The 576,716-nt window shown below is 45.7% G+C and overlaps 1 protein-coding gene across 1 annotated transcript; it reads left to right on the forward strand.

The window, feature by feature from the left end:
- Positions 1-111,616: 111,616 nt before the first annotated feature.
- Positions 111,617-419,366, forward strand: OGFRL1 (opioid growth factor receptor like 1). Its single transcript, XM_069606222.1, has 7 exons — positions 111,617-111,983; positions 247,371-247,457; positions 247,602-247,683; positions 305,139-305,217; positions 365,325-365,391; positions 385,878-386,023; positions 413,560-419,366. The coding sequence occupies exons 1-7, from the start codon at positions 111,774-111,776 to the stop codon at positions 414,305-414,307; spliced, it is 1,419 nt and encodes a 472-aa protein (XP_069462323.1). The 5' UTR covers positions 111,617-111,773; the 3' UTR covers positions 414,308-419,366.
- Positions 419,367-576,716: the final 157,350 nt, after the last annotated feature.

Below are 576,716 nucleotides of genomic sequence, written 5' to 3' on the forward strand. Positions count from 1 at the left end.
CAGCGGTTCTCAATTCGGGAGAAAGGGACTTCTGTTATCGGTAATGGGTTTATAGGGGCAGGTGAGGAAATATGTGAGCTTGTTTTCTGGCATATTTCACATGTCGGCATGGATACCTGGCCAGTAGAACTTCCCACTGATGTGAGCTTGGGTTTTAGACTGTCCTAAATGGCCCCTATCAAATGAGAGTGTGGAATCTCTAGCACCATCTTGCGATGTGTTTTGAGTATTACTAACTGTGTTTTACTTAGGCCTTCTCTGGAGGTTTCCCTTCTACATAGCAATCCCTGTTTCAGGAAGAAAAAGGGGCTCCCCTTCTCTTTTGCTTTTCCCTCAGGAATCACTTGTAAGAAAGCCTCTGCGAGTACTGGATCATTTCCCTGGGAGAAGGCTAAATCGGGAAGCATGGTAGGTTCTTCTTCCCTTTTTGCCTCAGTGATACAGGTTTCATCGGCCTCTCCAAAGCCTAATCTACCTCTCTGTTTCCTCTGGTTCACTTTCTTCAGCAAAACAGGGAAATAGAGTCTTCTCAACAATTTCCTGTGCAATTGTGTCCCACTGTGTATTTCAAACATAGTTTTGCGATGGTTCTGTAGGAGAACCTGTATGTCTCCCCCCGAAAGTCTGGATCTATAACGCCTGCTAGGACATCTAGGCCAAACTTCCAGGCTAGACCAGATTTTGGGGCCAACCTTACATAACAATCTGCAAGGGGTATTAGGACTAAGTCAGTGGGAATCATTGCACTTTTCCCGGTAGTCCTGTGAGTCCTGGTTTGCATTCACAGAATGCCCAAAGTCCTATTAAAGCATGGGGATTTCCACTAGTGCCCCTACGCACTTTGGTTTCTGCGGGACTCTGCAAAGCTAGAGAATCAAAACACCCCTGACCATGCATGATCCATTGTGCATTTACAGCTGGTGTAGTCCATGCCAAAGGAATCGTTGATTTCTCCATAACATAACTGGTACAGGTGTGCTTCTTCAGCTACAAGTTTCAGCAGATGGAGAACTCAGGGTTTTCACTGGGCTGGATCTGACGAATGAACTTCCGGGGCCCAAGTGGTCCAGGAATGAATATTGGTTTCTAAACCATCAATCAACCCCATACCTCTAGTACCTCAGAAGGAATCTGAACAGTTTGGAAACACAAGTCAATTGTAAACCTCCTTGTCCAATTTTGGTAACACGGACAGAATGGTAGGCTTACTCCGAAAGGTTGTGGATCGTTGGTTTAGTTACTCCTGTTCAACTACGCAGTATCGGTAGGTCTAAAAAGCAGCAAGCTAGGTTAAACAAATCCTAACTAAAGGTGGTCATAAAATAGACGGGAGTGCTCAAGGAAAGAAATTTAGTTTAATTAAGAAATTGGACACACATCTAATAAATGCAGGTCCAAGGATAGGACCTTAAAAAAACATGAGCCCCACAGGGCAACAAAGAGTAAATATTCACAAACCACATTAGACTGAGGGTTAGTAGCATCGATAATTGTGCAAATTCATATACTACTTTTCATTAGTAGTATGCCATTGTTGTCGACACATAAACACGTTGGTGTTTCTGGTGCGGGATTTGAATACCCTCCAGTAAATACTAATTGCTAGCAGATGATCAGATGATCTGGGGGGTCCAAACCGTCATCAGGACGTGCTCGCCTGAGGGAGCGACGTTAATTCCTAGGAAAATAGATGACATTGTATGTGTCAGGAGTGGGTGACTGCACAAATAGGATGAGTGTTTGGAAGCTGCAAATTAAAAGCCTACTTTTTTCCTGTCGTAAGGAGAACTTGATGTTAATAGATTCAGCCTGTTTGTGATACTGGCTGTGGTTGTTTGGATCCTTGTGTGTAGGGGAATCTACAGAAAAGGAGGGGCATCATAGGATTACCTATATGTCTGACGTTAAATTGTCGATAGCAAGGTGAATTAAATACAGATTCGTACCTGGGATAGTTTTCCTGACCGAGCTCAATGAAGGCAGCTGCTGTTGCCACTGGGTAGTGAGGATTTCAGGATGGTCTGGGTGGTAAAAAGCGATATGTATCAGGACACGTTGATGCAAGGTTTGAATGTTTTTTTTAAAAACTTTTTTAAAAAACCTGATGTGCTCTCAGTGAAGAGTGATTTAATACTTTGAGCAGTTTCGAATGCCCTATTGTGCAAACCGAAATATAAGCACAGCTCGAGAGAGATCTGTGTCTTATATTAAGACAGAGCAGTGATACTTAGAACTTGCAGTGGTGGCTGTGATAACTAATCCAGGCTGATGGTGAACATGCGGTTTCCTCCACTTTAGTTAGCCTTGCATCCCATTATTTCATACATGGACGGTACACATCACCTGCTGGACACCGACGCAACAACCAGTCACAGGGCCTGATCACGACCTCAGCGGTAACGCTAACGCTATTAGCGCGGGGGCTATTAGCGCGACCGCCATAGCCCCAGGCGCTAATAGCACGGGATCACGAGTTGGGCGGACTTGGAAGTCCCCATTCCCCATTGAGCCCATTCGGGAATGCCCCATTCCCCATTGGGCTCAATAGGGAAAATTTGCGCTCTTACCGCCGGCGCATTTCCCGCCGGCGGTAATAGCGCAGATTTTCGGCGGATTTCCCCCCAGCCAAGAGCTGGGGTGAAATCCGCAAAAGCCCTGATTCGGCGGACCCTTAAATCCGGCGGTAATAGCGCTACCGCTGGATTTAAGGGTTACCGCCAAGGTCGTGATCAGGCCCACAGTGTCTTTTCACCAACCAGCCTGGATTAGCACATCGGGTTTTTTAAAAAAAAAAATTCAACATATAGGTAATCCTATGATGCCCCTCCTTTTCTGTAGATTCCCATACACGCAAGGTTCCAAACAACCACAGCCAGTATCACGAACAGGCTGAATCTATTAACATCAAGTTCTCCTTACGACAGTAAAAAGGTAGGCTTTTAATTTGCAGCTTCCAAACACTCGTCCTATTTGTGCGGTCACCCACTCCTGACACACACAATGTCATCTATTTTCCTAGGAATTTACATCGCTCCCTCAAGCGAGCACGTCCTGATGACGGTTCGGACCCTCCAGATCATATGCTAGCAATTAGTATTTACTGGAGGTCATTCAAATCCCGCACCAGAAACGCCAACTTGTGTCGACAACAATGGCATACTACTAATGAAAAGTAGAATATGAATTTGGACGAATATCGATGCTACTAACCCTCACTCTAATGTGGTTTGTGAATATTTACTCTTTGTTGCCCTGTGGGCTCATGTGTTTTTATGGTCCTATCCTTGGACCTAAATTTATCACATTTGTATCCAATTTCTTAATTAAACTAAATTTCTTTCCTTGAGCACCCCCGTCTATTTTGTGACCACCTTTAGTTAGGATTTGTTTAACCTAGCTTGCTGCTTTTTAGACCTACCGATACTGCTTAGTTGAACAGGGGTAGTTGTTGACTCTTCTCTCTCCTCTATATGTAATTTACCCCTTTGAGTCAAGCCCCCCGTAAACAAAAAAGAGGGTCCCCCTTTGCCCTATTTATCTCTTGTCGTTGGTTTAGTTGCAACAAAGTGAAAATCCAATTATTGCCCAATGATAAAAGGGACTGTCCAGTCAAGGTTGTATACACATATCTACTTTATTATTATCACAAAAGACAGTTCTAGCACACTACAAAATACAACCCACCCTGTAAAGGAGTGCAGAGGACAGTTTCAAAGAAGGAAAAGGGATGCACTCTACATGCTCACTGGAGGGTAGCTGGTATAGTAATTAATTGCAACTTTGGAAAAGGACTAGGTGGACAGGACCACAATGTACCTTGTGCTTTTAGAAGTTCTCAGTGCTCAACAGTATAGAGTCAGTTTCAGGGCGCTTTGCAACTTCTGCAACAGAGTTCAATATGGGAGACTGCTATGCGTATCAGGTGCATGAAGTTCGGCGAGCAAGGCTGCATGGACGGCTGCAGACTGGCCTACAAGGCAGCTCAGGGTCAGCAATCCTTGTCTCAGTGCTGGTCGGTGGTTCTGAAGCACTTGTCGAGGTGTCTCGACAGCTTTAGCGACTGCAGCATTACAACAGTCAGATGTGCAGTCGGTTGCAGTTTAAGGGGCTCGACTGGTTTGAAAATGTCCTTTAAGGCAGAAGTTGGTAGATGCTTGTTGATGCACTCCTCCTAGGTTCTTCACTGGGCTTGTGTCATCCTTTAGGGTGAATGCCCAAAGCTGAGGAGAGTGTTGCAGACAGCTGACTTGTCCTTGGTTTGATTCAGAGACTCTCCAGCACTTCACACCTAGGAAGCTTGCTGCAGAGCCTAGCAGGCCATGCAGTGTGCTGGATTAGTACCGGCACTGGAGCTGCTGGAGTGTCCTCTGGATTCAGTATCTCCCTCTGTTCCCTGGGAGATGTTTAGGGGAGGGATATTGCTTCCCCCTGGGAGGTCCTGGCCTTCCTTCACTGGCGGCTTCAGCCCTCTTTTAAATCCAAATGGGTGACAGTGATTGGTGTACGCTAAGCCTACCTTACTGAACCAATCGTGGGTCCCCAATAACAATCTCCTGTATGCATGAGGTCATAACCAGAGTGCTTTGCAACAGAAAAGATAAAGGCGTGAAACATGTAATAGTAAATCCCACCCATCGTCCTGTCAGTTTTGGATTGAAGGCTCTCTCTGGTTAATTAAGCACTCTGTGGTTCCTGATGAAAATGGCAGGTCTCCCTTGAAGCTGCATCATGATCAGACTTTCTGGCTTCTGCAAACCACATTCTTGCACCTTCTGGATGGGGTCCCCATGCGGGGGTGAATACTGTAAACAGCTGTCTCAGACATGACAGTTCACTGTCCTTTTTACTGGGAGGAGGGAGCTGGTTTCAGGCTGACAAAGATGCATATCAAGGGTTGTTGGGGTTTCCTGTCTCCTTTTGTTAACCTCTACAGCCAGGCCACATGTGGGGCTGTTTGAAGTATACTCTATTAGTATGCTAATTATGTTAATTGCTGCCACCATTCTGCAGGGCTCAACAAAAGGACAGGGCAGATACATAGAGCATTTGATAGTTAATTAGGCTGGCCATGGCACGAGGAAGGTGTTGCCCTCCCCATTCTGGGAGGACATTATGTGCTCTTGGATGTCATATCCCAACTAAATATGACAGGGGGACGACGCCTGTAGGCTGTGTCCACCTAGAATACATGGGTCTATGTGTATGTCATGCAATGAGCATGCGAAAGTGTGTGAGAATTAGCCCCACACATTTTCCTGAGGCTGATCTACCATCATTCAATTCCATAAAGCATTTATAAGAAGCCAGGCGAACGCACACCCTCCCTGCATATAGTCGAAATTACTTACACTGGCTTAGTTCCTCCATAATGGGTGGCAGGTTGGCACCCTGCCACCCAATATGGACAAGCACCCATTAGTTAATTGATAGTATGACTAAAGTATAATACTACAGTACTTGTAGAGGGGTTTTAAACACACATATATCAGATGTACTCAATCTGTTATCTCTCGGTGTAAAACTGAAACTCTGCATGTACACATTTTCTTGCTTTGCCCTCATTTATTTTTTTTTAATGAATAACTGCGGACATAATGTATACTTTTTTCATCATTTCACTTTTTTACATGGTTTCACAACCGAAAAACAAAGACATCCCAGCCATAAACATCTAAGCATACTGTATCTCATAATCCCTTTCAGTTCCCCGGTACACGTTGAATAACAGGTGAACACTGTGAAACCCAAATATTTCATTTCTAAGGCGAGCAGTGTAGCCAAGTGGTTTCGGAACAGAAGTATCGTATTTTATCATTCAAGTTTCCAGACATAATGCTGCATTTATACGAAACATGCAGTGCACAAACAGATGCTGCTCAAGTGACATCTACATAAGAGGTAATGTCACAGATGGTTGATTTTGTGTGTAAAAGCAGAATGATTTTAACTGTCTAATAATTGTGACTATTTTTGGTTTCACGTGTGTCTGTAGGCGCAACTATTTGCCCACCTCTGATGGAGTGCCTTGCCTCTTAAAGGCAATGGACAGATGTAGGACCACCAGCGTCAGTCATTACGAGTTTGGTGGTATCTCGGCGGTAATACCACTGAGATACTGCCAAACAGTATTACGAAGGTACAGTACAATAAAGGTCAACTCTTCAATTATGAAGGTAGCAATGCCATGCTATAAGGAGTGTATCATTATAGATCTTCGTGTATTGTGATCCTGTGAGCAATAACACCTCAGGGTAGCTATACTTGGACATATGGTCGTATAAGCATCCTTGACCAAATTTAAAGAGGTGGTCATTAAGCCTCTAAAGAGCCTTCATAGGGCAGCCTTGCTCTCCACCCCACACTGGGCCGGGTTTCCTAAAGGCTGTTCACAGTCCTGTGCATAGGGGGGGGGGCGCTGTTCTATCACACACATTGGAGCACTGTGTTGAGGGGGATAGCCTTGTTGCTTGTTCTGGAGAACTACTCAATGATGGCTTGCTAATATTTCCTAGGGAGGACGCTCAGGTACCTCTTATCACCCACCATACAGAGGTTCCTGGATTCCTCCCCTTTTGGTGATGTTCTCTTGCAACAGCACCCAGACTGACGGACTGACGTAGGCACTAATGGGGCGACCTGGGCTCCTTGTATGGGCACTGAAGTAGGTTGGAACAGTCTGGGCTCACTCTGGAGAAGAGGTGTCAAATAAAGCCAAAAAAACGAACCTACCTGAATGGGATATTTAACTTCATACACATATTATACTGTTCTCATAAAATACTTTTTAGATAATTACAAATATACACACCAAAAGAAAAGGAAGGCCTAGGGCCCAGGCATGCACTGAGAAGAAATTAGAGCAACTCTGGGGAAAAAGCCTACTGCCCTCTGATTGGATACAATTTCTCTAGACTGTGGTCATTTTTAAAGGTTTACTTTGTAAATATTACATCATCATCACACTGAAAAATGTATAAATGTCATGTGCAAAATGTCAACTTATATATTGAAGAAAATATACTACATATTTACATCAAGTAGATAATGCAAAAAGGTTGCACTTTTCGACATGTTTATGAAGGGACGAGTAAAAAAGACATGATCGCCGCCCTATTTAGAGATTGCAATTGCAGTGCCCACCTTGTCTCTTGACCCTAAGACGTGGGAGGGCAACATTACATAATTCTGTACTTTTTTCAATAGCACCTGTCCATGGACTAATCCCAATGGTGCACAGACCGCAACTCACAGTTGCGCTGCTGTTTAAAGATGCAAACACGGGTTACCCACACTTTGTACACCGCTCTGCTGCTCTCGAGCTAGGGCCGCACTCTAAACCATAAAATAAAATGCAAAATAAAAATGGCATGACAATATTCAACAAAGACTGCCCATACCGTATTAACACAAGTTATGTGTCTGTACTCTCGTAGAATTCTAGTCTCTGATATGCCTCAGTCTTAATCCATACTCTTTACGGTCTATATGTACTATCACAATAACCACTGATAAAAAAGAATGAATTGGCAATTACTCTTCTCTAAAGCATCATTTACTATCCCCAACATGCTGTGATATTTCAATCATGTGGCTCAGCAGTTTGTCAGCCATACTCCAATATTTCCTGATCCTCAAACAATTAGCAGATATTAACTTACAATTAGGACAACATGCATTACCTGCTGGTTAGAAAATGTGTAGCTTTCCTGTAGTACGATACATTCTACCGAGTAGTTGGCAGTGTTGCAGGCCACATTTGTTACTACAGTGATAAATACTGTGTTAAGGTGCAGAGACACACTGCTCAATTTTCCTTAGGAGAACTAGAAAAGAAGATAGCTTCCTCTGAAAATAATAAAAGGAGAAAGATCCTTTACTGTTTTTCTAGTGCCCATGTCGGGAGAATGCGGACCGCAGGATGGAGGCCAATTCTGAGGGGTAGGTGGGGGCTTGGTGGGCGGTGGGTAATGAGTGCGGAGATGGAGAGGAAGGAAACAGAGGAGGGCTGCTTTTTTCAGACATCATCAAACTCTCTCTGATAGCAGCAACCATAAATATTTCAGGAAATAATTAATTCCATTCATTCATAATGTGATCTTCAAGAAGCGATCTTCAATTACCTTCATATATGAAAGGACAAAGCAAAATAACAACATATAGTACCATTTCAATAAATAAGTTGAGTGCTAATACATTTTGCAGGTACTGAGTTCATGATACCTAATGAAAGCTGAGCAACGTAAACGTAAAAGATCTATTCTTCGAAAGCTGTAACCTGTAGGTTAATAATGACAAGGCTCAAAACACTGCTGTAGTATTAAATAAGTCTTCCCAGTTGCCCTTAAAAGTGTTGTGCGACATATTTAAATCATCAGATCCCTAATCCCACTGGCAATGCTCTGTTAATTCACTATAGAGCATATTCATGCAACAAGAGGTTTCCCACACAAACCCTAATATCATTACACATAATTCCATATGCTTTGAATGTTTTCATCCACAATTCCTTTTGATATTTAGTTTCAATAAACACTGTGTTTCTCGCACTATCTTTGTACTATAGGAAAATCCAAATCCAAAGATCTAGGGGAAATATGTTATATAGGCAAATAAATTGGGGATGGAATCCGTTGAAATGATCGAATTTAAAATGATCAATGGAGAAATTACAACAGTTTTTTACCAATATTTTTTCCTCTCGAAATGTTGGGACATTTTACTAGAATACAGGTGTGGGGTTGAGTAAGGGTAATAGATGAGGGAGAGGCGGCAAGGGTTCTCCCCCCGCATTATTTAAAAAATAAGCGGTCATTTCTCCATTTGATCATTTCATGGCAATCCGTCAGTGATAGCTTAACATATTGATATTAAGCTGCAGCATGAGCATCTCTTTCACCAGATACAGTTGAGTATTATTGCATTGAGATCATTCAGTTTTTTGCTTGTTAGGCATGTGGGTAGAACCCATTATCCATACAAAGGTTTTGTGAGAATAGTCATCATAACATAATTTGTTGCCACTATCAAAGGCAAGGAAAGGAAGACAGGTTTGAGACTTATCTCATTAAATTCTTTAGTTATCCTACTAATATCTATGGTTCATATCCTTTTCAATATACTGCATATTCCAATCAATAAATAAGTAGTCTTTTGGACTTCCTTAGATCTCTTACTAATGTTGAAAGTTCCAATACCTTTCTTGTTACTGTATCCATCTGTAAAAAAGTTAATCTGTCCTCTGTAATCGTGAACATTGCAACACATCATCTGTATATTCCTGATATTTAATTTGTTACAAGATATGTATCTATAGCCCAGCCTCATGGGCGATGGACAAAATGGGCCCCCCTTTCTCATTCCCGCCCCCCTTTGCCCAGTTATCATATAATATTTCGTGTGTTGCTCTCATGTTTTCCTTTTCTTCCTTGACGTTATCTGTCAGTGTGTTTTTTGCTATGGGGGCAGGCTGGCTGGTGGGGGTGTTATACAACCAGGATATAGCGGACGGGTTTCTGTCATTTAAACTGCGAGCATTGTAATTAGATATCTTTGGCGGAGACACTGTGTTATTTTGCATTTCACCCTGTAGCCCTTCATTTTTTGAGATGACAGCATTGGATGGTGCGGTATAATAACCCCATACAAGTTTAGTTCCGTCCCATACCAAAAAGTCACCTTCCTTAGTATTTACACTCGTGGTTGCATTGATTACAGTAGTGCTGTTAATCCCTCCCCCCTCGTTCATCTCGATAGAGATGAACACTATGAACCAATATGTAACCAGGCCAAACATTATTGTAAAAAACAATGTAATACACACAGATAATCCACACTCAAACGAATATCTGCATCTCTCAGTTAACCACTCTCTAAATCTAGTAAATCTATCCGTTGCAGGCTGCCCGTTAGATGCCATGGTAGCTCCTGTTTGAGATATAAAAGTGCATTAAGTGCATGAATGTAAACATTTTGTTGGCACTACCAGTGCCAGTATATATTGACAGGGAATGGAAGCGGGTAGGGTTGCAGGGATGGGGATGCACAGACAAGGGTGTAAACACTTCATAATTTTATCATATCATTAGTTACATATACGTTCACAAGTGGAAAACACATTTTTTTTTTTTGTAATATAAAAATGCAAGTATACTTGTCTGCCATTTTTTCATTCATCTGTATTACTGTCACACACACAAGTTCATACTCAGACATTCTGCTCAGTTGCATTGTTTGCTGTTGTCTGTGCCTCCTCATCCACCTCTTCCTGCACATTACTATATGCCCTTCGTACGTCTGTCAAATGCACCCAATACTTCAGACCCTTTACTTTAACTGCTGTGGGCGTGCAAAACACTACTTCGTATGGGCCATGGAACCGTGGTGCATTCCACCGACGCACAAAACTCCTGACATATATGAATTCACCCGGCATCAGCTGTAGCTGTGGTTCAGGTTCAGTAACAGACCCTGTTGCGTTTCCTTCCTCTCGCGTGAATGGTGGAGAGAGCTGCTTTGATATTGCGCGCGCTGCCCTTGTCAATTTCTTCAAATAGTCTGTGAACTCGTCTCCCAATATCGCTGCGCTTCTGTGTGCATCTGAGTGTTCGCGCAGTGGGGAGTGTGCTGTGTGCATCCGTCTCCCAGTCACGATCTCGTGCGGGGACAAATGCTGGTCCTTGCTTGGCTGATTTCTCAGCTCAAATAGCGCAAGGGGCAAGCAGTAAATCCAGTTCTTTTTTAATTAAAAGCATAGTTTTGATAACCTCCCTTTTAACAGTCCATTCATCTTTTCCACTACGCCATTACTTTGAGGATGATAAATCGAGCACAATTTATGCTTTATTCCCAACAATGTAGTTACTTCCTTGAAGAGCTCGTTTACAAAGTGAGTGCCGTTGTCCGAGCGAATCACGTCACAAATTCCCCAGCGCGGGAACAATTCCCTCACTAGGAACTTTGCAGCGCTTTTAGCATCAGGTCGTGCACATGGGCCTGCTTCTACCCACCTTGAGAATGGGCATACAACCACGATCATGTAACGTGCCCCATTACACCTTTCTCCCATGTCCGCGTAGTCGATATGTAGCTCTCTGAATGGCCCAATTGGTTTTGGAATTGTTCCCCGGAGCGTGTGTAATGTCATTCCTGAATTGTATATCTGACATGTTGTGCATTCCAGTGTTAATCGAGATAGGTGCTCCTGGAGACAGGGCACGAACCATTCCTCCTGTATCTCTGCTGCAATGTGTTGTTTCGTATTGTGTGCTGGGAAGTGTAGTTGTTGGAACGCAATTTCCAATAACTTTAATGGCATTACCACTTTTCCTGAGTTATTTTGTCGCCACAGTAAATCTGTTGCCGATTTGCTGCACCCTCGTTTCGCCCACATCAATTTTTCATCTGCACTAGCTCCTTCCTGTAATTCTAGTATTTGTGATATAGGCATCATATTGTAGCCTTCTGGGAGCTCTTCGTTTATCTTGTGCTGCAGCATGTACTCACCTGCTTCATATTTCTGAAAGTAGGAGGCTTCCTTGGCGGCAGCATCCGCTGCCGCGTTTCCCAAAGACACAACATCTGTGTTGAATGTATGTGCTTGGCACTTCACTATTGCTACCGCTGTGGGATCTCGTAGGGCCTCAATTAATTCCTTCAGCAATTCTGCATGCTGTACTGAAGTTCCATCTGCTCGTCGAAACCCCCTCCGCCCCCATCTTGCTAGACCCCCATGTACTGTTGTCATCATGTAAGCTGAGTCTGTGTATATTGTCACTGCACAACCTTTAGCTGCATGTAGTGCTTCTATGAGTGCAATCAGTTCTGCTGCTTGTGCAGAGTAATGTGATGGGAGGCGGTATTTGAGGGCCAGTGTCTTTAGTCCTTCAATAAACATTTCTTCATTTTCTGGCAAACCTTGTATTTCTTGTGTGGTTGTGTGAGCCTGTACTACCAACATTACACGTAATGGGCATATTCCGGGTGTTGAACACACTATACCTCTCTCAGTGAATGATATGGTCATGTTGAGTTTACTCAGGAGATCCCACCCTAATAAATTTATTGGTGAGTGTTCATAATACAGTAAGGGTGTCTTTACAGTTTTGCCCCCCACTGTTACATCCAATGCTTCTGTGTAAGGAACTTCAATTACAGCCCCAGAGAACCCCTGCGTCTCTAACTTCCGGTTAGATAACGGGAACCGGCCCTCTCTAATGCATGATTTCTCCGCTCCCGAATCCACCATGAATATGAACTGCTTGTCTCCTATCTGCGCCCCTACCAATGGTTCCTCTGATGCATCGTAGGTGGTAGATAGAACTGGACACGCAAGTGTTCTCTGTGGGCTGTCCTTTGCGGGGTGTCTCATTGCCCCCCCCTGATTGAAGACGCTCCCTGAAACCACTGACACGCCACTATAGGGGGCTGGTGCAGGGGCCCCATTTGCTGTTGTCGCAAAAGGGTTGCCTGGCGTGTGCTGCATATTGTCATTGTTTTGTGGGTGGTTCTGTTTTCTATACTGATGCCCCTGTTGTTGCTCATTGTGCCCCTGGCCTGTGTTTCTTTGTTGTTGTTGTCCCATTGGGAGACCATATGGGCTCCCCGGATGGGGATGGCCATAATGTTCTGCCTCTTGGAACCCGTTGTTGGGTCTGCTTCTGCACTCCCTAGAGTAATGCCCCCATCTTCCGCAGTTCCAACAACTCCCTTGTGCACCTCTAGGACCCTGCCATCCATTTCCTCCCATTCCCCCGTACCCCGGTCCACCTCCTTTTCGGCCCCGGTACCCACCTCGTCCCCCTCGAGGGGTCCACTCTTGCCACTGCGGACCTCCGCCTTGCTCCTGCTCGTTCCACTGCCGCTGTCCTGCTCCAGCCCAATTAGTTGCCATCCTTCCTTGTATTGCTACCAGCCCCTCCTCCTCCTCCTCATCTCCCTCCCTGCTGTGTGGGAGCGCGGCTACTGCTGCTGCGACCTTCACCAACTTTGTCTGCACTAGTTTTGCTTCGTCTGCCAATCTTTTCTGCGCCACCTCCTTCTCCCTTTCTTTTATTCTCTTACAGTGGTGCACTATTATGCTCTGAATCTCAGGCCATCCTTTCGCTTCAATACCTGCTATCTTGTCGAGTGCCTTTTGCACCTCTTGTGGGAGCCCTCTTTTTATAATGAAGTAAAATAAAGATGTCGATTGATACCAGGGCGTACCCGTTTCTGCTCTCCACATCTCTTGGACCCGAAAAATGTAATCCATAGCATCTTCCCCGTCACTCATTGTACACTGCATTACTGACTGTAAGTCTGGTGTATCTGGAAAAGATTCCCGCAAGGCATCCCACACCCTTGCACGCACTGTGTTAAAGGAGGCCCCATCATGGCGGTCGCAGTCTAATGTTACTCCCGGGAAACCAGCCTTGACCCACACTCTATCAGCCTGATCTCCCACTGCTGATACAAGCAAGCTCTTCACATCCCCTATTGCTAGGGGTACCCCGGCAGTGTGTTTCTCAAGTGTGTATATCCACTTGCTCGCCCCTCCCGATAACGGGGGCAATAACTTTAAGAAATTGGCCTTACCCATCTGAGCCCACGGGATATAATTCCGCCTCCCTCCTCCCCTATGTATCAGAGGGAGCTGTAACTTTCCTTTCATTGTGGTATCTGTACCCGTCTTCACTCCTGATGTTCCCAATGATGCCATTTTCCCCACCCTGTTTCTCAATCATCCCGTCCACTCATCGTCCAGTGTTCTCATTGGACATGCACCATCTAACCCTTCACTTCCCCCTCCCAGTGCCATGCTCAACCTGTCGCTTTCCTCCAAATCGTCCCTTATATCACATAGTAGTTCTTCCCTGTCCCCTATAGGCCTTTCTTCATTGTCAGTACATCCCTCTCTTGTCCCTAGTTCAGTTATTCGTGTTGGTTCTTCTTGAATTCTGAATAGTATCTCACCTTTTTTCCACCCGTCTTCAAGTGTTCTACTCTCGCTTGGCGCTCTAGACGTGTGCTCTGATCTCGCTGCATTAAGTGCTGTTTGCTCACATATGCCTTTTATCCTCGAGAGCTCATCCTTGGCTATTGAGAGTCTTGACTCCAGATCGTCTTTTAGCTTTTCTATGTCCACCCTTTGTGTACTTACCTGGGCTCGCTCCCTAGTACTCTCGTATGGCTGGGGTGCCGTTGGCCTTTGGGGTGTAGTAGTTGTCGGGGGAGGCACATAAGTGGGGTCACTGTACCCCTCTGCGGGCACAGGCTTGTTCAATATCGGGTACAAACTTATTACCTCTATTGGTGGCTCTGCATTTGGCAATTCTTTAGCATCTTTCTGTATCATTAGTGGATTGTCAGTGGTAGATGGTAGGTCAGGATTTAATTCTGGTGCTTTAGGCGGTGGTATCTCTTCAAACAACCTCCAGAGATCTAATATTTCTCTCCTATTATGCAACTGCTTCCCCTTGTATTTCAAACAAATGCATGTGGCTACCATATCCAGAACGCTTTTGTCAAATGACCCCCCCTCGGGCCATATCTGGGGCAACCCCTCTCCCTTCAACTCTGTGATCCATTGGTCATGATATTTCTTAATTCGCTCCGCGTACCCCGGTAGGTTCTTACAAATATGTGATAAGGGTGTTTCTGCCCCCATACTTTGTGCCCTCCTGGTACTTGTGTGTCTCTGTGTATCTCAAAATTACAATGTAAACGTATCCCCATGTGAGTTCTCGTCTTCTATTTCTCATTCAATAATGGGCGCCTTTGTGTTCTTCCCCCTGCCTGCACACCACAAGAATGGCTGTACGCAGTCTCTATTCTATTCTCTTTGGGGGGCAGATACAAGAGCAAACCATCAGTGATCTCGACAATGTTAACCCAGAAATCAAAAAGGTACACACTAACTTCACCTTATTATTTTTGTCTTCATGAAGCTTTGTCCGGCCACACTTACCATGACCATTCGATGGCTATACATTTATGACCATTTTTACACACCCACAACACCAAATTATCTCCTGACGCATAGAATGTGCACACACCTCTCTGTAACACTCTATTCACATTTCAATTTGCCCTCCCTTTCCTCCCTGGCTGGCTGTCCCTGTCCGTTTTATTCAGATATATGTATGCACATATATATATTTATAGGTTTGATCTTCACTCTTACAGTAGAACTCTCTGTCTCTTACTTTATCTCTATGGTTTTGTACTAAGCTCACTTTTATTTTTCCCCCAACCCTAAAGAAAAGAATAGAAAGAATAGCAGTCACTAATATATTCTCCGTGTCCCCCTTTGCCAGACACTTTTATCTTATTACCCACTTCTTCATATATTCCCAGTACTAGTCAAGATAGCACTATGCGGCGTCGCCTTCCACCCCCTCTCGGAGCTAGGTTCCCGTCACTTTTGTCTCTTATTCACCTTTTAATCCTAATGGCCATATGCAAAGAAAAAGCAAAGAAAGTCTAAGATGGTCCTTAGTGGACCTACGTGCCCCCCTTTCTACCCCTCCTCGTTCCCTGTCCTAAATTTCCTCCTCCACTCCCTTTATGATCGCTCGCACTCAATACTCACGTGCCCGTCTTGAACCGATAGTCTCCGAAACTGGGTCCGTCCAGGCAGTGTTGCCGTCCGCTCAACAGTCAGCCCCGGCTCCAGCGAGCGGTACTCAAAGGGGATTTTTCAACCGGGATCCCGTACCCTCTCTCTGTTGAGTGCGCACTTCTGAGCGTACCGGTCGCCGTTGGCGGGCAGCCTCCCGGAGCCGGCGCACCGTGCGTATCCCTTTTTCGACAGGAGATTTTCGTGCCAAAAGGGGACGATAGTGATAGGTTAGGAAAAAAAAATAATAATAATAATCACGTCGGGGTCACCACTGAAGGCAAGCGTCCCCAACCAGCACGATCCTCCCCGCAATGAGAGACAATGAAGGACTCTCCCAAGTTGGGAAAAAAGCCAAGACAGAGTGCGGGTGAGCTTAAATGGGAGTTTATCAATCAGAATAGGGCATGCAAAGAACTCTGCAAACTCCGAGAGCGCTCTGTCTGACAATAGCAAAGACAGGCGTATATATTTACAAAACACGTCATCAGAACCTACATACTATAAGGGGCACAAGTTCAATGGGATTGGGTGGTGATGACTAGCTATAGGCGCTGCTGCGATGTGGTTGGCCTTGGCTGGAGGACGTCACTGGTCAGCCTCGTGGGTTGGGCTGGGCCTGGCGGGTCGGCTGAGTTCATCCGGGCGGTGTTGTTGTGCCATTGTGGCCAGTGTCAGAGATGAATGTCTTTTCCTGACTTATTTGCCCTAGGCCATGCACACCGCAGTCATTCAGTTATTGCAATATTATCTTCTTTAGTAAATCTTTCAATAGGTTATTCTACAGGTTAATGCAACACAGGAGGAATGCACCTTGTGAGGGGTTTGATGGTCATTCATCAGTGCGTGGTTACCAGTGTCCTGTTGACCGGTACCATAGGTCGAGGGGCTAAGTCTCAGGGTATGGGACGGGTGGTACATGTCTTTCTGTCTTGTTAGAAGTCGTTATGAATGGGCTGCTGTATGTTGCCACAGTATTGGGTGTCCTAATTGCACAGGGCCATAAGTCTAAGGTGATCCGGTGGGTTGTGGGGTTTAAGAGGGGGCTTAAACCCCACAACCCACCGGATTGTGTATTCAGGCAGAGGTTTACTGCTATACTGTAAATAATGCAGGTGGCGGGCCGTGGCCTTGGGTGCTGCGGAGGGGACTACAAATCTTTGAAGCGGCTCCAGCCTAGTTGGGGGAGGTGGAGCAGCGCGGCGCGGGCCTCTGCTCTCTTGTTTGGCAGTCTTCGCAGGGTGGGAGGGGGAATGGCCTTGCACATATTCACAAAGGTATCTTCCTCGTGTGTTGCTTACTTTAGGTACAAACATTTGAACACTCTATAATACTCATTTGGATCACTCGAAAGCATACATTTCAACTTTGCTAAATGTCTCTCAAATATAGCCAGTCTGAGCACCTTATTTGTACACTATGTTTTAACAACTACAGTATTTAGTTATATGCATATACATTTGCAGTAAGTGAGGTAGTAGTGTGGTTGGTGGAGCACAAAGAAAGAGACCCACCACCGTGCGTGGCAGTAGTGGCACATAAGGATTTAGACATACACACATGACGGGTGCATTCTCGCGTGTCCTTCACATGAGCCCTCTGTATGATTACACTTGTCTTCCCTTGTACTCTAGCAGCATTAATTCGGTTATGGCGCGGGACCGTGGAGTGTAAGCTTTTCAATGATACATATAACGAATAGTCCCCCGGAACGCTTTTTATTATTTGCACACAACTGCAGGGGTGTCGGTCCTTCATTGCTGGTGTCACGTGAACATACATTCTACCATAATTACACATTTTTACAGGTTTCTTTAATAAAAGAAGTTTTGTGAAGAGAATGCGCGTATTACAAGTAGTTTTGGCATTAGTATTTGGGGACTTTTCTGCTTTCATCCGATGACCATTTTGCAGTTCTCTCCATCACCCAGGCCTCGCTGGCTGGGTCATGCTGGGAGCAGTGATACACTGCGGAAGGTGAAATGTTACAGTGTTAGTATTGTACGCTAGCTCATGTCCGTCTTGTTCGTGGGAACGGGCTCACAGCGGATCTGCCAGGGTGCTGCGGCAACAGGGATAATTGAAACTCTCCGAGGGTGGGGGCCGCACTACAGTGCGCTGAGCTCACACCATCTTTATTAGACAAAATGGTTTCTGAGGCCTAGCTGAATTCAATACGTGTGGGCAATGTCTTCAAAAGGTGAGCCCTCCACCACCTGGGCCCTGGTGGTATGAGGGGACGCCCAATGAGCCATGGCCCTCACCTGGGGAAGGGATGTAGGCAAGGGGGGTCTTTTGGACCAACCCTCCCCTACACAAGATATGTATCTATAGCCCACTGTCAGCGCAACAATTGTGGGAATAGCTTGACCAGGATATCACGTGATAATAAGAATTTCAACCTCATAAGACACACACTTAACTCTTAGAACTATCTCCACTTTATAGGATACCATCCTTTGGTATTCATAAATTGAGACTGCCAATTTGTGCATTTATATTGCTGAAAGTAACAGGGATAGGAACCACCCCTGTTGGTCTCATCTATATATGGAACATTCAGGAGAAATGCTAATACTAACCCTATTTCTCTATTCAGACAGGTTTATAATGCCTGTTCACTCTTGGGAAATACTGCCAATATGTCCACATGGTTTATGCCACAGAACAGGATTTCCTAATTGACCCTTTTCTGTATATAAACAGATCAAGACCAAATAGGAATTCTTCAATCACTAAATCAATAACAACTGGGGAAAAGTTGGTATGGTTAGTTGTATCCCTACCTGGGATAGATCTGTGTTGATATTAGTGTCCAGATCAGCAATTACTCCACTCAATATGCTGGCAAGTGGTTTTGTATACAAAATCATTATAATCCTGCTCTCTACATGCAAAGATGTCATACGTCAACAGGAGAACCTCAATAATGGGTCCTGTCCTTTCTTAATGAATGTAACTATTTTAGTTACAGATCAAGAGGATCATACTAGCACCTCTTTAATGATAATTAGTAACCCGGCGAGAGACAATCTGAATGCAACAAGCATTCTGATTGGCTCTCGCCAGGTCCCTACCCGGCCGGGAATCCTCCGTCGGGATTCCACGGCCTTTGTCCCCGGTGGGGGGCGTGGCAACCCCTCAGCCAATGAGGAGGCTTGAAGCGGGGCCATCCATGCTCCGAACCACCCCGCGGCTGAGAGGCTGCCTTCGCCCCCCGCCGGGGACTCGGGTAAGTCTTTTTTTAAAAAAAAAATTTCCCTCCCACCCGCCCCCCCAACTTACCTTCTTGGTCCTGCGTCCCCGGCGGGGGACGAGGGAAGCCTCCAGCCGTGTGGAGACTCGGAGCGGGGCCATCCCCGCTCTGCGCCTCCACAAGGCTGGGGGCTTCCCTCGTCTTCCCAGCCGGGGATGCAGGTACATTTCTTTTTTTTCTTCCCCTCGTCCCACTCCCGCGTTCCCAACCCCACTTACCTTCTTTTTGATCCTTTTTCGGGAGCGGACGCGCTGGGAACACTTGTGTTCCCAGCGTGTCCGCTCCCGATGGCCGCCATGGAAAGGGAAAACAGACTCCGTTTTCCCTTTCGCCCTTTCCATGGTGGCGGCCATTTTCTTTTTTTTTTTTCTCCCGAATCTCCGCAGCGCCCGAAACGTCGCAGCGTTTCGGGACAAAAAAAAAGCTTTTAGTGCCCCGGGAACGCAATTTATGCGGGCCGGGGTACTAATAGCTTCGCTCGGCTCCTTACCTATGGGCCCCGGGGCATTATCTGAGTCGGTAATGCCCCCGACGCTCGGGTTCTATTGCTTAAATAATGGACTTCATTAAAGACAGGTTGAATACTTCTTCAAAATCTTTGCTAAACCATGAGTGGTGTACCATCCTAACAGAAGGATGCAGCAGTGGTTAGGGAGTTTTATTTGGAAAGTTTGATTTCATTCAGATAACCTTTAATTTCATCCCCTGAACGAATCTGATCTTGTATATAATGTTCTTTAAAATAATTTGGTTCCTGTAAACCATGTATTATTATCTCCCTAAATCACTTTGTGCAAGGGGTGAGCTTAGTTTTCTTGACACAGAAAATACATTTTTGCACAATCACATTTAACATTAGTATTCATAGAAGCTTCAATCTTGGCTCTTTTATTGATTAGTCTGTCTTGCGATATATCAATTTGTGATCTTTAATGAATTATTTTAAAATGTGTGTCTTGTAACTACTTAAGCTCATTTAATGTGTTTGTTATCATATAGCCTCACTCATTGAGGTCATTAATAAAATAACAGGTGACAAGGATTCAAAAGGATCCCAAACTATGTCGATAGAGCAGTCACCCTTACTAATTAGCAAGTGGTCTCTCAGATCATGCTTTCTCTTAGAGCAGATTCCATCAGCTAAATGCAGTCAAAACTGTAGTTCCCATCTTTGTGAAGAACATCAGAGAGAGGTACTGTTAAGCCTAATGGGAATAATCTGAATTTAGAATCCATCATATTTTGTCCGTTGCTTCACTAATAACCCAGCAGAAATATAAAATGAGTCTGTCTGAGAAACCTTTTAAGAGCTTGAGAATAGAATAAAAACGTACTTTTGGCCCTGCCATATTTCCATACTTCTGTCATTCGACATGTATACATGACGGCCTCTCTTGTACACTCTCCAAATATTACAGATTCCCAATTCAGGAGAACATCTATTCAATAATTGTTTATATTAATATATGTATCCTTCTCTGTGATATAAAAACAGAGGTCCCTACACAAGGATTTGCTCTTGCACAAATCAGGTGAAGCCAGAGGCATCTCAGATTTTCTCCTACCAACTCATACCTGATTCACGATACCTAAAACTAAAGCAAATCTGGCGGTTCTGGGAACATTACATTTGCTTTTTCAAAAAGGAAGAAGGTACAAACATGTTTTAACTTAACTAAAAAGTTTCAAAAACAAACTTCAATGATAGATAAACCCAAAAAGAAAATAAGACAAATGGAACACTTAACACACAATGAAATTCATCGGAAATGGCATGCCTCGACCTTATCGCACTACTGTAGAGCCCAAATATGTTCCTCTTTATCCAATTTTACGAGATGTTGTAAGTGACATTCTGCCACCACACATTACACTTTCACAGGTTTGTTTGTGGCCGATTGTTAACAGCTGTCTCATCAGGCAATCCACTCATATGTTCTGCCACCTTAGGATGTGCTCAATGCAATAGTGGCATTCCTTCATTGCTACTGCAAGGTGTGCTTGTCTATTTATTTTTTAATTTATTTATTAATTTATTTGAAATGTGTAAAGCACGAACTATGTTATGTTATGTTAAGTAAACTTGGTAAAGCGCACGTACACCAAAAGGCATCTTGGCGCTGGCTACTGCAAGAGGAATCAGAAACAGTACGGTGACAACACCAGGGAGAGAAACAGAGTAGTTTTAAGCAGCTGGCGAAAAATGAGGTGGTCTTCAGTTGCGCGGAGGGCCATAGGCAATTCATTCCAGGCTCTAGCAGCCGCCACCAAGAAGGCACAGCCTCCCATACGAGACAACCGATAGCGGGGGGCACTGAGAAGGCACGCAGATTGGGAGCGCAGCAAACGAGCAGGTGTGTAGTGAGTAAACTTTGCTTGGAGATACTCAGCGCCCAAGCCATAAAAGGCACGATGCACCAGACACAAAGATTTAAACAAAATCCGGCTTGCTACAGGAAGCCAGTGTAGTTTCTTGAGCAACGGGGAGATGTGGGATCCGAAAGGGGGGGCGAAGTACAGAGCGGACGGCAGCATTTTGTAACAATTGAAGCCTTTGGATCAGGTAGCGAGGCTGGGCCAGATAAAGAGAGTTACAATAATCAAGGGTGCTGAGAACCAGGGCTGCCACTACCGAAGCCTGGCATTCAGCAGGGATAAAGGACAAAACTTTCCGCAGGATGCGAAGTTTAAAATGGCCAGCACTACATACAGAAGTGACTTGGTTGTCAAGGGACAGGGAGGCAGAGATTTTAACACCTAGATTGCAAACCGATTGAACCGGGAACTAATGCCCACAAGGCGTCTAGGCGCTAATGGAGGCAGTACATCAAGAAGACTGGTACAATAGGAAGTAGAACCAGTTGGCAGATTAGAACAGATAGGTTTTCAGAGCCCTACGAAAAGTAAAATAAACCTCAATGGCTCATAGTGATGAGAGAAGTGAGTTCCACAGTTTAGGAGCCAAAACAGAGAAAGCCCGGCCCCTAGCCGAGCCCGCTGATACCTTGGTACTTTTAGCAGCAGCTGAGATACAGAGCACAAATTGCTAATTGAACAGTATCATTTAATCTTTTTCTTGAGATATTCTGGACCAGTATTATATCCAGCCCGATGAGTGACGCAGAGTGTCTTAAACTCGATCTTAGCTACCACTGGAAGCCAGTGGAGATGCCGCAGGAGCTCTAAGGACGGAGTCAGCCAGAGTGCCATTAACGCCAGTCTGGCTGCTAAGTTTTGTAGAACCAGCATCTACTGAATTTGGCACTTTGGTTGACCCAGATAGATACCATTACAGTAGTCCAGAGACCCCATTATGGTAGAAGTAACACCCATAGTACGGCAGGCAGGGGGGAGCAAGGGAAGAATTTTCCTCAACATTTTGTGCTTCCCAAACCCTGCACTGCAAATTGACAAGATCTTCTTGTGAGCCATTTGGGAGTAGCTTTACCCCTAGGCTTTTCACCAATGCAGAGGCAACTGGACAGGGGCCCAAAGAGTCAGGCCAGTACTGGGCATTCCAAAGGTTATCAGCCCTTTGTAGGCCATACACCAGCATCTCTGTTTTGTTGCAATTTCATTTCAACCAGTTTGTTTCCATCCATTTACTGATTTTGTCAAGACAATCCCAGAGTTTTCTGGGAGGGTCAGTCTGAGGGGAGTCCAGCCGAAACACTGTGTGTCATCAGCATAGGTATAATAGAGGACTCCACACTCAGCAATAAGATTGGCAAGAAGGCGGACATACAGATTGAAAAGACGGGGGAGAGGGCTGAGCCCTGCGGAACCCCACACATCAGACCCTGAATGGGCGTGTGACAGCGCTGAAAAGAAATAGTCTGAGACCACCCCTCAAGGAATGACCCAAACCAAGCCATCACTGAAACTGCCACCCCCGCTTGCTCCAGTCGGGTTAGCAAAGTGTAATGATCCACTGTATTGAAAAACACGGAGAGATCAAGGAGAATAATAACTCCTGACTCTCTGCGGCCCTGGCTAAGAGCTAAATCATCCAGTAGCACTATCATAACAGATTCGGAACCCAGAGCGGGCAGGAAACGAGACTGAAAATGTTGTAGGCAGTGGTTGTCTTCCACAAATCTCGAAAACTGAGGGGTAAACACTGCCTCCATCTGTTTCATGATAGCAGGGAGAAGGGAGATGGGGTGATAGTTTGCAGCCTCCTGTGGGTTTAAATTTGATTTTATCAAAAAGAGCGCAATAACAGCATGCTTCAAGGAAGCAGGGATAGTCCCTGTGGCAAAGGAGTACTGAAGCGCATGGGTAAACATAGAAATTGCCCTTAGTGGGAAGGTTTTTAGAATATGATCAAAACCGCATCATATAGTGAGGCCGATTTAAGGCCACCCAGGGCTCTCAGTATGACTTCATCATCCACAGGGTCAGGCAGAATTTGTTTCACTGGAAAGGGGCAAGCCATGCCATCCAGCCCAACCAAAAGCTGGCTAGCCCCATCAACAGATTGATCATTCATAATTGCTTAGTGAATATCGCAGATTTCCTCTGAGAAAAGGGTGCCAATTGGATTGCAGCATAGCTGAGCATCTAGCGGTATAGCTTGCTTCCTATAGGAGGAAACAGACAACTCCTTAGCCACTAGAAACAGTTCCCTAGAGGAACAAGATGTGTCTGTTATTCGATTAGCGTAGTATTTAGATTTTTCCACTCCAATCAAATTGTGATAGAAGGACACTGTTTGCTTATAGGAAGCTTGGTCTTCCTCAACATAATTAAAATGCCACTTTCTTTCCAGGCAAGCCTGTTTCTGCTCTTGAAGGTCAGAAGTAAACCAGGCAGCCGTAGGTTTTGATCTCCCAAAGTGAGTTTTCAGGAGGGCCAGATAGTTGGCCAGCTTTAAAAGCACCTTCCGGAGAGAGGCACAAGGTTTTTCACCCTCTCCTCTACATTTGTCATTAGCTTCTAGTAACCATTCAGTGAAGACAGACATGTCAACCTTACGCCAGGCCCTACGAGCCTGTAGGCCATGAGAAACCATCAAACCACAAGGTGGTGGTCTGATAGTAAATGGAACCAAGAAACTGTCAGAGCAAATGACTGGAACCGGAGTAAAGCTGGCCATCAGCGCTTCCTCAGAAAAGATCATATCAAGAAGATTGCCACTCTTCGAAGCCCCAAAGAAAGATCTGATAATCTGGTAATTAAGTTACTAGCTACCCAATTCACAATTCCCCATCCACAACCTTATGGATTCAGCACTACCCCCTTCACCTCTTCGTGTTGGGACACACGCCCCTTTACGTCTCTACCTAATATTTTTCTTAAATACTGCCTGGTTACGTCTTTACTACAAGGCTCTGTGTACAATGGGAGCTTTATACACACCCACTCCCCCTGTCCTCAGCCTAACAACAATAATAGGGCAGACAGAGCCCTCGAGCAGCAGCACAGTTCCAAAGCAATTTATTATTTTTTTAACCAGGCCAGACTGTATTACCTCAGCCTCTGGTTTCTTACAGGACCCACACCACACGTCACTGCCAGTCAACACTGCAGCCCGTACACAAGACGGGCACCACACGGCAGACGCATTCCTCGCAGCGCATGCGCGAGTAGATTAGTGTCCCTGTACGCCATCAGGAACAGCACATAGAGCCCTTGAGCTAAAACACTTACTTTTAGCGCATGCGCATATTTGCGCACGTACCACGCACTGCTTAAGACACTAGTCTAAAGCGCATGCGCACAGCTAAAAGCACATCGTCCAGCCCAGGATCAGCCCGGACGAAGCCCCGAGCTCCCCATCATCCCGCAGCGGACTACTACGCTTCTCCCCCCAGCCCTTTGAAGGTAGGCATACGCTCTTAGCAGGCTCACCCAGGGTGACTCACTCTCCTGTTAAATACAGCACGGCATATTCCCATGCCACTTTCCCAATATCTGCCCCTCTGCATTTTACAGGAACCACGTTTATACGAATTGACTAGTTCAACTGATCTTGGATTGACTCTGGCCTCACGCAGCTGCACGGTTACACGCCCGGCGCAGCTTTACAACAGCCCGCTCCTGTGCTAGGTAAGAATTAGATGCATGCTTGACCTTGACACCCGCCAGCCTTATGACAACCAGTTGTCATATTTTACATGTAGTAGCAACCTTATGCCTCTCATCCTTTCCCGCCTTTTCTTTTGTTGTGTGCCAGATCTCCAGCCTCTCCAGCGGACATCCCCGCACATACCAGACTCTATTTAGAAGGCCAAAACAAGGGTCTCATACGCACACTGCGGTTGCATCTCATCAGCCACATTCCAGTCTAAAGTTTGATTTCGACCCTTCACTTCCCAGCCCGGACACACCCAAGGTGAGTCTAATTTTAATTCCCCCCCATTCCAGAATACACATCTACATGTGTTTCTGTGTCCTCTTTTTTTAACTGTTGACCCAGCAATACTTGCTGTTAATATAAAAATACGAGCAAGTATACTACTTAAAACAGGCCATTTCTGTTTTTTCTCTTCTTACACATTATTTTAGGCTATCGCAATCCTACTGGCCCAGAAGAAGGCTGTCCACTCAGAAGCCGAAACGTCAATGCAGCAGGTTTTCACCTGCCGTCAGTCAAACATCAGGGATTTTTTGTTCCCGACGTAGACCAAGGATTGGCCACCACCGTACTAATGTGCAAGATTTCACCACAAACAGAACTTTGCTTGACTAAACAAACCAAAAGAGCTAGGCCATATACTCTTTAAGAGCAATGCATTTGAAATGTCATTTTTTCTAACCATAATGTCCGGTTTAGAGTTACCTAACGGCATGTATAGAACAGAATGCACTGAATCTCAGTGTAGCTGAGCATCTAGCAGTATAGCTTGCTTCATAGAGGAGGAAACAGACAACTCCTTAGCCACTAGAAACAGTTCCCTAGAGGACAAGATGTCTCTGTTATTCGATTAGCGTAGTATTTAGATTTTTCCACTACAATCAAATTGTGATAGCAGGACACTGTTTGCTTATAGGAACATAATTAAAATGCCACTTTCTTTCCAGGCAACGGCAAGCCTGTTTCTGCTCTTGCAGGTCAGAAGTAAACCAGGCAGCCGTAGGTTTGAATCTCCCAAAGTGAGTTTTCAGGGGGGGCAGATAGTTGGCCAGCTTTAAAAGCACCTTCAGGAGAGAGGCACAAGGTTTTTCACCCTCTCCTCTACATTTGTCATTAGCTTCTAGTAACCATTCAGTGAAGACAGACATGTCAACCTTACGGCAGGCCCTACAAGCCTGTAGGCCATGAGAAACCATCAAACCACAAGGTGGTGGTCTGATAGTAAATGGAACCAAGAAACTGTCAGAAGAAATGACTGGAACCGGAGTAAAGCTGGCCATCATAAAGATTGCCACTCTTCGAAGCCCCAAAGAAAGATCTGATAAGCTGGTAATCAAGTTACTAGCTACCCAATCGGAGGGGTCATTAGGATAGAGATTGAAATCCCCTAACACAATTAGGTTGCAGTAAATCAAACCTAGGTTGACCACCAGCTGTGATAAATTAACTGCAAACTCTGCTTGAGTATGTGCTTGAGGCCTATAAACTAATAAAAAGTGAATGGTCATGTTGTCACTGATCTTCACTCTAACTAAGAGCATCTCACAGGGCAGTGAGTGCTCTAATACTATCTGCTGGCACTGAAATAAAGAGAGATAGACTTGGGTCAGGCCACCATCCCTGGGGCGGGGGGTCTATTAAAGCATAAAACAGCATAGGCATTGGGGAGCAGCTGACAAAGGTCAGGGTCAGGGGTATCACAAAACCACATCTCTGTAATACAGAGGAAATCAGGATCAGAATCCACCAAAATACTGTGGAGGTCAAAACGATGTGCCCCAGCAAATCTTACATTTATCAAGACACACATAAAGGGACCAAAATGCAGCTGGTTCCCCCCTCTTAGTCTCTCCGCTAGAAGTGTAAGCCCATAATGTTTCTTCCATCCACCCCTCTCATAGAGCAAAGTTCTCTCTGGAACAAGATCAATTATCTCCTCTGTGTGTATCCAAGATTGCGGGTCGCCCCAAAATGGTGTACCTCACCAGAATCTGTAGTCGGTTGGCAGAGAGAGAGTGCCCAAAGCCCCTCCAATGCCCGGATGCACCCAGACGTGCCTTGCCTTTCATGCGCCCTTGGCGCGCTACCAGTGTGCCCGAGGCTGCTATATATATATATATATATATATATATATATATATATATATATATATATATATATATATATATATATATATATATATATATATATATATATATATATATATATATATGCAGCCCTGGAGACGAGGGCAACGCGAGCGCAGCTGACAAAGAAAGAGGACTCCTGTCCTGACTCCAGCCAGACGTGGAGGAGTACAGAAGAGCAATAAGCCTTGCTAACCGTCTAAAGTAAATGACTTACAGTTAATATCACAACAATGTAGCTAAAAATTCATATTTAGTCATAAAATTCCATCCTGCAAATGAATTTAAAATTTAAAAATGTTAAAATTAATCTAACGATATTGTTCCTAGAAATATGCTGTTCCAATAAGCATTTGTTGTTTGTTTGGAGAGGAAAATGCCTTCCCTCTAGGTACAAAGCAGACTTGTAGGCTAGAATTTCTCTATTGATAAATATTTTTTTCTATAATGGTCAGAGATATGGAGTTAAAAGCAATGGTATAGGTATGTTTGCGGTCTGGCTGCATCATTGCCTCTCCTAGTCAGTATGTCCTTGTGTCAACTGAGACTGTGGTTTCAAGTTTTAAGTCAAGCAGACAAAAGCATGGTGATTTGCTCTTTATGTCCTTACCCTGCCAAATGCTTCTTAGCGCCTCTCTGTACACAGGTGCTCTGGCCCATTCCTCGGCATTGCTCTAAGGCGCTTTGTGGTTGTTCTTAGGCAATGCCTCAGACCAGGATGCCCTTTGGCTGCCCCTGCCTTTTGCAGGACCCTTAATAGTCCTATTGTGATTGCAGGAAACTGCACTTGTCTCTACTCAGTCACAGGCCAAATGCCTTGGGCCACATAGCACTTTGGCTAAGTCATGTTGTGGTCATTTTACATCTTGACATGGAATAAAATGTCAACATGTAAATATTTGACTACAGTAAACCCTTTGAGGGTGTGTATTATTAGCCACATCACCCCTATATTGGTCATTGCCGTCATATCGAGCGTTCCTAAACTTATTTCTGGAACTGGGCAAAGATTTCTAAGCAGGTTGCAGCTAAAATGGTGTGAATAGGGCATGCAATTCGAATTTGGGATCAGTATTGTTGGCAGAGGACGAGACAGGAGGTTGATAGAACAATTGAGGGAGCAGTAGAAAATTAAAATATGAATACATTGAGGGAGACACATACAATTAAAATAGGATTTAGTTGATGGGGATGGAGAACATTAAAATAGAGAGGTAGAACATTTCAAATAGGATAGGCCATCCTGTCTTAACTATTAGAAAGAACAGAATCCCAGTAAATACTTTAAATGACATGTATGCACCTGACATTTATTGTCAGTGATTAGGCAGAGAGAACATAATACCAGAAATGTTTGGAAGCAAGCTGGAAAGTGCATTCAGGGGCTGCAACTGTGTCTGCTGTCTTTTAGTAGGACAGTAAATTCTGTGTTCCTGGGTATCCCAACCTTTGCGTAGGTCAACAGAAAATATTAGTTGTGAATATTTGTGATGATAGTAGTCGCAAAGAAAAATATGTATAATTGTTTGGGGACAGTAGAGGACTTTCGTTAGCCAACCTTTAATGATGGACGAGGTTAAATGTCAACTGTTGCAAACAAAAATTCTTCGAATTGTTCAGCGTTAGGAGAGGATATTCAGTGGTTGAATTGGGTGTGCCAACCTTTTCTGACAGATGAGAGAAAATACTAGATGTAATGACATTTGAATCATAGGAATATATTTTGCTCTTGTTGCCTAAACCAATTGACCCATCTTCTCTGTACATTACTAATTATAGTGATAGGCTAGAGACAGAGAACCTGTCGGATATATTCCTCGCTCATTTCTGAACCTTCAATGCTGCTCAGACTTCCAGAACATACAATAAATCTTCAACAGCTCAAATGTATGCTTATCTATATATCACACCCCACAAGATAAGGATGATGATCCATCACAGTATGCTTTCATTCTTCACAGCAGATCCAGTGGATGTTGCCATAGAATCCCAAAGCTGCCAAATTGCCAGAGAGCATTCTGTGTGAGTCTTCAGTGTTGTGAGGTTTATTGCATCTGGCCACAGGAGAAGCCTCACATGGCCCCGTTTGAACAATTAACATTCATTAAAATGAACGAGCACTACATTGAGTGAGATTAAGTCAAGATGCAGTCTAAACACCTGCTCCAATGATGAAGAATTGTTTCTCACATCAAGTCACACAACCAGTGGAGCAGGGTTCTTTAGCTGGGCTTGTAGTTGTGAAATGGATAGCTCAGTGTCTCAGTGATGGTGAGTGACAGTTGTATCATGAGATGCCATTAGGAGCTTTTGCTACCACTGCTCCTTTGTTATTTTCTGCTTTGCTATTTTAGAACCATAGTAACGGAGGGGAGGGCTATTTTTCAACAGAGCAGAGAGATCCTTTGAGAATGTTTTGAAAATATCTACTAAAGAAAAGATCCAAAGATGCAAATGATTTGATTTCTCCCGGCTACATGAGAGACACCAACATGGGAATGTTTACTACTAGAGAGGTTCTTAAAATGAGAATTGTTTGGATTCTCCTCTCTAGACCAGGGACACCATCATGAGAATTGCTCGGGTTCTCACTGTTACTCGACAGTGGCCAGCATTAAAATCTGGTTCCGCCCACTACATGAGAAGCACCAAAATGAGAATGTATTCAGGTTCTCCCCACCACACAAGAGCCACAAACAAGATACTTGTTTGAGTTATCTGGGCTGATTGAGAGTCAGCAACAAAAGAAGATATTGGGTTCTTCGCTCTACACAGGAACTGCAAAACTAGAGTATTTTGTGGGCTCTACGCCCTAAGCTAGAGAGATGCAAGCAGCATTTTCTTGCATGCTCTCCCTGCAATGCAATTGCTGTTGCTGCAAATGATCCCCATGGTCTTGCTATTACATTTGGATTTCTATGAGGATTTGTTAAGAGCATGGTATTCTGAGAGGAAATACTGATTTACATACAGTGACAGCACCTCAAGTGAGTGCATTTCAATCAAAATGTGATCCATGGGCGATGAACTTGGTGCTTGTAGGTGAAGGTGAGGACAGAAGCTGTGGAAAGAGAAGTGTTAAACCGAGGAACAAAGAGAAGCATTTACAGGGAGATGTCCACATATATGCAGTGGTAGTCATGGTCAGGGGATCACTGCTGGAAGTTTTTTCAGGATTAGACATTTTATTGTGAACAAATCAATGCAAAGAAAACCTAACTAAACCTACTCTACCAGGGAATTCCCTACCTATTCTAGGTTCTAAGGGATAATCTCCTAGCATTCACAAAGCTGGCCCTCACATTGGTCCTCCAGGTTGTCAAGACACAGTCATCGCTATTGGATCCAGTTCCTGGGGATGGACAGGTGAGGGAGGATGGGGGGTCCTTGGGGAGTGCGAATGGGACACTGATGGGTGAGATGCGGTATCCCCCTTCTTTGAACACCTTTTCCCCATCCTACCATGTAGGATTTTCCAAAACACTGCCCCTCCACCTTTTCCGACATGAACACTTTTACACAACATGAAAGACAACGGACTAACACCAGAGCCAGTTACCTGACATATCCCAATACAAGGGTCAGGCAAAGTCAGGCAATTGACCAGAATAACACACACCCAAAGGCCCATTCCATTCCCCACAGGGATAAAAGGAGGAGCAGGAGAGCACAGGTCAAGCAAGGCAGACCGCACAACGTTAGAGCTAACTCAGCACAGCAGTTCAAGAGGAGACGAAAGATGGCGCAAACCGAGAGGGTGACAAGGAGTGAGGTGACCTGTGATAAAGGCCTGTGAAACCTCTGCAGACGGAAGCATAAGACCGCAGACAATAGCCAGCGTGTGTTGGAGCAAGTGTCAGTGGTTCTTGAGACCCTCCTCTGCTGATTACAATGCCGGGGAGAGACGCTTGTCTCTGCCATACAAACCTTGACTCCAAGGAGAAGGAAAGAGAGGTGGTTCATCACAGCCGGTGAGTCGATGGAAGAGTCAATAAGAAACCAAACTGTGTTGAATGAAAAATAGCAAACAGTTGATTTGAACTGTAAAAGAACTATTGATGAAAAAGGAGGAAAAGAAGCAACAGAGAAGTCCGGCACCACGTGGGTGCTCAAGTAGGAAACTCTGGGCGATTACCCAATGATAGAGACTACCATAACCATAAGGCCTTAGGAATAGGCGAAAGGGGGCAAAGTGGTAATACAGGGGTCTTGTCAAATCCTCCGTATAATCAAAAGACTTTGACCGACAGATGATTGTGAGACGAAGGGGAACGAATCCCGCATGGTAAACGTTTTACACGAGCAGTGTGTTGTAATGATTGGCAAGAGTGAACCCGGCGGAGGGATGCTAACAAGAAGGGATGAAGTCTGAAGTCCAATGAACATTGTGTTGACAGGAGTGAATCCGGTAGCAGGATGTCCACAATGAAATATTTGAAAAGACATTGGCCCTCATTACGACCCTGGCGGAAAGGGGTTTACGCCGGCGTAAAGCATGGCGTACCTTTCCGCCTGACTACGAGTTCCCGTAGCGCCATGGTGATTTTTACGCCTGCTTTTTGCAGGCGGAAAAATCCATGGCGCTACGGGACTTGTTGTTAATTACGCCACCGTAATTTACGGTGGCGTAATTAACGCCTTCCCCACTCCCATTATACCCTATGGGGCAAAAATGGGAATGGGGAAGGGTAAATGGGGATTGGGGACTTACCGCCCCGCCAAGGTCGGAATGGGGCGGTAAGTCCGCCAACAACCATGGCGGAGTTGGCAGCTTAGCGCCATGGACCATGGTGCAAATTGCACCATGGTTCTCCGCCAGGGTCGTAATGAGGGCCATTGTGATTAGTGAATGCAAGAAAAGCCATTGAGAATCTGAAGGATGGAGTCTGGCGATTGAAAAGGGGTCAGAACCAGAAGGACGTAAATTCAGGGGTGGAAAGTCATCACCCATAGTTTGTTGAAAAAGAAACGGGTTAATTGATTTGTCGCATACGACTGGTGAGGCGTCTGCGCCCAGAAGAGAGGGACCCAGGAGTGAAGACGATACCCAGACCCATAAGTGAAACAGAACTTTGTGTTTGTTTGTTGAAAATATCAGGCTCTCGAAGGTAAGAGACTTTTTAGTGAAAAGAGACTCAACCATCGAAGAACCTGATAGCTGGAACAGAACTGTCGGCTTGTGCTGGGAAAGCTCCAGTGTGTGCTGTGCTCAGGAGACCCACCTTGTCCCGTGCTCAATATGGGGGGAAGGGAGATCCCTGGCAATCACATCCTGACTTATTATTTGTGAACAATTCTTTCTTTATTGAAACTCTATGTCACACTCTTTCTGTAATTAGTTGCATGGATTTGGGATTTGGCAATAGTTTTTGTTTAGTATAGGCCGTTTACTTTGACAAGATGCCACAAGGACTGCCTTATTTTTCATTTGATGGTCGAAGCTTGCTCCCATCTTAGATTTAGGTTAGGCGTTTTCCCACCCTGTATTTTGTGGGGTGACATTGGGCCTCATTACGACCCAGGCGGTAAGTTACCGCCTGGGTCGTACCCTTACCACCATGGTGTAAACTACATTTACACCATGGTGGATGGTGGATTTTCTGCCCCATTCCAAGGTGAGTGGGGCGGTAAATCCCCATTTCCCATTTTACCCTTCCCCATTCCCATTTTTGCCCCATAGGGCATAATGGGAGTGGGGAAGGCGCTAATTACGCCACCGTAAATTACGGTGGCGTAATTAGCACCATGGTCCCTTAGCGCCATGGATTTTAACGCCTGCAAAAAGCAGGCGTTAATATCACCATGGCGCTAACGGACCTTGTAATCAGGCGTTAAGGGTCGGTGCCGTTTACAGCGCCGTTAACCCCTTAACGCCTGATTCGTAATGAGGCCCATAGCCCTAAAATGCCATAACTGAAGGTGGGAGTCAGTGGGGGGACATGTCCCTCAGTAAAGGGCCGGTTTTGAGTTAACATGGAAATCAGCCCCTGCAATATCAAAACAAAAAGGAGCTAATTTAGGCCTCAAAGCATGGAGATGCCTGAAAATGTTCCTTGCCTCACATGAGGGAAGGACATAAGAAACTTTTGTAAAGGGCCTGGAAAAGCTGAGACCATGTTGGCAGGAATGGCAGTGTCCAGCATGTAAATAAAAGTGCCAAGATTGTGTGCAACCGTGCGCAACAGAAAGGAGCTTTGACTATGACAGTTATAATTTCATGTAAAAATAAAATTTGTTTTCATTTAAAGATATGCTCTTTAAGAATATGTGCAAAAGGTGCAACAAATGAACTGGAGTTCTGTCCATAAGGAGCCCATCATAGAAGAATTCTTTAAGTTACAAGTACCTACAAGGAAATGTGAAACTGCAACAGAATAAAAGGATCCACAGCTGGAATTAACGAAGGACATTACAAAGTGGGCCTTCAAAATCAACACTTTAAGTATTCACATGTACAGCTAAAGTCTTTAAATATACATTATGTTGCTCTAATCGCGGTTTGCAGGTAACCATTGTGAAAGGGTTTACATGTTCAGATTCTGTGCGTTTGCTAAGGTTGGATTAAATGTAAAATGCTATTCAGCAGTGGGGAGAAAACACCAAGTTTTAGTTTCATTTCCCCCAAGTGTGAAACTAGCTTTTCCAAGCTTCGTTGTCAGTGGGACGAGATGAGGAATGTTCCTGCTCTCCAGGTTTCATGACTAAAAACCACTTAGGCCACCATAAAAACATGCCTTGGCTGGCAACTAGACTTTGAGTCTCTTGGAATGTGGGCTAATCTAAACAAAGAATCCCTCTTGATGTCAGAGCTAAAAACCAGAACTCATCCATGTGGTGGGGGCCAGGTTAAGGAGGGAACTGATTTCCCATTGTGTAAATTGGGAGACATGTGTATATAATATAATAATATTCATCTGTCACACACTCACCCTCACCCCTCAGTGTTCCTAGTGTTCCCCCTGCCTGTTCTCACACCTCCACCCCATCCCGTCCTCTTGCCCGGTTCCGGGACTCACTTGTGCTATCCCCGAGTTCCCATGTGCCACCGCGCATGGTTCGACATGATGCCTACTCTCGGAGCCGCCCGTTCCATTGGCGTGTTCCTTGACGATTGCAAGACCGGCTTCTTCCATGTCTGACCAGCATCCCCCGCTCATGTGTTTCTAAGTCACGCTCACATGATGCGGTTACGACTCATGTGACCGGAAGGTAATAGGCAGCGCCGTTATTTAAACAGCCGCATCGCAACACTTCAGTGCTTCACAGCTGTTTATTTGGACACCTGTTCGGCACTACATTTATTCCTTCGGATTACTTGGACACTGACCTCGGATTACTCTACGGACTACTATTGGATTTCCCCTGGCTTCTGGTTCTTGCTTCATTGGATTCCTTGCTACGATTCACGGACTACCTTCTGGACATTCTACTTCCTTAATCTTTTGGTACTACGTTCTGCTCAGCTTCTTGTCCGAACTATGACAACAGGTGGGCCGGCACACGCAGCTCAGTGCCACCTACTGCCCTGCAAAAGGAAACAGCCTTGCTGGGTCCCGGAACCTCCTCTATAGGTGTAGCAGATACTCCACGGCCACTTATTGGTAAGACCGTTCCCCTTCCTTGTTGTCTGGTTTGTTATTGTTGTTTTAGGCTTGTTACATAACAGGTGCTTTCTTTACAGTGGTCCGGGGTTCCCAGAGGTCCACGGTTCCGGAAGATCATCTCCCACCTGTGGCCTCAAAGGTTGTACAGAGAGTGATTTAGATTCTCTCCATGCGGCACTTGTGGACAGAGGACTCTTCTGACTACACGACAGTCAAGACACAACAGACTGTGAAGCCATCCTGTCGTCTAGTCAATGGAGGGAGCCGCGGAGGATCCCTTGACCCCTATGGTCCAAGCCATAACTGTGTTACGTGCAGATATGGCCGCAGAAAACACTGCCATTCACCAACGTTTAGACAACATCCAAAGCACTAGACACCCCCTGCCTCCAGATGCTGAGTTTGGGGATGCTTCACCAGCGTCATCAGCCCCACACCCTGTCCAGCCTCCAGTTCCATCCCCTCCGAATCCCATACCCATGGTACTCCCCTCACCTTTTCCATTGGCTGCCCCCGAGAGGTTTCATGGGGATGCATTTCTTGTGTAGGCCCCAAGCCTTTCCAGACCAACCACCAAAGCAGCATTCACACTCTCACATTTAGCCGGTACAGCCGCTGCCTGGGCTAACCCACTCCTGGAAAATGATAACCCAGCACTTTATGATTTTGATTTACTGGTCACGGAAATGTCCCGGGTGTTCGACACTCGTCACAAGGTTCAGTCCCAAGATCTGGAACTCCTGGAACTGGGACAAGAGAGAGGGTCCTTAATTGAGTATATAACAAAGTTCAATCAGCTTGCAGCCTAGACCTCATGGCCTGAAAGTAAAAAGGCCGTTGTGTTTTATAGAGGCCTAAACAACGCTATGAAGGATGCTCTTGCTGTTGTTCCCTCTCTGCCAACCTCTTACCAAGACTTAGTTGACCTAACCCTACAGTTGGACGCCAGGCGTTCTGAACGCAGGGCTGAAGCCGGTTTTTCTCATATGTCAAACCCATCTGTCACTCCTGCTGCCTCCAACACCAGTCACAAACCCATGCAGATTGGAGGCCGATCACACCCATAGAAAGGGAACGCAGGAGGGTGGACAATGCATGCTATTATTGCGGTGTAATGGTCAATTCATGAAGGAATGTCCCCGCCGGCCAAAGCTCAAGTCTTCGGGTTTTCGCAGTGCTCGACCCTAGAACCGGGGGCTGGGTTGAGCGCTCCTTGTTACACCCCGAATCCTATTCCTGCATTCGGTCGCATCTGGCCCATACACGTACAGGCTACTCTCCAACCCACGCCTGATGTCTCACACCCGGTTACTATTATCATCGACTCGGGGGCCACGGGTAATTATATTGACATCGGGCTTGCTCAAACCGTAGAACTACCTTTGCTAACTAAAACCAGGCCAGAGCCAGTGCAGGCAGTCGATGGTACATCTCTGATTTCTGGGCCCATCAAACAGCAGACAGTCCCAATGCTCCTGACCATACAGGCTATACACAAGAAAACCTTGAGTTTTGACCTCATCTCGATGCCCCAGTTTAGCTTAATATTGGGGATACCTTGGCTCCAGGAGCACAATCTGTTAATAGATTGGAAAGCAGGTACCGTGCACTTCAAATCTGATCTCTGCCAACACTATTGCCTACCAGCACCCACTAGCAACAACACACCCGCTCAGACTTTGGGGGCCATTGCTCACTTGACCATAAACGATTCTACGATTCCCCCAAATGAACAGCATATAGTAGGACTGATCTCCACACTTGTTCCCACCCAATACCAGGATTACACCGGGGTGTTTGATCGTGGTTCATCTGAAGTCCTTCCTCCACACCGTTCTTACGACTGCCCAATAGACTTAGTTTCAGGTAGTGCTATTCCTACAGGCCGGATTTATTCTCTCTCTCCTACAGAAGACATAGCCCTGAAGGATTACATCCAAAAGTCCATCCTCCTAGGCCATATACGTCCTTCCACTTCTCCAGCAGCAAGCCCCATCTTCTTCGTCCCCAAAAAAGAGGGCGATTTGCGGCCGTGCGTGGATTATCGCTGGCTTAATGCCATCACAAAAAAAGACCGCTACCCCATTCCTTTAATCACACCTCTGCTAGATAGCCTCACACACGCAACTGTCTTCACTAAACTGGATCTCCGTGGGGCTTACAATCTAGTCCATGTGTGCCCTGGAGACGAATGGAAGACCGCCTTTTGCACCCGCTAGGGGTTGTATGAATATACAGTCATGCCATTCGGTCTATGTAATGCACCGGCCACGTTCCAGAGATTCATGAATGACATCTTTTCCGATATCCTGGACGTGTTTGTTGTGGTCTATTTAGATGACATTTTGATTTTTTCCCAGAATATGAAGGATCACGTACAACATGTTCGGGAAGTGCTTTCTCGTCTACAAAGACATTCCTTGTTTGACAAACCCGAGAAGTGCCAGTTCCATGCAGATTCTGTGGAGTTCCTCAGTTTTCATATCACGTCCGGGGGTTGGCCATGATTTCATCTAAGGTGCGGGTCGTGTTGGACTGGCCGGTCCCCAAAACCCTGAAGGCAGTTCAGTCTTTTCTTGGCTTTGCTAATTTCTATAGGCGTTTTATCTCTGGGTTCTCGTCTCTACTGGCGCCCCTTACTTCCTTGACGAGTCCTCGCACTCCCTTCCTGTGGACAGAGTCACACCAACGAGCCTTCGAGGCTCTCAAAACGGCCTTCACTACCGCCCCTATCCTACAACACCCAGACCCTGAACTACCGTTCATCGTGGAGGCTGATGCCTCTTCCTTCGCCTTGGGTGCGGTTTTGTCACAAACCTGCTCTGCCACTGGTCGGCTTCACCCCGTGGCCTTTCACTCCCGCAAATTCACTGATGCCGAATCCCACTACACTGTGACCGAAAAAGAATTGCTAGCCGTTATGGATACTTTCCGTGTTTGGAGACACCATCTCTTGGGTGCTAAGCACCGGTTCACGGTTTATTAAGATCATCAGAACCCGCAGGATCTAGCATCCTTGAAATGTATCAACAGCAGGCAGGTCAGATGGCATTTATTCTTTGCGGCTTATGATTTTGTTGTCAAGCATCGCTCCGGTTCAACCCATGTTTCCGGATACTCTTCTGGATGTCAGCAAGGTAGTTTGTTTGTGTACACCAACCTTGCCTTTACTCGAAGCTGTTCGGAGCTGGGTCACCCTACACCGTGACCAGTTGTCTGAATGGGATCTTGCGATTCATGTTGGACTACCCTTTGTTTCCGATCGTCTATTCTTGCCCACTGCAGATACCTGCAACATGGCCTTGGAGTGGTCCCACGATGCCCCTGTTCATGGACATCCCGGCCAGAAACGCACGTTGGCGTTACTAAAAAGATGGTGCTGGTGGCCGTCTATGAAGAGGGACGTGGAATGTTATGTCAACTCCTGTGCGGTTTGTGCACAATGTAAACATCGTAGGGGTTGCCCTGTGGGTCTCCTGCTTCCTTTACCTGTCCCTCCCAGGCCATGGTATACCTTGACCATGGATTTCGTCACCGATTTGCCCCGGGTCCAGGGCTTTGATACCTTGTGGGTGGTCATTGATTCCTTTTCTAAGATGGCTCATTTCATTCCCTGCAAGGGCATTCCCTCCGCTCCTACACTGGCCAGGCTCTTTTTTTAGAACATGTTTTGTCTCTTCGGGCTTCCTTCGGTTCTCATCTCAGATAGGGGTTCCCAATTTACGTCACGCTTTTGGCGTGCTCTGACCAAACTACTTGGTATGGATGTCCGCTTCTCCTCGGCATATCACCCCGAGACGGACGGCCAGACTGAAAGGCTCAACCAAACCTTGGAGCAGTATCTACGCTGTCTAACATTGCAGATGCAAACATCCTGGTTGAGAGTGCTGCATCTCGCGGAGTTTGCATACAACAACGCTGTGCATTCCTCCACGGGTTTCTCCCTGTATGGTGAGCACCCCCTGTGTTTTACCCTTCATGGATCTACCATCCTCTGTCAACCCGGCTGCCACTGCTTGTGTTAGGGACCTGTCCTCCATCCACGTGCAGGTCTCGACCCACCTCATCGAGGCTCAGGCGTCCATGAAGGCACAGGCAGATAGGAAACGGGTGATGGCCCCGTTGTATTCTGTGGGGTCCCGTGTCTGGTTGTCTACTCGTCACTTACGACTGGTGGGTTGCCGCAAGCTTTTGCCTCATTTTGTAGGACCCTATGTAGTCACCCGAGTTATCAACCCTGTGACCTATCGTCTTGCACTCCCGGGATCCTGGCGGCTTCACCCAGGTTTCCATGTCTCCTTACTCAAGCCCTGTCCCGCTCCTACGCGGCTTCATGTCCCTGTGGCTCCGGTGTCTCTGTCCGCCCCGGATGTGTTTGAGATCTCTGCTATCCTGGGCTCCCGTGTCTGTAGGGGTTGTCTTCAGTATCTTGTGGACTGGTCGGGGTATGGCCCGGAGGAGAGGTCCTGGGTCCCTGCTGCTGATGTCAATGCCCCCTGCCTGGTGGCACGGTCCATAGGGACAATCCTTCCTGCCCACGGGGTCGTGGGCCTTTGGGTGGGGGATCTGTCACACACTCACCCTCACCCCTCAGTGTTCCTAGTGTTCCCCCTACCCGTTCTCACATCTCCACCCCATCCCGTCCTCTTGCCCGGTTCCGGGGCTCACTTGTGCTTTCCCCGAGTTCCCATGTGCCACCGCGCATGGTTCGACATGCTGCCTACTCGCGGAGACCCCGTTCCATTGGCGTGTTCCTTGGCGATTGCGAGACCGGCTTCTTCCGCGTCACATGACCAGCATCCCCCGCTCACGTGTTTCTAAGTTACGCTCACGTGATGCAGTTACGATTCATGTGACCGGAAGGTAATAGGCAGCGCAGGTATTTAAACAGCCGCATCGCAACACTTCGGTGCTTCACAGCTGTTTATTTGGACACCTGTTCGGCTCTACATTTATTCCTTCGGATTACTTGGACACTGACCTCGGATTACTCTACAGACTGCTATTGGATTTCCCCTGGCTTCTGGTTCTTGCTTCATTGGATTCCTTGCTACAATTTACGGACTACCTTCTGGACATTCTACTTCCTTAATCCTTTGGTACTACGTTCTGCTCAGCTTCTTGTCCGAACTCTGACAACAGGTGGGCCCGGCACACGCAGCTCAGTGACACCTGCTGCCCTGCAAAAGGAAACAGCCTTGCTGGGTCCCGGAAACTCCTCTATAAGTGTAGCAGATACTCCACGGCCACTTATTGGTAAAACCATTCCACTTCCTTGTTGTCTGGTTTGTTATTGTTGTTTTAGGCTTGTTACTTAACCGGTGCTTTCTTTACAGTGGTCCGGGGTTCCCAGAGGTCCACGGTTCCGGAAGATCATCTCCCACCTGTGGCCTCAAAGGTTGTACAGAGAGTGATTTAGATTCTCTCTGTGCAGCACTTGTGGACAGAGGACTCTTCTGACTACACAACAGTCAAGACACAACATCATCCCAAAATATTCATGTTAGCATTTCTGAAAAGCTGTCAGAAAGCTGCATCTGGTGAGCCAAAAACTATTTTGGGGACACCAACATACCATAAGTTACGGGAAAAAAAATGGATTGTGACCTTTGCATAAATGTGACAATCATAAAAAATTGAGAAAATGTGTAACAGGTGATAGGTATTCTGCCAACTGAACCATGATTTTCATTAATTTAGCTCTGGTGTTAACAAAAAAATACTGTAGCGTTGCACCAATCGGTCATACAGACATCAAATAAGGTTTATGTGATCCATTGAATAATATAATATTCAGAAATGTGGGCATATGTGGCATATCATGAGAAAGGGCATTTGTAATAATGTGAGATTTCAATGTGCAAAATCCAGATCCAATCCCCTGTTTCAGTTAGATGATGGATGGGCTATCCTCCCTTGGCTTCCTAGAAAACTCCCACTTTCTTTGAACCTATCATCCCACAGTTGGGAGGGAACCCTGGAACATTGTCCTATCAATTGTGGGAGAAAGATGACACATTAGTGATGTCATTTGCCTTATTAATAAGCCACTCTGCCTCAAATGAGGTCTCTCCCTACCAAATCCTGAGGTGTCCAGCTGCCAACATATGGAACCATCCTTGCAGAATTGGGCCTAATCTTGGAGTGAAATCAGGAGCTGGAGTGGGACCTTTTTGGGGGGCAGAGAGAGGCTGTGACTGACCCTTTGATTGTCCCCACAGTGAAGCCCTCGTGCCCCCTGATGCCTATAAAGCCCTTTTCCTGTGAGTATTGACCTCACCAGCAATAGATTAAATAAGTGTTATCTTCTGTAGCATTGCCATAGAGATTCCCCCATGGAAAAATAAGCCCTATTTTATTTGTTTGTGTAATTCAGTCATTTTCCTATTGAAATTATTTTACTTGTCTGTGCATAGTAGTAACTCTCCTATAGGAGAATCCTGTGTTTGCCCATGCATTTAAGTCAGCTTTCCATTGAACAAAATAATCTCTTATTTGCCTGTTGCTTGTAGTCCTTTTTCCACTTGAAAGTCCTTTGTGTGCCTATATATTTAATTAATTTTCCTGTTGAAGGATCCTTTGCGTGTTCGTGCATTTCAGTCACTTTCCTAGGAAAGAATCCTCTGTTGCTTGTGTAGATCCATAGTATATTTTGCTAATTAAATCAAATAATTCTCACATTTATTTCACAGGATAGGGACAGTTGGAATTCGAAACTAACTCTCCCTTACCAGTGTCTTGTGAGTCATTATAAGTATAAAGTGCTTTCCCAAATAATTAAATTTGTTATGAGCGACAAATCTGTCTGTGTGTTTAAATTGTGTGTTACCAAGCGAATTTCTATTTGCATCTGTCATTTCAACCCAATGAAAAACATTTTTCCTATGTGAGTTCCCGATTGTTTAAAGCGTGCAGTCATTTGCAGCCTCAGCAAAAAGACTCGGCAAAAATGAGTGTGATTTGCATTTTTATTTTCCTGAAAATGTTGCTTACCCTTTTTTTCATTTTTCGTAGTCTATCCCTCTTCCCCTACAATATTCTGATAAAGGATTTCGAATTGCCTTCCCTTTCCATTCCCTAAAGTTTGCTTGCTATTCACAGCCTTAGAAAAAATAAACGAGTGTCATTTGCATTTTCGTTTTCCTGGAAATTTTGCTTAACCTGTTTTAAACCATTTTTCCTAGTCTATCCCTATCACGGATTTACAATTGCATTCCTTTTGATTTTTTTGCATGCATTGCATGTACTACAATCGAGTTTCCTATGGTGTGCTAGCTAATCTGTTCTGAAGCCCTATTTGTTTCTAGTCTAAGCTGCCCGCAGAACCTTTGTGTGCTATCCCATAGCATGTGTCCTAATAAAGTGAAAACCTATTTTACCTGGTGCAGAAAATGAATTGTCCCATCCCACACCTTGGTGGCTTTTGTAACTGTTCATTCCATTTTTCCAATAAATCACAAATTAATAAATGTTCATTGATAACAGACCGGACAGATTCCTGCTCTACTGTGATTCGGTGTGCATGTGGAGGTTGCGTGCGAGACGGGTTGGAGGCCGAGAATCTGATTGCAATAATAAAAAGCTGTTTTATTGTGCGCATACTCATTGCAAGGGAAAGATATTCCTGGCTTGCTTGTGCTGCATAATAATATAACGTGACAAACTTGGGGCTCTTAGTCCGGGATTGAGCAATGTTTCCACCCATGACAGCGTAGCACAGCAGAAGAGCACATTGAAGGCATTCTTACATTTGGTGGATAGTATGCTGTGTTACATTGTGAAGGTGCCAGCCAAACTTGTACCCTGGGTATCAGGGCAGTGTGTCTAAACGGAAAATATTGTAAGCATAAACTAGGCAGGAGCAGAGTGGAGATCTGGCCCTCAAATAGATAACCCACCAGGTGTAGAACACTTTTCACAATAAGCACCGAGGAAATGTGCATGGCTAGGAAGCACCTTCTGTCCAAATTGCTCATTAAAGGGGAATGGACAGAACAGGAACATGAAGCCTGGCAATCCAGAATGATGCAACAGGTGACCTCTATAAATATGGATGTGTGGCAAGAGAGTGGCCTGTTACATCAAGCCCTGACAGATTTTTACAAGACGCAGACCACCAAAGATGAGCAAACTAAAATGGTCCAGCTCACTGCATACGTGTACTTTCACATGATGAGCATGGAAGAAAGGTACCAGGAGAGTGTAGCCTCTGTGCAAAATCAATCTGAGCTTTTAGAAGAAGCACAGAGAGAGCTAAGGCAGGTGGAAGAGAGAGTGTTCCAGAGCCAAAATGCTGAGTTAGACTTAGGTGACATCATTCAGCGGCTAAAGGATGAGTTGGCAGCACAGCAACAAATACATTCAGAGCGAGTCCCAATTCTCTGCACTGAAAGAGGAGTGCCAAGAAGGGGTTGAGATCCTCAAAGAGAGTCAGCTAAAATTGAATCAACAATTGGCGTACAATAGAGTCTGCTTAGAGAGCATGTGCGTTTTGAAACATCAGATTAACCAATTGGAAGAGGAAAATAACCAGTTGAGTATTAAAGAGGTCCATTCCCAAGCAGAATTTGACCAGGAGCGCTGGAAGTTGAGCGCTATGAAACAGCAGAGAGATAACCTTAGTGAACTGAATGGCACACTGTATCAGGAAAAAGATGCCCTATGCCAGGAAGTGTGCAGTTGAAGGCAGACCTGGAGAAAGGTGAGTCGTGTTTTCAGGAACTGACTCACATAAAAGTAGAGAATAAAAAATTAATGGGCCATATGAGATACATAGAATGTGACCTAGAGTAGACAATACAGACCAAAAATGCACAGGCTGAGGAGATTGGTCTCCTGCAAAAGAAATGAACATGAAGCCTTTTTTTAGGAGAATAGGGCACTCCAAGGCCAAATAGTATCACAAGGTAAGGTCATAGAAGCCAGTTAAGCCCTGATAGCAGAGTACAAACCTCAGGCCTCTGCATACTACCAAAAAACAGGGGCTGAGAAAGATAAATTAGAGAGACATTAGAAAAAGAATGGGCTTGATTTAATCAGGCTTTGAGGAACCCTGAACTGTTAGGGGATGGAAGGGAAACCTCTGTACCAGGGGCCTCAAGCCAACTCACCACCTGGTATGCGCAAGGCGCTGCTAACTTCTTACCTATGAGTTCACAAGAAAGGGGAATATGAGGCCGCTGGGCTCAATTATGCCCAACATGAGTGAGCCAGCAGGCCAGCCCCCATCAGATATTGATGGACATGCATCATTGCTTAGGTTCATAAACATTTTGGCAAATTCTTCTGATCAGGAGGACTCCTATGGAGAGAAGATCAGAGAGTTCGCCTGGCTGAGACATAGGTTACAAAGGGAACAGCTGGTCCACTTTGCAGATAAAGAAGAGTCAGAGTTTAGGCCACAAAAGAGCATCCTGAAAACCTCCACCCTTTCAGGGAGGTGGGGGGAGTTTTCCACCAACCCCGGAAGAAGGGAGGAGTCAGATGAGCACTCTCCTATGCGAAAAAGGGAGCCCAAGGGAAGTGACCCAGAGAGCGCACAACATAACAGGTGAGAAGAGAGCTGGCCCCGTCATTCTAGGAGAGGCTCCCAGTCGCAAAGAATCAGGGAGCACATAGAGGATAGAGACGGCACTATAAATAGTAGAAGTTCTGAGTCTGAAGGCGAATGGACTCCGGTGTAGCGGAAAAAGAAGGCTACCAAACAAATAGAACTCTGGTAAAATATCCCATTTGACAAATAAAAGCTGTTAGCAACTTCATGACCCTTTACCACAAAAATGGCAAGTACTCGGTCTCGGAGCATCTGGAGCTGTATAACCAGATGATGATGTCATCTGGCATAAAAAATTACCAGAATTTCATGAAGCTTGTTAAGTGAACATTCTCCCCAGAATATTCCAGCTTCTTTGCGAGGCTGGAGGATAAAAATCATTCAAGATGGTCTACCTACAAGGCAGCCATCTTGAAACACTCCATGCACCGGAACCCCAGGATGCTCGCAAGGTGCCCTACAACCTGCAGTGCGAAGAGCATCAGGCACCAAGAGAGTTTGTACAAGAATTGAAGCAGACATTTGCCCAAACCTGTAGACAGGTGCACACGAATAGTAGTGAGTTTATTAATACCTATTTTCATGCCCTCCCTAAGTACATAATGACACAACTGGTTAGGGACTTCCACGATGAAAGGACCCTGGATTGGGTAATAGAACAGGCTACCTGGATCTATGAAGTCCAGAAGCCTATTGAAAACAAAAATTCTCCCAAAGATCCCAAACTAGCCAACACCACCGCTGCTGCCAAGGCAGTGCAGGTGAAGAATAGCCCCATTTTGGACCTAGAAATAGGGTGAGGGGTTAAAAATACCCTTCCCTCTAACAAACCAAATGAGAGGCAGAGAAGACCCTCTGACCAGTCCCAAGGGGTGGTAGCCAGGAAGGGAACCACACAAATGTGTCACCTGACTCTTCCACCTATATTAGGCCAAGGTACAAGAGGAACTGTTACGCTCACCGGGATTCTGCTAAGGGGTTGGGGCACAGTTGCAGCCCTCCCAGAAATTAGATCTCCCCCTTCAGGTCTCTCCTCCTGCGGATAAGCTGTGGGCAGCAACAATTGGTGGCACTACTCCTGCGTGGATATGAGAAAACGTGAATGCGCTGATTGGTGACTGTTGTACCTCTCTAACCCTTCTACCCAAGGTGCAATTTCTGTGGGCACGTACTGGCCTATAAGGCTCACCGGGTAAGTATGGATGAGCTCTCTGTCCTTCTACTTCTGGCAGGGGCGCTTGTTGATGGGATCTAGTTCCTTCACTGATCCCTGGTAAGTCATAGTCCAGTCCAGCTGCGACTATGCTTCTCCTGGTTGGTGGTAAGTGTCTATCAATGTCTCTTGCCTTTTCCCCTCTCTGTTTTCTCTCAATGTCTCTTGCCTTTTCTCCTTTCTGTTTTTCTGTCTTGATATGATTGCTCTTAATGCTGTTGTTAATTCCTGAATAATGTTTTCTCTTCTGTTTTCTTCTCAATAGCTGGAAATGCGGCCCAAAGCAGCTGTGGAGGCGTGGAACGGGGCCAGGAGCAAGATGACTGAAACCGCAATGTCCAACAACAGGTGAGTGATGGTTTAAGGGAAAGCACGAGGTTCGGTGGTAGCACGACCTAAGAAATGTCTGTTTAGTGTCTAACCTTGCCTTTCGTTTTATTTCGCAGGTGCTGCGGTCGCGGGTGAAGCGCGTTATGCTGCAGTGTCCAGATGAAGATTTCAGCGTCCCAGATGATTTGGAGATGAGCCGCGGTGCCAAGATGAAGATGTCTGCACTCCGGAACATTTGGTGGTGAGCCGCGGTGCCAAGATGAAGACGCGCACAGGTGAGAGCTGGATCCCCCAGGTGTTAAGTATGGAGGCAGGAGACAAGATTTCCAAAGGTAAGTTGAATCCCAGGCGACGGTGAGCGTTATGCTGCATGGAAGTAGCGAAGCGTCTGCCTCAGGGATCAGAGCAGCTTTTATAGCTGTGATTGTGGGCACGCCCACTAGGCTTGGCTTGCCTGCCACACCCTGCCACTCCTAGTGAGTCAACACGTACCAGGCAATCCGATAGCAGTAGCCCCACCCAAGAATGCACGTGGGGCTGCTTTAAAGATGAGAATTCCATATTAAATACACTATGTACTCGAAATGAAAGTGCCATGTCCATAATAAAAGTATTTCTTACCCAAATTAATGTCTTATTTATTGTTCTTTATGAGCCTGGCGCCAAAGGTGCCAGGACTGTGTCCATCCGAGCTCCCTGTGTGTGTGACCCTGTAAGGTCTGCATTCTTGGCCTGATGACCATGACAGGAACAGACCCATTTTATGATATGATATATGATATGATATGATATGATATGATACAGCATTTATAAGGCGCCTATGCACAAGTGCTTCAAGGCGCGACGAGGCAAGGGAGGGGAACAAAGGGAGGACAGACAGCGATCTTATTAGGCCAGGTGTCATTCAGATCGTACAAGTGCGTGGGAAGGGGGCAGGGACAGTGTAGTACAAGATGATAACAGTAAGTGAGTAGCGGCCAGCACGTGGCAAGTGCATAGGTAAGTGCGGACAACAGGTGTCAGGGGCTGGTAGGGGGACTGTAGGAATACAGAAACAGTCCTCGAGTGCAGGGTTTGCCAGGTGGGCAGTGCAGGTGTGAATCAATGGCAGGGGAGGGACCTGGGCCCGAGATCAGAGGGTGTCCAGGTAGCCGGTTTGGTTCAGGTTTCAGCGAGGAGTTCAGCAGAGGTGAGGAGGAGAGAAAGCAGAAGCAAAGAGAAAGGTTTTGAGGTGCTTCCGGTACCAGAGTTGGTTCTCCTCAAGTTTAAGGGAGGCAGGGAGGCAGTTCCAGAGGAAGGCATCAGCCGAAGAAAGAGATCTACCACCAACTTGTTGCTTGGAGAAGTGACTGACCCTGAGGGAGTTGGAGGTGGATGAGCGGAGAGCTCGAGAAGGAAGGTATTTAGGAAGGGAGAGTTGAAGATATTGAGGACCAAGGCCCCAGAAGGCCTTGTGGACGATGAAGAGGGTTTTGAACTTTTTAGAGGCTGTTGCAATAGTCCAGCCTAGAGAGAACCAGAGCTCTGGGGACAGTGAGCTTCTGGGGGAAGGAGAGGAAAGGAAGAATCCATCGGAGGAGGTGCAGCTGGTAGTGTGACTTCTTAGAGATGTCAGAGATGTGAGGAGAGAAGAAGAGTGTGGAGTCGAAGATGGCCTCAAGGTTTTTAGCCTTGCAGGTGGGAGCTGGAAGAGGGCCAAGAGAAGCCGGCCAGAGAGCTACAGGGAATGAAGGAGCGGGTGTGCCGATGAGGAGAATCTCAGTCTTACTGGCATTAAGGCAGAGGTCATTGGTGGCACACCATTCCTCGATAGCAGACAGACAGTCAGAGATTAGGGAAGGAGAGGAGGAGGCCGAGGGTAGCCTGAAAATGAGCTGGGTGTCATCTGCATAGCACTGAAAGTTGGGGCAGATAGTGGCAATGCAGTGGGCAAGGAGTGCCATGTATTGGTTGAACAGCCAAGGAGAGAGGTTAGAGCCCTTGGGGACACCACAGGTGGAGAAAAAGATAGCGGAGAGGAAGGACCCAAGCTGGACCTGGGAGGGTCGGTCAGAGAGGAAAGAAGTCAGCCACACCAGAGCCTGACCAGTGATACCCAGATTATCACGGAGACATTTGAGCAGGATGGTATGGTTGATAGTGTCAAAGGCAGAGGAGAGATCAAGCAGGATGAGGACGCAGGGGGTGTTAGAGTCAAGGTTGGAGAGCAGGTCTTCACGGATGATCAGGAAAGCAGTTTCCGTGCTTCCGGCAGCTCTGAAGCCAGACTGATGGTCATAAAGACCACCAACAGATTCATCTTGGGGAACTAATGTACTCCCCCGGCCCAAGGGGGGGATCCAATTAGGTAAGTACGGCCCAGGAAACTTCCCTCCAAACCTTCCTCCAAACCTTTCTCCGAATTTCTCACAAAACTTCCCTCAGGAGGGCAGTAATATTCCACCCTCCAATTTAAGTTTCTTCCCTAGGTACCCTCCAAACCTCAACCTTCAGAACAATCCCCCTCTCTCTACCCGCTTTCAGGATTCTAGACCAGTAAATCAGAGAGCAGGGAGACCAAGAATGGAGGGCTACCAGGGAAACCCTCAATACCCAAGCTGCTCTGGGAGAAGGGAAAGTTACCCCTCCCGAGAGCCACAAAGATTTGATCCTAGACCCCCATATCAACCGGAAAGGGTGTCACAACTGGAGCGCCAGGTCCAAAGCTTGACCCAAGATCTGAGTCGCATGTTGAGGGCTCAGCAGAGTTCTCAAAAAAACATGGCTGCCCAGAACAGCCCAAACCCAGGGTCTGGTACCCCGGAGCAATGACGGGGGAAAACCCTGACAACCAACAGGTTCCATCGGAGGAGGCCTGGGAGAAGGGGGATGCAAAGCCCTAGAAGAAGCATCCGTCCTCACCCGTGAAAAGCCCCTAGAAACTTCTGAACCTGAACCTATATCTCCTACCCCAGAAAAGCTGAAACCTATGGTACAGAGGGTAAGTAGGAGAAAACAAGCGACCAAGAAGACCCTTTTTGTGGACGAAGTCTGCGTCCTCCAGTTAGAAGGGGAAGAATCCCTGGAGGATTCAGGGAAGAAAGTCTTCACTTTCAAGGACAGGGAGATTCCTCCCAAAGAAAAATGGGTCCCAAAAGACACTAACTTAGACTGGGTAAGTATGGGGACTGAGCCAGAACCACTAACTCCTGAACCCCAAAAATGTCATGCTGAGAAATCAGGAATAAATGAGGTCTCCTCCCCCCAACCCGATTCAAGTCACTGTCTCCAGGAAAAGAGGGACAGCACAGAATAAGGGGGAAACAGGGGATTCCAAATCCCCCAAATCTCAGGATGCCAAATTTTCTTCACTGATTCCCAAACTCAGACACAGAAAACTGCCCAAGATCACACAGTGTCGGAGTGCAAAATAAAGAAATTAGCTGCCCTGCTGGTCCAAAATGCACATTTCCTTTTCCCTCTGGAGGAGAAAGAAGGCAGGATGTATGCCCCAGTCAGGGTGCAAGGCCAGTGTGCATTTTCAGTGCTGGTGGATACAGGATCCCAAGCCACCCTTCTATCTAAAAAGGCATTCAATCAAATCAATTCAGGAAGGGGGAAAGTCACCTAACTCCCCTCACACCTCTTCCTGGACAACTCCAGAAGTGTGACGGAAATGACATTCCCATTGAGGGGACTGTGGATCAGGGGATCAAAATTGGGCGACACAATGTGAAACACAAGGTCATAGTCGTCACTCCAGAGGGCACACCCTGTCTGCTAGTGAATGACATCCTTTGGAGGTTGTCACCCCTAATAGACTGTCTGAACAAGGTCCTCTGGACACAGACTAACCGGCCAATAAAAATAAAACAGAGCACAAACTCTGTAAGCTTAAATGGCACATGCCATATAGTTGAGCAGTGGTCTGACCAAATTGAATTGCACTTTAGGAACAATGAAGTCCCCAACATAACTGTAATCTCTGCAGGAGAACAAACTGGTCATGGGAATCCTTCTTCATTTTTGAAAATCAACCTTCCTCCCAATTGTAAGTGGCATTCCACACTGGAAGGAAATATCCTGAAATTTTATACTGAGCCACAATTTGAAGAAGACCCAAAACCCATGATATAAGCTGATGAGAAACCACCTCAAAGTGTGGTTGATATTCAGAAAAGGGGGGAACAGCTGTTCCTCTCCAGTTAGGTAAATGAGGGTGGGGCGGGCTGTTCTCAACAGAGTATGCCTGAATAATGGAAGCAGCTTCATCAGCGAAGCGTTATTCAGGAAACTCTCAAAAGATCAGACCATTCCCAAATTTAAGTTGATTGATAAGTGGGAAATGGGACTGGAAACTCCCAATTCCAAACATCTCCTGCTTAGCAGGTGCATGCTAAAAAGGTGCATCAGTGATGAAAGCATAGAGCATAATTGTGGGGTTGTGCGAGATGTTCCCTTCTGCCTTCTACTTAGGCAGTGACATTTTCAATCGATTCACAATTAATTTGGACTTAATTAATTGCAAATTCTGGTCCCAGCTGGGGGCTATCCCCCTGGGATTTGACAAAAGCATTTCGGTCAGCTCAATTGCTGCCATATGCAGTTGAAGTTCAAACTGGATAATAGGTCACCATCCCAGGGCTGGTCCGTCAATTCACCATCCCCCTAAAAATTAAGAGAGCAGAACTTGCGACTGATTGAAGAACCCAGTGAGGGTAGAGCCCAGGAATCCTCCGAGGTGTAAAGGTAAGGAATTTGAACCCGGATAAAGAAAACCATTATTCTTATTTTGAAAAGTTGATGAAAATGAAAAATGTAAGGAACAAATGTGTGTGAAATATATATATGTAGAAAAAACAAATGTGTGCTTGCCATGTGTACTTTGTCTGTCTCTCCTGCTGTTTGCTTGTCCATGTTCATGTCCCTACCTGGGAAAATTGTATTAAATGAAATACTTAAACTCTCCGTTTTTCTTGGCAAATCAATTAACTCCTTGCCTCTACAGGCCTCTGCGGACCCGCCGGAAGGCGAGAGGCCCAGGACCCAGAACCTAATGGAGAAACAAAATCCGAAGAGAGTGGGGGCAAACCAGTGCACCACTCCATCATGGCCCAGGAAAAGAGCAGACACGCTCTGAAGGAGAGTCCTGGAATGAACCCAGGAGCAGGCATGCTCTAAAGGAAGTTCCTGGGACGAACCCAGGCCATCATGAAATGAACACCCCACTCTCTCTCCTAGCTCTTCTCTCTGAATAAAATTCCCAAAGATCTAGAAGGGGAGAATTTGTTGGGGCGAAATAGCCCTAAAACACTGTAACTGAAGTCTGGAGTCAGTGGTGGGACCTGCCCCTGAGTAAAGGATCGGATTTGAGTTAACATGGAAATCAGGCCCTGCCATGTCAAAACAAAAAGGAGCTAATTTAGGCGTCAAAGCTTGGAGACGCCTGTAAATTTTCCTTGCCTCACATGAGGGAAGGACATAGAAAACTTTTGGAAAAGGTCTGGAAAAGCTGAGGCCATGTTGCCAGAAACGGCAGTGTCCAGGATGTAAATAAAAGTGCCAAGATTGTGTGCAACCATGCGCAACAGAAAGGAGCTTTCAAAATGTGTAACAGGTGATAAGTATTCTGCCGACAGAATGCCATGATTTTCATTAATTTAGTTCTGGCGTAAACGAGAAAATAATGTCGCTTTGCACACATAGATCACACAGACATCAAACAAGGTTTATGTGATCCATTGAAAAATATAGTGTTTAGAAATGCTGGCATATGTGGCATAACATGATGAAAAAGGGCATTTGCAATAATGTGAGATTTCCATGTGCAAAATCCAGATCCAACCCCCTGTCACAGTTAGATGATGAATGGGTATCCTCCCTTGACTTCCCAGAAAACTCCCACTTTCTTCGGATCTATCGGCCCACAGATGGGAGGAAACCCTTAAACATTGTCCTATCAATTGTGTGAGAAAAATTACACATTAGTGATGTAATTTGCCTTATAGATAGGCCACTCCGCCTCAAATGAGGACTCTGCCTACCAAATCTTGAGGTGTGCAGCTGCCAAAATCTGAAACCGTCCTTGCAGAATTGGGCCTAATCTTGGAGTGAAGCCAGGAGCTGGAGTGCAACCTTTTTGGAGGACAGATAGAGGCCTTGACTGACCCCGTGATTTTCCCTGCAGTGAAGCCCTGGCATCCATAAAGCCCTTTTCTTGTACGTATAGACCTCAACAGCAATATATTGAATAGGCGCTATCTTCTGTAACATTGCCAAAGTATTTGCACCATGGAAAAATAAACCCAATCTTTTTTGTTTTTGTAAATCAGTCATTTTCCTATTGAAATTATTTTACTTGTCTGTGCATTGTAGTAACTCCCATTGGCAAATCCTGTGTTTGCCCGTGCATTTAAGTCAGTTTTCCAGTGAACAAAATCATCTCTTATTTGCCTGTTGATTGTAGTCCTTTTTCCACTTAAAAGTCCTTTGTGTGCCTGTATATTTAATTCATTTTCCTGTTGAAGAATCCTTTGCGTGTCCGTGCATTTTAGTCACTTCCCAGGAAAGAATCCTCCATTGCTTGTGTAGATCCCTAATATATTTTGCTAATTAAATCAATTAATTCCCACATTTTTTCCACGGCATAGTGACAGTTTGAATTCGAAACTAACTCTCCCTTCCCAGTGTCTTGTGAGTCATTATAAATATAAAGTGCTTTCCCAAAGAATTAAATTCATTATGAGCTACAAACTAATTGGGCCGTGTGTTTAAATTGTGTGTTACCAAGGGAATTTCTATTTGCATCTGTCATTTCAACCCAAACCGATTCTATTATTGTGAGTAATCCCTTTGTCCAGAGTCTAACTGTTATGTGCTTCAGTCATTTTAAATAAAAAACATTCTTCCTCAGGGCCATCTTAAGCACTTTTGGGGCCCTGGGCATGGACATGTTTGGGGCCCCCCTCCACCAAACCAGAGGAACTAAGTGATCATGAATATCTGCCCCACTCCCCCCAGCCGCAATCACAACCCATAGGTTGATATGCTGCCTCACAGCATTAAAAATAAGGATGTTTACTCCCTTTAGGTCACCTTACCCTCTTCATTCTTGCTCAAATCAGAATTATAAACAAGTACCATTGGAAGGCCAACATTATCAGTCTACGAAGAGGTTACTTCTGTTTTAGCATAGATTCAGGAGACGTTTCATTTTATCAATAGAATACAGGAAGATACGTAGCATGTAGTATTAATGCAGCACTGTGCGTAAAAGTTACATGTAACCCAGAATAGACAGAGAACTCACATTTGCTGCCTCACAGAATGCAAACGTGCTCAAGCATGGTTAGAGGAGACCAATTGATAGGAAGGGTAAAGCTACACATACCGTAGCATAGATAGTGGATGCAGATTAGAAGCTACCAGGAAGGTGTCTGTATCTAGACAGATTATAAGTGGGACATGGTTTTCAAATAGTTTTGCCATTAGAGATCAAAAGAATAAACTGCCTGGGGTGTACAATATATCAATGCTCACTATTATAGTGGAAGCAACACTATAGCCAGTGAAACCATGAGTGAGGCTGAAATCTCTTGGAAGGGCTGACAATTTAAAAAGTTTAGGGACCAGCAATTTCGAGAAGCTGTGCAATACAAGATTAAATTAGATGCCCAGCATTACACACTAAGGGGTGAATCTGGGATTGGTGCCAACTCTGCAATTTCTGCATTTGAACATTTTCATTACCAGTTCTTACCATGAACTAAAATAATCTAATTTTGTAAAACTGACTCGGAATGTACACCAATCACATTGACAATTTTTAAATACAAAATATTATAGAAGAGCTTCATTCTCTCTGTCATCAAGAGAAGTATATAAGTACCAGCATACCAATCAGTGTGATTTAACAGATTTAATCTAGGTTGGTCTTTTGTATTTTAAAGCTTTAAATAGTTCCAAAACACTGGCTTGTGAAATTGTCATTTATAAACGTGCGGAAAAACCTTTGACTTTTACAAACATGCAAAGTGTTTTTTTTGTGTCAAACGAGCAGACTTTAAAATATGCTTGCCCGAATATGCTTGCCCGATTCCTGCACCATCTGGGCCGCTCCCTTCTGTCTGCTACCACTTCCACTCAAATTGTCTACATAAGAAGAAAGATCAAGTAATGGGCTAAACGATGCCACCAGCATGCGAGGAGGCAAACTTCAAAGAAGACAGTACAGTAATGTAGGAGATATTAGATGATTTCACCAGGATCACTGTATTGTCTGCTGGCAAAGCCATGATACAAGCATGAATGCTTTGTTCCAAATTTGGATACTTATTCATCTCTTGGACTAACAGTTTATGCTCATCGTTGGAGGTGATTGCCTAGGTTTTACAACACCCCATCTGAACAAACCAATTTCTAGACCTTCACCATAGGGATGACATGTTCGTTTTTATGCAACCCCTATCTGGTGCAGGTACATTGCTGATAATAGCACCTGTTGTGCTGCAAGACCAAGTACATACGCAGGCAGGTTTATAAACTTCAGACATAGGAAAGGCTCAGCCAGCCTTACAGGAATGTGCTATTCTAATCTTGCATAGGAACACATATCTCTGCAATGAGTGATTAACACATGTAGCTAACTTCTGAACCATTGTGGCACTCAATTTACCAATATGCATTTCAAATTTGGCTATTGCACATGATCAACATAATTCCCACAGGAAGGAAAGAATGCTACAGGAGTTGTGCCGCAAGGAACAAACACACAAACTATATATACCACAGTGAACACAGAAAGCATTACATGATGAATTGATCAAGGCAGAATGTACTTGCCAAAACAGACAGGCAATAGGTTTAGAGCCTCAGCACCATGCCATAAAATATCCTGATGTATGCTATGTAAGTCTGGTGAACAAAGGAGTCTTACTTCTTTATATCAGGCAACCTTGCGGGCCCCCTCCAAGGTGGGGGCCCTGGGCAAGTGCCTCTTTTGCCCTCCCATAAAAACGTCCCTGTTCTTCCTATGTGAGTTCCCCATTGTTTATAGCGTGCCTATCATTTGAAGCCTCAGCAAAAACGAGTGTGATTTACATTTTCGTTTTCCTAAATGTTTTGCTTACCCTTTTAAAAATCGTTTTTCCTAGTCTACCCCTCTTCCCCTATTATATTCTGATAACATATTCTGAATTGCCTTCCCTTTCTATTGCCTAATGTTTGCTTGCCATTCACAGCCTTAGAAAAACGAGTGTCATTTGCATTTTCGTTTTCCTGGAAATTTCGCTTAACCTGTTTAAAACAGTTTTTCCTAGTCTATCCCTCTTCCCCTACTATATTTTGATAACAGATTTACAATTGCATTCCCTTTTATTTTTTTCCATGTGTTGCATGTACTCCAATTGAGTTTCCTATGGTGCTGGTCTATTCTGAAGCCCTATTTGTTTCTAGTCTAAGCTGCCCGAAGAACCTTTGTGTGCTCTCCCATAGGAGTTGTCCTAATAAAGTGAAAACCCATTTTACCTGGTGCAGAAAATGAATTTTCCCATCCATTGCTGTGTTACCACACCTTAGTGGCTATTGTAAATGAATAAATGTTCATTGATAACACACCAGCCTGGTTCCTGGTCTACTGTGACTCGGGGTGCATGTGGAGGTTGGGTGCGAGATGGGTAGTAGGCCTCCTTAAACAAAGAATCTGATTGTAATAATAAAAAGCGGTTTTATTGTGCGCACACTTATTGCGGGGGTAAGAGATCCCTGACTTTCTTGTGATGCATAATAATAATATATCGTGACAATTTACAGTTTAATAAACACCCTTGAACTGTGATCACTTGTGTCTGTCTTTACTGTTGCCACAACACTCACACATTAAGTTGATTACACAGAGGTCCTATACTGCAACATGTGTCATCCAATGTGGCAAATAATAAAACCTATTGAAGGAAAGTATTGGTTAGGGGAACATATCTACTTATAGAACATGTAAAAATTAATACATCATTGACAGCCCCTTATCTGTAGGTCACGCCTTGAACTACCTCTAAATATGTATATTACTGATTATATCAGAAAAAATTACAGCGGATTGGTCTATGCAATATTGTATGTTAGGTTGCCCCTCAAACCCACTGATTGGTTGGCATACTATCCCAACCTCAGACTTTTGTATAATGTATGAGACAAATTAATCTATCATCCCTCAGTGGTTGGCCATAAACCAAAGTCTTCAATAGGTAGTTGATCTTGTAGCCTGCTCACTGTCCTGGAACATTTGAGGGAGTTTGAGCACACCACTATCTTCGTCTGAGGCTCTTATGTATAGCCCTTGTCTTCAACCTCTGAGTCACAGGGCTATTTTGAATGTGTGTGGTTTCCCTGGCAACGCGTTGGGTCTGCCAGCTTTGCACTACTAGGATCACGCTGAGCGGGGACTGTAAGAGCGAGGGCTTTGAATGAGAATTTGAATTGAAATCTAAAATTGTCTAACTGTGTGTTTGATAAGATGTGAATTTGTGAAATCTTCCTTTGACAGCGTGCTCTAACGCCACGCATACACGTGTTGGGATTATATAAAACAGTGTGGGTTTCTGTGCGTGTAACGGTACCTTTGATGGTTGCAGATAGAACTACCAACGACTAAGATAGAAACTCGCCGTATTCCCAACATCTGAATGCTACTATTCAAATTAGTTTGTACAGCAGTAAGCACTAGCAAACTTTAGTTGAAATAGGAACTGCAGGAAACTGAAACTGTGCCTGATCGGAATTGTATCAGATCTTTGCTGGTAATACATCACAACTGAGGACTGCAAGTCCCAGAACTCCACGGCCTGTACTTAGCGAAACATCAGACGCTTTAAGCCAAGCCGGTCATGCGCCGGTCCTCGCCGTCCACAGCGTTCACAAGGCCACAGACCCTGGTCCCCTCTTTCTCGGTCGAAACATTCCGGAATTGAGGTAAGAATGAAGAAAAAACATGCAAGTCTGCATGAATATAACTTATTACATCATGTTCGCATGGAAATGGCGGAAATGGCTGCACAAAGGGTTTTGGATGGAGACAAACACAAAACCAACACGATACAAGCACATGTTCACAAAAAACACAACCAAAGCCGGAGAATGACAAAGGTTGAAACAAAAAAGGTCTCTACCAACTTACATACTGACTACGTCGACAAACCTAGGCAACTGAAGTTCTGCCTGCTCAACACCAGATCCTTAAATAAACATGCTCAAGATGTGCATGATTTAATTATTAAGGAAGAAGTTGACGTGGCATGTATAACTGAGACATGGTTAAAGGACCTGTTGGGCCCACATCCTTTATAGCAGTCCGACAAGGTTATGTGATATAGCACAAAGACTGGGATTTGGGCACAGGGGGAGGAGTGGCGATGATAGTTAGAGACAACGTTCGAATGTTTCTATCTACAACCACAAGCGCTGGCTGTGAAATTTTGCATGTTAAGCATTCTCCCACAGCAAATAACAGTGTTATTATCATCCTAATATATAGACCTCCATCACTCGTCTCTGACTTTAATAACGATATCACCCAACAACTAAAAATACTGCCACATTGGTTTTAGGGGATGTAAACAGATGGTATGGAAATATAATAGACAAAGAGGCAACCCATTTGGAAAACATGAATACTGACCCAACCATGAAAAATGGTAACCAATTGGACTGGATAATCACCAATAATCTTGAGACCAATGGATTTATTACCAAACCTTGCATATGGTCAGCCCACTTCCTGGTCACATTCCTGGTGACACTAAAAACGCCCACTAAGAACAACATTGAAAATTAACCAAAAAAAAGACAGCAGTAGAAATTATAAAAAGATTGAACCGCAACACTTGGAACAATGTATATAGAAAATACAGAAAGAAACTAAGGAAGATGATTCTTGCAATAAACTGATTTCTAACTTCAAATCAGAGGCAAAGCAACCAGTGGATCTAAAAGCCCACCTGAAAAACAGATTAATAAGACCCAATATAAAACATCAGAAATGGTTCAACACTGCTCTAGTTGAGCTCAAAAGAGATAAAATGAGGAGGGAGGAGAAATGGCAAAAATATCCATCACAGGAGAACAAAGACAGCTGGAAAGAAAGTGAAAAGATCTATAGAAAATGTATTTGTGACACCAAGAGGAATTACTTCAATGAACAAATAAAATCAGCTGAAAGTTCATCTAGGAAACTACTTGAAATTCTTAAAGCAATAGAAAAACCCAGAGCGCTGACCCCCTGGCCCCCATTCTCAGCGACTAGGGAGGAATGTGATAAGGTACAAAAAGCGTTTACAGAAAAAATCAGAAAAGCCAGGACTGTATTAAGAGAGGCGCAGAAAATCTCACTGAGCCAGGCTGAGTCCACAAATGAAGCTGAGTCCATATCTCAGCAAGGGACTTTTAAATTCCATGAAATTACGACCGAAGAAATGTTAAAATCCCTAAAATCCTTTAAACCTACCACATGCGCTGAAAACATAATTCCATCAAGACTGATTTTGGAGAATGCAAGCATCTTCACCCCCCCTACTCACCAAGATGGTGAATGCTTCCTCTCGGGATGGCCATGTACCGACTAGTATAAAAAAGGTCACTATTACCCCATTAGCAAAAAAAACAGAATTAGATCAAAGTGATCCGGGCAATTTAAGATCCATCACCAACTGTAATTTTATACTTAAGGTACTAGATAAGATCGCTGCAAGCCAACTACAGGCATTTGTTGAAGCCAACGAGATCCTACATAGTCAACAATCAGGGTTCCGTGCGGCACACTGTACTGAAACAGCAATGCTCGATCTTCAATCCCACATGTTGAACACAGTGGAGAATGGGAAAGCTGGGCTATTGATTTTACTAGATCTTAGTGCAGCATTCAACCTGCTGGATCATAACCAACTCAGACTTGCCCTAGAAAAGGGAGCAAATTGTTCCAAAGAGGCAATCGACTGGCTCTCCTCATTCCTTTCGGACAGGAAATCAAGGGTCCATTGGGGGGACAGCTTCTCTTTTGAGGAAAATATCAGCTCTGGTGTGCCACAGGGAGCTTGTTTATCGCTGCTTCTTTTCAACCTGTATATCAGGTTCCTCTGCATGAAACTGGAGAAAAGCAGCATATTTTTCACCAATTACGCCAATGATACCCAGTTGGTCATCGAACTAAGCGGTAACTACTCCCAGGACAGTGCAAACGTGGAAAAACTCTATAAATGAATCGAGATTTGGATGACCAACAACTGGCTATGTCTTAAGGTCAAGAAGACACAATTAATGATCTTCGGAACCAACACAGCGAGGGCCAAATTGAACCATCAATACGAGTTTTTCAACATCAATGAGTCCCAAATAAAGGTCGTACATAAAGTCAAAACTGTGGGGATGTATATGGAAGCAACACTGAGCGCAGATGCTCAAGTTATGCAACTGAATAAAAACAGCTCGTACTGCTTGAGACTTCTACAACTAATATGCCCCTCCTTCTGTGAGAATTGCGCCACAGTCGCAATAGCAACCATACTATCCAGGTTGCATTACGGTAATGCTCTATTATTAGGAGCAAACAAAGGGCATATTGCAAAATGCCAAAAAATCCAAAACAGGGTGGTGAGAATTATAAAAAAAAGGAAAACGGAACACATTAGTGAAGATATGAGAGATTTACACTAGCTAACTATCGAGGACAGAATCAATTTCAAGGCTTTGACCTTAGCTCATAGGTGTGTTCACGGGAAAGCCCTGGCATACATCAAGATGAAACTGGCTCCCTATGTGCTGGGTCTTGGCCTCAGATCCAAAGCTCAGGTTCAACTTGCAATCACCAGATTTGGGAAAACAAATGAACTAGGCAAAGCCTTTCATACCAAGGCTGTGTTCCTATGGAACAAGCTTCCATGACTAATAAGATTAGAGTCCTCCAACAGTATTTTTCCCAAAAAACTCAAGACCCACCTGTTTAGATAAAATCCTGGAACCAAATCAAGACCCCGCCAGAATATTCATGTTCTGTGTTGTCCTGTAGCATGTATGTTTAAAATTCTTATCTGTACGTGTGGCGCCATGATGCCTGTGGGCTCTGGTGCGGTAGAAATAAATACATTAATGAATTAAATAAATAAAATAAATAAAGAGACCACATATTTGACCATTTCAGCATTTTATTTACTGCTATTTGATTCAATTATGGTGCAATCATGTACATAATCATCCTCTTCTACTGGTTCTGCTATAAAAGTTGCTGGATTTACTGTCTTACATTTACCAATTTTGATTGCAGGTTTGGAAATAATCACCTCATACCCTAATGCTCTTTGTGAAGTCAATGCACTTTTGTGTTTCTCTAAAATCGCAATGAATGCATGTTTTACAAATAACATTATTGGACACCCCATTATTATGCTTCAATCCTTTTCAATTGTGAATGCAGCAGCAGCTAAAGATTGCTCACAAGGATAGCGTCCCTTCATAACTGGATTTAAAATCCCACTATAATAAACCAACGGCCTAATGCCGTCTTCTGTGTAAGAACTGCTGTCATTACTTCTCCATTTGAATGGGAAAATAAATACAATTATTCATTATAATCTTGTCAGTCCAGAAAAACCAAACACCCCTTGAGGGCCCGGAAATGAATGATAATTGGTTGGCCGAAGACCAACCGCCTCATTTACAGTGTTAAGAATATATATTTCATTAGTTATTACGTAGCTATTAGTTCAACTAGTTCAACTAGAGTGAGGCCATTTTAAGATGACCAGAATCGCCATTTTGTTTTCTCTATCTGCTCTCTCTAACGTTGCCACTTTGCCTCATGTAAAACTGCTTTGCTGTAGATATTATTTCGCTTCAATGGTCCAAGGCTAAGAAACATATTGAAACATTACACTGGAGAGCCAGACAGAAATGCCCGATTCCCTCCCTCACATATCCTTGAAGATAAGGAGCAAGGCTTTTAATCAGCACACGAATGCCAGCGAGACTCCTGAAAGAATAGCAGTGTACGAAACTAGCATTTAGAGTTGAATTATGATCTTCTTTACGGCCTCCCTTTCTGAGCCCAGTGAGGCCCCGGAGAGCGGGCTGACCTCTAGAGCGAGAATCGAAACTAAGAGATAGTGAGGTCTGGTATGTGCCAGTCTCCTACGCGCAGCTTGCCCATGAAAAACAGAAACACTGTGCTCTTGCAAATAAAGAATGGTGTCTGTAAAATTCAAGATTGCAAACCGTTACTAAATATGGTGGTCTAAGGTGTCATATTTGTCATACTGGTCAATCATCGCCTCTAATGTGTCATACTGTGTCATTGCTGATTGTAAGGTGCTCGCTTTGTATATATGTAACTCATGTACGTTTCACTCTCTCTTGCGTCCCCTGAGGTCTGTTAGACACATGTCGCGGGACATGGGACATTTGGCAAACTGGGACTTCTTTGTATTGCAATAAACCCTAGATTTTGGGAACGGAACCTCGTGTCTGGCGTATCTATTCGAGTGTGGTGACTGTGCCTTGTTTCCACATCCGAGGGTCCCTCAGGGGCCCCTTTCAAGATGGCGCCCGAATAGGGACCCTCCTCCACTTGTTCCACCATGTACGTTGCAAAATAAGGAAGGCGGTAAGAACCGCGAGGATGGGAGCGATCGAGCCGGGATCAAGAGGTGTTCGGGGTGCCCCTGCGAAAGCAATGAGAGACTCCTTTGCAGATCTGCACACCGCTGATCCCTGATCGACGTCCCTGGCCAGCGAACAAGAAGGCGAGGTTCCCGAAATGAGGCAGAGCCGAGATACGCAGACACAACGTCATTGGTTGCATCAGTATACGGATGAATTGTGTCTTGAAAAGGCAAATTAACTAATCATGTGAGTCGTGCCCCGATTCGTAAGTGATCCTGATATTGGTTGAGAGTTGATTTTGCAAAATCAAACACCCAGAGTAAGTTTGATTAGCCAAGGGTAAGGTTAAAACATGCCTGGGGTATTGTCCACCTTAGCAGGATTTTTCCGCTGCGGCGAACAATCTTTGGAAACTGGCCAGGAAGCACGACCGGGAGGAACGCCGGCTTATGATATGTACATAAAGTATGGTATGGGAGTGATAATGTTTTGTGAAACTTGGCATAAGCAAACCAGAAAACAGGAAAATCTTCAGTGGCCGAGGGATGGGAGTTTTGAGATGGAACGTATAGATAATCTGGAAAAGGTGTTGATAAGTAAGAGAGCACGCCCTGGGGCACTTGATATCTTTAGGGACTGGAGGAGGGAAGCAATGCTCTGATTTAGAAGTAGAGAGAAACATGCGCGCAGGCATAAGTCAAAGGCGGAGAAAGCTGAGGAGAAGGAGGAGGAGGAGTGGAGTAATAGCTTGAGAAAGACAAGACGGCGCGATGAATTAAACATAGAAAAAATATATCCACAAAGAGAGCTACACTCATCGGACGAATTAATAAACAGAATCTTAACTGAAACAAAACAGGGCCCGAGGAGGGAAACTAAAAAGACTACGTCAGAGGCTGCCGCTCAACCCCCTCCCATTGCTCAGCCCCTCCCAATACCAGCACAGCCACAGGTTGCATCAGACACTGCACTGCCCACTAGCCAGGCAGCCTCGAGTGTTTTGCAATTACCACAGCCCCAGCAGACGGATCCCACTCTCTCACTGCCCCCTCCGTACCTCCCGATCAAGAGGGTGCCACTGTTCCGACCGCCCCTCCCATGAGTGGAATTGAGCAGAATGAATGTACGAGAGTAATTCGCAGCGCGATTAGTAAGGAGAGAAAGCGTGAGCTGCAACAACAGGCGGAAATGTATATAGACGATAATGATGGAGTATCCATGCTAGCGTCCCTATATGACTTCAGAAGGAACAACGAAAGACAGGTATTGTTGGAATGCATGGGGGAATATTTGTCGGGACAATGGGAAAAATTAATTGGGAAGTTACCACTGCAACGATTGTTGAATTTGAATGCATTAGTCCGTTGTAGAGGGAAAGATGAAGAAATAGAAGAGCATGTGAAGCGATTGTTTGAAATAAAGAATTAATTGGATGAAGAGTATTCTGAAGTACTCGCCACACCGGGAAATAAGAGAAAGAATAGTGAGAGGGGTAGACAGCAGCGATTTTCGTCACCAGCAGCGCAAATTAGTGCGGAGATAAAAGTATGTATGCGGGAGGCACTAAAATGGATTTCAGGTCCCAGTATTCCCACAATGGAAATACATGGAATATTTGATGAATACACTTTATCAATGAAAAGGAGAGCGTTACAAACGATGGTTGAATATTTGATAAACAAAGATATACGCAAGGAAAAGGTGAGCCCTCCTGAATTGTTGGCAGTATATAAGCGAGCGATGGAACGGGGAACAGGAGAGACAGCCTTATCCCGCGACCTGGGAATATTGTTGCATATGAGGGAAGGGGGAGGAATAGTGAGTGTGGCTTTCCCCATGAGAGAAGTGCCCCCTACTTTTGTACCGAAGGTAGAAACTCCCGCAGTAGGCAATGTGCCACCTGTGGTGATCCCAGCACATTACACAGCCCAATATGTGCATGTTCCCTTCTCTAGACAGGAAGTGAATAATATAAAACAAACAATCCCTGACATACGGAAAAATCCATCGGGTTTTTATAAAGAAGTGGAGTCTTTATTACAGTCCTCGGTGTTCACTATGGGTGACATAGATCTAATATTCCCTGTAATTTTGCCAGCGGACATATGGAAACGAATAAGAAAGATAGATGACAAGACGGCCTATGGTGCCATGTGGCCAAATTTAATACTGGAAGATGGGAATAAAGCAGTGGGTGCACAGCCAGGGACGAATATGATAGCATTACCGGCACAAATAGTACAGAAGTTAAAAGAATTGGTCCCAGAGAAAAGAATCCAATGGGACAAGATGACGGCGTGTGTTCAAGGTAAAGATGAGTTGTCCACAGATTATTTCAACAGATTCGAAGAAGTATTTACAGACTTCAGTGGACAGGATGTGAGTACGGAAGCAGCAGGGAAAAGGTTATTTGTGGATAAATATGTGAGGGGATTAATACTTCCGATTCAAAATTTGATAATGACTTCAGAAAGTGCATGGCAAGCAAAAACGCTAGGAGAAGTATTACACATGGCCCAATATTATGAGAACCGGGTAAATACCGAGAAGGAAAGTGAAGCAAAGGATAGAACAAACTTGAAAACACAAGTGTTACTCCAGCAGGTAGCAGGGCACAACAGGGGAAGGGGAAATGCACAGAGTAGGGGAAATTCGAATATGCATGGAGGGCCTTTGGATTAAACCAATGTGCATACTGCAGAGAGGAAGGACATTGGCGGGCACAATGTCCGCATTTGCAAAATAGAGGCGGATATAGTCAGAGAAGGCCTGACAGAGGGCACATGGGAACAAATGGTCACAACAGAAATCATATGCAGCAGCACCAAAATAATTATGGGAATGGTGCACAGAATCAAGGCCAGGCTCTGAATCAAACTACTCAAAGTCAAAATCAGCAGGGTGTACAAACAGGAAGTAGAGGGAGAGGGGGGAACATTTCTGATAACCAGACAGGTGCATATTATAATAACAGTGGAGACTACACATCTGTGTAGTGCGAAGATCTGTGCGAAGAAAATAGTCCAACATTTAGCCACAGTCTGGGAAAATCCACTTATAAAAAAGAATGCCGAAAGGCTGGTACAAAACTGCATTACATGCCTACAGCACAATGTGGGAAAGGGAACGGTGACTCCAACAGGAAGTTTTCGACCTCCCTCTGCCATTTGAAGTGATTCACTTTGACTTCATAGAAATGGAGAGATGCCAAAATCTGAAGTATGTTTTGGTGATCATATGTGCATTCAGCAAATGGGTGGAAGCATATCCCTTGAAAGATTGCACAGCTATGAGCACGGCGAAAGTAATGCTAAAAGAGTATTTATCTCGCTTTGGTCTGCCCCGTGTCATATGGTCGGACAATGGTCCGCACTTTGTAGGTGCAATGATACTGCAGATTTGTGCAGGATTGCACATCGAAAAAAGATTCCATTGTTCGAGACATCCGAGTTCGGTCAGACTTATTGAATGGCATAACGGAATCTTGAAATCCAAAATCAGTAAGATCTGTGCAGGCAGCAAACTAAGGGGCGATTCATGGAATTAATGTGCGCTGAAATTTTCAGCGCAAGCGTGCGAAAGCGTGCGAATCGCAGTGCCAGTACTAAAATCGCAGCGAAACCCGCGCACAGCGATTCATGGAAGTCCGTGCGCGTGTAAATCCCAGGATGTGCGCCAAAATTCTGTGTGGCGCATGCTGGTGCACACGTCTCCAAACAGCGTGCGCTATGCGCACAGCGAAATCGCACATAGCGCGGCGCACACAACAAAAGTAGGAGGAACAGAGGGTGTGACAGGCGGAATGGGGAACAACGCGTGAAAATGTGGGCATCACGGGGGAAGTACAGGAGGCAAATGCGCGGAACGCCCACACGCACGTTCAAAACACGTATTCATGGATTCGAACGGGGCTAACACGTGTGCCAAAAAAGACGCGCTAATCCGGGAACACGTGCGCCAGCAGGAAGCAGGCGTACGTGGACCCACGCAGCATAAATGTGCGTGCAAACAACAAACAAGCTCAGACGCCAGTATGAATATACCGTTCCTAGGAGCAGTGGTCGTGGGATACCGCAGGAGGAGGAGGAGGATAGTCAGGCCCAGAATTTTCACACCCAGAACCAGCCTTTTTGGGATGTCTGATGACCAGGTGTATGGGAGGTACAGGTTTCCACCTCATATAGTACTCGACCTGGTCAGTGAGTGGGAGGATGACCTCACATCACCCACCCTGTGCTCCCAAGCACTCAGCCCCCTGGAGAAGGTCCTCAATGTACTGCACTTCTTGGCCACTGGATAATTTCAGCAGACAAGTGCCATAGTGGGGGGGTGTCACAGGCCACGCAGTCACGCTGCCTACACCAGGTGTTGGCCATCATGACTGCATGCCCATCCGTCCGCAGGCACATATACCTGCCCAGAACACCTGCAGAAAGGCAGGCTGCCGTCCAGAATTTCTACGGGGTGGCACAATTCCCCAAAGTCCTAGGTGCCATTGATTGCACCCATGTGGCTCTATGTCCCCTCAGGGCATCAGAGCACATTTATAGAAACCGCAAGCACTGGCATTCCATCAACGTCCAGGTAGTATGTGATGCCAAGGGAATCATCACCTCAGTATATGCCAACTATCCAGAGTCCACCCACAAAAGTTTTATTTACAGAATGTCAACCCTAAACTGGGACCTAGAAGCTGGGCGGCATGGCGATACATGGCTGCTCGGTGAATATAAATGCCACATCACATGCATGCATGTCAGATACTGAGTAATGTCACAACCCCACTAATGATACCCATCACCACCTCCCCAGAGGACAGTGCCTACCCTCTGAGCACCCACATGATGACGCCAATTCGGAAACCCACCACGCCACCCGAGGTAAGATACAACACAGCCCACATTGCAACCTGGGGCATAGTGGAGCGCACATTCGGAGTGCTCAAGTCACGCTTTCGCTCCCTTGACCGTTCTGGCGGGCAGCTGTTATACGCTCCCCCAGTAGTGTGCAGGATCATAGAGGCAGCATGTGTCCTGCACAACGTTGCAACACGCCGGGGCCTGCCCGTGGACATGGTGGTTCCCCCACATCCCCAACCACATGCACGCCCGCTGCGCATGTGAGGGGAAAGGGCACGGATGAGGCAGCCCATACGCAGCTGGTGGCTAATTACTTCACCTAAAATCACACCCCTCTCGAGTGCACAGCCCTGGCACATACCATCTGAAAATCAATGATGATGACATAAGGGACAGTCAACTGTCACAACCATACCAACCAGAGATTGGTCACCTGAAAGTGTTACATTGTGTGCATCCCTACCTACACAAACACCACCAATGCTGTGTCATCAAAAGACATACTTCTATGCTGCTGAATTCATTACCCCCTTGCAAAATACAACATGACAACAGTGCCATGTCACCCAACCCCTCCCCAGCATCGCCGCCCAACACACCATGGCATGTCATGCTATGTGAGAGCAAACAAAGCAATCCCCAAAACATGACACAAGTGTCACAAAGTACAGTGTGCCTAATGGAAACTGGCCACACACAAAATGCTCCCAGTAATGTAGAACTAACAACACACATGACCAAATACTTACAAACAATACAATGCAGCTACACAACCTCAAACATAGCATAAACATGACAGTACTAAGTTAAAGTAGTGGTAGTCTTACAACCTGATTATGCCAGCACATCGACCACTTCCAACTGTACAGTGTTGCTGCCACGCAAATGTGTAAGTGCACTGCTTACAACATGAACTCCATCTCCAAAGTAGACGGCCTTGTGAAGACATGAGGAATGAACATGTAAATTAGGAGGAAGACATGGATGCACAAGCACATATCAATAAATCATGCAGTGTACAATACAACAACAATATCCACTAGGAATGTATACACAGTATTGACTACAGACTGCCCACACAGCTCATGGGAGTCCAATGTCACTGTGTAAGTCACTGTCACTTGGGCACACCCTTTGCAAGCCCATGGAAACGGGAAGCAGGAGGGGTGTGTGTCTCACGAACCCAAGCATCTAACCCAAACTCAGGACAAGCCTGCATGTGCCCAGCCGGAATACATTGGATGCCCACGGGAGCCACACAAGGCAACACACTGTAAAAAAAAAATCAAAAATGGCCATGTGGGGGCCGGGGGGCCACCCAGGAGGTCCAAGGACAGGGTGCGCACCAACAGCCACTTGTGTGGATGTTGGGAAAAAAACACCTCCATGGGCTCATGGCCTGCACGGCTATGCCAATGTGGGAGAACTGCTGCTGTCGCTCTCATCACCCTCTGGTTCTGCCACAGGAGGTGGTGGTGCTATGGGAGGCAGCCCACGCAAAGCCCTGGTATGGTCCTCCATGGCAGCAAGCATGCGGGTGTGGAAGGTCTCGTTCTGGAGGATTATAGTGCGGAGATCCCCATGCACTACCTGACGTGATGCCCCGATCTCCTCGCGAGTTGCCTGCATCTCAGCTGAGAGCGAACGTGTGAGCCGCTCCAGCTGCTGTTCTGTCCTCAAGATAGTGGAAGCCTCAAGGTCAACAAGAGTCTCCCTGAGGTGATGGAGTTCTACCCTCAGGGCTTCCCTGTGGCCCTGGGACTCTATTGATATCGATTGGCGTAGAGTCTCCAGTCCCGCCTGTCTGTCCCTGTTGGACGCCAACATGTCCTCCCTGTGTGATTGGCAAATGGAGTGTGTTGCCTGCTGTAGTTGCTCCATCTGCCTTTCAGGGGGGACAATGGAAGTGGCCACCCTCTCCATTGCTTGAGCCATCATCTCAACTGATGCTGCCTGTTGGGTTGCCATACCGTACATGGATTGTTCCCATGCGGTATTGCCTGGTGGTGTACGGCCACCGCATCGGCGGGCACCACACCTGTTTGGGGCAAGGCGATCTGCGCCTTGCTGTGCCGGCACTGCCTGAGACTGCAGGACTGCATTCCCCCTCTGATCTGCTGGCCCAGGAACAGGATCAGATGTTGTGGAGTGTGACCCTGCATCCGTAACCGCCAAAGGCAGACTTACCAACACTGACATCCCCATAGAGGGTTCTACCCCTGGTGCAGGTGGGTTGGACAGAACAGAATCCCTGCCAGAAACACTTACCTGTGACGGCACATAGGTCTCATCATCCGAATCAGCTCCTGAATAGAGGTCTGGGGAGGTGCACCCAGAGGCACCCCTGGACAGAATGGTCTGCAGCAAGATTGGGTTCTCACCCACCACCACACCACATCCCCCACTGGTGCCCGGTCGTGCCTGAGATCCCTCCTGGGTCTGCACCATCTCCTCAACCTCAACAGCATCAAGTGCGTCAGCCTCCTCCACTTGTTCCATCATGTACGTTGCAAAATAAGGAAGGCGGTAAGAACCGCGAGGATGGGAGCGATCGAGCCGGGATCAAGAGGTGTTCGGGGTGCCCCTGCGAAAGCGATGAGAGACTCCTTTGCAGATCTGCACACCGCTGATCCCTGATCGATGTCCCTGGCCAGCGAACAAGGAGGCGAGGTTCCCGAAATGAGGCAGAGCCGAGATACGCAGACACAACGTCATTGGTTGCATCAGTATACGGATGAATTGTGTCTTGAAAAGGCAAATTAACTAATCATGTGAGTCGTGCCCCGATTCGTAAGTGATCCTGATATTGGTTGAGAGTTGATTTTGCAAAATCAAACACCCAGAGTAAGTTTGATTAGCCAAGGGTAAGGTTAAAACATGCCTGGGGTATTGTCCACCTTAGCAGGATTTTTCCGCTGCGGCGAACAATCTTTGGAAACTGGCCAGGAAGCACGACCGGGAGGAACGCCGGCTTATGATATGTACATAAAGTATGGTATGGGAGTGATAATGTTTTGTGAAACTTAGCATAAGCAAACCAGAAAACAGGAAAATCTTCAGTGGCCGAGGGATGGGAGTTTTGAGATGGAATGTATAGATAATCTGGAAAAGGTGTTGATAAGTAAGAGAGCACGCCCGGGGGCACTTGATATCTTTAGGGACTGGAGGAGGGAAGCAATGCTCTGATTTAGAAGTAGAGAGAAACATGCGCGCAGGCATAAGTCAAAGGCGGAGAAAGCTGAGGAGAAGGAGGAGGAGTAGTGGAGTAATAGCTTGAGAAAGACAAGACGGCGCAATGAATTAAACATAGAAAAAATATATCCACAAAGAGAGCTACACTCATCGGACGAATTAATAAACAGAATCTTAACTGAAACAAAACAGGGCCCGAGGAGTGAAACTAAAAAGACTACGTCAGAGGCTGCCGCTCAACCCCCTCCCATTGCTCAGCCCCTCCCAATACCAGCACAGCCACAGGTTGCATCAGACACTGCACTGCCCACTAGTCAGCCAGCCCCGAGTGTTTCGCAATTACCACAGCCCCAGCAGACGGATCCCACTCTCTCACTGCCCCCTCCGTACCTCCTGATCAAGAGGGTGCCACTGTTCCGACCGCCCCTCCCATGAGTGGAATTGAGCAGAATGAATGTACGAGAGTAATTCGCAGCGCGATTAGTAAGGAGAGAAAGCGTGAGCTGCAACAACAGGCGGCAATGTATATAGACGATAATGATGGAGTATCCATGCTAGCGTCCCTATATGACTTCAGAAGGAACAGCGAAAGACAGGTATTGTTGGAATGCATGGGGGAATATTTGTCGGGACAATGGGAAAAATTAATTGGGAAGTTACCACTGCAACGATTGTTGGATTTGAATGCATTAGTCCGTTGTAGAGGGAAAGATGAAGAAATAGAAGAGCATGTGAAGCGATTGTTTGAAATAAAGAATGAATTGGATGAATAGTATTCTGAAGTACTCGCCACACCGGGAAATAAGAGAAAGAATATTGAGAGGGGTAGACAGCAGAGATTTTCGTCACCAGCAGCGCAAATTAGTGCGGAGATAAAAGTATGTATGCGGGAGGCACTAAAATGGATTTCAGGTCCCAGTATTCCCACAATGGAAATACATGGAATATTTGATGAATACACTTTATCAATGAAAAGGAGAGCGTTACAAACGATGGTTGAATATTTGATAAACAAAGATAAACGCAAGGAAAAGGTGAGCCCTCCTGAATTGTTGGCAGTATATAAGAGAGCGATGGAACGGGGAACAGGAGAGACAGCCTTATCCCGCGACCTGGGAATATTGTTGCATATGAGGGAAGGGGGAGGAATAGTGAGTGTGGGTTTCCCCATGAGAGAAGTGCCCCCTACTTTTGTACCGAAGGTAGAAACTCACGCAGTAGGCAATGTGCCACCTGTGGTGATCCCAGCACATTACACAGCCCAATATGTGCATGTTCCCTTCTCTAGACAGGAAGTGAATAATATAAAACAAACAATCCCTGACATACGGAAAAATCCATCAGGTTTTTATAAAGAAGTGGAGTCTTTATTACAGTCCTCGGTGTTCACTATGGGTGACATAGATCTAATATTCCCTGTAATTTTGCCAGCGGACATATGGAAACGAATAAGAAAGATAGATGACGAGACGGCCTATGGTGCCACGTGGGCAAATTTAATACTGGAAGATAGGAATAAAGCAGTGGGTGCACAGCCAGGGGCGAATATGATAGCATTACCGGCACAAATAGTACAGAAGTTAAAAGAATTGGTGCCAGAGAAAAGAATCCAATGGGACAAGATGACGGCGTGTGTTCAAGGTAAAGGTGAGTTGTCCACAGATTATTTCAACAGATTCGAAGAAGTATTTACAGATTTCAGTGGACAGGATGTGAGTACGGAAGCAGGGAAAAGGTTATTTGTGGATAAATATGTGAGGGGATTAATACTTCCGATTCAAAATTTGATAATGACTTCAGAAAGTCCATGGCAAGCAAAAACGCTAGGAGAAGTATTACACATGGCCCAATATTATGAGAACCGGGTAAATACTGAGAAGGAAAGTGAAGCAAAGGATAGAACAAACTTGAAAACACAAGTGTTACTCCAGCAGGTAGCAGGGCACAACAGGGGAAGGGGAAATGCACAGAGTAGGGGAAATTCGAATATGCATGGAGGGCCTTTGGATTAAACCAATGTGCATTCTGCAGAGAGGAAGGACATTGGCGGGCACAATGTCCGCATTTGCAAAATAGAGGCGGATATAGTCAGAGAAGGCCTCACAGAGGGCACATGGGAACAAATGGTCACAACAGAAATCATATGCAGCAGCACCAAAATAATTATGGGAATGGTGCACAGAATCAAGGCCAGGCTCTGAATCAAACTACTCAAAGCCAAAATCAGCAGGGTGTACAAACAGGAAGTAGAGGGAGAGGGGGGAACATTTCTGATAACCAGACAGGTGCATATTATAATAACAGTGGAGACTACACATCTGTGTAGTGCGAAGATCTGTGCGAAGAAAATAGTCCAAAATTTTGCCACAGTCTTTGAAAATCCACTTATAAAAAAGAATGCCGAAAGGCTGGTACAAAACTGCATTACATGCCTACAGCACAATGTGGGAAAGGGAACGGTGACTCCAACAGGACGTTTTGGACCTCCCTCTATGCCATTTGAAGTGATTCACTTTGACTTCATAGAAATGGAGAGATGCCAAAATCTGAAGTATGTTTTGGTGATCATATGTGCATTCAGCAAATGGGTGGAAGCATATCCCTTGAAAGATTGCACAGCTATGAGCACGGCGAAAGTAATGCTAAAAGAGTATTTCTCTCGCTTTGGTCTGCCCCGTGTCATATGGTCGGACAATGGTCTGCACTTTGTAGGTTCAGTGATACTGCAGATTTGTGCAGGATTGCACATCGAAAAAAGATTCCATTGTTCGAGACATCCGAGTTCGGTCAGACTTATTGAATGGCATAATGGAATCTTGAAGTCCAAAATCAGTAAGATCTGTGCAGGCAGCAAACTAAGGGGCGATTCATGGAATTAATGTGCGCTGAAATTTTCAGCGCAAGCGTGCAAAAGCGTGCAAAAGCGTGCAAAAGCGTGCGAATCGCAGTGCCAGTGCTAAAATCGCAGCGAAACCCGCGCACAGCGATTCATGGAAGTCCGTGCGCGTGTAAATCCCAGGATGTGCGCCAAAATTCTGCATGGCGCACGCTGACGCACACGTCTCCAAACAGCGTGCACTATGCGCACAGCGAAATCGCACATAGCGCGGCGCACACAACAAAAGTAGGAGGAACAGAGGGTGTGACAGGCGGAATGGGGAACAACGCGTGAAAATGTGGGCGTCACGGGGGAAGTACAGGAGGCAAATGCGCGGAACGCCCACACGCACGTTCAAAACACGTATTCATGGATTCGAACGGGGCTAACACGTGTGACAAAAAAGACGCGCTAATCTGGGAACACGTGCGCCAGCAGGAAGCAGGCGTACGTGGACCCACGCAGCATAAATGTGCGTGCAAACAACAAACAAGCTCAGACGCCAGTATGAATATACCGTTCCTAGGAGCAGTGGTCGTGGGATACCGCAGGAGGAGGAGGAGGATAGTCAGGGCCAGAATTTTCACACCCAGAACCAGCCTTTTTGGGATGCCTGATGACCAGGTGTTTGGGAGGTACAGGTTTCCACCTCATATAATACTCAACCTGGTCAGTGAGTGGGAGGATGACCTCACATCACCCACCCTGTGCTCCCAAGCACTCAGCCCCCTGGAGAAGGTCCTCAATGTACTGCACTTCTTGGCCACTGGATAATTTCAGCAGACAAGTGCTATAGTGGGGGGGTGTCACAGGCCACGCAGTCACGCTGCCTACACCAGGTGTTGGCCATCATGACTGCATGCCCATCCGTCCGCAGGCACATATACCTGCCCGAACACCTGCAGAAAGGCAGGCTGCCGTCCAGAATTTCTACGGGGTGGCACAATTCCCCAAAGTCCTAGGTGCCATTGATTGCACCCATGTGGCTCTACGTCCCCTCAGGGCATCAGAGCACATTTATAGAAACCGCAAGCACTGGCATTCCATCAACGTCCAGGTAGTATGTGATGCCAATGGAATCATCACCTCAGTATATGCCAACTATCCAGGGTCCACCCACAAAAGTTTTATTTACAGAATGTCAACCCTAAACCGGGACCTAGAAGCTGGGCGGCATGGCGATACATGGCTGCTCGGTGAATATAAATGCCACAGCACATGCATGCATGTCAGATACTGAGTAATGTCACAACCCCACTAATGATACCCATCACCACCTCCCCAGGGGACAGTGCCTACCCTCTGAGCACCCACATGATGACGCCAATTCGGAAACCCACCATGCCACCCGAGGTAAGATACAACACAGCCCACATTGCAACCTGGGGCATAGTGGAGCGCACATTCGGAGTGCTCAAGTCACGCTTTCGCTCCCTTGACCGTTCTGGCGGGCAGCTGTTATACACTCCCCCAGTAGTGTGCAGGATCATAGAGGCAGCATGTGTCCTGCACAACGTTGCAACACGCCGGGGCCTGCCCGTGGACATGGTGGTGCCCCCACATCCCCAACCACATGCACGCCCGCTGCGCATGGGAGGGGAAAGGGCACGGATGAGGCAGCCCATACGCAGCTGGTGGCTAATTACTTCACCTAAAATCACACCCCTCTCGACTGCACAGCCCTGGCACATACCATCTGAAAATCAATGATGATGACATAAGGGACAGTCAACTGTCACAACCATACCAACCAGAGATTGGTCACCTGAAAGAGTTACATTGTGTGCATCCCTACCTACACAAACACCACCAATGCTGTGTCATCAAAAGACACACTTCTATGCTGCTGAATTCATTACCCCCTTGCAAAATACAACATGACAACAGTGCCATGTCACCCAACCCCTCCCTAGCATCGCCGCCCAACATACCATGGCATGTCATGCTATGTGAGAGCAAACAAAGCAATCCCCAAAACATGACACAAGTGTCACAAAGTACAGTGTGCCTAATGGAAACTGGCCACACACAAAATGCTCCCAGTAATGTAGAACTAACAACACACATGACCAAATACTTACAAACAATACAATGCAGCTACACAACCTCAAACATAGCATAAACATGACAGTACTAAGTTAAAGTAGTGGTAGTCTTACAACCTGATTATGCCAGCACATCGACCACTTCCAACTGTACAGTGTTGCTGCCACGCAAATGTGTAAGTGCACTGCTTACAACATGAACTCCATCTCCAAAGTAGACGGCCTTGTGAAGACATGAGGAATGAACCTGTAAATTAGGAGGAAGACATGGATGCACAAGCACATATCAATACACCATGCAGTGTACAATACAACAACAATATCCACTAGGAATGTATACACAGTATTGACTACAGACTGCCCACACAGCTCATGGGAGTCCAATGTCACTGTGTAAGTCACTGTCACTTGGGCACACCCTTTGCAAGCCCATGGAAATGGGAAGCAGGAGGGGTGTGTGTCTCACGAACCCAAGCATCTAACCCAAACTCAGGACAAGCCTGCATGTGCCCAGCTGGAATACAGTGGATGCCCACGGGAGCCACACAAGGCAACACACTGTAAAAAAAATCAAACATCAAAAATGGCCATGTGGGGGTCGGGGGGGCCACCCAGGAGGTCCGAGGACAGGGTGCGCACCAACAGCCACCTGTGTGGATGTTGGGAAAAAAAAACACCTCCATGGGCTCATGGCCTGCACGGCTATGCCAATGTGGGAGAACTGCTGCTGTCGCTCTCATCACCCTCTGCTTGTGCCACAGGAGGTGGTGGTGCTATGGGAGGCAGCCCACGCAAAGCCCTGGTATGGTCCTCCATGGCAGCAAGCATGCGGGTGTGGAAGGTCTCGTTCTGGAGGATTATAGTGCAGAGATCCCCATGCACCACCTGACGTGATGCCCCGATCTCCTCGCGGGTTGCCTGCATCTCAGCTGAGAGCGAACGTGTGAGCCGCTCCAGCTGCTGTTCTGTCCTCAAGATAGTGGAAGCCTCAAGGTCAACAAGAGTCTCCCTGAGGTGATGGAGTTCTACCCTCAGGGCTTCCCTGTGACCCTGGGACTCTATTGATATCGATTGGCGTAGAGTCTCCAGTGCTGCCTGTCTGTCCCTGTTGGACGCCAACATGTCCTCCCTGTGTGATTGGCAAATGGAGTCTGTTGCCTGCTGTAGTTGCTCCAACTGCCTTTCAGGGGGGACAATGAGCCATCATCTCAACTGATGCTGCCTGTTGGGTTGCCATACCGTACATGGATTGTTCCCATGCGGTATTGCCTGGTGGTGTACGGCCACCGCATCGGCGGGCACCACACCTGTTTGGGGCAAGGCGATCTGCGCCTTGCTGTGCCGGCACTGCCTGAGGCTGCAGGACTGCATTCCCCCTCTGATCTGCTGGCCCAGGAACAGGATCAGATGTTGTGGAGTGTGACCCTGCATCCGTAACCGCCAAAGGCAGACTTACCAACACTGACATCCCCATAGAGGGTTCTACCCCTGGTGCAGGTGGGTTGGACAGAACAGAATCCCTGCCAGAAACACTTACCTGCGACGGCACATAGGTCTCATCATCCGAATAAGCACCTGAATAGAGGTCTGGGGAGGTGCACCCAGAGGCACCCCTGGACAGAATGGTCTGCAGCAAGATTGGGTTCTCACCCACCACCACACCACATCCCCCACTGGTGCCCGGTCGTGCCTGAGATCCCTCCTGGGTCTGCACCATCTCCTCAACCTCAACAGCATCAAGTGCGTCATCCCCTGCAAAAACATGAAAGACGAAAAATGGAAACAGGCATTAGCACCATAGCACACAAATAGGCCTGACAAGCTACAGAACCAGTACATGATTTACACATGTCCCACATGACTATAACCCTCCCATGCATGCACTGTCACTGAGTTGGAAGGGGAGGCAAAAGGCAGACACTGATGACACCAAGATGGAAGAGCAACACATTTGCTGCATGCTGGGTAGCACTGCCATCACACATTGGCCTGTGAGTGGCATGTCCAGTACAAATACATGACACATGCCATCACACAGATGGCATGTACCATAGCCATGGTACATTCCACAAGTACATCCATATGTCAGTGAATGAATACTGTCATCCATCCATGATGAGATGAAAAATGCTACATAGTGTGACAAAATAGGCATGTGCCACACACTGCAACACATCCAGTTCACAAAAATACAGTGATTGCAGGCCGATGTACACATCAATGGTTGTGCACTTCAACATGTCAGGAAACAACTATCATGTTCCACATTCAAACAGACCCCAAAAATGTATGTTATCAGGCCAATACTTAATCAGCCTGAATGGTCAAATCATTCACCTAACAAGGTAACACATGTGGGCCAATGTGGGGTTCATCAATGACAGAAGCATGTCACAAATGTGACAATAGGGCTGAGGAATGCGTAGCAAAAGTGGGAGAATTGAAACAATCAGCCTGAACGAAAACTGAAAAATACAAACATTGTTGTTGCAAGATGCCACTTCAAGGGCAACTGCCGTAATGTTGTGCTAAATTACTACTGTGGGCAGAAGGGATACTGTCACACACAAATCCAAGACCGCTGAATGTTTTGGATGAAGCACATGGGTGACCCATACCACTCAGGCATACACACCCTCACCTGGCACTCAATCAGAACCCGTCACCCAAACAACATACACATGCATTACACACACATGCATGGGCACTCACCGGACAATGCATCATAATCAGGTGGTTCTCCCACACCTTGGATCTGTTCCTCTATGACGAAGGCCCCAGCAACAGACTCATGTTCAGTGAGTTTGTTGTCCTCTTGTGGAGACCCACCGCCAGTCACCAGAGTAGCGGCATGATTTGAGGCCAGCTTGTTCTTTGCTCTGCGTTTCAGGTCATTCCACCGCTTGTAGCAATCATCAGCTGTGCACCTCAAAAATCCAAGGGCACTTATGCGGTCGGCGATGATCTGCCAGTGTGCCTTACGTTGACCAGTTGTGGACTTGGACCCTGCAGTCACCAGCATTTCGTGGCTATGTGCCGACACATAGGACCACATGCATCAAGTTCTGGATCATTAAAGCAAGGCTTCCTTGAGGTACCAGAGTGTGTAGCCGTGTCTGGGGTATCAGCCTGTCGAGTCAGAGCACCCTTCTTCCTCTTCTTTAAAGGTGGAGCAGAGCCAGAGTGGTTTACGCTGCTCTGGTCAGTAGGGGCAGAATCACCGGTGGACTGGGTAGTAGGAGTGTGGGAATGCATAATGACCATAGGTCTTGATGCAGGCATTGGTTGCAGGGTAATGTTGGCAGGGGGAACGTCAGTTTGATGGCCCTGTACTGACACTGTCCTGGCTGGAAGAGTCAGAGCTGGGGCGGATGGAGCTGCAGCTGCCCCTGCAGCCTCCCCACCCTGCATACTTGGGGCAGCAGATGACATAGCTGCCCCAGATCCACGTGGCTTGGTGACAACAACTTGCACCGCCACACGTGGCCTAGACTTGCTGACCTGGAAGTCAGCCAGGGAGTCATCCTATGCCAGGTCAGGTGCCACAATGGGCTGGCCCAACAGGGGCTGAGCTGGGATGGTGTCAGCCACGTTTCCCTCAACCATGGGGGGGGCATGGGTGTCCCTGATTGTTCCTCCACACATGGGGGTATAGCGGCACCCTGCAAATCCCGGCCACGTCCCCTACCGCGCCCACCACGCCCACCTTTTGAAGGTCCGCCACCTTTGCCTCCCTTACCGCTTGGTCGCCTCCCAACCATGGCACTGATGTTGTTGTGCGTATGGGAGTTGCAGTAAACTATTGTCCTGGGCAATTGGGGGTCAAAGCGGTAGGATACCAAATGGAATTCGTACTCTAGTGCTCTAACAAGGCTGTCTGTGACCCCTGGGGGAAGATGACGGGTCACGCAACGCACAGGCAGCCAAAATCCAAAATTAATGTGCACGCAACCCCTCGTAGACCACGTGCGTGAAAAAATGAACCCACACTACGCTGTGGCACCCAGAAACACAAAACTAAGCATACGCGTAATACACGCAGCCTACAATTACCTCTGAAGGGGAACGCGACACACGGGGCAAGCACAGTTGCTAAGTACGTGAGGAACTCACCGTCTGCCTGGAAAAAGAACATAAAAAATACGCGCGTGTGCGCGTTGGCAACACCCCCGCCAAAAGAAGAATTGTACGCTGTCTGAGGAGACAGGACAAAAGGAGAAGTGAACTCTGTTTGAGGAAACAGGCCCAACAAAAAATCAAAAAAGAGCTGTCAGAGGTAACAGGGAGTACGAACTAGAAACGCTGTGAAGTAAACACGTGTGAACAGACAAGAAGTACAGATTTCACCCACTCGCTCTCCACGAAAAGCACGTACAAGGAAATGGCGTCCTACACGTAGCTTTTAAACCGGCCCACACGTACATGTCAGATACGCGTGTATGCAGGCGCTTTCCTCCAATTACACGCGATGACACTCAGATGTGCAGTTTTTCCACGTGTGCTCTGTCTTCACGTGCTATGAGGGAAACGCCCGCGCGCATAATGTAACTTACGCGCTTATGCGCTAAGGGCCTTTGGTCCAATGGAATCGCATGCATGTGCTGACGCACTTACGCGCTAAGGCCCTTTCCTCGAATTACACGCTGACGTGCAATTTTTTCACGTGCCAAATCACTCCGTATCAAGCTGGCCACGCGAAAACACATGGAAGACCACGCTCCTGCCCAGAAGGCCGGATTACTGCCCCCCAGAGCCCCGAGTACGCTCCCACCTGCCATCTGCTGCTGCCTGACTGCCTGCTGCCCACGTGCCCTGCCATTTGCTGCCTGAACGTCAGCCAGGGGTGTAGTTGCTGTGACCTCCCCTGCTGGAACCGAAGACTCCCGAATGGGATTCCATCGCTCCACAGCCCACCCCCAGGACCCAGTTGCCCACCCACTCCTGCCTCTGGGGCTGCCATATCCGGCAAAACACCATCTGGCAGCACTGGCAACCCCCAGCCAGAGAGGCAGAGGGCCACCAGCTTCACTGCCACCGAAGTTGGTGTCCTGGTGGAGAAAGTCCTGGGGCAGTATGATGCCCTCTTTGGAAGTTTGCGCGCCGACAATGAAGGACGGACCAGGATCTGGATGGACATCGTGACTGCCATCATCGCGGAGGGGGTGGCAGTCCGCGACTTACATCATGTGAAGAAGCGCCGGGAGGACTTCAGGTCCAGGACCCTCAACAAGACCCAGCGCCTCGCTAAGGCAGCGGATGCCAAGGGGCGCCAGGGCCAGGTGTCGAACCATCAAATGAGGGTCCTGGAACGCATATGCCCAGCGCTCTACGTCCAGTTCCTTGAGAGGCAGACCCATCTGGAGTCGAGCGGTAAGTGTACATGCATGTTGATAGTACGCTGTGCGTGTCGTGGTGTGCCAGTAGTGTGCAGGTTGCACATGTGTTTATGTAGGGCCATGTAGGGATGTGTATGAACATGGGCATGAGGCTGCCACATGTGAGTCCTCTCAGTTGTGAGACACATTGATAGTGTATGTGTTGGTAAGCATGCTGGGCAAATGCAGGTGTGGGAGCACACATGTTTGAATTTCTGTGTATGTACATTGGCATGGTTGTGGCATGGATGGTGGTTCATAATGCATGTATCTGCACTGTGTACATGTGCATGTATGTGTATCTGACAAGTGTGCAACTGTGATGCAACATGGATGCACGTGACACTGATATGTAGAAGGATGAATGGCAGGTGTGACATGTATGGCGATCTCATCACTGCAACAGTTGGAGGTGATGTAGACATGCATGTAAGTGTGGTGGCGTGTGTGCATGTCTAGTGCACTCCTTGTGTTTCATGTGATGTCAAGATGACCTTTGGCTGTTCATGCTGTTGTATGTGTATGGATGGTGCTGCCTGGTGCAATATTGCTGTTGAAATGTTCATGTGTGTGAGTTAAAATGACATGTGTGTCGTGGAGTGTGATGCCGTGTCTGTAGTTAAACAATGCCACTCATCTGCAACTGTCATGTGTGTATCAGTCCATTGTACAGTGCCCTGATGCCTGTGTTTTATCTCTCCTTGTCTGCAGCGTCAACTGAAGAAGAGGGCGGAGAGGGTGCTGTGGAGCACAGCAGCAGGGATCATCCCACCGCCGGAGACGCAAGGCCCGGCTCCCCTCCCAGGTTGTCATCTTGTCGGGGAGTGAGTAGTCTGGTGCAGCATCCCAGGCCGCAGCTGCCGAGGGAAGGTCCAAGAGGCGGAGGTCGGAGTTGGACTCCTCGGCAGCAGAAGGGGCAGCTGAGAACCCACAGGGTGCGACGGAGGAAGATGGCACGGAGTCATCCAGGTTGGTGGGGGGTTTGGTGGAGGAGGAGGCCGTGCAAGGGGCAGACACGGGGTCTGGAGGTAGGGATTCCACTGGTGATAGTGGTGCAGTGCAGGGACAGGAGGCAGCACAGGCCACCGCGGAGGTGCCTGTGTGTAATCCTGTCCCCGATCCTGTGACTGCATCATCCCGCACCAGCAGGGATGCCTACGCCCAGACCAGTTTTCAGGGAGGGGATCGCTTACAACAACTGGCCTTCCGCTCCCTGCGGACGTGGCTATCCGGGACCGGGTTGAGCCTGTCCTGGGTGGGGTGGCGTTGCGTCAACAGGCCATGCGAGGTGACCTGCAGTCTTTTCATGAGGAGACTGCACGTCTTCTTGAATGGCTCGTTGACCGCGTTGACCTACTGGGACAGCTCACCAGGGCCGGATTCCTCCATTTTCTGGACCTTGTTCCGACCCCTCCTCAACTGAACCCCGTATGCCCCAGTCGTCCTCCATGCCATCTTCCCACCCATGTATCACCTGGGTACCCTGTGGAGCTGCCTCTGACCCTGCGGCCAGGCTGGTGGAGGACACATCCCTGCCACAGTCGGGAGTCGGACGTCCAGCAGGGGTGGCCACCTCAACAACTGTACCCTAGCCGGAGGAGGATGTGCAGGCAGCAAGAGCCAGGGCACAGGCAGAGGCACAGCAGCAGCAGATACAAGGTGGGAGCCATCATGGCTCGGGGCCTTCGACATCGGAGGGGCAGGCATCAGCCAGAGGGCAGGAGGACCCAGGACTGGAAGTGTCTTCCGTGTGGCAGCGGTTGGCCATGCTATAGATGCGGAGCGGCAGCGGGCAGAAGAGGCACGGCTCACGATGGTCAGGGCGGAGAACTCCATGCGGAGGGCCCTGAGGCGGGCCGAGTGCCTTGAGGCAATTCACAGGGAGTTGGAGGAGAATATGTCGTCGTCCCTGCGAACCCTCGGGGCCATGGAAGAGGACCGGCACTCTCCCCTACCTGCGGACGGGCCTGGGACGGGGCCTCCCTGCTGGGTCATGGTGGTACAGTCACAGGGTCAGGGACAGCGACATGCACAGGCCCTTCCGCGGTGACCTGTGCTGCCTCCTGACCCTGGCCCTGGACTGCACCACTTGCACCAGTGGTACTACCCCCACCAGGCCCCATGTGCGGCTCAGTAGCGGGCTCTTCCTCCTCTTGGAGACCACCAACCTGGATGTCTCCACACCGTCTTCCGCCATTGGAAGCCCCTGTGGGGGCTCACCCGGCCCTTCCGCCACAGCCCTTGTGGCAGACGCAGCACCAGCCCCCTCAGCCCTGGATGATGGTAATTCCTAGCAGGGTGGCTGAGCCTTGCGTCGCCGCCCAGTGGAGGCATCCCCGCCGCTTGGCTCCACAGCGCCGTCTCCGCCCTCTTCTTCCCTTGATGCTGTGTAGAGGGAGACATGAGTGGCACTGTCAAATGTCACTTCCATCATGTCATTCCACAACACATGGGTGAATGCACACAACACACATGCAGAAACAGTCCTGGCGCCTGCAATCAACATCAACATCCATGTAGAAGGGCCCCTGTAAACCAAGATGTTGCCTTCAAAGTCACATACATCCATGGTGTTTCAAAGTCACACACACACTTCTCAGGCACACACACACATGTGCACCATACATGTACATGACATCAGCACCCATTCCTCACCCCCCCTTCATGTCCAGGAACAGAGACAGCCATGCTTTCATGTGTGCATTCCGCATAGAGATCCCCATGTTGCATTAAAACACATGCACCAACCATGTGGTTCACAGATAACTGGTCTCACATGCATGACCATGATGTCCCTGCACACACACATCCATACATGGCCTATGTCACACATACAGGCAAGCATCAGACTACCAGCAAACTGCAACATGCCCTGTCTCACACAGCAATGCTTGGCCACTTACCGCTCAACTCCAGACGGGTCTGCCTCCGAAGGATCTGGGCGTGGAGCGCTGGGCCTACGCGTTCCAAGACCCTCATCTGGATGTTACTCATGCGTGCCCGGCCCCCCTCCGCGAGGCGCCGGGCCTTGTGGAGGGTTCTGGACCTGAAGTCCTCCCAGCGCTTCTTGACATGCTTGATGTCACGGGTTGCCACCCCCTCTGCGTTGATGGCAACCACTACATCGTCCCAGATCCTCTCCCGTCCTTCCTTGTTGGCGCGTGATGTTCTGAGGAGGGCATCATAATGCCCCAGGACATGCTCCACCAGGACACCAACTTCGGTGGCAGTGAAGCTGGTGGCCCTCTGCCTTTCTGGCTGGGGGTTGCCAGTTGTGCCAGATTGAGATGTGCCCGACATGGCAACCCCAGAGGCAGGAGTGGGTGGGCAACTGGGTCCTGGGGCTGGGCTGTAGAGCGATGGTCACAGCAACTGGACCCTTGCAGATGGCTGATGTTCAGGCACCAAATAGCAGGGCACGTGGGCAGCAGACAGTCAGGCAGCAGCAGATGGCAGGTGGGAGCGTGCTTGGGGCTCTGGGGGGCAGGAAAATGGCCTTCAGGGCAGGAGCGTGGTCTTCCGTGTGTGTATGCGTGGCCAGCTTGATACGGAGTGATTTGGCACGTGAAAAATGTGCACGTCAGCGTGTAATTCGAGGAAAGGCACTTAGCGCGTAAGCGGGTCAGCACACGTACGCGATTTCGTTGGACCAAAGGCCCTTAGTGCGTAAGCGCATCTGTGACGTATCGCGCACGGGCGTTGCCCTTTCGCATGTAAAACTTCACACGAACCCCAGGAATACACGTACCCCACTCTCACAGGCCCTTTCGTGTGTGAAACTTCCTGCGCACCCCCAAAATACACGTACCCGGATCCAATCGCATGTGAGACTTCCCGCGAACCCCCGTAATACACGTACCCTGCTGAAATCGCGGGTGAAACTTCCTGCGAACCCCAGTTATACACGTACCCCACTCGCACAGGCCCTTTCGCGTGTGAAACTTCACACGAACCCCAGTAATACATGTTCCCCGCTTGGCGTTTGCTGTTTGGCAGCCCTGTAAACTGGTCCAGGGTTAGCGCAGCCCTTTGCGCTGGTTTGGGGATTTTGATGGCTTTTCCTTGCGCGAGGGCGTTCTTGGGGGCGTAACTGGCGCTGCTGCAGGGTCACTGCGCCACTCTGCGCCATGGCTGATTTTGGAGGCTAAAATCCATGAATACGCTGTGCGCGGAAATCGATTTTAGCACACGGCGGCTGGTGCAGACATTCGTATGCGCACACTGTGTGCCAGCCGCGTGCGCCACTTTTGTGCGAAATTCTATGAATTACCCTGTAAGTTGGGTAGATACATTACCAATAGCGTTACTCTGTATGCAAACGTCAGTGCAGGCCAGAACTGGGCTCTCTCCCTATGAAATCATAATGGGGAGACTGGCGAATGTGTGGTGCGCACCTCAGCCGAAAAGAATGAGAGAGGTAGAATACCCTGCACTCAGCATTTATTGTAATTTTTTAGTAAAAAAAACTGCGTTTGATTCATCAGCAGGTGCAGGAGGCATTACCAGTGAGGTATACTGGCCCAGGACATGCATTGGAGCCAGGAACCTGGGTATTAGTCAGAAACTACGAACGGAAAACATCACTGGCACCCAGGTGGTGTGGGCCGTATCAAATACTCCTGACCACGCAGACAGCGATACGCGTGGATGGACGCAAGGCGTGGATTCATGCCACGCACGCCAAGAAAGTCCCATCGTCATTCGACACGTCAACTGAGCGGGACAAAGACCAGAAAGAGATAGCAGCGGTTCTAGAAACGAAAAATGCCATTGCCAGTCCCTTGCCACAGAAACTGCCTGATCCTGAAACAAAGCCTGATGAGATTGCCATAAAAACGGAAGAGCAAAGAGTGCCTCAACGTTGTCCAGCAGATTCCGCATCCCTGCTGGCCGACATCAAGCGCATACCTCTGTGGCGCCCACCATCTTCTGTTGCGCCACAGCCTGCATTGTCGCCTGGGCACCCATCATCATCTGCCATTGTGCCCCAGGCTGACTCCAAGCTCGAGAACGGAAGTGCACCCTGACTATTTGTTGATCACACGGTACCAGGAGCAAATCGGTACAACCTGCAGAGCAGAAAGAAGGAGTGATCACATTTTCATCTCTTGGTGAATTTCTTGCCTCTGTTTCCTATTTTCAGATGAAGTGGGAACCAGAGGCCTAGAGGAGGGTGGCGTAAGAGTTGTGCAAGTTAGACAGCTCACGAAACGCAACTCCTCGGTGCTAAATCCATGTGTCAGGAACCCGAGTGAACAAGCGGGGCGCACGTGGTACAAAGGCAGCTGCTCTGAAACTATAGGGCAATGTGAAAATGCACGAAGGCCTTGCCAAATGAAAAAGCAATGCAGGCAGATAGAAAACTGGCATAAAAAGATTGTAGACATTGATTGAACTCTGTCAACATCCTGGGAAGCACATGAACAAGAGATAGTCACGACGAGCACAGCAGAAGAAGAGGGAAGAGAAGGAATGTTGGAACCAGCAAATGCCCCCTTTTGCACCAATGCTGATAGAGAATTAAACGTAGTATATAGAAAGGCAGAAAAAGGACATGGTAAAAAGAATTGTATGTTGGGTCTAACCATAATAATGTGTATAATGAGTATATTAGCCCCAATATTGACCATATCAGTATTATGGTACCTAGAAGAAACGCACCCTCTTAAAGTACTTTTGCCTATTATGAACATTTCCACAACAGAAAGCCCAGTCCATGTGATTTCCTATACCTTGTCCCCAATGGAAGAGAAACATAGGGAAGGATATGGTAACAACACATTGCTGTTAATAATGAATATGACACACTCAATCCTAAGAAAAAATAATTGTTGGGTTTGTGCGCACATGCCGCAGCATGGTGGTTAGGGAATAGGATGGTATGTACAGCCCCTGCCCTTAATTTCTGCATGTTATGCTTCTCTGATTGCCCTATATTATGGGAAATGGAACGAAAGTGAAACTGGTCAACTAGATAAAACAAATATGAATGAATTCGAGGAAGTGATTATGAAACCGGTGGGTTGCTCCATGTTCCACAAAAGACGATTAATTACACCAGCAATAATGCCACAGGATAGATTGTCTGTACCTTATAAAACTTCTGTGATCACGTTCCACATGAACCCACAGGGGAATAAGGATGCGGAATCCCCTTCATATACAGTGAATTATAACCCTCATTCTGTTTAAAGAAAAAGGGTTCTTTCCAGGTAGGAACATTTACCAGATGCAGGAATATAGCATTCCTTGATAAAGAAGTGGAACCAATATATGTGGGAGATCCTGTGTATTTCATATGTGGAGAAAAAGCATATCCTTGGTTACCTAGGAACTGGGGAGGCACGTGTTATTTGGGATTTCTTTTTCCTGAGGTGTTTCTTTTAAAAACATCAGACATAACGAAATTGACCAGGTCACAACCTCTTCGTAATATTGAAGACGGATTGATTGTAGGGGACATAGAAAAATCATTCATACCATTTTGGGGCCAGGCGATAAACTCTTATAACATAAGACGACTGTCTAGGGTATTGGAAGAAACAATAAATGGAACCACTGATATATTATATAATATGACTCTCGAGGAAAAAGGAATTAGATTAATGTCACTGCAAAATAGAATGGCCCTTGATATAATCTTAGTTGATTGCGGCGGTGTTTGCAAAATCGTGGGATCAGCGTGTTGCGTATTTGTAAGTGACTCCTCCCCCACGATTTTTGAGGCGATAAGAAAATTGCTAAGAAAAGTGTTAAGCTCTGATCCCCACTCCCTGAAGGTGGCTGGGAATTGAACATAAGCTCCTGGTTCTGGGAAGTGTTGCGATCCTGGGGTTGGAAGCTATTTGCAATCCTAATAGCAATCCTAGGAATATTCGTGACATGTTGTTGTTGCATACATTGTCTCCCCATAATATGTACTGAAATCAGCGAAGTGTGTGTACAAATGATGAAACGAAAAAACATTACTAAATCAAGCACTCGCCATAGTAACGAATCTGAAACCATTAAAGAATTCATGGCAATTGATATTGATAATAATAACGAGGAGACAACAAGTGTACATGAGTCCGAATTTGAATCAGATTCCGAATCTAATCCAAATACTTGGTCGGAGGAGGATGCAATGTATGGATGAGACGTTTGGCTTACGGCCAAGAGGAGGGTTTGTCAGTTCAGGAAAACCAAACACCCCTTGAGGGCCCGGAAATGAATGATAATTGGTTGGCCGAAGACCAACCGCCTCATTTACAGTGTTAAGAATATATATTTCATTAGTTATCACGTAGCTATTAGTTCAACTAGAGTGAGGCCATTTTAAGATGACCAGAATCGCCATTTTCTTTTCTCTCTCTGCTCTCTCTAACTTTGCCACTTTGCCTCATGTAAAACTGCTTTGCTGTAGATATTATTTCGCTTCAATGGTCCAAGGCTAAGAAACATGTTGAAACATTACACTGGAGAGCCAGACAGAAATGCCCGATTCCCTCCCTCACATATCCTTGAAGACAGGGAGCAAGGCATTTAATCAGTACACGAATGCCAGCGAGACTCCAGAAAGAATAACAATGTACGAAACTAGCATTTAAAGAGTTGAATTATGATCATCTTTATGGCCCCCCTTTCTGAGCCCAGTGAGGCCCCGGAGAGTGGGCTGACCTCTAGAGCGAGAATCGAAACTAAGAGATAGTGAGGTCTGGTACGTGCCAGTCTCCTACGCGCAGCTTGCCCATGAAAAACAGAAACACTGTGTTCTCGCAAATAAAGAATGGTGTCTGTAAAATTGAAGATTGCAAACCGATACTACATGTGGTGGTCTAAGGTGTCATATTTGTCATACTGGTCAATCATCGCCTCTAATTCAAAGGGAAATGAATTGAGGGTGGCATCCAATGTGTCATACTGTTGTCAATGCTGATTGTAAGGTGCTCAGTTTGTATATATGTAACTGATGTACGTTTCACTCTCTCTTGCGTCGCCCGAGGTCTGTTAGACACACGTCGCAGGGCGTGGGACCATTTGGCCAACTGGGACTTTTTTGTATTGCAATAAACCCTAGATTTTGGGAACGGAACATCGTGTCTGGCGTAGCTATTCGAGTGTGGTGACTGTGCCTTGTTTCCACATCCGAGGGTCCCTCAGGGGCCCTTTCAATCTGTGATACCAACACAGGGGCAGCACTTATTCCTGTTTTTAATTCTTCAAATCCTTCAGTCATCTCATCTGTACATGTTATTGTGCTCTTCTCCACCTGTGCTTCTTTGAGTCCTTTTAAAAGTGGTCAAAAATATGCACTGTAATCGAAAGCCCAGGCCCTGCAGTAGTTACATAAGCCTAGAAACTGTTGCATTTCCCTCACTGTTTTAGGTGCTATGGTTTTCATGATTACCTCTACTATCAGGTGTCACTTTTCTCCCTTCATGAGAGATCAACTGTCCTATGTACACGACCTCTTCCTGACAGTATTTTAACTTCTCTTTATATAGCTTGTATCCTTTTTCTGCTAATATAGTCATGAGTTTATTGAGTCTTCTCTGCATCTTTCTTCTGTTTCACTGCACACCAAAATGTCATCCACGTAATGGATCATTGCACTTTCGAGTTGGGCATTACCGAGGTCCATCTGGAGGACTCTGTTAAAGATGAAAGAGGACACACAGTACCCGTATGGAAAATGAGTATGTTTCAGGATGGAATATCTATATGAAAAGGAAGTCAAATCTTGTGAGTCTTAATGAAGGGGAATCAAAAAGAATGCATTTTTTAAATCTATAACTGTGTAATATTTGGCCTTAGATGGGATGTTACACAGTATTCTCGCAGGATTTGGAACTAAAGGAAACTCAGCTTCAACTGTATTGTTTAGGGGCGAAGGTCCTGTATAAATCTCCTCGACCTCCCCCTTTTATTTCTTCACAGGGTACACAGTCGTGCTACATGATGAATCTGATGGCACTAATAGGCCTTGCTTCATTAAAGCGGAAATGGTCTCAAATATACCTTCATCTTCTTTTCTGGACATGGGATTTTAACTGCTCCTATTCCTTTTTAGACCCACATCATATGGGTGTGTGGTCCATAAAATATTTGGCACTTTCTCCAAGTCGTCCTGTTATGCTATGTTATGTTATGAGCATTTATAGAGCGCATGTTCGACCAGAGGCATCATGGTGCTAGCAGCAATAGCATGTCATTTGAGGGCTTAAAACAGGTATGTCTTCAAAACGCGACAGAAGATGAGATTGTCCTCAGTAGTCCGCAGAGCGTAACCAAGAGCATTCCAGGCCCTGGCTGTGGCTACAGAAAAAGCATGTCCCCCTACGCGGGAGAGTCTAACACGAGGGACTGCCACCACAGAAGCTGACTGCGATCGAAGACAGCGGGATGGAACATACCGTGGAAATTTCACGCACAGTGAACGATGCATAGGGACTTAAAAAGGATCTGCTTTTCGACCGGAAGCCAATGAAGCTGTCTGAGCAAGGGGGACATATGCGCCCCAAAGGGAGGCCGAAGTATGGCCCTGGCAGCAGCATTTTGCAGAAGTTGGAGCCGCTTTGTAAGAAAACGTGGTTGAGCCAAATACAATGAGTTGCAGTAATCCACTGCGCTCAGCACAAGAACTGGCTCAAAAGGAGCCTGAAATTTTGCCCGGATGTAAGAAAACACCTTCTGAAGAATGCGTAATTTAAAATGGCCAGCTTTACCGATCGCAGCCACCTGTTAATGCATCGAGAGGGGTGAGGTGATTTGAACCCCCAGATTCCTGACAGATGGGGATGGCTGGGGGAAAGGGCCCAGGGACATTGGCCAGAAATGAATTTTCCAGAACAGCAGGGGGGTGCTTGTACCAACAATGAGGACCTCAGTTTGTTTCCATTAAGCTTTAACCAGTTATCTGCCATCCAGGGCCCTAGGTCCTCCAAGCACCTCCTAAGCAAGGGCCGCAGTATCAGGGCAGGTGAGATCAAGGCACAACAGGATCTGTGTATCATCAGCATAGGAATAGTAGCGGAAACCATGAAAACAGATAAGAAGAAGAAGAGGCTGGATATAGATATTGAACAGTATCGGCGAAAGAGCGGACCCCTGGGGGAAAACACACCTTAGCAGCATGGGTTTTAAACGAAAAGGGGGAAGAGAGACGGATTGAGAGTGGTCAGTAATAAACGCAGTGAACCAAACTTAGAACCTGTCCAGACAGACCGGCGGAGGATAGACGAGCGATCATGGTGGGTGGTCAGGGTGGGGTGGTCCATCATCCTGAAAGTATGACAGTCTTCTTTTTACCAGCTCCATTCTCTGCGGTATTTCTATATTCTCTACTTTTATTCAATAAGTAACACTTATAGAAAACAGTAGTTCATAGTCTGAGTAGTGTAAGGAAGGCATGATATCAAACAGTGAAGACAGACACAAGTGATCACAGTTCAAGGGTGTTTACTGAACTTCAATGGGTTGGTAGAATGCCTATCTAAACCTAAATCTAAAGATGGGAGCAAGCTGCAACCATCAAATAATAATAACACAGTGCTAGTGGAGTCTGTCAAAATAAAAAGGCCTATACTAATAAACATATTGCCAATCCTTACTTCTAAATACAAAATGGTGTGGGATAATAATGAATGTAAAAGAAAAGTGTTCAAGAAATTATATGTCAGTATAGTTGAGCAGTTTTGTTCCCTTCCCCACGTTTTCATCACAGGGCGAGGCGGCACATGCAGATTTGCACACCCTCTGGCTTCTTGGCCACGAGGTAACAGTTCAAAACATAGGTATCAGGGCCTTCTGCCAAAGTTTCTCGCGTAATGACAGTCTCTTATTGCAGAGGGCCTGTTGAAACAAACAAAACACAAACGTTCCTTTCCTTTGTTAGGGTTTTCACCCTCACAAGTTCAAGATTGCTCTCCCTCCCTCGGGCTCGGAACACGGGACCCCTGTTACGCTCACCTGGCTCCCACAGGGGCGTTGATCTGAACTGGACAGCTGCGGCCTCCACCAATGTGACGCGTAGTGCCGAGATGACAGACTGGATTGGCCCACCTAGCTTTGTTTGCTTGGCCCGTAGGAATATTCTTCTGCAAATGGAGAAAGGGAATTAACCACCCGTGGAGTTGAGCGTTAACCCTCCCCCACTCCCGCTGTTCTCCCCACTGATCACCTTTGATGTCCCCTCTTATAGTCTCACCTGATGATTTGGAAAGATGAGCTCTCCATCCTGCATTGAGCGCAGGGGCGCGTTGATAACCAGTTGCTTCAGTGGCTCGAAGGAATTGGTGAGTTCCAGAACAATCTTGACTCTGAGATTCCCGGCAAGACACCGTAAGTATGTAGTTCGTAAGAGTTCAATGTCTGACTTTCACTCTTGTCCGATTCCTTGCAGGTTGCAGCTTGACCCTAGCGAAGAGTTCCTCGTGGCAACCGGTAATATTGAGGTAAGGATTTGTATTATCCAACACAGTTCGATAAAATAATGTCAATATGTAACCTGTTGCTTTCTCCCTTATTCAGGCACTGAGAGAAAATATGAAGTCTCGGGGAATAATGCCTCCGGCGGTAAAATCGGGTAAGTCTATTGTGGTGAGGAGGCTTCCCCTTGTTTGTCCCTTTGTTTCACCTTGCTGCTCCTTTGTTTCCCCTTAGGGGCCGGGGATCGGGGAGGATGCAGTGGAAGGTGCGCCGACCCGTGAAGAGGAATAGTACCCCCGGTGGTAAAATTAGGTAAGTCTATGGGGGGTAAATAATATTGCCTCTGTGTATTCCCTTGGCTCACCTTGCTGTTCTTGTCTTCCCCTTAGGTGCCGGAGTACGACGGGAGCATGCAGAAGGATGCGGAGGAATGTGAAGATGCTGCGAAGGCCGGTGAGTTCAGTGCGGTGCTACTGCAGGTGAGGAGACGCGCATAAAATAACTTCTTTCTTCCAGCTCGAAGGCGCGATGGATCGGGAATTCAGGTAAGGATCAAAGGTATTTGTCAAGTGAACTCTTACCTTCTTCTAGCTTCACCCCTTTCCCCCGTATTTCTTGAATTCCTTCCTGCTCACCGTGAGGTATCTCTTCCGGTTCTGCTCCGAATCTCCTTTTCCAGACAGCTTGTTCTCTTGTCAGATGATAAGATCTACCCCGAGAGGAAGCCACCTTGCCCCTCGAACTCGGGGCAAAGGGGGCCCCCGAACCGGGGTAGACCGGTGTAGGGGAAAAAGCCTAGAAGGCACAAAAAAACCCTTCTTTGCAAGTCTTGTAGAAGGATGTGGCAGGACTGCAGGGCAGGACAGAGGTAAGATGGTAGCGAAGCTTGACAGGTCCGCTAAACAGGACGAAGGCAGGAGAGCCTACATCGGAAGGCCGAAGGACCAAGCAAAAATGGGAGCCAGCAGGGAGCGAGACATAATGGGAAAAGATACCCGTAGCCAAAGCGTGGGAGAGAAAACAAAGAGAAGGACTAGGGCGACAAAAAGGAGCGGAAGGAGAGCACCAGGGAAGAGAAGAGATGCACAAGGGGGAATGCGGTGGCGGTAGCCACGGAAAGGAAAAACTTCAGCGTACCAACCCGGAGCCTGACGCGAAGGTTGCAACGCGCGGGCTTCCGGGTTGGAGGACGTTAAATAGGCTCCACAGAGGAGGGGCGAGAGAAACTAGACCGCTGCATGAGGACGCCGGCAGCGTGACGGCCAAATCAATGGCCGCCCCATCGCCAGCGTCTCCACAGCCGCCAACGGCGGCCGAGCGTGACAGTATTGCTCTTGTGCTAACCTTTTCTCCTTCTCTCCCCTTTTTCTAGGAGCTCCGGACTCGAGGCGGGCGTGGCAGAAGACTGGATGCAGACTTGCAGGCACGGTGAGCGTTACACTGCTGGATGCAGAATAATGCGAAGCGTGTGCTGCTCTTCGGGCGTGGTTTAAATAGCCTCCAAAGTAGTCCTAGGTAAGTATTCCTCCCCAGCCCCACCCGAGTAAAAAATAGTCCCTTAGGTAAAGTAGTCCCTTCCAAGCCTCCTTTGGCTTGGAGCTCTTGTAGCATGGTCTGATCAGGTGAGTTTGCAGCATGGTCTGCATCAGGTAAGTTTTAATCCATGAGCCTGGCGCCTGTGGCGCCAGGACTGACTCTCCATATGAGCCTGGCGCCATAGGCGCCAGGACTGCACCCAAATAGCCCCTAGTAGGGGTTGTTGGGTTTGCTTAGTATAACTTTATGCCTGCTTCCGGGGTTGCTGGACCTGGTCTGGGTCCCCGGGGGTAGGCATCATGACAACCCCCTCATCCGGGCTCAGACCCCTTTTCTACAATGTTCACAATTTGGTCTCCCTCTGTCAAGCTCAGACCATGAATCCGCCTTGTCCGGGCTCAGATCCCTTTTGATACAAGAATCGAAGACATTTGAATGTGCAATGGGTTTTGCTTAAACCGTCGCAGGACCACTTTGATTCACTTCACACAATTTACATTTCATGTCAATCGTCTACTTTTGCTTCTCTTGTCAGGATACCGTACAGAGACTTTTGACTGAGCACATTCATAGTTCCCGACCACTCTGTCAATGGTATTGTATCTTTCCTTTTAATGTTAAAATATTTACCAACAATTTAGCTTCACTCGTGTCTTTCATCAAACGCGTTTAACAAATCACAATGTTGCCGCTTGCAACCTTGACTTCAACACAGACCGCTCTGGCATTGGTCTCCCCAACTCAAAGGCTGAGTTGTTCTCTGGCGCTTCTTTGTTCTTGGAGCCAAGGATGATACCACGGTGTCTGCTGTTCCTCCCCGCCTTGGTCAGTTATGCGGGGCGACCCTCAGTATCTCCGACACACAATGCAGGATTCTTCAGCCTGGTTTCCTGGTTTTATGTTTTCTGCCTTGAAGGTCTCTGGAGAGTAACAGTTTCCTGTAAAAAGGTCAAGGGCGTAGCCCCTCTCACAAACCTCTCATGCCTGGCCATCTTTCTCCCTTCGTTCAACTGCTGACTCGATGCTGCTGTTTTGCCTCACTCAGAGTGTGCTCTCATCCTCCACTTTTTGTTCGTGTGGGGAAGTGTAATGGAAGTCAAGTGTGAGTGATTGTCGATAATTGGCTCACTTCCCTGACCATAGTTTTGGGACATGTCAGGTACACGGTTTGGGTGTGAGTCGGTTTTCTCCCAGAGTGGGTTGTCTGTGTAAAGGTGTTCGTGCAGGAAAAGGAGGCGGGTTGAGTTTTTAAATATCCCATTGGGTAGGATGGGGTAAAGGTGTTACAGGGAGGAGATGGATAAAGAGTCTCACCATCCGCTGTCCCACTCCCACTCCCTGAGGACCCCTCACCCAGGTGGTCCTCCCGTACTGGTCCACCCACAGAAACTGGATACAAAAGCGATGGCTCTGTCCTGGCCCCCTGAATGATAGATCCCCGGGGACTAGCGGGTGATACACCTTCTGGTTTCTCACAGTAGTCATGTCTAAACTGTTCTTCGTCTGTCAAATCTGTCAACCTGAATCCTTCACTCAGGGATATCACTGTTCTCCATCCTCCTGCTTCATCATCTGTCCCATGAAACATCACCTTCTCTTCTTTGACCACTGCTGCTTCTACCTCTAAGGGGATAATCTGCCACTCTTCATCGGCCATGGGAATCTTTGGTTTTACCAATCTGGGTAACCATGACAAAAAACAGTCACTCGATACAAAAATACCCCTGGATCTAAAGGAACTCCTCGTAATGCCTTCTGGCCTGTAAAGGCTAATATAAACTCTCCCACTTTCATATAGTGTATCACTGGAGTAGAACACACTCATCCTTTGTCGGCAAAGGATATTGTCATGTTAAGCTTTGTCATCAAGTCACATCCTAATATCTTAACTGGTGTCTGCCTAGAGTATTGTAATGGCATTGACATATCGTGTTATCCTATAGAGATTTGTAATTCATCTGTAAAAGGAACTAAACTCATTGCCCCGGAGAATCCCTGAGCATTCATGGCAGTAACTGATATTGGGTATCTTCCCTCATGGACACAAGACTGAGTGGCTCCTGTGTCTACAAGAAATGAAAATGTCTTGCCTCCTATCATTACCCTGATCCTTGATTCCTCTTGGGGGTCTGGTGTCACTGATAGTACTGAACACATAAGGTTGCTCTGAGGGCTGTCCTATTGTGGGTATAAATGCATCCCTGTACCAGTGAAAGGATTTCCTCCTATCACAGTCACACTCCCCACTTTGGGTGTGGGGGATTGTTGGGCTCCTGGGTCGTGTTCCACTGTGGTACTATAGCCTGCTGGGCTTGTACTTACTGTGTTTGCATGGGTGCTTGCTGTGGTTACCCTAGTGGCAATTGCATTGGAAATGGCACTTGCTGCATTTGTTGGGGTTGAGGCGCATATGTCTGAGCCTGTGTGTGATCTTGGGTATACTATTCCTGTGGTTCTGTATTATATTGTAGTGCATAACCCATGCCCCATCTTGGAGATTTCCAATTCTGTTACATGCCTCCTCTGCTTCTGCATGTTCTGGCTATGTGTCGTATTCTTCTGCAATTCCAGCATTGTTGCAGCTGTCTGCCATTAAATCCTTCTCTTTCCTGAGTGTTAGGCAGAATTGCATGCAGTACCCTCTGGGGCCACTACACACAATTTGGACTACAGGTGTTAGCCAAACCAACCTTTGGTATAAGTCTGTACCACACAGTTCTTGGTATCGAGCTGAGCAGCCAGGCTTATCTCAAGAGTGAATGTGAGCAGTACAAGTAATTACACAGAGGACTTTCAATAACAGTGCTTCAATTAGACACTTATACTCAAGGTTTCTTGGTAAAACACTTATTAATTTATTACATAATCATTTAGAAAACATTTCACTAGAAGGAGGCAACTTAATTTTATATACCAATACACTTCAATACAAAACTCTAAGATTTTGAGACAGTTTGAGCTCCCCTGAAAAAGAAGCCAAATGTCAGTTCAGTTACTTAGAAGTGAGCAAAAGAGACAAAGTAAGTAGAATAGATCACATATACTTATTAGACAGTGCAAATAGTTACAGTTCACCAGAGGAGTTCAATTAAAGTCCATAGGCCAGGCCAAAGTCAATGGGCTAGTGTTCTGAATAGGAAAGAGCAGTTCTGGTATCAAACGTAAAAAAAGTCTTTGCAAAAGTTCTCAGAAGTAGTTTAGGCGAAAAAGAATCATTTGTTGGGTCACAAGCTGATTAGCCCTGCAAGTTGGGAAATGAAGAAACAAATGCAGCTGAAGTTGTTGGTTCCTTGCAGTTCCTGCAGATCTCACTGTTCCTGAGCCTCAGTCGTGGAGATAAGAGGGAGGACGTTGGGGGACTCGTGCACTGCACGGGATCATCAAAAAAGCAAACAAGATGGAGTCACTTCAGTTCCAGTAGCTGTAGATTCAAACACACCAGCTGCTATCCCTCTCCCTGGTTAATCCTAACCAGCCTTGAGAATGGTATCCAGGTGGCTTACGAGTTGATTGGTCCCACCAGCTCAAAGGAAGAACACGTCCTTGAAGGGTCTTCTCTGTCGAGATGAACTTGGCAATTCGGCCTTGCAGCAGGGCTTCACCAGACAAACCAATGGTCCAGGAGTTGCAGCAGCCGTCCTCTTCCAGCTCTTCTTCAGTTCTTTCGTTCCAGTGGTCGACTATGCTTTCCAGTTCAAGAGACTTGCTTTTTCGGACAGTCAGCCAGCCAATCACACCAGAGTGCATTTTGGGTCTCCTGTGAGACTAAGCACAGGGAGTTTCGGGCACCTCCCTCACTTCCTGCCCACCCCAGACACTCAGACACCAGAGGCGGTCTTCAGTCCTGAAGCCCGCCAAAGGCACACAAACAAAGGGACCAAACCTGGTTTGGCACACAGACACAAACACTAGAGGGACCTTTCTAAAAAGAAATGGTGAAAAAAGAAGACCGGGACCTGTTTAAACAAAGGGATTTAAGGCGCCATCTTGAAAAACATGCACACGTGATTTTTAGCTACCGCTGTTCGCGGTCGGGAAAAATCATGGTAGTTAGTTGTAAAACCACTGCCACCAGCCTTCTCAATAGGAAAGGGTAGCATTTGACTGCTACATGAGTATTTAGACACAGGGGATACTATGTAACTCCTCCAGCACTCCATTGTAAGATGGTGTGTTCTGCGTCTAGGAATTTGGAAAGACTAGTAAAGTCAATATCACTTGACATTCTCTGGGAAACAGTAGTTTATCTCAGAGAAGGTATCTAAACCTTTGTGAAGTCTAAAAGACATCGCTGTGTCACTGCACTGAAGGTGCTGTTTAACACACATGAAAAGATGATGCCTATGGAGTTATCTAAAACTCCATAATCAAAGAACACAAGTGAAAAACACACATCAAAATACATGAAAGAGTGGCAAAAAAGGCTCACACTCTTTCCAGGTAAAAAAAATCAAGTCCTCAAAATCCAGCAAAGTTTCTGGGGGTCTCTAAGGTGGAGGGAATTAGCACGTTTTGGGAGATTCTCCCTAACACTGAGGGTTCTGAAATCCACCTTGTTCTCCTCCTCGAGGCCATTTCCCTCTTCCTCTTGGCCATAAATTGTACCCACCCTGATCCATGAGGTATGCTACCTTATTTTGCTGTGCTGATTGCATTTCCTGTATCACCACACCGCTTCCTCTATAGCAAGTTAAGATAACTTTTTCTGGAAAAACTTTGCCTCTTCCTGCTTTCTGCCCTCATAACAATCATCAGTGATGCACGATCCTCAATTGTACTTCTGGCCATGACTTTGCTTACATTGCCACCTGTTTCTTTAATTCCCATTGCACTGGCTCGGGCAGCCTTTGACACAAAATGTGGTAAAATAATGCCACTGTTTTATCCCACAGTTTACACGTCTCAAGATGCCATTTCTCTTGAATATCTTGAATAAAACTGACAGGGTCTTCATCCTCCCCCATTTTCCTAGTCATAATTGCACCCATGTCTGATGTATCGGGATACTGTACTCTGAGTGCCCGCAATACATGTGTTCTGCAATTATGAAATGGCACTCCATCATATGTCTGTTATGGTGTTTATCACGAGAAACACGAGTACCTGTTGGTTTGATTGTAGATCTTGATGTGGCAGCCAGACTGACAACTGTCTCCAGACGGACATATGACGCGAGGAACCGACCCTTCCACCACCCAAAATGGTACTGGGTGAAAGATGGACCGACTCCCAACGACATGGGGTGCTCTCTCCTGATTAGCGTGACGTCAGGACAGTGCAAGCACTGACAGGAGGGGCAGATGTTCAGTGTAGTTGAATGTCCGATGAGGTTGATTGCCGGAGTGGGATATTCAGCAGAGCAAGTCCAGGAAACAACAGAACTGATGCTGGGAATGGTCGTAGTTCCAACAAAGACCAAGGCAACGTAGCTGAAGAGGTAAGGTCAGGCCAAGGAAGGCAGCCAGAGGAGATCCCAAGGGGTACAGGCTGACAAGGAAGAGGGCGAGGAACTGACACTGGAAGGGGGAACCAGGCAGGAGGAGAGACTCACAGGAGAGGAGAACCCTAGGAGAGCCCAAGAGCGAGACCCAAAGGGAGCTGAGAAGGGGGACCCCCAGGGGGAAGGCCACGGAGGGAGACCAGGGAATCCCACAAGGAAGCAGCAAGGAAGACAACCAGGACAACAACCAGGACCCAAGCAAGGAACAAGGCAAGGAACAGGAAACAGAGCAGAACGCTCGGAAGTCGAGCGAGCAACGCGATAAACAAACCACGTTGAGACGCAACTAACCCTCACTCTCGACTCCTCTTAAGGGCCATCAGTAACCGAGAGGCTTGAGGCACAAGCCGTCTCGTTGCCTGGTACTGACGAGCCCAAAACGAGGCCTGGAACGCAAGCTGCAGCAGTAGCGAGGGCCCAGTCTACTGCGCATGCTCGGAGCCGGGAGCATGGTCGTCCGCGCATGCGCAGAGACACACCAGCTCGGACCCCCGATACTCTCCTGGCAGCAGACCCCCAGGTGCGAAAGCGCGGATAGAGCCGCCAAGAGGGGGCGGAACGGACTGGCATAGAGGATCCCGGACTCCACTATGACCCCCCCCAGAAAGAACCGGGGCCCCATGGTTTCCAAGGAAAGCAACCATAGAATTCACGTACAAGGCGGGGAGCGTGCACATGCCGATACGGTTCCCAGGTGCGATCACAAGCTGGGTACCCCTTCCAGTCCACCAAAAAATGCAGTACCCCCCTGCGGAAACGGGCATCACAGATCTCCTGGACCTCAAATTCGGGGACACCCTGCACTAGGACTGAAGTTGGGCGAGGACAGGAACGACCATGGGTATCTTGAACATAGGGCTTCAAAAGGGAGACATGAAAAACCGGGTGCACCCGCCAAGAGGTAGGCAGCTGGAGGCGGTAAGCCACAGAGAACAGGCGCTTGGTTATCCTAAATGGGCCAAAATATCGGGGAGCCAATTTCACAGGTAAATTGTTAAGTGACAGGTTCTTAGAAGATAACCAAACTCTGTCACCAACCTGAAAGTCAGGTTCCACACTCCTCCTCCTGTCAGCCTGCAATTTCATACGTTCCTTAGCTTCCATCAAGGACTTGCGTGCCATCTCATGTTGCTTCCGAATGGTTGATATCAGTGAATCGGCGGAAGGAACCGAACTGGGAGGCACAGGACGGAAAGGCATCAATTTAGGGTGCTGGCCTGCAGAACAGTAGAACGGGCTGTATCCTGTAGAAGCATGGACGGAGTTGTTATATGAAACTTCAGCAAGATCCAGACAAGTCTTCCAGTTGGACTGAGTAGCATTGGCAAAACAACAGAGATAACACTCTAAAGTCTGATAGTCCTTTCCGTAAGACCGTTGGATTGCGGGTGGTAACCAGAGCTTAATGCCCTGCGGATGCCAAGATGATCACACACTTTACCCCAAAAATGTGAGAGAAACTGAGATCCCCGATCCGAAATGATCTTTTCAGGTAGGCCATGCAACCGGTACACTTCGTGCAAAAAGGCGACAGCCATCTGGGCAGCCGTGGGTATCTTGACGAAAGGAATGAAGTGGGCATACTTAGTAAAGCAATCAACCACCACCATTATGCAGGTATATCCATCAGAGGGAGGCAGTTCAACAATGAAATCGATGGCGATGGTGTGCCATGGATAAGGAGCTAATTCCGTAGGTACAAGTAAACCCAAGGGCCGCCTCCTGGGAACCTTGGACTGGGCGCAGACGGGACAACTTCCCACGTACTTCTCGACCTCTCCAGCCAAACCAGGCCACCAAAACGGTCGGGATACCAGTTCTCGAGTAGCGCTAATTCCACAATGTCCTCCAATCGGTGAATCATGAAAGCCGTGCAGAATGTCGTTGCGTATAGACCCCTCGGGAATGTACAACCTCTTCTTGAAGAACAGGAGACCCTCATATTCGGATACTGATTTCCGCTGAAGAAGACCCGTCCGTTCCGGATCTCGATGGGTGGCATCGGAAATGGACTGTAAATGCGGAGAGAGTGTCAACAAGAAATGGTGTGGGGAAATCAACGGCTGATCCAGACTGGGGTGTCCATCCTCCTTCTCCAAGGATCGGGACAAGGCATCCGCCTTCAAATTAGAGGCACCAGGGATGTATGTAACATGGAAATCATATGGAGAGAAAAAAAAAGCCCATCTGGCTTGGCGAGGCGTACGGCATTGTAGAGAACGCAAGTACTGCAGATTACAATGATCGGTACGGACCTCTACAGAGAAGCGACCTCCAAGTAAACAATGTGTCCACTCCTCGAATGCAGTCTTTATGGCCAACAATTCCCTTTCAATTACCGCATAATTCCTCTCGCTGGGGGACAGTTTGCGTGAAAAGTAGGCAACCGGATGTTCAATGGAAGTTCCGGGATCACATTGTAAAAGAACAGCCCCTACAGCGAAATCCGAAGCGTCTGACTCCACTATGTAGGGTAATTCGTCTTGAGGGTGACGCAAAATAGGGGCGGTAATGAAAGCCGTCTTCAGGGAATTGAATGCCTTAGTAGTAAGAGAATCCCACACATAAGTAACCTTGCTGCTGGTCAACCTGGTGAGTGGCGCTGAAATTTGGGAAAAGTGTGGAATAAATCGCCTATAAAAATTGGCAAAACCCAAAAAGCGCTGCAACGACTTGACGTCATTAGGCTGTTTCCAATCTTGAATCGCTTGGACCTTCTTGGGATCCATTTGTATGCCAGTATGGTTAATCACATATCCCAAGAATTCAATACTGGGTTGGTGAAAAGAACATTTTTCTGCTTTGGCAAACAATTGGTTACAAGATAAGCGACGAAGAACCTCACGTACATGTCCTACGTGTTCCTCCTCCGTAGAAGAAAATATCAGAATGTCGTCCAAATAAACCCAGAACGAAACACCTATCAGGTCACAAAAAATGTTATCCATGAACCGTTGGAAAACGGCCGGGGCGTTGCACAATCCAAAGGGCATTACCCGGTACTCATAATGCCCAAAAGGTGTTTTAAATGCAGTTTTCCATTCATCCCTGGCCTTGATTCTAACCAGATGATAGACTCCACGTAAATCAAGCTTGGTGAAAATCCGGGCAGTGTGGAGGGTCTCCAGGATACTGCGAATCAACGGCAATGGATATCGATCCTTAGGAGTAATTTTGTTCAATTGCCGGTAGTCAACACAAGGTCTCAAGGTTCCTTCCTTCTTCTTAACGAAAAACAAAGGGAATCCTGCGGGTGACTTTGAAGGTGCTATGTATCCCTTACTTAAGCATTCTGACAGATAGTCCTGTAGTACTTGTCTCTCGTTCAGAGTCAGAGAATACAGCTTTCCATGTGGAATCTCAAAGCCTGGCAACAATTCAATGGCACAATCAAAAGACCGATGTGGAGGTAAAGGTATGTCCCCTGGCTCAGAAAACACACGTTCAAAATCGGCGTACACTTGTGGAACATGAGAAATGGAACAAAGACCAGACCCTTTGCCAAGGGATTCCAAAGTAGTCGAAGGGGTCTGAATCTGAGCTGGCAAGCCGCAATTCTGAGAGCAAAAGGCAGAGGAAAACGACAGAGTATGAGTCCTCCAATTGATGAATAGATTGTGATGCTGAAGCCAGGGCAATCCCAAAACCACTCTGTATGTAGGTGACTTAATGACATCCAAGGCAATATTCTCCAGGTGTTCGGCGATCCGAAGCGCAAGACCCACTGTGTGCAGACGGACGGGTCCGGAAGACAAAGGAGTCCCATCGATGACTTCCACAGGTAAGGCAGCATCTCTGGAAAGGAGTGGTATCTTGTTGATGGTAGCGAAAGCTTCATCGATGTAATTACCTGAGGCTCCACTATCCAGCAACCCGTATACTTCCAGGACCTTGTCTGGCAATTGTAGTTGAATCTTCAAGGTCAATAAAACGGCTGGTTGCATGGGATGAAGCACTGAACAAGATGAGGAAAGGACTGAAAAAGGAATGAGACCTGTCGTTGTCCTTCCATTACACAACAGGCCCTCTAGTTTTCCGCCTTCTTCTTCTGGGGGCGCAAAGGACATGTGCCCAGATAATGCCCAGAGGCCCCACAATAAAGACACAGACGTAACGTCCTTCTTCGTCTCCTCTCCTCCTCCGACAAATGACCTCTCATAGCCCCTAATTGCATCGGCTCTGTTCCAGAATCTGTGGAACCCAACGATCCAGCAGGAGCACTGGTCATTCTGGAGGTAAATCTCTCGGAACGACGTCTTTCCATTCTTCGTTCCGCTAACCTTTGGTCGATCCGGAGCACCTGTTCAATAAGGCGTTGAAGGGTCTCTGGCTCAGGGATATGAAGCAACTCGTACTTATATTCTTCTCTCAGGCCTCGGCGGAACAGAGTCTTCTGTGTGATATCTGGCCATTGTGAATCGGTTGCCAATTGACGGAAACGACTAATGTATATTATCAAATCGGCGTTTCCTTGTTTCAAATCCATTAATTGATTCTGCGCTGCAGATGCCAGATTGGGCGTCTGAAAAACTTCCAGGAAAGCTTTCTCAAAGGATGCAAAATCGTTCAAAATGGGACTATTGGTAGCTACCAAAGGTGTTGCCCAGGCCAGAGCATTCCCAGTTAAATTTCTCAGAATGTACCCGATCTTGGACTTGTCGTTCTTGAAGTAAGTTGATCTGAAGATAAAATGGATTCGACAATGATTACAAAATTCCGCCACTCATCGCGGATCACCGTCAAATTTAATTGGAGATGTATGTGCTAATGAACCTTCCGATTGCGGGGCACTCATTGCCCCCTGTGTTACCATTTGGCGTAACGCTTGATTCTCCTGGTGTAGTGCTGACCTCTCGGCTCTGAGACTTTGTAACTCGCTTCGTATTGCTTGATCGTCCTCCATCTCCAAACCTGAAGGCAGGCGTCTCAATCTGTTATGGTGTTTATCACGAGAAACACGAGTACCTGTTGGTTTGATTGTAGATCTTGATGTGGCAGCCAGACTGACAACTGTCTCCAGACGGACGTATGACGCGAGGAACCGACCCTTCCACCACCCAAAATGGTACTGGGTGAAAGATGGACCGACTCCCAATGTCACGGGGTGCTCTCTCCTGATTAGCGTTATGTCAGGACAGTGCAAGCACTGACAGGAGAGGCAGATGTTCAGTGTAGTTGAATGTCCGATGAGGTTGATTGCCGGATTGGGATATTCAGCAGAGCAAGTCCAGGAAACAACAGAACTGATGCTGGGAATGGTCATAGTTCCAACGAAGACCAAGGCAACGTAGCTGAAGAGGTAAGGTCAGGCCAAGGAAGGCAGCCAGAGGAGATCCCAAGGGGTACAGGCTGACAAGCAAGAGGGTGAGGAACTGACACTGGAAGGGGGAACCAGGCAGGAGGAGAGACTCACAGGAGAGGAGAACCCTAGGAGAGCCCAAGAGCGAGACCCAAAGGGAGCTGAGAAGGGGGACCCCCAGGGGGAAGGCCACGGAGGGAGACCAGGGAATCCCACAAGGAAGCAGCAAGGAAGACAACCAGGACAACAACCAGGACCCAAGCAAGGAACAAGGCAAGGAACAGGAAACAGAGCAGAACGCTCGGAAGTCGAGCGAGCAACGCGATAAACAAACCGCGTTGAGACGCAACTAACCCTCGCTCTCGACTCCTCTTATGGGCCATCAGTAACCGAGAGGCTTGAGGCGCAAGCCGTCTCGTTGCCTGGTACTGACAAGCCCAAAACGAGGCCTGGAACGCAAGCTGCAGCAGTAGCGAGGGCCCAGTCTACTGCGCATGCTCGGAGCCGGGAGCATGGTCGTCTGCGCATGCGCAGAGACACACCAGCTCGGACCCCCGATACTCTCCCGGCAGCAGACCCCCAGGTGCGAAAGCGCGGATAGAGCCGCCAAGAGGGGGCGGAGCGGACTGGCATAGAGGATCCCGGTCTCCAGGTAAGTGGCGTGACAATGTCGTGTTTAGTGTGGTCACACCTGCGTATCCTACTTGCTTCCAAATGTCGTCAGCTCTCTCCCCTGTGATGGCTGCTAGCAAGCCTTTTATGTCACCTATATCTAACGTCATCCCTGATGTCATACTTTCTAACTCATAAATCAATTTTCCCGCTCTAGAAGTCAAACTAGGAAGTTTACATTTCAAATTATCTTTGTACATTTGTGGCCACGGTATATATTGTGGTTGTGCTTCCCTTTTCCAATAATGGGAATTGTGAAAATCCCGGTCCATAATCATACTTACCTACACTCCTCGTTTTACAGGCGGGTCTAGTCTTGCCTGTTTGTCTCCTTCCTGGTAGTGACCTTAATCTGCTTACATAAAGCGAGGATACATCCCCTGTACTGCGCAATCGTGCTTGTGGTCGCTCAGTGTATGGTGTCTTTTCTGGTGTTTTTTTCTTTAGGGTCCACTCGGTCTGACCATTTTACCCCTTTTTCTGTACTTGATTCTTTTGAAAACCTGCATGCACCCTCTCTTTGTTCTACATCATTCTCCTCCCTTACTTTGTCTGACATCATTATGCCCCAGCTCGTATGGCTGTTGTCCTTCTCCACATAATCAAGATCTAATCTGTTCAAAGACAGCATTCTGTGTTCGTCTGTTATGATGTCATCTGACCTACCTGTAGTTTTCCTTGATAGGGATACTTCTTTTTTTCCCTTGGGTTCTATACCCATTTTTATCCTTTATTTGCCTGTATACATTCCCACATCTTTGCACTATATCTTCTGTATCCTGCTCATCATCCCATGCTGATCTCAGCATTTTTTGCAGCTCCCTGTGGGCTGTTGTGACCCTATCTCTTCCTCCAATCATTTTTGTGCATCAATCGGTACTATACTTTTATGACATAGATGTTCGATCTCATCATCTTTTAATCCCCTACTCCTGTTAATTTCTTCTTCTGTTCTCCTCATCTCCCTCAATTCATTTCCTCTCACCTTCTTTGCAACCTACCTACTTTCATTCTTTGGGCTTCTATCTCTTCTCATTTGTTCTCTTCTAATCTCTCCTTTTCTTTCCTTGCCTCGTATCTTCTTCGTTCTTCCCTTCGCTTTCATTCTTTATTCCTCTCTTATTTGTATGCTTTTTCCTCTTGCTTCTCTTTTTTTTCCTGCTCTTCTCCTTCCTCTCTTTCTCGAACCCCATCAATGCCCTTGTCATCCAATTTAAGTAACATGTGTTCTCCCATCCATTCATTCAGTGCTATTGTTATTCCCTTAGCTTTATCCTTTATTTCTTTCTCTTCCTTGCTTCTTCCTCTACCTCCATCTGTCTGTCCTGTCTGTCCTTTCTCTCATCACGCTGTTTACTTTCATTGCATGTTGATGCATCTTTGCGTTCTCTAGTTTTGCACTCTTCTGCATTATCCTTGCTGTTATAAGCGGGTGGCACACATGTTGGATTAGCATACCCCGCTGGTGCTTTTAATTCCTTTAAAGGATAAAATCCCTTGTCCTCTCTATGTATATATATTCTTATCTTCAGGAGCGGAGAGAGGAGCCAAAGGCATTTTATCCTCCCCTCTATGCTGATTAAGCATTCACTCCTTCTCGGCCGGATCTTCTTTCTCACTCTGGTACATCTTCCATAGTTCTAAAATGGCCAGCCTTTTCTGTAACTTTGTTCCCCTATATGTGGCATGCAAATATGTGGTTTTTGACAACAAACCCTCCCAAGACCACGGCATGAGTGTCTTATTGGTCATGCCTCGGACCCATTTCGAATGATATTTCTTTATCTTCATTGTGTATCTTGGCAATGTCCTGCACAGTTGTAAAAGAGGAGTGTCCCCCATGATGAAGAGTTGGTTTTGACTGTCAATATGTACCCGTTCTTTTTTTGAATTCTTTATTTCATCAAACATACCACACAAAATAATTGGCGCAGGCACCATTAATCACTGCTCATAATTCCACACATATTTTAACAACTTTTAAAAAAAAATCTATACGATGTCTGTTTGCGTCTACGTTTGTTTTTTTTATCAATTTTTGTTATCTTATTCTTTTATTTTTGGTCTTTTAAAAATATCTTCTTTATTTATATATTAATTTCCTCCGATTTTTACCCCCCTGATTGATGTCAGTGTGTTAGTCTAGACAAAACAAAAGCTTCATATTGACATATTTATAACCCCACACGTGCACTTTTTCAATTTTACTGCATATACCTTCCTTTACTATTTTTAGTAAATGTATCTCTTCTCATCTTTACTCCATTTTGGAGTTTGAGGTGCACTCTTCTGCTGGCCTTGACTCAGGAATCCTTAACACCCCTATTTGGAGTCTTAATCTCCCAAGAAATCCTGTTACTTTTGATCGTATTATTTACAACACAATCCCACCCCCTTTTTTGCCACCTTCATTGTTCTACTTACATTTGTGACTCAGTTTGAGTCCCTCTGCATTGACTCTCCTTCAACCGACCAGTTCGCCTGTGGGGACCAAACAGGAATTTCATCAAAGGGGTCCTGCCAACCGTATCTTCATGCATATGACTGAGCGCCGATCTCCACAGGAAGCTCTGCAGTCTTATGGCTAATGGCGTGTACAGCCAAACATCCAGAGGTCTGGATATGGCCTACGTCGATTAGACCACAACCATCATCTGCTACCAAAATGTGCTCTAGCACCTTGAAGTGTCTCTTTTGCTAGATGGAATTACAAATAAAGGCCTCAGACCAATCGAGCGTACAGACTCGAGGAACATGGTAAAGTAATACTTTATTCTCATTTGAAAGGCAGGGAGATCTGACAGGCATTGGACTGATTCATGCACACTCACACATTAACTTTTACCCCAATATGTCTAATCTACAATGTCATCCTACATGGCAAATCATAAAACCTATCGAAGGGAGGGATTGGTTAGGGGAACATATCTACTTATAGAACATATAAGAATGAATACATCATTGGCTGCCCCTTATCTTTAGGACACACCTTGAACTACCTCTAAATATGTATAGTACTGATTATAACAGACAAAACAGCAGTAGATTGGTCTATGCAACATCGTATGTTAGGTTGCCCCTTAGATCCACTGATTGGCTGGCATAATATCCCAATCTTGGACTTTCGGCTCTTTAGTAGCACATAAGTGAAAAGAAACCTGGGTGCTTTGAATTGCGTCATATTACTAACCGTTCTCCCAATTAATCCATCATCCCTCATCGGTTGGCCATTAGCCAAAGTCTTCCGTCTGTAGTTGACCTTGTAGCCTGCTCACTGTTCTGGAACATTTAAGGGAGTGTGAGCACACCACTATCTTCGTCTAAAGCTCTAATGAATATGTGAAGAGACCACAAATTTGTCAATTTCTGCCTCTTATTTTCTGCTATTTGATTCAATTATGCAGGGTTCTGTTGCTCCTCTTAGCCTCTAGATACTTGCTCACTTTACCTTGCTTAGGCTTCATACACTTTTAATTGTCCAATACTTTGCAGATGTTTTCTTCTTCTTTAATCTAGGAGGAATGTCTCACATTCTGGGTTTATCCGTGTTACTCCCCTTGCACCTTGCAATTATTCCTTAAAATAGTATCCTTGATCCTAGGCCAACCTCGACTCATCGCTGTTTTGAACACAAGCTGTATTTCCAGCGTTTCCTCATTCTGCAGCCTTAGTCTGTCTCTGAGGTAGCTTGGTTGAATTGGTTGGTTGAATTAGACATGAGCCAGCATCCATTTTTCTATCATGGCCATCCTTGCCACATTATATATTCCTCTATAGCAACCTTCTATGTCTCATCTTACTTGCGTTACTGCGTAGTTACAGTTATTAGCCAGTAAGTTACTTCATTCTTCTTTATAACCATGATAACTTTAGTTTTGGTTACATATTTCTATTGGTGCTTCAGTTACATCGTCACTCTTGAGTATTTTCATATTGTTTCAACATAGGTACATATATCATGACATCGCTCTGTCCTCATCAAATTTACCTTAACGCTCCATTATGTCCATAGCTGCATACTGACATCCTTCCATGTGGCATCCTTCCACATTTTCATTGCATGGGTACATTCTATATGGCTGTCTGAGAGCATAACATCTCTCACACACTCGATGCGGTAGTGGGATTACACAAGGGATCCTCGCCATAGCCCTCGTCTGCTTTTGCATTATGTCGGCGGTCAGGGGGGCGGAACTAGTGAGAAAGCATTCATCTGCTCCTCTACAACTCGGTGTCATTTCATAAAGGCACTTTAAAACAACACCATTGAGTTTCTCATTAAGTTCCGAAAATCCAGTCTGTATTGCAAAGAGGGATCCAAAATTATCCTTACCAGTAGTATAAAATAGTACAGAAGCTGCATGATCTGCTAACATACACAATGCACTTCTATCATTTATGTCATTAAAAAACATTTATAAAATATACATGCAGATTTTCAAAAATACTGCATGTAGATTTATTTTTAAACCACAATCGTTACCACCAACCCAGTGGATTTCTCATAATCAGTCGGGTGCTCCTCTTCAGACTCAAATGCCCCTATTCTTTCTACACAGACCACCTTGAAACTAACCCACGAGCTGAGCTCAGGGTACTTACGGTCTGCACAAATCAACAGAGCAGCAAAGCTATGCCTGCCTCACATTTCCCACCTCTCTCCATTGACCTGACCCACCACTTTCTCCTTCACATACCTGACATGATTTTGGCGAGTGTCACCCACCATGGAGTCCTTTCACTCATTCACAATGCCATGCAAACAAGTCACCACGCCAATCAACTCCGCGTCCCACCGATCAAAAGAGTAAACGCAGGAGGCACATCTTCCCACACATTTGTACTCCGAGACCCCCGGCCGGCCCATGGAGCCGAGGTTTGCTAAGAAGTACTTTAAAACAAGATAGCTGCACCCATGAGATGGATGGGGGCGCAGATTTATTACTCCAACACCAATCAATAAGGACAACTCAATGGTTTGGCAAAGGGTGTCTGTTTAATGACAAGTACATAAAACGGGGAGTTATGGATATCAGCAGTGATGCAATCGTCCTTCTCGCTTCAACTCCAACGAACTTCATACAAGTTGTAACATTTATACTCAAAACTCGTCATCATTGACGTATAACACTCAAAAGTTAACATGCAATTCTATTGGTTAGGAAAAGGTAACTTTACTATAGGTACTATATCTGTATATGGTAACGGAGTGAGGTGACTGGGTAAACACTGTCAGGTGGGCGTCTAAACCCTTCCTTCAAAAATGACTACTGTAGACGTCACTAAAAGTACGACATCTCATTGGTTCTACTAACTATAGGACCCCAGATTATTCAGTCCATTGTCATTGGGTTGGCACCAACCCCATGCATACTTTTCTACTTTGCTTAGCAGCATGCAGAATGGTAGGCCAGGTGCAGTGTGCCCCATAGTTAACCAGCCGTCATCCAGTCCTTGTTACAATCGATCATAACTGTATTAGCCATGTGTTAATAAGTTCTCTGCGGTTGGCCTCGAAACTGCATCTTCTGTCTGGAAAAGGTTCTGATATCTTCATCTGGCTTGGTGCCATGCATAGGTGTGAACCCTCGCTTCTTCTTGCTCGGCTGGTCACGTGATTCAGACACCGTGAATTTGCTTCTTTTCCCTCAATTTGTGTATTTGATTTTCGTTTCACCCGCCACCTGACTTCGCCTTTTTATCTCGACCTTTCAGAGGCAGGATATTCAGTTCTTAGTTTCAATTAGATGTAGCTATTGTTCACCTCTTCTATTGGTATGACCTTGGCTCTCCTGGCACGAGTTGCCTCTGCTGAGTTCCGTTTCAGCCGTCTCTTCTCGTTTTGCTAAATATGAATCTTTTCTCGTTTAGCCTTTAGTAACCTGGGTTGATTCTGCTTCTTGTGCAAAGTAGAAATATACTTATAATAATGTGCTTCGTTTGAGGTGGATTATGTATAATGGCGCTTGCCGCACTATTCTTCTTCCAAGCATAGCAAGCCGCACTGTTTTCTTAGCTTTCTTGCGGTTCCAAGCATATGTACAGGTCTAAACTGGTCGAATATCTTCATCTTGCTTACATCTTACACTTTCATTTTGGCATTGTCCTTTCACTTTAGGTTCACGATATCCTTATTCAAGGTGTTTTGTCTCTTTGCATCATTCTATGGTTGTCATTTCTTCTATCTGCAAGTCAGTCCGGGCCCTTGTGACTTCACCATTTGTCTTCTATTAAGGCCTTTTTGGTTTCTTCAGGGACTGTACTTAGGCGATCTTCATTTTGTTTAATTTGTAGAAAGGGTTTTCTTAATGGGTACCTTACTGTCCATGGTTTTCTGGGTATTGGTACTTCACTAGGTGTTATTCTTCTAATAGGTACCGGGCAGAGCCCTACTGCGGCTCTCTGCTGGTTTATTTGCTCATCATACATCACATATCTCAGTGTGAACGTTCCTGGTACTTCAAAATGGGCGACAGGAGTGCAGGTTTTATTTGGGACCTCCTCTACACATTGCACCCAAACTATGGAATTCCCTACCCAATTCTCTCAGAGCTGAATGCTCACACTCCACCTTTTGCAAAACCCTTAAAACCACCCTGTTCAACTAGTCCCCTCTAGACCCACCTGCCTCTCTCCCCACCCCACCTGGCCGCCCCCCCCTTCCAGCTCCCAGATATTGTAACTGAGCTATGTTTATGCATACTCTCTGAACAGCACCGGATCATGTAACTAAGTCTTGTTTTTTAGGAATACTCTGTGAACTTTAAGTTCTATGTTTTTTCCTACGTAACCAGCAAGTATCTCTGTAACAGCACCACGATGCCAGAAGGCTGATGTGCGCTTTATAAATGCTAATAAATAAATAAACAATGCCTATTACCCGGCCATAGAAATTAATAGACTCCCATTTGCCAAAACAAATTCCTCTGTTTTCATCTGCTCTAGTGATGCAAAAGGTTAGGAGGTATGCTTTCAGATCCACCAGAGCGTCTGGAGACCATGCAATTGGCAGTGGAATGCAGTATAAATCAAAATACATAACCTAACCTAATATCCCTGCTTAGGGTAACAGAAATGACAGCATGCAGTTTAGGGAGTCAAAATCCTTGAATCCTATATTGAGGGTATAACATATTATTATAGTCTTTTGACCTCGCATTTTAACGTTTTACATAATAATCTTATACAAAATGTTTGTGGTTGCTTGTTTATATACCATTTTTGCTAAACTGATAACATTGAAGGTACAGAAAACAGAATCACAGCAAGAATAATACAAATCAGAGAAGCAAACCATGAATTTTGTATTACGAAAATGTATTAGGAAAATGTAATATTTAAAAATAGTCAAAAGAAAATAATAAACCTAGCCATATTGATAGAAATGTAAACAATAAATCTAAACATGTTTCTTATTTAACGTTTCCTTTAGTAGGCAAATAATGTCATTATGTGGGTTGGGTTTGATTTGGGCACTTTTTGACAAGTAGTTTGGGCTTGTTTTTGCCGTCCGACCTGGCAGTGCAGTCGCACTCGAGTGCGGTTCGCTGACATCCACGGCCAGCATCGTCTGCTGCAGCCGATGCACCAGCGCTATACTGTCGCCACCCCTACCGCAGCACGGGGGTTAAATGGGAAACTTCTTCGGAGGGGTCAGCCAGAAGGAGCCCACCGCCCTGGAGGAGTGCGACTCCACCTGGGAGACCGACTCTGGAGGCGAGGAGGAAGACGAGGAGCCAGCTAGCAGAAAGAGCCAGTGCAACACCGAGCAAGAAGAACAAGACGATCCGGAGGCGAAGGAGCAAGACGAGGGTACAGAAGCAGACCCTGGCGCTGAGCAGGTGAGAGACGCACAGTGCACGCCGCTAGGGCAAACTTCCCCAGCTTCGCGGTTGTCCATCACTGATCAGACGGGCACAGCTCCCAGTCACCCCCAAGCAGTGCGCTGCAGCGAGGGCTGCAGGATTCTGGATTCTCTGCAGGCTGACCCTGTAGTGGCTGCACGGCCCGTGGTCCCCTGATGGTTTTCTATAATGCATCGCTGTTCTTTTTGTCATCCGTACATTTTCTTTATGACATTTTCTTCGCTTGTCTTAGAAAGAAAAATGACATTTTGCGCATTGCATTTAAACTTGAAGTTGGAATCGCTCTTTTTAGATGTGCGATAAGCGGTTCTTTTGGGTGCGGGGCTGATAATGGACACAAAATTACTCTCAGCCGGGTTCTTGAGGGACACCCATGTCATAACAATTTAATTACTGATGTAGTGTCAGCACCATTTATTTGGAGTACATGGGTGTTGAAAGGATTGTCACAGCTGTATATGTTACGTGTGTGGGTGCTGATGGACCGTTACTATAATATCCTCATGCTTTGAAGGAAAACATTGGTGCTGAAACATCATTTGGATTATGTGACTTGCAGGGGTCAAGTCCTAAAATAGGCGAGGGACTCATTAACATACCAATTGAATGTGTTGTCACCAGAAATTAGCATATCAAGCTGCCCTCTGAAAAAAGTGAGGGGACTTCTGAAAAAAGTGGCTGGACTCTGTCTATCTACATGTACCCTTGACTTGAGCCCTGGCCGGTAGCTAAAAATTGCTGAGGGGATGTGAACATTCCTGTGTTTGAACCACATCCCACAGCGGAAAGTAAATGGGTGCCTTGGAAACATCCCGTGCAATAAATTAGCTACATGGGTGCAGGAGCGTTCAATACTCCGAGACTTGAATTGTCCAGGTGCTTGGGCACCAAGGGCATCTTGCAGCTGCGGAACACATGTGCTGCAGAGCTCTTAATTGTCCCTGTTCCCTGAGTGAGAAAGCCATCAGTTTTGTTTTTTGCGTTTTAATTTAGCACTACAAAACCCATAATTCCAAGGATAAAAAAAACTGGATGACTTTCTCAGGCATGGAACAGGGAAACCTGAGGGCTATGTTGCTGAGAGATGGCCAGCACACCTGTTCCTGAGGGCCTGAAGAATTGTCAATATCACTGTGACAGAACTACATCAGGGGCTTGGGGATATTGAACCGCTGGGCCTGAATTCCATGGTTAAGGACAGAGCATTAGCAGCATTGTGATCCTGTGTGGAGGGGGTCATCAAATTCTCTGTGCCTTAAGTTCATGGATGCTGAGGTGTCATCAGAGCCTCCAGAACTGGAGTATCTGAAAAGTTACTCTGTGAACACAAGAAAGGATCGCCATCAGGGCTGTAACCATAGTGTAATACAACTAAATTGATGATGGTCTCCAATTGACATTCTATTAGTATCTGTAAGCTAGACCTGCGCAGAATACGAACCTGTAGCTTGATCCATTGTGCTAAGGACAGGAAAAGGCCTACATCCTTCTGTGAATTTGGGTGATTGTCACTTACCGCACGTATATTGCAGTAAAGTGTACACTCTGCATAAATGTAAAAGGCGGTACGCTGATGGAAGGCCCTTTTTAGTTGTTGGACCGAAACATGTAGGAATAGAGAGATGTTGGCATCTCGGGAGGATAGCTCACCGGCAACGTGCTCGCCTTGGAGGCAATGCAGCAACACAGGTTCGTACCCCAGGTCCGCGCTTGGAGACCTCTGGGTATTAAGCGTGTTATAAATAATAGGTTATCTCCTATCATATTTGACCAGAAGTGCTGTGTCAAGAATTTTTTTTAGGTACATGATTGTTGACATCTTTGATGTACTGAATGGTGTTGATATGATTTCAGGAGCAAGCACCCTTGTTAAAAAAAATGTGTTCGTTAAGAGCCTGCTCTCTCGTAGTTATTAAACGTTATAGTATCTTTTGATTAAAGACTGGGTGTCATTGGCAGTAAAAATAATATGAATGCAGTTTTCTACCAAAATGGTTTCTGAGCATTAAGTATTGTGTGGAATTAATGTAAAATTAAAAAAAGGATATATTTGATTATTCTATGTTTCCAATGAAAAATTGTAAACATATGGCATTTTTATAGAATGTACCAAAACATTGAGTGTGTTCGTGTATGCATACATACATACACATTTATTTACTGATTTAGTTTGTTGGGATACACATTGTCTTACCCAGCACCCTTTTTTTATGATGACGGGACAGGGAGAGAATCCCAACGGGTTATTGCACTCAGATATGTAATCTGTTAACATAGAAGAGTTAATTAGTAACCTTGATAGAGACGTGGCCTCATTTCCTGAAGCCACAGTGGTCCTCTGAGATCAGGAGTCATTTGACAGACTGCTATGGCATTTTTGATCGGACAGTTTTGCGTGTCAGACTGAGGATCAGAATACAGATACTGGTCTGAAGAGGTTGCCAGTGCCACTGCTTGAGAACAGTTGTAATGCAATCAAATTCCCGAGCCACATACCACCAACCTGGCTGCGTAGTGCAGAACTGCATTCAGGGCAGTAAGGTTGTCTGGAATATGTGAACACAAAATGAAGCTCATTACTTTAGCATTATGCCAGACTTTCTTAGATGTGCTTAGGGGTAACATCCGGCTAGGCCGAGCATGGATCCCCTGTGGCGGGTGCTAATAGTATCTATTTGGCAAAATGTAATCATGAGAAAGCCTTTCTGTGTACTAAAGATGGGTATTGCAATCTATCACTCTACCAGACAACTGGTCCCAATAACAAAAATAGAAGGGTACGTTTCAGGGCCACATTGTATAGTACAATTGATGATAGTAGTGAGGCAGATGCAACCGGGGCCTACCAATAGAGGAAGAGGACAGTTTAATAGATATCAAGAAGGAGGAAGTAGAAACATGACTGCCAGCCTTTTTTTAAACTAAGCCAAAACGGAGGAGCATGGGAGGACGATCGAAGACAAACGAGAAGCAGGAATCGCTTGTAGTAAATCCCTCTCGGTATACGCTATCTCCAGTAGAAGAAATTGTCCTCAACAAAGGGTTAGGCTTTATGCTGACTAATTTAGAGTGGAGTTCTTCAAATTCATGAGAAAGATCCACATAGGAGAATTTTTTTGTTAAGACTGAGTATCCCGCTTCCACTAACTGTACAGGTTTGCGAAAACCTCTATGTTCTACCCGCCGGCTAATACTCATTCTCCAGAATCCCTAGTGTTTGAACACAAGATGATGGCAGACATTGAACGTCTTGAGTCCTTAGAGCAACAAGTGTTTCAAAATCTAAGTCGCGAGGAAAGAGCAGCTATTAAATCTCTAGCCACTAACAATGCCATTTTAATTAAAAAAGCAGGCACAGGCAGCATAGTTTTCGGAAACAAAGATGACTATATTAAAGAATGCCTCCGCCAATTAAACATTTGGATTGTTACAAAATACTGAGGACCCTACTGAAGCATTGTTGAAAAGTATTGATTTGAAAGTCACAAAAGCTGAACAAAGAGGGTGGATTAGCAAACCAGAGCCAGCTATCTTAGTTAATCAGAGGTCCACAGTGACTACTTTCTACTGCCTGCTGGAAAATTCACGAAACTTTACATAACCCTCCCGGACGCCCGATGGTGGCAGCGCTAAACTTGGTTCTTGAACCACTGTCTAAGTTTGCAGACCACTATGATTTCATTTGGTATTTATAATGCCCCTTTACAGAAGTGTTTCTAGGTGCCACAAGACAAGGAGGGAAGACGGAGGGATGACCAGACAAACAATCTTACTAGGCCTTATGACATTCAGATTGTGCAAGTGCAACGGGAACATGCAGGGGAGAGCGTGAGGGGAGAAGTGCAGGTAAGGGGGAAGTTCAGTCAGGGTAGCAGGGCTCTGAGTAAGTGCGAGGACGGCAGAGGACTGCACAAGTGCAGTCCCAGACCAGAAGTGCTGGGATGGCAGTACAGGGTGACTGGTCATGGGGGGGCGTGGCACCCTGTGTGAATCTGAGGGCAACCACGTCACCAGTCAGGATGAGCAGACTGGTAGATTAGCAGAGGAGAGGGAGTGAGGAGGAAGAAGCGAAGAGGAAGGTCTTGAGCAGCTTCCAGCACTTCAGGTGATCTGGCTCAAGTCTGAGAGGGGCAGGGAGGTCATTTGAGAGGGAGTCACCTGCAGAGGAGAGAGATCTACACCCCATTCTCTGTTTGGAGAAGCACCTGACCCGCAGAGAGTTTGAGGTAGCTGAGCAGAGGGCTCTAGAAAGAAGGTATTTAGGAAGAAAATGTTGGATATAGAGAGGACCATGGCCCCAGAAAGCCTTGTGGATAATGCAGAGGGTGCTGAACTTGAGCCTTGCGGCCACCGAGAGGCAGTGGAGAGATTTCAGAGCTGGAGAGTTGCGGTCCCTGAGCTTGAGGCCAAGCATAAATCTTGCAGTCCTGTTCTGGATTAATTGAAGATGGCGAATATTAGAGTTAGGAAGATTGAGAAAGAGGCTGTTGCAGTTGGAGAGAACCAGAGCTCTGGAGAGAGTGAGCATCCGGGGGAACCTGAGAAAAGGTAAGATACCTCTGAGCAGATGCAGCTGGATGTGGGCCTTCTTGACAAGGTCTGTGATGTGTGGAGAGAAGGAGAGAGTCGAAGGTGACGCCAAGATTCTTTCCCTCACAGGAGAGTTAGGGGAGGGGGCCCAAGGAGGGTGGCCAGAGGGAGAACAGAAAGGCGGGAGCAGGGCTCCTAATGAGAAGGATCTCTGTTTTACTGGCATTAAGGCAGAGCTTGCTAGTGGCGCACCATCCCTGAATAGCGGATAGACAGTTGGGAATGACTGAGGCGGTTGATGGTAGCCTGAAAGAGAGCTGTGTCATCCGCATAACACTGAACGTTGGAGGAGAAAGTAGAGATCAGGGGGGCCAGATAGACATTGAAGAGCCAGGGTGAGGGGGTAGAGCTCTGGGGAACACCACATGTGGAAAGGGAGGTGGTGGAGAGAAAGGACCCAAGTTGAACCTGGGATGGTCAGTCCAAGAGGAAGGAGGTCTGCTATGCCAGAGCCTGACCAGTGATGCCAAGGTTCCCACTGAGATGGTACATCAGGGTGGCGTGATTGAACATGTCAAAGGCAGGGGAGAGATAAAGGAGGATAAGGACCAAGTGAGAGCTGGAATCCAGGTTGGAGAGCATATCTTCACGGGAGTTGATTAGAGCAGATTCCGTGCCGCTGGTCAATCTGAAGCCAGACTCGTGGAGATAACCAGCAGATTTAGTGTGGAGGTTTAGCTGAGAGATGGCCAGTTTCTCCAGGAGTTTACTCAGGAAAGGAGTGATAGAGATCGGGAGATAGTTGGTCAGACAGAAAGGATCAGCAGAAGGGTTTTTCAGGAGGGCGTGCACAAGGGACTGCTTGAGAAGAGGGGGGAAAGATCCAGTGGCAAAAGAATGATTGCAGAAATCATCCAAGGCTGGAGCGAGGGAGACAATGTTGTCCTTGAAGGTTCAAAACTTTCATAGACCAGACTTGTCTAGAAACATCATGAGGGAGGGAGGGAGGGATGGATGGAGGGAGAGAGGAAGAGAGGGAGAGAGGGATGTCCTGAGTTTTAGTTGTGAAATGAGAATCCAGGGGCATAGAGGGGGCCTGGGAAGGAATGGGAGAGATCTAGACTGCAGTCAGATTGGCCAGTTCCTTGCCGATTTAAAAGTTTGACCATGCTCTTAGAAGCTGCAGAGACATGGGCTTGAATGTGGACCCTCTTCCTGGAGAAGATGGCGAGTCTGTATTGCCTTGGGAGCAAGCGGCAGGCCAGTTTGTCACAGGATGTGCCCAAAGCCCTTCAATTCCGCTCGGCAGCTCTGCACTTGTGTTTCAGAGTGGCCAGGTCGGAGTCCTACCAAGAATTGCATTTGGAGGCAGGATTCAAATGGATCCTCATGACCGGGGCAAGGATATCGAGAGCTTTGGGAGTCAGCTGCAGGGGTAGGAGGAGAGAAAGAAAAGGCAAAAGCGGCAACTGACAAACGCTTCATAGGATGAAGGACGCGGAAGAAGGTGGCAGTGCTGAGGTAGGTTTTGCCAGGGGGACAGATGGCTTCAGGTCAGAGGAAAGCAGAAAGTGGTCAGTCCAAGAGAGTGGAGTAGCGAGAGGGTTAGAGTGGGGGAATGTCTGAGGAGAAGAGCACATCCAAAGTGTGTCCGACTGAGTTTGTCGGGCCAGCGGAAGAATAGACAATGGGAGAGAGTTGCAAAGGTACGGAAAGGCCCAGAGGGGTCAGAGGAGTCCAAGTCGATGTTGAAATCCCATAGGAAGAGAAAATTACCGGTAGAGGCGAGGAGAGATCGGTCCATTCAGAGAGGAAGAAGGCAACCTGGCCAGGTGGCCTCTAGATGGTGGCCAAAGTCAGAGAGAGGCCAGGAGAAATGGAGAGGCTGCAGACCAGTTATTCAAAGGTGGCATAAGCCTGGGTGGGAATGGTAGAGGCAGGGACCCACTCAGTAAAGATCAGGGCCACTGGGTTCGGAGAGGGTCTTGTAGCCCTCAGTGAGGAGAGTGTCAAAACTTGTGACAAAGCTGGCTGTGAACCAAGTCTCAGTGAGAGTGAGAACATCCATAGCAAGGTTTTCGAGGAGGAGGCAGATGTCAGAGGAGTGTTTGACAGCAGAGCAAGCGTTGAGAGTAGCTACGCGGACCAGGTTGCCACTTTTGAAAGACTTCCGGGGTGGGGTACAGGAGAGAGGTACACCCAGTGGAAGAGGCGAGGGGCCCTAGAGAGGGCAGAGGTAGAAGGAGGGGGCAGATGGCCCAGAGAGGAGGAAGAGAAGGGCGCCAGACATGAGGCAGCTGAGGAGGAGGAGGTAGGTGGCAGAGGAGCCAGAGAGGTGGTAGAGGTAGCGCTAGGTCATAAAGGGCCCAGAAGGGAGAGCCATGGAGGAGGCAGCGCAGGTGGAAGGGAGTTGCAGAGGAGCCAGAGAGGCAGAGGAGGAAGGTGGCTATGGGGTCAGAGAGCTGAAAGATGGAGCAGCAAGAGAAGGTAGGAAGTTGATAAGACATGGGAGACGACTATCTAGGAGAAGGAGGTGGTTGGGCTGAGAGCCCTGAACCCAGACGGTCCCATTTACATAGACATTAATGATAGTTTTGGAGGATAGGAAAGAGGCCAAGAGAACCTCCCAACTTGTGCCACCATTAATGGGAGATGAAGAGAAGGGTGAGAGAACAGCGACCATATGTAGGGTTCATACGTCGGGAGAGAGGATGTCTGCGAGAGTCTGTCTGGAGGAGGCACTGATGTGGTCGTCAGCGATGGGAAGTCCTGAATTGGAGACCAGGATATCCTTCCTGAACCTTTTCCTTCCAGACTTCATAAGTGGGATATGATAGATGATCGAAGGCCACCTGCTAGCGAAACCTTACCACAAACCAGCAGATTGTAATTCACTCTTTGATTACACGAGCCATCATCTAAAACACTTGAGGGACAATCTGCCATTTGGGCAATTCCTTCGGCTCAAAAGAAACCGTAGTAAAAATTAGGCTTTTGAAAGTGAGGCCGCCATCTTTTCCCAAAAACTGCGCAAGCAAGGATATCCCAGGAAACTAGTCAAAAAAGCTGCAAAGAAGGCATACAATAACCACAGAGAAGCTCTACTGGAGACTAAGCCATATATGCCCATCGAGAATTGTTTGGTGTGTGTGTCCACTTTCTCTTACCAAAGCTTGACTATAAAAAACATAATTAACAAACACTAGAAATTGTTTTTGAACGACCGAACCAACATCTTGAGCGACCAATTTTTGCTTAAAAGAAGAGCATCTTGAAAGGTGATTGTGTTAGTAAACTCCAGACTAACATCTCAGACACACTGCCTTCATGTCAACTTGGGGTTTGAACCATATAGTGAGACGCCACACATGTGGGAACTGCAGGGTTTGTAATCTTACCAAAAAATCCAAGAGCGTAGACATAGGCACTAATAGGCCATGGAAACAATGTTTCTCGAACTGCAATACGGATCACATGATTTACCTAATTACGTGCCCGTGTGGCCTGAAGTACGTAGCTAAAACAAATGGGAATATCAAAACAAGGATCTTTAAGCATAGGAGCTGCTGGAAAAACATGATTGATCGAGCTCCCATGGCTAATAATTTGTTGGCCAAAAAACATGGCTGGGAAGAGTTTGAGTGGACCGTGCTTCAAACTTTCAAGGGGCAGAACCAACAAGTTATGGAAGAAAAACTCTTTAAACGTGAACAAGAGCTAATTTGATTGACTGAGTGACACTGTAGGTCTGAATGAAGCCGTAGAGTGGCACAAAATTAAATAATGAGGCTAGAGAGCATGCTAACTCAGTTACCCCTGTTTGCATTTATTGCAGTTTTTACATTTGACACTTTGGCTGGATAGAATCTGCGCACTGCAGTCCTATGGCCTAAGGCACGGTAATAGTTACTTGTTTCCTTAACTTGACACATCCCGAGGTCTGTAAAATAGGCTGCTTTATAGGCCACGTTACACGACACTGGCCAATAAGTTTACTAGTCACCTAGTTGCCATTTTGCGCAGATGCAGAATGCCGCATTTTAAGGTAATTAGCAATAGATGGTTACCGCTTTATTGCAAGTCTTCCCAAGCTTTATATCGGGTAGCGTGCTGGCATTCATATTGAGCCCTAACCCCATTGCCCTTACTGAGCACATTGTTATTCGGACTATACGCTTCAGAGTTTCTGGGTATTCCCTTTTTGAATTTTACTTCAGGTTGGCTCCCATTAAGATTTTTATTCCATGCTCTGGGATTTTTATTCCATGCTCTGGGATTAATGACATTGCTCTAAGATGGTGGCCGAGGTGTGCCTGAACGCACCAAAACTGATATAGGACTAGGTTTCCATAGCTAAAGTATTAACACTCCTGGCAGACGAGAGACACAGGACTCTGCACACTGCACGCATAGACACGCTCTACGGCGTTGAGTGTTTTACTCTGCCGGCTAAGATTTGTTTATGCACGGGAGTGGGTGCAGATGAATGTATCCATGGTTCTGACAGATACAGCATGCAAGACTGACAGTCATTTTCTCTCCCTAGTTTCAGTGAACATGCAACTTTGCGCATTACAAGGGTTGCCTAGCAACCACCCGAGAGCAGCCTCAGTGAATAGGTAAGCGTTTGCCTTCCTCCTAACATAGCTTGCCGCCGGTATACTATATTAACGCTAGCTTATGTGTTTTGAAAACTTGGCGAATAGTTACAGTGGGAACCCTCCTTTCTAATTTCAGCTTGAGCAGTTGCTTCACTCAAAGCTTTCTACACATATCGCTACTTGCGACATCACTACTCGCTCAGGAGATGAGCACTGACGAGATTGTATGTCTTAATGCTTAAATAGTACTGTCCTTTTAGTTTTTCATTAACCACATCATTTTCCATCATATTTCGTTTCAGTATCTTTATAGACTACTATAGATTAGTGCTCTCAGATAATTTTGGAACAACATTTGGGGCCACCCATGATCAAATAACCTGGTGAGTATCTACAACCCCCGGGTACATACATTTTTAATCTTTTTGAATTTTCTGAACTGTTGAAAGTTTCTGAGGGTGCACAGATTAGGGAGTTTGGTAGTTCTAAGACACTATTGTGTTTTTCACAGATCTTCACGGTTGATGAAAACGTAACAAATGTCTTTTCCTGTGATCCACCCTTGAGAACTACTCCACCGGAGGTAGTTTTGGGTTCATTTTATATCTCACTCCAATTTGGATGAGGGAATTTATATAATCTCCCTCCTTTAAGGCTAATAGCACTAATGGCTAGGTATGTGTCTTTCTTGGCATCCTATAGTGTGAAAGACTTCAAGTGTCTGCTCGAGACACTAACTCTGATTATAGTCGAGAGCAAGGGTATCCTATTATTGATCTCCTGCACAACAAGTGACCAAATTAGACGGCTCCTGAGGAATGATGAATGTTTGCCATTTTTGGGATCAGCAACACAGACATGTCGAGCCACAGCCTCCAAGAGATCTGATATTAAATTGTAGACTATCAAATTACCTAGATTTTGCTCATAAAAGCCTGCTCCTACCTGTGAGATCACATGTCACTGTTTGCATAGTTTGAACATTGAGTTTGTAAGTCTGTGATTATTTATTCATGTATTTTTAATGTACCACAGCCATTTTTGTTTTTTTAATACTTATGGAACACAAATATTTTTGTATTTCTTCAGTTTATGGTATTTATCCAGGATCTTGGTATACATGCACAGTTGTAGCTCCTGACACACTACAGATGCCTTGATTTTCCTAACCCCTATGAAGTGGCAGGGCTTCCACCAGTAGGAAAAAGTCCAGAACAAGGATACAAATATCAATTGTAATTGATTTAAGAGCAACAAGAGAGGAATTGGCAAATTTGAACAGCTAATTAATGTTAGCAACAAAAGAAAGCAGCCAGTGAGGAGGGGGAACCCAGAACAGAAACTCATGTCAACTGAGCAGAAAAGAGACACAGGGGTTGGAATGGGCAAGAAATAATGAAAACTATTTCTGTAAGTATGTAACTATGTTGGCAAAATAATAGGACTCTAGGCCTGATGTAGAATGGCTGTACTGTAGCTTCGTGGTTGGGGATTTTGCCCCTCATTACCTACACATTTTTTTCTTGGCTTGGTGGGTGACGATTTTGTGTTTTCTCCACTTTTACTGAAAGTAGCTCTTCTTTGCCTGGCACCCCGGTGAAATGGAAAGCGCGTATGTCTGCATGAGGGTGACGAGCCAAAGGCGGTGCCACATCGTTCACCAAATCAGGTGTAGCAGTGTCTCGGGGGTATGGTTTACAGGAGTTGACACTGACACTGGATAACCACCCTTTTGAATAATTTCACAGCAGGTCTTGCAGTGTTACATAGAAGACCGGCACAAAATACTACTCGTGTGTAGCCCTCCTTGATGCAAGTATCTGTTTGGTGTAAGTTGGAAAGAGCTCTCTCCTACTTCTGTAAGACCTGAATCATGTAACTGCAAAGGAAACTCTGTCCATCACGCAATTGTAGTCTGCACCGCCTGCTGGAGCTAATTCGTGACCTCCATCATGTGTGCCAATTAGTATGCAGTGGGTAGCAAGGATACAAATAAACATTTCACGAGCAGCAGCCAAGACGTGCTCTGAGCTATTCACTATCAAAGAGTTGGCAAGAGATCTCACTGGACAACTATGAGCTAACTTAATGCATGGTGAGACATAAATCTAAATTCCATACGAGATGCAAACTATACCTTTTTATCTGTTACATATGACCCGTTCTGCTTTAAATGTGTACATAAGGTTTCTTAATGAACCTTTTGTATACGTTCCGAAAATCACAGTTGCTCCTGCATATTTAGATATTCTTGTGGCACTTCTTGGACTGAAAATCGCTCCTGGTAGCGGTTCGGGTGAGGCTAACCAGGCTCTTCTGGGTTGAACTACAACTAGGAGTTAAGTAGCCTCCATCTGTGCCATCAGACAGGGCCACCAGTTCTCTAATGATGACTCTGTCTTTAGGTAACAGGACATAAGAGTGCTTGGCGTCTTTGTTTAATCTTTTTCAATATCCTGTGATTTATTCAAAAAGGCAATTCCCACAGTTGACCTATTCTCTAAATTTACAAGCCCCTAAATAGGAGATTCGTACCACCAACGTTTCCACCATATTTGCGACAGAATACTTCCTACTTTATTTACTTTGGAACTCTCAGGGTGGTGCCATACATCTCGTCGATTCGGGTGCAATTCAAGGCATTTACTACTTATATAGTCTCCTTCAATTCCTACACATTTACAAGTACTCGTCATGTCTACGCTGTGATCCATGGTGTTGCGCTAATTCGTGAACGCAGAGTAAGCAAAGACCCAATGTTTTTCCTCCAGAAAAGATTGTACACATTGACTAGCAATCATGTTAAAAAAATAATTTTTCTAAAGCAACCCATGACTAAGTGGTCCTCTGCTGTAAGATGCTTGACACTGTTGCTGTTTTCCTCCTTTAGGAATTTGAATACCCTTTGCACGTCTCGCGTCCCCCATTTCATCTTTCTTCACCCCCATTGGATGTATAGTTTAACTATACTAACAATAACCAAAAAAAGAACACAAATCATAAAAGAGAACAAATACATGAATTAAGATCGACTTAAAAAAAAAATACTGATTTTATCATGCACATTAAAGCACAAAGAAATGGACAAAAATACACATCCAATGTATCAAACAACCGTTTATAAGAGCTTTCCAAACCCAAGGTCAGCAGCTAACATACAATCAATGCCACAATCCCACCAGTGCATAAACATGCTTCATCAGTCATTATGGCGATTAAAGAATGAATGAATGAATGAATCCTATAATTCCTAACACATAACCATGGTATTATGTTGTCACTCAATATGTTTCTGTCCATAAGACTACCAATGACAGACAGTCCTCGGATTCTGAAACTGTAATGTATCTCCTTAACAGTGGACACTCCTTTTTTTTAAATTCGAATCCTTTGTCTAAAAATCTCAAATTCTTTGATGAAAAATTGCACTATGGGGCCCAAATGCACTCTAAGAAATCCAGTGTATGTAGTCCAGATGTAACCCAGCATTCACTTGTTCACAGCACATTAACACCATTTCTTATATGATTCTCTGTGTTACTGGTCACTTCAGTGAATTCAGGCATACTTCAAATATGCAAACTTCTCACGATTCCCAACTTAGAGAGGAGTTTGGTCTTCTGCTATCAAGAAGTACAATTTGTCTATATCGCCATTTTGTGATATAAAACACAGGTTCCCAACATGGACTTTTTAATGCGCATGCTGTGCCTAGTTCGGGACGTTCCCTAAGTGGGCAATTTCCACTTTTCCTCAATTTTTCTAAAATGAAACTTCCGGCTTGCTGATGGTACTCTTGTTCAGAGGAGATTTGCCTAGCATTTTGGTGCTGGACTGCCATTGTAGAGGACAAAGATGGTTATGCAAATGGAAATGTCTACCTCCATGAAGAGTGTAGTGAGCTAAAACGTGGTTGTAGACCCTCCTGAGTGGAAGAAATTCCATAGAACAGGGTATTTGACCCATGTTCACTCTCAGTTGAGGGTCTCCCACACTCCTTTGTAACAAGTGAATGCTGGGTCACATCTAGACTACACACACTGGATTTGTTAGAGTGCATTGGGTGCAATAGCACTATTTTCTTCTGAGAATTGGAGATTTCTAGACAAAGCATTCAAATTTAAAAAGGACCATCCACTGTTAAGGGGATACATTCCCGTTTCATAACCCCTGAGAATGTCTGTCATTGGTAATCTTATGGACAGAAAACCTGTTGCTTGACAACATAATATTATGATTATGTGTTAGGAATTATGATTCATTCATGCATTTGTCAAAAAGACTGATGTAGGATATTTATGCACTGATGGGATTGTGGCTTTGTTTGTATATTATCTCCTGACCTTGGGTTTGGACACTTCTTCTAAACTATTGTCTGATACATTGGATGTGTATTTGTGTCAGTTTCTATGTGTTTTAATGTGCATGATCAAATCTGTATTTATTTTAAAGTCAATCATAATTCATGTAATTGTTCTCTCCTATTGTTTGTGTCCATTTTTCATTTAGTTTGTTATTGCTATTTGTTTGCCCAATTAGTAGATATTGTGAATCACCTCCTCCAATATTGGGCTTTCCCACAATGTACTGATAGAGTTTAACTATATACCATATACAGGACTATTTCGGACCAAGCTAACAAAATATCTCTTCATTAAGGAGTGTCCTGAAGATAGAATTCCTGCCTTTCTGTGTCTCTTCTCTGTGGTGTTTTAGTGTATAGCAGGAGTTTCAAACATGTGTGAATGTAGTACTTTACTTTATTACGCTTATACCACGCTCAATGGACCCGGAGGCAGATGAGATGGCGCATACAGACAAACAACATCAAGTTAAGCAACATAAAACATGAAAAATACAGTCCATACAAAAGCAGCACAATCACCAGGATGGAAACAGAGAGGACAGCACAATAAAACTGGTCAGTTCATTATAATATTTAACTTGGAGGACAATGACAAATGCTTCAGGTTTATAATTCTGTCCAGAAACGAAGCTACTGGAGCCACAGCCCACCACAATACAGTCAGGATTGTCTAAACTGCACCAATTAGTGATCTGAACTCTGCGTAGGACCCTCAGATCTTGAGATCTGACACAATTGGGAGCCACTTTTAAATTGAACCAGGCTAAAATGTTATTCTTTAAGGACACCCTTGATTCAAACTGACCAGGTTTCTCTGCATTGGTGATTTATATTTCTTTGATCTAGGACAAGTCTTCTTAGGTTGGGGTCTGTAATTTTTGGTATAGATTATTATTTTTTTTTTTTGTCTTAAGTCCTTTTGATGGTTGAGAACTGAGACAGCAGGCTTGATGCCCAGTAGAATACCCTTCTGTGGAGCTTCAACCTCAGAACGAGGAACCAGGATGTTTGATTTCGCCCGCAGATCCAGGTCCAGAAAGGCAGACAGGGTAGGGTCTGTTTGACATCCCTGATGATGTCCCTGATCGGAGCTTTTTTGAGAGAAATTATCCGTTCCTTTCAACTCTGAAAGTGTGTGCCTCTGAGGACTTGATTGGGCTGAAGAAAGAGACTTCAGGCCAACTGATGCCACCCATAACAGGAATTCCTCAAGGTTTAAATAGGCCGCCAGGTCCCGCAACACCTGGTCCATATAGGACGGCCAGTTATCAGGTACGTTGGGGATATCTTGCCCCCCATTTGCATTATCTGGAGTGTTGTCTACCGACTGCCCCTCTTCAGGTAATTGTCGAGGAGAAACAATCTGGGCATGCCTGAGAGCAAGGCCTGCTAATTTGTGAGGACCCTCATTCTCTAAAGCCCCCCCTTTTACCACACCAAGGATGTCAGCAGGCTCGGGTGCGAAAAGCTGGATAGGGGTAAGTAGCAGGGAACTTGCAGCATTAGCTTCATACTTAAGATCAGTGTTGAGGTTTTTGTCATTGGATAGGAGTTTTGAGAGTAAAAGCTGTTCTTTTTGGAGGTTTTGTCTCCGTTTGGCACTTGGGGCCAAGACCTCTGAGAGGCGACTGCCTCTGCTCTAATGGTCTGATAAAGGTGAATGAGGAGAGGAAGCCCTCCTTTCCTCCACCTCAGTGCAAAGACTCGAAGGCACTAAGGAAGGAGCCAGGTCAATGTTTATGTTTTGATTGGAAGCCGTATCCATGCTCAGCATAGTTTGTGTTTTTGAGCTCGGCATAATAGTTGAAAGAAAGGTTTCAATTTACAAAAAAAGTTATCCGAAACGTCAATGCCAAAGCTAATGCAGAGGAAAAAAATCAGGCAGGCGCTTACCCACGTGTGTTGCCAGAGCCCAATGAATCCCTGCGTGGGTGCTCAGTAAATACTGCAGATAACTCCCTCGGATGGAAACAAGCACTGTCTTCAACGATGCTTGGAGGACTACGGACCGAGGGCTGGAGCTGACGGGCTTCCGGGAAGGTGTGGTACTGCTCACCTACTCCAGCCAGCCAAGCTGAACATCTGGGCTCGCTACTCCGCTGCAGCAGGATTCGAGGAAAGCACCCTACAACAAAGCCGCACCGCGTCAGGCCACACCGCCTAGAGCAGCCGCCTCCGACACAGATGCCCGTTAACCTCAAAGGTTAACCTCAGATGATCTCATACTGGTGGCCCGCCGTTATGGGTGGTGGGCACCACTGCCTTTCCTAAGTGTCAGGCCGCCACCATGCATGAATACAGGCAGCACAGTGCCTCATGGCCTTTATTTTCACAGGAGACTGTGCTGCCCCCCCCCGCTATGCTATTTTTATTATTTGTTTCCCACAACAAATATAGCAGCAAATAGTTAGAGACGGCGGGGCATTGGAGCACTGGCCCACTGGCTTTCATTATTACTCCAGCAGCGTAGACAGGTTGCCTGACAGGCAAAACATCTCTCCTGTCCACATGTTCAGGTTGCAGAGACCCCAGAGCTACCAGATCTAAGACCATGCCTGCCTACAGTGAATGTAGACCAGTCTATCCATGTAATAACACTTGTCTTTGCTTTACGCTTGATGCACAGATGCAATAAGGGCTAAGCAAGCATGGCATGTGTTGTTACCCATAGATGCCAACTTTTCATAGTCCCATGGCCCACACTCAAAAAATGTGCATATCTTTGCACACCTCACTAAAATGACAAAATGCACTGTAAACCCACGACGTTGAGGACAATTCCATTAGAATCTAGCACAGTTCCCTTTTTATTTACATTTTTGGAATTGTGTTTAATAGCAATAATTGTAATAGTGTATTTGCCCCAAATAGCTGGCAATTAGATGTGCTTTGTGATTAATTTGAAAGACGAGAATGTCATATTATTTGCATCACTCAGTTAAAGCGTGCACTGCATTGTACTTTTGAGTTACCCTTTAATAGGTAATTGAAAGGGATGGATTGTACTGGAGTGCCTTGTGATCTTGGGCAAAACTGTTCTGGGAATGTGTGTTTGCTAGGAGAGACTTTCTAGGAGAGACTTTCTTGACAAATTGAAATATCATTGATGAATATATGTAGTGATGGGGCAAACGTAATTATGTGGACTTTCAATGAACCCAATTGTAAACACTTGTATATCAGTGCATGATCTACTTTCAGATTTGTGCATTTTCTTCAACCCAGGCCCCTCAATAACTTGTGTGCCTGACTCCAAAGCCCTTAAATCGTTTTCTTTTTGAGATGTGACAGCAAGACTACACACTACTGGGCTACAAAATCTGATCTGCCAACTTGAGGAGACCACAGCAGTTCAAAGCCCTGTCACTGGCAGCAGCAGATCTCCATAAAGCCATAGTACAAAGATGAAAGGCTTGACCGTTTTATTTTCTCAGAAACCTGCAGTTCAAAAATTCACCAGCCGCCACTGGAATGTAGAGTTCTGCCTTTGACAAAGTAGTTTTTACTTGGCTGAAACATGCGAGTCGGCTTGACTTTTACCCTGTCGGTGGCCGGCAGTACGTGAACAGCCGTCTAGCTTTGGAAATGTATTTTCTTTTCTACAATCACGCAACTAGTCCTTCCCCCGCATGTCGTGATCGATACGTCTAAACCGCAGCCACCTCAAGTTCTGCTTCTTACGATATCTGTGGTCTAAATGCAGGTCTTGACATCTTTCGTTTTTGGTGTCATGCGGCTTCCTTTAGCATCACAGCCCCTACTGAGTGAGTGTTTGTGAAAATGGAAATTCCCGGTTTCTGTGTGGGGTTTAAAAAAAAAAAGTGTTGCATCACAAGCCTCGTTGATGAATTATTTGAGAAATTCCAACAGTATTCGGTTCACTAAACGAGCTTTTACAGTTGGCATGCCCTTGACGTTTCTAGCAAGCAGTTTCTTTCTTTGAGATTTTCCACACGTTACTAAGCGTATAGCGGGCACAGCGAAGACTTGCAATTTTTCAACTTAAATTTAGACAATGGCTTGTAATGTGGGAAGGTGACATAGAAACCGGAAATCCAACCAGTGAAGGCCAGAAATACTAGCATTGGCAAAACCAACCGTTTTGGCTTCTCTAGAGGCCCACATATTCTCCCATTCAGATATTTTTAACTTTAGAACTGTCCTTTTTTATTACAATTTCCTCCAAAGTATCTCAAGAAAATGAGCAACGCGTTACTGATGGTCTTTACATTTTCTCTATAAAATAAAGCAATAATGATATGATGGGTTATTTATAACACGCTTAATACCCAGAGGTTTCTAAGCGCCGGGGATCGAACCTGTGTCGTTTTGCTTACAAAGCGAGCACGTTGCGCTGAACTATGCTCCCGAGTCTTGACGGATCACTGCTTGGGATTTACTTTGAGCACCAAGGATCGTTAAATCAAGTGCTTACACTAAGGAATGTGTAGGTTTTTTCAGGTGGAGCTGGGGCACGGAACGTCATTTCTGTGTCACAAATGCTCTGCTTGCACAAACCACGTACATGTGGTTGCTTTTAGAAGCTTGATTCTGCTTTGCATTCAGGTGCATTTGGAATCCTGCCACTGCAGAATTTAGCTGCTTTGGAATCCTCTGTTTTGAATCTAGCTGCGCTTTGATACTGTGCTCCGGTTTATCTAGCTGCATTTAGAAGCCTGCCTCTGTTCTGAATCCAGCTGCGTTTTTAGAATTTAGCCACTGTTTTGAATCCAGCTGACCTTTTTATAATTTAAATTTAACAAAATAAGAAACTACCCCAGGACTCACGGGTACATATCACACTCCATGGTGATGGAAAATAGCCACAGGCACAGCCTCGCAGCTGCACGCATCTGCAATCATACTCCACATCAGAGGCGTTGCTAGGGGGTGGCTAAGGGGGCTAAAGCCCCTGGTCCTTTGGTTGTAGCCCCGGATAGAATCTTAGGAGCTCCAACCAAAATGCTAGCTAGTCCCGAGTCCTGACAGTCCCGACATTGGCGTAGCCCCGTGTCTTTTCCAGACCTAGCAACACCCCTGCTCCACATGATGACCCAACGCACAACACCACTGCCACTAGAATGCAGCCAAGACCCATGTTAAAAATATGGTCAAGCTGGACACATCTGTTTCCTTGAGTCGCATACTCTCCAACAGCCTTCACAGGATCCATCCACAAGCCAGCGCTACATGGGTCGCTAGCAGGGACTTGTCCAACGCTACCATTCTGCGTACTGGCTAAAATGCACACACGCATTGTAAGTTCCTCTGACCAATCTCTCCTACCTCAGACTTCTGTCCTCCAAGGGCGTTCACCTACAGCGCTTTGAGGTAATACCAATGCGAAAAGGTGCTATACAAATGCCATATTACATGACATGGTTTAAGGCCAGCATGACCTGCATTTCCATGGAATCCATATATTCTTTGCACCTGCTAATAGCAGGTTGATTTCACAGAAATCTATTGTAAATGCCCCCCTTTCCTCCAGCCTCCCCTATCGTAATAGCGTGAGGAATTAATTTTTATTGATTTATTTATTTTGCCCACTGGCAATTTGCAGGAAATTGAACCAATTTCACGTAAACCCACTCATCCAGAGTGGGTTGTTCTCTTTGGAGGTCTCCATCCTGAATCTCTATCAGGGAAATCCCCGGTTTGTCCAAAGAGTCAGACGAAGGGGGTGGTATTTGGTGCCTAGTATTTGGCGGTGGTGATGATGGCAGAACTGTGGGGGGGTCGTATTTTAACTGCAGAAAGTTCTTCTATTTTCCGTGCTTTTGGTGTTGGCTGCTCTTCTGACATGGCCTCAAGTATTTCTGCATCTGATAGGTCGAATTTCCTTTTGCACTGCTTCTTGAAGTCTTATAGAGCGTTAAATAGCAGTGGCTTTAGCAAGGTTTTCTTGCACGTGTCAACTTTTATTTTTTTTTTAATCGTTTTTTCTGAGTACATTTTTTGTAGATTCACCCCCTGCAGGCTATTGAGGCTCTAGCAGGGACTGAGATGTTTTCCTTCCCCCTTTCTTTAATGCTGCTTTTTTTCTTAGGATTAATCAGTAGTTGTTTATTCTTGGCGCACTTCGTTCCAGACGAAATTGGTAAATGTTTCTGCGTAGTGTTTATTTTTGTCGTGGATTCAAGTAGGGGGTCCTGTGCAGAGGATTCTGTGTCTGTTTCATCACTGGTGGTTTTGAGTTAATTTGCAACTAAATAGGGCTGGACAGGGAACCCCGGGATTTCAGCCCAACTGGAAGAGGCCCCTTCGTTGTCCGTGTGGACCACTGCCACGACATTCAGGTAAGGCCTTCCCACCGCGTCTCCTCCTTGTTTCAGTGCGGCTATTTTGTTTTGGAGAAACAAAAGACCCGATACAGATCGGGGAGGAGGGAGCGAGCGAGCGGCCTCTGCCTCTCTGTGTGTTCCTATTCCGGGAACACTCGGCTCAAGCACTACAGGGGTCGCTGGGAGGTCTGCTTCTTTCTCTGTATTTTCCACCAACCCAGTCTCTCCCTTTGTCCAGGCCCTGGTTTCCTCCGCTTGGCTATAGCTATCTGTCCCTGTGCCCACAGCTTGCACCTTTCCCCCACCCCCGTTGTGGATACCTTTTTGAGGACCGTCCTCCAACAGCCCCCGCCGGGCCGCCGCTTACAGGTAAGGAGCCAGGGGTGGAGGGCCGCCGCTTACAGGTAAGGAGCCAGGGGTGGAGGACTCTCGGCAAGATGGGGTTGGAGTGCCCACAGGTTCCATGGGTTCCAAAGGAACAGACGATTGTAGTGGCCGAACTGGTGTATTTTCAATGGATGCTTCATCCCATTCCAATGCGGATGGATCTTCCAGGGTATCGGGTGTTTGGTACGGCTTTGCTGATTGTAGACGTGCAGAGGCAGAGGCAGAGCGTAGCCTGCTGGGCGCTAATGCTAGCAGGATCTTCCCCTCGCAACGAAGCCGGAAACTCCTGAGGCGCCGACCCTCATCCTCGTCTTGGTTGTAACCGGCCAGCATATTTCCCGATGTAGAAGTGCGTTCAACTCAGCGGCGACTCTGCGGCCGTGGGAAGGCTTTTGTGGGTCCACCCACAAACAGTACAGAGCAGCAACAGACTCTCCCAGCGAAAAACGTAACACGACTGCCAAGGACTGCAGTCACCTCTGTTAACACCTAATTGTGTTAATTTCTAATAAATGTAGAACATTTAAATTGGATATATGGCGGAATCCCATGATAACAATGTACCCTTCCCATTGATTGTAACTGATTTGGTTGTGGCTATGACTCCCAAAAACCTTTTTACATGCATTACTAATGTTTGTTTCAATGCCCCTTTTATTTCTTATGCAAACGTTCCAGTCTTGGGATTTGTTTTCTTGGGATAGTGAAACTCTGATGCTAGCATTCCTTTACGTTAATAATTTACCTGGGTCTGCTGACACAGACCGGTAGTTCCCATTAGGCTAACCGTGTAATTTGGTTTTATGAGTAAACCGAGTGCAAAAGGTGCCATTGTAGTGCAAGAAGGTCCACTTGAAGCTGGACCTCAGGAGGACAGGCCTGATGGATATCAGCCAGCTCAGCATTGAAATTGTATTTGTGGAATGTACACTATATTTATAAGAAAATCTTCTTCAGAGATGATTTCCCACAGGTGGGGGCTGCTGAATAATTGGCGGGCCTTTCTCAGGACCTTTTATTCTCTGAATCTAATGGGTTTTTAATAATTAAAGACAAACACAGGTTATATATTCAAGATTTTGATGGCTAGTCTCAGGTTGATGGCTAGTCTCATTGAAGTTTTAACCACCCCCACATTTGATCATGTATGCAGCACATAAGTGAAGGAGTGAGTTTATCAGTGATTTCACTCGCAATATAACCTGCATTGCCCAAGTTCACTCAGAGAATCCTGTTTCTGTATGCCTGAAAGGGCCTATTTGCATCTACTGAAATAGCAAAGTTAAAGCTATTTCCGTCAAGCACCATTTTCAATGGCTTCATTTCTTTGTGCTCAGCATATTCGAAATGAAAAATCATTTAGCAATTTAAACACTGACAATCGAATAGAAACATGGTACTCTGTTGCTATTCGCTTTGGACACATACCAACATTTTAGTTTATAAAATGGCACTTGAATACATAGGCTAGTGTTGTCTGCAAGATTACTGTTTTCCTGGTGTGCAAGTGGCACTGGTTTTCTTTAGCTTTCCGTACATTGTTCCTGTGTGACAAGGCACAGCTTTAAATGACTGCTGACATTTGTATTTTATTAATGTTTTCAGAACTATGTGTTGTAAATTTATAGTCCAGCAGATACACGTTTAAAGACATTTGGCCCAACATTCATTGCAATTCCTGATGTGTGGCAAAATCTGTGTCATTTGTCAAGTGCAATCTCTCAGATGACTACTTGCATCTCGCAGATGCACTCTTTTTTTGTGAAAAATGAAACCCACCAGTCTGTTTGTCTTTGGTTTCCTCTACACTCCACAGGCCTATGAGTCTCATCTGTGCAGATGTTTCTTTTACTTTGATCACATGACTCAGTCCTTTTGGAAAGCTCAAACCTGAGAGATGAACAGAAATGCCATCTTACATGGTGAACATAGCTGAGTTTTCCCACTCTCCATAGTCCTTGCCCAGCGATGTGTGTACCATGTGGCACCTCATCTACTGTCTCTAGTAAGTTCCAGTTACTTTTTATATGGGACACATTAGGATGAAAAACACATATCACACTAACAGCAATCGGTCATTGTAGTAGTCTGTTATTAGCTGAAAGACAAAACATGTTATAGAGCTTGTTATAAATTGGAGTCATGAATGAGAAAGATAAATGCCATAAATGAAACTATGTAATTGGTCTGCTTATGTAAGAATTGCATTTATATTATAGGTCTTGATCGTGATGCAGTCTCATCCATTCTAAGCTCAGCATTCTTGATCTCTGTGCTGCCCTCAACACTGTGGATTAGTTCTCGCCTTTTGAATTTCTCTTACTTTGGGTTCATGGAACATTGCCTTTTCCTGGGTTGCCTCTCTTAGCTGGGCACTTTTATTTTCTCTTAACTGCTGAAATGATGTCCCCTTCGCGTTCCTCCAAGGCCTGTCCTTGATCCCACCCCCCCCCTCTAATTCACTCTCTACACCTCATCCCTTTATACATTGCTCTTCATTCTTCCTTTGCATTTAATTTCTTTGCCAATGACACACACATTGTCACCTTCACCCTAGAGTTCTCTTCCCGGATGACTGATTGCCTCCCTGCCAAGAGCCAGTGAATGACCCTGTGATCATTGATTCTGAATTCCCCACAAACCTGAGCTAGTCTACTTGTCAACCCTGAATGCATCATCCATCCTCCCATCTCCTTTATTATACCCCTTTACCCTCACCCCAGGGCTCAAGGCCTGCAACCCGTTAGGTTCTCTTTGATCTGAATCTGCAAAAGTGAATAACCTTCACTCCATGGGCTGCCAGGCTTACCCACCTGAACATCAAAATAGCATCCCCATTTCACCATTCACTGCACTAAAGCTCATCTCCACCCTAGTCCTCAGCAGGCAGGGATACTAGACTGAGGCCCTCCTAGAACTCTTTATATATGGTGTATACTGTATGTATATGCCATACAACTTATGTTTAAGATTTCAGTAACAGCGCCACAATGCCCTTGGCCTGCTGCACGCTTTATATTAATACAATTAAAATATATATATATATATATTCTTTTACCCACTCAGCCTGTGGCATTCTATTGAATAATGTAAGCTGATTAATGGGCCTCACTCTGGCCTTTCAGTTTGGCTAACAGTCTGTTTTTTGCTGAGTCATCCAGCATCAATAGCCATTATTGCGTCAAAATATGATGGCAAAGCTAGGTTAGTGGGTGTGGCATTTTATAGTAAATTGTGTTGGATCATAACCTGTGATTATATGAGCGGGGATGCAGAGATCTCTTAGCTCTGAGCTATGATGGGTCTTTCTAAAGATGAATATGTGGTGATGAAAAAATGGAGAAAAACGACATCGAGGACTACACGGAATGCAAGTATGTTAGGTACCTCTTTAGGAGATGACTAATGCTGCATTTACATTCAAGGTCCAACCTTATTTTCTTTCTGCAGAAGCTCACGGGACAAGTAGGACAGTGTTTGAACTAGACCTTTTCAGGGCACACCAAAGTAATGGGTAAAGTTGAGCTTAGATTTTATGTTGAATGCATGGTTTTGCTAGCATGTTTTATTTCAAATAATATCAGGAGTCATTGTAAAGGAATATTTGCATCAATCCAAGAGTCCTGCTGAGATAATCCTGTTCTCACTTTAACTTTTGTATTTAGCATTTATGTTTTGAGTGCAAGAGAGGGAGAAAGGAATGGGATGAGAGTCCTGAAGGAAGGATAGCATTGAGATAAAGGAGTAAATGAAGTTGAATAAATGAAGAAGATGTAATGTGGAAAAAAGGCTGGAGAATCAAAGCCGGGAGAGCTCTATTTTTCTACCCTCCTAACCATACTTCCCATCTCTTCTTCCTCACTTTGGTTTCATCCTCATCTTTTTTTCGTTCCCTCCCTTATACTATTCCAGATGTTTTATTTATGCATTCGTCCTTCCTATGTATTCTTTGATCCTACTATCTACACTTACTTCCATCTTTCTGTTCTTTATCCTTATTTCTATCCATCTACCTCTATGCCCACTCTTCCTATTTTGTCACTTGTAAATCTTCCCTATTTAGAGCGTCCCTCCAATATTTTCTTTCTTTATTACTATCTTTCTTTTCTTCCCTTATGCCACTCCATTCCTTCTATTTTTCTATCCTTACCACATTCTTTTCTGTGCTTCCCTCTATCTAGTCTGTATCCTTCTTGCTTGGCTTTCCTTTATCTTTCCTTTTGTATGCATCTGTCTATTATATCCTTCGATTTTATCTTTCTAGCCCTCTTAGCCATCCTGCACATCACTTATTAATCCGTGTTGCATGTTAGGGAGAATTCTCCTTTTATGGCTAATTTCCCTCACCTAGTGAGTCCCCCAGCAGCTTTGCTGGATTTCTGGAGTTTATTTTTTCACTTGGTAAGAGTGTGAGCTTTTCCCCACTCTTACCCATGTTTTGCCATGTGTCTTTTACCTGTGTTTATGATTGTGGACTCTGAAATACACCACTTCAGTAGTCCCCTTCTTTTGTGTGTTACGCAGCACCTTCAGTGCAGTGACGCAGGGTTGTCTTTTAGACTCCCCCCGCCCCCCCCGACTCCATTTCTGGGGATGACTACAGTCTCCCTGAAAAGGTTGAAGCTGCCATTAACTTTACTTCAATTTACCACAGATCCAGTGCACCCCATCTTCCATGGAGTACTGGAAAGGGATACTTTGTATCCCTTTTTGTATCTGTACCTCCTAGAGCATTGTTTCGCTCTTTTAACATTTAGACTTGGCTGGTGGCAGTGGTATCTACCCTAACTTTTCTACCGCGATTATACTATATAAACGTGGTATTGTTTTAGGCTATTATATTAGCCTCGAACTTAAACCCGCTTGACCAAATACTTTTTCTTTTGGCTCTGGTCGGGTTTATTCGCCATTTCTTTTTGTTAAAGTCCTTCTTGTGTTTTACTTTGCGCAGCAAACCAGGTTTGTCTTCTTTGTTCACCGTCTTTTGGCAGGCTTCTGTTCAGAAGCCCTCCTCCAGGCGCCTGGGTGTCTAGGTGGGCTGAATGTGAGGTCTGTGGTTCCTTTCTTAGCACTGCTCTCTTTCTTCCTCTCTATCGATCTAGCACTGTTGTATGATCTAGGATTCTTATTTTTCAAAGCTATACCTGAAACGAAAATGTATGGATGCTAATCCTAGCATTCTCACTTAAACTGAAATATAATTGTATCTCTTATGTACATCGCTTCCTCCAGATTCAGGAGTCCGAAGAAGCCAACTCTAGTTTGACATTAATTACTAAAATAAATTCCTTCGAAACCGCGGGAGAAAAATACTGGGCCAGGACGTATCCTTTGTCTGTTTAGTGCCGTTGGCCCCTTTTGTATGGCAGTGCTTTCACTGAATTTATTTTAAATCAAGTTGGAAGTTGGAAATTTTCAAACAATGATATAGGATATGTATTAGTTTAGAAAACTCATCCAATTCAATATATCGGCAGCTGCCTGTCAGCATTTTTCAACAAAAACAAACTGCACCCTTGCTGGCTTACATGGATAACTCCTTTTCCAAAACTAATACAGTTCTTTTAAAATATGATAGTTGTAAATTGATAAGAGGTCAGACCTCTTTATACATGCATACCAGTGTATTTGTTTAATCTGTCCACCATCAGTGATCCAAGAACAGAAATCAGTGTGACTCCACTCATCTTCGAGCACTTTACACTGGCCCTTCGAACAACTATGTAGTTTTTCACACTAGCATAAGGGGATTTGCGCTATGCCTCGGGTTAGTGCACAAGTGTTAAACACAAGGAAGATGAGAGCAGTTATACAAGAGTATATGGCTGGCAGAGCAGAGAATACAAGCCACTATTCACTATGAAAACCCATTTTGACTGAGAATAGCAAGAGCTTCCAAATGCTTAGCTTTGCTGAATGATGAGTTTGTGTGGTGCCATGAACAAGAGAAATGCTGCAGGAGGCACCACAAGAATTTGGGTGCTGAGAGCCTATTCCGAGAAGTCCGAGGGTGTGTCATAGAAACATTGTTAAGGAGTCTTGTAGAAGACTGGGGAGGGCCATAAGAGGGTGATTGGGCTGCATGACCTATGTGGATTAATGCGGAATGCCCCGCCTTTGAAAAGAAATTAGTTATTAGGGCTGGCAGAAATCCTCTGCGTTTTGTAACCTATTCCTTTCACATTTTTGGAGCATCATCGGCCAACAGGTCAGGCTTCTCGGTAAATCCAGTGCTCCAGATAAGATTGAGGTGGGAGTATTTTACTCCCTATTTTCACACTGTGAGAGTAAATTTGATTTGAAGAGAGTCAATATTACTTTTCTCCTTTGCAAGAGAGTAAAATGTATGCGACATCCAGCCGACATGTGCAAAAACTGTATGAAAATCATTACCATGGGGCAGCTTTCTGTATTGTGACGAAATACACCTTTCATTATTTCTCTAAGGTCTGGCCATTTTATCTCTCTTGTATATATTTAAATGTTGAAAAAGCAAAAACCTACCCAATTACATAGAAAAGACAACATGAATTGTATTGCGTGCATTGAGATTCGATAGCAGAATTGTCTTTTGATAGCTCCAGGAAATGAGGACTTTCATTAAACTATTACTACCTAATGGTATGCCAATGTTATGATACTACCGTTTAGAGAGACAATAACTCCATGCTTAATTCTATACCTAATCTCATAGTCAAATGGTCATTTATATAGCGCTTTTGGCAAAGCACTGTACATAGAACATATTTATCACAATTATCACCAAACCGAGTCAGTACTTCTTTATCGACCTCGAAAGGATGAAAGGCTGAGATGGCCTTGCCGGGATTCTAACCTGCAACCCACAGATCATGCACAGATTGTGGCAACAAAGGCTGAACTGGTTGAGCTATTTTATTGGCTAACATCCATCAGAGGTCGGTAAACTGAGTATCGACTGAGGTATAATAATCGCAGTGCCTAGATGTTGGACTAACCATATATGAAGCACTGCATAAAGTTAAATACCTATCTGGATTATCAGAGGGACAGGTTTTGCTGAGTTTCTATTTCAATTACAAATGTAACTTTCATTTCTCTGTTTTTGATTGTAGTCTTGAAGATTTGAGACTATAAGACCTGTAATTGGTGTAATGACAATTGCTCACCCTTGAGCAAAGACTCTGCTGCCATTGACCATTTATAGTAATTTACCCCATTGACTGCAAGGTTCAATTGATGTAAACTAGACGGTGCATGCTCATTATTTTACACAATGTTTTTATAATTTGACTGTAAATTAAATTATAAGTGTAAAAATGATCTGTCTCTGCATGATTATGCACGCAGCACAGGAACTCTGAAGAATACAATTGCACAATACTGGTTTGCTTTCACTGGAAAAGAAGCATAATTTGTTGCAAAAGATTAATTCTCAATTGCAACTTAGTTTTCCATCTTATTATGCAATTCTAAAATGCTACGAAAATAAATGCACAGTGCTTCTGTTTGCTTGATGAGCATCTACACACACAACGGAAGTGGAAGGGAAAGAAACCATTCCTTTTATCACAGTGTGCAGTTTCTTTTTTTGAAAGGCTTCAAAGAAATGCATTCTGTTCCAAACACCTTTCTTCATGGCTTGCAATTACATACATGTAGATAAAAATCAAAAGAAGCATTCTGGTTTCTGTCAAGTAACCTGACCTTTGCACTGCCCTCTGCTCTAAACATGTGTGTAAATGTGCACAGGAAAATAATAAAGCTGTTGTATTTACAAGTACTTCATGCGTAAAAAGGCCTGGTGCGAACCTTATCTCGAGGCCTGGGTAAATCCGTCTTGGATTGGTGACTTCCCACAGCCACCTTGGATCACCTATGCTTGCAACTGCAGGCCACAAGAGGCTACTGTGGAAACGCCAATCGGGAAGAAATCACTTCATCCCAGAAACGCCAGGGTCCATATCGGAGAGATCGGCCACTGATGGAGTAGGCGATCAGGTGACAAGAGCCTGTGTAATTCCTTCAGAACTCCCTAGGGGCATCCCAGTTAAGGGTGATACAGTGAAGGGCGAAAACCAGCTGTTGAACAGCCTCTTTGCATCTTCAACTATGAGCGTTTGTGTTGCTGGGTTGTGCCTCACTGGCAGGGGTGGTGGTGTAGGATTGTTTTCCTCCTCCAAACCTTCTGTCTCTCCTACTCCGCTATCTAATGCTAATTCACCCTCATTCAAATCTACTATCTCCAGAATCACGGCCCCCTGTGGCATATATATATTCTCTCTCGCTCTATCCACTGACTTTAACACTCTTATACTTAACCACCCACTCCCTTCTGTCCCCTCTCTGCCCACCCATTCAAATGGAAACTCCCTTGATCATATTCTCCGCTCAACTCTCTGCCTCTAATATCTCTGATGTGCCTCCTCCCTCTGATCACTCTATCTGCTTCGCCTCAATCTCCAATCCTGCTTCTTCCTCGCTCTCAACATTTACTGTAATTATTACTAAGTGCAGGTTTTCCTCTCTTCTCTCTCTCTCTCTCTCTCTCTCTCTCTCTCTCTCTCTCTCTCTCTCTCTCTCTCTCTCCTCCTACACTGAACTCCCCTTTCCATCCACTGAAGAAGCCTTCACTAACTTTAACATTGCCCTAGATCACAACTCTCATCTGCACCCTGAAAACAATGCGGAAAAAGCTTGCAATTGGTAAAGGTCAAGGCACTCCTGATCTCCAACTTTATCACACCGATCTTCAAAACTATCCCTCTACTCTTGACTCTGCCCAATTTGATGTCTAACTCTCTCTGATTTTGTCTCAATCCTCCCAAACTAGGTGCCTCCAAAAATCGCTCAACTCAATTCTCTCACCTCAATCTACTGTAATCTTGCTACAAATATGTTGCTCTTTACTGTGTATCTAACATTTCTACGATTCACAATACCCTTGCTATTGCTTCCCATCTTCTCCTCATGCTCACTTTTCTCCACCACTCCTACCCTCTTCTCCTGCTGCTATGTCTTCCTTTGCCCCCACCAACCCTGATGATTGTTGCCCTACCCCTCAAGGCTGACCATTCCTGTGTCCCTACTCATCCACTGTCTGGACATTGTGAAGCTCCCTGTGTTTCTCCACATATGACTACCCCTCTTCAACTCCTCTCTTGACAATGCACTTTTTCCTCCGCCTATAAAACAGCTACTGTCAAGCCTTCTTAAGAAACCTGGTCTAGGTCCTAGCTGTTTTGTCAACTTTCATCCTGTATTTCTTCTATCACACTATTACAAAATCCTATACTGAGTAGTATTCAATCGACTCACTGAGCACCTTCATACTCGCAACCCTCTTCAATCTGGCTGCCAATCTCTGCATTTTACCGAGACAGCTCTCCTCAATATCAGCAACTTCATCTTTTCTTCTCAGCATGCAAACCTTTCATCTATTCTTATTCTTCTCAATCTTTCTGCTGCCTTCAATACTGCCAACCATTCTGACCTTGTTGCTACATTATCCCTCCTTGGCATCAGAAATAAGGCCCCTACTTGGTTTACTTCATATCTGGCCTCCAGACTCTTTCAGGTGTCCTGGAACAGCCTTACCTCTACACTCGCCCCCCCTTACTGTTGGAGTACCCCAAGGGTCTGTCATTGATCCACTTCTCTTCACTCTCTATACTACAGCTCTTGGAGCCCTGATGTCCTCTTACGGCTTCTCTTATCAACTCTTCACTGATGAAACTCGGATCGTCTTTTCCTTTCACTCCTTATCCAACGAGCTGTTGTCGAAAATGTCAAACTGTCTCTCTGCCATCTAAAATTGGATGGCGTATCACACACTCCTGCTCAACTCCACGAAGACTGAAGTTCTCTACTTCCCAGCCAAACAGGCTATCTCTTCTCTATCTCTTGTTCTTCTCTTCTCTCCTGACTACCTTCCTTACTCTGCTTCCGCTCGTACCTTGATGTCATCTTCGAGCCATCATACAACCTTTCACTGTTCATCTCCAATTCTGCCACTGACTCAACCTCCTCAATATCAGAAAAATGTCATCATCTTCCTTTCATTACTGCTAAACAGCTAATTTCTTCCTTAATCCTTTCTTGTTCTGACTACTATGCAAGTCTCCACTATGGCCTCCCCAACTATGCTTTTTCACCTCTGGACAAAGTCCTCAACTTCACGGTCCACACACTTTTGAACATGTCTTGCTTTACCTCTACCTCGTCTGCCCGTCGCCAGATTGGCTGGCTATCTATGAAACAAATGTTTTCTCATCTTCAAAGCTAATCCATGGACTCGCCCACCCGATCTATTGTGAGAAACCGGAGGGTATTCTCACTCCTGCTGCCCTTGGAACCTCTACGCAAGTGGCCATGGAAAGACCATCGCTATTGGATCCTGACCGTAGGGGTGGACCAGCAAGATGGGATCACCTGGGTGGAGGGTCCTTGGGGATTGGAAGTAAGGTACCTCGGTATCCCCCTTATCCTTGTGACAACCAGCCTAACCCTCCCAACCTTTATGGGTCATTATAGAGCAGTTTCCCTTTATTCCCCTTGTGGGGTACCTAACCGTATTGAGACGAGGAAGAAACAACTGAGAATAATAGACACCACTTACTCTCAACACTTTGGTACTGGGACAAAGAAGAATCATGAAGGTAAGGCATGTCCTTTTAATTGGAGTCATGCAACCTTAATTAATGGAATACACCTGCAGCCCATTGAAGGACCACATGTCTATAAGCAGTGGACTGCAGATGCATTTGGGGCAAGCAGCAGCGGAGAAAGCAACAGCAGAGAGAGATGCAAAAGAGGAAGCAGCAAAGGAAGGAGCTGTGTGGGAGTGTGAGAAACCGAGATGCCGAAATGCCTACCAGCATCCCGGGAGTCCTGTTGGTGGGGCTCTGCAGGATGGAGAACCCTCGGAAGAGAAGGCGGGCAGCAGGCGCTTCCGTGGAGCAGATGCTGACGAGTGCTGAATGAAGCACCCGGTGAAAGGCTTTCCCGTTTGGGGAGAAGCAGCCAAGGGGAGCTGCCGAGTCCACGTGAGTGTCTGAATCACCGGAGCTACCTGGCGCTCCAAGGGACTGTGAATGGAGTAGCAGTCCATGGAAGTAAGCAATGTTGAATTTACTGAATAGCGAATTGAATGAAACAAGCAAAGTTGAACCTATTGAATGAAACATGCCAAGTTACCTTTTATTAAAATACTAAATTGAAGGAAATTGCACACATTAAATACCAAAGTGAAAGGAAGGAAAATACTACAAACAAAAACAATAAGCAATTACGCAATGACAACTCCAATTGTAAAAACTGGTAAAACACAGTTAAATCAAGTATTAAAAAAAAACAAAAAAAAAACTATTCATTTGGAATAGGGATTTACGTGAAACAGCGCACCTCCTAACATTGAACCTCAAAGTGAATGCAAATAACCAACTTGGCAGGAAACTCTCAAGTTGAATGAAAGACTCTTGATTGCAGAGTTGAAGTAAAGACTGAACAAGTGCTTGTTATGGAGCTGCATTTGAGAAACCACTTCTTTAGTAAAGTTGTGGAATTGCATTTAAGACACCATCGGTTCAGCTACAATATTGAGCTACTTGTAGAGCTTGAAGTTCCTGGTTACATGACCTGTAATGGTTGGATCTTGTGATCCAACAACTGCGCCCAGACCAAAGAACTGCTACTTGTTGACTAAAGAACTGTTGAAAATGAATGAAAAGTTCTTGGTTGCATGACTTGTAATGGGTGGACCATTTGGTCAAACAAGTACGCCAAGACCAGAGGACCCGTATATGCTAACATGGATGGTTGCTGTTGTGTAAAAAGGAAAACTACCCCTGGTACGTATACAACTTGGGGAAGGTAATCCGGAGCTGTAAAGCACTACAGAAACACAGTTTAAAGAGACAGATTCAAGATAGTTATTTTTGTGACACCTTTTGACACTGATCTTGGAAAAGGAAACCCCGAGACATGCTTCCATGTAACTATACTGAACTCGGGGATGGGCATCCCGACATTTACAAAGGTGTGGAACTTTGTTAATTCAGAAGAAGGTAAATTGAACATTGTGATAAACAGGTTGATGTTTGGGGAAAAGAGACTCGAGTAAGCCTGACCTGGAAATAGCTCAGCACTTTACTTTTGGAACACATTTTAGTTTATGGTTGACATACCTATACATCGTTCTGTCTTAGTTGTGAGGGCAAGCATAGGTTTTGGACACAGCAAGACTTTTCAGTTGAATTTATTGACGCAGACCTTCTTAAGGTAGTGAAATCCCGCCGTAGCATAGGGCAAGTTAGGACTCACACCAACCTGACATAGTCTTTAATAAAGCTTTTTGTTACATGTTGAATCTATTGTCTAGGTCTCCTTCCATGATGCCAACCTCACGCTATCTGTTCCTCTCACTCCCTACTTTCCTCCTCGCTCTTTAAGTTAACCCTCCGCTCACCTCCTTGGCACCAATTAAGCCCCCTGTGCTCCCTCTTGTTTCCGCTCTTTCTCTCTCCCTCTCCTCACTCCCCTACTCTGGAATGCTCTTCCTCTCCCTTGATGTACTACTCCAACTCTACCACTATTTAAATGAAAGCTCTCCTATCTGAAGAACCTGTTTCCGAGCACTGTACGCTACTGTATCACCCTGGTTTCCTCTATCCCTACCCTTCATGGACAACCGTAGAGCACTTTTCTGTCACCTCTCCATTCTTAATTTAGTACTTTCTCCACCATCTGTCATTCTGACCCTGGTTGGTTTCCACCTTCACCTTTGCCTGCAACATCTGGTCTTCAAGTCACTTTCTCTCACTCTATTGTAAAGGACCCATGTCCTCCACTCTGTTGTCAATGGTAAATTCTTTGACCGTTTTTGCGCCAAAAATGAATTGCTTTCCTGTGATTTTTATAAATAAATTAAATGTATCAAAAGTCAGTATGTAATCTAAAATGGTCTTGTTTACCGCACTTCTGCCATTATTATGACCTCTCTGAGCATATAATATGAAGGGTGTATGAGAAATAGTGAGTTGCAATTAAGAAAAGGGTTTGGATTTGTGGCGATTGCAAGGGAGGGAGACAAGCTATGTCACAGTCCTCTGTGGCACTTGATGGGCATCAAAGGGAACATGTGCAGTCAGCACCTGCAGGGTGTTTTGAAGAGGGGACAGAATCAGCTCATTACTACAGTTTGGGCCTTTGACGAATCAACTTCTGGGGCACCAGTGGTCCAGGGATGAACATTGGTTTCTAAACCATTAATCAGACCCGCACCTCTAGTACACCAGATGGGATCCAAGCAGATTGGAAACACAAGTCAATTATTAACCTCCTTGTCCAATTTTGGTAACGTGGACGGAACCATAGGCTTATCTCCAAGGTCGTGGATCATTGGGTAGTTGCAACACAGCAAAAATACAAGGTTGTATGTAAATATCTACTTTATTAATATTATTATTACAACAGACAGTTCTAGCACACTACAAAATACAGCCCATCCTGTAAAATAACACAGAGGACAGACAGTTTCACAAAGGAAAGGGATACACTCTGGATACTGACAGGAGGGTAGTCGGTAAAGCAATCGGTCTTAACTTGTGGTTATTTGGTTCCAGCACCAAGGGAGCAAGGGGTCCTAAATGTCACTAGGGGCCTTCGGAGAAGGACCAAGGGGGCAGAACCACAATGTACCAGGTGGTTGAGATGATCTTGATGTTATGTTCAAGAGCGTCAAGTTGGTTCCAGGACGCTTTGCATCTCCGGCGACAGAGGTCGAGACGGCTGTGGGTCTCAGGGGGCAGGCAGCTTGGCAAGTGAGGTTGGACAGATGGCTGCAGGCTGGCCTACACGGTGGCTTGGGGTCAAGAATCATTGTATCTGTGCTGGTCGGTGGATCTGGAACGCTGGTCGAGGGGGACTCTGATGGCTTGACAACAGTCAGCGGTGAGGCCGGTTGAAGCTCAAGGGGCTCGACTGCCTCAAAAATGTCCTTAAAAGATGGATGCTGATTGATGCTTTCCGTGGAACTCCTAGCTTCTTTGCAGGGCTTGTGTCGTCCTTTAAGGCGGATGGCTCAAAGATGAGGAGAGTGTTTGCAGGCAACAGCCTTGCCCTTTGTTCAGTGACTCTCTGGCACTTCCCACCTAGGAAGCTTGCTGACAGAACCTAGCAGGCCACGCTGTGTGCTGGCTGGGTACCGGTTCTGGAGCTGCTGGACTGGTCCTCCAAGTCCGGTATCTCCCTCTGTTGCCTGGGAGATGTTTAGGGGAGGGATCTTGCTTCCTTCTTGGAAATCCTGGCCTTCCTTCACTGGCGGAAGATGTAAGGCAGAGTTTACATTCAACCAGGGACCAAATGAGTCCTTTTTACTCCTTTCAAAGTCATCGGATGATCTGCAAGTGAGGTGTTCAGCCCTCTTTTAAAGCATAATGGGCCCGAATGATTGGTGCAGGCTGTGTACCTTAAGGAACCAATCCTTGGTCCCCACCAACAATCTTCTATTATGCGTGCTTTGCAACAGGAAAGATAAGGGGTGACAAAATGTCCTAAGTCCCATCCTCCTGTCGGTTGTAGATCAAAGTATCTCTCTGGTTAACTGAGCCCTCTGTGACTCTTAATCAAAGCGCAGGTCTCCCTTGAAGTGTGACAACAGCAGACTCCCTTAAATCGATATGTCTTTCCTCTGAAAGGGGTCCTCTCTGCAGCGGTTTCCTATGATAAATAGTGGATCCAGACATGCCATTCACTGCCTTTCATACAGAGGGGTGGGAGCTAGCTTCAAGTTGACACATTGCATATTCAAAAGGTGTTAGTCCTGCCTCCCTTTTGTCCGTTCTGTGAACAAGGCTGTTGCAGGCCTGTTTCAATTAACTCTTATCAGTATGCGCTGCCACCAGCAGATTTAGGCCATAGAGGGGCAGATCAATGGAACCTTTGATATTTTAATTAGGCTGGCCATGGGCGGAAGAAGGGGCCACCTTCCTCCTCCTGAGATGCTTTTTGGCTGTGACATTCCAGGTGAAAATGTCAGGGGTGGACAGCGCCTGTATACTCGACTATGCATTTGTTGTGCAGTGAGCAGGGAAACTGTGTGCGGAATGGCCCCACACAGTTTCAGAGGTTGATATTCTGTCATTATTTTCATTTCCAAAATTCAAAAAAGCCCAGGCGAGCGCACACTCCCCGCGCGGATAGTCTAATTCCTCACAGGGCCTTCAGAGCACAGTGTCCTACAGGGGACATTTAGGCCCTCCACTATGGTGAGAACGTTATAATCTCAATAAGGACGGATCACTTGTTCTTGGCAAAGAGATGACATGCTATGCTAAAAAATGTATGGTCATTCTTGCTGCTCAGAAGGCTTTTGAGTGTAGCCTACATTTCTGTTTTAAATGTGTCCAGCAAAGAAGCAAATGGTGATCTTGTAGTTTAGGCTAGGAGGCTATGATTAATATGTTCAACAGAGGTTTCATTGAGTATGACTAGTGTGACATGGTCCCTTGCTTAGCTTTCAGTGTTGGCAGCGCGGTAGTCTTATGAGCCGGACACCCACCATAATCTCCAAGATGGTGGCGCTAAAGAAGATATATCAAGATCCCCAATGACCTCACACTGCTGACTGTTATCTTAGCACTGGATTGTGTGAGGGGTCAGAACTGAGAGCCAGACACCAGCGTGATGCTTGTAATGCATTGGAGGGACAGCACCTCCTTGTCCTTTTCCGATCTCTCCTTATTCTATGTTTTCTACTTTTTTTCTGCACAGGAGATCAGTTTGGACCCTGGCAGTGAAGCTCTTCATTTTCTTTTTGGTGAACACTACGTACCCATGGGATACCCCTTGGGGCACCCATGAATAGGGGTACAACCCTGTACTCCTAGTGTATCTTTTTGGGCATGTGTGTTGCGCACCGAGCAGGGAAAGGGCTGGTGGCAGCTACATGCTGATGTGACAGGGGCTCTAGGTATCCTCCATTTTTGAGATACCCAGGCCCTGCCATACCAATCAATGTATTCCTGCACAAAGGCAAGATGGCCACTAGTGGCCTCTTGGTTTCTTTTGCCTTACCCCCTTGTTTCTCAAAGTCATGAGAAGCCCTGGCTCGGTTCCCTTCCCCTGATTGGTTGTTGGGTGGAAGGTCTGTATATGGTCTATATATGGCTCTGGGGCGGCCTCCTTCCAGACTGGCTGATGCCTTCACAGGGGCTCCTTTTTGTAGGTACACCCTTTGAATGGATTGAGTAGTCAACATGCATTCTGTGTTGTGAGTGTCTGGTTTTGGTTTAACACAATGCCCGAGCCAGCCCTAATTGGAATGAATGCAGTGTGGTGCACTGAAAGGCTGGGGAGTAGCCCCCAATCTACATTCTGTGTTGTGGGTGTCTGGTTTCTGTTGAATAGCCTTGAATGCCTTTTGAGCCTGATTGGGTGGTGCCTGCATGAATACACTTGCGCCTGAGTGAATGGGGGGCGTGTTTAGTATAGCCGGGGTCCTCACACCCACCTCTTTGTCAGAAGCTGTAACAAGAAACCTGAAGCCGAAGCCGAGGTCATCTTAAGTTTGCATCCTGGAGTCCAGTTGTAGTAATAAGTCTGTGGCTGCATTTCTTCACAAAATCCAAAAACTACTGTGCTGACCCAAGGACTGAAGCAGAGAGGACCTGGATAGGCAACCTCTTTCTGAGCTACTACGGAACATTGTGCAACTGCTGCTCTTCATCTAAAGTGTCCTGGAAGCCAGTCCTGTGTTCCTGCTATCCGGAGAAGGGATCTTTGTGGTTCCAGAAGGGGAGTGCCTGAACCTCTTTTAGCCAAGAAGTTAGTCTTTGTTGCACAGGGTCTGGAAGAGTGTTTGTGACTGCTAGAAGCCAGGTTGCTGAGTATTGCCCAGAAGAGGGGGTACCCTGGCATAGTGCTGCTTGACACCCGGAGCTGTGAAAGTTCCAAATCTCTGAAGAATACTTCAAGGGCCATCCTTGCCATGACAAATGTCCACTTGTCCATGCCAGAGAAGGTCCAGAGTCGCTGCCTTCAGTGGAGGGTAGGTTTCTTGCCACCACAATCTGAGGAAGACATCCAGAGTGTCCAGACTTGGTGAGGGTCCGCAGTCTAGTCCAGCGGTCGTGTCTACATCACGAGCAGCCATCCAGAGGTCCTTGCGAAGAATCGAGAGGCTGTAAACCACAAAAAAACAGAAACCCAACACAGTCTTCTTCCACTGCATCTGTCACCACCAAGGCATCCAAGGCCACCCAGGATCATATCTTCCTCAGCCAAGCCTTGTCGAAGTGCACAGCAGGTTTTACCTTTTGTGGGACATCCACAGCCGGAGTAATGCCCCGCCAAAAGAGACCACCATGAAGACCAAAAGTGCAACCTTTCGGACACTGCTTGGTTCCTTCTTTCTTATCCCCATTGACATCCCAGTGACTCCTTCTAAAGGGGGTCCATCCTCAAGGGTTCTCGTCGAGTAAGGCCAAGAAACTACATCACTTTGCCTACCAAGGCACCCAAGCTACTGTGACGAGGAAGAGCATCTGCCATCGTCGGCAATCATCCAGGAGCCCCAGCTTCATCGTGGACCCTTTTCTCCTGTGGCTTCCCAGGTACTTTGGGGTAGTGAGTTCTGTAGAAAAAGAAGCAGAACATTATTGACCATATATGGACTGGGCTGTAATGGACAAGATAAAGTACACCCTAACATTTCCCTTACAGTTTGCCCAGCTGGTGGGATCCTCACACAGTATTGTCTACATGCTATAAAGAAAGCACTCTGCCAATGTTCCTAATCTAACTTGCCTTTGTCCAGTTTTGCCATTATCAAATGCTCACAATTCCAATGCTTTGTAAATAACTGCTAGCAGTTGGCACATTCTGAATTGAATCTAAAGTATATTGTGGTACCACATAGATGTGTATTTATTTACCATTATTAGGATAGTGTTGCCTAGTACAAAGTGTGTTATTTATTGATGTATATTATTAATACACATGAGAGAATAGCTTTGGTATATGCTTAGAAATTATCGTACTGGCCTTCAGGTCAGAGAAGTGACATCGGTATCTATAGTCGAGTGGGAGAGATTTATTTAGGACCGATTTTGGTCTTCTAAGGCCCCACCGTTCCTCAGATTAACAGATGAGTGACCAACTCTTTGGTTGGCTTACATGCGACGTTGTTGGATCTCGAGACATTGATTATGAAATCTAACCCTCCAGAGTAGTGGGCCCCTGATGGCCTATGTAATGCCATCTTTAAACTCGAGCAACCCTTCTGGGCGGCCCTATTGAAGCAGTATTTCCAGCATATCTGTGTTGAGGGTGCTATCCCAGATTGCGGTGTTGCAGTATCTGGGCTGTTATCGTCTTCTAGCTATGCTGGATTGCAGCTCTAAATTCTTTGTTAATTTATTATTGCAACTGTTGACCTCTTGGGTCGAGACAAACTCTTTTGCGCAAGCATCATTCTGGCTTTAAAAAAAGTGTTCAATACCTCTCACTCCTTTTGGATCCTCCAGACCCTTGTTTCGGATGCTTGCTGCGGTTCGGGGGCTCCACTGTATATATGTTTCAAAGATTACAGCGCAGCCTTTGACAGCATAGATCGCCTTAGACTATCATTGTACTTTATAAAACTTTTAGACAGGGATACAAATGTGAGAGTTAGACTGTCCCAGGCAGGAGCACTATCAGGACACTTTCCCACAGCGTTGAGCAGGGCTGCTACTTAGCACCCCTGCTTTATAATCTTTGTCTGATTTAGGCCTGGCTTTAAAAGCTGCAATCAACTTTCCTCCTCTATATGGCAAATTTAAATGTTTAATGTACGCCGATTATACAGTAATTATGGACAGGACGGCAATTGGATTGCAGCAGTCTTTGACCGCTTTGCAAAATTATTCCAAAATAAACGGCCTGACAATAAATATCAAAAAGACTAAAATTATAACTTGTATTAAGAAGGCCTCCAGGAATGGTTCCTTCACCTGGATGTTGAACCAGGAACGTCTTGAACAAGTCCCAGTCTGCAAGTATCTCAGCACGCTTATACAGGCAACCTCTTTTGTCTTTTTAGAAGAAAGAGTTATGACCAGGTCTTGGTGCAAATGGCTGATCTTAAGAAAGGTAATCTCTCAAAATGGAGGTAAATCAATTGAGGCGATGTGTATTGCGTACAGGGTGTCTGTTATACCGAGTATCTTGTATGCCTTGGAAGTATTTCCTCATAAAGCAGTTCATTGGTTACCGAAATTAGAGGCAAAAATCCTTAGTGCAGTGCCTGTGGAGGCCCTGAAACTTGAGCTAGGGTTTCAATCATGTATGTCTCTATGGAAAATGGCCGCTTGTAAATTGTGGGTGGACCCAAGATACAATTGGAAAGCAACTGACTCTCTCCTATATGGCACTCGGGCACGTAGTGATTGTCTGACTAGTAGTACATGTTTTAGAGAGTTCTAATCCCTGGTGGAAAGTCACTGTCAGGATGTTAATATTTTCTGTCATGGGGCAAAGGTTGTCCCCTTATTTATGGCAAACTTCGGTCATAAGTCGAGATTGTTGGACCGTATTTCGTTTATGGGTAGGTTGTCGGAAATGCACAAATATGTAGACTATACACACACCAGGGTTTATTTGAGGATTCCCCAAGGAGATACCTGGTTGCGTGTCGACTCCCAGCCCTGCTACGTTTTATCCTACAGCTCAGATGATTTGCTACCGATCTTCTCAAATACAGAAGATTGGAGGAGAATTCTGAGAGAGGAGCGCAAATGTCACATCTGTGGGATTGAAATTGAAAAAGCACGTCATGTTATGACCAACTGTCCTCCTCACTTGGAACTTTATGAAAGGGGATATGCTAAATTTGTTAACTACGACTCTGATCAGTTTTGGAGTGAGCTATTTTCTGCAGAGTTCTATGTGACCACTGCAGCGGCATTCCATGTTTGGTCAAAGATACATTTGCTGTTCCCAATTTTTAAGGGATCTGAACGATTTGATTTTAATAAGCAAATTGTAGTTGTGTGAAATTAGGTTTTTCATTTTAAATTGAAATAATCGTTTTATATACATGTGTATTGTAATATGGTATTTTATGTGTTTATCTGTTTTGTATACAGGTAGTGTGAAAGGATGCTAAATGCACCCTAAATACACTAAATAAAAAAGAGAATTGATGTGTATATTTCCTTGAACCCTATTTTACATGAAAGAACTGTTATCACATAACATAGTGTGTGGACATTCCTTTGTGGGGGTTCGGGGGTCACTGTACTTAAGAACCAGCCTTCATCTACAAAACCATTATATTAAAAAAAGACAGTCACAAGGGGACCTCTCTTGAGTCTCACCTTTGGTTGCTTGTCCATTGCTACCACATAGAGAACCTTGGCTGGGGTGCTCTGTGCTTCTGCCCTAACAGTATAGGAGGCAGAATTACATATATGCCCCTCCAGTCTTTACACCACGGTTGTCATGTTTTCATACAAAGACATTTATTAATTAAAATGGGTTGGAAAATACCTCTCTGAGCCTATGGTAAAGAGGAACGTCCCTTCAGAAAACCAAAACTAAGGATCCGTCTGTGTCAGGATGTCAATAACTGAAAAGCCGTCCTTGTGTCCAAAGCGTGGTACTCGCACTATAAAACAAAGCAATACAAATACATGTTCAAGGAAATGTCTTATTGGCAAAAGGTGTTCACAACTAAAATAAGAATGGCTCCAACAAAATTGTTCTCCACGGTGGAAGTCTTTGGATCCAGTGGGTGGACCCTTTCCTCTGGATTCTTAAGTAGGATGGCAAGTGTCTCTCTTGCTTACAGTTTCTTGGTGTCTCTCCTTGATTCACAAGGTTCCTGTTTAGGCAACACGTTCTGTAAGTTTTTCTTCAACACAATGTTTTCCTTGGTTTAGAAAACACTCCCTTTCTTTAATACTTCTGGAAGCTTCGCAATTTGCCTAGTATACTCCGCTGACAGGACTCTTCATGCAGTTTCGAATGCCTGATGTACTCTCCTGCCAGGACTTCACTTGTAGGTTTTACTTGCCTGGTATAGTCCTCTGCCAGGACGACTTAAAATTTCAATTACCTGGGGTTTTTGACTTGCTAGGACTTCTCATGCACTTTAATTGCCCAGGCTTGCATTGCCAGGCTTGCATTGCCAGGAATTCTCATGGTTTTCAATTGCCTGGTCTTTTCTGGTCAGGACTTTCAAATGTTTCACAGTTTCTCTGTATCACCACTATTGTATGTATTGCTCTTTTCTTGGTAAATATGCTTGTGGTAAGGTTTGTTTTGCCCCACATTTGCATTTCACATGTCCATAGCTCATTGGGGGGGTTGTTCTTTGCCTTTTCTGTATTCAATTAGTTTTCTTGTAGCTTTAACAAAGTTATCATATGTAAATGGTCATTGGCGCGGTCACTTGTATGGCCCGGGGTCCCCATTGGCTTCGGGTAGACTCACCAGTTCTCTCCAGTGTCTCTGGCCCGGTTCGTACTTCTGCGGTGTGAGGCTTTCACCCGCTTTGCACACTGGAGTGTGCTGACATCCTTTGGCTTCCTTCAGGGGTCCGCGGTCACACGCCTGCTTCCCTTCAGGTCTCGGAATGGAGAATGCAGCCTATGCAAGCTTCTGAGCACCCAAGACCTCTGAGGCTCCCAGCGTCTCCACGACACATCTGTTTCTTGCGCAGCAGTTCCCCTTCTGACCTGGCGGCCTTCTTTGCTCCACCACATTGGTACATGATCTTCACATTTGTGAGCCTTCACAAAGGAGTCAACGTCTTCTCCTGCACTGCCTCTTTGATTAATGCGCTTGCTATGTTTAAATGTCCCGCACACAAGAAATTTGTGTAGAGAACAATTTGACTGCAGTTTGTACTTCAAGTGCTTGTCACCTTGTTCAAACTCCTTCATCTTTGTTCAAACTCCTTCATCTTTCTTGTCTCAGTACTTCAGTGATTCTGGGAGTTGAAGTCCATAGATGTCATTGGACACATGGTGTTTAAATGCTCCTTTTTAATGTCTTTACATAAAGGTGTCTCAGAAGCAAAAGGTGTTGTGTTGGAGCTCTGCGTGTTTGACACTGGTGTGTATTTGACCATCCAAATTTAAATAAGATGTTTTTTTGTTCCTCTACAAGGGTATGAAGCAGCTGGCAATATGCCATTAGGGTCTTGGGTATTAGAGGGTCTTCCTCACGGAAAATGGTCTTGGGATTTTTAGTGTCTTCCTCATGGGAAAGGTGGAGATGCTGCGTCTCGTCCAGTGAAGTCATGGCATCTCCCCAATAGTAATTTCCTCCCATGTGATTCTCCCTCATAAAGCTGCCTTCAGGGTCATGTAGTGGCTGCCGTCCCCTGGCCACGTGGGAGAAGGTCCCCACCAGGGAATCTGTGATGACTCCATTGGATTCATCACAATTGTTACAAGAAACTACCCATTTCATGATTGTATCTTGTTTCCTGACCAATCCAAGCATATTACCAAAACCCTAATGTATCCTCCTGAGACCCTAGCGACACAACCGACATATACCAATTGTAATAGATGGCACAAGAATCACTCCAACTCTGAGACAGTTCAAGGGTTTTTATTGGTTTGTTTGCAGCGCCTCCCATCTTTATTAGCACCTCCACCCTAACCCAGGTACTCCGTAACCCAGGTTTGTATATACAGATGGTTGAGCCCTATGGTCTAATTTCTATCTTTTTCTAAAGATGATCTGCTAAAGACAGAGGCGCGCCTTCTCTGGCTTGCACTATTGGTTAGTGTTCTATGGGGATTTGTGGATGTTGTTTTACAGACACCCTTCAGGATTCAGTACCCCGTCTATCGCTTTCACTCTCGCTTTGCCATCTTTTGCTGTTCTTTATACTCTTGGTTTTTATTTATTTATTTACTTTTTTAACCCACTTCCCTCACCTGCTCCTGAAAACACGACTGCTTTTTCCTCTCCTGGCTGATGGTCTTTTGGTCACAAACCTCCTCCTACTCTGACCTTGCCCAGGTAACAATTGCACTTCCTGCTTCCTCTTGCTACTTTGTTTTGGTCTTGGGAGCTTGTGGGTCATTGCACAGGCTTGCTGGAATCCCTTGATGGCCCCAGAGTTGTTTTGTGGGCCCTGTATGGTGCAGCTTCTCCATGCAGCTTTCTCTTTTCTTTTAGTGGATCATTGATGTTGGCGACACACATCGCAGGGTTGTCACAGCTTCTCTTTGAGGGTCTTGTTCTCTGTGTAGCTGTCAGATGAGGCGGGATGGTAGTGACAAGGCTTAATTTTTCCCTTCACAAATGTAGGTCGCTGATCTGGATTGCGACTTTGGTGTTTTTTCATGGTTTCTTGTCTGGATGGTGCGTCTCCTAAAAGAAACAAAGAAACACTGGCAAATATCTGGTATCTCAGTCAAGGCTTGAGACGGAGGCAAACTGCTGTGATAGATTATGGCACAAGGGGAGAATGAGAGGAGCAGGGATTGGGGCACTCAACGGCCATGGTCTTTGTGAAATCTGATTCTATGTGTTTCCCTAGCATTGCTGCAACTTGAATACTCTGGCGTTTTAAAGGCCACATATAAATCCAGAATGTCCATTTTGTGTGTATTTATATATGTGAAATTTCAATCAAAGAAACGGGTGAAGCGACAGATCTCCTGAATGCTGTCACAAAGATCAAACAAAGCTGCTGCTGGCGTCCCAATGTCCCAAAGAGAAGTTGCAGCCTCCCTGAGGGATTTTCATACAGACCCACTTAGCCATTGAACTTAGTGCCAGGGACTGCAGCGTGCAAACAGGGTGAACAAATCAAGCTGGATCAATGGGATTCAGGATGTTTGTTCCCTTTTTATAGCTTCTTTCTCGCCTAGTAGGCTAAGGAGGGGCCAAGGCACTATACATAGCCAGACCACACAGCCTATTTTGAGTATTGTTGGGGCAGATGAAGCACAGCATTTGGACAGAGTTGGCCAGGAGAAGTAAGAAGTGTCGCAGAGATTGGCAGAGGGGACCAGAGTAGCAGAGAGTGGTAGAGGAGGAAGTGTGACAAGCTGGGGGCGGTTGGGCAACATCAGAAGAAGTGTGGAGATTTGTTGGAGGAGACTGGAGGAGGTTGGGAAAAAGAAAATGATGTTGGAATGTTGCTGCAGGAGGTTGATGAGGTATTGGGGGTTGTAAGGGATGACCAACAGAGCAGAGGGAGAGCAATACTGCACTTGCACGCTCCGAATATCACAAGGCCTAGTAGGACCACTATCCGCTTCTATTTAGTCATTGTCAATTTCATTGTTGTATTTGTTTCCTTCCCTTCTGCCTTGCGGCACTTTGAAACACTGTCTTGTTGTATACACGCCTTGTATATCCAATAAATAAATACTCGAAGACAGGAGGAGGTGAGACTAAGGAGGTGTTCATAACTAGTAAAGCCAGAGAGTTGAACCCGGAAGGGTGTTCCAGGGTCAGAAGTGAGACCCCCTATCTGAATGGGCAGACCTCAAGCAGGGTGGAGGAATGATCATGTGGTGACTATGAGGGTATGCGGGGTCCTGGATACGATTTCAATGGGGCAAAGACCCTTCCATTTCAGGTACTCTAAACTCAACCTCCCAATCTGATGAGCACAGGGTATCCTGTGGTATTTTTGACAGGAATTACTTCGAAGTAATTACTTCGAAAACACTTCAAATCATAGAGGGGGTTGTGGATTAAGGGGTTAAAGGGGTTGGGGGAGGGTCTTGGGGTTGGGGTACCAGTGTTGGGGAAGGGGGATTTGGGAGGGGACACCCCCAAATTTAAAAAGAACTCAAGTGATGTTTCACAGTAATTACTTCAAAGTAAACTACTTTGAAGTAATTACCGTTGGAAAAATGACATGACACCAAGAACAGAGGTTTTCCACCTGCAGTTGGAAGGTCTCTTGGAGAAGGTGGTGGAGAGTGCTGGTGAACATGCTGTCTGGAATGAGTGGAATGATCGCTCGTGAGAATCCTGCTCTGGACGGGAGTCCCAAGAAGACTCTGACCATAGACTAAGAATGTCATGTTTTATTGGAGAAATTACACTTTTCTGTATTTTGTCTAAACTACAAATAGTTTATTCAAAACACCTTAGTGTCTGCACCTTTTTCTGGGTATCACTTGACCTTATCTGACAGTAGCTTTGTTGCTGTAGAGAAGACCTGTGGTTCACTGGCATCAAGATGCCTTCGAGTGATGTTCAGAAAGCGGCACAGAAGATATTTGTGTGGGATCAAATCTTGGGAACTGTGGTCCTCACTGGTGTGTTTGCAGAGAAGAACGTGCAAAGTTGGCAATGAAATTAAATGGCAAATGGAGGAACAGAGCGTTTAGATGCCCCATCGAGTCAAGTACGTAAATGATAGAATTTGTAATGAGTGATTGGAGATGGAGCGACCACAATACTCAATTCGGAGTGATTTGGTGTGGGATAACATAACAAGGATATATGTGTTTTTGAAAAAATTGTGAGTTTTGCAAGCACACTGCGCAACGACACTAATTAAGACCAAAATGGTATAATGATTTTTAATGAAAGCTAAAGTAGCCTGACACGTGTTTCGGACACTTGCCCTTCCACTGAGGCTACAAGGTTTTTTGTACATGCAAAGTAATGTAGTACAAGGCATTTGAACAATGTTCATATGTGAACCCAAGGTAACAGGGCAACCAAAGAGAAAGGCCACAAAACAATTATTATGGTCATTAATGGAACGGTATTGTACATTTCAATCCCTGGTGCCAAAGCAACAAATGATTAGAAGCAATTTAGAAATGAAAAAGACATCCATGTGGAACATAATTACAAAGAAATCCATGCCAATTGTGTGTTCGTAATTCATCAGGTCAAATAGGGAGAGAAAAGCGGAAGATAAACAAGGTTAGTTAGCTTAGGGGGTTCTTGGTGGGCCAAACAAGTTGGAGGGACTAGAAATAAATTTAAAACCATTACCTGAATCAGGTTTCATTCAATTGAGAACTGTAATTAAGTAAACAAACAAATTTAATTAACGCAAATCCATTTGCGGAACATCGAATAAAGAATGCTATTGCTGCAATACAAATGAGAAAGTTTAGGCTTTCCACTTACCCAGATTATGGTAAGTGATTAGTTAACGATTTCTCACGGGCTCCGCTGTGAATTTAATTTAATAGACTTGTTAGGCATGTGTTCCATTGCATATATGGAGTAATTGGACATTTATTAAAAATGGCAAGTGCCAAACCGGTACCTGTCACTTGCAGTTGCAACAAAATATAAGGTAGCGTTTCCGCGTTACAGCTTTGAAGAACAGGAAGGTTCCATAAGCAATCGTATGTAGTGAGCCCAGCGGTGAGGTGAAGGGAGGGGGGAAGGGAAAGACACAAACAGACAGCGCAATTAGTAAAAGCTGCATGTCGGTCAGGTTAATTAAGATGCGCGTAGACCCTCGCGGCTTCTAGGGGTCTACGCGCAAGTATGAACCTTACCAGCGTCTCCGCTGCAGTTCGAACTGGAGCCTGTCGGCTTCCTCGCGCGCTGCTACGGATATTGGCAGACACGTCTGTGCGTCTGCATGCGCTGCTGCGCTAGCGGAACTATGCGGCCGCCATCTTAGGTGTGTATACACGGCAAGAAATCAGAGCAGTTCCAAGGTTAATTAAATTCCAGGGAGACCGCCTCGAATTGAGAGATGGGGGGTATATGGAAGAGGAAAATTTGAGCAATTAATTACAATAAAAAATAATAATATATGATCTCAAAAAACACCAACCGTTTCCATTGATTAGGAGTAACAGAAGTGTGCAGGAGGATATATGCTCATATACATTTATGTCACTTATATCCGCATGTGTCTTTAAGGAAAAGATGGGGTTGGTCCAGCATTATGTGAATCAAGGTGATTTTTATGTAAGTCAATGGAAAAGAGAGGGCATGGTTGTCCTACAGAGCCTGCCCTGCCTAACCCACCTCATATGGGCACCCTCGGGTGACAAGTGTAATTACAAGTTGAATCTGTAAGTAGATTATGTTGTATGGCAAACGAAGAGCCCCAAGCATACGGAGAGGGGAAATAGAAACCAGGAAAGATCAGTTTGGAGAAAACATTTTTACATTGCTCATTGTTCATAAAAAGACAGAAAGTTCGTGGTCTGTATTATGGCCATGTGTGACAGTGCGGTAGTGGCAGATAAGTCGCGCTTCTAATTGTCGCAATTTGAGAACCAAGTTCCCACCTTGTCGTGGTAGCGTCCCATAGAATCTAATTTCTGCTTTATTATCCATTTGGTGGACTCGTTGCCAATGAACTGATAATGGATATTTGTAATCTACCTGGGAAATGGACGGCAAGTGCTCTCGAATTCTTATTTTTAATGGCCGAATTGTGCTGCCAATATAACACTGTCCACATACGCAAAGGATACAGTATACACAAAATTTGGTGTTGTAATTTATAAATGAGGTGATAGTATGTGTGCCCAGATGGCCAAATTCAAGTTTGCTTGTTACATATGCAAAGGCGCACATAGAACATCCACCACACTTGCGAAAACCACTGGTACTTACAAGCTGTAACCAGGTTGGTTTGTGTTGTGGGTTGGACATGAATGAAGGAGAAAGGATGTTCTTGAGGGTATTTGCCTTGGTGTAGATAAAATTTGGCGAATCATCTATCCAAGGAGTAATGTCTCTCCAGTTGGAGAATGTGCCAATGTCTCTAAACTATACTATACTATACTATACAGGCTGGAACTTTCTCTGTTGTATTTAGTAATACATTTTAGTTTGTTGCTGTGAGTATTCTGAGGGCGTACCTTATGAGTGAGTAAATCCTCTCTCTTTAAAGAGTTCACCTCACATTGAGCTTTATCAAGGAGGCGACTATCGTATCCTCTTGCCAAGAAGCGGTTACGAATAAATGCGCATTCTGTGAGGAAATCCTCATTAGAGGAGCAATTACGTCTGGCACGTATGAATTCTCCTTTAGGGATGTTACGCGTGACCGATTTCTTATGGCAACTGCTTGCGTGAAGTAATGAGTTAACAGAAGTAGATTTACGGTAGGTCTTGGTTATCAGTTTATCCTCTGAAATGGCAATGGTTAAATCCAAAAAGTTGATACTACTGTCGCTGACAGTCTGTGTAAATTGAAGACCCCATGTGTTAGAGTTGAGAGTTCACAAAGTCACTGAGTGTATCACACGAGCCCGTCCAGATCAGAATCACATCATCTGTATATCTCTTCCAAATATGGATATACGGTAAGAACATAACATTTGTAAATACAACCAATTGTTCAAAGATATGCATGAATATATTTGCAAGTGCAGGGGCATAATTCGCTCCCATTGCTATGCCAATAAGTTGACGATAGTGGGTGTTATTGAACAAAAAAACATTATTAGAAAGTGCACAGGAAAGAAGCTCTTTGATCAATTGAATATGTTCAAAGAACGAGGCAGAGGGCTCACGGAAAATATAGTCAACACTGGTGACTGCCTTGGCATGATCAATCGAGGTATAGAGTGCTTTAACATCAAGCGTCACTAATAACATATTAGGTAGTACAGGTAAATGATCCAATGTATAAAGAATGAGCATGGTATCTCGAATAAAAGTGGGAATAGACGGTACCAAAGGGGCAAGGCATTCGTTAATGTAAATGTAGATAGACTCAAAAATGCCACCGCCCCCGCTCAAGATGGGTCTCCCTTCTGGTATAAAGGTAAAGGCTTTGTGGATCTTGGGTAGGAAATAGGCTGTGGCCATAACTGGGCCATCTACAATAAGAAAGTGTTTTTCAACATCTATAAGAAGGCCTCTGGTGTGCCATCTGGCCACGAGTTGGTTTACTATTGCCCGTAGTTTACCAATTGGATTCGAGGGCAAGGTTTCATAACAACCAGGTAAGTTTAAATGTTCAAGGCCCACGGCAATGTAGTCCTGCTTGTTCATTATTACAACGTTGCCACCTTTATCTGCCTCTTTAAAAATCAAGTTAGCATTAGAAGCCAATTTTTGCAAAGCTAATTGTTGTTGATGAGGTAAGTTGCGTTTGCACCCTTGTTTTGTATTGGTAGTGTCTTGCAATTTGTGTATGTCATAGATGACTGCTTGGTGAAATGTATCAATTAGATTATCTTTTGGGAAAGTAGGTACGAATTTTGATTTGCTTGATAATTGCTTTAGTTTCAAATTTTGCTGTTGTATACTGAGATCTTGCAGTAAGTCCATCCCATTAACAATTGATTCATGTTCACATTCATCCAGAGACATGAGAACATGTGTACTTAACATTGTCTGTAGTGTGACATCTGAGGGGTCAGGCTGGTGTGATTTAGATTTAAACTGCTTGACTTGTGTTGCAAAATATTTTTTCAGTTTTATTTTGCGAATACATTTGAACAGGTCAATCTGGATCTGGACATAGTCACTACGGTTAGTGGGAGCGAACGAGAGTCCTTTATTCAGGAGTAAACGTTCATCTTTAGAGAGAGGATAGTCACTCAAATTGGTGATTGTCTGATTCCTGAGATTTTGCTGGTACAGTGACCGAGTTACTCTGCGTTGTTGGGGAGTGGCGTTTGCGCTTGCGAGGTTGGCCGCCCCTTGTGCCCCGAGGCTTGGGTCTGGGATTATGGTACTTGTGACTAATGGTGTTTGGAATCTGACTTTTGTGTTTTTGAGTTGGAATTAAAGATGTATGGCACTGAACCTTCTGTTTGTGTGTGAAAGGCTGGGTTTATTCACAAACAAGTGATGGTAGCATTCTCTGGGATGGGATTTGGCAAAGTGTGACCTTTCCTACAATATTACTCGTTCATTCCTTGCCTCGCTCATGCTGGTGAATGGCAAGTACTTATAAACTGATATGCCTTCTGGACTAAACCTGTCGCTTCCTTGTAGCTCTGTGCAGATAGTGCTTGTTTATCAATATTGTCTCGCTGTCCTTTCATTATTTTTTCTTTGATATACATTATACAATATTTAACCACTATATTCTGTCTTACTGTTGAACTTCTTATTCTTTGGTCCTAGCAACATCATTACATCTCACAATTGGGTTTCCTCTATTGTACCCATCCCTTTGAGGTTATATTTGAGAGAATACACCTTTTTGTTTCTCTTTGAACACATATAATTCATGTGGATGGCATCCCTTTTCCTTGAAACCAGATGTGAACATGCTTCAGCACTCTGCTGTGATTCTCAAAATGCTCACACTGCTTCAATAGCATGTTTTCTCTTGGATGACAACATCTACCTAAAGCTAAAGGGCGCAGCAATGGGCAGCAGGTTTGTGCTGTACCATGTGAAGCTGTACAAGGAAATGCAGCACAGATAATTTTCCTAAAATTAAACTTACACAAAAATAAATGCGAGGGGCGTCATTCACTAAATTAGGCCTCCCGTTCGATTTTGCTTCTTGCTCGCTGTCATTTCGAAAGGCATGCCCCTTTAAAATGCGAGGTGCAAATAAATGCAAGCGCCTTAGGACATTTTTCAACAGAGTAAAAGTGAATCCTATGAACTGCAACCATTGCTAAAGCCCTTTAAATTGAAGAGATACTAGCTGACTGGTTGATGCCAAGGACATGCAAAAAAAGCATGGAAGCTGGAACTGAGCCCCATGTAGAAGACAAGACCCAGGACTTTAGAGTGCAGCCACATCAAAAAGAATTCTGTAAGCTGCAGAACATCATCACAGTAATGTCCTGGGTCCCAAACACAGAAAAAGAAATTGCACGTTTGTATTAAAATAATCTGATTTTGGTTATTAATGAATGTGTTTGCTATCTTTTTTGTTAACTAAAATAACCTAAAATGTAATGTAGAACCAAACTCTCATTCATAGTATCATTGGGCCTCATTATGGGTCCGGTGGTAACCCTGCCTGTGCTACAGGCGTGTTGCCGCCGGACCCATAATAAATTACTGGCGCCTAACTTCCTGGTGCCACCTGGCTATTCCAAGTCCGGTGGCCGGGAAGTCAGGCGCATTTAATTTTGCTAGTCCCTATTCCATGGAGTCCAAAAGGACTCCATGGAATGGGGAAACGGGAACACCGGTGCTCCTGTGAAAACTCTGCAGGGGGTGCCGTCCCGCCCGGCAGGTCTGACCCTGGCAGGCAGGACGGCACCCGCCCGTAGTGTTGTAGTGTGCCGGTCTGGAAACAACTGTGCCGGTAGTCTTACCAACACTGTTGTTTCCGGAACAGCACAATTGTAATGAGGTCCATTGTCTTTTGCCTGGTTTTCATTTCACTTTAAGTAATGCTGCGATTTGTTGAATTCTTTATGGTACTCACTCAAACAGATGCTGGAAGTAACTTGAACTGACTGAAAATTCACTTTCCTAAAGCCCAGACCCAGTTCAGGAGTTCACAATTCAAAACATGAGGCCAGAAAAGCTCTGATCTATCATAGTGGAACAGTTTTACTCATGGCTACTGTGAGATGGCTGGCTAATGTGCACCTACTAAGGGATTAAACACATTTGTCAGTTCATGCCTCAGAAAATCCATTTAATATCAAGTTATGCCCTTGTTTACTTCAAACAAAAATCAGATGTTGTGCAAGTCTTGTTCAAACTTTTTTTTCCAGGCCTAAAGTCAAAAGACCATGTTTACTCCAAGACAAAACATATCATATTTGAGCTTCCTATGTTGGTAAAATCGAAAAGAGACAATTTCCCATTAGCTACCAGTGCATCCACAGGGCAAATTCAACATTTCTTTACTTGCCATACGGAATAGAAAGTTAATGGGTGGCATTTAAAAAAAAAATCTAATCGGTCAAAGACATCCTATCTCTGTGACGGAAGCCTTTAGAAACATGAGACTAATTGCAAATCATACATAGAAAATATAGCGTTCACCCCATTTGAAATGTGCCTGGGGCCTAATTGAAAAATGTGGAGATAGATAGGAAAAAAATATTATTTATGAAAATATTTAATGCACAGAGATGTTCCTCATCTTAAATTGTGCATTCTGGTCTAAATGTTATAGTGAACTATATTGTATTAAACTTGCACTTGTTTGACATAAACCAAAATGCCTATACATAACATGAAGAGTGACATTTCCCTCCCACATTTGCACTTATAGGGCTGGTGAAAGCCACACCTAATGCACACTATCAGTCAAAAAATTGAATTCACACAGAGTATAGGGGTTATATTGGGAGATTAATATTAAGAATATACTTGGAAACAACTGGGAGAAGATGCTGGAGGGTTGGCATTGTCTAGATGATTGGCTTCCAGGAAGTCTGTAGGAAGGAACAGAGGCACTTCCAGAGAGAGACTGATTGATTCCAGACAGCAAGCAGAAAATGGACCTTGCTAATGTAGCTACTCCAGATCGATGGTCAAAACTGAGTCCCCAAAATAAGAAGCCACATTTCAGATGTAAGTAGGACCCTGAGATAACCCCACATTTTGCTTAGAGTATCTATGGTAAAATCGGGAGAAATCAAGGGGCTGGGATTTGGAAAAGCCTAATCTGACATAGACCTAGGCACAGTGTTAGATAACATGTCCTGTGTCTCCCATTTACTTTGAATACCCAGTGAGATGTAATTTCCTTAACATCCAATGCATTTTTGTATTGAGAGGTGAAATGCATAACAAATAGCATTTTGGTGCAACTTAAATGGAGAATTGTTTTTGTGAAACTAAGCACCATTAAATGCAATCCTTGGCTCATACTGGTGTATACCCACACACGCCATATTGTAAGTGTTGACACACTAATATCTGATGTGATATCCTGCAAAGGTTACAACGGTTGTGAGTCTAGTTAAAAGACGCATGTTTTGCAAAAAACAGAATTGGATATGGAGAGTTCATCTTATTCATAGAACATTGTGCAAGGTGTTAAATCCCTGCAGTCCCTTAATTTAAAATGCACAGGCAGACATATGTGTAATGTGAAATGGCAGGGGCCTGGAGGCAAACTCAAAGGGAGTTTATTGAGAAATGCACACATATGCACAGTGAAAGTTGCATGAATATATTTATATTATATATATATATTATATATATATTCATGCAACTTTCACTGTGCATGCATGTGCATTTGTCTATATATATATATATATATATATATATATATATATATATATATATATATATATATATATATATATATATATATTTGGCAATTCTACCTTTCAGGTGGAAAGTTCGAGCTGCACTCTCCACAGTTAATCATAGCCCATCCAAGTTTGGAAAAAGAAAAGTCCAGGTCCACCCCAATGTTTTTCTTCAGTTTCTTCCTTTATTTATATTGCAGGGAAAAATTTGTAGCATTTAAAAACATGGAAATCCATTCCTCGGTAGAAAAAATAACAAAATAATAGGTCTCCCCAAAGTACAGCACTCCCAGTGCTGAGATGTTCACCTGTTTCGCGGCTAACTCGCCGCTTGCTCACAACGGTTTGCCGCATTGTCGTAAAACCATTTAAAATATGAGGGGATGGCAAAGAGGAAGGGGAGGGGGAGGTGGAAAGGTTAATGCAGAAAATAGAAAAAGGACCAATATTTCCTTTTCCCTAAACACTCGACTTCTGTGTCGGCCATCTTAGCCTGGTGTGCCTCTGGGTTTATATGCTGTGTGTTTACTTTTGTTTTTGATGCTTTGTCCTGCTTGCAACCTGATGTAGGTATTCCATGTATTTAAAATGAGAGGTATATGCCTCCATATATGATGGGATATCATTACTGTGTAGGTCATGAACGAAAGTGCCCACATAGTGTGGGTTGTTTTAGGTTATGGTAGTAAACCGGAACCCATCTAAATTCTTTACGTAAAATGCATAGTTTTTATATTAGTAAAGTGCTTAGTGCATTAGCAGCATTGTCTTTTTAAAATTAAAGTGACACGTGCAATAGCAGCATGTTTCGTTAAGAAAGTAAGGTGCCATGTATAGATCTTAATAATCAACCTTATTTAAAGTGCTTTGTGCATTAGCAGCATTAATTCTTAAATTAAAATGACGCGTGCCATAGCAGCATATTACGTTCTAGCGTACTGTACCAAATGTGAGTCTTGAAAGTACGGGTTTCTCCGGTGGCATATACCACAGTCCCATTTTGTCGAATGCTTAGTGCAGTTCCAGCCGCTTAGTGCAGATTGTGATAGTGGTAGTTATCTGGAGCCCATCTAAACTCTTTTCATAAGTTGCCTTTATAAAGTGCTTAGTGCATTAGCAACATTTTGCTCTTAAGTCTGAAATGACAAGAGTAATGTCAGCATGTTTAGTTCAGAATATGGTGCCCAAAACAGATCTTAATAATCGAGATTTGCACAGTATGAATCTGGCTTGTCTAGGTTTTCTCCACTATCTCATTACATTTGCCCCAACATATCACACTTCACCACATCAGCTATTCAAAAGCAAGGTTTTTGAAAACACCCCAGCATTTTTCCACTATTTGTCAACACAGGCCACAATGTGTGGGTCTGCGACACATTTGAATAAAGGTGTAACATCCTACCCCCTGTTTACATTTAACCCTCCTGAGAATATTTTGTTGAATTTATGTTTCATTCACAAAAAGTGTACTAAAAGCAATCACTAATAACCCATAAAAAATGTAAGTTAAAAACATTGAGAAAACCACTTATTTTTTTGCATTAATCAAGATCGGAAGTTTCAGCCATCGACCATTATTCTCGATTAACAAATCACCATCAGAAAACTGCGATGAAAAGTGCTAAAATTACTTTCATAGACACTCGGTTACTATCTAGGATTTCTTCATTAAAAATGGTTCTTGGACAGGGGGCATGAGCATTTTTTAGCAACCCAGAAAGGTATACAATTCTTCGTCGATGTTATGCCCATTGGGCTGTTTGCTTTCGAAGTCAAGTATACATCGAGTTTGTTTTTGTCTGTGCAGCTTCTCCTTATCGCCTCCCCTCGGACCCATTTCTATTTTGTGTACACCGAAGAATCTAAAACTGTGTTTCATTATTGTGGCATTTGGGAAAATGTTTAGCCACAGGGTAGTTCGCATCATTATGCTGAATGGCACACACATGCTGTTGTATGCGGATTTTCAACTTACACTTTGTGCTGCCAATATACCATTTCTGGCATGCACAGGTGAGGGCATATATTACATGATCAGTTTCGCAGACGATCCACTGAGGGATCTTCACTGTATGTCATGTCACTGGATGTATAAATGTTCCACAGTTGATTGCATACTTGCAAATGTTACAGCGTGTGCACTTATGAAAGCCTTTCTTGTTTGCTGTTAGCCAGTTTGTGTCTTTTCTTCTTCTTTGGCCATAAAACTTTGGACCAGAATGTCTTTAAAGGATCTGTTTGTCCTAAAGCTGATCTCCGGGTGAACTGGATTAGCTAGCAGGATATTCCAGTGTTTTTGCAGGATGTGTTTAATTGTTTTTGCTTGGCTGTCAAATGTGAGTATCATCCGTGTGCTTTTATCCCCCTCTGATTTTTCTTTCTTGTGACTGCTAGCCAATAAGGTTTCTCTCTCTCTATTAGTCTAGCTTTGAGGAAGGCTCTCTCAATGATTTCTTTGGGATACATATGCCATTTGAAACCTACAGCCGTTATCTTGCTCTCTTGATCGTAGGACTCTAGGGTGGTGGTGTTCCTTCTTAGTCTCACGAATTCCCCGTAGGGGACACTCCAAATCAGATTTTTGTTCACTGAGTGCATGTAGTGGGGTATTGGAGCCAATCTTTTTCCTATGCAGTTCGCAGGTTATTTTGCCATTGACGATTCTGATGTTTACATCTGGGAAGGTGATGAGTGTCCTACTGTGAGTTTCGGTAAATCTAAGATTTTTTGTATTTTGGTTCAACTTCTTGACATACTCCAACCAGCCCTTTGCAGTCCCTTTCCAGATAATAAATAGATCATCGATGTATCTAAGCCATAAAACCACATTCTGTGTGTATTCCTGATTAGTGTCTGACGATGCCTCTAGTTCTTCCCATGCACCCATCATCAGATTAGCGTACGAAGGCGCAAAAGTTGTTCCCATTGCGGTCCCCTGTACCTGCTTGAAATACTCGTCATTAAAAAGGAAGATGTTATTCGTTAGGCATAGGTCGATCATTTTAGTGTGTTCTAAAAAGTTCAACGATTTGGTATTTAGATAATGAGACATGCTTTTTTGCCGTCCTCATGTCCAATGGATGTGTATAAAGAAACAACATCCATTGTTGCCATTCTCATAAAAGGAACCCACTCTCAATCACCTAATCGCTGTGTAGGGTGTCCTCCAATATATGTGAATGGGATAAAAAATGTACTTGGTGAGGAAGAGAGCAAGTAACGGCTGTTTGACTACGGAGTAAGAAGTGTCTGAGAATATGCAGTGCGTGGGGCACAAAAGACAGCTGACAAAGTGTCAACAAATCCATCAAAGGGTTTAACAGGGGGAAAACATTCAAGTTGAAAGCTACTAGCCAGCCATAGGAAAGTCACTGCCCACCTCAATTCTATATATACACCTCACCATTTCTCACTCGCCAAAGTCAACTATCTCTAGACAATGGCTAGCGACGAGTGAACATTCTGCACCCTTGGTTAAAAACAACTTAGTGAGAAGGCAGGCTAACATTATCTGGATGCAGAGCATGAGGAGAGGGATAATGGAATAGCTAGCAAAAGCACTGTTGCAAATGCCTTAATATTACAGAGGAGGATGCAGATGAGAAGAAAAAAAAGCTAACCAGACTGGGAAAGAGAATGAAAGTACTGAGGTGGCATACAAAGAGGGGAGAAAGACAAAAAGTATTATAGAAAAAGAGGAGAGATAAATGTAAAAGATGTCTCTGTGGGTACCCAGTGAAAGACATGAATGGCGTCTTAATGAGTAAGGCTTCACGGTACCAAGTACATTGACGGCAGATTGGGGAAGCAGTGAGTAGGCAAAGCAAGAATGTGGTCTGGGTTGGGATGATGCAGTGTCAAAGATACTGGATGACTTTTTGTTTGGGTGTTAGTGAAAGGTCACCTGGTCTCAGTGGGTAAATGTTGTGCAGGGGATTCTTACAAATATTTTCTCAATGAACATGAGAACATGTGTGTGTGCAACCTTCAATCTACATTTGCGTGCAAAACCATATATAAAGAATTTAGATGGGTTCCTGTTTACTACCATAACCTAAAACAACCCACACTATGTGGGCACTTTCGTTCATGACCTACACAGTAATGATATCCCATCGTACATGGAGGCATACAAGTCTCATTTTAAATACATGGATTACCTACATTTGGTTGCAAGCAGGACAAAGCATCAAAAATGAAAGTAAACACACAGCATATAAACCCACAGTCACACCAGGCTAAGATGGCCGACACAGACGTTGAGTGTTTAGGGACAAGGAAAAACTGGTCCTTTTTCTATTTCCTGCATTAACCTTTCCTCCTCCCTCTCCTCTTTGCCTTCCCCTCATGTTATAAATGGTTTTACGACAATGAGGCAAATCGTTGTGAGCAAGCGGCGAGTTAGCCGCGGAACGCGTGAACGTCTCAGCACTGGCAGTGCTGCACTTTGGGAGGACCTATTATTTTCGTCTTTTTTTGTACTGAGGAATGGATTTCCATGTTTTTAAATGCTACATATTCTTCCCTGCAATTATAAATAAAGGAAGAAACTGAAGAAAAACATTGGTGTGGACCTGGACTTTTCTTTTTCCAAACTTGGATGGGCTATGATTAACTGTGGAGAGTGCAGCTCGAACTTTCCACCTGAAAGGTAGAATTGGCAACATCATAACACGCCGTAACATGTCGGCGCAGAGCTCAGCACCAGTGTTGATTTGGGAGGAGGAGCGCAGGGCCAACACGGAGAAGTTGACTGCAAGTCCTGTTGCTGCTCGGATTGCCCAAACACAGACACAGCGAAGAACGCTAACACGGGGCAGCAGCTGGAAAACCCTTTAGCAGCGCGGAACCGCAGGTTGGAGAACAGGCGGCAAGGCAAAGCGGGGTAAGTACAGTGGCTGCACGGGGTAGCGGGAAAATGTGTATATAAAGGCATTTGCAATCCTGATTCCCTCGTAAACAAAACACGACTTGAAAAGTCTATTTGGACTGGAATTAAAGTTCCACAGCAAAGCGGCTATCACTTACACATGCGGTGGGGAAACAGTAGATGGCAAACAAATAGAGGAGCCAGGGTATCCACACCATTGTTATTTTCCTTAATGGGATTTTGAAACGAACAAGTTACCTACCTGTAACTGTTGTTCTCCAGCATGGGTCTGGCATGGATTCACATGCTCATGAATATTCCCCGTCGTCAGGCCGGGAATCCTCGGTAAAGAAAAAATCGGTATCAGTTTTGTTTCTGATCTGTCTTTCTCAGTAGTAACCAATCACTGGTCTCTGGGTCATACTGCCCCCAGCCAATGACTGCCCTCTCCCTAAGGCCCGCCTCTGGCAGCCATCTTCAGATTTGGTAGCACGCAAAGTGGCAGTATGACCAAGTGAAGAGCCGCAGAGGGGTAGGAGGGAGGGTTTGCATGTGAATCCATGCCAGACCCATGCTGGAGAACAACAGTTACAGGTAAGTAACTTGTTCCTTATTCAGCATGGGGTCTGGCATGGATTCACATGCTCGTGAATATAAGAATACATAGCAGTACACAGATGAACAACCAACAGGAGGTGGCAAAGACTCAACATTAAGCATTACATCAAAAACTCAACATTAAGCAATTCTTACCTCCTCACCAGGCTCACCTTAGGCGAACAGGTTGGGCAGCACCGCTTGGCCGACCCTGGACTCCTCCCTGGAATCCCAGTCGACGCAGTAGAATCTCGTGAAGGTGTGCATCGACCTCCACGTAGCAGCCCTGCAGATGTCCAGCAGGGGCACACCAGAAAAGAACGCTGTTGTAGCAGCAATAGCTCTGGTCGAATGGGCTCTCGGACAGCCAGGCAACGGTCGGTTTGCCGACCAATGACAGTGCATGATGCAGCCGGAGAGCCATCTGGAAATGGAAGGCTTCGAGAGAGCCTTCCCTTGGTTCACAGGTCCAAAGTTCACAAATGGCTGCAATGTCTTCCGAAAACTCTTTGTGCGGTCCACATAGAACTTCAGCACTCTAGCCACATCCAGCGAGTGCAAAGTCCTCTCAGCTGGTGACGAAGGCGACGGTAAGAAAACGGGTAACACCAAAGGCTCGTTGAGGTGGAAGTCCGACGGCACCTTGGGCATAAAGGAGGGGTGCGTCCTCAGCACCACCCTCGTGTCGTGAAAAGTCAAGTATGGAGGCTTGCAGGATAGGGTCTGGATCTCTCCCACTCGTTGTCCGGAGGTGATGGCCACAAGAAACAGTCTTCCACCACAGGAACCTCAACGGTGCCGAATGCAGGGGCTCGAATGGCGCCCCCATGAGCCTGGTCAGCACCACGTTGAGCTCCCAAGCCAGGGCAGGGGCCTTCACCGGCGGGAACGATTGGAACAGTCCCTTCATAAATTCCTTCACAAGGCGATGGGACCACAACAACGCCCGTCCTGTGGTTAGGGTGTATCGGGATATCGCAGCTTGATGGAGGTGTGAGCCAGTCCAGCCTTGGCCAGCGACAGTAGGTACGGTAGCACTTGTGGTTAATCTTCTGTGCACGGCACCAGGCAGATAACCTCTTCCACTTATGTCGATAGTACTTGAGAGTTGAGGACGCCCTGGCCTTTGCAAGGACCTCTCTGCAGTCAGCCGGGATATCGTACCCTCCAAACTCTAGTGCTGAAGGAGCCAGGCCTGCAAGTTCAGTGACTCTAGGTCATGATGAAGTATGGCGCCTCCATCTCTGGAGAGAAGATCCGCGTCTGTCGGCAGCTTGACCGGTGGGGATGCTGACAACTCCAGAAGGTCCGGGAACCAGATCTGCCTCGGCAATGCCGGTGCGACAAGGATCATCCTGTACCGGGACCTCTTGAACTGGTTGACGAGTCGGAGCAGCAGCGGCAATGGAGGGAACGCATATAGGAACAGGCCGTCCCAGGGGAATGAGAAGGCATCGCCCATGCTCCTCGGCTGGGGGAACCTGCTGGCGAACCTCTGGCACTTGGAGTTTGTCGCCATCGCGAACAGGTCAATCTGCGGTTTTCCCCATCGTCGGAAGAGTCGATCCACTTGATCCTAAAGTAATTCCCACTCGTGGCACGAGCGCAGCTCCCTGCTGAGTGAGTCGGCGATGGTGTTCTTTATCCCTGCCAGATGAAAGGGAACTAGAAACATCCCTTGGGCGACGGCCCAATGCCACAGATCCTGGGCTTCCTTGGAGAGGGCTGGGGATCTGGTTCCTCCCTGCTTCCGGATGTAGATCATCGTGGTGGTGTTGTCGGTGAAGATTCTCACCACCTTGCCCTTGAGGGATGGGAGAAAGGACCTGAGGGCCCAGAACACTGCACAGAGCTCCAGGATGTTGATGTGAAGCGGTTTCTCCTCCGGAAACAAAAGGCCTCTCGCGTGAAGATCTCCGGCGTGCGCTCCCCACCCTTCCAGGGAGGCATCTGTCATCACCGTTACCTGGCGGGATGGGGTCTGAAAGGCTGTGCTTGCTGTCAGATGAGCGCGGGTGCCCCACCACCGGTTCGCTCGTCGGGAAGTCTCGTTGAGTGGGATCCTGTCCTCGAAGCTTCCCGTCACTTGGATCCAGCGGGCGTCGAGGAACTCTTGCAGAGGGCGCATCCGAAGCCTGCACAGGCGCATGAGATATATGCAGGAGGACATCATCCCGCGGAGGGACTTGATGGATCTCACCCTGGCCACGTCCGTGGCCAGCAGACACTGCACCTTGCCCAGGATGGCTTTCGTCCTTTCCTCCAACAGCGAGGCCAGACGCACCACTGTGTCGAGCTTGGCTCCCAGAAACAGTGCGACTTGCGACGGGACCAGGTGGGATTTGGGAAAGTTGATGGAGAATCCCAGGCCTGTGAGCAGCTGGACGGTCTTCACTGTGTGATCTACGGTGAGCTCCCTTGTCCTTGCTCGGATGAGCCAGTCGTCCAGGTAGAGGTAGACGTGGATCCCCTGCAGGCGCAACCGCGCCTCCACCGGTGCGAGGCACTTGGTGAAGACACTGGGTGCAGACTTCAATCCGAACGGGAGGGCCTTGAACTGGTAGTTCCGACCTTGGACCACGAACCTGAGGAACTTTCGGTGTCCTTTTAGAATGGGGATGTGGAAGTACGCATCCTCCAAATCTAACGACAGGAAATCGCCCTCCTCCAGCTGTACCAGCACGTGCTGGAGGGTGACCATCCGGAACTTCTGTGCCTTGATGTACTTGTTCAGTCGTCGCAGGTCCAGGATGGGGCGCCATCCTCCTGTCTTCATTTTCACGAGGAAGTACCTTGAGTATACTCCGGAGGCCCGGAGCCTCTTCGGGACGAGCTCGATGGCACCTTTTTTGAGCATCGCCCTTACCTCCAAAAGCAGTCGAGGGATGTGATTTTCTTTCCTGGCCACAGGTGGAATGCGGGGGCACTTTTTTAGAAATTCGAGGGCGTGCCCCTGGGCCAGGGCGTCCAGCACCCAACGGTCGGTGGAGATGGACTCCCACACGCTGACGAACTTCGCCAGCCGGCCTCCCACCGGGGTGCTTCGGTGGGGGCCCGACACCGCTGTCGGTTCAATCTTGCTTGGAGGACGCCTTACCGCCTTGGCCTCCCTGGCGACGACGGCGGGGTCCACCCGACTTGCCTCGTCCTCTATAGGCTTCCTGAGACGAGGTGCGGGCCACTTGGCGGTACGTAGAGGAGGCACCGCTGAATCCCTTGGAGGCACCCTGCTTGCCTCCGGTGCTCCGAAAGGACGGCCTTCGTTGCCGGAGAACGCCTAGGGCCTTAGCTGTCTCCATGTCTGCCTTGATGGCTTGGAGGGACTCATCCACTGTTTTCCCAAACAGATTGTTCCCGTCGAACGGCATGTCCAAAACCTTGGCTTGTACGTCCTGGTGGAAATCCATCACCTTGAGCCACCCTCGTCGTCTAAAGCAAACGCTGTTGCCTAGCTGGCGGAAACCGGTGTCTGAAATGTCCGTTGCCACCGTAATGGCGTGATCCGACGCCACTTCGCCTTCTTGCAAGATCTCCAGGGCCTCGGCCCTCTTGTCATCCGGTAGGAAGTCCAACAGGGGGGCGATCTTGTACCAGAACTCCCTGTCATAGCGGGCCACGATCACAAGGGTGTTGGCCACCTTAATCGTTGTTCCCGCCGACGAGATAACTCGTCATCCCATTGCGTCCAGCTTCTTTCCTTCGCCGTCCGGCGGGGAAGTTGACGTTGAGGCCGATGCCCCCTCCCCCGCTTTCTTCTTGGCCGCCGCTGAGACAACCGAGTCAGGGGTCGGTTGTGCCCTAAGGCACAAAGGGGCCACGTCGGGGACCCGGTACTTCTTCTCGCACCGATCCCTCTTGGCAGGCATCGTAGACGGGTTCTTGAGAAGGGTCAGACCCTCGTCCCAGATGTCATCCAGCAGAGGTACGGCGAGGACAGTCTTCCTCTTGGCCTCGCGCCATTGGTAAAGGAAACCTTCCTCCTTCTTCTCTTCGGGGCAGAGATGAAAAAGCTCGGATGCCCTGGCGATCATTACATGGAAAGATCCGATCTCGTCGGGCAGGGAGGCCCGGGCTGGGGTCGATGGGAGCTCCGTTCCGTCGTCAGTGCTGTCGTCGTCGGTACCCATCGTGGCCGTGTCCGTTCCCGTGTCATCCCCAGGGAAGGGGGATGTGGGTAAAGGCTGAGCAGGCTGTGAGGGCTGAAAAGGCAGGCTGGATGGATCTGTCTTCTCTTGTTCGGGGGGGGCTTCCTGCCGGGCCTGGTTCTGGCTCTGGTTCCTCCATCGGGCCTGGTTCCGGATCCTCAGTCAGTGGTAAGGGCAATCTCGTCCTTATCTCCGAACATAAGGATTGTATCACCAACAAAATGGCCGCCGAGTTATCCTGCGGCTCCGGTAGCGACGGGTGACTAGGACCCTCGCCGGTGCCGCCATCACTCTCGTCACCTTTGTCGGGATCCCTCCCGTGGGGACGGGCCTCTTCGACACCCTCGTCGAGGCCCTCTAAGACTTCTACCAGCTCCTCCTCGGATGCTGTGTCTGTGTCCACAATGGCCACCCCCCCCCCCCCTCTTTATTTATCTGTGAGCTAAACAGATTTTGAGAAATATCACTCTCTGGAAGTAAAGGAACATGTGTATAGTGATCACGCTTATTTAACATTAAAGATGGAGCTGTCTATGTGTGAAATAGAAGTTCATAGGCATTTAGGCCAGATAACATTGAATGCACAGGGGTCCCATATCTCTTGGACGAATACAAATCTTAAAGTATCTGCATAGTAGATGCTCAAAGTTATGAAAAATAAGAAGTGTATCTGGATAGGTGTGGGAACAGGGTTTGATATTTAAGGATGGGCCACAAAAGTATTAGTGTGAACTAATCAATTTGGGAGTAGTCAAAAAGAGTGTGTGGTGCTGTTCGAAGTGAAGGTTAAGCCTTATGACCAAAAAAAAGACTCTCAAAAGAGAAATACAACTATTGAAGATGACACATGAAATGAACACAGAGTATAAAATGAGGGAAAGTACATCCTACAGAAATGTAGGAACTGGTTAAAATTTTAACCTTCTATAATATCTGAACAATGGACATAAACGTGTATTCTAACTAAGAAAGACTTGAAAGTCTTCTGACAAAGTATCAATAACATTCTAGAAAGGGAAGCCAAGAGAGAACATTAATGCCAATTGGTGAATCAACATGGGAATCTTCTAGTACAGAGGGCTTTCAGGATCAGGGTTTCAAAACAAAAGGCAAACATCTAAACAGAATTGTTGGAATATGAAGAGATTCTCGCTGTGCTAAAGTCACTGACTATTTCTCGTGCCCCTCGGCCTGATGGCTTAGCAAATATGGTGTTGCTCCAAAACCCAGAATTCTGGGCAAGGTTTGCTTTACCATGGTTTATCGCTATCCAGAAAAAGTAATTGTTCCAGATTCCTAGCCAGAGGCAGACCTGATACCTATTTATAAGAAAAGCAACAGAGGAGAACCCTCTTCAAATAGGGCTATTGCCCTTCTGAGTTCACTTAGTGAAGTGTTTGTGTCCCTTGTTTTAAGGAAAAGAAAACTGTGATCAATGGACAATCACATTTTTACACTGGTTTCAAATAGGGTTCAGAGAAGGCTATTCGACAATCCAAAGTCTACTAACCCTTATGGTTTTATCTAAAACGGCCAGGCTCAAAAGTTGTTTTTCCATGTTTATGACATGCATAAACCTTTCAAGGTAACGTGATGATCGATGTAGAAAGTGTCTTATTTGAAAGTTACATAAAGCAGGCTTAGACTGGGTTTGGTGTCGATGTATTCACTTGCTCCATTCTGACAAATTAGTGAGGATAAGACTAGATGAACGAGATAGCTATTGTTCTAGTAAAAGTACAACAGCAACTGTTCTACTTCAACTGTCTTTTTCCAAGCAATGTAACCCAGCGCTGTGATACTTCCCTGTTTGGGCACTATCAACAAATGAAATAAATAATTACACTAGAAAGATACAAACTTCCAAGGCCTCCAAACAATGTTGTCTGTTGGCTCCTTTTTTGTTTAATTTGTATGCATTAGATTTACACTCCTATTTTGGTATGGCACATCTATTTCCACCTAAATTGGGTAACTCTCATATCCAATGGTCTTCATTGGAGAAGCATTTGTGCAGTTGCACATGTTTTTCTGTCTTAATACAGCTGCAGTTGCTTTTCAAATTGGCCACCTGAGAGTTTTTGCGCTCCTTAACAGTACCCTGCAACCCATTCCAAAATGGCCACATGATTTTGGGTTGCAACTTGCTCTGCCTTTGTGACCTGTTGATTGGCTGACTGCGGATTTCTGCCAATTGGTGTGGTCGGGAGGTGTGGAGCCGGCCTGTTGTCCCAAGGCCCACTTCTAAGGCCCCTGTCTGCTTACCGGAACACTTCGTGATGCTACTACACTCGCCTCACCCCTTGGACTCATTCCGTGGGACCTCCAGCTCATGCAGCCATGTAACCGGACTACAAAAGCCTCTCCTACTTACCTCTCTATGGACTATTTTCTCTCCTCCTTTTATCTTTCCTCTTCCTTTCTTGTAGCGTCACTCTCCCCTCTGCCTGTTCTAAACGCTTCTCCTTGATATGCTACTTAACTTTCCCGCTCCTACACTCAATTCTACTCTTACCTCATTTCGCCAACCTTTGGCGCCACTTGCCACTGAAAGTTCAAATAAGTCAAATTTGGGTGTGTTTTAGAAAGTCAAATTTGGGTGTGTTTCTCATTTCACTTTGGCCCTTTACTTCCACCTGTTAGCCCAGTGACTGTTCCTTGCAGCTCACCTGCTTCTTTCTCTCAACAACCCCTCTCTCTACCTACCATGGCGCTATCTGTTTCTCCCATCTACTCTAACTGCTTTACTATCAACTATCCCTCCCTTCTCACCAAGTCTGGCAAGAAGAAATTAAAAAAGGACATCTTGGCCTCCAACCCTGGTCACCTTATCACAGATACCTACTCCAGCGCTTCTGCCAGACAAACCCTCACTGACCTCCTCTTTGTCGTTCCTTCACCTGATCTTTGGACCCCTCATATGGTCTCTATGCTTTGTCCTCTATCCTCCTCTCCATTATTGGTGACACCCGCTGGGAAGTCCGTATGGATTTTTTTGACTCCTCCAGAGTCTTCATAAATGTCTACCTAAATGGCACTGTCATTGTGCAAGGCACTCGGACCAATCTTCGTCTCTTTGATAGGCGGCTCCCCGCCTCATCAATCTCCTCTCTTCTCCTGCTGTCCCCTACCCACCTCCCTTGGCTACCCTGTTCTTTTCCACTTCCTCTCCTGTCCCTTCTCATACTCCCTCTACACCTCCGCAGGACATACCTCAGACTTTTACCCCTCCCCGGAATGTCTTTAAGCCTGGCAACCTTCTTCATCTTGCCACTCTCAACCCTCACTCTGCTGGCAAACACTCCTCTGACATCTGCCACCTCCTGGAAGAACTAGACCCCCATGTCCTGGATCTTACCTAGACTTGGTTCATGGCCAGCTCTGTCACGAGTTTTGACACTCTCCTCCCTGATGGTTACAAGATCCTCTCCGCCCCCAGATCCACCCGGCGCAGAGGGGGTGCAGCCCTGATCTTTCTTGAGTGGATTCCTACTTCTATCATCCCCACTAAGACCTACTCCTCTTTCGAATGCCTCGTCTGTAGGCTCTGTCTCTCTCTCTCCATCCTAGCCACTCCCTTACTATTGCTACTCTCTACCGGCCCCCTGGCCAAGTCACCTCTTTTCTCTTTGAGACCTCTCAACTCCTCCTCCTTGGTGAGCTCAACATCCATCTTGACTCTCCCTGTTCCTCATCTGCACTCTTTTGTGACCTCTGTGATAAACTCTCCCTCTCTATCCTTCCCTTTGGCCCTACTCGCTCTGCTGGCCATACACTTGATGTCTTGATCTCCTCTGGTCTCCCCCTTTCTATCTCCCTTATCACTCCCCTCTCTTGGAGCGATCACTCCCTCCAATCCTCTTTTCTTCCCATCTCTTCCCCTCAATCCAAGCCTACCCCAAGACTGCCACCCACCTTCTCAGATTTCCGGCCCATGAAGCGTGTATCAATTGAGGCTTTTGCTGCCTCCTTCTCACCCCCTCCTCCACTTCAGGCTGATTCTCACCCTGACTCAGACCTGTCCCTGCTCTACTCCTCTATCACTGCTACCCTTGACGCTCTTGCCCCTGTCATGAATATACCCTTGAAGCTCAAAGCCAAGTGCAATTCTTGGTTTGACTCTGACCTATCTACACTTAAACATAAGTGTAGGGTGGCCGAGAGGAAATGAAGGGCCTCTTGCCTGACTGACAAACTGGCCTGCCGCCTGCTCCAAAGGCAATGTCGCCTCTCTGTATGCACCAAGGAGCAAGTTCATATTCAATCCTGTGTTTCTGCAGCATCAAACAACTCTGCCGAACTCTTTAAAATCTGCAAGGAGCTGGCTAACCCTTCTGCAGTAGCTACCTCTCCTCACACCTCTCAGGCCCTTTGCAATGACCTTGCCTCACACTTGATCTCTAAAACCAAGGACATCTTGTCCACACTCTCCTCTCCTCCTTCTCTTCCCCTCCTCTGCTTGTTGATCCTCCCTTAGCTTCCCCTCCTCCCTCTTTCTCTGCCTTTCCTCTTTTCTCCCCTGATGAGGGTGCTAGACAAGTCCGATCTATGAAAGTCTCATCAAAACAGGTCCATCCCTGTTCCTCTAAAACCATTAAGGACCACATTGACACCCTCGGACCTGCCTGTCATGATCTCTGCTTCCAAAAGATCAGGACTTGCCCGACTCCCTTGGAAGCAGACCCATAACCCCGGTTCCGAGTGCCAGCCAGTCCCAATTGGGACCTTTTGGACCCTGTCCTGGCGCCAGTGGCACCAGGCTCATAAAGATGCCCAGTCCCAGCGCTGGAAGCGCCGGGCTCATAATGCTTGGGTGGATTTACCTGCAGCAGACCATGCTCTGTTTGGAGAGCCTCTGATCCTCTTCTGTTTGGAACTACTTTTCCTGTTGGGTGGGGCAGGAGCCGCTCCCTAGGTTCAGAACACTGGAACTCTTCTGGAAAGCAGGAACTCTTTTCTTACCTAGGCGTGGCTGTGGAAGGAGACACCTAAGCACTACAGGAGGCTATTTAAACCACACCTGATGGATGAATCTTGCTTTGCGTTATTCTGCATTCTCTGCAGCAGAACGCTCATCGTGTCTTCTGCTTCTGATCCTGGGCCTAAGGGAACAAAGGCTTACCATCCTGGAATCCAGTCTTCAGCAGCACCTGTAAAGACAAAGAAAGAACAGGTTAGCACTACGGTCTTCAGTGGCAGCGCATCTCTTACCTGGTCCATCGGCTGTCACCAACGCCTCGCGCTGCATTCCGGCATCTGAAAGACAAAGGCTTACCTACTCTTCGCTTGCTCCGGAGGTCTTCGCACTGCATTCCGGCATCTGAAAGACAAAAGCTTACCAGCTCTTTGCACGCTCCGGAGGCGTTCGGCGCTGCATCCCGCATCTGAAAGACAAAAGAAGGTGCGTTTAAAGACATTGGGCAACTTTATTACTCACGTGCCATTACTCCTTCCCACGCCGAATCCAGTGGGTATTCCAGCACCCTTCAGCTTCTCTAAAGCTCCGAACTTGTACCTGCAAGATAAAAGGGACAGTTAGTGCGCATCGTGAAGCAGGCTACAAGCGCTTACTTACGTGCTTCCAGGCGCTTCTATTCCTCACGCGGATTCGATCCTCAACTCTCATCAGCCCGCCATCCGCCATCGCCGGAACCCTGCAAAACAAGAGATATCATTACAAAAGACTTTTAAGACATTTGAAGTGCCCAGAACTTACCGTTCGTGCAGTTAACGACGGACAGCAGTCCTCTGAGGTCAAGAGGCCTGCACCCTTATCCAGTGAAGAAACTGGTTACGGCACCCTGCCCCGAGGCAGATGGAGAGCTCGGGGTTCACTTACCTAAGGTGAGGGCGTTAACCTTTGGGGTTCTACAGGAGAAGAGAAAGGGAAGAGGAGAGAGGCACCCAATAACCCCAGTTCATTAATCCCATATTTTCTATCTGCAGACATCTTACTCTTCGAGTCTGACATACAGTGCACAGAGGTCCAGCCCAAAGAGCCAACCGTGTGTTACACATCACCTTTGAAGATACGGCATTCACCCAGTCAAGACCGGCGCCTCTGCGGGAATCAGGTGAGCGTTACACTGCCCTTGCAGATTCCTGCAACCTCTCCTTCGCCTCTGGATCTTTTCCCTCCCCCCTGAAACACTCCCTTGTGCATCCTCTCCTCAAGAAACCCACAGCTGATCCCTCCTGTCCGGCTAACTATCGCCCTATTTCCATAACCCCCTTTTTGGGTAAGCTCCTGGAAAAGCTTGCCATCTCTCATTTTAACCTTCATTCTGACTCTGTCAGCTCTCTCCATGACCACCAATCTGGCTTCAGAGCTGCCAGAAGTACGGAAACTGCTCTCCTGAACATTTATGAAGACCTGCTCTCCAACCTTGATCCTTATCCTACTTGATCTCTCCTCTGCCTTCGATACGGTCAACCACACCATCCTGCTCAATTGTCTCCATGACAACTGGGTATCACTGATCAGGCTCTGGCTTGGCTGACCTCCTTTCACTTTGATCGACCCTCTCAGGTACAACGTGGGTTCTTCCTTTCCTCTATCTCCCTCTCTACCTGTGGTGTTCCCCAGGAATCTAACCTCTCGCCCTGGCTGTTCAACCAATACTTGGCAATGCTTGCCTACTGCATTTCCATTTTTTGCTCTAACTTCCAGTGCTATGCTGACGACACCCGACTCATTTTCAGGCTTCCCTCTGCCACCTCCTCTCCCTCCCTCATCTCTGACATTTCTAATCACCGTTCAAAATTGGTGTGCCGCCAATGATCTCTGTTTAAATGCTAATAAAACTGAGATCCTCCTCATTGGCACACCCTCTCCATCCTTTACCCTCACTCTCTGGCCTGCCTCCCTTGACCCTCCTCCTGCCCCTACCTGCGAAGCTAAGAACCTTGGGGTCATCTTTGACTCCACACTTTCCTTCTCCGCACACATCTCTGAAGTCTCTAAAAAGTCTAACTTCTTACTACACCTCCTTAGAGGTACCTTTCCCTTCCTCTCCTTCCCTCAGAAGCTCACTGTCTCCCAAGCTCTGATTCTCTCTAGGCTGGACTACTATAACAGCCTCTTTCTAAATCTACCTGCCTCCACTCTCCACCCTTTACAACTAATCCTGAACAGGACTGCGAGACGTGTCCTTGGCCTCAAGCCCTGGGATCGTATCTCTCCAGCTCTGAAATCCCACCATTGGCTCCCAGTGGATGCAAGGATTAAAGTTAAAACCATTTGCATTGTCCACAAGGCTTTCTGGGACCTGGGTCCAAAATACCTTCGACTATTCCTCCGTAAATACCTCCCCTCTCGAGCCCTTCGCTCCTCTACTTCTAACTCCCTCAGGGTCAGCCGTTTTTCAAAGAAACGAGCTGGGGCAGATCTGTCTTCGGCTGGGACCTCCCTTTGGAACTGCCTCCCTGCCCTCCTGAAACTTCAGGAGAACTCCTCAAGACCTTCCTCTTCGCCTCTGCCTTTGCCACTCTCCTCCCCCGTTTATCTGCTTTCTCTCTCGGCATTGCCTAACCTGCCAACTGGGCCCTTTTGCCTCCCCACCCGGACACCCTCTCGCACTGCCTCCTGGCCATCCCTGCACTGGAGCCTGTATCTGTACCCATACAGCCCCCCCCTACTCCTCTCCTGCACTTATCAGATTTACCCTATCTGACTTGCCCTGCACTTTACCCTTCACTGGCTGCACTGCCACTGCTCTTGATCACATTTATTTATTTATTTATCCACTAATTATTTATCTTGTTTCTCCTATGCTCTGCACTTTCCAATCCCCCCCTTCCCTTGCACTTTCCCCCTTTCACTTCCCCATGCACTTGCGCATTCTCAATGTCACTGGGCCTAGTAAGATCGTTTGTTTTTGTTTTCTCCCCTGCTCCACCTCCCTTTGCCTGGTCGCGCTCTGAAACACCTGTGTATGAGCGTGATATAAATAAAATATCATATCATTTGCAGGCGATCTGGTACTTTTTGATCTGATACAAGTGGGTCTGCAGAGAACCCTAAATTAATTTGACAAATATGCTAAAGGCAACCATTTAATTATTAACCCGGGTCGCTTTACTTTAATACCAATGCAAATGGTGTACTTACAGAAGTTTATTTAGTTTGTTCCATAAGGTTTGGAAGTGTTTTCTGAGGATATAAAGTGTTTGCAAAGATAGGTGTGGCTGGTCAGAAGGTGGACACAGACTCTGATCTTCCATTTCACTAATGGTCTTTATTAACAGAAAAGTGAAAACTACGGGTATTCCCTTCCTAACAAAACTAACTATGCTGCTTGTCAGTTGTCAGTGAGTTCAAAAGAAAAATTTGCCCCAGCTAACCTATTCTAACACTATTTTCTTTTTTAAACAACAAAAAAGTCACTGGAGAATGACTCCCTTCTGTGAGCTGGTTCTTCACCAGTATTAGTTCAACAGGATATTTGTCATTATTTTTCAGCAACTTCAGGAAGTTCTGATATTGGGTCCCTCCAAGTTTCAAACTTCTTTTCTCCTTGACCACTCTTTCTCTTCTTCATATGCTTTTCTTGTTTGGCTTTCTTTATCTTTGTCCTTTCTTCCTCAAAAGACTAGTCTAGTCTTTCTCTGTATTCAGACTTGAGCTTTTCTCCTTATTTAATGTCCACTTTTTATATTGTTTGGGACTAGACTGCACATTCCCATATTGGTCTTTTGTGCTCCTTTCACTCAGAATATTATATCTTGACTGGGAAAATTATGAGTGCTCCACTAATGATTCTCACTATCTTAATTTACTTTTGTTACTTCCTCTTCACTGGGACGTGTATGAGCATTCCATTAATGATTCTGGGTCCCTCTCCTGGGTCTCCCGTCTTCCCTTTTAACTTCAATGTTCAGGGATAGCCTCACTGGGGCTGCTGGCCGGCTGGGACCTTCGTTTTCAGGTGTCGGATAGCCTTCTCAGTTCTTCAAACGTTCCCCCTTTGGGTTGTTGGTTCCTCTTTTTTTCTGCTTTGTACTTCCTTCACAGAAGTGGTATTGGGTTGTGTATCGACCCTGTGGTGCACCAAAGCTTGATTGTGGTCATGCCACCACATACTCTTCTCTCTGGGTCAGGATGCCTCGCATTCGGTTTGCTTCTCTACATCTCTCCTCTCTCATACTGCATGTCTGGAATTTCTCTTGTGCTTCCCTTCTGCATTGTGTCCCGCACGTCCTAAGTTTCTGCAGCGCTCCTCAGTGAGCTGTCTAGAAACTTGTGGGTTTCCTCTCTTTCAATGTCTTCGCCTCCCATTCTTAGTACACTGCGTTGAGACTTCCCCAACACAGCATCAAAGTCCCTCCTTTATTTCTGCTTCATACTCTGTATTCTTCTCATCTCAGTACAGTACAAGTTCTTCTTTATTGGCACAATTAAAGAATTTGACTGACACTAACAAATTCTAGTTGGTTCTTCATATATTCTTTCGGTAGCGGTTGTTGCAGGTGGGATATTATTGTGTAGCTTAGAGGTGCTTATCCCCAGAGGGAGTCTCTTCCAGTGAGGTCCCACTTGCCTCTACCCCTAGGGCGAGTATTGTGGAGTGGGCTCACCTTCCTAACCTCACATGGAAAGGCTCAACCCTTGGGGAGAAATGACTGAATCCTGCGATTCGTCCCAGAGGGTACATTTTGGCGTATATGTCTAGGTATACCCAAGAACTGCCCTTTAGCTCTCATAAGAGTAGAATTACGTCTCACTTCAATATGTACGATGACCAAGATAAGAAGGCGCGAAAATTACATAAAGATAAAAAATGCAGTCCATGTGAACATACATGGGTTTATTTGGGAGGATGTGGAGAAAGCCTGTAAGTCAGAGCGCTATAAATTTGCCATGTTTAACGAGGCAATTTTTAGTAAAATCGAATTTAATTTTGATTAGGAAGGTCCACTATACTAAAATCGTAAACAAATGATGTATAACTCTTAAATATGACACTGGAACATCAATGTTATTTACATACGAAGGAGCACCTCCAAGAGTTGTATGATTACATGCCTAAATTTAGGACATTACATAAATACATTAAAGTTGTCACACATAGAAACTATTGCTGGAAACTTGTGGGAAACATTACAAGTAGTTGGATTTTAGGTAGAGATACAGAAAACTGCTATATTGCACATTTTGCAAGAACGCAGGGTGTACTAAAACATTAAAACACTTGTTTCTCGATTGTACAGCTACTCTAAGTAGAAGAGTTCAATACTTTTGGGAGATTTTGTTCACAATTTGTAGAGTGTGTCTGGAGGCCCTTTGGTCACGCTGTATGGCAAGTAAGCTGCTTAGTCTTATTTTAGCCATATGCAACTATTGGTTGACAATTCTTCCCTTCTGTAGAAGAGCGGGTAATGGAAATGTAACAGAGTGGATTGTTTGACATTATGACTATGTATATTGCTACTTCATTGAGAAATGCAAGTATTTGAATCGGATGAGTGTATAAGACACGTATTTAACGTAATGGGGCTCATTCCGAGTTGGCGATAGTTTGGCAGAATTACCACCGTAGTACCGCCAAATGGAAATACCAATACAAAGACTTCGTCCCATGGGATTACCAGTTGTGGTAGGCGGTATAAATCATGATTTTTAAGAAGAGTCCATAGGACTGTATGGGGTTGGGGGGTTTCCAGCAGAAAAGTGGAGGATTTACCTCTGGCATTTGCGGGCAAATGTATTATTTAATCATACAAAGTGCTGCCTAATTCACAAGCCATGAGTGATTAAAACAACTTCTTTGATGTACAATAATGTTTTTTCATTAACATTATGTGTCTTTCTTGAGGGAACAAGGCGTTTCAACCAGAAACACATACGACAGCTCAATCATTATTTGGCTCAAACCCAATATGCTTTATTAATAGTGGCTGCATTTGTTGTGTTTTCTGTTTATGGTTACAAAGAGACAGTATATTGCAAGTTTAAATGCTTGTTATGTTGGGGATTAAACTGTGTAGGGAAGTTATTGAAGACATCAAATAGTAATCATTGACACCAGGATAATAAGAATTGGCCCGTATTGGCTCTGGGGGTTAAGCCCACAACATTTCTGTCAAGAGTAAACCTGTCCGCTGCTCAGGACTGGTGGTTTCTCTTGCACTAAGCGCAGAGATCCAAATGTCTCCAGAGCTTTTCGTCTGGTTTAGCACTATTCGCTGCCATAAACGGGGGCATTTGAGGGGGCATCGTGAGGAATGATGAAAATCATAAACTGGTCCCAGCAGAAAGGGCAAGATTAAAGAAAGAAGCGTGATAGGTGCAGGCAAGAGGCGTAACTTCCTTGTGGAACAAATAGGCCAACAGGGTTGGCTGCCCAGAGGATGGCGGCTAGTTGAGTGGGAGAACCTCTGAGAAGGTATGTTGGTGGGAAATGATGTGGATAGGAGAGAGGCAGAGGAAAGTGGTAAGATTATCTCAGACCGTTTAATATATTGGACAAGTAGTGAGCAAAGTTATTATCGAGGAGTGTACAGGAGAGTGTGGAGGAGCCAACATGGCTTTGAGTGTGGGGGAGACTTTGCTAAATCGTTCTACTTCACTAATCGTATTACTAAATTCATTCTCACTGCAGAGTCCAAAGTCATTGTGAGTGGGGAATGTGCTGTCTTCTAGCTGCTGCAGGGAGATACGTTCTACCATAGTGCACTGTCTACCACGGTGCTATGTGATTTCATCGGTTTTATTTCTTTTTATTTTTTTATTTTTTTATTTCATCAAGGGAATGTCATCTTTTTTTAAACAATTTTATTAAAATAGAATATGTTTTCACAAATGTATGTGAGGGAGCCCTCTGCATCCCCCCAATACTGCCCTATCTATATTATTGCCATAACCAACCTCTCCCCACATACATTTGCAGTAAAATGCAGTGGAAATAATTTGATGAATTCTCCCTTGATGGAATAACCTGCGATGGAATCTTCGTATCCCGTCTGTCACTTGCAAATGTACGGTTGCTTGTCTACCTTGAGAAAGCAGTTCAGATGGGTGGTCCAGGATTGGGGTGAGTGATCGAGAGAGTGACGTTTCAAGGAGAATAGGGATTACCAAAGGGGGAGCTGAGAACCTGGATTCTGAGAAGGCCTGCTCCATAGAGGAGGGCTTCCCATGATAGAGCTGTTACTTCATCTAGGTAGGGGCTAGGAAGTCAGGTTTACATTTTCGACTGGAGATTGATGTGTTGGGAGTCTGAAACAGAAATATTGTAGTGTAGGTGGAAAAGGAGGAGGACAAGGTTGCTGGTTAGCTTGAGAATTACTGCTGTGGTATGGCCAGAGAAGTGACACATTTGACACATGAAAAATATGCTCACAAGGTTGTCTTTATTTAATGGTCTGTCATGAATGGAGTGGACAAAGCGCCTATAGGAAGTAGGGGACATGACTACAAATAAAAAGACCATCCTAAAGCAAACTGTCCAGGTGCAGAGTACCAGTCTGCCCCAGTCTCTTTGTTCTGTCCGAGTGAGAGGAGCTGCACAGCGTGTCAGTCCTGTTTCTACTTTCATCAACAAGGTGTTGAAAAACTCCATTCTCGCGCAGTGGAGTCCAGGTGCAGAGTCCCAGTCTGCCCGAGTCCACACCGGACCGCAAATGACTGCAATTATTGGCTTTGAGGGTCCTGCTACGAGGCGAAAAACCCTGCAACAACGCTGTATGCAAAATCCATGGACAGCGCTGAACACCGATACGGCTATGAAAACCTCAAAGGTAAGCGTTTTAAAGCCAACAACCCCTGACTTCTCAGAGCCCTCGCTTGCCTCTGCCATTCCCACTGGCACATCTGTGATGGTGGCAACGCCAGGTGTGGTTGCTGTGTCTGTGCTTGCGGTTGAGTCAGGTCCTCATGGATGGGAGGAGACCCCGGACTCCCGACAGCAGTGCAACTCAGTTGAAGTTTAAGCACTCAAGGCTGTCGTAATTACGTCATCTAGCGAGGTGACGGTTTCTGGTAACATTTCGGCTGAGGCAGTTCAGAATGCTGGGAAAGTTAATAAGCAGCAGCATCCCAAGCTTCTCACTCTAAAAGACCTATCTCTTGTTCCACTTAGACCCTCTCCTCCAATTCAAACTCCGACAGGAGAGAGAGGGACGACAACACTCACCCCTGAAACTGCCAGTCTTTTTTTTCACCCTTTGATTGCACCGACGCAGAATTAATGGAGGCATCCCAAGACGAGGATGCCATTATGCCTCATCCTAGACTAAACGCTTCTGCTAAGTATATAATCGCTGCAAAGTCAGAGACCCCCTCAAAAGCAGTCCACGCTACCGACAATGAGCCTAGACCTAAGAGAAAACCGGACTCTAACGATCATAACCAACTCTCAAGTCTTGATACTACTTTACTTAAAAAGAACAATGCAAATGTAAATCAATCAATGGCTACAGAAGCGATGGTGGCAACGTCATTTCCCCTTCTGCTTGACAGTCTGGAGATGCAGTCGAGCAAAAATAAGAAAGGCAATCGGGCCGATCCTAATAACTATCGCACGATTGCCTTGCTGGACACAATAGGAAAAAATGTTGCTTCCTTCTTATGCCAAAAATTGGTTCAGTGGTCTAGGCGTGAAGAGATTTCTGATATCCGCCAAACTGGATTCATTAAGGGAGTCGGAGTAAAAGTCAATTTACTGATACTAAACGTATTGAAGTTTGAAACCTTAAAGGCAAAAAGAAAACTACATCTGGCATTTATTGATCTACGGGGTGCTTTTGATAGTGTTAATCGTGGCAAGCTTTAGCAGAAAATGTCAAAATGGAACTGCCTGCAAAACCTGCTGCAACCAATTAAAGCGCTACATTCCAACACTGTGATACGGATATGCCTAAACAACCAGGGTGACCTATCAAAGAAAATACCAATGGAAAAAGGTGTGAAAAAGGGATGCCTACTGGCTGCTGAACTTTTCAAACTGTTCATCTCCAAGCTGCCATTACAACTTGAATCTGTCCGCTGTTTTCCACCAAAAATGTACAAAACTTAAATTTGTTGCATAACCTATGCCGCTGATCTCGACTTATTAGACTTTACGCAGATTGGTGTCCAACGGCTCCCGACCAAACTGCTTGAGTACCTTAACAAGAACGACCTAGAACTAAACACGGAAAAGACCAAGATCATGACCATTGGGGTAGGTGGAACCAAAAAACAAAATGCTTTCCAGTGGAAAATAAATGGCATACCACTAAGTTTGGTGAATTCCATCAGATATCTTGGCATAACATTCAACACATCCGTAAGCGAACACCATTAGAAGCCTGACCTTGTCAATCGAATAACGCAATTCAGTATCCAAGGCCTAAAAACCTATGGAAAATGTACACTCGACCCAGTTTTAATCTTCTATGTCCAAAAGGTTCTCCCAGCAATCACCTTTGGGTCAGAATCATGTTGGAACATCGACGCCCAGTTTTGGCAGAAGCTTGAAGGCATATTCTGGCATCGGGTACTGAATTTGCCTCCTTACATCTCGATGACTTCACTTCGCTACGAACTTTCATTACATTCTTTCCATAACTGTGTTATGTGGAAATCGTTGATGGTGTTGCGTAAGATGAAGTGGAATCCCCTGACTCCGCCATATCAAATTTTTGTATACACCCCAGGTTGTGGAAGACCGGGCCTCCTAGACGAATGGCGGCAGTTGTTGGAAGTAGCTTTAGCTAACGCTGACTTAAATCTAGCCGATCTGATTACACAACCTCAATGTGTTAAAAAGAAGTTTGAGTCCTGGTGCTGGATCCAGAATTATGATTTGCTACAAACGATGCCAACAACTCTGAGATCAGGCATCGGAGAACACAAACTTAATGCCCAGTGTCGCTATCTAACAAACTGTCCATCACAACATCACTGTGAGCAATTTTTGAGGCTACGTGTAAATGCCCTGAAGACCAGGGAAATGCAATTTCTTCGACACATTAATGAAGCAAAGGGCATTCTTTGTCATTCTGCAACCTTGAAATTGAAACCACAGAACATTTAATCACTGGATCCTCTGCGATAATTTCACGGCGGATGTGCCACCGAGGGGGATTCCTACCTGTTGAATCCGATAATCAGAACTGGTGGTCATATGCCGCTGCGGGGCTCCATATCAGATTGACCTGTGCCATTGTAGACTTTTTAGATTCACTACATTTATTTGAGAACGTTGCCTGACAATGAAATTCACATTTAATTTTCATCTAATGGCAATGAAGCTTTAAGCATTCAAACGGAGGCCGGTGTCTTTAAGATGTGGGAAATAGGAAAAACATTTGCTGTAACAAAAAAAAAAGCATCCTGTCAGTTCGCTTTCAGGGTTTGTTGAGCTGAAGTTTCAATAAAAAATGTTTAAAAAAGCAAACTGTGTCAGTGACAGGACAACACTATGTGGGGTTTCTTCAGGTGTGCCACACCTCTAAAGCAGAGTGTCCAAATACCAACGTTTTCAACCTAGTCATAAGAGTCATTATCCTTCCAGGGAGGGATACCCTTGACTTAAAAACGATGTGCTAACAAGTGGCCACCAGAAAGTTCCAAATCTGATCTTAAGGAGTCTTTTTAGTCTCCTGGGTACCCTAAGCTTATAACAAAGAATTGTTCCAAGAAAGGGCCACTAAAACATTACACAAGTCCTCCTCTTTGATGTCCAACACTAGTCCAACAAAATATAACCCAATTGATATTCTCAGAAGACTGTTCTGGTGGTCCGTCAAAATCTCGAAAAAAAAATCTCGAAAAAAAAAAAAAAGTCGAATTACTCTTTTTTTAATTATATATTTATTTTGGGGTCCGGGATTAAAAAAAATGGGTAAAAAAAAAAAACAGGAAGGTTGGGGGGGAACCCCCCATTTCAAATAAAAAATGGCATAAAAAACAATTCGACTTTTTTTTTTTCGACCTTTTTTTTTCTTCAAGAATTTACTTTTCAATTTTATCACTATAAACCGACTCTTCTCACAGTATGGAATCTACCGCATCTTCCAGCTTTTATGATACCTCTCTCGAGTTGTAGGTTTCTCAGGTTTCAATTCTGCCTTACAGCTTTCAGTCAGCGGTATTTCCCAGACCATGGCTTTCTCAGCATTCACTTTGGGTCCATCCCAATGTTGGTTTTCTTGGGTTTCTTTGTAGGTCTCTCCTAGACATCTCATTTATGCACTTTCACTGTTCTGGTCTTTTATAGACCTCCAGTTTCTTAACCCTCCACTGTCCATGTATCCCACATATCTTTGCAAGGCTCCTTACCTTTTACCTCAGGGCTCGAGTAGCTATCAACTCTTTCAGCAAAGTGTGACCACCTTGTGCAAAAAGTCAGTACCTATGTTTATAGAGTTACTCGCGGCAAACGCATCCATCAGCTCCCAGTACACTGCTGCTACTCCTTTACTCTCCGCCTTTCCTGGGCTCTCTGAGATTCCTTTATAGCCTTTGCCAAGTGTAGGTCCTTGAGCCTCCCCTTATGATTGGCTGAGGCCCTAAGCGTTTGTGTAAGGGTTTTGGATTGGTTATTTTGCAAGCTATTCCTCAACTGACTGCCTCTGCAATGGTTAATCAATCAATCTTTTTTTTTTAGCTGGCGATTCTGCCTCTGTGAATGCACAGCATGTTTACTCCGCCAACTTGAATCCTTCTCCATTGCCGCGTCTGGCTCTGCAGTTCTCAATGTACTTTTCGGCTTGTGGATTAAGTGGTTGGCAAACCGTTGCTCGAACGTGCGGTTCTTCTGATCTTTGCCTTCCCCTTGCATGCGAATAGTCAATAGTTTGCTGTGATTGCATGTCTGCAAAGGAATGCAAAATGTTGCTTTGCTTTTTCCCGCTTGCTGTCTGATTTTAAGTTCACTCCTGGTAGTCTCTCACTTGTTTTTTTGAAGGGGAGTCCTGTTACTGGCGATCTTATTCTTGAAGCCTGAAATTAGGGTCCCTTGATACAAGTTGGGATTATAGGTGTCCTGTGTGAGTCAATACAGTATCCAATACACTTTCTAAGGGAGATTGGGTAGCCACGAGACCAGACCATTTTTTTGCAGCTCGAATCTCAAATCTCTGCCAACTCATCAAACTGGATAGACTTTTAATGGCGGCAAGAGAGTGCTCAAAGAGAGGAGGTTTGAGGTGATGGGTGCAGGCCATTTTTAGCAGTCATTCATCAGCATCAAACAGCTTTTTCTGGAACTGAGGTCAAGGAGAAGGTCAGAAACAGAGGAGGAGAAGTTGCAAGAACCCTGTGACGTTTAGATCAGAAGGATAGTGAAAAGGGCTTGTCACTGTGAAAGATTCTTTCTTAAAGAGGTCTCTAACAATAACAGGTTGCACAGCAGGGTGAAGGTAAAAGGCTAACATTATGTGCGCGGTGCCTAGTGGAGTGATAGACAGGTTTATGTTTCAATAAAATATGCATCTGAGAAGGCACAGGGTTCTTTTCTTTAATGGGCTTTTGTGCTTGGTTGCCAGGAGACGGAGGGAAGAGAAGTGGAAAATGTCTTATGAATGGGCATATTAATGAAGTTCCATCGTGTTTCCAGAAGTGAAAGTGTTATAAAGATCCTGACTGAGGAACCTATGGAGTATTATTGATGAGATGGCAGAAGAGAATATTGCACCCAAAAGCATGTTTGGTTATTTAGATACAGAAGAAGAAATCGTTCGCTCGCAGTTGTTGGAAACAGCTGAGTAACTGACGCCGAGCAGCGCTTCAGTACAGAGAGGTGGGTGCTCTTTGTAGCCGGAAACAATAACTCGCTCAGCTGTGTAGCGCTGAATCAGCTGTGATAGCGTGAGTGAAGCGAAAGTAAGACGCTGCGTAAACGACGCCTCAGAGGGGATGAGTTATTCACAGAGACACGGCTCATTTGAAGGTACGGCTGTTGTTGGGGGTTGGTCGGGACCCCCCAGCGCCTTCCGTAAGCCACCAACCCCGAAGGACTCAGCCACAGGCGTCCTCTTGGTTCGGGCTTCCCGGTCGCTCTGTCGCGGCCGGGAATGCCCCGTTTATTTATGTTGCACTTGGTGGCGTGCAACATTACGCCGCCGCGTGCGCGCCCAGTCATCGGGCAGCGCCACACTCCTCCTTTTTCCAGGAGAACAATAACAATACTAACACTCGACAAACCAAAATGAGTCCTTAACACTTTACGAAAACCCCCATGTTCAAAACACCCCTTTATTGACATCCACCCGGGTCCCCTTACTAAACAGTCCTCATCCTCAGGATAAACAGCCAGGTGACCCAACACGTAATCACTGAGGTGAGCAGGTTTCCCTCGCCCAGCCCTCTGGGGGTACCTCCTGCTCACCTCTGGCACGGGTGATCTGTCCAGGAGCATGCCCCGGGCCGAGGACTCAAGCAGACAGGGTGTTTCCCTTTCATCCTCAGGGATCTCTCCTGGGTCTGGATCAGGAGGTGGATCAGTTCTTGGATCCCGCAGTTTCTTGAAACTCACATTGCGAGTTACCGCTGACCGTCCGTTCGATGCAGTCACCATGGATCCCTGCACAGCGACGACATCCAGCGGTTCCGGTTCATATGGTAGGGAGAGCTTCCCATGGGGATGCCTATTCCGAATGAAGACCTCATTGCCAGGCTCCAGCCGCTGCGGGCGAAGCCCTCTCCGAGCGTTCTCTTGCTCGATCCTCAGCTGCCGGTCCATCTCGACTTGTTGGTCATTGATCACCCCAGGTTCTTTCTCTCCTACCTCCGGTAGCATACCCCGAGGACACTGCTTGAAAAAATGCCTCAGCCGGGGCCACTCCAGTGGATGCATGTGGTGTGGTGCGGTACACCCTCAGAAACTGGTACAGGGCTCTCTGGAGTGACTGCCCCTACCCCTGAGCAATTCTAAAGGTCTTATTTAGAGTCCTCCTGAGCCGTTCCGCTTCGCCATTGGCCCGGGGCCAGAGGGGCATGATTTTCCTGTGCACCACTCCATAGCTCTCCATCAGCTCCGAGAAGCGTTCGCTCTGGAATGGCGCCCCGTTGTCCGAGCACAGCGTGCATGGGAAACCATGGGCCACGAACACCTTTTCCACGGCCACCACGATGTGCTCAAACACCAGAGTCCACAAATTCCACCTCGGGGTATCTAGAGTACTCGTCAACCAGAACTAGGAAATGGGTGCCCATGGTGGTGGATCCAAAGTCTGCATGAACGATTTCCCAAGGGCGCGTCCCTCTCGGCATTATCTCTATTGCAGGTTCCCGCTGCAGGGGAGATGCCGCCTGGCACCAAACACAGGCCACCACAAAGTCATCCACCTTGCGTTCTAGCTCGGGGAAACCGCACCTTCAGCTGTAGGCGTGCCTTGGTCTTGGCGGCACCCTGATGACCATCACCTCGTCCACCTTCGATTGGGGCACCACAATCCGATCTCAGCGGAGCAGAAGGCCAGATGTCGAACGATAACTCCTCCCGGACTTTCCATAGTTGCTCAAGTCCAGTCCTGGCATCCTGGGTGCGCCCCGCCAGAGCCTCCAGCACCGACTTCCAGGAGCCCTGTTGCATCGAGTGTCTTAGGATCTGGAAGCACTCATCTTGCGCTGCAGCTGCCTCCAGCTCCTGGAGAGGCATAGCGTTTGGCGTGGCTGCCTCCACCACCGCCCGGACGTGCTCTTCTGCCTCTTCTGCACTAGCATCCTGGACTTCGCCTGCGTACGCCCCAGGGTGTCTTGAGAGACAGTCTGCAGCGTTGTTCGCCCCTGGCCGGTATACCAAGGTGACTCAATACTCCAAGAGGGCGAGCATCCACTGCTCAGTGCGTGCCGGTGGCTTGGATGACGACCCTGCTAGGATGGGAAGCAGCGGCTTGTGGTCCGTCACCACCGTCACCGGGCGTCCAAGGACGTAGAGCCGGAAGTGCCGGCACCCCCACAGTACTGCCAGCGCCTCACACTCGATCTGTGAGTATCGCTGCTCCGTATCGGACAGGGCCTTGCTGGCATATGCCACCGGGCGGACGCCCCCACCACTGTCAATTTGTGTTAGCACAGCACCCAGGCCGAATGGGCTGGCGTCGACGACGATCTCCGAAGGCAGCGCGGGATCGAAGAAGTACATGGTGTCTTCAGCTGCCAGGGCACCCTTTATGTCATCAAAAGCCACCTGTTATAGCGGGCCCCAGTTCCAGATGACATCCTTCCTTGTCAATGCCCTGAGCGGTTCCGATCTGGAGGCCAGATTTTTAATGAATCGTCCACAGTATGTGACCATGCCTAGGAAGCTTCGCACCTCGGTTACGGACCCCGGAGGCTGCGCCATCTTAATGTTCTGCACCTTCCGGGGATCAGGAGACACCCTCCCCCCCCTTCTTTGAATACAAAACCAAAGAATTCTATCGATGGTCAGAGAAATTCACACTTCTCTTTGTGGAGGGTGAGTCCCAAGGACTGCAGTCTTCCGAATGTCTTCGCCAACTGCCTCAGATGGTCTACCTCCGTTCTGGCAAACACCAGGATGTCGTCGCTTATGTTCAAAACATCCTGTAGATCAGCCAGGGCGCCCCGAATAATGTTCTGGAACACCTCCGCCGCTGAGGACACACCAAGGCTTTTTTTTTTTTTTTTTTTTTTTTTTAATCTGTTTTATTATTTTCATTGTGTCATCAACGTGAACATACACAAAAAACAAAGTGCAATCACACCCATCCCACCCTCCCCCCTCCCTATCCCAACTTGTCCGGGCCCAAACGTGTTACACCACCAGTTCATCCACGTGATTGTTGTGGGTCATCTGTGTCATCGCCAGAGGAGCTTCCCATGTTGGGGCTGAACAGCGTAACCGTTAGCTCCACCCATTGTAGTAGGTCGTCTGAGGTGTCCTGCCTTTGTTGGCACTGCGCCATCTCCCAGACCGCTGTCTCTGCGTTCGTCCATTTGCGGAGGTCTTGCCACCAAGTCAACAAGCAGGGGGCCCGCGGGCGCTTCCAATTCATTGCAATGCGTCTCTTCGCCAGTATATACATTAGGTCTTTTAGTTTATTGAGTGGTCTGTTCTTCTTGCTTCTGGGGTATATGCCGAGGATGCATGCTTTTGGCGTATGAACTTCTAGGGTGATGTTCGCCTCGGCCACCTTGGCTTTGACCTGGGCCCAGAAAGACTGAATGGCGGGGCATCCCCAAAACATATGTATCATCGCCGCGTGGGCTTCGTTGCATTTGGGGCACCCAGTGGTCACAGCTCCACTAAATCTGGAGATGACGTCTGGTGTGAGATACGCTCTATTCGTAATGTAGAATTGGATGAGTTGGAACCTGGCGTTCCTGGATACTTTCCTGTGGTATCCCATTATGGCCCCCCATTCATTGTCTTCGAATTGTGATCCTAGTTCCTGTTCCCACGCCGCCTTACACTGGAGGTTTCGTTGGGTGACGCTGTCTAGCAGTGTGTCATATATTCTTGAGGTCTCATGGCCACCCTCGGCCGCCCCGAGCAGGTCCTCAATGTGTTCGTGACCAGTATTTAACGGATCCGTTGGTGGCCAGCGGGTCACCAGTTTCCTAATCACTGCATTGTGGAGTAAGAACTGTCCCGTGTGGATACCAGAGACTTTTTGTAACTCCGCGAAGGTTAAGATTCCCTGATCATCCGCCAGGTCGCCCAGGGTAGCTACGCCGCAAGGTTCCCAAGTGTCTCTTATTATCCTATGGCTTCCCGGTCTGTTGGCCATGATGGCGGCTATAGGGATCTGAGGAGAGTAGGGGTCAGGGATCAGTGCAGCCTTGCAGGCCCTCCGCCAGATTTGGACGCCCAAGAGAATCAGGTATGAGTGAGGTTGTTTAGACTTGGGTTCAGACCATAGCAGGTCCCTGAGGAGCAATTGCGGGACTTGCGGCTGTAGCAAGCGAGTGTCCGTAGTGGCCTCGTCGGCCATCCATTGTATCACGTGCTTCAATTGTCCGGCCAGGTAATACAGTTCGAAGTTGGGCACTCTGAGGCCCCCCTTGTCATACGGTCTCTGCATCGTTTCGAGGGCGACCCTACGCCTGCCATCCTGCCACAAGAATGTTCTGCACAGTCTGTGTAGTTCGTTGAAAAATTGTCGTGGTATGTTGTGTGGTACGTTGGTGAAGAAATACAGCAGTCTGGGAAGCGCCACCATTTTCAGCAGGCCCACCCTGCCCGCTACCGATAGCGGCAGCCTGCTCCAGAACTCCATTGACCTTGCCAGGCCTTCCTTTGCCCTCACTGTGTTCAGTACGTGCTCAGTCTTGGGGTCTCTGTGCACTCTGATGCCCAGGTATTTGAAGGAGGAGGGTTCCCAGTTTAGGGCAAGATCGGGGAGCTGACCGGCCATTTTCCCGCTCAAGGCGGCGAGGGGGAATAGGCATGATTTGTCCCGGTTGATCTGGATCCCCGTGTATCTGTGAAATCTATCTAAGGTTTCCAGTATGTAGGGCAGTATGTGTGTGGGGTTTGTTAGATAGAGGAGCATATCGTCGGCGTACATGGAAATCACATGGTTCACCCCATCTACTAGTATGCCTCCATCCCCGTATTCCTGTCTCACATATGCTGCCACGGGTTCTATAGCTATAATATACAGCATGGGTGATAGGGGGCATCCCTGCCTAGTTCCTCGAGAAAGCTCCCATTTGTGTGAGAAGGTGCTGTTGGTGCGTACTCTGGCCTCTGGATTGGTGTAAAGGAGTGTGACCCATTTTATGTAGCTGAGCCCTATTCCCATCTTAGACATGGTGGCCAGGAGCCATCTCCAGCGCACTGAGTCAAATGCTTTAGAGGCGTCAAGGGATGCTACTGCACATTGTGTCCGTCTGCCTTCAGTGCTGTGGATAACATGGTGCAGTCTGCGTAGGTTTTCCGTAATGGTTCTACCGGGCACATATGCTGTCTGGTCTTGGTGGATCAGGGACGGGATGACTCTGCGTAACCTCATGGCCAGGATTGCTGCGAGAATCTTGCTATCTGTGTTCAGTAGGGATAGCGGCCTGTACGAGCCGCACTCTGCGCCATCTTTATCAGGTTTCAAGAGGGGTATGATGGTTGCCTCTCTCATGGTGCTGGGTAGTCGGCCTGTGTCGTATGCCTCGTTGAAGACTTGGGCAAGTAGTGGGGCTAGTTCGGCTTCGTAGGCCTTATAGAACTCGCCCGGGAGCCCATCCGGACCTGGGGTTTTCCCTGCGGGGAGCGTTCTAATGATCACTGCGACCTCGTCGGGGGTTATTGGCCCTTCCAGGGATTCAGCCGCGTGTTCCTCGAGGTGTGGTAAATCAATGATGTCCAATACATCCCCTATTTCAGTGTCTGTTGGCTGTGAGGGGTCGGTGTAGAGGGCCTGATAGTACTTCGTGAATATATGGTTTATGGTTGCTTGTGAGTACGTGTCTACGCCTTCATCATCGCGCATGTGGCAGATAGGTATTCTAGGGGTTTCCCGCTTGCAGAGCCACGCTAGTAGCTTGCCCGGTTTGTCACCGAGGGCGTGGTTTCTTTCGATGTATTTCGTGTAGCTGAGTTTCCCGAGGGCCTCCCAATGTTGTAGACAGGCCTTCTTTAGTTCGATTATGCTATGTACGTGGGCTGGGTCTGAGGAGGCCAAAGATTCTAGTTGCTGCAGCTCGTTTTCAGCAATAGCCAACTTAGCTGTGATAGACTTTTGGGCCCCCCCTATAGTGGCTATCGCCTCCCCCCTAATCACTACTTTGTAAGCTTCCCATGCCGTGCTGACATGTTGGACACTGTCCTTATTTGTCAGCCAATAGTTCGCCGTGCATTGCCTAATCTGTTCTTGGAAAGCCTTGTCTAACAGTGCTTCGCCTCTGAGTCTCCATGTGGGTATGGGGGGTCGCGGTGCCGTTAATGTCCAGGAGGTTACTATGGGGGAGTGATCAGACAGCACTCTAGCGAGGTATTGCGTGTCTACAAATGTGTCTAAGTGTTCCTCGCTCACCAGTAGGCTGTCGATTCTAGTGTAGACCGCGTGAGGGGGTGAGTAAAAGGAGTAGCCTCTTTCTTCCGGGTGCTGAGTCCTCCAGAGGTCTAGCAGGGCGTATTGATGTAAGAGGGCTTTCAGTATTTTAGCGGGAGGGGAGGGGCGGGTATGTTTGTTATCCGATCTGTCCATACGCGGGTCAAGGGTGCAGTTATGATCGCCACCCCATATGAGCGTGCCGTCTCTGTCCGGGCTAAGCCGGGTGTATAAGGAGCGGAAGAAGACCGTCGCATCATGGTTGGGGGCATAGGTGTTTACTAGGCAGAATTCTCTGCCGTCTATGGTGCCTCTGAGCAAGGCCATCCTACCTTCGTTATCGATGTGGGTGCATGCGAGGTTGACGGGAATGGTGGGGGCAATCCATATCAGGACTCCCCGTGCATAGTTAGAGTACGTGGTGCCTATCAGGGTTCCTCTCCATCTCTTAGCCAGTGCCGCAAGTTTCTGTGCATTCAGGTGGGTTTCCTGCAATAGGGCGATTCCTATCTTGTGGCGTTTGAGGAAGGTGTGGACCCTGTGTTGTTTGATGTAGCTGTTCAGGCCCCTAACGTTCCATGACATGACTTTAACAACGTTAGTCATGGGTGTAGCGTGAGTGTGAGGACGTGGGTGGGCTGCCCTGTGGTGTCGCCCCCCGGCCTATCAGTGTATGGTTCAGTGGCCTGCTCTGGCGGTGGCACTTAACAATACTAGTTTGAAGTGGTGATGTGTGGTGGTCAAGGTGGTTCCGGACTTTCCCATTAACTAACTGGGACGGGATGCTAACGGGCAATTTCCCGACCCTGCAAACAGTGAACTTGGCGTTAGCCAATAACAGAACTAGTCTAACGGGGTTCCCCCCATCCTGACATCCCCGTTTCTGCTCCATTAGACCTACGGTCCTCTGGTGCCCTACGGGCGGGTTAGATACCCAAAGAGATTCGGGGGTGCGGGCCAATCCCCTTGGTAGTGTCCGATACCAAGCGGTGCCATTCGGTCAGCTCCAAGACACTCGATGGTGCCACAATCTGCAAGGTGAGATTACTTCGCATACGTCCCGATAAAGTGGTTTCATTAGGCTTCCTTGGGGGTGCCGTTTTCTCTTGTTTTCCGTTGCCTTCCTTCTATGTCAGGGATCTGCTCCCTGTCCATCCATTCATTTATATCTGTCGGTGATTCGAAGAGGTGCGTTCGATTGTTATGGATGATCTTAAGTCTGGCCGGGTATAGTAGCATGTATCGCAAGCCCGCATTTTTCAATCTGGCCTTGATGTGGGCGAATTGGGCTCTGCTCCTTTGGACTTGGAGGGTATAGTCCGGGTAGATTGCGATTTTGGCGGAGCCAGACTCAATGTGGCCCCCATTCCGTGAGTGGGCCAGGATAGTCTCTCTGTCTTTGTAATTGAGGACTTTAGCTATTATCGGCCTTGGCGGGTTCCCCGGTGGTGGGCGCTTAGTGAGGGATCTGTGCGCCCTCTCGATGGTGAACCCCTGAGACAATTTGCCGGCACCGACCTCTTGCAGCAGCAGATTTTCGACAAAGTTCGTGGGGTCGTTCCCTTCCGTCCCCTCCGGCAATCCGATAATTCTTATGTTATTGCGGCGTGCCCGTCCTTCCGCCTCGTCCGCCCTGTCTTCGAGGTTCTTGACTTTCTGGGCTAGGGCATCTACCTCTCTTAAGAGGCGAGTTTTGGCGTCAGTATTTTCTTTAACCTGGGACTCCAATGCCTCCGTTCTGCCCGCAATGGAGCGCACATCTTGTCTGAGTAGGTTTAAGTCGATGGCCATGGCATCTATCTTGCCCTCCATGGTTTTTTGGAGCGCCGTAATGGCTTCCAGTAGTTGCGAGTTCGTGGGTTCAGAGGGTCCTACCTCCGAGGTCGTCGAGGCGGCATCTGGTTTGAGGGCGCCAGTGGCTGCGAACGCCTCCATGGTTGTCTGCTTGTGCTTGTTCCTGGGGCCTTTTGCGGACATCTCTTGTGCGGGCGGGCTTGGAATGGGGGGCGCCGGCGGGTTGGGGTGCTGGGGGGCGAGGATTATGATCTCGGCAAACCCTTGCTTCCGGAGCGCCCCGGCCTCCAATAGGGCCGGTGGTAGAGTGCAACCTCTCTCAGGGATGATGCAGCAGGTTCGGTCGACGAGCCGAATGTCCCCCCAGCCCTGTTCCCACTCCGTACCTCGTAGCGCTGTTACCGGGTCTGAGCCCTTCGTTGTGCGCCTCTACCGCAGGGGAGGCGCACGGGGCAGATGCAGTCTCCGGCCGTCGGTCGACTGGGCCAATTCCCCCTGGTAGCCGGAGTCCGAGGCGAGCCTCCTTTTCCGCTCTGTGTTGGGCGCGATCCGGCGCTCGTCTCTTCCGCGGTCAGCAAGCGGTCGCCATTTTGAGTCGTGCGCTTTCCTCCTACACCACGGCGTTTCTCCTCGGTGAGGCCACGCACCGGCCCCAAAACACCGTCGGAAGGTCAGCCGACTGTACCGAAGCGATCTTCGGGTCGCAGGTGTAGTTTCATTTAAGGTGGATGCAGGTTGTGGGCAAAATGATGAGCGCATCAACGGAGCTGCTACGAAGCGCGGCTTTCTCACATGGCGGTCGGCCACGCCCCCGAGGACACACCAAGGCTTAGTCTCTTGTAGCGGTATAGCCTTTGGTGTGTCGTGAAGGTGGAAATGTACCTCGACTCGGGGTGGAGGACAACCTGGTGATAGCCCGCTCGAAGGTCCAGTTTTGAAAAGAAACGAGAGCCCTGTACCTCCGCAATGATGTCGTCAATCGTCAGGGTGAGGTGCCTCTCTCTCTTAATGGCCTTGTTCGGGAGCCTCATGTCGACGTAGATTCTCACAGCATCTGGTTGTTTAGGCTTCCGTACCACCACTATCTGGGACACCCAGGGTGTCGGGCCTTCCACCTTTTCTATAATGTCAAGATTGACCAAATTGTCCAGTTCCTTGTCGACAAGTTCACAGAGGTGGAACTGCACCCTTCGATGTTTCAGGGCAATGGGCTGCACCCTTCGATGTTTCAGGGCAATGGGCTGCACCGACTCATCAATGTGTAACCTCACTGGGTCACCGGCCATCTGCCCAATCCCCTTGAACAGCGCAGCATACTTTTCGAGCAAGTCATTAATGTCCTCCAAATAGACAGAGTATGCGAATCTGACGATGCCGAGGGCCTCTGCTGCAGCACAACTGAGCAGCGTGTTGGTGCTCACTGGTGTCACGTAGAATCGTGCTGTGATTTGGGAGCCCTCATGTTCTACTTTTGCCACAAACACACCGTCCAGAGGGATGGGGTCAACACCACTGAAGGCAAAAATGCGGGCCTTGGGAGCAGCCAATTTGGGGGGCTGGTTCATGGCATCATAGTGTCCACGGGCCATTACATATACCGACGCCCCAGTGTCCACAAGGACAGGGACTGGAGATCGGTTTACCTCAACCACGCACCTTGGCTGTCTCCTGTTCTTACTTCTCAGGATCCCCACACTCGAGACAAAGAAGATATTCTCTTCCTCCTTCTTCAGCCTCCTCCACCTGGGCATCCTCCTCAGTCTGATCCACCTGAGTGACGTTGGATGGTCGACCCTGGCGATTGAGACTGGACCGCCCCGGGCCCCTCGGTACCAATACTGGCATTGCGGCTTTGCATACCCTCGAGAAATGATCCGGCATCCCACACTGTCCACAGGTCTTTCCAGCCGCAGGGCACTAAGCAGGGTGGGGCAGATCATACCCACATTTTTGGCAGATTTCTCCTGCCCTGCTGGCTCGATCCTGGGGACTGCCGCCCGGTCTTCGAGTGCCCCTGCCACCTCGCCACATCGCGCATACCTCTTCGGTCTTGATGGGGCGCGACCCGGCCTCCATTCTTGCAGCCCTCGCCTCCGACACCTCATGGCACCTCCCCAGTTCAAGGATGCGCTGAAGTGTAATTCCAGGCTCCCTTAGCACCTGGCGCCTTAATTTGCCTGACGAGCAAGCCTGGATCAGCATTGTCCTGATCATGTCCTCCGCATCACCCCAAGCGCAGGCCAGCGAGAGACCCCTTAGGCGCCCATAGAAAGTGTCCAGAGTCTCATCGTCTTTCTGTTTGGCAGAGAGCATGACAAACGTTCATAATCCGCATTGGCGAGAGGCAGGAAGTAGGCCTGCAGAGCGGCCTTCGCCTGATCATAGGATCCATCCCCTGGCGGGAGCGATTCAAAAGTCTCTTGGACAGATGGACCTGCCGAGTACAGCATGGTTGCCAGCCGGGTATCATCATCTACCACCTGGGCAGCCCGAAGTACATGTCCAGGCGGTCCACCCACCTTCTCCATCTGTGGCCCAAGCTGCAAGGTGGGCCCGATACATCAAACTCCGGGATGGGCTGCAGAGCCGCCTGTGCACGTACCTGAGCCATAACGGGGAGGATCTGTAGAGGACGCTGGAAGTAGAGGACCTTGAGGGCCTGCCTGACCACCTGGAGGCTGCTGTGCCGGCTGCACTGGAGGCAGCAAACCTTGAGGTGCTGCTGGTGCACATGGAGGCCGCTGCACCGCCGCTCCGTCCTGGTCCTCAGTATCACTCATTCGTTCGAGCGCACAGGCACCCCCAGCGTGAAGGACAGGGGCCGCAACTCAAACACCAAGTCCAAATCCCTCCAGCCAGCAGCATTGAAGAAAAACAGCTGATGCACCACACCTCTGTGATGATGAAGAGGATGAAGATCAGTGGGGCCACCAGTCTGATGATGAAGAAGATGAAGAAAAGCCTCAGCTTCCAGCTGTTCCAAAAATTAGGACAAGAAAGAAATATGGGCTATGCAGGCCCAGCCATTGTAGCCCTCCTTCTTGCCTGCACTCGACGTAGGAGACCCAGGAAAATGCAAAAACACCAACTGGGCAAAGTCACATGCAGGTATCACTGCCTGCTAGCAGGATTTCCCAAAATTAGGCCTGGATGCACTTCTCAGCTGAAACCGGAGCTCGGAGAAGTTTCACGGCCTGATTCACAAAATGGTCGCCAGCCGCGTGGGTAACGCACGGCCTGCGGGCCGGAGCGAAGTCTCAAGGCGACCTCGGTGCAAATACACAAAAATTGCCGGTCAAGTCACCGCCGGGCCCAGGCATTGTTTCCCCCACTCGTCGCCACTGTTGGGGATTGGTCGGGACCCCCCCCAGTGACTTCCGTAAGCCCCTAACCTCGAAGGACTCAGCTGGAGACATCCTCTCGGTTCGGGTTTCCCAGTCGCTCTGTCACGGCCCGGAACGCCTTGTTTATTTATGTTGCACGCGACGGCGTGCAACATCACGCCGCCGCATGCGCACCCAGTCATCGGGCAGCGCCACAGCTGTATGGGACAATAAATAAGCGGATTAAGAGACTGGCAGAAAGACATTCCGCTATGGCCTGAAACATAACTAAATGAGCGTCACCCTACTGTGACTTTGATACGCTGCAGTCAAAGAGGATGAGTTCATAGTTGATAACGAACTGAAACCAATCATTAAAGGGAAAAGGGTATCTTTGTTAACGTTCCAGAATTATAACTAAGACACACCAGAACGAGAAATTCTTGCCTAGAATAACAAGAAGCTGACATTACTAACTGCTCAGAGAAAACATGTTATCCTGCACCAGAGAAATGAATCCTATGAATTAAAGGAAGACTGTATGAAGGTTAAACCTTACTTAAAAAGGTAAAGTGAACTGAAGCTTAACAATTACATATCTATATAGACTGTAACAAAGGAAAGAAGAAAGAAAAAAGGATCAGTAGTTCAAGAGACTTACTGTTCTCACCAGGAATGGGAAGGAAATCCTGTTTGATCCTAAAGAGGCTTCACTGAAACGTATCCTTTACAAAACAAAATACGAGTTAATAAAGTTCTTGTTAAAAGAAACTCTTTTTTCTTGGTGTTTTTATTCCCACGAGAAAAGCGTGACAGTCACATTCAGCTGCTAAGAGAAAGTAGATAGTGGAAGGGATGATGTCCGGGAGGAGTGCACAGGTTGGAGCCGAATATGGCATGTGTCATATGCCAGTGACACGTGCCACTGCATGTCACCACTACAAGTGACACGTGCCACTGGCAGGTGTCACATGCCATGCCCCAAAAAAAGGTTTCACGTGTCACGGTAAGTCTGTCTCTTCGTTTTTCAAATTCTAATCCTCCTTTTTAAAAATAAAAACACGAAACGCCAATTTTAATCCTTTTTTTGTAAAAATAAAATTGAAAGTCTCCACAGAAGATTGAACTCATGACCTTGTGTTATCGGGCCTAGCTCCTTTAACCACTGCACCATTACGCTTCACGACATTAACGGTTCAAATTCTACCTCTAATGTGAACTCTTACATGGTTCAAAGCTGCTCTTTTTCTTTAAGTCACATCTTAAAACAAACTGCATGTGCAATTCTGAAAGTTTGTAGGATTGAAACAATTTACTGAAAGTATTTGCATCTTATGCTTTTCTTGCATAATACTAAATGTAAAAAACAGTTCAATCCAAAACCTGTTACTGTGTAATGCCTTAAATGTCAAACATGTATTGTGTACATGTTTTCCAAAACAGTATGGTTGCAATATTAAAGTGTGTGTGTTTGTACATTAATTCATGTGTTTCACACTTGACTGTACGACCTGTGATAAATACAGTACAACCATATCCTACTGATAATATGTATAACTTATATATCAGAGTATATACAGGATCATGAAAACATAATTTACAAATGTTGCTAAATCTTCAGATTTAGGGCCCAATTCACAGAATCCAGCGCAGAAGCAGCACAAGTGCTGCACGCCGAGAAGGAGCGTGTGCCATGCGTGCACCAGCTGTGGCATGCATATTCATGGATTTTCTGAGGCATCAGTAACCGTGGCGCAGAGAACATCAAGTACCACCAGCAACGCCCCCGGCACTCCCCCATGTGCAGGCAAAAGCCAGTGAAATGCCTAATACGGCGCAACGCCCCGCACCATCCGTGACCCAGCACACATCCCCCCCCCCATTGTAATTGCGGGAAAAATCAGAGCTAACCCGCTCGCACCAGCCAAATCACGTGAAAAGGCCCATGCATACCCCATCCGCACCCCAGCAAAATCACGTACCCCGCTCACACCAGCCAAATCGCGTGGGAAGGCCCGCGTGTACACCGTCCGCGCCCTAGTGAAATCGCATACCCCGCTCGCACCAGCCAAATCACGTGGGAAGGCCCGTGTGTACCCTGTGATACATGCACAACTCCCCTGGAAGCAGACGCCTCCTCACAGGACAGCCAGACCCCAGCAGTGGACCATACCCTGCAGGCAGCCCATACCACATGGTCCCCCCTTCACCCGTGACCACACCCTGCAGGCAGCCTACACCAAATGGGATCTCCACCATCACCCGTGAACATACCCCGCAGGCATCCCACACCACATGGAACCCCCACCATCACCAGGGAACATACCACGCAGGCAGCCCACACCACATGGGACCCCCACCATCACCCGTGAACGTACCCTGCAAGCAACCCACCCCACATGGCTCCCCCATCACCCGTGACCACACCATGCAGGCAGCCCACACCACATGGGACCCCCACCATCACCCGTGACTATACCCCGCAGGCAGTCCACACTACATGGGAACCACACCAGCACCAGTGAACATACCCCGCAGGCAGCCCACACCACATGGGACACCACCATCACCCGTGACCATACCCTGCAGGCAGGCCCTGCCACATGTCCCCACCAGTGACAGCAACCTGCAGGCAGGCCCCGACTCATGTCCCCACCCCCCACCAGTGACGGCAACCTGCAGGCAGGCCCCGCTTCATGTCCCCAACCCCCACCAGTGACAGCAACCGGCAGGCAGGACCTGCCACATGTCCCCACCCCAAAACACATTGGACCAACATACAATCACGCAGCACATGCCAACTAAAATGCCACCACACGCTGCATCCCCCTGGTGCACCTCAGCACCCATCCATTAGTCATGCTCCCTATGTCATGTGAATCCTAACATCACACATGCATGCATGTGCACACACATGAACAACATTGGTGAACAGCAGGGACACGCAAATGCGTCAAGGAGGAGTGAAACGTGCACTAAACCGTTGAGACCAGATACCACTTCGATTTCAATGTCAAAAAATTATATTAAAAAACATGTATCTAAGTCACACATAGTAAAAACAACAAATTAAACATGCATGAACCAAATGAAAAATCAAAATAAATTGAAAACCAAAATCAATGTGATGTAAAAAATGAAAAATGTGGTCCTTGTCCATTAATGTATGTGCAAATGAAATCACACATCATGTGAAAACCATTCCAAATTAAAATCCAAGTATTTACAAAGATCCAGGGTCCATGGTCCCAAAACATGTAGAAAAATCCTAAAAATACAATACAAAAATAACTATATACAAGATGCGGAGCAAAGTCCAAGAACTCCAAATACAAAGAAAAAAACAAATGAAACCTACTCCTAAAGAACTATATACAAAGGCAGCAGGCTAGTCCATCTTCTCACCATACTCTCTCATAGTCTCTGCCAGGGCGTCATCGAACACTGCGTCCACTTTCAGTAGGCGGGCCTCGGCTTCCCCCTCGAGGGATTGCAGGGACTCCTTCATGCTCCTCTCGAACTCCCTGTGAGTCTCCTCGAGGACCTCCGCCCGCCTATCTGCCCGACTCAGTGAATTCTCCGCCCTGGCCATGGTGAGTTGCGCCTCCTGTGCCCGCTGCCGCTCTTCCCCGTTTTGGCGGTCCAAACGCTCCAACACGGAAGACCTCTTTGTTGTAAGGTCCACGTTTGTCTCCTGCCCGATGGCGATACCTGCCCCTCTGATGATGAACGCCCCGAGTCCTGTTGCCTCCTTTCCTGAGCCTGCTGCTGCCAAAATACTCGGTGCCTGCACCACAAGGACAGCCTCTGGGATGATGACACATCCCGGGGCTGTCATGCACGTGCCCTCCTTCTTCGTGCCTGCACTTCCTCCCTTGCCATAGCTCCTGTCGCTGCAGTGACAACCTCTGCTGATCCTCCTCCGACTCCCGTCTGTGGCAGGGATGTGATCTCCACCAGACTGGCCGTCGGGGTTGGGACAGGTACACAGGGGGCCCTGCTGGTATCTGGGCCGGAAGACGGCATGGAGGACGACTGGCGCACAGAGGATTAAAAGGAAGAGGGGGTTGCAGCAGTGGCCAGCACATGTACCAGATTTGTGACCAGGAACTGAGCTAGCCAGTTAATGAGGCGGTAGACCTCATCGTGATGATGTGCAAGCCCCCGATTGGAAGCTTGTACATCATCACAAATGGTGGCTGTACGCCTCACAATACTGACTAGCAGCGGCTAGCAACAGTTCCACCCTGTGACAAATTGCTTCATCCGCAGGTAGTGTAGGATCTGGTTGCGTGGATACATCTGCCACCTGTGGAGGGGTCCGGCCTGAGGCATGCCCGCAGGTGCATCCTGGTGCAGTCTCAGTTCCAGATCAGTCACAGGCCCCTCCACGGTGACCTGCACTGCGTCCGGCCCCTGATCCTGGACTGCACCACTCACACCTACCTCATCACCCCTGCCGGGCCCCATGTGCTGGGCTGATATGGCCTCCTCCTCCTCCACCACCACTACCAACCTGGATGACTCCCCAGCTTCACCCTCTTGGGCCTCCCCTCAGCAGCTGAGGCCATCATCATGGACGCGGCACCAGTCTCCTCGCTCCCAGATGATGACGGTACCTGGGAGGAGGACTGGGCCGTGCGTCTGTGCCTGGTGGAGGCATCCCTGCTGCGGTGTTCCACAGCACCTTCTCCGCCCTCTTCTTCCATCATCACTGTGGATAGGGAAACCTAGAACACAAACATCAGGCTACTGAACATATGTGTGTATGTGTGTTTGTCACAATGCAAATGTACATCTGTGGCACTGTCAAACGTCACAACCATCATCACCCTCCACTACACACAGGGAAGTGCCATTCACACACATTCACAAACCTGTCTATCATTCACAACAGACATTCACATCCATGGACAAGGCACTGACACAAGATCATAATTCTGTATTCAGCTCACACACATCATGGGACATACACATCTCATTCACACACATCACCTGACAGTCATGAGGCAGGCCATGGAGCTATCACGTCACAGTGCACTCAAGGGCAAATTGGCAGCGTGAGGCAATCACAAATCAAGAACTCAAGTAACATACGTGCGAAGTGTTGGGCAGTTACACACTCACTACTCAGACACACGCACATGTACACCATGCATGTCCATGATGATGACATAAGCACCCATGTGTCACACCTCTCGCATGCCCCAGACCAGACACAGGTATGCAAACATGTGTGCATCGTTACATGCCGGTGCGCAACACAGACACAATTGATGTGGGACACGTATGAATGGACTCTCATGCAGCACTGTCAGGGACATGCACACAGACATCTGTACAGGAGGCATGCCAGACATAAGGCCAAGGTGCACACTCCAGCCACATGTCAACATGCACATGCTCAATGGTGGGCAAGAACACATGAACCATTCGACTCCAGATGGAGCACCAACTCCAAGACCTGGGGATACAGCACTGGGTAGGCTCCAGGACCCTCATCTCGTCGGTGGTCAATCGGCCCCGGCACCTCACTTGATCATCACCAGCCTTAATGAGGCACCAGGCCTTGTTGTGGGTCCTGGACTTGAAGTCTTCCCAGCACTTGTGGACATGATGGTAGTCGCCGGGTGCCAGCCCCTCTGCATTGATGGCACCCACAATGTCCCCCTAGATCTTCTTCCGTCCTTCATTGCCAACTTGCGATGGGCCGTGGAAGAGGGCATCATGATGCCCCAGGACTTGCTCTACCAGGATGCCAACTTCCCTGGGTGTGAAGCTGATGGCCCTCTGCCTCTCTGCCGGGGGGTTGCCACTTGCCTCAGGTGGTGTGGTGTCAGACAAGACAAACCCTGAGGCAGGTGTGGGTGGGCAAGGTGGTCCTGGGGCTGCGTTGTGGAGCAGTGGTATGACAGTCAGGAGTCTTCAGGATCAGCAGAGGTGGTCACAACGACAGGATCACTGGCAATGGCTGATGAGCAGGCACCAAAATGCAGGGCATGTGGGCAGCAGGCACACAGAGTGGGCTGGCATCAGCAGATGGCTCATAGGAGGCAGCTTGGGCTGTTGGAGGCAGGTAAATGGCCTTGTGGGCAGGAGCGTGGTTTTTCCATATTCTTTTGCGTGGCCAGCCGGAAACAGAGTGACTCTGCACATGCGTAAACAGCGCGTTAGTGTGTAATCAGAGGAAAGGCCCTGAGCGCGTATGTTACGTGACATGCGCTGGTGTTGAGCGTTGTCATTCAGTATCGGGTTAAAGGTCTGCGTAGGACAACAGTGCACTGTACATGCTTTTCGTGGGGACTGATGCGTGAACTTAATATTTTTGTGGGTTCACACGCAAATAGTTCACTACTGTGGCAGTGCGTGCGTACTTGTTACCTACACGCACACACATGTGATTTTCTTTTCATTCTACGAGACAGACGGTGAGTTGTGCACACATTTTTCCCACTGTGGTTGCCCCTGTGTGACGCGTACCTCATTTTCGAAGTCATAGTAGCCTATGTGTTCCTCACGTACACACTTTTTGTGTTGCTGGGTGACGCCGTGTACTGCAGGATGTTTTTTACTCAACGTGGGCTACCGTGGGGTCACGTACACTAAGATTTTTGTTTTTCGGGTGCCTGAGCATTGCGCAACCCGTTATTTTTTCAACCAGGGGCCACATAGAGCCTTTCTGGAGCTCAGTGGTACGTTTTCCATCACGTACCCTTACCCCTCACTCCAATTGCCCAGGACAATTGTTGGCTGCACCTCCCATTGCGCTAGTCCATCAGTGCCATGACTGGGAGGGCAACAAGTGGGAAGGGAGGCAAAGGTGGGCGACTTGGCCAGGGTGGCCAAGCTGGCCAAGGTGGGTGACATGGCCAGGGTGGCCAAGGTGGTCCACGAGGGCAAGGTGTCCAGGACCATGCAGGGAGAACTATGCCCCACACACAACCGGGCCAGGGAGATGCAGTAGCTGCTGACATACCCAGCACCCGTGGTCCCGGACAAGCAGTGCCATCTGCTGTCCAGAGCAGTCAGAGTGTGCAAGCTGCAGGGGCATCTGCGGCTACCACTATCCAGGCTCAGAGTCAGCCAGCCCGGACCATAGTGGTCCCGGCACAGGGACAGGGTGACTCAATGGCCGATTTCCATGTCCCGAAGGCCAAGACACGTGCGGTGCAAGTTCCAGGCACCGGCACCTGGGGATCTGGAGCAGCAGTGTCATCTGCTGTTCACACCGGCCAGGGTCTGGAAGCTGCAGGGGCAGCTGTAGCAACCGGCACCCTGTCTCGGGGTCACCCAGCCAGGAATGGATTGGTCCCAGCCCAGTGTGACTCAGGGGCCAAGTCCCTTGTCACTAAGGCCAAGACACGTGTGGCGCAGAGTCCTGGCAACAGCACCCAGCTACTGATACCTGCAAGCTGACCTTCTGTAGTTACGTTGGTGGCTGATTTCATAGGCCAGTCCACCTGTACTCCAGCCCCTACTGACCAGAGCGGTACACGCCACTCAGGGTCTGCACCACCTCCCAAGAAGCAGAAGCATGCTCCAGCAGTACAGGCTAAGACCCCAGACACGGCACAGGAGTCCCACACATCGAGAAAGGGGAGTTTCTGTGATGAGGAACTGGAGATGCTTGTGGACTACATGTTGGAACGGCCGTGACATGCTGGTGCAGGCAGGGAGCACACATACACCTGCACGGCGTATGACCCACTGGCAGTGCCTCGCTGACTGTATTAGCGTCTTGGGCTATGAGAGGCGCACAGCTGGTGATGATGTGAAGCATTGGAATGACTTCCAACACTGAGCAAAAGACAAGCTAGCTATAAAGTTCGCCTCTACTCTGGTGACTGGCAGTGGGTCACCACCAGAGGACAATGAACTCACTGGACATGAGGAGATCGCTAGTGATTTCATTGCAGTGGAGCAGATCCAAGGTGTGGGAGACCCGTCACTGTATGAGGGAATGTCGGTGAGTGGTGATGCGTGTGTGTACAGGCCATGTGTATGTTGCTTGGGTGATGTGTTATGATTGTCTGCCAGTTCAGGCTACATTGTAATGACTGCCATGTGTGACCCATGTGATGTTGGACTGATACGTGCTTGTTGTCATGCAGACTGCATGCAAACCATATGCTTCACTCAGAGGCAATCCTCATCACCACACCTGCTCCCTCCTTCCATGACACTCTCTGTCCAGCCTCTCTTGGCCCTATTCTTGCTCCAACCTGTGGTCGCGGATAGCCTGTAATGATCTTCCACTCAACAGTCGCCTTCTATCATCACATGCCTGACGTCTCTGTGAGGTCACCCTGCAAGTTGCTCATCCTCAGAGGCATTCTTCCTTTCCTCTCCATCCCCCAGCAGCTCACTGTCTCTTGATGGACTACTGCAACAGGCTTTACCAGTATTTCTATGATTCTACACTCTTCCCTCTGCAACTCTACCAGTCCTGGACTGTGTGAAAAGTCCTTTAGGCTTGGTGCAAGGTATCTCCCTAGGACTGTGATGATGGCACAGGCTCACAGTTGCTATGATTGTTCGTTCCTGAACCCTGTGCATTCTTAGCAAGTCCCTATGGGTCCTGGGCCAGCAATTCCTTCAACTCACCTCCAGCATTTACTTCATTCTCATGGTCTTTGATCATCCCTTTCTTACTCCCTCAGGGTCAGTTGCTCCTCATGGAAATTAGTTTGTGGTTCATGTCTGTGTTGAGCCGGGGCCTCCCTCTGGTACAGCCTCCCTGCCTTTATGTAACTGGAGGTGTAGCTTCTCCGGGTCTGCAGGCACTTCTGATGCTTCCTCCCAGAAGACTGAGAGAATGCACTTGCCACCTGCCCGCACTGTCTGCTACGACACGGTACTTTGAGCAAACATTTTAACACATGCACTGCCTTCCAGCCACCCCCTGCCCTTGGGGGTGGGGTTTACTGTATCCCTACAACCCACTACCAACACTTTACACATGATGACAGCACTTACCCTTACACTGCCATCATGCCACAACATTGACATTACTGGATCTGTGTTTTTATTCATAGTTGAGGCCGTACCCATGTACTTCACTGCACCCACACACTTCTAAACCCTGTTATCCCCTTCAATATGCCTATTCACTTGCGTGATGTCAATGTGACCTAGCATTATTGAATCCATATGCCTGCCCTCACTGTATTACAACACCCTAGCGTTGTTGCACCATGTGACACATGTGGGTTTTCTAATAGTGAATTCCATGAAATGTCATCTGACATGCATTGTACATGGCTCATGGTCAGTAGTATTCAACTTCCATCTGAGGTTGGTTGACAATTCTGGCATGGCTATACTACGTGCCATCTGTGTATTGGCATCAGTCATGTTTGTGGAAGGACTATGCCAGTCACATGCTTGTGTGTGATGCAGGTGCTATGCAGTATATGTGTTATTTTGCCCTTTGACACGCATCCATGTCTGCTTTCAGGCACCCCTTCCCTTTCATTGACACTGCGGGCGTGCCTGACTTTGTGTCATGTGTGGTGGATGGTGCGAGCTGGTGGAGGAGGCTGTCGTAGGGTTGGCTAATTCCTTGCAGACTTTGAAAAGTGTGTCTGTGTTATTGGATACAGCAGAGATGCAGGCTTGTATAAAGACTCTTTTCTGGGAGCAGATGCAGAATCTATACTGCCTTCGGAGGAGCCGGCAGGCCAGTTTGTCAGAGGGTGCTCCAGAGGAATCCCATTTCTATTTGGCTGCCCTGCACTTGTGTTTAACGGAAGCTGATTTGGAGTCATACCAAGAGTTGCACTTTTTGGTAGGCTTCAATCGTACCCTCATGACAGAGGCATGAATATAAAGAGTATTGGAAACAGAGAGGTTAAAGTTTGAGAGGGCTGTGGCAGGGTGGGAGTCAGTCGCAGGAATGGAAGGAGTATAATAGGTGGAGGCAAAGGCAGCTACTGAGACTATTTACATGGGTCAGATGACCTTGTAGACGGGAGGCAGTGCCGGGCTTACCTATGCAACGGGAGAAGAGAGCTTCAAGTGAGAAAAGAGGAGAAAATGATCAGTCCAGGAGAGAGAAGTAGTGAGAGGGATAGATAGCGGAATGTCAGTTGAGAAGAGAGCAATCAAGGTGTGGCCAGCGCTGTGCGTTGGGCCAGACGGTAAGATGGAAAGAAAGGGAGAGTCGCAAAGGTTGCATAAAGGTCTTAAGGAATCAGGTGAGTCGAGATGGATGTTGGGATCACCCGGTAGGAGGAGAAGAGGAGGAAAGGAGAGAGGAGGCCAGATCAGCCGATTACGAAAGGAAGAGGGAGGGCTGACCAGGTGGCCGATAGAAGGTGGACAGCAGCAGTGAAGAGCTTGGAGAGAGGGACAGCCTGCAGTTCAGGGACTCAAAGGATGAGTAGGCCTGAGTGGGAATGACAGACACAGGGATACACTCAGGGAAGATCAATGCTACTCCCCCCACCTGGTCTGTTTGGTCTAGGAAGAGAGCGTATTGTGTAGCCTTCTGGGAGAAGTGTGTCAAAACTTGTGACAGAGCAATCCTTGAACCAGGTTTCAGTGATGGCAAGAACATCACAATCCAGGAGTTCAAGGAGGTTGCAGATGTCAGAGGAGTGTTTGACAGCTGAGCGAGTGCTTACCATGGCAATGTGGAGCAGATTGCAATCAGTGAAAGACTTACGGGGGGAGCAGGGGACAGTGGGCCCCCCTAAGTGACGATAGTACCTGAGGGACAGAGGTAGAAGGGGGCAGAGGAGCCAAGTCCGGTAAGGGAGCCGGGACCATAATGGGTGAGGAGGGAGCCAGCGCGGGAGGCACCACAGGGGGCAAGGGAGCCCCATATACAGTGTTAGTGGGTGACTGGTTCACCCAAGGTGAGAAGGCAGATGGGGTTGTCAATGTGTGGGGTGGTGGCAAGAAAGCCATGGCGAAGGTAGAAGGGTGGTTAGGAGGTGGCAAGGGAGCCAAGGTGGGCACAGCAGGCATGGGAGCCAGGGCAGCTGAAGGAGCTGGTGCAAAATGCGGAGGGAGGTTGATAAGGTGGGGGAGGAGCATATGAAAGAGTAGAAGGTTGGTTTGAGGACCCTGGACCATGATGGTACCATTGCAGTAGACATTGATGATGACCCTGGAGGTGGGGAGGGCAAGAAAACCTTGCAGCGGGTGCCACCATTGATGGGCAAAGAAGATAAAGGAGAGAGAAGAGCAATCATATGGAGAGTCCATAGGACGGGTGAAGGAACAACAGAGTATGTCTGTGAGAGTCTCTCTGGCTGAGGCAATGACATAGGTGCCTGCAATTGGAAGGCCTCGGTTAGAGCTCAGTATGTCCTTCTTGAGGTTCTTCCTGACAGACTTAGTAAGGGGTGAAGGATAAGAGATAGAGAAGCAGTTTGAGAAGATAGGAGTTATAGATAGCGCCGTAACAAACTGCACAGAGTGAGGTACACTTAACCAGGCTGAGGCCACAGAGGCGTAGCGAGAGCAGAAGGTAGAGGGAGGGAGACAGGGAATAAGACTGGGAGAAAAACAATGGGAGCTGGGGGAGGTAATATGCACAGAAAAACAGTGAACACGCAGAGGAAGGGGACGTAGTGGGTGTATGGCTGAGGGGAATAACAGCACAGAGGGACAATGGGCCTGAGGAAGGGTGAGGGAACCGGTAGCAGACTAGACAGAGTACAGAGGGGTGGACTTGTTAACAAATTCTCATGAAAAGCAGGTTATGCACACAGCTAAAAACAAATGTAAAGAGGAGCAGGACAATCAAGATGGGCACACAGCTGAAAACTAATTTAAAAAGCAGCAGGACAATCGCGATGTGCACACAGCTGAAAACGAGTTTAAATAGCAGCAGGACAATCAAAGTGATAAATATTTTAGAGGATGCATCGATCTGACCATGCTAACCAGAGCTTTCGCCTCAACTTCCACTGCCTCCGATGTCGACGCCCGAAGACCTGGTTAACCCAGCAGATAGTCCATGCGGTTGCCAGCCACTGCATCGAAATGGACAGTGACCATGTAATCTGACAGTTGCAATCAAGTGCTCTAATGGGAGTTGTGTGCGAAGAAATGACCCTTGGAAAATTGGCAGTAGGGGTTTTGGGTCCATCATGATAGGATGATGAAAAATGTAAAGGTGGACATGACGACACCACAACAGACCAAGGAACACCTCTCACTCTATTGTGAATGTCGCATTTCTGTTTGTATCAATGTTTGGGAGCCCCCACTCTCTGCACCCCCTATTCCAGGTTAAAGGGCCTTCCTTCTTTCCTTATGTGGCTCCTGAAATGCCTGGCCTGTTTAATATACCAGGTGACCCCAGGCTCCATCTAGCCCATGTGTCTCTGGAAATATTGTTTTTAACTAAAACCTGCCATGCTTTTCTTCTATTCTTTGACCCACTGCTGAGATCCCACACAGTAACATGTAAAATGTGACTCGGAAGCAATGGGCCTCACAAAATGAACAACTTATCAAAATGCAACACATCACACACATCTATGACTCCAAGAAATCAACAGCCTACAGGAGGACAAACATATGATACATAGATTGTAAGAGAAAGCTATATTTCACATGGGCCTGCTGTATAAGAATATTGTTACTCTTTTGCCAACATGGACTAGGGGAAAAGCCATATAATTGCTGCCATTTCTTCCATAAAGCTGTGGCCCTGAGGGCAGTTGTCCATTTCATGCATGCCTTTGAAGGACAATAGAGGTCATGCAGAGTGTGAGACATATGAGCCACAGCGACATTCAGAGGGACCAGTCTGTTGGGAAGTGTCTGAATTTTCCTCGGGCTGAGGCTTAAGGAAAGTAGACATTAAGGTGAAGTAGTCCCTCCATGAAGCCTATCCCTTGACGTTGACTGGGGTCTGCAGCACTAACCTGGTAGTGATGAACCTGCACATGAAATCAATAAGAGAATTGCAAGGTCCTCTCCTTTCTTGATGTAACATTAAAAAATGAAAGGTCTGGCTTAGAAACCGTACACTGTGCTTCATATGAGACTGCAGGATGTGGTTTCTAATCCTATTTAGAAGCAAAGCAAGAATATGTCCTGTCAGACACTAGAGTCATGTTTGTGTGCCAGAATATACATGTCAGACCATCACATGGGCTGTGTAGCCTCTCACACACCAACTGTGCTGAAATTAAACACATGATCATCTTATTTATCCCATTTATCCCTCTTTATCCAAAGTTCCCACTGAGATCAGCTGGAAATTCAGCAGTCGAGGTGCACAGGACACATCTTAGCCCCAGTCAGACCAGCATGTGCTGTTGAGTGCTGTTTTCAGCAGTGTGTTACTTACTTCACCCCAGTGTTGCCACAAACAAAGGGACTGTCTGAGGCACAGCTGAAGATCTTTGAAGATGTAGAAAGAAAATCCTGCTCAAATACGAGAGTGCAGGTGTCCGTCTCCTTTTGCTAGAGACTCCCACGATTTTAGTGACACTTGGCAGCTCTGTTGACAGAGAAATGTAGGGGGCACTCCATGACACGATATGGAAAACATTGCCAGAAAAAAGGGACTAGTCAGAAATGCTGTCTGATGGTAAACTCCATTGAGGCAGTTGGTACTGTGGTAGAGTCCAGATTGTCAATACTTTCTTTCAGGAAAGTCATGATTTTATTAAAGACAAAGAGGCTCGTATTATACATACTCTTCTTTATTAAAACTCAAGCAGCAATCTTAAAAAGAAAAAAAACATTAAACAAAAATGAAAGAAAAAACATTTTCTGTCAATGTAGTCTTTGCAGTTTGAAACTCTATTGCCCTCAGACATGACACTTGTCCTAGTCCATGAATCACGACATTATGGCCCTATCACCTCACAATTCCTCATCCCCAATTGCTCTTTCTTTCACTGTCTTGCTGTAGCTTCCTAATGAATGACTCCATCTCGAACAGGGTATAGCGAAGAACAAAACCTGTAATGAACCGCCTCCAACTCCAGCAGGGATCTGCTGTGTGTTGCCTGCCTGTTTAGTGTCCGCACCTGCTGTCAGGTTCCCTTGGAGGTTTAGCAGATTCCTTCTTAGATAAGTGACTGTAAAATTACTGACAAATGCAACTTGTTATAACATATGATTGATGGAAAATTGATCAGTTAGATAAAAGAACTTTTAAACAGAAGAGGTGATTGAGCAAACGTAAGACTGTCAAGTAAAGTTTAGTCTTTAATGAAAAGTCAATACTGTGATGTTTCAAAGGGTCGTTCATTTTCTACAGGGGCAGAGACAGTGCCCCAGCTTTGAGTCTGTGATAAACCGCAGGAACTCCATTCTCTGCTGTGGTGGTCTCGGATTTCTCTCAATTGATGAGAAACCCCAGTTTCTCTAGGAGACCCGTCATTGGGACCATTTGCTCTGGCAGCCGCATCGGATCTTGTGCCATGAGACAAATATCCTCGATGTATAAAATCAGTCTCACTCCTGAGTAGCTTTGTGAAGCACCACTGGGCTGAAGTTAGTCCAAAAAGGGAGACACATAAACTCCCACCTTTGACATCACCAGAGGAATCCTAAAAATTGCTGGTGCATCTCAGGAATGGGTACTGCTAGATAGGCATCCCTCAAATCTACGCAGGTTAGCCAGTGTCCTTTCTGCAAAATGTCCCTGAAGAGATGGATTTCCTCCATCTTGCAGTGTCGGTACACGAGAAAGGCGTTAAATTGTCTGAGATTATCACCGGCCTGACCTTTTGCTTCTGTTCCACCAGTAAAACATTGCTTAGGAAGCGTTGCGCCACCTGCTGCGCTGGCCTTATCGCCATTTTCTTTAGAAAGTCTCCTACTTCCTTGTCCATGAGGCTTTGTTCCTCCTCTGTGTTTAGGGAGAATTCTCAAAATGTGCTCATTTCACTTACCTTTTGAGACCCCCGGCAACTTTGCTGGATTTCTAGGATTTGATTTTTCTACCTGGGAAGAGTGTGAGCCTTTTTTTCCCACTCTTCCATGTATTTTGATGTGTGTTTTACTTTTGTGTTCTTTGGTTATGGTGTTTTAAAACAACTCCATAGGCGTCATCTTTTTCTTTGTGTCACACAATACCTTTACAGTTCAGTGGCAAACGGGTGTCTTTCAGACTCCCCAAGGTTTAAACACTTTCTCTGGGACTGACTACTGTCTCCCAGAGCATGTAAAGTTAAATTGACTTTACTAGTCTCTTTATATTTACTGACCCAGCACGCACTATCTTCCTATAGAGTTCTGGAAGGGGTTGCCTAGCAACCCCGGAGTCAAAACACTCATGTAACAGTCAAATGTTACCCTTTCCTAGTTTAAATGGCTGGTGGCAGTGGTTTAGATCAAACTACCATGATTTTACCAGGTTTGGTCCCTTTGTTCGTTATCCTTTGGCGGGTTTCAGTGCTGTAGCCCTCCTCTGGCGCCTCAGTGTCTGTGGTGGACAGGATGTGAGGGAGGTGCCAAAAACTCCCTGTGCTTAGTCTCCTAGGAGACCTGAATGCACTATGGCGTGATTGGCTGGCTGGCTGTCCAGCAACAACAGCCTCCCTGCTGTGTGAGTGACAGCCAGGCTGGAATGAATGGGGGAAAACTGTTTAAAAGCAGGTCTCTTGGACTTGGAAAGCAGAGTCGACCACTGGAACGAAAGAACCGAAGACGAGCTGAAGGAAGAGGACTAGTGCAACTCCTGGACGACTGGTGAAGCCCTGCTGCAGGTCCGAATTGCCTGAAACTCCATCGACAGAGAAGCCCTTCAAGGTTAACTTCTTCCCTCGAATTTGGTGGGACCAACCAACTCACAAACCGCCTGGAACCCGTCCCCTCCTGGTCGAATTTTCTACAGAGTACTGTGGAAAACCGGATAGCTAGTGGGAAGGATATCAGTTTGTGTTCTTTAAGGCACTCATACCTTAAACCGAAGTTTTGCCAAGCTTGTGGCCTTGTCCCTGGGCAGTGCAGGAACCTCCCGACATCCTTCTTCTTGTCTCCACGACTGAAGCACAGCACCAGCGAGGTCTGCTCGAACTGCCAGGAACAACTGCCTCAGCTACAGCTCTTCTTCACTTTAAAGGTACTGTGCAAACGCGGTCCGGAAATCTTTTCAACCACAGAGAAAGTTTGTGAAACTTTCCCCTCTTTGAAGTCTGGTCCTTCCCTAAACAGTTGTCTAACTTTTCACCTAGCCAAATTCTTCTAAAAACTGTGGCAAAGACTTAACCGTTATCTACCAGAACTGTGCTATTCTATACAAAGACTCTGAACCATTTACTTTGACCCAGGCCTATCAAATTGAATTGCTGCTTGTAGTTAACTGAAACCCTTTGCCCTTTCTATGAATGTATTTGGGCTGCATTTCTTATAACCTTGTCTTTTTACCACTTTTTAAAGTAACTGAAGTGCCATTTTGCTCCCACTTCAGGGGAGCTGAACTTGTTCAGTAACTTATTGGTTGTGTATTGGGGTGTATTAGTGTATGATATTAAGCTGCTTTTGCTAGTGTAATGTTTTCTAATTGACTGTGTAAATAAATGTGTATTCTTTAACCAAGAAACCTTGAGTTGAACCACTGTATTTGTCCCTTTGTGTAAATTGTTTTACTGCTCACGTCAACTCTTGAGATAAGTCTGGCTGCTCAGCCAATGCTACCACATAACTGTCTAGTACAGGCTTGTACCAAAGGTGAAATTGTACTGACACTTGTAGTCTTAGTTGCATGTAGTGGTACTGCATGTGATTCTGCCTAACACTCCGAAATTGCGAAAGCATGCTGCAGTTTAGTTTGTGCTCTTTAAAAATTACAGACAACACCCCTGCACACTCTCTGCGACCCAAAAGTCCACGGTAAGCTCCTCCCAAGCGCTTAGGTGCATCGCTAGCCTACCAACTATTGCGGGAATTGCATTGCTTGCTGCTGCGCTGTGTGCATACGACTGTACTCTCACCTGCTGCTGCAGTGCCAACCCCGACCCCTGCCTCTTCCACGGGAGGGGAAGGAAGGATTCCGCCTTCTGTCTTCCTGCTGTCACCAGTTGTTTCCTCTATAGGTTCTCTGGCCTCCTCAGTGGCTGGCAGAGACGCCTCTGCTTCTGCTGCCCTGGCAGATACACAGAGCACAAACACACTTTTTAACAATGTCTGACCTTTGTCCAGAGCAGCAAAGGTGTGAACAAATCAAGCTTCTCCAAACAAAAGCCCTTTAGCTGCTGCAGTGGCCTCAGAGGATGCCAACTCCCTGAGTTTCAGGTCGATCTTTACTACAATCGATTGTCTGCTCTCCGCTGCTATTGTACAGTTGGTATTACTTATTAAACAAACTGCTCTTTGTGCCCAATTAGCCAGAATATGCACATCCATAGGCAGGGCCTCTTTGGTCTCTTCGACCATTTTAATGATCTTGGCCAATGGACCTATGGAATCGAGGAGCGTGTCCTGGCATGCTATCCATGAGCGGTCAATGCCCTTTTCAGGTCCTTGGTGTGCTTCACCATGAATGAGTCCACCTCCAGTGTGTCCGCTACTTTATCCGGCACAGAAGGTCTGGGATATTGTGCGTTCAATTAGCCTCTCACCTCCTTATTTAGAGGTGTGTGCAGTCACTTGCTCAAGTACCTTTTGGCCTTAAGTGGGGGCTTCCCCTCCGAGGATCTCGTGTGGAGTAGCCGGTCTGGATGAAAGGGGTATCTCTAAATTTCTGAACGCTCTTATTGTGCCTTTTGCACGGTTCTCCTTCCTGAGGAGTGGCCAAGCTCACAGAAAGGTGAGAACTCTCAGTGCTGCTGGGATCCCATTCAGTGCCCTCTTGGTCTTCTTGTGGGCTAAGGGGTATGTCACCTTGTCCCTTCCATCACGCCTTTACCTTAGTATGCCTCTCTTTTGTGTGATTCGGACAGTGTTTCGCCACTGGCCTTATGTTCCTCCTGCCATTGTCTCTTGCAGGCTCTGGGCCTCACAGCTGTCGGCCCTTGCGAGAAGGCGACCCTGCTCAGGAGACAGTCCAGTTTATGGGATAGGGGCCCTAGGCCTGCCCATGCTGCTTTGTCCATCAGCTGTCCCAGAGAGGGGTCCTGCAGAATGCTTGAAGGCCCTTCTCTGCTTTACTCGCTGTCAGGGGATTCTACTTATACCCAGGCCATATTGTGTAATGCACAGGAGACAGACAGCTGGCAGCCGCAAGGTGACGTACGGGGTTTTTATTATTAAATTTAATTTATAACATCTCTCAATGGTCGTGAGGCTATTTCTTCACTTGTTTAATGTCTTTGAAGTCATTTAAACAGTACATTTTACATCAGCTAGTCCAGAGGTGGTGACATGCTGTGGCATGCTGGAGTTCCAAGTGGCTGAAAGTTATGAAATATAACACAAGAGGCTAAGAGGTAAGATACCTGAAGTAATTTTGAAGCAATGCAAAAACTGATTTGAAGCAGATATAAAGAAATATTTAGGTGGCATGCCACTTTAGAATTGACACTGAAAAGGGACTTTCAGGCCCTGCTGTTTGAAAAGGTCATGAGAACTAACAACAGAAATGTTTCCATCTGAAGCATTGGTGCAATGGTAGAACTTCAGATTACAGTGCATGCCTTTGTACGTTCTTGAGAACTGTCAGAATTCAATTTTTTTAAAAAAATTTTATTTGATTTATAACATCTCCCAATGATTGTGAGGCTTTTTATTCACTTTTTTAATGTCTTTAAAGTCATTTAAACAGTAATTTTGACATCAGCTAGTCCTGAGAGGGGTGACATGCTGTCATGCTGGAGTTCCAAGTGCTTTCAACCATTCAATTGCTGAAAGGTATGAAACATAAGACAAGCGACTAGGAGGTGAGATGCCTGAAGTAATTTTGAAGCAATGAAAACACTGATTTGAAGCAGATATAAAGAAATATCTAGGTGGCATGCCACGTTAGAATTGACACTGAAAAGGGACTTTCGGGGCCTGCTGGTTGAATAGGTCATAAAAACTAGCACCACACCTTTCCCATCTAAAGCATTGGTGCAATTGTAGAACTTTAGACTACAATGCAGAAGGGTGCAAGTTCTAGAAAGCTGTCGGAATTCAGATTTTTCTTTTTTTAAAAAAATGTGTTTTATAACAATTTCCAATGATTGTGAGGCTTTTTACTCACTTGTTTAATGTCTTCAAAGTCATTTAAACAGTAAATTTGACATCAGCTAGTCCCGAGAGGGGTGACATGCTGTGGCATGCTGGAGTTCCAAGCATAGCTCTCAACCATTTGTGTTGCAAAGGCGGGTGAAATCACACGATTTTGTTTTTGGCGGGTGAGACCCCTATTGGAATGAATGGGCGTGCAGGAGGCTTGGCGGGTGAGTCAGCCCTCTACAAGGCGGGTGACACCCGCCAAAAGCGTGTGAGTTGAGAGCTATGGTTCCAAGTGCTTTCAACCATTCAATTGCTGAAAGGTATGAAACATAAAACAAGAGACAGAGGTGAGATGCCTGAAGTAATTTTGAAGCAATGAAAACACTGATTTGAAGTAGATATAAAGACATATCTAGGTGGCATGCCACGTTAGAATTGACACTGAAAAGGGATTTTCAGGCCCTGCTGTTTGAATAGGTCATAAAAACTAGCACCAGATATTATCCATGTAAAGCGTTGGTGTAACTGTAGAATTGCAGACTACAGTGCATGAGGTTGAAAGTTCTAGGCAGCTGTCAGAACCCAAAATATATATATTTTTTTAATTTGATTTATTGACATCGCAAAATGATTGTGAGGCTTTTTACTCACTTGTTTAATGTCTTTAAAGTCATTTAAACTGTAAATTTGACATCCGCTAGTCCCGAGATTGGTGACATGGTGTGGCATGATAAGTGCTTAAACTATGAATTTGCTGAAAGTGTTTCAATATAAAATAATCCCACAATGATTGAGAGGGTATTTTTCACTTGTAGAATGTGTTTGAACTCCTTAAAACTGCACATTTTTCATCAGCCAGTCCAGAGATTGGTTGCATGCTGTGGCATGTGCCACATGTCACATTCGGCTCCTACCCCTTCTCTTTTGCAGGGCAGCTGGGTTGGCAGAGTCCTTGCAGCATCCAGGTTTTGGTTAAGTCATGCACCACATGTTGGGGGGGGGGGGGGTTTGGGGGGGAGTTTATGAGTGTGGAAATAAACTGGAGGCTAGCGTTTACTGTCTTCCGCCCCCGCATTTAAACATTGTAGAAATCTATTTTGGTGCAGATTTCAGCCTTAAATGGTGAATTTCACGAAAGCAGTGAACTTGCTCATGCCACAACATCCACACCGAGACGGGAATTTGGGTCATGGTTTCGCTAGGCTCGCACCCTCATGGTATAAACAAAGACAGTTCTTCCTAAATGGGTATTTATTCGGTGCATTTAGAACATATTTTTTTTACCAATCACACAATAAAAAAGCTGAAGAAAAAACACGCTCGAGGCTTAAAAGAACTTGGCAGATTGTGTTCCTGCAAGGCGCTGAAACGTTCACTCGATTCCTTTCTCCTGATTTCTTCTGGTTCTTTTTTTTATGTGCAGCCAAAATGGACGAATTGGAAAGGAACGCAATTTAAACCTTAACTGAAGCGGCTCTAGCAGCTGCTGACAATTATTTATTATATTTTGTGCCAAAATACCCATATTTAATATGCAGATAGTGCGGAACACTCACCTTGCTACTGGGTTATAAAACGTACATATGCGCAGTTGAACACATCATCAATGTGTTCCTTATGAATTAAGTGTTTTAATATGAAAGTTAACTGTGAAATCCTTTTGAATTTACAGCTGTTAGCACAGTACTTACACATGCTTTCTTATTGATTAATAAAAAAAAAACTATATTTGAAAACCTGAGCGTAAAGACTATGTCAAACTTGCCTCATCTCTTAGAAAATTAAACTCATAAATCAACACAAAAACAAAGGAAAACATTTGAACCTTTTTTTTAAAAAAATCTTCTCTAGTGTTATAACTGCCATTCAGAGGATGAAAAGAATTAAAACAAACTCTAAAACTGTATGCATCTCATGTGAAGTGGCCAAACAGTGGAACTATTGGGATGGCCAAAGGCTCCACAAGAGTAGCTTTCTCAGTCCGATGTCCCCAAGTAAAGGATTAACAGTGCTTTGCATAAGTCGAAAACAATTTTCTTTATATTCCAATTAAATCGCTAGTGACACAAAGATCCGAAAAGCCGTGGAAAATGTGATTAGAATGCTATGCAAGATCGAATTGTGAAAGGCAAAAAGATAGAAATTTGATTGCACACAGCTGAACAGCCTGTGATATTTATTTATTTATTTTCCTTTTTTTTTTTGGTAACCCACAAGCTAGACTGCATGATGGCATTAGACCTTCATTTTAGATAGTCTTCAAATCGGCTCAGCAGTTGGCACATCCATCCACACGTGCACAAAAAGCAATTCTATTGAGGTGGTCCTTACTTATCAATGATAATCGATAATAGGTGATCAATAGCAAAATGATTTGCTTCTCACCAAGTGCAAGAGAAAACCCAGCTTTATTCGAGTATAAACATTCGGGAGTGAATGTAACACTACATTCTCTCAACGATAGAAGGCAGAACATAAGCCTTTAAATCAAATACACGTCACAAGTGATTTCATGCTTAGTGATAAGAAAACACTTGTATTCACTTGTCCTATTGGTTAATAAGATATAACCCCTATACTTTCTATATGCGACGCCTATTACTATTGGGCATTCTTGTACTGATGGCTCCTCCTAAGTTCGTCCTACTAAAAATGTTACACTTCATTCTATTATATGATTGGTCGCCACTATACTACATTAGCCAATATTGCAAACAGAATTATAATTGGTTAATAGTTTGCTAATCTGATATTGGGCTTTTTAATCTGATTCCAGGGTGCGTGGTGAGGAACTGTAGATGAACGGACCACTATGGTTCAGTTTGAAGAAGTTACTCCCTTCGCGTTCCCAGGCCTGATGCCTTATTTGCCAATTTGTTTGTGGCCTTGGCATGTCGTTGGTGTATGGATGTGCTAAGGGAGTAGCAGGTGCGCTATCTAGTTAGGACTGTAATAAATTATCATTGTTCCGATCACGTGGTAGAACAAATTTTCGTCTTTATTGAGCTTTCCTGCTATCCTAACCAGTGTGCACTGTGCGTTATTTCATTAGGAGGTCGTTTTGCATGGCAGCTATTTGCACCTGGAGATCAAGGCTTTCTGTACTTTCTCACTGCTACCAATACAAACAAATTAACTTTATCGTTGCATGCTGTGTGCATCTGAAGAATGTTATCTATTGTATTTTTAGTTCAGGCCCCTTTTCTTACTGACCTTCATGCCCGGGAGTCTGTCTGATCATCGTGGGGCTTGCGATTGTGTGCAAAGCAGTTTTGATGTCCAGATTCAGTATTTCAGAATAAAGGCCTTTCAAAGTTCTGTCTAAAAAATGGCAGTACTCTGGTTCATTCTCTGCCACGTTAATGTTCTTTGTGCCTCATGCTTTGCATGCCGCCATACATTATTCCCTGCCCATCTACACTGCAACCAATACCTACCTACGCCCATCTCTATGCTACCTGTATAACCCTATGTGTATTCTGCAACCTTTCCCAAAACTTGTGAATGCACTCTACTTCTTACCATACTTGTGTAGCACAATCTCTTCTATCCATTATGGCGGTTGCATTACCTCTGTTTAAACTGGTTGCTTACAGATCACTTCTCAGCTTGTACCTTTGTTCGCTTTTAGGAACAGGTTGGGGGGGTGCCAGACCTTGCGCTGATCTTATCTGCATTATCACAATTCCTGACTACGTATGTTAGTCACACTAGCGCTGTACCCCTGGTATGGAATCTTTATACCAAAATCCCCCCGCCCCCTTACCTGTAAGTGTCTTAAAGAACAGTGCCCCTAATGGCTAGTTTTATAAATTCACTGACGCTTGTGTTGTTGGCTGAACGAATTGCTCCCTGCTCCTCAGTGCTCTGGGGTGGCAGCACTGTGGCATGAAATGCTATACAAGCAACAAGCATGCTGCAGCATTAAGAGTACTGCCATAGAATGCACACAGACACTAGCACAGGATGTCCTGTCTTTTTGGGTTCAAAGCGAACATGACCTACAATGTAGCCAGAGTCAAAGCAGCCCATCCTATGCTTTTGTTCTCAAACTACATTCAGCTTTTACGCAGTCTATTCTAGACTGGGTACATCTGGCCTACCGGTTTAGCGATCCAGAATTTCTATTCTGGAGTTTGTCAAAAGAGAAAATCACGGGTAAAAAATCGACATGGTTTAACCCCTTAAGTGCCAAGGAGGAGTATGCTCGTCGTTTTTGCACAGACTTGCATAATAGCCTTCCACTTTTAGCTGAATCACACAGCCAAAAACAAACACCACATATTAACTACCTATTGCTCCTCTAAACTGCTTCATATTGCGCTTGCATGTTTGATGACAAACGCACTCCTAACATGCCATTCTTTCTACAGTACCGATCTGTCAACTTTAATGGATCAGCCCTATCACAAATTATTGTTGCTCCCCTTTTACATCACCCCATCCTTGTGTCTTTGGAATTTCACCTACTTTCCTTGCCTTGTATCTTCAACCTATTACTTTTAGTCTGCAGACTGATGCCTGGATACCCTGGGTGAAAGTACAAAATGCCAACCTTCAGACCATGTTTGCAGGATGGCTTAATTTGAAAGGTGAAAGAATCTTGTTAGGATCATGGATGGGTCATGGGGAGAAAAGGAACCAAATCTGGGGATCAAGAGGGCATCCCCCCTCATCAGAGGCCCCCCCCTCCTCTAGGGCTTAAGGGGAGGCACCCCCAGAGCAAACACAGAATGGTATGACAAAGGGTATCTGCAGGCTGGAGGAATTTTAGGAGGGGGAGCAGAGTCCATCATGCAGCACGTGACATGGAGAACACGTAAGGAGAGAAGGTGGATGCGGGAACAGTGCGAGCAGGGTCATATACCCCGTAATGATGACCCACCAAAACTTGATCCTTGTGGGCCATTGGCCATGGCCAGTTTCCACTATGCCAGAAGAATAGCTTTTCTACAAAACACAAAAGGGGAGATCCTACCTACGCTATAATATATTCAACAAGCAAAATAGCAATGTAAATGTTTTTACAGACAACTAAAAATGGTTAAATAAAAAGTTATTATAGAAAATGACTTGTTTAAAAAGATTTAATTCCACCAGAAACTCTGCATTCCTGCTGAAGTGACAATGGATATAGTACAAAAAGCATGTTCAAATTTCATAAAGTGCAAAACCTTTTCTCCCCCATGTAACAAACGACGACAAGACATATGACAAGTCTACAAATAACGAATAGACATGCAAAAAACAGTGCATTCAATTATTCTTCAATTTATAAACCTACAATGTAAGTACACGAGGACTGAAAATGCAGTACAAGCGCAGAAGCCTGGCAAGTAACATTTTGTTGCCAATAAGGCTAGCAGTTACCAATATGAATCAATCATTGTTCAGATGTTTAGCCAAAAACATATTGCAGTGGCCAGTGCAAATTTCAGCTGTGAGGATCCTTCTGTTTGTCTACCCAACCTTCCTCAAGGAAATTTGCTTTACATCACATGGGGAAACAACGTGAGTTCTTGCTTGCTGATCATTGAGTTATCCTACTAGCAGTGCTGTTTTCAGAACAATTTCAAAAGTTACTGTCTGAATACCCACCGATCAACATCTCTCATTTCGAGGGTCTGACCATATATAACATGTTTGGAGCACCTTTTTCAATGCCTGAAGTGTTTGGGGAGCATTCTAGGACAGCAACTCACTGGCGTGGCAGACTTCTTTCCTTTCTGACCCACCCTCCCAGGTCCAATTTGGGTCCTTCCTCTCCGCTATCTTCTTCTCTACCTGTGGTGTCCCTCAGGGGTCTAACCTCTCTCCCTGGCTGTTCAACCAATACCTGGTACTCCTTGCCCACTGCATAGCCGCTCTCTGCCCCAACTTTCAGTGCTATGCGGATGACACCCAGCTCATTTTCAGGCTGCCCTCGGCCTCATCCTCTCCTTCCCTCATCTCTGATTGTCTGTCTGCTATCCAGGAGTGGTGTGGCGCCAATGACCTCTGCCTTAATGCTAGTAAGACTGAGAATCTCCTCATCGGCACACCTGCTCCCTCCTTTCCTGTAGCTCTCTGACCGGCCTCTCTTGACCATCTTCCTGCTCTCACCTGCAAGGCAAAAAACCTTGGAGTCATCTTCGACTCCACACTCTCCTTCTCTCCTCACATTTCTGATGTCTCTAAGAAGTCACACTAACAGCTGCACCTCCTCAGAGGTATTCATCCTTTCCACTAATTCCCCCAGAAGCCCACTTTCTCCAGAGCTCTGGTTCTCTCCAGGCTGGACTATTGCAACAGCCTCTTTCTAAATCTGCCTGCGTCTACTCTCCCCAACTCATCCAGAACTGGACTGCGAGACTTGTCCTTGGCCTCAAGACCAGGGATCGTATCTCTCCAGGACTGAAATCTCTGCACTGGCTCCCAGTGGCTGCGAGGATTAAGTTCAAAACCCTCTGCATCGTCCACAAGGCCTTCTGGGGCCTGGGGCCTCAATACCTTCAACTCTCTCTTCCTAAATATCTTCCTTCTCGTGTCCTTCGCTCATCCGCCTCCAACTCCCTCAGGGTCAGTTGCTTCTTCAAGCAACAAGTTGGTGGTAGATCCCTTTCCTTGGCTGGTGCCTCCCTCTGGAACAGCCTCCCTTAAACTTGAGGAGAACCATCTCTGGTTCCGGAAGCACCTCAAAACCTTTCTCTTTGCTTCTGCTTTTTCTCCTCCTGTCCTCTGCTGACCTACTTGCTGTAACCGGAACTGCACTTGCTACCTGGACACCCTCTGATCTCGGGCCCAGGTCCCTCCCCGCCAGCGTCACACACCTGCACTGCCCACCTGGGAACCCCGCACTGGGGACTGTTTCTGTATCCCTACAGTCCCCCCTACCAGCCCTTGACACCTGATGTTCGGCACATGCTGGCCGTTACTTTACTTATTGTTATTATCTATTCCCATGTACTGCACTGTCCCTGCCCCTTTCCCACGCACTTGCGCAATCTGAATGACACCTGGCCTAGTAAGATTGTTCTGTCCTCCCTTTGTTCCCATCCCTTGCTAAATCGTGTCTTGAAACACTTGTGTATAGGCGCGTTATAAATGCCATATCATATCACTACGCGCTACCTTCACGTATCAATGTGGTGTATGCCAGGGGACATCTTATGTCCTCTATACATGTGGAAGCATTAACCCAAGTAATAGCTTTTGGCATGGTTTGTGAAGTGCTCCCATTGGCCATTGTATCCCTATTGCAGGTTGTGAGTCGGTGGCCATTGGCAGTCGTGTGACAAAGCCACTTTGCTTGGCAGTCGTGTGACAAAGCCACTTTGCTTGCATTGTGGGCAACAAACCAACGACACAGCCATCGTGGCGGCAGCACAAACCACAATTAATTTCAGCACACCTTAGGATTTCAAAGAAAGTTTCAATGCAAGCAGGAGAAACGCCATATGTGGTGTATTTCATCCAAGGACTATAGCTGATGTAACAGTAATAGGCACCTTGCACGGATTAAGTGGCAGGTACAACAGCCAGCCTTATTTATTTTGACACCGAAACTTCACATAATAGTATTAATTACCCAAAGCGCAACATTTTTTAGTTTGTTAAAATTAATTTGATTTCAAAACATACTCCGCAATTCATTAAACATAGCCAAAATGTTTCGCTAAAACAATTGACCTTTTCTTTAAATTTGCGTCCATGATTTCCCATGTACGACCTTAACACAGACTTGATTTTAAAAATAGTCATCAATATACATTGGTGCCTCAGAAGTCACATGCCACTAATGGGACAATATAAAGTTAAAGCTAAGAAAAAAGTAATGCCGAAAGGTCACAGTTCAAAATCTTGCAGGTTACTAGTTTCTCTGTACAAAAGTAGTTCTAGATCCGGTCCATACAAAAACAAGAAACGTGATCATCTCTTTATATTTCATCTGTTGGGCAAAACCACCCATAGCATGTAAGTTATGCAAGACATAATATATCGGTGCAATCCTTTGGTTTGGGTGCTGGTTGCTTTACGCGCGCACCATAAGCCTCAGAGACTGTGTGGTACGTGCAGTAAGCAAGACTCTTCTAAATTCCCACTCATTCCAACCCATCAAGTGAAAGTGTTGATGAACATATTTAACATAAGGACTGGGAACTGGAGATAATCTTGAGGTGTCTGGACAATCACTGTGTTTTTCATCAAGGTTTCTGACCTATTGAAATAAGGTAAGTATTGGGTAACTTTGTAGCATGAAATGCAAACAGGATTGTGCTGCATTAACTGATGATACATAATATGAGCTTTTTATATAACACCCGATTCCTAATTTTTATTGCTTAAGTAGGTATTCTAAACCAATTTACTGTTGCTCACAGTTCAAACAATTCAATGCTGTTTTAGCTCTTTAAAAACAATTGTGCTAAAGGATAACTAGCGACATGCTTATTGTTTGAGTAGTCTGCATGCTTAACCACTCCAAAACCTGTCAGATTGCATCCTGCTGCAGTGTTTCCCCACCAAACCAATGCAGAATCAGCAAGCACCCAGCAACCTGCAACCTGCCAGATTGCATCCTGTTATAGTGTTTCCCAACTAGACCAATGCAGAATCAGCAAGCATCCGGCAGCATGCAACCTGCCAGATGGCATCCTACTGCAGTGTTTCCAAACTAAACCAATGCATAATCAGCAAGCACCCAGCAACCTGCAACCTGCCAGATTGCATCCTGCTATAGTGGTTCCCAACTAGACCAATGCAGAATCAGCAAGCACCCAGCAACCTGCAACCTGCCAGATTGCATCCTGCTATAGTGGTTCCCAACTAGACCAATGCAGAATCAGCAAGCACCCAGCAGCCTGCAAGCTGCCAGATTCTGGTTTGGTTACTCAGAATCCGTTTCGAACAGGTTGTGCTTTGAATGGCTTGAAGCGAGCAACACAAATTTGGTAATCATGTATAGTATTACCTTTTTATATTGCAGGAACAAAGGGAATACAAATAATTTTACCTTTTACCAATACTATTTTCCATTGTCCCATAGAGGCTGCCCTAAACTTCACCCACACTAAGCCCCACAACCCGACACTTTGGACGCTCCATCTCAATCTCGATTGTTGGGCTTTTTGCCTTAAATATGCCAACTGAAATGTATTTAGTAGCTGTTTAAAAGAGACCCCTCTTTTGTCATGCATGTTTATCCATGGCAATCTTATACGAGTTTGGTAAATGGCTAGGCTGGAATGATTTAGTAAAGCTGAATATCTTGTAAAATAGGTTTATAAATCATGAATTGTGGTGGTTGCCCTTTTGCAAGTATTACATCATTATATTGTGCTTTGATTACTGTTGCAAACCAGCAAAACCATCTTGTAGGTCTATCTGCCATGGTGATTTATAGGCCCTCCGTGCTCCTGTATAAGAACACCTTTTGCTTTCATAGATTGTATTGTTGACTCTGATAATTATCGTTAGGTGCCGGGAATAACACTTATTACACTGTACATTTAGGCTGAAAAGAAGTGTGTGAGATTGTGGTTGAAAAACGACCTTATCTGGTACTAGTGCACTTGGTGTAGTGTTCTGCAGTATCAGAAAAATATCTTCTTCAGTTTGTTTTTTGTAGTTTCTAAATTAATTTAAACATATTTCTAAGCCTGAGTTGCAAATTTTGTTTTGCAGTGGAAAGGTCTAAACCATAGGGCCCTTTTCCCCAAACTCTTGGGGTTTTTATTATATGTCTCTGCGTGCTGAGTACACACACAAGACACGAAAAAGTGGGTAGTGCAACAGTGTTGTTTAGTTATTAACCAAAAAGGTGATGTGATTCAGGGAGAGGACTGAGGAGAAAATAACTGCAACAAGAAGAGATCACTAAATTAAGGCTTAAATGCAGCAGTGGCAATGTCTTCCCAAGTGTTATGCTTTCCAAAAGTGAATAGGGAAAATAAACTAATCACGAGATGCACAGTTCACAAATCTGAAAAGTAAAGTATTTTACAAAAGTTCCAAAACCAGTGGCCTCTCCTGGCAGTGGAATAAAATGTGGGCAAACGATCCAAAAGGTACGGCAGAAAGATAAAAATGGTTTCTCTCAGAAGTTCCAAAGAAAGAAGACAACATGTGCGATATGACTTAAGAATCGTGAGCAAATAAAAGGGCTCATGCTGCCTCACTACAATTTTCATTGGATTTCCCAGGACTTTGTGTTCAGGTTGTGTGTTTTTGGTTTTCCTCAAACCCCCTTCCAGAGAATTCATTGTATGAGTCCTCCAAGACCTGCAGGTCAGCAGTCTTTGGTTCTCCTCAGTATCCCTCTCCCCAGATGTACTCTCCCTAGATGATAACCCTTTACCCTACAAACTCATCCCCTCTCCAGAAGGTACCAACCCCGGGGGTGAGTTCTCTGGTGAGGGTCGGCATCCTTGTTCTCTGATTGGGGAAACTGTTCTAATTGGTTAGGGCTAAGGAGTGTGTCTGTGTCTGGTTTGGGATTAGGGTGTGTGTGTGGCAATAGTGTATATGGTCGGTCTGCTATTTGGAATCCTGCTTTGACCCTCCCTAGGGTGGTCTGCCTTGGCTGCGTGGGTCCTGTTTTACTAGCATGTGAAGAATTGGGAGGATGCAAATGCTCTTGGTGAGTGAAAAGAGCATTGTATAGCAGAGCTCCTTGCGAGCATGGAGAAATTGTAACTTTGCTCTTGCTACCAGTGAGCAATGGGGATAGCTCAGTTTACTACGACATCACTTCGAGGTTTGGAAAGCTGTAGGTAAGCAACAATGTATGCATGTGCCTCGCACGCTCGTCACTTATGTGTTTTACCTCCTGAAAGGGGGATTGTGTCAGTGAGTAAAACAAACAGGCATATATATCTTCGCTGACGTTGATTGCTGCGGGGCTGCAATGCATTTGCCTTAAAGGCAAGCGTGTTGTTTCCTATGTGAATTCAATGGGTCTGCTAAGTAGGTTAGAATTGCTTTCCAGGAGTACCAGTGCTATTGTTTGGGCTATTTCAAACGAGTTGGGACATTACTCCCTATGCATTCAGTTCTTTGGTGTTGTGGGTATGCTCCTGCAACTTCTCCCGGCCATAGTGCATGAACCAAGTGGGGTTGGTCCCTGTATGCTCCCTCATGGTGCAGCATCAACAAGCCTTGGGAAGCTCCTGGCCAAGCCCACTGTCGATTCCCAATGTTGGGTAGGGGACTTTGTCACACTTGCATATGCTTTGACTCCCTTTTCAGCCTTCCATAGGGTAGTTCCTTTTCCTTCATTTAATTTTATTTTCAGGTGTCTAACCTAGCCTCCTATCCTAAAGCTTTCTAAATAGAAAATGTATTTTTCTTTGAAAGAATCCAATTGTGAGATTGGCATCCCTTGCAACATTTTACCGTAGATGGCTCCCTCCTGTGGGATATTTTGACCCATTCCAAAGTGCCCCACTGCATCACTTTACAAATGGTGAAAGAAACAGCCCAAAATAGATGCGCTGACTCCTGTGCGCGCCAAAATCTTCAAAACTGTGTTTGGGTCACAACCAGAGGAAGGCTGCACACCCTGCCACACACAGTCTGGGGGGGGGGTGAAAACAGAGTTCTCGCTGCAGGAGCATGCCAGTGGGCTCTGCAACATTCAACATGGAGCAAAGCAGCAGATTTGTGCTGAAAACCGAAAATGCCTTTTAAAATGTTAGCTTTGAAACCTTAAAAAGTGCTGTTTTTGGCACTAAATCCATTCATTTCCATTGAATCATTTAGATTAAAAGGGTACTGCAATGCCCAGAATCATCCAGTGTGGCTCAGAGGAACCGGGCCTCATTGACTGACAGCTCTATAAAATGTATCTAATGAAAAAGCAACCCAGGAACCCTTGTTTTCATTTTCCATGGGTAAAACGCAGTTAAACTTGCAACAAATGACAGAATCAGCTGTGCAGAGAGAAACTCTAAATAAAGGCAGGATACATGTATCCAGACTGCAAACAATCCCAGCACTCGAGGGAAGAGCTAGTTCTGACTAAGATGTCTATGTGCTGTAGAGAGGAAAATCGGATTTAAAGAACTCCGTTTTAATGTGCTTTTTCATGAATGAAGTGCAACATCGCCTGTTGTGAAAGCATGTTTTTGTTTAAAGGCTTAATTCTTTAAGAATGTCAAAGGATTGCTAATGTGAAAAATCTACCTATAAACTGTGTTCATTTTATGTGTAAATGAAAGATGTAGGTGAAACTTAAAGTTAAACCCAGTTTTGAGTTAATTAACTATTTGAAAAGAAAAACAATTCTGCTCTGACAGCCCGTAGCCTGGGAAAGGTTGACACTTCACTGCTGTCAGGAAAGGCTAATTGCTGTTGGGAGGCCTCACATACTCCTGACAGTGGGCTTCATTAGACATTCGTCTGGGACCCAGGCAAAGACAATAGCAGGCTTGAGCACTCATCCTTCCAGGGGAGGGGCCGGATGCTCCACTCCTCAGGAAGAGGCTTCTCATTGAACTACAAAGGACTTGCCGTTTGCTCACACTTGGGTAGGAAGAAAAAATAAACTGACATGTGATTTTTGGGTTTAAATTGCTTATTTTGCTACTGAACCTACAGACATTTAACTTGGCAGCAAGAATAAGTAAACGAATGAAAAGTGCATACATTGAAATCGGAATTTATGATACACATTTGAAAACTTGGTAGAATTTCTTACTGCGTATGGAACAGAAGTTATGAAGAATAGCCAAGTGCACAGAAACTAATGATGCAAATCTGATATTGTGTACCCATGTACTAGGGGTGATTGCACATATATGTACCAAATTAGGAAATGTTAGGCCAAATCTTTCATGGTTAAAATTGCCAAAATTCAATAGAAAGACAATACCAGGTCCCACCGACTTGGGAGTTAGATGTAAATGTGACCCGCGAAATATGTAATTTATGTATCCGATTTTCTTAGAGCGCATAAGTACATAAATATGTATTTGTGGGAAAGTTAGATTTTCGTCCCAATAACTATGGGAGGTTTCCAGATCATATCAAAAACCTGACAGCCCTTTCTGTCATCCAACCAGCAAAAAGCAAGGCAGAAACTGTGCCTTTGACCAATCACAGCATTGTGGGTGTGGGTTGTAAGTCTGCCCCTACCATAAACTTGAGTGATGTCATTTGGCAGGATAAATAAGGGAACCTCACAACACAGAGACACACTGATTCCTGACTCCATCCTGATTTCTGCGGGGCGCCCTGTTCCTGAATTCTCCATCTTGTTCCTGATTCCAGATTTATTTACAAAGCTAAGGCCTCAGCATTGCTGTACTCTTTTTCAGCTAGGCCCAAATCCTGAAGCCATCCCAAAACTTAAGGGAAGCAATTTGATCCAGTTTGGCTTGCTACCATAAAGGCTTGCCTGCTGAAACCCGTCATCCCACTGATCTACAGTGTGCAGCAACCAGAAGGGCCAATCCAGTCCAGTCTGAGGTGCCAGTCCAGTTGACCAGAACTGCCCAGCTGACCTAATGCCGCTAGAAGTGCCCTGCTCTCCTTAGACCGATCCGTGATGACCAGAGCCCTTGACGGTCAAATCTTAAATGAAAGTGGACTGTAAGTATCAATAGGAATCATAGTAAACCATAGCATATATTGCCTTACATTGTCCTATCCCAATCTATGAGCTATCCTATCTTTAATTTAAGAACCTGTAATATTGTCAGAACCATTCGTGCAACTCTGTCTGTGATTCTTAGTGTTGGCGCCGATATTTTCTTCACTATTTTACTAGACCATAAGCCATTAGTGATTTGGATTAAATAAAGTAATTCCCATAAAGAAAATGTGATATCCGCCACGTGAAGGGTTACAAGCGGCCGTGTAACTGTGGAGATTCACAGGTGGCATTCCCTTTTTCTTAGCCATTAAATCTAGTTTAAGTAAAGTAACCTGTCATTTTAAAACTGATTTTCTGTCTTTCTCTGCGCTATTTTTCTAAAAACACCTCTCATTCATACTTGCATATCTTCCTCAATTTAATAGCTAGAGACTTCATTTCAACTCTGACTTAAACATAAGACCTTTAGCTACATCGCCACCACATCCAAAAACAGTTTATTTGAGCCGTTTGTCTTAAAAACTGTTTCGTGAAATTTAGGCGGGAATTCACATTTCTGCAAAGTTTTACACGTGTGATTTTCAATCTCAATTATTTCCAAATTTCCATAAAGATTCAAAGTGTTTACTGTTGCTCATACTAAAGCTTATGATTGTTAGCATCCTTTCAGTGTTGTTCCCATAGAGATTTAGATTTTTTAAAGAATTTTGCCCACTTTTCCTTGTTTTGCTCAGCCATTTTTGAATGTCATTTTAAAAGTGTAAAACTTCCAAAACATTTTTCTCTTGTTTGGGGAGGGAATATTGTATTCAAACCCTGTACACTATTCTATATTCCTGAACACCTGCTTCTTACTTACATCTGTGTAGAATTGCTTCTTTGTGAGTTGAGAAATTTGCAGGGGGAAATCTTAACTTAAGCGCTATCTTTCAAACAAGCCAAAACTATTCTTTTCTCTGTGTTTTTATATTCTGTGTTAGTGTGAATTCAACTGCCTTACCTACTTTCTTATTTGTATTGTCACCACATTGGTGATTGCTGCCCCATATATTAAAACATGTTTGATTTGAATTAAAAAAAATATATATACATTACCTTTACCAACCAACCTGATTCCTGCTCCATTGTGACCTGGGGGTATTTTGAGACGGGGTGTGATATGAGTGGTATATCACTCAGAATATTGAAGCTATAGACCCAATAAAATAAGTATTTCATTTGCGCCCTGCATACTAGGCTGAGACCAGGGTGTATTGCCTGAATGAAATCCTTAACACTCCAGTGATATCATGTGAAGGACCTCTCACTGTACATGTAAGGACTATGAATACAGATCTGTGCTCTACAGAGATGGGGTTACTAGGTTGGCTTTGAAGTTCCTCACCATAAATTAAGATGAGAGAAAGCAAATCCATAGGCACAAAAGTGCTGCCATGTTTTGCATCGCATACATCCAGGACATTGCCAGTGGTGTATATTAGCTTGTCTGGATATAAAATTGAATTCACTGCAAATTATCATCCTGCAATAGATGATGGCTGGGGAGATACCAAAGTCAGAGAATCTGAAGGATTCCAGGAATGGTAGTAAACCGCTTGTCTCAATCCGGACTCCTTTCCTACAGCGATTTGCTACTGAAGAAAATGGAAACTAATCTTTCCCTGTCGAATGTTCTATCCTACTATGACTCTACTAAAGGACAACAATGAAATGCATGCCTGAGGGGTTTCTAGTGGTTCTGTTAGGAAATTGTTAATCTGCATGCTTAGCTGTCTTGTCATTTACCTTTAGCTGTAATGGACACATATCTGGGTGAATTTTGAGGAGTCTTCTCTTTTGTCTCCAACACCGTTGCAAATAATGCTTTGACAGTCTTCCTTTTTTTTCCTACAAAGCTCCGTATATGAATGTCATGCGCTCTGGAATACTACTTTGACCAGACAATGATGTTTGTGTTCTCCTCGGCTGCTTGTTGGAAATGTCACAGGATGAAATGTAACCATCCCCCCATTTCCAAATTGCTAGTTTTTTGCATTTTTCTTTGCAGGAATACAAATGTCAAATCACCCACTTCAACAGCACAACATGCACATAGTCACACATGCATCAACACTATCCATCCTGCTCTCCACTTGACCCTAAGTAAACTCAGCCATAGTTTCATCATTTTTCTCCTTCATTCCTTCATTCCCTCAGAGCAGTGGTCTTCAGTGCAAACTTCGGGCAGGCCGGGCACCCCAAAAATGCCAAATGGACAACATGTACAAATGGCTATGAACTATTGCACGCCGTCACTGCACCCTACTCCCAGTATAGTCCCTGGTCTCCCCTGCCTGCTCCCATCACAGTAGCTGGGTTGCTTATCCCACCCCTACCTCCCCCCATCTCACTCCTACCCAGGCCCTGGGCTGTCCCCAACCCATAACAGACCCTGGGATCACCCCACCCTTCTCCCTCTGCTATCCCAGATCTGCCGCCCATCCTGCTCCCACCACAGTCCCTGGGCTCCCCCCACACCCTGTTTCCAACACAGTCCGAGGGCCAGTGGAAGCTGGTGACTTTTTTAAGTTGAGGGGCACAAATATTTCCCGCAAAAATGCCATAGCGTCCGAGAGCAGTGAGGGAGCCCTGAACCAATCAAGGGGGATTCGAGAGGTTGCCCCCCTGTGAATCCTCCACAGTTCTACTTTCCTTGAACCATAGCACAGTTAGCTAAATTCACTCATTTTGCCATCCATTTGCACTGGCTACGTAGATGAGTGTGCTCTCTGGCTAGTTTTTCAATGTTTTGAAAATTCCACTATAGGGAAGGTGGTTTAATTTAGACAATGTCGGCTTTCTTTTTCAGCCGCCGTTGACTTTTTTCATGATGGTGTGTTTTAAGTAAACCACTTTTCTGAAACACCTAATCTAAGTCTTGTAGCCCTCTTTTTCAATGGTTTCCACTCATCCTTTGTGCAGCCTGAGCCTCTACTGTCCTCTGAGATCTATACGTAAATCTGTAGCTCTAAAGTTTAAGTGTGGGGGAAGGTACACATTGTGCATAATAACTAGCATGCCTGAAGTTGTGCCAAAAATTAGATAGCCAGTATTACCAACGTGTCCAAAATAATCTGGCAATTAATTAACTTCAAGTCACAATATTTTTTACTTTTTAAAGCTGAAAAATAGCATGCAAATACTAGTTTATTTTAAATTGTCATTGAAATATACTGCATTTTCTTTTTTTTTTTTTTTTTACCCTTTTCTGTCCATATGCGTTGCAGCTTGGCTTTTTTTACTGTGCAATAGTTAATTGCAAACTTTCAGCAAATGAAAATACAAAACAATTAAAACCACATGTACATAAAAATCAATGAAAAGTTATAGCCAAGGACCTTTCCTTGATAAAAACTTTTTTTAAAAACTTAGCATGAAAAATATATATCAAACAAGGACCTCATATATCAAAACATTCTTTTGTGCTTCTTCCATATAGCAAAACCGGCAGATGTTGTAACTATGGTATCAGCACCCGCTAAGGTAGACCAAAATTGGTCCTTCCTAATGTCTTCTATCTGAGTGACATATTCTACGTAGCCCTTATTATACTGTTTTTTTAAATGATACAGTCTGTTAATATATGGCGTCTAGTCTCCACTTTTAAATGACAGAGTCGACAATAGCAGTCTGATACTTGTTTTTTTTCTTTGGCCATGAACTCCATTGTAGGCAATATATTTAATCTCAATTGCAATATAAAGCGTTTCCGTTCAAGGGTACAAAGCTTAATCAGATAGCTACGTGATTAGCTAATAATAAAATGTTGGTACGACAATTCTCTATCACCATGCCGTATATCAACATTTCTGGCCATATCCCATAATCTTGATTTTTTTTTAAAAAAAAAATGTTTATTTTTTTTATATAATTTTATAATTTGGGGTAGTGTCAAATATTTCTTTTTCTAATCCAATTGATTCGAAATGTGCCATAACAGACTGAGTAAACTCTAATAGACACCCATTTATATCCCCGGTCGCAGTATTTACACCCAGGAGCTTTAATAACCAATTTGAATTTTGATTGGTCTGCGTAAATTTAGTAAATAGCAGAACTCTGTGGACTTGCCACAGTGTCATTTTGGCCATCTGCCCAAATTCCAATGTCAGTGCCTCAACTGGCAAGGATTGGAGAATATTAATGACTGTGCACAGAATCCTGGCTTCCAGCCAGTCCAGCCATTTCTCTTGCGCTAATGGCATCACCACCAGCGCATATAATATACCTGGAATAATGGTTTTGAGGTACACTTTCAGCAATCCTTCCACATTGTGGCCACCAGAGTGTATCGCATAGGGTCTTACCACCAGCCATTTCTTCCAGATTTGATTCGTTATTTGCTCCTCATAAAAGGGTAAAGGTGGGTTTATTCTAATGTGAAGATCCAGGTAAATATATACACTCACATTTTCGAGAGGATAATCCTCTATTCCATTCCCAGGGACCCATACACCTCATGCTTTTACCCAAGCACATTGTTTTTGTTTTCATTTTATTTATCATCATGGAGTTCTAGCTGCATACACAACAATGGCATTCAATGACTTCTGCAGCCCAATGGGTTTCTGATAGAATAATATTGTCTGCAAATGTGAGCCACAGCACTTGTACCCCATTAATTTTAGGTGGAAAATGTTGTGTATTAATTAACACTCGGTCCAGCTCATCAGCAGCATACAAATTATATAAAATAGGGGTGTGGCACATCCGTGTTTCAGACCTCTACTAGTACCACAGGATTTAGTATATAAACCAGCAGTTTTTAATATAACTGTAATCGAGGTATCTGTATATATTTGTTGGGTAAAGTATAGTCAAGTTCTATCTACATCCCAGTCCCGAAGCTTGTTCCAGAGGAGGAGACCTGAAACAAGATTGAGCGCCTCACTTAAATTATTGTAACAACAATACAAATTTGGTTTAAATTTAATATTAGTTTCCGCAGTTAGATATTGCAGTACCGAAATATTAGTAATTGTGTTGTGCAATTTACGAAGCAAGTCTAAAAATTGCTCAAGTGTTTTTTTTTCCACACAGCTGGTAATATTTTTTATATAACCGTTGCAAATATCTTTTGGGTGGAGTCGTTCCTTGCCAGTAGGTGATGGTAGGGTCCAATCTGTAACTCCTTTTAAATATTGGCACCTACACTGAACTGCGCCAGCTAGCTGGTATCAAACCAATTTGTTGAATAGGATTATACAATTTGTTTAATATTTTAGCCCATAGGTCCCGATCTGCCATCATCACAATGTTTGGTATACCATCCGGGCCTGGGCATGCAAACTCTTTTGTTTAGTAATAATATTTGCGATTGAGCCCTAAGCAATATCCAATTTTGAAGATTTAAAAACCTCAAACTGCAAAATCATTTTCCAACAATTTGGATCAAATCATTACATAGATCTGCAATATATGCATACCATTAATCGTCTGAGACTGGATTGATCTCCAAAGATTAAAATCTCTTTCTATATTCATTTATGAGACCAACATTTTCTGGACATTGTGCATATCAAGCCATCCAAACAACATTGAACAGTTGGCCGTATTCACAGATCTTTTATGCTGCTTATAGTTGTTGAGGGCCTTCACATCGTCGCTCTCAATGGTATCTCTCCTAACTCTTGTTCGTGATTTAAGATATATTTGTTTTTGTTCTGCCACCTGAGGGTCAAAAAGGACTTTTTTCCTTATCCCATTACAATTTATCCTTTTTATTGTTAGGGCTAATATGTTCCATTCTTGTTCGGAGCATGTGCTCAAGCACCCAATTGGATGAGTGGAGAGGCGCATCTAGGTTGTAATTAGGCTGATTTAAGGATGCATTTATTTTCCTAATCTCCGTTTCCAACCAATTAAGGCAATTTCCCTGAATGTTGGACTCGATGTCAGCATATTTCTTGTTTGTATATGCAGTTTTTAGACAACAATCCCATTTAAGATTGCATGGACACTTAAATTGTTAAATTGAATCTTAGTCTTATTTTAAAATGTAGTCAGATTATCATCCACCATAACATAATCAATAAGTGATTTACGGAGACCATTCTTCCATTTATAGTTTTCTTTTTTACCCCTAAGTGGCTTGTCAAAGTGTAGCTGTGTTAATTTATGTTCTTTAGCAAAACTTGGCCAACAAGCTTTGTTTTTGTATACCTATGTACGCGCCAGGCTAAGACTTCCTGTGTTAAACATGCCTACCAAGATAATAGAAGCATAGGAAGAGATGCCGTGCCACTTGAAAATAATCTCAATTTCGGCTTGTATAGCTTTAGTATGCATCCCTCCAGGCGGGTCATAAAGGTTTATCAATATGGGTGACAACCAATTTCTCCTTGCTCTAAAAATAGCTGCTAATATATAAGGAGAACTCATTTTATCTGGGAAAATAATCCTATCGTGTTCTAGTTTAGTATCAATCACCAGACCACCACTGGCACGTCCTCTGTATGAAGAGGTAGCTGCATTGTGGATAATCAGAACGCCATCAATAAAAAAATGATTGTCTACACCAAGCTTCTTGTAACATATAATCATCACTTTGCTGAAGTGCCTCTATGCCAGTAGGGTGAACTAAACAAGACCGATATCCTCGAGTATTCCATGAGATCCACTTTAGGCCTTAGGCTTGGAGGCCAGTTGGCCCTGAACCTAGGCCCACTGTGTTCGCTTTAAGGGTTACACTCTGAAACTTTGAATTATTCTTACTTGTGGCATTAGTGCTGTAATGTTCCACCCAGCATAACCGCAGCCCAGTGGCTTGGAGGTTGGAAGCAGTTCACTGAAACTTTACAGAACCCAAGATTATTGTTTTTGTCTTAAACAAGACAAAGATACATTTTTGAAAGACAAAGACCTGATCAGGTTGCAACGCTGTTGATGATGCGCTTTTGTATTTCAAAATAACAATCGGTTGCTAGCTTAAAGTCGAGGATTTAAAAATAAAAAAAGGTTACCCTCACCTTGGAAGACTATTAGAAAATTCTCTCAAATACTTTCATTCTTCTCTACCTCGTTTCTAAGAGCACCCCAAACAAAACACATTTTGTTTCCACTTTTTGCGATTAACGTACAAATATATGAACTTATCCCACATAATCATTTATAGTTTCCTGAACGTATGAATTTATGCAATAACAAAATTCTTGACTTTGTTCTGTGCTTTGACGTGATCTGAAAACAGACTTAGCCAACACGTGAGTCAATCCTTTGGATCTCCTTAGAATTGGTACTTTTTACAAATTATGTTACAAAGGTCAACAAGTCAGGCAAGCAAATATTTGATTCTTAATATTAAGCCAGTATTGTTGTTAACTAATATCTATTTGAAAAACAAGGGTGGGTCTGGGAATTTCTCTACCAGCACGAACACAGCACAATAACCTGTTCTTCGGTGAGTCACCCCTGGGAGAGACTCTACCAAGTCTTTAGCCCAATGTCCCTTTCACAGAGAAGAAATTTCCCTGCATATCGGTCTTTGTCCTGCCCAGGGGCAGTCCAGCATCGAAATACTAGGCAATTCTCCTCTGAACAAGAGTACCAACAGCAACCCCATACACATGTTTCAGCCTTGTTGGGCATCATCAGTGAGGTTTGTTTGTTTTATTCACTTTTTATGCGCACCAGACCCGTGAGTAGCAGGGCGCAGCAGTAAGTGGATACAAGGCTTACAAGGTTACAGATACAAAATATGCAATGCACCTCTCTAAGAAAAGTGAGCAAGGGGTCCATGTCTGGATTGCCCTTTTAAATTAGGGTGAGACCAAAAGTTAATTTATGCAAAACAAGGGGGGGGTCTGGGAATCCCTCTACCAGCACGAACACAGCCCAATGACCTTTGAAATGTTACAGCAAAATTGTATTTCGAAAGTATTCTTATTTCATACTTCTCATTCTGTTCCAGAATATGCATCTGTTTTTAGTTTCCTGTTTTTCATCCTAAATCATAGGATAATTGCTTCAGTATATTGACTAATGGTAAGAATTGTATTCAAGAGTACCTTAAAAAAATATTAGAATTACCTCTTGTTTGTTGTCTTCTTTTATTCTAGACTTGTGTTTCTCATATTTATCTGAACAGTTTTTCAACTGTAACAAAAAATCAGAGGGCAAATGTTTTAGATGAAGTCTTTATGCTTCCATCTGAAATTGTTGATTACATTTGTGTTTAGGTCCCTTAGCTTAATGAAAAAGTCCTCCAGCCCATCAGCCTTCTTTGATTCAAACTGATCCTTGCGTTAGGACATGCTTGCCGCATTTTTAAGCTCTTTTCCCACAGCATGTGGACGTCGTTATCGTAATGACATCATATTAACCAATTACGCCATTTAGTTTATCGCGATGACGTCATGGTGCGTGAAAGCATGCAAATTATGTGATCCTTCCCATCATGTTAATTGTCTGTTTCATATCTCAGTTTAATATTTGATATAATTTGAGGTTCCAGGTTTGTCTAAAATATATAATAAACATACTTGGCTTCCCGACTTGATCAGTTATTTTAATGACAAGCTTCATTACATGTGTGCTCTTAGCATTCTTACGAATAGTCACTGTGAGACCTTGATTCTAATACTTATCACATTATAGCAGTTTATTTTTCCATATTAAATTAAAATTAAGTATATTGTATATATGATCTGGGTGGGAGATATGCATTATCCTCTTATGTAATCCTTTTCCTATTCTTTATAATTTGTATTTACTGCATTTGTTTTTGTGACTTATTGCACCTTAAATTCTACTTAGGTTGTCCATTTTCAATTAACGTTTTACATTTCTTCAATTTTGCCTAATATTTGCCGAACTTTAGTTACAATGAACATTACATTTGCACATTCCATCGGAAAAAAGGGGAATCATTTAGTGATTACAGAACAATATTTTTTTATGTTTTTTACGAGTATTTTGAAGGATTATCACAGTGAGCCCAATTCTACTTTTTGAATTTGCGTATCGTACACTTTATTACAAATGCAATAGATCCCATTAATACATTTCATATCCCAATTAATAAAGGATCTAATCTTTGTAGTTTAACTATTTGGGACATATCACACATTTCTCACATGTATCAAAACCAAGTCATGTCTTTTCTTGTGTTTTCACTTTCAGATGACTAGAACTTTGTGTTTGTAAAGTGCCAGGTCTTTTATATACAATGTGAGGTGATTTATCTATTAACATTTCCAAGTCCTTATCTAGATGCAATATGTGCCAGTGTTTTCTCGTTGTATTTTACCCACACTTTCATTATTTCTTGAAAATTTGAAGACGACTCCTATAGTACTCATTTCATTTTTCTGAAGTCTGAAAGAGCTTTGCTATCAGTGGGCACAAACACAGTGTGTAACTTAGTCTGGAATTTGTAATTGCGCAATATCAGCTAAAATAGTGAAAATAACAGAGGAGCCATGTTATGTTGAATGCTGGCTTAAAGGGCAGGTTGCTGTCTCTGCCATCTGTGTGATTTTACAATAGCTGGATAGAATACTGGTGTACTAATTACGTTAACACACATCCATCATTATTTCCATAAATAATGATTAAAGTCAGTTATACAACCGAATGAAGGGTTGTTGCCACCAGTCCTCCACCTCCTTCATCACAGCCCAATGTCCTTCCCTCCCTAGATTGCCCCTCACCCCCAGCATCATGAATGTAACAAGTGTGAGCTCCTATGCTGTTGGAAGTGGCCATCACACCTCTAGTGCATGGGCAGGCACTATGTGGCTCTCCAGATCTTTTGGCCTACAGCTCCCATCAACATTCGCCATTGTAGTCATTGGTTAAGGATTATTGAAGCCATGATCTAAAATATCCTGAGAGACACAGGTTGCCTAGCCCTCCTCTGTTAGAAGCTCCCTGACATTTCCTAGATACGGTTTTCTTTTTTCTCCTGCACCTTGTCACATAGTGGAAGGAACAGCATAGCCAATGGCTGACATTTTTGAGTTCTCAACAGTTTTATTTACACTCCCAGAAAAGTTGCATACTTTGAGGAATAGCAAACCTTGCAAGCTCTCTGGTCCACAGGGTAGTAATTTTCACAATTATAAAGGCTCCCTCCTTCCAGCAATCTCCCTTTCCATGGTTCCACTGGTCGGGATAACTCCAGTGAAATAAAAACATTACTCCAGTCATCCTATTACCCCCCAGTATTAAAAAAGCACTATCACTAGCATTTTGAGGACGAGGACAGCATTGCTGGAAGCTGGTCTTGGAAGAGCAGGAGAGAGGAGGTGGAAGAGGAACAATTTTGAGGGTCGGGGAGACCGAGGTTGCAACTGGAAGAGGGAAAGCAAGGTCTGAGGAAGACTTAAAACTAATCAGTAAAGCGAGGTAAAGGCTAGATTTGGCGGAGGAACAGCAAGAACAGGAGGAGGAGCCAGAAGAAGGGCAAAGAGATCCAAAGTATTAACATTGGATAAGCCAGCAGGGCCATAAACCTTGCTCATGCTATGTACAAGAGGCTGGAATCTCCAGTTCCAATAGATTGCTAGGCTCCCAGAAGCACAATGTTTCATGTAAATTTGAGATGGCAAAATTAATTATTGAATCAAATAAGGGGGTTTAGAAAGGAGCAAGAACTTCCTTAAAAACAGGCCATTTTGCACACAAGCGGCCATCGCACCAAGTATTATTGATGTCGTTAAAATATTTCTATATGTATGTACGATTGCAATATATGGGCTCTATGAAATTATGATTTTTACTTGCCTGGTTGAACCCTCTCTTTCATATTTCAGAGTGAAATTAAACCTGAACAGATTACTAAACCAAAAAGAAGCTTTTATGCAGCAAGAGACCTGTACAAATATAGACATCAATATCAAGTAAGAAACATCATGATGACTCATCATTTGTAACACAATTAGAAAAGTTTGTTTACAACTAATTAACTACAATGCAATATTTTCATTTTTGCTTTGTAAATCTCTTATTCAATGATCAAATAAGTTTCTATTCTTCATTTCCAGCAAACTTTTAAAGATCTTCGCGGCCAAAATGATTTGTGTAACCTCAGATTTTATTTGAACAAAATTCCTCTCAAACCCGATGGTAAGTTTTCTGCCATTACACATTTTGTTTTAGAAGTCAAATGTGCACTGCATGTGATTTGGTAATGTTTAATATCTAGCACCTCTAAAATGATTTCTTGCTTTATATGTTCTTTCTTTTATACCATAACAAATTGCATTATACACACACTATATCATAGAGCCTGCACTGTCTAAACAAGTTATTGCAGCATAGGTTATTCAAAATTAGATCAAATTGTCGATTATAATATTGATCTTCCCAAGCAGGTTTCTAGGATTTATTTAATGTGCATTATGGCCATCCTCTTGTTCTGATATGCCAAATCCTTTTAAAGCTTTTCAGATTTCTTTCTGGGACAGAAACTACTTCAACAGTTCTATTTAGTCATAAATGTAAAAGCAGCATATGGTATATTTGTCAACGCATTGGCAGTCTTTGCACTTCTGCATGAGGAGAAACAAAAGTAATCGCGTTCTTTGAGATGATTGATTTAGAATAGGATGGTTTTCTCTGTTTTAACAATGATTGACTAGGTTTCTATAGGTTTCTTTGTTTTAGGAAAGGCAGCTTCCTCTCCTCCCCAGCTGTTATGAATAGATTATCTTCTTCCAAATTGTACCTGGCTTAAGCCAATGCCTAAATAGAGATCCTGTTGAATGAGGAGTATGGCTGTACCTTTCTCCAGCATGGTGTCTGGCTTGGATTCACATGCTCATGAATATTCCCCGTCGTCAGGCTGGGAATCCTCGGTAAAGAAAAATCAGTATCAGTTTCATGTCTGATCTGTCTTTCGTAGTAGTAACCAATCACTGATCTCTGCATCATACTGACCACAGCCAATGACTGCCATCTCCCTAAGCCATCTTCAGATTTTTACCGCACGTTCAAGTGTTGGGATCCTCGTGCTATTGCTCTCTAGCGTTAGTGCTTTTTTCATGCTTTTTCTTAGGAAAATGTTCTCTTTTTTGGTCAAAAGAGCCTCAAGCTCCACCGTTTCTTTATCCGATCAACGGGGACCCGTGTCGGATTCTTCTACGCCCCTCAAGGGTGAAGATTTCGTCGAGCCACGCTTTTGGAGGACTCCAGAAGTTTCTCAGGTCCTTCTCGAGCATGGCCTAGGAGAAGGGAAGCTCGACGCCCGGAAAGCTGTTCAGGGTCTGCCCTGGATGCCAGCTTCAGAATGTCTTTAAGGAGGACGAACACTCCCTTTGCCTTTACTGCCTGCATGCAGACAAGACGCACGTGGAGAAGGACTGTGCGTTTTGCGGCAATATGTCGGAGCGGACCATGAAGGACTGCCATCAGCGTCTCGCCAACTGGCTGGAAGGAAAGAGCCTGTCAGGCGAGAAGAAGAAGAAGTCGTCCGAGCGGTCTTCTAAGACCTTTGAGGGCACCCTGGCGACGGGGGTCCAACAGAAGGCCAAGCACCGCGAGTCCGCTGGCACCGGGAGCGCCGAACGGTCGGGCTCTACGGGCGCCAGGCAGGGCGCATCCTCCCCGGCACCATCAACCACGAGCCAACGCTCTGGCTGGTAAGAGGAAGGCCGAGCACCCGGCGAAGCTCCTGGAGGGACCCCGGTCGTGCTCGAAGGCCCCATCGGATGGGGAGCGAGGTGGTGACCCTCCCCCCAAGGAGAAGGCGGTGAGCGCACCTAAGGTGGTGAAAGCCTTGATCCATCCGGCCAAGGCCTCTATCGAGACAGTTGCGGCGGCCCTGGCTTAGCCTGTGGAGGCTACACCAGTGGGGCCTAGAATCTCCCTGCCACCGCGGAGGGAGTCCTCTTTCATGCCCATCGACAGGACCCCCCTGAAACCCCCGACGGAGAAGAAAAAGGGGGGGCAGGAGGTCGTCGTGGATTCGGCCTCAACCTCTGAGGAGGAGCTGATCGAAGTCTTAGGCCATCCTGTCGGAAGGGACCCCGACGTGGGAGACGACGAGAACGTCGAGGGTGCCGACGGGGCTCCTGATCGCCCGTCAGAACCCCCTCAACCAGTGCCGCAAGACAACTCGGCGGCCATTTTGTTGGCTATACAGTCCTTATGCTCGGAGATAAGGACGAGACTGCCATTACCACCAACGGAGGAACCGCTCCCAATGGGGGACCCGGAGTCTGGAAGTCCATGCCCGCCATCAGATGCCCGCGGGTGCCCCACCACCGGATCGCTCGTCGGAAACTCTCGTCGAGTGTGATCCTCTCCTCGAAGCTCCTCGAAGCTGCCCGTCGTCTGGATCCAGCGCGCGTCCAGGAACTCCTGCAACGGGCGCATCCGGAGCCTGCACAGGCGGATGAGATAAATGCAAGAAGAAATCATTCCGAGGAGGGACTTGATGGACCTCATCCTGGCCGCGTCCGCAACCAGCATCCGCTGCACCTTGCCCAAGATGGCCCTCGTCCTTTCCTCCGACGGAGAGACCAGAAGCGACACTGTGTCAGAGTTTCTTGTGGCCATCACCTCCGCACGACAGGTGGGAGAGATCCAGGCCCTTTCCAGCAAGCCCCCGTACTTGACTTTTCAAGACACGAGGGTAGTGCTCAGGACGCACCCCTCCTTCATGCCCAAGGTGCCGTCGGACTTCCACCTCAACGAACCCTTGGTGTTGCCTGTTTTCTTCCCGTCGCCTTCGTCGCCGGCTGAAAGGACTTTGCACTCGCTGGATGTGGCTAGAGCGCTGAAGTTCTACGTGGACCGCACGAAGTGTTTTCGGAAGACGTCACAACTTTTTGTGAACTTTGGACCTGTCAATCAGGGGAAGGCTCTCTCGAAGGCTTCCATTTCCAGATGGCTCTCCGGCTGTATCATGTACTGCCATCGGTTGGCAAACCGACCGCTGCCTGGCCGTCCGAGAGCCCATTCCACCAGAGCGATCGCAGCTACCACGGCGTTCCTATCTGGTGTGCCCTTGCTGGACATCTGCAGGGCTGCTACGTGGAGGTCGACGCACACCTTCACGAAATTCTACTGCGTCGATCGGGATTCCAGGGAGGAGTCCAGGGTCGGCCAAGCAGTGCTGCGCAACCTGTTCGCCTAAGGTAAGCCTGGTGAGGAGGTAAGAATTGCTTAATGTTGAGTTTTGATGTAATGCTTAATGTTGAGCCTTTGCCACCTCCCGTGGTTGTGCATGTGTGTACTGCTATGTATTCTTTTATTCATGAGCATGTGAATCCATGCCAGACCCCATGCTGGAGAAGGAACAAGTTATTTACCTGTAACTGTTGTTCTCCAGCATGGGTCTGGCATGGATTCACATGCAAACCCTCCCGCCTACCCCTCTGCGGCTCTTCACTTGGTCATACTGCCACTTCACGTGCTACCAAATCTGAAGATGGCTGCCAGAGGCGGGGCTTAGGGAGATGGCAGTCATTGGCTGTGGTCAGTATGACGCAGAGATCAGTGATTGGTTACTACTACGAAAGACAGATCAGAAACGAAACTGATACTGATTTTTCTTTACCGAGGATTCCCAGCCTGATGACAGGGAATATTCATGAGCATGTGAATCCATGCCAGACCCATGCTGGAGAACAACAGTTACAGGTAAGTAACTTGTTGCCTCTCTAACATCCCAGCAATACAGAATAGTTATATACCATAGTGCAAATCCAGCTAGCAAGTTGCCAGGGAAAGGTTGTCATATGCACCCATGTCATCGTCTGTAGGTTTAACAAGTTTCTACATCTCTTTTGGAACTGGCCCTAAGAGAACACATTGTGTATAGGCGTTATATAAATAAACTATCATATCATGTCAGGGATTGTTTCAATATGATCTCAAATCCAGAACTTCTTTATAAAGGATCGTTTCTTAATCAAATAGAATTGATGGAATGATATTTTTCAAATTGGTTGCTTTGCCTAATTGTTTATTTACTTTAAATTCTGCCTAGTGGATCACAAAAGGACTACTATTTCTAGTTTGCAATTCTGCCCGGTATCAGGTAAAAATAAAGTGTGGAAATACAATCCCTCTTGCCGTCCATTGTCTAACACTTTAGCTTGTGTAGGGATACTGTATGCAACAGATTAATTGGCAATGCTGGAGATGAAAACCTACACTAGATGGCAAGGTTATTTTTGGTATTTACTCAAGAGCCATGCAATATCAATGAGGAGGCTCATATCCCAATTCCTGCATTAAATTGAAAATGTGCCTTTTACAAGGATCCATTTTAGGAATGCTCTTACCCTTTCTAAATATGTCCAGATTTCCTAGTTTCACTTGAGGATTTTGCTGCTCCAGATATAGTACCTCTTCTTCAGTCACTCAGAGATGAACAATTCATCTAGAAATGTGAGAACACCCTGATCCATTATATTCCAGTGAACACCTACATTTGAACTGCGCAAATGGAAATGCCTCAAAAAAGGAACTATGCGTGAACTCTCACATACAATTTTAAATGTTTTAAATTAAAAGTCCTTGTGAAGAAGGGTACACAAATTTTCTACTGGTCAAACTCCCTTTAAATATTCTGGAACGAACTGCAGGCCAACATTGTCATAGCCCCTATTTTTTCCTTGGCTTTATTGGAGTTTACAATAATGCCTTTTAACCCAACCTGCCACGCACCATGCTGTATTAGGGGTAGGAAACGAAGTGGGCGCTTTCTATATTACCTGGGCTCAATATTTTTCAGACTCTTGCAGAATTGTGTTGAAGTTCAAACAAAAATTCACACTATGCATGACAGCAGGTATGATTATTCTTACCTGTAGCATGCATGATTCAAATACATGGGACACGGAATGAGAAGTGGCTTCGATGTCATGAGAATCCAAGATGGGAATGAGGATTTGGGCGTCATCGCCATAGTTGGTGTAGGTGACACCCAAGTCATTTAGTTGGTGAAATAGGGATTTTGTAAAAATATAGTGTCAGTGAGTCACAAGACCCTTGTGGTACACCGCAGGTGGCCGGGCTTGGCTGTGCTGCAGCGCTAGGCGAGAATACTCATTGTTCGGTCTGTAAGGAAAGATTGAATCTATAAATGGCTTTTGGTGAGAAGTGGGCTGCTGACGAAAGGTGCTTAAAGAGAATTTTGGGTTGTCTAGGTCAAACACTGCGGAGAGGTCTAGTAGGAGGAGAAGGGCTAGCTTACCTTTCTCTTTGAGCTCGTCCATTTGGATCTTCAGTGCTGTTTTCGTCTCATGTCTAGGGCGGAAGCCTGATTGTCGTAGGCCAAGGAGGTTGTTAGCTTCAAGGTAGTTTTGGATCTGTAGATACGCTAATCGATCCAGTATTTTGAGTAGGAAAGGCACTGTTGTTATGGGTCGATAGTTTGTTAGAATGTTAAGGTCGAGCTACATTTTATTTTATTATGGGCAGTACCCAAGCACTTTTAAGATTAGTTGGGACAGTGCTGTTTTCAAAAGAGGCGTCGATAAGACTTGTGATGAAGGGAGTTAGCTCTGACACAGTCTTTAATGACCACCGCAGGGCATGGGTTCCCTCGACTCGTGATTATTTTTAGGATTTCAGAATTGAAAACAGAAGTGAATTTGAATTATGGGACGGAGTCAGTTGAAGTAGTTGAGCAGGTTTAATAGTGACTTTTTTCGTTTCGATTGTAGGAGGGCTATTTTATCAGAGAGGGCTATTTGGATGCCAGTGCGCCAGCTTGCATCTTTGTTGCAGACTGCTACTGGTGTTACTGGGGACTCTAGTTCTCTGAGGATAGCAAAGAGTTCTTTCGTTCCTGATTTGGCGTTGGTTATTCTCCCGTTGTATGTGGCACTTTTCGTGTGGAGGACTGCCTGTTTATAGTTTATGGCAGCGTTTGGACATTTCTCTTTGTTTAGTTCATTTGGGGATATTTTCCAGTTGGTCTCACCTGTTCTTTGAGAACTTCAGAGTTTTTAGATTTGTCATGTACCACGAGCTGAGGTGGGCTAACGGTTTAGATTTATGCATGGATAGAGGGGCTACTTTGTTAATAGCTGCAAGAACAGTGTGTTTGTATATGTCGACCATGGTGGAGATGTAATTAGTTCCTATATCCTGGTGTGCCAAGATAGGGTGTAGTAGTGGTAAGATGTTGTCTGCTGTGATGTTGTGTTAGTTTCTGGATAGCGTGGCTGGTGCCACCAGTGGAGGGTTGTTATTCCCAGAGTTCTTGGTGTTATTGACGTTGATAATGTGATGGTCTGACCAAGGACAGTGGCAGATGGAGGTTATTTTGGAATTACAATTAAGGTCAGCGAGCCAGTCGAGTATGCAACCTTTGCTGTGTGTAGGGTTCATGATCCGGTGCGTGAAGCCTGGTGCTGAGATGGTGTTGGCAAGGGCTGAGGCATGGTTATCCTTAGGATCATTAAAGCCTAAGTTAAAGTCACCTTTAGAAGGGTTTGGGAACTAGGTTTGGTGTTGGTCGAGAGGAGTTGAGCTACATCCTCCTCAAATGATAGTATCTGGCCAGGAGGTCTGTAGATTAAGGAAATGTTCAGCATAGCCACAGGCTATGGGGCCATTTTGACTGAGTAATTTGCCAGAGTGGAACAGAATGTTCGGTATCTCCATAATATTCAGGGTGTTTTTGGCAATAATAGTTATCCCCCGGCCCCCTCTGGCCATGGGTCTTTCTATCCTGAAGATCGTGTAATTTTCCGGTACAGCTAGCGAAAGGGCAGGGCCTGCTGCGGCAGGGAGCCAAGATTCCATGATCGCAATTATGTCAAGTTTGTAGGTCGCAATGATGCCTGCAATGTCTAGGGCATGTGCAAGGAGAGATCTGGTGTTGATGAGTGCTCCCTGGATCCCCTGACTTTCTTTACTAGAGCAGCTATCGGCTCAGGCACCTGTGGCGTCTGTCAATGGACTCTGAGGCAATGTTCGGATGTCATGTAGACTAGGTTTCGGGGTGGAGGTTGGGACAGACCTGTCATTTGTGCCAGGACTGTGAGGTTTAGTGGCCTTGGCAGGCCGGTTTGTTGTTCTGTAGCTGAGTATCTTCCTTCTGGAGGTCAAAGGGGTAAAGGTTGGGATCGTAGCCCTATTGAATCTAGATTGCATGGCCAGTCTACCGTTTCTTCGGATAAGCAGGCAGGGCCGGCCTAAGGTTGGAAGTAGGTAGCAAGGTTAGGTTCTGGGTAGCGACTGCCTTGTTACATTGGGGGGTTGGATTGCTCCTCCGCTGGGGTAGGGTGGTGTAGGGAGTGTAAGCTGCTGGGAAGAAGTGCATGGGTGGGACAGAGCTATGGTCTGGGAGTTTGAGAAGCATGGCGAGAGAGACCACGTGCTTGATAACTGTGTGAGATTGAGTTATCAAGAATTTGGCAAGGGGTCTATGTGCATGGGAATGTCTTTCTGGTGGTCAGGCAAAGTAGGGCCACTTAAGTATGAATACAGCTGAGGGGGGTGTCCACTTGGATGTGTGAAAGGACTGGTGGGTGTAGGTGCTCTGTGCAATGGGGCTCTGTAGGCTAATTATGGGGTTGCTCGGTAAAGGAGGTCTTGAGTCAGATAGTTGTACAGTGTAGTGGATGAGTTCATGATGCCTGAAAGATGAACAATATGTTCACTCATGTGGCATTAGGCATTCAACAGAGTTGCGTAGCAAATCAACATAATGGCAGTAGGTTAGGTATTGTGACGAGGTCAAAATTAAAAACATCCGCCTAGTCAAGCAAGCAATAGGGTAGTCAACATTAAACGTATGGTGGTGTCACAGGGTGGAACATCAGATTGGCACCAAGACTCTGTTTTGGAGCAGGGTCAGCATAGACAATCATACATTAAGGCTGAGGGTGTTTGGCAGGTCTACCGGGTCATGAGCTCAACACATTGTTAGCATTTTATTGATGTAATTGGGGTTAGCAGGATGTTCTCAATTTAGGATACATGAAGATAACAATGAAAATGATCATGCAGTATCGTAGAGGGGACTAGATGACGGTGAGAGAAAAGTGCAGTGCTATAGGCAATAGAAGACGGTGCAATTAGTGCAGGTAATGCCGTAAAGACAGATTAGGCAGCTGGTGGTGGGTAATATGTCAATACAGATGTTGCTATTAGAATGACAGGAATGAGGCTCCAGGACCAACATTGCTAATGTGATACGCGTTAATCCAGATAAACCATGCTAGGTGGTGGGTGTGGGAGCTCTGACAGCTGCATCACATTAACCAGAGCACTCATCCTGTCCACATTATATTATTGCAATGCCCTATACGCTGGCACTAAGAACCACAACATCAAAAAACTACAGGTGATACAAAATAACACCCTGAGAGCAGCTTTTAATATAACGAAAAACTTTAAAATCTCCACGACGAGAAGGAACTCTTACTGGCTACCTGTCCAAGAACGGATGCTTTTTAAAACTCTCACTCCGACACATAAATGCCCACACAAGTCAGCTCCCACAAACCTGACAAATTCTCTAGCTCACAATCCAACAGGCCCACACGTTGTGCATGCCTCCATTTTCCCTCCACACCAAGATTCAAATTGCAGACTGCGGGAGGCAGCAGCTTCCCAGCAATAGCCGCTAGACATTGCAACACCTTACCAGCCAAAATAAGGTCAGAAGACTCATTCTGCACCTTCCGAAAACAACGGAAAACGTGGCTCTTTACACAGGAAACTCGTCACTAAGTCAAGCTCATCAAGGAACAAACCAGTTAAATCAATTACAATCTAAGTAAAAGGACTCTATAGTCAGTTTGTGCGATACTGCCTCTCATGACTATGGAACCACTGTACTGTATTGTCTACCTCTGTAAGAACAGCGCCTCGCTGGCTCCAGCTGGGTGCGCTATGTAAATCGCAAAATAAATAATTAAATACTGTTTTATCAGGAATTGTGTTCACAATGACAATAGACTGTCAGAGGCACTTCTCTTCTGAATGTGAAAACAGGCTCTTATTTTTTTTAAAGACTGAACTGAAATTGTGTGGCATTATACATCTGTCACAGTTTTGATGACAGTGCGTGGCTACCTGGCCAATCTTTGCACTTGCGGTCATCTTACATAAATCTCTTAGCCTTGATATAAGTCTTACACATGTGACCATATGCCAACCTGAACGTTATGATTCTTATTTTGATGAATTTATAACGCGCTGGAAACGGGCCAAACTGTATAATGGCTGGCGCATATTATCTTTGCTGAAAACGGATGACCAGAATTGTAATAAAACCCATAATCCATCCCGAAAGGCAGCCAATTCCAATGGGCCCAGAAACCCAAACTTCATTTAAACAAAAACATTTTCAGGACTTTACGGAACTCGAGCAGTGAGTCCAAAATCCTAATTTCCCTGGGAAGACTATTCCAGAATCTAAGACCAAACACAGAGACTCTTGGATCCCCTCTAGTTTGGTCTGGTTTCTAGCCCCATGTTTTATTCTAACAACTTGATGAAAAAATGAGAAAATGAAGACTTGGTACAAAAATGTTTCACTTTCGTTTGGCGGTGGCGTTTTCAGAAAAATAAGCACTCGCCACATCATGTAAGAGCAATATTTTGGAAAAAACTTTTAATTATTTTACATTTTATTGATGTTTGGATACTGAAAAATAAAGATCCACAAGATCGCCTTCTGATCACAAACCTCTTGGGAAAAAAAGTATGTGCTTTTTGTGTTGTCGTATTTTTATAAACCTAAAAGGCATTGAGAATTAAAAGCGAACAAGGAAACCCTATTCAAGAGGTTCTGCAACTGGAATGAATTGATTGGACACAAATATTTAGAACTTAAAGGATTAAAAAAATGCAAATGCTAGATGTGAAGTGCCCATGGTGCACAACCCCTCACAACTGTAGCACTGGACTCCCAATTCTGGCTCTGAGAAACCTAAACAGATGTGCAGGATACTTTCTTGACCATTTTCTTATTTTCACTTATGAGAAGGTTGGTTGTTAATGTCAACGGGCCACTGAAAATCTAGGATTTGAAGAGAAACTAGGCTTAAGGGCACCCTGGCTAAGCTTCTGCACCAGACCAATCTTGCAAACCCAGACCGAGATGCAACTAGAATCCTTCAGGCAGCCTTGCAGATAAGGGGTGTATCAGCCATGTTTACTCCCTAATAATAGGCAAATGCTCCTAAAAAATAAAAAGGGGGAATACAAATACTCCAAACAAAAAATAGGAAAGAGACACACTGGTGCTTATGCCCTTGATTTCACCCACGTTGCTAGCTCATTGTGTGTTTGGACCAGTATTACACATAATGTCAGAGGAAGAAACTACTATTATTACTGAATGATCTGGAGAGGTCAAAGGCATTTTTTATTGTGCATTAATAACTAGGTGCAAAGAAATATTTAGTACAAAAACATGTGTTTTACAATTAAAACGTTTTTTACTCGCTATAAAATTCTCCAATTAGAAATGGGACTTACTTTTTTACTCCCAAAAAAAACATTTTACCCGCAACTTTAACAAAATAAGGAGTAACATATTCCGACTTCAAAATCTTATCTGGAGCCCCTTCTCCAGATAAATCTGGTTCTACGTTTAGGTAGCATAACGAGGTTCAGGGCTTAATTGTTGCAGATGTGATGTACTATTCAAGAAAAACAAGAACAATTTAAAAAAAAAAAAACAAGATTTTAAGCCATTTAAGGGTCAGACAAAAAAGATCAACTGTTGCAAGTGTTAGCTAAATTCTTCTAAAAGTTTGAGAGTGGTAATGAGAGCAAGCAACATAACAATGACAGTAAGCAGAATAAAGTATGCATCTGGCTTTATAATAAAGGTGTATTCTAAACACTTATTAAAGTTGATGGAGTCTTTTAGTAGTATTGGACTCTTGGGATGGGTGGGTCATGAGTAAACCTGATCACACTGCACTGAGGAAACAACCATCCTTTCTTTCTTCCTCCTCCAAATGCCCCTCTTTGGCTTTCTCTTGGTCTTTCATTCTCACATGCTTGCTCTCTTTCGTCTCAGACATCAAAGGAAGAATTAATGACTGTGGGGAGAGTTTGTCTTGAAGCAGAATGCAGAAAGCATCAACTTATATATTATCCTGTTAGCTTGCATATGGATCTGCCTGTGGTATTTCTGCATTTCCCATCTGGGGGCTTCGCTTGGAGGGTGCAACATATGCATAGTTTTTAAGCTCTTAAGTGTGAAACTGTATAAAGCAGGGGTAAAGCAGCTGCTTCAGTTGTCCCAGAGATAATTGGTATGGCATGAATGCATCTCGCATGCTTCTCAGCCAAAAAATGCAAATGATAGTCACTCTACCAGATTTGCCTTTCGTCAATGTTAACCATCATATTTACATTAAGGTTGATGTCCTCCTTGCAAGAACATCACTGTTATACTGGTGCTGGAGTATTCTCATGTGGCTAAATAAGCAGTACATGACCGCCTGCATATATATCAAGTTTTTATGTATTCTCTTTCGGAGTGATACAGTCCTGGTTTTTGTTCTGGTAGTAAACAGCTGGGGGCTTGTTAAGTGCATCATAGCACTATAGTCTACAAACTTTCGGTCTGATTTGGTAATTCTCTCCAAACAACCTGCCCATATATATATATATATATATATATATATATATATATATACGGATTTGATAGTTTGCTCCTGAATTGTACTATTACTATAGCCAAGATCTAATGTTATTCACCACAATCACTTTGCTTTAGAAATAACTGCAAACACTGAAATGGCTTTGGTGAAATATTTGTGCATGTGTGATGCCTTTCTTGATGATCATGGCCTAATGTTAAGAGCAAGTCCAAAATTGTTATTAAATGACAAAAACTCCCAAACTGAAATGTATGGCCAAGGAGCATAGTCTTGAAAGAGTTATATACAACGATTTGTGGATTCGTTTTGCCAACAATTTTTCATGAGCGACCCAAATTTCACGTGAGCAATTACAAATGTCCTACATCTTTGTGGTAGTCCTGGCATTCTTTTGGAAAACCAGGGCTGCCCTTAAAATCTATCAAGCTAAGGCCCTGTCACAGGCAGTGGAAGGGTTTGAGGCATGCATGTTGGGACCAGTCTAGATCGTGTTGAAAATAAATTTTTTTAAAGGTTAGCAAGTGTGCCTTAACAAAGGAAATTATTCAACACAAGGGACATTATTGTGGAGAGTGATCATGTACTGGGAAAGAATATAGCAAAATGGGTGAAGTTCAATATGTTGCAACCTCGCATATGAATGATTGTTAAATAGCTAGGCTAAAAATCAAGTTAAGCTAAACTAGAATTGATCAATAAATGACTCCTCCACCCGATAGAATGCCAGGAAGTGCTAAACAGTTTGTAAATGCTACTGACGCAAAGGGAAGAATCCTTCAACTTTAACTTGGAAAAACATATGATACAAGGATATCAGGGTGTTGTCGATCTGAATGAGCCCTTTGTGGACCTTGATTAAATATTAAAAAGGACTGGCGTACTCTTTTTAACTAAACTACACCTGGATTGTGTGTCCTTTTATATGTTATTGCCAGATGGCAGTAAGATTATAGTGGACATAACATTTGTAATTGCATATTGGGTATGACGGAAGACAGTCCATTCCTGTTTTTTTGCCATTGCTATAGGGATATAAGGGAGTGCCACTTGAAACCATTATTGTTCCACAGTTACTACAATAATCAGGAGGATTTCAAGTTTCTTCTGACCTTTTGTATTTGGCGTGCTCTTAAGGTCAGAACTAGGATACAGACCTCTATAATGAAAATTCATTTCTATATTTTATTTCTTCAAATTGTTACTGACCTCATTTGCCTTTGCACTTTATGAATATTGGAAGTGTGTATTCTTGTCCAGGTTTGGGGGAAGTTACATTCATTAGGGTATTATGCATTGCTGAGATTAAATTGTAACTGTTATTTCAACTATCTATGCTGCTTCTTAACAAGCATCTTAAGAACACTGAAAGTTGCAATTTGTATGTTGTGTATTTACACCAACATCAGAGGAAATCTAATCCACTTAGTTTTATCAACACCCCCCAATACAATGTCTTCACATTATCCCACTTGACTGTACAGACCACGCCACCAGCCCAATCCTCCTTACACACACCATCCCATCCAATAAAGGACAGGGTAAGCCCACCATGTCCCAAACCACTTCTTTAAGGACTTCCATTTTGCCAATACTGGAACATAACTAGCAACTCTAACCAACCCCCCATTTCCCCCACAATGTTGAAGCTCTTATCAAATCTCCATCAAACCATAAGGGAACTGCTTAACGCACATGACCCGATGAGGCTACTTTATTAAACTGTTAAATCCACTGACCCCATGGAAGAACTAACTAATAATAAGTGCACCATCCAGTCACAAAATGCTGACTTAAAAAGCATAGAAAAGAAGACCTCATCACCCTCGAGGTCTTTCTGCAGTACACACTGGTCTCATCATCAAAGGCAAAACTCCATATTACTTTGCAGCCATTTTGGTAGGTTGCGCAACAGGCATACATTTCTCGTTATGGGACTCACTGCTCAAGCCCACTGCCTGTCTGAGCCTTCAGATAAATGCAATGCTATTAACAGCTTTTTCATCCACAAGATTGATAATCTACCACAACAGATCTGTACTGTAAAACCAGTCACCCCCTTTCTTGATCAAACCATGCATAACTTAAACCTGGACTGCCTTCATTGCACTCGCCCCCAGAAGATTATGCCGACACTCTTGCATCACTTAAACCACCTGTATATAACAATGGCATCCTCCCAGCTGCCATCCTAAAGCAGATCAACGGTTCCTCTCGCAATTCCCACAAAATAGTAAAGGCGTCACTCTCACACTTCTTCCTAAGCACCTTAACAAAAGCACTAATCTGCCCTCTCTTTAAGAAAATCCACCTTGGTCCCAGACTCTACCGCTGGTCACTGGCCTCCCATTCTTTGAGAAAATCAAGGGGAAGGCAGTTGCCAACTAACTCCATGATCAGATTAACCAACACAGCCTGCTCCACAATTACCTGTCTTGGTTCAGACCAAAATGTACCACTGAAACGGCCATCTCCTGAGTCATATATGATGATCTTCAAATCATGTGTGAAGATGGCTCATGACTTCTGTTCCTCATCAACCTCTCTGCTGCATTCAACACAGCTGACCCACCTCACATGGAACAGCCTTCTTGGACTTCTTGAGTGCATTTATAAACTGGTTTGCATCTTCTCTCCCAGACAGGCACCAGGCCATCCATATTGGCAACTTCAAGTCAGACCTCCATCCGGTCACCTGAAAAGTCAACCAGACTCGATACTCTCAATGTTGATCATTAAACTGTACATGGAGATGTTGGGATCACCTGTCAGTGACCTCAACATCACACTCTACCAATACTCGACGATGCCCAATTGTACTTAAAGGTCAGTGGTACTAAGACATCTCAGGCCTCAGGAATTGAATTGCCTCCATTCAACCCGGGATGGTAATCTTATACCTAAAGCACAATCCAACAAAGGCTGAATTCATCCTACTCTGTCACCCATCTAAGCAGTATACCATTCAAGGATGGGCAAACAACATGCACCTTCACAGCTTTACACCTCACCTGGCCATGACTGCCTAATCACTCTGGTTCTTTATAGACAGCACTCTCTTCTTCCAATAATATATCACTAAAAAGGTGAAATATTTTTATTTTATTTTGCATTTGTAAGGCATTATACATCAAGTAAATTGTGTTTCAAAGCGCCCACAGGCCAGCAGGGAGGGAACATGCGAATGAAAGGCAAATATACTAACAATGAAGAGAAAGAAAGAGGCGTATCTACAAGACCTTCTGAGTATTTAGAACGTGCAAGTGCAGAGAGGGAGAAGTGCTAGGTGTTCCTCTGAGGAAGTGCTAGGAGGTAAGTTGCAAGCAGTTGTTAAGTGCCTGGCAGAGATCACTTGGTGAGAGTGCCAATAATAAGTGCAGGCCTGTGAGACGGCACAGGCCAGTGGGTACCCAAAGGCAAGTGCTGGGGGTGGGCGAAGGCTAGAGGCGATAGGGTGGGGGGGACAGGACCCAGGATACATGAGGGCCCTGGCCACCAATCACAGCGACTGTGGTGTTTAGCAATGGAGGGAGAGGGGGGGGGGAGGTGAAAATCAAAGTCTTGAGGACCTTCCCGAATTTGAGTGGATCCGGCTCAAGACAGAGAGGAAGGGGGAGGCTGTTCCAGAAAAGGGAGCCAGCTGAGGAAAGAGATCGGCCCCAGCTCTCTGTTTTGAGAAGCGCTTTAGGGTTGGTGCCAGAGGAGCGTAAAGATCTGGCGGGTAGAGTATTTGGTGAGAGCCAATTGTAGATATTGTGGCCCCGGCGCAGACAGCATTGTGGATGATGCATAGGGATTTGAATTTGATCCTTGCAGAAACTGGGAGCCAGTGGAGAGATTTTAGGGCTGGAGAGATGCAGTCCCTGGGCTTGAGGCCAAGGATAAGTCTCTCAACCCTATTCTGGAGAAGCTGGAGGGGACGTAGAGAGGAAGCGTAGAGGTTAAGGAAGAGGCTGTTGCAGTAGTCCAGCACGATAGTAGCAGTGCTCTAGAAACATTGAGCTTCTGAGGAAAGTGAGGAAAGGAAGGATTCCTCTGAGGAGGTGGAGTTGAAAGTGGGCCTTCTTGGCAAGGTGCTGGATGTGAGGGAGGAAGGAAAGAGAGAATTCGAAGAGGACCCCGAAGGATGCATGAGGGCCCTAAAGATGAAACCCTTCCCTCTACTCTAGGATTTCAGAACCAATTTCCAGGCCCAACTAATCTCCCACCTCAGTGATGGGGAGTGCCCACCTCACTGGTGTTCTGGCCAAACACTATGTCCCACTTAGTGCTGCACAACACTCCATGGCACAACCCAAAACTGTAAACAAGAGACTAAATCACATTTCTCCCATCCTGAGGTCATTGCCCTGGATTCCCATCCCAGCCAGAATACCCTTTAAAACCGCGTGCATTACCTATGAGGCAGCCACTGCTCGCACACCTGCCTATGGAGCTGCAAAACTCTGTAGCTCAGGTAGTTCTCTATCCTCCAAGCAATTGCAAGGCTCGAGACAAAACTGACTTGCGATAAAGAAACCGCAAACTGGCCTCCTCTTGCTAAGCCCCTACCTTGTTCGACACAATCCCGGTGGGAGTCCGGGCCATGCCAATCTCTTGCAATTCATGTAGAACCTCAAGACTGTACTCTTTGGTAAATACCTGCATGCTACCTAGGCTCCGTGTATTCCCCAATTCACATCCCACCCTTCTGGCCAGAACATCCCATGCTACATTTTGTAAACCTACACCCTTGTCTCATACGTTACCCTCAACGACATGTACACTGCTCTGTTGCTTTGTAGCTGTATAAACCCCAAATACAAATACAATTTGCAAGCACACTTTCTGAATATTGGAAGTGTACCATTTCTGTCCAGTTTTGGAGGAATTTTTATTCTTCAGGGTATCATGCATAGTTAGGATGAACTCTTAACCTTCTGCTCCTTGCACTAATACCCTATGAGTATTGGATGCTGTAATGTTGTATATTGCATTGATTTTGTTCTGATGAATCATTTTGAAATATTGTGCTGTCATATATTTTGACTGTTTTAATATATTTTGCTTTTGTTCTTAACTGATCATTTCAAAGTTCCAAACAAAGCAATGCTAAATACAAAAGAGACAGACTTTTAGTAGTTAGACCATTCTCTTGGACATATTTTATTGGGCTTAGTAATTGGGTGCTTGAAGTTATGTTTCAGCATTATTAAAGGAATGGTTCGACCAAAAAATGTTATTGCCCATACGGGTCGGCCATGTGTTTTTAAGCCTAAATCGCTCGATTTTAGAAAAATTTCCTATGGACCTTACCCGAGTTTTCGTCCATTAAAGACACGCGAAAACAGGCACCAGGGAGCTGCCATTTTGTGATAATCCTATCATTTCCCCCATCGCCCTGGCTGACCTGCTTTTGTGGCACTAAATCATATCCCCCGCCCCTGAGCCTGTCATCAGCAGACGCGTACTGCCCATTTCACAACGCCAAAACACGTCTCGTGTCAACATTCGCTGCGCTTCAGCTAATGACGTGTCGCCATGGAAATGGCAGGACGCCTCTTTCCTCAATAAATATAAACAGACCGTTTCACACAGTAGCAGATTTTCGATTCCATTCCTCTCTCTGTTACTTTGAGTAGTCTGTGACTCGTTTCTGTGCTCTGGTCAGCTACCTTCGTTGCTTGTAGCCCGTGTGGACAGATACCAGTACCATCGCTATCAATTATTTTAGTTTGTGCAACACACAATGGATACAATAATGCCCTACATGTATGAGCCTGAGTATACCGAGGAGGAACTACTGGCAAGGGAAACACGCGAAAACGATGGGGCTTCGGACAGCAGTTGGCAGGACGAATCAACGGATGAAGACACTGGACCTAGTCGTATGGACAGTGTTTCCACCTGGTGCACATGCAATCGGTGCGAGCTAATGCCGACCGAGGAGGAGAACTGCTGCTGCTGTGAAAACTCGGGATGCGTAGCCTACATTTCGGAAGGCGAGCCACGACCGCAATGCATCACCGAGCTGCCAGACTTCAGGGCAGCCTGCCTCACACGGTCCGTGTTGAGGATAATGATGGTGCTTATGCACGAACTTCGCGCAACTGTTCGTCCTCGTAATCCGGGTAACGAGTAAGTATACTCTGCTTGTCATGCCACTACTATTTCATGGTCTTCTACTATATCCAAAATTACATATACATATCATTGTAACGCATGAAAGTCGTTCAATAGTGTGCAGTGTCTAGATAGCATTTGTCCGAGCTGAATGCCATTAGTTACAAGAATTGTCATTGACAACAAACGTTTATTAAACTTATCTTGGTCATTTAAAAACAGTTTGTTTCATTCCTTTTCACAGGTGGTACAGGCTGGTGGCCTATCGTTCCTTTACATGGTGGCTTCACGGGAGGCTTGGATACCGCATTCGAAGAGTGATACCCGCCTATGCCGTTCGTGCCATAAGAGAAACGTTCCCGAGTGACAGCGGTCAGTACAGGGGATTTTCTCTCGCTGTGCTGCAACCTGAACTGTACAATGTGTAAACTTTTGTATTTTTGTGTCATCAAAATAAGCTACAAAATAAAACACCACATATATTTTAACAATGGTTGTTTCGATTTTTTTAAATCAATGAAGTGTGTCTCCATTCAAGGATGGACGTCAGACACCTGTGCTCGGAATGGGTGAAGTTCAGGTCGCTGTGAAGCGGTGTGGTCTCTATCTAAGCTAACCAAATATATTATGAATAATGCATGCACTAAATAACACTTGTTCAAAGTCTTTCAGTCGGTTATCTCTCTATAAAAGTCACACATATAGCAATACTATCAATGAACATTGGATTATACAGGCCTTAGGTCAAGGGTCCTGACCACTATAATACAGTGTTTGAAGTGTGGGTCTGTGCTCACAAGAATCTCCGATATGTGGCATTTGTTATTGATAGGCAACGATATACTGCAGTAGGGGTCTAATGTTAGTTGGGGATCTGCTAGGTGGCCATCATGGTGTGGTCAGTGGTCTGGCACATGAAGAGAATACCTTGCAGGGATACAGGGTCAGAATGGCAGTTACTTTCCACTGGCGAGGGTGCGTGGGCAAGGACACATTTGTGGAGATGAACGAGCCATGTGCATGGTCAAGCCGGTTCACATGCAGGACCGTGATCTCAGAGTGATGTGTTACATTTATTAGCTGTTGCAAATACATCTGGAGTTTTCCAGTCAGAGTGGGAACGAGGCTGTGGGCCATGTGCTCTGCGCGCTGTACTATCGCAGTGCGGCCTGGTCACCAAAATGGAGTGGAAAGGGGGCACAAAAATGGATGCACCGTGTCCTTTAACATCACATAAGGGCAAGGGACGGGCGCAAACGGCCAAGGTGCCAAACAGCATGTACACTTCAAAAGGTATCCCACGCCAGGGGCCATCGCTCACATGGCCTCCTCAGACCCCGTGTCTCCAGGCAGGCCACCCCTGAGGCAGGCCGCCCGCCCCCCTGCAATAAACATAATACCACGACATACACACGTCATTCATTCACAAACAAAGACCTGTTTCTAATACTTTATAAACCACTTGATATGTCTCATGAGAACATCTTTGTGCTTTGCAAGTCAACTCCTGAACCTTCTACCTGAGAAGCACTGAGATCTATGCTAATCTGCTCGTCGCCGTGCTATCTGTGACCGCTTCGAGCAAACTTGTCAGTGTACTACCTGTGGCCATCTACCTGTTCTCCTGCAACATACTGCTCGGCCTGCTGAATCCAACTGTTTGTTGGTCAAGGTAAGGCCATGTATCCTAGTCATATTTTGGTCATTTTTACATTTCAATCTATTTGCTATTACAGTACCCAATAGAGCTATGGTCATTGGTCTCATTGCTTTTGACTTGAGTTTCAATTGTTATGGTATCAATAGATCTATTTATTTTCATCTGTGTCAATTGTCATCGAATTGCATCCTTCGGGGGTCCAGTCTATAATGCAAGCATTGTTCCTTTTCGTGCAAGACAGAACATCCAAGGGACGAGTCACATGTTCAGAGTTTAGTCACATAATTTACGCACATGATGAACTGGTATAGTTCCGGCGACCAAAACAAACCTTGCATTGAGCATAGTATGGTTCATTTACTTTTTTATGATATTTTTATTCATCAAGGTTTTATAATAATCTTGATATTTACTTTTCAAAATTTTCAACAATGCCTGACTGTTCCATTAGCGGTTGCCCTTCGAAGACCCATGCTAAATCTGAAGGCACTACAATGCATGTGTTCCCGAAAACTGTTGATCGAATAAGAGAATTTGTCAGACATTGCGGATATCCACTGGATGAGCTGGAAAGTAGAGTCCAACAAGTCTTTGAAGACAAGAGGGGCGATCAATACCGCATCTGCAGCCGGCACATGTACACCACATCTTGGGTAACAAAGAAGAATAAACGGCGATCGACACGAAAATTGCTCGCAAACGCTATTCCCACTCTATTCGTCCACAATCCGCCACTGGTGAGTCAAGTGTCAGTTTTTAGCTTTAGGCCTTGCGGTAGTGTGTAGGTAGCCGAATGGATTCATTGATATTTTAGGTGTTGTTTCCAATTTGTAATACTTTCGACATTGATGTGAGTGTATAGCTTTTTGAATAATGACATTTATCAATATATTATTTTTAGATTTCATAACCTACAAACAAAATCTATATATGGGCACAGGGAACTGTGCTATATTGCGCATTACTCAAGTATTCTGTCTCCTTACATGGCAATTTTAAATATTGGCATTTCATTATCAAATAATAATTGACCTTTACAACTTCTTGACTATCCCTTGAATCTAAAGCAAGAACATTCTACTTCCGTCACGTGCTCGCAGTTATCAACCACTTCTAGCGCGTATCAGGTAATCATACTTGGCTATTCCGCTACAGACTTGTTTTATGCATGTCAAGTAATGGTTTGTATGTATCGTGTGATTATTTTACCAATTGTTTGGTTAGTGCTTTCTAATTAATATACACCTTAGTTGTCGTCCCCTGGTGTTTGTTTTCAGTTATAATTAGTGTTATCCATACTAATGCAAGTACTGTCTTTCAGGGAGATACTGAAGCGTCCACCACATTGACAACATCCCTAGATGTTCTTCAGCAGCCCGAGGTATGGATACTGACAGCTCAACTGACCGTGATTATCAGGACAGGAACACTTGTTGTTTGATTGATCTACACCATGTTTCATTTGTGGTTAGCCGTTGATATGTACCTGTGCGGTCGACCCCAAGCGTGTGTTGTGTTTTCAATATTGTAATCCTTACTAATGCAAATACTATGTTTCAGGCAGTTGTTGAATCATCAACCCACGCACTTGATGCAGAGCCTGACATTCAAGTAATTCCGGTGGAAGCGGGACCATGCGGATACGAATCGGTGAAACACCTTTCGGAAGTGCGCACCACATTGACAACAGCCCTAGATATTCTTCAGCAGCATGAGGTATGGATACTGACGGCTCCATCGAGCGTGATCATATAACGTGATTCCATTTGCTATACTTTCTTCCCTATTAATGCAAGTACTGTGTTTCAGGGAGATGATGGAGCTTCCACTACAATCACAAGATCCCATTTAGATGATGCAGATGTAAAGAAATCGGAGAAATGAGTCAATTAAATCTGATCATTTTAAAATATTCCTTGATTCTTTTAGACAATGCAACATTTGTGGTTCTCTTTATATGTACCTGTGCCGTCAACCCCAAGTGTGTGTTATGTTTATGATATTGAAAACTATACTAACGCAAGTACTGTGTTTCAGGGAGTTGCTGATGCTTCCTCTTCAATACAATCATTCGTGGCAGTCCATGCAGAGCCAGAGGTATGGATACTGACCGCTCCATCGGTCTAGGTCATCAGAGCTCGAATACTTGTCGTTTGATTGGTCCATACAATGTTTAAATCGTGTTTGGCTATTGAGATGTCCATGTGTGTTCGTCCTCACGTGCGTTTTATGCTAACAATATTTTGATACACAGTAATGAAAATACTATGTTTCAGGGAGTCGATGGAGCCTCATTCCGTGCTGTCTATGTGGATACAGAAAATATAGTCGTTGCAGCGCAAGAGGAAGGGGAGACATGCGGATACGTATCGGAGCAACAGTGTGCAGATGTTGAAGGTTGAGTCAAAAAAGTTGCAAAGAAAAGAAACAAAAATAAGGTTAGTTACAAACAGTTCATAACTTTAGAATTTTTTTTGTGCTGGGGACTATTTTGTTTTTTTAAAGTCAATTGTACTATACTTTATCTTGTGTTTAAACTGAACATCCCTTTTCCAATCTGTCCTCTAGTTACCCGTGGGTCTACGAACTATACATACACAGACAGAGAAGCGAAAGAGAGATGTTGCTTGCCAGACCATTTACACTATGGAGGCTATGGAGGAACTATTAATTCAGACGCGGTGTGTTGAGACTCGGGATGCTCATGTCCAATGTACAGAAAATGAAATGAATGTGTCTGGAGAATCCAGCAAAGTTGTATTGGACCATTGTTACAGTGCGACCTCACCACTGCAACAACATGATACTGGATGTATTGAAGATAGCTCTGAAGTAGTCGCAGATCAATTTACACAATCTACAACCGCCAAAAAATTGCCACCAAAAAAGCTGTCGACATTGTTGTGTTCTCCCATCAATGTTGAAGTAGCAGATGTTGAAATGACAGAGAATGAACCAGCAGCAGCATTCACTGACGCATCAGAACTTGATAGCAGCGATATTTCTTTCAAATGTAGTGATATGTCCTCAACGTCACAGGCCGAAACAACTTTGACGCAGGATGACAGTTTAATGAAAGAGGACAAATACATATTATTCGGCAGTTGTTTGATGGATATTATAAGTATGCTGAAATGTTGGCATTCCGTCAGAGGGAAAGTATGTGGGAAGCCATTGATTCATGTGACTCGTCAAAAACGAGGCAGTAACGTCACAATACATGCCGCCTGTAGATTACATCATACGTTCTCATGGTCTGCACAACCGATGCTGGGGAAACTGCCAGCAGGCAATCTACTGTGTGTAGCTGCATCACTTTTTAGTGGCTCCAGTTTTAGAAAGTTAGAGGCTTTCTTTCAGTTTGTGGGACTCCATTTCATTTCTAAAGCGCTGTACTACATATACCAACGGGATTATCTGTTTCCAGCCATTAGTGATGCTTGGAAAATTGAACAATTGTCTCTAGCAAGTACATTCGAAGGCAAACGATTCAGGCTAGCCGGCGATGGACAGTGCGACAGCCCTGGATTTTCTGCCAAGTACTGCACCTACCACTTTCAGGACATGGATAGTAAGAAAATTGTGAGTTCGGTGGTCGTGCAGGTAATACAATGTACATCCTCAGTGGCCATGGAGAAACTAGGATTTATAAAATCAGTGGAATATCTGCAATCGAGTGGAATGCACATCGACCTCATAGCCACGGACAGACACGTTTCAATTGCCAAGACAATGAGAGAGCAGTTCCCACATATTAAACATCAATTTGACGTATGGCATCTTGCTAAATCAATCAATAAGAAAATCTCGGCTGCAGGGAAAAGAAAAAGGTTTGGAAAGTATTTCAGAGTGGTCCCAGTCTATCAGCAACCATCTTTGGTGGAGCTCCAAAACTTGTGAAGGGTCAGTGGAAATACTACTTGAAAAATGGCAGTCACTGCTGCACCACTGTACCAACGTGCACCGCTGGTCAGAAAACCTACATTTCCACCACTGTGAACATGGCCCTTTATCCCCAGTGGAGGCACGGAAGAAGAAGTGGTTGAATCCATCTTCACCGACACACAAAGCCATTGAGAAGATTGTTTTCAATAAAACTCTATCAAGAGATTTGAGGAGACTGACAGAATTCGGTCACACTGGCGGTTTGGAGGTGTTCCACAATATGTGCCTAAAGTACAGGCCAAAGCGCTTGCATTTCAGCATACAGGGCATGAGACATAGGACTCTACTTGCCGTCTTGTCCCATAATGAGAATCTCGGCTGTGAACAATCTAGGACTAAGGGTAATGTAAGGATGCCTCGCTACACTAAGGCCTTTTGAAAAAGAAGTAAGCAATGGGTGATCAAACCAGTCTATGAGGAAATGGAGTTCGACGTTGTCAAAAGCCTTATTGTTGCTGTATTAGAGAAGCACAGATATGGAATTTTGAACGTTTCTGTTCAGAGCACTGATCCATTGCCACTGTGCCATGTCCACCCAAAGGAGAGCTGGTTGTGAAGTACAAATCCCAGTTTAAATAATTGTAATACGATTGTCTTTTTGTAAATAAATGTTATTGTACAGTGTGCATACAAAGTATGCTAACCCTAACCCCTACCTTCACCATCCTGGGTGCCAAACTACCTGGGTGTCATCTTTGAATTCTCTCTCTATTCACCTCATATTGCTGACCTTGTCTATATGTGTATGTATATATTTTTGTTGATGTAACTAATTTTCGCAATCTCTTATAAATGCTGGGCACTGTTAACCGAGGGGAGGCTTGCGTATTGCAAATAATAAAACAAACAAACAATAAATCTCACTTTCAACTCAACTCCTCGGGTACTTTATACTTTCCCTGACCTTCCCCAAAAAATTAAGTCTCAATAGTTATGTTTCTTTGGGGCTTCAAAGCTCGCAGACAACGAGGACAAAATGGGGGCCTTAGAATGCGCCAAGCGAGCCGTTGCAGATGGGAGAGAAACCAGTTCGCATTTGCACATTGAGGCGCACTACATAGGTGGATTCGAAACTTCAAGTTCTCACAGATGGCTTTACTACGGGATGTTGCAAAGAAAGAATGTATGCTAATTTCTAGTGAAGGTCCGCGGCTTTGATTTTCAGCTCGCGCCCTGAAGAGGCCCACAACTCGCACTGGCAGTATAAGGTTCTATTGCTTTTTGACCTTGAGAGACGGGGACCATGCAGAAAGAACTTGATTTGAAGGGAGTGTTGGGGGGGTGCAATAACGTTTGAGACGATAAGGCAGACAATTCTTAAACTAGACCGAGTTTCATGTTAGTTCAGTATATACAAAAAATCGTTGTCAAGAGCACAGTGGGATTTACGGACTGCATTACGCAGAGACACAATGGAAATTGCAAATATAATGTAAGTAACTCTTTAGACGCTTTTATACCGGAATGAAGAATTAATGAATGGATGCATGAATAAATGAATGAATGAAGAGCTTTGAAAAGGTTTGTGGGATCGTCCTTGAGCGGGCACATGGGCATGCAGGTCCACATTCCACACGCACATTCCCTAGACAAAAAGTTGGTTCTCATTGTGTACCAACCTTGATTTATTTAGTTAGTTTTCGCATTGATTTTAGAACCGAACATACTCCATTGCACTTGATATACTTGAAAGCAAATAGTTTCAGCTCGGCCGTAATAAATAAAACGAATAATATTAATAAAGGTCGGCTGGCGAGACTAATTATAAATTTTATGTTTTCAAAATAGGTATATACTCCCATTTTGCCACTGTCACCAGTTTCAGACACCGGCAGACGGTTTCTTCAGCCACCAGCTGCAGCTTAATGTAAACAACTGCACCATTCTGATGATCTTATGGGACGATCGCCAAGGGCCCATATGCCCTTATGCGTTACTAGTGGCTAGAAGCAACATATCAACCTTTACGCTGGCCTAGTGCCTACTTGATGGAACAGCCTTGCGGTTCAACGTGCGACAAAAGTGCCTCTTTGAACAAAAACCAACACCCTGTGTACCATAAAGGAACAGCGCGTGACTCACGATAACATTTTAAAGATTTGCGGATAGAGATAAAAGAAAATAAATGACTTTCGAGTTCATATGGCAATTGCAGAATATTCTATAAACATTTAATGTCAAATAAATGTACTTTACCAAATTTACCGTGTTGCTGTTTGATTTTAAAGTACAGTTTCATATTCCGAATTGTGGCGCTCTGTTGTGAGCTGATCTGTGTTGGTTTCCGGGTTCTGTGTGAAGTCGCGTAGAAGACGCCTACGCAGCACAGAAACGTCACGGAGAGAGGCGGGGAATATGAATGTTTTCATAATGTTAGGCTCAGGGGCGGGGGATATGATTTAGTGACGCAAAAGTGACGCAAAAGCAGGTCAGCCAGGGCGATGGGGGAAATGATAGGATTATCACAAAATGGCAGCTCCCTGGTGCCTGTTTTCACGTGCGTTTAATGGATGAAAACTCGGGTGAGGTCCATAGGAAATTTTTCTAAAATCGAGCGACTTAGGCTTAAAAACACATGGCCGACCCGTAGGGGCAATAAAAAATTTTGACCAAACCTTTCCTTTAATGCCATGCCAGATGGTACAGAAATCAAAAGCATTTTATCGCCATCTGTAGGTGACTTTGTAAGCTTCATCCCTCAGCTGCTGATTTAAAATGTTGGATGTATGTAATCAGCCAGCAGAGGGCAACAGCTCACATTAGAAGTTGCATGGTGGGGGCGTGGCCGAGCGACACGCCATGCAGACGTGTCTGCTGTGAGCTCTGTACGCAGGCGCCCAAAGTTTTGCTTTAAACATGCCCTAACACCATAATTCTTGGCTGATTTGTGCCCTAAGATGAGACGGCACAGCGCAGCACTTTTGGAGATCGAGATGAGCCCCTGACGCTTGTGTGAGCCGGTATTTTTGCTCGAGATCATCCCGAGGACGAGCGGCAAAAATGGTACCTGCCGAGAACTTCGCTCGGTGTCTGATGGAGGTTTCCCGCCGGCTGTCGAATGTTTGAGCAGCCTGCTGCACACTCTGGTACAGCGGACCGTATCGCCTGCGGAAAGGAGGGAGAGCGGGCATCTTGAGGCCCCCCATCAGTCTGCCAGGCTCCGCCGGAGGGGTGGAGAGACTTGGACGAGGGGAGCTGTGGCCTGTGGGAGCTCTGGGGACTCCGGGCGCGCGGCTCGGCGGAGTCCCTCGGGCCTGTTCGTCACTACGGGAGCGCCCACTCCCCCCCTGCTGCACTCTCAAAGCCCTGCCAGCGCTGGTTGCCGGAGTGGAGCGGCCTGTGGTACCCTCCAGTTCAGCGGACCGTGGCGCCTGGGCCGGAGGGGGAGTTCCTGCTGCACTCCCGAAGCCCTGGCGGGGCTGATTGCCGGAACGGAGCGGCCTGCGACACCCTCCGGGTCGGCGGACCGCAGCGCCTGCGGAGGAGGGGGAGACCGGGTGCTTTGAAGGTCCCCACAGCTCTGCTGATCATCATCATCGGGGAAGAGAGACTTGGACGTGGGAGGCCGTGGTCTGTTGGCGCTCCGGGGCTCTGTTCACGGGACTTGGCGGAGCCCTTCGTGGCCCGATTTCTACTGCGGATGTGCTCGCTCCATCCCTCTGGACCCGGGGGGACCTTGCAGAGCCGGATGCTGGGATAGAACGCTTGTAACCGCGCACTGGGGGAATAGCACCTCGACAAGCCATGGTCGCGGGGCCCGGTTCGCCTGCCGGGTTTGAGATAGTCCTACAGCTGTGGAAGCACCCCCGGCAAAACCAGGTGGTAGGTGAGAGGATTTGCCTGAGAGGAAGAGGTCTGCAACGTATAGGAAGATTAACTGTTTGCAGGTAGAAAGGAGATTGGAGGATTGAGGCAGCCTGAGGGTAAAAAGGATTGTGAAGGGATTGGGAGTGATAACACCTCAGATCTTGGCACAGCTCCATGTGTGAGGGGTCTTGGGCTGAGAGGCAATCCGCCGGGACCGGTTCCTCGGGTTTGGGATCCTCTCCTCGGTCCCGACAAGAAGAAGCCTGCCTCCTCACTCCCCACTCTTAATGCGGAAATCCCTCTGCCACAACTGAGGGGACAGTCAACTGGTGCACGCCCTGGCAATGCCTAAAACAGCGGCTAAGCGGGGACCACAAGGTATTCAAGCTTTTTTGTCACCGCAGACGACAACCTCGCCCTGCTCACGCACCGTGGTGGCAGAAATACATTCACCTCCACCCTCTGGTCAAGATCCGAACATGGCCCTCTCCAAGGAGGATTTCGAAGCTTTACTCAGATCTTTCAAGCAAGAAATTACGGTAGAGATCCAATCCGAAATCAAAACCTCCAAAGACTCTTTGGCCCGCTCGCTAGCAGACCTGACAACACACCTTACAGGCCTGGAAACCAGGATTAATGAGCTGGAAAATGTGACATGCGAGCACGCACATGAGGTCGAAGTGTTGACCGAAAGAATGAGGTCCATCGAGGATCATGTGGAGGAGGTCTGGGCAAAACAAGCGGACCTTGAAAATAGGTCAAGAAGAAATAATGTCCGTCTTCGGGGTGTTCCCTGGCAGGTTACTGATCAGGAGTTACCTGACTACGTGGAGGCACTGTTCAGATCCATCTTAAAGATTCCCTCATCAGAGGGGCTGCTCCTGGACAAAACTCACCGTGTTTATTCTGCCACTCAACTTAAAAGAAACATCCTTCCGGATGTCCTTACTCGGGTGCCCTTTTTCCAACAGAAGGAAAAGCTTATGGCCGCTACTAGGTGCTCTTCCACAGTGCAATTTCGAGGTGCGACACGTCGGCTCTTTCAGGACCACTCTCCATATACACTTGCAAACAGGAGATGACTGCGCAACGTAACAGCTTGGCTGAGATCTAAGCAGATCCGTTATCACTGGGGATATCCCTGTAAACTACTCTTTGAGTTCCAGAATCAACATCACGTGATCTCCTCGGAGGAGGAGGAGGAGGCCAGCACCTTGATGGCAGAAGCAGTCGGGCCCAACTCCATGGGGACCTGCTCTCAGGCTTCGACTGAATTAACTTTTGCTCCCTCGCCAAGAGATAAGCGGAGTAAGCCCTATGGCTGGCGCCGGCTGGAACCATCTCCTCAGCAGGAAGCGGGAGGCATGGAGAACCCAGAGATTCGGATCCCTGAAAAAATCTCCGTAGAGTCAGAGGGGGATGACATGGCGAATGGTTGAGCCGAATGCTCAAGTGATGCAAGCTCCTGGATTTGGCGAACAGAGGGGATCTACCCCCCACCCTCTCCATTGGAAGCCGGGCCGGGCCTCTTCGAACGGGGGACCCCGCTTGGGTTTCTCCTGCTTAAAGGCTTGGTTTGGTAGTTTTGCCTTTTAGTTTGCTTTGTTTGCAAGTTTTCACCTGCCTGAGGTATAGGGCGGGTGGATTGGGGCGATTCAAATTCAGTTCAATCTGCAATTTCGGGCGCCTGTGCGGATTGCGCCCAACATGGTGATTAATTGGGAAGAATTAACCGGAGTCTTAAATAGTTCTAGACTCTTGGGATGGCGACATTTGCTAATTTGTTATTTTTACTCATTTCTGCGGGATTTCCTTTTTCTCCTGGTTTTTTCAAATGTTTTTTCCCGGATGGTCCTGACAAACCAGCTCCATGGCCTTGTTCATCGTAAATTATACATGCCCCGCCCCGTGTTATTAGGAGTGTTAGCAGATTGTCTGATCTCTCCAAGCTAGATTATAGGTCACAAAGAGAGATAATGGGTGTGACGGGCTGCTCTGATGCGCGGCAGGGGGACCGGCCCGAACCAGAGATGGCGCCGCCGTTCCTCACATGTGTCACAATGAATGCGCAAGGTCTAAATTCTCCCTTAAAGCGCAAAGCGCTCTTTCACAGATTGGCTACATTACAAGCAACGGTTTTATTTCTGCAAGAGACCCACTTATGTCCTGCGGATGAACCGCGTCTTAATAATACATTTTACCCCACAAAATGTTTTGCCTCCAGTGGGCTTAAAAAATGAGGTGTCACCTTCCTGGTTCGCAAAGGTACTCGGTTTAAGACTCTGTAAGTGGTCCGAGACGAAGAGGGGAGGTTCCTGTTGGTGATGGGGCTATTAGATGGACGCAAAGTCACACTAGTCTCGATTTATGGTCCAAACGTTAAACAAGATACATTCTTTGCAAAGCTATCCAAAGCCCTGTTTGACCATGCGGATGGGAAAATTCTCCTGGGGGGAGACTTTAACGCTGTTATAAATCCTCTTATAGATAAAACTCTACCCCCATCCTCGACAGATGGGAACAACTTCCAAGCACTTACCACTTTATTGCATGATCATTCCCATATGAGATTTGGTGCTATGGTCATCAAAATGAACGAGATTACACTTATTTTTCAGTGACACATGGGGGTTTCTCTAGGTTAGATATGTTTCTGAGCACCGACACCCTGGTTCCACTGGTGAGGACAATGGAGATTCTGCATGAGGCTCTCTCTGACCATGCACCGGTGAAACTTGCGTTTTCATCCTTTCACGAGAACCCGCCTCGGAAGTCCCCCTGGAGGCTGAATGATTTTCTACTTGAAGACTCATTAGTTCGCACACATATAAGAGAAACCTTAGACTCCTACTTTCGTGAGAACAAAACGGGAGGCGTGAATTTGGGAACAATCTGGGATGCAGCCAAGGCGGTAACCAGGGGTCATCTGATTGACCAGGCAGTGCAGAGAGGGAGGGCCAGGAAGGCACTGCGAATACACCTGGAAGAAGAAGCTCGCAGGCTCGAAGAGATACATAAAACAACCGGGTCTCGACGGTCTCTGAGAGACATGCAAGTAGCAAAGAGAGCGCTAGAAGCACATCACATGGGTAAAGCGGCCTACTCGATGATGCTCATTATAACAATATTTTTACTCGAAGGGGAATAAAGCGAACAGGCTCCTTGCTGCCAAATTAAAAAAGCAGAACCGACAAAACAGAATAGACGCTCTGAGAGATGAAGCTGGGAAGTGCATCTATTCGGAGGAAGGCAAGCTCCAAATTATCTAGAAATTCTTTGTTGAACAATCTGCTCCCCACCTAGGGAATCCACAGATCTCTAAAGACTTCTTAACTAAAGCAAATCTCCCAAGCCTTACGAGAGTCGTTGGAAACTCTGATAACCACGCAAGAAGTGGAGTCGGCCATTAAGACACTCCCCGTAAGCAAAGACCCGGGCCCAGATGGCTTCACCAATAAATTCTATAAAGTATTCTCCCCCGAGCTTACACCTCATCTCACAGAAATATTTAACCATTTATGGGAAACGGGCTCAGTCACCCACTCCATGGCAGCCTCCTCCCCTACTCTAATCTTAAAACCCGGGAAAGATCCGACCGAGTGTACCTCATACCGCCCCATAGCTCTACTTAATACAGATGCAAAATTATTTAGCCAAATTATAGCCCAGCGCTTAGGTCAGGTGCTCCCAGCTATTATAGATAAAGACCAGTCCGGATTTATTCTTGGTCGCTCTGCACATGATAATATTCGCAGGGCGGTCGATCTGGTGGCCTTAGCCTCCACTATCCCGGGCCTGTTGTCCCTTTTATCCCTAGATGCCCATAGGGCATTTGATAGCATGGCCTGGGATTATCTGGTTTTAGTGCTGAAAAGTTTTGGATTCGGCCAGAAATTTTCTAAATTGATCCTTTCAAACTTTCAGATTCCCTCAACCCAAATTAGAATGAATTCACTCTGGTCAAACCAAATTTCGTTGGGCAGAGGAACTAGGCAGGGGTGTGTCCCCTATCCCCGTTAGTTTTTGCTCTGGCTATTGAACCCTTGGCCCAGCATATCCGTCTACACCCGAAAATTAAGGGTTTTACAGTCGGTAACCAATGTCACAAAAGTCGCGTTATACGCAGACGACGACTCTGCTTTTTAAGAGAAACTCGAACCTCACTGCCCCCCCCTCATGGACCTCCTTGCTCAATTCGGGAGGATCTCAGGATTCACAATACACCTGGACAAATCGAAGGGGTTAAGCTTGTCTGAAACTCCTGAGTCCCTGAAGGTTCTGCGAAGTCTCTCCATTAAAGAGACGAACACCTCCATTAAACATCTCGGATTCAGCTAACTCCGACCTTTGCGGGTCTGCTAAAGGCCAATATCCCTACACTATTAAAAGAAGCCAAAGAATCCCTAGGGAGGAAATATCTTGGCTGGGGCGAATAAGCGCTATCAAAATGGTTTTACTTCCCCGGCTTCTTCTACATTCCAGGCCCTCCCCATACTGATCCCTGACCGGGATCTCTTGGGACTTCAGAGAGAAATATGTCGCTTTGTTTAGCAGCGCAAAACCCCCCGCATCCAAAGCAAACTCCTGACCCGAGGCAGATGGACGGGAGGGCTGGGTCTCCCCTCAGTGGTTAGATATTACCGTGCTTCCCAATTGGCCGCCATTTTGAGATGGTCTCACCCAAAAGAACCCCTTAGGTGGAAGGACATCGAACAACACTGCACCGGGATGCCTCTAAGTCACCTGCCCTTTCTCCCCCGGGAAACGCGGTTCCACAGAGTAGCCCTTCTACCTTCCACAAAAACCACACTCCGTGCATGGGATAGATTCTGTACTCAAAGAGGTATCGTGTCGGGACTGGGCCCAATGTCTCCTGTATTGCAAAATACAGTTTTCACTCCTGGGCTTCAACCTAAGTCTTTCCTTCTATGGTCGAAAGAGAAACCTCTAACACTAAGGGACCTCTATGAGAACAACTTCCCTCTAACCTTCGACCAGTGCAAAGCAAAATTCAATCTTCCTGCGACTGAAAGGTTTCGGTACATCCAGCTCCGACACTGGATAACCAATCCAGGTGTAAAAAAAGGCAGCAACTAGATCCCCCCACAGGGTTAGAGCTTACGCTGATGGAAGGTCAACTCACCAGAAGGGTGGCTACATGCTACCGTCTTTTAGAGGAGGATGCGAGAGAAGAGAAAATGCCCTATATGACAGCTTGGGAAAGGGAGCTGGGTAGAGCAATTTATCAGGAGTCCTGGCAAAGGATATGGGGGAAGAGCCCACAAAGTCTCCAGATGCACTACGGTGAGGGAGTGTGCGTTTAAAATTTGTTTTCGTTGGTACTTTTCCCTGCAGAAACTCCATGCAAATAATCCCGATTATCCCGATGGCATGGCTGTGGGGCAAAGGGGGACCTAGGCCATCTGTGGTGGTATTGCCCAACCATCCATTCTTTTTGGCTGGAGGTCAGATCCAAGATCAGAGACATTTGTGGATTCTTCTCCACATGGATCCGCTGATAATGGTTTTGGGAGCCACCCCAGATGACGGTACATACCCACAGTCGGGCCCCAAAGCGGAATTGATAACTCATCTGCTTATGGCAGCCCAGCTCACTCGTGCCAGATTTTGGAAAGACATTGAAGGCCCCCGTATCACATACTGGTGGGTTAAGGTATGGGACTTGCTGGGCTTGGAAAAGTTAACGGCCACACTGGAAAGAAAGACGGCTAACTTCTCAAGAATCTGGGGACCTTTCCTAGAACATGTTACCGAGAGGGAACATATGTTTTTTCAACCTCGCCTCATCAGATATCTCCTGAAACCTTAGGGGCCCTCTAATGTGGATACTGGGGAATAACGAGGAGGGTCGCTGAACTGGGATGAGATCATTAGAGCCTGAGGCTGTGTTTTAATTGGAGGGCAATATGAACCGGGTGGTTTATTAATTTATTTATTTTTTTTTCTTTCTTTTTTCTTCTCTCTGTCTATGCTTTGTTTTAAAAGTGTTCAGCTTGAGTTAAACCTTTCTCATATGATGGCAGTTATTAATGAATTAGATGACTCGTTGACTTTATACTGATGAAAATGAAATATTGCTGAGTTGATTGTTTGTAATGATTCCTAATACGCTTCCACATGAATGTATTTGATGGTTTCATGACTGTACGATATTTCAATAAAAAATATTTTGTAAAAAAAAAAAAGTTGCATGGTGACCGACACCCATCTACCGTTGGCTATATGACTGAGTGATTGCTCATAAGTACAGGGGGCCATCATACCCTCCTTGCTGACGTCCTTTGGCTTGCTCCTTCCCCTATTTGATTTTCCTCCAGAGACTCGTCCTTGACACTTGTTCCTGCCTGCACATAGACCTGCACAATTATTGGAACTCTAGGTCCCACTTCATACCTACTCTTTTGGCTATGTGACACAAACACCTGTAAGTGACTTCAATTCAGCCCTCCAACTCAGTCAATGCCTAGTCTGGGATGCCCAACGGAAGCCCTTATTTATATATTTTTATGACAAGTTCATAAATGTGGATGATCCCTTATATAACGCCCCTCTCCTAGAATCCCCGTGACCTCACTGAGCCAAGAAGTTGGCTTGTTTTGCAAATTAAAAGGTTTATTGGAAAAATGAAACAATATATATATATCACATTTTTATGAATAAATTAATATTTGATAGCACTCTTATGAATATGACAGTGATTAACAGTGGATAATATTACAGTAGCACAATTCTTTAATTACTTAGGAGTTGGTATAGAAAGGATAAGGTAGCAGAGAATACTTTGTATGGTTTCAATGAAAAGCAATGATGGAAAGAATGCAGCACAGAATAAACTGGATATGGTTTCAACAACAGATAAGATGATCACTTTTTTCTTTATGACAACCCACTCCCCCCTATGCAATATGAAGAGATGGAAATGAGGGCACACAGGTTTTCAGGAATACAATCAAAAGCAGTTCAGTTCCCCCCTAGCAAGCTTAGAGCAACCGGTATGCTTTTAAACAGTCAAAAATACTTTTGCATGTAATTTGCAATGAAGTGAAAAATATGCTCAAAATGATTTTAATTTCCTATAGGAGATTCAGGGTAGGTGATAGCTACTTTGAATTAGTTCAGGTCAACACTAGCAATGATTCAGGAATGATTATCAGAGTGAAAACGAATTTCAGCAGTGGAAAGCCAGAAGCAGCTATTTTTACAGGTGGTGAAATTGAGCCAGTTTGCAATTTGCGGCACTTTTTCCGCGTGCGTCGAGCGCGATTATGGAAAAACTATAAGGAGTAGGTTCGTCGGAAAGCTTAGGTTCTTAGCTTTAAAATGAAAGTTAAATCTCGCTTCTAGGTCATACGGTTCAAAAGATACTGACTTTTTTGTGGAGGTAGATTTTCAGAAATGAAGTAAAGATTCAGAATGACAAATGACACTTTCACAGCTTTGAAATCACAGAATGGACACACAATTTCTATGTAGTTCTGGACAGGTGGATACTCACTCCTAATTTTGGACTGGAACAGGCCGCCACTGGTTCTGCTCACAGCGTGGCCTCTGGTCTGGGTCTGGCACTGCACAGCGGTCTGGTCTGGTCTGCTATCGGCACTGCACAGTGGTCTGGTCTGGTCTGTGGTTCTGGATACAGCTCTGCTTTCTGGGTCTGGTTCTGGCACAGCAGTCTGGTCTGGGTCTCTGGTTCCGGCAAAAGTTCTTTGCAAAGAAGCAGAAACAGCACAGCCCGGCTGTTTTATTCTGATGTGCTCCTTGGAAGTCTGGGGTAAAATCAGTTTGCAAGATTGGAAGGCCAGCTGAGAAAAGTTCCGCTTGCAGTAGGCCCTCTGGTTCAAAGTTCTGGAATCTGGATTCTGGTTTTCTTGTGCAGAGCGTCCCGCCAATGTTCAGGTGATGAGTGAATCTGGAAGTCCCCCCACTAAGGCTTGCCATCCTTACTTATAGCAGAAATTGCATCACCAAAATGGGTGTGTGCGTGGGCATAACTGAGCCTGCCCCTCACAACTTATCATTGGCCAAATTCTCCGCTCTCCCTTGATTGGGAGAAGGAAATGGAGTGTCATTGTGATGAGGTATGTTTATGGGTCAGAGAATCCTCCCCTTGTCACTTTGCACACAAATCTATTTTTAATTCAAATGCATATTTATCTATGTACAATTTTTCTAATATCTGTCCAGTTAACATTTTCTGTAGCGCCAAACCATCCGATCCCCGTCTTTGTAAGATGTTGTGTCCACTTCTGACAGAATTCTGCCCTTTTCATCCAGAACACAATATCTAAATTTTTCCAGAATGTACAAAAATGTGCGCAAGGAATATGGGCATCAGATGATGAAGTGTCAGATTTTTAACATACAGACATTTAGAGTAATACCCTATTTTCCGCTACTACCCCCCAGAACATACCACAGAGTCCTAACACCTCTTAAAATGTGCACAGAAAAATCACAGGAATAATGATATTATTTATATAATATTGACAATTTTGTACTAGGAATTATCCATCTTTTTAAAATTATGCTCTGGCCCAGATGGGTGTGGTTAAGTCCCAAAGCACATCGGGGAATTTCTGGTTTGTCCACTTCCTCTACGCTCAGCTGGCTCACAGAGGCAGTGCCCCTCCCAGTTCCTTCCAAGAGGAAGCCATTTATGACCTCCCGATTTAGCAATTGCTTTGAGCCAAGTGGTGGGTGGCAGGTCAGGCGACCATTTTGGTGTGCGCAAAAACTGCGCGTTTTTCCTGGATTCTGGCTCAAATGTGGGCTTTTCGGCCCTCTTGGATTTTCTAAGCCCACAGCACCAAATGTTGCAGCATAATAACTCGAACATGGGTCAATACACCTGACGCACCTTTACTCCACCCACTGAGGACATCAACGGGCAGCATCGGAAAAGGGTGATCTGTTTGGGACTGTTTGTGCTTGGAAGGCCCCAAGCCCCGCAGTATAAGCCACAGTCATCACTCCATAATGTGATACATACCTAACATAATATTTCATTCCCTTGCTCACAAAGAATAGCAGACGGGCAAGCCACCGATAATATTACAGAACTCGATGCTTTCATTCATAACCTCATACTGGCACTTCTGAACACAGCTCATGTGCTACCCCCCAAGACATGCAACGTGTGATGCTCAGAATTGCTCACTCATTTCCACAATATAAAGTCCCAGTTCATCCGCTCATGCTGTCAAATATTTCACATCCTCTTCTGCCCATGATATAGCCTTCAACATACAAACAGTGTTGGTAATTTCGTCGCTAGCCTTGTGGTTATCTACAAGATGAAATGGACTTGAACCTAGTATGACACTAACATTACCATTTTCATGGAGCACCTGGTCTGCCACTGCCGCCTCACCTCTATGCAGAACACAACATTTCATCTCATCTATCGTCTCGCAGGGCAGTGGCATGGCTTCCTCGTTAAAATCGTTGACCAAATAACATTTATGTCAATCAACAATTCAAGGAGTTTCTTTCGTGACTTGAACATTCCTGGCACCCAGCCACCAAACCAACTGAATAGGCCTTCATGGACGTCACAGACACATTGGGCATTCAACAGCATGTCTGCAACCGCACCCTCCATAAAGGCAACATGATTGACGTATTATAGATTAGCAAAGACTGAGACAGTTTATTGCATCTCAATGAGATAAACAGAGCATAATGCTGTGTACCATGAATGCAGCAACCTAATTTATGCCCTTCCCTAAGACCCTCACTTTGGTAGAAAAGTAAGCAGTCACAATAACGGTCGTCTATGCCCAAACCAGTCCTCCTTCAATGTCCACAATCAATAACTTGTTGCCAACATAGCATGATAAACCAGAGTGCGCAAACTCCCTATGTAAATTGGATTACCACACTGCTAGAAGGCGGCCTGATGACTTGAGATCCAAATAGACTGTAGCATGCGAGGCTGATAGATCCAGCAGGGTTGCAGTAACCAAGTAAACCCGAATGGGCTTAGGTCCCACCGAGATAGTGCCAAGATAAGCCTGGCAGAGGACCACTGGACTTTGAAGAGTCAGAGAACCATGCAATTTAATAACTATAGAGAAACTGGAGGCTTTCAAGTACTGAGTCGAATATGAGGAAATGGTATAAAACCCTAATTTTCCTGAGGCAGTGGACATTAAGTTTTTATAACCGAACCTACAAAGAGGTTATGAACTGTGTTTTGGGACATTGATGCACTTTGATACATAACACAAAGAGATCCTAGTGATTGGGACAGGCAGAAGCCAAAGGGAGAGGCCATTGCTCTGGCCTCCTTCTTTGTGTTGTTTTTCTTCTAAGGGGTAGGGCCAGTTAGCTTCTAGGATTTGGACTCAGGACTATTTGTTTTCAGATATTGACTAGCACCCTCATTTTTAGTTTTGTTAGGCAGGGAACTTCCCTCATAGTGGTAGGGTTAGATAAGGGTTTTTATTAAAAATAATAAAAACCCTTAACATTGCACACCGTAGTCTGAGTCCTCCTTCTGGTTCGCCTCAGTGAACCCACTATTTCAATGAGCATTCGATTCCTCTTGGTCAGATCGTTAACTAGGAAACTGAAAGGTCCAAGTAAATTTTCCTGCTCCCTATCTAAACCGCATTATACTGGGGTAGCTACCATGTCCGTCGCTTCAGGAAAAGGTACACTATGCCTAGTGTTACTTCTGTTTATAATGTGAGGAAAACATCCTCTTGTGTTACATGTACCATGGCATTTGTTTTCTACACAACTGACCTCTCAAAGCGTGTTTTCGCCGAAGACTACAAATTATTCACACCGTATCAGACCATATCAGTAACACAGGATGGTTTAGGCCACCTCTACTCATTGTTTGTTCAATTTGGAGGGCTGGTGTTTGGGGATCATCTGTGGCAGGTAGTGTCTCTGCATACGTCTCATCAGAGATTCAGTTTGTGGGGCGTGAATAAGAGGGGTAACACAGCCTTCCTTAAAGTTCTGAAGGAGTCATACCAAGAAGGTAACTGGGATCAGCCTGCTCCCCATCTTTTGGTGCAAGATTGTGTTTGCAGTACATCACATGCATACACCCCACTTTTTCTTCAACTTTTATGGCTGAGTTGGCAACAAGCTGTTCCTGATACTGCCCCTTCCACCTCGTTGTCAGCACAGTCTTCCTTTGGTGTACCTTAACAAAAAGAAAATCTATGGACTTCAAAGAGAAGCAGACTTCCTTCGGTAATTCCTTTGGAAATGCATTATAGAAGAAATCAACTTCTTGCTACATTCCAGTTAAACATAGTTGACTAGATTTATGTTTGAACAAGTATCTTTGATGGATGATGAAAGAGGATGCATAGGATGCCCCATAAGCACCTTGTTGAGGCTCAAACTAGTCCCTTACTCAGAGTGCTATGAATACTGAAAAGTACCATGGGCAAGGCCACAGGTTTGCTTCAACAGTCTTTCCAACATTGTTTTGCTGTACAATTGTGCATGGTCTACAGTGGTCTTGAGAAATGCCCCAAAACCCAGGTGCCAACTAATGTTGATTCAGAGTACTTATTTGATCACACTTTCCTACATGGACAAGGCTGTGGTAAATACAGGCCAAATAGAATAACAGTACCTTTTGAGTGATGTGTTGACCATGTCCATCCCACCAAAGGTTATCCGAGTACAGGAGACAGCCATTTTGGACCAAAACCCTTTTGCTGACTATGGTGCTGCTTCTCGGATCATTTTGATGGGAAACCTCATTGATACTGATATTGATATTTTATTTCTAGTGCGCTCGTACCCAAGTGTTTCAGAGTGCGACAAGGCAAGGGAGGGGAACAGGGGAGAACAAAACAACGATCTTACTAGGCCCAGTGACATTGAGAACGTGCAAGTGCATGGGAGGGGGAGTGGAAAAGTGCATGGAAGGGGGCAGAAGTGGAAAGTGCGAAGCAAAGGAGAAACAGATAAATAATAAGTAAATAATTAATAAAGGCAACAAACTGTGGTAGTGCAGCCAGCAATTGGCAAGTGCTAGGTTTAAGGCACCAGACAGGGCTGGTCTGATAAGTGCAGGAAGAAAAAGGGGGGGGGCTGTATGGGTACAGATACAGACCCCAGTGCAAGGGGTGGCCCAGAGGCAATGTGGGAGTGGGGCGGGGTGAACAGGTACCCTGACCTGGAGGACAGAGGGTGGCCAGGTACACGGTGCCAAGAGAGAACAGATCAGCAGGGGAGAGCAGGGGCAAAGGCAGAAGCAAAGAGGAAGGTAGAGGAGCGAAGAGCTCGACAGGGAAGGTATTTATGGAGGGACAGCTGAAAGTATTTTGGACCCAGGCCCCAGAAAGCCTTGTGGACAATGCAAAGGGTTTTGAATTTAATCCTTGCAGCCACTAGGAGCCAGTGGAGAGATTTCAAGGCTGTAGAGATAGGATCCCAGGGCTTGGGGCCAATGACAAGTCTCGCAGTCCTGTTCTGGATAAGTTGCAAAGGGCGGAGAGTAGAAGCAGGTAGATTTAGAAAGAGGCTGTTACAATATTCCAACCTAGAGAGAACCAGCGCTCGAGAGACAGTGAGCTTCTGGGGGGGAAGGAGAGGAAAGGCAGTATACCTCCGAGGAGGTGCAGTAGGAAGTTTGACTTTTTAGAGACATCAGCGATCTGGGCAGAGAAGGAAAGCGTGGAGTCAAAGATGACTCTGAGGTTCTTGGCCCCGCAGGTGGGAGTAGGAGGAGGGCCTAGGGAGGCCGGCCAGAGAGTGCGAGGAAAGGAGGGTGAAGGTGTGCTGATGAGGAGGATCTCCGTCTTGCTGGCATTAGGCAGAGATCGTTGGCAGCACACCAATCCAGAATGGCAGAAAGGCAATTGGAAATGAGAGAAGGAGCGGAGGTGGCTGAGGGAAGCCTGAAAATGAGTTGTCGCCTGCATAGCACTGAACATTGAAACAGAAAATGGCAATGCGGTGGGCGAGAGTTTCCAGGTATTGGTTGAAAAGCTAGGGTGAGAGGTTAGACCCCTGTGGAACACTGCAGGTAGAATGGGAGATGGATGAAAGAGAGGACCAAAGTTGGACCTGGGAGGGTCAATCGGAGAGGAAAGAGGTCAGCCAGGCCAGAGCCTGATCAGTGATATCTAATTTGTCATGGAGACGGTTGAGCAGGGTGGTTTGGTTGACCGTGTCGAAGGCAGAAGAGAGATCAAGTAGGATGAGGACAGAGGGGATGTTAGAGTCAAGGTTGGAGAGCAAATATTCACAGATGTTCAGGAGAGCAGTTTCCATGCTTGATTGATGGTCATGGAGACAACCAACAGAATTGGAGTGAAGGTCAAGCTACGAGATCGCCAGCTTTTCCAGGTGTTTGCTGAGAAAGGGAGCGATGGAGATTGGGCGATAGTTAGTCCGGCAAGAAGGGTCAGCTGTGGGTTTTTTTGAGAAGAGGGTGCACAAGAGAGTGCTTCAGAGGGGAGGGCAATGCTCCTGAGGTGAAGGAGAGGTTGCAGAAATCGGCCAGGGCAGGAGCAAGGGTGTCAACGTGGTCCTTGAAGGTTTTGGAAGAATGGGGACGAACTGGTCTTGACGAGACTTTCAAAGATCAGACTTGTCTAGCAACCTCATCAGGGGAGAAAAGAGGAAATTACGAGAAACAGAAGGAGGGGACGAGAGGGTGGACCGGATAGCCAGGGTTGTAGAGATGAAGTGAGAGGCAAGGGCTGTGCAAAGGGCCTGGGAAGCGATAGGAGAGGTAGAGACTGCAGCAGAGTTGGCCAGCTCCTTGCAGATTTGAAAGAGTTTGGCCGAGTTGTTAGATGCCGCAGAGACACGGCTTGGATGTGGGCTCTCATCTTAGTGTGGACAGAGAGACAGTATTGCCTTTGGAGCAGGCAACAGGCTAGTTTGTCTGTGTCGGGATGTGAGTCAGCCAGAGGTGGGGAGGGGGGAGGTGGCAGCGAAAGCATCAACTGACACTTCATGGGCCGGATATCTGAGAAGGTAGGTGGCTTTTTGGGGGGTAGGCTTGGCCTGGTGGGAAGAGAGGGAGAGATGAGATGAGAGGGGAGGGGAGGAGTGATCGCTCCAGGAGACAGAAGTGGCCAGAGGGGTGTAGAGCGGGAGGTCATAGATCAAGACATCAAGTGCATGCCCTGCAGAGTGAGTCGGGCCAGAGGGAAGGATAGCAAGGGAGAGGGAATCGCAGAGATCACAGAAGAGTACCCAGGAGGAGCAAGGGGAGTCCAGATGTATATTGAGGTCACCACGAAGGAGGAGTGGTTGAGGCCAGGAGGGATGAGGCGAGGTCTGCCCACTCGGAGAGAAATGTGGTAATCTGAAAAGGCGGCCGGTAGATAGTAGCCAATGTAAGAGAGTGGCTAGGAGAGAGGGAAAGCCTGCAGACAAGGCATTCAAAAGAGGAGTATGTCTGCGTCGGAATGATAGATTCAGGAATCCACTCAGGAAATATCATGGTTAAAACCCCTGCGGCCCAGGTGGATCTGGGTGCAGAGAGAATCTTGTAGCCATCAGGGATGAGTGTCAAAGCTTGTGACAGAGCTGGCCGTGAAACATGTCTCGGTAAGGAAGAGGACAAATTCTTCCAGGAGGTGGCAGATGTCAGAGGGGAGTGTATGACAGCAGAGCGAGCGCTGTGAGTGGGAAAATGAAGGGTGCCAGCCTTAAAGGCCTTCCACGGAGGGGTACAAATCAGAGGTACACCATAAGGAGGGGAAGAAGGAGCCCGAGGTGGGGCGGATGAGTAGGGAGGAGAGGCCAAGGTAGATGGGGGGGGGGGGGGAGGCAGCAGGAGATGAGATGAAAGGAAATTGATGAGGCGAGGGAAGCGCCGATCAAAGAGGAGGAGATTGGCCTGTGGGACTTGGACCATGACGGTACCATTAAGGTAGACATTAATGATGACTATAGAGGAGTCGAAGGAAGCCATGAGTGCTTCCCAGTGGGTGTCACAATTAATGGGAGAGGGTGAGACTGGACAGAGCATCAAGATCATATGAAAAATCCATAGGTCTGGCGATCGAACAACAAAGATGTCAGTGAGGGTCTGTCTGGAGGAGTCGATCTTCATGTATCAATGGGTTAATTACTAGATTTTCTCTCGGGCTGTCTCAGTACTGATGTTCATCTGGGGCAGTAGATGGTACATTGTTTGGGATAAACCTTGGCGCATCTGGGTTTTTGAATGGGGGCTGACAATTTCATTGGGATCTGTTGGGGCACATATTTTTTCAATGACCCACCTGCTTCGAATGATTAAAAGCTGTAAGATTCACATATTCATTTCTCTTTGGATCTTATCCAATTCCTCTTCCTTTGCCCCTTCCTTCCTCTTGACAACCGGCTGCCAATTTGGTTTGCCTGCCCCTGTACATTCTGGAGTTGTAAGGCAATATATTTATTTTCTCCTCCGTTTGTTCTTGTAACGTGACAGTGATCTGCTACCATAACAAGTTCATCGAACAGTATAGTTTGCCACCGAATACAGATCAATTAGAATTTCCGTTGCAGTGTTGGGTGTAACCCCATTACAAATACATATATTAATGCCACCTCAGTTGTGTCAGTCAGCTTTCATCCAAATTTCAGGCATAATTAAACTATCTAAACCAGATCGAGGAATACATCTGGAGAGCCCCCTTTATTCTGTTTAAAATTGTGGATATTTGGCCAGTACGTTTTTCGGGGGCATACCTCTGCGATAGCGGTTAGCAGTATGTCCCTAGGGTAAGAAAGCATGGCATCAATAGTAAGGCCGACACAAGTGACCACAATTCAAGGGTGTTTACTGAAATGTAGCTGCTTATCACACAAAGGTGTGATAAACGCCTATCTAATCCTAAATCTACAGATGGGAGCAAGCTACGACCATCAAATAATAATAATAATGCAGTCCTAGTTGTCTCATCAAAATAAAAGGGCCTATACTAATATACTAAAAATAACTATTGCCAATCCTTACTGCTAAATACAAAGTATAGGGTAGTGTTCATGAAAAAGAAAGAAGTGTTCACAAAATGCTATGTCCGCATGGTCAGGCCATTGGCCTCCCTTCCCCACGTTTTCAGCATGGGACAAGGTGATTCACTCGAGCATAGCACATTCTTGGGCTTCTTCGGCACGATGACACTGTTCCATTACCAGCATCAGGGCCTTCTGTGCCCCAGTCTCTGAAGTTATCGAAGACTCTTTTGCACAGGGCCTGATGTACCAAAACTAACAACGTTCCTTTCCTCTTACAAGCACTCAAGTTAGGTGATTCACTCTTTACCCTGGATCCTCTCAGCCGGGCTCAGATCCCTTTTATATCACAATTGTTACTTTGGATCCCACTTTTCCAGGCTCAGATGCCCTTCTCCAATTTTCAGAGAATATCCTTTATCGGGTGACTCACGGTTCACCCCTGAACCCTGCCCTCAGCCGGGCTCAGATCCTTCCTATTACACAACCAGTCTCCCTCAGCTTGGCTCAGACCAATTGCAGTTCGTATTAGCTATTGAAGACTTTCGAATGTGCACAGGATTTAGCTCAACCCATTGTAGGACCTCTTCAGTTTCACAATTCACATTTCACATTAGCTACCTCTCAGTTGGATACCTAACGGAGACCTTCGAAAGAGCACCCATGTGGTGCCAGACCACTCTGTATATGATATCTATCTTGGCTTCTCAAGTTCAGTCACTCCTTGGATGTTCAATTCTATTTGTGTCGCTCATCGCATACGCTTCACGCACTGTTTCCTCAGATTGCTTCACACAAAGTTGCTGCTTGCAACCTTAGTTCTAACAAAGAATGGTCTGCAACAGTCTCCCCGAATCACCGGCTGTGCTGACTTTACTGATGCTGCTTTGTTGTAGGAGCCAAGGACAGTACCACAGCAGCAATCGCTCCTCCCTGCCTTGCCTATCAAGTACCTCCGACACACAATGCACCTCTCTTCAGCTTTAATTCCCGGTCTTATGTTTCTTATTCTTGAGGGCACATGAAAGTAGCAGTCTTCCCTCCTTGCAACCTATCGGGTCTTGCCGTCTTTCTCCTCAAATTAAACTGCATCTTGGAACTGCTGCTTCCTCCTGTATTTTGCCTTACTCTTGAGTGTGCTTTCATGCTCAGCCTTTTATCCATGTGGGGAAGTGTGGTGGAAGTCAGGTGTGTGTAATTATCAGTAATTGCCTGACTGCCTGACCCTTGTGTTGGGACATGTTTGATATACAGCTCGAGTGTTAGTCCATTTTCTCTCACAGTGAGCTGTCCATGAGAAAGTGTTCATGTTGGGAAGGGGGGAGGGGTTGAATACCTATGTTTCCTACCTGAAAGGATAGGGAAACGGTGTAACAGGGAAGGGAATACCGCATCTCACCGTCTGTTCTCCCACTCCCCGAAGACCCCCCCCCCCATCCAGGTGATCCTCCTGCACTTGTCCACCCTCAGGAACTGGATCCAAAAGCGATGGTCATGTCCTGGCCACCTGGATAACAGATCCCCGGGGACTAACGGGTGAGACACCTTCTGGTTTCTCACACTAACGTGAACCATCTGTGTTCCAATTTCTAGGTTGATTTGGGGGCCCCCTTTCTGAATAAGTCCCTCAAGAGCTGGTTCATTTACACCCATGAAGGATTGTACTACTGTATAGTCGCCAATTCCTCTGCAAATCTCTGGTTCCTCCCTGTTGTTCAGGAATTCCTTAACCAGAATCATAAGGTACCCAGGTTACCGTGTGACAAATACAGTGTCCAGATTTTCCATTCTGGTGGACTGTCCTTGCACCTGTTTCAGAGGGGCTTGAATTACTGGAGCCTCTCTTCCATAATGGGTCATCCACTCTTTTTAGAGACCTTGCGAAAGGGGAAGCAGTGCTAATTGGAGCGAACATTCACCTTGCCAAGTCCCCATGTAGTGATTCTTGTGAATAAGCTGGTAGACCTTTCAGTGATGGCTGATTGCAAACATATTGAAAGTCTGGCAGTGGATATAAAGGGACAGATAATTACTGAATCTCAGGTTGTTTGGTGACAGATTCTACCTGGGCCAGCGACATAAGGCTTTAAGAGTGGATGGGTGATGCAGTGGGTGGTTGTGTAGTACCCAGGAGACTGTATTGGGACCTTGATTGAGTACTAATCCTGGAACTAGCAAATCAATAATATCCACTGCCGTCTCCTCATCCTACTTACCCTTTACCAATTGAAGGTATAGCAGTGTGGGTGGCGGCCGCTTTCTTCACCTTCTAACGGGTACCTTTCCACACACACACACACACACACCTGTATACCCTCCACACTCACACAAGGATAACTCCACTTTTTTTGCAGGGATAGGAAAACTGCTCCTGCCAGAGGGAAAATACGTTTAAAAAAATCACATGCGCACCCTTATACATACTATATCCCGACCACGTAGTTATGGGAGCTACCCGTTATGCGAACTGTCTAGTATGAATCCCATCACTGACTGACACATGATGTTGTCTAATATACTTGTGATACCAGAGACCTATGTACTTACATAATTCGGACAAGACACCTTTTACAAGTACCTTATTCAGTTCCAGAACTCCTCCCCCTGCTACAGACCTCTCTGCATCTGAACTTGCGACTTGGTTCAAAGATCGTCCCTCTTGCGGCTCCCAGAAATCTACACTTGGGGTCAACCACCTCTCGACAACCCCCTGGAGCCTCAGGCGACTCCTTACCTTTTGGTTATTGCGCCACAGGAGTTTGCGAGAAGCCTGACCGCAAGCTGCGTTGCGAAGACATACAGTTTATTGTAACACAATAAAGACAGACTGCATAATCCCTTGTACTTTCAAGCATCACTCTAACCTCTGCCCGAAACACAAGATTTTATAGAAAACTAAGTGTTTCGAATTAAAACTGACCTTTTCATTTAGAAAAACAAAGTAACGCCATGTCAGCATCAATTGGTCCTCCTTTGATGTCCAAAATAATCCATTGTCGACATAGAAATGTCAGTCTAATGGCGGCTTCCAGAAGTCTGCCACCACTTGCAGACATTCTAGCATATTTCTATTAGCTCTAAAAATATCACTGAGTCTTCACTGTCCGATTGTCCCAATCAAGTGATGGGGGAAAACATTCCTTGCAGGTTTCCCAGTATCAGCCCTCACACCACACAAAGCAGGGCAACGTGTTGCAACAAGAATAGTTGTTGGCATCAGAAAATGTAAACGTATCTCCCCTGTTCTTAGAGAATTACGTTCAAGGCAGTATGGACCCAAGCACCGCCTTAGCTAGCATTAAGCGTAGCCCTCTCTCGTGGGTCAGTGAATTTCCAGAAGCTGCCTCATAGTGAGAAAGGAAGCCCAAATATGCAGGGAAGCAAAAACTAGGAAGCAGTCCTTCTCCTGTTATGTTTCATCACAGTGTGTCGTTTTGGGCACCTCCCAGGTAGGCCCAAGCCCGCACTGCTTCCTCCAAGGAAGACGTGGACTCGAGGTGTTCCAACACGCACCTTTTTTACATTAACTTCCCTTTCTAACTTACTTTCCTTATCACACGTCCTTTCCCTTCCTGCCTCGCTCCCTGGTCCAGCCCAACACTAGACCGCCCAAACTCCCCGATGCTACCACCCCCCTAATTTAAATACTAAGTTCATCACTTTAGCCCATTTCTTCAATAGGTCTTCTTGGCCTAATCCTTGCCCTTTGATGTCGTTCATACCTTCGCTATGACTATCCAGATCTAGGCATGGTTTCAGGATCACCTCGGCCCAATCCAATTCTTCACCATCACCTTGATATGACTCTGAGGAATACAGGGTCTCTCTTGACTGGCGCTCTGCCGTCTCCAGCCAGCCCTCGGCATTCGGTTGAAATGCCGGGGGTTTCAGGTCACCTGACGTTGATCGCCTTCTGCTGGAATCATGGAACCTTTCTTCCACGTTAAGAACAACAGATCCTCATGAAAGGTGGCGGTGTGCTTGTTGATTTTATGTTGCTTCACTACCATCACATCTCCAAAGGCCAACAATGACTCCTTCGCACCCTGCCCGATCTCAGCATTCTGTTTAATTTTCTCATTCGCAACCCCATCACGCACCCTTATGGTGGTGTTGTCTGTGTATCTCCCTGACTCTCTCAGATTGTGTGGTAGTCATGCGTATGCTTCTGACAAACATTACTTCTGCAGGACATTTTCTTGTGGCGCTATGGGGGGCAGAGGGTGCTCCTGTAGTCCCGAAGCAACTGATGTAGCACCTGTTCATATGTTTATCCCGTCAAATGGGACACCTGAAGACCTTTCCAAGTTGGCCATGAAACATTCAATTGTCCCGTTTGCCTGTAAGGGGTTTTCTATCTTGTGACTGAATCCCATGTACTATGCAAATGTCTTTAAGTCTTGGCTTGTAAATGGAGCCCCATTTGCAGACTTTACCTTTCTGTGAATGCCATATGCCATGAATATCCTGTCCAAAACTGGTATTGCGCTGCAGTGGAAGCCATCATTTGTACTTCCGGGAGCCATGAATATTAGTCCATCACATCTAACGCATATTTCCGCCTTCAACGGGTCCAAAGAATTTGACGGCCACTTCCTCCCACACTCCTTTTGGCATTTCTGTCATCTTGAGCGGCTCTGAATGTCTCACCTGGGTGATCAGGCAGTATGTGGGAAACTCCTTGAGTAGCTCCTCAACCATCATATCTAATCTTGGAAATCACACCTGCAATGTGGCCTTATCCTCATGTAGCAGGCCTTGCCAGCAGCTCACTGCCATCTTCACCCAAAGTAGTGGCCACCTGTTCAGGCACGAGCACTGCCGGGTGGCAATGGGCTCCGATTGCTGCCACAGACATATGCCACTTCCTCCAGTCTGATTGCGCAGGAGGCCTTCTCCCCCTGCTGAGCTGGCTCTCCGAGTAACTTGCAGTTAGCTGCCTGCAACACGATATGTAGTTGCAAGGAAGACGCAGACTCGAGGTGTTTCAACACACACCTTTTTTTCATTCACTTCCCTTTCTCACTAACTCCCCTTTTTCACACGTCATTTCCCTCCCTGCCCGTTACCCAGTCCCGCCCACACCCAACACTAGACCTTCCAAACTCCCCAATGCCACACTGTTGAACAACAGCCGCAGAGCTGCAAAATACCTGCAATTCAATTAAAAAAAAGGACATTTCATCATCCTTAGAGACAACAGCACCGACTGTTCACCTTTTATTGAGTTGATTCTACTTGTACAGTGCTCCCTGAATAGGTTCAAACTTTATAAAAAAAACCTTACATGTAGGTGTTGTATTAAAAACTGTCTTCTCCAGAAAAGTCGAAATAAATAATCCACCAACAGGTCTCTTGCCTAGGGTAACTAGGCCAAATCTGTAAGTAGTTAAGCCCACACTGATATCTTCCAGATACTGAGAGCATTTGACAGTCTAGTAGAGATAGCAACGTGGCAGGTCAGACTGCAGACCCAGGGAATTATGTCACCAGAGTAAGAGTTGTCAAGAATAATATGCGTGCACAGATTATAGATGCATGTCATAGCTTCGTTGTGTGTTGCTCCAGTTGGAAGCCATCAGCAACTACTTCCGTTTCAAAGTCCAATATCCTGCTATTGTTACATTACAGCATAGGATTGTTGGTTTCACTATCAACTGCGGTGATATTATGACGTAGGCATGCATAATTTTTCCTTTTCCGTTTGGTCTCAAAAGACTGAAGGGAAACATAGAAAATTGAGCACCACAGCCATCAATCTGTGGCTCTTCTTCATGCGTCCTCTATTCACTACTTGCAAATCTGGTTCAGGGGACAGCGCAGTTGATGGAAAAGGTCATTATAATGACGTATGGTAGCTTCCAACTACAGGGTGTATTTCATCAGGGTTCCGAGAAGCAAAATAGACTACTTGCGCTTCACACAATGTCCATTGTGTCCATTGGGCTAAGATGTCGTTCAATGCCTCCTTTTTTTTTGTGTGAAAGTGAGAGGGAGGTTCAAGCTTAATCCAATGTGCCAATGTTCTGAATTGCACCACAACCGATTCCCCAATATCCTACCTGCAAGGACAGGATGTTTGGTGTCCCAAGTTATTAGTTTGCACATCCCCACTGTTCTGAACCATATGGTGCTGCCGCTTTTACCTGGGCTCTATATATTTCTAATGAACGGGTCCCTCCGTTCTCAGTGGCACTACGCTGGGTTATTAACTTCCTGCTCTGGTTTAGTTGAAGGCCCCTTGAAACAGTAGCAGTAAATCAAACACCTACATAATAAAATAAGGTGTGCACTAGCACATCTCCCGTGCAGAATAGAATTACCATAAAAAATGACCTCGGACCCAAATAACCCAGACAGACTCAAAGAATATGGCAAAGTACTATTTTATGGTCAGCTCAAATAAAGTAGGGACATCTGGTGACCATATGTAATGCAGCTCACTCACTCTCCTCTAAGGTTCTATTACAAAAAGGCGTTATACTTCGATGTACATCAGCTATGACGTCATCCTACGAGGCAAACAGCAAATCCTATTAAGGGGGAGATTGGTTAAGCGAACATACATACCTATAGTTTGGATAAGTGTTAATGACACCATTGGCTGCCCCTTATCTATTAGGCATGCCTCGAACTACCTCCAAATACGTATGATAGTGATTATGAAAAATAACAGCGGATTGGCTTTGGCCACATTGTATGGCATGCCACTACATGGCCACTCGTGATTGAGTGGCATACTCTCCCAACCTTGGACATTCGGCTTGCTAGCCGCACGTTAACAGAACGAAACCCAGGTGCATAGAGCAACATCAGACCACTGTCCACTTTGGCCAATTAGCCTATCGTCTCATCAGTCAGGCCTTGACCCAAGGCTTCTTCCTTGCAGTGGTCGAAGTGAGCGGGAGCCGTTGGGAGCGGTGCTCCTCTACTTTTTAAAAATGTTTTACAGCTCCTATACTTTTATTTTAAAAAGAAACTGTTCCGGAATGGTTTTGTTTTAAAATAAAAGTGTAGGAAGACGTTGCAGCTTGCATTTTCAGTGCACTGCTCTGAACGTCGCCTTAAACAGCAGGTGAAAGTGTTTGGGGGTTTGTATTCTGTGTGGGAGGGAGCATGGTGATGAGGTTTGTGGTGAGTGGGTGCAGGCCAGCAGGGAACATAGCTCCACTACTTCTTTTCGTACACTTCGATCACTGCTTCCTTGTAGCTGTCCTTGCTGACAGGTTTTCTACTCTGGGAATTTTAAGGGAGCCAGGGTGCACCACTATCTTTTTCTGAGGCTTAATGAATAGACCGTGTTTTCAAAGTCTTGCACCACGTCTCAGTAGGCCACAAATTTGTCAATTTTGACCTGCTATTTGATTTATTTATCCTGGGTGCTACTACTCCTCTTGGCCTCCGGAGACTTGTTTGCGCCGTCTTACTTGTACTTTCTTCACCCTTGATTGTTCAATACTTGGCACATGCAGATGTTTTCGCGTTTGCTTAATCTAAAAGAAATGTGCCCTTCATTCATAACTTATGCTGGTTAACTCCCTTTGTACTTTACAATTATGTCTTGCTGTGTCACCCTTCGTCTTGGCAAAACAGATATTCTTTGTTGCTTGCATGAAGCCGGTTTCTGCAGCCTTTCTGATCTGCCACCCTGGTTTGTCTCTGAGGTAGTTTTGACACGATCCGACGTCCATCTTTCCATCATGGCTGCTTCCCTCACGCTATAGTTTTTACTGCAAAAAGCTTCTTTGTAACTTGCGTTTCTGCATAAATATATTCACTAAGTTTCATCTCACTCGTCTTCTCAGCACACATGATTTTTTCGTCTCTTTATTCTTGACTACTTTGTTACTTGGATTGCTGGATTGCAGCTTCATTCTCTAGTATTCTTGCATCATTTCTGTGCATCGTCGTGTCTTGCCTTTATGACGTCACTTTAGTCTCATCGATTTGCACTTACAGCTCTTCTATGTCTGATGGTGTATCCACCACATCAGTGCGAGGGTACATTAGATACGGTTGTCTGAGTGTGTAACGTCTCATGTCTTCAGTGTGGTATTGCAACAATAACTGGTGCCATGCAGTCTTCCTGCTGTGCTTCCAGCATCACGGAGGTGAGGGGCGGGCACTAAAGATGTCAGCTGCTTCTCTACAACGGATTTAAACATCCTATGGAGACAGCATGCTACATACTTAGTTGTGCTTGCCTTTATTACTTTTCCGTTGCTCCCACATAGGCCTGGGAATTTGATCAGCTAGCATGGCAAGCCCATGGGTTTTTAATATAATTTGAGCAGAAGCATCCTAATCGGCGCAAGATGGAAAAATCCACTTACTTCACTGGGTTGCTGGGCATCTGATTCTTAAGCTGCAATTTCAGACATGTCATTAATATAGAAATAAAATAAGAGGGGCAAGGATGCAGCCTCGCTGCAAAACCTTGTGCTAACTGAAAGGTCTGGTTGTCTCTCACTGTTTCTCAAGTATCTTTGCAAAGGTGCCTTACAACATAAATAAACGCATACAGTAATATGTGCTGTGTTTTCATGTTGCCAACCCGCGTGCACTGAAGTGTTTTGCATTCTTTTGGTTGCTTGCACCTCTATCGCACACTGTGGGCTGCAGACCTTGCTCTTATCTGAGGGACGCCCTTGATAACCCTACCCCCTCCATTTCCTCACCCACCCCTTCCATTTCCTCACCCCGTTCCCCTTGCAGACTTCTCCCTACACCTAATTCAGAAGGGCAAGAGGGGCAGAACCCCTCTTTCCATGGACCCCGCCCCCCCCCCACACCATCTAAACTTTTGGACGTGCCAGAGCCACTCCACAGACCCACTGTTGTCTCTTATGGCTCCCTGTATGGATATTCATTGAACCTCACCTTTGTGTACTCCAAGACACCCCGTTCTCCTCGGTTGCTTCACATGAGTAGATGTATTGTAAATGCTAGTTCACTAGTATTGACCCATCCCAGAATTCATTCATATGGTGTGACAAAGATGTTTCTCTGATGCAGGCTCATAATTGGTCTGTTGGGCATTCAGCCAATGCCTGATGGGCTTCGCTGAGAGGAAAGTAATGGCCAGTTTTTGACCGGTGTGCAATATACTGAAATAGAATTCATTGTCCAGCATGCCTGGAATGAGCAGAAGTTTTACAAAGTGAACGTCAACCAGCCTCGGCTCCCGCCGAGCTCCACCGCGCCATACTTATCAGGTCACAACAGGTGGTCACCGCCTCTTGCCAGCCTCTACCTTACCCACATAGCCGTCTTAGGAACCTCATCCTTTATGGTACACACTCCACACGCCAGCACTCCCAAGTCACAACACATGTACACCCACAACGCCCACCCCACCCCTCCCGCTACCATGCTCCACTGCTCTGATATTCCTTCAAATCCATACCTCAACGACCCAGCCTTGTGGCTCAAACACTTTGCTACCAAACCTACACCTTATTTTCCATGCACGGTACAATTCAGGAATACCAGACTTGGATCCAGACTGCCCCGACCACCCTGCACTCAGTGCAGCCACGCCACACTCCCACAGCCCACCCCACCTACGTCACTGAACCCATTGTCCTCCACCGCACCGACCTTAACACTTAAGGGCGCCCTTATCAATGCCAGATCCCTTACGGCTCATGCCCTTGACATCGCAGACCTTATCACCGTCCAAAACCTGGACTTCCTAGCCATGCAGGAAACCTGGCTACATGATGCCTCCGGCCCACTCCTAGCCCTATCCTTACCTAAGGGATATGCCATTATCAGAAATGATCGACAATCCAACTTGTCTAAAGGAGGAGGAGTCGCTTTCATACACAGTGACAAGATCACTATGAGAACTATTACCAATGCCCCATTCAGCTCCGCAGAATCCCTATCAGTGAAGCTAACCCTCTCACCTACTAACACAGCTACACTCCACCTTATTTACAGACCTCCAGGTCCACTTGGCTCTTTTACTGACGATGTTACATCTACTTTATCTGCCAACACGAAGACGAACTCTCAGGTACTACTTTTAGGTGATCTCAACCTTGGCCTCTCTGATCCTAAAGACCAAATGGCTAGCGAAGTCGCCACTACCCTCACCAACCTATGTTTCCAGCAGCGTATTCGTGACCCTACCCATAACAAGGGCAGAACGCTAGACTAGATAGCAGACTTTAATTGCAACACCATTGTCAGCTCCAACACTGTCTGCAGCTGGTCCGACCATCACGTCATTACCTTCCTCATGCCAGCCACCAACCCCCAGCCTACACCCACCATAGCCCCCGCTATACCCACTAGAAATAGAAAGGACATTACCTGGGAGAAACTGCTTCCTCTCATCCTCCCTATTCTCAACACCTGTGCCACGCTGCAAAAGGACCCCACCGTCTTAGTAGACACATTCAATAGCACTCTGCTCAAAGCCTTTGATACTATAGCCCTGCTAAAAATTTGCAAAGCTAAACAGTCCCACCTGAACTCTTGGTCCACCCCGCAGCTCAACGTTCTGCGCAAAGAAAAGCGTAAGGCCGAAGCACTATGGAAAAGTCATCCCAGTACAACCAATAAAGCCTCCCTCCTGATCACCTCAATTAACTACAAGGAAGCCATCCTTCAAGCCAAGAAAGAGACGTATAACCTATGCATAACGCAAGCAGAATCCAACACTAGAGAACTCTTCAAAATTCTCAAAGAATTAGAATCCCCATCTCCTGCCCCCGACTCATGCACTAAAGGCAGCAACTGGTGCAACAATATATAAAATGTGTTGCTCAACAAAATAACCACCCCGCAACTCAAAATTAATGCTAAACAAAATTCCCTCCATACGCCTCTCATAAGCAAAACCATGCCACCAAAAACAACCACCCCTGCCTCCCCCTTGCCTTTCAGCTTCATGCCACTCACCACCCTTGCGGTTGAAAAAATCACCTGCAACCTAAAACCCTCCAATTGCCAAGGGGACGCCTGTCCAGCTCCCATCATTAAGGAATCGGCCCATGACCTCGCTCCCTTCATTACAACCTTTATCAACTCCTCATTTCATTCGGGAGTTGTCCCTAACAACTTGAAGGATGCTTGGGTCATCCCTCTTCTAAAAAAAACCTACCCTAGATCCTGAGGTCCCAACCAACTATAGGACCATCACGACGGTCCCATTTCTCTTGAAAATCCTAGACCGTGCAGTTTATTTACAGATACAGAAAAACTTGGAAACTAACAATCGTCTAGGCGCTAGACAATCAGGCTTCAGACCTAAGCACGGTCCGGAGACAGCCCTCTTAGACCTCAAAACCCAAATTGAGGATCTTTAAGACAAAGGCAAGCTAGCCCTGCTACTATTATTAGACCTATCCGCTGCCTTCGATTTGGTCAACCACCAAATTCTTTGTCACCACCTGAAATCTGCAGCCCATTTCACTGATAATGCCACTAATTGGATTAAATAATTCCTGGACAACAGACATATGAGGGTATTCTCCGCTACTTCCTCGGCCGACCCTGCGCCAGTCCCTTGTGGGGTCCTGCATGGTTTGTGCGTATCCCCTACCCTCTACAATGTTTTCACCAAACCACTGTTTGATGTGCTTGACTAGCTGGGTGTCACCTACACCAATTATGCCGATGACACCCAGATACTCATCCCCATCACGGGTGACTACACGATAGACTCGAAATCCCTAAATGACATATACCATGTCGGGCAAACTTGGATGGCGCAACATGAGCTCTGTCTTAATGATGATAAGACAGAGCTCCTCATCCTAAAAACACAGCAAAGACTGAACAAGTTGAACCATATGTTCAGCTCCTTCAATATCGACGGAAACTTCATAAAAGTCTCCAAAGATACCAAAACCTTCGGAATTTACCTGGACTCCACTCTTTCCCCTCAAAGACAAACAAATGCAGTTGCAGCCGCATCTGCCTACACATGAAAGCTGATCACAGCATGTCGCCCGTTTCTCTCTACCCCGAACTGCACAACCCTTGCCAGGACTCTGGTCATGTCCAAACTTGACTACTGTAATGCACTGTACCAAGGCACCAACCAATGCAACCTTGACAAACTCCAGATCATACAAATCAAAGCCATCAGAGCAGCCCTCAACAGCCCTAGATCAGCCCATATCTCTGAAACTAGGAAGAACCTGCACTGGCTGTCAGTCTCCCAAAGGATCACACTAAAATCCCTTGCCCTGACATACAAATGCCTGAATAATGTGGCCCCTAGCTATCTATCCTCCCGGTTCACCCACTATATCCCACCCCGCTCACTAAGGTCTGCTTCCAGCCAGGGCCTACAGATCCCGAGATTCAAGCTCCAAACAGCTGGTGGGGCCAGTTTTCCAGTTCTGGCAGCCGAACTATGGAACTCTGTGCCGCTCTCCATCAGAAACATGCCCTCCCTGAACTCATTCAAACACAAAGCTAAACTTTGGCTTGTCTCCCCTGACGACCATGAGTCACGTAGATAATCTTGTTATTTATGTGTCAGCTGTCCAATCTGCAATGTGCTCCTACGTTATTATGCTAAGTAAATGTATTAAGCAATGTCATACTGTTATGTAACTAATGTACCAAGATACGTGCCCGGTAGCCTCCGGGCCTGGTTTGCGCAATACAAATAAAATAAATACAAATATAAATACAAAGTTGACCTTGTCATTGATATGCACATGGCTGACACGGCTCATGCATGTTTCTGATAGCGGCAGCACATGCTCAGTGCTGTGTGTGCTGCCAGCCACGGCCTGAACTTGCTTGCATTGTGCTCGCGGCCACGCTTCTGTCCTCCTTGTCAACTGCCTGCCAATCTAAGCATATTGCTCTGCTAAAGAAAGAGCGTGGGTGTAAAAAACTGCAGTTGGAAGGGGTGTGGGGGGTTTCCTGTATTCTACAATCCTGTTTCGCTTGCTAGGACACATAGGACACAATCAAACGTGAGACCACACCATTGGGTCACATAGCTGGCACACCTTTAAGACCTTGTGGTCTACTCTCAGTGGCCTGCAGGGACCAAACAAGGGGGCTGCAGAGATCTGACCAAGTTCTCAGTTCCAGGACCGCGGTCACCACCATGCTCAGTGGCACATAGCCCTTGCAACCACAAGTAGATGCACCCAGGGCAGTGTTCAGGGCAATCTTCTTCTAGGCAGCAACTAAGTGGGCACCCGGGCGCAACAAAGGTCTGCTTGATGAACAATGAGTGAAGTTTGGGTGGCAGCAGAGGGTGGGGTATGGGTAACTTCTTTAGCGCGTGCGTGCGCACGTGTGTGTTGTGTGTGTGTGTGTGTGTGTGTTGGTGTGTGTCTCAGTTTCTCATCTTGTTAAGCTTGAGCTACTGCTCCATGTGCCATCCCTGTTTAATGTGTGAAAGAATCGTGTAATACTTCTGCAGCCATCAATGCTTCCTCTTTTATGTGTAAACGTGTGCTGCCTGTGCACCATCTTTTCCATGTTATGCTTTCCTCTCAGCAGCCACTGCCTAACTTCCTGCAAGTGTTCTCATGTTATGCTGCTCTTTTTAGGAGATTGAGTGTTTACAGTTCCTGACACATGTGCGGCAACAGCTAACTACACTTTCCGTGGACAGCTTCTTTAATAAATTGTAAATACATGCAGTTTCCTCACTGCTTGAACCCTTTGTACACCTGAGCCAGATCACCATGTGTTTGCATCAATTGCACTACCAGTAATACAACTGAGCATGCGCAAACTGCATTTGCACAAATGTACAGTCACCCGGCCCCTGTTATATATTATACATGATTAGTGAAACACAGAGCTGGGTGCAGCGTCGGTCATTTTTGGCATTACCTACGTATTGGCCCTACTAAACTGGTGGTTGCTTCTCACACGCCCCACCAATTTGAATAAACACAACACATGAGGGTAAAAAATAAGTTTACGGCTTAATAGCTATTCGTTCCTCCTTCTATGCTGCAAGTTACTTCACATGCCACTTTTCGCTTAAAATCGTCATCTTACAAAACCAAACGTTCCTATAATAAAGCCTGGGATATTGGCTTTGCCACTGCTCGTAATCTTTGTTGCAGCACTGCCTTATTTTGACAAATCGCACAGACCTTTTTGTTAGAATGATGCATTCTGGAGGGTTTTCATTGGAAGATTTCGCCGTCGCTCGAGGGACGGTAACTAGATTATTGGCGCTGCTTAGTGAGGTCAGGAGTTTGAGCTGCTTATTTGAAGCTATATTTCAGCCGCTGATGTGCACGCCACGGAGCGTGCCCTTGAAATGACCCAGGCCATGGAGGAGCACGTTGAATTTGAACGGCTCAGCCAATCACCAAGGCAATCCCGGCAGAAGGCGGAGGAGGATCCTGCAACATTGAATGCACTCGCCAGCACGTACGGTTTCTTCTTTTCATGTACCTTTTGCAGAGTAGTACCAATCATGTAACATTTTTAATGACTATCATTAAATAGCATATCATTTAGTTTGCAATGAACTGGATGCCCATTAACACGTGTGTTCAAATATTTTTCAGGTGTTTACATTGAAGAAATCCTAAATAAATGGAAGGGTGACTATGATAAACTTGAGCACAATCACACCTACATACAATGGTTAGTTCCATATCTCTTATTGTTTATCGTTGTCTTGAACCGTGAATGCGACATTCTTATTATAATACACGTTTAAACCTTTAAGATTGGATGCAGACATATGCACCGATGAGATATTGCAACCTGTGTGCTTGTTTTGTTCACAACAAATGTGCATTCGAATCAACTGGGTCAAAGTGGATTTCGTTTGGAGTCTGTACTTTTTATTACTCGCTGTTATCTGTCAAATGCGCCCCACGTGTGGTTCAATGTGAAGCAAGGAGGAATGCCAGGCCAACTTAAAGCATAAGTGATGCACAATGTATTGATGAAACTTGAAGACTCCTCGAAGCAATGTTCATTTAATGGTTCTTCTGAGGTGACTGAGCCATGCAGTGGTCTGGCTGACCAAGATGCAGTTGCCCCTGGCGCACTCACAAAAAGTTCTTTTAATCTGCACTCCATAAAAAGCTGAATTTACAGTCCTATTTCTACACTAAGAATATACACTGGTGCTCTGGGGTCCTGTTGTGTAGGAAGTGTGAATTGATCTCACTCCCTAACAATAAATGAATAGATTGTTGAAGAGGAAGAACTGTGTACCATTCCAGAGAGAAAAAAAAAACTTCTTTGTGCGAGCACACATAAAGGGCATTGATTCTATGAAAACTACATCCAAAAAAGATCAACGTGGCAGCTGTCAACTCCTGGAACGCTTCATGGTGCACAGATCTTCCTTAGAATGGATGCATTAGTATTTGAATAAAGATCACAATTCCCAGTTTTGCGATGATAGGCTGGTATTCCTTGTTATGAGTGTGCATACAAAATAATCATGCATGGTGGGTGAGGCTTACATTTGATGTTGTTACATTTCTTTGGGTGGTTTTTGCAATAGCTTCGTTTTAGTGGATTTGAAACATTGGGGAGCAGAAGAGGAAATTGACATTGAGGGTGACCATTCTCCCTTGATGACATTTTTTTAGTGTTCTCTGAAGCAGAATGGTTCATGCTGTAGTGAAAAGGGCATCACCCGCTCAGTTGTAGGTAGGCGTGGGCACTTATGTCATTTGAGTGAATTTTGTGGCACTGATAAATAAGTTAAACCCATAAATTAGGTGGAAGACCAGGATGTGTAAGGTGCTGTGGTGGGAGGCCAAGTAGGTTGGAGTTTACAAAACTGTAATCATTGTGCTGGGAACATTCAGTTGTCAAAAGATGTGATTCTGCCGTATGTGCTGTGGGTATTGGAATGGTTCACTAGAGTTGATGATTCGAAGTGTCTAACGTTTGGACACTAGGACAGTCCTTTGGGTTATGGCTATATCCCAAAAATAAGAGTCAAAATCTTTCTTGGAAGCTATTTTGGGATAGTGGGGAAGTCTTCCAAGTCTGAGATACAGCTACTTGCATTGAATACATATGATGGCAAACTCCTAAATATGGTGCAGCATTCACGCTTACGACTAAAGTTGCGCTGTGCCACAGATTATACTGAGCAGGTGATTGGGATGTGAGTCCATTTATGGTAAACAATGACAAAAAGGTTGTGGTTTACTTTGGTCACTGCACCATACCTTTTAATGTGGAAGCAAACCTTTTACCAAGGAAAAAGTCTGGTCAGTCACGGTGTAAGAAACCGTATGCAATCTGGCACACCTGTCAAGGCTCACAGTTCAATGTATTTTGTAAGATAGCAGCTACCAATCAGAAATTAATGAATGCCATTCGGTTGTTAAGCCCAATGTCTACTTTATTCTTGTTTTTTTTTAAATCCACTGTTCCCTTCTGAAGAGGAGTTTGTCTGAATTCCCACCTCTGGGTCTCTAACTTCTTCAGCATGGGGTTTTAGTGGATTCACATGCTATGAATATTCCTAGTCGTGGCCATCTTCAGATTTTTACTGCACGTTTTTGTGTTGGGAGTCCTCGAGTTTTGCACCTCGACTTCCTAAAGTGTTTAGCCTATTTTTGATAGTTGTCTTCAAATGTTTTCTTCAATCCGTCACTGTTGTGACTTGGCAGTGGGGATCCATTGGCGGTCTCGATTTCCCACCTTCCATCGCATCACTAAGCTGTGTGAGACTGCAAGCTGTGTTTTGGGCCTAGTACACTGGCCATATTGGAGGCCAAGAAGAAGACCCTCTCGAAGGCCTGCTCCAGATGCGGTTAGAAGAATGTTTTCATCGAGACTGCCACCAAAAGTGTATTTACTGCCTGCACCCGGACCACGATGTGGAGGGATGCCCAATCTGCCAGTCTTTCTGACCTAAAATGAGAAAATGTCGCCATTGGAGGCTGGTGTCATGCCTGGACGAAGGTAAAGCCTCTGACTTCGCGTCTGTGCACAGTCATGCCTCTGCCAGGGCTAGCAGACCCAAGGAGCGTACTCCCTCTGGCAAGAGGTTGAGGTCCTTTGAGGACGGTTCACACACTGCGTCTGCTACATCATCGAGCACTGCAGTCGCAGTGTCTATCGTCTGGATCAGTGATGGCCACAAAGGGAACCCTGTCTTCAGAGGGCCGGCGATTGTCCACTCCTTCAACGTCAACCCCATCAATGAAGTATCTTTCGTTGACAGTGTGGGATGTTTTTACCCATGCATCCAAGCCCTACCATAAAACTGTGCAGTACTGGCATGGAAAACATCATGATGGCCAGAACTCCCCAGAGAGTGCACAGGGAAAACATGAAGAATAGGCTGCCACCCATTTTTGCCTATGTTGTGAGCACAGGAAGGCACTGTCTAAAACCACCATTGGGCTACACACACAGTAGCCTGAAACCATTGGGAATGGCAATGCTGATTGCCAAAAAGCAACTCAGAACTGTGGGGAATTCATTTTCTTAATCCCAAAAATGGATGCAGTACCGACAAATTCCCCAAGGCGGCGCTAGCGGTCTAAACTCTGACAGGAGAACTGGCTGACAAAGGGACCTGAGTCAACTGGAATTCAAAGGCCTGTTGGTTAATTAAAAAATCTTAGCCACCTGCTGTTCCCAGAGGCCAAGAGGCTGGAAAACCTTAACACCTCAGAGATTCCCACACCAGGAGGCAGGATATCACATGACCCTGTTGATTGATTGAGGAGAGACTTCCAGGCAGCCTGCTGGAGCCCACACAAAAGGCTCTTTCAGTTGAATGGGGTATGTTAATTTTGAGTGTTTCCTGTCAACAGCCCTCTGCCAGCAAGGAGAGACGTGATCACGGACCCACCCAGACTTCTGGAGGCGGACCCAAACACTTTGGGGAGTTGAATTGCAACAAATATATATTTTATAGAAACAGTGATAACTTATTGTAACCAAATGACAGGAATGTACAACTTTGAGAGTCTTAGTATGGAAAATGCCCTCACGATTTGAGTCCAAACTCCGATTTGTACCATGTTCTGGGGCAAAACCCCGCTAATTATGATTATTGTAGACACTGTATTTAAGCTAGAGACATGGAAAGTTACTGGGATATATGTGGAAGGGAAATGTACCTTTGTATAATTTTTGATGAAAAACCAATGTTGCAAAACCCACTAAAATCGAAAATAAGTTGCTATTTTTGAATGCAAGCTCCTAGAAACGCCAGAGTCGGGACAGGGACTATCTTTAGTAATATATGATGTGTGTATGTGATGTCAAACAACTGTGTACCTGGGAAATATGTATTTGAATCAGGAATAGATTTGTGTGCACATTGACCAGGGGAGTGTCATTTCTGCAGGTCATAAAAATGACATCACTCTGACACACTATACCTTCCCAAATCAGGGACCAAAGAATCTATTGACCTATCAAATCAAGAGAGGGACAGGCTTAGTGATGCTAGCCTCTCCACCCACTTTTTAAAACACATAAAAAGAGACTGCTGGGACAGGTAGAGACATTCAATTCCATTTTCTGCGGGACGCTCTGCCGGGAGACTCCAGACTTCACATCCATCAATCTTCAGAGACCAGAAATTTACTTCAGAACTTAAAGCAAGGGCCTAAACCCACAAACTGAGAACTCTTCTCAGCAGGCCTCAGCATCCTTAAAATCATTTGCAAACTATTCCACAGCCGGGCGAGCTGTCTGAATTCTTTTGCCGAGAACTTTTGCCAGTACCCAGAAAGCAGTGTTCCATCCAGAATCCACTTGATACGGATCGGAACGCAGAGCTGTATCCAGAATCAGAGGCTGCTGTATCCAGAGAGGCTAGACCAGCAGAGGAGAGCTGACCCAGACCGCTGTGAGCAGAACCAGAGATCCAGATCGCTGTGAGCAGAACCGGTGCCTGATTGACCCACCGAGCAGAGAGAACCGCCGCCGGACGTGTTGACCAGATCCGCGACGAGGCCTATTTCAAATTTATATTGTGAGTACCTAGCAGAACTGTGCAGAACCAATCTCAGTTAAAATAATCTAATCCAAACTATTTTAACCCGAGTAGAACTACCTCCTAGAAATCGTGTCATCTGTCATTTTTAAAGCTGCACAACTGTCACCTGTCAATTCTGCAGCTGCAAGCTGTCACCGGTCATTTTGAGTTTACTTTAAATCCAAAAATCTACCTTTATTAAATCGTCCGTATGTCTTGAACCGTTTGGGCTAGGAACGTGGTTTAACTTTAATTATAAAGCTGTGATTCTAGGCTTTCCAACTAACATAGAACCGACTTCCTACTCCCTATACTTTTTCCGCAATCAATTTGCGATTTTGGCTCAATTTCTCCACTTGTCAAAATAGCAGCTCCATTCTTTCCTTTGTTAAAAATCAGTTTGCAACCTGGTAATAACTCATAGAGCATTGCTAAAGTGAGCCTGAACTAATACCAACAAGCAACTCTCACTCACCCTGAATCTCTAGAGGGAATTAAAATCAGTTAGCACATTTTACCATCCATTGCCATCACATTTAAAAGCATTTTGGGCCTGTGTTTCAAACTTCTACCTATTTGCTCTAAGATTTCTGGGGGGGGGGACTGAGTTCCGTATTGTATTTGATTGTATTCCTGAAGACTGTGTGTGTTACTTCCATCTCCTTGCATTGCATATAGGGGGGGTGAATTGCCACCAGGGGAAAAGTGAACATATTATCTCTTGTGAAACCATATCAGTTTATTTTCTGTACTGCATTTATTCCACCTTGCATTTCCTTGAAACCATAAAGCATTTCAGCTACCTCATCCTCTATACTACTCCTAAGTAATCAAGTGTACCACTGTAACATTACCCATTGTGGATCCACATCATATGTCTAAGTGTACTATCAGATATTAATTTGTTATAAAAGTGTGATAGATATATATTGTTATTTTTCTCAAATAAACCTTTTAAATTTGCAAAACATACCTACTTCTTGGCTCAGTGGGGTCAGGGGGATTCTAAGAGAGGGGTGTTATATAAGGGTTGTCATCCAGAGTACATGAACCGGACCTAAAAATATATCAATAAGGGTTTCCCTCAGCATCCCAGACTAGGCATTGACTTAGCTGTAGTGTTGAAGTGAAGCCGCTTAAAGTGGGGGCTCGTCCGGGATTCTGGGTTAGATCTATCACTTGTGCAGATTAATACAGTGTGCTAACTGACAGGAGACATACATCCGGTCGGATCACCACGCTGTGTTAGGCTGTAAAGCACTCCTCAAAGGAACGCTCTAAGGAAACGGTCTGTTTTGCAAAAATAAAATACAAACTTCTGTAAGTCAGGGAGGAACTCAAATTCCAGAATGACGACACTGGTAGGTGAGAGGTGAGTGGACTCATCAGGACCAAACAGTCTGGTTGCAGGCAATCGCGCAACAGGTCACTGAAACAGGGTCAGATATATGGAGAGATCAGGGTCCCCTACATGTGGCCCTGAGTGAACTATATATGGCCCCTAAAGCCAAAGATGAACATAATAAGATTGCCAGGATAGCGGCATATTTGTACCTATATATGGGAGCCATGTAGGACGAATGTGCTGAAGGCCAAGATCTGGCAAATAGGCAACAGATGGCGTTAGAGAAGGCCCAATCTGATCTGGACTCTTCTGAGCAGAGGCTGCTCAGGAGCCAGGAGTCAGAAAAGGACAGCAGACAGTACATCACTAAAATTAAGGAGGATATGGATGTGCTGCCACAGGAAAAGGCTGACCAGGATACCAGATTTCTGGCCTTGCAGAAGGAGTACCAAGAAGGTTTGGACTCCCTACTGCATAGCCAGAAAAAGCTGCAGCAACAGTTAGACTTCAATAGGGCATGTGCTGAGCAGGTAGTCACCCTGCAAGGCCACCTAGATAGGGAGAAGGCAGAGAGCAATAAACTGATTTTGAAAGACCTGGATACCCAGGCAGAGTTTGACCAGCAGCACCAGAAAGCTGGCGCCTTCCAAAGGCAAAGGGACGACCTGGCGGCACAGATGCAGGCTCTTAGTCAGGAAAGGGATACCTTAGGCCAGGAAGTCTGCCACTTAAAAAGGAAAATGGAAGAAAATCACCTGGCCCTCCAGGGACTGGGTGACCTCCAAAAAGAAAACCAGAACTTGTTAGAGCACACCAGGAGGGTGGAGGATGATCTGGCAAGAAAGGAGCAGGCCAATAGGGACACAGCTCAGGAGGTAACCCTCCTGCAGCAAAGACTGGCCCAGTACTCCAGGACCAATCAGGAGGCACAGAGAGAGAATACGGCTCTCTGCCAGCACAGTGATAGACTCCAGCAACAGGTAGAGACTGATAGTCTAGTAAGGCCTTAACTGAGGACCTGAAAGCACAGGCTCTTGCATTGCAACAGGGAGCAGGGGCGGATAGAGATGAGGTTCGCTGGGAAAGAGAAACTCCTGAGCATAACCTCAGGAGCCCTAGTACCAGAGGCCTTCATCTTGCCCAGTCCCTGGACTCTGCCACCCCCATGTCCCCTCGCACACATCAGCCCAGGGCCACGGGGATGGCAGATTACTATCCAGCTAGAAGTATGGGGCTCATAGGCCAGTACCACCCAGGAATGGAGGGGCGGGCATCTGGGTATGGGCACCCAAGCACAGTGCAATTTAGTGGGGAACCCCAGGAGAGTAGGCCCATTAAGGGCATCCTGAAAACCTCTGCCCAGTTAGGTCAGTGGGGGGGTACCCATCAAATCGTGGCAGCAAGGAGGGATCTGAAGACTCCTCTGAGCATTACAGGACACAGGAGACCAGGTCCCCACATTCTGCCAGCCATTCCCAGGCTCGCAGAATACGTGAAAACCTGGAAGATCAGACGGGCACCTCTGGGAGCAGTGCTTCTGAGTCAGAGGATGAATGGACCAGGGTTACCCGAACCAAAAAGGCCAATAAGGCAAAAAAGGGCCCTACTTAAGGACCCATTGAAACAAATAAAGGCAATAAGGAGTGTCATCACGCCTTATCATAAGAACGCCAAGTATTCCGTTTGGTAACACTTGGAGCTCTATGAACAAATGATGGAGACTTTCCATTTGAAGGACAGCCGTAGCTGCATCCAGTACGTCAAATGGACCTTCTCACCAGAATACTCCAGGTTCTTTGCAGATCTGGAGGACCAAAACCATTCAAGATGTTCCGCATATAGGGCGGCCATCTTGAAACATTTTTCTGTGCACAGAAATCCTCAAGAGGCTCGCAAGGCAGCCTACAATTTGCAATGTGGGGAGGATCAGGCCCCACAAGACTTTGTGCAAGAATTAAAGCGTGCTTTTGCGCAGACCACCAGAAGGGTTCGCACGGATAGCAGAGAATTTATCAATACGTTTTTCCATGCCTTACCCAAATACATAATGACCCAGCTCGTGAGAGATTTTCATGAGAAAAGATCTTTAGACTGGGTCATTGAACAGGCTACCCGGATCTATGAGGTGCAGAAGCCCATCGAAAAAAAAAATAATGCGCAGAAAAACCCCAAAACCAACAGCACCCCTGCTGCTGCCAAGGTGGCAGAGGTAAAGGTTGCCCCCGTTTTAGATTTGGAGATGGGGGCCTAAAAACCTGCCTGCACCAAATAACCCTAACACCAGAAGGCCCTCGGGCCAGTCACAGACAGGGAGTCAAGGAGGTAGTCCCACAAATGGGGTCCCTCGCTCCCCTGATTATGTAAGTCCCCGCTACAAGGGAAAATGACCCATCCTGGGTTATGTGTGGACTCCTCCAGCCCAAGGGGGGGGATCCGGTCAAGCACCTAACCCAGGGAATTTCCCTCCTAACGTCCCCCAGGAGGGCAGAAATTCACCAAATCCTGGGCAGAACTTTTTCCCCAGGTATCCACCCAATTTCCAGCCCCAAAATCATCCATCCTTCTTTCCCCAATTCCCTGAGCCCAGACAACCTAATCCGGGACAGGGGAGGCCAAGGGTGGAGGGGTACCCAAATCTTCCCAATCCGGGGTATTACCAGAGAAGGGATAGTTACCCTTCCCGGGACCAGCCCAAGGGAGAAAATAGAGCCCCGTATCAGCCTGAGCGGGTTTCACAACTTGAGTGCCAGGTCCGAAATATGGCACGGGATCTGGGTCACATGCTGAGGGTGCAACAGAACCCTCAGATGAGCATGTCGGCGCAGAATGCACCCAACTCTGGACCTGGTGCTCCAGAACAATGACGGGGGCAGCACCCCGATAACCCACCGGTTCCCAGGGAGGAGGCACAAGGGGAAGGGGGGTGTAAATCCTTGGAGGAAGCTTCCTTCCCAACTTGTAAACAGCCCCTGGAAAACAAGGAACCGGAAACAAAATCTCCTACCCCTAAAAGTCTGCCACCCAAGGAGCATAGAGGAGGTAGGAGAAACAAAAGACCCAAACAGACCCACTTTGTGAAGGAGGTACAGGTCTTCCAATTTGAGGGAGAGGGATCCTCAGAGGATCCTGGGAAAAGGATATTCTCCTTCAGAGATGGGGAACTCCTCCCAAGGAAAAATGGGTCCCAAGAGATTCCAATCCAGACTGGGTAGATGTGGGGATTGAGCTGTCGCCGCCCATCATCCTATCCCAGAACCAACAAAACCAAAAACCCCTGGTTCAAACCCATCCTGGTGACTGCCTCCAAAAAGGCAGGGGCGGCCCAGAACCGGAACCGGGGGAACTTAAAACCGAATCAACAGACTGGGGAGATGTGGAGACTGAGCTACCGCCGCCCATCATCTCATCCCAGAACCGACAATACCAAAATCCCCTGGTTCAAACCCATCCTGATGACTGCCTCCGAAAAGGGGGGTGTGGCCCAGAACTGGAACCAGGGGAACCCACAATGGCTCTGATCTCCAGTTGCCAACTTTTTCTTCAGATTCCCAAGACTCTCCACAGAATTCTGCCCAAATCTCTTCTCTCGCCATGTCCAAAACCAGAAAGTTAGCCCACCAGTTGTCCAAAAATGTGCATTATCTGTGCCCCCTTGAGGAGAAGGAGGGAAGATATTATGCCCCGGTACAAGTACAGGGGCAGGGTACAATTTTGGCACTGGTGGACACTGGATCCCGAGCTACCTTTCTGTCCAAAAGGGCCTTTGATGAACTAAATGCAGGAAGGGGGGAGAATTACTGTATTCCTCTCACCTCTCTTCCTGGACAACTGCAGAACTTTGACGGGAAGGAAATTCCTGTCAAGGGGACTGCAGATTTGGACATTAGAATTGGGCGACACAACACCCGGTCATAGTAGTGACTCCAGAGGGCACCCCTTGTTTACTAGGGAACAACCTTCTGAGCAGGTTGTCACCCCTAATAGATTGTGTAAACAAGGTCCTGTGGACCCAGACTAGCCGACCAATAAAATTAAAACAGTGTCAACCATGTTAGTTTAAATGGCATCTGCCACATGGTTGAACAAAAATCTGACCAAGTAGAATTTCACTTCCAGAACAACCAAATTCCAGACGTGACAGTAATAGCAGTAGGACAACAGACTGGTGATGGGAGGTCCTCTCTATTTCTGAAAATCAGCCTTCCTTCCAGTTTAAGGTGGTATTCCACACTGGAAGGAAATACTCTGAAATTCTTTACCAATCCACAACCAGACATTCCCACCCCAATAGTTCAGAAAGATGTGAAATCAGCTTAGAGCCTGGCTGATATTCAGCAAATTGGAGATCAGTTGTTAATCCCTGTTCAGTTAAATGAGGGGAAGGACTCTGTTCTCGCCCGAGTGTGTGTGAACAACGGTAAGAGCTTCATCAGCGAAGCCATGTTTCGCCAGCTCCCAAAAGATCCAGCCATTCCCACATTCAAACTGATAGACAAATGGGAAATGGACTTGGAAGCACCCAATTCAAAACATCTCCTGCCAAGCAGGTGTATGCTCAAAATCTCCATTGGCAACAAGAGCATAGTCCATAAGTGTTGGGTCGTGCGAGACGTCACTGCCGCCTTTTTCTTAGGCAGTGACATTCTCAATCGCTTTGCCATTAGTTTGGAACTAATAAACTTCAAAGCTTGGTCCAGATTAGCGGATAATCCCATGGGCTTTGATGATCAAGAAAAAGCATTTAGGTCAGCTCAATAGCTACCTTATGCAGTTGAAATTCAGCTCAAAGAGGAAGTCACCATCCCAGAAAGGACCCGACAATTCTCCCTGGAAGTGAAAGTTAAAAGAGGACAAAAATTGAAAAACCCTGATGCTTATATACATCTAAATGTTTCTCTCCAACAGCAAGGGTTAGGGGTAAACCCAACACCATTAGTCAACATAGAACATGACACCATTCCAATAGAGGTGGATAACAGCGACTAAAAGAGTATTACTCTAGACGCAGGCACCATTATTGGAATGGCGGTTGATGACCGACATTTTTCCATTGATCTAGGAAATGAACTGTTAGGACCAATCCCCAAGGACTGTTTTGACAGTGACAGTGAGGACAATACAACACCAGACAGGATTTTCACCCGGCATCGGGGGAACTTCCTGGTGTACACTTCTTGCCCTTATGGTAAGGAAGATGTGACTTGTAATACGTCAGGAGGGATGAGGTGATTTTCCAGGTCCATGAGGGCTGCCTTACCCACCTGAAGCCTCCAGTCCAAATCAGCACTCTGACCAGGGTCTTCTCCACCCAGCTGGAGGAGGCCACTGAGATAGCCAAACCAGAAGTCTTTCCCGGCTTCATGCAGATGGTGGAAGAGAGGGTCACCCTAGCTGATGCCTGGAACAGAAGCAAAAGTTGAAACAAGTTTTCTTGGACCCTGGAATGACTCCAGTGTTTGAAGCAATATCCATGGAGTCCCTTACTGAAATAATTATGAACCTTGAGTCCCGGGGAATAATCCGTCCAGTACACAGCACCTTCAATAATCCGGTGCTGGAATATTGAAGCCAAACGGCCAGTGGAGACTCTTTGCCGACCTTAGGGAGCTCAACAAATGGGTCAATACTTCCCGATGGCCTCTGGCCTACATTGACCAAGGGCTGGCCCAGATTCAAGGGTCACAAGTATTCACTGCAATAGACCTGACCAATGGATACTGGACCGTGCCTGTCAGTAGGGAGGACCAATACAAACTGGCTTTTACCTTTTGGAGGCCAGCAGTACACCTGGACCTGGACTCCCTTCGGATACCTCAACTCCCACAATGAATGCAACATTTTCTTACATAAGGCCATGCCTGACCTGGGTGCGAGGGGTAACCTGGCTTATGTAGATGATGTCCTCATCAAAAGTTCATCTGTGGAGGAACACATAGCGGAGATCCGTTATGTTCTGACACAGTTGAGGGCCGCCAGAGCAAAACCTTCCTTTCAGAAAGCACAGTGGTGTAGAACCCGTGTTAATTTCTTGGCGCATGAGATTACTCCTCAGGGTCTCTGTCCCCAAGAAAAGAAAGTGGAAGCACTTCAGAAACCGAAGGATCCCACAACTCTACGGGAACTAAGGAGCCTCCTTGGACTGACTAATTACAGCAGAAAGTTCATTGAGGGCTACGCAGAGATCACCAGACCCCTGATTCATCTCTTGAAGGGGGGGTCAAGTGGGAATGGGGTCCAGAACAATCCGAGGCAGTAAGACAACTCAAAAGAAGCCTCTCACAAGCGCCTTGCCTAGCTTACCCTGTCAGAAACAAGGAGTTCTTCCTGGAGACAGGGTTCTCTAATACGTGTTTGACGTCAGTATTATACCAAAAGCATGACAAGGTCAATAAAGTAATCTCCTATGCGAGCAAAACTTTATCCTCTGTGAAGGAAAAATTCAGCGATTGTGAAAAGGCACTCCTGGCAACGGTGTGGGCATTGAAGAATTACCGCACGTTCATCCAGGGGGAACACATCATAGTGGAGACTCCACACCAGCCTCTGCAATACCTCCAAAGTGACAGAATCCGGGCTGGAAATGTGAGTAATTCCCAAATTACTTCCTGGATTCTGTCAATGCAAGGCTTTCCTGTGGAGGTCAGATATGGCCAAAACAAGAAGAGTCCCCTCGCGCAAGGTCTGGCTGTCTTGCATGATTGTGCCAGAGAAAACTGTCTCGAGGACGAAAGTCTAAAAATCAAGGACAACATGGAGGCATACCTTTAATTCCCCACACAAAGTCTTTGAAGAAGACAAGTGTGAGGGAATGCCCACTGTCTATGTGGATGGATGCTCTTACCATGTTGACAACAACGGGGAGAAAGAACTGGTGGCCGGCGTAGGGAATGCATGGGTGAAGGAGTCCCCAGAACCCTCCGCTGGATACAAAATTGGTCCCCGAAGTAGTCGGGTTGCAGAGTTGATGGCTGTGCATCAGGCCATCCTTACTGCTGTCCACCATCAACTCCATGAACTGGTCATAATCACAGATTAGGATTATGTACGGAACGGGTTCGTGGAGCACCTGGTTAATTGGAAAACCAGAGGCATGTTATGTGCTAATAACAAACCCTTGAAACATGGGAAGTTAATCCAAAACATTGATGATCTGGTCACCTCGAATGTGATGACCATCTATTGGAAAAAGATCAAGGGTCATTCCAAAGTAGAGAGACCAGACAAAACTGGAAATGACTTAGCTGATCAGCTGGCCAAAACCGGGGCCATCCAAGGGGATCTAATTGAGATTGAGTCAATGTTGGGGGAAATCCAGGTCACTGCTATCACTAGGTCCCTGACAAATGCTCACAATGATCTTTCAACTGCACAATGGAGTAAGGAGACCCCTGATGCTGATTTGATTACAGCTCAGAAGGGGGATCCAATAATTGGTAAGTTTTACCAACACATTGAGGACCCTGAGAACCTTCCCCTGACGGATACCGATTACATTGGGAAAGAGGACCTAAGAGTGTTGATGAAATTTCCAAAAATGTTCCGAATCCAAGACTGTTTGTTGGTAAGGAAATCCCAAGCTGGCCATGATCAGTGGGTGGTCCCTACCTCATTCCGAAGCCTGATGTTAAGTCACGGCCATGATGCGGCCACCGCCGGTCATAGGGGGTTTCACACAACACTGGAAATCTTAAGAGAGGTTGCATACTGGCCACACATGGGGCAGGACCTCGACCAATACTTGAAGGGGTGTCTTGTGTGTGCACAATTTCAGCCATCGTCCCTCACGCACCGTGCGCGTCTCCAAAAGAGGGGGATGACACTGCCATGGTCAGATTTGCAAATCGACTTTGTAGCCCCTGTAATTCGCTCGTCTAGAGGAAACAAGTACATGTTGACCGTTACATGCTTGTTTACCAAGTGGGTGGAATGTCTCCCGGCCCCAAACTGCAAGGCAGAAACAGCAGCTGCCCTGATGATTAACCACATCTTCTCTCGGTTTGGTCTACCTCAAAGGATTGAGTCAGACAGGGGTAGCCACTTCACCAGTGAAGTAATGACAAAGATGTGGGAGATACTGGGGGTGAAAAGGAAGCTACACATTGCTTACAGGCCAGCTTCCTCTGGTGCAGTGGAACGCTACAACCGACAATTGTGAGCATATTAAAACAGTTTGTGGCAGATTCTGGGCCAAGTTGGGATATCCGACTACCTCTGGTCCTAATGGCCATCAGATCTACCCCTTCATCTCCAACTAAAATGTCACCATTTGAATTGATGACCGGACGCAAGATGGTGCTTCCCCAGCATCTGCTCTACAGGACCCAAGAACAGACACTGATAAATGCCTCCACAACTCATGAGTATGTGGAGAATTTAAGGAAACACCTTCAGCATGCTTTTGCCTATGCTCAGCGGAATCTAGAAAGATCAGCTGATAGCATGAAAACCCACTACGACCTGATGACCACCAGGAAGGAATATACTGTGGGGGACCGGGTCTATCTATACAATTTCCAAAGGAACCAGGCCAAACAGCGAAAATGTTTGCCTACATGGAAGGGACCGTTTGAAATTATAGACAAGATCTCCCCTGTGGCCTACAAAATCCGCATCCCCAAAGGTAATTTGGCGGAAGGGGAAGATAAGTGGGTCCATATTAATCAGCTGAAGTGTTGCCATCCCAGGCACACTCTGCCGCAACTGGAGGAGTCCTCTGCAATACCAGAGGGGGCCGCTCCAGAGTAATTCAGTTCCAACCCTAAAATATCCCATATATAGTCTCTAAAATATTATGACGCTTGTAAGCCACTGTCTCTGAATTATATCTTGTTTTTAAAAATTGGAATGCTATGTCTATTAAAGTATAAAATGTATATTTCGCCCCACTATATCTATAGTGGGGGAGAAATGTCTATGAATAGGTATTTTGCCGCTTTCCTTTGTCGTCCTAGGAGAAAGAAAACATGGAGACTGACCACGGAAGGCGCCTGCGGACCGGGAGCGAAGACCCGAGGGGCCCGGGGTACCGCCCAATCCTCCCATCAGGACCAGCAAGGAGAACTGATTGATCGACTGGAGGGAGGAAAAGATGCTGAACTGTGCCATCTATGGAATTGGAAGAAGAGGAGGCGAACATCCCAGATCTTGCGAGTTCCATCAGTGAAAGGACAGAATGGCCATCGCAAGAGGGGGGGCTTGTGGGATGTTTTTACCCATGCATCCAAGCCCTACCATAAAACTGTGCAGTACTGGCATGGAAAACATCATGATGGCCATAATAACTCCCCAGAGAGTGCACAGGGAAAACATGAAGAATAGGCTGCCACCCATTTTTGCCTATGTTGTGAGCACAGGAGGGCACTGCCTAAAACCACCATTGGGCTACACACACAGTAGCCTGAAACCATTGGGAATGGCAATGCTGATTGCCAAAAAGCAACACAGAACTGTGGGGAATTCATTTTCTTAATCCCAAAGATGGATGCAGTACTGACAAATTCCCCAAGGCGGCGCTAGCGGTCTAAACTCCGACAGGAGAACTGGCTGACAAAGGGACCTGAGTCAACTGGACTTCAAAGGCCTGTTGGTTAATTAAAAAATCTTAGCCACCTGCTGTTCCCAGAGGCCACAAGGCTGGGAAACCTTACCACCTCAGAGATTCCCACACCAGGAGGCAGGATATCACATGACCCTGTTGATTGATTGAGGAGAGACTTCCAGGCAGCCTGCTGGAGCCCACACAAAGGCTCTTTCAGTTGAATGGGGTATGTTAATTTTGAGTGTTTCCTGTCAACAGCCCTCTGCCAGCAAGGAGAGACATGTGATCACGGACCCACCCAGACTTCTGGAGGCGGACCCAAACACTTTGGGGAGTTGAATTGCAACAAATATATATTTTATAGAAACCGTGATAACTTATTGTGACCAAATGACAGGAATGTACAACTTTGAGAGTCTTAGTATGGAAAATGCCCTCACAATTTGAGTCCAAACTCCGATTTGTACCATGTTCTGGGGAAAAGCCCCGCTAATTATGATTATTGTAGACACTGTATTTAAGCTAGAGACATGGAAAGTTACTGGGCTATATGTGGAAGGGAAATGTACCTTTGTATAATTTTTGATGAAAAACCAATGTTGCAAAACCCACTAAAATCGAAAATAAGTTGCCATTTTTTAATGCAAGCTCCTAGAAACACCAGAGTCAGGACAGGGACTATCTTTAGTAATATCTGATGTGTGTATGTGATGTCAAACAGCTGTGTACCTGGGAAATATTTATTTGGATCAGGAATAGATTTGTGTGCACATTGACTAGGGGAGTGTCATTTCTGCAGGTCATAAAAATGACATCACTCTGACACACTATCCCTTCCCAAATCAGGGACCAAAGAATCTATTGACCTATCAAATCAAGAGAGGGGCAGGATTAGTGATGCTATCCTCTCCACCCACTTTTTAAAACACATAAAAAGAGACTGCTGGGACAGGTAGAGACATTCAATTCCATTTTCTGTGGGACACTCTGCCGGGAGACTCCAGACTTCACATCCATCAATCTTCAGGGACCAGAAATTTACTTCAGAACTTAAAGCAAGGGCCTAAACCCACAAACTGAGAACTCTTCTCAGCAGGCCTCAGCATCCTTAAAATCATTTGCAAACTATTCCACAACCGGGCGAGCTGTCTGAATTATTTTGCCAAGAACTTTTGCCAGTACCCAGAAAGCAGTGTTCCATCCAGAATCCACTTGATCCGGACCGGAAAGCAGAGCAGTATCCAGAACCAGAGGCCGCTGTATCCAGAGAGGCTAGACTAGCAGAGCAGACCTGACCCAGACCGCTGTGAGCAGAACCAGAGATCCAGATCGCTGAGAGCAGAACCGGTGCCTGATTGACCCACCAAGCAGACAGAACCGCCACCGGACGTGTTGACCAGATCCGTGACGAGGCCTATTTCAAATTTATATTGTGAGTACTTAGCAGAACTGTGCAGAACCAATCTCTTAGTTAAAATAATCTAATCCAAACTATTTTAACCTAAGTAGAACTGCCTCCTAGAAATCGTGTCATCTGTCATTTTTAAAGCTGCACAACTGTCACCTGTCATTTTGAGTTTACTTTAAATCCGAAAATCTACCTTTATTAAATAGTCCGTATCTCTTGAACCGTTTGGGCTAGGAACGTGGTTTAACTTTCATTTTAAAGCTGTCCCAAAGAACCTAGAACTGACTTCCTACTCCCTATACTTTTTCCGCAATCGCGATTTACGCACTCGTGAAATTTACCGCGATTTGCGATTTTGGCTCAATTTCTCCACTTGTCAAAGTAGCAGCTCCATTCTTTCCTTTGTTAAAAATCCGTTTGCAACCTGGTAATAACTCATAGAGCATTGCTAAAGTGAGCTTGAACTAATACCAACAAGCATCTCCCACTCACCCTGAATCTCTAGAGGGAATTAAAATCAGTTAGCACATTTTCCCATCCATTGCCATCACATTTAAAAGCATTTTGGGCCTGCGTTTCAAACTTCTACCTGTTTCCTCTAAGCTTGCTGGGGAGGAACTGAGTTCCGTATTGTATTTGATTGTATTCCTGAAGACTGTGTGTGTTACTTTAATCGCCTTGCATTGCATATGGGGGGGGTGAATTGCCACCAGGGGAAAAGTGAACATATTATCTCTTGTGAAACCATATCAGTTTATTTTCTGTACTGCATTTATTCCACCTTGCATTTCCTTGAAACCATAAAGCATTTCAGCTACCTCATCCTCTATACTACTCCTAAGTAATCAAGTGTACCACTGTAACATTACCCATTGTGGATCCACATCATATGTTTAAGTGTACTATCAGATATTAATTTGTTATAAAAGTGTGATAGATATATATTGTTATTTTTCTCAAATAAACCTTTTAAATTTGCAAAACAGACCTACTTCTTGGCTCAGTGGAGTCAGGGGGATTCTAAGAGAGGGGTGTTATATAAGGGTTGTCATCCAGAGTACATGAACTGGACCTAAAAATATATCAATAAGGGTTTCCCTCAGCATCCCAGACTAGGCATTGACTTAGCTGTAGTGTTGAAGTGAAGCCGCTTAACAATAGCACCATTGTCTTAATAATCGTCATCGTCGATGAAGACTTTGTCAATGACACCGTCCGCCAGGCCAGCGGTACCGGTTTTTGACAGGTCTACAGGCACTTTGATGACTTCAGGCACCATCTCCATATCTATGGTAATGACGGCTATTTAAAGGGTAGCGTTGCCTAGCGTTGCCTACAAGGCCTTCTTCAGTCCGGCCGGGTCTGCTCCGTCCACACTACTTTCTCCAGGTGCACCTGTCTTGGGCACCTTCCCGAGAGGTTCCAGCAGCGAAAGTGAGCTACGATCAGATCTTTCTTTTCTGTCAAAACCCTCAACGGCACCTGAGCTGCCTGCCATATCCCCTGTGAGGCCTCCGAGTGTTGTGACACCAGCTCCTGTTTCTGCTCCTTCCATCCTGTTAGAGGAGATAGAGGAGAAGAAAGAAGGTTATTAGGATGTCAGCCCACACCTTATGCAGGGTGGTGTTGGCCTACTCACACAGCCAGCTCCACAGCCTGAACATTTTGTCAACCCTCCACTCTCTGGTCACAGAGATTAAACAGTGCCTACCACCTGTGGCTCCTGGTCCTCCTGTGGTTCCATGCCCGGTTCCTGTGGCCAGTCCTCCAAGACAATCTTTGCCCCACCTAGTGCCTCCTCCAGTGCCTGTGATCCCGCAGCCACCTCCTTGTTCCATGGCCCCCTATTTTAGAGTAGTTGGACCTGATGAGAACGGACACTAATACAGACACCAACTCGGATACAGATGGAACCAAGGGTGCAGATGAGTTTGAAAACGACATCCCTGCAGATGGGGAGCCACCAGTTGTAGGCTAACCATTGTGGCAGGGCAGTGGACAAATCTCTTCTCACCATCAAGACAGATACAGAGACTACACGCTCTTTGGGCAGGCTGCAACAAAGGAAGCAGACCTTTCGCTCCCCGAAAGGAAAGGTTGCAGGAACTTCCAAGGTGCTCACCCCTTCCTACCGCCGGCACTCTCACTCCACTGCACAGGAGGCATATTAAGTCATTTCCAAGACCTATATGCGAGGTACCCAGCTTCATCGCCGACAAGCCACCAGGACTTAGATGCTGAACGAAGCATGACCGTGGCCAGGTCCGGAGCCCCCGGTTCAGCACCTCAGTGGGAAGCCGGCTATTGCAGTTTGGTGACAAGTAGCGCAACGTCTCCACGAATAAATGGGTGCTTGACGTCATCGAGCAGGGTCACTCTCGAGTTCCAGGGCAAGTGCCCTTGCATTCCTCCAGTGAAAAGAGGAGAACAACATACAGCCCAACTCGTCAGGAAAGTTCAGGCCATGCTGCTAAGAAATGTCATAGAACCTGTCCCTTTGCGCCTCAGAGAATACTTCAGATATTTTGTTTCGCAAGAAGTCAGGCGGGTGGAGGCCCATCCTGGACCTGTGTCATCTCAACAAATTCTTAGAATTCCCACAAATTGAAGATGGTCACGTTACGGCTTGTGCTCAGCCAACTGGAAGAAGATTTCCTGTCGTGGTGGATCTGGAGGATGCATATTTCCACATCCCCATTCAACCAAGACATCGGAAGTTCCTAATGTTCGTCGTCCAGGGAAGACATTACCCACTCATTGCATTACCCTTTGGCCTCAAATCAGCCCTGAGGGTATTCAACAAATGCCTAGCCCCAGTGAAGGCCTTCGTTCGTCATAAGGGAGTGTATGTCTACCCCTGCCTGGATGATTGGCTGGTCTGGTCTCATTCACACGCCCAGGTGGTGAAACATACAGCGGAGGCAGTCCAGACTCTAACCTATCAGGGATTCTCCATGAACTATCCCAAATCCTGCATGGTGCCATCCCAGGATGCTCTGTTACTGGCGGTCCTATTGGAAGAAAGGATATGTGCCATCCTAGGAAAGGTCCACAGGCTATCCTCTGCTGAAGTGGAGACCATCCAGTCCATCAAAACCCTGCTACGGTGATGTCTTCCTGTATCCATCTGGTCCCTCTTTGGAGGTTGCACATGAAACCTCTTCAGGAGTTCCTGGATGCCAGGTGGAAGCAGACCTCTGGCTCATGGACCAACAAGGTAGTCCTAAATCAAGCGTTCAGGAAAGCCCGGAGGTGGTGGTGCATTCACATTAACCTCTCGCGAGGGGCTCCCTTCAGGACCCCGGTGCATCAGGAAACAGTCACTAGCAATGCCTCCCTGAAAAGTTGGGGCGACCACATGGGCAAACTATAAAACAGGGGACTCTGGCACCCACAAGAGAAAACGTTGCATATCAATGTACTGGAACTACGGACAGTTGATTGGGCTCTCAAGTCTTTCAAGCCTCAGCTTCTAGGAAAGATGGTCAGGATCTTCACGGACAACACGACCACCATGCATTACATCAAGGAGGAGGGCAGAACGAGATCTCCCATCCTCTCTTGAGGCACAGAACCTATGGCACTGGGCCATCACTCAGCTGATGTTACTAGTCCTGTTCTACTTGGCATGTGTTCAAAACCCCATTGCAGGCTCTCTCAGCAGGGAGATGTGGTCCTACCAGGAGTGGGAGCTCCAGCAAGCTCCGATGTTTCGGATCTTCAGCAAATGGGGCCAACCACAGATCAATACCAAGTGCCAGCGGTTTGCAGCAGGTTTCCTCAAGCAAGGAGCCTGTTGGACGCTTTCCCAATCCCATGGGAAGGCCGATTCCAGTATGCATTCCCACCAGTACTGTTGCTGCTACATGTGATGAACACACTCAAACTATCCTGCAGCTAGGTGATCCTCATGCACCTGCATGGCCGAGCAAATCTGATAGCCAGATCTCCTTCACCTTTCAGTGGTTCCAGCATTCAGACTGGCTGCTCTCCAGGTAAGGAGGTCTATCCTGCACCACGATCCAGCGTCTGAGCCTGCGGCCTGGCTCCTGCAGTCCTAGAGTCGGGACACTACTTGCTGACCTTGGAATGTGAAAACATACTGGCTAAGGCCAGGGCCCCACCTACTCTTGCCTGTTACAAGTGGGCACTTCTTATGGTATGGTGCTTGTCAAAGATGATTTGTCCATGGCGCATTACGGCGCCACAGATTCTTTATTACTTGCTCTCACTTGGCCCGGCTGGCCTTGCACATGCATCACTCAAGGTACACCTGGCTGCCATCTCCCGGTACACACAAAATCCGGGCAACCTCTCCCTGTGGTCGCATAGACTCGTCAACGAGATCCTCAACGGGTGAGTCTTGCACTACCTAGGTTTGTAGGGTGATGGGGAGGGAGGCAGTTGGTGTTTTAAATTAAAAAAAATCATGCTAGGATTTTCATACACTTTATTGGTTTGTGCACTGAAAATGTGTCAGTTCACTTGCAGAACAACACAGTGCTAAGATGTTTTTCTTTCAGTAAACACATAGACTTAGTACTGGTTCTAAATCCTGGGGTCTGCACATATACTACATGTCCTATCCCTCTCAAGTGGGAGGGTTTAGGACAGCCATTCATACTTCCTTGATGTTCCAACACAGGAAATAACATATTGACTCTTTTAGGACATTATATGGTGGTCTTTGATAGATTAATGGGCAGGGCAACTTTGCTAGTTAACACGTATGGCCCCAATGTAGATGATCTGCAATTCTATGCTGATGTGATGGAAATATGTGACCCCTACCCACTGATCCCTATACTTTGGGGGGTGGTTTTAATACCACTTTGTATGCGACGCTTAACCGATCTGGTTCCAACCCTAGTGGACTGTCTAAAGCAGCCTGCATGATATTAGAAGGGTCGTATACACTGTCAGTTCTTGATGCATGACGCGCACACCAGCCACATACTCCACATAAGACGTTCTATTCCCCAGTCCGTGATTCCTTTTAGAGGATTCATTTGTGACTGCTCTATGCTACTCTCATGGTTTGTGTCCTCATCACAGATACTTCCTAGAAAGTACTCTGATCCCTGTTCGGTCATATTGGCCATGAGGCTTTGTAACCACCCAGCTCTGTATTGTCACTGGAAATTTAAACCTCATTCGTTTCAGGGTATTGTTTTTGAAGATACCGTTCATGATAATATCAAGCTGTTTTTTTAGACTAATACAGGCATGGTTGACACTCATGATTCCTTGTGGCAGGCATTTAAGGGTTTTATTATGGGCATCTCCATGGCTACTGAATTTGGGTCCTGGAAGTAATTGGGAAGGACATTCAGCAGTGTGAGGCAGTACTACATAAAAGGTTAATGACCCCTCCAATTCATCATGTCCATGGCTCAAGGAGGTGATGGATATGTTCTGTCAGAACGCTGACAGTGAGGTGACGTTTTTTGGGGCCCCAGCTGCCGCGAGGCGTTATGGGGAGGGTGATAGGCCGGATAGGACACTTATGAGAGTAATGCAGCAGGATAGAGGGCATAGATATATTCCGGTTGTTCAAATTATAGAGGGGTGCACTGTTCATACAAGTAGGGAGGAAAACCTAGTCTTTCATGATTTTTATGTATGCATTGTATGCATGACCAGATACATGCACTTCAATCAATATAGACAAATTCTTAAATGAGCTTCCCTTGACGTGTCTATCCCAGAATGTATGTACTCGGCTACACTTGCCTATTACTATTTAGGAGTTGGTCGGTGCCATAGATGATTTCTCCTCTGGGAAAGCACCAGGTCTGGATGGCCTTGATGCCAAATTTGATAAACATAAAAAATCAGTTTTGGGACCTTACCTCTCGAGGTCTGTGAATAGGCTTTGGACAAGCAATTGCTCCAGTCTTCCATGCGATTAGCGATTATTACTCTACTGTTGAAACCCGAAAAACTAGCGATGGAATGCGGGTCCTATAGACCTCTCTCCCTGATCAATACTGATACAAAAAGATATGTTTTTAAGTACTAGCTAATCGGTTAATGCCTGCAATGAGACATATGATTCACCCTGATCAATTTGGCTTTATTCCAGGCCGGTCAACATCTCTTAATGTAAGGCGACTGTTCAGTATACTGGCACAGATTGACACGAATGCACAAGCTATAGCAGCGGCACCGTACATGCAGAAGGCCTTTGATTCCATCTCATCACAAAATCTATACGCTGTTCTCATGCAGTACGGGACCTAAATTTGTCTTTTATCCAACCCTGACTGCCACAGTCTGCACTAACGGAATACTGTCAGATCCTATTGTGATAGAAAGGGGTACACAACAGGGATGTCCCCTCTCCCCATTACTATTTGCTATAATTATTGAGCCTCTGGTGGACCTTGTACAATACAAACATTCACGCAGAGGCATTCGAATAGCCGGAATCCCTGACATTTCTTTGTATGTGGATGATGGTGTCCTCTTTGGGAGATGTTGTACATTTTCTGGTCTGGCAATTCAGAGCTATTCGTACTGAAGATGTCGACCCAGATGCCACCTTATGCAGTGGACTTCACCTGGTCCTCAAGTGCCCTTAAAAACCTAAGGGTTGTAATATCTAGGCACCCAGCTATGCTATATAGTGCTAATAATGGTAGTTATCTGTCCCTCTGTCCCTCTTGTCCACTAAACTACCTGGTTGGACTCGGTAGCCCTCTCGATAGCGGGTTAAATAGCCCTACTGAAAATGGTTGTCGTACCCAAAACTATTGTAATTCTTTCAAAATATACTGATGTGACCAGGATGTCACTTTTTCAAAGAACTGGACTCATTGCTCCAGATGTTTGTGACATTCGGGGGCAGTATTTCTAAAGTTGTCCAACCTGGTTAAACCATTTAAGAAGGGAGTCTTCACGGCAACAGATGTCCTGTTGTACTGATGCAGCGTATTGGTACACAGAGGACACTCGGTACCCTCCTGTTTGAATTGAGAAAAGTGCAGTGGGTTAAAGGGACCTTATTGTCCCTTATACACGCCTCTGGCTACTGTAATGGATGTCTAAAGGATGGGAGACATGTATGTTAATAGACACTTCCTAGACCGGCATTACCTATCCTCTACTCCCAGGCACAAGGCGCTTATCTGGCTGCAATATTATAAACTGCCGGCAGCATTTCAAAGACTATGGTCGATATTCCCTGAACAGCTGCTAGCGGACCCTTGTCTAACATACATAATGCATGCAGGGGTAACCTACATAATGCATGCGCGGGATGGCAGAAAGTTGTGTCCAATCTATTTGAGTCAATCCTCAGCCGAACGCCCGACATCTTGATCGACATCGGAGATAAATGGGCTGGAGACCTGAATAGAGACATTACAAATGAGATCTAGCAAGACATTTGCAGACTTGAGCATCAGGTATCCATGAAGTCACGATTTCGACTAATCCAATTGAAAGTTATGTTAATGTTCAAGGACATTTGTACCATGCACTATCACCACTGGAGTGTTCCCCTGGCGCTCTGGTGACTCTGAAAGAGGGAGGGAGGGAGGGTGAGTTAGTGGGATGAGGCTGGAAAAGTGCAATGGAGCATTGATGTGCTGTTAGAGGCCTCAGCACGGTCAGTCAGTTGGCTGGGCATGGGGTGTTTGCGGCCAGTAGTCATCATGTACTGTTGTGCGAGTCTGTGTGTTTTTGTCTTCTTGTTGCAATGTAGTGAAGTTTGTGCGGTTTGTTGTGCTCAAGGTTTGTGGTTGTGTTTGGTTTGGAGTTTGAGAGGTGTATGCAGAGGGGGAAATTGTTAGTGGATTGGTTAGTTGGCATTTCTGTCTTGAAGTGCAGCGCTGGGTTTGCGTAATCTGCCCAGATCGGGTGTGGGAGCATTTATGCGCCTCTGTCCTGATCCAGGCTTGTTTGGTATTCAGTCCCTTTCACATCTGGCCTCCACTTCCATAAACATCCTTCATTACCTTACCCATGTTCCTTTCCCACTCATATGGCCAGTGTACCTGCTAATGTCCACAACTCAGTTCGAGTGTGGCTCTTGCTAACATTTAGACAATTCTATAACAGTGTGGTACCTGGTAGTACCTATGGGGCGAATGAGAATGTTGGCTGGGATTGGCTTGGGGTATTGATTTGGTCTTTATGGGTGTCGCTTGTGTTCTATTTGACTTGGCTTTACCAGTCCAGGTGTTGTGGGGGTTTCTTAGTCGGTTATGAATGTTGTCGGTATCCTCTTAAGTTTAGTCATCCTTTTTCCTTTCGGTGTCGGTTTTCAGTTTGAGTCTGTGGTGTTGAAGAGCCAGGTTTTTAGTAATTTCCTGAATTTTAGGTGATCTTTGGTGTTTATTTCTTTTGGGATGTTGTTCCAGCTTTTTGCGGCTAAGTGGTAGAAGGAGGTGCCTCCGAGGTTTTTCTTAAGGTATGGTTTTAGTTCTGGCGGATTTCATTGCTTGACCTGAGGAGTCTCGTTGGCTTGTAGATGGTTATTTTCTTTTGTAGGACTTCTGCTCCTTGTGCACTGATTGCCCTGTGCGTTATGCACATTGTTTTGAAGGTGATGCAATGTTTTACTGGGAGCCAGTGTAGTGCTTTTAGGGCAGGAGTGATGTGGTCTCTTCTGGATAGTTTGAGGAGTTGTCTGGCTGCTGTATTTTGGATCTGTTGTAGTTTCTTCAGGAGGTATTCTGGTATTCGGAGGTAGAGGCTGTTTGCATAGTCGATTCTTGACATGATGAGGGCAACGATAGTGAGTGTTTTGTGCGTGAATGAGAGGAAAGGTAGGATTCTTCTTGAGGAGGAAAAAGCATTTCTTGACTGTTTCATTTATTTGTGGTTCTGAGGTCAGGGTGTTGTCCATCAGGACTCCCAGATTTTTCACTATCTTAGACGGTGGTGGTGCGGTTCCCATTTCCGTTGGCCACGGGATGGCGTTTTCATTCTCTTGGTCTTTGGATATGATCATGATTTCTGTCTTTCTAGGGTTGATTTTCAGGTTGTTAGCATTCATCCAGTTGAAGACTTCTTTTAAACACTAGATTAGGGTTGAGTGTTTGGTTTGGATGTCTTTGATTTTCTAGATGATTTGAGTATCATCTGCATAGTTGTAGCATGTAAGGTATTTTTTAAAGATTCTGATAACTGGAATCTGGTAGACGTTGAAGTACAGTGGTGATAGTGAGGATCCTTGTGGCACTCCACAGTCGTTAACTCGTGGGGTGGATTTGAAGGGTTTAATCCACACGGTTTCTGTTCTGTCTGCTAGGAATGATTTAGTCCAGAGTAGTGCTATGTCTGTTATGCCTATGTCTTCTAGTCTTTTGGTTACAGTGTCATGGCTGACTGTGTCGAAGGCTGCGGAGAGGTCGAGCAGAATGACGGCTGAGGTTGCATTCGAGTCTGCGTTAGTAGATGCTAAATAGATATCACTGCACCCCTGCTAGGATGCGATTGTTCACACAAAATGCTAGTGGCAACTGCCCTCGATGTGGAAATGACAATGCCTCATATTTACACATGTTGGGTCCTGCCCCATGATAGAGAAAATTCTGGAGGGCTGTATGTTCAATCACAAGAGAGCAATTTAACCTGACCCAGCCATGTGCTTGTTTGGGCTGTTTGATAAAATGGCCCTAACCACCCATAGATTTTTTTTAACCTAGGTCGTATACTGACCAAAATATGTATTTTGCATCTATGGACACATCCCATTGCCACAACAGCTGAACAATGGATGACGGATGTACTCTGGGCCAATGATAAAAATGAGCAGTTTGTATCTTTATTACCTACAGCTGGCCGACCTAAAGACATTTGGTCCGACTTCACAGCATACCTACTTACCTCACTAAATACCTCAGAGATCAGATGTACCTTATCATTTGTATGTATATCTCCGACTGTGTGGACAGATTCTTTCATGGTGTACCATAACTGTATTTTGCAACTCCACACTGCAATCATTCACTACCATTGGGACTAAATGTATGTTTTGACATTTTGCACACTCTGAAGTTCATAGCCGTTCCTTCATCAGACCAACTTTGTAGTTCACTCTGTGTCTTTGGTCACAACACCTTCTAGGATGATTGCTGGCCTCCAGTGGTTGTTGGACCTCTTCATTTCTCAGAGATATGAATGGGATGTGGGCCCCCACCTTCCCTAGGGGTTTCCTTTAGTTGTCATGTTTGGGACAAGTCTGACAAGCACCCTCACCTGATATGATCTGGGTAGAATTGTTGCCCCTCTACCCGGGTAGTATAGCTGGAGTTCTCAGGTTCTAGCTGATGGTCTACTTCTGACACCCTAAACTGAACCCTCACCATGTCTTTTTGGCAGTGCTAGTTAATGGGATATAGCAGCCCTGACTCACTCATCAAACAGAGGGTTTTATAGCACCTTTAATTCTCTGCATCAATCTTCCTAGTAGTAGGTTGGTCTCTGCCAGCTGTTGCTTTAGGTACAGTGAGGGATCCAAAATGGGAGACGGACAAGTAGATAGTTTTATGACAAGTGGCTATTTTATTAAATAAAGGTCAGAAAAACAACTCACTTTCCCTAACCTAACAAGGATTTCCCTACCTGTCAAACTAAAGGAAAACACTCTAAAAAGATATCTGTACCTCAAACCTATACATACAACAAAATCATTACAGGTATCGTATGGCAGGGTAAACTCAATAAAATAACAGTTAGTTTCAAGCTGCTAATTTGTAAACATTATTCTTGTAAGCTAGGTCGGATCCCCATGATTAATTCAGCATATTTCAAACCAAAGTTCAAATCAAGAAAGTTCTTTTTAATAGCAAAGTTTCATTCCAAGTGTAACAAAGTTCCTTTTGCTCCATAAATCCTTATTGTAATGTCTTAATTTTCAAACTGCTTTCTTCCTTCCTCAGAACAATGGTCAAGGCTTCCATAAACCTATGCTTGACAACCAAAAATACATTGTCTTCATACTTCAATGTAATTTCTCTTCTTTGAAAAACAAACACTTTCACATTTCTTCTTCATAAACATTGGTTTTGTCATGATTGTTTTTACAACAATTCATTGTTACACATTTAGTGGACACCACAACCTTGTGCCACAATACAGTCCACATTTTAAATCCTCAATGGGGAAAGTAAATCAAAAACGTCTTCTGGGATAAGTCCTTTGACTTTCAGCAACAACTAAGTATTTATAACTTCTTTCATGAGTAAACAGCACACATTGACAATAGAGGTCATTACGACCTTGAAGGTAGCCAGCTGCTTTTTGCGCCATGGCTACCCCCATTCTGGGTACCAGGTCCGGGTTCCTGCAATGGGGAAATACTGGGCCATTCCGACCTTGGAGGGCCCGGTATTTCCCCGTTCCAGGAACCCATCCCCATTCCCATTTGAACCCTCATAGGGCGCAATGGGAATGCGGAGCATGCTAACAGGCCCGCTGTTAGCATGCTGGACCGCTCGCCAGGCGTCCTTAGTGGGTCCTGCGAGAGGAACTCGTAATGAGGCGGTAGGGGGTTAACGGGGCAGCAGCTCTACCGGCCCCGTTAACCCCCTACCGCCAAGGTCGTAATCAATCTGCTTTCAGTCTGTAGTTATAAAAATGGAAAAAAGGTATTTCTGTCTGGTTGTCTATGATGTCACTCACACATTGCAGGCCAATCACATTGCAGATTGGCAACATGTAGAACATAAAAGTTGTATAACAATAGCATTAAAGTTCTTCAAATTGACAGCATATACCTTAAGGTAGCAACAGCAACAGGAGCGATTGTGTGTTGTTATGGAAGAAAATGGAACTTCTTTCTTTGCTATATGGCTGCATGTCTTCTTTTAATAAATGCATTGTTTTATTGAAATAAATGCAGAAAAATACTGGTTGTGAAATATCTTTTTATATGACAAAAAATAAATGTGGACGAATACAGAAAAAAGTCAAAAAATTCATATGAATAAATACAAAAAAACAAATACCATAAAACCGGAAGACTTAATAATAATCTTCTTTTACAAGCAATCTTAATTTTTTTTTTAAATCCCATTCCCTTGGTTTGAATGTACTTCTCTTTTGGCTTGGGCAATGGTAGTTACAATATTCATTTACACTTGGGTTCAATATTGTCCCCTTTTGACTTTGACAATGGTGGTTACAATATTCTTTAAATCAATCTCTCTTAAAATAAGAGTTGCACCCACTTTGTTTCCATTCAATAGTTTGGTATTCAAAAGCTTCATTTGAAACCAGTGGTCTGTTTCAGAGCACCATGGGGGTTACCTGATGAAGGCCAACTCACTGGTCTTTCTGTGCATCTCGGCTGCACCAGCTGCTTTGTGTTCTTCCTTAATCGGGTTTACACAGGCTTTTGACAGCTACGGTAGTGTTTGCGCAGCTTGCGCCTCCTGTATTTCGAGATCTCTCGGCTCCGCTTGCACTCCGTTGAAAGCCACACACCAGATCTGCACGCAGAATCAGGCGAGCTTCTCTCTCCCTCGGGACAGCCAGTTTCCGTACCACTTCCTGCTGCACATTCTCTGCACGCTACAGGTTTCCCAACTTCTGCCACTTCAATGACAGTGTCCTGCTTCTAACACAGCAGTGGCTCTGTGTCCTACTTCTTCCTCCTGCTTTTGCTTCTTACACTGCTTCTTCCTCCTACTACTTCCTATTGCCTGCACCTGAAGGGATTTTAAATATTTAAAGGTCCCACTCAGGTGTGGGTCATAACCTGTAGACCACACACTACAGTCCTGCAACTCTGAGCCCCTCTTCCTCGTCCCAGTACTTGAAATCCCTAATGTTCTCATTCATTTTAACATTGTTGAATTCACTCTGTTTCAACGATTTCTAAAATGTATCTTTAGGGGAACCTTTCAAAGGAATTAATGGCTGGTTCTTTGTTTCATAATTCAAACCTAAGGTAGAATTGCAACCATCAGAAATAGTCATATTAATTCATTAACCTTTACATATACCATTCCCATGATTACCAGAAGGGTTTTCACAACTGACATTTTGGGTATTTTTATGAAGAGGAGTCTTAATTATGACAACACACCATTATGTATTTGGGTATTTGAGAAATGTCAGCCTCAGAAGAGGAGGTATACTGCGTGTCTCCCAACCAAGTCATCACATTCCCTTTGTGGCCTTCTCCTCTGTTGTGATCCACCTGTCTAATGCCACAGATAGGATTAGGATCAGGTATCAGCTGCCTTCCCCTGGCTACCTGGGAGGAGACTTTAGGCTGTGGTTCTGTGAGGACTCCATAGGATTCATCACAGTACTCAGCAGGCCCTCTACTGGATTGACCCACTAGGTACGGAATCCCTGTGATCCCCAGGAGATGACCCCCAACTGGCCCCTGGTTATAACTCAAGGTAACTCTCTGGGTCTGTACCCTCCTCATCTTGTTCTTGCTCCTCTTACTGCTCTCCTTCCTCCTCCAAACTCTTACTTTCCCTCCTCCTTGTCCTCACCTCATCCCCATCTCTTCCTTCTCCAAACTGTTTCTCCTCATCCTCCTCCTCAAACCTCTCTTCACTTATATCTCTCAGTAACACCAGCTTTCAAGCACACCATACCCTGCCCAACAAAGCTCGTGGAGACTTTTGTACTATGCATGATGGAGACAATAAGGGCTCTTATTGGCTGGTCCATTATTTCCTAGTTTTCCTCAGCCATGCCTCCTTATGCTCACCACCTCCTCCTCTTATGTATAAACCATCCCCCTCCTTAAATGTGGATCAGTTCTTTTACTTCTTTAGTAGGTTAACTGTAAGGAAGGCATGGTATCAAAGTAAAACGGACACAAGTGAACATACTTCAAGGGTGTTTATTGAACTTTATCAAGGGTGTGATAACCGCCTATCTAAACCTAAATCTACAGATTGGAGTAAGCTACGATTCTCAAGTAATAATAACGCAGTCCTAGTGGAGTCTTGTCAAAATAAAAGGGCCTATACTAAAAAACCTATTGCCAATCCTTACCGCTAATTTACAAATAGTGTGGTGGTAATGTTAATGAAAACGAAAAGTGTTCACAAAATGATAAATCAGGATGTTCTGGCTGTTGGCCACATTTGCAGCACTGGACAAGGTGGTTCACTCAAGCATAGCACACTCTTGAGCTTGTTCGGCACAAGGACACAGTTTCATTACCAACATCAGGGCATTCTGTGCCCAAGTCTCTTAAGGTCTCAAAGTCTCTTGATTCAGAGGGCCTGATGTTCCAAAACAAACAAAGTTCCTTTACAAATATTCATGTTGGGCGATTCACTCTTTGCCCTGGATCCTCCTCTTGCAGGCTCAGATCCCTTTTCTAACCAAAATCTTTAGTTTGGATCCCCCTCTTCTGGGCTCAGATCTGTTATGCTCACCTTATATCCCCGGGGGGCATCTGGAAAGCTCTGAGATCTGGAACCCTGAATGCATAGCTGCCCAGTGCTGAATAATGAATCTGCAATTACAGAAGGGAGGATTTGTGATAACTGTCTCTAATTGGTGAATCTCCCACCTCCCTCTGACCAATTCCCTTCCCACTGGGTTATTTTCTCACCTTAGTTATTTGTAGGGTGAGCTATCCGTCCTGCCTTTCTTGTGCAGGGGCGCTTAACATTTTTGGCGAGCTGTCCGAGTTGCTTCACTGGTGCAGTACGCCTTCCTTGGGACCAGGCCTGCTGTGACCCCGAATCTGCTGGTAGGCAGGTAGGTTTGTTAATTGTAAGTCTTTGTTCTGTTTATGGTGGGAATTTGTTAATGTCTTTATCTCCTTCTTTTCAGGTGCGAAGGTCTTGATGCTGGCGTGCCGGATGGAGAGGCACGTTTCTAGGTAAGAGAAAGAGCGAAGCGCAGCGCCTTTGTCTTTTAAAGCTAACCTGTGTTTTCTTCTTCTCCTCACAGGCCGCTGTGGTGCTGCGAGTGGATGAGAGCGCGATGAAAAACAGGCTTCCGTTAAGGTTAGTACTGCGCTGTGCGGTTGTTTAATATTGAAAGCGAACCTGAATATGTCTCTTTTCCTTTGCAAATGTTGCTGTCGTGCTCTGGATGGAAGCGTGGCGTAGCGCGATTGAATTCCGGTAAGACTGATGGAATTCGATGTTTTGGAAGCACGCGTTCTAATATTGTTTTTCCCTTTCTTGTTATTGCAGGTCGCAATGTTCGAACAGCACCTGTGGTAGCGGCTCGCCGGAAGTCCTTAAGCTAGTACTCGCAGGTGAGTGATGTTTCTTCTCCTCTTGGTTTCCACAGATTGCAGGCCAGTTGAGATGCTGAGTGCTGGATGGTGTTTTCTCAGGTAAAACAGAATATTCTTTTTCTTGTTCTTGCAGGATTACAGGAAGATGCTGAAGACCAGGAGCTGGACACGGTGAGCGCCACGTTGCTGGTGGCAGAATAACACGAAGCGTGTTCTGCAGTCAGGGTGTGGTTTATATAGCCCAGGTATAGTAGTACCAGGAAAAGTAGTTCCAGGCCTACCACACCCAAAAAACTAGACCGCATGGGTTGGTTCTTAGAACTAGACTGTGTGGGTGCTTCCATGTTGGATTTAAAGGCCCATTTACATAAATGGGGCCTAGTTTGAAAAGCCCTTCCTTCCTACATATGAGCCTGATGCCAAAGGCACCAGGACTGGCTCCAGGAGCCCTTTTGCAGTGGTTTTAAGGCCCTCAGGGTTCTGGTGGGAGCCTGCTCGTGGCACAACTTGTGCCCCCTCACAGTGGTCATCACAGCACTCCTCCCCATCCCCCCCCCCCCAAGGCCCTCTCATGGTATCCTTCCTAACCGGTCTGGGTTTGGCGGGGTTATCCAGGTGAATCAGACGTGGTGTGTGAATATGTTCACTTGGTTCCCAAGTTCTGTCTTGAGGCCCGTACCCTTTCCAGTCCACTAAATAGTATAAGCTTAGATCTGGTACGTTTCGAATCCAGGATGTTTTTAACTTCAAATTCAGGCTCTCCATCAACTAGCACAGGTTTTGGTGGTGTTAAGACTCGGGTTCCTGGTTGTACAGGTTTTACAAGTGACACATGGAACACCGGATGAATTTGTATGCTTGGTGGTAAGGCTAACTTGACGGCCACCGGATTTATCACCGATTTGATGGTATAGGGTCCTAGATATCTTGGACGAAAGGTCCAGGTACCTTTTTATGGGCACATGTTTTGATGCCAACCAGACTTCGTCTCCAACTTGGTAATCGGGAGCTTTCTTTCAATGCCGGTCCGATAATTTTTTTTTCTGTCTTTGGCTTGCAGTAAATGTTCATTTGCCCTTTTGAAGGCTTGGATTATGCTTGTGTGTAGAGTCTTTATTGCTGGCATTTCCAAGGTTGTGGGGGAGTCTAGTTCAGAGGTAAGTGGATGTTTTCCGTATATTTTGTATAACAGGCTTTGTCCCGTGCTGGTGTGTATGGAGTTATTGTATGCGTATTCCGCTATCCATAACAAGTCTTTCCAATTCTCTTCCACTTGATGCAGCATGCAACGTAGATACTGTTCTAATGTCTGGTTTGCTCTTTCTGTTTGTCCATCCGTATGGGGGTGATGGCTAGTGGATAATCGAACATCGATTTGTGCCATGGTACAACATTTCCTCCAGAAGTTGGATACAAATTGGCTTCCACGATCTGAGATTAAGACTGAGGGGAAACCATGCAGTTTCATAACCTGTTCAAGAAATGCTTTTGCCAGACCGGTAGTGTTAGGAAGTCCTTTGAATGGAATTAAATGTGCCATTTTAGAGAACAGGTCTACAACAACCAGAATGGTATTAAAACCTTGACAGGGAGGTAAGTCTCAGTGGTTGTAGGAGGCCAGCTGGTTTCTGTTTTTGTGATTTATTCTGTGCACATATCCCACAGGATAGAACGAATCGAGCAATGTCCTTACGCCAGGTTGGCCACCAATAATTTCGTTTAACCTTGGCTAGAGTCTTAGCAATTCCAGGATGGCCTTCGATCAGGGAATCTTGATAACCAGACATGACCGATTCTTGCAGATCTTTACTTGGTAGATATAATCTTTCCCTGAAGTAAGGTAATCCATCCAGAACCGTGTGATGTTCATTTTGGGAATTCCATTTCTGCAAGATCTCGGGGTTCATTAAGGTTTGAATCTTATCTTGAAGTTCACTCAGAGTCAATGTGGTGGTGAGTCCCAGTAGTTTATCACTTGTGATGATGGCAGCAGGGTCCAGGGTACTGTTTGTTTTCTCTTCAACACCCATGCGAGGCAAGGCATCGGCCTTCCCATTCCGAACTCCTGGTCGGTATATTATTATGTAATCGTATTCTGCGAAAAATAGAGCCCACCGCAACTGTCGTGACGATTGGGCTTTTGCTGACTTTAGGTTTTGAAGGTTTCGGTGATCTGTGATTACTGTGATGGTATGTCTGGCACCCAATAGATACTGCCGCCAGGCTTTGAAGGCTGATTTTATTGCCAACAATTCTTTGTCTGTAATTGCATAGTTAAGTTCTGGTGGTGAGAATTTACGTGACCAAAAGGCGATGAGTATAATTGGCCTGTCTCTGGATCTCTTTGAGAGAACTGCTCCAATAGCTACGCTGGAAGCATCAGTTTCCACTACATAGGGGAGATCAGGGCAAGGATGTCGTAAAATTGGCACAGAGGTGAATCCTTTCTCGAGTTCTTGAAAGGCCTGTTCCACCTCTTCAGTCCATTGTAATTTTTTGTTGTTTTTTCTCAGTAACGATGTGATTGGGTGGACTATCCGTGAGAAATCTGGAATTAATCGGCGATAAAAATGTGTAAAGCCGAGCATGCTTTGGGTTCCTTTAAGTGAAGAAGGTGACGGCCAGTAAAGGAGGGCATCTACTTTGTGGAAATCCATCTGGACTCCCTTTGGCGAGAGAACAAAACCGACAAACTCAACTTCGGTGTCATGGAAGGAGCATTTCTCGAGTTTAGTGTGCAGTTTGTGCTGGCAAAGTTTTGCAAGGACTGAGCGAACATGTTCCACATGATCTCTTTCAGAGGGGGTATACACCAGAATGTCGTCAATATAGACCAGGGCACAGACATCGATTAATTCCCGTAATACATCATTCATGAAGTATTGGAACACTGCGGGAGCATTGCACAGCCCAAAAGGAGTTACCTGATATTCGTACAGGCCATACTTGGTGCAAAACGCGGATTTCCATTCATCACCTTTCTTAACACGTACAAGGTGGTATGCTCCTCTGAGGTCTAGTTTGGTGTAGATTCGAGCATCCTTGACTTGGTCCAACAGTTCTGGGGTAAGGGACAAAGTGTAGCAGTTTTTTACTGTGATTTTATTAAATGCACGGTAATCGATACAAGTCCTCAAATCTCCTTCCTTCTTGAGTACGAAGAATAAGGGAAAGGCTGCCAGTGACTTTGACGAGTGGATAAACCCATTAGCCAGGTATCGATCCAGATAGGACTTCAAGTGGAGATTTTCAGTTTCCGTAAGTGCATAAATCCGACCACAAGGAACCTGTGCGCCAGGTATCCGGTCGATCTGACAGTCATAGGGCATATGTGGCGGTAATGTGTTAGCCTGTTCCTTCTGAAAAACATCTTGATAATTCTGATATTCTTTTGGTAAGGTGTCCATTGGTTCTGCGATCCCCGATGCTATTACTTGAACAGATTTCAGGTTTGGCTGTGGTATAGATTTCGGGTAGCAAGCATGGGCGCATTCGTCAGAAAAGGTCAGTCTCTTTGCACGCCAGTCTATGTAGGGATTGTGAGTTACTAACCATGGCATCCCTAAGATCAACCGGAACTGAGGAGCTTTGATGAGGTCAAACGTGATTGCTTCTTGATGTCCATCCTGACACAGAAGGGTTAATTCTGTTGTGCATTGGGTTACTGGTCCCGAAGCAATTTCATTACTTTCAACAGTAGTTACCTTTTCAGTTATTGGTTTTGTGCATAAGGGAAGTCCCATCTCTGTTGCCAGATCTCGAGCTATGTAATTAACAACTGCTCTGCTGTCTATATATGCCTCTATGGTATGCATCCGTGACAGTCGTTGGTGATTGATCAAGGTTACTGATGAGGTGAAATGTGAGGTCTGTGACTCATCCTTCTTGCTCGACAAGCGGACCTCTAGGCTTGCCGGGCCTGGTAGTTTTCCGATTCCTTTCCATCATCTTCTTTCTCTGTAGTGCCTACCACCTTCCTTGGAGGTCTCACTGGGCATTCTTTGAGGCAGTGACCCGATTTACCACAGTATAGGCATAACTGTAGCTGTCTCCTCTTGTCTCTTTCAACCTTGGTTAAAGGGGGTCGTACGCCCCCAATCTGCATGGGTTCTGTGGTATTTTCTGATGGACGTTGAACATTATCTTTTGAACGTACGTACATGGCACGATTTTCGAGTCTACTTTGGTCTGTTCTTCGATCCTGTAATCTGTGGTCCAACTGAACTACCAGGTTGATAAACTCTGCACAGTCTTTAGGTGGGTCTATCACTTGAGCAAGGACATCCTTCAGGTCTCCTCGTAGGCCCCAATGAAACAACGTGGTTCTTTTATTTTCTGGCCACCCCGCTTCTACAACCAGTCTATTAAAGGTGGCAATATAAGTCAGCAAATCTCTATTCCCTTGGGGGATGGACAGGAGTTAGTTATCAAGAGCTTGTCCATGCAAGTGTCGAGCAAATAACTTTTCCATCTCCTGTTGAAAACCCCCGAAGTTCTGCAGTAATGGGTCATCCTGGCTCACTAAAGGTACCAACCAGTCTGCGGCACTTCCACTCAAATATGGTAACACAAACGCCACCCTCGCCTGGTCGTTTGGGAAAGCCCCAGGCCTTCAAAGAAAATGGAGGTGGCACTGGTTCATGAATGTTGCGTACCTTCTGGGGTCTCCATTAAACCATTCTGGTGGTGCCTGGGGTACTGCTCCCGGCATTATCTGTACTGGATTGACTGATGATGGTGTAGTGACGGATGGGGAGAACCCGAGCAATGGAGCCTGCCACGCCTGTGTTTGTAGTAGGTGTTTGTTTAGTTCATCAGTACGGTCTTTTCTGACTATTAACTCTCGTCTTAAGGCATTGGTTTCCTGCCGGGCTGCGTGTACTTCGGGGCGTAATTGTCCCAAAAGCTGGGCTAACTGATCAGTCTCAGATGTCTCTGTGACGGCCAGGTGGATAAGGTTTAAAAGCTTTCTGTTCTGTTACGCTTACCTGATATCCCCGGGGGCGTCTGGAAGGCTCTGAGATCTGGAACCCTGGATGCGTCGTTGCCCAGTGCTGAATAATGAATCTGCAATTACAGAAGGGAGGATTTGTGATAACTGTCTCTAATGGGTGAATCTCCCACCTCCCTCTGACCGATTCCCTTCCCACTGGGTTCTTTTCTCACCTTAGTTATTTGTAGGGTGAGCTATCTGTCCTGCGTTTCTTGTGCAGGGGCGCTTGACGTTTGTTGGCGAGCTGCCCGCGTTGCTTGACTGGTGCAGTACGCCTTCCTTGGGCCCAGGCCTGCTGTGACCCCGAATCTGCTGGTAGGCAGGTAGGTTTGTTAATTGTAAGTCTTTGTTCTGTTTATGGTGGGAATTCGTTAATGTCTTTATCTCCTTCTTTTCAGGTGCAAAGGTCTTGATGCTGGCGGGCCGGATGGAGAGGCATGTTTCAAGGTAAGAGAAAGCGTGAAGGGCAGCGCCTTTATTGTCTTTTAAAGCTAACCTGTGTGGTGTTCTTCTCCTCACAGGCCGCTGTGGTGCTGCGAGTGGATGAGAGTGCGATGAAAAACAGGCCTCTGGAATCCGTTAAGGTAAGTACATCGCTGTGCGGTTGTTTAATATTGAAAGCGAAACTGAATATGTCTCTTTTCCTTTGCAGATGTTGCCGTGGTGCTCCGGATGGAAGCGTGGCATAGAGCGATGGAATTCAGGTAAGACTGATGGAATTCGAGGTTTTTGGAAGCGCACTTTCTAATATTGTTTTTCCCCTTCTCGTTATTGCAGGTCGCAATGTTCGAACAGCATCTGGGGTAGCGGTTCGCCGGAAGTCCTTAAGCTAGTACTCGCATGTGAGTGATGTTTCTTCTTCTCTCTGGTTTCCACAGATTGCAGCCCAGTTGAGATGCTGAGTGCTGGATGGTGTTTTCTCAGGTAAGACCGAAAAATCTTGTTCTTGTTCTTGCAGGATTACAGGAAGATGCTGAAGACCAGGAGCTGGACACAGTGAGCGTCACGCTGCTGGTGGCAGAATAACACGAAGCGTGTTCTGCAGTCAGGGTGTGGTTTATATAGCCCAGGTAAAGTAGTACCAGGGAAAGTTGTTCCATGGCTGCCACACACAAAACACTAGACCGCATGGCTTGGTTCTTAGAACTAGGCTGTGTGGGTGCTTCCATGTCGGATTTAAAAGCCCATTTACTTAAATGGGACCTAGTTTGAACAACCTTTCCTTCCTACATGTGAGCCTGGTGCCAGAGGACTGGCTCCAGGAGCCCTTTTGCAGTGGTTTTAAGGCCCTCAGGGTTCTGGTGGGAGCCTGCTTTTGGCACAACATGTGCCCCCTCACAGTGGTCATGACAGATCCCTTTCTTCTATGCTTATAGAATATCTTTTCTCGGCGACTCGCGGTTCACCCCGGACCCCCTTGTTTAAAAGGGCTCAGATCACTTTTACACAATTAGTCTCCCTCAGCCGGACACGGACCAATTATAGTTTGTATTAGCTATCGAAGACTTTCAAATGTGCAAGGGGTTTGGCTTGACTCATTGCAGGACCACTTCCATTAAAACTGTTCATAATTTTACACTCTCATTTGGATACCTAAAAGAGACCTTTGAATGAGCACCCACATGGTGCCGGACCACTCTGTATATGGTATCTATTTCGGTGTGAAATGTTCAGTCATTCCTTGGATATTCAATTATATTTGCGTCGCTCATCACATACGCCTCCCACTCTGTTCTATGCATATTTCTTCATACAATGTTCCCACTTACCTTGGTCCTAACACAGACCGGTCTGCTGTCAATCTCTCTGACTCACCGGCTTTGCTGACTTTGCTGGTGCTGCTTTATTGTAGGAGCCAAGTACAGTACCACTGCGGCAATCGCTCCTCCCCGCCTTGGCTATCGATGCAGGAGAGCCCTTTGTACCTTCAACGCACAATGCAATTTTCTTCAGCTTTAATTCCTGGTCTTTTATTTCTTATTCTTGAGGGCTTGTGAAAGTATTGGTTTTCCTCCGAAAAGACCAAGGGCAATTGCCTCCTTGCAACCATTTCTGGTCTTCCGTCTTTCTCCTCGTATTAAACTGCCATCTCGGAACTGCTGCTTCCTCGTGTTTTCTCTTGCTCAGTGCGTGCTTTTTCCGTATAGGGAAGTGTGATGAAAGTCAAGTCAGGTGTGTGTAATTATCAGTAATTGCCTGACTCTTGTGTTGGGATATGTCCGGTGTACGGCTCGAGTGTTAGTCCATTTTCTTTCACGTGATCTGTCTGTGAGAAAGTGTTCATGTCGGGAAAGGGGAAAGGGGTGGTTGAGTTCCTAAGTATCCTACCTGGTGGGATGGGGAAAAGGTGTTACAGGGAAGAGGATACCACGTATCACCATCTGGTGTCACACTCCCACTCCCCGAAGACCCCTCATCCAGGTGATCCTGCTGCACTGGTCCACCCCCAAGAACTGGATCCAAAAGCAATGGCCGTGTCCTGGCCACCTGGATGACAGATCCCCGTAGACTAGAGGGTGAGACACCTTCTGGTTCCTCACATACCCCACCATGTTAGGCACAAGTAAGATGGTTAAAGCGCTTTGTAACCTAGTCCTGTGCCTGGACAGTTTGTGGGGGAACAAACTCTTTCATCTCAGCATTCTGCCTGGTGTATTTGCAGGAAACTGGCTGTCTTGTATGATTATGCATCTTTAACTGAATTCCAAATTCTTGTCTCTGCCATATGCCTTGCTTTAGAGTTTAGTCTGCAATTCGTGTCAGGCATTACCCTTACCTCGCTCTGACTCCTGTTCTATGCATGGGCCTGAAGGCTAAGCAACATACATTTCTGCTTCTTGCCTATTACACCATACTTGCTGTACAGAAAGAGGATTTATTATACACATTGGAGTGAGAGTTCTACTACAGAAAAGCCACTCTTGAATAGTTTGGAAGGTCCAAGGAAACCCTCACGAAGTGAAATAACAAAATGTTTCAGGTTTCTTCTTGGTCTTTCTCTGAAGTGTGGATTCAAGCTTGAATCCTTGTTACCATTCACAACAGGGCCATATCTGGTTCTTGCAACTGTACCCCGTGTGACGAATCCCAAGGGATCGTCGCTGCTTCTGATGGGGGAATCATTCCCATGAGGTCAGGCTGGTGAGACCACTACCTGATAGTCCCCCTGACAGTGGTGTTCAGTGGGAGGTTTTCATGGGGAGGAGGACCCCAATGAGGACAGTGACACCAGAGGGAAAATGCAGTATCCCTTTAACCATACCACCTTTATCTAAACCACTTCTCTGTAACCTTCATCCAGTACCACAATGTCATACTTCTCCAGTAAAATCCACTGACACTCACCTAGCAGCTTAGGGCAGTACAGTGCTGATGACGAGGACACGAGCAATGAAGATTACTTGCAGGAACCATGGCATATGTGCTAGTCTTTGCCTTCATGTAATTGGATGCCTATCATTTAAAGATCCAATGGGAAGGGAAGGATGGCGCCTTGGATTGCAACTGGGTGCTGACCAAGCACTTTGTCACACAGAGGAAGCAGCTGACTGGGTGCAGAGGATAGGCAGACTGACAACACAAGAGGCAGAGTAGGGAGGACGAGAACTACCTGCTGGTTAACACGGCTGCTCTGGAGATGCTGACCCAGAGGCAAATTGCTGCAACGTCACACGAAAGACTGCAAAAGGCTATGCACAGCCAAAGCCGTACCGACACCTGGGCGACCCACGAACAACCGGAGCAATGAGGCCAATGCCCAACAGGTACACAGGTGAGAAGTTGTAAGGTTGGGACCCAAAGGGCACACAGAAAACAACCTGAGGGAAGAAAGGAATACTTACCAGGGCTGAGGGTCCCAGAAGAGAGGGCCTAGGACCTGGTGCAGACAACCATACCCCACACAGCAATAGGGGAAAGTGCCAACTTTGCAAATGTGAAGAACATTCATAGACCTTGACAAGAGAGTGAACCAGGGCTATGAAGTGAAGACAGTGAGCAGAAATGGCATTGTAATCAATTAAGTGAAGGGGATCTTGGACCTGTGAGGAAAAGGCAATCCCCAACTTATGACAAGGGGAGCATGATTCCTACAGAAATTAGTGACAAAGACCCTGGCAGTGGACTAAACTAGGTCTGTGGTACAAAGAGAGAGTTCAGCAAAGAAACACTCAGAGTGAATACGTCAAAGAGATTGAGAACCCAGATTGAGGAAGTGTTCCCCAAATGATACTGCAGGAGGATACAAACTTTCTGTGGGACAGTGGCCCCCAGAGGGAGTAAACCAAGGCTGCGGTTAAAGGACCTGGTATGCTGAATGTTGTCTGCGACGGAGCCAGCCTGTGTTACCTTGTTGCAGCCCACAGAAGTAGGTTTTTCTAATAAAGGATTACGTTGGTGGAGTACGAAAAAGGCTGTGAAGAAAGGGAATGAACCCTAAGCCTTATGGAACTTAGATTTACTTTTTTGTGGCACCCTTATTGAACTTTCATTTGAAACGTTTGTGTTGAACATAAGATCAGGCTGCAGGTCAGCAGTCACAAAGACTTTTACCCTTTCACCTTTTCTTAAGTTTAGCATGTGAGGGATAGGATAGGTTTTGGACACAGGACGGTGGGCTATAATTTTGACACCCGGCAGTGAATATCCTTTGTTTTGTTGAGACAGGGAAACCCTTGTATAGATGGGGCTAGTTAGGGCTTTCTCCAACCGCTTAGTTTGTCTTGAATAAAGGCTGTTCTCAATATGCCACCTTTGTGCACGTCTTACTCCCAGACCCTCACACCACACTCTTGAAGCAGACAATAGCTTTTGCCATACATGCCCACATCTGTATCCCCTCACTTAGTCATAGGAACAATGGGTGGTCATTAGACTCAGTAATGGATTTTGTATCTGATTGTCTGGGAGGGACCCCCCTGAATCAGCAGACTATCCTCCACTATAATTACAAAAAGCTTCCTTCAACCGGTGGAGCCCACATGGTTACCCATTTGCAATGAAACCGATTACATGGTGTAACCTAACCCCTTTTTACTTGTGATGCCTTGGGGCGGCAAACAATACTGATGTGTGAGGCCTCCTATGGAGACCCAGACAGAAGATCATGTAAACCGGGCTAGGAACACAGACTTGAACGCTGGTTTAAGCCTGCGTTCCAAGCCACTTGATGGCCGGTTCCTCAGCTGCCATCGTACCCCCCCCCCACCCTGTCCCCTTTTTCTCAATTTTTAATCCCTTGCCCCGCCAACGTACCTTATTGCAGCTGCGGCAGCACTCGCCGACGCATGCGCACATTCCTCTCTTCTGAGAACAGCTGCCATGGAAAGGGAAGAGGGGCTCTGTACAGAGCCCCTCCTACCCTGTTGGTAAAGGATTTTCCTTTGTACAACGGGACGCCGCGCGCATCCCGATCCGGCCCGCCAGACCGGGTGTTATCGGCTCAGGCCCTCTTTTTAAATACCCTTGCTCCGCTCTGGCTTTTAACGCGGGCCCTGGGCCGATAAAACTTGATCCGGCCCACTGGTGTTAACTCCACATAAATACACAACAGTATCTCGCTAGTGTGGCAACATGAGAGTTTTGCTCGCATAGTGGGATTCTAAAGAGGTGAGGCAATTTGTGGGACCGTTTTCTCTTCTTTCAGTCTGATTGGTATTGTCAGTGCAACACTCTCTTTTGCAGGATTAGACATGGTTTTGCTAAACGGGAAAAGGAATACAACATTTCCAGCATTCCCTTTCATGTGGTGAATAATAGATTAAAGCTTAAAGCAGGACTGTGAATCTAAAGGAACGTGGATCTGGAACAAGAGCTGATGAAGCCCATAAGGTTTAATATAGGCTGAGCACAGGTATGCTTATTTCCTTCACAGAATAGTTATTGACTTCTTGGCGAAGTGTGGTTTAGATCTTTCCCATCGGAATTATTCTGATTATCCTGTGGTATTCCTGTGACATCAATGCATTGAGATACCAACTTCCCCGGAAGGGGCATCGCTTATGTAAGATAAAGTCATGAGTCTGCATAGACATGTTTGACACAATCAGTGTTCGAGGTGAAGAAACCCTATGCCCTGTGGTGAATCCATCTTCTTCACTTCTCGCCCGCAGGGGGAGACTTCCCATGGGGTCAGGCAGGTGAGGCTGGTACCCAATGGCCCCACTGGTGGTTGTACCTAGTGGGAGGATCCATGAGCAAGGACACCCACCCCTGTGGGAGAGGTGAAGAGAACGTGGTATGACAATGACCACTATACCCCTAGAATAACATCCCCACACATTGCGAAGACCACAACATTCTCATCCTCTGTACCCCTTCTTTCTGCACACAATGACTTCATGCAGTGCAGATATATTTAGGAGTGTGAAGCAAACCATACTGTGATGAGGAAGAGAAGGGAAAATTATGGCTTTCTAAATACTGACACAAGGAAGAAGAAAGGAGGAATGATGAGCCCTTATGGTATGAAGCTGAAGGGAGCTGCCTTGCAGAGAACAGGGAATGACGGACACTAGGACGCTGAGCAGCCAACATGTGTTCCCAGTGGAGCTAGCCACTGACACCCACAGACCACAACGGGAGAAGCAGGTATCTGGCGGCGAGCAGGAGAAGCTACCGCTGTACCTGTGAGAGTCCCAGGGCTGTGGAACTGCTGCACAACTTTGAGGGGCAAGAGAAGCTGAAGGCCAGCGTGAAAAGCCCTGAGAAGCTGAGACCCAGTGTGAGAGAAGCCTGGAGAAGCCAAGAGAAGCCCAGAGCCAGTGAGAAGCCGAGAGCCAGTGAGAGAAGCCTAGAGAAGCAGAGAGCCGGTGAGAGGAGCCCAGAGAGGCGGAGACCCGACAAGAGAAACCCGAAGAAGCTGGACGAGAGAGAAACCTCCCACAAAGCTGGGGTAAGTAGCAATCCTTTATGGTTGAAAGAAACCATTAAGGAAACTGTGTTAATGAATGGGAAAGTGGTATATGAAGTAAGGGACAGTTTGAAAACCCGATCGAGACCCTGAGGGGTGGTGCAGAACCAAGTTGGGGTAAAAGAGAGATCCCCGGGTTAAAACCAATTGCTAAAAACTATCATGCAGAGTACAAGAGTGGTCTTCCTCGTACCGGTACTTGGAAGAAACCCAGAGAACTTTATATGTCAAACATTGCCTGGCAAGCTTATGAACCGGGCCCAGTTGAGAGACATTATACATCTGGGAGAGAAGTCTGGGATCCGAAATGCTGTGAGGATAGAAAGCGTGCATGTACAAAACAGTGCCTGGCAGGTTACTAAACCGGCCCTGAGTGAGGGACATTATAAACCTGAGAAAGGGGTCTGGGACTTGCAAGTGGAAAGGACGATCAAAGGGAGAGAGGTACCCTTTTACAAGAGACAAGCGAAAAACCAGAGGAGGAAAAGGAGATCCTCTGGCAAATCCACTGACGTCGGTGGGAAAACAAAAGGAGAGCCTAAGAAGGGACTGGCGAAAGGAGATATATTCCACCCTTCTTTATGGAACTATAAAGAGCTGCCTAAGAAGACCTGGGGAAGGGAGACCTCCCCTTCTAACTGTGTTGAACTATCTTGAAAGGCCAGGTGACGGTCAGGGAGAGGAGATCTCCCTATAGTCACAAACTGCCAAAACATGGCAAGAAGCAAGGTGCCACTTTTCTGGAATCGGGATGAAGCTAACATGTAGTTTTCTTTTAAAATGTGAGGGACAGAAATAGGTTTGGCACATAGGAGAGTGCATCTTTTGACAGACATGCTGACACTAGCCTTATGTTTGTTTGAGGCAGGGCAACCCCTCTGTTATAGGGACATCTAGGATTTCCATTTTATTTCAGTTCAATAAAGGTCTATGACCAGAAAATGTCACCTCTGTGTCCTGTGTCTACTTCTGCACCCTTAGACCCCTGTAAGGATTAAACTTACAGTGAGTCGGCATGAATATTATTCCAGGATGGTGGATTTTGTGGTTTGTATTACCTTTTCCACCATTACATTTGCCCATCAGTAGAGTGATGATGGGGCTCTTAAACCTTTATTAAAAAGCTAAGTCACATCAGAACTTCAACTGTGTCTGCCTAGCAGCTTCTCATATTTTTCTAAGCACATCGACCTTTCTGGGCCAGAGTGCGCACGATACATGGATGGATTGTACTACATGGTACACCGATAACTGCACATTATGCCTTCTTCACATGACATTTGATGAAGTGAATTAATATTTGTGGAAAAAGTCAATGCACTATCTTGGAAGAAAAAAAGGGTCAGTGGTGTATCTACTTGCCAGCTATCATTTAGTCTCAATGTTGCGCTGATTGGTTAACTATGCAGAGAGTTGTAGTTTATGACCTACTGATCAGCCATTCAGAACAAGTGAACTAGGTTGATAAAACCCATTCTGGATTATGCAACTGATTATTGTGCACTCTGTGTAGCCGATGACATCGGAAGATCCATTAACAGGGATGTCTATTTTGCATCGTTCAGCAGTGATTGATACAATTTATTGTTTCGTTGTGCTACCGGGCCAGCATAGCCTCTTGGACATTGGTGGAAGTAACTCACGTCTTTTCTGTAAGAGAGGACACCACAGTTGAATGGTGATCCATGTACTGTGAAAGGGTCCTACCCGTAGTGGGTATTTTCATGGATAAATGCCATCCTGCATGTTTAGTGTCCATATGTGAAGCAGCAAGGGCCTAGTTGGGCAATATGTCCAGAGTGAGGAGTGAAGATCCCCATTCAAGCAACCACACTAAACCGGTGGAAGATCGTGAACATTTGCATATTGTGATCAAGTTAAAGACACAAGTTACCAATTAGAGTAAAGAGTAACAACCACAAAGGCTTGAGGACCTGATCATTAAAGACTTCATTGACGGATACCGATGTCATACAGTGACTCAATTCATTTATAGAATATTTTATGTTCTGTTTTTATAACCTGTGTTAAAGCATATGCTTTAAAAGGACTTCAAAGCTGTGCATGTTGATTATGCATTTCAGATATTCCCTGACTGCGTCATCTGAACTTTCTCAGGAGCCAATACAAGAGCTTAATGAAAGGAGCACAGTTGCAATTTGGACTCCTTCATTTTGCTTTTAAGGTCCGAGGATAGCCTTGTTGAGTTTCATCAGGGAATCCTTGTTTCCTACAGGGCAAATGTTGAATGCTTCCATCATAATGTACCTAATCCGATAGTATTTAAGATGAAACTTGTTACTTGGGTCAATTTTTCTGAACACATCTAGCAAAGTCCATATTTTATGGCTAAGTCAATTTCAGCTCACTCATAGGTGAAATTCTCTCATGATCTTGCTCCACCTTCTTCCAGTTGGGATTCTTTGTTTCAGCAGACAAACGGAAGGTGGTGCGTGTGGTGTACGTGCGTAGCTCGGCCTGTGTCACTCCCTTTGGTGCGGAACACCTTAAATACAACAGCGCTGTAAAATTCCACTACTCCCACTAGCCTTGCATGTCAAGTAAAGCCAGCATTCGGTTTCCTAGCTTGAATCATGTGAGGACTGGCTCAGTCCTTTATTGTTCTGAGGCTGTAAATCAAGCACGATTCATTTGAGAAAATGAGAAAATATGACACCTGTTATTACAGTGCTTAGAATCAGGATGTATCTGAAATGAAATGCTTTGTTATTACACAGATCTCATACATCAGAGTCACCTTAGAATGTCTTGGAGCAGAGCAGCCGTAGCTCTACTGATGCTTATGGCAGTGTCACTCCACTTGTCTCCCTCTTTTCCTAAAAACCAACACGATTTGCCAGTGTACTGTACCATCTTTTCCTCTATGTATTTCTACCACTGTGATTCAACCAAATTAGGAAATAGAAGAAGACAAAATGTCTTGCTGTGTATCTTGACGGAGAAGATGGTAGAAGTCAAAATGTTGAATGGGGAGTTTCCATGCATTACATCAATCACAAGTGTAAATTACAAAGATGTGGTTGAATCAAAAAATGGTTGCGGGTGGGCTAAAGGAAAGAGACATTGTGTCCAGTGCACTTAGCTTGATTTATATTTTCCTGAAACCTGCCACAGCATGAAGTATACAGTTAAAGAGCTTAAGAGAAGCCTCCCTATGCAGCTGGTCGAGATATATACAGGTGAAGACAGGTAAGGCAACTCTACGAACAAGTCAACAGGCCACCAGCAGTGTACCTGTGCATAAACGGTTTTGGAATGCACCATGAATCTACCCGCTCAGAAGGATGGTCCTCATTGACACTGCCAGGAGTTGGATGGTCATGCAGAAGTGGCCTTGTGACTCCAAAATGGCAGTATACCTTCATATTCTCTGGTTACTCTGACCTACAGGGCGGCTTTCCCAACAAATGAAAATGCATGGATACAGTTCAGTTTCTTTGGCCTGCTGCCAATCAGAAACCAACTTCCGATTCTTACCCAGCTACCACAGATTTTCCCCTTTTATAAACTCAATTACAAATTCAGGCAGAGTATATAAGGCAGGACAAGCAAGAGGTGTGGGTTGACAAATGCAGAGACATGATATGGCATTTATAACGCACCTATACACAAGTGTTTCAAGGCGCAACGAGTCAAAGGTGGGGGGGACAGAGGAAGACGGACAGCGATCCTGCCAGGCCAGGTGTCATTCAGATTGTGCATGGGAGGGGGGAAGGGGAAAGTGCAGGGGGTTGCGGGTAGAGGTAGAAGACAGTGCAGTACATGGGAGAATAGACTAAATAAGCAATAGGTGAACGTACGGCCACCAAGTGACAAGTGCAACAGTAAGTGTAGACAACAGATGTCAAGTGCTGGTAGTGGGACCGAGGGGGATACAGAAACAGTCCCTAAGAGTGGGGGTTGCAATGAAGGCAGTGCAGGTGTGTGTGACCGACGGGGAAGGGACCTGGGCCCGAGATCAGAGGGTGGCCAGGTAACCAGTGCAGTTTTAGTTTCAGCCAGGAGGTTAGCAGGGGAGAGGAGGAGAAAAAGCAGAAGCAGAGAGAGGTTTTGAGGTGCTTCAGGAACCAGAGATGATTCTCCTCAAGTTTGAGAGGCAGGGAGGCTGTTCTAAAGGGAGGCCCCAGCCGAAGAAAGAGATCTACCACCAACTCATTGCTTGGAGAAGCGACTGACCCTGAGTGAGTTGTAGGCGGCTGAGCAAAGAACTTGAGAAGGAAGATATTTAGGAAGAGAGGGTTGAAGGTATTGAGGCCCCAGGCTCTATAAGGCCTTGTGGACAATGCAGGGGGTTTTGAACTTAATCCTTGCAGCCACTGGAAGCCAGTGCAAAGATGTCAGTCCTGGAGAGATACGATCCCTGGGCTTGAGGCCAAGGACAAGTCTTTCTGTTCTGGATCAGTTGCAGAGGGAAGAGAGTAGTAGCAGGCAGATTTAGAAAGAGGCTGTTGCAATAGTCCAGCCTGGAGAGAACCAGAGCTCTATAAACAGTGAGCTTCTGGGGGAAGGTGAGGAAAGGAAGAATACCTCTGAGGAGGTGCAACTGGTAGTAGAACTTCTTAGAGATGTTAGAGATGTGAGGAGCGAAGGAGAGTGATGAGTCAAAGATGACCACAAGGTTTTTAGCCTCAATGGTGGGGGCAGGAAGGGGGCTAAGAGAGGCCGGCAAGAGAGTGGCAGGAAATAATGGAGCGGGTGTGCCAATGAGGAGAATCTCAGTCTTAGTGGCATTAAGGCAGAGATTATTGGCGGCTCACCACTCCTGGATAGCACACACAGTCAGAGAAGGAGGGAGAGGAGGTGGCTCAGGGCAGCCTGAAAATGAGCTGTCATCCGCATAGCAGTGGAAGTTGGGGCAGAGCGCTGCAATGCGGTGAGAAAGAGAGGTGAGTGGAGAGAATGGTGGAGTAGAGATGAGGCAGAAAGCGGACTGGTGTGTGGGAGAGAAAGAGAGGAAAGTAGGTGACATGGAAACGTCCATGCAGAAGGAAAAGATGATGGAGGAGGAACCTTGGAGGAGAGGGGACGAAATGTGGGTGGAGGAAAAACACACCAACTCTCAAAGCCAGTTCAGTGTTTTTAATTTCAGAATAGTAAAGGGGTTGACTAAGGGACATCCCTTTTGATCTCATCTAGTGAAGGTTGTTCCCTCCCTAACCCAGATGGTTCTCATTCCTGGGATTGTCACTAGAGATTGGTAACCCCCTACTTTCTACAAAACGGCCTAGATAAGGGTGATAGAATAAAGGCAAACACATTATCCATTTAGATCTCCATCTGGGAACAATCTAGATGGGCCCAGCTTAAGTTGCCCAATGTGATGTGAATTCAGGATCAAGATCCCCACTTGAAACCTTTCTTCTGGGAATGGCGGCCCGCTGTGTTGAATGCCCGTGTTCATGTGAGGGTTTTCTGCCTTGTTTGATGTTTCCGCTTGGTAAGATTAACACCCAATGTCCCCCTCACAGGTGAGTACAATGTCTGTGTGTGTGAATCAGTCTGTAGCGCTCCACTCTGATTCGTGCTTGCATGGTGCTGGTGCGGGTCACGTAGCAGTTTGGTGTGCTGTGTGCTCTGTCTCCTCCACTCAGCTCTCTTTCTTTGGACTTGGCTGTTTGCTGCAGGTCCCACCGATAAGTCCGGAAATACAGTAACTCCTATGTGACAAGGGGAAATAAACTGGCCAGGATGATGCAATGCAGTTATGATCTGGTTGATAGTGGTACTTTTTTCAAGCATCTCAATAAATTAAGAATGGACAGGAACCAAGGCCATCAAAACCGCCAAGCGCTGCCTCTCTGATAGGACTGGCTCTGGCACAAACTCTGGTAGGCCTCCCACCCCGGGTGTGGGATCCCTCATCTCCCCTTGCTGACCTGTCGCAGCAAAGAAAGGAGTTGGAGAACAAGTGTCTAAGGAGAGGTAAAAGGAAGGAGGAGGAGGAGGAGGAGGAGAAGAAGAAATGGCTAGAAAAAAGAGGAAGTGGAGGATGGCTACAAATGGAGAGAGGAAGAGGTCAAAGTATCAGGAGGAACACCAATACAGAGTGGAAAAAAGAGACGAATAAGCATCTTAAATAGAACTTTATTCTTTCTTCCTATGTGCATAACCTCTCAAATGTATTTGACATCTGCTGTTCATGATGATTGTTCTTTAGACAAAAAGGTTCAACAAAAGAACTTGAAAAGGCTTTGGACTCCAATTCCCATAAAACTTTTAGTACTGGGACGAGGAAGAGCAGTAAGGAGTCAATGAGGATCAACAGCAATACGAAGAGTAACGTGAGGTCTTGTTATACATTCAACTCATTTGGCGGGATATTTAAATCAGAAGATCACCCACAAGTGAAGGAGAAGCTGGAACGGGCTTCAGAGTACGTGGAGCAGGAAGCGGAGCGTGGAGAGAGGCAGGCGTGTGAGAGCAAACCCAACTAGATGGGAGAGGTGCTCCCAGACTGCCAATGGTTCACCCCACGTAATGGGCTGGGAGGCGACCCAACGGTGACAAGAGGACTCCAGTGTATACTGGCCAAATAGATTTATAGAGCAAAACAGGGCAAATATGGTACAATTCTCCTGATAAGAGATGTCAGTTGGGGGAAACCTGGAACCAGCACTGCCATTAGCCAAAAGACTTAACAGAGAAAGAGGCAGAAGTTGTATAATTCTCCTGACATGAGATGCAAGTCCGGGGAAACCTGGAACAAGCATTGACAAGAGCCAGGAGACATTGTAAAATCGGTTTACAGAATGAGCTTGAACAAACCCTCATATAAGGGATGCCACTATGGTGGAAATTGGTGCAAGTGTTAACTGAAGTTAACAAGGTTGTGCAACTGAAGAGGTGAAATTATGAGAACATTTGAGAGAAAGATAGATGTTGCAGAAAGACCTGATAAGAATAACAGGTAGTGAAACCTTTTTGAAAGAGATACCTGGCAGGAGAGTAACCCAGTGGATCTGTATGGGCCAAAAGGAGGATGTTCCTCGCAGGGAAGTACACCAGAAAATTCAGTATTATGTTGGGAAAGAGTTTGTTCTATTAGGTTTTTTTTTTAACTTAATATTTCAGTAAAGACGTTCCCGGCAGGGGAGTATACCATGGAATCCAATTTTCTATTAAAAAGAAACTTTCTTGTATCATATTTGTGTTAAAATGTAACATTTTGCTTTGCCATCCAAAAGGCTATAAAAAGACTGTCTTCCAATTCATTTCAACTTGTATTGTAGAAAGAACATTAGCCTTTTCATCGGAAAGGGAAATACCCAGGAAAGAAACATTTCCATGTCCTTTAATATGAACTTTGATGAAACAGAGTATTTCAGAGTCCTTTCCCTGAAACAGTTCAGTGGAAGGGAAGTTATACCCTGGAGGCAAGGATTGTTCTGCTGACGTTGTATTTATCTATGGTTTTGCACAACTTGGTTGAAGTGACAACAAGAACTATATTGTACCTTTTGATTTTTGTATGTTGGTATGAGGGTCAGATGTATTTTGGACACAAGGTCAACTTTCTTTAGTCTTCGTTTTAAAGGTTAGGGACCTTTCCTTTGGGTTCGGGCAAGATAGGCCTTTTTTCACACCCATAGCTTCTTTTGAGAAACTTGATATGATATGATCGTTTATTTATATAGCGCCTATACACAATGTGTTTCAAAGTGCTTCAAGGCAAGGGAGGGAACAAGGGAAAATACAAGCACATTCTTACAGGCCATGAACAGTAAGAATGTGAAATTAACTATCGTACTCGGCCTGACGACATTTCAGATAGTGCAAGAGCTAAGACATAGATAAGGAAGGGAGGGGGAGAGTGGGAAGGAAAGGGAAACAGACAGGCGACTACCGTACTAGGCCTGATGACATTTCTGGTAGAGCCGGAGAAAAACAAAAGGTGAGGGAGAGGGGTGCAGAAAGGGAGGGGAGGAACAAAACAAGCGACTATCATACTAGGCCTGACGATATTTCAGATAGTGCTGGAGGGGTGGTGGGGAGGAAAAAAACAGTAATGGGAGGGTGGAGGAAACAGACGAGGTTGCTATCATAATAGGTCCAGGGACAATTCTGATAGAGTAAGTGCATAGAAGAAAGTAAGGGGAGGAGATAGGAAAAGGGAGAAGGGAAAGGAGGAGAGAAAAGAGATTAAGCAGTCAACAAGAGTGGAGAAGCAAGCGCGGAGAGCTTATTCAATTGCAGAAGTCAGGAGTAACACATAATGTTGCAAGCCAGGATACAAGATGAAGATGGGAACAGTATGATTCAGGGTCACCATGAGTACAAGATGCAAAGGAAGTCCAGCATGAGAGTTGAGGAAGAGTGACGCACCGTGAATGAATGAAGTCCATAAAAGTCAAATCCAGCATTGGCCACAAGACAGTGATGGTGAAGGAAGGCACCAGGTGGACGGGGCTTGCTAAGTGGTGAAAAAGAGCAGCAGGCAGGAAGGTTCCAGGTGGGCGGGGCTTAGGCCAGGTACCTAGATCCACTTGCACCTGCTCCCCATCTGCAAAGAAAAGAAGCTGGAGGGCTCCTTAAGTAGGGAAATAGAGCGGCAAGCAGGAAGACACCAGGTGGACGGGGCTTGCTAAGTGGTGAAAAAGAGCGGGAAGCAGGAAGGCACCAGGTGGGTGGGGGTTACTAAGTGGTGAAAAAGAGCAGCAAGCAGGAACGTACCAGGTGGGCGGGGCTTGCTAATTAGTGAAAAAGAGAGGGAAGCAGGAAGGCACCAGGTGGGCATGGCTTGCCAAGTGGTGAAAAAGAGCAGCAGGCAGGAAGGCACCAGGTGGGCACGGCTTTGGCCAGGTGACCTAGATCCACTTGCACCTGCTCGCCATCTGCAAAGGAAAAGAGGCTGGAGGGCTCCTTAGGTAGGGAAACAGAGCGGCAAGCAGGACGGCACCAGGTGGGCGGGGCTTGCTATGTGGTGAAAAAGAGCAGCAAGCAGGAAGGCACCAGGTGGGCAGGGCTTGCTAAGTGGTGGAAAAGAGCGGCAAGCAGGAAGGCACCAGGTGGGCAGGGCTTGCTAAGTGGTGAAAAAGATCGCCAGGCAGGAAGGTACCAGGTGGGCGGGGCTTAGGCTAGGTGACCTAGATCCACTTGCAGCTGCTCCCCATCTGCCCCCACTTGCAACTGTGTGTCCGCCTCTCATTGCTGACCCCTCATTAGTTGGTTACAGAATGCTTTTACACATGATGTAAACATTTATTTGTCTGAATGTAATGGTTTAATGCCAAAAGGCCAATTAACCTTCCCAGGAACCCGTTTCTCAAAAAAATACATTATCTTGAAAGCGAATCGCCATTTCAGTCAGTCATTTAGCATTATTTGGGACATTTCTTTTCCATGAAAGCAAATACAGCAACCCTTAGAATTTAACAAAATTAAAATACTCACAGCATGCACACAAAAGACCAGGCATTTTAAAATTGATAATCAGTGAAAATTGTTTCCTTTAAATGCTCTTATGGTTTACAAACTAGTGAATCGGATATCTTAAAATTGATAATCAACAATAATAATGTCTAGTTAATAATAATCCACAAGAACAATATATCCTATAATTGGAGTGCTAAATCCATAACCTCAGTTAAGTACATTGTTTTCTGCACCTTCAATTGGCCCTTAAAGGGTGTAGTGGAGCAAGCTGACCATGTTTGATGTTGAATTCTCTGAAAATAGAACCAAAAATCATTCTCTTGCAAATTAATAAATGGAACAAAGTAACAAAAAATTAATTAAAGCTTCATATTGGCTTTATATTGCCATTTTATAAAATGCCCAAAAAAGTTTCTAAATATCACCATTGCCACAGTACTGCTTGCATTCAAATGTGAGCAACTAAATCGTAATAGTTTGTTATAATAGATTGATGCTTTCAAAAAGGGAACCAATCAAAGAAAGATTGTAATCCGGACCTAACCTTTAACATATCATGGAATCCGTTTGTGAATTTTATCAACTCCAAACTCTTTCCTTCTGCCTTGGCATTAAATCGCTATTAATCAAAGTGATGATTGTCTTGAGATCAACCACAAAATTCAAGACCCCCGAACGGTTGATTTACAATTTGTTATATTTTCATTTCAGTGTCTCTTTCAACTTTTTAGGAATAGCATTGCATATTAATATACCTAGTTCAATTTACTTTCCTGGCACCATTATATGTGGCATTTGAATAGGTATCTGGCAATTCCTGTGAATTAATTTCACATACAGGTAAAACATTACAATATCATAGACCTAAGAGCCACCCTATGTTTGTTTGCCTTTTTTATAGCACAATATATGTAGCCTTTTACTTCCTAAACAGACATTTTCATTTACGACTTATAATTAAGCAGTGTTTTTTTCTCAAAACATATAACTATAACAGGGTTTGAAATTGAGGGGAGCTGTGTACTATTTAGCTCCTGCTTGTAGCCTAGAAGAGCCTGGTTAGCTTGATGGCAACAGTTACACCTATGTGAATTTAACTGACTTTAGAACAATATATAAATTCATATTAATGCACATCTATACAACATGTAAAGCATGAGGGGGTCATAAATAATGGATACACTGTTATGTTTGCATTTTATGTGGAAGTTGGATTTATGGAACGCTATGCACTTGCTCCTGGTTCTTCAGTGGTAGCTTGTGGTCCGTGGTGAATGCTGGATACTTTGAGGGGTCAGATACTGTGAGGCGGACACGGGTAATATTTTCAACTTCAGACATTTTTATTAAAGAAAAGGGGATGAAGAAAGGCCTCTCTGTCCCTATGGTAACCAGAGTTTCTCTGCCTAGGAAACTAAAAGATCAGTCTGTGTCTCGTTGTCAAAACCAATAAACTGTTTATTTAGGTATTTTTAAGGTATGAATAATATCTGTCTAGGGTATTTGACACAAATGTTTTTTAAGATTTTACAATTAGAGGGATGTTTATAATGTCAATAGGCCATCAGGGATCTTGGAACTGTAGGGTCTTCCTCACATGCAAGAGAAGAATACTGCGTCCCTCCAGAGGAAATCATAACATCTCCCCAACAGCCATCTCCTCACATGTGATCCTGCCTCATAATACCACCCCCAGGATCAGGATGAGGTAGTGGCTGCCGTCTCCTGGCCATATGGGAGTGGTTTCTAGGCTGGGGATCAGTGATGACGACACAGGATTCATCAAAATACCCAGAAGCTGCTTTTACCTCCTGCTTATACAATCGTAATTTCCAGACCTGTTTAATTATGGTGTAAGCTAGAGTAAGTGCTCTGGGCATCATTGTCTTGGTGGTAAGTGTATACATTGATATTAATGAATTTACAACATTTATAAGGAATAAAACATTTTTTAAAAGTCAAATCATTTATTAAAATTATTCCTGGGGGTGGGCTAAGAGATAAAAACTGGTGTGGAGGGTGTTGGGGTGCGTAATAAAGCTGGGGTAACACAAGTCATTCCTTAATAACACATGGGACCGTTATAAGAACTAGAATCCAAAAGGCACAGTTATTTAGCTTGTATCTTCAATTATATAAAACATGTGGAAATGTATCCAAATTGTGTCTTTATTTAATTAAATTGAATAAGGAGGTACATAAATGCAGAGGGCAGGAGGAAGGACTGAAAAGGTAGTCAAGGTGGTCCTGATGGTGGGGATTTTAGAAGTTATATGCAGGATGGTATGGGTGGGGACAGGGACTCAGTTTGTGCTTCTGGTCCCAGTGGCAGAATACAGATCTACACAGGTCCCAATCCCATTATTATTTGCAGAAGGTTCCTGCTGCACAACAAGCATATGACATAACCTGTAAAGAGAAACGGGTGAATTGAGAAACGATCCACTTCGTACTCAAAGACCTTGCATCCACAATAACAAATTATATGTATTAGAGCAGAACAAGCTTGTGAGCCTCACTCATATATGCTGCCGTGGGAAGCAGACCCATTAGACCATGGGGCCCAGCAGTTGTTAAAACACTGCAATCCAAGCAGTAAACTGGATGACCGGGAGACAGAGAATGGGTAATTTTAATTTGGCGGAAAGACACTTTATAACTGCTAAATGAACAACAATCAACAAGCTCTCTCTTGTAACTCAGATCATGTAGACATGGCAGTTAAACCAGGCTTTACCCAATGACCTGGTCCACTTGCAACACACCCTCACCTGACACTGATAATACATTTCTTCAGCATGGTACTGGACGATAGCTCAGGGGCAAAGTGTTTGCCTTGGAAACATGAACACACAGAGCAACACAGGTTTGAGTCCCGATCCCGCACTTTGAGACTGATCTCTGGTATTATGTGTGTTATAAAAGATTAATTAATTAATGGCACTGCTGGATTATGCAAGGGTCTAAAAGCAACAGAAAGGTGTTTGAGTATAGAGCTGTTTTGAGGGAGTGTCGGAAATGAGTGCTGTTTAGAGCATGGTGCAGTGGTAAGGATGTGGAGAGGGTAAGGAGAGAGAGTAGAGAGGAGGCGGAGAGCTGGAATAGGAGGAAAAGAGGGGAAAAAGGGAGCGAGCAGGTTAGGAGAGAAGGCAGTGGAGGAACAATAGCATCCAAAGGAAGATGAGCAGAAGGTGGAGGTGAAACACCAAAAGAAAAAGAGCGGGACAACCACGGAAAGAGAACATTTGCAAAGGATTAGGGTACATGCCAAGAGATACTAGAGATGGGACAAGGCAAGGAACTAGTGAGATGAGTTGGAGTCAAAAGGACGTGAAGGCAAAGATTGTGCAGTTCTCAACAGCCTAGGCTACAATGGTGTCCCTGAAGTAGTTGAGGAGATACTAGAAGAGGAGCCCAATTAAGATCCAAAGAGCATAGCATGGGCCAGGTTGAAAGTCCAGTTTGCTTACATTCTGTGGCCGTCAATATCCTGGGCTGCAACTGGCTGCTTCCTGGTGTCACACCTAAGAGTACTAAGTGAGGGGTACCCATTAAGAAAGTACAGAGGACCAACACAGTACCATGATGACTTTGACAACCCCTACAGGAAAGGCACAGAAACCAGCAAGAATTGTTTGGGACATTACTAGACTCAGAAACTGTGGGTAATTGTTCTTCCTCTGAGGAGGCACACTTGATCTAGGAGATTGAGGGAAGGACTGAGGGCTAAGTACCTAGGAAGAATTTGGGGGAGACCCACAAGGCTGATTGTGATGCCCTCACTACATCCCCTGTGGCTTAGTCAAACCTAAACCTTAACTAGTGTGAAAACAGAAAACTGATAGTAAGCATTGTAATAGTCTTGCAGTGTCTTGTGAACCCTTGGTCATGACAGAGAATTAAAGACAAGACATGAGCAACAAAGAATTGTATTTTACAGAGTCTAGGGCTGAAGTGAAAATGCACCAGAAAAGGAATTCCTTATAGCAGATAGGATTAGGAGAGCAGAATTTACACCAGCATCACAGGTGAAGCAGCATGGTTGTCTTCAGCAAATGGGTTTAAATGTGCATTTAGTAATGTGGGTCGGGGTGTTGGGAAGTCGTCGGAGGCAAAGTGTTAGATGGCGAGGTCTGTGGTGTTGAGGGTTGATAAGAAGATGATGAAGTTGAGCGAATTGCCTCCGTAATGTATGGTTAGGTTGTGGAGGGCAACCCGTAACTGGGCAGAAAGTATACAGTTCTAGGTGATGCGCAGTGGAGATGTTTGGTAGATTAAAGTCTCCATATTTGGCGTCTCATGGGTAAGGAGTCATGGAGGAGGACCGGATTGAGAAATGGAGATGATGGACCAAACAGCCGTTAGATAAGGATGATTTAAGAGTGTTACGAGCTAGGAGTTGGATGACATTGAGTTCAAAGGATGGAGAAGGAAATGTGAGATGGGTAAATAGGAGCACATGGGCAAGATATCTTGATCTTGAGACCAGCCACTCCACCTCTTTTGTCTGGTTTGAGGAAAGTAGGGAGGAGGTCAATTAATCATTGGAGAGCAGCAAATATGGTAGCATCATGACTGAGTAGTGAGCACAATAAAAGTAAAAGTAAACCATGATGAAGGAAGTCTTGTTGCCAAGCAATTGGGTATTCCATAACAGAGAGCGGGTTAGCAGTGGAGAGGTCGAGGAGGCAGGGTGAGGAAGAGGACTAGGGTGGACAGGCGCCATTGGGAATACTGGAGGGGTAGATGAGGTTGAGATTATTGGTTTTTGAGTAAGCTGAGCGACCAGGGCATCTTTGTGGATTGAACAAAGGACAGAGATCTGCTGGGAAGAGGAGAGGCAAGAAGTAGGAAGACTAATGCTGTAGCATGCATGAAGTACCAATGAGAAGGACAGTGGAGTGCAATGCGGATTACGGTTATTACGTTGAGGTGGAATTGCAAGTTTCATTGAGAGAAAAAAAGAATGAGATACATTCTTGAGAATTATTGTGACCTTAATTGGGCACTGAACTGGGGACATGCATCGACACTCATCAAGATGACAGCCATTCACTTGTCGATCGAAGAGATTTTAGAAAATAAACACTGGCTTCTGTTTCTGTCCTACAATCATGTACTCCTATGTTCATTTGAAAATGTAAAGAAATATTTTCTAATTGCAAACGGAGTGCAGTAACATTTTAACTAGCAAGATATGCACAATAGTGCTTTCTAACATATCTTTACTTGGTGTACATACATAAACAATTGGGAGGCCCTTCTTAAAGAGAAAGACTCCAACACCACGTACACCTAATATGAAAATCATTATGATCACATAAGGGTTCAGAGAATTTATGAATTTGCATGGTGAACACGTTGGCATATGCTGTAGTAACAGTGGTTGAATCCACCATTCCAAGATGGCTCCCACTGTTCTGAAAGTTGATTGTTTTTGATAGAACAGCCTGGGAGGCAACAAAGAATGTGATTATGTGGCCATGACATTGCAACTGATCGTATAGCAGCTAAGATTATGTATTGTCCAAGAATACAAATATCAGTGATATACTGTATGCTCAGTGATGAAGTTGAGCAGAGCACCCAGTACAGACATACAAGTGAAGACAAACAGGTTTTATATTTGGACAGTAGTTACCACCAAAATGATTAAATGATATAGCGACCAACAGATTAATAGGCATGAAATCATCAACCGGTTAAATGCGAGGAAGATGGTCGGCCGTGTACACAAGTATTGCACTCTTTCAGTTCATTTTACAGTTTATTTTGGTTGGTTAATGCGGGTCATTTACTACTCTGTGGTTATAGCCACAATTCTGAAGTCCCTACTCGGAATGTTTGCTTGTTGGTTTGTCCATGGTATATCAAAGCATATGGCAGCATTTTTCTGTAGTTTGGGTGGAGGCTTAAAGTCGTTACTGGAACACAGTGTTTCTAATTCATTCATCTGTTTCTGTACTGATGGAGGCATTACAAAAGTCTTTAATTTAGTGTGTGTGTTTAAGGCTTTTGTTACTAACATTGTAGTGCAACTGTACAAGGTCTTGCCAATTTGCAAAACTATAAGTATGTGTTAGACTGGTAATCATATGCAGCAGGTGGTGAGGTAGTTGTGTTTTAGTTGTGCCATAAAAAGGTCCGCATTCTGCGCTGCCATTTTAGTAGCTTGTTTCAGTTGTATGAAGGTAGCTGTCATTACGAAATAACAAGTATGTGTGGTCCAATATAAAGAGTATATGTTTGCTTACTGTCTCTGTGTGCCCCTGACTTTTAAGGCATTACCTGCATGCTGCCACTCCATCCTAGACGGCTTGTTAGCACAGGGTGGCTGCACATCCATGGCCACCAGATGGTTCCTCTGGGAAGGGTGTATTGGCATTTGGTGTGTCTAAGTTTGTGGTATTCTGTATGCATATATGGTGTTTTAAAGGGTGTTAACAATGTTTTCCACCCAAGTAGGATTTTTTTAAACTGAGCCAGATCCCAAGATTATGGGGTGTCTTGGATGTCAGTTGTGTATTTTGGGAAGCATGTAAAAGGGGCTTTTCAATTTAGCAACCATAAATGAGTTAACCAAATAAATCAAACTAGCTCTAAGATCTTGTGGGGGTTTGCTACCTTTAAAAAAACATGTTTGACACATGCCTAGAAACACTTGTGGCATTTATAATGCGCCTGTACACATTATATCATACAGTACTCTAACAACTTTTTGAAACAGATTTGATCATTTACAGTCAACATTAAATATGCATTTTTCACTCTACCAACGTTTTACTTATTTATATTGCGATTCTTAATCTTCAAGGTGCAATACATTCAATAGTTAATTTTGATAATTGATTACTACAAATTATACATCTGAAAAGTACAAACCGTACATTAGAAACCGTGCATTTCATGTGTAAGTGTGAAATGCATTTTACATAGATTTGTAAGTGGTGCTGTTGTGAGGCTACGGTCAGTATAAAAATGTGCATTTGTTTTGCTTGTTTTGCAGGCTCTTTCCTTTAAGAGAGCAAGGCTTGAACTTCTATGCAAAGGAATTAACTACTTATGAGATTGAGGTAAAAGTATATCATATTTTTAAGCTCTGTCCAGAGAAGTATACAATGCTGTTCTGAAGTGCATTTTCTTATCTGTTATGCTTGTTTCTCTTTTTTTTGCTCTCATACAGTGTACTCATTTGCAGTTGGTGCAAAGTTTGTTGGTGCTTTCACATTATCTTGTGATATACTTTTCATGATAGACATGCCTTTCAATAGCATTGTCGGGGTAGTCTCCCGGGGGCCGGCAGGGCCGTCCACGGACCTCCGGGGTCGGGGAGGCCCCAACTCCTCTCGCGTCCCAACAGAGTATGAGGCACACACAGGAGCAAGAAGTTACTGCTGTTTATTACATAAAAACATGCAGGGACGGCTCACAGGTCATAGGCATCCGAGAGACCCCTTGCCCCTGGTGGGCTCGCAGGCCCTTTTTCTAGCTGTATGACGCAGTTACGTGCGTCACCTGGGAGAACTAGCCCCTAAACCTAACGCCATCTCGGTTTGGCTCCCCGAGTGGTGGGGTTAGTATAGACACATATAGGAAGGATAGTTAGTGGTGGAGAAAGGGTCAGGTGGTACGCTTGGGTCGTCCCTAATAATCGCTACAAGTGAATTGTTACAAGGGGACGATTACTGATTGGCTAAACTATAATGGCGTCAGTGGTGTGCCCCTCGTATTCTGATTGGTTCACTCGCGAGCCCCCAAGCCTGGGACCATCATTGTTCCCAGCTCGCGGTGTACCTGGTGCTGCCAACAAAGTATGACTATGTGTCAGTGGCCGACAATGGACAGGTCTGACTATTGGCTGGTGTGCATGTCTTTCCCATCGCTGTCGGCGTCCAATTTGTCATTTCATTGTTGCAATCTGTGCCCTAGACGTGAGACTCCAGCGCTTCTCTGGTCCCTGGGGCTTGGCATCGTATCAGGTCGGTTTGGTCACGGGTTGCAGGACCGTGGCTGGAGCAGAATTGTGACCATTTGATTTGTATTTCGGCTCAGGGAGCGTTTAGCAGTGGCAGGTGTAACCTTGGCGTGGAGAGCGCAGCATGTAGATTGAAACTTTGCGGTCCTGGCTGTGGGCTCTTGTCAGGTCTTGTTTTGCACAATCAGCACCTTGCAGCTTTGTCTGAGCTGCTCCCACTTGGATACTCTGGCATTGCGGCCTACCTCAGCCTGGTTTATGGGTGGCGGTACATAGTCCATAATATGGGGTCGCGAGGGGCGACAGAGATTCATATGCCTTAGTCCATATACAGTGGTTACGTCTTCATGGTTTTAGTGGCGAGGAAGCGTCTGCAAGCATGTACACAAGCTCTTCTGGTGTCTTGCGTTTCTAAGGTGGTGTAGCTGGCCTATGTGAAAAATAACAACGATGCATGTGTGAGTGTAAGTGGTCCTCTACGTCCCAGCACTGAGTGTGTTCTTTGTGTGGATTGGTGTGTGTATGACCAATGTGCTTGGTGGCACGTGTGTTTTTGTCCGCTGGCTATGTCGTCATTGCATCTCTAACGATGGCTGGATTGGTGGTTGCTGTCTAGTCGAGTTGATCCATGCGGTCTATCAGCTTCACCTGAGGCTCTGGCACGTTTTTTGATTGATGGGCAACTTCCTTCGTTGTGTGGGGCGTGGCCACAGTGGATCTTGACCTCTGGGATGGCCGTGAGTTGGTCGAATTCCTCTCACGGTGGGTGCTTGGTTCGTGACGTCCTAGGCCATGGTCTGGATGAGGATCGGGGGAAGGGATCGTCCCATTTTCCCTCTTCAGACCCCCCCCCTCTGGTCAACTTGTCGACCACAAAATTATCCACTCTCTTGTCTCCTCGTATTCGCCATACCTTCGTTATTCCGGCCAAGTGTCCGTATCGGTCCACGTGATCTTCAAATGACCAATACATATAAACACATCCGCCACCGGGTTTGCAATAAACCCATTTCCCAACATAGTTTTTTCGGGTTCCTTGGGTTCTCAACCTTTATTGATGGAGGGTACAAGTCTGCTTCTACTATCTGCTGGCGCAGCCATTCGCGTTCCTTAATAATGACGTCTGTGTGTTGGTCATCTTCCGCTGGCATTAGGACGTGCATACCAATCATTTCTTCAGCAGTACGTTTGGACCTTTCCTTCCATACTTTTATCCCCATCACAAAAGCCATTCCTAAAATTATGCATCCTGCCATAACCTTAAGACCATCTGAGAGCCAAGATGGCATCCATGACCAGATGTAAGAGAACCAGCTACCGACTTTCTTCACTCCCTTTGCTTCTTCTTCCATCTTGGCGTGCATCTTGGCCAGCTGTGACACTGCCTCAGATAGCGTGCCGTTGTCCTCATCGTTGGCAGGAATAAACGTGCAACACAAGCTTCAAAAGTTTGCGCAAACACCTCCTTCCATTGCTGTTAGGAGGTCCAGCACATATCTCTGTCCATCCTGATCGCTCATAGTTCTTCCTTTATTGCGTTGAATCCGTTAACCGTTGAATTTATTGTCCTCATTAGCTCCCATCTAGTGATCTGAAGCCACTTGCATATGCCTGTACCCCTGGATGTATGATGGATGAAAAGAACATAGCCGCTCTACTAAATAGTTTGTGCTGGTGGGATGTTGCTTAGGGCAGTTTCTGACTTTCCCGACAGGTAGTTCCCTGTCAGTGGTTCTCCTTGTCTTTTTACTCTGGATAGATGTGCAGTGTCGGTGAGTTGCTTTCCTCCTCCCATCTTCAGTGACCTTTTCTTCCTTCTATTCCCTTCATCCATCTTAGTGAAGCTCTCCATGTTAACGTGTTTCTGTGGTACTACCAGTGGTGATACGTTGATGTGTACCATGGTGCACACTCCATTCCACAACCGTGTATGCCTTTGATCCACAGGCCCAATAGTGATCCATCAGAATCCATCAGAATTGCTGTTCCTGCAGACCCCTCAGGAATCTTCTCTTGTAACCTTCATTTACTCCGTCAACTTCTCCATCATGCTGGTAACACAGTATGGGCGCAGTGAGTGGAAGTATTATTATAGGTTCCTCCTCTTTATCTAACCATGTCACCAGTGCTGCACTCTTTGTCCATTCCTTGTAGCATTTGTCGTTTTCTACTTGCACCGTCATCACCGGAGTCTTTACCAAAGTCAATATTTTGCTTCCCACAACTACGTCCACCCATCCATCTTTAGTGTATACCTTACCATTTATTAACATCAATAGCCTTTCCCAGCACCCTGGTTCTCCAGCAACTTCTTTTGCGTACCACTCGCATGGTAGGTAATTCAGTGTAACTTCTTCTGTCTCTCCTTTGTTGGGTCCCTGTGTTATGTAATTGAGCCCTTTGGTCAGTTGCCACGATTCGCCACACATTCAGCACCTCAATGCCCATGGGTAACTTGCGCGCTATATAAATTTAAATAAATAAATGTAAATAAATAAATTGGTAGTGTTTTAATGAAGTTATCTTTATAGGGGTACGTTGACCTTGATTTTCATCTTAGTGTTGCTCTTTACCCTTGGAATCGCCCACGTGTTTGGAACAATGCTGGATACAACAAGCATTCAGCAGTTGCTGCAGGAACTTCTGTTGTCACAAACGTTCTTGAAGCACTCATGGCATATGGGATCAACGAGCACGCATAGCAGTTGTCCTTAGTCGTATCCTTACCAATTTTGGACTTGTGCTTGTACCACATGTTAGAGACGTGTGTGGATTCTGTAAGGTACGTGTCCACCCCATGTACATCAATAGAGATACTAAGTTTATCCCTCTTTATTTTGGGCCCCATACTACTTGTACCACCTGACACTGTGCTCGTTGCAGCCATGGTAGGGGAGATGTTAGTAGAGGGAGATGTCGTCAAGTAGAAAGCATAGTATGCATGCCAGACAGCGGCAGTAATTTGACCAGTGGTAAAGAATATCCCTAACATTTTTATTACAGTTGCTAATACCACCGCCATATCTCTCTTACCTTCTCTGCGGTCCTGCAGCTCCTTTGCTTTAGATGATATAGGTGCCCGCCTGAAAATCTCTCAAAATATGTGTTATTTTGTTAGTATCTTTTAGTCAAGCCCTGCTTACCAAGTAATCGTTCAATGCCCAGGCGAAAAGCTGTTCCCTTGCTTTCCTTACCATGCTATCTCTTAGGGCGGGTAATGCTGCGTGTAGATGTGGGAATGAATGTGCTATTACCATAAGGAACGTGTTATAATATACACTTATCCTTCTTCTCCTTAAGTGTTTTGGCCTTTTTATAATGTATACAAACTGGTGTGACAGTGCTTCTGCGGTGTTATCGTCCGCGGGTAGCATTTCCTCCTGGGAAGTGACGTATATTTCTCATCTTTCTTATATACGCTTTAGCAATACGCAATACCTGCATGTGCGAGACAAAAAGAGGAGAAAACATGCATGTGTTTACACAGTGTGGTGTATTCTGCAGGTTGTTTGACAATGTTCTTCATTAGTTGGTAGTGGTGGGAGTTAGTTTTAGCTAGCTCATATGCTTTGTCTGGGATCTGGTGATTATAGAGTGGGCTATGGGTGATTGGTCAGTTATGTCCTTTGGTGTATCTAATGTCTGCACTTTTTCGTTGTTGTCAGTTGTCGTTGCTGAAGCGTTGGCCCCTTCGCTGAGGTGAGGAAGGGTCTGTGCTTTGTAGGGCTTGATGTCGTGGATGTGTGTCCACACGTCTATTCCCCTGAGCTTCACTGCTCTAGGAGCTATTTTGTCCACCAAGTACGGACCTGTGAATCTAGGATTGTTCCAACTTCTGTGAAAATTTCATAGGAGAACCTGGTCTGCCTCTTTCACTGTCCACTGTGCTGGTTGTTCTTGTTCCTCGTTGGTTGCTTCTCCTTGCTGATAGTTCTTCGACCCGCTCTGTGTCTGTTCGATCTGTTGAGAGATAAAAGCGGCACTAGTAACCAAGGAAGAGACATACTCATGCATTTCATCACCGAAAACAGTACTTGTGGCATGGCAGTCAGTTGTGGCCCTTTATGGTGGTGTGAGTGGGAGGTGCAATTGACATCTGGTCACCACCTCGTGGGGTGTGAGGTGTTGGTCCGACCCTGGCCTATTTCTCAACTCAAATAAGACCAAAGGAAGGCAGTACAGCCAACACTTTTTTATTGTTTGTTGGGTCTTTGCTATCTCTTCTTTTAGGAGGCTGTTGAGGCATTCGTAGATGCCATTTGCTTGTGGGTGATACGCGCATGCAAACTTATGTTTGATTCCCAAAAGGGCAGTTACATGCTGGAACAGTTCATTGGCAAAGTGTGGGCCATTGTCTGACCGAAATACTTCCCATACCCCCCACCTCGGGAACACCTTCCTCACCAAGAATTTGGCTGCTCTGAACGCATCTGCATGGGAGCAGGGACCAGCCTCGATCCACCTTGAAAATGGGCATACTACTACAATCATGTATCTGTAGTCTTGACATACATTGATCATGTCAACGTAGTCGATGTGTAGGTGCAGGAAGGGTCCTTCAGGCCGGGGTATTGTACCTTTGATCACTCGCAGTGTGTGACCGGCCGTAAATTGCTGGCATCTGAGGCAGTTGCTAATGAAATTTGCAGCATGTGAGTTTAGCTTGGGACAGAACCATGATTATTTTATTTGTGCAGCAATTACTTCTTTCCCTGTATGCGTGGGAACGTGTAATTGGGTCAGGGCTATTTTCAATAGGGCCAGGGGCATCACAACCATTCAGGTATTATTCTGTCGCCATAATGCATCCGTGGGGGACATGGTGCATCCTCTTTTAAGCCATAGTTACTTTTCTGCCATTAGTGCTGCTGCCTGTAATTCCATGATTTGTGTCTCTGGGATGTGTGTGTACCAATCCTTCATCAACATCTGTCTAACCCCCCCCCTTTCTTTTTGTTTTTCTGTGAGGGCCCATGTCTCACCAAATACGAAGCATTTTTCGCATGTTTCGCATGTGCATCTGCTGTTCGTTACCTTGTGAAATTGGGTCATCCCCATTGGTGTGGGCCTGACATTTTACCAATGCTACCTCTTCCAGGTAATTACTTCAATTAGTTCAGCCAGTAAGGGAGCATGTTCTACCGGGTTACCGTCTGCTCTTCTGAATCCCTTTCTTTGCCATTTTGTTAGCCCTGAGTGTACTGTTGATGTAACATATGCACTGTCAGAATATATACTTACTCTTTTCTCATTGCTTTCTTCTAAGGCTAGAATGAGTGCTACTAGCTCTGCTGCTTGTGCCGAATAGTGTTGTGGTAATTGTACACACTTCACTGGAACATAGGACCAGTCTTCCCTCAAACGTACTACTGCTGCTCCTGTTCTTCTTATCCCATCGCTTTGGTCAATTGTTGACGACTCATCTATGTACATTATCTCTCCCCCCTCTAAGCATTTTCTTCCACCTTCCTGGTGCTTGAGTAGATTTCAATAGTCTGTGCGCAGTCATGTGCATGCTCTCCATCTTCCACCCTTCTGCTATGAATCATGCTGGGTTAACATTACTGCATCTTACTATTTTGAGCTCCGGTCTGGACAGTATAATCTCGTAACCTATAGCTCTTTTTGTGATCAGTGTGGATTTTGGCTTGTTCAGTATTGCAAAGAGTGTGTGCTCCAAGTACAGTGTTGTGGAGCATCCCATTGTTATTGAGGAGGATTTTTCTACCGCAAATTTTGCTGCGGCTAGGCTCTGTTCGCGTGGGAAATGACCCATCACTACAGGATCCAAATGACCACTGTAAAATGCCACTGGCTAATGTCCCATGCTTGTTTTTTTTTGTGTCGGTACTGCTTTCATCACTGCAGTATCACAATGTGAAAATATGTAGAATTGTTCTTCATAGTTGGGGGTAGCTAGTACTGGTGCAGTTGAGATGGCGTGTTTTAATTCACTGAATGCCTCTGTCATTTCTCTTGTCCATCCCAACTTCCTTTCTCCCCTCTGTGCTTCTCGAAGAGCCTTGAGCAATGGTCCTATGTATGAGCTATAGTCAAAGACCCATGCCCTGCAGTAGTTGAAAGGGTGAAAAACTGCTGCAATTCTCTTATTGCCTGCAGCTGTTGTGCATTTGTTATTGGTTGTGCCCTTTGTGATGCAATGTTCCTTCCTTTTTGTGAAATGATCTGCCCGATGTAGAGTACTGCAGCTTCCCCTTGTCAACCTTGTATCCTTTCTCAGCCAGCACTGTGAGCATCCTTACAGAGTCCCTTCTGCACTTCTCCTCAGTGGTGCTGCAGATGATGATGTCCTCTACATATTGCAGCACCATACTGTCCATCTCTATGTTCCCTAGATCTATTTGTATTGCTTCCATCCCTACTAATTTCTTTAATTGTCTCTGTACTGGCTCTGGGAGACCTTAAATCAATATGTGGTAAAAAATTGCCAGTGTTTTGTCTCACGGTTCCCACGTTTTCTGGCGCCACTTTTCCTGAATTTCCTGGATGTAATCAACAGGATCTTCATTCTCACACATTTTGCGTGACGTAATTGCTCCTATGTTTGAAGTGTCTGGGTATTGCGCCTGCCACAGTGCATGTCTGCAATTTGCAAATGGCGCCCCATCATGCAAGATGCCACTTATAGTTACTCCTGGGAATCCCGCCCTCTTCCAAATGTCATCTGCCGCATCACCCAGTATTGAAATTAGCAACCCCTTTACATCGCCCACCGCTAGTTTTTGACCTGCAGTTTGTTTTTCCATTACATATATCCATTTCCCGCCCACCGCTCAGGGATGAGAGCCTGCATGTGATGTTTTCCTTGTCTGCATGTTTCCATGGGACATAGTATGGCCCTGCTCCCCCTCTTTCTGGTAATGTCAATAGAGTGTACTCCTTCACTTCCCCTGGCGTTAGTCTGTGTGGGGATGTGTGGGTGTGTTCGCTGTCCTCTTCCACGTCAGAAAGTTCTTCAATAAAATCAGTAATGTGTTGTGTTACTCTGTCACCTCCTATGCTCTTGTTCCTTCTCCGTTGACCCACTTGACCCTCCCTGTGTGTATCAGCTAGCTCTTCAATTCTGCATCCTGGGAGGTCTCTGAGTCTGTTAACATATGGCGTATGCTGCGCTGGTGATGTCAGTGGCTATCGCGTCCTTCCATTTAGTTACCTTTTCTTTTCCTTCCCTGTGTCGTCTTCTTCCCGCATCTCACATTCCCACGATGACCCGCACTCTGTGTGTGTTATGTATAATTTGCTTAACCCCTCCCCGCTTCCATCACTTCTTCCTCCACATTATCCCTCCTCTTCCCCACTGCAAAATCCATCTGAAAATGCCAATCCTGGGCCTGGGCATTTTCCTTACACTGTAACGGTCCCTAAGTCTATCTGTGTACTCACCTTTCTTCTCTGTGCCCCCCTTCTGCGGGGTTGTCGCTACTTCCTTATTGCTACACATGTATTTCTTGGCCCTGCCTTCTTTGCGCATATCTCCTTGCGCTGTATTGGTTTCCTTGCCCGCTTCACCACCTACTTCCGTTCGTACTCTGCAAAGCTCATTCATTATTGCGTCACTTACCTGTTCTAGTATATTCTCTTCTTCCTCTTTGTTGCCCCATATTCCGCCCTCCTGTGCCATTATACTTTCTATAACCTTCCCCTCTTCATATTTTCGTGCGCTTTCTGATATGATCTTCTTCCTCCAGTCCCATTTCTCTGTCATTTTCTTCTCGCTCCTCTTCTATTATCTAACCTCCCGCTGCTCCATGCGCACCACCCTTTCTGAGATCGCCCTTATGCGGTCCTCTTCTCGTTTCCTCTGTTCTTCCTCTTGCCATTTTAACCCTACCTTGTTCCCCTTGCTTCCCTTCCTCCTCTCCCTCCTTTCCCGCTCTTTCTGCTCGAACTGTTTGATCAGCGTGCAATGTGCTTCCCTCAGTTCTGCTAATCTTACCTCTAGCATCTCTTCTTCCTCCAGTGTCATTCTCCCTTCCTCCTCTCTACTTACCTTGCTCCCCCTCTGTGTGTATTCTGTCTCTTCTTTACTTGCCTTCTTTACTGCCTCTTCCTCCTCCCCAGTTAGTGTCCCTCGAAGCTTCAGTAGCACCTGTGCTGCTATCCATTCGTCTGGTCCTATACTTGCTAAGTGTAGCTGCACCCTTTTTTCTCCTCCGGTGCTTACCTGTGTTTGTTTCGTATCCGCTGTACTCCTCGCGCCCACCCTCTCTTGGTAATTCTCTGCTGGCGCGTAGGGTGGTGGGCTGTATGCAGGGTTGGAATATCCCTCAGCTGCTGTTAGTTGTGCTCGTGTTGCTTCCCTCACTCTCTCATCGGATACAGCCCCTCTGTTTCTTTATTTATTTAGGGGTGTCACTTCCTCACTTTCCTTTTTCACCTCTGCGACTGCGAATGTTCCTTCTGATTCTTCCTGACTCTCCTCTGCACCGGGTGTTTTCCCGGGTGTGCTGCACCCGCCCTCTCCACTCACCTTTTCCTCCTTTACTCCCTGCATTGTGAACATCCCTGGTACCCCCGGTGCATACCCCTGAACCATTTTCCAGAGGTTGAAAACTTTTAGGTGGCTTGCCAACTTCTTCCCCTTGTATGTGTTATGTAAATATGCTAGTAGTGAATGTTGGGTGGTCATGTCAAAACTGCCGTTGGGTGGCCATGGTATCCTTATTTTGTTACCTGACCCTTGTGTCCGTTCAATGCTGTGCTTTACTATTTTATCTCTGTGTGGTGTTAGTGTTGTGCAGATATGTTGAAGTGGTGTTGTTAAAGCGCTGGCCCTATACCTTGCCCCTATCCATAATACGCAGACATCTTTAAAACTTTACTTTCTCTGCACCACCGTTACCTGGCCCCGTACGCTGGGGTCTTCCGATATTCCGCTGCAAGGAAAACAATTTTTATTACAATACTTTTGTGCTGGGTGCCACCTCCCTCGTTATTCCTACAGCAGTGCCACCTTCTATTATGCTTCTCCTTCTGGAGCTAGGGCCCCCCTTCGACCCGTGGCGCACCTGCAACGTACTTCGAACTCCTCCTTCTCCTCTGTCTTCACTGTCTGCACAGTGTACGCTCTTCTGATCCCCCTCCGACCCCTGTTGTCAGGCGCTTGCCAGCGTTCTCTGTGCGTGGCCGCCTCTCCCCCTTCACCCCTCCCTTACCGCATATCCCTGCCCTGATCCCCGATCACTCTTGGAGGAAGAAGACCACTGTATCCTATGCAAGCCCTATGGGTGACGTCACCAACTACTATAAAAAATTTCCGGTACGTACAATTACAACAGGGGATGAATGCACGCCATATTTGACAAACTTGTTCTCCGTTATCCCCACAGCTGTCTTCCCACCACTCCTGGAGTGGAGTATCCGTCAGTTTCTTCGTTATTATAATCGGACTGTGCACGCTGCGTCACCTCGGGTGTGATACGCCCCCTCTCTAGGGGAGCTTAACCAGCTAATTATCTTCCGCACTGAGAAACAATCTAGCTACCTCCTGCGGGAATACGTCATCTATTCAGAGTTAAAACACTCAATCAATATTCATTGATCTACAACGCCAACTCATAGGAATGCCACACCCCCTTGTACAGGTGTCTGCGATCTCGACCAATCAGCGTGATCCGCCAGTCACATGTGGGTGCTTGAAGCCCCACCCCGCCTGCTCAGTAACACTAGAGGGGACGGCCCTTGTGCCAGTCCCCACTACACCTTACACACCGATCGCCACTCGATGGCCAAAATCTTTTCTTAACACCCTGTAAGAGCCACCCGCCACCCTGTTTCCTCCCACCGCCCGCACAACATTGTATTGCTGGTTGTGTGTGCCATACTCACATCGAGTTCTAGCCTGCCGGTGCTGCTCGACCTCGGGCACCCCCCCAATCAGCTCGCTGCCTCCCCTCGTCTGGACCACGTCTAGACACTCGCCAACTGGGGGCGGGATACTTCTCAATTCGGCTCCCGACGGCCACGGATTGCGCTGTCCGGTCGTCTCGCAGTTCCGCGATGGTCCTGCAGTCCTACAAAGGGGGCAACGGCAGAGGGGGCCGCGTTGCTGGGCCACCTTGACGCAAGCGGCCTCGCTGTGATCTCACTCAGTCCCAGCAGATCTCAGAAGTGCCTCCAACTTGTCAGGGTAATCTCCCGGGGGCCGGCAGGGCTGTACGTGGACCTCCGGGGTTGGGGAGGCCCCAACTCCTCCTGCGTCCCAACAGAGTATGAGGCACACACAAGAGCAAGAAGTTACTGCTGTTGATTACAATAAAAAATGCAGGACGGCTCACAGGTCATAGGCATCCTAGAGACCCCTCGCCCTTGGTGGGCTCGCAGGCCCTTTTTCTAGCTGTATGACACGGTTACGTGCGTCACCTGGGAGAACTAGCCCCCAAACCTAATGCCACCTCGGGTTGGCTCCCCGAGTGGTGGGGTTAGTATAGACACATATAGGAAGGATAGTTACTGGCGGAGAAAGGGTCAAGTGGTATGCTTGGTTGGTCCCTAATAATCGCTACAAGTGAATTGTTACAAGGGGACGATTACTGATTGGCTAAACTATAATGGCGTCAGTGGTGTGCCCCTTGTATTCTGATTGGTTCACTCGCGAGCCCCCAAGCCTGGGACCGTCGTCGTTCCCAGCTCGCGGTGTACCTGGTGCTGGCAACAAAGTAAGACTATGTGTCGGTGGCCGACAATGGACAGGTCTGACTATTGGCTGGTGTGCATGTCTTTCCCATCGCTGTTGGCGTCCAATTTATCACTTCATTGTTGCAGTCTGTGCCCTAGACGTGAGACTCCAGATCTTCTCTGGTCCCTGGGGCTTGGCATCGTATCAGGTTGTCTGGTCACAGGTTGTGGGGCCGTGGCTGGAGCAGAATTATGCGCATTTGATTTGTATTTCGGCTCAGGGAGCGTTTGGCAGTGGCAGGTGTAACCTTGGCGCGGGGAGCGCGGCATGTAGATTGCAACATTGCGGCCTTGGCTGTGGGCTCTTGTCAGGTCTTGTTACCCGCGATCAGCACCTTGCGGCTTTGTCTGAGCTCCACCGGCCTGGATACTCTGGCATTGCGGCCTACCTCGGCCTGGCTTATGGGTGGCGGTACATAGTCCATAATATGGGGGTCGCCAGGGGCGACAGAGATTCATATGCCTTAGTCCATATACAGTGGTTACGTCTTCATGGTTTTAGTGGTGAGGAAGCATCTGCAAGCATGTACACAAGCTCTTCTGGCGTCTTGCATTTCTGCGGTGCTGTAGCTGGCCTATGTGAAAAATAACAACGATGCATGTGTGAGGGTAAGTGGTCCTCAACGTCCCAGCACTGAGTGTGTTATTCGTGTGGATTGGTGTGTGTATGACCAATGTGCTTGGTGGCACGTGTGTTTTTGTCCGCTGGCTGTCTTCATTGCATCTCTAACTATGGCGGTATTGGTGGTTGCTGTCTAGTTGAGTTGATCCATACGGTCGATATCCGCTTCACCTGAGGTTCCGGCACGTGGTTTGATTGATGGGCAACTTCCTTGGTTGTGTGGGGCGTGGCCACAGTGGATCTTGACATCTGGGATGGCCGTGAGTGGGTCGAAATCCTCTCGCGGTGGGTGCTTGGGTCGTGACGTCCTAGGCCATGGTCTAGATGAGAATCAGGGGAAGGGATCATCCCATTTTCCCTCTTCAGCATATATACAGGTGTCTTCAGCAGGCATTTTCAGTTACCATTATGTTGGTTTGAACAGTACATGAGGCTCTGTGGGGTGGTGTGCATAAAATAGTGTTAAACAGTATTTTGCATCAACACCATCGGGTGGGTTTAATGTTGGTATTGCTCTGTGTGCTTTGACTCTGATGATGTTTCTGTCTTGACATTGCATTGGAGGCTCTCTTTATGCAGTGATGTGCACAAACCCAACATCATTCAGCTACTCCTGGAGGGGAATGTGTCTACTTCCACAAACTGTTGTGGGGGTGGCTCCCGGTCCTGCCCTCTGGAATCTGGGGAGGGGCCTTCTGTAACACTATCACACAAGATCACTCTACCATTGTTTTAATGTCCTCAGTGCAATGGCATCAGGGGGGAGCAGTGTTCACCTCTCAGCACAATTAGTCTTTGAAGCACTGTCTGGCTCTTGATGCTATCCCCCAAAGATCATATCTTGACTATACAACACGCATGTGATGGCAAAATTACTATGCCAAGCACCCCTATGCCCACAGTGGTGAAATTCTGCTTCCTTTGCTTTGGTTGGTCCATCTTTTCTGAAGGTGTTCTCATGCTCTGAAAATGTAGCTGCTGATGTTATTCTCGATGCTTCTTCTCTTGTCCCATTAATCTCTTTTGTGGGCAGTGTTCTCTGCAGCAGTAGAGACATGCACACGTGGACCTGTCACCTAGACTGAGTGTCATTCCCTCTTCCTTTCCTGGATGGCACTGCTGATGACATTTCCATGCAGCATTTGACATAATGCATCACACAATACTGATTTGCATCAGCTATATATAGTTGAACACATTTTAAGTTTGCCTTGTTCAGCGAATAAAACCAATTTGTTCAACATATTCATGCAGTTGCACAATACACATGCAGTACCATTATGCAGTATTACATATGCACTTTGGTGTTGTCCTCTTGAGCTAGATGCTGCACACATGCTGTGCAGCACACTATCTATTACAGTTACAACTTAGCCCACCAAAAAATGAATCTGTCCCACCATCACCCGTACCTTTTTCTATAGCATCCTATGTATTTCTGACATACAGAGCATGTCATCTCCAGCTTTATTTCCTGAGAAGACAAAAATCCCACCTATTTAGATCCCCATGTCTAAGCACCAAAGTGTAGCCCAGAAATGGATGCCACAGGTTATTAAAGCCTCCAATAAATTCACCCACAAAACCGACTCCAACTAACAAACCAGCAACAAATCCTCAATGTTTTACTCGTACTAATTTCCCGATCTGCCACGAAGATATGTCTATTTGAGCAAAACAGTGTGTTAGCCAGATCTGATCACAAAACAACACAAAACATGATCATGTCACTATGAGATCATCCTTCTGCCCAGCCCTGTCCAACGATACTAGTCCAAAGCCAGACACTCCTCCATATCTAAGGTGGTGAAGAAAAGCATTCTTGCCCAATTCAACTAGCTAGTTGAAGACCGGTCCTGTTCAGCCCTCTACAGTCTTTCTACCCAGGGTATGGTACTCAAAACATTACCCTCAAATACTTGGTTTGTCTGTTAAAAGTAACCATTTGAGCGGAGACATGCATAGTAGTACTTTGTCTTTTGCCGCATCCCACCACCTAGACTACAGGATACTGCACCTTCACCCTTTGTAGATCCCAATGGTTTGAAATGTGTATGTTTTCATCACCTCTCCATCGCACAGGAGCTCTCCAAACCCTGTTGGTTCATGTGTGGCATCTAACATGAAGAATCATGGTCCCCATCAGTCCACATCATCTACCTTTGCCCTGGTCTAAAGATTATAGATTGAGATGTCCACTAGCACTCCTAGGTTGATTACAAGCTTTGTATATGTCACTTGCAATACAAATCTAGCCATTTCCCAAGAACAGAGGTCTCCAATTCCATTCCTCAAGAGTGAAATGCACTCTGCTTTTTGAGGATATCCATTCAAAATGTATTTGTGTACAGTTAAGTTAAATGGGAATTAATTATTTGTAATTATTATCATAACAATCTTGGGTACTTCCATCTGTCCTGGACTGGACTTGAAGACCTCTGCTTTGGAAACATCCCTGACTGCCATTGAGTCTTGTTTGGCATGGTGCTTCCTGAAACTTGAAAGCAAGATATGCCCTACCTCGATACCAAACTTTCTAATTCCATCCATTCAAACTGCCACTCAACATGCCCCAGTCATACACCACAAATACCAACCTGTAAAAGCCTGGAAGTTGCCTTAGACTCAAAAAGACTTGCTTCTTGTCAAAAGCTAAATCCTGTTCAAGGTCTTATGCCATCACACACAAATGCCTCTAAACACCAACAACCTACAACGCTATCCCTCTACATATGCCATGGACAGATCTCTCACGAGCACCATTGGATGGATTGACAATGCTGCAACTCAAAAAAAAGTCAGATGGTTTGCTGTCCAAGGACCATCCATGAACAACATTATCCATTGCCATCATTATCCAAATATCCTGCGCCCTTTACGAAAAAGCTCACTACTCACCTTTTCAAAACCCTTTGCACCCTCTCTGTGACTTTCAGGAAATACTTTATGGTTATTGATTGTGGAGCGCTTCTATAAGAATCATCATTGATTTCTTAATTATTCCTTCCCAAAATGCGGTCACTTGTCATCCTTCACTCCAACGCCAACCGTTGCAAATTGTATTTGCTATTTTATTAAAAGTGTTTGCAGAAAGCTACACACCTCTGTACAATTTCAGAGCATGCAGAATGGGAACTGAGGAGACATGTGGGTGTTTACTCTGTATGTATTGTTCCTGCTGCTATATAGAAATATGTGATCTGAAACAGGTGCGTGTTCAGTGACCAGTTGAACCGCATGCAGCAGAGCAAATCAAGGCTGTGTGATAGGAGGAGTGTGTGCAAAAGGAATGAGCCTTGATGGTGGCTCTGCCTACGTCTCAACATTTTTTATCTAGCCTTTTTGGGAAGCCAAACATTGTCATATGGTTGAGCGGTAGAGTAGGAGGACTTGATGAGGTATGTGTGTACTGGGCCACAGTATATGTTGCGTTTTAAGTAGAATATTTTAAAGTTGATCCACTACTTCGCTAATAATCATTGCTGGGATATCGGGACAAATCTTATATTTCAGCCCGCTTCAGACTGAAGGTGAAGTTGGCTGAAATATTCTGTACTCGCTGTTGGGTTAGCAGTATTTTTGCAGGACACCCACCATAGACCAATTATAGTAATTGGGCAAGGACGTGACTGCTGACAAATGATAGCAAATATGTTGGGGGGGGCATCAGAAAGGACCGGATTCACCTCAGATTTTTGAAGTGGTAGAATGTGCATTTGGTGACTGCGTTGGCCTTGGGTTCAAACAATGGTGTTGGATCATAGGTGTCAACCATGTTTCTGACCTGTATAAGCTGGGCAGGAATCTCACGAGAGATTGGACCAAGATGTGCTCTGGTGTGGCTAGGCAATCAAGGATTTCACTTTTTTCCTGTATTGGGAAATTAGCAATAGATACCTCTGCAGACCCCAATGTTCTCTGTCACGCTAATTTGGTGAAACGGAAGTGGTTTGTCACGGATATACATGAGAAATCTAACAGCAAATCTGTTGATGATGAAGATTAGGATAGCCATGGCCGGTCTTTCCCTTGAATACTTGCAGATGATTTTGCTAATTGGGAAGAAATAGTCACCCATTTGCACATTGAGGGAGTCACTCCTAATAGTCAAGTAGAAGAGGAGGTGGAGGAAGACAATCTGGACCATTGACAATGTGACGGGAGCCCATAATGAGCACCTCAATTTTAGATCAATTGAATGTACGCCTGTTGTTTCACATCCATTGACTAACTTAATGAAGGTCAGCGGACAGTTGGGGGGAAAATCTTGTGAGGGATCTGGGCCAGCCGGAACATCATTGTGTGATCTGTGTAAGGGCCTAACTGAAAACCCAAAGAATTGAGGAGTTTCCGAAAACAAGGACTGATGTTAGTAGCATCATGGATGTTCGAAACATAAGTGGCTTGCATTTATTTAACTGCACTTGTTGGGAAGCTCCCACTGCACAAGAAAAGACATTTATTTATGTACTACTTCTTGCTGCCAGATTTCCTTTATAGCATATCTATTAGATGTATGTCTGCGTGTGCCAATTAAGTAGCTCAGTCTGCTAAATGGGTAGATTGATGTTGAAGAGGTGTGCGTCCTAGATGGCTCAAGGAATACTCTGCTTCAGAGACGGTCCAAGGGTTTTTATTAAGATTGCTCAGGCGCCTAGGGCCGTCTCTCGCTCACTGGTGTAAAAACCAACAATCCTCCCTAGCCCAGGCGTCCCTACTCCCCAGGTTAGTATACCCAGAATATTGACCCCTGCTGTCTAAATTCTGACTTCTGCTAAAGGTGTAAACCTAAAAGCACTATGTCTAACCTCCCTCAGGGACTTCCTAGACTGACCCTACTCTAGCCAGTGGTTGACTAAAGCGGGATACTGGGTTGCACCCACATACTCCTCTCCCTATTATTTTCTGAGGGTTCCCTTTTAGTACTCTCCTCCTTCCAAATCCACCTGCCTCCACTACACCCCGCCCACCCCCAGAGTCTTCTTTTCTCTGTCCCCCTGATGTATTTCATGCCTTATAAGCCTTGCCTCCACTCTTGGATGTTATTACTCCATTCCTTACATTTCTGCTCCCTCCTTTACTCTACTACTCCCTCCTTTACTCTACTACTCCCTCCTTCACTCTACTAATCCCTCCTTCACTCTACTATTCATTTCTCCATACTACTACCCTCTCCTACATGCTGCTGCTACTACTTCTTATTCACCCAACCGTTTACTCATATACTCTCCTTTCACTCACACAAGCACTTTACATTCACTCCCTTTTTGTAATCCTACTCGCCAGTGTTTCATGCACAGATACAGTACCATTTGCACTTACTAACCAATGCCTCACTTGCTCCAAATTCACCTCTACAATCCACTCCACCATCCTTCCTCCTGCTAGTCTCTTGGTCTGCCACCTACTCCTCCTCTGTCCTCACCCAAACAGCCCACAACTTCTTACTACCTGGGGTTTCTTTTAATCCCCTGCCTATCCTCTCGTTGGTCTGCTGTCCCTGGCCAATCCAGCACAGTCTTACCTGCCCAGGAAGTTTTACAAACAATAAGGTTTTCGTATAGTGCTTTAAGTTATAAATAACCAAGACACACGTATTTTGCGTGAGGGGCCGCCACAGAACAATATCTTTGGTTTGTACAACCCCTAAGGTAAGTCCAGTGTCTAGATGGGTTGATTTTGTTTCATTTCCCTGGTGGGCTAGAGAAGCCAAAGTGGTATCATTACCGGGCGGCGTGAGGCTGGCATGCAGTGTGTGCTGCTGGTCACTGATGCGTAGGAACTCTGGCTCCTGCTTCTGTTGCTTCCCCTCCCACTTTGCTGTTTTTTTGCCACTCAAAAAAGTTTGACTGGTGAGCGCGGTCTCCCGCTTTCTTCCCGTTAGCTCTCTTTCAAAGTTGGGAGTGCTTTGCTTGGGGCATTGAGGATTCTCTGTCTTAAGGGTGGCCTTCTCCAGTGTCTGATGTTTCTCTAGAAAATGGGGATAAGACTTGGCCAACACCTGAATTCAAAGGAATGTGCTGTTGCAAATTGGTACTGCTCATATGTACGCTGGCATATGGGGAAGGGACACCTCTGAAGTAGGACCCTCCCTGAATTCCTCCCCAATAGGCCTCCCACCCCAGTCAGAGATGAGTTCCCATCCCCCCTTGACAAGGTCCCAATTTTAGTGGGAAACAGAAGAAAGATAGCTAAATTCATGTGGTTTTCGTAATGTGTAAATTTGTTCAGTACATACCGGGAACAGTTTTCAGGAAGGTGTTAACATTAAAATACACTTAAACGTGCAACAAAGCTGTCCCTGTTGAGTTCAACACAGATTAATCTCAGTCCATGAAATAGGATCATAATCATGTTTTAGACCAGTAACAAGATTTGTCTCGACCTATAAACCTTCAAACCTGGCTCTGTCTAGGTCCACACTGATTTAACTTCACAGTTGTACAGACCAGGAATAACAAGTGGTTCTGGAATTGTGATGTGTATAGTTCTACATGTGTATAATTCTTAGATTAACTTGAACAGATCTTTTTGTATCCCCCAATTGTGATGACTATCTGTTTCAATGTGATCACTTGTAAATATTTGTTATTTGTATTTATTGTATATAATTCTTATATCAAAACAATTACATAAATTAAATATATCCTGGTTTAATAAAAATGAAATAAAATACTTTGTCATGTATCAGATGGATTGATGTTGATATTGGGATTTCAAAAAAGATTTGACATTCTCTATGGAATGAGAAACCTGTACAAATGGTTTATGTACAACAGGAGCAATTGTTTGTGGTATACACAGGATTTGTTTTGCACCACGCAGGATACCCCAGGTAAACAAGCTTTCTAATGTGACAACATATCATAACGTATCTTGGTATTGTTCACAGAAACGGCATGCCCCAGAGGCCCCTTTGAATCCTGAGGCGTTTGTCACCAGAAAAGTACTGAAGGAACCCCATAATGCCAGGGGGAGGCCGTGGGGAAATAATAACAAAGGGTACCACCAGGCCAGCGAACCTGACATAAATAAGCAGTTCTCTGTTAGTCGCTAACTGATTATTAAATCCATAACACATTTCACTTGGGTGTAGAGCGTATGGGCCTCATCAGGGGTTGGGCAGAGCAGTAAAAATACGACGGTAACGCCATTACCACTGCATTACCGCTCTGGCCAATCCTGAGTTTGGGCGGAAAGCTGGAGATTTACCTCCAGCTCTGCCCATTTTCGGTGCTATTACCGCCAGTGCTATTACCGTCCTGTAAGTCACTAGACAAAGATATTCTTGGCATGTTCGCCAAGGTTTGGCGTTTCAAAGACAATTTTAAGTATGGTCAACATACATCAGATAGTGAGTAGAGAAAAATTCCAGATCTACACCAGTGTTTTCACATAATGTCGAACAGCCAGGTGGACATGATTGTGCCTTGAGGGACGCCATATCAGAAGCTTTGAGAATAGAAAAGACCAGATCTGCAAACTGCTCCCCTCTCTTGAAGGAAGGGGGTGATCCATTTCAGAGCTGCGCCTTTGATGCCAAATGAGGGCTTAATATCTGCAATAGGATTGTGTGGTGTACAGTGCCAAAAGCTGCCAAGAGGTCAAACAAAAAACAAAAAATGACTGGGACCAAAACTCATCCTTCACATGGAGCAGGGTATTTTCTGGACTGTAGGATCGCTAGAAACTAACTTGGATTCAATGCAAACTGTCTTGGAATCCTGAGTATTTCAAGAGTTGTTGCACTGCTACTTTCTCCAGGAGCTGATCAATGAAGGGAACGTTGGAAATGGAGTTAAAGATTGTGAGTGCATTCAGATACGCCAAACATCAGTTTCCGCTTTACTATGGTTCGCTACATGTAACTTGTCTCTAGGCTCCAGGTATAACTGTTACTATATTACAAATCTCATTTATACATATTTTTTTACCTCAAAGTATGGTTTAACTGTGATATCCTTATTGTGCGTTGTAATGTATGCAGGTGATCCTTTCAAAGTGCATGTTTGAAAAGTGTATGTAAACATTTTTGAAAATGTACCGGGAACTCAAGCACACCATGGGGGATATGTTCATATGTAGAGAAGTTTAGTGAAGGCCATGTTCAAGGTGTGTGTGTGTGTAAATAATTCTAAAAACAGACAATATAATTGCGCTTATACTTACCTTCAATTTCTGTTTCCCCTCAACCATTTAATTTGTAAAATAAAGCCTGGCAATTAGATGTAGTCTGTTTTCAAAAGTCATGTTTTCTTATTTAGGAATTCAAAAAAACCAAAGAAGCAATTAAAAAGTTTCTATTGGCATACAAAATGATGTTGGAGTTTTTTGGAATTAAATTGATGGATAAAATCGGAAATGTTACAAGAGCTGCAAATTGGCAAGAAAGATTTCAGCACTTAAACGAGTAAGTCATTGCAAACACTCGATAAAGAAAGAGAGTTGTCCTGTTTTAAATGCCATTTTACATGATGTTTTTCGTGTATTGTCTGGTCTCAAAATCACATGAATGCATGTTTGTACTGTTAGAATATTTAAGCCTGCGTTTTCAGATGTATAATTAAGTATTGTGACTTCATTGAACTGCTTACATGTTTCTGAACAGCAATCTCTTGAGACATGTTACAGAGTCACACTTACCATTTTAAGACTAGGCAGCTCGGTGTGAGCTTAGTCTTCACTATTGTTCACATCCCTGTAATTACAGCGCCAATTTGGCAACAGATTAGTAATGTGCTGTAGTGAAACATTCTTTGTGTTATGCTTAAAGTTTTAATTCAAATTATAGAGTTTTTTTATTATAATTAGGTTGAAAACTTGAATCAGGGATGTAGAGGTTTAAGATCCAATCAAAGATCGTTCCATATTTAGCAATTTTCTGCTAATCTGTGCCTCTTATACTGACGTTGAAATGTATATTTTTTTCATTTTCTTATGTGCTTATTTTTACTGTTGTGCACGAACCATCAAGCCGTTACAACCACCTAACATGGCCGTTTTGTTAGACATACAATTCATACCCAAGTGCAACACAAACAAGGGGTTCTTTACCAGTCTCCACATCCGATTGACGGACCCCACCTGCGCCACCATAGACAACATGTGTGTTCAGCATAAAAGGCCTCCCAGAGTTTATTATACCAATCGCAGTTGGATCCTTGTCCTAGCATCAAGGAGCAATTCATAAACTGGCAAATAGCACGGCCTTGGAAGGAAAATACTATTGACCTACAGCCATTACCCCAAGCTTTTTGTGCTCCTCAAAAACTAAAAGAAATGCATACAGTAATTCCATTCAGCAATGGTAGAAAAGTGAAAAAGTATCAAAGCTCTACTGCCAAAAGGCTGACGTCCGAGGACAGAGAAATGGCATACCCAAGAGGTTGGTGGTCCTTTCACACATTAAAGATATCCAAAGCCCTAGTTTGAATACAATAGACTGATTGTGTTGTAGGGTGTTGTAATAGCTGAATACAAGCTTGTGGCGATGTACAAACTATTTGGTAGTATTTTTTGTTTATTTTCTTTCTTTCTTGCTGATATAAAATAGTTAAGAAGAACCTTTAATTTGTTAGAAACATTTCCTTCCTTGGGTTTTCAAACTCCCTCATATGATTGTTTGATGAATTAGTGGTGTTCTCCTGAAAAATGATAGGTTTCGTCCAGCTTCCCAACGAGTAAGCTGCTGTCCTTCTTTTATGTTTCCAATGATGTATTGCAGAATTGTATTGGAGCTTTGATGTTCTAATTGTGTACTTCCGTTTTGGCGTACATATAATTTGTGCAAACTCAGTTTGTCACCAAGAGTTGCTTGCTTATTATGCATCCAGTTTTTTTCTTTGCTTTTCGTTTGGTAGACCAAGCCATCTTTAGATAGTATTTTAGCTTTTTGATAACTTAATGACCGATAACCAGATCAACCTATAGAATTTCAAACCTTCATTTTTAATAGAAATGTGGCCTGCCTTATTGTGTCTCCAAAGAAATGTTCTGATTAGTAATTATATTCTGATAATGCCTTGCAAATACTGTTGAAAGGTTATTGCTAACATATACAAATGTGGAGCATATAGATGTCTTCATTACATATATTTAATACCAACTGCAGCCTCTTTGCCATTTGCTTGTCCAGTTTCTTTCATTGCTTTGTTTGCATCTGGGTGAAAAAGGTCAGACAAGTACTTTGGTATATCAATAACTTAATATTTTGTATGATAGCTCCAAAACTAGGTTGGTTGTAATTAATGGAAGTCTTGGAAAATGAGCGTCCTCTCAGACATATTCTAATTCAGTTTTTTTTTGTTGCAGACAATAGGTCCAACAAATCTATTTCATTTAGTATTTTAGGAATCGTTGAAACTGACTTGATATACTGAGTAGCCTATATGCATACAAAATGATTTCATGCTTACCCCATTTTTAGTGGACTGAAATTCAAGAAATCTGTGGTATCAAGAACCTCCAAGTTGTGTTTGGATATATAGTCTTAGATATGTTATATCAAATCTGGTGTATAAAATGTTTTTGTACCTTGCAACAAAAAAGCACAATTTTTAATGGATAGCAGATACAGAAATGGAACCAAAAATTCTCCAGTATTTTGTCTTGCATGGATTCACATGTTTGTAAATAGTCCCTGTCAGGCTACGAATCCTCGGTATAAAGAAAGCAGCTTAGCTTTAAACTTTAAAATGCTCATCTCATCTATACCCAGTGTTCTTTGGGTCATACTGGGTCATATAAATGTATCATATCATACTGCCCCCAGCCAATGACACTCGTCCGCCTAAGCTCCACCCCTGGTGGCCAGTCTCAGATTTTACTGCATGTTTCGAGTTAGGGGGTCTTGGTACTTCGTTCCTCGAAACTCATACCTTTTCTGCTGTTTTTCGCATTTTTCACTAGAGATCTTTCATCTCTTCTTTGTTTAGTGTCCCGCGGTGACTACCAGCAGCAGGACCCATTGTCGGCAAAGATCTTCTATCTATCGTTGGATCTTCAGCCTGTAGCACCAACAGGCCTAGGCTTGGGCCCACTTATCGACACCTCATCCATGGCTGAGGCTACGAAGAAGAGCTTCTTCAGGGCTTGTGAGCACTTCATTGAGGAACGGCACCTCAAGTTCCTTTGTCTTTGACCTGACCACGACCCAAATGAATGCAACATCTTCCATTCGTCATCAAAGACCAAAAGGGATTGCCACCAGAGGTTGCTGACATTGATAGAGGCAGGGAAATCCTCTGACAAGGCCACCTCCAGTGCCGGCAGGTCCTCTGGGCATAATCCCTTTTTTTAAGAAGAGGTTGAGGTCCTTTGAGGATGCTTCCTCTGTGAAGATCCAAACGAAGGCAAAATCAAACCATTGTCATCCTCATAAGCTATCTCTACGGGAACGGGACCAGGTTCTGATAGGTGTCTGCCCCTGTCACTGTCTACTGTTAGCCTGCCGACATGTTGGTTGCCACCGTCTGTGAGTAAGTCGCTGACATTGTCCAAGCATAAGTCGTCAAACAGCGCATCTTCAAAGGACCCGTCTGCTGCCCCGCTGTTGATCACAGCCTCATCCACCAGGACCACCTCCTCCTCGACGACCAAGACCATCCCCCCCGTCAACGGCCACTTCAGCGGCGAGCGCTCCATCATTGACCACATCGCGGAAAACTAGTCTTCCTTCAGCAACAAAGAGTTTGTCAACGACCGTCATCTTCACAACAACCTCCTTGCCCGGGGACTCTATGCCTCCTAGACCCCCTTTGTCAGCCCCAACCATGATCCCAACGATGGCTGCACCTATTCCTACTCCGCAAGCTCCTGTCATAGCCTCCTTCCTGAGAGACTCGGACCGGGTTAGAGAATTACCACCAGCTGTTTATCCTTCCCAGGCTTTTCCTCTAGCTCCTTTGGAGCTAATGTTAAAGGTTTTTGTACCGTGCACCGTCACTTCCGGAATGGTCCCCAGGCGTTCTGGTGGATCTGAAAAGGAGAGTGAAGAAGTTGCGGGTTGAGGGGGATTAGTAGGGTGTAGTGGGAATAGGATAGTGAGAGATTGTGATGGTCTGTTGGCGGCTTCAGTTCGGTTTGCACCTTTCGCTGAGCTTAAGTGCAGATTTGGGTCGGTGCGAAATCCCATGTGCTGTTGTGCAAGGGTATGTGTTGTTGGTCTGTTGTTAGAAAGTGGTGAGTGGGGCGCGGCTTGGAGCGCCATCAATGTGGCTGCTCCGCTGATGCCAGCTGTATGAAGCCCGCCGTGACAGCAAAAAGATGCGGCTTCCCGCAATCCTGCCGGGCCCCAATAACATCCAGGGCCGTCGGAACTCCTGGGGCACCAGAGGGCCAAAGATGGGAGCACAACGCTCCTCCAGGACCCGGCTACACCGCCGGCCTCCCGCATCTCCGGACGCCCATGAAAATCCAAGATGGCGGGCGCCATCGTCTCTCGAATCCAAGGACGGCGCTGAGGGTGCTTGGGGCGGCCCCAGCACTTGATGACCCCAAGACTGCCGCCCAGCTTCAGCGTTCCCGATCCGGTGACCCGCGGCCCCTGAAGAGCATGCAGCGACTGCTCAGCGCCGGCACTGAGGGGGAGGTGCCCGCGCTCCACTCTGCGCTGCTCCGGCGGCAACCCTGGCCTCAAGCGTGGTGTTTGACGGGGCCCGAGGTGCCCCTCTGGGCTGGGGAGGCCCCCACGCTTCCTCCCAGCCGGACCTCTGGCCCCCTCGGGGTGCGGCTCCTTCCGGAGCGAAGATCAAGCTCGGGCTCCAACACCGGCATGGGAGGTGGCGCGGCCCCGCTTGAGAGGACAACACTCAGCCGGGTGGGTCCTACTGGGAGGTGGGGGCCGAAGCACTTCTTGCCTGAGCCCCCGCCGGTGGGGATCTCAGACCTCTCCCCGGCGGTCGAGCTACAGGCAGTGATACCTGCTCCCTCTAGCTCCCCCCCCCTTCCCTCCTTCCTCCTCCCGTGCTCTACTACAACCCGCTTTGCGCTGGAGGGCGCTGCCCGCCGCACAACCTGCAGGCCCAATTCCGGGGGCACTCCGGCCCACCTCCATCCTGGCTCCTCTCCCCTGACTGGAGGAGCAGAAGTACTGCAGCTCTCCCTCTCTCCGCTGATCCAGTGGGTGCGGGCTGAATACAAGGCCTGCGCCTCTGGCCCCGGAGGCGCCTAGGCCCACCCTCCCAGCTGGTGCCTCATCCCCAAATGAAGAAGTGGAGAATCTGCCCCCCCCCACCGGATTTGGGGGCCCCACGCCGCCATCACCTCACCCTTGAGTGACTCCCTCTGGGGGACAGTGGGGACCCTGCAACACTCTCCTGATGGACCAAACCCACAGCCACCCTGCGCCAAACGCAATCAGAGCCACCATGCGGTGGCCCTAGCCCTTCAGGCCCTCCAGGCCATTAGCGGAGCTCACGACCATTAGCCAAGGCGGTTGGGGCTCCACGGCTAGTTCCTGAGAACCAACGCTTCCCTCGTACCCTCACTTCCTGGGGTGCCCCGGCCCACCCCCTCCTCACTCAACTCTATCTCTGACCCCTGAGAGACCCGCGCTATCGGACTCCAGAACCAATGCACCGCAGCCCAAAGCCGCCTCCAAGGCAGAACGCAAACTTGCCATCCTAACATAGCATCCACCCCACATCTGGCACCATGTCCAAACAAAAGCGAGCAAAAACGTGGACATAGCCACCATGCTTACAGCTCCAGGCTGGGGGAAAAAAACCTGACCTTGCCGGACCCACCTCGCAAGACCATCAAAAGGAGGGCGACCCCCCCCAGCCACCAGAGGCGACCTAGCATTCATGGCAGACATTAAGGCTGAATTCAGGTCCTGCATGACAGAGTTCTCCACCAAACTGGAACAAACCGACAAAAGAGTAACTGAGATGGAACAGCGGCTAGGGGAGGTTGAAGATCGCTCTCAGGACCAAGCAACAACGCTGGGCGAAATCCAACAAACAGTCAGAGCCCTTCTAGACAAGTGCGAAATCCTGGAGTTCAAACAAGAGGACTTGGAAAATAGGGCCCACCGCAACAACCTTCGGATCCAAAGTATCCCTTACCCGGTCCCGGACAAACAACTTGCAAAATATGTGGGGGACTTTTTCCAAGCCCTCCTTCCAGATCTGGACAAATCCCTATTATTGCTAGACCGCACCCACAGAATGCGCCCGCGTCGGGGAGTGGAATCAGACCTCCCTCCAGATGTCATCACTAGGGTCCATTTTTTCTCCACGAAAGAGGCCATCTCCACCGTCAGCCGCTCAAAAGATGAGCTCATTTTTCTGGGCTCTCCAGATCTACCAAGATCTCTCGCTCCTAACTCTTCAGAGGAGGAAAGCACTCTGACCCTTAGCCCTCTTCCTTCAAGAACGTCGGGTCCGGTATAGATGGCTTTTCCCAACAGCCCTGCAATTCTCATACAACGGTACTCTGCGGAGGATTAGCCATCTGGAGGATGCTGGCAAGATTATGCACTCATCCTCCCCCATAGAGGCTGCCCCGGCGGTCTCAGAAGCGACAGGGAACAGGAGAGAATCCACCCCCGCCCCACAGCCTAGACGTTCCTCATGGTCGAGAGCTTCCCGAAACAGGAGGTGGTAAATGGCACTCAGGCCATACAACAGGAACCAGTGCTGCACAGTCGGTCTAGGTGCCCTGCCTTCCTTTACAACAATTTGCTTCTTCCGACGCAGCCGAAGATTATTACTGCTCAACACGGCGGGCTTCACCCACGGCCCATGCCCATTCCAAGGTACGTTCCACCTCCCCGCTAGTTAAAAAGTTGGCCTCCCGTTGGGGGCTCCTGTTAAAACCCTGAGAGCGGGACAACTCATTCTTAACCTTCACCTATGATGGCGACTGACTATCCCTCCCCTGGCACCCTCCCACCGGAACTCAACACAGCGGGGTCTCCGGCCCGAGAACTTCAGACACTACAGTGCCTTTTGCTAAATGTTAACGGGCTGAAATCCCCAGCTAAACGCACATCGCTCTTACAGAAACTACAAGATGAAGGAGCCGGGGTGGCAATGCTCCAAGAAACTCACCTCCTCACAGCAGACTTTGGGCGCCTACGATCCCGTCTATACCCACATCAATTCCTCACCTCAGGAGGATCCAAGAAGGGGGGCACGGTGATCCTCTTTAGGAAAGACCTAAATCCCCAGATCTTGGACTCAATATCGTGCCCAGAGGGATGCTTCGTGGCAGTCAAATGCCTCTTACTGGGAGATCTATACACCTTTGTCTCAGTTTACGCGCCCAACTCGGGACAAGCAAGCTTCTATGATTCCCTGGGCGCTGCCCTCTCGGGCTTCACGGAAGGCCAGACAATAATGGGGGGGGGGGACTTCAATGAAGTGCCAGACCCCACCAAAGATAAATCCCACCCCCCCTCCCCGGGGATTTCGCGCAAGCCCTTAGCCTCTTACGCCTGTTCAGAACCCTAGAGGTGGTAGACTCGTGGTGGGTGCTCCGCCCTACCGAGAGGGACTTCTCCTTTTTCTCCCATGTGCATCAAACCTTCTCGAGGATCGACCTCCTTCTAACTTCGCCCCAAACCGTCACTTATGCCAACGAAGTCTCCATCAGCCCAATAATTCTATAGGACCATGCACCAATAGTCATGGAGCTCCGAACCCAGGACCCCAGAGCCAACCCCACATGCAGATGGTCTCTCTACGACCCGATCCTCAATGACATGCTGGTTAGGGACAGGATCGTAACCACGATTAAAAATGTCCTCAAGGAAAACCCTGCCACTGACACTTCCCCTGCAAATAACTGGGATGCAATGAAAGCAGTGATCAGGGGAGCCCTGATAGCGCAAGGGGTGGCATTCCACAGGAACCGGCGTCAAAGCCGGCAAGCCCTCGAAGAGGAACTACAAACAACAGAGGAGGCCCAGAAAAAAGAAGGGGTGGTCCCCCAGGACTCAACGAACCGTCCGCATAGCCAGAAAGAAACTAGAGTCCACTACCCCGAGCACACTGCGCATCTAATGGCCAAGACTAGGCAATTCTACTATGTTAAGAACAACAAAGCTAACAAGCTACTAGTAGCCAAACTGGCCAAAACAAGACGAACCAACACCATCATGGGGCTCCGCGACCCACAAGGGAGGATGCACTACTCTGAATCAGAGAAACAACGGCTGGCAGTGGACCACCTAACCCAAGTAATAACTGCACCTTCACGGGACCGGTCCAAACAGGAGGAATACCTACGGGGGGCATCCCTGCCACGCTTGCCCGCTGCAACGAGAGAGACCCTAGAAGCCCCGATCACGGACGAGGAGGTCGACAAAGCTATTAAAGCCCTCAAAACATGGCTTCTCCCCGAGATTTTACAAAGTATTCAAATCCCAACTGATCCCCCCCCCTATGGTAACACTCTTCAACTCATTTAAGGAATCTGGCTCGGTGACCCCCTCAATGCAGGAGTCTACAACAATCCTCCTCCCTAAGCCAGGGAAGGACCCGAGAGACCCGGCTTCATACAGGCCAGTTGCCCTGTTGAACATAGACGCTAACCTTTATTCCAAGATCCTGGCGAACCGGTTGGCGCACATCCTTCCGACTTTAATTCACCCCAACCAAACCGGCTTTATCCTGAACAGAGCGGCAGGAGAACCCTGAACCTGGTGGACATCGCCCACCGAAACGCCAAGGGACTTGCACTGATGGCCCTAGATGCTACCAAAGCATTGGACAGGGTAGGCTGGTCATTCATGAAGCTCACCCTGGAGGCCTTTGGCTTTGGTCCAACCTTTCAATCTATGGTAATGGCCAACTATACATCCCCCCAAGACCCTCCTTGGGCTCCTTATCAACCACAATTCCCATGACCTGTGGGACAAGACAGGGCTTCCCACTATCACCTCTTCTCTTCGCACTAACAATGGAGCCTTTCGCCCAAAGGGTTAGACGGAACAAGTTCATCAGGGGGCCCCAAGTAGGTCCATCTCAACACAAAATTGCATTATACGCCGACAACGTTCTTCTGACGCTCTCAGATCCCAACTCCTCAGCTAAACATGCCCTGGCGGAAATGGCTAACTTCGGAAGGGTCACCGGCTTTGCCGTCAACTTTTCTAAGTCAGTGGGCCTGGTCATTGGCCTCCACCGGGAGGAACAAGAGGCACTAACCAGGCTATGCCCGATCATATGGAAGAGACAAGCTATCCCCTACTTGGGAGTCCATATCGCAGCAAACCCAAGAGACAGATACCAGGCAAATTTCCCCAGATTATTCAGAGAACTGGAGGGAGACCTGAAGCGCTGGTCCACTCAGGAAATCTCATTAATGGGACGGATCACAGCTGCAAAAATGAACCTGCTTACGCTTTTCTTCTACGCCTGCTCCTCCCTCGCATCCCAAATCCGGCTCTCCAGGATCTGCAGAAGAAAATGCTGAAGTTCATATGGAGAGGCAAGAAAGCCAGAATCCCCCACAAAACTCTGCTTGGCAACTCTAGACTGGGGGGGCTGGGGCTCCCCGATCTCCGGGCCTATAGGGCATCAGCACAGCTAGCACATATCCATGCTTGGCAGATCATCACAGACTGCCCTAGATGGTGGAACTGGAGCAAGCTCAACTACCGCTTCCCCTGCAATTCTTCCCACATATCCATTCCTCGCTGAGAGAACACTGGAAGACTCTTCTGCTAACTACCAAAAACACGCTAAACTCATGGGACTGGGCCCTGAAACAAAAAGGAATCCCAAGGGGAGTAAGCCGAAACTTCCAGAACTGGATCGACGGTGGCCTCGAGACCCTGGAACAGCTATATGCCGGGAACACACCCTGCAGCTTTGAACAATGTAAGGAGGTGTTCCAACTACAGGAAAGGGACAGATTTACGTACTGCCAACTCCGGCACTGGTGCTTGCAACCGCAGACCCTCCGGGCTGCCACCCGCCCCCTATCCCCCCCTTGAACTGATGCTGAAGGACCTTCCATCCCGGAGCAGGATCTCAGTCATGTACAGCCGCTTCCTGGGGGACTTCCTAAGTGCAAGAATGCGATGCATGGCCCAATGGGAGGCCGACCAGGGTCACCCAATTGACGACCAGTCCTGGGTGGACATCTGGTCACGTACCCACTCCTCATCTACCTGTGTGACCAACAAAGAGTGTGCATACAAGCTCATGCTGCAATGGTACTACCCCCATCAGACTACACCACATGAACCCACGGGTAGACCCTTCCTGCTGGAGAGGATGCTCCCAGCCTGGCTCTTTTTTCCACATGTGGTGGGCTTGCCCAAATATCCAGCAATTCTGGGAACAGTGCCTGACGACGATCATACAAATTACTGGGATGACACTCCCCTCTGGAACCCGAAACGGTCCTTCTGGGGGTCCCAACCCCCGGGGTATACCCCTGCTCCGGAAACAGAGCGAAACTAGTAACGCAATGCCTCTTGGCTGGCAAAATTGTGCTAGCCCACTTTTTGAAGTCCCCGGATGGCCCATGCATGGCCTCTGGTGGGTCAAACTTTGGGACATCCTGATCGCGGAAAAAGTGACTGCGGCAAGGGCGGGAGTCCTGCATCGTTTCCATAAGTCTGCGCCCCAGTCCTGGACTATGACCAGCAATTCCCTGCCTTAACATTCAAACCGCTCAACACTCGATGGGCTCTGAGGTATAAGGAGCCCGCCTGAGGGGCGGGGGAGGCGGACAGTCCCATGAGGTGCAGGAGCAGAGGGAGTCTGGGGACCGGGGTGGGGGGGAGAGGGAGAATATAAGCTAAAGAGAACTGCCAAAAGGTGTAAAATCCTTATGCAATGTTGTTTGTAAATTGTCCTGCCTTGGTTTAAAATAAACCTATTTTTTTTTTAAAAGAAAGTGGCGAGTGTGTGCGTATTGCTGTGCCGAGAGGTGGTTGTGTGTTTCTATGGGGTGTAGGCAGAACATTGAGGTTTTAGAGTTGGGTTAGCAGGATTTCCTTACCGCTTTGTCTTTGCCATTCTGTGCTCAGCATCTATGATTATCCTGTGTGCTCAGTATTGTAGTTTGTCCTCATAGTTGGCAGGCGTGTTGAGTGCCAATTTTCCTCTTTTTTACTCTAGTGGTGTTTGTACGTGGATGATGCAGGTGTGTTTCCCCTGCCCTGGGTTGGCGATGTTTAGGTTAGGGGGTTCTGGTCCCTCCCTGCCCATCCTATGTGGGGTCATTATCTGATTATCTGCCTATGTTTACTCTGTGGCTTAGCAGTATGTGAACATGGGTGGTCATGGTGTCCCCCCCCGCCTTTTGGTTAGGGAAGATTAAGTCAGGGTCATGGGTAAACTGGTGTACATGGTAGACATGGGTGATCGGGGCATCTGTTCCCGCTCATGCCTTCTGGTTAGGGAATATTGACTTTGGGGGGGGGGCGGGTGTCCGGTTTCCTCTCTGGGATTCTAGTTTCCCGCTAGCTCTGTTTCTTAGTTATTTCCTCCTGTGACTGGAGCAAAGAGCCAGGTTTTGAGTAGTTTCCTGAATTCCAGGTGATCCTGTGTGTTGCATATGGTTTTTGGTAGGTCATTCCAGGTTGTTGCTGCCAGGTGAGAGGAAGATGATCCTCCGTTTTCTTTTTCTGTATGGTTTTAGTTCTAAGAGAATGTAGTTGCTTGATCTGAGTGGTCTTGTTGGGTGGTAGATGGATATTTTCTCAGAACCTCTGCTCCTTGGCTGTGGTTTGCTCTGTGGGTGTGAGATATGCGAGTCCCCCAGGAGATCACATATCTACACCAGTTCTGAGGAGGATCTGCCTGAAGATTTTTACTCTGACCAGGAAGGGGGCCAAGGAACCATGCCTCATGAGGGATCACTGTCCCATCAGCCTTACCAGCCGTCTAGCCCTCCAAGGAGCTTGAGCCCAACTCCTGCTCTGGCTGTACCACCAGCTCCTGCACCTTGGTACATTTCCCTGGACATTTTAACCACCTTGTATACATTGGTGGCGGAGATTCAGCAGCAGCTGCCTGCTGCTCCTGTGCCTGGTCCGGCCAAGAGTCGTCCAAGTGCTGGGGGCCCAACCCATGTGGCAGAGGCATCCGTTCACACAGATACTGGCACAAACACTGACACCACCTGAATTCACACAGATGAGTATGACTATGTTCCCACAGTTGGGGGACCACAGGATGTTAACAAGCCGGTCAGGGCTTCACCCCTGGACGAAATTGGCTCCTTCCACTCCATCTCAAAGGCGGCCAAGCTGTTCAATTTGGTGCCAGAAGAGAAGAAGGAACGGCAAGAGTCCACAAAGAAGACCATCATGTCAGTCGGTTTGCTAGATGACATTTGGGAAGATGGACTGCCAGTCATGAAGGCTGTTAATACCATGACATCGAAACGTGACAGGCTGGAGAAGAGGTTCTGGGTCCCGGATTCGGCCCCCAAGTGTCTCAGATCTCCACCCTCTCCAGACTCTGTGGTGTCGACCGCCGCCAGGAAGAGGTTATCAAACCCCTCCTAGACTTCCATGGTGCCTCCTGACCAGGAAGGCAAGATGCTGGATGCAGCTGGCAAATGCATCATTACCACAGCAGCCTCCACCTTCAAGGCCACCAATGCCCTGGCCAACCTGTCAAGGTACGACAGGGAGCTGTGGTACAAGCTGGGGCCCATCCTGTACTTTCTCCCTATTACAGGAAGGAGAATTAGCTTCAGACCACGTCATCATGGTCGTGCTCAGCATAATAGACTCGGGGTTCCGCCAGGGAATGTTGTGGCTCTCTGGCGCCAAGGTTGGCTGAAGGCCACGAATTTCTGCTCAAATGTGCAGACCAAGGTCGGCGACATGCTGTTTGATGGAGACAACCTATTTGGAAAGGCAGTGGATGGCACTCTCCAGGCATTCTAAACCGACACAGAGATGGCATGCTCTCTGGGGACCCTGCAGTAGAGAAGATTGTCCTTTCATTCCCTTGAGGGAAGGATCTCCAGACCCTCCAACGGATACACTACCCCCATCGTCAGGTGCGGCATTACCAATTCAAGGCCCTTCCTTACAGCCTGAGGGTATTCACAAAATGCTTGGCTCTGGTAGCAGCACATCTATGCTGCCAAGAAATCCACGTCTACCCTTACCTGGACGATTGGCTCATTTGGTCCCGCTCCCATGTGCTTGCAACCCAGCACACGGCAGAGACCATACACCTTTCTGACTTCGATTGGATTCTCCATCAATTATCTGAAGTCCTGTGTGGTGCCATCTCAGGACTCTCTGTTCCTGGGTGCCCGGCTCAACACAATCTTGTGCCTGGTGACTCTCTCGGAGGAGAGCGTGAAAACCATACTGGAGAAGGTTCAGCGGCTGTCAGCAGTGTCCATTGCAATAGTTCGCTCCATCAAATCCCTGTTGCGCATAATGTCCTCATGCATCCATCTGGTTCCCTTTTGCAGGCTCCAAATGCGGCCCCTTCAGGAATTACTAGATGCTAGGGGACAGCAGGTCACAGGCACATGGACAGACAAGATCGCACTCAATCAGGCATTCTGTAAAACTCTTCAGTGGTGGTCGGTTTCGGCCACACCTCAATCAAGGCGCCCCCTTCCAGGTCCGTCTATACCAGGCTACAGTCACTGCTGATGCCTCTCTGGAGGGTTGGGGAGCCACACAGGACATTCTCATGCCAGAGGCCTCTGGCTCCCATAGGAAAAGGAGTTGCACATCAATGTCCTGGAACTACGGCTGTCTTCTGGGCCCTCGGGTCATTCCAAGCTCCGCTAAGGGGAAACTGGTGCGGGTGTTCACGGGCAACACCGCCACCATGTTTTACATCAGGAAGCATGGTGGGGCGTGCTCCCCGTGCTCTCTCCCTACAAGCCCATAACCTGTTGTGCTGGGCCATTCTTCAAGACATGTTCCCTTTCGCGTAGCAGGTGTCAAGATCATCATTGTGGACTCGCTCAGCAGGGACCTGCAGTCCTGTCACGAGTGGGAGCTTCAACAGCGGAGGTGTCACACCTCTTCAGTAAGTAGGGTCTTCCTTAGATTGACCTCTTTGCGACAGCTGCCAAAGTGCTGGAGGTTTGCCAGGAGATATCATTAGCCATAGAGTCTAGGGGATGCCTTCTCATTCCCTGGAAGGGGCTCTTCTTGTACACCTTACCACAGATTCCACTATTGTTTTGTGATCAACACAATCGGACGTTGCTACTGCAGGATGATCCTCATCGCACCGTTGTGGTGGAGGCAGATCTGGTACACAGACCTTCTCCATCTGCCTGTGGTTCCCGCCATCCAGCTGCCTCCACTTCCCGACCTCTCCAGAGAAGGAGCATCATTCCTGCACCACGACCCGGCGTCACTGAGCCTCATGGCCTGGCTCCTGCAGCCCTAGAATTTGGCCACTACTCCATGCTATTGAAATGCAAGAAGATCCTGGCCAAGGCCAGGGTTCCCTCTATGTTGTCTTGCTACAGGCACAAGTGGAAGCACTACAGTGTGGGGCCAGGCACAGAAGATCACGCCGTAACACATAACAGCTCTGCAGCTACTCATACTGGCTATAGCTAGCCTTGCCCATGCCTCCATCAAGGTTCATCTGGCTGCCAAATCCTAGTACACATGGGCTCCAGACAAGCTTGCCCTGTGGTCGCACAGGCTTGTCAAGGAGTTCCTCAAGTGTCTCTTCAGGACATTCCCACTGATGAGGACTCCTACACCGGCTTGGTAACTGATCGTGGTCCTGCCTAAGCTCATGGGACCTCTGTTTGAACCAATACATCATGCCCCTTTGAAGTTTCTATCGTGGGAGACCGCTTTCCTGTTGACAATAATATCCTTAAAAAAAGCCAGGTTACGAATGTGGCGGTTGCTAGGTTGGTTTCCAACCCATTTTAGCAACCGCTACATGTATTCCAAAAGTGGAGCATTCCTTCCGACTTCGGAAGAATGCGCCACCTTCAGAATAGGTCTTAAGTACCAAAAAGGTTGTTAACCCTTTTAACGTCCTTTTCTGTACTTAACACCTTGATGAGAATATGGGCCCCAGTGTCCTAGTGAGCTATTGCACTCTTACATTGGCGTCTCACATTACCATTTGTCCAGGAACTGCCACCACTTTGTAGAAGGACTGGAAATAGATGTTTATATTAAATATTAAAAACACTGGCACTACAGTGCCTCTCTGGCCTGTCAGATTCGTGCTTGATGTAGCGATGAAGTCATTCAGATTTTAACCAAATTCTACAAGTGTCTAAAAAGCAGGCAAATTCCTGTCCAGATGTAACAACAATATTAATAACTCCTGCTTTATAAAATGAATCATGGCATATTCAGCCCACTTTTAGGAGCGGAATTAATTGGTGTTAAAACTAACATCAATTGTCCTAAGCAGCCCATGTATTTTAAACTGTTTTATAACTGGTTTAACTGACTTTTTCCAAGAAGAGTTCTCTTCATCAGAGAACCATACATTGTATATCTGATCTGCAGTGACCTGCCAGGTTAAACCCTGTTATTTATGCATGGTTCGCCTGGTCTGCTAGCAGTCTGTGCTCCACTGGTTGGCGCCAGGCTTATTGTGACTGCAGCTGATTAAGCTTCTTGTGCCTAGGGTGGTCCTACCGAGGACCCTTCGTAAAATCCATTACCAAGTCAGACATTGTTTCTATGAATGAGTGACAGGGATACAACTATGGCCATAGGCAGACGTAACTACCATCATGCCTAACTTCAGTGCAAAAGCTCCAGTTGCCAGTACCAACTAAATCCTGTGTAATATTGGTGTATGAGATTCAAACATGAATCCACATGGATGCAGCTTTTCGATTGGGGAGTAGGTTTCCTCCACTGCCCTTGTTCCTATAAATTTGGAGGGTCTGCTTCTTTACCTTACAAAACATCGGTACAAGTTCTGAACTATGGAAAAAGATTATTATCTGAAGAGCGGACTTTAAGAGGGACTTGTCAGAAACTGCAACCCCTACCAGAGTATGATGAGGTGTGATGCTCTCATCCTTTGACCCAAAGAGACAACCCGAATTCCATGTGCCAAGATTCCTGCCATATGAAAGCCCTGCTTCTTATTTCGGGCGCCGACCTGACATGCGGAGATGAGAGCACCAGATATCAAGCACAATGGCAACTAACAGGATCTCGGAACTGCTAAAGGGCCAGACCTGAAACTAACTATGAAGAAGAACCCCAGGGCTGTCATAGGGTGAGGTGAGGCCCTGGGCAAAACATTTGGTGAGGCACCTTCATGTTTTGCATTTGGCCAGTGGCACAGTCTCCACGTTTGCCGTAGCAATGTGTATGGCAGGTCACCCAATGCCTATCCTTTCCTCCAGTGCCTCCATTACAAACATTGCTCCAAAAGACCGATAAACCTTTTCAAGCCAATGTAATTTAGTATGAATTGGGTTAATGCAGCCATGTTTATTCAGGCCTGCAATAAGTCTAGCAGGTGAGCTGTGAAAAGGTTGCATTTGGGGGAGACTTGAAAAGGGGAGCTCTAAATTCAGAGCATTGTCATAGTTAAGACGGGCGTGTCACAGCAAAGCATTTGGCACTGTTGAAAGTAGTGAATGCATTATCTTCAAGCGCTTATTAGAAATAAATATCTATATCAACTAAACCTGTGAAGATGTGCTCAGTTGCTTAAATTGTCCACATCCCGGTTTCACCATTTAACCAAAGTGTGTGATCCTGGGCAGATCATTTAATCACAGCAGCTCTGTAATGCACTTCAGAGCATAATATATCATGCTGTTATTTAAATAAAGCCTGCCTATAGAGTTGCTCCATATATAGCAATACCTATACACTAGACACAACTGTTGGCTTTGTCTGTGTTTGTTTTTAACAGAACTTCAGTGCAAGGGACAAATATAAGTCAAGTGGCTGAAGGCATCATAGGTAAAGCCATTTTTATTACACCAGTAGCACATTCATAGTTGCATTTAAGCCATTAGCTCCCAGACTGCTTGGAAATAACATTGACAGGTTTGATGTTACTGCTTGATAGAACAGGGTCAAAGATCTCAGGGGGACTTGATTTTTATGTGGAGGGGCAGGTAGCTGGTGGAAATGGCCATATGAATTGACATGCCCAGGGACAGTGAATGGGAGGGTAATAAAACAACGCGCTCACGCTGTGTCTCCTGCCTCACCTGTCAGCTCCATCCTAGCTGTGCTCCAATACAAGTGTCCGTTTATAGGTGGCGCTTTGGCACCAAGTAATGGCTGAAAGTAAAAATGGCCTAAGGTTTAAGGGAGAGGGCGGGGAGGATAGAGAAATATGCAGAGGAGTGGGAATAAAGGTAGACCGAGAAGGGAAACCGGGTATGTGAGCCACAGAGGAGAGTGTGCAAAAACCCACTACTGTATTAAGGTAACTGCTCGCCCACTGTTGCTAGACTACCATTTCAGGCCACAGACAGTGCCACATTAGCATTCCCTGCACTTGGGCGGTCATGCAGGATTCGCACTGCCCGTCTATGCCCTCTCCCACCAGGCCTTCTGCAGGAATTCCATGGCTGCTTCGGACTCAGTGAAGGTGCAGTCTGGGCATCATGTGTTCTCCCACATTAGATCACCATCATAGATTAACCTTTAGTTTCGATAGTTAGCAAATCGTATTTACATACATGAATATGTGCAATTGCTGTTCGTCATGTGTTGCCCAATATCATTGCCACTCGTCCTGTTATTTCAGCTGCCAGCTGATCTTGGCCCGGGCTGCACCACAAGGTTTGTATCCACAAAATCATTAGCCACCTTTGGGGATTACGCGCATCTCAAACAAACGCAAAAAGCATCGTAGGTGACTAGCTGGCTTCTAATCTGCCATTCTCTCACCTCCTTCTTAACCCCTTAACTTCTAGGCTATTATGCAAGTCTGCAAAAAGGACGAGCTGCGAGTATACTCGTCCTTGGCACTCTGTCACGGAACAGTTTTCTGGTCTTTTTGTTCCGCTAGCTTGAAATTGGGCAGATACACATGGTGCTGCAGCTCAAATTTGTAAAGTCCATACGATGTCCATAACAAGTATTAGCACCCGACAGTTGACACTTATCCAATCAGGATGATCAAATAGAGGGCATTATTTAGTAGTACATACCCGTATTCCGAGCAGACTGACTGGCTGCTCACAACCCAGCCTCTGCACATTTCCTCCTACCTTCAAACACCCATCCATCCATGGCCAAGTAACTCCTTAACCAACCTTTAATGCCAAGTCCTGGCAACAATCCTCTCTATTGACCACTCCTTGGATGTTACAAAAATGCAAATGAGCACCCCAGAGGGCCAATCAGCCCTTTCTATGGCAATCATCTTTGTTGGGTGTTGTCACAAAGCAAAAGGCTCTTTGCATTCCAGTTTGGTGCGCCAAAGCAGATGGTGACATCACACCACCCTTTCTTTACTGTGGCTTATCAACTTGAGCAAAGAGCCCGTACCGCCTGGTACTGTCCATCAAACTCAAAAGCATGGCTTAAGAAAACAACCTTGGTGGGCACTGAGCAATAAAAAAGTTCATTGGATTAGATCAGTTAAATGGCGACTGAAAGGGGTAAACATTTTATGTTGAAATCTACAAGCCAGCCATAAAAAGTCACTCTGCCACCTCAGTTCTATTCAGTCGCATACGTGACTGTCAACTATAAGGGGGGGCGTTGTCTGTGTGTGTGTCAGAAAGTAATAATCTGGGAGTCAAAACATGTAGAAAGGAAATCAGACAGAATATTACTACAGCACAGTTGTAGAAATTATCAGCGACATAACAAGAAAACAGCAGCATTGGCCTGTAGCACGGGACATTTCTGCAAAACCTGTAGCGATGGTTAGCCCTAGCCAACTGGCAGGCATGAGGTATAGAGAGGTTGTGGGAGGCGTAGTATGTGACCAAGACCAATGAGTACCATACCTGATCAAAGGAGAAAGAATGGCTGCCATGCCTAGACCATGCTCTTACTGTCCCATTAATAGTATAGCAGGCCTGCCGAGAAGTGTCAGTACGGTACAAATGACAAATGTAGCAGCCGTCCGGTAAAGTGGTAGGACTGCCCCAATAAATGCCTTCCAGCTCTTCGGTGAGGTGCATGCAGTTCACTCTTAATGTAACACTAAAACAACTGCTGCCATATTAAGCAGATGAGAAGTGTCTGTAGTTCCCCATTAAATCAAATGTATTGCAGTCCTGTTATGAAGTGTCAGGCCAATATGTATGACACATATGAACCGTCACTGGAAGTGCAAGGCATTATGTTATGGGTTATATTTGGCAGCGGGGTCTTGCGAGTCTTATGGACAGTAAGATGGATCTGTAAGAGAGATACAGGGCTGCGTTCAAGAACAAACACGTGTGTAGCGCCACTCCCTCAACAGTGCCACGGGACACAGGCTCCTAGCTCAGGGAACTCCTAACAGCCCCTGATGCAAGTGCTGCGAACAGCAGGAGAGGGAGTAGTGTGTAGTGGTGCTGGGGACTGGAGAGCCACGGGCAAAGGGCTCACACTTAGGACCTGCTGTGCTGGGAGCCGAGCATCAGTGGAGGCAGGCACTGTCTCCTGGACCCAGTGCAGAGTGTGTGCGTGTGTCCATCCAACAGCAGCATTGCGTCTGCTGTGGGATCGTGATATCCACCAGTTTCCTGCGTTTGGGCCGGCTCCATTCCCACCCCCCACCCCCGCGCCCCGTCCTTCTGCTGATGGAGCACGCTGGGGCAGGTGGCAGGACATAGCATGCACAAATCAAATGTAATATATGTATAATGTATATTCCACATTTTTAACAGCAGTAGCGGGTCGCGGCAGCATTTACTTACTTTTGGTCAGATACTCAGATGAGTCTCTTCGAATGAGTCGCGGCTCCACTCCCCTGGCCTCTGACTAGGGCACTGGGCTGGAGTCACAGCCATTAATGGCCAAGCAGCACCCAGCCTAGCAGCAGCGCAGGTGAGGCTGAGCCAGGCAGGCAGCCCCACAAAACAAAGGGCTGACACCGCTCGTCGCCTTTCTTCTCCCCCTTTCTGCTATCGAGTCGACTACTAGGCCAGCCAGACCTGCCTGCTGCAATCACACTGGCACATGTGCCCTGCTCAAGTGTGGCACTGCACGCAGCCAGCTCCCAGACAGACCCAATGCGCTTGACTGGCAGCCTGGCGCCAACTTGGCGGGACTCTGGAGCAGTCAGTGTGACCAATTGGCTGCTGGGTCTGGGCTTGGGCTGAGGAGCTCACACATCCCTGGGCCACCCCATTGTTCATGAAGTGTGAAATTGACACCTTGTTACTCAACAACAGTCTTGAGTGCTCATGGCAGACCCCTGCGCTCCCCCCCCCTCCCCATGCTGTGTAATGCACTTGTTTTGCATCTTCCTCTGCTGCAGGCCTGGCGCTGCAGCCAGCAAATCCATGGAAACTCGCACCTCGGCGCACAAAATGACACCCCATGACCCAGGCAGCCATGAGGCCCCCCTGAACGCGAGGCCTGGGGCAGTTGCCCCCCCCCACCCCGCGCCCATCTTTGTGACGGCCCTGAAGAACCCCGGTTTGACTATCTTACTCGGTGTGCATCTCCTGCTAAAACAGGTGTTGCTTGATATTGTCTGAAACGTCCAGCACTAGATCCATACCGCCACATGACGAGATTGCTTGCAGTAGACCCGATTCATTGGTTTCTTTCTCCTGCAACTCTTGATCTCCCATGTTTCCCCAATTGACTTCTTGATTAAAGATCTGTCTACAGATGCTGTCCTGCTGCACTGGAACCTTGGAAACCTGGAACTGCTGTGAAAAATGCACTTTAGTGATTCTGAGACAAGGTCCCATAGTGAACCCTGGCCTTTGTACTTAACATTGGGTCCATACATCTTGTTGGAGAGGCATGCAGCATGATGAAAAGTATACCACTGAGCCAATCTAAATTCTGTTCCTATCCAACAAGTTCTGATTTGAGTCAAACCTGTGGCTAAGCCAATAGAAAAGCTGCAGTTCACCCCCACACACCCTAATAAGGCTCACATTGAAAGGCCCTAGCTGATCTCATGCAGGTGAGTCTGTTTAAGCTCAAATCAAGTGCCTGTAACTGTACATACATTCCTATCCACCTTTTACCAGATACAAAAAATACTGACCATAGGAAATGTCAGTATTCAAATAATACTGTATTACTCTGCATTCTAGTCTACCCAGCTAAACTCCAGGGTGCTACTGTGGGAGAAAACAGGCGCATGCAACAATTTACTGTGTTGACAAGCAGGGGAATCTTTATTCGTTGTCTTGAAACGCAAGAAAACAATATCTTGCACCGAACTTGAATGCAGCGCACTAATCGGACCCACTCTCCAGGCCCCTTACCCGTATAGGTCACCTGACAGAAGCGAAATCTAAGAATGTTCTAGACTACATCAGAAGGCATATCGACCAACTTACCCTGCCAAAACAACCGATTCATCCCCAGGTAGTCCTTCTTTAATGTTAATTTCCAGCTAAGACATCCTATCTGCTGATTCCCACCGAGGGGCATTGGACCTCTCCTACAATAATGACGGTCGCTTATGAGCAGTCCAATTGTTCATTTCAGCTTTCCTGGTTATATTCCCCATGCAGGTGCCTTTGTCTTTGGCACAGTTGCCCAGCTGGAAAGCATGTTCCAGTTTAGTCTTCGCTGGGCATGCACATGTGAGTCCATAAGGGAACAAGTAGTGGCAAAGCCAAGTGGAAGAGGGACATATTTAAAAAAGAAAATCAGCTAAAATGGAAAATTCTCAGGAAAATTGGAAGTGGTGTAGTGGGGGCATGGTCAGCTATATTCTGTTCACAGGCATTGCCCACCTGCAATTTAGGTTGCTTTATTTGTATTCACTTATTTATCGTCGGTTGTCTCCATCAGCACCCCCTTTTGCACTCAAGTTAAACCCAAAAAGAATTAAACCAACGTTTATTTCTGACATTTGCAAGTTCCTTGCCCTGTCACAAAGGTAATCCTGATTTCAGGGAAACTGGGCCACTGCAGAGAGGCCTCCCTACCTTAAAATCTAAATGTTAACCTTCTTCAGGGCATTCGCCTCTAAATCTCATACACTTGGGTCATAGTAGAAATCTTGAAACATCACTGCAGGATAGTGAGACTCGTTATTTAATCCTTTCCTGGATCTGGATGGGATGATATTAACATGTCTGGCAAAACAAGATTATCCCTGAAAGAACAAATAACACTGTAAGGCACCAGGTGGGGCTAAGGACAGTTAGTTATTTCTTTAATATTCTCAAAAACATGACCTTTCACATCATAGCTGAATAAACCGGGAGGAAGTTCCTTAAGAAATCTGTAATGCATGCTTCTCAGTGTTGAACACAACCTCTAAATTATGTAATGCTCTTTACACGTGCATTATCTTTTAAAAAAATGTCAAGAACACCTTAGAGGAATCCTCTGTGCTCAATCCTGTTCACACTCAACATGCACTCCTACCAACATCTACTTGTCTGCTGGCTAATAAATACATTGTTTTTTTAATTTTCTTCTGTATAGCAAAATGAATATCTACAGAAGGCAATGCCGTTAAATCAACACAACTGGTATTTTATTGAAAGAGTAACCTACCTTGCAATGGGGCATCTGTTGCATGGGCTTCCAAACATATCCTTTTTACCATCAATGTCTGTCCGCTTGCTAAGACATTGTAACTGTGGAGGCTGTGGCCTATTCCTATCCACAGATCAGAGGTTATATCTGGGACAGAAGTTGAATAGTGGGTTGGTTTTCCAGGGGGTTACACCACCCACATTGTGATGTGTGACACAGTCCCAGTTGCAGCCTGCCCAAGGACCTTGTACGGTTTTGATTATTCTGAGCCCATCTACCATCCACTGGAACTTGTGCTTGAAAGGTGCATGCCTTCTGTATCTCCACCTGCTAAACTTTCACTGGTTTCTCCAGGGCCCTAGATCTTAAGGGACTCTTAATTCCTTTCCTAGGGCTCTCGGCCATCTGTGATGAAACCATCTTCACAGATGCTGAATAGCGGATTGTTTAGGAAATGTTGAGCTTGCAAAGTCCCATTCCAAAACCCATGAATCAGCTGAGAATACTTTTCTTGTTAGTGTGCTGAGAGTTCCAATAATGTGGTGTTCTCCCACGTTTGCATTTGTGATCGTGAGCTGTGCCCCAGACCTGCTGTGAACCTAATTGATCACTGTGATACTGGACCTTATCGACACTCAATGGTAATGTGAGGTTTCATTGCTGTACATTTAGTTGCTGTCTGATCCATCCAATTTCTTCAGCTACATTTTGACACAAATATATGTAGGGGGTGGCAAAGGGTAATAAATAAGGGGCAGGTTTTTTTTGGGGGGGGAACCCTCATACATTTGCAGCAAAATGGTCCAAAAGAAAAGAAAACGATAGATTTGGCAGTGACCAAATCTACACAATGAAATCACGCACACAGAGAAAATATGTATTTCTAGTGTTCCAGCCGTATTGCAGCTCATCTGAATAGTACTTTCAGACAGACTGAAAGGCAGACGAAGGGTTGAAAAGACAATCGTTCCTAAAGAGTCCTCTACAAGGACCTCCTTGCCAAAACCTATCTCGCTAACTATAATCATACCACCATGCAGACTGAAATACTGTGGTAATATTGTGAAATACTGAGACTTGAAAAGCTTGTGACATGAATTTCTCTATCACTGAACATAATATCCACCTTATATTTACCACTATAATACGGGCAAATCACCTGATATTCAGTTGAACAGACCCCATTGTTAGCTCCCCACTCCCTTGTATCTCCGATTTCCCTCACTGTGTCCTCCCCCACAACCCCCTATGATTGTAAAGCGCTCCCTTGCTTCCCCAAACTCAGTTTGTGCTCAATAAATACCCTAATAATATTATTGGTCACTGTAACATTTGTTGGTTTTAAAAGGATTGTAAGAAAACTAAGCGTCTCCTGAGAATGTTTTGCTGCTATAACAATTTCCATCTCTTGCTTGCATCACATCTTCTGGCAACTGCCACTGTGTGTGCTCCTTGTGAATTATTTACCCTGCGCTTAACCTCTTCTATTAATGGTCTGTTGACCTGTCACATTTAGCCTCTTGATGTTCCGAGTTCGATCTTCCAACCAGATTTTGCCTCTCCATATCTCTCCATATCTCAAACACCGGCTGGCTACAAGATACTGGAAAGAAAAACAATACAAGGGCAGTTAGATAAATGCATACGTTCAGGCCAGTCATTGCTATCTGTGGTGGGTGATTTAGTCAGAGCCTTTGTTCGAACAGCAGGGGCTGGAATCGGCATAACCAATTTGGAAGGGGCTTCATACTGATGGGTAATTTTGATCTAGTTGACAGCTGGTTTTGGGAAGAATCCCAGAAGTAGTTCAACCCCACTGTACCAAGTTCCCATAAACCCAGAGGTTCCTCTTTGCCATTTGACTATATACCTACTCTTATACCAGGTCCAAGATTTCACTTCAGTGGTGGTTACTACCCAAGAAAGAATTTAAATTGCACCTGCCAGGCGACTGTGATTATGAAAGATCATTGTTGAAAGATCACAGCATCGATGTGTTGCTGAAGCAATAGCCCTCCCTGAATTCTTCTCTCCAGAAATAGCCTTCCAGTTTGGGCCAGATGCCCAGTGGAATTGTAGATAAGGCTTCTTCTCTGTTTGTCAGCGATCGGACCACTATAGCCTTATAGAACTTTAGATCTGGGATCAGTGAGAACCGACCGAACTTTATGTCCATCACCTGGGCTTGGGAGGTTAGCTTTGTGTCTTCTCCCATAAGTAGCTCTGCATTCTTACTTCGCGAACTGTGCTGTCCAGCATTACCCCTAAATATTTGAAGTCTTTGACTACTTCAATTTTGGTGTTCTCCAGGTTCCATTGGTGTCTTTTTTTTTCTCAATTCTGTTTTTTCGAGGATAATGATTTTGTTTTTTTCTTTGTTTATCTCGAGATTGTTTTTTGAGATGTAACTTGCCAGGTTGTTCAATTGGCGCTGTAAGCCTATCGTTGTCTGATCCAGGAGGATGATGTCATCTGCATACAACAGCCTGGGGACAGGAGACACTCTGCCTTTTGGTGGAAAAATTCTGATGTCTTTGCATGAGTCTTTGTAGTCTCCGAGGAAGGCAGTAAACAAGGAGGGTGCAAGGGGGGCAGCCTTGTTTTACCCCTCTGTTATTTGGGATTTCGTCTGACAGGAGACCCTTTTGGTTCAACTTAACTCTCATCGTGGTTGCTGAGTGGAGTGCTATGATTGGCTCCAGGGTTTGGTTCGGACAATTCCAGTTTGCGAGTTTTGACCATAGCAACGCGCAGTCGATACTGTCGAAAGCTTGTGTTTGGTCGATGAAAGCCATGAACACCTTGGTTTTTTGGGCCCGTAGCTTACTTTTTATGATGTTCACCGTGGTTCCAGTGTTTTTCGTGAAACCAGCTTCGAGCGGGTCCGCGCTAGGAGAGGTTTTGGCCCAGTGTTCGAAGCTTTCCAGTAGGAGAGAGCCATATATTTTCCCGATTGTATCCAAGAACGCTATTGGATGGAAGTTTCTGGGATCGGATCTATCCCCCTTTTTAAAGATCGGTACGGCCCTGCAAAAGTCCAGGATCTTGGTATTGTCTTTGTTGGGCAGGATTCTTTGAAGACCAGGCTGATGAATGATGCCCATTCGACTGAGTGATTCTTTAAATCAATGTTTGTTACCCCATCTGGGCCCGGCGCTCTTGATCACTTTAGTTTCCGTATCGCTCTTTCTATGTTGTCTATGTCTGAGAGGTCTTCCCAAGGTGTATTACGAAGAAGCTTGCGAGGCATGGATTTCTGAGCGGGGATTTGGAATAAGGCGGTAAAGTGGGTCTTTCGTCGCTCACAGTGTTGGGCAGCGTGGTACCCAGTTGCTTGTCTGCCGTTTTACGAGGGACCAAAATTCTCTAGTCTCTTCCTGCGACCTTCCTCAGCATCTCCTCTGAATCGTGTTGGTAAAGTGTTCTTTGGTATGATTTAACCCAGGATGCATACTTCTTTGATTCTTCAAGGAACTTCTTGTTGAGTAGAACTGATTTAGATTTGGTGGCTTGTCGCTTTAATTTGTGCATGTCTCGACGTTTCTCCACAAGCAGTTTATCGTAGAGATGAGTGGCAGATTGTGTGTCTCTTTGATGTTTTGAGGGGCCAATCTGGTATGGTATTAGTAAAGTCTAATAGTCCATTTCTGGTGGTCCCTTATTGCCATTTGGAGCAAGCTTGGTTCTGTAATTAGATGTTAATTCTTCAATTCCTTCGACTGTTAATCTCAACATATTGCCTTGGTTTGTGGGTTCTACTTTGCCATAGTTGGGTTTATAAGTCTTTGAGAAACCCACATTATTTTGAGAATGTTGTGGTCACTGGCGTCGATTCTTCTCTCAAAAGATGTCACAAGGTTGAGCATAGCCTCAGAGACGGAGATATAATCCATGATTGCCTTTTGGCTACCTCTCTCCCATGTTGGGATTTGAGGGGTTTTGGGGGTAATCTGATCGATGTTGTGGAGGTTTCTCAAATCCATTAGTTTCTGCCATTGTTGGCCTCGGGGACTGCCTCGGAATTTTGAGTTGTTTTTTTAAGGCGGCTCTTGAAGTCTCAGGCACTTGGCATTTAAATCGCAGCAGATGATTATTACCGTGACTTCGGAGTTGGCATACATTCCGTCAATTTCTGATTCTATAGTCCTTAGAAATCTCTCCTCTGTTATGGCATTCTGGATTCCAGTACGTTGTGATTCTGACGATTAGAGTTTCCAGGATTTTCTCTGCCGTTGGTTCATACCGGTCCCACTTCACCAGAACTGATAGGTGTCTTTGTGTGGATAACAGCTGTTTTTGAATAGACAACCCACTTCCCGATCGAACTGCAATCAAAAGGCCTGCAGAAGGGCGACCTAGCCGTCCCTTGGTCGCAGGCAAACATTCTATTGCGAAGCAGTCCATTGACAGTGTCGTTGTCAGCCAAGTCTCCTGGAGAGCCAGAATGTCAATCTCCCAAGTCGATTCCACCTATTTTCGTAAAGTGCGTGTAGCCACAAGTATTCCACAAGGCCATTTTTAGTGTTACTGTTGGTCTGGCTCCAGCTGTGCGCCTCAGATTTTTCTTTTCATCTTGTCTCATGACTGGTTGCTATTTATTTGCAGTTGATGATGCTGATTTCGGCAGCCATGCCCAGAGCTGTTTAATTGGGGCAAAGGATAGGACTTTTTGCTGAGTTTTTGTTGTCGTTTCCGGCAGTCCATTACATGGAGATATTTACCCTATCTTGGCTCGCGCATTGTGAACAGATCATGCATGTGTATGCATGATTACCCCCGTTGGATAACAAAAAGAGACCTCTTGGTGAAATTATAGCACCTCACATGGCTATATCAGCTGCATCTTGGGGATATTATGTGACAAGGTACAGTATCTACAGTTGAGACTGAAGAGAGCCAAATGCAAGAGTATAAATTGGTTTCAAACATATTTGGCCTAACATAAGTAATGGAGTGAACTTAGCTCAAAGGAGTAGGTAAGTGAGCATTACAAATGTGCAAGGCCATCCGAGTACAAGATTTACTACTCAGGTGAGTACCTTCCTTGTTTGTGGCAGCAATAGTTTTCCTACATGATGTTTATTGTATAGAAATCTGATGGACCAAAATTGATTAAAATATGTTGCCCTTGTTTGGCATTCTAAAAAACAAATGAGGGTAAAATGCTGTTCACAGTGATGACTTCAGAGTCGGCTTGTGTTTGTATAATTTCCTCTGTGCACAAAAGGTGTACATTTCATATACTGAATTTTCATTGGTTAAATTGTTTTATATTCTTTGCAACTGATAGATTTTCAAATGGACAGTGAGCTCGCTTTGCCGTAGACCTGTACAGAAGTAATAGAATATTAACATTTATATTTGTATGTATTAGTTATATTATGACATTTTGTCTCCCTTTGTAGATCGCAGCACAACTATTTGAGAATCACACGCATCTTGAAAAGTCTTGGTGAACTTGGATACGAGAGCTTCAAATCGCCTCTTGTCAAAATATTCCTACACGAGGCACTTGTGGAAAACACAATTCCCAACATTAAGCAAAGTGCTTTGGAATATTTTGTGTACACAATTAGAGATCGAAGAGAGAGGAGAAAACTCCTTAGGTTTGCTGGCCGTCATTACCACCCACCTGAGCACTTCGTCTGGGGACCTCCAAGCAAAACAGAGCTTGAGGAATGCAAGCCTCTCCCAAAGCCATGCTCTCCGTCTGCACCCAAGAACCAGATATTTGTGAACAAAAGGTCAAAGTGTACACCCAAATATAGCCCCACAGCCAAGACGCCTTGTCATCTGGGGACATCAACACAAAGAGAAAACAAGGAAAATGCTATTAATGACTCACCAAGAACTCAAACAAACTGTGAAGTTGCTACACAAAGCAACAGCACAATACAAGATGAAACTGAAAATCAGGATTGCGAGCCCAAAGAAATTAAAGAATCTCTAAACAGGCTAGAAAGTAATTCTGAGGCTCTAAAAACAGACCCAGATCTCGAAGCTGTTAACCAGGAGTGTGAACATCCAGAAATGACAGATAACAATAATTATGTTGCAAACACAGAGTGTCTTGCGCCCATGGATCTGTCCCCTGTTGGAGAGGCAGCTCAACTCTCAGGCCAGGTATTGGCAGGTGACCCAAGAAGCAGCTGAAACAGTTAATCATATACAGTTGTCAATGACATTTGTAATATTGCCTGACACGAGATACTATGAATCTCAACAAGCCACCGTCCTAGATTTTTTTTCCCCATTGTTGATCCATCTCTCTACAGTGTGCCACTTGAGTACCACGCTGCCTGTGCAGAGTTTTAAACATACTCAACATGTCATGTTCCCTCCTACTAGTGTCCTGTATCTGTGTTTGTAGACTCACCCTCAAGATAGCGCATGGCACAAAATAATGTACTTTACTGCATTTAAGTTTATACACTTTTGTACCATCTTCATACACAGAGGATTGGTAGTACAGAAAAATGAACAAGAGCTCTGGAAACATAGGGGTTGGCCTTGTGAACTGGGTATGTCTCTCTCCACCACTGATCTTCTTTTTCTTATTTTTTTGTTTTTAAGTAAACTGGTATGACCTAAAATGGACTCAGATTGAACACACTGACTGCAATCTGTGCTATTCTTTGAAACAAAAAAAAAAATCAGAGTACAAAATGAAACAAATGATGTACAATAAGGGGTCAATTGCAGGGAAGCCATATGCGATGCATTCAAAGCTCTTGGCCAGTGCTCTATGTTTTAAGTTGTCATTGCTTGAAAACAAAGTGATTACCTGCCAAGTGGTTGCTTGTTTACAAGGGTACTGTTGAACATGTGTTGCACCAATGTATTGCTATGGCAAACTTCCAAGCCCTACAAGCTGCGTTGGTCAGACCAATGCACTGCTCTTAAGTCCCTGCCTATAAAACAATTGAGCTGCAACGAAAAGGGACATTTTTAAACAACAAATGGCAAAGAGGAGAACAATGAGCAAAGAGCATTGGTTATCTGGGGGGCCGAAATTCGTTAATAACTGATTTATGCAGACTATATCTGGCACTTCTGGGGCTGGTCGTCCAGCTGCCAAAAGGCATATTTAGAATACTTTGTAATATGTGCTATAAAAAAAATAAGTATAGGTCTAGAATATTATTTAAAATAATAGCTGTGCTTTGCCTAAGTTATAGAAAATAGCATTTTACATCGTAACCACAATACAGTAAATCACTGTGTAAGCTCAATTATCTTGTTTGGGGATGGAATAGCACTGTCTGATTTGGTACATCAGTTAAGTTGGCGAATCTTAATGTTATAGTATGTTAATTTCTTTTCTGTAGCCTAGAGACTCTTGCCAATTAGAGCAATGGCGAGCAAAAAAAAACTGGAGATGGTATCTCTTAGAAGTAAATGATGGGAAAGCGTTGAATATTAAAAAATGATGGAGTACAACATTTTAAAATGCTTTGTGAATGGGAGGAGGTAATAATTAAAGTGAAGAGTAGATGGGAGGCAATTCCAGAACAAGGGAATTTCGAACTAGAAAAGGTAGCCGGCTACAGAAGAAAGATATATTAAATTGAGGTTCTAATAACAACCAAGCATGTGGAGATCAAAGATTGATCTCAGAGGAAGTACAAGTGGATTAAGTGATCTAAAATTAAAGTTTAGGTTGATAACGAATAATGGCAGAACTTCGATTTGAAAATGCTAAATTTTGTAAACAAGAACATTGTACTCAAACAGAATCTGCTCTGAAACCGGTAAGCAGGTCAGTTCCCAAAGAAATTGGGGGGGAGGGGGTTTGAATAAATTGTGGAGCATTGTAGACCATGCATGCTGCTCGGGTTTTGCCCAGTATGGAGTTTATTGATGAGCGTTTTAGGAGAGCCAACCAGTAAAGATTTGCAATAGGCTACTTTAGCATTCGCCAAAACTCAAGCAATAGGACTGATGCTCTTGTGATAGGACTGAAGAGGGGACGATAATCTGTTGTAGAATGGACAACAGGGTTGATCTTTGCTGTCAAATTCATTTGGAGGGGTCAAAAAGACCCCCAAGGCTTTTATTGTATCAGGAATATAGCCCACTACATTGTCAATAGTAAAAGAATGTGTTCCTAACTTTTTGTATTTAGTCTCAACCAGTTTGTGTCCATCAAATGTTAATGCTATCACTGGAGAGTTTAAAATTAAGCTGGGTGTCGTCAGCATAACATTGGAAAAAGGTCTATGTTAAAGAGGAGGAGGTCATAAAGGAGTTTTACATGCACATTATAGAAAACTGGTGAAAGAGGCAATTACGGAGGTATTTCGTAGTACAATTGAGTATTTTCTGAAGACCTGTTGTTTAATATGACATTAGAACTAAGAACTAAACCTTTTATAAATGCAATCACGGATTTGATATAGCCTTGGTAGTATACAGTATCAGACATTCGACTTTGAAAAAAGGATCAGCCTTGACAGTAGCGTTCAAGCCTCTACCGTTTTTTTTTTAAATAAAATTTATGATCTCAGCTTAATTGAAACACACTGTTTGCTTGAAGCAGCTTGAGGGAATCCATTCCAATCTAATTGGCATGTAATGCTAGCACCACATAACCATCTGGTGTGATGGAGGTAGCTTGAGGTGTATGTTTTCTTTTTCTATGTATCTGTGCTTGGAGTTGGGAGCACAATCTCAGCACTGACTCTTGAAGATGACAGTGATCATGGAAGATGCTGCTGTCTTCCATAGCTATTGGGGTAATCTGCTGTTACATACATGGCCAGTGTTTATACTCCTGAAACGAGCATTTAACTTTCACTGCAATATAGTAAAGACAGAACAGAAATCAAGAGAGTTACACTACAGAAGCCAGTAGACACAGACTTGCATTACCTCAAAACTTAATCCCATTCTTTTCTGGACCTACTGCCCAGAAACACATATTGTAGTGCTCCTGCTTGGTCTTTTTTAGTGCAGGTAAATCAAATGAAATTAGCTTTGGACACCTAGAGGTCTGTATATAAATCCCCATTTCGACATCTGGCATGACTGTAGTGCCTGAGGTCACCAGTTCCTCGAAAAACATTGGTTGCCTTCTGGGGATCGGATTAGGTATTGATATGATAGGTTATTTATGACACACTTAATACCCAGAGGTTTCTAAAGCTCGGATCCGGGGATCGAACATAAGCGTACTTTGTGTCCTCTTGCTTCCAAGGCGAGCATGTTGCCCCTGAGCTATCCTTCCGAGACAGTACATTTATTTTATTAAGTAAATATACTGTTTTAGGCCTATTTTACGTGCTCAGCCAGTTCCCATGGACTGCCAATGCCCCTCCCAAATCCCCATCTCAGTGTTTAAGTACCTACTGTATAGGAGTTGTACTTAATATGTATCTCTTCACGGAAATGGAACCCATATTTCATATCTCGCCAATTTACTGTCCCAGGATCTTTTGATTTTTTTTGGTATTCAAGACCATTCATACTATGCTGTGGTAGTGTCAGGCAAATTAGATGCACTTTAGCCTTCCTTACATTGGAAGGACAAGTGCAAGCTAAGTGACTTCTTTACTTGCCTCTGTGAATAGCTTCAAAGGTTCTACTGTCATCATTATATTTTTGCAGCGATGGTATGCTATGAGGGAGGGGGTTGGGTTTAATTTGAATGAATTTACAAACACCTCCTAGGGAGGCCATTTCAAATGGAACCCAAGTGCAAATTGCCCTTCGAGTTACTCTGCGAGAGAGGTAAAAGAGCCCTATATGGATACACTTACTCTGCCAGGGGGCGCGAAAGAGCAGGGGGGTGAGTGTAAAGACTGAATTTGCATCAAGCAAGAAATTGGTCAAGTTAGTGTACAAGAGCAAATAGACATTAACATCTTAGAAATTACAAGCACATACCCCATATTAAGTATCAATTATGGTGGCAAACCTATAAAGGGGACAGGGCAGTGATAATCTAGTGGGGGCCACATTTTGAAAGGTGGTGTCCCTTTAACTGATGGTGTGACTGTAGTGCCTGAGTTTACCTGTTCCCCTATGAGTATTGGTCACCTTAGAGGGATCAAATTATGCACAGGATTGCAGTTGAGGCCTCGGCCAAGTCCCCTTACTGATGCCCTGCCCAAATCTTTGTGTCACATTTTAAATTGTAATGTATGGTATTTAAACTCTTATATATTTTAATGTCCACTCGTCTCATGGGAAATGATTGATGCATACTAAAAAACAAACAACTTTTTATATTGTACAAAAAATATAATTAATAATTGGGCAGACAAAATTAATAATCTGAACATTGATCGGGAGGCTCAAATTGCAGCTCTTACACCTGCTTGCCTCCCAGGCGATTTGTTTGAAGTTGGCTCACCAACGTTCTGGCAATGATGTGTGCCTGAATGCATATGAACCTATTTTAGCCCAAAACACCTCTATATATTGAAGAGAGAGCATGCAGGTCCTGATGAGTGACAAGGAGATGCATAATGGCAAAGCGATAAGCAGCATCTCACCTGGCTGTATTTACCAGGTGTCAGGGGTATTTTGAGGCCAAAATAATAGTGACGGGTCTAATTGTTGGTATCGAGTACAGATATATTTATTTTTTTGTTTATTTTAGCCAATGGTCTGTTTTATTTGAGATTAAGAACCTGTTTGTTATCCAGTAAAATATAAAATGTTAGAGATCATGATGAAATGTGTGAGCACGATATCAAACTTTTACAAAATCTAATGATATGCTTTGCATTTGTATTGTGCCATTGGTGCATACATGTGTTCTTCTTTTACTCCAATACCTTACCTTCTTGCTGTGCACATTTCCATTTATCAAACTAAATACGTAGGTTTGCACAAAGGAACGTATGACAATTTTTTAATTTCTAATTTTCTTCATTAATGTTCTTTTCGTTTTTGTACATAAAAATATAAATGATGCTTTAAAACATTCTGGTGCATTACACGCTGTCAAAATATATCATATTCTATATGAAACTTTGAGCTAGAGAAATCTGTTGTAGGATGGGGCTCAGATAACATCTGGGAATTTGAGTTTTAATCATATTTTATCATATATTTCTTTTTTATATCTGGGCCTAGGGAATAAAAGATAATGTGTATGGGAAAATATCCTACTAATGGCTTTTGACACAATAGGAATGTGTGATACCAAATAAACCCAACTATGGGAAGTTGGAGCCAGAATAAACATGATTTTGCAATATTTTCATTTTTATTTAAATGTAATGCTAATTATTATGATTTTATTTGGGTTATTTTATGGAGTCTACTGAATGTTTGATCTCCTTTGACGACTGTACAATTTGATTGTCTTTGATGCCACTGGTGCAACCTTCTTAGTGAACCCCTTGTCACAAGGACGTTGTGCGATGTTGTAAAGTCACATTTGGGCAGCATGACAAAGTTGCATGTAGTGTAGCCATGGAGAACGACCAGAGGACTGGGGGCCAGTTGAAGCCACCTGCTGAGGGATGAAATCACTGCAGGTGTTATTGGGGGTTGGGAGGCTAGGAAACACCCATCCTTTTCCACCCCAACAATTAAGTAACCTTGAGATCCTCCCCTATGGGAAAGCCTTCCTTGAAGGACAATAAATGTGCAAGTGGCAAATGGAGTCCCCTCCACCAGAGTCAAAGAGGTTTGCTTTGGCATTGATCCGAGACACAGATACTAAGAGAATGAGGATAACTAAGAGGGTATAGTAACTGCCTTGAGGACATCATTTCTTCAGCACTGTGTACAAACAAACCTGCATACAGAGAGGCATGCTTGCCAGTCCTCAAAGCAGTGGTGAGGATCAGTTAGCCAATGGAGACAGGGAAGAGCAAAGGAGCATTCACTGGCTTGGCTGGGGGAGAGAGAGCGCACAGCATGCATATAAAACATTTACAGTAAAAATGAGGGCATACATTGACTAGTAGTAATCCTCCTGCACCTATTTTTAACTATACCCGACCCCCCCAACCACTTATCTGCCCTTTCCCACCCCCCCCACAAAATATGTTGATGAACTTTCAGTCTTTTTGTAATATAATGCCTGAGGAATATACCACCTCTTCTGGTGGTGTTTCAGAAAATCTGCATACTTCAGAGTTTATTTTTGATGAAGATGGTATTTCTGGAATTCCCCTCCACCAGTGGTAACCGAAACAAGTATTCTTTTTTAAATTTCTATCGGCCATTTGCTCCTTCAATACGAAGGTGGAAATGGATAATGTGTACAGCTACAGTAGCGACTCATGCCACTACTATTCATTTCTGTTTCTATGCCCAAACTGGTCAAATCTGACCCTCTTATGGATTGCATAGGTAGGGTGGTGGGCAGGGGGCATGAGAGATGCCCACTTGCTTACCTCTTACTATGGCCTTTTGTGAAAACTTTTTTTTTCTCTCACTGTAATGTTTAAATTAAAGTTGGCTCTAATGTGGAATTTTAATTGGCAGATTTGTTTGCAGACATTCGTACAAATTAATACCAGCAGTATTTTACCAAACCCAGAAATGGGGACGGGTGATCAAAATTTTCCTAATGTGGACAATTTTATTGTTACCTCCCAACTCTTGAATGTCGCACCAAGGTAGTGTTTGAATGGATTAAAGCCCACTAAAAGGGCATCTTCTAGGATCTGACCCTCTGGCATGTATACTGCAAGGCATAACGATGATTAGGACACTATTCTCTACTTTAAAAAGACATTTCTATGTTACCATTGTTGCATGTACTTGTTATTCTGCATTCATGTCAATCACTCTCATTATTAGACAATCTAGAGTTCAAAGTCATGTTTAAAGGAGCAGAAGCGAACAGGGTTCTGGGTTTTGGGAAAGGCCATCCAGCTAGAAAGTGCTTCAGTCTCGAGTGCTGTTGAGATGAAAACACCAGATCCTTCTGCTGGCTAAAACCCAGTAAGACAGACCCTGGCTGATCAGTGACAACCTGCCTGGTAACAAAATTTTCTAGTAGGTCCATGTGTTACTAAGGTGACCTGCAGCCCAGAGGGCGATGTCTGAACCAAGCTACTTTACAGACAATTAACGAAGCATGCTGGACCCTGTATACCTATGCCTGGCACTGTGAATGCACTGTGAATGCAATCTGGGTGAGTTCAGTGCTGTATTTGTTGGCCAGTAGCTATAGAAGTGCTTCTAAAGCCACAAGTGCAGGAAACAGAATATCCTGTTGATGGTATTTTATGCCACTTGTTACGTGGAAGCTTTACCCCTCGCTTTAACGTTTTAATGCTTTCCATCATATCATAAAACATCTGTTACCCTGCAACATTCAGTTGAGCTTTTCGCAATAGATCCTAGCCAATCAATGTTCTATGTTATGTAAAAAAATTATATAAATAAGATTAAGGACCTGTTAGTTATTAGAACCCTACATACTTCAATCTACTGGCCCCAAACTGGATCCTTGACTGTACAATTCAATCAGGGACAGACACAGTACATCAGGATATTGGTAGACAAAGGTAGAAAAAAATGACATGAGTTAATTTCCTTGGGACTCCTCTGGGTTATTGAAGACACCCCAAACATCAACAGGTTTCACGCTATTTGAGCTTGTGTGCAACCGAAAGATGTCATGGGTATGCTCAAAGAGGGCTGAGAACAGTAGGAGGTTTTTCTGTGAACACGGCTCAATTTGTACACTAGGCCCTAAAGTGAATGTCCCCAGTGTGGAATTTGTGAGCCAACATCTCCAACAAGCCCAGGAAAAGCAAAAGCATATATTCAGTCAACCAGCCAGACTGAGGAATTTCCAGGTGGTTTTGTTGCCCACAACTAACAAACTGCGGCTCCAGTGGCAGGGACCATGTGTCATCAAAGAAGTCATTGGGAATCTAAGTAATATGTGGTTTAGCAGTTGGACCACTAGCAGAATGAAAGGTGGCATCACCTCAACTTGCGTCATCGTAGCAAAATATATGTCCCACCATTATGACTCTTGCTCACTCCGAGGAGGATAAGATCCTGTCAGAGACTTGAGGGCAGGGACGTGCCTCCAGAGCGGAGGGGAGGAAAGTGCACAAGAGACAGGAGTCCTATAGATGAGAAAGGATGGGCAATAACTACAGACAGGCAACAAAGGCAGTAAACAGGAGGTGGCAGAGAGTAAAATTAGCACAAACACATTAGGTTTCCACTCTGGGTGTATGCAGAATGGGGGAAGAGTTTCTCACAGGCTCAGTGGAAAATCTAGCCTTCTGAGCTGCATACTATTACAGGGCCACATTACACAGACGGACCTTTTCTTATTACTCTGTAATGGCGGTTAAGAAACAATACACGCTATGTATTTTCTTTTTTATTCAAAAATCTTTTATATCACAAAAAAGTGAAACATCTTGCATCTTTAAAAACATCATCATCACCCAAAGTGACTATACACAGAAGCAGAAGTGGGTGTCTGTTTCTGGACCCTAAGGTAAAAACACGGAAACAATACTTGCAAGACTGGAGCTTGTACGGGTCCAGCATGAACTGAAATCGGGACCAGCACACTGTTAAATATATGGCACAAGGGACACAACTGAAACACGACAAAAGAAAGGGGCAGAGATTGCCTGCTGAGAAACCCTGTACCCAAACTATGTTAAAAGGAATTACGCAAGCGTAAGTCAGGACAAAAACCATAACAGAAATATCCGGCGAAAGAACAGGAATGGAAGCAAGGTTCAAGACAGAAAAAGGAAAGAAAGACCAGAAGCAAGAAGACAAGAATTTAAGTGCAAGGGTACAGGAGACTGGAACTGCAGACTGTAAACCAAAGACTGTCATCATGGAACAGCGGACTGAACTGTAGACCAACAACTCTGGACTGAAACTCTGGAGTAGGATAACAAGGACTGAACTGCAGACTTTTAACAAGAAATACAAGGAACTGGAACTCTGGACTTGAATAAAAAGGGAAGGACTGCAGAAACATAGAAAGGAAACTCAGGGCTGTAATTTATTAAGCAAAAGCCAGGTAACAGTCTATGGGCACAGAACAAGAACTGCGGGCAGGAACAAGGGAATTGATGGTAGCGAGCAAGGGGCTTCAGACAGCGAACAGAGAACTACAAGCATGGGCTAAAGGGCAGGAAGCACAGGGGTGCAGGGCAGAAGGTAGGTGAGTGCAGTGCAGGCAGAGTAGAAGGACTAGAGTGCAGGGAGCACTGAAAAAGGAGCAGGTCCTTGAAACAGGACAGAGCAGAAATCCAGGGTTCAAAGCACAAGGGTCTGGCAGCAAACTTCAATATAAGATCCCTGTGATCCTGCAGGCAGCTGCCTAAATACTGACCCACCCTGTGCTAAGGCTGGCTCATTAGCAGTACCTGGAGCACTACACCTAAAGGTAATCTTCCTCCTCCCTCTCTGGATCTGGGAAAGTGAAAGCAGCATTGTTCTCTGGGGATTGTAGTTGGAAGGCTGCTGCATAGTAATAGCCAGGTAATGAGAACTGCCACTAGGTGCATTGTGGATTATGTAGTTTATGAAATAAAATAAAGTACCACCAGAGGCTTGCAAACAAAGGTAAAGACACAAATGTGAATAGCTATTGTCCGGGTAAGATTATGGTGATGAATGAATCCCATGTAGTCCCCAATAGGTGCCAATTGGTGTTCCAGTGGCATAGTCGTGACAGACCCCTTCTGCAAACCAGAGGTTCACATTGATACCTGTTGACGTGGGACCTGCAAATTGACTGACATAGCATCCTGGGGCACGTTTCAGATGTCTCTGAATCACCAGGTCTGGTCCAGGGTTTCCTCCACTATATTCTCAAACCCCCTGGGAAATGTATTCCCCTCAGATCATATCAACTATAAGGAGCTTGCCAACAAATGACGCAAGAGGAAATAGAAAAGTTATCTTTTGGGGTCATTGAGAGGTGACCGAGCCATTGGTCATCCCTGATTGTCCTTGGAGGGAGGGGTTAAAAATCCTGACGGATCCTGGCATTTTCTATAGACATTTGGAAAGTAAATGAACTTTTCCAGCAAACGGTTAAGAGGAAGAAAGGCGGAAGAAGGGAAGTGGATGAGAGGTAAAGGGGAGAACAGAAAAGAACAACCAGAGGAGGAACAGAAGAGGAATAAGAAGTGGTGGAGGAGCAGTAAGTGGAAATGAGAGAGCATGCAAAGGAGGAAGAGAAGCGGTAGGAAAGAAAAAGATGTCGAACGGGAAATCATATTGTGCCTCCTATACTGTATGAATATATGTATTTTGGCCTACGCCAAGCCGCTTACGAAGAAAATCCGCATTGCAAGGTCTTGACCTTAGATCTGAGTAAGCCGCCATTTTAGGTCTATCTGCCATTTTAGACTCTCTCTCTAAAGTCACCCTGTGTTCTAAGATGATGGACAGTGTCATTCCGAATGTAACATGGCCGTCTTGACCTCTGAGTACAAGCTAATGTGTATCTTGCCTGCAGGTCTCATGTTAGGGTCATGAACTGAGACCCTGTCCTTCACTGACCTGTGTGTAGAGGATTACCTGTGCCAACAAAGCTAATCCGCGAGCACATGTTAAACACAATGTATTCAAATACTGAAGTATGAACATTTGTTTGACTGCATTGTATAAAGAGGTTCGAGAAGGTTTAACAAGAAATCCAAAGACATACTATTGCCATTGTGACTTGTTGGTGAATGTATTAATGGTAAACCCTAAATGTATAGATGCATGAACTCGCACAAACCCTAGATCCGTGATGTATTAACTTGTATTAACTTGTAGGTGGGTTGAACATCATGTTCTGGACTGTATAAAAGGTGCGACTATTCTAACGTACAGTGCCACTCACTGAGCACACCGAACAGGGCTGGAGTTCGCTGTGTTGTACTGAGGGCCGATAGCTATCTGTTGCTTTGTCCTTTGAAACTGTTCTTCACTGACCTGTGTGTAGAGGATTACCTGTGCCAACAAAGCTAATCCGCGAGCACATGTTAAACACAATGTATTCAAATACTGAAGTATGAACATTTGTTTGACTGCATTGTATAAAGAGGTTCGAGAAGGTTTAACAAGAAATCCAAAGACATACTATTGCCATTGTGACTTGTTGGTGAATGTATTAATGGTAAACCCTAAATGTACAGATGCATGAACTCGCACAAACCCTAGATCCGTGATGTATTAACTTGTATTAACTTGTAGGTGGGTTGAACATCATGTTCTGGACTGTATAAAAGGTGCGACTATTCTAATGTACAGTGCCACTCACTGAGCACACCGAACAGGGCTGGAGTTCGCTGTGTTGTACTGAGGGCCGATAGCTATCTGTTGCTTTGTCCTTTGAAACTGTTCAGTATAGAATAAAGATCTTTGTATCTTTCTTTGTAACCCGCGTTTGGTGTATTTCCTTTTGGGGTACTCAGCCTTGATATCTTCTTTTTTGATTTCACAGATGGTACCCGAATAGGGACCCTCAAGATTGATGCCAGCTCGTTGAAGGTTGACGCAAGCTATCGGACCGGGATCGGACGGTGTAGCAAAGAAAAGGGGGCCCCTTTCTGAAAGAGGTGCGACACCTCAACAGCGCTGCACGGCCCGATCCCTGGACGGTGAGCTCGCGGTCCGAGTCGGCATCTTGACAAGGGTCCACTTATCGAGGCGGGCAGATTTGGCGAAATCACCAAACACGAGGTAAAATTAGTTAGAAAGGAACTTTGTAATCCGATCGGACCTCCTTAGGATTGATCAGGCGAGTCGTGACCCAATTCTTAAGCATCCTGATAATTTGTTTTGGCGCATTGTATCTGCAAATACAATTATTGACCAGGTAACACCAGTATTCTGATATGCCTGGGAAATTGTCTACCTGCTTCAGGGCGTTATTCTGCAGCGATAGACAATCTTTGGAATTTAGCTGTCCGGCACCACAGGAGGGGTCGCCGGCTTGTAGTATGTACTGTAAGCATGGCATTGGTAGTATAGTGTTTAATGATATTTGCCACAGACAAACCATACATGCTTCTGAACTTCAGTGGCCAATCAATGGTAGCTTTGAAATCCCTCGTATTGAATATTTAGAATCCGTTTTATTAAGGAAAAAGGCTAGACCTGCAGCATTTGATGTCTTACAGAATTGGAAAAAAGAAGCTTTACAGCAGTTTAAGAGTAGGGAGAAACATGCACGCCGTCATAAGACGAACACTGAAAAGGCATTGTTACATGACCAAGATAAACAGTCTGAGTCGGCTATAAATATGGATAGGGCTTTCTCACTTGGCATTCAGAAAATCTATCCTTCTAAGGACTTTATGTTTCCAACAAACTTATCAATAAATTGTTAAATGAAAGAAGGCCTGGTGCTACTGCGCCACCACCGTATGTTCCTCTTCCTGCTGCTTTTCCTCTTCCTGCTGTTATTCCTGCTCCGCCTGCTGTTCCTGCTCCTCCTACTGTTCCTCTTCCTCCAGTCGTCGATCCTCATTTTTTTGCTGCTCCTCCACCTGCTCCTCCACCTTTTCCTATTGCAGCAGTAATAGTACCTCCGTTGAATTTGCCTGCTCTTCCTTTTCCAAGTGGTCCTGCACCGCTTGTAGTAGATCAGGGAGCGGGATCAAGGGTTGTCACTCGCAATACTATACCTCCAGTGAAGAAACCTGACTTGATTGCGTGGGCTAAACATTGTATGGAGAGAGATGCTCGAGCTAATGTTTTTGCCACACTTTCTAATATGGACAATTTTCCTGAGAAAACCTTTTTTATTGAGGGATTAGGGATTCACTTATGCGTAATGTGGGACAGATTAAACAATACAGATCTCCCACAAGGGTTGAGGGATCTGAACACTTTAGCGCTTTCTAGAGACACTGTGGAGAAAGTACAAGAGCATGTTGAGAGGATATTTGAGTATAGAAAGGAGTTGGAAAGGTTACAGAATGAGGATGAAGATGAGGATAGAATGTATGTACAGAAGCGGTTCCTTCCTTGTCGCAAATCGATATGAGGAAACACAAATTTGCACGAAAGACGCGATTAGATGGATCTCAGACACGTTGATAACTCCAGTTGAAGTATATGACACGTATAGTTGGTATACACCAGAAATGCAGAGGAAAGTGATACAGGTAATGGTAGAGTACCTGCAGGATGAGTGTGTAAAAAGAAAGATTTGTTGTCTCACGGAGTTATTGAGTATTTATAAGAGAACCTTTTCACTTGACACTTCTTCGGCTGCTTTAGCGCTCGATTTGGCTCTGTTGCTTAGTAAGCGTTCGGAGTTGCCTACTTCTCAGTTGCCTATGAGAGAGGTTCCTCCGACATTTTTCCCAAAGGTCGAGATTGCGGCTAATACTGTAACGGGTGCAGCTGCTGTGGATATTCCTGCGCATTATGTGTCGCAGTTTGTTCACGTCCCGTTCTCAAGACAGGAAGTGAACACCATTAGACAGTCTATTCCCGACATTAGGAAAAATCGACGGGGTTCTATAAAGAAATAGTCTGTCTTGCAGTCCTCAGTATTCACCTTAGGTGATATTGATCTGTTATTTCCTGTACTCCTGCCTGTAGATTTGTGGAAACAGGTTAGGACTATAGATGATATTGCATGGTTAGGAGATACATGGGCTAACATAATAAGACTCAATGGAGAAAGTCCAGCTGACGAAAGACCGCCTCAGGTGATACTAACTTTGCCTGACAGAATCGTTGCGAAATTGAAAACTATAATTACCGAAAAGAAAATTATTTGGGACAAGCTTACGGCCTGTGTCCAAGGGAAGTCTGAGGGTACTACCGAGTTCTTTAATCGTTTCACACAGGTATTCTCGGATTTCAGTGGACAAGACTTGGGCACAGAGTCTGGGAAAAGATTATTCGTAGACAAATTTGTGTGTGGATTGTTGCCTGACATCCAGTCGCAAATTATGTCTTCTGAGAGCGCTTGGCAAGCAAAGTCTCAATCAGAAGTATTGCATATGGCTCAGTACTATGAGAATCGTGCCAATAACGAAAAGGAAAGAGTCAAAAAGAGAAAAGGTGATTTGAAGACAAAAGTATTATTACAGCAAATTGTTAGAGGCCCTAGAGGGGGTAGTTCGCAAATTAGAGGTCAGTATATTACACAAGGCAAGAGGGTCATTGGCGTGCACAATGCCTGGTCCTTCGACAGAGGTCAAATAACACATTTGGAAATATGGGTAGACGATCCAGAGGTCGCCCGGGTTTAGGGGGCCCTGGTCGAGGTCAGTTTGCACAGGATCCACAGCATCCTTTTTCACAGGATAATCGGGCTCCGAGTATGGATACCAGAAACACATTCGATCATCCTTCTGCCGCTTACCTTTCTGAAGACCTTCCTTTTGACGATATTCTGTTTCGTTAGGATTGCCCGAAGCAGGGTTTGGAACCGACGCCTATTCCGGTTAATCAGAAAAGTCCCTATGTTGAAATGATAGTGGGAAATAGGAAACATCTATTCTTGATAGATACAGGGGCACAGAAGTGTTCCATTGATCATTCTCGGGTTCCAAACATTCCACTGTCAGGGCAAACTAATGTTTCTGTAGGGTTTTCTGGCACACCAGTTGTCTGTCTGGTTTCTTCGCCGGTACCTATTTCTTTGGGTCCCTTTACGGACCACTGTTCGATCCTTTTGACTTCGAATTGTGGAGAGAATTTGCTGCGGTTGAATCTGTTGAAGGAATTAAATGCGGTAATTCATTGCTCTTCTGACGGAGTGCGTTTGTCGATTTCACCACAGCAACCTTCTGTCTCCCAATTCTTGACTAGACCTTTGCCGCCGGAATTTAGTGATGTTCCGGAGTGTTTATGGGCAATTGATGACAATGATGTCGGAGTTTTACAGATCGAGATTGTTAAAATAGTCTTGAAACATGGAGTAAAGCTGCCACGTATTCCACAATATAAGATATCAGTTGAGGGTGAGCAAGCTTTGAAATGCATCGTCTCCGATTTTGTGCATCGAAGGGTGATTGAGGAGATTGCAGGTAGTTTGTGCAATAGTCCGATTTTGCCTGTGTACAAAAAAGGCAATAATGCAATTCCTTTTCATTTCATAATTGATCTACGTGCTATCAACGTGCGAAACAACATGCTATCAACGTGCGAAACAACGTTAGCAAATCTACTTAGTCACCTCGAGAAACTCACGGACCAAATTGCCCCCCTTCAAACTAAATCAACTAGACCCACCCAAAAAAAACCACAATGGTTCTCCAAAGAACCTGCAGAACAAAAAAAGGACAAACGAAACAGAGAAAATGTATGGCTAAAAAATCCTTCATCAGCCAATAAAGCCCGCTGGAAGGAAAGCGAAATAAAATATAAACATATGATAACCGAGGCCAAAAAAAACTTCTATAACAAACAGATTTCTACAGCCACCAATTCCACCAGCAAACTATTCAATATCCTTAAATCCATAGAAAAACCCAAAGCCATTACCCCTCCTTTCCTACCCTCTCAAGAAGAATGCGATGCCACCCAGATCGCCTTCTTCAACAAAATTTCAAAAGCCAGGGACGCCATCATAAATTCCCTGACCAACAAAAAAACGACAGTTACTCTGCCAGCTGAGACTGCAACAGCAGGTATTGGAACTTTCAAGTTCACAGAGATCAACAACAGCGAAATGATCAAAGTACTGGCGACCATGAAACCCACGACCTGTGCAGAGAATATCATTCCACCTAAGATAATATTGGACAACATAGACATTTTCACCCCCATCCTGACAAAGATCATTAATGCCTCTTTTAGAGACCAGGAAGTCCCTAATGCCATCAAAAAAGTCACAGTAACCCCTCTGGTAAAAAAAACCAATCTCGACCAACGCGATCCGAATAATCTCAGACCCATAACAAACTGCAACTTCTTCCTCAAAATCATGGATAAGATCGCCACCATGCAGCTCCAGGCACACGTAGAGGAATCTGATTCACTCCACCCACAGCAGTCTGGTTTTCGCCCCGCACACAGTACCGAGATGGCCATGTTAGATCTGAAGACCAAAATGCTCGGTATTATTGACAAGGGTAAGACAGGCCTCCTCGTTCTACTCCACCTCAGCGCCGCATTTGATCTCCTCGACCATAACCTACTCCAGAATGCGCTAAAAAAGACCACCAACTGCTCTGATGAAGCCATCAGATGGATAATGTCCTTTCTAAAAAACAGAATATCCAGAGTGCACTGGGGGGACAAGTTCTCCCTCGAAAAAGAAATCCTCTGTGGAGTTCCCCAAGGGGCCAGTATGTCACCCCTACTGTTCAATCTTTACTTAAAGTACCTATGCCTTGTTCTAGACCACATAAACACCTATTTCACTAACTATGCTGACGACACGCAGCTTGTATTCGAACTAAGTGGCAATTATCAGAAAGATAGCGAGCAACTTACCACGATATACAACCACGTGGAGCAATGGATGGACTCCAATTGGATGTGTCTAAATGGAAAAAAAAACAGAACTCATGATTTTCGGCTCATCCTCTGCTCGTGCTAAGCTACCCTCATCCTACACATCCTTCCACATTAAAGATACCCCCATTCCGGTCCTAAGCATGGTTAAAACCCTAGGTATGCTGCTAGAAGCATCGTTGTGTGTGGACGCCCAAGTACAGTTCATCAAAAAAAACGTTTCCTACCACCTCCGTCTAATAAAAGCCATCAGACCTTTCATATCCGAAGAAAATTGTGCGACCATAGCAAGAGCCACCATCTTATCGCGCCTTGACTATGGCAACGCTCTAGTCCTGGGTGCCTCCAAGCAATGCCTACAAAGCTACCAAATTGTACAGAACAACGCGGTAAGAATTGTCAAGCTCAAAACTAAAACAGAACATATCAGCAACTCCAGAAGGGAGCTTCATTGGCTGAAAATCGAAGATAGGGTGCATTTCAAAACCTTAACCATCGTTCACAGATGCATCTACGGAAAGGCACCAACCTACTTAAAAACTAGGATCAAACCATACGTTCCTAATACAACACTGAGATCATCCCAACTTGTTAAAATTGCTACGTCACCTCACAAACTCAAAAGTGGCTTAGGTAGAGCCTTTCCAACCCTTGCAGCCAACCTTTGGAACAACCTACCAGACCACCTTAGACTGGAAACTACTCGCGTTTTCGCAAACAGGTAAAAACCCATATCTTCAAATAAACGGCCATCACGGCATATACCTCAGTTAGCTTAATTCTATGTGACTGTCCCATCTGCTCTGTCTAATCACTATCTGTTCCGTCCGTTCTCGTGTCCTTGTTTCTGCGCCCCGAGGCTCGCGAGCTACCGGTGCAATATAAATATTAAATAAATAAATAAGATTGTCGCTCCACAATTTCCAATTGTGCCTGATGTGACGACAATATTGACTATGATCCCGGCTTCATCTACTTACTTTAGTGTTGTGGATCTGAAAAATGCTTTCTTTAGCATTCCTATACACAAGGACAGTAGATACCTGTTCGCGTTCACTTTAGGGGGATGCTCGTTCACCTTTACCCGTGCACCGCAAGGTTACATGGAAAGTCCTAGCATCTATAGTAGGGATTTGAAAGAACAGCTTGATACCCTTGAATTGCCCTCTACTTGTACCCTGCTTCAATATGTTGATTACTTGCTTTTAGCTGCCGACTCAGAGAGCGCTTGTAAGGAGGGCACTGCGTTATTATTATTTATACACCTGGCTAAACATGGCCACAAAGCTTTGCTTAAAAGGTTTCAATATTGTTGTCAGGAGGTCGCCTATTTAGGCTATCTCCTGTCAAAGGAGGGAAGAAGATTGACACCTGAACGGATAAAACTCATTACTGGCATGTCTGTCCCAAATACACAGAAGGAAGTTAGAGCCTTGATAGGTATGGCTTCTTACTGTAGGCAGTGGATCCCCAGTTTCTCACTAGTGATTAAGCCGATGTTGGCTCTGACGAAGAAGGGCATTTCTTCGCCATTGCTGTGGAACATGGAGCACCAGCAAGAATTTGATCTGCTCAAGACTGCATTGTGCTTGGCACCGGTTTTGGGCACAGCAAACTATGAAAAGGCCTTTGTGGTGTTTGTGCATGAATGTGATGGATGTGCTTTGGCTGTATTAACGCAGGAACATGGAGGGAAGAATAGGCCATGCGGTTACTTTTCTTCCGCCCTTGATCCTGTAGCATGTGCTTTGCCAAGATGTTTGCGAGCTGTCGCTGCTGCTGCTGCGTCTGTAAAACAGAGTGAGGGAATGGTCCTAGGCCATGATCTAACCCTGATGTTGCCTCACTCTGTGGATGTCCTGCTGAACAGAACTCAAACGCAACACCTCACTTCTGCACTATTGAGATATGAATTGATCTTGTTTGCTCCACACATACAAATTAAGAGGTGTGGTGTTCTCAATCCAGCTGAACTCTTACCTTTTCCGCAAGGTACTGCTTGCAGTGACAAAGAGTCACATGATTACCTGTATACTACCGAACAAGAGACAAAGGGTAGAATTGATCTAAAAGACATTCCTTTGAGCAATCCACAAGCGGAGCTGTTCTGTGATGGCTCCTGCTTCAAACTTCTGGTTGGTACATCCACAGCTGCTTATGCAATCACCACATTAAGCACGGTCGTGGAAACCAAGAGAATCACGCATAACTCTGTGCAGGCCGCAGAGATTATAGCATTGACCCGAGCTTGTGAATTGTCCGAAGGGCTTACAGTGAACATATACACTGATAGCCAGTATGCCTTTGGGGTGGTCCACAACTTTGGGAGACTTTGGTCAGAAAGAGGGTTCTTAACTTCACATGGTACAAAGATACAGCATGTCTCCCTAATAGTACAACTGCTCTCAGCGCGTGCATTCCCTACTCAGTTAGCTGTCATAAAATGTGCAGCACATCAAAAGATTGTAGATGACATAGGAAAAGGGAATGCTTTCGCTGATCAGATAGCTAAACAGACTGCCACCGATCTCTCTGCAGATAAATACACTTCAAGGAAGACCACAAATGCCTATGCAGTGGATGAGGGTGTTGACTCTGTGAGAGATATCTAAGCCGAGGCCACATTAGAAGAGTCCAAGAAATGAGCTGAAGGCTTGGGGAAACTCGATGATGATGGGTGTTGGGTGGACATAATTGAAGGGAAATGGTTACTTCATGACGCATACATAATGATGATGGTCGTCATGGCCATACACATATATGTGCCCGCAAGATTACAAAAATGTTGGAGAAAGTTTGGGCAAATGACAAAATCTCTAAAATAGCTGAGCGATACATCCAGGACTACATGATCTGTTTACAGCACAATGTGGGAAAGGGAACATCAACTCCCAAGGGAGGTTGTGGTCCACCTTCTGTCCCATTTTATTGACACGCAACGGTGTAATAACTTGAAATATGTGTTAAGTTATCTGTGCTTTTAGAAAATGGGTTGAGGCTTTTCCTGTTAAAGACGCTACAGCCATGACTACTGCAAAAACTATGTTAAAAGAATATTTTCCTAGGTTCGGGCTACCAAGAGTCATCTGGTTGGACAATGATCCACATTTTGTCGCTGCTGTAATTCTGCAGATATGTGCGGCACTACAGATCGACAAAGGGATCCATTCGGCCAGACATGCTTAGAGTGCTGGATTAGTAGAAAGACACAACGGCATCATCAAGAACAAACTCGCTAAGACGTGTGCTGGCACCAAACTAAAATGGCCAGACGCCTTACCAATCGTGTTGCTAGCCATGCGTACAACCCCTCAAACTAAGACTGGGCTCTCTCCATTTGAGGTGGTAATGGAGAGACCTGCTAATATCTGGAACCTTCCAAAATGTCGGTCTTTGAGAAATGTTGAAAATGTACTTCTTTCAGAATACTGCAGCCAGTTGACTAAAAACTTGTATTTGATTTATCACCAGGTGCGAGAGGCTTTACCTGTACGATACGAGGGCCCAGGACATAGCATTCGGCCCGGTGACTGGGTGTTGATAAAGGCTTTTGAGCGATCTTCTTGCCTTGCACCTCGGTGGCGGGGCCCTTTCCAGGTCCTGCTGGTCACACAAACTGCGGTGCGGGACGCAGGCAGGAAAAACTGTCAAGAGGATTCCACACCCGGTGCCATACGATACAGAAGAAACAGAACCCCTCACCAATATTGCAACCAGCGATCCCGAAGCAGTAAACGGCAACGAGAGTGCATCAGAGATTCTCCCTGAGTCTGTGAGGAACGGGGAAACAGCCATTTCACCTCCACACTGTCCAAAGGTTTTACTACCGGAAACTGTTGTTCCGGACCTTGCATCTTCACTTGCTCTTGATACGTCGCTTCCAACGGGAAGTGACAACACGTTGTTCTCAGATCAATCAGTACCAGGGACAACGAGGTACAATTTGCGTCGAAGGAAATAGATTTACGGCACGGTTCGGCTGTGCATTCGAAGAAGGAAGAAAAATCATCAGGGGCTTGCTTTTGGCCCAAGTAATTGTTCGAAAAAGGGGATTCTGTTGGCTAGGGTTGTGGAAGAACTAAGAAGTCGCTCGGCCAGGAGGTCGCCAGCTAAAAACACAGGGGTTTTTCTGTTTGAAGACTGCAATGACCTCAACCGCTACTGCTCGTACAGGACTGATAAATGATTGTGTGACCGGCTGTGAAAATGGACAAATTGTTTGGGCCCCAAAAACGTACTGCTGTTTTTTTATAATGTCAATTGGTTTTATAATAGTAATTGTTTTTAGCTTTTGGTACTTAGAAGAAGTACATCCACTTGAAACCTTGTTACCGACTGAACATGTACCCACTGCTTCTACTCCTAGAGATTCTCAGCATAGGCAGAGATACCACAATAATACATTTTTACTCCTCATGAATGCCACACATGCCATCTTTAATAAGTCCAACTGTTGGGTATGTTCGCATTTACTGCAACATGGGGATAAGGGGCTAGGTTGGTATATTCATCCTTTACCTTTCACAACTGCTTGTTATGCCTCTCTTATAGCACTGTTCTTTGGCTGATGGAATAATAGCAACTCGAGGAACTTTGACGTACTAATTTGAATAGTTTTGAGAAACGCGTTCTTACACCCCTGGGATGCTCACTTTTCGTGAATAGGAGCAGGCTTAATGTTGCTTCTATTAGGCCTTCTGACAGACTGTGCCGGTCTTTTCAATCTTTGATTTCTTTCAAGATGGCTCCTATAGGCAATAAGGATGCCATGCCTCCTTCTTACACTGTTAACCATAGCCCCGATTCAGTTTCTTTCTGCATACAGAGGAATGGCACTCAGTAAATGGGAGATTTTAGAGGTTGCGCCAACGTTGCAAATTTGACTGGGGAAGACAGACCTTTTTATGTAGGCGAACCTGTCTACTTTGTTTGCGATAATGTAGCATTTCCATGGTTACCCAGGGATTGGCAGGGAACTTGTTGTTTAGGGATCCTGTTACCCGGGGTATTCATAGCCAGTACTATAGAGGTTTCAAAGGCTCATCCACGGCAAGACGAGAATGGTGACACTCCAGCACAGGTTATGGGAGATGTAGCGAAATCCTTTGTGCCATTTTGGGGACAAATAGCGAACTCCGAAGACATCAGGAGACTAGCAAGAGTATTGGAGAGAACCATCAACCGGACCACGAACATACTCTATAATATGACATTAGAACAGAAAGCAATAAGATTAGTAGCACTTCAGAATCGGATGGTATTAGGTGTCATTCTGGCTGAACGTGGTGGAATGTGTAAATTAGTGGGGTCTGCTTGCTGGGTTTTCGTGCCAGATTCCTCCCCAACTATCTTCAAGGCAATACAGAATCTGCACGTCCTTAGTTCAGAAGTGCATGTTCCCGAGGGAAACTGGAATCTTAGCGTTTGGTTCTGGGACTTCTTGCGATCTTGGGGTTGGAAGGTGCTTTCGGTCTTAATGATCATTTTGGGAATTCTGTTATTTCTTTGTTGCTGTATACAGTGTCTACCTAGTATATGTTCGATGCTAGGGGGATGTTGCGCACAAGCGATAGGTAAAATAGGACAATGTACATGCCCCAGACAAGAACTCCAATGAGTATGTTCTGATGGCTGATCTGATGGCGATAGATATTTCCGACAGCGATTCAGGGTGTATGGACGTTGAGACGTGGAGTTGTTCGTAAAGTGATCAGAAGTAGTCTTAGCGCTTGACATAGGCCAAAAGGAGGGTTTGTCGAACGGGAAATCATATCGTGTGTCACGCTTACCTGATTCCCACGGAGGCGCAGGTCTGGCTTCGAGTGCTGATGCTTCTTCAGTGGTGAAGCGCAGGACTCTGATGATGGACAGGAAGGACCCCTCTACTGTGGCTTTTCTGGCTCGCAGGAATATTCCCCTGTGCCTGAAAAGGGAGTATTACCTACTGACGAAATAATGCTCAAGCCTCCCAACCCTCCTCGATACCCTTCCACGATTCCCCGTGAAGTCTCACCTTAGGGTCTGGAAGGATGAGTTCTCCATCCTGCTTCTGATGCAGGGGCGCGTTGAAACCCAGTTACTTCACTGGATTGAGGTTTGATGGGAGTTCAAAATAAGCTTGACTATTCAGGTGAGACGCTGTAAGAGTTCTGTTGCAAGTTCAAAAGTTCAAGCTTAATAATAATGTTCATTGTCTTATTGCAGCAAGCGCTAATGCTTATGTCTTTTTCCCCTTAGGGGCCGGGGTTCGGAATGCCGGAGATATGGCGCCGACCTGAAGTGTAAGTTCTGGATGAGCGTTCAGGTAATGTCTTTGCATTCGCTCATTCAATGTCTTTGTCTTTTTTCCCCATTGGGGCCGGGGTCCGGAATGCCAGGAAGCGGCAGGACCCGAAATGAAATGGGAATGACCCAACAGGTAAGTCTTAGAAGGAAACTGAGCTTTTCCTATTTCCCTTCCTTCTCTCACCTTGTTTTCTTGTCTTTTCTCTCTAGGCTCTGGGAAGTGGGTGCGGATCCGATGATCGCTGCTGAAGATGGAGGAGCCCAGGAAAGGTGGGTGAAATGCAGCGCTGCAGCGATCGAAGCGAAATGCATTTAAAATGATGTCTTCCCTTTCAGGATCATCAGTGTGATGTCCCCGTGATGCAGCTTTAGCAGGTAAGGTCTTCTTTCTCTCCAATTCTCTCTTATCTCCCTTTGCAGGCGACCCAGGATGCTGACAGCCGTGGCTGAAGTCCAGATGCAAGAGCTGACACAGTGAGCGTCCAACTGCGAGGAGCAGAACAACGCGAAGCGTGAGTTGCTGATCGGGCATGGTTTAAATAGCTTTGGAAGAAGTTCCAGGCATGTATCCTTCCACCGATCAGGTATGTATCCTTCCCCGACCACACCCAGGTGGAAAGTAGTCCCACAGGTAAAGTAGTTCCATTCAGGCCTCAAGAGGGCCTGGATGTAGCAGCATGGTCTGCATCAGGTAAGTGCACATTAAAACACTTGAACACATGTCTAGCTTTATGAGCCTGGCGCCTAAGGCGCCAGGACAGGGGTCCAACATGAGCCTGGCACCTAAGGCGCCAGGACTGTGTCCAAAGGGCCCCAGCTTGGGCCCGCTGGCACTTCCCTGGGGGGGAATGATGCCTGCCTCTGGGGTTGCTGGGTCGGACCTGGCTCCTTGGAGGTAGGCATCATGACAGTACCCCCCCTCAAGGCCCCTCCCAAGGTTGTTCCCTCCGGGGGTTTTGGCTTGTTCGGAAATCTCCGGTGGAACCTTTGTATTAATCGAGGTGCGTGAACATGGTTACTAGGCTCCCACGATCTCTCCTGAGGTCCATATCCCTTCCAGTCAACAAGATAGAAGAGTTTTGACTTTAACACCTTGGAGTCTAAAATGTCTTTAACTTCGAATTCTAATTCCCCTTCAATTTGAACTGGGTCTGGAGGCTTGGACAGTCGGGTCCCTGGTTGTACTGGCTTCAAAAGTGATGTTTGAAAAACTGGATGAATACGCATGTTAGACGGTAAATCCAGTTTAAAGGCCACAGGATTGATTATAGCCTTGATGGGATAAGGTCCTATGAATCTGGGATTGAAGGTTCGCGGGCCCTTGAGGGGTAAATGTTTCGTTGCTATCCATACCTGGTCTCCTACTTGGTAAGGAGGAGTTTTACTTCGGTGCAAATCAGCATTTTCTTTATACTTTTTCTTGGCTTGCTGTAAATGAGTTGCAGCTTCTTTGAAGGCTCGGGTTATTGTGGAATGCAGATGATTTACTGCGGGCATTTCCAGGGTCAGAGGTGGATCTAGGTCAGAGGTCCGAGGATGGTGACCATACAAAGTATAAAAAGGAGTTTGTCCAGTTCCAGAATGCACTGAATTGTTGTATGCATATTCTGCGATCCAAAGGATGTCTTTCCAATTTAACTCGGATTGGTGTAACATGCACCGAAGATATTGCTCGAGAGTCTGATTGGTTCTCTCGGTTTGTCCGTCGGTCTGGGGGTGGTGGCTGGTGGATAACCGCACATCTATTTGTGCTAGTTGGCAACATTTCTTCCAAAAATGGGAGATAAATTGACTTCCACAATCCGAGACTAATATGGAAGGAAAACCATGTATGCGAACTATATTCTCCAGAAATTCCTTGGCCAAGGTGGAAGCTGAAGGCAAACCTTTTAAAGGGATAAAGTGGGCCATTTTGGAGAATAGATCCACAATTACAAGGATAGTGTTGTAACCAGCACAAGGAGGCAGGTCAGTTATAAAGTCCATTGACAAGGTGTGCCATGGTGCCGGTGGAATATCCAAGGGTTGAAGTAGGCCGGCTGGCCTTTTCTTTTGACCCTTGTTTTGGGCACAAATTCCGCAAGACAATACAAAAGACTTTGTCTTTTCTCCAAGAAGGCCACCAGAAGTGGCGTTTGATTTTTTCCTCCGTTTTAGCGATACCAGGGTGTCCTTCCATTAATGATTCATGATGATGGGCAATAACAAGTTCTTGCAATTCTTTACTTGGCAGAAACAACCGCTCCTGGAAGTAGGGTAAATCATCCTTAACGGTGTAATGAGGACCCTTTTGACTCCATTCCAGTAAGGCTGAAGAATCTAGAAGTTGTTTTACTTGCGTTTGGATGTCCTCAATAGTTTGCAATGAAGTTAGGCCTAAGATTATTTGTTCAGGTATGATTGGCACAGGTTCTAAACTCGAATTGGGTTCTTCCATGCCAATCCGGGATAAGGCGTCCGCTTTACCATTCTTGCAGCCAGGGCGATAGGTAATTACGAAATCAAATTCTGCAAAGAATAGAGCCCATCGGAGTTGTCGTGAAGATTGAGCTTTGGCCGTCTTTAAATATTGTAAATTTCTGTGGTCCGTAATTACGGTGATGGTGTGCTTTGCCCCGAGAAGGTAGTGACGCCAAGCCTTGAAAGCAGATTTAATAGTCAGTAACTCCTTGTCGGTAATTGCGTAGTTGATTTCAGGAGGAGAACATTTCCTGGACCAAAAGGCCACAGGGTGTAGTTGGTTAGTTTCTGGGTCTCTTTGCGACAGGACAGCTCCCATGGCCGAACTGGATGCGTCGGTTTCCACAATGTAAGGGAGATCTGGGTGCGGGTGCTTCAATACAGGTGCAGAGGTGAATTTGGTTTTCAGGTCCTGAAAGGCTTGTTCGGCCTCAAGAGTCCATTCAAAGCGTTTGTTTTTCTTTAGGAGAGCTGTGATGGGTTGGACTGTTCGGGAAAATTCCGGAATGAATCTTCGATAGAAATTGGCAAAGCCGAGCATGCTCTGAACTCCCTTCACCGAGCTAAGAGATGGCCATTTGAGGATGGTGTCCACCTTTCGCGAGTCCATTCGGACTCCTTGAGGTGTCAGGATGAATCCGAGAAACTCAACTTCTGTGGTATGAAAAACGCATTTTTCAAGCTTTGCAAATAGTCTGTGCTGGCGCAATTTCTCAAGAACTGCCCTAACATGTTTTCTGTGATCGGATTCTGAAGAAGAGTACACCAGGATGTCGTTAATATAAACAATGACACAGACATCGATAAGTTCCCGAAGAACATCATTCATAAAGTACTGAAAGGCGGCAGGTGCATTGCACAAACCGAAGGGCATCACCTGATATTCGAAGAGCCCAAATTTGGTGCAGAATGCAGTCTTCCATTTGTCGCCTTCTTTTATACGCACCAGGTGATAAGCTCCTCGGAGATCTAACTTGGTGTACACACAAGCGTCTTTCACCTGGTCGATTAAGCTCAGGGATCAGGGGCAGAAGATAACGATTCTTAATCGTTATTTGATTTAGGGCGCAATAGTCTATACATGTTCTAAGGTCGCCCTCTTTTTTCAGCGCGAAGAACAGAGCTGAGGAGACAGGAGACTTGGACGGGCGAATAAAACCATTGGCTAGGTACTGATCTAAATACTGACGCAAATGCAGGTTCTCAGGTTCCGTAAGAGCATAAATCCTACTACAAGGTAGTTAAGCATTGGGTACCAGATCGATTTGGCAATCATAAGACCGATGGGGAGGTAACGTGTTAGCCTGTTCCTTCTGAAAAACGTCTTGGAATTCTTGGTATTCTGATGGTAGCTGTACAGAGGTGGAAGTTGCTGAGGCTAGACCCATAACTGGATTTTTTGGATAACAAGTTGGTTCACAATCAGGAAAACTTATCTTCTTTGCTCGCCAGTCGATTCTGGGATTATGTGTTTCCAACCAAGGAATTCCAAGAATTACTTGAAATTGTGGGGCCTTGATCACATCAAACACGATTGCTTCCCGATGTCCATCCTGACCCACCAGTGTCATTTCAACAGTGGAATGTGTTACAGGCCCTGAGGCTATTTCGGTTCCATCTACTGTAGTAATGACATCTTGGGTTACTTTCGGCGGAGAGGGAGCTTAATCCTGGAAGCCAATTCACGGTCTATGTAGTTTCCAATAGCTCCACTGTCGATGTATGCTTTTACAGCATGCAACTGCTCAGGCTGTTTTGGGTCCACGAGCACCATTGGCATGACAAAATGTGAGGTCAAAGAGTTTGTTTTCAAGCTCGGCAAGCGGACCCCTACGCTTGTCGGGCTAGGTCGTTTCCCGAATCAGGTGTCAATAAATCGTTATCAGTGGCTCCAGCCAGCTTCTTAGGTGGTTTAACCGGACAATTTCGAAGAAAGTGACCGGAAGTCCCGCAATACAGACAAAGTTGCATTTGCCGCCTTCTCTCTCGTTCCTTCTGCGTTAATGGTCCTTTAACACCGCCGATTTGCATAGGTTCGGATATGTTGGTACTCTTGGAGTTAGCGTGGGTTTTGATCGGTACTCGGGTTTCGTACTTGAACCGATCTGCTTTTCTATTTTGAAGTCTGTGATCAAGTTGAACCACCAAGTCTATGTAGTCTGCGCAGACCTGGGGTGGATCTACTATCTGAGCTAGAACATCCTTAAGCTCTCCGCGCAGGCCTCGATGAAACAATGTGATCCTTTTGTTTTCTGGCCATCCAGTTTCCACAACCAGTCTATTAAAGGTGGCAACGTAGGACAGGAGATCCTGATTACCTTGTCATAAGGATAGAAGTTCGTTATCAAGGGCCTGTCCTTGAGAGTGTCGAGCAAACAATCTTTCCATGCTGGCCTGGAAGCCCTGAAAATCCTGGAGAATGGGATCATCCTGATTTACCAATGGAATAGACCAAGCGGCAGCACTGCCACTGAGGTAAGATAGTATAAAGGCTACCTTGGTCTGGTCGTTAGGGAAGGCCCCGGGTCTGCATAGAAAGTGTAAACGACATTGGTTCATAATGACGGCATATTTCTTGGGATCCCCCGCAAAACGTTCAGGCGGGGCCAAAGGCATGTGTCCAGGTAGATTGATTTGTACCGGGTTATTCAAACCCATTGATGTGGAAGTACCTCCGGAATTAGGTAAGGGAGTGTGCCCTGCCTGGGCCTGCAATAACCTTTTGGCCAGGTCATCAGTTCTTTCCTTGGATAGGATCAGTTCTCTTTTGAGAGTGTTGATCTCCTGGCGGGCTGAGTGCACTTCTGCCCGTAATTCCCCCAAAAGCTGGGCCAGCTGATCTGTCTCGGAAGTCTCCATGGCGCCCGGGTGGGAAATTGTGGGTAGGCTTCGCGTTCTGTCACGCTCACCTGATTCCCACGGAGGCGCAGGTCTGGCTTCGAGTGCTGATGCTTCTTCAATGGTGAAGCGCAGGACGCTGATGATGGACAGGAAGGGCCCCTCTACTCTTGCTTTTCTGGCTCGCAGGAATATTCCCCTGTGCGTGAAAAGGGAGTATTACCTACTGACGGAATAATGCTCAAGCCTCCCACTCCCTTCCAACCCTCCTCGATACCCTTCCACGATTCCCCGTGAAGTCTCACCTTAGGGTCTGGAAGGATGAGTTCTCCATCCTGCTTCTGATGCAGGGGCGCGTTGAAACCCAGTTACTTCACTGGATTGCGGTTTGATGGGAGTTCAAAATAAGCTTGACTATTCAGGTGAGGCGCTGTAAGAGTTCTGTTGCAAGTTCAAAAGTTCAAGCTTAATAATAATGTTCATTGTCTTATTGCAGCAAGCGCTAATGCTTATGTCTTTTTCCCCTTAGGGGCCGGGGTTCGGAATGCCGGATATATGGCGCCGACCCGAAGTGTAAGTTCTGGATGAGCGTTCAGGTAATGTCTTTGCATTCGCTCATTCAATGTCTTTGTCTTTTTTCCCCATTGGGGCCGGGGTCCGGAATGCCAGGAAGCGGCAGGACCCGAAATGAAATGGGAATGACCCAACAGGTAAGTCTTAGAAGGAAACTGAGCTTTTCCTATTTCCCTTCCTTCTTTCACCTTGTTTTCTTGTCTTTTCTCTCTAGGCTCTGGGAAGAGGGTGCGGATCCGGATGATCGCCGCTGAAGATGGAGGCGCCCAGGAAAGGTGGGTGAAATGCAGCGCTGCAGCGATCGAAGCGAAATGCATTTAAAATGATGTCTTCCCTTTCAGGATCGTCGGTGTGATGTCCCCGTGATGCAGCTTTAGCAGTTACGGTCTTCTTTCTCTCCAATTCTCTCTTATCTCCCTTTGCAGGCGACCCAGGATGCTGACAGGCGTGGCTGAAGTGCAGATGTAGGAGCTGACACGGTGAGCGTCCAGCTGCGAGGAGCAGAACAACGCGAAGCGTGAGTTGCTGATCGGGCGTGGTTTAAATAGCTTTGGAAGAAGTTCCAGGCATGTATCCTTCCACCAATCAGGTATGTATCCTTCCCCGACCACACCCAGGTGGAAAGTAGTCCCACAGGTAAAGTAGTTCCATTCAGGCCTCAAGAGGGCCTGGATGTAGCAGCATGGTCTGCATCAGGTAAGTGCACATTAAAACACTTGAACACATGTCTAGCTTTATGAGCCTGGCGCCTAAGGCGCCAGGACAGGGGTCCAACATGAGCCTGGCGCCTAAGGAGCCAGGACTGTGTCCAAAGGGCCCCAGCTTGGGCCCGCTGGCACTTCCCTGGGGGGAATGATGCCTGCCTCTGGGGTTGCTGGGTCGGACTTGGCTCCTTGGAGGTAGGCATCATGACATCGTGCCTCCTATACTGTATGAATATATGTATATTGGCCTACGCCAAGCCGCTTATGAAGAAAATCCGCGTTGCAAGGTCTTGACCTTAGATCTGAGTAAGCTGCCATTTTAGGTCTATCCGCCATTTTAGACTCTTTCTCTAAAGTCACCCTGTGTTCTTTGATGGTAGACAGTGTCATTCCGAATGTAACATGGCCGTCTTGACCTCTGAGTACAAGCTAATGTGTATCTTGCCTGCAGGTCTCATGTTAGGGTCATGAACTGAGACCCTGTCCTTCACTGACCTGTGTGTAGAGGATTACCTGTGCCAACAAAGCTAATCTGCGAGCACATGTTAAACACAATGTATTCAAATACTGAAATATGAACATTTGTTTGACTGCATTGTATAAAGAGGTTCGAGAAGGTTTAACAAGAAATCCGAAGGCATACTGTTTCCATTGTGACTTGTTGGTGAATGTATTAATGGTAAACCCTAAATGTATAGATGCATGAACTCGGCACGAACCCTAGATCCGTGATGTATTAACTTGTAGGTGGGTTGAACATCATGTTCTGGACTGTATAAAAGGTGCGACTATTCTAATGTACAGTGTCACTCACTGAGCACACCAAACAGGGCTGGAGTTCGCTGAGTTGTACTGAGGGCCGTTGTACTGTTGCTTTGTCCTTTGAAACTGTTCAGTATAGAATAAAGATCTTTGTATCTTTCTTTGTAACCCGCATTTGGTGTATTTCCTTTTGAGGTACTTGGCCTCGAGATCTTCTTTTTGATTTCACAGAGAGAGATGAAATTGACCAAAGAAGGGAAAGAGCAGTTGATCAACTCCAGAACCTCAGCCCTAAGGAAGATCCTACAGTGCTTGAAAAGCATGTGATTACAACCACTGAACTTGAGGCCCAAATGTAGGGGTTTCTCATTCTCATCAGGAGGAGACATTGAAAATTCCCTGGGGTCTAGCCATCTGCCCATTTTCGCTTCACCTGACCCCATTGAAAGAACTAACAGGACCAGGTGGGGATTCCTCATGGGGAGAGTTCAGGTTGACCAATGCTTGGTCCCAGCAACCTCGGTGATGAAAAAGAAAGTGAAGGCTAAGAAATAAGTAAGTGAAGGCTAAGAAAAAAGTGGGGGGACACTCTAAGTCCAAGCAACTTCAAGTGACTGTTTACCACCATGAAGGGAGACCCACATTTGGTGATAGAGGATGCGACTGGGGGGCATGGTCTTAAACACAGCATGGCTACCACTTGCGAAAACTGTAAACCCATCCTATTGGCTTTGTCAAAACCTAATCTTTTTTGGCAAAATAAATGTTACAGTAAACTTGCATCTACCATCATATCTGTGCTTGAATTGCTACTCGCCTGACCCAATGTAGCATCCTCAAAGAACCACTGGCAGCAGTAACCAGAGCAAATCCCACAAGCCTTCAAAGCACCAAAGTGCACTGGTGCAAAATTGCGACTGCAGTTAGCCCAGCAAACAACGTGTGCCCAAACCGAGCCCTGCATCATTACCAGAGTAGTAAAGAAAGGTCTTATTTGTGTCTAATCACCAAGTATTGCATTACATAGACACACGCCTGCATAGCCTAGCCACCTCTCTTCATCTAGAGGCTTTCAGGTGGTGGAAGAACCAGTGCATACCCCCGATAGCATATGAATGGATGGTCACCCCACCCAAGGTGGTGGCCTCAAAGAATAACTGGTGGCAGTAGCAGGAGTCACTCTCAACTGAACATAAGTACCGAAGGTGGAAAGAGAGACCAGGATTGACTAGGCAGAGAACACATGACCAGCCCTTGCCCCCATGTTACTAGCTGCATCAGGACTCGTTAAGAGTACTGCGGTTGTAGGTCAAAGGATCGACAACCAAAGGGTCGAATGGTCAAAGGATCGACACCAAAGGACCGAAAACCAAAGGATCGAATTTTTTTTAAAAAATTATTTTTGGGGGGGGGGGGAGGTTGGTCCCCCCAACCCCTGTTTTTGTGGTAAAAAACACTTTTTTTCACTAAACGAAAGCCCCCAAAAAAATATATAATTTAAAAAAAAATTTGATCCTTTGGTTTTCGATCCTTTGACCAGTTCTATCCTTTGGATTCGATCCTTTGGCCAGACACCGAGTACTGCCCATTTCCAGGCTCTCCTTCTGCACAATTGGGATATCAAGACAGCATCATCCTCACTACTACTTGTAGTTTTCCAGCATGGGGCCTGGCATGGATTCACATGCTCATGAATATTCCCCGTCGTCAGGCTGGGAATCCTCGGTAAAGAAAAAATCAGTATCAGTTTTGTTTCTGATCTGTCTTTCATAGTAGTAACCAATCACTGATCTCTGCGTCATACTGACCACAGCCAATGACTGCCCTCTAACTAAGCCCCGCCTTTGGCAGCCATCTTCAGATTTTTACCGCACGTTCAAGTGTTGGGATCCTTGTGCTATTGCTCTCGAACGTTAGTGCTATTTTTTCACGTTTTTATCTCAAAAACTTCGATTTTTCGGTCAAAAGAGCCTCAAGCTCCACCGTTTCTTCATCCGATCAACGGGGACCCGTGTCGAATTCGTCTCGCCCCTCAAGGGTGAAGATTTCGTCGAGCCATGCTTTTGGAGGACTCCAGAAGTTTCTCAGGCCCATCACGGACATGGCCCAGGAGAAGGGAAGCTCAACGCCCGGAAAGCTGTTCAGGGTCTGCCCTGGATGCCAGCTTCAGAATTTCTTTAAGGAGGACGAACACTCCTTTTGTCTGTACTGGGGACTGACACGGCCCTTACATGAGGACAAGACGCACCTGGAGAAGGACTGTGCGTTTTGCGGCAATATGTCGGAGCGGACCATGAAGGACCGCCATCAACGTCTCGCCAACTGGCTGGAAGGAAAGAGCCCGTCAGGCGAGAAGAAGAAGAAGAAATCTGAGCGGTCTTCTAAGACCTTTGAGGATGCCCCGGCGACGGGGGTCCAACACAAGGCCAAGCACCGCGAGTCCGCTGGCACCGGGAGCGCCGAACGGTCGGGCTCTACGGGCGCCAGGCAGGGCGCATCCTCCCCAGCACCATCAACCACGAGCCAACGCTCTGGTTCGGGTAAGAGGAAGGCCGAGCACCCGGCGAAGCTCCTGGAGAGGCCCCGGTCGAGCTCGAAGGCCCCATCGGAGGGAGAGCGAGGCAGTGACCCTCCCCCCAAGGAGAAGGCGGTGAGCGCACCTAAGGTGGTGAAAGCCTTAATCCATCCGGCCAAGGCCTCTATCGAGACAGTCGCGGCGGCCCTGGCTCAGCCTGTGGAGGCTACACCAGTGGTGGTGACCTCGGGGCTCAGAGTCTCCCTGCCACCGCGGAGGGAGTCCTCTTTTATGCCCATCGACAGGACCCCCGTGAAACCTCCGATGGAGAAGAAAAAGGGGGGGCAGGGGGTCGTCGTGGATTCGGACTCAACTTCTGAGGAAGAGCTGATCGAAGTCTTAAGCCACGGCGTTGGTGTGGAAGAAGACCAGCCCGTCGGGAGGGACCCCGACGTGGGAGACGACGATAACGTCGTGGGTGCTGACGGGGCCCCTGACCGCCCGTCGGAATCCCCTCAACCAGTGCCGCAAGACAACTCGGCGGCCATTTTGTTGGCTATACAGTCCTTATGCTCGGAGATAAGGACGAGACTGCCGTTACCACCAGCGGAGGAACCGCTCCCGACGGGGGACCCGGAGCCAGGTCCTTCTGGGAGCCCTCCCCCTAAGAGAAGAAGGATTCATCCTCCACCTCCTTTTCAGCCATCGCACCCTGTCCAGCCCTCCTCCCCATCCACGACACGTGGGGATGATACGGGGACTGACACAGCCGCGACGGGTACGGACGACGAGGTTTACGACGAGGATCTGCCTTCGTCACCTCCCACCCGGGCTTCCCCGCCCGACGAGATTGGATCGTTTCACTCCATGATCGCCAGGGCATCTGAGCTTTTCCAGCTCTGCACGGAAGAGAAGAAGAAGGAAGGTTTCCTTTATCAACGGCGCGAGGCCAAGAGGAAGACGGTCCTCTCTGTACCTCTACTGGACGATATTTGGGATGAGGGCCTCGCCCTCCTCAAGAACCCATCCACGACGCCGGCTAGAAGGGATCGGTACGAGAAGAAGTACCGGGTCCCGGACGCAGCCCCCTTGTGCCTTCGGGCACAGCCGACCCCGGACTCGGTCGTCTCCGCGGCGGCCAGGAAGAAAGCAGGGAGGGGCGCGGCCTCTACGTCGACCTCCCCGCCGGACGGCGAGGGAAAGAAGTTAGATACGATGGGACGCAGAGTCATCTCGTCTGCAGCGACGACGATTAAGGCGGCCAACGCCTTGGCTATCGTAGCCCGCTACGACAGGGAGTTGTGTTACAAACTGGGCCCCCTGCTGGACTTCCTACCGGACGACAAGAGGGCGGATGCCCTAGAGATCTTGCAGGAAGGAGAGGTGGCGTCGGACCACGCCATTACGATTGCGACGGACATCGCTGACACTGGATTACGCCAGTTGGGCAACGGCGTGTGCCTTGGGCGGCGTGGATGGCTCAAGGCTACTGACTTCCGTCAGGACGTGCAGACCAGAGTCTTGGACATGCCGTTCGACGGAAACAACCTGTTTGGGAAAACAGTGGATGATTCCCTTCAAGCCATCAAGGCAGACACGGAGACGGCCCGGGCTCTTGGGGTTCTCCAGCAACGGCGGCCGCCCTTTCGGAGCGGCGGAGGCAAACAGGGTGCCTCCAAAGGTTCCGGCGGCGGATTTTCCACCTACCGTCAAGCGGCCCGTTCGTCGTCGCAGGAAGCTTACAGGGGATGAGGCAAGTCAGGCGGACCCCGCCGTCGTCGCCAACGAGGTCAAGGCGGCAAAGCCTCGTCGAAACAGGACTGAACCGACCGTGGGGTCGGGCCCCCACCGAAACACCCCGGTGGGAGGCCGGCTGGCGAGCTTCGTCAGCGTGTGGGAGTCCATCTCCACCGACCGTTGGGTGCTGGATGCCCTAGCCCAGGGTCACGCGCTCGAGTTTCTAAAGAGGTGCCCGCGCGTCCCCCCTGTGGCCAGGAAAGAACATCACGTCCCTCAACTTCTCTTGGAGGTAAAGGCGATGCTCAGGAAGGGCGCCATCGATCTCGTCCCAAAGAGGCTTCGGGGCTGCGGAGTTTACTCAAGATACTTCCTCGTGAAGAAGAAAACGGGAGGATGGCGTCCCATCCTGGACCTACGACGACTGAACAAATTCATCAAGGCTCAGAAGTTCCGGATGGTCACCCTCCAGCACGTCCTGAGTCAGCTGGAGGAGGGCGATTTCCTGTCGTCGTTGGATTTGGAGGATGCCTACTTCCATATTCCCATCCTAAAGGGACACCGAAAGTTTCTCAGGTTCGTGGTCCAAGGGCGTCACTATCAGTTCAGAGCCCTTCCCTTTGGACTGAGGTCGGCACCCAGGGTGTTCACCAAGTGCCTCGCACCGGTGGCGGCGCAGCTGCGCCGAGAGGGGATCCACGTCTACCCCTACCTGGACGACTGGCTCGTCCGAGCGAAGACGAAGGAGCTCGCCGTGGAGCACACGGCAAGGACCGTCCAACTTCTCACGGATCTGGGATTCTCCATAAACTACCAAGTCCCACCTGGTGCCCGCGCAAGACGCTCTGTTTCTGGGAGCGAAGCTCGACACTGTGTCGCTTCTGGCCTATCCGTCGGCGGAAAGGACGAGGGCCATCTTGGGCAAGGTGCTGCGGATGCAGGTTGCGGACGCGGCCAGAGTGAGGTCCATCAAGTCCCTCCTCGGAATGATGTCTTCTTGCATTTACCTCATCCCCCTGTGCAGGCTCCGGATGCGCCCGTTGCAGGAGTTCCTGGACGCGCGCTGGATCCAGACGACGGGCAGCTTCGAGGAGAGGATCACACTCGACGAAAGTTTCCGACAAGCGATCCGGTGGTGGGGCACCCGCGCGCATCTGACGGCGGGCATGGACTTCCAGACCCCCGGCCACCAGGAGACAGTGACCACGGATGCCTCCCTGGAAGGGTGGGGAGCGCACACCGAAAATCTGCACGGGAGAGGCCTTTGGCTCCCGACGGAGAAGTCCCTCCATATCAACGTCCTGGAGCTCCGTGCAGTGTTTTGGGCCCTCAGGTCCTTCCTTCCGTCCCTCAAGGGCAAGGTGGTGAGGATCTTCACCGACAACACCACCACCATGTTCTACATCAGAAAACAGGGCGGAACCAGGTCTCCAGCCCTGTCCAGGGAGGCGCAGGATCTGTGGCATTGGGCCGTCGCCCAAGGGATGTTTCTGGTGCCGTTTCATCTGGCAGGGATAAAAAACACCATCGCCGACTCACTCAGCAGGGAGCTGCACTCGTGCCACGAGTGGGAACTACGACAGGATCTAGTGGACCGCCTCTTCCGACGGTGGGGCACACCCCAGATCGATCTGTTCGCGACGGCGACACACTCCAAGTGCCGGAGGTTCGCCAGCAGGTTTCCCCAGCCGAGGAACATGGGCGATGCTTTATCGTTCCCCTGGGAGGGCCTGTTTCTATACGCGTTCCCTCCATTGCCATTGCTGATCCGGCTCATCAACCAGCTCAAGAGGTCACGGTGCAGGATGATCCTCGTCGCACCTGCGTGGCCGAGGCAGATATGGTTCCCAGACCTTCTGGACTTGTCAGCGTCCCCGTCAATCAAGCTGCCAGTGGACGCGGATCTTCTCTCCAGGGGAGGAGGCGACATCCTCCATCACGACCCGAAGTCGCTGAACTTGCAGGCTTGGCTCCTGCAGCGTTAGAGTTTGGAGGATACGACATACCGGCCGACTGCAGAGAGGTTCTTGCAAAGGCCAGGGCGTCCTCAACTCTTAAATGCTACGTACACAAATGGAAGAGGTTCTGTGTCTGGTGCCACGCACAGAAGATTAACCCTCTACGGATTACGGCTCCCCAAGTACTGCCGTATCTACTGACGCTGGCCAAGGCTGGACTGGCGCATGCGTCCATCAAGATTCATCTTGCTGCGATCTCCCGATACACCAGAACCACGGGGCGGACGTCTTTGTGGTCTCATCGTCTGGTGAAAGAGTTCATAAAGGGACTGTTCAGATCGTTCCCGCCGGTGAAGGCTCCGGCCCCGACGTGGGAGCTCAACGTGGTGCTGACCAAGCTCATGGGACCTCCATTCGAGCCTCTGCACTCGGCTCCGTTGAAGATCTTGTCGTGGAAAACAGCGTTTCTTGTGGCCATCACCTCCGCACGACGGGTGGGAGAGATCCAGGCCCTTTCCTGCAAGGCCCCGTACTTGACTTTTCACGACACCAAGGTGCCGTCGGACTTCCACCTCAACGAACCCTTGGTGTTGCCTGTTTTCTTCCCGTCGCCTTCGTCGCCGGCTGAAAGGACTTTGCACTTGCTGGATGTGGCTAGAGCGCTGAAGTTCTACGTGGACCGCACGAAGTGTTTTCGGAAGACGTCACAACTCTTTGTGAACTTTGGACCTGTCAATCAGGAGAAGGCTCTCTCGAAGGCTTCCATTTCCAGATGGCTCTCCGGCTGTATCATGTACTGTCATCAGTTGGCAAACCGACCGCTGCCTGGCCGTCCGAGAGCCCATTCCACCAGAGCGATCGCAGCTACCACGGCGTTCCTATCTGGTGTGCCCTTGCTGGACATCTGCAGGGCTGCTACGTGGAGGTCGACGCACACCTTCACGAAATTCTACTGCGTCGATCGGGATTCCAGGGAGGAGTCCAGGGTTGGCCAAGCATTGCTGCGCAACCTGTTCGCCTAAGGTGAGCCTGGTGAGGAGGTAAGAATTGCTTAATGTTGAGTTTGATGTAATGCTTAATGTTGAGCCTTTGCCACCTCCCGTGGTTGTGCATGTGTGTACTGCTATGTATTCTTTATTCATGAGCATGTGAATCCATGCCAGACCCCATGCTGTAGAAGGAACAAGTTACTTACCTGTAACTGTTTTTCTCCAGCATGGGTCTGGCATGGATTCACATGCGAACCCTCCCGCCTACCCCTCTGCGGCTCTTCACTTGGTCATACTGCCACTTCACGTGCTACCAAAATCTGAAGATGGCTGCCAGAGGCGGGGCTTAGGTAGAGGGCAGTCATTGGCTGTGGTAAGTATGACGCAGAGATCGGTGATTGGTTACTACTACGAAAGACAGATCAGAAACAAAACTGATACTGATTTTTTCTTTACCGAGGATTCCCAGCCTGACGATGGGGAATATTCATGAGCATGTGAATCCATGCCAGACCCATGCTGGAGAACAACAGTTACAGGTAAGTAACTTGTTCCTTACCTATAGCAGGCACATAGGTCTTGGTGCTTAACTTCCCATTGATATCATGCCCTCTCCCATTTTATATAACCCATCACAAGGCCTCTCGTGCCCCCATATTGAAGGGCATTTAAAATCCAACTCTTGCCTCATTTAGTTGGTCACCTGGAGATAGTCCTCCAGCTAATCAGGAACAGTTGGCAGTACAATTTGCACTCAACTTCCCTCATGCTGGTATCATATTGCAAGAATGGTTAGTGAACCAATCTTTAGTGCACTTATCAGCATTGTTGTGCATGTGACTGTCATTTTTGCATTGTTTCTTGTCATTTGTGCAATACCATTCGCCCTTTGCCAAACTCATTTTGATTTGTTGCATTAACATAATCTTATTCAGCATCTTAGAGCAGAACCGCCTCTGGATTTCCCACAAATCCTGTGTCCACAGCTCAGTCTGCCCCAATAATGTGGTCCACGCTTTTAGCTCTATGATCAGTGTTGTTCGCTGCTTGCAGGCAGTGTCTCAATAGGCCACTTTCTTTGGACTGCGTGAGGGATGGTACAACTCGATATAAATCCCAATATGGACCCAATGCTTCACCCATCTCTTAAAGACAAAGCATGCTCCTCAGTCCTGGTAAAGCAAGTGTTGACTGGAACTGCATGGTTATAAACAATGTTGCACTGCTATCCTCATGTCTGCTAATGATATTGAACAATGGAGGACTCCATTCAAACATTTTTAAAATTAAGGACAAAACTAGTATAAAAACAGGATTACACTGGGAAGCCTACCTACTGTATGTAGTCTTTCATAGATTTCTGAAAGTTGCCATGAGTTATAAGGACACAGGAACTCTGATGTTCCATGGCAAACATTTAGCTCTGATGGCTGTAGTGATGTCTTAACTTCTTTGGTAAATATGGTCAAGTTATGTCTCCCTCGGATTGACTTCCCCAGCTTGAACTTGAACACTGCCCACAGAATTCACAGAGACTCTAATAAGGAAGCCCCTAACCTAGACCTTCCTGAATAGCAATAGTGGTCTAGAGTCAACTATTGTGCCTTCTTCCTTCCGGAATGGGATGAATTATTAGGGAGGTTACGAACCTCGGAAAATAGAATCCTGATCGGGCGAGACATCAGATTATGGCTTGCCTACCTATGCATTCAATTATCAAAGTTTATGCAGACCAGGAACATCTGGGTTTCCTTTCACTGAGCTCACTAATGAGGAGCTCAAGACTTTGGCATTACCTACTCCTTCAGCGCTCTGCTCCCAAATACCAACAGCATCCAGCCTCTGTGGTCAGCAAACGGCAACTAGTGAATAATTGGAGGGACAGTAAAGCCACTAAAACTCACACCATTTTAGATAACAAATGCAAAGTGTGGATCCACAAACAATTTAACAAGGTGAAACTTTGAAGAAATATTCAGAGACCCCTCAAAATATTCCAGTGCAGCAGTGATGCTTCTCCAAATGATCTACACAAAACTGTGAATAAATAATGGAAACCTTGAATGTTGTAATCCCCAAGGGAAGAATGTCAAAAAATGCTTTGACCATGAGTTAGCCCGGAGGAGGTAGGCAGTTGGGAAGCTGAATCATATTTAAAATGCGCAACAGGCATATACTGTCTCTCTATCAAAAGGAGAGAGGAATGCTTCTTCCAAATAGCATCACAATAATATAGTTGTTTACGTAGTTCAAAGATTCACCAAATTGAGCAACCCAGTAAAGGAGTAGCATGAATGTAACTCCCTCTCAAGGACTAGCATCAAAAGTAGGTACAGTTCTCCATAACAATGTATTACAAATCCAACGAACTCCGATCCAGAGGCAACTGAACAAAGAAACCTCTGCTAAATGTCCTTCTTTCAAAAGGCTTTCTTCAATAATCTCATGAGTTACATGTAGTATAATCCGGCCCTTCACTCACTGGCACAAACCCTGAGAGAACTGTATATTGTCTCCCTTAAGGTAGGAGAGCTGCCAGCAGTCCTGAAAGAGGTCGCTATCACTCTGCTATTGCAAATATTGAATTCTGAACGATCTATCCCAGATAATTATTACACCATTTAAAAAGTTCCCTTCATGGGAAAGATTTGAGAAGAAATCATGCCATTTTTAACATATGTCCTATAGGTAAGCAGACAACTTGATCAATGCCAATCAAAGTTTGGTAATTTGTTGAGAGGAGTGAATGAGTAAAGGGAAAGAAAAGGCTTCAGTAGTAGTCAAATTAACCGAGGAATAGAGTGGAAATTAGTGTTTGGTAGATTGGAAAGCGAGATGGATATGAATTTTAGGAATTTTCCAGAGGTTAAGCCTAGTGGCCGAAGTAGATGTGGTTATAAATTTAAGATCAATGTCAAAGATGACCCCGAGGGTTTGTGAACCATAGGAGAAGCAGATCAGTGTGGAAGAATATGGAGGAGACACTGTGAAGAAGACTATCTGAGGTTTTTAAGAAGGTAGGCATCTACATGTAGTAACAGCTAATAGCTTATAGCAGAGAGCCAGTTGATAATACACAAGGATATCTACATTTGCATAGAGAAGATCCAGATGATAATGCAAGAGAATATCTAAGTTTGAATCGAGATGAGGTGTAAAATAGGAAGATTATTGGACCAAGCAATGTGCCTACTGAAAGGTTGCTTGGCAGGTGAGGTGGCGTTGTTCTGGGAGCCTGAGCATGACCATCAGGTAGGGGGTAACCCAATTAATGAAGGTGTTCAAGAATATGCTCAAATGGGGAGTCAGGATTAAAACCACAGCCAATTTGGATGGCATTCAGCATTTTACAAGAGTCCATAGAGCATGTCTACTACCAAAGTGAGGCATACTGGCCTATATTCAGGTGATTAATGTAGCACAAATCGACCTAAATGTGACAAGCATTACCCAGTGGATGGTGGCCTACTTAGTAGAAGAAAGGCGGGCATTGTTGGAGAGGATAGCTTTGTTGTCTGTGTCTTTTCACCATCAGACAATGTAGTTGTCTTTGAGGTTTGGAGGATCCTACAGGGAGGATGCATGGTGTTTCAGGTATGAACTAGGCATGCAACTCTGAATGTGAGGGAGTGAGTGTTTCGCCTGGTGAATGTCATCAGTGCAGCTGACCTTCAAGTAGAGCAGAGCATCATCAGTTTGCTGGTTGAATTTGTTTTTGAAGTCAGCAAGGAGGGACCCTACTGGCCCCATGCATAGAGTGATGATGACTGGGGCACGGTGGAAACTTGAGGCACTAGACAGGTCATCGGGCATTATTTGTATCTACAGGTGTTTGTCTTAATGACCTGATTCAGTTGGTGATGTAGGAGTTAAACCAAAAACTCATGGAGGCATTGAATACCAAGAATGTAGAAAGGGTGTAAAGCATTACTTTCTGACTGACCACATGGAAAGCGGCAGGTGGGACAATTAGTACAAAGAGACAGTTTCCCTTTTTAATTGATAAGGAGTGAGTTGTTGATGCCCTGGACGAATTTGATGATTGCGTTTCATCTCCTGGTGGACTCTGGTATTCTGGGGACTGATGCAGTCCTTGCTGGCTTTGAATGGGTTCTGGTTTTGTTTGCAACTTATGCTATTGTTGCTGTTTATTGATGTGCTTTGGTTGTGCAGATATTGATGCTGTGGGATAGGTGAAGACTTTTTAATTTGACAATGAATTTCTTACATTGGGATATTCTCTAGGGCTTTTCTTGCTTGTGAATAGTGGGTTTGATTTCAGTCTGCATCACAGGGCCAGGGGACAATCGAAAGAGGTCAGTGAGGGGCAATCCTGGTAACCTTGACGCTCCAAGCCCCATCTCCATTTACTCAAGGGAAGCCACAGTAAGAGTGACCCTCCACAGCTGAGAGGTTTAAACTTTGTCCAGGCAGACCCAAAATTGGGCAAAACAAAAGTTTCACTATAACCATAGTCCATTTAATTCACAAAATATTAGTAAGTTTGCCATGTTATGGTTGCAACCCAACCGCAGTATCAGAGAAGTCGTTTTCAAGCCACAGCGAGAAACTTTGTGGGCTCTGGAAATCCATGCCTAATATACCATGTTGAAAGTTGGTAGCTTTCTGTCTGCGGGGTTGAGAGCGACTTTTGACTGCAATGATTATTCATTACCATTGCCTCTATTGCTCATATGAATCCCCTCAACATTTGAAAAATGTGTCGCCTTCTTCCTAACCACTCTATGAAAACTCTAATCTCCACCTTCGAATTCAGCAAACTGGACTACTGCTCAAGCCTACTCCTTGGCCATGCTCCCTACCCTTTACTCCCTTTAGCCAAAGTCTTCAACTCTTCAAACAGTCTGAAACACAAGTCTGGTGTTGCTGATGGTACTCTTGTTCAGATGCTGGACTCACTTTGTAGGTGGGACCAAACTAACACGCAAAAGGTTATTTCTATTGTTTGGAGGGTGCAGTGAGCTCAAATATGGTTGTAGACCATCTAAGTGGGGTACACCCCACACAACAGGCTATTTGAACCATGTTCGTCCTCTGTATAGGGGTGCTTTTATTTTTGTATATTTTACATTCATATTTCTGTTTATTTTGCTTTGTCCCTGTATATGTCGCAATTTTTCTAACACCCTCTTAAATTCGCTCACCACTTGTTCTCATCTTTGTACTATGGTACAAGCACCCTTTGCAGGAATAACTCTGCCATCTGTAAATGTGTTATTGTAAGTCAGTTCTGATCATAATTGACATTCAAATAAACACACTTGTGCTCTAGTACCTTGAAGCATCTGAGTGCTAGATGAAATTACCAAAAAATGTTGCAGACCAAATAACCAGACAGACTCAAAGGGGATGGTAAAATACTGCTTTAATTTCAAGAAGTAAAGCAACGCAAATAAACACCCATCAAATCGACTCATGCAGGATCACAATATCTTTTCAATTATTTGTAGTTTATATAAAGCTAGATGCATCATCTATGACGTCATCCTACGTGGCAAACTTCAAAAACCTATCGAGAGGTGGGTTTGGATTAAGGGATTATATCTACTTCTAGAGGATGTGCGTTTTTAGTTACTCACTGGTGGTCTCTTTTCTGTAAAACACACCCTGAGCTACTTCTAAACATGTGGTGCAAGGCCCTCGTCATAACAGAAAATGTGGCAGCGGAATACTACTTGGCAACATTGTATGTAAAAGTGCATGGCAGGGTATTCTAATTGGTTAGCAAACCAATTCCAACTTTGAACATTCGACTTGCTAGCAGCACATACAGAGAAACAAAACCCAGGTGCCTGGAGATACATCAACTTTCCCCTTGTTTCCCCAATTAGTCTACCCTCTCATCGGTAGGCCTGACACCAGTGTCTTTTGTTTGAAGGTTGACCTTGCCATTATGCACTGTTTCAGGACATTCGAGGGAGTGTAGGGACATCACTATTTTAGCTTCAAACTTAATGAATAGCCCTTGGTTGCAAGCTCTTCATCACATATTACAAAATCATGAAATTGCCCATATCAACTGTGCTTTTAACACCATTTGATTCAATTATGCTAGGTGCAGTTGCTCCTCTTGGCCTTTAGAGACTTGCTCACTCTATCCGATATTAACTATATGTCCTTTTAATTATCCAATATTTGGCGTCAGTAAATGTTCTTGTTCCTCCTAATCTTTGGGAAGTATGTCCTTGTGCAGGGTCTGCTCGTAGACTCCTTTCAAGCTTTTTCTTCAGCTCTTGAAATGGCATCCTTGGTTTTGAGCCAATGTATTCTTCTGCAAGGGTAAAACCGCTTCATCAACTTTCCACGTTAAGATCCTGAGCTCGTATTTTTAGGTAACTGGGTTGATTGACATAAGTCGTCATCCATCTTGTTCTGATGGTAGTTGAATATATACCTCTCATAAGCAAGCTTCTACGTATTCTTTCTACCTTGCGTTTCAGGGTATTTACAATTATTGGCCAGGGGATCACTTAATTCTTCTTTGTGCTCACACATACTGCATCCTGGAGCACATGTTTCTCTCAGTGCTCCACTTACATTGGTTTTTCTTAAGTATTTTCGTATTGTTTCAACATAGATTCAAATATCTCATTAGGGACATTCTTTTGCTGCTAGTAGGCTTCATTTAACGTACATACATGTCGCGCACCATTTTATTCATGGCTGATTTTCGGCAATTCGTGAAGGGACATCCTTCTTGTTAGCGTTCCTCCACTGTTTCAACGTGAGGGTATCTTCTGAATGGCTGCCTGAGTGCATATTGTCTTCCATACATTTGACATGGTATGGACATGTCGCACTACCTTGTGCATGGGTTCCCAAGTGTGGCTCCTCATCTGTCATTCCAATAGGGTGGTGGTGAGGGGTCGGTGACTAGGGAGAATGCATCTACCTGCTCCTTTGTATTCCTCCCTATGGTCGCATTCTCGACCAAACTCTTCGCCTCCTCTTCTGCAATTCCTACTTCATTTTCTTCAATCATAGTGTCATATTTTCTTTTCTTTGTAACCCATTTTTTGTGACCCCCTCAGGTGGCCAGCATTCTTTGTGTCCATCCACACTTCAGGTCATCAGACAATAATCTCCTGGTGTGAATATAGACATCATTAAAATGGCGGTCTTCCTGAATAGTTTGTACTCATCAGAAATGTTTTCTTAAGGCTCTATTGACTTTGATGAGAAGTAATTCTCTCTCTTTAGTCGGGGGAAGATGAAGTGATGTCTTCCTTCTGTTATATTTGTTCATTTTCAGGAACTCTTCAATATGGTGGTCAATTTGGGGAATCACTAGTGCTGGGACATATACATTTACTATGGAGCACACTGCTCCCCAATCCTTAGGCAACTGCATGTATGTTCTGGATCCACAGGCCCAATAATGATCCATCAGGACTGCTTTTCCTCCATTAATTCCTGGTACTTCAAATGTTTCTCCACATCCTTTGTTCTTTCCAACATAGACCTTGCCATCAATCTTGAAGCAGGTTGTCACATTCTTCACTTGCAATATATGCACTGGTCCTGCTTCGTTCTCAACCCAGGTTAGTAGTTTTGCATGCTTGGCCCATGATTTTAGGCATTCATCATTCACCTTCTGCACCTCACGGATTGCTTCTTTCTTCGATAAGTGTGCACGGCATGAGATTAGGCCATCTTCCCATAGAGTGCTGGTTGCTACGCGCCCATACACCAACAGCTATGTTTTTTCCCAACCTCCTGGCTCTACTGATTTTTGAGTCATGTCTGAGAAATTCATTCTCCGTATCAACAACTTGTATCTTCTCTCTAACTTGGGATGGATACATACATGTTTTGTTTGTCCACCCTAATCCACTCCATCCTTTTTATCTTTAGGTATGTATCTTCGTATGGAAACATCCGTCTCGATCGCCATCCTTAAGTTGCCCACTTTCCTTCAAATTGGCCTGTCGTAGTGCAGGCTGCTAGATGGAGACATTTTGTATCTTGTGGGGACATTTCTCTTGCAATAAATGTTCTTGCGGCATTCATGGCATACAGTATTAAGGAACAGACCTAGCAACTTTCTTCTCCCTCCCACCTCTTTCATGTGCTCATACCATAAGTTATTTGCCAAATGAGTCAATTTATCAATACTTTATCTTCCTCAGCATCTCTCTTTACTCTGGAAACAGGTTTTTTAATATCAGATAGTAATGGGGTTCTTGGTCTCTTAATATGAAAAATAGGAATAATGGGACTAGTGGGGGATGCCTTATTATCTGGTTCCCTGCTGCTTATAACATGTGTGAATGCCAACTTTATAAGGAGAACGGTCAAAATCAAAATACCACAAAGAATTCCCACAATTATCTTGCTTTTGGTACATTTCTTTCTTCAGGCTACAGTTCTCACCTGTTGGAACATTTCCAATGTCACCACTTTATTTGTAATATATCAGTTCTTATGGTTTTACTTTAGGTCATAAATTTATAACAAAAACTGCAAAATGATTGCCAAATTCTTAAAATGATGAGGCCATTCTTTGGATCTCCGAACATTTGTACAATGTTTGTAGTCCTTCGTATTAAATCTGGATAAGATTGAAGTATATAAGGGAAAACAGAAAGTAATAATGTGTTGACGACTGGCAACATATAAGCTTAAATATTCTTTTCCTCTTTGATTATTTCATAGTTTTCTCTATTTCAGTCTAGAGAAGATGTCTCAAGATTACTGCAGATGAATTCATCCATAAGTCAATTCTAAAAGTGTTCTGCTTTCTTTATCCAAGCTCTTGAACATCGATCTTGTGATCATTCTTTGTTCTTCTGTTGCTTCACTGGAAATGCTTGCTTCACTGTGAATAATTGCTTCACTGGGGACGGGTGCAGGAGAGGTCAATGTTGCTTCACTTTTATAAGGTTTGACATCATGCAAGTGGATCCATGCCCTGCTTCCTTTAAACTTCACGGCAGTAGGGCTTATGTACTTCACCTTGTGCGGGCCTTCAAATCGAGGGGTACTCCAGGTGCGTACAAATTTGCATACTAACACTTGGTCCCCTATATATATTGGTAGTGCCTTTAATGCATTTTCCAAATTGATAGGCAAATTGGCACCTTCTTTTTTACATTTGACCCCTACTGTGGACGCTTAATCTGTTGAGAAATAAGAGATACGCATCTTTTTTAAATAATAGTGCATTTCATCTCCTAGTGCATTTGCTACGCTGTGGGTGTCTGTATTTGCCCTTGTTGGGGGGAGGCGGGTGAGAGGAGTTCTCATTCAGCATCCAGTCACCAGCTCATGGGTAGTTAAATGATGATCTGAACCAAGTTGGTTTCTTAGTGCATATAATGCAAGTAGTAGGCAATGTAGCCATGAACAATGTGCAGCGCATGCAGCATCAGGATGGAAAAGGAACAAACTACAACTATCATGTGTCGATAACAACTGCATGCTTGCAACATTTACACATAGTCTATGTGCAAATGTTGGAAGGGGCCCTTGGGTCTGGGGATTACTCCTCTCACCGTTCGCAGGGTGTGCACTGCTGTGAATTTCTGGCACACAATACAGTTTACAATGAACTTTGCCACATGTTCACTGAGGTTCGGTAGGAACCAGTCTTCTGCTATTGTAGCAGCTACACTTTCTTGAGTCACATACGCGGAATAGTGGAGCTGCTCCAATGCTACTCTTGATAATGCTAGAGGCATAACTAACATTCCTATACTATCCTGGCTAAAAATTGTCTCAGTGGGGGATAAAGAACACCCCAGCTTTTTCCATAGCTTCTTTTCTTCTTGTAATGCTCATTCTTGTACTTCAATTAACATTACAATGGACATCATATTAAATCCTTCTTTTACCCACATGCATCGCCCTGTCATTTGCTTCAAATCTTTTATCTCATCTTCAATCATGTTTGAATAATATGCAGTACATTTGGGATTTTAGTCTGCGGCTTCATTCCTGCGAGAAATTAAGTCTGTTCTTTTTTAATGCGCTGCGCATTTCACAATGGCTATGGTTGCTGGAAAGCTCAAGGCTTCAATGAGTTTGTTTAATAGCCCCGCATGATGCACTGAAGTGCCATCTGCGCGGAGGAAGCCCCTCCTCTTCCAAAGGGCTAGGCCTGCGTGTACAGTTTACGTCACATAGGCTGAGTCAGTGTACACGATTACTTCCTCTTTGTCAAAGCTTTGTAGTGCATCAATAAGCATGGCTAATTCTGCAGCCTGTGCTGAATAGGTTGACGATAATCGTCTGCTCATTAATACTTCAAAGCTACGTTCTCGTGTCACTCTTACTACTGCCAATCACGAATGTCTCAACCCAGTTTGTTGGTCAATTTTAGATGAACCATTAATGAAAACCACTTCTCTCTAAGTTCTGGAATATCATTATGACACTCGGTAACGTAGTCATGCATATCATCTTCTCCCACTGGTTCAGCTATAAACATTGCTGAATTCACTGTGCTACATTTTACAATTATGATCACAGGGTTTGAGATAATTACCTCATACCCGATGCTCTTTCAGTGGTCAACGTGCTCTAGGGCTTTGCTACGATTGTAAATAATGCATGCTCTACAAATGGAGTGACGCAACACCCCATATATACTTGAAGCCTTTTCTATGGCAAATGCAGCAGCTGCCAAAGATTGTTCACAAGGATATTGTCCTTTCATAACTGGATCCAAAATCCCACTGTAATAAGCCAATGGTTTATGACCATATCCTAATGTTGTCTTCTGTGTAAGGACTGCTGTCATGATTTCTCCATTTGAATGGGAAAATAAGTACAATTCTTCACTGTAATTTGGAATCCCTAATACAGGAGCTGTGCTGATCACTTTTTTTAATTAATGAAATCCTTTGGTCATATCTTCTGTCCATGCTACTTTAGTTTTGGCCACCTGTGCTTCTTTGAGTGCTTTTAAAAATGGTTGAATATATGACTCGTCAAAAACCCAGGCTCTGCAATAATTACATAGACCTAAAATTGCTGCATTTGTCTCACTGTTTTTGGCTGCACAGTTCTCATGATGGCTTCTGCTCTTTCAGGTGTGACTCTTTTCCCTTCATGCCAGATTAACTGTCCTATGTGTAATACTTCTTCGTGACAATACTGCAATTTCTCTGTGTCTACTTTGTACCCTTTCTCTGCAAATATTGTCATATGTTTGACAGAGTCTTCTCTGCACCTAGCTTCTCTCACTAAACACTAAAATGTCATCCACATATTGAATTATGGCGCTTTTGAGCTCAATATTTACTAAGTCCATTGGACTTTATTAAAAATAGAAGGGGACTCGCAGTAACCCTGAGGTAATCTAGTATGTTTCAGGCAAAATGTTCCATATGAAAAGGAAGTCTGATCCTGTGAGTCTTTGTGTAAGGGAATTGAGAAAAATGCATTTTTTCAAATCAACAACAGTAAAATAGCAGGCTGTTGATGCGATATTGCACAATATTGCCGCAGGGTTTGGAACTAAAGGCAACTCTGCCTCGACTATATGGCTTAAATAGCAAAGGTCCTGGATAAATCTCCACGACCCCCCCTTCCATTTCTTTAACAGGGGGAATCTGATGGTATCAGAATGCCTTGCTTCTTTAAAACGGATATCATTTAAAATATCCCATCATCCGCTTCGATGGACATCAGATGCTGTTTTGCATGTGGCAAAATAGATCCTGGTTTAAGCTTAATTTTCACTGCCCCTACTCCCTTCAATAGGCCATAAGATACTTGGCACTTTTTCCATGTCTTACTGAAAAAATTAGGGTTTTGTTTTTACCAACACCATTCTCTGTTGTAAAGGAAGACTTATAAAGAATACTAATTCGTCATCTGAATAATCAGCCCTCAATGAAGGATATAGACTGACAGCGTCACGATCCATGCCCCTGACCCCCTCAGGTATAACAGCCCCCTGGCAGCAGTGGGGTTAAAGCCCTTCACACTGGCCCCAAGGGCCTCAAAACTCGATCAGAAACATACATGGAGTCAGTCCTGGCGCCTTTGGTGCCAGGCTAGTTATCAGGAATAAAGCAATACCAGTTTTGGACTTTAATCCAACATGAAGGCCTATTACACAGTTCAGTTATTTAGAACCAAGCCATGCGGTCTAGTGTTTTGGGTGTGGCTGGGCCTGGAACTACTTGCCCTAGAACTACTTTACCTAGGCTAGTTAAACGACACCCAAATAGCAGAACATGCTTCACGTTGTTCTGCACTCCTGCAGCGTAACGCTCACCGTGTCCAGCTCCTGCTCATCTGCTTCTGCGGTGGCCCGATCCTGAAGCCCTAGATCCGGATTCCATTAATAACCTGGAAGAACAGGAACAGCATTAGCGAGCAAGAACACTTACCTGTGTAGTAACCGGCCTTGAATCCATCCTGCGCCTCGCTTACCTCGCCCATCTCCGGAGTTCGCCACAACCTGCAAAGGTAAAGAAACAAGGGCAGTATTAATAACAATTCTGACCTGGGCAAGCAGCAAGTCCTGGTGGCACCCTGCGCTTCTCTTACCTCGCCCATCTCCCGGTTTCACCGCAACCTACAAGGGAGAAGGAACAAGGTCAGCATTAACAAAGCACTTACCTGGGCAAGCAGCGCTTCGATCGCTCATCACTCCGGAACATCACCGCAACCTGTACAAAGAACAGAAGAGAACACAGGTTAGCAATTAACACCACTAAACAGCGCAACGCTCCACGCATCAATAACTCACTGTGGTCTTCGCCATCGGGGCGGCAACTACGAGATCACAACCATCCCTGTGAAAACAAAAAGAGACATTGTTAGGGAACAGCGTGGTGGAACAAGATGCTGAGAAGACAGAGAAAATGGAGGGAAAGAAAGAGACAGAATAAAGACGGAAAAGACATTATAACTCACCTGGAAGACAGCAAGCAGAGTCAGAGTCACAGCCGGCCTCGACCCGACATAAGGGCACACGAACCAGTGAAGCAACTAGGTCCACGGAACGCCTGCACCAATCATGCGCACCTGCACAGAGACGCAGGACGGAGAGTTCAACACACACAAACCTAAGGTGAGCAATAACCCCAAAGGAGGGGATTTGGACCAGCGGGAGGTGGGAGTCCACCCATCACAGAACCAGTATCCTAACCCTCCCTTCTCCTGTTATAGGCGCTACCCAATGTCTGGCACATAACCAAGCAGAGAGGGGTCCGGTATAGCGCTTAGACCTCCATCCAGTATCGTGTGGCACCCCCGTGGATACCAGGTGAGCGTAACAGACAGATTAACTATTTAGGGATATCAGTGTTCTCCATCCTCTTCCCTCATCATCTGTCTCATGAAGCATCACCCTTTCTTCTCTTACCCCTGTTGCTTCTAGTTCTAAAGGAATAACTTGCCCTTCCTCATCATCCATGGGAATTTCTGGCCTGAACAACAATGTCTGGCATCCTTATTATTTTACCTGTTAAATTAGGTAGCCATGATGATAAAATGTGCACTCCATAAATAAAACACTTCTTCATCTAGGGCAACTTCCCTTAAAGCTTTCCTTCCTGCAAAGGCTACTATACATTTCCTGGAAAGGCTACTATGAATTCCCTCATGTTTATGTAATGTATCCCCAGGGTTGACCACATTAGGCCTACATCAGTAAAAGATGTTGTCATGTTAAGTTTTGTCATCAATCCACGTCCTAATATGTTGACTGGTGTCTATATAGAATATAGAAATGCCATAGACATGTTGTGTTCCCCTTTAGAAATGGGTATTTTGTCTGTAAATGAAACTAAAGTCGTTGCCCCAGTAAATCCCTGCGCATTCATGGCAATGCCTGACATTGAAAAGTTTCCCTCATGGACACATGAATGAGTTGCTCCAGTGTCCACAAGAAATAAGTTATGCCTCCTATCATCACCTTAACCCTTGGTTCCTCTTGGGGGTCTGATGTTACGGATGGTACTGAACACATCAGGCCGTCCTGTGGGCTGTCCTATTGTGGGTATGAATTCATCCCCTTGCCTGTGAAAGGATTTCCTCCCACCAAGATCACATTCCCTAATTTGGTTTTGGTCACTTGTGCAGCTCGTGTGTCCATCTGCCATTGTGATGCACCCGTCTATTGCCTTGGGATATAGTCCATCTGTTGTGTGGGTACCTATTGCATTTGCATAGGTGCTTGCTATTGCTGCGCCTGAACTGATTGTGTCTGCCTTCGCATTTGTTGGAATTTCTGCAGTTGTGACATTTGTGTCTAAATTGGTGCTTGCTGAAATTGCTGTGGTTGTGGCGTGTATATGCCTGATTCTGTGTGTGATCCTGGACATAATATCCTTGTGAATCTGTATTATATTGTGGAGCATATCCTGTCCCCCCTGTTGGAGATTGCCAATTCTGTTGTTGCATGCCTCCTCTACTTCTATGTAGTCTAGCCATATGTCAATTTTTTCAACAACTCCAACATGTCAAGGGCTGTCTACCATTAAATCCTCCCCTTCCTGAGGGTTTTGAAATCCTCCTCGTTCTCCTTCTCAAGTCCCATTCTTCTGCCTTGTGGCATATAATTATACCCGTTCTGATCTTGAACACTTACATTATTTTGCTGTGGGACCTGCATTAGTTGTGCCGTGCTTCTCGCAATTCTTGTCAATACTGCTCCTTCTATGGCAAACTTTGATAATTATTTCTGCATCCACTTTGCCTTTTCTTCCTTTCTACCCTCAGCTTTCTTCTTATTTTTCTCTTTTAGCATTCTGCAATAATGCACCATTGCCAATTTTATCTCCGGCCATGGTTTGGCTACCATTCCCACTTGTTTTTTTAACTGCCTCTGTACTGGTTGTAGCAGTCCCAAGATATGTGGTAAAATAACATTACTGTTTTATCCCACGGTTCAGGCGTTTCCGCACTCATCGAGCCTGAATATCCTGAATAAAAGCAATGGGGTCTTCACTGTATCTCATTTTCATAGTCATTATCACTCCAATATCCGATGTGTTTGGATATTGTATTGTAAGCGCACACCTGGTACAACTCTGAACTTGCAGACCTGAAACGAAGGTGCAGAGCTGCGGACCGTAAGTGGCAAACCTCAGGCGCACCCTCTGACAAACTGGCCTGCCGCCTGCTCCAAAGGCAATACAGACTTGCTATCCGTGACAGAAAAAGGGCCCATATTCAGGCACGGGTATCTGTTGCATCCAACAACACGGCTGACCTTTTCAAAATATGCAGGGTACTAGCCAACCCTTCCACAGTATCCTCCTCCCCTGCTCCCTTTCCGGCCCTCTGCAATGCAATCGCCACTCACTTCACCACCAAAACCCAGGACATCCTGAACAGCCTTGTTACACACTCTCCCATCCTTCACTGCCTTGCTTCACTTGGCCTCTCCCCCTTCGTTCTCCTCCTTCGCCCTTGTCCCAACTGATGAAGTCACCAGAATTGTCCGCTCCATGAAGGTCTCTTCCAAACGAGAACATCAAGGACAACATTGGCTATTTTTTCCCTGCACTTGCTTATCTCTGTAACCACTCCTTTGCTACTGGTTCTTTCACCTCCTCCCTCGGGCACTCCCTTGTGCGCCTGCTCTTTAAAAATCTGTTAGAGGACCCTACCTGTCCAGCCAACTACCACCCTATCTCAATCACCCCTTTTCTGTGGAAACTGCTGGAGAAGTTGGCCCTGTCCCAACTCAACACTCACACTGAACTTGTTGTTGGTCTCCACAACCATCAATCTGGATTCAGAGCAGGCATGGAAACTGCTCTCCTGAACACCGGTGAAGAACTGCTTGCATCCCTGGATTCCAACTCCCCAGCTGCCCTCATCCTTCTTGACCTCTCCTCTGCATTTGACACGGTCAACCACTCCATTCTCATCCAAAGGCTCCACGACACCCTTGATATCTCGGAGCAGGCACTGGACTGGCGGACCTCCTTCTTTACTGCCTGCTCCTCTCAAGTTATCCTTGGCAACTTTTCCTTTTCTACTTCCTTCTCCTCTTGTGGTGTCCCCTAGGATTCTACCCTCTCGCCCTGGTTCTTTAACATCTACCTTTCTCAGCTAGCACTCCTCATTCTCCCCCAACTTCCAGTGTTATGCAGATGACACATAACTCTTCTTCACACTTCCTGCTGACCCTCTTGCACCTTCCATCATCCCTGACAGCCTCTCTGCCATCCATGGCTGGTGCACTTCCAATGATCGCTGCCTCAATGCCAACAAAATGGAGATTCTTCCCATTGGGAACCCTACTCCCAACTTCTTCCCTTCACTCTGGCCGTCCTCCATGGGCTTTCACCCTGCTCCCTCCTCTGAAGCCAGAAACCTTGGAGTTATCTTCAACTCCTTTCTCTCCTTCCTCCCTCACACTCAGGACATTGTCAAACAGTCTGACTCTTCCGTCTCAAAGGAATTCTACCTTTTTTTTTACCTTCCCCCAGAAGCTCAATGTTACCCAAGCCCTGGTTCTCTCTAGGCTTGCCTATTACAATAGCCTCCTCCTTAAACTCCCTTCGTCCACTCTGCATCCTCCCCAGCTAGTTCAGAATAGGGCAGCAAGACTTATCCTTGGCCTCGAGCCCAGGGACTGCATCTCTCATGTCCTAAAAAGTCTTCACTGGCTTCCGGTTGCCTCACATATTAAATTCAAATCCCTCTGTAAAATTAAAATCCCTCTGTAATCATCCACAAGACTTTCTGGGGTCGGGGACCACACTATCTGCAGCACTCTCTTACTAAATATTCCCCCTCTAGACCCCTGCACTCCTCTGGCACCAACACTTTGTGTAAAGTGTTTCACTAACCAAGGGCAGGAGGTCGATCTCTTTCCTCAGCTGGCTCCCTTCTTTGGAACAGCCTCCCCCTCCCTCTTGGTCTTGAGCAGGACTTCTTAAATTGCGGAGGCTCCTCAAGACTTTCCTCTTTACCTCCACATCCCCGTATCTCTCCTCTGCTGATCTCACAGTTCCTTGTTTGGTGTTCAGGGCCCTAATGCATCCCTGGGGCCCAGACCTCCCACCCTGTATCCCCCAGCTTCTGTCTATCCTTCGCACTTGCCTCGGCTCACCTTCCACCTTGGAGGCTTGCGCTTACCTTACATTGCACTTCCTTTGTTGCTCACCCATGAACACCACAGCAGCTATCCCATTCCCCCTCACTTCTGCACTTGCACATTCCGAACACTCACAAGGCATAGTAGGTGTGTCTCTTCCTCTGACTGTATTACTATTTGTGTGTATTTCAATCATTTTTACATCCCCTTGTCCCTCCCTGTTGCCCTCTGGGTGCTTTGAAACAGTATTTACTACCTGTATAAGAGCCTACCAAGCAAACAATAAATAAATAAAATAAGCACTCACCATAATTCTGCTCTACAGTTATTAAATGGCGCTCCATCATGCACTGTGTTTTGAGCAGTTACTTTTGGATACCCTGCTCTTTTCCAAATGTCATCAGATCTCTCCCCTAGAATGGCTCATAATAGGCCTTTAATATTGCCTATAGCTAACATCATTCCTGACGTCCTGATCACCAATGCCTTAATCCATTTTCCCTCACCTGAGGTCAAACTCGGTAATGTGCATTTTAAATTCTCCTTATGCATCGGGAGCCATGGTATATATGTGGTTGAACCCCCCCCCCCTCTCACCTTTTCTCTAATTGTGGGAATTGTGAAAATTCCTGATCCTTTGTCATACCTACCCACACTCCTTGTTTACCGGGCAGCATTATCATCACCTGCTTGTTTTCTCCCTGGCAATGCCCTTAGTGTGCTCACATAGGGTGGGGGCGCATCCACTGTACTATGTGATCGTGCTTGTGGCTGTTTAGTATATGGTATTGGTTGTGGCATTTTTGTTATAGGGCCGTCTAGATCTAACCATTTTACCCCTTTATTTACACTTGATTCTCTTGAAAATCCATATGTGCCTTCTTCTCACGTCTCCTTATTTCATTTCCTTTCCTCATTTGACATCATTATGCCCCAACTGGTATAGTTTTTTTTTTTTTTTTTAAATATATTTTATTTTATAACATAAATAAAACACTTCAAACAACAAAAACCAAACAAACCAAAAATAAGGCACTGCAATCCCCATCCCTCCCCCCTATGAGCCTGTAGAGTGTCCGCCATCAGTGTCCGTTCCCTGCGGTGGGGCCTCATCGCTCTCAAGTCCAGCCGAGGCCGACCCCATACCAAACAGCTCATCCAACAATAACTTCCATGCCGTGAGAGAGCCCGTTTCTTCCTCACCCCCTGCCATACTGCCATCCTGCCACGCTGCCATTTCGGCATCAGCCCATTTTTGGAGATCTCGCCACCAGACCTCCACTCGCGGCTCATGACATGACTTCCACCCCATGGCTATCCTGCGTTTAGCAAGCACATAGGCCAGATCTTTAAGTTTCTCAACATGTCGAAGCTTACGCGCCCTGGGATACCCTCCCAGCAGACAGGCCCAAGCCGAATCCACCTTAAGTGTGACACCCCTCCCTGCCAGCTTCCGCGCCACTTCACCCCAGTAGGTTGCAATCACTGGGCACGCCCAGAACATATGTATCATGTCCGCATTCTCCTCATTACACTTGGGGCACGCCTGGCGCCCATTATCCAGAAATCTGGAAATTCTACGGGGGGTCATATATGCCCTGTGCGTAATGTAGAGCTGTATCTGCTTAAACCTGGCGTTCCTCGATACCTTTTTGTGGTACCCCATGGCGCGCTCCCACATCCCATCCGCCATCGAGGCCCCCATCTCCGCTTCCCATTCCAGTCTCAGGTGCCCCAAGTCCTTCCCAACCTTCGTCATCAACATCTCGTACAACCTGGAGACCTCGTGCCCACCCTCCGATGCGTCATACATTATGTCCAGCGTGGCATCCGGTTCATCGGCCAAAGTAGTTTCGGGCCACGTGCTCCGGACCTCCCGGACCACCCTATGATATGTCACATATTGACCTCTGTGTAGCCCCGACCCTGCCTCCAATTCCTCGAACTCCGTCAGGGTCCCATCTTGCCAGATGTCGCCCATAGTGACCAACCCCACTGACTCCCAATATGTCCGGAGAATAGCTCTCAGCTGCCCGTACTCCTTCGCCAGGGCGACCAGAGGAAACTGCGGCATACACGGCAAGGGGTCACCCATCATCCGACAGGCTCGCTGCCATATGTTCCCGCCCAGGGCTAGCATCCCAGGGCGCCCCCTCATCCATGAACCGGTCACCCAGATCACCTCCCGCAGATAGAAGGGGGAACAGTCTTTCGCCAGAAGCCTGTGTTCGGAGGTCCATTCGTCCGAGAGCCACCTGGCCACATACTGCAATTGCGCTGCTATATAATAGGCCTCAAAGTTCGGCAGCTTCACGCCACCTCTCTCATAAGAGTTCTGCAATTTCCATAATGCGACCCTGTTGCGCGTGCCGTGCCATAGGAAATTCCTACATACACTATGTAACCTAGCAAAAAACTTCCTTGGTATCAAATACGGGATGTTATTAAAGTAATGCAGAAGCCTGGGCAGCACCACCATTTTGAGCATAGCTCCCCGGCCCATCATAGCTAAAGGCAATCTTTCCCAGAACCTCATGCACCTCTCAATCTTTCCCACAGCTAGTTCGGTATTAAGCCTGTGTTCTTCCTCGGTCGAGTGATACACGTCAATGCCCAGGTACCGGAAGGAGCTCGTCGCCCACGGGATCCGCAGCACTGGCAACCTCTCTACCGGTATCCCCACATAACTGCCTAGCGGGAATAGTGCGGATTTCTGAGGGTTGACCGCTATGCCGGACAACCAGGCGTACCTCTCCAATACCTCCAAGATATACTGCAAATTCTCTTCCGGATGTTTCAGGTATAACAGCATATCGTCTGCATACAGGGATATAAGATGGCACTCCCCTCCCACCTCTATGCCCACCAAATCATACTGCTGCCGGAGGTAAATCGCTAAGGGCTCGAGGGCCAGTATGTACAACATTGGGGACCAAGGACACCCCTGCCTAGTGCCCCTACCTAACTGCCATCTATCTGACACCACTGCGCCCGTACGGGCCCTAGCCAGAGGCGCACTATATAATAGCTCGGCCCACCTCATGTAGCCTGGTCCCAGTCCAAACCACCCCAAAGCCGCCAGCAGCCACGGCCATCGCACAGAGTCGAACGCTTTAACCGCGTCCAACGCCACTATCGCCATTTCGCTGTCCTCATTGCACCCCCATTCAACCACCCTGTGAAGGCGTCTATGATTCTGAGTGATATTCCGATTCGGGACATAGCCCGTCTGGTCAGGATGGATCAGCTTGCCTATCACCCTCCGCATTCTGGCCGCCAGGACAGCTGTTAGGATCTTGCTGTCCTGGTTCAGCATCGACAGGGGCCGGTAGGAGCCACAATCATGTCCCGGTTTATTGGGTTTGGGGAGCGGTACTATAATCGCCTCCCTGAGCGACTCCGGCAGCCGCCCCACCTCGAACGCTTCATTAAGCATCTCCAGCATAGGCGGGAGCACCTCCTCTCCATACGCTTTATAAAATTCACTGGGGAACCCATCCGCTCCTGGGGCCTTGCAAGTGGGTAGCTGCCGCACAATCTCCTGCAGCTCCTCCAGGGTGATCGGAGCATCCATCTCCTCTCGCTCTTCGTCACTTATCCTGGGCAGGCCTATGTCCTCGAGTACTACCTCTATCTCCTCCCTGCTCCCCCCTTCTCGATCCTCATATAATGCTTGATAATATTCCGCGAATGCCCCATTCACCCCTTCCTGGGTGTCCATCTCCACGCCCTTTTCAGTGATAACTGATCGGATCGGGGATCTCGGGGTCTCGCTCTTATACAGCCAAGCAAGAAGCCTGCCCGTCTTTTCCCCCCCGGCATGCAACCTCTCAATGTACTTCCTGTAATTCAGATTACAGAGCCTGTCCCAGTGTTCCGCACACCTCTGCTGCAGATTAGTGACCGCCTCCGTATCAATTCCGCCCCCCTCCAGCTCTTCCCCAACTCGTATAGTTATTGTCCTCTTCCGCATCCTCAAGATCTAACCCACTTAAGAATATAGTCCTATGAATGTTTATTCTGATATCATCTAAGCTTCCTCCTGTTTGTTGGGCCTCTTGAGTTCTATACACTTCCTTATCCATCATTTCTCTATATAGTTCCCCATTCGTGTTCCAATGCTCTCTGTATCTTCTTCTCTCCATGTTGGCATATCTAATGATCCTCGCCATCCTCCATGGGATGGTTTTGACCCTCTCTCTTTTTTCGGTTCGCTCTTGCGTTTCTATGGGTATCATGTTCTACAGCATAAATATTCATTCTCATCTTTAAATCCCCTACTTCTGTTAATTTCTTCCTCCTTTCTCCTTAATTCTCTTGATTCCTCCTCCTCTGCACTTCTTTGTAACCTATGTGCTTTCAATCTTTAGGCCTCTATTCTTTTTTCTCTTCTCCCTTTTCGCCCCATGCTTTCTTCATTCTTCCCTTCACTTGCATTACTTGTCTCTCCTGTTTATATGACCTCTCTTCTTCCCCCTCTTTCATTTTTTTGTCTTACTCTTCCCTTTCCTCTCTAATTTGTGTACTATTTGTCCTCCCATCCATTTGTTCTGTGCTATTGTGGTATTTGTCCTCCCATCCATTTGTTCTGTACTATTGTCGTACCCTTAGTTGTAACTGTTATTCAACTGTTTCTCTTCCTCTTCTTCTATTTATATTTGTTTATTCTATCTATAATTTTTCTCATCACGCTGTTTACTTTCATTGCGTGTCTGAATATATTTTTGTTCACTACTTTTACTCTCTTCCCCTGTTTCTTCACTAGTATAGGCAGGGGGTTTGTATGGTGGATTAACATACCATGCTGCTGCTTTCAATTCCTTTAAAGGGTGAAACCCCTCCTCTTTATTTTCTACATCTTGTTTCTTCTAAGGGGAAAGAAGAGCTAAAGGCATTATTATGCTGACTAAGCATCCATTCTCTGTAGACTGGATCTTCCTTCTCACTTTGATCAATTTTGCAAAGGTTTAATACTGCCAATCTCTTCTCTAGCTTCATTCCCTTATACGTGGCATGTAAATATGTCAGATTTTATAATACCATATTTGACAACGAGCCTCCTGGAGGCCCGGCATAAATGTGTTATTGGTCATGCCCTAAGCCATTTTGGAATGGAACTGCATAATCCTGGCTGTATATCTTGCTAGTGTTCTGCATAGATGTGTGAGAGGTGTTTCTTCCTCTACGACAAGCCAATTCAGGCTGTCAATACTTACTCAAATTTTTCTCTTACTTCCAAATTAATTAAGTATATCGTCTCAATATATTTGAGTAGGCACCATCAATCGCACTCGTATTCCATGAGATCAGGATATTTTGCCTACCTTCATTTATTATTTTTGAACACAAAATGTATTTGACACTATTTCTCTAGCTCCTTTGTTTACACTTTCCGTTAATTATTTTTATATCATTCTTGTTTTTTAGTATCTTTAAACTGTCTTCTTTACTTCTATTTTAGTTTCGTCTAATTCTAGCCTTTTGATCAACGTCGATCCTTTGTCAAAAAGGTGAAAGGAAAAAACATTTATTTATCTTGCACTATTCTTTCTCTGTTTTTTGTTTGTTTTAAAAACATCTTTTATACAATCATATTATACCCTTTAAATATATGCACTTTCAATATATATGTTTTCCCCTTTATGTACTTCTTCCCTCACCTTCGTGGATGTATTCACCTCTCTTTTTATTTATCCCCGCTGGGAGTTTGACACACACTCTTCTACCTGGCTCTGCCAGTAGCAATCCTTAATATTCCAATATGGAACTATAGTGTGTGCCCTTTGCGTCTCTCTTGAGCCCACAAATTTGGGGTTTCCTTATCTCTCTTCTTTATATAATTCCACAAAAATCCAGTTACTCTGTTTCTTGTGTACAACATGGCATAATTACAATCCCTCCCCCCATATGCTTGTAGCAACTATGATGGTCTACTTATGTCTGGTCCTCAGATCAAGTCCCCTGGCATCTACTCTTCTGTAACCACCGAGTTTGCCTTTTCGTCCGTGGGGGCTGAATAGGAATTTCTTCAAAGGGGGGGCCTGTCGACCATATTTTGATCATGCGATTCTGTTTTAGCACACCATTCTATAAATTAGTTCTGAGGGCAACTATAGGTTTTGGACACAGACAGATTCCTAAGTTGAAATCTTTGACTCAGAATTTTCTTAGTTCCATTTTGGTAGGGCAAGTTAGACCTTTTCCAATACTGAAATTTAAGTTAATAAAGAATTTAATTTTAATTCAGAATCTGTTTCTGTGTCTTGCTTCATGATGCTTTCACAAATGGTGTCAGTAATGGGATGTCTCTCCACCTATACAAGTTGGGGAGACCTAAAATTTGAGAAACTAAGTGCCAGAGCATCAGACCCCTCAGTAGCCACTAAAGGCTCTATCAGGTTTGATATCTGTAGTAGGGATGAGACAATCCCTCCAGGTGAAAGAATACTGATATAAGCTGATTTGACATTGATTAACACCCCATGATACATACAGTAAACTAGCGCCCAAATCGGGATTAGCATGGAGATTTTGGGATGGTGTATTAGCCGGGGTAATGTTCACAGACTTCCGAGGTGATGTTAAGGTCTTGTTGAAAAATCACGGAAAGGACCCATTCCAGATTCATCAAGGTGATAAGGTTGCTCAAGGGGTGCATGAGAAAGCTGTATACCCTAAGCTTAAAGAAAAAGCTGGGCAGGAAAGTGTAGACAGGGGTACTAGAGGGTTTGAGGAAATGGATGAGACAGCAGATGGTCCTCCCAAAACGAATCCTGGAAAAGCTACAGAGGAAGAGCCAGAGACACTTCCCTATTTAGTTTTTGCTCAGAGAAATGACCCTTTGTTGGCGGAGGCATTCTTGCAGGTAGTATCAAAGCGTAAGGGTTGTGAGAAAGGGGTGCCCTTCATATTTTAAATATGGACTTCTTTATGGAGGAGACACCACTGCGGAAGGTCTAGTAAAACTCAGTTGGTGGTCCCGGGTGGTACTATAAATAGCCCATACATATCTGACGTTGGGTCATCTGAGGCAGTCCAAGACTCGAGCACACCTAGCAAATACATTCTATTGGCCTGGAACTTACACTGACATTAAAACCTTCATTAAAGCATGCACAGTCTACCAGAAAAGTAGCACACGTATACCGCCACCAGTCCACTTGAACCCGTTACCAATAATTGAGGTTCCATTTTCAGGATTGGTATGGATATTGTGGGTCCCTTAGACTTCTAAACTGGGGAATAAATACGTTCTGGTTATTATAGATTATGCCACCCTATATCCGGAGGCCATTCCTCTGAGAGTCAACACGGCAAAGCAGATTCTAAATCACCTAATCCATTTTTCTTCTCCCGAGTGGGGTTTCCGAAAGAGATATTGACGGATGAGGGTTTGACTTTAATGAGCAAGCTTAGTGGGGAAGTTAAAGAACTATTTCACATTGCTATTCTTAGAATATTGGTGCTGCTCTTAGAACATTGATGTATCGTCCCCAGACTGATGGCCTAGTGGAAAGATTTAACAACACTCTTAAGACCATACTTAAAAGTTAGTTAAAAAAGATGGTAAAAACTGGGACCAAATGATACCCTGGACCTTGTTTGCAGTTCGGAAAACCCCTCAGGCATCAACAGGATTTTCCCTGTTTGAACTTCTTTATGCACAAGAACCACAGGATGTCCTGGATATTTTGAGGGAAACTTTGGAGGAAAGAGAGGAAGTGCCAATTCCCCTCTCCCAGACTGCGAGTAGATTGAAAGAACACAAGACGGCTATAAGGTCTTTGGTGCAGGCTCACATGGTTAAGGCACAAGAGCAACAAAATAGCTCATACGATAAAAAGGTTTCCCTTTTTGTTTGATCAAAAGGTACCTGTCCTGTTACCTACTTCGGAAAATAAACTTATGTCCAAGTGGCCTGGACCATATGAAGTAATAAAGCAAGCAGTTCCATGTAATTATAAGATCTCACAACCTGACCGCTGCCTTACAACACAAATCTATCCTATCAATTTATTGAAGGAGTACAAAGAAAGAAAATCACACAGAGTCCCCGACTATAATATCTTGAAAGTAGGGACCTAGTTTCCTCTGATCTCCATAACAATCAGAAACAGGATCTATATGAGCTTGAAAGGCAGTACACCGATGTGTTTTGGGAAGAACCTAGGAGAGTGAAGAGTGTTATTCATCATATCTGCAGCCCCGTAGGTAAAGTGGTACACCTGAAACAGTATCGGTTACCGGAGGCTAGCAAAGAAATCATAATTCAGGAACTCAAAAACAGGATAGAAGCAAACATCATTGAACCTTTTAATAGCCCTTAATCATTCCCTATTGTGTTGGTGGACAAACCCGATGGAATTTGGAGATTGTGTATAGATTTTCATGAATTAAATGCCATCTCTGCCTTTGCCACTTACCCAATGCCCCGTATCGATGATCTGATAGATCGGCTAGGTAATGCAGTATATCTTTCAACACTCAATCTCACAAAGGGATATTGGCAAGTCCCTTTGCATGGGCCTGGATAAATGAAAAACTGTCTTCGCCACTCCCATAGGGTTGTTTCAATTCAAAGCACTACCTTTTGGGCTACATGGTGATACTGCAACATTTCAGAGACTCATGGATAAAATATTACAACCATACTCGGAATGTTGTGGAGCCTATATAGATGACATTGTAATACACAATAGGACATAGGAAGAGCCTTTATACCACCTCTATACCATCATGAGAGCCTTAAAAAAATCCAGATTAACCACTAATCCAAGAAAGTGCAAGCTGGGCCAATAAGATGTAAAATATTCGGTTTTCTGTGGTTAAAGGCACTGCCCAACCAAAACAGGAGAAAGTGAGGGTGTCCTGGATAACCCTCTCCAAAAACAAAGAAAGATCTAATGGCCTTTTGGGGATTAATCAGGTACTATCGCAGATTTATTCCAAATATTTCTAGCAAAACATCCAGGCTGACAGACAAATTGAGAACTGATGAGGCCCAAAAGATCAGACTGGAAGAGGAGGGTGAGATCAGGTATGCAACCTTGAAACTGGCCCTATGACAGAGCCACATTTTAGACATGGCTGACTTCTACAAAGAATTCATTCTTCTGATTCATGGGATTAGGAGCTCTTCTATCACAAAACTGTGATGGGTTTGAACATCCCATCCTCTACATCAGCAGAAGGCTATTCCCCAGAGAGTAAAAATATTCACTTATTGAGCTAGAGGCACTGTCAATCAAATGGGCCATAATTCACCTAAGGTATTACCTCTTAGGTCGCAGGTTTTACCTAGAGACAGAACACTCTCCCCTAGTTTGGATTAGTCAGGGGAAGGAGTCCAATCCTCGGGTAATGCAGAGGTTCTTGCACCGTCAGCCGTATGGCTTCAAAGTTGAACATCAGAAAGGCAGAGAGCAAGGTTTTGTAGACTTCCTCTCTTGGTTTTCCTATGAGGCACTTCGGTCCAACCTGCATTGGGGTAGGGTATGTGAGAAACCCAAGGGTATTCTCCCTCCTGAACCCTGTGGTTCCTTCTGCGCAGGTGGTCAGGGAAAGGCAATCGATATTGGATTCTGACAATGGGGCGCAGAAGTGAGGGGAATATCACCTGGGTGGAGGGTCTCTGGGGACCGGGAGTTCAGTACCCTTGGGTGAGACATGGTATCTGCCTTTTCCTATTGACAACCAACCCAACCCATCCACAACCTTCATGGGCTGCTATCAGGCAATTCACCTCATTTCTCCAAGTATGACATTTGACAATACTGGGACGAAGAAGATGCAACTAAAAGCAATGAAGACCACACTCTTTTACCACTCTGGTACTGGGATGAAGATATGCCTGCTAAGAGCTTTGAGGGTCAGGCATGTCCTGTTGATTGTAGTCAGGCAGGGCTAATTGGACTTCCACACATGCAACCTGTCAGGGGGATGCAGGTGCATAAAAGAAGCCCACCAACCCAGCAGCAAAGAGAACCACTTGGGGAGCCTTGAGAGCCCCTGGGAGAGCGACTGAGAGACCGAATTGTACGAAAACAGCAGGAGATGCAGCAGCAAGGCTGGTGCAAGCATCAGAGATCGTAGGAGTGGAGGCTCTGTGGAGCAGACTTAACATTGTGAAGGGAGCCATGTGAAGAGGCTGTCCCTTTCCCTTGTGTCCCGAGGTTGACACAGGAGTGCCTGAGGGGCAGCAGTTGGACCCCTGGCTATACAAGCCAAAGGCTGCTTGTTCCGCGCTGCTGGGAAAGCTGTGAACACAACCAGTGAGTTTCTAATGAGCGAGAAACCAGGTGCACACGCATTTGAACCTTTATAAAGGACAACTTTGTATCAGAGTGGTCACTTGTTTGAGGAAACACGTTTTTTCGAAAGTCCCTGAGTGCTGGGCATTTCATTTGATGCAAACTTAAATAATATTAAACAGTGGGTTGAGTCAAAAGTGTTTTCACAAGTATAACCCATGCTTATTGAATACCAACCTGAGTAACACCTTTACAAATAAGCAGAACTGTTACATATTGAGTTTAAAAGGAAACAGAACTTTAATTTCAAGTAAAACCACTTAATGATTTTATATGTGGAGAGATGAGGGGAACTGGCTTACAACAGCCCATGAAGGTTGGGGAAGGGTTGGTTGTCAATAGGAGAAGGGAGATACCATGTCTTGCCCAAGGGTACCTCACTCCCAGTCCCCAAAGATCCTCCACCCAGGTGATGCTCCCATGCTTCTCCACCCCCAGGGTCAGGATCCACTAGTAATGGCCTTTCCCTGGCCACCTGTGCAGGGTTTAGGAGGGAGAATACCCTCAGGTTTCTAATACCATACACTTTCCCTCTTGATGTTATCCTCTCCTCCTCTTCTGGTGAATTCACAACCACCTCCTACCTCTTGATGTTGCCACTGCTTCCTTCTCTCATAATGATACCACATGCGCCTTCACTCTTGATGCTCCCATCTCCACCTTCCTTCTTGATGCTACAACCTCCTCCTTCTCCTCTGACCTTACCACCTCCTCATCCTGCTTTATTTGATCACCTCCTCCTTTGCACCGGATCTGACCTACTCCTCTTCCTCTCCACTGATGCCACCTTTCAATCTCTCATGCCCCTCCAGTCTCTGCTTTTTTCAACTCTATTCAATCTCTAACCATCACCAAATGTAAGCCTCTTGTTCCAGGAATTCACACTGACTAGAATTTCTGAACATTATAGTGCTCTCACTCTTCGTGGGTTGCAATTATGGTATGTTTATGCACTGGTGTCCTGTAATTAGGGCAAGGCTAGGATTGGTGACTCATCCTGGCCTCACTTTGGGCTTAGGGCTGGACCAAGCCTTTGTGTGACCTATCCACCACCTTGTATTCCACTCGCCTCTTCCTGCAAATCTATAGTGCTTTCTGTGCAAAAAGCCAGGTTTCCTCTGCATGTGAGTTGAGCTTACCAAACCCAGTGAATGTAAGGGGATTGCTGGATCATGGTAATTTTGCATAATGGCATCTTCAGTGGGGGGATATTCTTTCAAGAGGAAAATCATTTGGTTACTTTGCATCACATACTTCAAGGTAGGAGGCAATCCACGCAGGAGCAGAATTGCAGAACCCATGGTGCTGGAGAGCAAGAAGCAGAGAAGCGTGTCAACAGTGGCATGAGAGGTCCAAAAGGATGAGTATAGAAGATATTTTGAAGTGGTAAAAATCGCAGAGAAAGTTGGAGACATGAATGAGTGTAGCTTTGGTGGAGTTTTTACTACTGAAGCCAGATGGAAGTGCATTTCAAGGGCCCTTATCCTCAAGGTATATAGTGATCCGGTTGAAGACGACCCTCTCAAGGACTGTTAAATAATGCAGAATGAGGGAAAATGGGTGATCGATAACAGGGACGTTTGGGTCAGCAGAGTGTTTCTTCAATAGGGGTGGGACAGTTGTAGATTAGAAGGGGGCAGAGAAGAGTCCAGTGTGGAGAGAGAGGTTAAAGGGAGGGCTCAATGTCTCAATGCCACAGGAGGTTAGACAACAGCTTGCTGAAATATCCCCATTAACTGGGTGAGGGGAGGGGCTATCGACTAGGGCTGAAAATCCAAGCCAATGTCGATGATTTATGTCCACTCAACATATGCCCTCTATTCAGGCAACTGGCTGAAGTTATGGTCCGATGGGAGAACCAAGAGATTTCATGAATGGGACGTATCACTACAGTGAAGATGAACCTGGCCTCTAAGCTTTTGTACCACTGCTTGTCTTTACCACTAAAGTCCCTAAACTCACTGTATAAGGGCTGCAGAACAGAATCCTGGCATTTATTTTGGATGGGGTTGGTGGGGGGCAGAATTTCTAGAAAAGTTCTCTTTTGCAGCATTAAACATGGAGGCATGAGTATCCTGGATATAAACCGGTATAGCCACGTAGTGCAGATATCGCACACATTTGGGTGGGAGATGAACGACTCCCAAATCAAGCGTAGGCAGATAGAGCAATCAGCGGCTAGGTCTCGTCTCCTTCTGTTTACGAGCCCTAGAGCCCATAAAGACATGCCATCTTTGCTAGCTGCACTACATTTTATTATATGAATAAAGAAACAAGGAGATGGGTATCCACCCAGGGCTGAGGCTGCGTTCTCCAGTTCTAAACAACCCTGAATTTCAACATGGCATGATCTAAAAAAGGTTTTTGGGGTGGCAGGCCAGGGATTCCATACGCTGCAGCAACTACATCATGAAGGCTCTCCTCTAATGTTCAACAAGGAAAAAGCCAAATTCCACCTTCATGAAATAGAGATTCCAATAGATACAACTGAGGCACTGTGCTTCACAGCCTCGGGTTACACTCTGAGTCACTAGACTACTTAATGCCCCGGAGCTCACCTTGTGCTGTGGCCTAACCATGGCCAATCTTTCTACTTGGAATACTCTGACCCCTCAGGCAAACTGCCTTACTTGACCAAATGGGAGGAAAATGTGGGTGGTCCCCTGGACAAAGGTTCCTGATGTCGAATATGGGACCGTATGGGTAGGTCATCTAGGTGCACCACAAATAAAGGATGAATATAACAACGAACCTACAGGTAATGCATGCCCCACTAGACTTCATAAAATGAAGCCCGCCTATTCTCCCAGAGTGCTGGAGGGGATGCTCAAACCTGAGTGTGCTCTTCCCCATGTGGTGGTCACGCCTTAAAGCAGTTCTCTTTTGGAAAGAGGTCCTATCACATGCGAGGGACATCACATGGGCACAATTACCATTCAACCCAAAGGTGCTACTCCTGGGGGACATGGAGCATTGGAGCTATCCAAACTCTGGTCACCAAGCGAATCTCATCACACAGCTCCTGGTTGCGGCCAGGTTCATGATTGCATGCAGCTGTTAAGATCTGGAAGGCCCCATCATGCAACAAGTCGTGGAGCACACTGTGGCACGCAGAAGCATCCAAAAAAATCCCAGCCCTGATCCTGAACCGGTATTTGAAGTATGTTAATTAATGGCTTGCTATCATTGAATATGCGCAGGCATACCTGCCATTGGCACAGAGGCCAGAGTTTTTGCAAACTTTGAGTTACGGTAACCGAATGCCTCTTCAGAGTCATTCTTTTCCATGCACCCTTCGAACATTTAGATCTGGGTTGTCCAATTCCTGGCCTCGAGGGCCGGAACCCTGATGGGTTTTGAGTTTTCAGGACAGCCCTTATGAATACTCACAAGATCACATTTGCATACATTTAGAATCATTGTATGTACATTTATCTCATGAATATTAATATGGGTTATCCTGAAAATCTGACACGTTTCCATCCCTCAAGGCCTGGAGTTGGACAACCCCGATGTAGATGATAGATGGCCGTCCTAAATTCAACAACTGAGATATGTACCTATTCTGTTGCATTGTGTTCTGGTGTCTGATTCTGATGGAAATAGTTGTGTATGAATGTCTTTCCCTTCTTGATATTGTCATTATCTCAACTGTATTTTGGTTTAGGCCAACTTCACTAAATACATTTGTTTAAAAAACGAAAACCAGCTAGCATTTCAACTGTTACTGCGCAAAATGTATTGGGAAAATTGCAGGTGTACCACAACTTGCCATACCACCAATTAAAGACCACTGTGTTGACCCTATGGACTTCGACTCTACACATGCATTGTCATTGAGTGTGCAGAGAAATGCAGTGACTGTTTACTGCAACAGTTGTGACTTGTTGATGGTGCATACCACACACCCATGTGATGAAGCCTGGAAGGTGTTAGGGGAGTTTTCATGAAGTCCCACTTGGTAGTAAGATTACCTTAAACTATCCCAGTGCTCTGTAGATCCCCCAACTCTTAGTATCAGTCTGTACTACTGCTAGTTATCTATGTAGAGTGGCAGGGCAGTCAGGCATATCGTAAGAGGAAGATGTGAGCTGTAGGTAAGTACACTGAACCCAATTAGAGATGCACATCAAAGAAACTCTTATACATATAAGTTATATAAATGTATATATTTATTATATTTACACCAGAATCACTTTAAATAATTCGGAATGCATTTAGAATACACTACAAAGTACACTTTCACTTTTATGATCATTCGTAGGTACATTTGTTGCAACGGTAGAAAGGGAAGAGACAAGTATTATCGGTAATTTCGCGCACTCGTGGTTCTTAGTAGAAATATGGTAAAACATTTACTCTGCGCACACATATGAGCAAGTGACATTAAGGGAGGAAAATGCTTGGTTAGTGTAAGGCTAGCGAGGTTCCAGGTTCAAGAGATAAGTTCTTTCTCCCAGCAAGTCTTTTAAGTTGAAAAACACAACCCTAGCTAAAGGCAGTTCGGAGAGGGCTCAAAGTCTTGGCAGGCTGTATAAAACAAGGAGTTCCTGTGGATTTCTTCCAGTCTCTAAAGATGCAGCAAGTTAACAACTAAAAACGAAGACCCTGTTAGGGACTCGCAAAGGTGACACAAGCAGCAGCTGGTGCTGAGGTAAGGGGGGTACCCTGGACACCTCGGTGTGCACTACAACACTCTGGAGCTACTTTACAGATCATGATAAGCAATATCTTTTTCCCCACAGTACCTTAGGTTTGAAGAAGATGTCATGACTTCTCTACGATGTGGCTGTGATGGTCCCGACCTCCGGATTCATTGGTCTGATGATGAAAGGCAGGACAATGGATGGGATCTCTCAGCAGCAGTATCTAGGGAGAACCTATGGCATGACTTCCATCAACTTCTTGGTTCACTCTTGGTTCACTCTGGGGTTTTGGTGCCTTTTCTGCAGCACCAACAAAATACGCAATTCGCCCGGTCAATTTTCTTCACTTCTTACAGTCCCACCATCTGCTGAGGGATTGCTGCAAGTTGGATTGGTTCTCAGGAGTGTCCTTAAGGGCTCAGCAAAGATTTGGATGAGTTCAGCCTCTCCTCGATGATGCACTCGGAATAGACAGCAGGTCTCCTGGGATTGGGGTTTCTCAGTTCTGGAAACTCACAGGACCTCGGGAGATGGCTTGATTAAAAGCCTGTCTTGGGACTGGTTGTTCCCGCTAGTCAAAGGGAAGGAGTCCTCTTTTGAGTTCCTCTGTTGCACAGAAAATGGGGTCAGGACAGCAGTGGTTGCTTCACAGTGTTGCGAAGGGTCTTCAGGCATCTCTGGTCGCCTTCTTCTTCGGTTACTTCAGCTTCCGGTGGTCGACTTGCTTTACACTCCAGAAGCCCCACCTTTTATACAGTTCAAGCACTCACTCCTTTGCAATCTTCCTCAGCAGTTTACAGAAAGGGACGTTTGTCTGTCTGATCAGGACAGCCAGACCCATAGTGGGAGCTGGTCTCATTCAGGGGCTCTGGCAAAGGACTGGGGTGGTGATAGACTCCTCCACCACTTCCTGCCTGCCCAGACTCTCTGGAGCCTAGACGGGACCACCGAAGGGTTGCTGCCAAAGGCATAACACACACACAGGTCTCCTCCCCCAGAATGTTGGAAGAAGGACTGACAAAGAACAACCACACTAGAAATGGCAAATAAAGAAGGGAACCCCTGAGTTGGTACTCAGGTGCCCCTATTGTGTTGAACCAGTTTTATTGGTATAGCCTGTGTTAAGTAAAACACACAATAGTTGGAAGGACACGTCCACTGCCACCAGCCATAACTAGGAGTTGTCTATGTGACTTAAAAAGTCACAGGAACAGAGAGAAGGGGGATACCAAGTATCCCTTTGGCTCTCCATGGAAAGGTGGTGTGTGTGCGCGGCAATCTCTCATACTACAATGTTGTAGGTCTCTATCCTTAAGATCTGTAGTTACTCAATGATATATAAAATGAATCTCAAAGAGCGGACCCTAAGGGTCCCCGCAGCACTGCTCATAAGGAGCTTTGTGCACCCATAGTAAAATACAGATGCCTTTAAGCGGTATGGAGGAAAGTAGACTGCATAGGACAGTAGATAAACAAAGGACAGACAGAGCCCATAGGTAGGAATGAGTGGAAAAAGGCTACACTCATTCAGGATTAAAGAATAAGGTCCAGAAGTCCTGCAAAAGGTTCTGTGGGGTCTCACTAGGAGAGGGGGATGAAGAACAATTATGATAAATCCTCCTAACAGAAGGTTTGAAATTAATGTAAACCACTGCCTTTGCTCCAGGCAACTGTTAGTCTTTCTCTTAATAGTAGTTTTAAATTTGTAAGTCAACTGTGGCATGGCGACTTCAGAATAGAACGACACTGGGAATGTAAAATACTACCGTTGCCTTCTGTTTTATCTATGTTCAGTGACCGATGGTGAGCAATGTCTATTTGTGTCTCCAGCCACTTACAGATGCCACCCAGCATTAGCACGTTCGCAATTGTTACTCAGCTAGGTGTTCCCCTCTGATGTATTTGTTGCAATTATTACTCTCCAGCATAGAAAAAGAACAAGACTTGTCTGGCTCGGTGGAAGAAGCTTAGCTGGTGGCAAAACTGCTCACAACCATATTGCATAATAGTGGTCGCTCGAGGGAGCAAATATCCAGCCACATTGACAAGTGATGAAGCCTGGAAGGCTTGGAATGTGTGTAAACCACTGGTTTGCTCCAGGTAAACCCTCCAGAGCATCGTTTGTGAGCCTGCCAATTCGTAACCATATGAGAAAGACCACATGCAAATCCAACCTCTCCCAAAAAGGTGAAGCCCATCCCAGACTGCTAGATCATAGCCCTTGTGCATGAGAACACAAGCAACCCCAGACAAGTTTCAGCCTCAATGGACCTCATTGTTGAGGTGTACCCAGGCACAGCAATCTCGAGCTCCACATCTGGGCATAGCAGTTCCACTATGGGTTTTGAATTAATCGAAAACACTGGCATTGCCTTGGAACTCCTACAAATAATTGTTTTAAAGCCCGCCATAAAACATTTTTAGCACCATGTGGGTGAGGAGAGCTGGGGGGGAATCTAAGCAGGACATGATAAACTGATGCGAGGATGCAGCCATGAGCCATTTGGAAAAACAGTTGCAGCACACATGCAGGCAGCAATGTCATAGAACATCCCCCGTCCAGTGCACACAAACCCTGTGAACGAAATTGGTTAGCACCTGCTTCATCTAGTCTACAGCTGACTCAGGTTCAGTGGATGGGCAGAATATACTTAGGAGCACACTCCTCTATCACCCAGGCAATGCATCAGTCCCTACAACAGGACACTACCCTGGGAATGGTCCAACGCAAATGGTGAATGCATGTGCATGCCCATAACACATGTCCGCTGGGAAGGCACATTATCCTGCAGTTGCTGCTCGGCATGCAGCCTGTGTTGCCATAAATATTGATTGGCCTTTTCCAGATATGCAGCACTGCCATTCTGCCTATGGTGCAGCATGTTCATATGTGCTCCCCCTTGATGCTACTTGTCCAACTCCCAATGGGAGAAGTATTAGTCCTCTTATTTTATGGAAAGCACTTGTCTTCCCATGAGCTGCCCTCATTATGATACGTGACGCTCATCATCCAAATGGATGAATTTCGGTATACACATTCCTTAAAATCGTATGCAGTACACAAGAACATCATATCAGCATAAATCTATTAACAATTGATTACAACACCAATATCAATCAATGTATTAAAAGAACATATGTTATATTTCTATCAATTAGCATTGCTGGCACTAGCTAATTAAAACTATTAAGGATATTTGGTTTTGTTTTCTTTTTTAGAGACCATGCCTTTAAGAGCTGAGTTATACCCCACAAAGGTTGCACTGGTTCTGACTGATAGCAAGCAGACAGTGCTTGCCTCGTCAAAGTAATATCAAATATTTTAAACCATTGTACAGTCAATGAGACATATGTGGGAGAGAAAACGTTAAAGTACTGAATATTTTCGTCATGGCCCACACATAATTAGTTACAAAGATTCTTGAAGGTTGGATTCCCAAGTAAAGTTTAAGAAACAACAACCTTATTTCGTTGTCTTCTAACAAACAAAGATAAGGTTCTTTGATCAGAGATATTCGCCTGCCCAAATAACTGTTGGGTAAGCCATTTATCGGTATAGCTACTAGTTTGCATGATATGTGATGCTGGTATCCTGCCACTGTACACAGAAAGGTGCATAGGCTTTCACTTAATAGTAGTTTCAGAGTTGGAGGCCAACAGTTGCATGGCAACCTCAGAACAGCACGACCTTGCGAATGGAAATGACTACCCACATACTGTTTTACTTAATGTTCCAAGGATGATACAGGCAGGTCATGCCTTTAGTCAGTTCAGCTCCACAGGACTGTATGTTTACATGTTTAGTGATCTTAATTATTATGTATTTCATAATACCCTCAGCTTCCCCATAGGCCTCAGTGTGCACATACAAGAGCAGACAGACAATACAACAAAGAGAAGTCAGGCAGCAACGATAAAGAAACCTGAAATTCATAACAGTACCATGGGTAGCAATTAATCATTGGAGTTATAAAAATGTGTCCTTATTGCCTTCTTAAAGCAGAGCACATTAGGCAAGGCTCAGAGACATGCTGGTAGGTTGTTCCAAAGATCAGGCGCACACTCATTAAAACTTGTTCCTCCAAAGTTTTTAAGTTTAAAACGTGGATGATGGAGCTTGTTCTCTCCATTGGATCTGAGTGATCTAGTTACAGGGGCTCTGTGCAGGTGGTCAGTAAGATAGCCTGGGGATTTACCAGCTCGACACTTATAAATACGTTTAAGAATTGTATGTGTGATCCTGTGGCGAACTGGAAACCAGTGAAATGTTCTTCTTGCTTCTGTAACATGATCCATCCTGCCCAGTCCACACACCACTCTTATTGCACCATTTTCAATAACTTGCAAGGTGTTAAGATTTGCTTTTGAAGTCCCGGCCGACAAGCTGTTGCAGTAATCAATTTTTGAGTTGACCAAGGCACCAGCCAAAATAATCAGTTTATTAGTAGATAAGGGTTTGGCTTTCATGAGCAAGCTTATGGGGGAAGTTAAAGAACTATTTTACATTGCTACTCTTAGAATATTGGTGCTACTCTTAGAACATTGATGTATCATCCCCCAGCCTGATGGCCTAGTGGAAAGATTTAAGAACACTCTTAAGACCATACTCCAAAGGTTAGTTAAACATGTGGGATATTTTGACCCATTCTAATGTGTCCCACTGCATCACTTTACAAAACAAATGGTGAAAGAAACAGCCCAAAATGGATGCGCTGACTCCTGTGCGTGCCAAAATCTTGTAACTGCGTTTGGGTCACAACTAGAAAAATGGCACACCCTGCCACACACAGTCGGGGGGGGGGTGAAAACAGAGTTCTCACTGCAGGAGCATGCCAGTGGGCTCTACCACATTCAACATGGAGCAAAGCAGCAGAATTGTGCTGAAAACCCGAAAATGCCTTTTAAAATGTTAGCTTTGCAACCTTAAAAAGTGCTGTTTTGGCACTAGATCCATTCATTTCCATTGAATCATTGAGATTGAAATGGTACTGCAATGCCCAGTATCATCCAGTGTGGCTCAGAGAAACCAGGCCTCATTGACTTGCAGCTCTATAAAATGTATCTAATGAAAAATCAGCCCAGGAACCCTTGTTTTCATCTTCCATGGGGGGGAATGTGACTAACTTTGCAACAAGTAACAGAATCAGCTGTGCAGAGAGAAACGCTAAACAAAGGCAGGGTACATGTATCCAGACTGCAAACAATCCCAGCACTCAAGGGAGGAACTAATGATGAATAAAATGTGTATGTGCTGCATAGGAAAATCAGATTTAAAGAAATCAGTTTGATGTGTTTTTTATGAATGAAGTGCAAAATCGCCTGCTGTGAAAGCATGTTTTTTATTTAAAGGCTTAATTCTTTAAGAATGTCAAAGGATTGCTAATGTAAAAATCCACCTATAAACTTTGTTCATTTTATGTTTAAATGAAAGATCTAGGTGAAACTTAAAGTTAACCCAGTCTTGGGTTAATTAACTATTTTAAAAAAACAATTCTGCTCTGACAGTCCTTAGCCTGGGAAAGGTTGACACTTCACTGGTGGCAGGAAGGGCTAATTACTGCTTGGAGGCCTCGCATAATCATAACAAAGGACCTCATTAGACATTCGTCTGGGCCCCAGGCAAAGACAATAGCAGGCTTGGACACTCATCCTTCCATGGGAGGGGCAGGATGCTCCATTCTCCAGGAAGAGGCTTCTCATTGAACTTCAAAGGACTTGCCATTTGCTCGCACTTGGGAAGAAAGAAAAAAAAACTGACATGTGATTTTTAGATTTAAAATGCTTATTTGCCACTGCACTTCAAGACATTCAACTTGGCAGCAAGAATAAGGAAACGAGTGAAAAAATATATACATATAAATCTGAACTTATGCTAGCCATTTGAAAACTTGGTAGGATTTCTTACTGCGTAAGGAACTGAAGTTATAAAAAATTACTAATTGCGCAGAAAGTATTAATGCTGCAAATCTAATATTGTGTACCCATGTGCTAGGGGTGATTGCACATATATGTACCAAATTAGGAAATGTTAGGCCAAACCTTTATGATTAAAATTGCTAAAATTCAATAGAAAGACAAAACCAGGTCCCACCGATTTGGGAGTTGGATGTAAATTTGACCCACGAAATATGTAATTTATGTATCTGATTTTCTTAGAGGGCACAAGTACATAAATATGTGTTTGTGGGAAAGTTAGTTTTTGGACCCAATAACTATGGGAGGTTTCCAGACCATAAAACATGACAGCCCTTTCTGTCATCTAACCAGCCAAGAGCAAGGCGGGAACTGTGCCTTTGACGAATCATAGCCTTGTGGGTGTGGGTTGTAAGTCTGCCCCTACCATAAATTGAGTGATGTCATTTGGTCATTTGGCAGGATAAATAAGGGAACCTCACAATACACAGACACACTGACTCCTGACTCCATCCTGATTTCCGCGTGGTGCCCTTGTCATGACCGCAGCCTCCAAGGAGTCAGGTTTAGCCCAACTGCCTCGGAAGCTGGGTCACAACTTCATTTTCAGGCACCCATCGGCTCCCATAGGGGCCTTATGGACCTTGTCCTGGCGCCAGTGGCGCCAGGCTCATAAGGGGACCCAGTCCCGGCACAGGACGTGCCGGGCTCATGATGTAAGGAATGGTGCTTGGGTGGACCTACCGGCTGCAGACCATGCTGCTCACTCACCTGCAGGATGAAATCCTCATCCATCCATGGCTGGAACTACTTTACCTTCTGGGTGTGGCCAGCACCACTCCCTGGGACTGGATACTGGAACTATTCTGGAAGCTGGGACTTCTTACCTAGGCGAGGCTGCTGTGGAAGGAGACACCTAAGCACTCCAGTAGGACTATTTAAACCACGCCCGATCAGAGCAACGTGCTTCGCGTTATTCTGCAATAGCAGCAGGACGCTCACCGTGTCAGCTCCAGAGAATCTTCAACTTCTGCATCTAGGGAAGAGAAATCCGTAATCTTACCTTCTGAAATACCATCTTCGTCTTCTGCAGCATCTGAGAAGGGAAAAGAACACCAGGTTAGCACGAGATAAAAACCAGCGCAGCACTTACCCAATCCATCGGTGCATCTCAAGCCACGGGCTGCAGCTTTCCATTTTTCGGCACCCTGTGGAAGCAAGGACATTGGTTAGTAACCACCGTGAAACTTTCCTTACCTGCGCTGCATTCTTCTCGCCTCCGCCGACGCTGCTACTCGCATCTGCAAAACAAAAGGACATCATTAAGAAATACAAAACTCCATCCATACACACGTGTTTTGGGCAGCTCTCATCTTTCTCACTCCTCGGCGCATTCCTCGACATCTATTTTTCTACCCAGCTGCTTCTGCAACCTGAAAAAGGAAAAGAGACATTAAGAAGTGCTTTAAACTTCGAATTGACATTTTCTACTTACTTGCCTGCAATACCTTCGCCATTCCATCGCTCTCCGGACCTCCATATTCAAGCAACCGCCGCTCGTGCTGCTAACGACGGCCTAGCTCCAAATCTTCATCCTCTGCAACCAAGAGGCTGGACAATTAACCAGTGAAGTAACTGGCTTCGGCGCCCCTGCACAGACGCAGGATGGAGAGCTCCGCTTTCACCTATATAAGGTGAGCACATTTAGCCTACGAACTACTTGGGGAGTACCAGGAAGGGGAGTCAGCTTGCCCAGTCAGGCTTATATATCCTTATTAACCCCTTGCTCTCCTAATTGCAGACACCTCACCCTTCAGATCAAGATCTCAGTGAGGAAAGGGCCTTTCCAGGGTGGCATTCGAGGCCTGCGCGTGACCCTAGAAGACTCCGAGAACCCCCAGCCCAGACCTGCGCCTCCGAGGGATTCAGGTGAGCGTTACAGAACGCGAAGCCTACCGCAATATTCCCACCCAGGCGCAATGGAAACCTCGGACACAGATCAACTGGCTCAATTGCTTGGGGAACTAAGGGCAGAAGTACACGCATCTCGCCAAGAAACAAACGCTTTACGAAGGGAGTTGATCATTGCCAAGGAACGGACTGATGATCTGGCCAGACAGTTGCTACAGGCTCAAGCGGGACAGACGCCACTGCCTCCCTATGGAGGGGGCGGCACTCCTACAACCTCAAGTAATCCGGTGCAAATTAATCTGCCAGGGAATGTGCCTTTGGCCCCGCCCGAACGTTTTTCCGGTGATCCAAAGCGATATGCAGTATTCATCAATCAATGCCGCTTGCACTTTCTGTGTAGACCCGCCGCATTCCCAACGGACCAAGCCAAGGTAGCGTTTGTACTTTCCTATCTTAGCGGTAGTGCTGCAGATTGGTCCATTCCTCTCGTGACACAGGATGACCCGCTCCTCTATAACTTTCAAGACTTTCAGACCAGTATGGAAAAGTTGTTCGCAAGACATTCACACGGGCAGGCCTTGGACAATGAACTCCTGTCACTCAGACAAGGTAATCAGGATCTCCTGGCTTACATAGCGTCCTTTAATAGACTGGTGGTTGAGACCAGGTGGCCTGAAGATAAGAGAATCACGCTCTTCTACAGAGGTCTACGTGGGGAACTTAAAGACGTTTTAGCTCAGGTGGTGAATCCGCCGCAAGACTGTTCAGATTATATCGACCTAGTGGTCCAATTAGATCATCGGCTACAGAACAGGAAGACCGATCGATCCAGATTTGAAACCCGGGTACTTTCAAGACCTCAGAGCTCCGCTAAAGGGAATGACTCCATGGAACCAATGCAAATAGGAGTAGTAAAAGGACCATTAACTCAGAAAGAACGGGAAAGAAGAAGGCAATTACAGCTCTGCCTATACTGTGGGAATTCTGGACATTTCCTTCGTGATTGCTCAGTGAAACCGGTCAAGAAGACCGTAGGAGCTTCTGATAAAAATGCTGAGAAACTGGAATCGGGAAACGACCTCGCCCGACAAGCGTAGAGGTCCGCTTGCCAAGCGTTAGAACCAGTTCCTTGACCTCGCATTTGGTAATGCCTATGGTCCTCATAAGTCCCAATAGACCAGATCGCATGCATGCTATCAAAGTATACATTGATAGCGGAGCAATCGGTAATTATGTGGACCACGACTTGGCTACCAGGATGGATCTTCCCCTACGTCCCAAGATGGTAAAGGACGTAATCACTACAGTGGATGGTACTGAAATAGCTTCCGGACCAGTTTCTCATACCACCATGGAGGTAACGTTGTTATGTCAAGGCGGACATCGGGAGAAGATCGTGTTTGATGTAATCAAGGCCCCGCAGTTTCAGGTGATTCTGGGAATGCCTTGGTTGGAAAAGCACAATCCTCAGATAAACTGGCGAGCCAAGGTGATTCGGTTTCCAGAATGCGCTTCAACCTGTTATCCTCAGCCTGAAATCAAGCTAGCAGCCATCACTTCCGAGGACCCCCGATTACCTCTGGAATACCAAGAGTTCAGCGACGTCTTTCAGAAAGATCAAGCCAACACCCTGCCTCCGCATCGGTCATACGACTGCCAGATAGACCTGATACCTGGGTCCACCCCTCTGTGCAGTAGAATATATGCCCTCACTGAACCAGAAAACCTCCATCTCAGGCAATACTTGGACCAGTACTTGGCTAACGGATTCATCCGCCCCTCGAAATCCCCGGCTTCCTCAGCTTTGTTCTTCGTCCCGAAAAAGGAAGGTGACCTAAGAACGTGTATCGATTATCGCGCCTTGAACCAGATTACAGTCAAAAACCGATACCCGTTGCCCTTGATTCCTGAATTATTGGACCAGGTAAAAAGCGCCTGCATATACACAAAGTTAGACCTCAGAGGAGCTTACCATTTGGTACGCATTAAGGAGGGCGACGAATGGAAGACGGCCTTTCGCACTAAATATGGATTATTTGAGTATCAAGTAATGCCCTTCTGACTATGTAACGCACCGGCCGCTTTCCAGTTTTTCATGAATGATGTCTTCAGAGAACTTATTGATGTGTGCGTAGTCGTTTATATTGACGACATCCTGGTATACTCAGCCTCAGAAACTGATCATCGTAGACACGTCACAGCGGTTTTACAGAGACTTCGCCAACATCGCTTGTTTGCTAAACTGGAGAAGTGCACCTTTCACGCAAAGGAAGTGGAATTTTTAGGGTTCATCTTATCACCCAACGGAGTTCACATGGACTCAAGAAAAGTGGATGCTATCACCAAATGGCCTTCCCCAACTTCCGTGAAAGGTGTGCAGAGCATGCTGGGCTTCGCTAATTTTTACGGAAGGTTCATTCCTGAATTCTCTCGGGTAGTCCAACCTATCACGGCTCTTCTGAAAAAGAATAAAAAATTCGAGTGGACTCCAGAAGCCGAACAAGCCTTCCAAGAATTAAAAGCCAAATTTATCTCTGCTCCAGTCTTAAGGCATCCCCATCCAGAACTTCCCTACATCGTCGAGACAGACGCTTCCAGTCTTGCAATGGGGGCGGTGCTGTCACAAAGAGACCCCGAAACGCACCAGTTACACCCTGTAGCCTTTTGGTCTCGCAAATTTTCGGCTCCTGAGATCAACTACACAATTACGGACAAAGAACTCTTGGGAGCCCGGCACACAGTAACTGTAATCACGGATCACCGTAACCTCCAGTACCTGAAGTCAGCTAAAGCTCAATCTTCGAGGCAACTACGCTGGGCTTTATTCTTCGCAGAATTCGATTTTGTAATCACATTTCGACCAGGCGTTAGGAACGGAAAAGCAGATGCCCTTTCCCGGATAGGGGTAGATGAACTTACAGCTAATCCGGAGCCGGTGCCAATAATTCCTGAACAAAAGATACTAGGAGTAATCAACACATTATCCCTCGAAGAGATTAAAGCAAGGGTCAATCAACTCATAACTCCCGAAGATTCATCGAATTGGCAATTGAAAGGAAAGGATTTTACAATAGATCAGAACCTATTGTATTTCCAAGGAAGACTATTCTTACCCTGCGCTGACTTACAAAAACAGGTCATCACCTGCTACCATGATTCTCTAATGGAAGGACATCCTGGAGTTGCCAAAACCTCAGAGAAAATTAAAAGGCATTTTGGTGGCCATCTTGGAGGAAAGATGTTAAGGAGTTTGTGGCTTCTTGTGGTATCTGCGCACAAAACAAGAGTCAGAAGGAAAAACCAGCAGGATTATTACGTCCAATAGACATTCCACCAGGCCCTTGGCACACGCTCTCGATGGATTTTATCACGGATTTACCCCCTTGCTCCGGATACAACACAATTCTAGTGATCGTGGACCTTTTTTCAAAAATGGCTCATTTTATCCCACTGAAGGGTTTACCTACAGCTTCCATTCTAGCCCGAGAATTTCTTGAAAACATTGTCCGGTTGCACGGTTTCCCTTCAGTACTAATCTCTGACCGAGGGAGCCAATTCATTTCCCATTTTTGGCGGAGTTGTTGTCGTTTAGCACAAATTGATGTACGACTTTCCACCAGCCATCATCCTCAAACCGATGGGCAGACTGAGAGAACTAACCAAACTCTAGAACAATATCTGCGCTGCATGTTGCATCAATCCGAGGGTACTTGGAAGGATGTCCTTTGGATTGCTGATTACGCTTACAATAATTCAATCCATTCTGGGACGGGAAAAACCCCTTTTTTCCTGCTGTATGGAAGTCATCCTCGAACCTCAAATCTGGACCCACCTCAAGCTCTCGGAACACCTGCTGTTGACCATCTGCATTTGACGATAACTCAAGCATTTAAAGAAGCCACAGCTCATCTTCAACGAGCTAAAGAATCATACAAAAAAGGAGCAGACCAACATCGAAAAGAGGCTCCTCAATATCAAAAAGGAGATCAAGTCTGGCTGTCCACTAAACATTTATCTTTAAAAGTGCCACGCACCTTCAACCCAAGATATTTAGGACCCTACTCGATCACGGCCGTGATTAACCCAGTGGCTGTCAAACTAGAATTACCTACTCGAATGAAGATACATCCTGTCTTCCATGTTTCTCTCCTGAAACCTGTGCAATCCGGAACCCGTTTGACTAAACCGCCTGAGCCAATCCAAGTTGACGGAGAATCCGAATTTGAAATTCGAGACATCTTGGACTCCAAAATTTCCAAATCAAAACTATACTACCTGATTGATTGGAAGGGATATGGACCCCAGGAGAGATCTTGGGAACCCTCAGAATATGTACATGCACCTCGTTTAGTCCGAAAATTTCATCGGGCTTTTCCCAACAAGCCAAAACCTCCGGAAAAGACAAGCTTGGGAGGGGCCTTGAGGGGGGGTGCTGTCATGACCGCAGCCTCCAAGGAGTCAGGTTTAGCCCAACTGCCTCGGAAGCTGGGTCACAACTTCATTTTCAGGCACCCATCGGCTCCCATAGGGGCCTTATGGACCTTGTCCTGGCGCCAGTGGCGCCAGGCTCATAAGGGGACCCAGTCCCGGCACAGGACGTGCCGGGCTCATGATGTAAGGAATGGTGCTTGGGTGGACCTACCGGCTGCAGACCATGCTGCTCACTCACCTGCAGGATGAAATCCTCATCCATCCATGGCTGGAACTACTTTACCTTCTGGGTGTGGCCAGCACCACTCCCTGGGACTGGATACTGGAACTATTCTGGAAGCTGGGACTTCTTACCTAGGCGAGGCTGCTGTGGAAGGAGACACCTAAGCACTCCAGTAGGACTATTTAAACCACGCCCGATCAGAGCAACGTGCTTCGCGTTATTCTGCAATAGCAGCAGGACGCTCACCGTGTCAGCTCCAGAGAATCTTCAACTTCTGCATCTAGGGAAGAGAAATCCGTAATCTTACCTTCTGAAATACCATCTTCGTCTTCTGCAGCATCTGAGAAGGGAAAAGAACACCAGGTTAGCACGAGATAAAAACCAGCGCAGCACTTACCCAATCCATCGGTGCATCTCAAGCCACGGGCTGCAGCTTTCCATTTTTCGGCACCCTGTGGAAGCAAGGACATTGGTTAGTAACCACCGTGAAACTTTCCTTACCTGCGCTGCATTCTTCTCGCCTCCGCCGACGCTGCTACTCGCATCTGCAAAACAAAAGGACATCATTAAGAAATACAAAACTCCATCCATACACACGTGTTTTGGGCAGCTCTCATCTTTCTCACTCCTCGGCGCATTCCTCGACATCTATTTTTCTACCCAGCTGCTTCTGCAACCTGAAAAAGGAAAAGAGACATTAAGAAGTGCTTTAAACTTCGAATTGACATTTTCTACTTACTTGCCTGCAATACCTTCGCCATTCCATCGCTCTCCGGACCTCCATATTCAAGCAACCGCCGCTCGTGCTGCTAACGACGGCCTAGCTCCAAATCTTCATCCTCTGCAACCAAGAGGCTGGACAATTAACCAGTGAAGTAACTGGCTTCGGCGCCCCTGCACAGACGCAGGATGGAGAGCTCCGCTTTCACCTATATAAGGTGAGCACATTTAGCCTACGAACTACTTGGGGAGTACCAGGAAGGGGAGTCAGCTTGCCCAGTCAGGCTTATATATCCTTATTAACCCCTTGCTCTCCTAATTGCAGACACCTCACCCTTCAGATTAAGATCTCAGTGAGGAAAGGGCCTTTCCAGGGTGGCATTCGAGGCCTGCGCGTGACCCTAGAAGACTCCGAGAACCCCCAGCCCAGACCTGCGCCTCCGAGGGATTCAGGTGAGCGTTACAGCCCTTTTCCTGAATCCTCCATCTTTGTTCCTGGTTCCAGATTTCTTTACAAAGCCAAGGCCTCAACATTGCTGAACTCTTTTTCAGCTAGGCCCAAAACCTGAAACCATCCCAAAACCCAAGGGAAGCAATTTGATACAGTTTTGCTTGCTACCACTAAACGCTTTCCTGCTTTAAACTCACCATCCCACTGATCTACAGTGTCCAGTAAACAGCAGGGCCAATCCAATCCAGTCCAGGGTGCAGTCCAGTGACCAGAACCGCCCACCTGATCCTGTTCCGCCAGAGGTGCCCTGCTGTCTGTGGTTAGACTGATCCAGATTACCAGAACCCTTGACGGTCCAAATCCTAAAGTCAAGTGGGCTGTAAGTATTAATAGGAAGCATAGAGAATCATAGTATACATTGTTTTGTTCCATCCCAACCTCTAATCCATCCTATCCTTACCTTAAGAACTTGTAATATTGTCACGCCAGTCTTGAAACCTTGCCTTTGATTCCTTGTGATAGTGATGATTTCTTTAAAATCCTTCTGTCTTGTGAAATCCCAAACCCTTAAATCCTACCTCGGGTAATCGGACTGAGTGCTCCAGGGCGGACACGGAGGTGCTGGGGTTGGTTCCACGGATCACTCTAGAGCTTACTGTGTTTCAAACTGGTAACCAGCCTGAATGCTCTAGTGTATTTCTGTTTTCTTTTTCGCGCCTTTATTCTCCAAAAACGTCTCTCATTCATACTTTCATAACTTCCTCAATGTAATAGCTAGAGACTTACTTTCAACTCTGACTTAAACCTAAGTCCTTTAGCTGCATCCCACCCAAACACTGCATCCAAGAACAGTGTATTGGACCGGTTTTTCTTAAAAACCGTTTAGTGAAAATTAGGCGGGAATTTGCATTTCTGCAAAGTTTTACATGTGTGATTTCCAATTCAAAGTATTTCCAAACTTCCATTAAGATTCAAAGTGTGTACTGTTGCTCATATTATATCTTATATTGGTTAGGATCTTTTCAGTGTTGCTCCCATAGGAATTTATATTGATTTAAGGATTTGTGCAACGTTTCATTGTTTTGCTCAGCTATTTTCAAATGTCATTTTGAAAGTGTAAAATTTCCAGAACTTTTTTCTCTCTTGTTTGGGAGGGAACATTGTATTCAAACCCTGTATACTGTTCTTTATTCCTGAATACCTGCTGCTTACTTACATCTGTGTAGAATTGCTTCTTTGTGAGTTGAGAAATTTGCAGGGGGGAATCTTAACTTAAGTGCTATCTTTTCAACAAGCCAAAACTGTTCTTTTCCCTGTGTTTTATCTTTTGTGTTGCTATAAGTGAATTCAAATGCCATACCTACTTCCCTATTTGTATTGTCACCACATTGGTGATTGCTGCCCCATATATTGAAACATATGTTTGATTTGAATTTTAAATAAATAAATAAATATTACCTTTTCCAACCAGCCGGATTCCTGGTCCATTGTGACCTGGGGGTATTTTGAGAAGGGGTGTGATATGAGTGGTATATCACTCAGAATATTGAACCTATAGACACAATAAAATTAATATTTCATTTGTGTACTGCATACTAGGCTGAGACCAGGGTGTATTGCCTGATTGAAATCCTTAACAAACAAGATGATAAAAACTGGGACCAAATGATACCCTGGACCTTGTTTGCAGTTCGGAAAACCCCTAAGGCATCAACAGGACTTTCCCTGTTTGAACTTCTTTATCGCCAAAAAACCACGGGATGTCCTGGATATGTTGAAGGAAACCTGGGAGGAAAGAGAGGAAGTGCCAATTCCCCTCTCCCAGACGGCGAGTAGATTGAAAGAATACAAGGCGGCTGTAAGGCCTTTGGTACAGGCTCACAAGGTTAAGGCACAAGAGCAACAAAATAGCTCCTACGATAAAAAGGTTTCCCTCTAAGGTTTGAAATTAATGTAAAGTAAGTTCCAATCTGCTTAATCAGCATGATGGTGTATGCTCAGGTTGATCTTAAGTGCGCTGTATGTTTTTTCATGGAGAGGTTGGAAACAAAATAAACCCCACAGGTTTTAACTGACGGCACAACAGGTATGATGCAGTCGGCAATCTTAAACTGACCATACCCCTCATCTATCTTGTTCAGAGGTTGAGCAGTTCCGACTATGAGCAGCTTGGTTTTTCCATCATTGAGTGCAAGGGAATGCATAGCTATCCAAGTCTGAACAAGCCAGTAGGTTTTATTTTTCATAGATGAGTCGAGATCATAGTAAGCTGTAAACTCAAAAATCACCTGCGTGCCGTCAGCATAGTTGGTCTATGCCACCCAAACACTGGCCAACAGATCAAATAAAGGACAGGTGTAAATATTAATAAGTGTTGGGGAGAGATAAGATCCCTGAGGAGCACCACAGAGAAGTCGAACTGGTGGTGCCTTAAACTCCTTAACTGAAACTTTTGAAAGCAGTGGGCCAAGAAAAGACCCAATCCAAGCCTAAACCGAGTCAGAGAAATTAACGAATGATCGCACTAATGTCAAATGACTGTCCCATTTTTCATTTCTAGAAGTTCTGACTCCCTGCACTTGTACTCACAGAGGTAGAATGACATAGCCTTTTGCTCTTTTTTTTATCATGTTGTTGACTTGTATTGAGAGCCTACATTATGCAATAAATAGATGATTAAATAAATTGCTCTACATTTTCAGTGATGTACAAAAGTTCCATTCATTGCCGTATTCAGTAGTTGGGGAATTCTGTTTTGAGCTGTAGCAGTATTCCATCTTTTCAGCCTCCAGAAATCAAGTCTCTTATTCTTGGGTGCTGGGTGTGATCACCTAGGACAACTGAGCGAACCAAGGACAGAGTTGTAGTGCTCAGATTTAGAGACACCTGGGTCTGAGCCACCCATCACAGTTAAATTGTTTAAACTATTGCTCATATGGTTTGAAGCTCACAATAGGCTTGAACAGAATGTGGTACATCTCAGCTTAGAGTGTTAGTGGATGGCATGCTCGTCCCCCACAGTAATGACTTGCAATGTGTACTTGGGTAACATGGCAGCAGTGCTCTTCTCCTTGGAATCACAGGGCAGGGTGAATGACGTGCCCTACCCCAGCAACAAGTGGTTCAGGGGACACAGCAAGGATTGAGTTACTGGCATGCCCTTGTCTGCAGAAATAAGGGGAGATAGAGTCAAAGGCTACTCAAGACACAGCCGTGACTCGAGGTCACCACACATTTGCAGCAGGGCCAGGTGACTGCTGGCTCTCAAAAAGGAATGTCACAGTGAAAAGGCAGAAGTAAACAAAGGTTTATTTGAACTAACAGGAAGACATATATACAATAGCGGGTGCCGTAGCACGTGGAATATGCATGGTCAAGACTTTAGTGGTCTGCATATTTGGTGGGTTAGTAAACAGAGTGACAAAATATTTAGATTCTTGTATTGTTTAACATTAACAATACATTAACATTGTCGACAAACTGATGAGTGTTTCTGGTTCGGTGTGTAGCTGGTGGTGGGCAGTGGCTGTATCAGGTTTGCAGCTCTGCCGGGATGCACCGAACTGTCTTAAGGACAAGGTAGTTTTGGTCGGGACTTTGTTAATTGAAAAGGGCGTCCACCTAGAGTAAAAGTGGACTGTGTTAGTGCCTGGGGGAGTGGTGACAATCTTATAATTTAAAAGTGGTAGATCACTGCAAAGAGGGTCACCTACCATAGCAGGTAAGTTAAACGGCTTGTCTGGAAAACTTGATTTCGCCAGGAGCTGGTTAATGCGGCTGGGAGGCAGGTCTGCTGAGGTCAGATGCCAGATTCTAAGTAGAAAAATATTTATATATGTATTTATATTTCAGGAAAATGGGACAGGTCGCATGGTATGCTAATACAATCATGTGCCTATTCAAGGTGCCTCGGGTGAACTGTTGGAGGTGGTTGACTATGAGGAGCCTCATGGGGCTGGATGCAGCCAAACATGTTGAGCGAGCTAGAACGCTACATACAGACTGCTCTGTGATGGAAAAGTTTGTATGGGACGTGCGAGCAGAGTCCAGGGATTACGGGAGGTGCGTGCTCGTGAAATTACAAATTGCGGCAACAGACGGATGTTAAAAGGTGCTTATTAAGCCTGGAAGAAGGGCCGCTACATGAGGAGGAATCCAAACGAGGGGGTGCAACATGGGCTGGTGTGCGGATGGAGGGAGATATAGTGCCTGGGGGCAGTGCGGGTAGAGTAATCGCCAAGGAAGTTTTACCTTACTGTGGAAAAGAGCTGTGTCACTGCGCACGCTGTAGGAAGTAAATTGCGCATGCGTAGTGAGCTTATAGATAGTGGCTGGCGTCCATGCTCAACTGAGCAGGTGTTGATCAAAGTGATAACCCCGATGGCGCATGCGATCACATTTTGCTGCACATCGCGTTACATTTATGGTTGTCCTATAGCATATTAGGAGAAAAGCATATTTGGAAAAACACAGAAATAAAACGCATTGGTAAGGACCTTAATCAGTTATGGATGGAGCAATCTTACTCATGGAGATAATGCCAGGGAAGCAGAGAGTTATACAAGCAAGTGAAAGGAACCTCATGTTGACAAATGGGTGCCTAGATTTAAGTATACTTTAGAAAGTCACATACAATAGCATGTATGGTGTTGGTCTAGAGTGAAAAAGGACCAGGGTATATACGGTTATCTAATGAAAAATAGCTTCCATTCTATGGAAATGTTCAGGCCTTGTTTCACCGAGCTGAGATAATAAATCCATTTCTGCTCAAGTCTGCGTAGGGCCAGATCTCTGCCGCCTCCTCAGAATGGGTTACCCACAGTTTGTAGTATTGTCCAGAAAATGTCATTATGGGTGTGTAAACAGGTTAACCTGTAAACAGGTTAACGCTCCAAACGGTTAGAATGGAAATGTTCAGGAACAAACACAAATTATCTGTTTTGCTAGTACAAAGTTCTTCACGCCACAAATGTAACCTAGACTTACCTTATGGCATGCATGAGAGAGCATGCATGAGAGCTATTTAATACATAAAGCGAGTGTTGTGAAGTAGTGGGGTGATAACCTTACTAGATTGGACTATTAAGTGGCAGCACCACATGTAAGCCAGAACTATTGCATAAGAGTACAGTTAGGGAGAAACGGCATATGAGGAGGGGCACAAAGTTTGAAGGTGTTTGATTATTTACCCACCCATCGGCTGCCCATGGCCATGCTCATCCCTATGGTCGTTCCCACCCAGTTCCTGCCCTACACCACCCAAACCTCCTCCTCATGGGAACTCTTTGTTCTTGCTTTAATGAAGCCTTACCATCAGTGCCTGCCGATGTTTTAATAAAGTTAATGACTTAATTGGAGCTGTGAACATGCTACTGGTGTAATACAAATGTCACCCAGGTCTGCCTTCAGCCACTTGATTTGTAAGGACTATGGTTCTCATTACGAGTTAGGTGGAAATTCGGCAGTAAATCTACCAATAAATTGCACTAAGGAATTACTGTTACCACGCCTTGGTCAGGTGTAATTTCTGCCTGATTATAAGCAGTGGTGGTGGTGTAATTCCCCATTTATTTTGGGTCCATTGGACCCAATGGGGCTTTTCTGCTGAGTTACCGCTGCAGTAATTCTGCCAATTCTGCCGATTTTTCAGCACTGAGTGGGAAGATTTACCTAATCCTCCACTCAAAACCCAACCTCATAATTTGGCGTGGTGGAAAAATTGGTGGTAACCTGGTTACCGCCAATTTGACCACTTACCGCCTAACTCGTAATGAGGCTGTATGTGTGTCCTTCATTGAAGTCCTGACAAAAACAAGCATTGGCAAAGCCAACAGTTTTGGTTTGTGCAAAAGTATTAGGCACTGCTATTGCATACTCAGGTACTTGCACCATTTTTCAGCTGCTACCATCAATGGCCAGTTAACACCACTAGGGTAGTGCCTGGCAAGCGCCTTTCCCATGCCTGCACAAAAGGACCAACTGATGGCATTGCTGATGCTTTTTTTTTTTTTTTAAAAAGGTTGTTTAAAATACACCGACAGTGTAGGGATAGCAGAATACAGAACAACATAATAAAATGTATATTCAAATGTAACATTTTCATTAGAAAATGTTGCAAGCACAGATCCGGCCACAAGTTTGCAGTTTTTTTTTAATAGGGTGGATAAGAAAACAAATAAAAGGGCAAAAAGACAGTTATTCACAGGTTTCCCAAATGTCATGATAGAGCCCTGTTAGGCTGCGGTTAATTATTGTGGAGACACCTGTTGTAATGCAATAACATGTATGAGCTCTAACGAAGCAGTTCGTGCCTGCCGCCCTGCCCCCCTCCAAACTTCTGTTTTCAGACTAACAGAATGAATTTAAAAAAAAAATGGCACTCACGAAAGATATGCAGCACATTTGATGTAGCCTTTATGGTTTCGTTGAGCTGAAGATTCGATCAAAAACATGGCTCTATAAATGTACAGTATTGAAACTGTCACTTCCCCTATTTCAACAGAAACTGTGAACCGAAACCGAGACGAACACACAGTCCTGCGCGTGAGACGATACTTTCCCAAGAGACTCGACGTTCCGGTGTCTAGAGCGAGAGTACTCAGCCTTCTGAGGTGCAATCAAGCTTGAACGCTGGCATCTACTAGGCAAAGCACAGCAACCCAGCCGGCAATCACCGACACGAGGGCAAAAGATGTAGGAGTGTTAAATAGGATTCGTATTTGCGTTTAATATAAAGAACGGAGAGAAGTCAGTGTGCCTGACATTGTCGGAGGAGGCGAATGGCGAATATGCACGACGTGGTGACCAGAGGCTCGATCTGATGAGTGCAACAGCAGGGGGTAGGGTGTATACATTTATAATGAAAACACTTTTGTTAAGGGACAGTTACGGTAATCTGATTTAACAGAACAAAACCCTTGAAATTCAGCGAATGTGATGATCATTTTAGCTCGCCGCACCCCTCTTTATGACCCCTTGCAAAGAGCACATATAATATCAAAATATTCTGGGGCCCTTGGGTTGGAACCGTCCTTGCTAAACTCTGTTTATTGTTGTGGAGCCCTTATTGTTAATGCAAGGTCACAGGATACGTTTTGAGGTGAAGCCCACACCTCCTTTGTTGCATGATAAGGGGTTTTCAGTTTATTGTTTTTTCAGAAAGTAGATTTTCCATGCTGTTTTGCGTTTGGTGCTAAGTGCAGGTTTTTATTCATCAAATTATTTGTGGTGTGAGGTTATGGTCCCAGTTCAGGTCAGCCGACACGTGTTTCGACCGAGGACATATTGACACCACAAGACACCGAATACTAGGGCCTCTGAGGAGCCCAGCAGTCACACAGGACTGACCGGGAATAACAATTCAGGGCCCCACATGGGGCAAGAAACCACCACCACTAGCCTAGATAAAGACCTACGAGGTTGAAACACATGTCGGCTGACCTTAACTGGGACCATGAGCCCACACCACAAATAATTTGATGAATAAAAACCTGCACTTATCACCAAACGCAAAACAGCGTGGAACATCTTCTTTCTAAAAAAAAAAAAAACTGCGAGGTATCCAGGAAACCCCCTTATCATGCGCATATAATATCACCGACCCAGAATAGCTGATCATTTATCAACAGCGGAAAGATGAAGGGCTGAGTTGGCCTCTCCGGGATTCGAACCTGTTATGTTTTAAACATTTATAAAGCGCACTACCGCCTTAAGGCATCTTGGTGCTGGGAAACCACAGTATTGATCAACTCATTCTGATTTAAAATAGAAAGGTTTTCAAAATCACCTGGAGCCTCTCCCTAGGAGCAGGAGCTCCCCAGCGTCGCTACATGCTTCTGGACCCCATTCCCATCTGCGCATCACGGCCATTACGAGGAGGTGAGCTGCAGGCTCACAATCAGCTGCCTACAACTCCCTCTTCGCTCCGCCGTCACGAGAGCCATTAAGCGGTCTAATAAGCAATATATGCTTATACATCTTTTGAATCCTGCACCTTGCTTCCAGTTTCTGATTTAACTGGTGGCCACGGCTTATCTACCTTTTGTTTATTGTGCGATGCACTATCATAAGATGGCCGCCGCACCAAGTGCTCCCAGCGCCTGATTCTGTCCGCCCAGGCTGCCTGACTTCCCTGCATAGCCTCGCTATGATTGGCTGCTCATTCTTAACCAACCACGAGCTACCGTCAGGCGAGAGCTGGCCTGCGAAGTAAGGCCAAGAAAGAAGGCTCCCTGCTGACAGAGCTGACCGAGCGTGCCGTGCTGCCGGCTGCACTAGGTCATTTTTGCCTTGTCCCAGCACCCGGTTGTGCACACGCCTGCATGCATGCTTGACTTCCGCCATCTTCATCTACCGCACGGTGAGACTTCTATGTGCCCCCTGCTCTTGCACAACCGTACTGTTTCGTGCTACCAACTCTGAGACATTGCTGTTGTCCGCTCTATTCCGCCTTATTTACTGCACTTTATATTGGGCAACACACTTGTTACCCGTCTCCTTTGGTGATAGATTCACCAATATCTGCATGCACGTTACTCCTGCTGTATATCTACTTCCCGCACAATAACGTTACATAGCAGAAACGGTTCAGTAATTCAGCCATGCCTGCCTCCACCTGGCAATTGTAATCTGCTCCTTTCTTTGTATGAGTATGGTATATGGGGAAATGGAGAAATGCATTTGATTTTTACGGCTGTATATCATCTCTAGACTACCTGCAATTTACTTAGTAACAGTTACCTACTTGTATGCATATATCACCAATCTGATTGTTCAGGACCCGAGCCCTCTGCTACTGAAGGTTACCCTATGCGCTTACGCTATAGCTTTAGTCGAGCTGAATTGTCTGTTATGTTCCATTGCACAAAATTACTCTCTGCATTACATGCAGGCAACTGTATTTAGGACTAGCGCCATTTGCCAACATGCTACCTCCCCCAATAGCCTTTCACCCGCACAGCCTCCCTTCCCCAACCTATTTGCATTAACACTGCCTATGACATTCTACCTTACGTTCTACTCTGTAGGGTCCGCACTCTACTACACCACAGACCTGGTACCCCACCCTTAACATCATAATACGATAACCATGCCTACCACCTCTCACTATACCAACCCATACCTTAATAACCCTGCCCTATGTCTCCAACACTTTGCCTCCAGACCCACTCCGAACCAACCCTGCCCTCCCACCATGAGAAACGCCAGACTTGGCTCAAGGCTCACTCATGCCTCCCACCACCATGTGACACCGTTTCAACATAATAAACACCCTCAGACTATCGCATGGACCATACCCTTGTCACTCTCACCCACCTCCCAATCTAACCTCTCTGATACCAACATCATCAAGGGAGTGTTAATCAATGCCAGATCCCTCAGACCGCACTCACCAGAAGTGGCTGACCTCATCCTAACCCACAACCTTGACTTCATGGCCATCATTGAAACCTGGCTTCACGCAGCCTCTGGCCCATTACTCTCTCCTGCCATCCCTACAGGTTAAAACATTATCAGACACGATCGCAACACAAATCAGTCCAAAGGTGGTGGCATTGCCATCATCGATAAAAATTCTCTAAACTTCCACCTCTCCTCTGTGCACCAAATCTCTTCTATGGAAGCGCTAACAGCCAAACTAGCCCTGACCCCTAACCACACCATCACATTTCATCTACTCTACCGGCCAGCAGGGCCTCTATCCACTTTTGCTGAGGACCTCTCCAACATTCTCACACATAACACTAAAACTACCTCCCAAATCACTGTACTAGGAGTCTTTAACCTTGGCCTCACCGACCCCAATGACACTGCTGCCCTGACAATCGACAACATGCTCACGAACGCAGGCTTTACGCAGCACATTAACCAACCTACACACTCCAAGGGCAGAATCCTTGATTGGTTAGCTGACCTCAACTGCCCGATCAATGTCATATCCAACCAACCTTGTGCGTGGACTGACCACAACTTAATTACCTTTAAGATCCTTGCCAAATCTATTAGCCTCACTGCAACTGTTGCACCTGCTATTGCCACACGTAATGAGCGTGACATAACCTGCGACATACTTCTCCCTCTCATCCTACCAGTCCTTAATGATCAGGTACTTACATGCTCTGACCCCACCGCCCTGGTTGACACCTTCAACCACGCATTGCTAAAAGCCCTCAACCTCATCGCCCCATCTACACTGAGAAAACCTAAACCTCGAGCTCACCTCAACTCTTGGTTCACACCCCAGCTTAGAACTTTGCGCAAAGAAAAACGAATTGTGGAATCACACTGGAAAAGTAACCCTTCCGCAGCTAATACATCTAGCCTCTTCCTAGCTACCCTAAACTATATTCCAGGCAAAAAAGACACTTACAGCAAACGTATTGAGCAAGCCAAATCCAACACCAAAGAACTGTTCAGAATTCTAAAAGAACTTGAAACTCTTGTCTCTGCATCTGATACTTGCACAAAAGATAGTACTTGGCGCACTAAAATCCAAGAGGCTCTCCTTGGCAAGATTGCCTCTCTCCAAGTCAAAATTAATAATAAACAAACTAGCCTACAATCCAACCTGCAACCCAACCCTCTCCCAATTATTAACAACTCCATTCCAGACTCCTTGACTCCTTTCAGCTTCTCTCCACTTTCTATTACTGAAGTGGATAATATCATCGGTAGCCTTAAACCATCTAATTGCCAAGGGGATCTCTGCCCGGCGCCTATCATCAAGGAAGCAGCTCATGACCTAGCTCCATTCATCACCACACTCATTAATTCCTCCTTCAGCTCTGGGGTCGTACCTGACAACCTGAAGGATGCTTGGGTCATCCCTCTCTTGAAAAAAACAACATTGGACGCCAGCATACCCACCAATTATAGGCCCATCACCACGGTCCCATTTCTACAGAAAATCCTTGACTGAGCCGCATACCTACAAATTCAAGATTACCTTGATTCCAATAAACTCTTAGGACTAAGGCAATCTGGGTTTCGACCGCACCACAGCACTGAAACTGCCCTTATCGATCTTAAAACACAGATCGAAGACCTAAAAGACAAGGGCAAACTTGCTCTTCTATTCCTCCTTGACCTTTCGCAGCCTTTGATCTCGTCAATCATCAAATACTATGTCACCACCTCAAATCAGCTGCACACTTCTCCGATAAAGCCAAAGCCTGGATTAGCTCTTTCTTGGACAATAGATCCATGCGTGTCTTTTCTCCACTAGCAGCTGCCCCGCCTTCACCGTTCACCTGCGGTGTGCCGCAAGGATCTTGTGTTTCCCCCACGTTGTATAACGTGTTCACAAAACCTCTATTCAATATCTTGGACTATCTGGGTGTCACATACACCAATTATGCTGATGAAACCCAGATACTAATCCCATTCTCAGGAGATTACTCAGCCGACTCCCTCTCCGTGAATGCCATCTACCAAGTCATCCAAGCCTGGATGGCGCAACACAGACTCTGTCTAAATGATGAAAAGACAGAGATCCTCATTCTTGGTTTGCCCCAAAAACTTACCAAACTTGACCCTGCATTCAACTCCTTCACCATCAATGGCAATACTATCTTAACTGCCAAGGACACCATAACTCTAGGGATTTATATCGACTCTACCCTATCCTTGGTTAGACAAACCAATGCAGTCTCCTCTGCAGCTGCATATACCTGCAAGCTTATCACAGCTAGCCGCCCTTTTCTCTCCACATCCAATTGTGTTACACTGGCCAGGACCCTTGTGCTGTCTAAAATTGATTATTGTAATGCCCTCTACGTGGGTACAAACCGTTGTCACTTAAATAAGTTACAAATTGTCCAAAACAATGCTATTAGAGCAGCCCTTAGTATCTCCAGGCACCAACACATTTCTGACACCAGATGCAACATACGATGGCTCTCAGTCCCACAACGTATCTCTCTTAAAACCCTGGCCCTTACTCATAAATGCCTTTACAACCAAGCACCTTGCTACTTGGCCAATAGATTTGCCCTTCACAACTCCAAAAGACCCCGTAGAATTTCTCAGATCAACTGCCTTGCTATACCACATTTCAACTTTCAAAGATCAGGCGGAACCAGCTTCCCAGTAATGGCAGCTAAATTATGGAACACGCTCCCCAATGCGCTAAGAGCAGAGCCTTCTTTCCTTAAATTCAAACAACTAGCCAAAGCGTGGCTGTCCGCCCAAGACCCCCCTTCCTCTAGCCCTCCTCCCACCAGGCACTAACACCCTGTCTCACCTCTTTGTATATAGGTTTAGCTATGATGTTCACTGTGTAACTGCCTTGGATATATCTGTAACTTTTGTAAAATATAATTGATCTGTCTGCCTTATCATGTTGTAACTAAGTGATGCGCCCGGTTGCCCCTGGGCCTGGTGCGCTATATAAATAAAATAAACACAAATACAAATACAAGACCTCCTAAATTCAAGATGGTCCGTAATCAACTTTAGTGCAGGCAGCAGGGAGTTCCACAATTGGGCCGCTGCCACTGAGAAGGCTTGCCCCCCAGCCTAGCACGCCTATAGGTCGGGACCAACAGAAGACCCGCATTCCGTGACTGCAAGTCGCACGTCGGCAGTAGCAGACACATTATTCCTATAGATAGCTGGCCCCACACTCATCAGGGCACGGTGAAACAAACACAATGATTTGAAATGAATGTACTTGGACAACGGGAGCCAATGCAAGCGTCATAGGGTGGGGGTGATATGGGCACCAAAAGAGGAGCCAGTGGCCACCCGTGCAGCCAAATTTTGAAGCCGCTGTAGATGCTGAATCAGACCCTTTGGCTGAGCTAGATAGAGTGAATTACAGTAGTCTATACGACTAAGAATAAGGGCAGCTGCCACAGGTGGATGAAGATGGGCAGGAATAAAAAGGAGCACCTTACACAGAATCCTGAGTTGGAAGTGCCTTGATTTGCAGACTTCCGCCACTTGCTGAGTCATAGACAGTGCAGCTGAGAATGTCACCTCCTGATTTTTCACTGCAGTGACTTGGGCAGGATGTTTGCCCAGTGAGGAAGGCCAGAAAGCAGGAACCCAAAGTGACAACCCCACCGGTGCTCCCATTGCCAACACTTCTGTCTTGTCCCCATTGAGTTACAGCCAATTCTGGGCCATCCCCATGGCCAGCAGGTACCGGCACACGCACGCTGACATCTCCACCTGTTCAAGATCTAGACAGACCAGATCACAGCAGTGAGCTCCCAACCCACTGAGCTATCTTTCTGGCCTTTGTCATCGTGAATCCCATCTGTTATGTATGTGCTCATGGGCTTTCAACAGGATGGACACCGAGTTAAGACGATCATCACTTCCCACATCCACTACATTTTGAGGGATTTCTCATGTTAAATCTGATCACCTTAACTGTCCCTTAACTAAAGTTTTTTCAATGAATTTCAAGGGTTTTGTTATACCATAGTTTATTAAAGAGCCACTAGCTGTTGCCTTAGGCCATGGCCAGTTCATGTTGCACCAATGGTTTTCTTTAGGGCACACTAGCCATGGCCTGCTGCGGTGCCCAATGTACATATTCCACCTACAGGTTTCCTTGGGGCCCACTGGTCATGGCTTTTGGCCCAGGTCGACAGCACGGCCTTTGGCCATGCCCACTGTATATTTTAATACACTAGGTTTCTTTCAAGCCTACTTGTCATGGCCTTTGGCCATGACCAGTGGCCGCTGCACATGTTGCGCCAATAGGTTGCTTTGGGGCCCAATGACCAGGGCCACTGGCACAAAGACCCATTTCCCCCTGCCTAGTAGATGCAATCAAAACAGATTTTTCCTCAGTTTCCATTCCCCCGATAATCGCCCGATAATGCAGCAGTAATCTTGAACTAATTACTGTGATAACGCTTGAAAATTAAAAGGTCCTCACAAGCGCTCCCCATGTGCCTCCTTCCTTTTCCCTCGGTCCCCCACCCACCTCAATTGATTTTTACCTCCATGGACCCCTCTCATTACTCCCTTTCTCTCTTTGCTTTGTGTTATGCATTTTTGTTTCCGCTCACATCTTGCGTTATTACTGTGGCAATCTACCGAAATTTCCCTGCTATTCCCCAAATAATGCATTTGTATTTGTATTTGCTTTATTTGTAAAGTGCACCTGGCCCCAAGGCATCTTGGCGCATATCTTATGTTACAGTTACATATGGACAATTACAAGTATTTACAATCAGCATGAGCACACATCTTGTGTTATAGTTACAGAAAAGCAGCAGGTACAGTTACACAATTTACAAGAAGGCACATATCTTATGTTGCAGTTACATATGGACAGTTTCACGTAAATTATAATCAGCATGAGCACAGATTTTATGTTACAGTTACAGAAAGGCAGGAGGGTATGGTTACACAATTAACAAGAAGAGTCAGTGTGTGACGGCTTAGACATCTTGGGCCATCAGCCATGTCTTGGCTTTGTGTTTAAAAGAATGGAAAGAAGACTCGGTTCTGATGGGGTTGGGCAGTGAGTTCCATAATTTAGCAGCGAGGACAGGGAAGCTCACCACTTCCGCTTTTTGGAGTTTGTATCTTGGTACATTAAGGCTAAGCGTTTGGGCAGATCTCAGTGGACGTGTTGAAGAATGATGAGCAAATCGGTTTGCCAAGTAGGTAGGGGCCTGATTATACACACATTTATGTTTGAGGGCAAGTGTTTTGAGTAATATTGTTTGTGTAACCGGTAACCAGAGAAGGCATCGTCTGGTGTCAGAGATGTGTGAGGATCTAGGAAAGTTGAGGGCAGCCCTAATGGCATTGTTTTGAGTAATCTGGAGTTTGTTTAAGTTGCATAGACTAGTCTCTAGGTATAGTGCATTGCAGTAATCTAGTTTAGACATAACCAGTGTTCTGGTGAGAATAATGCAATTGGGGGTGGTAAGGAAAGGGGGGCAGGCTGAAATCAGTTTGCATGTGTATGCAGAGTCTGCGATGACGGCGTTAGTTTGCATGTTAAGCGAGAGTGTGGAATCGAGGTAGATTCCAAGGGTTTTGGTATTATTAACCTGGATAGTGTTACCATCAATGTTGAATGCTTTAAAAGTTGGGTCCAATTTGTTAATTCGATTCTGTGAGCCAAGGATGAGGAGCGCTGTCTTGTCATGATTCTTCATATAGTGCACAATATACCATAGGCACTTAGGGTATATGTACATCGATGCACTATCTTCTTTAGAAGTGTGATCTGTTGTTTGTCCCACCTCTACGTCTTCTTTGTATATACATAAATTCTTCTTTGAAAATGTTCTTCTTGAACTGTCTTTTTGTATGTTTCAAGGTCTATTTCTTACTGACACTCCACTATCAGCATAATCACCTGTGATGCTTGGTCAGAGGGTTTGTTTTACTTTAGAGATAGGGCGGGCACTTTGACTTAACATCTCTACGCATGCCCTACCGGTCACTATGGCTTTCCCTCTTCTTGCAAACCAACTATGGGCTACATTAATGTGTCTGTGTATCACAATAGTTTTTTTTCCTTTTACCTCAGGGGTCACATTCATTCCCGGTCCTGAGGAAGGTGGGAAATATTTTCTATCCGCCGAAACGTAGATCATTCGTACCTTCTGATCTAGTCCTGTACGTCTGCAGTACTGAAAAGGATTCTTCCCGGTGCTACACGTAGACCCCTAATCTAGGTTCTTTTTGGACTCTAAATGTGAACCTATTGAAACTGGAATGTAAATGCAATTCAACAACACTATGTCATTCTCACTTTGTATTTTGATTGTATGATGTAAAATATTTGTCGGATTTGTATATGTGAATTTTTGGCAAGATTTTTTTCGTTTCTGTTTTCAAATTGTACATAACATGTTCATTGCATTTTATTTTATGTTTACATTATATGTACTGTTAATTTGAACTTTACAAACCTTATTTATTAAGAATAAAAGAAGACATTTCCTTTTTTGATATAATTCAATTCAGTTGAATGCGTGTGAGCTTTTAGATTCCAAGGGACTTACATCAAGATATAGAGAGATGTGTGATTGTTACACACATATTTAAAGCTCCTTATTTTTCTTAATAGGGAGCTACTGTTAGGACACCCCACTAGTTGTGAAATACACACTCCTCTTGGGGTTTGTTCTCATCAATACACTGCAGAGACAACCTAAACTAACGTGAATAGGGATCGTACAGTGTAGTTTTTGCCTACCAGGACACCCCCCCCTTGATATATATTGTCATGATTAAGACAGAGCTCATGCTGGGCCATCCAGGCCTGTATGACTTGATAGACCTCATTCAGTGCCTTAGTGTCTATAGTGTGGTCACCCGTAATTGGAATGAGTATCTGTGTGTCATCAGCATAGTTGGTGTATGTGACACCCAGATAGTCAAGTATGTCAAATAGCGGCTTGGTGAACACATTATATAGTCCGAATGCAATTAACCATAATGTCCCTTTAACAATGTTTTTTGACTGAATTTCAATGGTTTTTAGAAGTGAACATTTTTTCACAAAAAACACCAGTCATGGCTGTAAGCCATGAACACTGGCCCATGGTTACATTATGGGGTATAGCGGACACTGGACCAGAATGCAGGCTAGGTCCAGTGGATAACGTGGCTGTTTTTCTGGGGCCAGGGTCCTGTTGGAGCCTCATGCTCTAGGCCATTCAACCATGACTTGCAGTCTCAGCATGCGCTGCTGAAAATGACAACCAACCGTATGCACTGCAAATAAATATGCTTGTTAAAGGAGGTTCATAGTCCTTTTATATATGTTAAAGGGGGAATTCTTAATAACGTATATACAGTGTTGTAACATCATTAAAAAAAAAATCACTTCTAAAAACCATTGAAATCCAGTCAAAAATCATTGTTAAAGGGATATTATAGTTGCATTAATCAAAACCTGCTTTGCCGGAAAAAGACTTTGTTTTGTTTGCTGCTGCTGTGACTTTACAGATCCTATATTAGCCCAGGCAAGGTGCGGAGTGCCTGCATGGAGCCCCAAGCCGAGTCCAGTCACTCTTGAAAAGGCTGGTTGTGAGGCAGCTCGGCATTGTACTCTGCTTTTCTGGGAAAGGCTTTGTTTCGTTTGCTGCTGCTATGACTTTACAGATCCTATATTAGCCCAGGCAAGGTGCGGAGTGCCTGCATGGAGCCCCAAGCCGAGTCCAGTCACTCTTGAAAAGGCTGGTTGTGAGGCAGCTCGGCATTGTACTCTGCTTTTCTGGGAAAGGCTTTGTTTCGTTTGCTGCTGCTATGACTTTAAGGGTCCTATATTAGCCCAGGCAAGGCGTGGAGTGCCTGGGTGGATTTCTAAGCCGAGTCCAGTCACTCGCCAGCCAGCCTACTGCAGTTGAGGGCTGGGCTCGGCCCGGGGGTCAAACAACTTGAGTAATGTCTCAGAAACTATCAAAACGAGATGTGGCTGACCCGCGAAATATGTTGGAGAGGTCGCACGACTTACAGAGTAATCGCACGCAACATACCCTGAGAGCTGTTGTGGAGATTGAAGAGGACCGAACCCTCAAGGAACAGACAGGACAGACAGGTAAGCTTTGTGACCCTCACCCCTTAGTGGATGAGCTCTCCACTTCCCCCCCTGCTCTCACTATCCCCGACCGCCTGCAGATATTAGGGGGGGTGGGGACTGGACGGCACTGAAGCCCCACATGAAATACGCCAGGATCTCGTGTCATATTTGTTTGTGGCAACCTCAGCTCAGCTGGATACAAGGGCACACCTGTGCAGGTGTGTGGGGTCTGCAGTTCCAGCAGGGAAATCGCCCCAGGAACGGAGGTGGCTGACGCAGACCTTGATGGCTCTTGTGCCAGCCCCACAACCTTGAGCTTGGCAGTGCGAACCATGCCGGCTGCCTGTCGGAAGCAGAGGAGCTTCAGGTGCTCGACTATGCGAGGGAAGTCTGCGAAGGCCACACTGAATTATCTGACAACTCGATTAACCAGACAATAGGGGGTATGGTTTTGGCCCCTGAATCGCCAACGTTGGGGACAAAATGTTAGACGGATATGCCTAAAGGGCAGGCAAGTCCACTTCTCTTGGGCAAGGAGTGGGAGAGGCGGGAGGGGGCCCCCCTCGATAACGGTAGAGGGGACACATCCTGCCCTTCACTACCATCGGGCCCGTCCTGCTCCCATGCCTTTCAAGGGAAACGTCCTCCTTTACTGACCTATCTGCAAAGAAACTAAATTCAAACTTTAAGCCAAACCATCTGGCCTCACAGATGTCCCTTGCTCTGGCGAAATGGAAGTGGAAGGGGGCCAAAGGCCTGAAAGCCTGTGTAACTGGCCCTTTGGCCCTTTGGCACCTTCCGGGTTGCCGCTTGAAATGGAGGGCCTTGTAGGAGTGGGGCTCCAAGAACAGTTGACAAGCTCGCCACCAGCCAACGATCAAATTGATTGGGGGAGAACCCCTGCACAGAAAGGACCAAGACTGTGCTCATTAAATGGATGCTATCATGGAGCCAATCCCTGGGCGATGACGACAAACTTAAAAGCTAGGGCTGGAGCACCGCTTGTTCCAGCCAAAGTCTGGGCTTCTTACAACAATGACTTGACGCCCCATTTTGAGGAAGGAAGGACAGTACCAATAGTGCAGAGGGAGCCTGACAATGGGACTGAGAGCGCCGCCCAGTGTAGACTGGGTCAACATAACGGTGCAGATTTCTCCTGAGAAAGAAACTCAAGACCTCGGAAAAACATATCAACATGCGGCACTCTGAGCCTTTACTTGCACAAAACACTGGACGACAAGATGCCCCAACTGACTATCTCTTTGTAAGTGGGCTCCAAGGACTTTGTGTGTCAACAGGGGGTTTAGCCCAAAAACTGGAAAACCATCTTTCCCCTCCTGTTTCGAGGTCATCCCAGAAGATAAATTACTCGACAGTGGAACATCAAAGCCCCAGACCGGGAAGGAGAGAGAGTGGTTACTTAAGAAAACCTGGCCAGGACCCCTTCAGTCAGATGTCGGTAGTGACCATTGCAATGTCCCCCTTAATGAAGCTATACAAATCACTAAATGAAACACTAAAAGAACAAACAACATGTTAGCAATGCTACATTCTAATATGATCTTCATAGAAGTATACATCACAGCGGAGAAGAAAACAGGAGAGGGGAGCCTAAAAAAAGAAACACCACCTTGGTAGCCCAGGGGGTGGATATAATTAGAAACAGATTGGTTAAAACACCACCAGGAGTCGGACTGGCCCAGGCGGTGGAGCAAAGCCCGACTGTGGCATGCGACCCCTCGGATGTCTGTAATATTTTGACGGAAGTCACAACAGATGTGCTGCCTAAGAAGGGTGGCCCTATTTGGACACCAGCACATGAAGCAGCAGCAAATCTAAATACAGCAGCCACAGTTTTAGAATCAAACACAGAAGTAAAACCAAAAAAATCCTTCCCACTCTTTGCCAGGAAATGAAAGAGAAGTCATTCGAGGTCCACATTACACAACTCCCAAATACAAATACCAAAGGACTCTCAAAGCTTCCTGATAAACTTTTTTATCCCACAACTGGGGAGAACGGCACAAGAGAACACCAATAAAATAATAACAGCCCAAAGGAATATGACCCAAAGATGGCTCAGGACTCAACCTCAGGTTGGGGAGAGGAAGCTTCGGACGCGAAGGCCGTAAACACACTCCTAAACTTATCCACCTACGCCCCTGATGAATGTTCAATCTACTCAGGGTCCCTGGATGATAGTTATAGGTCAGTAGATACCAGCTCTGTGGAGCCGCATAAACCTTTTCTAAACTTGGCCGAAAAAAGGGAGATAGCCGTGGCAAAAGCCTCAGAACAGGAGAAACAGGATGGCAAGGCCTGCTCACACCAGGGAAGCAACTTACCTCCTACCTCCTACCGCGGACCAGGAGGGTCCACCCCAAGAAAAGGCCATAAGAACACAGCGCAATGATGAACAACTGTATCCCACCAGCAAAAGACCAAATGGTCCAGCCACATCCTTTAACTCTAGGATCTACCATTGTTCTTCGGTGGACTTGGTGGACCCTAGAAAGAAAAATCCCTCTGTACCTGGTTATAGACAGGGTAAGCCAGGTTCTTCTGAAAGCAAGAAGGCAACCCACCCCAACAAGTCTTAACTAAGAACCTGAGACTAGAGAGGGTTGTGGACAAAGGAGTGGAACTTATTTCAAATAGAGCTAATGTCTTGTGGCTATGTCACGGCATCCATGCACTCCCCCAAATCTACACAGACGATTTTGCCATTGTGGAGTTCACACGAGAAGAGCGTTTGGACTTGGTACATCTTCATCTTCACTCTACTATTGTAAAGAACTTCATGCTCTCAGTCGCCCTGAGCTTTCTGCTTATGTGCTTTGACTTTACAGATCTGAGCGATAGGGGAACTACAGACGGTGTTCAACCATCAGTAAAGATCCCGCTTTAGGAAGGTTCGGACCAGAAGTTCCACTAGACGTATCACCAGGGACTTTCCCTCAGAAAAGCAACTCCAAAGGCCAAAAGGACTGACTCCTGTTATAATTGCCTCTGACTCCTCATCCTCTGAGTGTTTTCTTCAAAGCCACACCTAAGGACAAACTTGATGCGGACAATAATACATCAAGGCGGTATAACCGAGGATAGATCCAGCGCCTTGAAAAACCAAAAACCATCAGAACTGCCGGAGGACGAATCTTGGGCATGGTTGACAGCAGCCTTATCAAATGAAGATAACCATTAGGTAAACCCCCCAAGAAAAGGGGGAAAATACCCTCTCTTTGGCCTCATGGAACACAGTGGTTTTCACACCTTTTCTCTAACGGGGACCTAAACTGGGGTGACCTTGATTGTGTATGCCTACAAGAAGCGTGGTTAAGAGAATGTCCAGTTTTGGATGGGTTCACCACGCTTCTGAACCCTGCTAAAATGGGTGTGGCAGGTCACCCTTTAGCTGGCCTACTGACTTCTTTAATCAGGACCTGGAAGGGTTTCGAAGTGAGATCCAATATCAGAAGAGGCCCCTTTATTCAGCAAAGCACCTTGCTGAACAGGGAGCGATGTCAGAACTCAAAGGAGGGCATGTCTAAAAACTTGACAATCATAAACATCTACTGGAACCCGCTACAAACCGTTGTAAAGGAAATGCTTGATGAAGTCTGGCAGGCAGTCGATGAAGCATACAACTAAGATGACCCATCAGTAATTCTCTCTGGAGACGTGAACCTGTCTTGTATCGATGAAGACGGGAAAGTGATCCATGGAGACTCGAATCCACGCAACACGCATGTCCAAAGAGGAATCCTCTGGCTGATCCTAATGGAAAGCAGGAACCTCCAAATTTTAAATGGTTATTTTGAAACAGCTGGGTACTGTCACTACACTTGGGAACGGGGCAGGGTCAGCTCCTCATGTCTGACAGCAAATAGCAACACTGCGGTTCTCGGATACCACTTCAGACTTTCCTTGCTTCTGCGGTCCAGCACTCTGTTGAGGTGGCTCAGGCTTGGTCAGCCCTGCAACAGGGAAGTCTGCGAGATCTTCCTGGTGCTTTGGTCTGACTTAAAAGCAACTCACACAATCTGGTGTTCCTCTCCCTGGCTCTTCGGTTCCAGCAGCAACTGCATTGGAAATGCAACCAGCTTCGAGAGGATGTCCAGATAGGCTTACTTTAGAGTTGATTGGTCCCACCAACTCAAAGGGAGAAGTTGTCCTTGCAGGGCTTCTCTAGTCAAGGAGAATTTGGAGCTTCAGCACAGCAGCCGGGCTTCACCGGGCAAACCAACAATCCAGGAATAGCATCAAGCGTCTCTTCCAAGTTCTTCTTCAGATTCCTTCGTCCAGTGGTCGACTCTGCGTTCCAAGCCAAAAAGCCTCTCCTTTTATGCAGTTTTCTCCCATCCATTCCAGCCTAGCTGTCAATCACACAGCAGGGTGGCTGTCCTTGCCGGACAGCCAGCCAGCCAATCACCTTTGGGTGCATTCCTGTAACTAAGGGGATTAAGCACAGGGAGTTTCGGGCACCTCCCTCACTTCCTGCCCTTGCCAGACATACTGGTGCCAGAGGCTGGCTTCACTCGTGAACTCCGCAAAAGACAAAATGAACAAAGAGACCAAACCTGGTTTGGCACCCAGAGTAACTCTCACGAAGGACCTTTCCAACAGAAAATAGCAAAAAAAGAAGACCGGGGCCATTTTGACGAAATGAGCACCCATGTGTGCCTACCGTGGATGCAAACGCAGCCCGTGGTAAAAATACACAATGGTAGTAAAAGGTAAACCACTGCCACCAGCCATTAATTGTAGAAAGGGTAACATAAAAATGTTACATGAGAAACTAGGAAAAGGGGATACTAAGTAACCCCTCCAGCACCATATGGTAAGATAGTGTGTGCTGGGTCTAGAAAGTTACAAATTGTAAGTAAAGTCAATTTCACTTCAATGCTCTTGGAAACAGTAGTTTCACCAAGAGAAGGAATTTAAACCTTTGGGAAATCCAAGAGAATTCCCTGTGCCACTGACTGCACTGAAGGTGCTGTGTGACACAATGTAAAGATGATGTGTATGGAGTTTGTCAGACTCCAAAGTCAAAAAGAATACAGAAATTAAATCGCATTAAAATTACATGAGGGATAAAAAGTCCTCAAGTCTAGCAAAAGAGCTGGGGATCTCTAAGGTAGAAGGGAATTAACAAATTTCTGAGAATTCTCCCTAACACTTAAAAGAACAGGTAAGTAGATGTGTAGGGAATTGTGTAGTGTGCAAGGAGTTCAATCCTGGAAATGCCATGAGTTGGTGGGGGGGATCTTGCGCGGGCCCACTGTTCCATTCAAGGGGCTCTATATCAATTTAGTGGACATGATAACGAGGTGCAGTCATTTCAGATATCTTATTGTGGTGGCTTGTCCATTCTCTCGGTGGCTTGAGGTTGGTCCCTGCGTACACATTGATGCTAAATCAGCAGCACTGTGTGTTCCGTGTGGTCTCGCGCTTACTGTTTACTGGGATTACGCTGTGCCACTGGAGCTGCAAACAGCATGGAAAGTCTGCCTTTAATTTCAACTTCACTTCAGAGGCTGGGCTTAAAAAGCCCTTGACACGTGGAGCGTGCGGTGTGCGATGTGTGTTCTCACGTTCCTGCTGTGCCTGGAGTGTCAGCTGAAGATTTTGCAGGAAGTTATGAGCCTGGGCTGTGATCATTATAAGCACCTTTCCGAGTAATTCAGGTACGGCGCTGATCGTCTCAGCTGTAACACAATTGATTGTGTAATTAATTTTGGTCAAGCCCAAGTCAGGTAGAACCTGTTGCCACTTGCACTTATTTTATATGTATTTATTGTTTGGTAGAGACGGGAGTGTGGTTTTTCATAGCCCATAACTGCCTGTGAAGGAACTTTGGTGCTTCGGGAGTGTGGTGACTGATAATAGTATCCTCCATAGCCCGTTTGCACTAATTTTATATTTTTCTTCTTTAAGCATATTTGGACGGCAGAACTTTTCAGTAAATCCAATATGCCATTCCAATCTAAGCCACAAAACCTTTGCAGTAATTTAAGGAAGGGAGGGGAGACCAGACTTAGCACTGCCACACAGCCAATCAACAACAGGGTGGGGAAAGGAAAGAATGGTAATAAAGCTCCTAGTAACTCCAAAAGAGGAACTATTCTGGCTTTTTTCAGGGGAGCAATCAGCCACTAAACCAATGGTGGCGCAAGAAAGTATGGACTGTGCAATACAGGAGCATACGCCACAAGATTCTTCTAGTTTTGAAGACATAGATAATAACTCTCTACTAGACCTATGTCTTTCTATTCAACAAAGTATGGTTGCTGTTACTGAAAATCCTCCTTTGCCGGGGGTCGAGGCAAGGACTGTAAGTGCCCAGGTTATTAGATCGGAGGGGAGCCCGATACAATGATTTCTCCCTGCCTTTCTGCTTCACCAAATTTAATTATTGATTCTGATGGGGCAGTACAATTTGAGTATTCTATTATCCAGGACACATTTGCTAATAACCAAACAGTGCTGCTGCATATACGAAAATATTCAGCAGGCTCCTAATACAACTAATCGGCCGTTGGAAGCTGAGGAAGCAATATCATCTAATGCTGCCAATGCGGCTGTACAAATTGAAGAAAATATACCTCCTCCGACGATAGTAAATAATGAAATTTCAGATACTGCAGCCACATTTCTTTCTAGGAAACAACGTTCGTTGCTTAGCAAAAAGAGAGGCGGCTCGCAATATCCCTTGGGAAGTGGCTGCTTCCCTACTTTCTACAAATATTCGAGCAAAAAAGCCTAAAAAGTCTCGTAAGAAGGTGGCGCAAAGTAAAAAATGACAAGGGAAAGGTATGGGCAGCCTAACGAGCTGGGTTATAGCCGATAAGACGGGGGATACTATCAAAGCATCATTAGAAGATCACAATACTAGTGTAGCCTCACTAATCGTGCAGCCCTTCTCTAAGGACATGGACAACTTTTCTACCCCTAATGCTCCCCATCAAAGATCCCGTTTGATAGATCCTAAACCGAAGGAAACACAACCTAACAAGAATTAGGACATAGACAGCAATTTTGAAATCAAGATCTGTATCATCAAGAACATAAACCGGGAAAGCAGGGACAAGTGGTTATCAAGGACTGCTTTCTTGCACGTCTACATTTAATCCCGCAGCTCCGTGTCTTGGTGTCGGATGACTTACTTTTTTTAACAAATCAAAGGAATCCACCCAAATGTCACTGCAATTCATTGGAAACATAAGTCTATGAGAATTTTCATTTACAACTTTTGACCGGGGGGGGGGCGGGGTTGTCGATGCGGGACGTTGATGCAAACTTGAAAGATCCTTTATTACCAGTAACACCCAAGGGAAAGCTTAGTGAGTCTTGTCCAGTTGCTCATTTACTTAAGAAGGACAATGTTCAACTTGAGGATATCCACAAATGTGGATATGCTGTCCACATTTTAACACCAGCTGGGTCACTTCCTTATATCTCACAGCTACCTTCTCCCTACTACAGGAGACCTGGTTAACGACAGCAGTTGTGATGGATGGTTATACCATCCCTCAGTCATTTGCCAAGAAGGGTGCAAAGGGGAGACCCTTCGGTGGCCTTATTACGGGGGGTGAGACATAATTTGAACTCACGGATAATATCTACTTCTGAACATGTGTTATCTGTAGAAGTGACTATGCCCCTTGGTTATAAACATACTAAGTTGCTGCTTATTAATATCTACAACCCTTTTGGGGTGGCGGATAGGGATCAGCTGCAAGATGACATTCATGAAACGTTGGTGAATTGGGAGAGTCGTTATGATTATGATTGTATCTTAATAGCTGTGGAATTGAATTGTTATTTTGCCGACGCCTCAGGCACACTAGTGGAGGGGAAGTATTTGGCAAAATGTATCATGATGCAGAGTCAGGTGGATAATGAGGGGTTAGGCTGGCTGAGGTTCCTTCATAGTTGGGAACTCGAAATGATTAATGGTCGTACTAAAAACGACACCCTGGGGAGGTTCACTTGGATGAAGGGTAGAACAGCTACTACATTGGATTATGTTTTTGTAAATAGTATATTAGCTCTGAGGATCATGTTAGTGCTAACACATGGAGTGACCATGAGGCGCTTATTCTTAACAATAGGGCAGACTCTACGCATGTAGAAGTAAGTCCCTTGGGAAAATTGGCTACTAACCACACAGCCGATAGGATCAAGTGGTCCGAGAATAATATTGAGAGGGCCAAGCAAGCAACATTTTCCATTAAACCAACTGACCTGTGGGCATTCCAGGAAATGTCTAAAGATGACATTGAGGGATGGATGCCTTCTCTGGGCCTTCTCTGGATGACATGCTTCATTGCATTTGCCCCTTACATCAAGAGGTTAAAAGCCTCATAGGGTATATGACAAAACAATTTGGGATGCCAAACACACCCCTCGGGGGAATTTGCGCAGGGCCAAGATAGCTGCACCCACTGAGAGGACTTACCTGCATGAGATAAGACAACTAAAAAACGCCTACTGTAACTGGCTAAAAAGATGGGGATTTGCGTAGCATTTGGGCATTTTGGGTGAAGCAAAGGGATGCACCAAACAAATTATGATTAAACCCATAAATGAACATGAGTGGGTGACGTTTCTCACTCAGCATAATTCTTTCCCCCAGCGGCCATCACCAGTTCAGAGAAAATTTAAACCCCAGGGCTTGGCACTTAATATTAACGAGGATACCATTTACATGAAAATTAAGAGCTTAAAATCTTCCCGGGCTCCTGGACCGAATGGCTTGGCCAATGTGGTCCTGCGGCACAATACCCATTTCTGGTCCTCTCTACTTAAAATATGATTTGATATGGTTCTCACTGAAGGTAACATCCCTAGCTCCTTGCAAACCGCAATTCTTGTGCCGATACTAAAGAAAGGCTCTCCTTTGGATCCTAGTAACTACCGATTACTATCTAAGTTGGATTCTAACGGGAAGCTTTTTGCATCATCCCTTCTTAAAGAACTACAAAAATGGGTAGAACATGGTAATATTCTGGATAGATACCAGAGTGGATTTCATCCTAACTAATCAACTGTGCATAATTTGCACCTCCTGGATTCCTTGGTTAAGCAAGCACAAGGCACAAATAATCCTCCTCTATATGTCATCTTCATTGACTTTAAAGAAACTTTCGATACAGTTAGGAGGGATCTGCTGTGGCGCAAACTGCTGCCCAGCGGGGATACTGTATTATCTAAAATTACTACATAGCAACACTGTGTGCCTGAGACTGGATAATGGTGGGGCGGTGACAACACCCGCTATTCAAAACTGTGGGGTTAATCAGGGCTGTGTCACAGCGCCGCTTAAATATAATCTCTATGTCTCAGACCTTCCCCTGCATTTGTCCCAGATAAGAGGCTGTCCCCTAAAATAGATGACACGCATTGTATGGTCCCGGCATACACAGATGATCTGGTGCTCCTGTATCATACTTTTAATGGCATCCAGTGCACAGCAAATGCTCTTTGGGCCTACGGGGATAAGAATGGGCTTGTTATTTGTAGGGAGAAAACACAGCTTATGTTATTTACCACAAAATGAATAGCCAGACCCAGGCTGTTGATACAGAACATTGAGATTGCCTATACTTTGCAGTATAAATATCTGTGGGTCGAATTTGAGCCTGGACCAGGCTTTAAAATATGTATTGAAGCCCGTACTAGGAAGGCAGCACAGCTGACTGCACTTATCGGACAGTTTGAGAGAAGAAGGGCAGGTTACTCACTGGCTGGTATTAGACAATTGTATTTACCGTGTCTTGTTCCAGCTGTCACTTATGGCCTGGAGAGTTTGGTAGATATTGATCTAAAGTGGCTCCAGTTGATTGAGGACAGAATTCGGAGGAAATTACTGGGTCTGCCTAAATGTGTACCCATGGCTATATTGAGACTTCAGCTGGGTATTCATTCTCTCAAATCGTTGGTCCTGAAGAAGAGATGCGTCATGTATATAAAAATGATGAATGGACCATCTAATCCTCTTTACAAAGTCTAGGCAATTTAGAGGCTAGAGTGGAAATGAAATCTAGCTTCAACAAGAGAATGACCTCTTTATATAAAGATATTGGTTGGATCCCAAATTGGGGAGAAGACTATTTCAATCCCCAGCGACGCTTTGAAAGACTGAACATTTCACACATATAAGTTTATTAAAAAGCTATACCTTTGTGCCTGATATTCTATACACTTTTAAGAAGATGCAACCCTATTTAGCCTTACCTCCTTCACTTGCATTGAGAAGATTTATTCTTTCACTGCGTATTAACAGCTTCCGGTGTTGAATGTTTTGGGCCCTCCACTGGCTCTGCCGGAACAGGAACACTTTTGTTGTGTTTGCCGTGATAAGGCACACACTAAATCTGCTAAACATGTACTGACAGAATGTGTAAGATTGGGTCCAATATATATGAAACATCTGAGTAAATTTGTATACCCTCTTGATACCATTAAGGACCTGACATTCTGGAAGAAATGTTTAAATACTTATAATAGGGGTTTGCATATTGCTCTATCAAGGATATTGAAGGTGGTGGAAACACATTTAAATGAAGGAAATTAAAATGCATCTTAATGTATTAGTGCCCCGGTTAAATGGGACTCATAAGGTGACAAGGATAAGGGAGCTTGATTTCAATAATACAACATCTTAACATAATTCAACATACGCTGCTAAATTGTAAATTGCTGAGCTTTCTATTAGTCAGGTTTATTGCTTTACTGATATTATTGTTATAACTGTGTTTTTACTATTTTAACGGTTTAAACTGTTTAAATTAATAATGTGCTTTTAGTTATTTTAACATTATTGATATACCTTATCTTATCTTATTTTTAGATTGGCAGGGTGGCTAATATGAATTTGAATTTGAATTTGACATCGACACAGATTGGCTCTGTGGACAGAGTGCATACAGGCAGTTGCCTCCAGCCTGGCAAGGTGTCTACAGTCTCTCTACCCTTCATTGTTCCATGCTGGTGATCCCTGAAAAGCACCTAATGATGGCCCATTCAATGCCCGAAATTATATCTGTGCCCCCCTCGTTCCCTGTGCCCTTTGCATCCCCTTCACCACCGTATATAAACAAATCGGAGGCTATGTTTGATGGCGAAACTCCTGGACAATTACAAAAAAGGAAAACGTCCAACTACCTCTCAGCAGCATCGCTAAAGGTCTTAGAAGACATTCCTGTTCAATATCGGTTGTTTAGCCACACCAAAGCTTTCTTTACTTCCCTCCTGGCACCTGGCATCCAAGCAGCAGCAAATGCCAAATGGCTCCAGGTGACCAGGTATGAACTCTTGCTCTTTATGAACACTTCTGAGTCAGCATTTGTGTGCCCTTAAGGAAGAATTACAGGCACTGAGGCTCATAACTTTGCAAAACTGCTACATACTCGACCTCTTGACAGCAATGGAGAGCAGAGGATGCCCAGAAATCGGGAGTTCCTGCTGTACATTTGTGCCTCCCACTGACACCGAGAATGGCACGCTCACCAGAACTGTTGCTGCTCTGCATAAACTGAAAGTGATCATGGAAACTGAGGCTGTGGTCGCCAATGATTCATGGATAGTGTAACTCCCACCTTCTATCCACAGGGACGCCGCCCGACTGGTCTGGGATGCTTCTGGGACCGCTGCACCTTCTCCGGGGACTCGTGCTGCCGAGGGCCAGTTCTTGTGTTTCGTTAAGGTGCGCTCTCCGTCCTGCCGTGCTGAGCAGGGGCGCGTCGTCGCTGGGCACCGTTCTGCCGAGTTACTTCACTGGCGTGGCCCTGGAGTCCAGACTGGCTGCGACTCCACTCTTGAGGTAAGTCTCTCGTATGGTTGAGAATTAATGTCCGTAATTGTGGATGCCCCGAATAACCTTCACCTTCTTTCTTGCAGATGCAGAAGGGATGAAGGAGACGTCGAGCTGATATAGAGGGCTGAGCTCGAGAAGGTAAGAGAAAGCGCACAGCGCGGTGCTATGAGCGTCCTTAGAAGTTGGCTGACCAGTGCTGTTGTTCCTTGCAGGTCGCCGAAAGATTCCTGGAAGAAAGTGGTCAGATGGAACAGGACACCGGATGGAAGGTATCCGTATGGCGGTAGACTTCCAGGAGAGTTTGCTAGGTAAGCGGAGCCTGGAGGCAATGGAGCGGATGAATAGTCGCTTGCTAATTGTATTCTTGTCGTACTTCTTCTCTAGGGTGTTGCTGGAGGAAGATAACGAATTCCAGGGAAGACTTCAGATTATTAGAGGAGCTGGATGCAGAGCAGGTAAGGATGAATAACGTGGTTCTTCTTCTTCTCTCGCCCATGCAGGCCAAAGATGCTGAGCAGGACCCGGTGAACGTCACACTGCAAGAGCAGAATAATGCGAAGCGCGTGCCTCAATTCGGGCGTGGTTTAAATAGCCAGCAGGTATCCCAAGTGCCTTCGAGGTGGGCCACGCCCTGGATGCTAGACTGCATGCTGCAGTCCACGTTGATTCCTGTGGGGGCAGCCATATTGGTCCATTGCCCAATGGAAACTACACCAGGCATATGAGCCAGGTGCCAAGGGCACCAGGACTGGCTCCATGGCACCCGAGAGGGACATGATTGGGCCCTTGGGGCCTTGTTGAAAGACTGTGGTGAGGGCCAGAGGCGCAGAGTTCCCTGGCCAGGGTTTAAGGTCGTGACAGATAGACTCTTTATTTTCATGGGTCCCTCCCTGGTTTAGCCTTGGTGTGAAGATTATGATGCCTATTTTTGTCTTTTTACTTATTCTTTTTTGTTCCTGCCAATTAATTGTTGCTCTGCCCAGGCACAGGGGCCACCACTACTTCATCCCATACGGGTACTCAAACTGAAGCTGTTTTGTTTCCTCCTTCAGATTGTCATGCTTGTGTGGAGCAGCATGTAGATTGTGGAAATGGTGGGGGGACGAGTTTGGTTGATTCAGCGGAGGAGTATGCCCATATTGAGACCGGTGTGAGAGATGGTTGTAGAGATATTCCCCAAGAGGATGATTATGATTTGTTAGTCAAAGTATTAACTAAAGGGGGAAATGTTGGGGTGATTAAGGAGGGTCTCCTTTATCACGAGGGATTCATATTGCGCCCACCAAATAGATGATGGGGGATAGCAGTAAACTGGGATAGTGTTGCAAATCCATATTAATCGAATGCAGTTAATTATATGTTACTTCTAGTATTACAAGTATTTCGAATGTATACATATTAGATTTTCTCACACATAGAAAGATACAATATTAAAGCTGCAAATGCAACATGAACACAAATCCATACAATGGGGTGCTTTTCTCCATGGTTAGTTGTTACAAATGCATTCTAAATGGCAGGGACATTCTTGACGGAAAAGAGAATTAGTTACCTAGTAATAAGGTCCTACGAACAGGGCAAGGTTCACATTCCTTGCAAGGGAACAGATGTTATTTTGCCCTTTGTATTAAAATCGTTAGAGGGGATTAGTAATTTGTTTGGTGGTAATAAACATAAGGCCCGAGGCCAGGGTCCAACGGTAATATTTTTTCCCCAGGTCATCAGAGGTTGTATATGGCCACGTAAATTAGAAGGTCTTTTTTTAAGGCTCCAGGAATCTGTGGAATGCAGATTGCAATCTATAGTTCAAAGAAAATCCTGTTATGCAGACCTTCCTCTGTTTGCCAAAATACGTCAGCAGGACCATTTGCAATCATACTTAAAGTTCAAGGCCTTATGCCAGTTATTGCTAGCAATTAATGTTTTCAATACTTATGTTTAACCGTGCACCAACGTCACAACCTACTACAGACAAATCCCAAGAAGACATGTGGTTTTGAATATGATTTGAAGATAATAATGAAGATATGCCTGGCCAATAAAAATTGAAGAATTGGGAAAAGATTTTATTTCTTTGAAGAGGTTTTGTCCAATGATACTTGGGGGTCGATGGTAATAAAAGTATCTGGGAGTGTCTAAAATTGTTGCATACGATATATAAACTGCCAACTGATGTTGTAATGTTGAGACTTGGGTTAGTTTGTTTCTGCAACACCATCTAACCGCTCCCCGGAGATTGGGTACAATAAACTTGCTTAATATACAAGCGTGTACTTGCTTCTTAAGTGGTGGGCCTGTTTTGTTAAGGTGATTAAAGGCCCATCCCCACACGGACCATAGCTTGTATAATGTTCTAGTTCTCTTGCCCTTTCAACATTTTCAGATCTTTGCTTATTATTTTGAAGTTTACTCACACAATAATGATACTAAAGTTTTCTGAATTTACACCGGACCAACCAAAAACCAAAACGGTATTGTTAAAATTAATGTTCCTACCAGATTGACTTGAATGATGGCTTAGTATGAGTGGTGGTGATGTGCCAGTTTTGTTTCCATCTGTTTGACAGGTCTTAAAGAAAATATGCGTATACATTATTTGGAGGGGGCGTGCCTTACCGCAAACTCTACCTGATTTAGATTGCAAGAGTGAAATTGGGGGATGCCAAATTCATGTGGACAGAAAATGGTATTGGTAGTACCACAATAAACATATCCCAAGGGGTGTACGCAAGATTCGTAGTTGATTGGGACCTGCCATGCCCTTTTTTATCACAGTGGCTGTTGAGTTGAGAGGATCATGCCACCTAACCTACGAAGCATCCTCATGCTACTTGCCAGGAAGTAAGTGTGATTCTTAACATGGCAACATGTTATTCATCCCTTCAGTTGCCTTGTTAATTTTCTGAGTGGGCCAATTTTGTCATGGAAAGTGAGCTATTTCCTTGAAATCTGTCTCGAAATCCCTGATTTCAAGTGGCCGGTAATTTCAGGAGGAATTGTAAGAAGGCATCTGAAATCTGTTTGATAATTGCTATTTCTGACCTCAGTAATCTTTTTTCTTTCTGGTTTCAGCATTGACTACATCAGTCAAGGCCTCTGCCAGTGTGACACATTCCACACAATTCTTTTTGCAGCTGCTTCATTGTCATGTTTACTTAGCTTTCTTAAACATCTATGCATGTTTCCTAATCTGAATGAGTTTTTCAGTAGATTGTCTGGTGCAATATACAGTGTGATAACCTCAGAGACTCTCTTGTTATCTGCATTTGTATGATAGAGTGAATTTAGAGGATGCCCAGTTCATGTGGCTAGAATAAGGTATTGATAACAGCACAATAATCATATCCCAAGAGGTAGCATATTAAGTCTTGGCATGCACCAGCCAGTTAACATTTTGAGAATCAAGGGATTTTGATCCTGAATTGGGATTTTGTCGCAAAGGCCATGGGCCTTATTCCAAGTTTGGTGGTGCTGGAAAAAAAGGGCAGTAATTCTGTTACTGACAGTTTTCTCACTCCGCCAAACTACAGGTTTTGGCAGACTTGCCACAAGCAGAATTACCAAGTGCTAATTCCACCGATTGTTTGAGGAAAAGTGGAGAATTTTCATGAAGCTTTATGCTGGAGGTCAGTCCTCCACGTTTCCTCCAAAATCGACAGAATTACCTCTCATTAATTTCTCTGGTTGTAATTTTGTGAAAAAACCCCAATTGAGTCCTCCACTCTACCACAATTTGTAATCCCATGGTAACCAAGTGGCGGTAACGGTGACTGATTTTGGCCGTATTTTGGCAGATTTGAAATACCACCAAACACAGAATGAGGCCCATATATGTATTTACAGTTTGGGCTCCAGTAAGCTGTCACTGAGTCTCTAGTGCCTATAGTGTATGCTTTGCTTTGAGCAGGACATTGAAGGAGGTATGTGATAATGCATAGTCATACACTTTATGCTATCGGCAGTTCACACAGATGAGGTTGAGCTGGACTATCAATGCTAATCTGCCTCCTCTTTCTCTCCTATATCTTGGTGCATGAAACCCAGAATAACATTTATAGGTGATGTTGGATAGTGAAAGGTAGATACCAGAAGTTATCCAGGTCTGGCCCTGCCTACACCTTCATTCCCGCTCCCTGCCGCACTGGCAGGGGTGGGGATGTAGCCTGTTTTCTTACTCCAAACTCCCTATCTCTTCTACTCCCCTATCTCCTGCTGATTCTCCCTTATTCTAATACACAATCTCCACAATCACTGCCCCCTTTGGCAAGTATATTCTCTCTCTCTCTCTCTCTCTCTCTCTCTCTCTCTCTCTACCGGCCACCTCGTCCAGTAGGTCAATTCTTCAACCACATCTCCCAAATAATTGACACTCTCCCTCCTGATCACTGCCTCATTGTCATTGGTGACTTCAACCTCTGCTCTCTCACTCTACTGCTCTATCCACTGACTTTAACTCTCTGATATTAACCGCTCACTCTCTTCTGTCCTCTCTCTGCCCACCCCTTCAAATGGAAACTCTTTTGACCTCAGTCTCATCTCCTCTCAACTCTCTGCCTCTAATATCTCTACCGTTCCTTTTCCCTCTGATCACTCTACCGTCTTTGCCTCACTCGCCACTCCTGCTTCTTCCCCACTGTCTCCATCTATTACAACTTTTAGTAGGTGCAAGTTTTCCTTATCCAAACTCCCTGACTACCTCTCTGACCTACACCACACTCTCTCCTCCTACGCTGAACTCAGCTTTCCATCCACTGAAGAAGCCTTCCCTAACTTTAACACTGCTCTTTATGCTCCCTTCTCCGCTCACTGCTCTCGCACTACACTCACTCTTAAATCCTCCAATCCACGGGTCTAGATTACACCTCTCATCCAAACCCTGAAAACAACAATGTGGAAAAAGATTCACACTTGGCAAAGGTCAAGGCACTCCTCTGATCTCCAACTCTATCTCACTGGTCTTCAAAACTGTTCCTCTACTCTTGATACTGCCAAACGTGACTTCTCTCTCTCTCTCACTTCATATCAATCTTCTCACATTAAGCGTTAAGCGCCTACAAAAATCTCACAAATGAATTCTCTCACCTTCTACCACACTATTCCAAAATCCTAGATCGAGTAGTATTCAATCAACTCACTGAGTTCCTTGATACTCATAGCCTCTGGGACCCTCCTCAATCTGAAACAAAGGGCTAAATATAAACTCCTTCTTATCATCTTCAAAATTATCCAGGAAATCACCCCACCCTACCTATCACTTCATCTCACTCTGTACTCCCCTCCTTGTTCATTACGATCATCCTCGGCTCACCACCTTCCCACTACTCGAGCCCCCTGTATACCCTCTTGTTTCCGCTCTCTGTCTCTCCTCGCTCCCCTACTTTGGAATGCTCTCCCTCTCTGTACTTCTCCAACTCTACCACTATTTAAATCCAACCTCAAAGCCCTCCTTCTTTCTGGAGAACCTGTTTCCTAGCACTCTACGCTGTTGCATCACCCTGTTTTCTTCTCTCCCTACCCTCACAGACAACCCTACAGCACTTTTCCATCACCCCTCTGTCCTTGATTTAGCACTTCCTCCACCATCCCGTTCCTATGTCATTCTGTTCTGTCTTCATCCCTGGTTTATGTTTCAACATTTCCCTGCAACATCGGGTCTTCAAGTCACATTGTCTCTCTCCATTGTAAAGGTACTACATCCTCTCTGCTCTGTTATCAATGGTACATTTTGTGTTTGCCAAAACTGTATTGTGTTTGCTGTGATTTTTTAAAATAAATGAAATAAATAAATAAATAAATAAATAAATAAATATATATTTGATGAATCCCAGATGGGAAAACCTGGCAACATCATATTGTGGTGTACTCTTGTGGCGGCAGCATTATGCAAGTGCCCGACTACTTCAACTTGGAAGAGCCGCAGTAAGCAACAGTCAGGGTCATAAGCCTGTGTGTTTGAATCTTTACGTTATATGTTGCCCCTTACAAATGCCCATACATAAAATTAAAAGTAAATAATTTTAAAGACATCGACAAAATAATCCATTAAATAATTATTTAAATGTACAGTTAAAGACTGAAACGTTGTCTTTGTGAACGAAAAGCCTGTATTTACAAAAGCGGTTCATGAGGAACTCGATCCACCCCATTATTTCTAGAGTCACCACGTGACTAGCCAACATCTTTGCCGTATACTAATGGACCTGGTGTTTCTTGTACTATGCCCCTTTGTAATCAATGCAGTTAAAAGAAGAGTCCACGGAGCCAACTGTTGCACAATACATGAACAATCACCACACTTTACAGGGATTGTTTTGTACATATAAACGAACATCACATTATGTAACATCACAAATGATCGACACATACCCGTGTGCATCAATAACACTATAACATAATAAAAGGGACTATTTTGAGGCATTCTCAAACTGCCAAGCTAATGTTTAACGGTAGTTTTCTTTGTTACATTTTTTTGAAGTGATGAACAGCATTTTGTGAAGCTTTCCTAGACTTCAGAAACTTCTTTTTATAACTGTTCCATGTTCCATTGTTAAATTGGTCCACTTGGTGGCCTGCTCTGTGTGCTGCAGTCCCTGTGGTCTGATTTCCCAAGGCCAGCCAATGACTACCCTATCTCCATTTTAAGAGGCCTGGTGAAGTTAATCAGGGGCGCCGAGTATGCGGGTGCTTCGGGGCGCGGGGACCCTCGGGAAAGCAATCTGCCTAAATGTTTCTATCCTTTTCAGGACAGAAGGATACGAACGTCTGAATACACACACTCACCAAGACGGATCCACTAGGACAGTGATCCCCAACATGTAGCTCGCGAGCAACATGTTGCTCTCCTGACCCTAAAATGTTGCTCGCCAGTTGATCCGGGCCATTGTGTGGAGGCTAAGAAGAAGGACTTTCAGGGATGAGACATCAATGGCAGTGTACCCTGAACCAGAACTGTGCCGGAAGGCTAGCCAATCAGTCTGCTCTATTTGACAGGCATGACATACTGTTAGTTGTTGTTGAAGCATTAACTGTGGAGGCATCAGTAGAGTAGTCTGAGTGGTGGGGCAGGTCAGATGGGTGCTGGGAACAAGGGGGTGGCTCCTGAAATTAATCTCTTGGGGCTTCAGATGAGACGGTCACTAGTGACTGAAGAGAGCCTGAAGCACAGAAACTAAGCTGGCCTGGCCATCCATGTGAATACCCATTGTACTGCTCTGTAATCAGAAGTAAAAATGTCTGTTCACTGAACCCACCCTTATTGAGACAATACCTGTCTTGGCACTCTAAAAGGTCTGTGCCATTTGGAGTTCTGGTACACTATAAGGTTCATCACTGGCTACGAAGATAATGTTGCTGCCAACTGAGCCACGCCACCCCCGCTGCAGTCAGGTAGACAGCAAAGGGGTTAGTTGCCGAATAGTACGAAAATAAGTACCAAAATAAGTGACTTGCATGCCCAACTGTCAAGGAAGTTCCAATACGCCTCTTTTGTACATGTATTTGTGTTTGTTGCCAAAATGCGATTTTTTGGTCCAAAATATTCCACATTAATTGCATAATCTTTGAAGACAGTTTCATCTTCGGATTCTTCTTTCCAGTACAGAAGTGCATTAATGGAAAAAATAATCAAACCAAATGCACATGTTTGTGTTCTGGTGACAATTGCCAGCTTGTGTGCCTTTATACAGCTGGTACCTGCATATTGGACAAATAAGTGGCATGCATGCTCAAACTTTCCTTCTTAAACAATTTGCTTATGCCAATTTCTTTACATGTGAAGTTTGTGTTTGCGGGCCCCATGCATCATAATTTGCACAAATGTTACATACTACTTGTATTGCAGTGCCTGGTGGGAAAATGCACATTGTATGATGCTTTGCTTATCTGGCATGTGACTAATGGGTTGCTAAGGGGAAGGAGTTCGAAATTATGCACAGTTAGTGTAGCTACCAACTGCAATTCTCTTAAGTTACTGAAAATTATTTCTTAGTGACATAGTAATTATTTGTTACTTTAGTATAGCGTTTCATGCTAGATTCTTCCTGCTTATAAATTCTTTAAGAACAGAAACTAAGAAACTAACCAATGTAATGGACTGAATTCATCAACCTCGAGCAATGAATGGCTAAGTCGATCCTGCCACAGGTTTGAACTTACGGAGTGCAGGCTGACCCCATGTCAAGGGAGTGCACTTAACAAGTGAGGTATACAACCATAAACATATAATGTGTGACAATATGAAGGAAAAATCCACCCCTTATGTAAAGCGGTCTTCAAAAGTTCCAATTTGTGAGCAATGTTACTGGCCCACTAGCATGCTTAGAAATGCACCACTTACAACTATATTTCCCAGGGGATTGCTTGGGAAAGAGTACCCAAATCCATCAGAATCTTTTTTTAAATTCCTAATCACTTGTCTTCAATGTAACAGACCTTAAGCGCTTTAAAATGCAATACTTTCCACTAGATTTCGTAGGTGCATAATCCTCCCCTCACACAAAGCCTGGTTGAAATGATCTTTACATTCTACCATATTCTGTCCAGTGTTACTCATCCTGTTCTCCTAAAAATGCACAATTTGCCCTAAAGATCCTGACAATCCCTTTGGAGGGATGGGTGGGGCAGCAACAAAATAAGCCTTTATATTTTGGAGTAAATGCTACCGTTAAAAAGTGCTTAAAAACATTTGCCATTAAATCGGTTGAAAATTTCCTGGGAGAGTACGCTAATCACTCAAATATTATGTTACATCCTGGAATGTTTGAATAATTTTGCTGGCCTAGTGCCTAGAAATACACGGTTTGCCACTTAATTTACTAAAGATTGTATTTCTATACCAATTTAATGTGAAATGATGTTTACGGCCATTATGAATTGCCTGGACTAGGCTTACACTTGGATGAGATTACTGTTAATTAACAGTCCTATTAGTAGTATTGAGCTTAGTACAGTTATGATTTGTTCCAATCATTTTACCACCGACTGAATGCTGATAAATTACATCAAAGTACTGAAGTTGCTCACCATTTCATCTGACACTCACATGTTGCTCATTGCTAACAAAAGGATGGGGACCCCTGCACTAGGACAACACTTCAACACGACCCCGACCCTGAACCATTCAAAGCCTTAACCGACCAGGGTCACACTAGATCACCTCAGAATAGATATCACCCACCCAGTCCCACACCTGAAGATTAGGTTCAGACGCACCCACCAATCCAAACTATACTCAATAGGATACAGTTGGATCAGCGCAACACCACCAAATTGAGTCGGACCACGAGGAACCAGCAACATCCGAACCCATAGGTATACAACTCTAACGGAATCATAAGTACCTGAACCAGGATACAGACCCCACTAACCCAACCCTCAATCTTCTGCATACTTAAACCCACACAAAACCACACAACCATCTCTCTCCCAGCAATCCGCACGCACTTTACCACACTGCATCAACAACACATAAACTTCACCCACAGCACTCGAGGCCTTCATCCGATCCGATACTAGCACCAAAGCCCAGCACTCGGTGTATACCGAGCTGAAGCTGCCAACAGCACACCACTTCTCCTACTCTCCTTCTCCCCCTCCTCCCGACTAACCCTACCCCCACCCTTCTTGTTTACAGATCCGCCAGAGCGCCTGGGGACCAATTCCGTTGGTGACGGTGCGCTATACAAGTACCGCTAAAATAACATAACATCCTTTTAATGGAACGTCCCTACAAAGAGCCACTGGCACTCCCGGGAAATTGAAAATTTGGCTCCCCCCGACTCGCAACACATAAACAATAGTACACATTTGCACTTCCGCCAAAGATTAAGGCACATCAACAGATGCTGCAAGTACATAGCCAGGTGTGACCACATGTCAGTGGTGTAGGCAGGCTGTGGCCTGAGGGGCAGGCAAGGCCAACCCTCTTTTGCCCAGGCCCCAACCTGCACCAGTACATGCAAGGGAAGGGATGAACGGGAATTAGGTAGTGGCTGCTCTGAGCCTTACTGTCGACATAATGTGCAGATAAATGAACCAACTGAAAAGGAAAACATACAAGCTCACTGGGAACATTAGCCTGTACAGGAGGGAAGCCATATGCAAAGCGCCATCATACGCAGGGGCTCTGTCTGCAGGTCGGTTTGTGACAAATGGAAATACTGCAGCGCAATCCCTCAAACATTGACACTTAAAAAAAGAGTTGTCACATGCATTTGCCAAGGGTGTATTATCCACTCATTGTGGTCTCCTTAGGAGGTCGCAGCCCCCATAAGTGCAGGCTGTTGCAGGGGAGTATCGCGAATGGCAGGAGTGAAGGGGGCGGGGCACTATTTAAAATGTCCGACTATTAATGGGAATCTGGGTCTCCCACTTTCTAACCTGCCATCCACATAGGCTTCCATATTCATTTTCCAGAAAAGCCATAACATGCTACCTGGCTTAAACAATACACTCCCCTACATCAACAAGATAAGAAGCTTCAAAACCTTTTAAATAATGCATTCTAATATTACCCAACAAACTAATGCATTTGATATACTGTGTAAAGGTGAAAGAAAGAGATGGCTCCGGCAGAACGTGATCTTATTAACTTGCAGGATGCACACAGATAACTGGAGAGCTACATATATGTGACCTGCATGAAAAGTAGCGACTGAATATTAAAATTCCAAAGCCTACAAAACTAGTTACATGGAAAAGCCACGACTCACTTTCCTCTCATACCATCACTAATTTATGCGCACTCTTGTCTAAAAAAAACCCTGAAAACAGCTCTCAAATCATTTTCAATGAGTCCTGCTGTGCAAAGCGAATGACATTTGGCGTCCATGTGCATTCATGTCGGACGATATGCACCGAAATGCAATATAATGTGTATCTAAAAGCAGGTACCTGTTTATTATGTTATACCTTATGTGGCAAAACCTGAGCTCTCTGCAAACTGCCTACAGGTTGAACTAAATTCAGGATCAAGCTCACCACAGAGAAAAACATATGACAGCCACCTGCTTGTAGACATTGTTTGACACCGGCATAACATTTGCAAATACAAAATATGGTGAAAGCCTTTTCTACAGATTCCCAGTTACACTCTACGGCATGGGTCTGAGCTTTTAATATTCAGTTATCCGGGACTTTATTTGTATTTGTTTGTATTTTGTATTTGTTTGTAGCAATAGAAATAGGATCTTTCTGCAGCAGTTCCCATTGCTTTGCTTTCTAGCAGAGTAACAGAGCAATTCATATGGCTGTGCATCTCCACTGTGCACTTCTATCTATATTGTGCAATGACAATCTAACATTCAGCAGGCAGAGACGAGAAATAAGATGGGTGGGTTTGATCATGTGCCTAGGTTCTATTCCACCCATGCAAGGCGCATCATTTTATCCGCAAGAGCATGGTAGAGAAAATAAGCCACTGCAATTAATATATATCCCACTTTGCAGAATCATTTCTGTCGCACTTGATCGTTGATTGAAAGTACTGTAGCTTGATTAAAACATAACCTCAAACACTGGTTTTTCATTCACCGGGGTGACTTTAAGAGAAACTGCAGCCCTCGGGGCATGGAAAATGCTCTGGGCAGTAATTAGGAAGATTTCCCTAGGTGCCTTTCACGAGAATGTGTCCACCTTGAATAAAACTTTGCTGAGCAAACATTCTTCTCTCCTGATCCTAATTTGCCTTGCAAAAATATTTGCTGCAAACGTGCTTACTCAAACCAGAAAATCGGTTGTAGGCCGAGCTGTGCCAGGATGCCTCTGCAGTTGGCACAGCAGCATTTAATTTAATTGTTTTCTAATGAGCCCTAATGATTTTGCATTAGAAACAGGGCTTGTGCCAGGGGCAGCGGCGAGGAGAGAATGGTCTCTGTAATTGTTTGCGGCTGTCCCCGTGACTTATTCTGCAGACAGACACTGAATGCTGGCCCAGGCGAGTCCATTGCTTGCACTTAGAGGCCTGGGCTAGGAGTGAGTGGGGTGAGTGAGGCAGCATCTGCACCGCCTCCTCCCCTCGCTAGCACGCCACGTGAGATGACCCTATCATACCTGTATGCCCGCAAGCCTATTAAAGTTATAATCTTGACAAACATGACGTTACAATGTGCACATAACTGTCAGGAACGCAGTGAGTGCATTGCGTGTCTCTTATTGCGTTTAAGGTAAGCATCCATCTTGCAGCCACACACTGTCACACACATGTGTGAGGTAACCAGGCTGAGCATGGAATACACACATGCATCCCTTGTCTCTATGCTGCCTTCGACACAGCCGCCCCCCAGCTGCTGCCAAAAAGCTGGACAATAAGATGGAGTCTCTAGGTGGGCTTTACTCCTGTTTGCGTCTCCTTTGCTAGTCATATGCCTCCAAATTAAACCAGCAGATTGCTAGCAAATGTGTCCTGGTAGTTTCCTTGGGGGGCAGTGGCATGCACCTGGCATTGAATAGAGGCTGCTTCATCGCGCGTGAGAAATGGTTTAGGTACCAGAGAGAGGGTCTGGTGGGTATCACTGCATCCCTGCGGCCCCTGTCATGTCTGCTCCTGCTTCCCTAGTCATATGTCCTCTCGATGAGAAGGTGGAAAGACAGGGAACTATGATGAGCAGTATCCTGCCCTTTGACCTCCACAAATTCGAAGTTGTGTGTTCTTGCAACATTCTCCTAAAGCTTATCAAGAACCTGTCACTTTGTTTCTTTAATGAGCATTGGATCACTTTGAGTAGGGCCGTGTGTCTTTTGGCATCTAGATCATGGCATTGAGGCCTAGTTGAGCGGGATGTGTCCCGGGTGACAATCACAGAAACGCAGGGATGTGTTGCAGGATGGCCTACAGGATATGGGCACGTCAGGGGGAGAGGTTACCGATCAAAACAGAGCCCCCAAAGGAATAAGACAATGGCTTAGGCAGGACTGCACAACACCTTGCCTTAGGGTGAGTAATGCACAGCCAGGTCTACAGGCATTACCCCCTGCTTAGTATATCTGGGTAGAAGTTATTAGCCCTCTAGCTGGTCCTATTCTTCAGCACGCCTTTCCTCTATTCAGGGTCTTGACCTTGCTGTTTCCACCAATGACCAGGCTGGGGCTTCCGGCAGGCCCTCTAGCTTTCTGTTGTTATTGCTCTTCATCTTAATGCTTACTCAGTAGCTGTAAATTCAACTCTTTGGGCTCTGGCCCACAGGCTCCTCCCACTTCCAGGAACTCTAGTCCTAGCCTCCCCCCAGCTATGGCTCATCCGGTCTTGCTTTTCGTCTCTCTCAGCACACTGGATCTCACTGGATAATCACTGCACCTTCACTCTTTGGCTCCAGCACCTACTCTATCTGCACCCTCCCTTGGCTGCACTGGCTGCTTTCTCTTTCAGGAGCACCATCCTGCCTCCCAACTTGTCACTGTTTGCACATTTTGGCACCTTAGGAACATGACTAAACATGCATCATGCGATTTTTGGCTTTGTTGGAAGTTTCACAAATGTTCTTTTCAATGTCTTCCTATTTTTATTTATTTTTTATTTATTTGCATTTTTAAACCTCTTACACAGCCCCGGGGCTTCAAGGCGCTGTTACAGGAATATGTCTTAGTTGCGTATTTGTAACACGCTTAGTACCCAGAAGTCTCTAAGCGCGTACCGGGGATCGAACCTGTGTTGCTCCTGTCATCTTGTTTCCAAGTCGAGCACGTTGCCGCTGAGCTATCCTCCTGGGATATTTAACATCTATATGATAATATGTTTGCCTGAGCTGTATCTGCTTGCTCTGCCCCTTTTCTAGCCGTCACTCAACTGCAAACCTTTTGGTTATTTGCGTTTTAGGGCACTCCGGGTCCATTGCCAATATCTCCTATTATGAGATTCCTCTGGTTATAGGAAAATACATAACCAGCAAGAGCTGAATCTAGGATATGACTAGAACAACTTTCCCAAATTTCCTGAAAGGGCGTGTTCATAATATGATCAAAACTGCAGATCTGCTGCAACATGCCATAAGCTCTGACCTCTCTGAATCATGATGATTGTTCATGTGATGCAGTCTTTTCAATTGGATCAAAAAGACAATCTGTGTGTGTCAGACAATGCTGTGGCGACCGCCCACACGGTATGGACTTCATCTAGAAGTGCTGGAAGGACCTCAAGAGGCATGTGCAAAGGCCTGTCTCCAGCCCCTGCAAGGATGGTCTCATCACTTCTTCACGCCCAGAGATGCAGTGTTTGCAGAAGCAGGCTAGTCCTTGACCTGTGCGGCCTTGACAGAGTTGGAGGAGTAGGGACTGGAGCTGAAGGTGAGTGCACTGGATGTATTTTTGATCATGGACATTGATGTCAGTGGGCACATGTGTGAATGGGCAACAACATGTACCCATGCTGCTAAAAGCAGTTCTCACTGATGTGTACATTCACTAAATACATTTTGATATCAACAAGATGTTATCACTCTCTGCACCTCTCAGCCATTTCCTTACTCTGCCTTCCACACATGGTGGCAGGAAAATTGAGCACCTGGCCCCCTTGCATCTGGCCAAATGACGATTCGCCGTCAATGAGGACAATGGACCTCACTCTTAGCTTCTAAGACATTGTGTTGGGTGTTTAAATGGCAATTATTATAGATGTAGTAAAGACAACTAAAACCCACTGTTTCTTTTCTTTTAAATGTTTCTAGATATGTTGTATATAAAAAAGCAGATGGTTCATAAAATCTCATTGCTCCTAATTTATAAAAAAAATAAAAGACCACTGCCCCAATGACACGGAGTCATCACCTGACTTGACATGCCCAGGGAGTGTGCATGCGTTTCTAACACCATCATCAGAGTGTAGAGACTGGGATTACCATGTACTAGGCGGGTGGTCCCGATTTTTGTGCGCATGTATAATGAGAACAATGGCAGGTTGTCTGTGTAGCAAATTCATAACATCTCTTACCTGGCTAATAAATACCCTTCTTGCACACAGTGCTGCACATTCACTGTCATGTCTGAACCATAACCATGCATCATCTGTCTAGTGTAGTTCCAGCGCCATGAATATTGACTGCGCCTCTGGCCACTAAACCCCTGCCCACTTTGCTGTAACGCCGCAGAGCACACAGGGGAAGGAAAAAGGTTGTCCATCAACCACTAGCTACCATGCCCGGGGAAACAGATGTGAGGGGAAATGGGATAGAATAAACATTGCTGTCATGTTCCATCACAGTAATATTTTCAACAACAATCCTACGCGGAATGGATCATTAACCCTATCCACAGTGTAAGCAGGAGCCTACAGCTGCCGTGAACTCTTACACCGCACTCAATAACTTCTGATAGCAATGTGTGGTTCACTAACGGTGACTCAAGGTCATATCCCTTCTTGAGAGCTCAAACACCAGACCAAAGAATGCAAGAAAGCTAGGAAATGACAACACACCACCCTACAAGATGGAACAGATGATGTTGGACACACAACAGTGCCCAGTAGTGGGTTAGGGGTTTGGCAATGACATCCAAAAGGGAGATGGTGATATGGTTAATGTAACCAAAAAAGGCATGTGCAGGGAGGAATCTGACCCACAGGAGTGGCAACAAAGGGGTCAATGGGAGTTCATTATATTATAGTTGTACTATTTCTGCCACATTTGCATATATTCACAAAAGCTGAATGCATGTATACATCCTTTCACATAGATGAGACATTTCTTTATGTATGCATACCATTAGTTAAATGCTTTACGTCTCGAATGTACTTTAAAAAAATATGTACTTTCAGAAAACGCTTGCTGTCAAAAGGCCCACAACGAGGTGACATGAAAACACAACACCATTCAGGCTGCCATGACTTCATGCAAGCCTGGTTTAATTGTGCTTCTCCTTAATACTGGACACTTGACATTTCTTTTAATCCATATTTCAGACACAGCCTAATGTTGCTTTGTGTTGTTGTCAGTTGGTATATAGGGACAAATAAAAGAGATCAAGACCGGGTAACTAGTGTCCCTCTGTTTAATGTGTCTTCCTAATATCTGAATTGGCCAGTAGTTCTGTCAGATGTTTCCTTTCAGACTAATTCTCCTTACACAAGCCTGTCCAAGGCAAATGTGACAGAAATATTACAACTATAATATAATGAACTCCCACTTACATTGGCTGTACAATGTATAAATGCACCAGGACAAATTAAGAGTCTGTACAATATTAGACTTACATGCAAAGGAACAGACATACATATAAAGTGTGTAAGGTAAGCCCTATTGAAACTAAGAAGGAGTAAAAAATGAACGCGAGGTAGAAAAACTGCAGGTTTCTAAAACAACAGGCAAGCACCATGGTTTCATAAAATAATGACAAGAAAAAGATTCATATTTGTAATAATGAAACGCTGTACGTTGCCGTATGGCTGAGTGCCACATAAGTCACGTGACGATGGTCATGTGAGTTTAAACTGCGGAAGCAAAGATTATTCTCCCTTCAGCTTGGAATAGGCGAGCGAGACAAAATCGGGAGATTTTCGCGATCCGTCACAGCTGGACGAGACGTGCCTCTCTGCATTACTGAGAGGCCAGGATCGTTTTTTTCTGCGGTCTGTCGTCAGGCAGAGACCAGCGTCGCGCTGCTTTGCCTGGAATGAACAGTAAGTATTGCACATATTAATGTGACAGTACGAGCACGCGTTGAGCTATGGGCGGGTACTACTACCGATATGGGAGCCGCATGGAATAGCCGTATCAACGGTTTGTGTATGGAGCACCAATACCTTTGCTTCTGCTAAATATACTGAATTAGGCGTATATACTAACTAGGCTTATTTTTTATGCCTACAGGCCCGTAATAGGAGCTACACCATTGCATACTGATCCTAACATTGCGAGAGTGGATGAACTCCATCTTTTCACTATTCAAAGTGAACAGACCGCCGTTGTGTGCCGAAAACACAAGTCGGCGCAGAGGAGGTATGAATCACTTTTTCCACCTGAAAATATGAATAGAATATGTCTGATCACTAAAGTGACATATGCTCTGGACCGGAATAGAAATGTGTTATGATTTAACCCGATAGGTCCACAGCCAATATACTGCTCGAGTGACATCCGCAAGTCATCATTCTGTCCCTGCCCTGCTCACCACATTGAGATGAGTGGTTGAAACTGAACTAGTCACCCCACAAACGCTCTATAAACCTGAGCTTATGTCCTGACCAGACAAAGATCACCTTCTCTCATTGAGATTTTATCTTTTGTTTTTTCCAGTGAAGAAAAGTATCACTCGGCTCAGAAGCTAAATGATCCCACTATATCACAAATGTTTTCGTCCTGATGAAGGCCCGGTATGAATAAAAGAGAAGACCAAGGATGGATGCAGTCTATCTCCTGCCAAATGGGACGAAACGCACCGCGTTGACACAATAATTTTGCAGTTTCATCCATTGCTAAGTGTTGCCCCTTGGAGGTGATAGGGGGTGAATAACCCAAAAATCAAACTCTTAATGTGTCAAAAATAATCTGATGCAAAATTGTGAAACTGAATGATCTGGCACTGTGTTCTACTCCACTTACTGTTGTGATACGATGGGAATGTATATATTTAGAAAAGTGTTAAATATAATTGTGATGTATGTTATCTCTGCCTTTTATGAAAACATGTGTATATGTTTTTTATATAGAGAATAATGTGTGTATGAAAAAATAGAGAGAAAAAACAGGAACTAAAGATGAATAGGGAATAAAATATGTCAGCCTGTATGTTCCAAAACTATTGTGTGAATAAGGTCTGGTCCTTGAAGAAGTTAACTTCCTTGCAAACTTCTGGGTGAAAGTTCGGTTATGGTAATTATTCCCTAAAAGATGCAGGAGGTAGTCTGTATTCCCTCCCTTTGTTTCTGGCACAATAGTACCAAGTCATAAAAACATGAGCCTGGCTGTAACTGACCATCTGATATTATTGCAGGTGCTTGCTGCCCTTCCTCAGCCTTCAACCTTGATAAACCAGATGTCGAGTCACACCAAGTTCACCTCGCCAACCCAAGTTTCAGGGCCTGCACAATCCTAGTTCATGAGAGGACTTTGCGGTATACAGATTTGTATATTCACCATGTACCCCAACTGTCCCAAAACACATATCCCTCAAGACCCCCATGTATGCATGTCTGTGCATGGATGTTCAAGGCTATCACGTTTCCTCTTCACAGTGGTTTCATCATTGCAAATCTCCTTTCTTACATGTGCATACGAAGCTCCTAATTGCCCAGTTTCTAGGGGCTAGAAAGCACACCACACCTACATTATTTATATTTGCATCTGCAGGTTTTGACATTTATCTTGATGCACACGTGTGAATCTAAAATGTATCAATTTAAACACAAAGTAATGCTTGAAGTAATGTTTATCCCATTCCTATTTACTACACTAGATACATGTTAAATTACACCATCACATCAGCATCGCTGTTGCCCCAGTTACCAATGTGGTGTGTGCAACTTGAACCCCTCTTTCTCATTGGGACCTTTATTGACCACCCCCAACACTGAGCCACCGTGCCCTCTAACAGCTGCAGCCTGCACTTTTCTTGCACTTCGGTGCATAGCACGTGCGTTCTCGGGTGTTTTCAAGGGCTGCCTCTAGTCCGGTCAGCTCCACAAAAGAAAGACTCCTTGTCCAGGTAAAAGAGAGGAAAGAGCCTCACATCACTCAACTGAGCTCCTGCTCTGAAATGACACGCCCACTGCCAAGACTGACTGCCACAGATTGCACTTTTCATGCACTTTGCATGCACTTCACAGCACACAGGTTTTTTCAAGGACTGCCTCCAGCCCAGTCGGGTCCACAGAAGAAAGACTCCTTGTGCCGGTAAAAAAAGTAGAAAGATCCTTGTATCACACAATCAAGCCCCTGTTCTGAAATGACACGTCCACTGCCAAGACTAACTGTCAAAGACTGCACTTTTCCACCTATTTGCTTGGCTCAAGACTGAACAATTCACATTGTTGAGGCACCCAAATCCAATGAGGCATCTGCCTCCACAGTCTTTGCACACAAAAAAAAACAACTTTCTGCATCAACAAATAGTCCATACCAGAGGAATTAGCCAACTTTGATGGTGAACCAACTGGAGAAAATAAACGGATGCACCCAACCTCAAATGATTCGTAATGGCAAGTAAGGGAAAAGCCGTTCAATATGTTATCAAGAGTCCCTTCTGATTACAAAGTAGGCATAAGCCCGACTTCTCTCTCATCAGTAAATGAGCTACAGATGGTGATAATAAACATATTTTTCAGGGCCGGAACACAAGCCAATTTATCTGAATCAACTTCTCTTAATTGGGAATCTTTGGGTTGAAACTGAGGCACCAAACTCCAAACCTTTCTGTCCTTCCCTATTTCTTTCCAGGAGGCAAAAGTCCACGTGCGTAACAAGCAGGATGCTGAAATATTTGGTAAAAGGCTGTGGCTAAAGCAGAGTAATTGCTCAAGACTTGGTCAACTACTGTTATGCAGGGCCCAGCCTATGCCAAGGCAGGACCAGTGAGGTTTCGCATAACAAAAAACAACCTTCATCTTATGTGAATGAACAACTGAGACTTCGAAATGGATCAAACTACACTGCAGTGAAGAAATTACCTTGTTGTCAAACTTCATACTTGAAAAAGGAATCCCTATGGCCTCAAGATTCATAGATGGCAAATCTGCCACTGTGGTTATAAAATAAGCATTCTTGCACTTCACTGTTTGCTCCTCTGGGGTAAAATTATACATTACCATGAGATAACTGAGCAACTTTCTTTTTCATAGGTATGTTTTATTAAAAATTACTGGAAGATTTAATTCTGTATTGCAGTGAACCAGAAAAAGGACGCACTACATTGGTTCACAGTTAAAGATGTTTATTTACATAAAAAAACTAAACGCCTAGCTAGCCCTATCGCTAGGAGGAAAGTTCCTTTCCTAGCAAAACTAAAGCTAAGGGTGCACGTCAAGCCCAAACTAAAAAGTCTTCTGTCCAAATCCTAACCAACTAACTGGCCCTACCAATTTAGAAAACACCTAACTAAAAGGAAAAAGGGGAGGCTTGCACACTTGCACACTAGCCCCGGTATGGGCTTTGCCTGGCCAAACTTATAACTCACTGGCTCTCAGTCCCAAAGTTCCTTTAGAACATAATGGTGTAATCTTCATAATCTTCGTATCGAGTCTGTTGGTTAAAATTATAATTATCGTCTGTATGGGTTTCTCCTTAATAAAGAAAACTGTTACTTCATTTACTTTTCTCAGGTGTTATTTGAATTGCTAAATCCCTCCAGGATTACTTGAAAAGATATTTTCCTGTCTCCCACCTTCATGGCTCTGAAGTCACCCCACAAAAGTCCTGTGGCTCTTTGGTAGGTGTCTGTTCCTCAATCACAATATTTTACTTAGAACGTCTGCCTGCTCGGGTATTGCAGGTTCTGGTGGCCTCATGCACTTTGCTAGCGCTGCTGCAGAGCATTCACCTTCCTTTCACTCTTTCCCCCGAAGGATGTAGGGTCTTTGGAAGCTTTATCGGCTTTTCTAGGCTTCATATAAAGCATATGTATCTCTTTCACTCCGTTCTTCATAAGGCGTCTGCCTGTTAGCTTCTCTCACGTTCTCACGCTTTTGGCAGCTATTCCTGCCTAGATATGCAGTGTTCGCATTTCTTTCACTCTGTTTTAGGGGGACTGTTTGCCCGTTAGATCCTCTTAAATTCTCATGCTTTTGGTGGCTATTCCAGCCTTGATATACAGTGTTCGTATCTCTTTCACTCTATTCTAGTGGGACCGTATGGCTGTTAGATCCTCTTACGTTCTCATGCTTTTGGCGGAACTTTCACTCTGTTTTAGCAGGCCGTGTGCCCACCCCAGTCTCTCTGTTTCTCGTACCTGCATCAGTTTCTGTATTCCTGGAAACTAACAGCCATGAGCCTCACTGCTCATTAGTGGAAGATGGTTATTTTTCCGTCATATCTCTTCCTCTGACTGGAGCCTCTTGCTTGGTCATAGCACCTGTGGTTAAGCCTCCAGCTAGCTGGTCTTGCTTTGTTCATGCCACCACTGGCTCTGCAGCTTGAAGTGGCCCTGTGCCTCTAGGATATCAATGCTACAGAGGCTTGCCTCTGCGTAGAGGTTGCTCTCATCACTCCGTAGGAGTCTCCCCTCCATTCACAGTCTGCTCTCTCCTTATACACATCATTGGTACAAAAGGAATTCTGTCCATCTTCCTTGATCATGACATCAGGGGATGTTCAGCATTTCCTGAAGCCAATAGAATGAAAGAAGGATTTATGTTGATTATAGTCAGAACAGGAGATGCCAAAGTCTTTCCAGCATCCAAAAAGGCAGAAAGGGTGGTTTGAACTGGGTGTTCCTTATTAGAATGGGAGTCCTTGTCTTTCAGCTGGGAGTCACTCCCCGTTAGGTCCCACTTGTCCAGACCTATAGGGAGGGTCTTCCTTATCAGGCTCATTTCCCTAGCCTCAACGTGGGTGGCTCTCCCCTGGGGAGAATGGACAAATTGTCCAGATTCATCACAGTGTATAACAAACAGTGGAGCCATGTACTGTTGCACATAACTTTATACATATCAAGTATACCATTCTGTTCCCATCACTAGCTCAAAACTGGAAACAAATATCCTAACAATAAAACAAAATACCCTCATATGAAGCCAAGAGTTTGCATAGAGTATGGGAAAATACTATACACAATGCATAATATTCCAAAATTATCTAGAATAAGGAACAAACAGAAAAAACTCGAATGTGAGGCTAGAAGAGGAGTGAAAGACAAAGCTGAATGTGGTACAAGCAAAGCCAACTCTAGTTTCCACTCAATTAAGTTAAGCCACAAAACAATGGTCATCTCTAGGTTTCCATAAATGCTCTCCACATCTACTTAATCACAAGAAAAAATGTTTTATACTCGTGCTGGGGAGGCACTTAACAGCAAATGGCTCAAACTGAATAATTAGAGTGTCTGCACTGTTTTTCGTACCAAGACACAATCCCACCCTCCCCCCTTCACATTGTGGATGTAGGAATGCAAATGCAGAATGGGGGATGGTTGCAACTTGGTTCTGTTGGATGTCTCAGCTGCCTGTCAAATGGTTGACAACGAGGCAAGGCAATGCATCCATTCTGTGCATATGAGCTTGGGGGGGACATTCTGCAATTGTTGTGCTTCCTTTAGGGAGGTCTGTTATTCCCTGAAGCTTTTAAATATGACGTTTCATTTTTCAAATCATTTCAATAATATACAATGCTATCTCTATATAGAAAAAAATAACTCAACCCAGGATCAGCTGATCTCTAAATTTCGCATATCCCCACCCACCTTAAAATGCTTTCATTTGTTCTTTCTATGAATGCTGTTTGGCCCGTTACCTGGTCATAGCCTGGGTCGACCGAGGCATACAATTGTCTTGGGCCCCGTTGAAGAATAATCCCACAATCACAAATGACAATTCATTCCTTTCATGACAGACCATGTGTGAAATGTCCTGGCAGGCTTCTTTTGTTAAAATGTCTTGCCAACAGAACATGTGACAAATGTAGGAGGTCCCAAGATGGCCATCTTGGAAGACGCATGATGGCTGTCATCCCTGGTCAGAGCTGTCGTTGCTGATCCAAGACACCTTGGCTGGTGGAGGAGGGAGTCAGCACATAATCCGGACCACGGCGAGGAGGTGTTGAGTGCTTGTTCTGCGTTAGCAGAGACAGAGGGTTGAGTGTCCGTTCGGGACTGTAAGGAAGGCCACAGTTCAATGGTGTTTATTGAACTTTCGCAAGGGTGTGATAAACCTAAATCTACAGATGGGAGCAAGCTATAACCATCAAATAATAATAATGAAATCCTAGTGGAGACTTGTCAAAATAAAAGGGCCTATACCAACACAAAGGGCCTCATTAGGACCCTGGCGGAGAGGGTGTTACGCCAGCGTAGTGCATGGCGTACCTCTCCGCCATACTACGAGTTCCCGTAGCGCCATGGAGGTTTTCTCCGCCTGGTTTTACCAGCCGGAGAAAACCATGGCGCTACGGGACCTCGTTGTTAATTACGCCACCGTATTTTACGGTGGCGTAATTAACTCCTTCCCCACTCCCATTATACCCTATGGGGCGAAAATGGGAATGGGGAAGGGCAGAATGGGGATTGGGGATTTACCGCTCCGCCGAGGTCGGAATGGGGCGGTAAATCCGCCAACCCCCATGGCGCTATCGGCGGCTTTCCGCCATGCTTCGCGGTGCATTTAGCACCGCGAAGTCCGCCTGGGTCGTAATGAGGCCCAAACTATTACCAATCCATACCACTAATTTACAAATAATGGCCCTCATTACGACCCTTGCGGAAATTGACTGACCGGACCGCAACAGCGTAAATAGCGTTTCCGCCATTGCACGAAGGAGCAAAGTGCGGCTAATTACGACCCATCGGGCACGAGCATTACGCCATGGCGGAATCCGAAAGGCTGCGATGGCGGAAATGACCCCAAAACGGCCCTTACCGCCGCCGTACGCTGCACCAGGTGCAATACCGCCACCCATCTTAGCGGTCACCGTAATGAGCGGGCACCGTAATGAGCGGGCACCGCAAATTACGGGCACCGTAAATATACGGAAACGGAAGTAAAAGCATGTGGCCGGAACGGGAAACAGCACGCCGCACAACTATAAAATCCGAATCCCAACACAACCATTAAAAATCCGACCCTGACACACATCCCAACCCGTTAGCAACCCCAGTTAAAAAAATAAATATGGGAAAGGTAGCCAAGAAAGCGTGTGATCGCAAGCGGCAGGTCCACTTCTCCCGAGAGGAACTGACCGTGCTGACCGAGACCCTGCAGGAAAATGCCGCCGTCGTCTTCTCCAGTCAAATGACCAGGACGGCCCTTGCCAACAAGAAGGCCATATGGGCCCTTGTGGCACAGCGCGTAAGTGCGGTGGGGACAACACCCCGCACGCCACAGCAATGTCGCAAGCGGTGGGACGACCTGCGGATCCGCGTACGCAGCATACTTTCTGCGAACAGGAACATCGCCACAGCTACCGGGGGGGATCAGAGTCGCCCATCAAGTTGACCCCCTGGGAGGAGATCTGCGCCTCCACCATAGGAATGGAGAGCATAGAGGGAGTCGGAGGGATGGAGAAAGGAGTGCCGACATCCGGAGAATCAGGTAGGTTGGCCAAGAGAAACAATGCGAAATCCACAAACCACGAACATGTGCAGTACCATGTGACCCCATAGTGCAATACATACTTTGCCCTGACAGCGCCCTCTAAAAGTCAGAATGAATAAACAAATTAATCAAGATGCCATAAACAACCCCTACATGTGCAGCATGCACCCCCTAACTGCAGGCAGCCAAATGAATGCATCCTCAATCCACACGAAAATGAGACCACCTCCAAGGCCCAGTCCCATATCAGCCTCATGTACCACCCCAATGCATTTGATACGTTGCCATTCCAAATCCGACAGACCCATAACTAACGCTCGCCCCTCTTTACTCCACCACAGGGTCCGATACCAACGACGAGCTGCAGGACACCCCTACCAGCACGCCTGCAAAGAGGGCCAGGACCAACGTCCCAAGAGCCTCCACCTCAGGTGCAAGGATCAAGACACGGCAGCAGCAGGAATCAAGTGCCAGCACACTGGAGGGGACTGCAACAGGCACCCCAGCAGCCAGCAAGTCCACAACCCCAGCACCACAGGTCCCCCCAAAGAACGTATCTGATGGCACTGCCTCTGGTGGTAGCAGCACCATAGGTGACACAGCTGTCATGCCAGCATGCTCCGACACGGAAAACAGTGCTGGCGACGTAGGTACCATCCATGACCTTTCCCAATCCCCCTGCATGTCCCATCCCCTACACCATGACGAAACCACGCAGGGGCACCCAGAAGACGACGACTGGCCAACCCCCACAAGTCCTGTGCCAAGGCAACATGTGTTGAGCAGCCCCCCTGTCACACCACCGCAAATGTCCATGGCCCAGCAGAGGCAACAGTCCCTCGACCTGCTGATCGAGCAACAGCAGGAAGTGTCCACGCTACTCAAGGACCATGCGAATGAATGCGGGGGTTCCAGGGCAGCCATGGAAACATCCACCGAGACACTCAGGGCACAAATAGAGAAAAGTAGTGAGAGCCTCAGGGGAGAAATGGAGAGAAGCACCGAGAGCCTGAGAGCACAAATGGAGAGAAGCACCGAGAGCCTGAGAGCACAAATGGAGAGAAGCACCGAGAGCCTGAGGGGGGAACTGCATGCGACGTCCAAAGACGTTTGTGCTGAACTTGCTGCTGTGCGCCGTGTGCTCTCGGAGCTCTCACAAACCCTCAGAGACATGCATGGACGCGAGCAGGCAGAGACGTCATCCGTGGCAAGTTCCGTCCAGGGCAGCCCCCAACGCAGATCTGGCAGGAACCTGCGCTCCACGGGCAGGGGTGCCCCTGATACCCGTAGAGGGGGCTTGCAATAGCGTCTACCCACGGGCAGCATGCATATTTGGACACTGGTGTTGGGGGGGGAGGAAGTAGGGTGGAGGGGGTGTGTTGGGCTTCACTGGGTGGCGGGTCCATAGGGTGTATGAATCAAATCACATTAACAATACAGCACTTCATTATCATCCAATGACATGTGTGGACATTGATATTTGCGTACGAGGCCTTCATAGGCGTACAGTCCACTATGTGCCTGTACTACACACACACAGTGCCACAGGTCCCCTTTCCGTGTAATAGGCACCATGCGTGGTTGCTAGAAGCATGCATCTATGATGCTCTGTCGGATTGCACGTGCATCCTGTGCCTCATGGACTCCTTGGGGTGCCTCCACATCCCCACCCTCATCATCATCATCTTCAGGTGCATGCAGTACAGCGTCAGGGGGCATGGGCACATTCCTACGTATGCACATGTTGTGCAGCATGACACATGCCATGACCATCTTAGAAACCCTCTCATGGCTGTACATGAGTGCCCCGCCAGACCTGCTGAGGCTGCGGAAACGAGCCTTCAGTAGGCCGAATGCCTGTTCAATGACCACACGGCTACGTGAGTGGGCATGGTTGTAGTCCTCCTCATGCTGGTTCTGTGGGTTCCGGATTGGTGTAAGGAGCCATCTCTTCAGTGGATACCCGGCATCACCTGTATGGGACGAATAAAGGGTGTCAGTGGAATGATAGTGCTAAGTAGCCCCCCCCCCCTCCTGCAAGGTCATTGACGCATCAAATGGGCCACGATGTCATGCATGGAATGAGACTCACCGAGTAGCCAGGATCTGTGCCCTGCGTGTCGCTCCATGTAGCGTGGTATTCTTGTGTTCCTCAGGACCATAGAATCATGGGTAGATCCTGGAAATCTGGCACAACAATGCGTAAAGATCTTGTTGGAGTCACACACCATTTGCACATTGATTGAATGAAATTGTTTCCGGTTGCGGTACTGGACCTCCATGGCATGTGGGACAACCAATTCAACATGGGTGCAGTCGATGGCACCAATGCAACCCGGGATGCCGCCAAGTGCATGGAATCCCACCTTTGCGTTGGTAATCTCCTGGTACGTGCGTGGTAGTGTGATGTGGTCGTCGGCGTGCTTCAGGAGGGCATCGTGCACTTGGGAGAGTGTCCGTGAGAACAGTGGCTGTGAAATGCCATGCAACTGTCCCACTGTGTGCTGGTAGGTGCCTGTGGCCAGGAAGTGGAGTACAGACACCACCTTCAGTAGGGGTGGGATGGCGGTTGGGCTATCTATCATGCTCACGAGGTCAGCATGTGTCATGTCCACAATGGCGATTATGGTGTCCCGGTCCAAACGGTAGAGGGTGTGGATCTGCTCAGCAGTGAGGTTGAACGGATCAGCTCGGAGGCGTGGGATTGCGGGCCGCCTGCGTGTTGGTAGTGGCAGTGCTTGTGGGCCTTGCTGACCCTGCCTTGCCCTCCTCCTCCTCCTTCTCCTCCGTCTCCCCTGTGCGCCCGGTTGTTGTACCTGTTGTTGTTCGTCGTCTTCTTGTAGTTGTAGCACTTGCAGTGCTATCTGGTGCCCCAGGCCCAACATCGCTAGTCCTGCCGGTAGCATTTTGGAGTGGGAGTGGTTGTGGGAGGGGTTTGGGTCTGCTATATATGTGCTGTCGGCCTGTATGGCCTCCACCTGTGCTGATTGAATGAATCTGTGGCGGATGCAATCCCTTCTGGCCGAGCACGTCCCGCACGTAAGGCTGCATTTGGCCGCATGGCATCTTGGGATTGGAATCATGTATCAAATCCCGATGGCAGTGTGATGTACTTTGACTGATTTTCATGCTATGCTCCCATTGTTACACATGCTATGATTGCAGCCGCTTACATACCTGTGAAGAGTCAGTGGTATGTAGGGCTCGATCGATGGCCGACCCTCATGCAGCACAGTATCGTACTTCACCGACGGGCGTGGCGTCCCATTTGTGATTGCAGCCAGTTAGCATTATGACACACAGCCGCACTACATTGATGTAATTGTGAATGCAAGCGTTCACAGAAGCCTTTTCGACGTAATGTTGCAAGTGAGGAATTCGAAGGCCAGGATTTTTGGTTGCGAAGTAGCGGTGAGGAGACGCCCACAGGTCTGCCTGGAAATGTAACGTTCTATTGTTGAATGTCCTTGGGACAGGGCCCATAACGAGCAAGCAATGAATGACATGAATTGAATGGGATGCGCAATAGCGTAGTGGACGATAAGGCAGGACGTTCCCAAGTCCATCTAGCTTCACGACACTACAGATCCGGCCAGGAGCACAGTGGTTTTTGCAGACTGCATTACGCACAGACGCGATGGAAGTTTCACATATTATGTGAGTGAATGTTCATGCGTTTTCATTGCGGGATGAGGGAATGATGAATGGATGCATGGACAGATGATTCCATTTAGGGTCTGCCATGTACATGTGTTTTTTGATTCAATCCCCTTCCCCTGCGCTATGTGATGCAAGGCTGCCATAGTGGGACTTACGTCTATCTGCCCTTGTCGGATCCTCCCTGTCTCGACGCGCCTTCATACACTTGTGTCTAGGCACGTTACTAATCCCATGTCATGGGTTCTATCTTGACGGACGCATGCACAGTAACCGACGTTGCCAATGGTGTATTAACCTCGATTGGTTTCGTTATGTATCGATACTGATTTAGGGGTGTGTATATTCCTTTGGAGTGGGCTAGCATGCATATGGGTGTGGATTTGGTGTGTTGAATGAAGATAGTGATGCATCATGTGTCCTGTAGTGCAATCGGTTAATTTGTGTTTCATTTTGGTGACAGGTATCTCCTGCCCTATTGCAGATGCCATCTGTACGCCACTCCTCCAGATGGATTTTACTCTCGACACCTGCAGCTTCGGGTGAATCAGTGGAGCACCATTACGATCTTATGGGACGATCGCCAATGGGCCACATGCCCTTACGCTGTTCTGGTGGCTAGGTGCAACATTTCGGCCTTTCAGCTGGACTAGTGCCTGCCTCATGGGACGGACCTGCGGTTCTTGCCGCTTCCATGTTGCCTTTTGGAACGTTGATGTTGGCCCTGTGTGCCATGATGGTACAGGGCGTCACACAAGTGGAAGCTGGTCAATTATTGCAGATGCAGCCCTCGGTGATGATGGATGTTTTGGTGTTATTTTACAAATTGCTGTGAGGCCTTTGTCATTTGGATGTGCATTTAAATTGTATTCCGATATTTGGCGTGTTGCGTTATTCTTTGCAGGTGATGTGGCGATTTTCGATTTGTGGCGGTATGTATTGCGAGATGATCTGCATTGTGTTCCGCCTTCTGAGTTGAGTTGTGTGGTACAGTACTGGCCGCTTTTGCCTACGTAGCACAGTGTGGTCACGGATAGGGGCTGCCATTGTGACTGTTTACATGATGTGCTGTTCAGGGGCGGGGGATTGGCTTTTGGCCGACTGGTGCCTGTCAGCCAGGTCGATTGATGGTATGATGGGATGTTCAGAATGTGGCTGGTCACAGGTGCCTGTGTTTGCGTGCGTTTGTTGGAGGGGGACTGGGGTCATGTCCATTGGAATAGCTTCTGTATTGATGCCATCTGTGCCCTGCAGCTCCCATCGGCCCCGTCTTGGGATGTGCCTGGCTGCTCAGTCACTCTGCCAACTTGTGTGGTACATGCTTCTGCTGATGGTTGGTTTGTTTACTGGCAAGAGTACAGGGCTGGTGCAATCCCCCTCAGGATGCTGTTTTGGATGTTGCCTTGCGCTGGTGGCAAGCGATGGGGGACTACTGTTGTTTTGTGTCATGTGTTCTTGATTTCCATTTTGATGTCTTGTACCTTCACATGCCTGTGCTGCATCAGTACGGCTATGGTGACATGCCGTACATGGATGCCCACTCACGGGGCGCTTTGAACACCTGCATGCATTTCTACGTTGGCATGCATGGGTGAATTGTAGATTTCACTGGTTGCATGGTGTGAGTACATTGCGCCTGCCAGGAGTTGTGCAATGTGGCCAGGGAGTGGAGTACAGGCACTCAGTGGGCCATTTACGGTTGGTTCACGATGCCGTATTTCTCGCCATGGCGGGATGGTCCATTCCGCCATGCCTGATGGCGTTAGGTACATGTCCGCTAGGGTCGGAATTGGCGTACCGTTGCACCATGGTGGTGTTTGCGGTTTGGCATGGTGCGCGCGCGCGTGCTTAGTGCAGTTAGCGTTGGCGTTCACTACGGTGTCGCTAATGGCTTCGTACTTTGCGGTGACGGGTCATAGTCGCACCGAGCGCTTTTCGATGGCGGTATTGCTTTTCCGCCATCGTTTTCCCCTTTCCGCCAGGGTCGTAATGAGGGCCAATGTGAGGTAGTGTTCATGAAAAAGAAAGATGTGTTCACAAAATGATATATCAGGATGTTCGGGGCGCTGGCCTCCCTTCCCTATGTTTTCAGCATGGGCCAAGGCGGTTCATTCGAGTGAAGCACACTCTCTGGCTTCTGCGGCACGATGATACAGTTCAATTTTTACAGTTCAGGACCTTCTGTATTCAAGTCTCTTTACTTCTTGCAAGTTTCTTGACTCAGAGGGCCTGGTGTACAAACACAGCACGCAAACATTCTTTTCCCAGTATTCAATTTGGGTAGTCACCCTGGATCCCCCTCAACCGGACTCAGATCCCTTTCAAAACAAAAGTTCAATGTTGGATCCTCCTCTTCTGGGCTCAGATCCCTTTCAAAACAATGTTCAGAGAATTCTTTCTTGGGTGACACCCCAGATCCCCATCAGCTGGGCTCAGATACCTTTCTTCTGCTCAATTAGTCTCCCTCAGCTGGGATCGAACCAACTATCGAAGACTTTCAAATGTACACAGGGTTTAGCTTGACCCGTTGCATGACTACTTCAATATCAATATTCCTTTTTTCACACTCAGCATCAGTTGGATAACTAACAGAGACTTTCGAATGAGCACCGACATGGCACTGGACCACTCTGTATACGGTATCTTTTCTTGGCCCCCCAAAGTTCAATTATAAAGTTCAACTACTCCTTTGGTTTCCAATTATATTCACGTCCCTCATCACAAACGTCTCACTCACAAACTTTTCTCTTCGTACAATGTTGCCGCTTGCAACCTTGGTTCAAAACACAAGCTGGTTTGGTATCAGTCTCTCTGACTCACCGGCTGTGCTGTCTTTTCTGATTCCGCTTTGTTGTAGGAGCCAAGGACAGGCAATCACTCCTCCCCGCCTTAGTTATCGATGCAGGAGAGCCCTGGGTGCCTCCAACACACTGTGCAGGTTTGATCAGCCTTAGTTTATGGTCTTAGGTTTCTTGCTTTCCAAGGCTTATGAAAGTAACGGTCTTTAACGGCCAAGAGTACTTCCCTCCTTGCAACCCTCTCTAGTCTTGCTGCCTTTCTCCTTGTATTAAACTGCCATTTTGGAACTACTGTTTCCTTGTGTGCTTGGACTCCCCATATGGTCCCAGTCCTCTCCCCTTTCTCTTCTTCACCCATTGATGATGCAAACAGATGGGAAGTACTCTTGGCACACTTCCCTTTCTCTAGGTGCATCATTAATGTCTACCAGAATGGCACTGTCATGGCCCAGGGCTCTCAGCCCAACCTCCTCCTTCTTGATAAGCGTCTTCTGTCTCTCATCAACTTCCTCCCTTCTTATGTCACTCCTCCTTCTGCCACCCCAACCGATGGGTGTACCACATCCCTGTACCCCTCCTAAGAAGAGCTTCAAAGGTGGCAAGCAGCTTCACTTAGCTGCCCTCAACTTGCGCTCTGTCATTAAACACTCTTCTGACATCAGTAACATCCTTGAAGACTTTGACCTTGATGTCCTCGCTCCCACTGAGACATGGTTCACTGCCATCGCTGTCATGTCACTGCTTTTGACACACTCCTCTCTTAGGGCTACAAGATCTTCTCAAACACCAGGCCTAACCGGTCTGGAGGCGGAGTGGCACTGATCTTCCCTGATTGGGTCCCTGCTACTATCATACCCACTCAGTACTACTCTTCCATCGAATGCCTCATCTGCAGGCTTGGTGGCTCTCCTATCCTCTCACTGACTCTCGCCACCATCTACAGGACCCCTGGTCTTGTCTCCCGCTTCCTTTCAGAGTGGTCTGACCTCATCTCTTCTCTCATGGCCTCTACCACCAGGCTTCTCCTCCTTGGAGACTTCAATATTCACCTTGACTCTCCTAATACGGACACTGGACTCTTCCGAAGCCTCTGTTACTCTCTTTCTCTCACCATTCTACCTTCCGGTCTGACCCACTAAGCCAGACACATCTTGGATGACGTCATTTCAACAGACATCTCCAACCCTCTCATTACAACTCTCTCCTGGTCTGACCATGTTCTCCTGTCATCTCATCTGGATCTATTAGTTCCCTCGGCTAAGCCTCTGCCCACACTGCCAGTCTCCTTCTACACCATTCAATCAATGAAGCGAGTGTCAGCTGCTGCTTTTGCCGCCACTTTCATTCCCCCTCTCACTCCAGTCACTGACTCTCACACTGACACAGCGCTTGCTAACCATCACCTCTCCATCTCTAACACTGTGAACATCCTTTCCCCTGTCATGAGGATCTGCATGAAACCTGCCTCCAAGTGCAACACATGGTATGATTCTGACCTGGCCTCTCAGAAACGCAAGTACAGAGTTGCTGAATGGAAGTGGCAGGCTTCAAGCCCATCCACTGACAGACTGGCCTGCCACCTGCTCCAAAGACAATACAGACTCTCCATCCGCTCGAAGAAGCGGGCCCATATTCAAGCCCACTTCTCTGGGGCCACCAATAACATGGCTGAATCTGCAAGGAACTTGCCAATCCTATTGCAGTCTACACTTCTCATCTGCCATCCCAGTCCCTCTGCTCTGCACTGGCCTCCCACTTCACAACCAAAACTCAGGACATCCTATCCTCAAACTCCTCTACTCCCCTCCCTCTTCCCTCACCTGCTCTCAGACCTCCCTTAGCCCCCATGTCCCCTTCCCTCCTACTCTCCTCCTTCTTGCCCATAGCACCGGATGAGGTCTCTAGGCAAGTCCTCTCTATGAATCTCTCCTCCAAATCGGTGCTCCCCTGTTCCTGCAGAACTATCAAGGCAACATTGCCTCCCTTGCTCCAGCCATGGCTGATTTCTGCAATCACTCATTTGCCACTGGCTCCTTCCCACTACCCCACAAGCACTCCATTCTGCACCCTCTCTTTAGAAAGCCTTTTAAACAACATTTCCTGCCTGGCTAACTACCGCCCTATATCCACTAGCCCCTTCCTCGGCAAACTATTGAAGAAGTTGGTCATATCCCAACTGATCCAGCACCCTGAATTGGTTGGTTGTCTCCACGACACCAGTCTGGCTTCAGAGCAGCCAGAGGCATGGAAACTGCTCTCCTGAACACCCATGAAGACTTACTCTCACATCTCTATTCCAACTCTGCCTCTATGCTCATCCTTCTCGATCTTTCCTCTGCCTTTGATACGATCAATCATGCCACCCTGATAAATCGGCCCCTTGATGCCCTTGGCATCACTGACCTGGTTGACCTCCTTCCTATCTGACCGACCTTTGCAGGTTCAAGTGGGCCCTTTCCTCTCCTCCACCACACTCTCCAACTTCGGCGTTCCATAGGGCTCTATCCTCTAGCTGTGGCTCTTCAACATTTACCTTGCCCTTCTGGCCCACCTAATCTCCACCTTCTCTCCTCACTTCCAGTGTTATGCAGATGACACGCAGCGATCCTTCAAGCTTCCCTCCACTTCCTCCTCTTCTTCCTCTCTCATTCCTGACTGACTGCTATTCAGGCTTGATGTGCTGCTAACAATCTCTGCCTAAATGCCAGTAAGACTGAGATCATTGTCATTGGGACCCCCACTCCCTCCTTCCTGCATACTCTCTGGCCGCCCTCTATGAGTCCCTCCCATCACCATCTTGTAAGGCTAAAAATCTTGGCGTCATCTTCGATGCCTCTCTCTCCTTCTCTCCTCACATCATGGACCTTTGCCAAGAAGCTCCACTTTTAGCTGCACCTCCTCAGAGACATTCACCCTTTCCTCACTTTCCCTCAGAAACTCAATGTCTCCAGAGCTCTGGTCCTCTCTAAGCTGGACTACTGCAACAGCCTAATCCTCCATTTACCTTTATCCTACCTTTGCCCCTTCAACTAATCCTGAATAGGACTGCACGATTTATCCTTGGCCTCAAGCCCAGGGACAGCATCTCCCCAGCCCTAAAATCTCTCCACTGACTCCCCGTGACTGCGAGGATCAGGTTGAAGACCATATGCATCATCCACAATGCTTTCTGGGGCCTGGGACCCTGCTACATCCAACTCACTCTTCCAAAATACCTCCTTGCTAGAGTCCTTCGGTCTTCTAGTTCCAACTCTCATGGGGCCATGAGAGAACATGATGCTATGGCCCAAGTCTCTTTTCATTTTGGGCATCAGAAGGTGTTTCTCTGGAGGGTTCCTCTGACTGGCAGCCCCAATGCATTTCAGAGGCCCAGAAGATGACGGACGTGGGAGCGGTGCTGTGGGTCTGTTATGTGGCAGCAGCAGAATGTCCGAGGTACTGTTTTAAGACTGTCTGAGGAGTACATAGAGACGTTGTACTTTGACTGGAGGGGAGTCTGTTGTTCCCATGCGTTCCAGCTGGATTGAAATTGAGCCAAGTGGGAAGCCACTGGATTTATTCTACAATGTATTTGTTGTCAATGGCAAGCCACTGGATTTATTCTACAATGTATTTGTTGTCAATGGCAGCATAAGCTGCTGTTGTACGAGGAGATGTATGTTGAAGTTATGTGGGCTTTGGAGTGCAATGAGCCATATGATATGATAGGATAGGTTATTTATAATGCATTTAATACCCAGAGGTTTCTAAGCGCGGACCCGGGATCGAACCTGTGTTGCTCCATATCGTCTTGCTTCAAAGGCGAGCACGCTGCCGCTGAGCTATCCTCCCGAGACGTCAATGTTTATTTTTATCGATAGTTGCATAGTCAAAGCAAAGTGGTGTGGTTTAATGCAAGTCGTGATGATTTTTGGTTCACATTTATTCTAAGAGGTGTGCAATGTAGATGCGGCAGCACTGTCTCTGGGTGAAGAACGCTGTAACCATGTGATGGCTGTTAGGTGAACAGTTTCACAGTCAAAGTATGTAGCCTGATGGAAAGTCTTGCAAATTTTTAGTTGCCAGCTTTTATATTGGTTAATGACAATATAACTCTTTGAGGAATTTCAGGACGGGACATCCATCATTTTGCAAGCTGTAGCATGCAGGTTTTTTTTTTAGAAGATTAGAGTTCTCTATTGGATGTACAAAGTACTGTGCTTTGCTGTGATTTCGTGTGGGTCATGACCACTCCTAGATAGGTTATTTGTACATTTTGCAGTTTAACAGTTGGGAAGTTGCAGATTGTTGCGAGTGCTCGAGTGAGTTTTCAGACTTTTAGAAACTTAGTGAGAGTGGTTGTGAACTTTGGGTTTTACTCACAGGGTAGATAGGGGGTGGGGAGTCAGGCCCTTCCGCACATGTAGAGTGGTTGTAATGTGTGCTGTTTCACAACCAGGGTAGATAGGGGTGGGTTAAGCCTTCCGCACATGTAGAGTGGTTGTAATGTTTGCTGTTTTACAACCAGGGTAGATAGGGGTGTGTTTACATTCCGCAATAAGTGTGAGTCAATGGCGGGATTCAACCCAGCCACAGAAGATTTGTTTTTGTTGCAACACCAGCAAGGGTAAAAAGGGAGGGACGCCTTGCGTAGTAGGAAGTTGGAGTTTATAACGGGTGGGGGGTACGCCTCGTGTGTTTTTCTTACAGAGTTGTGCCTTCTTTAAATACTGTGTGTGTGTTGGTAGCGTGTGATACGTTGTGGACATGTGAGGATGTGACGAGGGTGTGTGTGGTGTGTGTGGAATAGTAAGGGAGATGTGGTGTGATGTGCTGTGTGTGGATGTGATGACGTTTCGAAGGAAGGGAGATGTGTTGTGATGTGCTTGGAGGTGAATGTGGAAGCACATGAGGTAACATGGAATGTTATGGTGTGAGTGGCGGAATGTGTGTGATGAGGGTTCCAAGCCTGGGCAGTTGGAGAGCCTGTGTCTGTTCCTAGTATCTGTTTCATCTAAGCTAACTTAATGTAATCTGAGTGTATATGATAAAGTAACTGGAACTTACCTGCGAGCCTAAGGAAGTCACATCATTTCAGCCCCCATTCCACTCTCAGGCTTGAGGCAGATCACCTCAAGTTCTGTAAACTTCTCAAGACCCTCCTTTTCTCTTCTTCTTCCTTCCCTCTCCTGCTAATGCCCCTTCTGCCGCATTGACTGGCTGTCTGTTCCCTTCTGAATCCCACAGGGCACCAGGTCCTCTTCGCCCAGTCTACCCCTGCGCTCCGGTTTCCCTGATGCCCACAATCCTAACCAGCACTTTCCTTCTGGTTCCCCTTCACCTGACTAACATGGAGGGGTATACATCCCTGCCTAGCCTGGTCCACCCCCATCCTCGCACTTAGCGTGTGGTCCTAAGTCCCTGCACCCGCTGACACTTGCCCACCTGGCCTCCCGTTCGCACTGTCTAGCCCCAGGGGCCCTCTTACATCCCTCCGCTCTGCACTGCGATGCTGCCAATTTCTCTGCACTTCCCGCCCACCCTAGCATTATCTCCCCCCTCCTCAGTCCCCTCCCCCATCCATTTCTTATTACTGCACTTGCAAGATCCCAATGACACAAGGCCTAGTAGGACCGTTAATGTTGTTTTCTTCCTTGTGCCAACCCCCCCTCCCCTATTTTGTCTTGTGGCGCCTTGAAACACCATTTGATGTATAGGCGCTTTACAAATACTCAATAAATAAAATAAAATAAATACGTGCTCAGTAACACAGGCCAAAACGACATGCTGCACATTGAGGTCACGCATCAAACTGTGGGCCTGCATTTCGTGCACTGTCTTATTGCCCTAGTGATCAGTCCAAGCCTATTCATATCATCCCCCTAAACAGTACTAAGGAAAAGCTTAATTTTTTCTATTATAGGAAGACTTCAGTTTTTCAAATGTGCAACGAGACTGATGTTCATAGGAATGCGACCCCAAGCGTTCACGTGCTCAGGAAATGGAGATAAAAGTAGAGAATGATTCCTCGGAACATCAGTCAGAAGCAAAACATCTGGAGGGATCACGTGTACTTCTTTCATTTGAAAATTAATATCTCAACCAGTTTAAGATTGAGCCGGAAAAACATATTAAAGAAGAAAGCATGGAATCCTGCCGTGGAATTGTGTAGAAACACCCTGTGGCGTTACAGGGACTGAAACGGTGAAAGCGAAATACCAGCTTGTCGTGGCATCACTTAAGAGAGGAAAAACCAGTCATTACGAGTGTAGGCCCCTCACCTAAAAACAATAAACTGCCATTTCTCTTGTGTAAGTAAAGCACACAATGTACTACTGCACTAAGCAGTGAAAGGCAAAATGGCCACACCAAAGTCAGAGTGCATAGGACGAAGAGGTATTACCATTTGGGTATCTTCACAAACCACCTGTTTTACTATTGCTTTCCGAGCTGCAGTCCCTCGTGCAAGGAGCTGTTTAAGATTCTAATTCAAACTTAATAAAAACGTAGGTGAGAAGATGTTTGGCAGAGTTACCGAACAGGTATGTGCAAGATGCTGAATAGCGCCCATGTGTTCTCAATGTTTTTTATGTTTTCAGATGACCATGACTGCTCATATTGACATGTACTTTAATAAATTTACATTTTGCAGTATATTTGGAACTTTTCAATTGGACACCCCATTCGGTACCCCGAAAAGTACTCATATTGTACAGCTTCCCGGCAATCACTGCATGCACGACTCACATGCTGTAAACAAGGTCCACAGCTTTCAATTGATGTGCCCACTATATACAGGACATGACATTTGGCCATATCTTTCTATACTTAACACAAGGAGATGGATATGTCCTGTTTAATGTGTGGACATGATCGTTCATAACATAACGACCGGGCATGACCATGGCATGCATGCAAGGCAGGCCATCTCCTTCATTACCTGCAACTCTGACTTGTCTACGCTTAAACAGTGTATCGCCTATGGTCATTCTCTAGGCTATGTGTGAGCAGCAGATCCACTAATTTGCTCCCAATCAGGAGTTCTGTACCATGTCATGTGACTATCACTTTCAAAGGGAGATGGCATAGTGATCTTTCATTTCGCAGCCAGGGGAGTTGGCTTTATTTGGAGTACTTTCCTGGCCCAGTTGGGCTACATGTAGGTTTCCTTTTCTGGATACTGTTACCAGACAAGCTATTATTTTTGGAAATGTGCAGTACCACTGACAACATACAGATGTCCTCATAACATTTCTTATGAGGACATCTGTATGTTGTCAGTGGTACTGCACATCCAATATAATAGGTTCTGAGGATACCTGCAGGTTCTAGTTAATTGGATAGGCGCAGTACCACTGACAACATACGGGTGTCCTTATAAGAAATCAAATTGAGATGAAAACTACAATATAGGACTACAACCGAAGGCTGCAAGTATACATACAACCAGCAGATGTCACTCCCCACTTGTGTGTTTGTTCCATTCCCCCTGTGCTGTCCTTCCTCCACCTTGTGCTGTCCTTCCTCCCCATGTGCTGTTCTCCCTTGTGCGCCCTTCCTTGTGCTGTCCCTCCTCCTCCCCCTTTCACTGTCGCACCTCCCCCCTGTGCTTTTGCTGCTCCCCCTTGCCCTATCACTCCCCTTGTGCTGTCCCTCCTCCCCCTTTCACTGACCCTTCTCCCACCCTTGTGCTGTCCCTCCTTCCCACCACTTGCACTGTTGCTCCTTCCGCCGTGTGCTGTCTCTCCTTCCCCTTTGTGCTGTTGCTCCTTCCCCCTTGTGCTGTTGCTCCCTCTCTTACACAGTTGCTCCTTTCCCCCTTTGCACTCTTCCTCCTGCCTTCCTTGATTTATCCATTTTCCATGCCTTGTGCTGCCCCTCCTCCCTCCCTTGCATTGCCCCTCCTTCTCATGCTCTTGTGTTGGCCCTCCTCCCTCTGTTTCACTGTCTACCCTTGCGCTGTCCCTCCTCCCCCTTGTGCTGTGCCTCCTTTCCTCCTTGCACTGTCGCTCCTTCCCCTTGCGCTGTCACTCCTTCTCCCTTATGCTATTACTCCCCTCTTGCGCTGTTGCGCCTTCCCCTTGCTCTGTCACTCCTCCCCTTTGCGCTGTTGCTCCTTTCTTCTTGGGATGTACCTCCTTCCCTCTTTACCATGTCACTCCTTCCTGTCATTTGCGCTGACACTCCTTCCTGCATATGTTGTGCAATGCTCCTGTGCACTGTTGCTGGCCTACCTATCTATTGAATGTTTTATTCTTCCTTGTGTCGTCATTTATTTCTCATTCCTCCCCTAACAGTGCTTCTCTCACACCCCGGTGCTGCCCTTAAATCCCCCCCTCTGCTGTCATTTCTTCCTCCCTGTGCTGTCATTCAAAATGCATTAAGTAAGTACAAAAGTCAAAACTATTGGCTTTGTCAATGCTTGTTTAGTTTACCATCTGACTGCGGAAGGATTTCTGAATACTAATATAAATCTATTTTCCTCTGAAACACAAGAAAACCCGTGTCATTCTCTGTGTTTTGGCAGACTTCACGTTCTGCCCAAAAACATCAAAGCAAGTCCTGTTCATCCACATCACTGTAGCCTTTGATAGTCCAACCCGCCCTCCTGCTTTGCACCCGATTAGTCCCGCGGCCCACTCATCCTTATAATAAACTGCACCTTCCATCTGTAATTGAGGTATTGTTTTGCACTGAAGCCGTTCCTGCCCTTCTTTTTCAGGACACTTGATCAGGGGTGGTAGCATGAAGACAACCCCCTTTCTTGTCCCCTGCTGTGTGATAGTTTAGTATAATGTTTCTACAATTTGCTTTGCCTGCCGTCTCCTTACTTTATATAATTATCTATGTATGCAGTGTCTACTTCTACCAATTGCGCTTGGGCCTTGTGTCCCTGCAGTAGCCCCCTCACCCTACATAAGGCATGGTGTAATAAACAGTGCACTTTCTCTGGTGGCACCTCTTGTGGTATGAATAGTTTGGGCATGCTTGATGCATGGGGGATTAGGGAGCATACGTAGCAATAATAGCTTGATCTTTCTCTTCCCACCACCCTCATCTGGTTATACCACATGTTGTCTGTCTCATATCACTGTCTCAATAAACCCCTACATGAGATTTCTCATTTTATTTGGGTCATGGATACACTACTATTCATTTGTGTATATGTATGGTTAGTATCATTGTTAAACCCACCCGTAGAGAACAACATTGTCATTTCTACCATAAAGAGAGAGAGAGAGTGAGAGAGAGAACAGAACAGAAAAATAACACACATCATTATACTTTTTACTCTGTCCTTTGTCCTAGGAACAGGTAAAGAAATGTTATTGTCCATCCACCCAAAGGTGTGTATTGAGTTCAGAAAATTCAAATAACTTTTATAATTACTCATCTTTTTCTGGTCTTTTTACTCCTCCTCCTGCTGCAGGGTGGCAAGCATCTCTCTGGGGACCTTCCAGGTGTAGCTCAAGTGGATCTACGTCTTCCTGCCTGCAACCGACTGCTGTGGGCATGGCATAGATGACAGTAAGCGGGCCCTCAAAGCGTGGTTCATTTCATTTTCTGCTGAAGTTCCTTATAAACACTTTATCAATGGATAAAAGCTGCTGCTGTTGAGATGTTGTGTCCTGCTGTGCTGTTTGTTCCTCTGTTTCTTTCAGTGCTAGCTCTCTTGGATTGTATCCAACCTAGTGGAAGAGAAGATGGACAGCTTTCGTTAAGGACCTAAGATATACCTCAAACTCGTCTCCTAAAATGTGTGCAGAATTGTGGGCATCAGAGGTTGTGCATGCAGGTGTGAGTGAGTTATGCAAACTCCACTCTTTAATTATCTCATGTGGTGTAAGATGGTGATCTTTACCTGGCTAATTCTTAAGGGTGAACAATGAAAGAGAAAGATTTAACACATTGTTGTTCAGTGAATTACAGATTTTTGTTATGCATTGCTTCATCAGACCATTGAGGTGTTCTACAATCCTGTCGGGTTGTGTGGTGATATACGGAACATAATGGGTGCAGTGATTTCTTTAAAATGTGAATTAAAAAGGTGTGTTCTGGTGTCTGACCTCAGGACATCACATATTCCTCATTAGGGAAATACTTCTCATACCAAATACTTCTCATACCAAAAACTTTACTGCCAATTTCACATCAGGGTGCACACATGGACACATGGACATGCTTCAAGCCAGTGAGAGAATGGACATGCCACAACAAATAAATATCAAAGTTACTGCATCTGTTAACCATGTTGATGTAATCTATATGGAGCTGCTGAAGAGGCCCTGTGGGGCGGGGCAGTGTTGCATTCAGTGTTTTGAGGGTTTGGCTTGTACAGTACAAGTGGATATGGTGCAGTTTGCCATGCAATTATCTATGATTTCCTGGAGATTTGGAACAAGCTACTCCTCCTGCAGGTCAGCTGCTGTACTGATTGAATGCGTATGAAGGCATATGGTGCAGTATGCCATGCAATTATCTATGTTTTCCTGGAGGTTTGGAACAAACTACTCCTCCTGCAGGTCATCTGCTGTACTGCTTGGATGCTTATGAAGGGTGATGACATTACTCAAGGGCAACCACAAGCAATTCCTGGGGCATCACAGCTTTTCCTGTAATGTTCAGTCTCTGAATGAAATCTGTGGGGGATAGGGAATGCCCTCTTTTGATCCATAAATCCTCCTATTGCTGTGGGATTCATCCCTGCAGTTTGATAATCTGAGTGAGGGGGATTGTATTTTAAGGAACTGCAGCTGTACCTGTTGAAATGCTATTTCATGGGATGCTGTGTGATCTAGTACTTCTAGGTATGCTGCTTCTTTTGTTGCGTTATCTGCTGCATTGTTGCCATAAGCAATTGGGCCCGCATTCATTGTATGGGCTGTGAATTTCACCACCACAACTATTGATGGAAGAGCTAATGCATCAATCAATATAGAAAGTAATGCTTCCTGGGTGCACCATCAGATTTTTTGTGCCCTCTCCTGTGCCATCTAGATAACCCTGAATGCACTGTGGAGGTGACATATGCAGAGTCTGAGTATATTGTGACATAACATCCTTTAGACATTTGTAATGCTTCCACAAGGGCTATGAGTTATGCCGCGTGTGCGTAGTAATGTGAGGGCAATCGATTTTGTACCACTAACTCGTACTCTTCATCTATAAGGCTCACGTTTGCTTTACCTATGTGCCTTTTGCCTGTGCTCTGAGCAATCGTTGATGACCCATCGATGAAGAGCACTTACCCCTCCTCAAGTGCATCCTCCCTGACATTGGTACCCTCATCTGTAGTCCCTTTGTATGTTGGGCAATCATGTACTGAATCATCTGGTTGTACGGGCTCTGCAATGAATGTTGAAAGATTGACTGTGTGACATTTGACAATGTGAATGGAGGAGTTTGTTAGGATCACCTCACATCCTGATGCTCTCTGTGTGGTAAGGGTGGACTTAGATTTCTCTAAGGTGGTGAAAACTGCATGTTCCACATATGATGTGACTGGGCAACCCGTTGTGATTGTAGAGGAACATCTGCACTGTGAAAGAAGCTGCTGCTAATGCTTGCTTGCATGCAAAATAACCCTGGTATAACAGTCCACTGTAGTAAGCTAAGGGCTTGTGTCCTATTGATGTCTGCTGAGTGAGGACAGCCATCTTCACTTGACCATTTGAATGTCAGAATAGAAAGAATTGCTTGCTGTAATCTGGCGTTGCTAAAACCGGTGTATTACTTATGGCGTTTTTAAGTTACTGAAAGGATTTGGTCATCTCATCTGTCCAGACAAGGGGTCCCTTTATTTTGTGTGCTTCCTTTTGACCTTGCAGTAGGGGTTTGGTGTAGGTGGAATAGTCAAATATCCACCCCCTATGGTAGTTACACAATCCTTGAAACTGCTGCATCTGATTGGCTGTTGTTGGCTGTGGTGTGTTTTGAACTGTTGCTATTCTTTTTGGGGTTACTCTTCTCCCTGCTGATGATATTATTTGTCCCAGGTACACTACCTATTTCTGGCCATTTTGCAATTTGTCTTTGTCTACCTTGTAACCCTTCTCTGCAAGTAGAGTTAAAGGTGAGATGGTTTTTGAAATGTTCATACCTGTCTGGTTTTCAATTTTTCCCCTTTAAATGTTGACAACACCTGTGTATACATATGTTCTAGTAAAGCTTTATCATGCGTGCCCCCTCGGACAAAGATGTAAACATTTTGCCTTCCATTCCCTGAATTCACTCATGCTGGTATTTCAAGATTGTGTCCTTTTACTGCAAGAGCGTCTTACACATATGCTCCAATGGAGTACCCATACTCCTTCTCAAATCCAACTGTGTTTAGAACAAAAATACAATCTCACGGTCACCGCTCTGGCGGCACCTTCCCTCAACTGCTACAACAAATTAACAAAACTGGTTCACCCTCAAACAATGCAGAATGTAATCCCCACCCCTTCACACACTTCTACTAATGCCACCACTACAAAAAAGACCCTGTTCACACAGTGGGCTAGCAATAGCCAGGATAACTGTTAACAACACAATAATAAAGAAACAGTTATTTACACAATGGTGTAGACCCTTCCCCTGTCTCCTCCCGAGAGGAGGGCACTCAACCCTCCTCACGTCCCTTTTAATCTGGTGCGGTGGGATACCAGGTCCTTTCCACCCAGGACTGTCACTTCAAACACAGAGTTGTCTTTCCCCTATTACAGAGGAGCTATTCCACTTCAATTCTTCACTTCTGTTTACAATGTCATCTTTCCCCATGGCAGGGGAGCATTGCCTTACTACTAATCAAACCTCATACACTATTTCACAATGCTGTCTTCCCGCGTCTTCGAGGGGCTTCCCATTCTCTCTTTATTCACTCATACACCACACAATAACAAAAAATGGTAATTCCCCCTCATGTTCTTTCCACAAACGGGCTCTCACATTCTAGGTGTTCTCTGAGGTCCTCTGATGCTGTGTCCCCCTCAATTATCTGCATATACGGGCACCACACCCTGCTCCAGGAATCAGGCAGGCCTTCAGAGAAACATGGCACCTGCAAAGCTCCTCATGGTGTGCACATGGACTGATCAATACATGTAGGTGCTGCAACCCAGGGTGTGTGGTGCGAGAGCTCCCAGCCTCTTGTGGGTCCTGGAAATCACATCAGGGTTACAAAAATGTACAGTAGGCCCAAAAAGCAATAGTAATCAATAACAGAATGCACATTTTGCAATAAAAACAGGGTTTATTACATGCAAATATGGCCAGGAGGGTCAGTCAGCTCCGTAGAACTGAAAAACTGAAAACACTTTTAACACACTTTCAATGCACCAATATTAGATTACAGGTTTTATAGACATAAACAGCAAAATTAACATTTCTAAAACATATCAAGTACAGATTAATCCCACATTCCCTATTGGCTAACCCCTATACAAGAATCTAAACACAACCTATACACAACCTATACAACTTGACCCATTGGTCAGTAAACTATCCATGACCATATGAGTACAGCCCCCTACGAATGACCTAATTGTGCAGTCAGCAAAAATACGCTGTTTTGATTGGCTAAACAGCATCAATGTAATTGTTGCAATTTATGGATGCTGCAAATCACTATGTGGCTGTTTCTTGCTAGTTTATTCAAACCTGGAAGGATTACGGGCTGAATGTGACTGAGGATTTACAAAGAACAAAAGAATATAAAGATATCTGTTTGGAGTAACGACAAAAGAAACAAAAGAGTTAAGCCACAAGACTGCAAAAGTAGGCAGCGACAAATGGATAAATGGATACAATCATTCAAGAGATAAAACTTTGATTAAATCGCAAACTAGCACCCAAATACTTAGTAGACAAAATCTCCAGAAAGCAATCCTCCAGACTCACAAGGACCTACATCCCAAAGTTTAAACAACACAAAGCTGGTGGATCTAGTTTCCCGGTCATGGAAGCCAAGGCATGGAATTCTTTACACCTTGAGCTCAGAATGGAACCCTTCTTCCTCTCCTTCAGAAACAAGGTAAAAACCTGGCTCCTCTCTCAGATGCGCTAAGATCCTATTGTCCCTTTTTTGCTCTTAGCCTCCCTGAATGCCCAAACAACTGGCACTAATCTGCCCAAACAATTTGCCCCCCATCACCAGGACAGTCGCTTAGATCTGTAACACTAGACAACAATACTGGTGACTCCTAGCCTGCTGAAGCTTTGTGTCCTGATCTGTAACACAGGACGGCTTTTCACATCCTCAATTGCACTTTTTATTTCACTACTCAGGTAAAGCTGCCCCTGTTTCGGCATTGCACTGTACCTCTTTTGTAACCCTTTTTTAAAAAATAATTTTGTTAATATGCATTTGTATGTTGTAACGATTTCCGTTCTGTCAAGTAACAGTGCCCAGATACCATTGCCACGGATGAAGCAGCGCCTATCCGTTTGGCCCCTTGAGTTGAACTAAATGGCATTATCAAGATACACCATGGGATGGTGAGTGTAATAACAGGAGGGAACATCTGACCATCTCTCAAGTCCAGAGGAAGACGGGCACCAGTCGCCACCAGGGGCCCCAGATGTTTCTTTGTTGAAACTATAGATAAGGGAAATTTAGAAATTATAGTTAGAGAAGTCTGCCTACATCTACATTCCACTTTGATCCCTATAGTCGGCATTTACTTTAATGCCTTATGTATTCTTGAGCCTTACAATGGCAAAAAAAAGGTTTTAAATACTTTTTAAAAAAGGTTTTCTTCATATTCTCTTCTAAAGTGAATATTTTAGATTTGCTTAGTAATTTTGAGAAATTGTATGCACAGTTGCACATGCGATTTATGCACTTTATCTCGAGATCACCTGTTGTACATTAAATTGATTAAATGTATATATTATTCAGTTTTTGACATCTAGAGTATGTTAAAGAATGAATTTAGATTCATTGAGTATTGCTCTTAAATTGCTTTTAGAAAGTATGTATATGTCAAAATAAAGAATATGAATTTTTACTAAGTAGTTTACACTGACCCTTTGCTCATCTCATATTGTTTGAAGTCCTTTAAAAGGAAGTTAATCAAAATAATTTACGTTCCATGAGTCATCACTCTCTTCGGTTTACACTGTTGCAATAATTGGCCTTTTAATATTGGCCAGAACAACTTCAGGTAACTCATGATGTACATGCTCCCGAAACAAACCAATCATGTTGGAGGTGCGAACAGTGTGACCAACATATTAAACAAACAACATCCTTTCCAATCATCACAAACTCTTGGTAATATCAGACAATTCCAAGACCTTTGTGGCATATTACCCTGCAACACTTTTTGCAACTCCCATTTTGAAACATGTTGCTTTCCCTAGTACACATCCTTCTAGCCATCTCCTGTGAACCAGATGACTTCATGAAAACCTCAGCTGAGGCTCTACTCTTAGGAAATTAATTTCTCAGATGTATTTGTGCTACCAAGCCTTTCTACTATAGACTCAGTCGTCCTGTATACCCTAGAGGGCAGTGCGACTGCAACTTGATTCAGTAATTTGGCAATATCTCGATACAAGGCCTTGTTCTCACCAGATCTGCCCTTCACAATTAGTATTCTAATCTAATGTCAGGTATACAACTCTTACAATGCATTCTACTCAAAACTCCTATGGACTGCTGGATCTTGCAACATCAATTACTATCTGTGCAGCACTTCCCCATTCCTCTAGGGATCTTGGTCATCTGAGCACTCGCTGGGGGGAAGCAGCAATACAATCTAATTAAACGAGTAGGACAGTAGCTCAGAAATGTGGCGTAGTTCCCTGAATGACAGAAAGCTACCAACTCTTAACTGGTCCTAGTTCAAAATGGCGGGGCTCTGGCTGAGGTGGCAGGTGGCCTTTATGTTAATAATTATTAATATTTACCCTCTTAACGCTTGCACTAACTGGCATTTCAGCCACAAACTCGACAACTAACAAAAGCTTTGCCAAATGCAAAGGGACACAATCTAATTCTCTTAAATGCAGCAAAATCATAATCTAATTCAATTATGCTGGCTAGGAAATCTTTGGAGTGACATATGCTTAAATGCTAAGTGCAATTGACAGTATATTTTGCTACCCCCATTCCACAGTGTTATGCTCTCTAGTGTGTGTCAATAACTAAGTGCTGAGCAAATGACAAGAGTAATGACACTAAAAATGACCAGCTCTCCATGCTAATAGAATTTTCACAGCCTTTTATTTCCTTTAACGTTTTGGACATTCCACCTGCATGCTAACTCCTATGGAATCTGTCTTCTTTTTGTTGGTGTAAAATGCAGACATTCCATAGGACCCCGAAGCATTTACGCCAGCATACAAATGTCATGCTGCCGTAAATGCTGGCGTATGGACATGGCGTAGAGAAAGGGGCGAGGGGCAGGGCTGATTCGCATTTTACAATATGCACATCCTTTCCACCATACAAATGAATGAAAATGAGGTCTAATGTAAATTCAGTACGTATAAGACTTACGCATGACTTTTACACATCAAATTTACATTACAGCTATTCCAAAATGAGCTGTAATGTAATGCTGGTGTCAGGCCACCTTCATTACGCAGCTTTTACGATCACTTCTTAAATTGTCATCAGAATCGCTTGCACTTGGCAGTGAAGGCCAGAGGAAGGAGATGTTAGAAGCTCTCCTGTGGTACACGTATCTACTTATACAGTTTGATAATGACTGTAGGATCCTTGCGCACCTGTGCCTTTCTTTGCAACAACCATTCCTCTGCCATACCACTGAATGTGTCTATGGTTGGTAGGGGAAATGTTCCAGTCAGGACTCTGATTAGCATTTATTCCAGTCAACTGGAGGTCCCCTTTCGGTGTTGCCAACATGCACAGCCATCAATGACAGTAGCACAAGGAATGGATATACGAATGGTGTTCTGGCAGATCACAGAAATTCACAGAAGGTTGGTCTGTGGAAGCCAGAGTCCTTAGTGGACTGGTCTTTAACCATGTAAGAGCTATTGCAGCAATGTGCTTGCACCCTAGACAAGGGTTATGGACATCTGGAACTGATGAGGTGGGACTGTATTCTTTTTATCTAATCCAACAGTGGCCTGAAAAGTACAGGGAGATAATGGATGGGACTCTTTAGGTTATTCCGCTGTCCAGAATGCATTAAACATATTTGCTGCCACTTTATCTTCATGTAGCCTCAATTAAATATCTTTCCATCAGTTATGGTACACCTGAAACCTGCATCTCATAGGAATTCAAATTTCCATGTAATGCTTTTTGCAATACCAACGGGGAGGGAGGCCATTCCCAGCATAACTCTCTTCTACTCTTTGAACTAAGTGGCCGTAGAAGTAAATCTGGCGGTATTCCTCAAACATTGATAAATTTACTGTCCGACAAATTAAGGGATGATTCAAATACGACCAGTGCCATTCCATTGTAATAATGCATGTGATATTACAGGCCGAATTCTTAGCTGAAAGTCTGCCTATTTTTATCTCTGCCTCAAAGATGGAGGTAAACATTCTAAAGTGGCCCCAACAATTTTCCAAACGTGTATTACTCTATGGAAAAGAAGCAGAGGTGCCTCCCTTAAATGCATTTAAACATGTTTTAATATAGCTTTATAGACCTCGCAGGTGGGCCGTAGTGGGAGTACGCTTGGCCTTTTAACAAGGTATGAGGGGTGATAACGACGGTATGGCCTGAGGGGGAGGTCTTTATAAAGCTATTAGGACCCATGGCCAAACACAAAAAAGTGTATGTTGAAATATCTATTTTTGAAATTATTATATTTTTGGGGGAAATGTTTTTTGTGGATATTTAAATTTTAAAAAACATGAAAAATAACATGACAAAAATATGACATGCTTATTTATAGTACATTACTCTTTTCAATCAATTTAATTACAAACAAAAAAGGACGGTATTTGTATGAAAATGTCATTATAAATGCAGAGGACAGGCAGCTTCAAGAAGGAAAAGGGATGCACGCTGGATACTGACAGGAGTAGTCGGTAAAGTAATTAATCGCAATAGTTCAAGTATACTTGGTTTCAGCACAAAGGGAGCAATGGGTCATAAAATGTCACTAGGGGCCTTTGGAGAAGGGCCAGTGAGACAGAACCACAATGTACCTTGTGCTTGTAGATGTTTTTGGTGCTTGACAGGGTCGAATCAGTTTTAGGGCACTTTGCAGCTTCTGCAACAGAGTTGAAGATGGGAGAGAGCTGCGGTTATCAGGTGGCAGGCAGTTCGGCGAGTGAAGTATTCAAAAGTAAACAAGGATGGGAAGGACAACAGTCCACAACAATCCTCTTCGAAGTCATGTCCCCAAAAGATTGAAGGGAAATCCCAAAGCTTTAGTTGAGCTGCACACACTGAAAAGAAGAGTGCAGGGACCCCTAACACTGGGACACCTGCATTCTCACCACCTGAAGGTTGTTTTGTGTGTAAGGAGCTGGGCCCTGGGAAAGGGGATCTTGCTTTCAAGGGCTTACCCAAGCAAGACATAGTGAAAGTTGGACTCATGAAGAAGTCATCATTAGTGTGGGGCCCCTGGAGGAGGACTTCCGCTCCTAGAGAAGGACCAATCCTCATTCGGCCAAGGAGTGGCCGAATGAGGATTGGTTACACTGAGGGGGAATGGTACTGGGTCTCCAGAAGAGATCCCAGTTCCCAATAATACTCAACTCTATTTAGAAATGTGTATATCAATGGACACAAACCTCCTGCGGTCCGCGACACCGCGGCTAGCGTCACTGCTGTTATCCAGCAGTGGGTACAGCCAGGCCATTATATTGATGGACCTGTTTGTAGCGTCAGTGGGTTTGACGTAAAGAGTAAGTGCCCTTTGGCGATAGTAGAGTTCAGCTGACGAGGTGAAACGACCCAGCGCGTGTAGCGGTGAAAGACTCCATCCCTATCCCATGTCTGTTTGGTAATGATATTCCTGATCCCGAGATAGTTGCAGAGGCTACCCGATTGAGGGCCAAAGAGATTGCCAGATTGAAGATTCTCAGAGCCTTAGGGCCTGGAATGCTTCCAGGGGGATTGTTGGAAGGACTGTTGTGTCCGATAGCCCGTAGTCCAGTACCACAGACTGCTGAGTCACCTACTTCTGCGGGAGAGGGACCACTAGTCACTGAGGACCCTACCTTGGTATCAGGGGACTCAGTGACTTCAGAGTTGCCTGGTGCAGCACAGGAACCTGTGGTGGAGGACCAGGTGGGTGCAGATCTGAAGGACCTGCCCAATCAGGATGAGTTTGCATCAGCTGGGGGCCCAGATCAGACTGACTTCTTCACAGCCCAGAAAGAGGGCCCCACTCTGGTGGGTTTGCAGAAGCAGGCAGAGGGGCAGGCTAAGGGCGAGGCCCCTGGACTGTTCGAAGTGTACTGGGAGGATGGACTCCTGTACAGTGAGCCAAAAGACACTGAGGGTCGAGGGCACGAGAAGGTTGGGGATTCCCCAGTGCCAAAGAAAGTTCCTTTTGGATTTGGTTCACCAAATTCCTTTAGCGTGTCACTTGAGAGTGACTAGGACATCGGACCGGTTGTCTGCGCACTTTTGCTGGCAGCAGTTTGGCGTAAAGGTTAAGAAATTTGTCCGATCCTGCCCGACTTGCCACGCTTATGGCAAGCCAGGTGGTGCAACAAAGGCCCCCTTCATTCCACTAGCCGTGGTTGGGCGGACATTTGAGAGACCAGGCATGGATATTGTGCGTCCTTTGAGTCCTCAAACCAGCTCAGGGAACAGGTACATCTTGCCCCAAGGTACCATGAGACTATCCTACTAAGGAGCAACAAAGCCCCTGTGAA

The sequence above is a fragment of the Ambystoma mexicanum genome, chromosome 4p (assembly GCF_040938575.1).
Source record: "Ambystoma mexicanum isolate Mex_15411 chromosome 4p, UKY_AmexF1_1, whole genome shotgun sequence".
Classification (NCBI taxonomy): domain Eukaryota; kingdom Metazoa; phylum Chordata; class Amphibia; order Caudata; family Ambystomatidae; genus Ambystoma; species Ambystoma mexicanum.

Excerpts from the sequence above, each read along its gene's own strand:
- OGFRL1 (XM_069606222.1), top strand. The coding sequence starts at position 111,774 with ATGGGAAACTTCTTCGGAGGGGTCAGCCAGAAGGAGCCCACCGCCCTG. Across the intron at positions 247,458-247,601 it reads AATATAGACATCAATATCAA|CAAACTTTTAAAGATCTTCG; the intron begins GTAAGAAACATC and ends CTTCATTTCCAG. Across the intron at positions 305,218-365,324 it reads AATCACACCTACATACAATG|GCTCTTTCCTTTAAGAGAGC; the intron begins GTTAGTTCCATA and ends CTTGTTTTGCAG.